This window comes from Lepisosteus oculatus, chromosome 18 (genome assembly GCF_040954835.1).
Source record: "Lepisosteus oculatus isolate fLepOcu1 chromosome 18, fLepOcu1.hap2, whole genome shotgun sequence".
NCBI lineage: Eukaryota > Metazoa > Chordata > Actinopteri > Semionotiformes > Lepisosteidae > Lepisosteus > Lepisosteus oculatus.
In genome coordinates, this window is record NC_090713.1 from 4,551,186 (window position 1) to 5,127,901 (window position 576,716).

Genomic DNA, 576,716 nt, shown 5'->3' on the forward strand with positions numbered 1-576,716 from the left:
CTGGGTCTAAGTGTATATAATGTAAACCCAGAGAGCAGCGTGTGTCTAAATGCTTCTAATGTAACCCCAGAGATCAGCATGTATATGATCTTAGAGCTTAGAGCTGACAATGCTAATGGTGGTGCCCAGTACTTTCAAAACTGGTCAATTAGCTCCAATATCTAGTTAACTGTAAGAGGAACGATGGTTTGTGACATAGAATCCCTAGCTGGCAATAGGAAACTGTGGAGAGGCTGTAGTTATAGAACTAAACCACTTGGGGTCACAAGTGAAGGGTTGAAAGGGGATGATGAGGTTCTCTCAGCTGAGTGTGGTCAGCAGAGTAAGACTGATGAATCTCTGAAAAGATCTGAGGCATAACACTTTATATACACGCTCTTTTCAGGACCATGATAGACAGAGTCAGTCTGGACATGAGGATTGCTGACAGCTTCTGTGCTGAAAGAACTATAAAGATCAACAATGCAATCTTACCTGTTAGTGAATCCTGAATGACTGAGAGCTGCACTTCATGGCAACAGAAGTTTATAACAATAATCTCCTAGCCTGGTAACAACAGAAACCTGGAAAAGCTCCTAAACTCCTGATCTATGATGCAACTACCCATCAGACTGGGATCCCAGAGCGTTTCAGTGGCAGTGGATCTGGGACTGACTTCACTCTGACCATCACAGGAGTCCAGGCTGACAATGCAGCAGATTATTGTCACAGTATGTGGCGTGTTTACACAGTGTTACATACTCATACAAAAACCTCCCTCATAAGGACTGCGCAGTGATTGCAGACAGACAGAGGAGCTCCGCTGCACACAAACACACCGAGTGTCACTGCGTCTTAATCCATATTTATTGTCCTCATGAACCAGGAACAGATATATTTATACAGCAACTCTATCACCATTGCTCAAAACCTTCTGAGTAGGATAAAGTAATCAATCTGGGGAAGTTTAAAACATTGTTAATCTGCCTAAAACTCAGCTGCCATCCAAGATGGTATTGGCCCAGTGATCAGGTAGAAGAATTTCCCTTCAGAATCAATAAAGTCATATCTATTCATCATGTTACCTTTTTGCAATAATTATGATCGATAGTATTTATCCTTATTATTCTTGACCTCAGCACTGCTTTTGACACTGCTAACCATGACATCATACTTTCCCATTTTGGGATTGCATTTGGGGTTTCTGACATTGCTGTAAAATGATTAAGCTCTTGTCTTTCTGATCGCCAACACTTTGTCACTCCTGGGGGTTTCAGATCTGAAGTTGGGTTCTTATAAATCTGGTGTTCCTCAGGGCTCATTACTGGGCTCGCTACTGTAGTGGTTTGATGGGTTTACTGAGACAATTATTAATTGTAGCAGTAATCACGAGGTTGTTCGTTGGGGCTTTTAGAAAATCAATCGTCAGAACAACTAACAACGCACACACACGGGTTCAATACACGAGATACATTTATTAATATAAACTGTGCACCAAACATATACTAGTCTACCTGGATACGAGCGGCAGACCTTACTGTGAGGGTTATCAATATACAAGGTATATAATCTCCAAGAGATGCAAACACAAAGAGATACACAACAGAGAATATATGTCAATATATATCGTTCGGTTACCAAATCGCTAATCAGTGTTATTACCCACTGTTACTCTACTCGGAAGTAAATACATTACTCATTAATTAAATTGATAACAACTTGTGTTGAGGTACAATTGAATTCTCGAGACGCAATGTAGAACATGGGGTTTACTTATCCACTGTGTATGGATTCTCTGAAGGCGGCTCTGAGACACTCTGTTTTAGGTCTGTCTGGGTAGGTACATTTTACCATTTTTACATAAAGAAACAAGGCATTTCAATTAAACTAAAGCATAACAGGTGCCGGGCAGTACGGAGATGCAGTGGTTAGGATGTTGTTTTGTAACCACTGCTATCCTGGGTTCAATTCCTGGGGTGCTGTCTGCATGGAGTTTGTGTGTTTTCCCTGTGATCATGTGCCTTTTTGTTGGTTTCTCTGGATTCCTCCGACAACATACTGATAGGTTAATTGGTTTCTGGGAAAATTAGCACTGGGATGATTGTGTGTGTGTTTGTGAATGTCTCTGTGTGCCCAGCACTGGACTGGCATCCTGTCCAGGGTGTATTGATTCTGCTGTTCGCTGGGATGGGCTCCGGGTCCCCTGCGATCCTGTATTGGATAAAGCAATTAGAAAATGGGTGAAAGGATAATAAGTGATACAATTTGGCTTACATAAACCCTTTAATAAGGTATTTCTTATAAGGTTTATCTCAGGTAATGTAGGAGCATGGGTCAACAACGGAATAAAGAACAGGATACAGTAAAAAAAAAATAAGTGTCATCACCTCTGATTTGACTGATGTGAGCTGTGGTCAAACTCATGGATCCAATTTAGGTATAGTTAGCAAGGTAGTCAGATTTTTAGTCAGAAGTCGAGGCCAAGTACAGAAACATTGACAAGGAAATTATGGATGGCTCAGAGCTGCAGGTGTCCCCAAAACATAACATTGTTTGCTTATTCCAAAACGTTCCACCTCTGTCTCATCTGTTCACAGAATATTGTTCCAGTAGCGTAGTGGACCATCCAGGTGGTCTTTGTCAAACTTGAGATGTTTTTTTGATAGTAGGCGTTTCCTCTGTGCTGTCCTCCCATGAACACCATTTTGGTTAGTGTTCTTATTGTGGACTCATGAACAAAGACATTAGCCAGTGCAAGAGATGCCTGCAGATTCTTACCTGTTACCCTAGTGTTCTTTGTCACCTCCTTGACCATTGTACTGTATGGCTGATTTTTGCTGGACCACCACTCCTAGGGAGAGTAGCAATGCTACTGAATTTCTTCCATTTGTACACTATCTGCATGACTGTGGGTTGATGGAGGCCAATGTCTTTAGAAATGCTTTTGTAACATTTTTCAGACTTATGAGCATCAACAACTCTTCTTCTCTTCTTTCTGGTCCCCTGAAACCTCTTTTGACTGGGGCATGTTTCACTTTGACATATCTTTGTTAAGAAGAGCAGATTCTGTGGGTAACCAAACATTATGGATTTTTTTTATAGGGCAGGACGGCGCAAACTCACACCTGAATGTCATCTCATTGATCAGAACTCCAGACTCCAATAACCGCCTTTAACAGAGATCAATATCCGAGAGGTTCACATACTTTTTTTGAACATAGATAGAGTTTCAATGTTTCAACAATGTGACAATATAGACAAGAAAAGGTACAATTGTCTGTGCGTTATTTATTTAATCAGAATGTGTTTATCGATTATTATGATATAGATGAAGATCAGAACACACTTTACGAACAATTAATGCAGGAATACAAATTGTTCCAAAGGGATCACAGACTTTTTCTGTTAGTTCCTGTTTCTTCTCCACAATGACTGTGTTATATATTGATCTTCTGTACAAACATGAAAAAAATTGAAAATATAATTTTGTAACTATTTGAATTTACTGATATCTATCTCTGCTTTTCAGTACAGTTTCAGAAGTATGGCCAGAAATACAATATGGAAGCTGGAGATTCAGTGGATGCCAATGTAAATAACAGCATAATTACCCCACGGTCTGCAACACCAAGCTCCAAACTCCACCTGGCAAATGCAACTGGGAAGCCGCTTTGTGTATTTTATGGAGTGGATAAGAATGGGCTTGAAGAAATGGTGCTACACGATGATGGAGAGTCCAGCAAGAAGGTTTTTAAATCTGATCTCAAGGACCAATACGTTCAACTCGATATCAACACACACTTACCGTTTCCTGAGAAAGGTGTCAACTATGCCTGTGTGTTCATGGAAAATGAGCATGACAGAAATACTTGCCTAGAAACTGTTGTGCTCAACTATAGTGTCACTCCTGAAAAATCTTTCATTATAGCAGCCGACCACAGCATCAAGATCCACAAGTTAGGAGCAGGCCCCTAGGTGGATGAAGAAGGGCATGACCACTCTACAAAGTAGATTTACAGCAATACCTGGTGATTTTCAATACAAAATGGAGAATCTATTCTTTCAACAAATACAGTAAAGATGAAATCATTCTTTGCTTAAATAGCATTTTTGGCACATTCTGCACCATTGTAGATTCTTTGTAAGCATTATCATAGATATCCTCACATAAATTGGACGTATGCTGAGGAATCTTAATTGTTTGTTATTTCAAATTCCCTGAAAAACTACTACTAATAATACAATATATTCTGAGGGATCTTCATTGTTTGTTATTTAGAATTCCTTTTCGTACTACTAATAATACAATGTACACTCTGTTACTAATAATACAATGTGCACTTCTTTTTCCCTCAAATTTCCAAGTCAATGCTGCTTAACATTGTCAATTAATAAACACTGCAAGATCTGAAGTATAGTCGTCCTGTGTTTTTGATACACACATTATTAGCAATCAGTTTACACAGCTAGCCGTGGTATGTAAAGTGTCTTCCAGATGTATTCTACCTAATTGATGAAATACATTCAAAAAACATCAACAGAAATGAAACAGGCTTGCAGAGAGTCTGATCTGAGTGAGTTTGAGTGGATATCTGCATTTTGCACCAGTATTATGTCAAATACCTCAGATGTAAGTAGAAGATCAATGTGAAACTAGTGTATAGGTATGCAGTTGGTTAGGAATGATAAAATAGTTCTCCTTTTTAGAGAGGAAGATCTGTGTGCCTGAGCTCAAGTGCTATTGATGTGGTTCTGAGGTGAACGCTGAGGCAGCCATGTGAGTATCTGGTATTGCGGTATTGATAGCAGACTCAGTGCAGTCAAGGAAATTATTAGTGCATCTCCATGTGTCTGGCGGAAAAAAACAAGCATGCTGCATTCTTTGTCTAAGGGGCCCTCTGGAGGTGACTAGCAGAGATAAACCTCCACTATGTCACACGTTTAAACAATTCTAATACTGTAGGTTACTGTATACTGTAACCATAATAGCATTGCACAGAACAACACCATATTTGCCATGAATATTTCAATGAATTCCTGAATACGCAAGAACCACATTTATTCACACCTCTGTTTGACTCCCTTGGTGGAATATTGGTCTTGTGAACTGCTTTCCTTCAGCTCTGAGCCATCCATAATTTCCTTGTCAATATTTCTGTACTTGGCCTCTACTTTAAAAAAATGATCTAACTAGCTTGCTAATGTCACAGTGAGTTCGCCCCTCAAACAAGAATTATGTCCTGCCTCCTATACGACTACTCCACCTAGCAATACAAACAGTGTGCTAAGGCCCCTCTACATTACCACAGGTTCTGTTTATTTCCCAGAATCACCAATGCACACACAGACCAGTGACAAGCATTTGTATCTTATAAATGCCCTTTTTATTTTATAAGATTAATTTATGAACCATATATGATTTCATGTATTAGGAATTTGTCTTTTCACATACCCCAACTTGCTCTCCATGAGACACACAGACAGGAAGAGAAGCTTGGGGTCAGAGCACAGGGTCAGCCGTTTATACAGTACCCCTGGAGCAGTTGAGGTTAAGGGCCTTGCTCAGGAGCCCAACAGAGTAAGATTCCTCTGCCAGCCACAGAATTTGAACCAGCAACCTTCCAGCCACAGGCACAGATCCTTAGCCACAGAGCCACCCCATGGAGCAGTAGAAGCACGGTCTTCACAGAAGAACCTGATAGCAGTGCGATTTGAACCCACGCTCCTGAAGAGACTGGACCCTTAAGCCAGCGCCTTAGACCACTCAGCCACACTACATTCACAGTCACTATCACCCAAAGACACAACAAAAACAGCACTTGCAGCAACAAAACGTCCTTCTGAGGGTCATACTGAATTCCTGAGTGTCGTCCGTCCTTTTCCTAAAAGTACTGAAGAGATACCACTAGAATGTTTCTTCTTAGTATCTGTAAACATCTTTGATGGCTCAGAGGAGAACAGACACTTAGAGCAGTGGGATACCACTCAGTCCAACTTCCCCAGTCTCCATCTGGGTATTACTAGAAATCCTCCCATGGGCTGTGCTACAATTCCCTCAGTTTGTATCAGCTAGCTGGGCCAGTTTCTTTGTTCCTTTCCTTCAGGTATTAAATGTGTCTGTACAGTACCTCTGTTCCAAAGCCAATGTCTCCCATAGTCGTCCAATCAATAGTTCCTTGCCTCCGTGGTCTCGTACTCTGCAGCTTCCCTTGTGCTGTCTGTGTTGTCTCGAGGGTATTGTGGGAATCGGGAGCCCCCTCTGTTCTGACTCAAATGTTTTTATTCCTCCCACTAGCCAATCCCCCTCAGGTTGTTTTCCACTGTCTTTGTCAGGAAAGGGTTTGCCCAGTATTTTACCAGGAGGAAGCTTGTGTTGTTTGAGGGGTGTGAGAGTGCCGAGCTTAGGTGTTATGGACCCTTATCACTTCTTTGTTCACTCCCTTGTTCCTCCCTTGGTCTGGTTAAAACTGGCTCAGTAACTCTTCACACCTCCAAGCATCAGTACCTAATTGCTTCCTGAACGACTTGTGTGTGAACGTTGTTACTGATTGTTCCCTGCTAGACTGCATTCATTTGTACAACTGAACTTGCAAACCTTGAGTAAGAGGCAACATTGACACCATCATGCCAATTAACACAATCCAATCAATCACGCCTGTTACTGCCTCAATGGCCCACATCCTGTGACATAAATCTTTACTTGTTCCTTTGCAGCCCACTCATGCTTACATAGCCACCTACTTGAACTACTTCAGCCTACTTCTTCTGCGACCCACTATGCCTTCCTCTAAATCTTTTTCTAGATCTCTATATCGTTCCTTCTCCTCCTCCCTGGGCCACTTGCGACCCTCTCTTACTAAACCAGCATCCCGTCTCTTCACAGCGATCTGTTCCAAGACCTGGCTTTATAACCACCACCTGTTCCTTTACAGATATCATATCATATAGCATATATTATAATTATAATACAACTGGCGATCAATTGATCACCCAAGGTTTGCAAATTCTGTTCTGTCCTCCTAATCTTGTTTCTCTTCCTATGACCCACTAGAGGACAAAATACAGTTACTTGACAGTGCTCTTTTAACTACCCTCGACACCTTTGATCCTTTAAAAACTCTAACCATCTCCTTCTCTCGCCCTGCCCCCTGGTACAATGACCATCTGCGATCCATGAAGACAGCCTCTCGGAAACTTCAGCGTAGTTGGCGTCTTTCTGGCCTAAATGTACATTATCAGGCTTGGAGAGATTACTTATCTGAATATAAGGTTACTATAGAGTCTGCTAGATCCACCTACTTCTCTCACATCATTGAAAATCACCAAAACAACCCCAGACATCTTTTCTCCACCATCAACAGACTGCTCAAGCCAAACTGCCCCACCACATTACCTGCCTCATCACAACTTTGAAACATATTCTTAGATTTCTTTAGTTCTAAGATTGACAACATCCGGCATCACATTCTCTCCACTACGCATATCATTTCCATACATCCTACCTCCTCATCCAACTTCTCTGGTTCCCTTCTCTCCAGCTTCTTTCTTCTTGACTTAGCATCCCTCAATAAACTAGTTACACGCATGAAACCCACCACATCTATTTTAGATCCCATTCCCACCACTTTATTTCAGTCCTGTTTCTCTTCTCTCTGTCCCATTTTCCTGAATATTATACATGAATCCATGAGCACTGGCATTGTACCAACGGTCCTCAAAACTGCTGCCATTACCCCCGTGCCAAAAAAGCCTAACATGGCTCTTGACAATCTTAACAATTTTCACCCCATCTCCAACTTACAGATGCAGCCATTCAAAATGGGTGAGGTATTTCGCGGCATACCCCGGTGGGCGTGTCGTGGTATCACGCAGTTCACGTGTGTCACGTGACTAACTATCCGGCGTCGCCTTGTAAAACCGCCAGGCGGAGCTTAACCTCTCATGTACAGCATTTGGGCCTTTAATTTTGAACTGTGTATTACAGCATGTTAATCATCAGTCATTCAAATGTTGGTATATTTTATGAAAGCAAGATTGCTCAGTTGGACAAAAGTACACAACCTACCTTTATCAGAAATATTTATGCATCAAAGCCTTTACTGAAGATATTACTAATAGTATTAATATTGGATGACTTTGGAAAAGCTGTGTACTCAAAGTATAATTTCTTTAGCACATTTGTACAAACACTTGGAATCTGTCCAAGCCATACTTTGTCAGGCATTTTGTTTTACTTCAACGGGCATAAAAACTTCCTTGCTTTTAACAGGGTGTTTCATAATTTCTAACTACAAAAATGATTTAAAATGCGAAACCTATCATTCAACTAGAGCTTAAAATATCACAAGGAAAAATACACACCGGTATTCCATTTCTCCCTAAACATTGTAAGCTTTGAAGTCTTTAACTAACGTGATACCGGAGTCAACAAGCATACTTTTAGAATTTGATTAAAAGGGAATATAATCGTGGTCCGTTGGTCTGTCGTAGAAAGACTTACTGTAAACGTCTTTACTGTGCCCGTTGTAGATATTGAATTTTACCACTGAAGGGAAATCTTAGAAGCTGAGCATAAAAAGAATAGGAGCATACTGTAACGCGTGTGAAGGCCATAAACGATATTAATTTTGGAACATAAACATACAGTATATAGCTGGTCTTGGTACTTTAAAGAAAAAAATACACACCAGTATTCCATTTCTCCCTAAACATTGTAAGCTTCGAAGTCTTTAACTAACGTGATACCGGAGTCAACAAGCATACTTTTATAATTTGATTAAAAGGGAATATAATATGGAATCGTGTATCTAAAGAATTTAATAACAGTATGATTATATCCGTGTACTGCGACAGGGCTGTGTAGGGCTGTTTCGCCTGCCTGTTCATGCGAGCTGTCTTGTAGCCTACTGGTCTAGGTGTGTGACTACCAACTGGCAGGTTGTGTCTTCGAATCCAGCTGGTGCTGGACTTTTATTTTAACAAACATTTCTTCGAAAAAATAGGTAAGTGATATTATGGACAATCAATTGACTTTTATATTTCAAAATATCGCAACATGATCGATATTTGCGATATTTTGAACATATCTTCCCTTCTGACAGCGGTTCCTGCTTCTATTGTGTGTGTGTGCAACAGAGTAAATTTTTATAGAGAAATGGAGGCTGGACAGTATGCGTTACAATATGAACATTTCTATTGATTTAAATCGTGTTCTGATTTAAATCGCAAACGCGTGTTTAATTATGTGTTTTTTAATCATAATCAGGCTAATGCATTTCTACATTTTCTGTATGAACCAGCTTAGAGGTTCATACAGAAAGACAGCTTGCGTTTAAATTGAGTGTAAGGTAATTTATGCTTCTAAAGTCATGGTCAGTATTTATTATTGTACTGTGCTGTAAACGTTTTCTGTGCCTAGTCACATTATTTTATAGCGTTTTTATCGCGTTATTAAATCCGGTGGCGCTGTGTTAGTTTCCTGACTCCCATTATTTAAACTGCGACACTGATCATTCATCTCTAAATAAACTTTATTTTATATAGCGTTTTAAGCGAATAGGTAATTAGATTGCTCATAAACCTAATCGCTTTTTCTACATAAACACAGCGTGATTGCTCTCTGAAAATGCTTTTCCTTTATTTTTAAAGTAGGCTCAGATTTCAACTATAGATCGTATTATTATAAACTTTCTTGGAAAAATGTATTTTATGTAAACCATGTTTGCTATTAATTCATTTAGGGCTAAAATACGTTCATTGTCTTCCAATCGAGTCGAGTTGACATTGGAAGCCTGCCACACCCGGACTGTTAAACCAACGCATTAGCACGTCAAAGCCCATTGAGCCAGTATTGGCTTTAGTATTCCCCGCTTCTCCCCTCAATTCAATTCAATTCAAGGTGTTTTATTTGCATGACAGATGGGTACAAGCAGTGTTGGGTATGTATATTGTAACGCTTACGGCAGACAGGCACTGTGTAAGAGCCGACGCACCGAGGGAGCGTCTGCATTTATAACTTAGTTTTTAAAATTAGTCAAGCAATATGAAGCATCTCCTTTTACTTAGTGCCTGAGCATACTGCAACGCGTGTGAAGTCCATAAACGATATTAATTTTGGAACTTAAACATACAGTATATGGCTGGTCTCGGTACTTTAAAGAAAACATACACACCAGTATTCCATTTCTCCCTAAACATTTTAAGCATCGAAGTCTTTAACTAACGCGATACCGGAGTCAACAAGCATACTTTTAGAATTTGATTAAAAGGGAATATAATATGGAATCACGTATCTCAAGAATTTAAAGACCAGACAATCACAAACTCGTTTTCAATAAAATTATTTTATTCATTCAGCAGTTTGTGAGAGGGACATCCAGCAGGGAGAGACAATTGACAAAATTGTTTTTTTTTCAATTCCTCTTGTCTAACAGGAATGTTTTGTTTGTGGACAGACTGTTAGACAAGAGGAAAAGGCCTCCTCCTCCTACGAAGCATTTCGTTGATCCGATCACGAATTCTTTTCCAGTCGTACGCAGCAAGGGTTGAGAATCTCCGATTCACCATCGTACTAATGGTTTCCCGGAGATTGCAAGGCAAGGCACTTTTGCCTCTGGACCCATCGAAATTTACAGACGTGGTCCACCCCCAGTAAATTTCAAAAGTCACAAGATTTCGAAACACAAGGGCGGCGTAGCGGTCGGCTCTTGCTTTCCCGTCTATGCCGATGCACTGCAAGTACAACCCCCCCTCCATCTCCTGGGTGATGGGTAGCAGTTGGACATCTGGGAGAATTATTTGTCCCACTGGCGTCTGTGAATTCCGCTGTGCTTCCTGGGGGGAGATAGACGGCGGGGACAGCATCAACAGATTCCTGCGCGGTGGTGAACTGAGAGGCCGGGATGGAGTGTCCTGAGGCGGTGTGTGCTCTGCGGGGGGCAGAGCTTCCGCCAGGCATTGCAACCTGCGCGGTGGGGAGAGGCACTTTTCGGGAGACAGCTGCTCAACTGTTTGACTGCTGGAACATACTGTCTCCTTCCTCTGCATTTTCAGGAGTGTCTCTAGCCTCCCAATCCTCCCCAGTAATGCATTGTACTGCTCCCGCTGCTGCCGAAATGTCTCCATACAGGTGCTGCTTCTACAGGTTGGCACCCTGGCCAGTGGCCGAGAGCAGAGACCCACGGCCTGTGGCAAAATAACATAATTCATGTAAGAAATAAAGTCACACAGTAGTATTCATCAGTCGCGGAACAGAAGTCAAAATAAACTTCTTTTTTTCCGTCTTACCGCTTTCTTTTTTACTGTCCTGGTGGTAGATCGTTTCGCACGTGCGGTGTTTTCTTGAAGAACAGGCTACGAAGAAATAATGAAAGAAAGAAAAGAAAGAAAATATAATTATCGAACGTGAGACTGACTTTCTCTGACTTACATTCCCGAATGTCCCCCGCCCCGGTCAACAATCCTAGGAAGAACACGAAACAGCCTGTTAATAAAATTGTTACAATTTTGTTCGGTCAGTTCTTCCTCCCAGAATTTATAGATCGCATCGATCAGTTCCTGCTTTGTGACGGGCTTAGCGGTTTTCCGAACGTAGTCTTTAAACGAATGCCAAAACATTTCTATCGGATTTAGATCTGGGGATTCGGCTGGAGTTTTCACCCAGTTCACTCCTTCTGCTATAAGCCTCGCCCTTGCTGCTGTGTGTTTCGGATCGTTGTCTTGAAAGAGACGGTGCCTTGATCCAAACTGCTCCCTGATATATGGGGCAGCATGCTGTGTGACCACAACTTCCTCGAAGAATACACGGTCCATAATTCCTTCGAAAATAAGAAGTGGTCCCGGGCCTCTTCTAGATATACCCCCCCAGACGTGAACCTTCAGTGGATGTTTGGGCTTTGGCTTGTCCACATGTCTCCCCTTTTTGCAAAATGCCATTGTTGAAAACTGTTCCAAAGCCACTGTTGTTTCGTCGGTAAAAAGTACATCCTGAAATGCCTCCCCCTGTTCAATCCATTGGAGCGCTTGCTTGAGTCTTTCCTCTTTGTTTTTTAGCCTTATCATGGGGCATGTGTTGGTTTTTCTGTATCTCCATCCAAGCCTCCTGCGTACTCTTCTTATCGATGTCGGGCTTATATTCGCACCGAGGTCAGCCCATAGCCGTCTTTGGACTTGCATCGCCGGTAGCTCATCATTTTCATCGGTCAGTTTGTCGATAGCTCGCACAATAGGACTTGAAAAAAAAAAGAGATCAGCAGTTAGTTTTAAAAATAATGTGCTTAGTTGTATTTACATGCAAGAAAAGTATTTTTAGAAATGTATTTACCTTTGAATCGTCCTCGGTTTAGATTCTCTTTGCCTCCTCTCCCCTTTATAATGCCGTCTCACTGTGCTTTCAGAAACGAAGATGTCCATCGCAGCCAACTGCTGTACAATGTCCCGTGTTGACTTCCCATTTCTTTTCATCTTCATTATTTGGTGTGAGAGAGTCTTCGTGATTTTGGTCATTGTCCGTCCCCTTACCAAAGCGATACAGTGGTGCAGCTTGAATTCTGTACCTATATACTGTATGGTATGGTACAGATAAAACTTACACCATACCGATGAGCTAATGCCAGGGAAAGACACTCCTATTTTATTTAAAACACAATACGCCAGGAAATGTGTCAGATGCATTAGCAAGTTAAAACGATTGGGTCGAAAACCTGGGCGTAACACCATTTCCTTTTTCTGATCACTCGCTTTCTGGATACACATCTCACCTGTCCTGTTCTTTGTTTTCCTGGTTTGCTGATTATGCCTGCTGCGGTCCACTCCTACCCTCACACCTAAAGAAAACTATTTTAAATTTCTTGGCGCAGTTCATTAACCCTTGTATTTGCTGTCCGCGCCCAAAATGCAATTAAAAAAAAGTCAAAAATCGTGCTCAAATGCAATTTTCAAAGTGCAATGAAATACAATATTGTTGTTGCTGCTGTTCTGGTTGTTTTTATCCCGTAAAGCGTTTTGAGAAGCCACCTTTAAAGGCGATATATGTTGTAGAACCGCTGATTCTTATGGAATGTGTTCCATAATTTTTTAATCGCCTATCTAAGGAAATCTCAGTATAACTTTGTTCATGAACAAGCAGTGGCATGTTACATTATCATTGTTTTTTTTAACAAGGCTTGCCAGCTAATGTGAATCGAAACCTGTCTTGCTAGCTTTTAAAGTCGTGCATGTGTAAACGACAATTGAAATAGAGAAAAAAAGACCTGACTGACATGATTTAATTAATGCAGATCAGTAAATCAAGGGACAAAACAACTATTGCGCCCGGGTCCTCAATGCGCTTTGACGTGCCAATGCGTTGGTTTAACAGTCCGGGTGTGGCAAGCCTCCAATGTCTCCCGACTTCGGCAAAAGGCACCCGCCTTTCAATGGAAGACAATGAACACACTCTAGCCATACATGTGAATATAGCATAAAAGACACCAAGGGATTGGGTGAGCTCCCATCACAAAAAAAAACTGCGAAACTACACTACAGCGACCATAGTACAGTATGGAGACCAAGGCCTTTTACGGGAAGAGACGGGGTGCTTCTGCCGCCCCAGCTTCCAAAGAGCGAAGGGTAAAAAAATACAGCAGACTTCATCTGAAATACGCGATTACAGCGCATATTACAAGGTATTATTGCCGTTTTGAATTTTAAATTAAATTATAATTATTTCTTCGTAGCCTGTTCTTCAAGAAAACACCGCACGGGCGAAACGATCTACCACCAGGACAGTAAAAAAGAAAGCGGTAAGACGGAAAAAAAGAAAAGTTTATTTTGACTTCTGTTCCGCGACTGATGAATACTACTGTGTGACTTTATTTCTTACATTAATTATGTTATTTTGCCACAGGCTGTGGGTCTCTGCTCTCGGCCACTGGCCAGGGTGCCAACCTGTAGAAGCAGCACCTGTATGGAGACATTTCGGCAGCAGCCGGAGCAGTACGATGCATTACTGGGGAGGATTGGGAGGCTAGAGACACTCCTGAAAATGAAGAGGAAGGAGACAGTATGTTCCAGCAGTCAAACAGTTGAGCAGCTGTCTCCCGAAATGTGCCTCTCCCCACCGCGCAGGTTGCAATGCCTGGCGGAAGCTCTGCCCCCCGCATAGCACACACCGCCTCAGGACACTCCATCCCAGCCTCTCAGTTCACCACCGTGCAGGAATCTGTTGATGCTGTCCCCGCCGTCTATCTCCCCCCAGGAAGCACAGCGGAATTCACAGACGCCAGTGGGACAAATAATTCTCCCAGATGTCCAACTGCTACCCATCACCCAGGAGATGGAGGGGGGGTTGTACTTGCAGTGCATCGGCATAGACGGGAAAGCAAGAGCCGACCGCTACGCCGCCCTTGTGTTTCGATATCTTGTGACTTTTGAAATTTACTGGGGGTGGACCACGTCTGTAAATTTCGATGGGTCCAGAGGCAAAAGTGCCTTGCCTTGCAATCTCCGGGAAACCATTAGTACGATGGTGAATCGGAGATTCTCAACCCTTGCTGCGTACGACTGGAAAAGAATTTGTGATCGGATCAACGAAATGCTTCGTAGGAGGAGGCGGTCTTTTCCTCTTGTCTAACAGTCTGTCCACAAACAAAACATTCCTGTTAGACAAGAGGAATTGAAAAAAAACAATTTTGTCAATTGTCTCTCCCTGCTGGATGTCCCTCTCACAAACTGCTGAATGAATAAAATAATTTTATTGAAAACGAGTTTGTGATTGTCTGGTCTTTAAATTCTTGAGATACGTGATTCCATATTATATTCCCTTTTAATCAAATTCTAAAAGTATGCTTGTTGACTCCGGTATCGCGTTAGTTAAAGACTTCGATGCTTAAAATGTTTAGGGAGAAATGGAATACTGGTGTGTATGTTTTCTTTAAAGTACCGAGACCAGCCATATACTGTATGTTTAAGTTCCAAAATTAATATCGTTTATGGACTTCACACGCGTTGCAGTATGCTCAGGCACTAAGTAAAAGGAGATGCTTCATATTGCTTGACTAATTTTAAAAACTAAGTTATAAATGCAGACGCTCCCTCGGTGCGTCGGCTCTTACACAGTGCCTGTCTGCCGTAAGCGTTACAATATACATACCCAACACTGCTTGTACCCATCTGTCATGCAAATAAAACACCTTGAATTGAATTGAATTGAGGGGAGAAGGGGGGAATACTAAAGCCAATACTGGCTCAATGGGCTTTGACGTGCTAATGCGTTGGTTTAACAGTCCGGGTGTGGCAGGCTTCCAATGTCAACTCGACTCGATTGGAAGACAATGAACGTATTTTAGCCCTAAATGAATTAATAGCAAACATGGTTTACATAAAATACATTTTTCCAAGAAAGTTTATAATAATACGATCTATAGTTGAAATCTGAGCCTACTTTAAAAATAAAGGAAAAGCATTTTCAGAGAGCAATCACGCTGTGTTTATGTAGAAAAAGCGATTAGGTTTATGAACAATCTCATTACCTATTCGCTTAAAACGCTATATAAAATAAAGTTTATTTAGAGATGAATGATCAGTGTCGCAGTTTAAATAATGGGAGTCAGGAAACTAACACAGGGCCACCGGATTTAATAACGCGATAAAAACGATATAAAATAATGTGACTAGGCACAGAAAACGTTTACAGCACAGTACAATAATAAATACTGACCATGACTTTAGAAGCATAAATTACCTTACACTCAATTTAAACACAAGCTGTCTTTCTGTATGAACCTCTAAGCTGGTTCATACAGAAAATGTAGAAATGCATTAGCCTGATTATGATTAAAAAACACATAATTAAACACGCGTTTGCGATTTAAATCAGAACACGATTTAAATCAATAGAAATGTTCATATTGTAACGCATACTGTCCAGCCTCCATTTCTCTATAAAAATTTACTCTGTTGCACACACACACAATAGAAGCAGGAACCGCTGTCAGAAGGGAAGATATGTTCAAAATATCGCAAATATCGATCATGTTGCGATATTTTGAAATATAAAAGTCAATTGATTGTCCATAATATCGCTTACCTATTTTTTCGAAGAAATGTTTGTTAAAATAAAAGTCCAGCACCAGCTGGATTCGAAGACACAACCTGCCAGTTGGTAGTCACGCACCTAGACCAGTAGGCTACAAGACAGCTCGCATGAACAGGCAGGCGAAACAGCCCTACACAGCCCTGTCGCAGTACACGGATATAATCATACTGTTATTAAATTCTTTAGATACACGATTCCATATTATATTCCCTTTTAATCAAATTATAAAAGTATGCTTGTTGACTCCGGTATCACGTTAGTTAAAGACTTCGAAGCTTACAATGTTTAGGGAGAAATGGAATACTGGTGTGTATTTTTTTCTTTAAAGTACCAAGACCAGCTATATACTGTATGTTTATGTTCCAAAATTAATATCGTTTATGGCCTTCACACGCGTTACAGTATGCTCCTATTCTTTTTATGCTCAGCTTCTAAGATTTCCCTTCAGTGGTAAAATTCAATATCTACAACGGGCACAGTAAAGACGTTTACAGTAAGTCTTTCTACGACAGACCAACGGACCACGAGTGCCCCTGTCGGTCAACCAATCACGCACCGCGGTATTTTGCGTCATCGCGCGTCACGATGCACGACGCCGTAGCCAATTACCTCCGGTACGTGTCTGTACCGCGCACTTTGAATGGCTGCATCTGTACCCCTTCTTGCTAAAATTCTAGAACGTGCTGTCATAGTTCAGTTACATAACCACCTCATGACAAACAACCTTTTCGAACCCCTCCAATCTGGCTTCCGTCAACTTCACAGCACAGAAACTGCCCTGGTCAAAGTCACCAATGATCTTCTAATAGCTTCTGATTCTGGTTCTCTTTCTATACTCATCCTTCTTGATCTCAGTGCTGCTTTTGACACTGTTGACCATAACATCTTACTTTCTCGTCTTGAGTCTGTGTTTGGAGTTTCTGACACTGCCCTCAAATAGTTCAGATCTTACCTCACTGATCGCTGTCACTTTGTCTCTCTTAATGGGTACAGGTCTGAAATTGGTCTTGTTAAGTCTGGTGTTCCTCAGGGCTCAATACTGGGCCCCTTGCTCTTCAGCATTTACATGTTCCCACTTGGTCAGCTTTTAAGATCACATGGCCTCAGCTTTCATTTTTACGCTGACGATACTCAAATATACATCCATACCAAACCTGACACTGATGTGGCTGTCTCTATTCTATCTAATTGAATCTCTGACATAAAAATTTGGATGACTCAAAACTTCCTTCATCTTAACTGCGAGAAGACTGAAGTCATGCTGATTGGCACCCCCCATCAACTTCGTAAAGCCAGTCCTGTAACTCTATCTGTAGATGGCTCTGTACTTGAGCTTCAATCAAAATTGAAAAGCCTTGGGGTTATATTCGATTCTGGCTTAACATTCGACCCCCATGTGCAGCATACTGTCAAAACAACTTTTTTTCACCTCAGAAATATTGCTAGACTACGCCCTATGCTATCATTAACTGTGGCTGAAAAGCTGATCAACACATTTGTATTCTCTCGAATTGACTACTGTAATGCTCTATTCGCTGGGGTATCTAAATATACTCTGAACAAACTGTAGTATGTCCAAAATTCAGCAGCCAGAATCCTGACCAGGTCTAGTGCAAGTGTTCACATTACTCCTATCCCGGAGTCCTTGCACTTGCTTACGGTCAAATTCCGTGTAGACTTTAAAATCCTCATGCTCACCTATAAGGCTCTGCATGGCTTGGCACCTCAGTACCTATCTGAACTATTATTGCCCTACTCCCCACCTCGCAACCTTCGGTCTTCTAATTCTGCTCTCCTTACTGTCCCCCAGGCATGTCTACATTGTATGGGTGACAGGGCCTTCTCCTGTTATGCCCCCAAGCTCTGGAACTCTCTGCCCAAGGATATCAGAGAGTCACCTTCTCTAAACTCCTTCAAATCCAGACTCAAAACCCACTTCTTCAGAAACGCCTTTACTTAACTGGTTCCATTCTTCACCCCTCTGCTCTTCTTAGTACCACCATCCACGGTCTCCTCTATATATTATAATTGTGTTTTATCTTGTGTATTCTTCTTATTTATTGTTGTTGTCATCCTGTAAAGCGCTTTGAGAAGCCACCTTTAAAGGCGCTATATAAAATAAAGTTTTTTATTATTATTATATAATTCCTAAAGGATTTTGCCTGAAATTTAACACTTTTTCCTTTGACTCTGACACCACCCAGAGTAACACTCAGAGACTTTTACAATAATTTTCTCTTTTCAGCATGGAATAAACCTATTACTTGTTCCTTCAGCATCTTTTGCCTGTCAACAACTGCCTCGCATATACTGAAGGGAACACCCATTTATACAGAGGACCTGCTGCCGTCAGCTATCACAACACTAACCACTGACACCGAGTCCTTTTTCAATCCACACAAGCTAGAAGGGATCTTAGTAGAACTTTGGACCATTCAGAGTCTGATTAAGGGAGGGTATATGAGACAGAAAGTCAGTATTGGTGTTCTTCCTTCCCAGCCAGTGCTGTATCACAATCTTAAGGAGGAAAAAATACCAAATGCGGTTGTAGTCTGTGACCTGAGGGTGACAACACAATGTGGTATGGTACCATGGTAAATGCGTGGCAGATAATATACAGTATAAGCAAATAATTTCAATGTGCCTTTGAAGCCCATTTAGTCACTAAGCTCTTTTTCAATTGTGCTGTAGTGCTCAGCTGATAATATCAATGGGCTGTAGTTTTGTTTCCTGGGCAACATCCTATTGAGGTAGGTACATGGCCTATACCTGAAGAATCAGTGTGTAAAATAATAGCTGGGAAAAGTCTGAGTAACACAGGACTGGATCTTAGATAGTTGCTACGACAGAGGTAGCTGCACAATTATGACTTCACGGCGAGAAACAACTGTACAGTTCCCAAGAGACAGTTAGGGTCGATGGGCCTCATAGAGTCCGAGGCCGTTGTCTGAAGCTCGATGCTAAATAGGTGTGGCCCTGCAAAGTGATTGAGAGGGAGAGATGGCTTACAGCATGCACATGTCACTGAGGGGCCGGCTGGTAGTCCTGCACCAGCACCTGCAGGCTGCAACAGCAGTGGTTGGCCCCCTACAGAAGATCAGACACCCTCAGACAAGCCCAAGACACCTCCCGAAGGAGGTCCTAAGAGAGCTGAGATTCTGAGGTCTTCCCCTTCACCTGGTATCCACTGACCCCAATTCCAGCGCCTGCACCTCCCATCCAGTATCCCCTGCTGAATCACAGCTGCTGCACCTGCAGGAGGTAACGTCCAGCCCATCTCCAGGACGGTGTTCCTCTGAGACGAGGAATCAGGGGGGGGGTATGTAGTGTTCTGCTCCCCCTGGGATTACGGACAGTGCCGCTGCCCCATGACCTTGAGCCACAGCTTTCCCCTCCTACTGTATCATGTATAAGGAGGGGCCCTTAAAGCTCACTCTCTTTGTACAGCACAGCGAGCTAGAAGAAACTGTGCCCCCCTTTCTCTCCATGTGCAGTCTCTCTCCTTATCTCTCACAGGAGAAGAGAGTAACTAAAAGGTCAAAAAAACCCTCTGCCTTTGAGAAGCTTCAAACCTGCCTCCTGCCTGTTCTGTGTAACCACCCTCTCCTCCGAACCAGGGTTGGACTGTTTCACCACAGTGTTATACGTCACCTGTGTGTGTTTATTGAACTATACAGGTAAAAGAAGCCTTGTAGCTGTGGAGTGAATGCACTGCATTGTTTCCAAAATGATCTATAAATTCCTTAGAGAAACCTAAACAAAACCTGCTGGACTGGGGTTGAGGAGCCCTGCATGAAGGGTCATGCTGCCTTCTCTTTACCTGGAAATAATATATATTGTATATATATACACATGCAGTTCAGGTGTTGATCTTGACATTTAAAGTGAAATTATGGGCGTCTGACAAACTTACACCCTTTTGGGATTAGAAATTTCAATCAGTCCCTTCTCCCTCTCCTGTGTATTCTGTTCTAACCATAAGTAATGTCTGCAGTATTTCACCAGAAGCTTCAGTACTTTACTGTCACGCACAGGGCAAGGGGATGGTTTCATGAAAGAACTACAGGGCTGGCTAACAGGTGGGGAACCTTTGCAGAAACAACTTGAGAACACAAAACCTGCTTTGAAGCATTTTCGTCATTAAACTTTCCTCCTTTCTAAGCCAATACAATTTAATACCTCCAGACCAGAACTGACAGGCCTTGTGCAAACCCTGAAAAACATCTGATACTCAAACATCCCACTTATAGCAACAGTTGTGTTTCATGTTTTTAATGAGATTTTTTTGTTAATTTTTTTCAAACAGCATTCCAAAATTTACTAGACATTCTCCCATGAAAGTAAGTAAAAACTTTAAATCTGCCAGCATTACAATATTCCTTGATTGACCTAACATCAGATTAAAGTGAGTTGCTGAATTCTTGCAAGATATACTCTTTTTTTTTAATGTAGCTCATTGCATATCTATATATATCAGCATTTGTAATTTAAATTGCCTATTAAGAGCATTTCTTTGGCCTGTTTCTTTAAATGTGCTGACTTTCATGAGCATACTGAGTACAATAATATACTGTAGGACACATGCTATGAAGCAAATTGCACTATACTGTAATTTAGAAGAAAAAAACATGCACAGACCTCTATAATATCCGAAAACAGTCACCTAAAGTAAATACAAAACACCAGTTTTATATATTTCATAGAAAGGGTTTCCATATTTTTGCTTAAAGGAGGTTTGGATATTGACAACCAGACAGTAACACCTACAGTAACAGGTTTTATTTAGAGACTCCAAGAATTTCCTGTGGTCACCCGTTCCCAAATACAGTGATATTTGACAGACTTTCTGGGGGCCTCTTCCTCACAGTTCTGTAACTCAGTGTACCCAGACCTGGTCCTTGAGGAACCCCGTTTGTCTCCTGGTTTCTGCCCCAGCAAAGTTCTTAATCACAAACTGAATGAATTAAGTTTTGTATGTTGGCTAGATGTCTAAATTGGCTTTCACCCTTAAAAATCTATGGAGCATCTATGGAGTTTCACCGTTGTGCCTAAAATGTAACCAATTGAATCTGTAGAAGTAAAAGCTTCTTTGTTGGTGTCTAATGTCCCAGAGGAGGCTCATCATGGAACACCCACAGGTATCTCAATTTTACCTCCTCCCCAAAATCCACAAACCGGACACTCCTGGACGCCCCATCGTATCAGCATGTAACTGTCCAACTACTTACATCTCAGCCTTTCTCGACAGCCTCATGAGACCGCTGGTTGAAGATCTTCCCTCATACATCAAAGACACCAACCACGCGCTCCAACTTTTCAATGATTTCCAATTTCAGGGTACCGAATGCCACATTTTTACCATGGACATCACATCTCTGTACACCGTCATTCCCCATAATGACGGCCTTACAGCCCTCAAGCACACGCTGGACAAACGCACAGTGCTTGATCCACCCACCCACACCCTGGTACGCCTTGCAGAATTGGTCCTCACACTGAACGCATTTTCTTTCAATAATCTTTTTTACCAACAGGTCAGTGGAGTTGCCATGGGCACCAGAATGGGACCCAGCTATGCCAACATTTTTGTCGGCTGGGTAGAAGAATGCTTCTTCGCTTCCTACACTGGCTATGTCCCTGACCTCTACAAACGATATATTGATGACTGCGTCGGTGCCGCCACATGCTCCAACGATCAGCTTGAATTCTTCCTGCACCATTTCACCAACTTCCACCCGTCCCTCAAATATACGGTTAACATTTCTTCCACCACTCTTCCGTTTCTAGACATCCACTTGTCTATCAACTACCCCCGACTGTCCACTTCAGTTTATTACAAACCCACGGATTCACACAGCTACCTCCTGTACAGCTCATTTCACCCCAACCACACTAAAAACTCTCTTCCTTTTTCACAGTTCCTTAGGTTACGACGATTATGCAGCGACGACATCGACTTCGAAAACCAAGCCCTCGAAATGTACTCATTTTTTATCAACAGAGGATACCCCAGCAGTGTGATTGACAGGGCCCTTGCCCGAGCCAAAAACACCCCCCGGACCATCAACAACCGCATTCCTTTGGTGCTTCCTTACCACCCTAACACACTTCCTATCCCCAGGACCATTAACCAGAACTTTTCCATCCTACAGGATGATCCCTCCATTGGGGCCCTCTTTTCTGATCGCCCTATCATCTCATATCGCCGACCACCTAATCTGCGTAACCTCCTTGTCCACAGCTCCCTTGACCGCCCTCAGCGACCATCCACACCAGGCACTTTCCCTTGCAAAAGAGCTCGCTGTATCACCTGCAAGTACACAGCCACCACCACACTCATTCAAGGCCCCTCAGGACAATTCCGGATCACCCAGACAGCATCTTGTACCTCCAGCAACCTTATTTACTGTATCTCTTGCAGTAAATGCCCAGCCATCTACATTGGGGAAACAGGAAGGAGACTCGGAGACCGCTTCAGAGAACACGTCAGGGCTGTGAAGATTAAAGATCTCTCCAAGCCCATTGTTTCTCATTTCACCTCTGACGGCCACGACCACTCTAATCTCTCCGTCTGTGTTCTCAAAGACGGTTTTCCGAACTCATACATCAGAAAGACCATGGAAACTAAAATTATTCTGCAGCTAGGATCACACATTCTCCCTTCCCTTAACGACAGATTACTGTTCTTTTAAATTTTCTCCATTCATTGGAAGTTTCATTTCACACCTCTCTGCACCCATTCTGACTTCACACCTCTTGATTGGCCTCTCTTTCTGTCCCCTGCTCCCGCCTCTCACTCCTCCTCCCTCTCAACCTTTGTTCTCCCGCTACTTTACCTTTGCCTACTGCCCTGTCTCTCTCACACCTGAAGAAGGCTCCACGGCCGAAACGTTGTGTTCTCTTTCTTCTTTTTTTCAGCATGGAATAAACCTATTACTTGTTCCTTTGCAGCCTACGCATGCTGACGCAGCTACCCACCTGAACTATTATATCCAATATTGTGTCACTCCCACTGTAGGCCTGTTAGCTACAGTACCATGTCATTCCCACCTGTCTGTTCATCTTCAGTTGATCAACTAGTGAGAGCTACTTGATTAGCTATTTTTGCTCAACTATTCGTAGCCAGCAAATTACTCAGCTGAAGTCTGCTAAATGTTTAAACAAATAAGCACATCAGTGAAGTTATGAGTAAGCAGTGGAGGTGCAGAGCTCAGCTGGAATGAAAACCAGCAGACACAGTGTTCCAACAGGACCCAGGAACTTCTACTCTTGTTTTCATGCCCAGGGAAATACAGGAATAACTACAGTGAGACATTGATCTCTGGAGGGTCTTTGCCTGGGCTTACCAGAACTCTGCCCTCTAGAGATCATTGTGCTTTGGAAAGAAGATACCAGAAGCCCTTTCTTAAAACTCTGTCTTTATGTGTGAAACAGCTTCAGCAGACTTATTGTTCATTCGCCAGGCTGCCCTCACTGCGGACTTGATGGAGGTCTCAATCCACGCGTGAGGCAGAGCAGTGTGCTCTCCTGCAAAGTAGACTCTCTCAAATGGCTTGAGCAGGTCCTGGTAATAATCTGTCAGCTGGAAGGGTGTGAAGAGCACAAAGGCGCCCAGGCTGTACTCATCCAGGATCCACTTCTTCACCACCCCTCCTTCATACAGATCGCGGATTCCTTCTCCATGGATGGCTGCCAGGTCGCTCAGCGCCAGCTCCTGGCAGTCCTCATCACTCATCCCCAGGAAGAACGTGGCCTCGTCTGACCAGGTGTAAGATGCCAGCACCACGCCGACCCCACTCTTGAATGCTTCGTTCATGTAGTAGATAAACCGTGATGGGCAATCTGTGATGGACTTGCCCCCGCGGATGCCTTCCTTCTCCCAGAACCGCTCCTTGAAGACCAGGAAGATTTTAGTCGAGCTGTCATAGTGGACATTCCGCAGGGCCTCTCTTTTATGAAGGGGGAGAGGGGGGTTAAATCTGACGTTCAAAGTTGCCTTTCCCGTGCCGGTGAACAGGAGGTAGTCCCCTGAGGTCGTTTTGACTGAGTTGTCCGTTTTGTCTCTGTACGCAACCCAGACACCCCTGCTGGTCTGATTTATTTCCAAAACTCTTGAATTCAGAAGCACACTGGTGCTCCAAAGGTCTTTTCTCACAACCTGAGGCAGTAAGTCTGTGCCTCCATCTATTTTGTAAAATCTGGGGTAAAAGGATAAAGAGGACAGATCATTTTTATAATTCATTTGCCTTACCATTTTCCAGTACTCTCAGAAGTTCACGTTAATGACTTCGTCAGGCTGCAAAGGAACAAGTAAAGGTTTATTCCATGCTGAAAAGAAAAGAAGAGCTACACAATGTTTTGGCTGTGCAGCCTTCTTCAGGGGTGAGAAAGAGAAGAAAACTGGCAGTTGATAAAGCATGGGAGAACAAATGCCAGGAGTGAAGAAGAGGTGGGAGCAGGAGAGAAGTAGTATCGACATTCAGGTGATGTGAAGTAAGAAGAAGTGAAGAGAGGTGTGAAGAGAGGATTAGATGGAAACAAGTCTGTTGTTGGGAGAAGGGGGGAGGTGGGATCCTAGTTTCAGGATAAGTTTGGTTATGGATGTCTTTCTGGAATAGGAATTCCAAAACCCCTCTTTGAGATGGAGACGGAGATCAGTATGATCATGGCTGTAAGAGGTGAAATGGGAAAGTGTGGAAATGAAAGAGAGATCTTTCATTCTCTGAAATGGTCTCCCAGTCTCCTGCGTGTCTCATCAAGGTAAATAGCTGGGAAGTTTCTGTAAGAGATGCAGTAAATAAAGTTGCTTGAAATACAAGATGTCATCGGAAGTGATCCGGAATTGTCTAGAGGGGCCTTGAATATGCGTGCTGTGGGATATATATTTACAAGTGATGCAGCAAGTTCTGTTGCAAGGAAAAGTACCTGGTGTGGATGATTGCTGAGGGCTGTCCATGGAGCTGTGAACAAGAAGGTTATGCAGAGTAGGTGGTTGGCAATATGAGATAATTGGGTGGTTGGAAAGAGTGGAGTACAGTGGATAGATCATCCTGTAAGATGGGGAAGTTGTTAATAGTCCTGGGGATAGAGAGTGTTTTAGGGTGGTAGGGAAGCACAGTGAAGCTCAATGAAATGCGGTTCTGAGGCTGGGAGTTCCTAATTGATCAATAATAATTGATCCGAGGGCTGTTTTTGCCTCAGGCAAGGGCCCCGTCAATAACATAGGTGGGGTACCAACTTGTTTATGAAAACAAGAGAAAAAAATGAAAGATGTTAAAATTACTTTGGAAAATGCTTCTTTCTATTGTGACATTTCAAGGTCATGTTTCTCTTTGATTTAGTGATCAGTCACGAGTTTTAATTGAATTTTAGAATTGCAGAAATTGTCCAAGATTCTTTATCAGGGATCATACTATGTACCTTATGAGCAATAATGATGCCCAAGACTCTTTGCTTTGCAAACATTTGAGTGTTTAAGTATAATAAGTTTTGGCTTAACTCGTTTGGTTAAGAGGCAACCTCCTAACCATAGGATGAGGAGGCTCAACCCTACAGAAAGAAACAAGTGAACCACAATGCCACCAATAGAAAAACAGAGACAGAAGAAGTGTACAGGCACCATATGGAATGTAGACATTATGTTGAAAAGAGATAGTAGACGTTTAAAGCTGTAGGACACCAGAGGTAGGATGTCAAATAGACTCAGGGCCGAATTGAGCACCTCCCTAACTTCAGTTAAAAACTTCCGTATGATAGCATGTTTAAGGCAACTTGTTCAAGGGACCATTTTTTGAATAACTGAATAAATTGAGGGTGTGGGAAAATTTGAATAAGTTATCAGATCAGCTCCACAGATCTATGTAGGAGAAACATTTTCACGCAAAGGAAGAAGGTTGTGGGACTGCGGAACGAGCTGCCCAGCCATGTTGTTGAAGCTGATAATCTTTCAAGAAGCACCTGGATAAGATCTTTGGATCAATTAACTACTAAACTACCAAACATGCTGAATAGCCTCCTCTTGTTTCTAACCTTTCAAATGTAGTTTGTAGAGATACTATTGAAAGTGATACATTAACTCCATCCATTCACTTTCTAACCATTTCTTCCAATTCAGGGTCACTGGGGAGCTGGAGCCTATCCCAGCAAGCAACGGATGGAATGTAGGGTACAGTACATCCTGGATGGGACGCCAGTCCATCACAGAGCAAAAACACAGATACAGACACACATTCATACCAGGGCCAGTTTTCCCAGATGCCAGTGAAACTACCAGTAAACCTTTAGACTGTGGGAGGAAAACCACACAAAAACAGGAAGAAAATACAGATTCCGTGCAGGTAGCATACCAGGTCTGGGATTGAACCCAGGGCCCTAGCGATGCTAAATACTGCACCACTGTACTGCCCAATACACATTCATTCTTAAATGAACTTTCCTCCAACTTTCCTTTTAAACAAGTTTACCCTAACATAAGTAAGATTAAATTGCAATGCATGACATTTGAAACGTATCTCTCCCCAACAAGGTTTACATCATAAACAAAGTGTACTGACAGTGTGTTATTCAGGCTTGTGTGCTGACTCTTAAATTACTCCCTAGGGGATGAATAAAGTATTTTGAATTAAATTGAATAACTTTGTAGTTAGTCCACTGTCTTCACTGTAATTGTCAGTATTGCCTCCTTCCAAACCTAGTTTTACTACGTAAGAAAATGCCACAGGTTTAAAAATCTCACTTGACGTCATCATTGATGTCATTCTCCCTCCTCAGATTTTCGCTGAAGGCCGTGTAAAACAGGGACTGTGCGTTTAAGACATCTCCAATCATTTGGATAGCATGTCGGCTGAGGTTACTTTCTCTCTTTAGATATTGCTGTTGAGACACAGAGCAGACAAATCAAAAATCCATTTTGACTGGTAATATACAGTTTTGAAAGCTTGGAACATGTAAGCTCTTTGTAAAAGAAGACAACATGGTCAAAAATCACAGATTTATTTTAATTTAATCTATTTTAATTACTAGTAGTTGGATGTGTTGTCTTCTGTCAATGCGAACTACTGTGCCACCAGATACCAATCATTTAAAAAAAACAAACTAAACTAGATCTGTAAACAAACACTGAAGTGGTCTTTAGACTTTTGCCAAACTACAGTGTAAGGTGTATCTACAGTATATTTTACTTTATGAATTTATGTGTAGAAGGCTCAAACATTATTATTATCGTAAAATGTGATAATCAACATTTTTTTCTCTATACACTGTGGGGATAATTAATGCTAGAAACCATCATGATCAGAACTCAAAGCCAACGTCACCTTTACAGAATAGATATCGTATTTCTTGAGGACACACCGGCACTGTATTGGATCTTTCTCAATTTCATCAATGACCTAGATGAAAAAATATTCTCTTAGATCATCAAGGCCATGAAAGTCTCATTTTTCTTGAGCTCAATAACATGTCTAACAGATTGACATATTATTAATCTTTCACATAAAATCTTAGATGACCCTTCTCATCCACTCATTTTAAAACTCAGCTCATCGCGTCAATGTGCCACTAGAGACTGCAATGACCAATTAACAGCACTGATCTTGGGCTTAACCTTCTGGACATTGAGATTTATACAAGTTTCTTATTGTTCTCCTGTTGAAAATTCTGTTTGTGACCAGGCTTGAGCTTCAGGTCAGAAGATACTGATTTTTGACTAAAATCTCCTGGTATACTTTGAAATCCACCAGTTCTTCAGTTCTATCTAGGACAGCTGGTCTAGAGGAAGCATACCACCTCTAAAGTAGAACAGACCCATTTCTGCTCTCCACATAAGGTTTGCTATTCTGGTTTACCATCAGCTTCAGCTTTCGACCAATCATATGGTCTCAGCTATTGGGATTCAATTACTGTACTCACTCATGTCTCACTATGGAAATCCTACAGTCCAGAATGGATTCATGAGGCCAGTGATGAAAAGAGAGAGAGTGTCTTTATTATCCCCAGGGGACAAGTTGTTTTACAGCAGCAGTGTTGGTGTACATTGGTGTACAGACAAACAGGAAAAAAAAGACAGGACCAACAATATACAGACATATTTACATTGAAGGTCAAGAGGTAAGTAAGGATATGGCTACAGGTATGAATGAGAACTTAAATCTGTTGGTTTTGGAGTTGGGGAGTCAGTATCTGCGTTCTGATGGGAGTAACCGGAAATTATTAAACAAGGGGTGAGAAGGATCATCACAGATGGATTGTGCTTTACGCAAAACACATGAATGGAGAGGGCTGGAAGATCAGCACCAATGAGTAGTAAAAGTTAGAACAGATTCAAGGAAGAGGTCTAGTTACCCACCCATCTTTCTGGGTTCACATTGAAAACCTTTAATCTACCCCATTAGACATGATCCTCTAGATTGTGAACACCACAGTCAGAACTCTCATGGATATATTACCTTTTGGATGGCTTAAGAGTACAGCTGTTTAGCAGATTTACCCCCTTCAGAATCCTCCACAGGGTAGCCCAGAAGATCTGGATCCTTATCAGCATCATGCACCCGGTTGAGTTTCCCATTAGTAAAGTACCACGTGCTGTCATCTGCGTGGATGAACTCAGATAATTTGAGTCCATGGTGTTGTACATAGTGAAGGACTAGTCTGAAAATACCACAAGAGTTACAGAACACAGAACATTTAAATGCAGAGATGAGAAATATCAGAATGCTAATTCCTCTGTTAGGTAACTGTTGTCTTAAACAGATATGATCATGTTAATATGAAGATATAATAGTTCCGCCACAAAACTGTTGATTCTCATATTAAAATCCAGCAGTAGGACAAGAAATTCTCTGTTTACAACTGATTTTTGTGCAATATATGCTGGGGAGTTGTGCAATATATTTATAATGTGAGATACATCTTTTTGTGTACTGTACATTCTAGTTTGTTTTGTATCTTCTGTACTGTGAGCAGTTCTGTATACTCCATTTTTTACTTTTAACTGCACTTCTCACTGACTGTACTGACAGTATTGTATTGTTGTATTATTGTATCATTTTGTTACACTGTGCTGTGTTGACTATGCCAGGCTGCTGTTGCACTGCAATTTCTCTCACAGAATTAATAAAGTATCTATTACTGTTTAATAAACTTAATTAAGAATAATTGTGATGTAACAGAAAGCAATTTTAATTAATTACAACATGATCCATCACTTGGAGAATTTCTTAGTGACAGTTCCATTATATTACATTTTCACTATATACGGGAACATTCTAACGTGATCCAGCAGCCATATCACTCTGCAACTCACAACTGGCAACCCACTGAAGCTAAGCAGGTGTGAGCCTGGTCAGTACCTCCTGCGAGGCCTCCTGGGAAAAATCTAAGGTTGCTACTGGAAGAGGTGTTTGTGGGGCCAGCAGGGGGCGCTCACCCTGTGGTCCACGTGGGTCCTACTGCCCCAGTATAGTAAGGGGGACACTATACTGTAAACAGGTGCCGTCCTTCGGATGAGATGTAAAACCGAGGTCCTGACTCTCTGTGATCATTAAAAATCCCAGGGCGTTTCTCGAAAAGAGTAGGGGTGTAACGCCAGTTATTCATCCTGGCCAAATTTCCCATTGGTCCTTACCAATCATGGCCTCCAAATAATACCCATCTATGAATTGGCTACATTACTCTGCTCTCCTCCCCACTAATAGCTGATGTGTGGTGAGCGTTCTGGCACACTATGGCTGCCGTCACATCCAGGTGGGGCTGCACATTGGTGGTGGTGGAGGGGAGTCCCCATTACCTGTAAAGTGCTTTGAGTGGGGTGTCCAAAAAAGCGCTATATAATTGTAAGCAATTATTATTATCCAATGTTCTGCTTAGTACGCTACCAAGATGCTTAAACTATTGTATCTGAGGAGGTTAAAGTTAGTTCCCCACTTTTATAACCACTAGAGGACAGCAGCTGTTACTTTGGTTTCATTGCAATTGAGAACAAGTTAGTAAAGGGCTGCTTACTAATATCAGCGACCAAGTTCATTGCAATTGTTCTTAAAGTACAGTAACACACTAGTTTAATATGGAGCTGCATGCTAACCATGTGTTCACAATTTCAGGCCAATATTGTTAAATAGCCTGGCATGACCATTTAATTACTCAGCTGCACCAATAATCACAGTTTTGTTCTACCAATTTACTCAATAGGAAAAAGTTAAACATCAGCACTATTTCAGCTCATCTTGTGCCTTATCAAATCCTGAAGCTAGCACTCCAGGGAAACACTCACTCATGAGTTGCAGGAATTCTCATGGCGCCCAGCTCTGCATGCCAGCCCCTGCTCTCATTCCTGTAGGTGAGAATGCGCCCTCCAACTCGGTCACTGGCTTCCAAGATCTGGACCTGTAGAGAACAAGTCACTATGGGTACAGAGGACAAGGGTAACAGGACTGTGACAGGCCTACCTCTCAGCTGCTGACTGATGGGAACCAAGCACACTTAAATTAAATTACTGTGAAGAAACTTTATTCAATCAAAGGACTATACTCAACACAAAACCCAACACTTACTACCACGCTAAGTGTCTCTTAATGAACCAAACTAAGTCCAAATTAATCTTTTGTTAGAATACGGCCTGCAGATCCTTCACCCTTTATTTAATTAGTCCTATGATGAATCATGTAATGCAGTTTTCGATGAACAGAAGACCTAATGACCTCTAGTGGCAGGTCAGCTGAAACGATTATATTAATTAATGCTGACACAATGCAATGACAGGTTCCTGCTGGGATACTATTGGCAATAATATATTGGCAAGAATATTCCTGCAAAAAAACTAAGGCGGTGGAGAGTGGTAGCCAATAGAACATAAATTGTGTCCTGCCTGGGATATTTTAATGGTTCCTTTGCTCAACACCATTCTGTGCCTGATTCTCCATGTGGTATCATCAATCCCAAGTGTGTTCTGTGTCAGTGTATATGTGCTAGAAGTGGCATTTATGTGGCCCAGAGCTCCACCTTCTATGCATGGGTCCTTTCTGCTTGTTTCCTCCTGGTACACCAGTTCTCAAATGGAATAAAGCAAGCCAACCACCTGAAGAAATACTTTTTAAAAATGCTGAAAACAAGAATTCCTGAATGTGTTCGTTTTAAAGGTGCTGTTTCCAAATTTTATTACTGACAATACAACATCCACAAAATATTCCTGTTTTGCAAATTATGTTGCTTTCTGTCCATAAATTCTTTTACATCACATCTAATTTTAAAAAAAAACAACTCATGGCCACCTGGCACCAAAGCAAATTAGGCCATTGTGAATGCAATTTATGTTTTTTAAGAAAATAAATAAACATGAGAACAGACCATAAAATCTTTGCTGAATCAATATTGCAATATTGTCCCCAAAATTCAAACCGGAGCAGAAGAGTAATATAGTGTCAGTGGATGAGGTGTGGAAGGATTTACTCAGTCCTGAGCCACCTCAGTTACCATGAGCACCAGGCAGGATTCTAACACCTTCCATCCTCCAGCACCCCATATCAGCCAGCTCTGCCAAAAGGATTGTCAAGCAGTTGGGCAGAGATGGAATTGCTAAACCAATCTTAACCTGCTCTATACTAGAATAATGTACATGAGAGACCAACATGTTTTATAAATACAAGGCTGGAACATTATAATATCTGTCCCCCACAAATCAGAAAAGGTGTCTGAGACTCAGTTCATGGAGCATCTAGTATCTTCTGTTTTGTTCCTCCTGAGTTTCATAGTTTGTCCACATGATTAATGTCATAAGATAAGATAAGATCACTTTATTAGCCATATACAATTTCTTGCATTAGGAAATTGTGTTTTCGCACACCCCAGCTTGCTCTCCATGAGACACACAGACACACAGACAGGGAGAGAACCGCAGGGTCAGCCATTTATACGGCACCCCTGGAGCAGCTGGGGTTAAAGGCTTTACTCAAGGGCCCAACAGGATAGGATTTCTCTGCCAGCCACAGGATTTGAACCTTCTAGCCACAGGAGCAGATCCTTAGCCACAGTGCCACCGCTCCACCCGGTAACAAGTACATTACCAGACAAGTATGGTCATTTATAAGTATGGTCATTTAATTACTGCTATTAGCAATGTGATTGTTTTCACAAATCAGCTGTCCAAGACCTTAAGAAGTACAAAACAAGCCTGTAGATGTCTAACTGTGAAAATCATGGAGTTGGAACAAAAATAAGAAGACGCTAGACCCTCTAGGAGCTGAGGGTGAGACTCCTGCCTCCTGAGACAGGGAAAGTTATACGTTGTGTCCGGCATCCTCCAGGAGTTTTGCAGCGATTAATCCAGAGATCCCTGCTCCGACAATCACAAAGTTCTTCGGAGGGCCAGTCCTGATGAGGCCTTGCTTCACGTCTTCCAGCAGGTGCTCGTAATCGTTATCCCGGAAACACTGCTGAGTGACGCTGCTGCCTGCTTGCACATGCACTAAGAGCGCCACAAAGCAGCCCGGCAAGACATCTTGGGAGAGAACAGCAATATTAGGTTAGGCACAGGACATAAAAGCATTAACATGTGCCATACAGGGCAAAGAACTTATAAAAAACTATACAGAGGTACACATTAATAAACCAGACAGTGAATACACTTATTTCTGTGAGTTCGACAGACATAATAACATTTTAATCCACAAGGCCCAGTGACTCAGATTCTTAGGTCCTAGAACAGCCCAGGCTGGAGGACCTTTCTATATTTTCTTAAAAGCTAAATGCATGTTAATGAAACAGATTTCCTATGTGAGCTTTTGTTTGAATGTTTATTTTCAGCGATGAGTATAGATCAAATCAATGAAAACACAGCCTTTGTCCTGTGAGCCTTACAACTCTTGGGCCAATGAAGGTACAACAGAGGGCCAGCAAAAATACAACCAGCTACACTGTGTGGCAAATGGCATCAGAGACATCAAGTCATTAGTCTTTTCTTGTCTCTCTTCATCCCACTGACTGATGCTCCCTGCTTGAACCCTTACCTGTACACTGTACAGCTAGCACTCAGAGAAGCATCAAGTTCTGGGAGGTGAACTGTTTAGGAGGCTTGATTAAGGGATTTCTCTGTCATGACAATCTCATCAAAACTGCCTCACTAACAGGACAATAACTCCTTTGCAACCACTTAACAGGATGAAGTTAAATTCAGAAATGAGAAGTTGAAATTAAAATCAGACTTTAAGATTTTCAATTAATCATTTTTACACAATAAGTCAATTACACTTTTAATTTGCAAATAAACATTTAGTTTTAACATAAAATGCAGTTGAGCTGAAAAACTTCCAGAATAGCTTATGATTTAATGAGAATCGTTAGAGAGAGAATCAAAAGAACATAGTTACTTGCACATGATGCCATGGTCCCAAGCTGCATTTTTCCTTTCTATAAAGTAAAACAAGCACAATCAGACCTTTGCACTGAGGTACCATCTTAGCTATATAGTACCGGAGAGTCCGACTGGTAGGAGTTGCTGGTGTGGAGATGAGCACTAGAGTGCATCGCAGTTTGCTGAATTACTCAATTAATCCCAAAAAAATGCATACCTGTTACAACTCCCTGGAAGTCGACTCAGTTTGGGTGATCGTTTAAACCAGAGGCTTAAACCAATGTCCATTTAAGAAACAAAAAGACAACAGTTCTAAATAATAGGGTTATTTTATCACAGCTATGCTATGTGGGATTCAATTTTAAAACTATCAGTTTTTCAAAAGAGCTGCATGAATAATTATTTTAATGAGACATTAAAAATAAGTGCACAAGTAGAACATGCATGTTTCCTTCACTAGAATCCAAAATAATAGTATTTTTGTTGGGTTTCCCTTCTGAAAAAGGTTTCAAATTGTCACTTACCTGGAGGGATGATCTTGTCGCACTCAGAGTTGGGAATCCAACTTTTGCCTTTGTGCCTCGTATTTATATCTTCTCTGCAGCAGGAAGGAAAGACATCTGCGCCTCACAGTCACTTAACTCGTTTTTCCAGAAAGTGGTTCGCCCAAGAAACCGTGCAGGAAAAATTATTCATTTTGTTTATTGATAATTTGCTTTTATTTCACAATATGAATTAAAGGCAAAGAATGGATGAGAAGCAAAAAGGATTGCATAACATGAAAAACAGCAGTAAGTGAGAGCTATAGTAGCTTCATACTTTGACAAAAAGTACATGTTGCCAGCCCCTAAGGAAATTAAAAGAACCCAGTCCTATCACACAGCCTCTTTTTGTGAAGCAAAGCGTGAAGATGAGATTTTCTGTAAATTCCTCCAACATCTTTCTCAAAACATATTGTTTCTTTTGTGAGGAAACAAGCTATGTTTTAGATTTGTCTTTCAGTGGGGGAGTCCAGTCTCTTTAGACAACATATTGTTAACAAAGGTAGGTTTGTGTTTGGCATTAACCCACTGACCATGGGTTAAGTGTGTGTGAGTGCGTGCTTGTGTCTGTCTGCCCTGGTTCCTTGAGATACTTTCCCATCAAGTGCCAGGGCTCTGGGTTCAGTTCCTGGGGTGCTGTCTGTGTGAAGTATTTATGTCAGGTCCAGTCTTGTTAGACCTGGAGGACAGCTGTTCTGATGGGTTAGGTCCAGTCTTGTTAGATCAGGAGGACAGCTGGTGTACTGGTTAAGTTCTAGGGCACATCTGATGCAGTGGTCAAAATGCAAGAATTGTTATGCCACAAGGCCATCTGGCCCAGTTTCTTGAAATAAGTTTTGGAATACTCATGGAAAATATATAGTGTATACTGACAGAAAAAATAAATGCATCACCTCCTCCTCCACACTCTGGCCTTCCCAGAACAGGCTGGAGAGTGACTCATTCGTGAAGTGACCTGATGCCTCTGCTGACGAGTCCATCACAGCCTTTATCTGGCCTACACCAGTCAGGTGTGATGCCTAGGAGGTGCGAACAGAAGGCCTCTGACAGGTCACCTTGCTCTAAGTCCAGCAGCATGGAGTCTCTTTGTCCTGTCACTGATGTGGGCATTGTGTCTGCCAGCAGTTTCAGCAGCAGTAAGGGTGGCAGATCTGAAACAATCTCTCAGATGGACCAGTCTGGTGTGTCGGTCCTGTTCTGGTGAGGTCACTTGACGGCGACCGGATCTTGGACGGTCATCTGTCCTGCCGGTCTGCTAAAACCTTCTCTTCAGTCGGGACACAGTGGAGCAGTTTACTCCAGTGTCTGGCAACACTGGCACATGACATGCCTGCCTGCAGCATGCCAATGGCCCTCTCCCTTGCTTCTGGAGACATTCTAGGCATTATGTAATGCACAGAAAAGTAACTAAGTATGGCCTTTTTCTTGCAGTGACCTAAGTTTTGAATTAGGGTCTTTTTAAAGGTGAGCTGATCAGGCATTGTTCCACCTGGACCTTGTTTGGTAAAAGTGTAGCTAACAAGCTTTTGTGTGATTGGCAAGTTGCAATACCTCACTGCACAAGCTGTATTGCTGGTCAGAGGGCTTAAAACAAATTGACTACTTTTTGTGAAAGTACATAAGCTATAACTATAGTATTCTCATTCCAGAAAATGTTGGGGGTTTTTTCTATCGGTATACAAGTATATAGTTGCTCAGGTGGGTAGATGTGTCAGCATGCGTAGGCTGCAAAGGAACAAGTAATAGGTTTATTCCATGCTGAAAAAAAGAAGAAAGAAAACACAACGTTTCGGCTGTGGAGCCTTCTTCAGGTGTGAAAGAGACAGGGCAGTAAGCAAAGGTACTGTAGTGGGAGAACAAAGGCTGGAAGAGAGCAGGAGTGAGAGGTGGGAGCAGGGGACAGAAAGAGAGGCCAATCAAGAGGTGTGAAGTCAGAATAGGTGTAGAGAGGTGTGAAATGAAACTTCCAATGAATGGAGAAAATTTAGAAGAAGAGTAGTCTGTCGTTAAGAAAAGGGGGAAGGTATGATCCTAGCTGCAGGATAATTTTGGTTTTGGTAGTCTTTCTGATGTATGAGTTGGGAAAACTGTCTTTGAGAACACAGACGGAGAGATTAGAGTGGTCATGGCCGTCAGAGGTGAAATGAGAAACAATGGGCTTGGAGAGATCTTTAATCTTCACAGCCCTGACGTGTTCTCTGAAGCGGTCTCCGAATCTCCTTCCTGTTTCTCCAATGTAAATAGCTGGAGATACATGTAAAGAGATACAGTAAATAAGGTTGCTGGGGGTACAAGACGCCATCTGGGTGATTCGGAATTGCCCTGGGGGGCCTTGAATGAGTGTGGTGTTAGATGTGTACTTGCAGGTGATACAGCGAGCTCTGTTGCAAGGGAAAGTGCCTGGTGTGGATGGTTGCTGAGGGCAGTCAAGGTAGCTGTGAACAAGAAGGTTGCGCAGATTAGGTGATCGGCGATATGAGATGATGGGTCTGTCAGAAAAGAGGGCCCCAATGGAGGGATCATCCTGTAGGATGGAAAAGTTGTTGATAATAGTCCTGGGGATAGGAAGTGTGTTGGGGTGGGATATATGAATATCAATTACACAAAATATACAATAATGCTAATATTGTCAGTCATTTCCATCATAAGAAGGTTTAAATACAGTATGTATGCTTGTATTGGGTGTTAAAACTAGACTTAGGGGTTGATAATGGACAGTTTCTCTCATCATTCTGTTTCTTATGTTATCAGATGATCTGCGATTCATGGTGACACATCAGCAGGACTAACATGACATAACATAAATTTGAGCAACTATTATTGATCTTAAACAAAGTGCGTAGTGAAGTGATTACATTTTTTTCCATTCATCTGTGTTGCAGGTTAATTTGAACAGTAATGTTGGGGATCTGCACTGATTTGTTTTCTAATTTTACTTTTTTAAATTGAGTCCTAAAGTAATATGTAGGTCACATATTCACCTGGCTTGAGACATTCTACAACATTGACGAGAAGCCTCACTTACAGTATACTAGTTGATTCACACAAAAAGAAATGTTTGGAAAAAAACAATAACCCATAAGAGGAGTACATTCTTTATTGCATTGATGATTCCTTCCTAGCCTTTGTCTGCTTACACTCTTTTTGGTTGGCTACATTTAGGGAACATTTTCATTCAAAGGGCTGAACTGCACTGAATATGGTACAGTGGTCCTGTAATGGTGGGAGCAGACAGGGAGAGACCACAATTATTCCTCATCGGTGCAAGTAAAACCTGGCAAAAGAAAATAAGTTATATGGGTCTTATTTCAGTAACCATGACTTATGGTTCCTTACCAAAACCTATGAGGAAGACAAATCTGTTCTAAAGCAGAGGAACAATACTGCAGCCTCTGCAAAAGCCAGAGAAGATGCCTGGTAAAGAATCACAGATAAATGTAATGTGAAAGTTATTCATGTAATGCAATGGAGTATCTCAGGATATTACAAAATATTTGAATTTGGTGAGCACTCGTACATTATTTAAATCACTTTACTTACAACTTTATGGTATTGAAGTGGAGTTTGCATTTAAGCCTTTAAATGATTGTACTGTATTTTTATACATCATTAATTATTAAATATATAGCAATACATTATAATAAAAGTATAAATGCAGCTTTACCATAACAGGAGGACCTGGCAGCAGATCAAGAACATAAGTGTAAGTGGTTCTTCCTTAGAACTTGTCCTGCCCAGTCCTGGGCTCATTATAACACACTGGGGTTGCTGTCTGTACACCCATCCCACTATCAATCAGTGACTCAGTCTCCCAATGAATCAGGCCAGTTGTAATCCCTGGAATGCCACTGAAAAGATGCTCTAACACTGATGTAACTGAAGTAGTGCTACAATCATCATTACTCTATGAGGTGTGTTAGCAGAACCCTAAAACCCCCAAAAGCCCTGAAACCTTAAACCTGTTACTTGTAAGAGTGTATAGCCTCAGTGGATCACAGAAGTTGAGTTTTTTTCTGAAATGGCCTGTGGGAGGCTACTCTTGAGTCAACTGCTGGTTATTTCAGTACAAACGTTTCAGAAGGACAATGTTACATTAATGACCAGTAGCACAGTGGTGAGTCATTAATACACTTGGATGTTGCTGTATTTACCCTTTTTTGCATTTTACAAAATGCATTTTGCATTTTGCATCCATTGAAATATTCTCTCTTTTCAACTATTTAACAATTTCACTGTTAAAAATATTATGACAAAACAACAGCCAATGTTAAAAAATGAAGACAAAATAAAAAATCTTGGTGTTCAAGCAAATAATAATAGTGAATAATTTCACAACTTAACATCGGGAAATATATGAGAGTTCTGCATTGTCTTTTTTAAAATTGCCACAGTTGTGACGATAAAGCAGTTTAAACCCTAACCCTGGTTATTATAACATTTTTGCATCTTTTACTAAAGACTCTGTCCATTTGTATTTTTTGGATATTCTTTGTTTCAAGTTAAAAGGAAGACATTAGTATTCATGGCTGAACTGTGAACTTATATTTTCTTTTCCAGAAGTAGACTTTCCCTCGAAAATCTGCACAATTCATGTTTGTACAGCTCATGTACAGTATCCCGAACACATAAAATTATAAGTGTTAATATTATGATAAATTAGAAGTAGGCTGAATACTAGTGAATTTATCAAAATGGAAACTATATGTGATGTACAATAAAGCTTATTCTGTTCTTATACTGTTCAATTTGATCATTAATTTCTACACCCATGCTTTATTCCTGCCAAATATCTTTCATCACAGAGAACACTGAAAACAGCTGTTTCATAACCCACATTCTTTCACATTTACACACCTTTTCCAAGGAATATGACAGCTAGCCCGGCCAACAGGTTAGGTTTCTTTTCTTACAAATATGCAAAATAACTAAATTAAAAGTTTAAATGAGTTTTAAAATACATTTTAAAAAGTATTAAAGTATATATAGTGAACAGTGACTGCATTACAGTTTGACATCGTGTTGAATAAAAGAGTTTAACATGACTCAATACTTTAAAACTTCATATGTTTGAAATTCAGGAATATCAATAATGCAAAGGGGCAGATCTATTGCTTACGATGAGAGTTGTTTGTGTTTCATACACTTTGATGAAATGTGTACAGTGTATTTGCAACACATGAAAGAAAGAGCTTGCATATTCATGATAAAAAGGCGTACGATTTTTCATTGACTATGTTGATTGCAGTTACAATATTAAAATAAAAATATGTCAAAATATCCAGAAAGCATTACAGAACATAATACATGTACTGTATATATTTTCACTTAGTAGTGTATTTCTGGGCTGATAAAACATCATACAGTATATATTCTACAATAATGAACACTCCTTCTTCTGTACTTGTCTTTTCAACCAAGGGTTTACTGTATTTAGAATAGAAATTTCTCCTAGACCTTCCTCAATGTTGACCTTGTAAGTAAATGCCTTCTAGTACAGCCTTTAATTCCATCCTGCTCGTTTTAGTCCATTTTGTTATTCAGAGGGAACTTCCTGATATATTGCAATGTGCTGAAGAATGATTTGTGAAGGATTCTGCATCCAAAGTCACAGCTGTGAGGCTGGTCTAGACAGAATAAAACTGAGAGTGTGGATTCAGCAGACGCCAGCTCTGACATAGAAGGGGTCTGGATAAGGCACTGCTTCGTCAAGTGTTGAAACTTGTGTTCAAATGTGAAAAAGTGTCAGGTTCCACAGCACAGCTGACATGTTGATTCATGATTAAAAATCATTTCGTTCTTCCAGGGAAAAAGATTTACATGAGTCAAAGATTGCATGATATGAAATATACTTTCTCATAAACAAGGCTATTTGGTAGGTACAGTACAAGTGTTTAAGACAAGTCAACAAAATTGGAAAAAAAAGAAAAAGTGAGATTAAGTTTAATTCTTTTTTTAATAATATTGTGGGGAAAATAACTCTCAGGACCCAGGAATACAGAAAACCTTTCAGATGATTGACTGCAGCAACTTCAGGTGCCTGGCAATAGGTTTCAGATAATTCATACTGTGCCCCATGATTTGATAAAAAAAAGCAAAACATGTATACAAGTTTTGAAACTTCATATTTTATTCAGAACATGAATGTTCCCATTTCTAAGCATGAGATAATTTACAGTAAAGATCAGCAACATCTAAAGACAAATTTAATGTCACCTCTCACTCAGTAGTTGCTTGATTTAATGCATTCTGGAAACACAATTTTAATGTAGAAAATGGAAATGCTACATTTTTTAAAAAATCAATCATATGAACAATGTTTTAGACATGAGAGAAAAGCAATAAAGATAGTGGACCTTGCACTGTTTTTTCCATGCATTCACAGCATTACAATGTTTTTATATTGTTGTAGTGTTTTCTCTGGAGGCACCAGTTCTGTAGGGTTTGGGCATTTACTGGGACAATTATTAATTGTAGCAGTAAGTCACAAAATGATTCTTTTGATGGCCTTAGAATCCAACCATGCGATATAACTCAAACAACGCACACACACAGGTACTAATACACGAGGATACATTTATTAATACATAGAATATGCATGTAAACCTAACAGATCTTATCGAGAGGGTTATCAGAATACAAAAGGTATATATTCAGTCAGTTACAAAGAGTTACATATATCAAGAGGACATACGTTCAGTATATCATTCATCTAGACCGTTTCATAAATGAACTTGGTTATAACTTCTACATTAGATACTCAAAACAAGTACATAACTCTTAGGAATTAAATTGATATCAACTGGTTGGGATAACAATTGAATTCTCGAGCAGTAATGCAGTGAAGTTGAATACTCATCCAATCTTTGGGGATTCAGATCTCCTGTGGGCTCTCTGGCTCCGTGCCAGGCTGTGCTGTACGGCTTGCGACGGTGTGCTGCTGATGCTCACTGACCGGCTAGTTAGTGTTGGCTTTAACTAGCAAAGTTTGTGCACAGGAAAAAAGATGACTGTGGGTCCCAGCAGGTCAGGAAGAGGACCGGTTCATTCCTGATGAATCGCTAGTTCTGAATAGTTATTCAGCTGTCCACAGTTCTGACCTGTTCATGAGACTTGCTGCTGGTCCTAACCTCGGGTGGATCTTTGGGTTACTCTCTGGCAACCTCCACTCTAGACTCTTAGAACAGAGGAAAGTTCTGGCACTCGGACACACTGGCCGTTCCGTGGTTGTCCGGGCTGAGTCTCAGGATGGTCAGGAGGCGCGCTGCTAGAATGTCCTGCCCTTGGGAGCCTTCTGCTCCTGGGCCGTCCTGCCCTGGAATTCTCCCTTGAATTCCCTTTAGAATTGTCCACAGAATAGTCTCCGAAAAAGTCTTGGAGCTCTGTGTTGCCTGTTTTTACCTTGAGGAACTTTAGCTCATTCATTGGCTGAAAGTTCCATGGGCATCAGAGTCCCACGTGGGTTACTCGGCCCTACCAGTCCCTGATTGGTTGATCAAGGTGAGATATGAGTCACTTACTCCTGACACTTAGGAATGCAGTCCAGATGTCCATCTGGCACTTCCTAGACAGATAGGCGCCAATGGATGACCATTGATCATGATAGCCAGGCTTAGCTAAGTGCATCCCCCTTTGGGAGCTGTCCCTTATCAAAAGAAAACATCTTTAAATCAGCCTGCATGAATAGCTTCTCTGTGGCTGCACCACAGAGATGAGGCCTCATTTGGGAAAGCACCACAACACTTAATTCTGTCTTATTAACAAGCATTGCCGCTGCATTGTTATGGCTCCTTCTAGTAGTTTTTGTTATTTGTTGTATGTAATTCTGTAGACAACTTTCGAGTTTAGGTCTTATCACAGTAAGTGATATAGAATTGTAGGAGGAAGCTGTGTTGTAACATAAGGTTAGTGCACAAGTGTGGCAATCCTTATACATCTGCATTCTGGCAATATCTTTTCACACTTTCTATGCAAATAAACTCTTTGAATTAAATAGCAGTGTGCTTTCTATGAGAGTTACTTGGGTGAATGTTCAGTTGGGTGGACAGCTGGAGAGCAGCTACATTCAGCAATGCCAGTACATTCTCTGACACAGCTCTGGATTCAGAGTAATGACTCGGAGGCAAAGTAAGATAAACAAGTATTTATTAAAAATAACACACAACTAAACCACACAAAGTGTTATACACATACAACAAGTTCATACAACATACTATACAACTAACAAATAGTTGAGTTTCTCCCCATTGTTCCAGATTCTGAACTGCAAATTTTTTTTTTCTGAGATGTTGTCACATAGCACTAGGCAACAGAAGGTAGGACCTTGTGTGTGGCTAATCTGGTAACTGTGGTTCAGTGTCAAATCGAGGGACGAAAACGTTGTCTTGGACAAAAGCTAGGAGGTCAAAAACCGGGAAGGTTCTGCGAGCACAAGGTACAAAAATGGTAGGCGAAGTCGCAGTCGAGGACGGGTGCTTGGGGTCAAAAGTCAGAAAGGTTCTGAGGAGGCAATGTACAGTACCAAAACAGGAGGCGAAGTCATAGTCGTGGACGAGAGCGAAGAGTCTAAATGCCGGGAGAGGAGATATCTTAAGGAAAAGGCTGGGAATGTACAAGTACGGGACTCAGGAAGGAAACCTCAATAGTGAGTGAGGAAAGGAAGACAAGTGAGGGTTTAAGTAGTGATGAGTTAATTGGCGTGTGGGCGTTTAGGGAGAGTAGAGCTCATGGAAATGTGGGAGCGCTTGTATGCCTGCGTGCAATTCGTGACAGATGTGAACTTTCAAAAAATGAATGGAAATACCCCCCTCCCCCTGCCTTAGCTCCTTACACTATACAAATCAACAACATTAACATGGAAAGATGGAGAGTTACAGAGCTTGTATTACAACTTGTGTTACAGAGCTGTACTAGAAGAATAATTACAAAATAAAGACATTTTAAAAGACAACCACTGTGTATTTAGAAAATAAGTTAGAGGTCTTGGAGCAAACTATCAGGGACAGTAGATACACCAGAGCTCATGAGATGTGAGTGCGAGGAATTATGAATCTGTGAGGTTCAGTGAGGTTCTTGCACATGGTCTTTCCCTGGAAGGTTACTGGTCATACCAGGACACTGGGAGCACAACACACAAATGTACAGGGACTGTGCAGGTGTGTCCTCAGGACAACAGAATTACAACACCTGGGACAACACATAGGTTGTCAAATAGCTGTTAGCACTCAGAAGGGAAAAAAGATTTACTAGTCACAGACATTAAAATTGCAAAAATGTTTCAATCTCCACAGTCCATGACCAAGAGACAGTTACCTACTGAAGTCTGAAACAGAATATGAGAAAAGGAGATAATTAATATTACAGAATCCTTCTAGACTGATGGCAACATCACTGTCATAACACTTCTCCTGCCATTCTGACTCTCTAAACACAGAGCTGTGGGACAGACAAGAGTGTTGATGAAATTATTATGCCGGACAGGAGATCATGACTGAGGGATCTACAGCATCATACAGCAGGAGTTGAGCTCAGGACCAAACAGGACTAGAAATCTCTCTACACCAAGCCTACTGTCACTGGGGTCAGGAAGGAAACACCATAAAATTGCTACTTGCTAATATTGCTATTTGCTAATTGCTAACGTGAGACTAACAGTCCATTTAATATGTATGTTAGGGATTTTCTACTGTTATATTTAACACCTTGTCTCTGTTTAAGAGACCCACTGTCCAGTTAAGGATTAATTCCAGTTTAGTTAGTAACGTTAAAAAAGAAAGTATTTAAATCCTCAACAGTTAATGGTTAGTTAAAATAAAAAAATAAGAAGTATTTGCATTGTTACTGTTGTAACAGAAGGAATAAGGTTCTTGATCCCGAGATGAAGTAGAACAGATGAGTTTATTGCATACAAGGAACAATAAAGCCGAAGTCTTGTTTCCCGCAAGAAACAACAAAACCGAAGTATTGTTCGATGTGCCGGTACAAACTTTTGGATTATATAGTATCTTCTTCTCCGTTTCTGACGTCACTCGGTCTGATGGTAAAGAGGGGGGTTCATGGTATTTGGCCAGTTTACGATGTCCTGGCCAAATGGTCAGTTTAAGATTACACCCAGGGGGGTTCCTAGCTTGCATCTGCAATCCTTATCAGTTAACCCCCTTTCCTGCCATAAACCCCAGCTTGTGACTTAGAAGTCTAAACCTCATACAGAAAGGATTAAATTCAAACCCCCGTCTTCACATCTTTCTTCATTACTTTGTTGTATTTTTTACTTTAATTGCTCCTTATGAGACTGTACAACAGATGGGATTAAATAGGCTCAGTGAGAGGAACAGGACTCATGGCAGCTGTGCACCTGTAATGTGTCTGTGGGCTCCTGACTTCTGCATTTTCCACACCAGTCACACCTGCCACTAACAGCATATTCACATGAAACTGATAAACACTAAAATTTTGTTTTTTTCTAAATATATGAACATTTAGAAGGAACAGCAGCACAGAGGTTAGCAATCCTACTGTCACGGGGGCTGGTTCTGACTCCCGTGAAGTGTGTTATTAAAGACCCTATGCAGGATGGTATAATCCAGAAATGAATGGAGAAGGACATCAGGGAAGACACGGCGAGGAATGGATGGGATGACGGACAGGGGGTCAGTGAAGACTGTGATCCGGTGCATAGGGGAAACGCAGACGAACGAGTCAGAAAGGAAGTCCAATGGAGGAATTCAGGGCGCAGTGCAAGGTCCAGGTGCCGGGAGATCCAACAGAGATGAAGGCGACTAAAAGCATGAACAGGGAACTGGGACCAGGAACAAGAAGGGTTAAAACCATAATGGGACAAGGTGCTCAGTAGGTCAGGATGTCTTGGGAAAAGGCCTTGCCCTCGGACTTCTCCTGAGCCCGGTGGACAGGCGGGCCTTCAGACGTCCATCTTCCAAAGCTGAGCCCAGAACTACGGAGATGCCGGGCTTAAATAGGGAAATGGGGATAGGAAACAGCTGGGATAAATAAGGCTGGGGAACACAATGAAAAAGGTAGGAGCACCCTCTAGAGGAGAGATGACGTTCGTGACTCCTACCTCACAGCACTGGGGCCCTGGGTTCCATTCCAGACCTTGGGTTCTACCTGTGTAAAGTTTGTGTGATTTCCTTGTGTTCATGTGGTAGGTTTATTGGCTTCTGGAAAAATTGGCCCTGATGTGTGTGTGTGTTCCCTGCAATGGACTGGTGTCCCATCCAGGATGATTCCTGCCTTGCATTACCAGCTTCACAGGATAGACACTGGGCCTCCATGACCTTAAATTTGATTAGTGATTATTGAAAGAGATGTGATACGTAAGAAATACAGCTGAAGCCTGTTTACTTCTAATCTTTAATCTGTAAAGATTTATTAATTAGAGATTAAAGCAGATAGTTTGTTTTTCATCATCTTTTACTTCAGTTTCAGAAGAAGTTTATATATTTTTTTATTATTGAAGTTCAGTGTGTTTGTGTGCAGCTGAGCTCCTCCACAGGCTGTGTCCTATGTCACTGCTTTCACCCACAGCACCTGCAGTAGGTCCCAGCTGCAGCAGTGCAGTTGCTATGCAGTCCTGCTGAGAGTGGTTTTTGTACGAGTGTGTAACACTGTGTGAACACCCATTTACTGTTTAGGTAGTGTTGACCTTGACAGTAATAATCTGCTGCATCTTCAGCCTGGACTCCTGTGATGGTCAGAGTGAAGTCAGTCCCAGATCCACTGCCACTGAAACGCTCTGGGATCCCAGTCTGACGGGTAGTTGCATCATAGATCAGGAGATTAGGCGCTTCTCCAGCTTTCTGTTGGTACCAGCTGAGGCGATTATTATTGTACACTGCAGGACTGGTCTTACAGTTCACAGTGAGTGTCTGTCCTGCAGCAATAGATATTCTAGGAGTCTGGGTCACAGAAATCTGTCCATTGGATTCTGAAAATGAAAAAAACATCACAAAAAGTATTGAAAATACCAATTTATTCTGTAAATCAGTAATACATTATATGATAGACATACAGTATGAAAACAGAATATATTAATAGGATATTTATGATGCTTTAATATTTTTTCTCTTTAACTAAATTAACATAAATCTTGATTTTTTTATTCACATAATATAAAAATATTTTAAATTCTATAAAATATCCAAATCCACTCCTACCCTGAACAGTGATGAGGAGTGTCCAGATAAAGATGGTGATGAAAGCCATTGTTGCTGTGGATTCTGTTGCCATGAAGGGCAGCTTTCAATTATGAAGTGTTAAACTCACAGGGCTATAAACACTCCCAGAGCACTGAAGCATGTGCTGCCAATGCAAAGTGTCTTTTTTATGCAAATTATCTTCCTGGGTTCAAGAGCACTTGTAGCCTGTCAGTGCTAGAAACACAGGCTTGATGTTGTGTGTTGTGACAGAACAAGATGAGCAGTTTAGCATGAACACTCCCAGGACAGCAGGACTAGACAGAGAGCAGCTTTATAAGGAGCAGAGGATGAGACATCAGCTGAGCCCTTATTCCACTCAAGACAGCAGAGTTTGGAGAGTCTGGTTAAAGCAGAACTTATCTATGTGTCTTCATATACAGCAAAAAAAAATGTCTTAACTTACTCTATGATCATGTAAGCCATACTATCTCTCATCAGGGTATATGTGCTCATTTCTTGCTAATTAGTAATTTTATAGTAAGTAGAGATAAAAGGGGCAGCATGGGGGTTAGCCCAGACTCAGGGGTTCAGACAATGTAGGAAAGAAACCTATGCCCTCAGGCCATGGACAGGACATCCGTACCCACAATGTTAAGCGAAGAGCAGATTAGACACAGGAAGTAAATAGGCTACACAACAAGGCACACCAGAAATACATGAATAATAACAGGGAACTAGGAACAGGACAGAAGTAGACCGCCCTCTAGGTGTACTGGGTGTAACACAAAGGCCAGAAGAACTGTGAACCTCTCTCTCAAGGAGAGTTACACAGAAATAATTCTGGTTCCTTCTGAGTGATATTCCAACAGAACAGTAATAGTGACTCTGCTGTCACCAGTAAAGCCTGTGAAACCTGTGTTAATGTTTCCAGCAGCAGCTTCAGTTTCTCACCACATCTTGAGATTTCATAGGCAAAAATACGTCGGGGACAGTCTGAGCTGAGTGCAGCTGGGCTGATTTGCCTAGTGTGGGGGAGAGTGGCTGGTTGAGGGAGGTGTCACACTGCAGAGGTGTCAGAGAACTGCATCTGTTCAGGGGCAGGAAAGCAAGAGAGCAGGTCATGAGTCTGGTCAGGCTGTTTTAAACAGCATCAGTAACACTTTATATGAAAAATTACTGAGGACTTATGAATATTAACTAGATACTTCAGCAGTTCGTTGCTTTAATCTTCTCTGTGAATAAGTTTTACTAATGTATTAGTGCTGAACATTTGAACTGCCCCTGTATAACAGTGGTAAAGGTACTAATTACATTTCTGAGTTATAAGTGTCTGAGTGATCAATTTCCCTTCGGGATCAATAAAGTCTTATCTATCTCTAAGTGTTTATATATTTGATATATTTAATAGTGTACACACTAACTAACTATATTGCACCAATAATAATTATGCAGCAGCAGCAGCGATGTCTGTCCATAACTGGCACCTATTCTGAAATTTGACCATTTGTCGTTCTCAGTCATAGGCAATGTATTTATATTAATATTTTGTCAAGTCTATGAGTGGGTGGCGCAAGTGTTAGAGTTCCTGCCTCATGGTATTAGGGCTCTGGGCCCAATTCCTGGGGTGCTGTCTGCATGGAGTTTAGATTTTCTCCCGTGTTTGCGTGGGTTTCCTCTGTTTCAGGGGAAACAGGTGCTCCTGTTTCCTACTACTGTCCAAAGTTAAGCTGCTAGGTTAATTGGTTTCTGGATGAATTTAAATATACTTTGACAGTGTCCAACTGTATAATCCCCTGCAAGTGGCTCTTTACTCTTCTCCCCAGGGGGCTGGAAACACCCCTATGGTCCGCTATGTGTGCAGAGCCTAATGCCCAGGGCTTCTTCACAGAGGGCCAGGTGTCCTGATGCACTGTTCTGTCGCATCCTGTTCTGTTCTCAACCAGCCCTTCTCAATCACAGCTGCAGTCAAACCTGTATGCAACCCTCATGTTACCCATAAATGTGTACTTATTGTCTGGTGTCTGTGTTAAGGGGGTCTTTGATTAGGGAAGGAAATATATAGGATAAGGCATGAAACTACACCAACACAGACCACAAACTACACCAACAATGTGGCCCATCAGATTAACTTAACATTTATACAGCCCTCAGCACCTGGTGCTGAAAAACCCTCCTTTTTTGCTCTGTGATGTGCTGAAACTAAACCATGAGTGTCTTTTTAAAAACAATCAATTCTGTGGAATTGTGGGAATTATAAGTTATATATAATATGCATGTTTTTGCATTGTTTAATCACAAATTTGCTTAATAAAAGGAACCTTGCTGGAGAGCTGGATCCTCATAGCAGGTTCAGTATCAAGTCTGTTCTTGTGTTTTGTTTTCATTGCAGTTTAACACACAAATCCAGTCTCACAAAAACATGTTGCAGTAAAGTCCAGAAGCACTTGATCAGCACGATTCTCCTCAGACAGGTCCTTTTGAATTACATTGCTTCTCAGATTATTAATCGGAAGTTCGTTAAACTGTTATTTCAGTGGAGAGTCAGAAATAAAGTAAATCTGCTCTCATAATCTTGAGCTAAAAAAATGACTGGTAGACCGAGGTCAAATCCAAGCAGTGTCGTAGTTGGTGGTAAGAAAGTAGAGAGCAAGCAGGGTCAGCGATAGATCAGATAACCCCAGATATTCTCAAGGACTGCAGAACTAATTTCAATCAGAAACTCGCAAAGCGTAGCCACAGTCTTAATACTTTTCAAACACCTGAATATTGTTTATAAATAGGTACAATTTCAAATGTTTTAGAAGGGAACTTTCACTAGCATTGGCATTTTCTAGAAAACCTATTCAACTGGGGAGAAGGACCATTTGGAAAATATTGTTTCTGAGGTTTTGTGTGCAAGCCGCCATGTTTTATAGTTTTCAGAGACAGACCCTGTTCCTATAGAGAACATGTGAAATAGAGCTGTAAAAAATGACTTTGTATCTTTTGTCCTTTAGTTTTTTGGGACTTGTTTCACTGTTAAAGTGAGCTCTGCTCAAAACAAGTTTCATCTGTCCTGCTGGCTTGAAAAAGTGTGCAGTTTGGTTTTGAAGATTAATCTGATTAGTGGTGCTGACAGATAAAATGTGCGCAGCATAAGCTCTCCCCAGAACAAAATATATTTTTCATTCCTGGATGCCGGTGTTTATTATGATTCACATGATTTCTATATTACTATTTATCATACACTAATCAAAAGATTTACCCACGCTGAGATTCACTTGGACACATGAGCTGCTGATGAGCTCACATTAATGATCACATAATGTGCATATCTGTGTTTGTGCCTTGTGATGGACTTTTGTCCTGTCCAGGGTGTATCTTGCCAATATAGTTTCCAGCTCCCCTGCAATGTACTGAGTAAGGTACAGATGCAGCCATTCAAAGTGTGCGGCACAGACACGTACCGGAGGTAATTGACGCAAAATACCGCGGTAAGTGATTGGTTGACCGACAGGGGCACTCGTGGTGCGTTGGTCGGTCGTAGAAAGATTTAAATGTCTTTACTGTGCCCATTTTAATATTGAATATTTATATGGAATTTTACAACTGAACGGAAATCTTAGTAGCTGAGAATAAAAAGAACAGGAGCATACTGTAACGCGTGTGAAGGCCATAAACAATATTAATTTTGCAACATAAACATACAGTATATGACTGGTCTTGGTACATTAAAGAAAGCATACACACCAGTATTCCATTTCTCCCTAAACATTTTAAGCATCGAAGTCTTTAACTAACGTGATACCGGAGTCAACAAGCATACTTTTAGAATTTGATAAAAAGGGAATATAATATGGAATCGCGTATCTAAAGAAATTAATAAAAATATAATTATATTCATGTACCGCAACACAAGCCGGAATCCAGCCGGAGCCATGACTTTTTTTTAACAAACATTTCTTTTAAAAAATAAAACGTTTCCCTGGGTCAGAGATTAAATAAAACTTCACTCGCACCAAACAAGTTTATATTTCTAAATATCACAACATGATCGAATTTAAGTAATTTTAATAACAATGAATAGTCACCTATGCGTTACAATATAAATATTTATATTGATTTAAATCGCCTTTTGATTTCAATCGGAATAGCGTCTTTAAATATATGTGTTTTTTGATTCACAATCAGACAAATGCAACATAAATTGATATCTTTGTTTTCTAAGTATCTTAATAAACTTTAAGCATAGCTTTCTCCAAGTTTAGATTTATTTTTCTTGGGATCTTGGGATCAAATGTGGAAAGATAAGATTGTAATCGTTTTTATTTTTTAAATACATTTTAGAAAAGTGTAATCTATACTAAAAAGCTGTACACCACCTGCTATAAAGATACATATTGTAATACTTTCGGGCTCGGATAGGACGGACACAAGAACTGGCTTCCGGTCAAAGTCCGCGTAGACTTTAAAATCCTCATGCTCACCTATAAGGCTTTACATGGCTTGGCACCTCAATACCTGTCTGAACTTTTATCGCCCTACTCCCCACCTCACAACGTCCGCTCTTCAAATTCTGCCCTCCTTACTGTCCCCCAAGCCCGTCTACATTGTATGGGCGACAGGGCCTTCTCCTGCTATGCCCCCAAGCTCTGGAACTCTCTCCCCAAGGATATCAGAGAGTCACCTTCTCTAAACTCCTTCAAATCCAGACTCAAAACCCTCTTCTTCAGAAAAGCCTTTACTTAACTGGTTCCATTCTTCACCCCTCTGTTCTTCTTAATACCACCTTCCACGGTCTCCTCTATTGTTATTGTTGTATTGTTGTAATTATAATTGTGTCCTATCTTGTGAAATCTTCTTATTTATTGTTGTAGTCTTCTTATTTACTGTTATTGTCATCCTGTAAAGCGCTTTGAGAAGCCACCTTTAAAGGCGCTATATAAAATAAAGTTTATTATTATTATTATTATTATTATTATTATTAGTATTATTATTATTATTATTATAACTCAGACTTGCGGAGTTAAAGCAAGTTAAAGCCTTGATTTTATATATCACCTTTAAAAGTGGCATCTCAAAGCAATACAGTAAATGTAAAAAAAGTTAAAAGGACCACAGATTACAAAGTAAATACCCAACACTGATTGTACCCATCTGTCATGCTAATAAAGCACCTTGAATTGAATTGATTTGAGAGATGGGGGGGAGGGCGAGCGAGAGCACAGCCAGGACAGACAGGCAAATAAGATAAAATTATTTTTCAAGCAATGCAACTAATGTCGGGCAACGTGTTTTTTTTAATCCAACATTGACAGCCACATCTTAAATCTTGTCAGTCAGCTCCTTTTTCTCTATTTGAATTGTGGCGATTCAAACAACTTGGGATAACAAGCGGTCTCAAAGTCACCGAGCTCACAGAGCTTCAACAACAGATGACAATTTCCTTAGTCCTTCCTTAGTCTTCCTGAAATTGTCAGATTATGAGTGAATAAAAGCATTTTATTAAAAACACATTTGCATTTGTTTGGGAGCTATATTATGTATTTTTCATATGTAAGATATAATGATGTGTTCCTGCTTACACATCGCACGACTTTAAAAGCTAGAAAAACAGGTTTCGATTCACATTATCTGGCGAGCCTTGTTTTGTCTTGTTTTGATATGTGAATATGATCATGTGAATTCCATCAAGTCAGGCACCTGTGAATTTGCAGTATTCCCAGAAAGAGCCGCATCCCATCCACTGTTCCTCCAGAAAGCTTATGCAGAAGTGAAGGAATTAAATATGGAATTAATATGGAATTTAATATGGAATTAAACCGGTTTCACAGGTATTTTCAAAGTAGAAGGGGGCGAGATTTCCAGCGAAAGACACCTCCCCCCGCCTCCAAAACCCAGTAAGTACAGTACTTACTAGTTAAGAAAGCTAGGTGTTATCATAAATTATTAGAAATCAATAATATTAAATTTAGCACTGTAATAAATTGTGCTAATAATAAATTCTATTCTACTCTGAGAATGTAGGGGGAGGAAGAATGCCCGTGGTCTTTTCACTTACTGCAAAATTATGGACACTCAATTGACTTTAAAAAAAAACTTTTTTTTGACAGCTGGTACAGCACCCCACCGCGCCCATGGGCCAGCATTATATTCTCATGTACGGGTAGAATATGTTCATTGTCTTCCAATGAAAGAAGGGTTCCTTTCGCCGTAGTCGGGAGACATTAGAAGCTTGCCACGCCCGGACTGTTACACCAACGAATAAGCATGTTAAAGCGATTTCATTGAGGAGCCTAGCTTTCTTAACTAGTAAGTACTGTACTTACTGGATTTTGGAGGGGGGGGGGTGTCTTTCACTGGAAATCTCGCCCCCTTCTACTTTGAAAATACCTGTGAAACCGGTTTAATTTGTTACAGCACTCCGGCGGAGAGGGGGGTTGTACTTGCAGTGCATCGGTATAGATGGGAAAGCCAGAGCCGAGTCAAGTCTAGCCATGTGTGAGTCTAGTCTCACAGAGCTTCAACAGCAGATGACAACTTGTGAGTTTGATTAAGAATGAATAAAAGCATTTCATGAATAACGCGTTTGCGTTTTTCTGGGTTCTGACAAAGTAAAAAACAATTTATTTTTGACAATTTGAAAATGCGTGATTGCGAAATGTTGTGGTGTTACTTTTACAAAGACAGTCAATGAAAAAAATAATGTGGACCAAGGCAATACTTTGAGTTTACAGCTTGTCCTAGGTCATTCATTATTAATACTATTTGTAATATCTTCGTTAAAGACTTTGATGGTGACAGCTCAAACATGAGAGGTTGAGATTTATTAGCTCCACCTTGCGGAAATTCAGGATACTATTATTTCCTTTGCGGTACTATATGAGTATTTACGGTAACTCGCGTTAGACTGCGTAAAGTGCACCGCAAAATAATGCGGTATCGCCCCCTTGTTTTGAATGGCTGCATCTGTACATGGATGGAATTGTGTGGAAAACATACAAATCATACAAGGGAAACTGTGCTGATTTGTGTTAAAGCACTGAACACACAAGGAATCGAGAGTGTGTGTGAGCAGGGTTACTGGAGGAGAAGAGTGTGAGTGAGCAGAGTTACTGTAGGAGAGGCAGCAGTACTAAGCTGAGATCATGTGGAAGAGCTGTAGAGCTGATGTCACCAGGCAGTCTGGTATTCTGATACATCTGAAGATGAGCTTCTCCATTCTCTGACTATCAGGACAGAATGGCAACACAGACACAGCAATACATGCAGCTACCCAGACTAGCAAGGTAACTTTGGAGAGTGAATAGAGAGGAGTCACTCAAGTAACAGGAATTTAAAGAGTCTGAAGGCAGAGTTAGCATGACACTGTCAGACAATATGGTGGTGAGCACTGCCCCCTTGTGGATGAAGTTGTGTGTAACATTTACAGTGCTGCATACAGTATGAAAAACTGATTTATAACTAAAGACAAAACAATATATTTATTTTTGGTGTATGTACAACTTATTTCTTTACTACCAATGAAAAAAGAGGAGAAAGACATTCCACAACACAGACACGCCTCACAATCCACAGACACATCATAGACACTTATAAACATCTATACAAAACCCCAATAAACACTCACATCCCACCGACTCTAGACTCTAGACAGAGTCTAACAATTTCTCTCACTCTGGTCTATATTTGCTCTTAGGATTCAGAGAGCAGTTGCGCATGAAAATGGTTGAATTTCTGTCACTTCATTTTGCCGTCATGAATTTAGAAACAGCAAGATCATCTTTGCCCTGGGTCACCTGGATTTGAACATCCCAGCAGGCACAGCACTCAGGCCTCAGGGTGGAGTGGGGACGGACTGGTGACTGTTTTTAGATTGTACTGGAGTTTGTAAAAATGTAAATCTCAGAAAACCATTTTATTTTGGTGGAAACATTATTACTAATATCCCTGTTGTGTAATGTCTATCTTTGATTGCACGGACTCTAACATGATAACTTACAAAATAACCATATCCACATAGAGATAAATATGGTCACATATGTATAAATATGGTCTAACAGTGATATCTATTTATAATTGTAAAATGTCTGGTTGATGCAGCATTAATAAAATCTGAAACAATAAAATTAAATCTTAATATAGAGAAAAGTATTGACACATGAATTAAACTTTAGAGAGGTTCATAATGATGCCATTGTGCAGACTCAGGTCTGTCCAAAAGCTTCAAGACAGTGCCCTCTAGCGCAGACTACAGATCAGTGTCAGTCTGTAGTTGAGGAAAGGCCATCAGACTGAACTGACATGTGACTTTCAATAGCACTAAGACTTCATTACAATTGAGAGAGATACGATTAAATTAGATACAGAGGAAGTGTAGTCAAACCATTTTGTCAAGGCAAAGTATCAACACTTGTCAGTGTATTAGTCTGAATTCTTCAAATTTACTGAGGCTGATCAAAACTATTTCTTTGGGAGATGAAGACTCTTGTCTGAACTAAATCCCAACAGGCCTGAGGGAAAACACTTGTCGTCCTCAGTCACCTGACCAGATGGCATAAGATAGTCTGATATTTTTTTAAAATTAAGGAGATTGTTTTCTAAATGATCAATAAATTACTTAGAGCAATAATCACCTGTTTAATGATCACCTGATCAGAATGAAACTGAGGTCTTTAGAAACTGGTGACCTAAGGGTGACCAATAAAACCTGCTGGAGTGGGGTTCGGGCATTAGGGGTCACACTGTTTCCTCTGCACCTGGATAGATGAGGTCACATTGCAAATAAAGACATGATAAATATTACAGTTTGTGCTTAACAACTGTAAATATCAAAACTGACAAAGTGCAGAGTAGGTGACCTAGAAATGTGGTAGTAGTTCAGGTGGGTAGCTGCGTCAGCATGCGTAGGCTGCAAAGGAACAAGTAATAGGTTTATTCCATGCTGAAAAAAAGAAGAAAGAGAACACAACGTTTCGGCCGTGGAGCCTTCTTCAGGTGTGAGAGAGACAGGGCAGTAGGCAAAGGTAAAGTAGCGGGAGAACAAAGGTTGAGAGGGAGGAGGAGTGAGAGTCGGGAGCAGGGGACAGAAAGAGAGGCCAATCAAGAGGTGTGAAGTCAGAATGGGTGTAGAGAGGTGTGAAATGAAACTTCCAATGAATGGAGAAAATTTAAAAGAACAGTAATCTGTCGTTAAGGGAAGGGAGAATGTGTGATCCTAGCTGCAGAATAATTTTAGTTTCGGTGGTCTTTCTGATGTATGAGTTCGGAAAACCGTCTTTGAGAACACAGACGGAGAGATTAGAGTGGTCGTGGCCGTCAGAGGTGAAATGAGAAACAATGGGCTTGGAGAGATCTTTAATCTTTACAGCCCTGACGTGTTCTCTGAAGCGGTCTCCGAGTCTCCTTCCTGTTTCCCCAATGTAGATGGCTGGGCATTTACTGCAAGAGATACAGTAAATAAGGTTGCTGGAGGTACAAGATGCTGTCTGGGTGATCCGGAATTGTCCTGAGGGGCCTTGAATGAGTGTGGTGGTGGCTGTGTACTTGCAGGTGATACAGCAAGCTCTTTTGCAAGGGAAAGTGCCTGGTGTGGATGGTTGCTGAGGGCGGTCAAGGGAGCTGTGGACAAGGAGGTTACGCAGATTAGGTGGTCGGCGATATGAGATGATAGGGCGATCAGAAAAGAGGGCCCCAATGGAGGGATCATCCTGTAGGATGGAAAAGTTCTGGTTAATGGTCCTGGGGATAGGAAGTGTGTTAGGGTGGTAAGGAAGCACCAAAGGAATGCGGTTGTTACGGCGGGAGTTCCTGATCGGGTTGATGTTCCGGGGGGTGTTTTTGGCTCGGGCAAGGGCCCTGTCAATCACACTGCTGGGGTATCCTCTGTTGATAAAAAATGAGTACATTTCGAGGGCTTGGTTTTCGAAGTCGATGTCGTCGCTGCATAATCGTCGTAACCTAAGGAACTGTGAAAAAGGAAGAGAGTTTTTAGTGTGGTTGGGGTGAAATGAGCTGTACAGGAGGTAGCTGTGTGAATCCGTGGGTTTGTAATAAACTGAAGTGGACAGTCGGGGGTAGTTGATAGACAAGTGGATGTCTAGAAACGGAAGAGTGGTGGAAGAAATGTTAACCGTATATTTGAGGGACGGGTGGAAGTTGGTGAAATGGTGCAGGAAGAATTCAAGCTGATCGTTGGAGCATGTGGCGGCACCGACGCAGTCATCAATATATCGTTTGTAGAGGTCAGGGACATAGCCAGTGTAGGAAGCGAAGAAGCATTCTTCTACCCAGCCGACAAAAATGTTGGCATAGCTGGGTCCCATTCTGGTGCCCATGGCAACTCCACTGACCTGTTGGTAAAAAAGATTATTGAAAGAGAATGCGTTCAGTGTGAGGACCAATTCTGCAAGGCGTACCAGGGTGTGGGTGGGTGGATCAAGCACTGTGCGTTTGTTCAGCGTGTGCTTGAGGGCTGTAAGGCCGTCATTATGGGGAATGACGGTGTACAGAGATGTGATGTCCATGGTAAAAATGTGGCATTCGGTACCCTGAAATTGGAAATCATTGAAAAGTTGGAGCGCGTGGTTGGTGTCTTTGATGTATGAGGGAAGATCTTCAACCAGCGGTCTCATGAGGCTGTCGAGAAAGGCTGAGATGTAAGTAGTTGGACAGTTGCATGCTGATACGATGGGGCGTCCAGGGGTGTCCGGTTTGTGGATTTTGGGGAGGAGGTAAAATTGAGATACCTGTGGGTGTTCCATGATGAGCCGGTTCGCCTCCTGGGGGAGCTCGTTGCTGCTGATAAGAAGGGAAATGGTGGATACCACTTCCTTTTGGTAGTCAGTGGTAGGGTCCTGTTGGAGAGGGAGGTAGGCAGAAGTGTCAGTTAGTTGTCTAGAGGCTTCAAAGATATATAGATCTTTACGCCACACCACAACAGCACCTCCTTTGTCCGCTGGTTTGATGACGATATCATCCCTGTTGCGGAGAGACTGGAGCGCCTGATTTTCTCCTTGGGTGAGGTTAGACCTATGTTTACTGGGTATAGAGAGTGCCTTGGGAGCTTGATTAGTGCATTGGTTGATGAAATAATCAACTGGTGGAAAGCGGCCAGAGGAGGGAGTCCAACAGCTCTGTTTGGGATTAATGTTGTTAATGACATCAATAACCGGGTTGTTATCAGCTGCCTGTGAAGAGGAATTGTCGGCAAAATTTGCTCTGAGACGGATCCTGCGGTAAAAGCGGTTAAGGTCGACATTGGTCTGGGGGATGTCCAGCTTCCTGGGAACTGGTACAAAACTGAGCCCTTTGCTGAGGAGGGATCGCTCATCCTGTGAGAGGGAAAGGTCAGAAGGTATGGTGACAACAAGGTTAGGGTTGGTGAGGGTGTCCGGGGTGTTGATGGTTTTCTTCTGTAGAAGATGACTGAGTTTTTTGTCCTTCTCTGTAGTGAGAAACTGGTAGAGTTTAGAGTTGAGAGATCTAATGAGGTTAGTTATGAAGGGAAGATGGTGTGGAGCTGTCAGCCGTAGAAATTCCTTAGCCTCTTTGATGTTGTTGTCAGAAAGGATAATCTGTTTTTTGAGGGAGAAAATGGTAGAGAGCATTAGTTTCCTAGAAAATTGTTTTAGAAGTCTCTGAGTGTTACTCTGGGTGTTATCAGAGTCAAAAGAAAAGGTATTAAATTTAAGGCGAAATCCTTTAGGGATGATATTATGTCGACGACATCTGTAAAGGAATAGAAGGTGGTTAGAAAGCCTGGTCTTGGAACAGATAGCTGTGAAGAGACGGAATGCTGGTTTAGTGAGAGAAGCGGGCAAGTGGACCAGGGAGGAAGAGAAGGTATGACGAAGAGATCTAGAAAAAGATTTGGAGGAAGGCATAGTGGGTCGCAGCAGCTGTAGGCGGTAGTAGTTCAGGTGGGTAGCTGCGTCAGCATGCGTAGGCTGCAAAGGAACAAGTAATAGGTTGACCGCCCTATAACCGCCCTATGACCGGTCCCTTGACCGCCCTCAGCAACCATCCACACCAGGCACTTTCCCTTGCAAAAGAGCTCGCTGTATCACCTGCAAGTACACAGCCACCACCACACTCATTCAAGGCCCCTCAGGACAATTCCGGATCACCCAGACAGCATCTTGTACCTCCAGCAACCTTATTTACTGTATCTCTTGCAGTAAATGCCCAGCCATCTACATTGGGGAAACAGGAAGGAGACTCGGAGACCGCTTCAGAGAACACGTCAGGGCTGTAAAGATTAAAGATCTCTCCAAGCCCATTGTTTCTCATTTCACCTCTGACGGCCACGACCACTCTAATCTCTCCGTCTGTGTTCTCAAAGACGGTTTTCCGAACTCATACATCAGAAAGACCACCGAAACTAAAATTATTCTGCAGCTAGGATCACACATTCTCCCTTCCCTTAACGACAGATTACTGTTCTTTTAAATTTTCTCCATTCATTGGAAGTTTCATTTCACACCTCTCTACACCCATTCTGACTTCACACCTCTTGATTGGCCTCTCTTTCTGTCCCCTGCTCCCGCCTCTCACTCCTCCTCCCTCTCAACCTTTGTTCTCCCGCTACTTTACCTTTGCCTACTGCCCTGTCTCTCTCACACCTGAAGAAGGCTCCACGGCCGAAACGTTGTGTTCTCTTTCTTCTTTTTTTCAGCATGGAATAAACCTATTACTTGTTCCTTTGCGACCTAGAAATGTGTGCAATTTGGGTTTTTAAAGAGGATTCTACTACTAAAGGCACCTTTTAGTGTCTTATCTTGGCATTTTCAGTAAAATTCAGTAAATTGAGTTCAGCAAATTGGTCAAAAACCCTTTCTATCACACTTCTAAGAAATGGCAACACAAGTTTAAAACACTGAATCCAAACAATAATGTGAGATTTAAAGTGTGTTTGTGTGCAGTTGAGTTCCTTTACAGGCTGTGTCCTGTGTCTTTGCCTTCACCCTCAGCACATGTGCAGTCCTGCTGAGGGAGGTTTTTGTACGGGTGTGTAACACTGTGTAAACACACCACCACTGTGAGCACTCTGACAGTAATAATCTGCTGCATCTTCAGCCTGGACTCTTGTGATGGTTAGAGTGAAGTCAGTCCTAGACCCACTGCCACTGAAACGCTCTGAGATCCCAGCTTGATGGGTAGTTGCTCCATAGATTAGGAGTTTAGGAGCTTTTCCAGCTTTCTGTAGGTACCAGTTGAGGTTCTGTTGCCATGAAGAGCAGCTCTCAGTCATGAAGTGTTAAACTCACAGGGCTATAAACACTCCCAGAGCACTGAAGCATGTGGTGCAAATGCAAAGTGTCTCTTCTATGCAACGTCGTCTTCCTGGGTTCAGCAGCACTTGTAGCCAGTCAGTGCTGGAAACACAGGCTTGGTGTTGTGTGATGTGACAGAGCAAGATGAGAAGTTTAGCATGAACACTCCCAGGACAGCAGGACTAGACAGAGAGCAGCTTTATAAGGAGCAGAGGATGAGACACAATAAGCTGAGTCCAACTGGAATGGAGTGGAGTGTGGAGAGTCTGGTTAAAGCAGTACTTGGTTTTGTGTGTTCAGATACAGCAGGATCACTAGTTGAACTAAAACCATATTTTACAGAGACTGAAAGATGCAAATGCGCATATTAAGAAAAGTCATGCAACCCACATTTTATATAAGTTTACACTGTCACAAATCTGCTGATCAGCTATCTCCTTATTCCACCCAACATAGCTGGAATGGGGTTGAGTGAGGGGAATCTGGTTAAAACTGCACTTGGCTCTGTTTGTTCAGATGCAGCACAATTACTAACTGCACTGACTTTAACACTCTTAATATTTTTGGGGCAATAAAAGAGAGGCAATGTGTTAAGTTCAGATCTGACCAAATACCTTGTTATATGTTTGTGGTCCCATGGGACATTCCTCACAGTGTTGAAGGAAAGACGTGTTTTATCTATGGGGCTGAAGAGACACTGAAAACTTATTTTAGTGTTCATGGGGAGTGTGCTCTCTGTTTGCACGACAGTCTTCTTTTCTCCTAGATAACCGACAGTTGAAGGGGTCAGTCCTCTTCCTCAATTGTGTCTCTATTTAAACCTCAAACACTCAGACCCTCAGATCTAAAGTTTCCACCTCCCTCCTTCTCCTCTTTTTGTTCTCAATTTGTCTGTGTATCCATGTTCTCCCTGGGGAGTAAATTGAAGCTCATTTCTCCAACATCAGGTTTCAGTGCCAACATGAGCAGTTTAGCATGAACACTCCCAGGACAGCAGGACTAGACAGGGAGCAGCTTTATAAGGAGCAGAGGATGAGACACAATCAGCTGAGCCCTTATTCCACTCAACATAGCTGGAATGGAGTACAGAGTGGAGGGATTGGTTAAAACTGCCTTGCTAAAATATAGCAGGATTACTAATATCCAGTGAGTTTTAAAGGTTAAACGCACTACAGGCATTAAAACAAAAATTGAACCCAACTTTTTATTGAAGTAATTTTTTATAGCAGAGGTTGAAATGTAGAAATGCACAGTTATAATGTGTTATGTGCCCTGATGAACCATCATATATTTAAGAATGATGTGTGTAATTATATCAATTCATTTTGGCATCTTTTACTAAAATCTGTTTTCTAGATCTTCAATACCTGGAATACCTGGAGTAGTGGTAGCAGTAGTTAGAACTCTTCTTAATCCTCATCTTCAGTCAATGTTACAGCTGTGCTTAGAGTGGGATTACAGGCACTGTAGCACTGGTGCTGTGTATTTACTTGTACAAGCAGGTGCTGGAAATGTTTCTCACTCTGTGATAATCGAATAAACTTAACAATATTAATACTGGAGATTAATGGTGTATCTTACCCTAACCCTTGCTAATCATTGACTTTTAACCCCCTGTACTGTAAGGGGTATACAGTATGATCATCAGCTATAATTCAAATGCATGCATATTTTGGACGATTTAATCAGTCTCATAGTATAGTCCTTTACATTAAAGAGATCATATTAATGACTATGCAGTGGGTGTAAAGCTATGGATTTAGCAATTATCCATGATTATCACTGAAAAGAATGAGTGTGAATACATTCTGTTCACCCTGGACCTATGGTCTCATTTTATTCTCAAAGTTTTTCTTATTGACCCTGTTGTGTATGTTTGAAGGGATTTGAAAACATATTTGTGGTTCTCTGAGCACTACTGTAGCCATACTGTGTTACGTGGTGACAGATATGAGAACCAGCACTGTGGCAGTTAGACAGCAGTTGTTCAAAAAATTAAATTGATGAATGAATTAAATGATTAAAATTAAATCAAATGAAAGGTTAGATTCACTTTATAAAACATCCTTTTGTTTCTGGGTTCTTTCTATCCCACAGTCTGCACCCCAAGAAACCCTCAGAGATTATTCAGGTCAGGTACATGGCAATAAGCATTGAACATCTGTGTCTTGAAAAGACAGAATAAAATCAGAATAAAATTTGAAAAAAAGTACATTTTAGAAAATCTAAATTTTAAAAAATAAAGTTGCTTGTACATTGCTTCATGAAACTTGTTTGTTCCATTGATTTATCAGCACAGCTCTCTTCCCGAGACAAAGAAGACGAAAGAAAAGCTCCACTGGCACCCAGAGGTGAAGATTTGAAAATTGGGGAGGGGGGGTTGAGGGGAAAAAAAAAGCATGTTTTGAAACACGGATGACCAACATCTACCCCCAACACAAGCGCCATGGCTCTGCGGCTTATGATGGAAAAAACAGTTTGTGACCACCTGACCTCACATACACTATTTCCTCAAATTCGTCTTTCTTATTCTTCTGCAGCACTCTGCAAACTTGCAAAATTATAATGACAAGGCCTGTTTTGTCACTTAAGCAATAAGGCATGTGAGGCCTTGCTGTACCAGTAACCCTTTTAACTGTGACTATATCCACAATATAGCACAGGCCTCGAGTGCCTTGTTACTTTTATAAAATGGCCCCCAAATATGCGATTGCTGTATAGAGTGAATTTAAATTAAAAAAATATTTAACACAAAAATTAAGATGTTTACATTCCTCCGCCTGAGAATATAGTCCCTCATTGTTACACAACGCAGAAACACAGCCACAAGTAACTAACTAATAAGGACAGGACATTAGCTAGCCAATATGATAAAGGAATAAATGACTTGTTTTTTGTTTATTTCTTTAGCACATTTATTTGATCATTTCCATTGATCATACAATCATTGAATCATTGAAAAACTGTCCAATCCCTAGTTTGTCGGGCATTTTCTTTTTCGCTGAGGGAGTGCTCCCACTGCTGCTGGTCTCAGTGGCTGCCGCCCGGATATCACTCCAGCACTTTGACATTAAAATTGGGTTTCCGATAATGTCGTAGCAAACTCTACTATAACAGATATAATCTCCTTTGCTTTTATGAAACCGAGAGTTTCATAATTTAAAAGAATGAAAATTATTTAAACTATTAGACAATATCATTCAACCAGAGCTCAAAATATCACAAGGATCCTCAAGAGCACAACAAAGACAGCAGAAGATCAGATACCTGAGAATCCAAGCTTTTTTATCTACGCTTTATTATCTATGCTAAGAAGTAGTCTTTAAAAGCCTATGGGATTGATTTGATTGACCGTTATTTATCAGTCAGCACATTGATAGTTCTTTATCACACAGTAAAAAGTCCAAATTCCTTCCGGGGTGTGCGTATACCAGAGAATATAGCACAGCTTCATAAGCGTGTCAGCCAATCAGATTTCAGGACCGGAACTACCCGTTTTATAATTAGAATTAAGGTGCTATTAAAGATTTCTAATAATCTTTGTGTGTCTTGACCATATAGCCTGGTGCCTGCCTGTGTAAATACACAGGGATGTAGCTAAAGAGACCTCTCCTTGTGATCTCAGCCACAAGTCCTGTTGGTCTTCACATGTGGGAAAGTAAGAGAGGTGAGTTTGTCTTCTGGATAATGATCCTTCCTACAACAGGCGATATAAACTCCCATGATGGATGTCCACTGCTAGTGCCTGGATGTCTAGTTGAGAGCCATAGGTACATCCGGATCTGATCTTAAAAGTCACAAGTCATGTTCAATCAACCAAAGGAAGATCCACCAATGAGTGACCTGTAAGGTGGGCACCAGCGGTATACATGATGGCATCTCAGACAATCACCAACTTGTGATGCCGTACTACAAAACTGTAACCTAAGTTATTTTTCGCTGGTTAACTCACTGACTCAATCTCTTCAACTGAACTGGCAAACTGAATTTTCAACCATGGGACTGCAAGCAGTCCGAGTCAGAGTGTGCCGTAAAGTGCAGAATTCCAAGATATTCTTCCTGAAACAGAAGAAATCTTCTGTTTGTAAACCCAACATTATCTTTGATGTTCAACACAATTAGACGGCTAGACTCTTCTTGTCGACATCCAGAATATCCAGGCAAACTCTGAACACAAACTATAGCACGGAATGACCTAAGTTCCCCTTTTGCCTAGCTTGCGGACCCCTAGAGGAAAAACTGCACAAACTGCTTATAAAGACCAAAGTAAAATTTCATTATTCACATCATAAGAGGAGTGCTATTATTCCAGACACACATTTGATGTTTAGTTCATGATAGTTAATGCATATTTACTTGTGTCTGAGAATATGAATATGATTTCGTTTTACGAGACTGATATAACCTACGAGCTAGACTGTAAAACATTATCATCGCTGCATATTTTAACTCTGAAATTATTAACTCTTTTTTTGTAATCCCCTTGGAATCAGTCATTCATCTATAGTTGAAATCTGAGCCTAAATATAAAGGAAAAGCATTTTCAGAGAGCAATCACGCTGTGTTTATGTTGAAAAAGCGATTAGGTTTATGAGCAATCTAATTACCTATTCGCTTAAAACGCTATATAAAATAAAGTTTATTTAAAGATGAATGATAAGTGTCGCAGTTTAAATAATTTTCGTAGTAGGGATTGGACAGATTCCAAGTGCATTTTTGCAATTTACATTGCATTGTCCAATGTGCTGTTGTAATACAGTTTAGAATACAGTAAGTCTAAACTGTATCAGCTTTATTTATGGGTTGCAATTTAGAAAAAGTAAAAAACCGCACTCAAAATGCAATTTAGAGCTTTCTGGCAAGAGGAGACACCCAAATTATAATGTAACATGCCACTGCTTGTGCATGAACAAAGTTATACTGCAATTTTCCTTAGATACGCGATTAAAAAAAATATTTTTTTTGAATCCCCGGCGGAACACATTCCATAAGAATCAGCGCTTTTATACAGTATTTAAATCAAAACATGATTCAAACCAATATTGTAACGCTTACGGCCGACAGGCACTGTGTAAGAGCTGGCGTACCAGAGCAAGTGACGTCACTGCCCTTCCCTGTGATAGCAGGACTACAGCTACTGGGCTGCAGAAAGATCTCTCTTTAGCTCACGGGGCTGGGTCACTGCAGAGTGATGCGGGAGTCCTGGGTTCGAGCCCCCAACGGTGGGGGGCTGACCTAATGCGGCAAGGGCGCCCGCCTAAGCGCCCGTTGCGTTACAATATAAATGTTTATTTTGTAACGCATAGGTGACTATTCATTGTTATTAAAAAGACTTAAATTCGATCATGTTGTGATATTTAGAAATATAAATTTGTTTGGTGCGAGTGAGGTTTTATTTAATCTCTGACAAAGGGAAATGTTTCATTTTTTCAAAGAAATGTTTGTTAAAAAATAAAGTCATAGTTGCATGGGATTCAATCACAGACCATGTGACATGGGAGTCAGGAAACTAACCCACAGCACCACCAGCACAGTCACATGCCAAGGGCTGAAAAAGCACTACAGAAACATTATCGACAGACAATGTACAGATTTGATAAAGCTATAAAATAATGTAATTAGGCACAGAACAAGTTTACAGCACAGTACAATAATAAATGCTGACCATGTCTTTAGAAGCATAAATTACCTTACACTCAATTTAAACACAAGCTGTCTTTAGCCCTCTAAGCTGGTTCATACAGAACATTTGTGTATGTTTTCTTTAAAGTACCGAGACCAGCCATATACTGTATGTTTATGTTCCAAAATTAATATTGTTTATGGCCTTCACACGCGTTACAGTATGCTCCTATTCTTTTTATGTTCAGCTACTAAGATTTCCCTTCAGTGGTAAAATTCCATATGAATATTCAATACTACAACGGGCACAGTAAAGACGTTTACTGTAAATCTTTCTACGACAGACCAATGGACCACGAGTACCCCTGTCGGTCAACCAATCACGTACCGCGGTACCCCGTGTCATCTTGCGTCACGATGTGTGACGCCATAGCCAATTACCTCCGGTACGTGTCTGTACCGCGCATTTTGAATGGCTGCATCTGTACATACTAGGAGACACAGTAGTGATACCTTCTGATGCAGTTCTAGAGTCAGGGGCAGGAGCTAAGATTTCTCTGTCTGTCTAAAAGTAATGTAATTGAAAGACACTGCAGACCGCTGGTTTACCTTTAGGTGATGATTGTTTCTGAATGCATACAGTAATTCTGCTGTATCTGAACACCCAGAGACAAGTGCTGCTTTAACCAGACTCTCCACACTTCACTCCAATCCAGGTGTGTTAATTGGAATAAGGGCTCAGCTGATTGTGTCTCATCCTCTGCTCCTTAATTAGCTGCTTTCTGTCTAGTCCTGCTATCCTGGGAGTGTTGATGCTAAAATGCTCCTCTTGCTCTGTCACAGCACACAGCACCAAGCCTGTGTTTCCAGCTCTGACTGGCTACAAGTGCTGCTAAAGCCAGGAAGACAATTTGCATAGAAGAGACACTTTGCATTGGTAGCAAATGCTCTGGAAGTGTTTATAGCCCTGTGAGTTTAACACTTCATGACTGAGAGCTGCCCTTCAGGGAAACAGAACCAACAGCAACAATGACCTTCATCACCATCTTTATCTGGACACTTCTCATCTCTGCTCAAGGTAGGAATGGGTCTGAAATATTTGATGAACGTAGTTTACAACTATAGGTAAAAAAGAAATGTTTTGTATAAAACAGGAAATCAATGAAAAAAACATTATGATATTTACTATTTGAATTTAATTATGTTCTCTTTGTCATTTGCAGAATCCAGTGGACAGGTAACTGTGACTCAGACTCCAGCAGTGAAATCTGTTCTCCCTGGACAGACAGTCACTGTGAACTGTAAGACCAGTGCAGCACTATAACAGATTCCTAGCCTGGTACCAAAAGAAAGCTGGAGAAACTCATAAGTTCCTGATCTATGCAGCAACTAACAGTCCGACTGGGCTCCCAGAGCGTTTCAGTGACAGTAGATCTGGGACTTTTCACTCTGACCATCACAGGAATCCAGGCTGAAGATGCAGCAGATTATTACTGTCTGGCTCATTCTACTAGTGGTCTGTACACACAGTGTTACACACCCATAAAAAAACCTCCCTCAGCAGGACTGCACTGCTGCAGCTGGGACCTACTGCAGGTGGTGAGGGTGAAGACAAAGACACAGGACAGAGCCTGTGGAGGAGGTGAGTTGCAGAGAGACACAATAAACTTCATGTGTATTATTAAAAGATTACTATTTTATTTAACTTTATTAAAGGGAATAATTTCAATACAAACAAGCTAAATTTCAAGAATTAACTGCAAAAAAAAAAATAAAAAAACTAAAATACCCCCACTGCCAAGTATTCTCCCACAAAGTCTAAACTTGGTGGAAGCAACATGAAAAGCAATTATTGTACATCTGTGACTTTTTTGGATATGTTTTTGCCAACTGTGCACATCATGATGGTGCAATTTTTGTCTGTTCTTCTTTACAAATATACTCAAGCTCTGATCAACAGCAATTTTCAATTCTAGTCCTCTGACTTGGTCACTCATTGATATTTTCCTCCTTATTCTTGAGTCCCTCCAATGCTTATTTAGCGTTATGATTTGGGTCATTGTGCTGTTCAAAGTTTAATTTTCATCTCAGAAATTAGAACTTCAGCAGAGTGAAGCAGGTTTTACTCTGACATTTGCTACTTTGCTTCATTAATTGTCCCCTCACTCTGGACTAATGGAGTTTATTTAACGAAAGTTTGGGAGGGATGACAACAACCACGCTCAATCATTCCCAGCCGTCGGTAATTACTGTAGCAATCACTCCCTTCATCATTCCTCCACCGAATGCTATAAATACCAAATGCAATATCTCTCTTCCTCGCGAACGACTTTTGCATCCCACCTCCACCCCAACTCCACCTCTGCAGCTACTCCTTGGTTACCTTCTGTGGGGGCCCTAGCTTCCTCGTCCTATGGCCAGGAGGTCGGCTCTCAGCCAAGCGGGTTAAGCCATATATTCGATCCACAATAGTTAATTATGCTTTGTTCTTGGGTGTTGTCATTCCTAGTGAAGTCTCCCAGTTCCTGCTGAGGAGAAGCAGAACTATAACCTGAAGCTGCTCCACCATGCTTGGCAGTAGGGCTGCTGCTGACTGAGTGATGGACTCTATTGGGGTTGTGCCAGGTGTAACACTTTCTATTTAGATAAACACAAATTCCAGTTTTATCTCATAATGTTTTTCAGTTTTTCCATAATGGTTTCCTTCTTGCTTCTGACATTAAAGCCAGCACAGTTGAGTGATATTGTTGACTCAAAGGCAGCCAGCAGCTATATCACCCTGCAACTCACAACTGGCAACTTGTTGGTGCTAAGCAGGTGTGAGCTCGGCCAGCACCTGAATGGGAGACGCCCTGTGAAAGTTAAGGTTGTTGCTGGAAGAGGTGATAGTTAGACCAGTAGGTCATAATGCCCCAGTACAGTAATGGGAACACCATACTATAAAGAAGGCACAGTGTGCCATTGAACTGTGTAGCTCTTTCAAAGCTGCTGTAGGCCTCTGGCTGCTCAGTTTGGAGGGACAGTCTGATCTAGGCAGGGTCCGGGTGGGAAAATAACCTTCAGAGAGCTTCACCTGGTAACATTCAACACCTCCTGCACATCATACATGGGTCTACGGTCTCCCTCTCTACTGATCTTCAGCTAAATGGAAGATCTTGAGATCTTGGAATTTAAGATGGCGATACGCACAGACACAGCAGCTGATCTGGGTCCGGAAAAAACGGTGCTAAATGTTGTCTCTTGTCCGAATTTTAGTCAAATGTCTATGATCATCTGACCCTGCTGGAAATTGGAAAACAATGCAAAGATTATCTGCCGAGAAGTCTGACGGAGAAGCTAAGTAGCCTTGGCTTACTGAGAGCATCAGGTCCCGGGACAGCGGCGCAACCTGTTGCAGTAGTCCGAGAGAGGAGGTGCCAGAAACAGAAATGAGGCAAGAGGGCTGGAATGTAAGCTAATCTTAGCAGACAGGCTCTCCTGTCAATTTTACTTTCCAACATACGTTCTCTGGAAAACAAACTGGATTACTTAAGATTTCAACTGGCTACTCAGCGAGAGATGGAGGAGTGCTGCGTCTTTATTTTTACTGAAACATGGCTAAATTACCTTATTTTGGATATGCCCATTTAGCTAGATGGACTGTTTTCCTTCCATGCGAACATGAAAGTTTCAGTGACTGATAAGTCTCTCGGAAGCAGTTTGTGTGGTTATATAAACAAAAAATGGTGCAAAAATGCTGCAGTAGTCTCCAGTCACTGCTCATCATCAGTGAAATAAATAAAATGTCGGCCCTTCTGTTTACCAAGGGAATTTACTACTGTTCTTTTTGTGGCTGTGTACATCCCACCCAGTGCTGACTCTAAAGAGGCGCTGCGAGTCCTTCACAGGGCCATCAGCGATCTGCAAACTGCTCACCAGATGGCTTTGTCATTGTTGCCGGCGACTTCAATCGTGCGGATCTTAAGACAGTTCTTCCTAAATTTTATCAATATGTTAATTTTACAACCAGAGGAGAGAACATTAGTTTACACAAATATCCATGATGCATACAAGGTGTTCCCCGCCCCCATCTAGGCTACTGTGACCACATCTCTGTTATGTTTATTCCAGCATACAGACCATTGCTCAAATGTGCAAACCAGTTCTGAAACAAATCAGAGTATGGCCAGTGGGAGCCATCTCAGCATTACAGGACTGATTTGAGCACACAGACTGGAATATGTTCAGGGAGGCTGCTACCTATGATCATCTTATTAATTTAGAGGAGTATGCAGCATCTGTGACTGGCTACATCAGTAAGTGTATAGATGAGGTCACTGTCTATAAATCTATCATCACAAGGGCCAACCAGAAGCCATGGCTGACTGCAGAGGTCCATGCACTGCTAAGAACCCATGATGCTGCATTTAGATCAGGCGATAAGGCAGCCCTCAGGACTGTGAGGGCCAACCTGTCTCATGCCATCAATGAGACAAAATGAACCTATGCACTGAAAATCCATGGCCACTTTCTGGATACTAGAGATATGCGGTGCATGTTGTAGCAGCGAGGCTTATTAAAGTACAGGAATTAAAGCTTTCTGTTCCCTTGCCAGCCCCTCTCTCCTTCATCTCAGTGGTGCTTGATACAGAGAGGCACCTCCACTTGGGTTCACAATTAAGGTGTTTGTCTAGCTGATAGTGTGTCCTGATAAGGAGCAACTCCCAATGCTGATATTCTCCAGCAACCTTAATAAATAGTCATCTCTGGCGCCTAAAAGTCTGAGATCCCAAGGGAGAATCTGATTCAAAGTTTGTTTACGACTCTAAGGTCAGAGTGCATGGTTACTCACCATCAGGCAATCAGGAACTGGTAGGGTAGGTTAACCCCACGTGGGTCTCTGATGAACATGAAACTTTCAACCAATGAACGACCTGCAGGCCCTCCAGGTAAAAACAGGCAACACAGAGCGCAGAGCAGCGTGTTTCCCAAGGGCAGAACAGCTCCCAAGCGCAGGACATTCTCGCAGCGTGCCTGCTGGACATTCAGCCTCTGGGCTCCTCCTGAACATCCTCCAACTCAGCCCGGACCACCACGGAACAGCCAGTGTGTCCGAGTGCAGAACTTTCCTTTGTTCTAAGAGTCGAGAACGGAGGTTGCCAGCGCATAACCAAAGGATCCACCCGAGGTTAGCATCAGCAGCAAGCCTCGTGAACAGGTCGGAACTGTGGACAGCTGAATCAGTATTCAGAACTAGCGCTTCATCAGGAACTAACCGGTCTTCTTCCTGACCTGCTGAGACCCGCAGTCACTTTTCCTCCTGTGCACAAACTCTGCTAGTAAGCCAGCACTAACTAGCGAGTCTTCAGTGAGCACATTGCAAGCCACACCGAGCACTGCCTGGCATAGAGCCAGAGAGCTCCGATTGGACAGCAACAAACCTGCAACTGTTTCTTTGTGCCCCCAGGAGATCTGAATCCCCAGAGATTGGATGAGTATTCAGCTTCACTGCATTACAGCTCGAGAATTCAATTGTTATCCAAACCAGTTGATATCAATTTAATTCCTAAGAGTTATGTACTTGTTTTGAGTATCTAGTGTAGAAGTTGTAACCAAGTTCATTTACGAAACGGTCTAAATGAATGATATACTGAACATATGTCCCTCTTGGTATTTGTAACTCTTCGTGAATGAATATATACCCTTTGTATTCTGCTCACCCTCACGATAAGATCTGTTAGGTTTACATGCACATTTTATGTATTAATAAATGTATCTCATGTATTGAATCCGCGCGCGTGTGTGTTGTTGGTTGTTCTGACGATTGATTGTCTAAAAGCCATAACAAGTAATAGGTTTATTCCATGCTGAAAAAAAGAAGAAAGAGAACACAACGTTTCGACCGTGGAGCCTTCTTCAGGTGTTTCTTCTTTTTTTCAGCATGGAATAAACCTATTACTTGTTCCTTTGCAGCCTACGCATGCTGATGCAGCTACCCATCTGAACTACTAAAAGCCATAACAACCACCTCGTGATTACTGCCACTATTAATAATTGGCTCAGTAAAATCACAAAACCCCTACACTGTTGAGGGTATGATTTAATACTTATTTAATACATATTTTTTAGCAATGTAGATTCTTACAAGTTAGGAGAACCAGGTGTACAGAAAAGTGTGAAGTTACTAAAAGTAATTTAAAAATTCGAATTATCAATTACCTGCATTTACTGTGTTTTGACTTGATTTCAGAATACAGTGAACAGGTTACTTTGAATCAGACTCCAGTAGTGAAATCTGTTCTCCCTTGACAGTCAGTCACTGTGAGTTGTAAGACCAGTATTGCAGTGTACAACAATAATCACCTAAACTGGTACCAACAGAAAGCTGGAGAAGTTCCTAAACTCCTGATCTATTATGCAACTACCCATCAGACTGGGATCGAAGAGCATTTCAGTGACAGTGGATCTGGGACTGACTTCACTCTGACCATAACAGGAGTCCAGGCTGAAGATGCAACAGATTTTTACTGTCAGAGTTTCCACTACCCCAGCACTAACCGTGTGTTCACAAAGTGTTACACACCCGTACAAAAACCTCCCTCAGCAGGATTGTACAGCGATTGTAGTGCTCAAGATGGGACCTCCTGCAGATAAACTTAGAAATTTATTTTATTATATTAGATCATTTTTGATAATCATTTGAATTTGAATCATTTTAAGTGCGAAAGTGAAGAGAGAGATACTGATCACATCTGACATCCATGATATTTAAAATTTTTCCTTTTTCTGCTTGAGAGACATTTTTAACTCTGGTCTGTCAATCCATCAATTCAGATAAATGTTTTATCCATCCATTTATTTTCTTGCTTTCTTATTCAACATGGGGTCGCAAGGGGCTCAAGGCATGATACACCCTGGACAGGACACCAGTCCATCGCAGGGCAAACATACTCACACACTCACACCAGGGCCAGATTTACCAACAGATGATTATTCTAGCATCATGTGGGAGGAAACTGGAGCACTTATAAGAAATCCATGCAAAAACTGGGAGAACGTGCAAACTGCACATAGATAGCACCCCAGGAAGTGAACCCAGGTCCCCAGCATTAGGAGTTACAATGCTTTAGCCTTTGAAATAATAAGATTTATTTGTAGGTTAAAATGATAATAACGGAAACTACTCTCAGATTGACTCATGAGTATGGAGCTTTTGTCAGCTTCATAATATTCATTGAACTAATATCAGTGTCTGTGCAGCTGAGCTCCCCCAAAGGCTGTGTCCTGTGTCTTTGTCTTCACCCTCAGCACCTGCAATAGGTCCCAGCTGCAGCAGTGCAGTTGCTGTGCAGTGCTGCTGGTGTGTAACACTGTGTGAATGGCCAATTACTGTTGATGTTATGACAACTCTGACAGTAATAATCTGCTGCATCTTCAGCCTGGACTCCTGTGATGGTCAGAGTGAAGTCAGTCCCAGATCCACTGCCACTGAAACACTCTGGGATCCCAGTCTGCCGGGTAGTTGCTCCATAGATCAGAAGTTAAGGAGCTTCTCCAGCTTTCTGTTGGTACCAGCTTAGGTGATTATTGTTGTACACTGCAGAACTGGTCCTACAGCTCACAGTAACTGTCTGTCCTGGAGCAGTAGATATTACGGAGTCACAGAAATCTGTCCATTGCATTCTGTAAATCAATAATATGATATTGTGATAATATCACAATATGATAGACATACAAAAAACAATATATTCATAAGATATTCACATTTTTTGATTTTGTCATTTTCTTGTCTTCAAATGAACTTGACTCCTATTTTACCATGTGAAATAAAAATATTGTAAAATCTTTAAAATATCCAAACCCAATCCTACCCTGAGCAGTGAAGTAGAGTGCCCAGATGAAGACTGTGATAAAATTCATTGTTGCTGTGGATTCTGTTGTCATGAAGGGCAACTCTCAGTCATGAAGTGATAAACTCACAGAGCTATTAACACTCCCAGAGCACTGAAGCATGTGCTGCCAATGCAAACTGTCTCTTCTATGCAAATTGTCTTCCTGAGTTCATCACCACTTGTAGCCAGTCAGTGCTTTAAACACAGGCTTGGTACTGTGTGTTGTGACAGAACAAGATGAGCAGTTTAGCATGAACACTCCCAGAACAGCAGGAGTAGACAGAGAGCACTTTTATAAGGAGCAGAGGATGAGACACAATCAGCTGAGACCTTATTCTACTCAAGACAGCAGAGTGTGGAGAGTCTGTTTAAAGCAGCACTTATCTCTGTGTCTTCATATACAACAACACAAATGTCTAGACTTACTCAATGATCATGTAAGCCATACTATCTGTCACCAGGGTGTGTGTACTCATTTCTTGCTAATAGGTAAGTCTGCATGCCTGCATCTTTGAATAATGGGGCATTTGTTATTCCTTGTTGCTCCTCAAAGGCCAGAAGAACTGTGAACCTCTCTCTCAAGGAGAGATAAGAGTTGCACAGACACAGCATAAAACCTTTTGGCCATGAACAAAGTAGGCCTGGTGATTCTCATTTAATAAAAAGAGACCCCCTACTCCAGAGACAAGGAATGCAATACAAATACCTTTGTTAAGCTTCAGTTTTAAGAAACTGGGCAAACATACCTTAATATAATTCATATAGACACCAACATTTACCATTCTGTAAATAATTTTTTTATAAAGATCACATTTTTATACTGAAAAGTAACACAACCACCTGCATTAAACCTCAAGACAGAAGGGATATCAAAGAAAATGCTTATAGATTGCACTTGTTTGATCTTGAATTACAAATTTATTTATAATAGACACAGATGGCACAGTCAGAATTCTGATTACAAGATGCATTACCGTAAGAATTAGGAATTTAATTAATAGATTATTCTGATCCAACTACATACTGTTCACACTTTATACAAATGATTGTACAATCAGTAGTCAAAGAAACATTTTCAAATTCTCAGATGAGACAGCTGTTCTTGGCTTAATGCATAGATTTAGCAGCTCATCAGTATACATGTCAGAAATCCAAAGGTTTGTGCAATCGTGTGACAATGATCGCTTAATTCAGAATGTTAAATAAACAAAACAAATACTTTTTGATCCCAGAACAGTTGGTTGTAAGAAAACCGGCTCAGAGACGCCAAATATGTAACGTTGCCATAGTCAAAATGTAAATGTAGTGGCTCTCTGAAAGCACCAGTTCTGTAGGGTTTGGGCATTTACTGAGACAATTATTAATTGTAGCAGTAAATCACAAAGTTGGTTCTTTTGATGGCTTTAGAATCCAACCATGCGACATAACTCAAACAACGCGCACACACAGGTACTAATACACGAGGATACATTTATTAATACATAGAATATGCATGTAAAACTAACAGATCTTATCGAGAGGGTTATCAGAATACAAAAGGTATATATTCAGTCAGTTACAAAGAGTTACATATATCAAGAGGACATACGTTCAGTATATCATTCATTAAGACCGTTTCGTAAATGAACTTGGTTATAACTTGTACATTAGATTCTCCAAACAAGTACATAACTCTTAGGAATTAAATTGATATCAACTGGTTGGGATAACAATTGAATTCTCGAGCAGTAATGCATTGAAGTTGAATACTCATCAAATCTCTGGGGATTCAGATCTCCTGCGGGCACAAAGAAACAGTTGCAGGCTGTTGCTGTCCAATCCGCGCTGTCTGGCTCGGTGCCAGGCTGTGCTGTGCGGCTTGCGATGGTGCGCTGCAGATGCTCACTGACCGGCTAGTTAGTGTTGGCTTTAACTAACACAGTTTGTGCACGGGAGAAAAGATGACTGTGGGTCCCAGCAAGTCAGGAAGAGGACCGGTTCATTCCTGATGAAGAGCTAGTTCTGAATAGTGATTCAGCTGTCCACAGTTCCGACCTGTTCACGAGGCCTGCTGCTGGTTGCTCTCTGGCAACCTCCGCTCTAGACTCTTAGAACAAAGGAAAGTTCTGGCACTCAGACACACTGGCCGTTCCGTGGTTGTCCGGGCTGAGTCTCAGAATGGTCAGGAGGCGCGCTGCGAGAATGTCCTGCCCTTGGGAGCCTTCTGCTCCTGGGCTGTCCTGCCCTGGAATTCTCCTTTGAATTCCCTTTTGAATTGTCCACTGAATCTTATTGAATCTCTGTGTTGCCTGTTTTTACCTGGAGGAACTTCAGCTCATTGATTGGCTGAAAGTTCCATGGGCATCAGAGTCCCACGTGGGTTACTCGGCCCTACCAGTCCCTGATTGGTTGATCAAGGTGAGATATGAGTCACTTACTCCTGACACTTAGGAATGCAATCCAGATGTCCATCTGGCACTCCCTAGACAGATAGGCGCCAATGGATGACCATTGATCATGATAGCCAGGCTTAGCTAAGTGCATCCCCCTTTGGGAGCTGTCCTAGGACCTTAAGTCACCCTGCATGAATAGTCTCTCTGTGGCTGCACCACAGAGATGAACAGAGAAATGGGGCCTAATTTGGGAAAGCTCAGAAACACTTAATTCTTTCTTATTAATAAGCCTCGCCGCTACATGGTGATCACTCACATGTAGTAATCCACAAAAAACTTATCACTCAGGTCGATTTATATTAGTACTTAGGTGTACACATAGACAGTAACCTGTGCTGGACTACTCATGTTGAGAGTGTTTGCTCCAAAGTTCAGCAGCGCTTAAATTTCCTGCGAAGACTAAGAGTGTTTGGGGTTAGACAGGAAGTAATGCTACTCTTTTACCGTGCTGTAATCGAGAGCATTATCAGATATGGTATTACAGTGTGGATTGGTAATCAATCAGTTCATTTAAAATTGCAAATTACCCACCTCAACCAGACTTTGAAGGTCATGCGAGTGAAACAGCATCCCTCCCTGCAAACAATCTTTGAAAAATCCATAATCAAACAGGCAGGAAAAATTATTTCAGATCCTTCACACATCCTCAACCTTGAATATCAACTTCTTCCTTTTTGCAAATGTTTAGGGTTCCCAAATGTACAGTAAGTCAAAAAGATGCGAACATTCCTTTGTTCCACTATCCATTAAAGCTGTCAATGTAAATGTCAAGGATAAACTCAATTTTGATTCTTACAACCCACTTGAGTGCAATGTGTGATGTGATGTGTTATAAATGTTACATGTTGTTATGTGTTATGCTGTACATGTGCAAGAGAGTGATGTGCAATGTTTTTCTTATTTTTTGTAATAGAATAATGTGCAATGTTTTTCTTTTCTTCTTCTTTTGTATTCTATTTAAATGTACAGGAGTGCTGGGTGTCCATAAAAATTTTCCCTCAGGGGACAATACAATCTTATCTTCTCTTACATTGATTGAGGACACAAGGCTGGAAAACCCAGTCATGCCTCTAATGGCTAAATGGGTACAACACCCTCCTACCTATTGCCAAGAATGGATGAAGCACTGGATGAGTTGCCACATCACATACTCCATTCCCTTAGAAAAGGTAAACTCAAAATAGTCCATTAAAATCAAAATTCAGGAAAATAAGTTTTCAAGGAGAAATGGGTAATTAAAAAATCTAAATATACTGGTGGAAAAAAGAAATGCAACACCTCCTCCTATACGCTCTGGCCCTCCTGTCTGTGTGGAATAGGCTGAAGAGGAAATGAGGCCACTGCTGACAAGGCCATTGCAGCATCTGTCTGGCCCAAGCCTGTCGGGTGTGATTCCTAGGAGGTGTGAGCAGAGGGTCCCTGATAGGTCACCTTGCTCTAAGTCCAGCAGCATGGAGTCTCACTGTCCTGTCACTGATGTGGGCATTGTGTCTGCCAGCAGTTTCAGCAGCAGTATGGGTGGCATACTACGGGATTGGTGAAACAATTTCTCAGATGGACCAGTCTGGTGTGGTCACTCAATGGCGACCAGATCTTGGACAGTCATCTGTCCTGCCAGTCTGCTGAAACTTCCTGTGCAGTTGGGACACAGTGGAGCGGCTTACTCCATAGTGTCTGGCACCGTTTGTCTCAGGTTTAGTCACATGTGCTATTCTCCTAGAATATGACTAACAGGTTCACGAAACCCTCCTAAACCATCTGACCAACAATCAGATAGTTTCCTCCCAAAACTCAGAGGAGGCAAAAACCGTTATTGTCCCTGTGTCAAGGGGAGGGGAAAAAATGTATCTTTACATCCCTGTGTCCTGAATCAGTACACTAAGCCCAGTCAGAGCCCTTGACATAATGAGATAGTAAGATTAATATTTACTAAGGACATAGAAATTGATAACTTGCATTCCATCTAAGAACTTATAAGGGATTTGAATTGTTTTCAGTGAATCAGGGCAGTTTTTCTCTTTTCTATTGGAAGACTCCAGCAGAGGTCTCACAGCAGCACTTCCACCTTCTGGTCTGATCTCGTCAGTTTATAGAAATTCGGCAAGTTTAGACAATGTCAGTTATAAGATCAGAGATTATGACTGAATGCCTCTGAGAAACCCCTATGAAGAGAGATCTCAAATCCAAACCAGTTTTCTGCTGTGATAGGTGTTGGTGGACCAGCAGGTGGAACAGAATTCTTGGACCAGATTTCCAGGACATTGCAGGAATCCTGCTCAGTATGAGATGATCCGCAGATTCATAGGTGGTGTCTGGTCTTGGCTGAGGAGCCAGTGGTGTGAAGCTGCCTTCTGTAGGATTATGACTGAGTGCCTCTGAGTCAGAACCCCCCATGAAAGGCGACAAAAGGCACTGTACTGTGCGAGATACCGTCTACTGGATGAGCTGTCAAACTGAGGACTTGACTACCTGGTCATTAAAGATCCCATCATGGTGTTTGAATGAACAGAAGTGATAACCCTGGTAGCCTAGATTACCCTTAATTCATTATATGGTCTCAGAAGCAGAAAACTAGAACTGTTGTCATGACAGATATTCACAATAAAAATGAAAATGAATAGAAATGTGTTTATTATTGGATCTTTGGCTCTATATAGAAACAGCATCATCAATATATCAATATGTATCCATATACACTGACTTCCAAAATTATTCACCCCCTTCCAATGACATCCTGTTGTGTTGAAATACAAATTCCCATCATTCCAGTGCATTTTTTAATCACAATTTCAATACTCAACATGTACTTTCTGTAGTGGTTATGTGTGAAGACCCATTAATAATTTCAGTATTAGATTTTTATTTTATTTTTGCTAACAATGTGTTTTTCCCATTAAAGTGTTCAATTTTTAAATGTTTGTATATAATGTAATAATAATAATAATAATAATAATAATAATAATAATAATAATAATAATAATAATAAAGTCATCTATTTAGGTGGATATTAACCTACAAAAATTATTTAAAATGCGACACTTATCATTCAACTAGAGCTCAAAATATCACAAGGATCCTAAAGAGCACAGCAAAGACTGTATTAAAGGATACTTGTATCAGATACATGAGAATCCAAGCTTTTTTATCAACGCTTTCTTTTCCGTATACCAGATATTATGGAACCACTTCAGAAGGGTGTCAGCCAGTCATATTCCAGGAATCGGTACTTTAAAGGAAAAATACACACCGGTATTCCATTTCTCCATAAACATTTTAAACATCGAAGTATTTAACTAACATGTGAACTAGCGTGTGAAAAAGTAGTTTTAAGCTTTTCTGCTAATATAATATGGAATTGCTTATCTAAAGAAATTAATAACGATATGATTATATTCGTGTACTGCGACAGGGCTGTGTAGGGCTGTTTCGCCTCTTTCTTCATGTGAATTCCCTTATAGCCCACTGGTCTACGTGCCTGATCACCAATGCACAGGTTGTGTGTTCCAATCCAGCTGGTGCTGTGTCTTTTATTTTAACAAACATTTCTTTGAAAAAATAGAATAGCAATATTATGGATGTAGCGGTGAGGCTTAATAATAAGGCAGAATTAAGTGTTTCTGAGCTTCTCAAATGAGGCCCCATTTCTCTGTTCATCTCTGTGGTGCAGCCACAGAGAAACTATTCATGCAAGATGTTTTCTTTTGATAAGGACAGCTCCCACAGGGGGATGCACTTAGCTAAGCCTGGCTATCATGATCAATGGTCATCCATTGGCGCCTATCTGTTTAGGGAGTGCCAGCTGGACATCTGGACTGCATTACTAAGTGTCAGGAGTAAGTGACTCATATCTCACCTTGATCAACCAATCAGGGACTGGTAGGGCCGAGTAACCCACGTGGGACTCTGATGCCCATGGAACTTTCAGCCAATCAATGAGCTGAAGTTCCTCCAGGTAAAAACAGGCAACACAGAGAGCCTGTGAGATTCAGATTCAGATTCAGATTCAGATTCAACAATTCAAAAGGGAATTCAAAGGAGAATTCCAGGGCAGGACGGCCCAGGAGCAGAAGGCTCCCAAGGACAGGACATTCTCGCAGCGCGCCTCCTGACCATCCTGAGACTCAGCCCGGACAACCACGGAACAGCCAGTGTGTCTGAGTGCCAGAACCTTCCTTTGTTCTAAGAGTCTAGAGTGGAGGTTGCCAGAGAGTAACCAGCAGCAGGCCTCGTGAACAGGTCGGAACTGTGGACAGCTGAATTACTATTCAGAACTAGCTCTTCATCAGGAACGAACCGGTCCTCTTCCTGACTTGCTGGGACCTACAGTCATCTTTTCTCCTGTGCACAAACTTTGCTAGTTAAAGCCAACAATGAGCATCAGCAGCGCACCGTCGCAAGCCGCACAGCACAGCCTGGCACGGAGCCAGAGAGCGCGGATTGGACAGCAACAAGCCTGCAACTGTTTCTTTGTGCCCGCAGGAGATCTGAATCCCCAAAGATTGGATGAGTATTCAACTTCAATGCATTACAGCTCGAGAATTCAATTGTTATCCAAACCAGTTGATATCAATTTAATTCCTAAGAGTTATGTACTTGTTTGAGTATCTAATGTAGAAGTTGTAACCAAGTTCACTTTACGAAACGGTCTTAATGAATGATATACTGAACGTATGTCCTCTTGATATGTGCAACTCTTTGTAACTGACCGAATATACCTTTTGTATTCTGATAACCCTCTCGATAAGATCTGTTAGGTTTATATGCATATTCTATGTATTAATAAATGTATCCTCGTGTAGTAGTACCTGTTGTTTGAGTTATGTCGCATGGTTGGATTCTAAAGCCATCAAAAGAATCAACTTTGTGATTTACTGCTACAATTAATAATTGTCTCAGTAAATGCCCAAACCCTACAGAACTGGTGCCTTCAGAGAGCCACTTTAATCTACATTATTTGGCGTCCCTGAGCCGGTTTTCCCTACATGGACAATCAATTGACTTTTATATTTCAAAATATCACAACATGATCGATTCTAAGTCATTTTTGATAGCAATGAATAGTCGCCTTCTTCCCTTCTGACAACGGTCCCTGCGTCTGCTTCCTGCTTCCTGCTTCTAGTGTGTGTGTGTGTGTGTGTGTGTGTGTGTGTGTGTGTGTGGTCACTTCAGATCTCCCTTCAGATTTAAAAGGTTATTAATCATATCTTCGGTGTCGCATCTTACCAGATCTAAAGTCCGTTAAAAGAAAATGCCTGACAGAGTAGGGCTTGGACAGATTCCAAGTGCATTTTTGCAATCTGCCTTATTTATAGGTTGCAATTTAGAAAAAGTCAAAAACCGCACTCAAAATGCAATTTAGAGCTTTCTGGCAAGAGGAGACACCCTAATTAATAATGTAACATGCCACTGTTTGTGCATGAACAAAGTTATACTGAGATTTCCTTAGATACGCGATTAAAAAAGAATAAAAAAATTTGAATCCCCGGCGGAACACATTCCATAAGAATCAGCGCTTTTACAGTATATATCGCCTTTAAAGGTGGCTTCTCAAAACGCTTTAAAGGATAAAAACAACAAGAACAGCAACAACAACAATATTGTATTTCATTGCACTTTGAAAACCAAGTAATAACTTAACTATACAGTATGTGCAAATGTTTTATGATATGTCGCTGTTGTGAATGTCTGTGGAGTGTATCTTATTTGCCTTACGTCCTGGTTATCTCGCTTGCCCTCCCCCCCTCTCTCCCTCAATTCAATTCAATTCAAGGTGTTTTATTAGCATGACAGATGGGTACAATCAGTGTTGGGTATTTACTTTGCTTTGATATTCCACTTTTAAAGGTGATATATAAAATTTTAACTAAAATAAATTGATATATTTGTCTTCTAAGTATCTTAATAAACATTCAGCATAGCTTTCTCCCTGTTTAGATTTATTTTTCTTAACTAGTATACTTTAGATATTTTTTTCTGAACCGGGGAAAATCTGATCATGTTTCTCTATAACAATAATAAAAAACATTATTTTACATATCACCTTTATCTGATATTACCTTAAGGACAGCACAAACAAGGGTTAGTTGCACACTGGACCGCGCAAAGAAATTTAAAATAGTCTTCTTTAGGTGTGAGGATAGGAGTGGATCGCAGCAGGCATAACCGGCAAATTAGGAAAACAAAGAACAGGACAGGCGAGACGTTTATCCAGAGAGCGAGTGATCAGAAAAAGGAACAGCTGTTACACCCAGGTTTTACTCTCTCTCTCCACTGAATGAATGAAAGCATTTTATTAAAACGCGTTTGTGTTTGGGTATTTACTTTGTAATCTGTGGTTTACATCTACTGTATTGTTTTGAGATGCCACTTTTAAAGGTGATATGTAAAATAAAGTTTTTTATTATTGTTATAGAGAAACATGATCAGATTTTCCCTGGTTCAGAAAAAAGACGATTAAAATCCGTCATCTTTCCACTTGTATGTCATCGGAAAATACAAGAAGTTTCTGCTTTGTGTAAGGATGGTATCAAAAAGTAATCTAAGTGGTGAGAAAGCTGTGCTCCTCAAAGTGATTTACAGGATAAAAACAATAACGACAATAGTGGCTGGGCAAACGATTTTTTTTTATAGAAATACAAAATGAGATATAATGATGTGCATGAACAAAGTTATACTGCTATTTTCCTTAGATACGCGATTAAAAAAATATTTTTTTTGAATCCCCGGCGGAACACATTCCATAAGAATCAGCGCTTTTATATATCGCCTTTAAACACATATATTTAAACATGCGTTTACGATTTAAATCAAAACGCGATTCAAATCAATATAAATGTTTATTTTGTAACGCATAGGTGACTATTCATTGTTATTAAAAAGACTTAAATTCAATCATATTGTGATATTTAGAAATACAAACTCTGACCAAGGGAAACGTTTCATTTTTTCAAAGAAATGTTTGTTAAAGAAGAACTCATAGTTCCAGTGGGATTTGATCACAAACCATGTAACATGGAGTCCAGAACCTAACCCACAGCACCACCAGCAAGGTCGCATACAGAGTACTGAAAATGCACTACAGAAACATTATCGACAGACAATGTACAGCGTGTACTATTCTTGTGTTGCGGTATATGAATATAATTATATCGTTATTAATTTCTTTAGATACGCGATTCCATATTATATTCCCTTTTAATCAAATTCTAAAAGTATGCTTGTTGACTCCGGTATCTCTTTAGTTAAAGACTTAAAATGCTTAAAATGTTTAGGGAGAAATGGAATACTGGTGTGTATTTTTACCAAGTACCAAGACCAGCCATATACTGTATGCTTATGTTCCAAAATTAATATCGTTTATGGCCTTCACACACGTTACAGTATGCTCCTATTCTTTTTATGCTCAGCTACGAAGAATTCCCTTCAGTGGTAAAATTCAATATCTACAACAGGCACAGCAAAGACGTTTACTGTAAGTCTTTCTATGACAGACCAACAGACCACGAGTGCCCCTGTCAGTCAACCAATCACGTACTGCGGTGCCGTCCGTCATCTTGCGTCACAATGCGCGACGCCACCTGCGGTACGTGTCTGTAACGCACACTTTGATTGGCTGCATCTGTAAGCTGTAGAGCTGCTGTAATTAAGCAAGAATAGGGAGCTCACATTGAGGAGCTGAGTTTGCTGGTTGAGTTCCCAAAATTACACAACACATGTTTTAGATGTAACAAAGGATTTACAAACAAGAAAAAAATAAGTCTGTATTTAAATGTGCTTTTAAGAGTTAGCTGATTGTGGATTATGAAATATAACTGTATTTGCATGCTTCAGTCTCTGTGAAACATGGTATCATCTCAACCAGTAATGTGTCTGAACATACAGTGCTGCTTTAACCAGACTCTCCACACTCTTCTCCATTCATGCTGTGTTGAGGGCTCTGCTGATTGTGTCCCATCCTCTGCTCTCTTATAAAACTGTCTAGTCCTGCTGTTCTGGGAGAGTTCATGCTAAACTGCTCATCTTGCTCTGTCACAACACACAGCACCAAGCCTGTGTTTCCAGCACTGACTGGCTACAAGTGGTGTTGAACCCAGGAAGACAATTTGCATAGAAAAGACACTTTGCATTGGCAACACATACTTCAGTGCTCTGGGAGTGTTTATAGCCCTGTGAGTTTAACACTGCATGACTGAGAGCCTCCCTTCATGGCAACAGAACCCACAGCAACAATGACTTTCATCACCATCTTCGTCTCATCACTCCTCATCACTGTTGAGGGTATGATTTAATACCTATTTTTTATCAATTAAGAATCTTAGATTCAAATTAGATGAACCAGGTGAACAGAAGGGTGTGAAATTACTAAAAGTCTTCAAACATTCTAATGATCAATTATCTGCTTTTACTGTGTTTTGTCCTGTTTTCAGAATCCAGTGGACAGGTTACTGTGACTCAGACTCCAGCAGTGAAATCTGTTCTCCTTGGGCAGACAGTCGCTGTGAGCTGTAAGACCAGTCCTGCAGTGTACATATATGACTCTAAGCACAGACTAGTCTGGTATCAACAAAAATCTGGAGAAGCTCACTCCTGATCTATAATGCAACTACCCGTCAGACTGGGATCTCAGAGCGTTTAAGTGGCAGTGGATCTGGGACTGACTTCACTCTGACCATCACAGGAGTCCAAGCTGAAGATGCAGCAGATTATTACTGTCAGAGCACTCACTGCCTCAACACTACGTGTTGTACCCATACAAAAACCTCCCTCAGCAGGACTACACATCGACTGTAGTGCTGAAGCTGCACTTGTACTTAGAAATTTAATTTCTTATTATATTAGATCATTTTAGACAATCATATGAATAAAAACACTTCTCTTTTGAATCATTTTAGGTGCAATCATGAAGAGATCCTGATCACATTTGACATCTCTGAAATTTAAAATGTTTTGTATTCCTGCTTGTGAGAAATTTTTACCTAGACTAAAAAGTCTGTCAGTCCATCAATCCAACTAAATGTTTTATTCACCCATCTGTGCATTTTCTTGCTGTTTGTATTCAGCTCAGGGTCACAAGGGGCTCAAGGCAGGATACACCCTGGCCAAGACATTAGTCTAAAGCAGGGCACACACCCTCCCACCAGGGCCAGTTTTACCAACAGATGATTATTCTAGCATCATGTGGGAGGAAACTGGAGCACCCATAAGTAAGCCATGCAAATACTTGGTGAATGTGTAAACTCCACATATATAGCACCCCAGGAATTGAACCCAAGGCCCTAGCACTGTGAGGCACACTGCTTTAACCTAATAAATAATTATATCTGCTTGCAGGTTAATGATAATAACAGCACAAACTATTTTTAGATTGACTCATGAGTATGGAGCTCTTCTCAGCATCATAATGAACTTGAACTTGAACTTTATTTATATATGTAAATGGTACATGTACTGGTACAATGGAAGTCGTACAGACAGAAAGTCTCATTGTAAAAAAAGTGTAAAAAACTGCAGACAGTGCATCAGGAAAATATAAAGACAGTAGACAATGTACAAGTAAACAATGAAACAGTTTGAATGTAAACACTGCAGACATGTAAACAATGACTGCAGATGTGCAATAAATAAGACATTATAAAGAGGTAGATGGTGTAGGTGAGGACCAAGGAGCAAGGCCAAATGTGTTCACCAATCGCACTGCTTGTGGGTAGAAGCTATTGAGGAATCTAATGGTAAGTGTCCGTATGCTTTTGTATCTCTTGCCTGAGGGCAGTGGGGTGAAGAGCTCATGCCCGGGGTGGTGACTGTCCTCTGTGATGGCCAGAATTCTACCACGGCAGAGGTCCTCATAGAGTTGTTTAATCTCTGTGAGACCACAGCCGATGATCTTCGGGGCCACATTCACCGCTCTCTGCAGTGCCTTTCTCTCTCGAGAAGAGGTGTTGCCATACCACACAATGACCGTTGGTGAGGATGCTCTCGAGGGTGCAGCAGTAGAAGTTCACCAACACAGATACTGGCATCCCCCATCGTCTGAGGCACCTCAGGAAATAGAGGTGCTGCTGAGCCTTCTTCAAGATAAAGTCTGTGCTCACAGTCCAGGTTAGAGCATTAGAAATGAAGCTGTTGACTGTTTCCACTTCCGTTCCATCAATACTGAGTGGCCTGTGAGTATGTGGCCTGTGTCTCCGAAAATCCCCTATTAGCTCTTTTGTTTTATTCACGTTCAAGTCCAGGTTATTGTTATGACACCACCTCAGCAGCAGTAGGACTTCATCCCTGTAAGTGGACTTGTCATCATCGCTAATCAGACCTATTATTGTGGTGTCATCCACAAATTTAATGATGCTGTTGCTGCTGTCTCTTCCTGTGCAGTCGTGAGTGAACAGGGAGTCAAACCTTGGACTCAGACAGCAGCTTTGTGGGGTGCCAGTGCTCAGGGTGAGTGGTGTTGATGTTTTAATACCTATCCGCACCACCTGTGGTATCTCGATTAGGAAGTCCAGCAGCCAGTTGCTGACAGCATTGCACAGTCCTAGTCCCCTGAGCTTTGTCACCAGTTGGCTGGGTATAATAGAATTGAATGCTGATTTGTAGTCCACAAACAGCATTCTCACATAAGAGTTCTTAGTGTCCAGGTGGTCCAAGACAGTATGTAGAGCTAGGGAGACAGCATCATCCACTGGTCTCTTGTTCTGGTAGGCAAACTGCAAGGGGTCCAGGGACTCTGTGATGGAGGAGTTGATGTGTGACAACACCAGCTTCTCCAGGCATTTCATCACCACAGACGTTAATGCTACTCAGCTGTAATTGTGCAGGCATGTACGTTTTTGCCTTTTTGGGGAGTGGAATAATAGTGGTTTTATTTTAAGCAGGTGGGGACAATGGACTGCAACAGGGAGGAGTTAAACATGTTCGTAAACACTGTGGTCAGCTGGGCTGCACATGTCCTAAGGACACGGGGTGGTATCCCATCAGGCCCTGCAGTCTTACGGATTTTCACACTACTCAGAGCCTTCTGCATGTCCTGCTCTGAGAGTTTCAGAACAAACTCGCCCTGTACACTTGGGGTCTTTTCAGCAGTGTCCGTGTTCAGAGCATCAAAGTGGGCATAGAAATGGTTCAGATCATCATGTGTTGTTCGTGTCAATCTCCTTGCTGCAGCCCTTGTAGCCTGTGATTGGCTGTAATCCCTGACACAACCGCTGGGTGTCATTGCATTGCATTTCAAGCCACACTCTGTAGCTCCGTTTAGCACGTTTCATGGCTTTCTGTAATATATACCGTGATTCCCTGTACAGATCTTTGTCCCCAGATTTAAACGCGATGGATATATCTTTTATTTTATTGTGAATGTCGTTGTTGAACCACAGTTCCTGATTGGGAATTGTCCTAATTTTATTTTCTGATAAACAAATGTCGGTGCAATATTTTATATAGCCGGTGACCGTGTCCGAATACTTATTTAAATCTGTGTCGGGAGCTCTGAATGCGTCCCAGTCTGTACAATCAAAGCAGTCTATTAACCTGCTTTCCCCTCGTCAGACCAACAGTGCACTGACCTGTTCACAATGGGCGAGGGTTGTAGCCCGGAAGCAACAGGAGATTGATGTGGTCCAGCTTGTAGAAACTCGGTTTGGGAAGTGCTTTGTATGCTCCTTTTACTGTTGTGTAGCAGTGGTCCAAAATATTGCCTCCCTTTCTCAGTACAGTGACATGCTGAATGTATTTTTGCATATTTATTGAACTAATATCAGTGTTTGTGTACGGTTGATCTATTCCACAGGCTGTGTCCTGTGTCTTTGCCTTCACCCTTAGCAGCTGCAGGAGGTCCCAGCTGCAGCAGTGCAGTCACTGTGCAGTCCTCCTGAGGGAGGTTTTTGTATGGGTGTGAAACACTGTGTGAACACATGGTTACTGCTGGGGTAGTGGAAACTCTGACAGTAATAATCTGCTACATCTTCAGCCTGGACTCCTGTGATGGTCAGAGTGAAGTCAGTCCCAGATCCACTGCCACTGAAACGCTCTTGGATCCCAGTCTGACGGTTAGTTGCTCCATAGATCAGAAGTTTAGGAGCTTCTCCAGCTTTCTGTTGGTACCAGGCTAGGAGATTATTGTTATAAACTGCAGGACTGGTCTTACAGCTCACAGTAACTGTCTGTCCTGGAGCACTAGATATTACTGGAGGCTGAGTCACAGAAATCTGTCCATTGCATTCTGTAAATCAATAAAACACAATATGATAGACATACAAAAAACAATATATCCATAAGATATCCATAATTTTGTAATTTTTTTGTCTTCATCTAAATTAACTTAACTCCATATTTTTCCACATGAAATAAAAAATATTGTAACATTTTTAAAATATCCAAGCCCAATCCTACCCTGAGCAGTGATGAAGAATGCCCAGATGAAGACGGTGATAAAAATAATGTTTATTGTGGATTCTGTTGCCATGAAGGGCAGCTCTCAATCATGAAGTGTTAAACTCACAGGGCTATAAACACTCCCAGAGCACTGAAGCATGTGCTGCCAATGCAAAGTGTCTCTTCTATGCAAATTGTCTTCCTGAGTTCAGCAGCACTTGTAGTCAGTCAGTGCTGGAAACACAGGCTTGGTGCTGTGTGTTGTGACAAAGCAAGATGAGCAGTTTAGCATCAACACTACCAGGACAGCAGGACTAGATAGAGAGCAGTTTTATAAGGGGCAGAAGATGAGACATTAGCTGAGCCCTTATTCCACTCAAGACAGCAGAGTGTGGAGAGTCTTGTAAAACCAGCACTTATCTCTGTGTCTTCATATACAACAACATAAATGTCTTAACTTACTCCATGATCATACTATCTATCATCAGGGTGTATGTGCTCATTTCTTGCGAATAAGTAAGTCTGCAAGCCTGCATCTTTGAATAATGGGGCATTTGTTATTCCTTGTAGCTCCACAAAGGCCAGAAGAACTGTGAACCTTAAGCTTCAGTTTGAAGAAACTGGGTGAACATACCTTAAAAAAATCCACACAGACACCAACGTTTACCATTCTGTAAACGTAAAAATTCTATAAATATCACATTTTTATATTGAAAAGAAACACAACCAACTGCATTTAACCTCAAGAGAGAAGGGATATCAATGAATATGATAGATATCACTTGTTTGATGTTGAATTATACAATATGTTTATTTATAATAGAAACAATGAAACAGTAAGAATTCTGATTAGAAGAAGCATTACTGTAAGAATTTAGAATTTAATGAATAGATTATTCTGTTCCAAATACATTGATTGAGGACCCAAGGGTGGAAAACCGTGTCATCCGTCCAGAGGCAAAATGAGGTACAACACCCTCTCATTGCCAAGAATGGATGACGCACTAGTTGAGTTGCTACATCACATACCATTCCCTTAGAAAAAGGTAAACTGGGGTGTCACGTGACCCGAAGTAAGATGGCTGCTTGAGTTTGTGATCCGCTTCACCTTTTCCTTATTTTATCAAATCTTCTCCATTAAATTTTTTTCTGTTACTAATTGCACCACCGATACATTTTTCAAAAGAGTACCTCATAGAAAAAAGAAAAGGAGGACAAAACTTCCTACTCTGGGGAAAGCCCGCAGCCACCTGCCATCCGAACGTACCCAGTGCTTACTGAAATTAGGGCCGTTGGCTCACGTGTAGACGGCCGACGGTTGACTCGGCTCAATTGCTGTTTCAATCAGCTCACTGTATGGGTCCCAAACTAATTTAACAGAGCGAGTTAGCTCTACTGAGGCACAGATGGTGGAAGCTAAAAATTGGATTTCCACTATAGAAGATGCCGGAAAAACGCAAGAAAACCAGCTGAATAATTTGAAACGGCAAATTGAGAAGATGCAAAATAAAATTGATGATCTGGAAAACAGGGGTTGGTGAAAAACATGAAAATCGTGGGCCTGCCGGAGAGGTCAGAGGGTTCTACAACGCTCATAAAATTCCTCCAGTCAAATGCTACCGAAATGGCTACATTTTCCCTCGGACAAAATTAAAGACATTGAACGTGCCCAGAGATCACCAGGCCCTGTTCCCGACTGAGGTCATGAAGAAACGACGGAAGTTTGATGCAGTGAGGAAATCCCTTGCCCACAGGAATATGTTTAGAGGATTTGCTTACCCGGCCAGACTGCGCTGTATTCATAATGTTAAGTGACATGTATTTTTCTCGCCAGCTTCTGTGTAGGAATGTTTGGACAATATCACAGACCAATACTTCATATTACTTTTTGAAATCGGTGGAATGAGGTAAACGGAGAAGAGAAGTTGGACTTTAGGCCTCTTTATGTTTACTGTCATTCAATCAGAGAAAATTGTAGTAGTATAGACTTGAAAAGATAATTTTAACCATAATTAGCTCTTTTAATCTTTTCCAATTTCTTTAAAAAATTGTAATTTCCAGATGTAGTCATCCTAATTTTACAGTATTATATATATACATTGTTATGGTGTAATTTGGCATTACGCAAGTATTTTAATATTTAGTGTGTTATTTAGGGCCAGGTTTTGTTTTACACTTTTGTTTTTTCATGTTAGGTGGGACCAAATTCTGCTTTTGCTGCAGATATTCCAATGTGTTCACTGTTTACATCTCTATTGATTTGCTTATTGATCGGGCTTAGTGACCTGTTCAGATTGTTTGTTCCTAGTCATATGGGGACGGGGCTCAGGGTGGGGGGTAATTTTTTCTTGTTTCTTTTTTCAGATTTATTTTTCGCTCAGGTTTTCAGCATCATTGAAGTTTTTGTAATGTATAGCGTAAAGGATCAGTGTTTTAGACTTTTCTATGATTGTCAATGACAAGTTCACATAAGTTTATTATGTGGAATATTAATGGCATAGGTCATGTTATTAAATCCCATCTTTGTGGAACAGGCTGTGGAGTGACTCATTCGTGAAGAGGACATGATGCCACTCCTGACATGTCCATCAAAGCCTCTATCTAGCCAAAGCCAGTTGGGTGTGACATCTAGGAGGTGTGAGCAGAGGGCCTCTGACAGGTCACCTCTAAGGCCGGAAAATGGAGCCTCATCGGCAGAATGGAGCCTCACTGTCCTGTCACTGATACAGGCATTGTGTCTGCCGGCAGTTTCAGCAGCAGTACAGGTGGCAGATCTGAAACCATCCCTCAGATGGGCCAGTCTGATGTGCCGGTCCTGCTCTGGTGTGGTCACTTGAGGGTGACAGGATTTTGGATGGTCATCTGTCCTGCCGGTCTGCTGAAACATCCTCTGCAGTCGGGACACAGAGGAGCAGCTTATAAATAGTGTCTGGCAATGCTGGCACATGACATGCCTGCCTGCAGCATGCCAATGGCCCTCTCCCTTGCTGATGTGAATCAGGGTAGTTTTTCTCTTTTCTCTTGGAAGACTCCAGTGGAAGTCCAACAACAGCATTTCCACCTTGTAGCTTGATCTCATCAGTTTTCAGAAATTCAGCAAGTTTAGACAGTGTCAGCATTGAGATCAGAGATCTCCAATCCAAACCAGTTTGCTGCTGTGAGAGGTGTTGGTGAACCAACAGGTGGAACAGAATTCTTGGACCATATTTCCAGGAGATCCGCAGATTCAGAAATGCAGTATCTGGTCTTGGCTGAGGAGCCAGTGGTGTGAAGCTGCCTTCTGTAGGATTATGAATGAACGTCTCTGAGTCAGAAAAAAAGTGACAGAAGACACTGTGCTGTAGGAGATACTATCCACTTGATGAGATGTCACACTGAAGACCTGACTACCTGGTCATTAAAGATCCCATCATGGTTTTTGAATGAACAGAAGTGATAACCCTGGTGGCCTAGATTGACAGATATTCACAATAAAAATGAGAATGAATAGAGATGTGTTTACTGTTGGATCTATGTCTCTATACAGAAACCGCATCATCTATTCACTTGAATAATATACACCGACTTGCAAAAATTTTCACCCCCTTCCAATGACATCCCATTGTGTTGAAATACAAATGATCTCTTCCCATCAGTCCAGTGAATTTTTAAATCTTAATTTTAATACTCAACCTAAAGACCCATTGATCGATTTCAGTATGAGATTTGATTTTTGTTCTTGCAAACAATGTCTTTTACCCATTAAAATGTTCAATTTTTCAACTTTTGTTTAAATATAATAATAATGATGATAAAGTAATCTATTTAGATGGATATTAACCTGTATGGCTTTTTCCTGCTGCATCTCCTACTGGTGTCTCTCTTGTTAGGGTTTCTGGGCCTCCAGCTCTTCTCCTCAGCCACAGCCAGAACCATTCGTTTTCTTTCGTCTTCCATTAGATCCTTGACTGCCATCTTCAGTGTGATGCCCTCCACTCCCACATCCCTGAGGAGGCATAACAACAATGTACCTGCACTTGTAAAGCCTCTGTATCCCAGTTCCACAGGGTAGATGAAGAGTCTCCATCCACCTTCTCTACATTCTGATAATCTCAGCCTCTTCCTCTCATATTCCTTCCTCCCACAGGACTGTCAATTCCATGAGGAGTACAGTCTTGGTCTCTTCTGCCCCCACCTCTATATCACGACACAATAGCGTGCTGGTGATTTCCCTAGGGGGATTGGAGCAGCCTGACAAGGTCCACCTCCATTTATTATTTTTATTATTTAATTTATATGGCTGTGCTCTGGACACTCAAAGCTTCACATGGAATAGGAACTCCCCTCCACCAACACCAGAGTGAAGCCCACCTGGATGATTCAACAGCCAGGTCCTCAGTGCCCCAAGAGGAGGCCATGATCGGTAAAGGCCAGGGGAAAATCTGTCCAGGACACCAGGGGTAACATCCCTACTCTTTTCAAGGAACTCACTTGAATTATGGGATTTTTAATGACTATATAGAGTCAGCACCTTGGTTAGGTCTCATCCAACAGATTTAATCTTTTTACAGTACATTGTCCCCGTCACTATACACAGACCACAGAGTTAGCTTCCCCTGCTGGTCCAATTAACAGCTCTTCCTGCAGCAAACTTCTGCTCTCCCAGGAGTTACAGGGTGATATAGCTGGCATACTGTATTTCAGACTGTGTCTAAGTGTACATAATGTAAACCCAGAGATCAGCATGTGTATGATCTTAGAGCTTACAATCCTAATGATGGTGCCCACTACTTTCAAAACTAATCAATTAGCTCCAATATTTAGTTAACTGTAAGAGGAATGATGGTTTGTGTCATATAGCCCCTAGATTGCAGTAGAAAACTGTGGAGATACTATAGTTACAGTTGTTAAACCACTAGGGGTTGCATTACTCAACCAGTAAAGTGTCTGAACATACAGATGCAGCCATTCAAAATGCGCGGTAAAAACCCGCGGTACGGTAACCTACCCACAAGCCACCACGGGGCACCGGAGGGTACCGCAGGGCAAGTGATTGGCTGGCCAAAATGACCGACAGGGGCACTCGTGGTGCATTGGTTGGTAGTGCAAAGATTTAATCATTTAATGTCTTTACTGTGCACATTTTAATCCGCTTAGTTTTGAATATTTATATGGATTTTACCACTAAAGGGAAATTTTAGTAGCTGAGCATAAAAAGAAGAGGAGCATAACGCATCTGAAGGTCATAAACGATATTAATTTAGGAACATAAACATTACTGTATGTATGTAAACTGTACTGTGTATGGCTGGTATTGGTAGTTCAAAGAAAAAATACACACCAGTCTTCCATTTCTCCCTAAACATTTTAAGCATGAAAGTTTTATAAAACGGTACCCAAATATGCGATTGCTGTATAGAATGAATTTTAATTTTAAAAAAAATTATTTAACACGAACATTAAGCTGTTTACATCTTCCGCCTGAGAACAGTCACCCGTTGCTACCCAACGCAGAATGGTGATTGGCTGACACCATCTGACACCCCTCTAATTGGAGAAAAAAGACGTGCTGGTTTGCTATACCAGGAAGAGGATTTCTTTCTATTCAAAACGTGTATTTTAAAAGTTTAAGAAGTAAAAACCTTACAGCGTACACAGATTTCTAAACTGATCAGGATCGTTATCTTTGTCTTATGCATAATAATGTTCACCGCTCTGTCCAGCAAATTAATAATAAACTTTATTTTATATAGCTTTTTAAACGAATAAGTAATTAGATTGCTCATAAACCTAATCACTTGCTTTTTCTTTTTATTTAGGCTCAGATTTCAACTATAGATCGTATTATTAATAACCATAATAACAACCAACCAACAAAAACAACCATATAAACATAATACCAACCAAAAACATAGATAACAACCACAATACAAATAATCAAACCATTTTACACTCGCAAAGTCCTCCAGTTATCATAATCCCGCCCCTTATGCAAAACCAAACCTTCCTCCCATCCCAGTTTATCCTGTTTATCATAAACAAAATCCACCTCAATTTTCAACATAAAGCATTACACAAAATCAATACCTCAACACTCCATACTCAACAACGATAATTCACAAACAGCCAGAACATGTAACTACACATTTCCTAACATACCTAATTTCCATAACCCCGCCCCTTATGCAAAACCAACATCCCTCCCCTGTTCTCTCTCTCCCCTGGCGGTTGTAATTGTTTTTATTTTCAAATAAATTTTAGCAAAGTCATGTATTTTAAAAATCTTAAGATTTTTATATTTATGTCTTTATTTAGTGGTTTCATTAGTGACAAAGGCTAAACTTTCTTGGAAAAATGTCTTTTATGTAAACCATGTTTGCTATTAATTCATTCAGGGCTAAAATATGTTCAGTCTTCTAATGAAAGAAGGGTTCCTTTTGCCGTAGTCGGGAGCCTAGCCTTTAACTAGTAAGTACTGTATTTACTGGGGTTTTTTTTTTTTGGGGGGGGGGTGTCTTTCGCTGGAAATTTCGCCTCCTACTTTGAAAATACCCGTGAAACCGGTTCAATTCGTCACTTCCAGCACTCCTGCAGAGAGTTGGGTTGTACTTGCAGTGCATACAGTACACGCGTTATGCTCTTCGTTAATGTCTGTGAAGTTTTATTTAATCTCTGAGCCATACTGATTCTTCTGGAAGCCAGTTTCCGCCAGGGAGTAAAAAAAAAAACACACTATGGTATTCTCTCCAATGCAGTGCAGTTAAAAACATACCTCTGATGCTGCTCCTAAATTAATATCGTTTATGACCATCAGAAGCTTTATGCTCCTTTTCTTTTTTCCAGTGGATTGAACAGGGAGAGGCATTTCATGATGTACTTTTCACTGATGAAACAACAGTGGCTCTGGAACAGTTTTCAACCAAGTCGTTTTATAAAAAGGGGAGATATGTACACATTACTGAAGCTAAAAGTTTAGCCTTTGTCACTAATGTAAATACTAAATAAAGACATAGAAATCCCTACGTTACAGACTGTATATGGCTGGTATTGGTAGTTTAAACAAAAAATACACACCAGTATTCCACTTTCCCCCTAAACATTTTAAGCATCAGAGTCTTACATGTGGTTATTTCGAAAACGTTTGTACGTGCTCCTTCTTACCATGTTACTGTTTACTGTTACTCACCATATTAAGTTTAAGTGCCTGTGGGCACTTTTCCTGTCCGTGGGGGGTGGACCGTCTTTCATTAGAAGGTTAGTCTCTTCTACTCTGAGAATGTAGAGGGGGTGGAAAGTGCCCGCGGTAATTTAATTAGTATTAAAATCTTAGTTATCTTTCTAGTTCACAGGTTTGCATGCATAATTTAATTTTGAAAGCCACTGAGACATCAGGTACTACTGTTGTATTTATGAAAAAGAAACAAAACAAAAAACATACTAACAACTGTGCCATCCTACTCCTTAGTTAATACATTTTATTATTCATAAACAGTTAACATTGTTAGCAAAATATTTTGAATTATATTTAACCCTATTTTTTCTTTAGTTTTGTATTTAACTTATTATATGATAGTCAGACTTAATGTATATTAATGTATATTTGAACAATGAAAATATATTTTTACAAGATTTTACATTAAGCACTTAAAATTAATATGGTTAATAATAGTAAACTGTAACATGCTGTAACAAGATCGGTTAAACTGCGAAGAAAATCCTTTCAGAGAAAATGTTTCAGGTGTGAAGAACAAACCTGCTCCCACACACCCTGCCCCCACTACCATTAGAATATACACAAACATTTTAGCGTTTCATTCTGGGCAGAAGACCCTCACACCTGAAGAGTGCTGTCTGTGACGAATTAAACTGGTTTTACAGGTTTCAATCACAGATTGGGACTCAGTAAAGTAACACACAGCGCCACTGGATTTGATAATACTGTACCTAACCAAAATCCGCAATATGGAAACAGAACCTGTGTAATTGTTGATAGATGATGTACTCGTAACATTTTTTCAAGACGAACTACAACATTTAAAAAATGACTTGTATGTACTTGATATCTCTAATCAATCCACGGGTTCCAGCACAAAACAAAACTAAAACGCATACTGTTTCGCGCTTCTTATTAGTTGCTCAAAAGTAATTTGACCGTATGAAATGCATAATATAAACCTAGAAACATATACGTGAGCAGTACTTAAGCACTGTAGTATCGGTGTTAAGACATACCTCTCAAATACTGTAAATCAAGTTAAAAATATCTCAAGACCGATTCTGGTCGTAATGAAACCATGTTTCGTGTATGTTTTCTTTTTCATCTTGAAATAACTCATTTCTAAATACCTTTTTCACTGTTAACATCTTGTAGCAACTTTGCGACAAAATATACACTCTGACAGTTCATCCTGCTACCAACATTAAATAAAACAAATCTTAAGATTTCTATATTTATGTCTTTATTTAGTGGTTTCATTCGAAGCTTACAATGTTTAGGGAGAAATGGAATACTGGTGTGTATTTTTTTCTTTAAAGTACCGAGACCAGCCATATACTGTATGTTTATGTTAAGATTTCCCTTCAGTGGTAAAATTAGATATGAATATTCAATACTTAAACGGGCACAGTTAAGACATTAAATATACATATACATATTGTATACAGTACAGTTTGCATACGGTAATATGTTTATGTTACGCGATTAAAAAATAAATAAATAAAACTGAAAGGGCCAGCACCAGCTGGATTCAAACACACAACCTGCCAGGTGGTAGTCACGCACCTATACCAGTAGGCTACAAGACAGCTCGCATAAGCAGGCAGGCAAAACAGCCCTACACAGCCCTGCCGCAGTACACGGATATAATCATACCGTTATTAAATTCTTGAGATACGCGATTCCATATTATATTCCCTTTTAATCAAATTCTAAAAGTATGCTTGTTGACTCCGGTATCACGTTAGTTAAAGACTTCGAAGCTTACAATGTTTAGGGAGAAATGGAATACTGGTGTGTATTTTTTTCTTTTCATGATAGGTGTCGCATTTTAAATCATTTTCGTAGTTAGAAATTATGAAACGCCCTGTTAAAAGCAAGGAAGTTTTTATGCCCGTTGAAGTAAAACAAAATGCCTGACAAAGTATGGCTTGGACAGATTCCAAGTGCTTGTACAAATGTGCTAAAGAAATTATACTTTGAGTATACAGCTTGTCCAAAGTCATCCATTATTAATACTATTAGTAATATCTTCAGTAAAGGCTTTGATGCATAAATATTTCTGATAAAGGTAGGTTGTATACTTTTGTCCAACTGAGCAATCTTGCTTTCATAAAATATACCAACATTTGAATGACTGATGATTAACATGCTGTAATACACAGTTCAAAATTAAAGGCTCGAATGCTGTACATGAGAGGTTAAGCTCCCCCTGGCGGTTTTACAAGGCGACGCCGGATAGTTAGTCATGTGACACACGTGATACCGCGTGATACCCCGGTGGGCGTTTGCGGTATGCCGCGAAATACCTCACCCATTTTGAATGGCTGCATCTGTATAGAGACAAGTGCTGCTTTAACCAGACTCTCCACATTCTATTCCATTTCAGCTGTGTTGAGTGGGATAAGGGCTCAGCTGATTGTGTCTCATCCTCTGCTACTTATAAAGTTGTTCTTTGTCTTGTCCTGCTGTCCTTGGAGTGTAAATGCAAAACTGCTCATCTTACTCCGTCACAGCACACGGCACCAAGCTTGTGTTTCCTGCACTGACTGGCAACAAGTGCTGCTTAACACAGGAAGACAATTTGCAAAGAAGAGACACTTTGCATTGGCAGCACGTTTCAGTGCGCTGGGAGTGTTAATTGCCCTATTAGTTTAACACTTCATGATTGAAAGCTGCCTTTTTTGGAAACAGAAACCACAGCAACAATGACCTTCATCACTATCTACATTGTCTCTGCTCAGGGTATGATTTAATACTTACTTTTTAAAACTATGCTGTAAACTATCCTTGCAAATTAGGTGAACCAGGTGTACAGAAAGGTGTGAAATTACTAAAGGTAATTCAAAGATTCTAATGATCAAATACCTGCATTTACTGTGTTTTGTCATGTTTCCAGAATCCAGTGGACAGGTTACTGTGATTCAGACTCCAGGAGTGAAATCTGTTCTCCCTGGACAAACAGTCATTGTGAACTGTAAGACCAGTGCTGCAGTGTACATATATGACTCTAAGCACATTTTAGCCTTGTATCAACAGAGAGCTGGAGAAGCTCCTAAACTCCTAATCTATGGAACAATTACCAATCAGACTAGGATCTCAGAGCGTTTCAGTGGCAGTGGATCTGGGACTGACTTCACTCTGACCAGACTGTAGTGCTGAAGCTGGGACCTACTGCAGGTGCACTTTTAATTTAATTTTAATTTTATTTATTTTGTTATTATATTAGATTATTTTAGAAAATCATGTGAATAAAACAACTTCTCTTTTGAATCATTTTACGTGTGAAAGTGAAGAGAGAGATAATGATCACATCTGACATTTCTGACATTTAAAATGTTTTGTTTTCCTGCTTGTCAGAAATGTTTACCTAGACTAAAAAGTCTGTCAGTCCATCAATCCAACTAAATGTTTTATCCATCCATCTGTGTATTTTCTCGCTGTTTTTTTCAGCACGGGGTCGCAAGGGGCTCAAGGTAGGATACACCCTGGACAGGACACCAGTCCATCGCAGGGCAAACACACTCACACACTCTTACCAGGACCAGTTTTACCATTTTACCAGCAGATAGTTATTCTAGCATCATGTGGGAGGAAACATGAGCACCCATAAGAAAGCCATGCAAATACTGGAGAAGGTGCAAACTCCACATAGATAGCACCCCAGGATATGGACCCAGGTCCTCAGCAATGTGAGGCACAATGCTTTAGCCTAAGAAATAAAATATTTTTGAGTTAATAATAATAAAAACAACACAAACTACTTCGAGATTGACTCATAAGTATGGCGCTCTTCTCAGCTTCATAATATTAATTGAACTAATATCAGTGTTTGTGTCTTTGCCTTCATCCTCAGCACCTGCAGTAGGTCCCAGCTGCAGCAGTGCAGTCGCTGTACAGTCATACTGAGGGAGGTTTTTGTACGAGAGTGTAACACTGTGTGAACACCCATTTACTGTTGGGGTAGTGAGCACTCTGACAGTAATAATCTGCTACATCTTCAGCCTGGACTCCTGTGATGGTCAGAGTGAAGTCAGTCCCTGATCCACTGCCACTGAATCGCTCTGGGATCCCAGTATGACGGGTAGTTGCATAATAGATCAGGTGTTTAGGAGCTTCTCCAGCTTTCTGTTGGTACCAGCTTAGGTAATTATTGCTGTACACTGCAGGACTGGTCTTACAGCTCACAGTAACTCTCTGTCCTGGAGCACTAGATATTACTGGAGGCTGAGTCACAGAAATCTGTCCATTGCATTCTGTAAATCAATAAAACACAATGTGATAGACATACAAGAAACAACATATTAATAAAATATTCCGATTTTTTTATTTTGTAATATTGTTGTCTTCAACTAAATTAACTTAACTCCCTATTTTTCTATATGAAATAAAAATATTGTTAAATCTTTAAAATATCCAAGTCCAATCCTACCCTGAGCAGTGATGAAGAGTGCCCAGATGAAGACAGTGATAAAAGTCATTGTTGCTGTGGATTCTGTTGCCATGAAGGGCAGCTCTCAGTCATGAAGTGTTAAACTCACAGGGCTATAAATACACCCAGAGCACTGAAGCATGTGCTGCCAATGCAAACTGTCTCTTCTATGCAAATTGTCTTTCTTGGTTCAACAGCACTTGTAGCCAGTGAGTGCTGGAAACATAGGCTTGGTGCTGTGTGTTGTGACAGAGCAAGGTGAGCAGTTTAGCATCAACACTCCCAGGGCAGCAGGACTAGATAGAGAGCAATTTTATAAGGGGCAGAAGATGAGACATCAGCTGAGCCCTTATTTCACTCAAGACAGCAGAGTATGGAGAGTCTGGTTTAAGCTGCACTTATCTCTGAGTCTTCAAGTACAACAACAATGTCTCTATGTACTCTATGATCATGTAAGCCATACTATTTTTTACCAGGGTGTGTGTACTCATTTCTTGCTAATAGTTAAGTCTGCATGCCTGCATCTTTGAATAATGGGGCATTTATTATGCCTTGTGGCTCCTCAAAGGCCAGAAGTACTGCAAACCTCTCTCTCAAGGAGAGATAAGAGTTGCACTGACGTAGAAATAAAACCTTTTGGCCATGAACAAAGTAGGCCTGGTGGCTCTCACATCATGAAAAGAGACCCCTTTCTCCAGAGACAAGGAATGCAAAACAAATACCTTTTTTTAAGCTTCAGTTTTAAGAATAAGGGTAAAATACCTTAATATAATTCACAAGTAATAGGTTTATTCCATGCTGAAAAAAAAAAGAAGAAAGAGAACACAACGTTTCGGCCGTGGAGCCTTCTTCAGGTGTGAGAGAGACAGGGCAGTAGGCAAAGGTAAAGTAGCGGGAGAACAAAGGTTGGGAGGGAGGAGGAGTGAGAGGCGGGAGCAGGGGACAGAAAGAGAGGCCAATCAAGAGGTGTGAAGTCAGAATGGGTACAGAGAGGTGTGAAATGAAACTTCCAATGAATGGAGAAAATTTAAAAGAACAGTAATCTGTCATTAAGGGAAGGGAGAATGTGTGATCCTAACTGCAGAATAATTTTAGTTTCGGTGGTCTTTCTGATGTATGAGTTCGGAAAACCGTCTTTGAGAACATAATATAATTCATATAGACACCAACGTTTACTATTCTGTAAATGTTAAAATTCTGTTAAAATCACATTTCTATCCTGAAAAGAAATACAATCAACTGCATTAAACCTCAAGTCACAAGAGATATCAAAGAAAATGTCAATAGATATCACTTGTTTTATCTGGAATTACACGTTTATTTATAATAGAAACAGATGACACAGTCAGAATTCTGATTACAAGAAACATTACTGGGAATATTTAGACTTTAATCAACAAATTGTGATTATTCTGCTCCAACTACATTGATATTTGGCGTCCCTGAGCCGGTTTTCTTACAGAGGTTATGGGTGAAGACCTATTGACAGATTTCAATATGAGATTTTTTTTTGCATTTTTTGCAAAAAATGTCTAATACAGATGCTGCCATTCAAAGTGCGCATTACAGACACGTACCGCAGGTGGCGTCGCGCATTGTGACGCAAGATGACGCGCGATACCGCGGTACGTGATTGGTTGACCGACAGGAGCACTTGTGGTCCGTTGGTCTGTCATAGAAAGACTTACAGTAAACGTCTTTGCTGTGCCCGTTGTAGATATTGAATTTTACCACAGAAGGGAAATCTTAGTAGCTGAGCATAAAAAGAATAGGAGCATACTGTAACGTGTGTGAAGGCCATAAACGATATTAATTTTGGAACATAAACATACGGTATATGGCTGGTCTTGGTACTTTAAAGAAAAAATACACACCAGTATTCCATTTCTCCCCAAAAATTTTAAGCATCGAAGTCTTTAACTAAAGAGATACCGGAGTCAACAAGCATACTTTTAGAATTTGATTAAAAGGGAATATAATATGGAATCTCGTATCTAACGAAATTAATAACAATATAATTATATTCATGTACGGCAACACAAGAATAGTACACGCTGTACATTGTCTGTCGATAATGTTTCTGTAGTGCTTTTTCAGCACTCTGCATGTGACTGCGCTGGTGGCGCTGTGGGTTAGGTTCCTGACTCAATGTCACACGGTCAGTGATTGAATCCCATGGAACTACGACTTTTTAACAAACATTTCTTTGAAAAAATGAAACGTTTCCCTTGGTCAGAGATTAAATAAAACCTCACTCGCACCAAACAAATTTATATTTCTAAATATCACAACATGATCGGATTTAAGTCTTTTAAATAACAATGAATAGTCACCTATGCGTTACAAAATTAACATTTATATTGTTTTGAATCGCGTTTTGATTTAAATCGTAAACGCGTGTTTAAATATATGTGTTTAAAGGCGATATATAAAAGCGCTGATTCTTATGGAATGTGTTCCGCTGGGGATTCAAAAAATTTATTTTTTCTAATCGCGTATCTAAGGAAAATAGCAGTATAACTTTGTTCATGCACATCATTATACAGTATCTCATTTTGTATTTCTATTAAAAAAATCGTTTGCCCAGCCACTATTGTTGTTATTGTTTTTATCCTGTAAAGCGCTTTGAGGAGCACAGCTTTCTCACCACTTAGATTACTTTTTGATACCATCCTTACACAAAGCAGAAACTTCTTGTATTTTCCGATGACATACTGTACAAGTGCAAAGATTTTAATCGTCTTTTTTCTGAACCAGGGAAAATCTGATCATGTTTCTCTATAACAATAATAAAAAACTTTATTTTACATATCACCTTTAAAAGTGGCATCTCAAAACAATACAGTAGATGTAAACCACAGATTACAAGGTAAATACCCTTAATCGTTTATTAAATTTAATCGTCTTTTTTCTGAACTGGTTTCACAGCGAAAGACACCTCCCCCCCCTCAAAAACCCAGTAAGTACAGTGCTAGTTAAGAAAGGCAAGGCTCCTCAATGAAATCGCTTTAACATGCTAATACGTTGGTGTAACAGTCCGGGCGTGGCAAGCTTCTAATTTCAACCCGACCACGGCGAAAGGAACCCTTCTTTCATTTGAAGACAATGAACATATTTTAGCCCTGAACGAATTAATAGCAAACATGGTTTACATAAAAGACAGTTTTCCAAGAAAGTTTAGCCTTTTTCACTAATGAAACCACTAAATAAAGACATAAATATAAAAATCTTAAGATTTTTAAAATACATGACTTTGCTAAAATTTATTTGAAAATAAAAACGATTACAAACGCCAGGGGAGAGAGAGAACAGGGGAGGGGTGTTGGTTTTGCATAAGGGGCGGGGCTATGGAAATGAGGTCTGTTTGGGAATGTGGAGTTACATGTTCTGGCTGTTTGTGAATTATCGTTGTTGAGTATGGAGTGTTGAGGTATTGATTTTGTGTAATGCTTTATGTTGAAAATTGAGGTGGATTTTGTTTATGATAAAGAGGATAAACTGGGATGGGAGGAGGGTTTGGTTTTGCATAAGGGGCGGGATTATGATAATTGGAGGAATTTGCGAGAGTATAATGGTTTGATATATTTGATTTTGTATTGTGGTTGTTATCTATGTTTTCGGTTGGTATTATGTTTATATGGTTGTTTTTGTTGGTTGGTTGTTATTATGGTTATTAATAATACGATCTATAGTTGAAATCTGAGCCTAAATTAAAAGAAAAAGCATTTTCAGAGAGCAATTACGCTGTGTTTATGTAGAATAAGTGATTAGGTTTATGAGCAATCTAATTACTTATTCATTTAAAACACTATAAAATAAAGTTTATTTATTAATTTGCTGGACAGAACGGTTAACATTATTATGCATAAGACAAAGATAACGATCCTGATCAGTTTAGAAATCTGTGTACGCTGTAAGGTTTTTACTTCTTAAACTTTTAAAATACACGTTTTGAATAGAAAGAAATCCTCTTCCTGGTACAGTCGCATGAAGAGAGAGGCGAAACATCCCTACACAGCCCTGTCGCAGTACACGAATATAATCATATTGTTATTAAATTCTTTAGATACGCGATTCCATATTATATTAGCAGAAAAGCTTAAAACTACCACTTTTTCAAACGCTATTTCACATGTTAGTTAAATACTTCGATGCTTAAAATGTTTAGGGAGAAATGGAATACTGGTGTGTATTTTTCCTTTAAAGTACCGATTCCTGGAATCTGACTGGCTGACACCCTTCTGAAGTGGTTCCATAATATCTGGTTTACGGAAAAGAAAGCGTTGATAAAAAAATCCTGGATTCCCATGTATCTCAGAGAGCGAGTGATCAGAAAAAGGAACGGCTGTTACACCCAGGTTTTACGCTCTCTCTCTGTTGAATGAATGAAAGCTTTATTAAAAACGCGTTTGCGTTTGTCTGGGTATTTACCTTGTAATCTGTGGTTTACATCTACTGTATTGTTTTGAGATGCCACTTTTAAAGGTGATATGTAAAATAAAGTTTTTTATTATTGTTATAGAGAAACATGATCAGATTTTCCCTGGTTCAGAAAAAAGTCGATTAAAATCTGTAATCTTTCCACTTGTATGTCATCGGACATTAACGAGTACAACCCCCTCTCTGCCGGACTGCTGGCTTTGACTAATTAAACCGGTTTCACAGGTATTTTCAAAGTAGGAAGTATAGTGTTAACTAGTAGCTAGGCTCCTCAATGAAATCACTTTAACATGCTAATGCGTTGGTGTAACAGTCCGGGCGTGGCAAGCTTCCAATGTCACCTCGACTCGATTGGAAGACAATGAACGTATTTTAGCCCTAAATGAATTAATAGCAAACATGGTTTACATAAAAGACATTTTTCCAAGAAAGTTTATAATAATACGATCTATAGTTGAAATCTGAGCCTAAATATAAAGGAAAAGCATTTTCAGAGAGCAATCACGCTGTGCTTATGTAGAAAAAGCGATTAGGTTTATGAGCAATCTAATTACCTATTCGCTTAAAACGCTATATAAAATAAAGTTTATTTAAAGATGAATGATAAGTGTCGCAGTTTAAATAATTTTCGTAGTAGGGATTGGACAGATTCCAAGTGCATTTTTGCAATTTACATTGCATTGTGCAATGTGCTGTTGTAATACAGTTTAGAATACAGTAAGTCTAAACTGTATCAGCTTTATTTATGGGTTGCAATTTAGAAAAAGTCAAAAACCGCACTCAAAATGCAATTTAGAGCTTTCTGGCAAGAGGAGACACCCAAATTATAATGTAACATGCCACTGTTTGTGCATGAACAAAGTTATACTGCAATTTTCCTTAGATACGCGATTAAAAAAATATTTTTTTGAATCCCCGGCGGAACACATTCCATAAGAATCTGCGCTTATATACAGTATATCGCCTTTAAACACATATATTTAAACACGTGTTTACTATTTAAATCAAAACGCGATTCAAATCAATATAAATGTTTATTTTGTAACGCATAGGTGACTATTCATTGTTATTAAAAAGACTTAAATTCGATCATGTTGTGATATTTAGAAATATAAATTTGTTTGGTGCGAGTAAGGTTTTATTTAATCTCTGACCAAGGGAAACGTTTCATTTTTTCAAAGAAATGTTTGTTAAAAAATAAAGTCATAGTTCCATGGGATTCAATCACAAACCATGTGACATGGGAATCAGGAAAGTAACCCACAGCGCCATCAGCGCAGTCACATGCTGAGGGCTGAAAAAGCACTACAGAAACATTATGTACAGACAATGTACAGATTTGATAAAGCTATAAAATAATGTAATTAGGCACAGAACAAGTTTACAGCACAGTACAATAATAAATGCTGACCATGACTTTAGAAGCATAAATTACCTTACACTCAATTTAAACACAAGCTGTCTTTAGCCCTCTAAGCTGGTTCATACAGAAATGTAGAGAACCAGGCTCAGAACACACAGCTTCATTAGCGAATACATATGCAGGATAACTGGAGAAGTCGTTCTACAGTGGATGGATTTTTAGAAACATCCCATCAGTGACATCACTGAAGTCAACTCTTAGGTAACTGTTGTGTGGATAGTTTCACAAGAATCAGACAAAGGTTTAAGCATCGCTTGTTCTAGATAAAACTGCAAAAAAACAACAACAACCCATAATGTACTTCTTTGTGGCTCTGTTTGTCCAAATCATATATTCACAACGTGACATTAGAAAATAATAGTACGTAACCAAAATCCGCAATATGGAGACAGAAACTGTGTAATTGTTGACAGATGATGTACTCGTAACGTTTTTACAAGACGAACTACAACATTTAAAAAATGACTTGTATGTACTTGATATCTCTAATCAATCCACGGTGATATAGTTAAAGCAGTCCCCACACAAAACGAAACGAAAACGCCTTGGGCATATCGTTTCGCGCTTCTTATCAGTTGCTCAAAAGTAATTTGACCGTATGAAATGCATAATATAAACCTAGAAACATATACGTGAGCAGTATTTACATAGTATCGGTGTCAAGACATACCTCTCATATACTGTAAATCAAGTTAAAAATATCTCAAGACCGATTCTGGTCATAATGAAACCATGTTTCATGTATGTTTTCTTTAAAGTACCGAGACCAGCCATATACTGTATGTTTATGATCCAAAATTAATATCGTTTATGGCCTTCACACGCGTTGCAGTATGCTCCTATTCTTTTTAAGCTCAGGCACTAAGATTTCCCTTCCTTTAACTAACATGTGAAATAGCGTGTAAAAAAGTGGTAGTTTTAAGCTTTTCAGCTAATATAATATGGAATTGCGTATCTAAAGAAATTAATAACGATATCTCTTCATGTGACTTCCCTAGTAGCCCACTGGTCTATGTGCCTGATTACACAGGTTGTGTGTTCAAATCCAGGTGGTGCTGTGACTTTTCTTTTAACAAACATTTCTTTGAAAAAATAGAATAGCAATATTATGGACAATTAATTGACTTTATATTTCTAAATGTCACAACATGATTGAATTTAAGTCATTTTTGATAAAAATGAATAGTCACCTTCTTCCCTTCTGACAACGGTCCCTGCTTCTGCTTCCTGCTTCTATTGTGTGTGTGTGTGGGGGGGATCCCTTTAGATCTCCCTTCAGATTTAAAAGGTTATTAATCATATCTTCGGTGTCGCATCTTACCAGTGCAGCTGATCTTTTGCTGCCTGGGTCAACTATCACAAAGCTTTAGAGAACTTAACATTTCTATTATCAACAAATTGTAAATACGACGTTTACATTGGCATTATTAATTTTTCACATGGGTGTATGGAGGATTGTCAGCTGTCACTGACAGTAGACCCCCCCTCTTAGGCTGCACACACGATCTTTTAAATTTTTATAGAGAAATGGAGGCTGAACAGTATGCGTTACAATATAAACATTTATATTGATTTAAATCGCGTTTTGATTTAAATCGCAAACGTGTGTTTAATTATATGTGTTTTTTTAATCATAATCAGACAAATGCAACATAAATTGATACAGTATCTTTGTCTTCTAAGTATCTTAATAAATTTTGCACTCAAAATGCAATAGAAATGCAGGTAGAAATTCACACTTAACAACAACACATTAACACCTAACAACGGGTTCAGGGCCAGTACCCACAATTGTTAAACAAACAGAAAAGAATATTAAAGTATTGGCTTTAATATTAGCCGTACAGAACATTAAAGTGCCCCTTTCCATTCATCTAAATATCAAAATATACATTCGCCCCGGGCAGAAGCTGAAGAGCGCATGGCTGGGGTGCGCGCGGAAGAGCAGGACAGGAGTGAAAGTGGTCAGGGCGGGGTTTAGGAAGGCCGCTGACCAGTGCGGCTGTCCCACAGTGAAGCGGGCGTACAGTCTGGGGAGGTATCCGTTTTCCTTGTAGTTCCCTGCTTCTGCACCCCTGGTTCTTATTCTCCCTCTCTTTTCTCTCTCTCTCTTGGGCGCACGGGCAGTCTGTTGGCTCACGCTGTTGGCGGGCGGGGGCGCGGGAGAGCCGGGCTAGCAGGTGGTGATGGAGAAGAAAAATAAAGGCTTGTATTCAATGTATAATTTGAAATACATATTTTTCAGGTGTGAATGTGTATTTTCAGAATAAATTTCTAAACCAAATCATTGGCTTGATTTACTAGTTTCTACACCTGTAAAACCTATCTTTGATGTACAGTGCCTTGCGAAAGTATTCGGCCCCCTTGAACTTTTCAACCTTTTGCCACATTTCAGGCTTCAAACATAAAGATATAAATTTTTTATTTTATGTGAAGAATCACCAACAAGTGGGACACAATTGTGAAGTGGAACGAAATCTATTGGATTTTTGAAACTTTTTTAACTAATAAAAAAATGAAAAGTGGGGCGTGCAAAATTATTTGGCCCCTTTACTTTCAGTGCAGCAAACTCACTCCAGAAGTTCAGCGAGGATCTCTGAATGATCCAATGTTGTCCTAAATGACTGATGGTGATAAATAGAATCCACCTGTGTGTAATCAAGTCTCTGTATAAATGCACCTGCTCTGTGATAGTCTCAAGGTTCTGTTGAAAGCGCAGAGAGCATCATGAAGACCAAGGAACACACCAGGCAGGTCCTTAATACTGTTGTGGAGAAGTTTAAAGCCGGATTTGGATACAAAAAGATTTCCCAAGCTTCAAACATCCCAAGGAGCACTGTGCAAGCGATCATCTTGAAATGGAAGGAGTATCAGACCACTGCAAATCTACCAAGACCTGGCCGTCCCTCTAAACTTTCAGCTCAGACAAGGAGAAGACTGATCAGAGATGCAGCCAAGAGGCCCATGATCACTCTGGATGAACTGCAGAGAACTACAGCTGAGGTGGGAGAGTCTGTCCATAGGACAACAATCAGTCTTACACTGCAAAAATCTGGCCTTTATGGAAGAGTGGCAAGAAGAAAGCCATTTCTCAAAGATATCCATAAAAAGTCTCGTCTAAAGTTTGCCACAAGCCACCTGGGAGACACCCCAAACATGTGGAAGAAGGTGCTCTGTTCAGATGAAACCAAAATCGAACTTTTTGGCCACAATGCAAAACGATATGTTTGGCGTAAAAGCAACACAGCTCATCACCCTCAACACACCATCCCCACTGTCAAACATGGTGGTGGCAGCATCATGGTTTGGGCCTGCTGTTCTTCAGCAGGGACAGGGAAGATGGTTAAAATTGAGGGGAAGATGGATGCAGCCAAATACAGGACCATTCTGGATGAAAACCTGTTGGAGTCTGCAAAAGACCTGAAACTGGGACGGAGATTTATCTTCCAACAAGACAATGATCCCAAACATACAGCAAAATCTACAAAGGAATGGTTCACAAATAAACGTATCCAGGTGTTTGAATGGCCAAGTCAAAGTCCAGACCTGAATCCAATCGAGAATCTGTGGAAAGAGCTGAAAACTGCTGTTCACAAACGCTCTCCATCCAACCTCACTGAGCTCGAGCTGTTTTGCAAGGAAGAATGGGCAAGAATTTCAGTCTCTCGATGTGCAAAACTGATAGAGACATACCCCAAGCGACTTGCAGCTGTAATCGCAGCAAAAGGTGGCTCTACAAAGTATTAACGGAAGGGGGCCGAATAATTTTGCACGCCCCACTTTTCATTTTTTTATTAGTCAAAAAAGTTTCAAAAATCCAATAGATTTCGTTCCACTTCACAATTGTGTCCCACTTATTGGTGATGTAGGGAAAACCGGTTCAGGGACGCCAAATAATGTAGATCATAGTGGCTCTCTGAAGGCACCAGTTCTGTAGGGTTTGGGCATTTACTGAGACAATTATTAATTGTAGCAGTAAATCACAAAGTTGATTCTTTTGATGGCTTTAGAATCCAACCATGCGACATAACTCAAACAACGCACACACACAGGTACTAATACACGAGGATACATTTATTAATACATAGAATATGCATATAAACCTAACAGATCTTATCGAGAGGGTTATCAGAATACAAAAGGTATATTCGGTCAGTTACAAAGAGTTATACATATCAAGAGGACATACGTTCAGTATATCATTCATTAAGACCGTTTCGTAAAGTGAACTTGGTTACAACTTCTACATTAGATAATCAAACAAGTACATAACTCTTAGGAATTAAATTGATATCAACTGGTTGGGATAACAATTGAATTCTCGAGCTGTAATGCATTGAAGTTGAATACTCATCCAATCTTTGGGGATTCAGATCTCCTGCGGGCACAAAGAAACAGTTGCAGGCTGTTGCTGTCCAATCCGCGCTCTCTGGCTCCGTGCCAGGCTGTGCTGTGCGGCTTGCGACGGTGCGCTGCTGATGCTCACTGTTGGCTTTAACTAGCAAAGTTTGTGCACAGGAGAAAAGATGACTGTGGGTCCCAGCAAGTCAGGAAGAGGACCAGTTCGTTCCTGATGAAGAGCTAGTTCTGAATAGTAATTCAGCTGTCCACAGTTCCGACCTGTTCACGAGGCCTGCTGCTGGTTACTCTCTGGCAACCTCAACTCTAGACTCTTAGAACAAAGGAAAGTTCTGGCACTCGGACACACTGGCCGTTCCGTGGTTGTCCGGGCTGAGTCTCAGGATGGTCAGGAGGCGCGCTGCGAGAATGTCCTGCCCTTGGGAGCCTTCTGCTCCTGGGCCGTCCTGCCCTGGAATTCTCCTTTGAATTCCCTTTAGAATTGTTGGATCTGAATCTGAATCTGAATCTCACAGGCTCTCTGTGTTGCCTGTTTTTACCTGGAGGAACTTCAGCTCATTGATTGGCTGAAAGTTCCATGGGCATCAGAGTCCCACGTGGGTTACTCGGCCCTACCAGTCCCTGATTGGTTGATCAAGGTGAGATATGAGTCGCTTACTCCTGACACTTAGGAATGCAGTCCAGATGTCCAACTGGCACTCCCTAGACAGATAGGCGCCAATGGATGACCATTGATCATGATAGCCAGGCTTAGCTAAGTGCATCCCCCTTTGGGAGCTGTCCTTATCAAAAGAAAATATCTTGCATGAATGGTTTCTCTGTGGCTGCACCACAGAGATGAACAGAGAAATGGGGCCTCATTTGGGAAGCTCAGAAACACTTAGTTCTGCCTTATTATTAAGCCTCGCCGCTACAGTGATTCTTCACATAAAATAAAAAATGTATATCTTTATGTTTGAAGCCTGAAATGTGGCAAAAGGTTGAAAAGTTCAAGGGGGCCGAATACTTTCGCAAGGCACTGTATAATAGACCTCTACCCATATACGTATAATAGACCTCTAAAGTTATCTGTATAATAGACCTCTAACCATATATGTATAATAGTCCTCTAAATTTATCCGCATAATAGTGATATATAAAATCAAGGCTTTAACTTCCTTTAACTCCGCAAGTCTGAGTTCTTGTGTCCGTCCTATCTGAACCCGAAAGTATTACAATATGTATCTTTATAGCAGGTGGTGTACAGCTTTTTAGTATAGATTACACTTTTCTAATATGTATTTGAAAAATAAAAATGATTACAATCTAATCTTTCCACGTTTGATCCCAAGATCCCAAGAAAAATAAATCTAAATGGAGAGAAAGCTATGCTGAAAGTTTATTAAGATACTTAGAAGACAAAGATAATGTATCAATTTATGTTGCATTTGTCTGATTATGATTAAAAAAAAACATATAATTATACACGCGTTTGCGATTTAAATCAAAACGCGATTTAAATCAATATAAATGTTTATATTGTAACACATAGGTGACTATTCATTGTTATTAAAATGACTTAAATTCGATCATGTTGTGATATTTAGAAATATACATTTTTCTGGTGCGAGTGAAGTTTTATTTAATCTCCGACCCAGGGAAAAGTTTTATTTTTTCAAAGCAATGTTTGTTAAAAAAAAAGTAATGACTCAGGCTGGATTCAAACACCCAAAGTGTGATGTATGAGTCAGGAAGCTAACCCACAGCACCACTGGCAATGTCACATAAAGAGTGTTGAAAAAGCCCTACAGAAACATTATCAACAGACATCGTACAGCGTGTACTATTCTTGTGTTGTGGTACATGAATATAATTATATCGTTATTAATTTCTTTAGATACGCGATTCCATATTATATTCCCTTTTAATCAAATTCTAAAAGTATGCTTGTTGACTCCGGTATTACGTTAGTTAAAGACTTCGATGCTTAAAATGTTTAGGAAGAAATGGAATACTGGTGTGTTTTTTTTCTTTAAAGTACCGAGACCAGCCATATACTGTATGTTTATGTTCCAAAATTAATATCGTCTATGGCCTTCACACGCGTTATGCTCCTATTCTTTTTATGTTCAGCTACTAAGATTTCCCTTCAGTGGTAAAATTCCATATAAATATTTAATACTAAAACGGGCACTGTAAAGACATTTAAATCTTTCTATAACCGACCAACAGACCATGAGTGCCCCTGTCGGTCAACCAATCACGTACCGCGGTATTTTGCGTCATCGTGCGTCACGATGCGCGAGGCCGTAGCCAATTACCTCCGGTACGTGTCTGTGCCGCACACTTTGAATGGCTGCATCTTTATTTCCTTTGGGGGATTGGAGCTGCCTGACAAGGTCCACTTCCATTTATTATTATTTAATTTATTTCGTGCTTCTCTGGAAACTCAAAGCACTTTACAGGGAATAGGGACTCCCCTCCACTACAAGCAGAGTGTACCTGCGGCTTGATGATTCGACAGGAGGAGGGCATGTTGGGTAAGGGCCAATGGGAAATTTGGCCAGGACAACGGGGTGACACCCCTAAACTTTTCAAGAAACACGCTGAGATTTTTAAACATCCATATAGAGTCAGCACCTAGTTTAGGACTCATCCAAATGTAGTGTGCTCTCACGAGGCACCAGTTCTGTAGGGGTTTGGGCATTTACTGGGACAATTATTAATTGTAGCAGTAAATCACAAAATGATTTTTTTAATGGCCTTAGAATCCAACCATGCGATATAACTCAAACAACGCACACACACAGGTACTAATACACGAGGATACATTTATTAATACATAGAATGTGCATGTAAACCTAACAGATCTTATCGTGAGGGTTATCAGAATACAAAAGATATATATTCAGTCAGTCACAAAGAGTTACACATACCAAGAGGACATACGTTCGGTATTTCATTCATTTAGACCATTTCGTAAATTAACTTGGTTATAACTTCTACATTAGATACTCCAAACAACTACATAACTCCTAGGAATTAAATTGATATCAACTGGTTGGGATAACAATTGAATTCTCTAGCTGTAATGCAGTGAAGTTGAATACTCATCCAATCTCTGGGGATTCAGATCTCCCGCGGGCACAAAGAAACAGCTGCAGGCTTGTTGCTCTCCAATCCGCGCTCTCTGGCTCCGTGCCAAGAGGGGTCAGGACCACCACCCCGCAGTGGTGGAAGGGATCCAGATGGCAGGACTTTTAACAAAGTTGTGCACAGGAGAAAAGATGACCGTGGGTCCCAGCAGGTCAGGAAGAGGACCAGTTCGTTCCTGATGAAGCGCTAGTTCTGAATACTGATTCAGCTGTCCGCAGTTCCGACCTGTTCATGAGGCTTGCTGCTGGTGCTAACCTCGGGTGGATCCTTTGGTTACTCGTGGCAACATCATGCATCCCCATTTGGGAGCTGTCCCTTATCAAAAGAAAACATCTTTAAATCAGCCTGCAGGAATTGCTTCTCTGTGGCTGCACCACAGAGATGAAGAGGGAGATGGGGCCTCATTTAGGAAAGCACAGCAACTCGTAATTCTGTCTTATTAATAAGCCTTGCCGCTACACAAAGGACGCCACCTTTTTGTAGTATAGCATCACCATCACTATACTGGTGCATGAGGACCCACACAGACTGCAGGGTTAGCTCCTCCTACTGTTCCCTCTAACACCTCTTCCAGCAGCAACCTTCTCTTTCCCAGGAGTTACTTGGTGATATAGCTGATATGCTGTATCTCAGATTGTGTCTAACTGTACACAATGTAAACCCAGAGAGTTGCGTGTGTCTTAATGTTTCCAATGTAAACCCAGAGATCAGCATGTGTATGATCTTAGAGCTGACAATGCTAATGGTGGTGCCCACTACTTTCAAAACTGGTCAATTAACTTCAATAGCTAGCTAACTATAGTATAAGTGAAATGATGGTTTGTGACATAGTCACTAGCTGGCAGTAGGAAACTGTGGAGAGGCTGTAGTTATAGACCTAAACCACTTGGCGTCGCAAGTGAATGGTTGAAAAGGGCTGATGAGGTTCTCTCAGCTGAGTGTGGTCAGCAGAGTAAGACTGATGAATCTCTCTCATCTGAAGAGATCTGAGGCATAACCCTTTATAAACACACTCTTTTCACGACCATGAAAGACAGAGTCAGTCTGGACATGTGGATTGTTGACAACTTCTGTGTTGAAAGAACTATAAAAATCAATGATGCAATCTAACCTGTTAGAGAATCCAGCCCTTAGCCAGCCAAGGGAAGAAAGATCGAACCTCTGTCTGAGATATAAACTGTGGAGCTGTAATTAAACAAGAAGCCTTTATTTAGGTGTTTAGCTTAAGTAAAATGTGATTTTGAGTGATAGCTGATTGTGGATTATGAAATAAAACTGTGTAACTGCATGCTTCAGTCTCTGTTAAACATGGTATCACAATGCTGAGTGCTACTTTAACTAGACTCTCCACACTCTACTCCATTCTAGCTGTGTTAAGTGGGATAAGGTCTCAGCTGATTGTGTCTAATCTTCTACTTCTTATAAAACTGCTCTCTGTCTAGTCCCACTGTCCTGGGAGTGTTCATGATAAACTTCTCATCTTGCTCTGTCACAACACACAACACCAAGCCTGTGTTTCCAGCACTGACTGACTACAAGTGCTGTTTAACCCAGGAGGACAATTTGCATAGAAGTGACACTTTGCATTTACAGCACATGCTTCAGTGCTCTGGGAGAGTTTATAGCTCTGTAAGTTTAACAATTCATGACTGAAAGTTGCCCTTCATGGCAACAGAACCCACAGCAACAATGACTTTCATCACCATCTTCCTCTGGACACTCCTCATCACTGTTCACGGTATTCTTTAACACTTAGTTTTTAACAATGTAGATTCTTGCAAATTAGGTGAACCAGGTGAACAGAAAGGTGTGAAATTCCTAAAAGTCTTCAAACATTCTAATTATCAATTATCTGCATTTACTGTGTTTTGTCTTGTTTTCAGATTCCAGTGGACAGGTTACGGTGACTCAGACTCCAGCAGTGAAATCTGTTCTCCTGGACCGACAGTCACTGTGAGCTGTAAGACCAGTCCTGCAGTGTACATATATGACTCTAAGCACAGACTAGCCTGGTATGAACAGAAATCTGGAGAAGCACCTAATCTCCTGATCTATGATGCAATTACCTGACAGACTGGAATCCCAGAGCGTTTCAGTGGCAGTGGATCTCGGACTGACTTCACTCTGATCATCACAGGAGTCCAGGCTGAAGATGCAGCAGATTATTACTGTCAGAGTTTCCACTACCCCAGTGTGTTCACACAGTGTTACACACCCGTACAAAAACCTCCTTCAGCAGGACTGCACAGCAACTGCACTGCTGCAGCTGGGACCTCATGCAGGTGCACTTAGCAATTATTTTGTTAATATGTTAGATCATTTTTGACAATCATGTAAATAAAGCAATGTCTTTTCAATAATTTTAAGTGTGAAAGGGAAGAGACAGATACTGATCACATCTGACATCTCTGATATTTAAAATGTTTTCCTGTCCTGCTTGAGAGAAATTTTTACCTCTGGTCTGTCAATCCATCAATCCAGCTAAATGTTTTATCCATCCATTTTCTTTCTTTCTTAATCAGCATGGGGTTGCATTGAGCACAAGGTAGGATACACCCTGGACAGGACACCAGTCCATCGCAGTGCAAACACACTCACACACTCACAGCAGGGCCAGTTTTGCCAATGGATGATTATTCTAGCATCATGTGGGAGGAAACTTGAGCACTCATAAGAAATCCATACAAAAAGTGGGAGAACATGCAAACTCCACATAGATAGGACCCCAGGAATTGAACCCAGGTCCCCAGCAATGTGAGGCACAGTGCTTTAACTTAAGAAACAATATTTCTTTGTAGGTTAAAAATAATAACAACGCAAACTACTCTCAGATTAACTCATGAGTATGGAGTTCTGGTCAGCTTCATAATATCCATTGAACTAACATCAGTATTATTATATTGCCTCCCTTAGTACAGTGACATGCTGAATGTATTTTTGCATATTTATTGAACTAATATCAATGTTTGTGTGAAGCTGAGCTCCTCCACAGGCTGTGTCTTTGCCTTCACCCTCAGCAGCTGCAGGAGGTCCCAGCTGCAGCAGTGCAGTCAGTGTGCAGACTTGCTGAGGGAGGATTTTGTACAGGTGTGTAACACTGTGTGAACACAAGGTTACTGCTGGGGTAGTGGAAACTCTGACAGTAATAATCCGCTGCATCTTCAGCCTGGACTCCTGTGATGGTCAGAGTGAAGTCAGTCCCAGATCCACTGCCACTGAAACGCTCTGGGATCCCAGGCTGACGGGTAGTTGCTCCATAGATCAGAAGTTTAGGAGCTTCTCCAGCTTTCTGTTGGTACCAGGCTAGGAGATTATTGTTATAAACTGCAGGACTGGTCCTACAGCTCACAGTAACTGTCTGTCCTGGAGCAGTAAATATTACTGGAGGCTGAGTCACAGAAATCTGTCCATTGCATTCTGTAAATCAATAAAACACAATGTGATAGACATAAAAAAACAACATATTCAAAAGATACTCACAATTTTTGATTTTGTAATTTTGTTGTCCTCAACTAAATTAACTTAACTCCTTATTTTTCCATATGAAATAAAAATATGGTAAAATCTTTAAAATATCCAAGCCCAATCCTACCCTGAGCAGTGATGAAGAGTGCCCAGATGAAGATGGTGATAAAAGCCATTGTTGCTGTGGGTTCTGTTGAAGTCTTGAAGTGTTAAACTCACAGGGCTATAAATACTCCCAGAGCACTAAAGCATGTGCTGCCAATGCAAAGTGTCTCTTCTATGCAAATTGTCTTCCTGGGTTCAGCAGCACTTTAAGCCAGTCGGTAATGGAAACACAGGTTTGGTGCTGTGTGTTGTGACAGAGCAAGATGAGCTTTCAAATATTTTATGAACATTAAAGTTAAAGTGAAAATAATTACTTTGTGTAAAACAAGAAAACACGGAAATCATAAATTGCTTAATAAAGTGTTTTATAAGTAAGTATTTTGTTCAACAATACTGTGTTTGATCTTTTATTTTTAGAATCCAGTGGACGGGTTACTGTGACTCAGACTCCAGCAGCGAAATCTGTACTCCCAGGACAGACAGTCATTGTGAGCTATAAGACCAGTTCTGCAGTGCACATAAATTACACTAAGCACTTACTAGCTTGGAACCAACAGAAACCTGGAGAAACTCCTAAACTCCTGATCTATGATGCAAATACCCATCAGACTGGGATCCCAGAGTGTTTCAGTGGCAGTGGATCTGGGACTGACTTCTCTCTGACCATCACAGGAGTCCAGGCTGAAGATGCAACAGATTATTGTCACAGTGTGTGGTGTGTTTATGCAGTGTTACACACTCATACAAAAACCTCCCTCATCAGGACTGCGCAGTGATTGCAGACAGACAGAGTAGCTCTGCTGCAAACAAGCACATAGAGTGTCACTGCGTCTTAATCCATATTTATTGTCCTCATGAACCAGGAACAGATATATTTATACTGCAACTCTATCACCATTGCTCAAAACCTTCTGAGTAGAATAAAGTTATCAATCTGGGGAAATTGAAAACAATCTGCCTAAAAATCAGCTGCCATCCATGATAGTATTGGCCCAGTGATCGGGTAGAAGAATTTCCCTTCAGGATCAATAAAGTCTTATTTATCTATCATGTTACCTTTTTGCAATTATGATGATTAATTGTATCTATCCTTATTCTTCTTGATCTCAGCACTGCTTTTGGCACTGCTAACCATGACATCTTACTTTCCCATCTTGAATTTATATTTGGGGTTTCAGACATTGCTATGAAATGATTAAGTTCTTGTCTCTCTGATCACCAACACTTTGTCTCTCCTGGGGTTTCAGTTCTGAAGTTGGGTTCTTATAAATCTTATAAATCTGGTGTTCCTCAAGGCTCATTACTGGGCTTGCTACTATTCAACACTTACATATTACCTCTTAGTCAGCTATTAAGATCACATGGTCTGAATGATCCTCTCTATGCTGCTGATAATCAGATATACAGTGGTGTGAAAAAGTGTTTCCTGATTTCTTATTTTTTTGCATGTTTGTCACACTGAAATGTTTCAGATCATCAAACAAATTGAAATATTAGACAAAGATAACACAAGTAAACACAAAATTCAGTTTTTAAATGAAGGTTTTTATTATTAAGGGAAAAAAAATCCAAACCTACATGGCCCTGTGTGAAAAAGCGATTGCCCCCTAAACCTAATAACTGGTTGGGGACCCTTAGCAGCAACAACTGCAATCAAGCGTTTGTGATAACTGGCAATGAGTCTTTTACAGCGCTGTGGAGGAATTTTGGCCCACTCATCTTTGCAGAATTGTTGTAATTCAGCCACATTGGAGGGTTTTCGAGCCTTAACCGCTTTTTAAGGTCATGCCACAACATCTCAATCGGATTCAGGTCAGGACTTTGACTAGGCCACTCCAAAGTCTTCATTTTGTTTTTCTTAAGCCATTCAGAGGTGGGCTTGCTGGTGTGTTTTGGATCATTGTCCTGCTGTAGAACCCAAGTGCGCTTCAGCTTGAGGTCGCGAACAGATGGCCGGACATTCTCCTTCAGGATTTTTTGGTAGACAGCAGAATTCATGGTTCCATTTACCACAGCAAGTCTTCCAGGTCCTGAAGCAGCAAAACAGCCCCAGACCATCACACTACCACCACCATATTTTACTGTTGGTATGATGTTCCTTTTCTGAAATGCTGTGTTACTTTTACACCAGATGTAATGGGATACACACCTTCCAAAAAGTTCGACTTTTGTCTCGTCAGTCCACAGAGTATTTTCCCAAAAGTCTTGGGGATCAAGATGTTTTCTGGCAAAACTGAGACGAGCCTTTATGTTCTTTTTGCTCAGCAGTGGTTTTCGTCTTGGATTTCTGCCATGCAGGCCATTTGTGCCCAGTTTCTTTCTTATGGTGGAATCATGAACACTGACCTTAACTGAGGCAAGTGAAGCCTGCAGTTCTTTGGATGTTGTTGTGGGGTTTTTTTTTACCTCTTGGATGAGTCGTCGCTGGGCTCTTGGGGTAATTTTGGTCGGCCGGCCACTCCTGGGAAGGTTCACCACTGTTCCATGTTTTCGCCATTTGTGGATAATGGTTCTCACTGTGGTTCGCTGGAGTCCTAAAGCTTTAGAAATGGCTTTATAACCTTGTCCAGACTGATAAATCTCAATTACTCTGTTTTCTGAATTTCTTTGGATCGCAGCATGATGTCTAGCTTTTGAGGATCTTTTGGTCTACTTCACTTTGTCAGGCAGATCCTTTTTAAGTGATTTCTTGATTGAGAACAGGTGTGGCAGTAATCAGGCCTGGGTGTGGCTAGAGAAATTGAACTCAGCTTTCCAAAGATGTGATAAACCACAGTCGATTTATGTTTTAACAGGGGGGGCAATCACACAGGGCCATATAGGTTCTGATTTTTTTTTTCCCTTAATAGTAAAAACCTTCATTTAAAAACTGCATTTTGTGTTTACTTGTGTTATCTTTGTCTAATATTTCAATTTGTTTGATGATCTGAAACATGCAAAAAAATAAGAAATCAGGAAGGGGGCAAACACTTTTTCACACCACTGTATATACTAAACCTGTAAATGAAGTGGTTGTCTCTGCACTCTGTAATTGCATCTCTGACATAAAAACCTGGATGACTTTAAATTTACTTGACTTATATTGAAAAGACTTAAAGGCATGCTTCTTGGCACCTCCCATCAATTGGCACTGTACCTGAAATCTTGAGTGTGATATTTGGGACATGGTTGTCTTCTCTAGAATTGATTACTGCAATGCATGGAGCATCTGGGGCATCAATGCATTCTACTTACAATCAATGTCCAAATCATGACATCCCAAAAGTAAAGTCCAGTGTGAAAGTCTTTATGAAGACATTACAGTAGCTTTAACAAGAGGTGTAAAGGTGTTTGTGTGATGTGTAAGTACAATTTTTCACTGCACACATAGTCACTACCAAATGTTGGCTGCAGAGGTCTTATTGATTTTCATCACCCTGAAGAGATCATCAAGGGTTCTAAGTGTTACTTTTTCACAAAGAAGTTATCTTAATGTTGGTTTTGGTTTCTCTGAAGGTGGCTCTAAGACACTCTGTTTTAGGTCTGTCTGTTTTAGGTTATGTAATGAATTACATAATGAAACAAGGCATCTCAAATAAACTAAAGCATAATAGCATAATAAAGCATAATAGGTGCCGGGCAGGAACAGACTGGGATCCCAGTCTGATGGGTATTTGCATCATAGATCAGGAGTTTAGGAGTTTCTCCAGGTTTCTGTTGGTTCCAAGCTAGTAAGTGCTTAGTGTAATTTATGTGCACTGCAGAACTGGTCTTATAGCTCACAATGACTGTCTGTTCTGGGAGTACAGATTTCGCTGCTGGAGTCTGAGTCACAGTAACCCGTCCACTGGATTCTAAAAATAAAAGATCAAACACAGTATTGTTGAACAAAATACTTACTTATAAAACACTTTATTAAGCAATTTATGATTTCAGTGTTTTCTTGTTTTACACAAAGTAATTATTTTCACTTTAACTTTAATGTTCATAAAATATTTGAAAGCTCATCTTGCTCTGTCACAACACACAGCACCAAACCTGTGTTTCCAGTACCGACTGGCTACAAGTGCTGCTGAACCCAGGAAGACAATTTGCATAGAAGAGACACTTTGCATTGGCAGCACATGCTTCAGTGCTCTGGGAGTGTTTATAGCCCTGTGAGTTTAACACTTCAAGACTTCAACAGAACCCACAGCAACAATGACTTTTATCACCATCTTCATCTGGGCACTCTTTATCACTGCTCAGGATAGGATTGGGCTTGGATATTTTAAAGATTTTACCATATTTTTATTTCATATGAAAAAATAAGGAGTTAAGTTAATTTAGTTGAAGACAACGAAATTACAAAATCAAAAATTGTGAATATCTTTTGAATATGTTGTTTTTTTTATGTCTATCACATTGTGTTTTATTGATTTACAGAATGCAATGGACAGATTTCTGTGACTCAGCCTCCAGTAATATTTACTGCTCCAGGACAGACAGTTACTGTGAGCTGTAGGACCAGTCCTGCAGTTTATAACAATAATCTCCTAGCCTGGTACCAACAGAAAGCTGGAGAAGCTCCTAAACTTCTGATCTATGGAGCAACTACCCGTCAGCCTGGGATCCCAGAGCGTTTCAGTGGCAGTGGATCTGGGACTGACTTCACTCTGACCATCACAGGAGTCCAGGCTGAAGATGCAGCGGATTATTACTGTCAGAGTTTCAACTACCCCAGCAGTAACCTTGTGTTCACACAGTGTTACACACCTGTACAAAATCCTCCCTCAGCAAGTCTGCACACTGACTGCACTGCTGCAGCTGGGACCTCCTGCAGCTGCTGAGGGTGAAGGCAAAGACACAGCCTGTCTTGGGTTCAGTTCCTGGGGTGCTGTCTGCATGGAGTTTGTGTATTTTCCCCGTGATCACGTGCCTTTCCGCTGGTTTCTCTGGATTCTTCCAACAACATACTGAGAGGTTAATTGATTTTTGGGAAAATTGGCACCGGTATGATTGTCTGTGTGTGCCCAGTGCTTGACTGACGTCCTGTCCAGGGTGTATTCAGCCTTCATTCTGTTGCTTGCTGGGATAGGCTCCTGGTCTGTATTAGATAAAGCAAATGTGTGAAAGGGTAATAAGTGATGCAATTTGGCTTCCATAAACCCTAGTAGTATAAAGCGACACATTTCGTCAAACTTTTCAACAGGTGCAACGCCCTCCTTTTCAGCCAATGGGGGTCTGCGGTGGGCGGATGTCCCGACCCCTTTTCATCCAATGGCGAGTTGTTATGGTGGGATGTCCCGCTCCCTCCCTAGCCAATGGTGTGTCGTTATGGGTGGATGTCCCGCCTTCCCCCTACCGAGTGGTCCTGAGCCTCAGTGTCCAAATGCCTTGCCAACGCATGCCCTCGATTTATAAATAAGTGGCTAAAGCGCGTATAAGCGACGAGGGTTGGAAGGCGATCATAGTTGCCGCGGGGTTGAGCGCACTCTATTATAACCCTAGGGAATCGGGGAGTTACGGCGGCGTGGGGTGTCTGGTGAGCTCCTAAAAAGCTACAAACAGACGAGGGAAAAGAATTTCTTAACAGGACCTTCCAAAATTTTCTCAAACGTGAGAATATCGAACATTTCGTTATGGCCAGCTATTTGAAGGCTAGTGTGGTAGAGAGGTTTAACAGAACTATTAAAACAAAAATGTGGCGGTACCTGACACACAAAACACCTTTCGTTAATCGACGTCCTATCTGATCTTATTTACTCTTATAACTGTCTATGGCGAACACTTTAAGAGAAAAAAAGTTTTCATTTAAAGCAGGTGATCACATGTGGGTGTCCAAAAAAAGGGAGTGTTTGAGAAGGGGTATGAACAGACCTTCACAGATGAAATTTTCATTGTCAAAGAGCAGCCCTCGACTCTGAGACCCTATTACAAACTGCAGGACTACGCATGTGATGACATCAAGGGCTCCTTCTACGCAGAAGAGCTACAGAAGATAAACCCCAATGCTGAGAGCGTCTATTGCGTCCAAAAGATTTTAGCAGCCAGGGGGCGTGGTAAAAACAAACAGCTTCTGGTAAAGTGGCCTGGCTGGAGCGATAAATTCAATAGTTGGGTAAAGGCCTCCGAGGTCAGAGACATATAGAGGTCGTGAAAAATGAACCCCGATGGCTTCTTTGCTACGCTGGCCAGTAATTCATCCTCAAAGATGTTTGCAAAGAACACCAGCACCTACTTCACAGAGTATCTAGCAAAGGCGATTGACCTGGACGGGGGCTGGGAAGTGGGTCTGGTCGAGCTACACTATCCACATACGCTAAACATGTTTGATCAAGATGAAGATTTTCTGTTAGTCAGCGAAGAGCTCAAGACTAAATGGACATGTACCTTACCTACAGGGTACTACAGCAACATCGACCAGCTGTTTCGCAGCAATGAAACGTGCTGCGGAAAAATCCAAGTTAACTAATGTAAGTTTTAAATACAACCCCATTAGCCGGTCTGTAAAGACTGTTGGTGATAACCGGCTTGTTATGCACAAGTTATCACCATGCATAACCGTCTGGCGAGGGTGTTGGGTTTCAAATCAGGTGTCGGAAGTGTAAAATCACCGTAACAGATTGATATGACTGGTGGATTTAACACCATGTATATATACACAGATATCATAGAACACCAGTTAATAGGCGACGTCTACGCACCGCTTTTGCATTGTGTGCCCTTCAAAGGCGTGGATGGAGAATTTGTCACAGTATTGTATGACAATCCCCATTACGTGCCAGTGAGCATCGACCATTTTAACACCATCAAAATTGAAATAAAGATGGATCAAAACGAACACGTGTCATTTGCATTTGGCAAGGTCATCGTCAAGCTGCATTTCAGACCTGTGAAAGCGACAAATATCTAAAAGGATGACGGTCATCAAGAGCTACGGGGATCTTTCTTTGTATACACACTACTACAAACAACAGGCTGGTTACAGATTACCAGGATTTTCGCTACCAGTTCAGTACGGCGCTGGTATAGGTGATATTTTTAGAGCACTATTTAGAAAAGCCATGCCTTTTCTGAAACGAGGGTTTGAAATAGCTAAGCCGCACATGGCATCGGCAGCTAAAAACCTCGCCAAAAACATGGTTAGCAACGTTACAAGTGCGGTCATGTCTAAAGCGGCAGCACATCAGCAGGAAGGTTTGGGTCTAGCATACATCCATAGCGGTGTCAGGAGAAAAAGACAGACATCATCATTTCATCGTCGGGGGCCGCCGAAACCTGATAAAAGAACGGCTAAGAGAAGACAGTCATCTCATAAAAGCTTCAGGTCGACCAAGAAGAGGGCCATGACACAACGAGACACAAAACGAGACATATTTTAAATATGACATTTGTTCACGGCGGGTCTGCAGAATGCGAAAAGTCAGAACTGGACATATTTCAACTAGCACCTACCCAAACAAGCATCGAGAAAAGCTTTTATATAGAAGTTCCACCCCTCACGGCCCTAACAGAAAACGCACCTCTGGAATTCTACATTGCAGGCAACGGAGAAGATTATTTAGATTTAAACAACACGCTGCTCTATTTGACCTGTAAAATAACGGAAGCAGACAGCAGAAACATTGATGCGGCAGCCCGTGTGAGTCTGGTGAATTACCCCATCGCTGCCATCTTCAGCCAGGTTGACATCACCGTGGGAGACCGGCTGATCTTCAGAGCATCAACTGTTATCCATACAGGGCCTTTACAGAGTCTATCCTGAACTACAGCGAAGAGACACTGAAGACGTAATATTCATCCGGGCTCTTTTACAAAGACACAGCCGGGCAACACGAGTCCACAATTTTGGATGGACCCAATCTGGGGTTCCGAGAAAGAGCATCATACACAACGCAAAGCCGAAAACTGGAGCTCCTGGGTCACATTCACGCAGACCTGTTTTTTCAGGACAAACTACTACTAAATGGCATTGACCTGAAAATAAAACTCACGCGCAACAGAGATGTTTTCTGCTTAATGAACAAAGTCGGAGAACACAAACTGAGCGTACTCTCGGCGTCTTTGTTTGTGAAAACAGTCAGAGTGTCACCGGGGGTCAGACTCGGACATGCCGAAGCACTCCTGACGGCCAATGCTAAATACCTCATAGACTGTGTACAGATGAAAGTCTTCAGTCTGCCTGCAGGGAGCCGCGTGTGTAACCAAGAAAACCTCTTTCTCGGGCAGTGGCCCAAAGTAGTAATTTTGGCATTTGTGGACAACGCAGCATTCAGTGGCAGTTTTACACAAAACCCCTTCAATTTTAAACACTACAATGTTAACTTTTTGTCTCTCTACGCGGACGGTAAACAAATCCCCACTAAACCGCTTCAACCCGACTTCCAGAATGGACACTGTGTCCGTGAATATTTTAATCTGGTGGAAACAGCCGGGAAGCGTCTGAAAGACAAAGCTCTTCTGGTGGACCGCGAGGAGTATGCGTGCGGTTACACTTTGTTCGCTTTCAACCTCAGCCCCGACGATGAGTGCACAGGTCATTATTCATTTATCAAAACGGGTAATCTGAGAGCTGAAATACGCTTCGCACAACCACTACCCACTACAGTTAACATGGTCGTGAACGCTCTGTTCGACAACGTGATAGAGCTTGATATGAGACGTCAAGTCATTTACGACTTCAGCTAAAAAAACGGGGGACACACAACCTACACATAAAGATGAACACCAAACAGCTGGAAGACATTCTAACCCGAGACCGCTACACCAGAGACAGTTTTCTAGGTGTGTTCCCCGGCGATGCACTGCCAATCGAGAGACTGGAGTGGCATCCTTTTAGTTTAATAGTTAATACTCACCCACACGACCTCCCTGGCGAACATTGGCTCGCTATAAAACTACCAGATGACAACAGAGCAGAATTTTTCTACTCCTACGGGTTTTCACCCGAAGCCTTTTCTTTCCCAAGAACATTATTGATTTCTTAAACAGAAATGCCAATTCAAAATTTTACAACATCAGACAATTGCAAGATACTTTTGCAGTGACCTGAGGACTACATTGTGTCTTTTTTCTATACCATAGATGTAAATGCTTATCTTTTAGACACATTTTAGAACTTTATTCTACGAATGCAATCCAGAATGATTGCATGGTTGAAATGTTTCTGATAAACTGACGACGTGTGAGACGGAGACCTCTGTACCCTTTTAAGCCATTTGAAAATACGAATGCTCAATTATGTGTGTGCTTATGACAATTTAAAACATGTCATAAATGTTAGTCACCCGTCTAAAATAAAAATGAATTCGAACCATTTCATTGTCTTTGTGGTTATTATTTTTTTTTAAAAAGAACACAAAATATGAATTAAAATCAATACAATATTTTTATTATACATTCACGGTTATATAAGGTTATATTGCTCAAGCTTTTTTAATACACATTGCATCCAAATCATTTATTACAAACATTTTTACAGTAACTATAAAGCTCATGCTTTTTTAATATACATTTCAAGTCAAGTCATTTATCACAAACACACATAGCCTCAGGTGAGAGAAAAAATGTTACAAAGACAACCATGTGGGTATTAATGATTGTCTCCTAGACGTTTCTGCAGTTATCTTAAAGACCGGGTTGGCCGTCGACATCTCTACAGGGGGTTTTAAAGTTTTGACAGATGCTGCAAACTCCAGCGGGGCAGACTTGAGTTTTTCAAGTAGCTCTAGGTTACCAGCGTTGGCTAGCAAGGTGCCCAGTACGTTGATTTTGGCCATAGCCTCCATAAATACAGATGCAGCCATTCAAAATGCGTGGGGTATTCCGCGGTATACAACGGTGGGCGTGTCGCATGAAAACACAGTATCACGTGGTGTAACGCATCATTAGACGTGTAGTGTGCTCTCACGAGGCACCAGTTCTGTAGAGGTTTGGGCATTAACTGGGACAATTATTAATTGTAGCAGTAAATCACGAAATTGATTCTTTTAATGGCCTTAGAATCCAACCATGCGATATAACTCAAACGACGCACACACACAGGTACTAATACACGAGGATACATTTATAAATACATAGAATATGCATATAAATGTAACAGATCTTATCGTGAGGGTTATCAGAATACAATATATATATATTCATTCAGTTACAAAGAGTTACACATATCAAGAGGACATACTTTCGGTATATCATTCATTTAGACCGTTTCGTAATTGAACTTGGTTACAACTTCTACATTAGATACTCAAAACAAGTACATAACTCTTAGGAATTAAATTGATATCAACTGGTTGAGATAACAATTGAATTCTCGAGCAGTAATGCAGTGAAGTTGAATACTCATCCGATCTCTGGGGATTCAGATCTCCTGCAGGCACAAAGAAGCAGCTGCAGGCTTGTTGCTGTCCAATCCGCACTCTCTGGCTCCGTGCCAGGCTGTGCTGCGCCGCTTGCGACGGTGCGCTGCTGATGCTCTCTGAAGACCGGATAGTTAGTTTTGGCTGAAACTAGCACAGTTGTGCACAGAAGAAAAGATGACTGTGGGTCCCAGCAGGTCAGGAAGAGGACCGGTTCGTTCCTGATGAAGCGCTAGTTCTGAATACTGATTCAGCTATCCACAGTTCCGACCTGTTCACAAGGCTTGCTGCTGGTGCTAACCTTGGGTGGATCCTCTGGTTACTCGTGGCAACCTCCGCTCTAGACTCTTAGAACAAAGCAAAGTTCTGGCACTCGGACACACTGGCCATTACGTGGTTGTCCGGGCTTAGTCTCAGGATGGTCAGGAGGCGCGCTGCAAGAATGTCCTGCCCTTGGGAGCCTTTCTGCTCCTGGGCCGTCCTGCCCTGGAATTCTCCTTTTGGAATTCTCTTTAGAATAGTCTCCCAGGCCCTCTGTGTTGCCTGTTTTTACCTGGAGGAACTTCAGCTCGTTCATTGGCTGAAAGTTTCATGGGCATCAGAGACCCACGTGGGTTACTCGGCCCTACCAGTCCCTGATTGGTTGATCAAGGTGAGATATGAGTCACTTACTCCTGACACCTAGGAATGCAGTCCAGATGTCCATCTGGCACTCCCTAGACAGATAGGCGCCAATGGATGACCATTGATCATGATAGCCAGGCTTAGCTAAGTGCATCCCCATTTGGGAGCTGTCCCTTATCAAAAGAAAACATCTTTAAATCAGCCTGCATGAATTGCTTCTCTGTGGCTGCACCACAGAGATGAAGAGAGAGATGGGGCCTCATTTGGGAAAGCACAGCAACACTTAATTCTGTCTTATTAACAAGCATTGCCGCTACAGACGTCAAGCCGGAAAGTATCCGGAATCAGCTTGTAAAACTGCCAGAAGGAGGCACTAAAGCTTAACCTCTCATGTACAGCAATTGAGCTTTTAAATTTAAACTGTGTATTACAGCATGTTAATCATCAGTCATTAAAAAGTTGGTATATTTTATGAAAGCAAGATTGCTCAGTTGGACAAAAGTACAACTTTATCATAAATATTTTAATTATGCAGAAATATTTTATGCATCAAAGCCTTTACCAAAGATATTACTAATAGTAATAATAATTAATGACTTTGGACAAGCTGTAAACTCAAAGTAATACGCTGGTCCACATTCTTTCTAACCGTCATTTTAAACGAAAATACTTTTATTTTTTTCTTTGACAAACACCACAGCATTTCGTTGATCTAACTAACGAGGACAGGACATTAGCTAGCCAATACGATAAAGGAATAAATGCCTTTTTTTGCTCATTTCTTTAGCACATTTGTACAAGCACTTGGAATTTGTCCAAGCCCTACTTTGTCAGGCATTTTCTTTTACTGTAACGGACATAAGAACTCCTTTGCTTTTAACAGAGCGTTTCATAATTTCTAAATACGAAAATTATTTAAACTGCAACACTTATCATTCAACCAGAGCTCAAATTATCACAAGGATCCTCAAGAGCACAGCAAAGACTGTATTGAAAGATACTTGTACCAGATACATGAGAATCCAAGCTTTTTTATCTACGCTTTCTTTTCCATATACCAGAGATTATGGTACCACTTCAGAAGGGTGTCAGCCAGTCAGATTCCAGGAATCGGTACTTTAAAGAAAAAATACACACCAGTATTCCATTTCTCCCTAAACATTTTAAGCATCAAAGTCTTTAACTAACATGTGAAATAGTGTGTATAAAAGTGGTATTTTTAAGATTTTCTTGGGCACTCGTTGGTCGGTCATTTTTCATTTTTTCAAAGAAATGTTTGTTAAAATATAAAGTCATACAGTAGTTTCATGGGATTCAATTACAGACCATGTGACATGGGAGTCGGGAAACTAACACACAGCGCCACCAGATTTGATAACACTATAAAAACGCTATAAAATAATGTGACTAGGCACAGAACAAGTTTACAGCACAGTACAATAATAAATGCTGACCATGACTTTAGAAGCATAAATTACCTTACACTCAATTTAAACACAAGCTGTCTTTAGCCCTCTAAGCTGGTTCATACAGAAATGTAGAGATCCAGGCTCAGAACACACAGCTTCATTAGCGAATACATATGCAGGACAACTAGAGAAGATGTTTTACAGAGGATGGATTTTTAGAAACATCCCATCAGTGACATCACTGAAGTCAACTCCTACTGTAGGTAACTGCCGTGTGGATAGTTTCACAAGAATCAGACAAAGGTTTAAGCATTGCTTGTTCTAGATAAAATTGCAAAAAAAAACAACAACCCATAATGTTCTTCTTTGCGGCTCTGTTTTCCCAAATCATATATTCACAACGTGAAATTAGAAAATAATATTACGTAACCAAAATCCGCAATATGGAAACAGAACCTGTGTAATTGTTGACAGATGATGTTCTCGTAACATTTTTACAAGACAAACTACAACATTTAAAAAATGACTTGTATGTACTTGATATCTCTAATCAATCCACGGCGATATAGTTAAAGCAGTCCCCGCACAAAACGAAACTAAAACGCCCTGGGCATACCGTTTCGCGCTTCTTATCAGTTGCTCAAAAGTAATTTGACCGTATGAAATGCATCATATAAACCTAGAAACATATACAGTACATGAGCAGTACTTACGTAGTATCGTTGTCAAGACATACCTCTCAAATACTGTAAATCAAGTTAAAAATATCTCAAGACCGATTCTGGTCATAATGAAACCATGTTTCGTGTTTTTTTTCTTTAAAGTACAGAGATCAGCCATATACTGTATGTTTATGTTCCAAAATTAATATCGTTTATGGCCTTCACACGCGTTGCAGTATGCTCCTATTCTTTTTATGCTCAGGCACTAAGATTTCCCTTCAGTGGTAAAATTCCACATAAATATTCAATACTTAAACGGGCACAGTTAAGACATTAAATATACATATACATACTGTATACAGTACAGTTTGCATACGGTAATATGTTTATGTTCCTAAATCAATCTCTTTTATGAGTATGTGTAAGGCATGGTGAATCGATTCTCAAAAATTACTGTACTTTGCATGATTGCGAAATGCTGTGGTGTTACTTTTACAAAGACGGTCAATGAAAAAAAGAATGTGGACCAGGGCAATACTTTGAGTTTACAGCTTGTCCAAGGTCATTTATTATTAATACTATTAGTAATATCTTCGTTAAAGACTTTGATGGCCACAGCTCAAACATGAGAGGTTGAGCTTTATTAGCTCCACCTTGCGGAAATTCCGGATACTATTATTTTGCTAGCAGTATTTACCAGTAACTTGCGGTATTTACCGGTAACTTGCGGTGCATACAGTGTACCGGAAAATAATGCGGTATCGCCCACACATTTTGAATGGCTGCATCTGTACATACAGTATCACAGTTTAGGCCAATGTTACATCTTATTTCTTTAAACTACTGCCTCATTATTTGTGAAAATCTTTAAAAGCTTGCAGTTTTGAGAAAATGTTTGTGAACCCTTTGAAAAATATCTGTATCCCTATAATTACTCCTAAAACGTGATCTGATCTTCATTTCCGTCATAATAATAAACACAATCTGATTAAACAAATAACACACAAACAGTTGTACTTTTTCTTGTCTATATTGAACAGAATGTTTAAACATTCAATGCCAATGCTGGAAAAAGTATATGTAATGTGTAAAGTATATATGACAAAGTGTTTTTGTATGTTATTTGTGTGTTAAAACAGTACATTTGTGTGTTATTTGTTTAATGAGATTGTTTGTTATGATGTAGATGAAGATCAGAACACACTTTAGGAGCAATTAATGCAGGAATACAGTGCACATAGTTCCAAGGGTTCACTCTTTCTCACAACTGTAAGTTCCTTTTTCTTCTCTGCAATGACTGTGTGGTATATTGTTCTCCTACGCATGAAACAAACATGAAAAAAAGTTGAAAATGTAAATAAAATTAAAATTATTTTAATTTACTAATACTGTATCTGTCTCTGCTTTTCAGAACAGTTTCAGCAGCACAACCAGAAAGACAATATGGGAGCTGGAGCTTCAGTGACTGGCAATGTAAATAACAGCATAATTACTCCACAGTCTGCAAGACCAATGCAACTGGGAAGCCACTTCGTATATTTTATGGAGTGGATAAGAAGGAGCTTGAAGAAATGGTGCTACACGATGGTGGAGAGTTTTTTAAGTCTGTACTCAAGGACCAATACGTTCAACTCAATATCAACACACACTTACCGTTTCCTGAGAAAGGTGTAAACTATGCCCCTGTATTTGTGGGAGATGAGCATGACGGAAATACTTGCCTGGAAACCGTTGTGCTCAACTACAGTGTCCTGGAAAATCTTTCATTATAGCAGCTGACCACAGCATCAAGATCCACAAGTTAGGAGCAGGCCCCTGGGTGGATGAAGAAGGGCATGACCACACTACAAAGTAGATTTACAGCAACACCTGGTTATTTTCGATACCAAATAGATCAAAATGGAGAATCTATTCTTTCAACAAATACAGTAAAGATGAAATCATTCTTTGCTTAAAAAGCATTTTTGGCACATTTCTGCACCATTGTAGATTATTTGTAAACATTATCATAGATATCCTCACTTAAACATTGGACGTATGCTAAGGAATCTTAATTGCTTGTAATTTAAAATTCCCTGAAGAACTACTACTAATAATACAATATATTCTGAGGAATCTTCATTGTTTGTTATTTAGAATTCCTTGTCGTACTACTAATAATACAATGTACACTCTGTTACTAATAATACAATGTGCACTTCTTTTTCCCTCAAATTTCCAAGTCAATGCTGCTTAACATTGTCAATTAATAAAAACTGCAAGATCTGAAGTATAGTCACCCTGTGTTTTGATACACACATTATTAGCATTCAGTTTACACAACTAGTCATGGTATGTTCAGTGTTTTCCAGATGTATTCTATCTAATTGATGAAATACATTCAAAAAACATCAACAGAAATGAAACAGGCTTGCAGAGAGTCTGACGTGTAACAGTGAGTGGATAGCTGCATTTTGCACCAGTATTATGTCAAATGCCCCAGATGTAGGTAGAAGATCGATGTGGAACTGGTGTATAGGTATCCAGTTGGTTAGGGATGAGGAAATAGTTCTCCTTTTTAGAGAGATCTGTGTGCCTGAGCTCAAGTGCTACATGTGTGGTTCTGAGGCGAATGCTGAGGCAGCCATATGAGTATCTGGTATAACAGTACTGATAAGCAGAGTAGTTGCAGTCAAGGAAATTATTAGTGCATGCCCATGCATCTGTCAGAAAAAAAAAACGAGCATGCCGCATTCCTAGTCTAAGGGGTTGCCTAGAGGTGACTAGCAGAGATAAACTTCCACTATGTCACATGTTTAAACAATTCAAATAGGTTACTGTATACTGTAATCATAATAGCATTGCACAAAACAACATCATATTTTCCATGAACATTTCAATAAATTCCTGAATACGCAATAATTTATTTACACATTTATTCAAACCTCTGTCGTCAATATTTTCTTAGTCCTCCTCTGAAGGGGAATTTTGACTCCCTTGGTGGAGAATTGGTCTTGTGAACCTTTTGTGAACTGCTCACTTGCAGCTCTGAGCCATCCATAATTTCCTTGCCAATGTTTCTGTACTTGGCCTCTACTTAAAAAAAAAATCTACTAGCTTGCTAATGTCACAGTGAGTTCGCCCCTCAAACAACCATTATTTCCTGCCTCGTATACGACTATGCCACCTAGCAATACAAACAGGGTGCTAGGGGCCCTCTACATTACCACAGGTTTTGTTTATCTCCCAGAATCACCAGTGCACACACAGACCAGTGACAAGCATTTGTATCATATAAATGCCCTTTTTTATTTTAGAAGATACGATTAATTTATTAACCATATATAATTTCGTGTATTAGGAATTTGTCTTTTCACATACCCCAACTTGCTCTCCATGAGACACACAGACAGGAAGAGAAGCTTGGGGTCAGAGCACAGGGTCAGCCATTTATACAGCACCCCTGGAGCAGTTGAGGTTAAGGGCCTTAGGAGCCCACCAGAGTAGGATTTCTCTGCCAACCATGGGATTCAAACAGGCAACCTTCCAGCCACAGGCGCGGATCCTTAGCTAAAGAGCCACCCCATGAGTCAGTAGAAGCAGTATCTTCACAGAAGAACCTGACAGCAGTGGGATTCCAACCCACTACATTCTACATTCTACATGCTACATTCACATTCACTAAAGACGCAACAAAATCAGCATTTGCAGCAACAAAAGGTCCTTCCGAGGGTCATACTGAATTCCTGAGTGTCGTCCGTCCTTTTCCTTAAAGTATTGAAGAGATACCACTAGAATGTTTCTTCTTAGTATCTGTAAACATCTTTGATGGCTCAGAGGAGAACAGACACTTAGAGGATACCACTCAGTCCAACTTCCCCAGTCTCCATTTGGGTATTACTACAAATCCTCCCATGGGCTGTGCTACATTTCCCTCAGTTTGTATCAGCTAGCCGGGCCAGTTTCTTTGTTCCTTTCCTCCAGGTATTAAATGTGTCTGTACAGTACCTCTGTTCCAAAGCCAGTGTCTCCTGTAGTCTTCACTTCCTAGACCAATAGTTCCTTGCCTCCATGGTCTCGTACTCTGCAGCTTCCCTTGTGCCGTCTCCAGTCCTCGGGGCTCATCATTAGGGTAAGGATGTCGCGAGGCCCACCTAGCACCAGGAAACCCTACGTCCGTCTCCTGAGGGCATAGGCCTCATCCCCGACACCTCCCGCTTTCTGAGCCCAGGGTCGGGGAGGATCTCGCCCCGTCACCCTTGGACCTCCATGTTTTGTCTGTCCGTGTGTTCCCCCCTTCTGGGGATTTTAACCTTGTTGCACCCCAGGATGGATTACTCGCTGATGGACTCTTGGACTGTGCCCTGACCTGCTTTTGGACCTGTTTGGATTTGGATGCTATTCTTTGTCTTCCCCACACACTGTCTCACGGACCGTCACTAGTATTTTGTGCACTATTAAACCCCTGTGTGTTTCCTTTTACCACGCCTCCTGTTTTCTCCAGCTCTTACCGCATCGCATAGGGTCTACTACAAGACCTGACACGGATCTCAGTCTGTGTTCGTGACATTTCTGAGAGAATATGTAACACATCTGATAAGATTGTGTAACAAAGAGTTATACTTTTTGACAGAATCTAAATTGTATCGTTCCCCTGAAAGGTCAAATATAAAATATAAGAAACAATTGTGCAATAAATGGTTAATTATAAATGATCTTATACAAAGACAACGTATGAATCTTTCCCAGTAAGAAAATCTATTTTGGCATGGTTAATAATAATTCTTTAATTTTCTATAAGGTTTCATTGTAAAGTTAATTTTTCAAAGTGCCTTTAAATGTATTTTTATTATAAATTTATTCAAGTTGAGGTCCTTGATAATACTGAATTTGTGATAACTATAGGGTAATTGCTTCATGTATTACTTAAAAATATTAAAACTGGACACGACAATTAATACAGATCCAGACATTCAGAATGCACAGCAAATAATTATGCCACACTTCTAAAAATATTCTGTTGCAAGACTGCACTACTTTGTAAACCCAACATTTGGGCTGTCAACAGAAAATGCCTGTTTTTGGTATCCTGGTCGATGCTTGGGACAATATTTAAGTTGTATACTGTTTAAACTGTGTATTACAGTGCTGTGTTTAGATGACATGGTCCGCATCCTGAATGGCTGCTTTTGTAAGTTGTATCCATTTACATGGGTTTACATTTCTAACACATACTGCTCTCTGGGTTTACATTAGAAATTGTTTGAACATGAACATTTACTCAGAAACATAATTACTTGCAGTAAGCTTCAGTTTTGTAACTGTTTTGGTTGTAATGATTATCAAATGTACCTAAGAGGTTTGTCTGAATTTTGGTCTACCTTTTTATCCTTCAGAAATCTCACAGTAGAATTAAAAATTTTGAGCATCAATCATATTATTATTTTAATTTTAAACATGTTATTAATTATATCCCTGAATGGAATGTTTGATTGATATATTTATTGTATGTTATTGTATTTTATACTTTCTTCTTTTTATTAGTTTCTGTTCTTTAAGGAGCCTGAAGATCAGGTCACCTACTGGATTGCCAAACTCCAGACCTTTGGGTTGATGGTGTAGCACTGACATGAGGAGCTCCACGGAAAAGCGAGGACCCTGTACAACAACTGACTGTCAGTACTGTGCACTGTGAAAGGAGTGAGAATGGGAAAGATAACCCCTTGTGACCATGAGCTGCCAGATCCCTCCAACCCTTTCCTGTGAGCGTGCCAATGGAGCCAGTGGCTGTGGACATTGTCCCACCCCTACCCACACGGACCCACACAGACCCACACAGCACTACAGAGGTATCCGCACAATTATGACTTTGCGGCGAGAAACAACTGTACAGTTCCCAAGAGACGGTTAGGGTCTACAGGCCTCACAGAGTCCAAGGCCCTTAAAGCTCACTCTTTTGGTACCGCATGATGAGCTAGAAGAAAGTGTGACCCCCTTTCTCTCCATGTGCAGTCTCTCTCCTTATCTCTCCCTGGAGATGAGAGTAACTAAAAGGTCAAAAAACCCTCTGCCTTTGTGAAGCTTCAAACCTGCCTCCTGCCTATCCTGTGTAACCGTCCTCGCCTCCAAACCAGGGTTGGACTGTTTCGCCACAGTGTTATATGTCACCTGTGTGCGTTTATTGAACTATACAGGTAAAGGAAGCCTTGTAGCTGTGGAGTGAATGTACTGTATTGTTTCCAAAATGACCTATAAATTCCTTAGAGACACCTAAACAAAACCTGTTGGACTTGGGTTGGGGAGCCTGCCTGGACAACCTGGACACCCTCGCTGGTCTGATTTATTTCCAAAACTCTTGAATTCAGAAGCACACTGCTGCTCCGAAGGTCTTTTCTCACAGCCTGAGGCAGCCAATCTGTGCCTCCATATATTTTCTAAAATCTGGGGTAAAAAGATAAGAGGGACAGATCATTTTTATTATTCAGGTGGGTAGCTGCGTCAGCATGCGTAGGCCGCAAAGGAACAAGTAATAGGTTTATTCCATGCTGAAAAAAAGAAGAAAGAGAACACAACGTTTCGCCGTGGAGCCTTCTTCAGGTGTCAGGTGAAAAACCTGAAGAAGGCTCCACGGCAGAAACGTTGTGTTCTCTTTCTTCTTTTTTTCAGCATGGAATAAACCTATTACTTGTTCCTTTGCATTTTTATTAATCATTTGACTTACGATTTTCCAGTACTCTCAGAAGTTCAAGTTGATGACTTCATCAGGCTGCAAAGGAACAGGTAAAGGTTTATTCCATGCTGAAAAGAAAAGAAAAGAAAAGCTACACAACATTTTGGCTGTGCAGCCTTCTTCAAGGATGAGGGAGAGAGGAAAACTGGAAGGTTGATAAAGCATGGGAGAACAAACGCCAGGAGTGGAGAAGAGGTGGGAGCAGAAGAGAAGCAGTATCGACACTCAGGCGGTGTGAAGTAAAAAGAGGTGAAGAGAGGTGTGAAGAGAGGATTAGATGGAAAAGAGTCTGTTGTTGGGAGAAGGGGGAAGGTGGGATCCTAGTTTCAGGATAAGTTTGGTTTTGGATGTCTTTCTGGAAGAGGAATTCCAAAACCCCTCTTTGAGACAGAGACGGAGAGATAAGTATGATCATGGCTGTTAGAGGTGAAATGGGAAACTGTGGGAGTGAAAGAGAGATCTTTCATTCTCTGAAATGGTCTCCCAGTCTCCTGCCTGTTTCACCAAGGTAAATAGCTGGGAATTTTCTGCAAGAGATGCAGTAAATAAAGTTGCTGGAAATACAAGATGCCATCGGAAGTGATCTGGAATTGATGAATATGTGAATATGTGAATATGCGTGCTATGGGATATATATTTACAAGTGATTCAGCAAGTTCTGTTGCAAGGGAAAGTACCTGGTGTGGATGGTTGCTGGGGGCGGTCTAGGGAACTGTCAACAAGAAGGTTATGCAGATTAGGTGGTTGTAGTATGATTGGGTGGTTGGAAACAGTGGAGTACAGTGGAGAGATCATCCTTTAAGATGGGGAAGTTGTTAATAGTCCTGGGAATAGAGAGTGTGTTAGGGTGGTAGGGAAGCACAGTGAACCACAATGAAATGCGGTTCTGAGACTGGGAGTTCCTAATTGATCAATAATAATTGATCCGAGGGCTGTTTTTGCCTCAGGCGAGGGCCCCGTCAATAACATAGGTGGGGTATCAATGAAAACAAGGGAAAAAATATTTAAAATGTTAAAATTGCGACACTTCTAGGTCATGTTTGTCTTTGATTTAGTAATCAGTCACGAGTTCTAATTGAATTTTAGAATTGCAGAAATTGTCCAAGGTTCTTTATCGGGGACCATACTGTATACCTTATGAGCAATAATGGCGTCCAAGACTCTGATGCTTTGCAAACATTTGAGTGTTTAAGTATAATAAGTTTTGGCTTAACTCGTTTGGTTAAGAGGCAACTTCCTGACCATAGGATGAGGAGGCTCAACCCTACAGAAAGAAACAAGTGAACCACAATGCCACCAATAGAAAAACAGAGACAGAAGAAGTGTACAGGCACCGTATGGAATGTAGACATTATGTTGAAAAGAGATAGTAGACGTTTAAAGCTGTAGGACACCAGAGGTAGGATGTCAAATAGACTCAGGGCCGAATTGAGCACCTCCCTAACTTCAGTTAAGAACTTCCGTATGATAGCATGTTTAAGGCAACTTGTTCAAGGGACCATTTTTTGAATAACTGAATAAATTGAGGGTGTGGGAAAATTTGAATAAGTTATCAGATCAGCTCCACAGATCTATGTAGGAGAAACTTTTTCACGCAAAGGAAGAAGGTTGTGGGACTGCGGAACGAGCTGCCCAGCCATGTTGTTGAAGCTGATAATCTTTCAAGAAACACCTGGATAAGATCTTTGGATCAATTAACTACTAAACTACCAAACATGCCGAATAGCCTCCTCTTGTTTCTAACCTTTCAAATGTAGTTTGTAGAGATACTATTGAAAGTGATACATTAACTCCATCCATTCACTTTCTAACCATTTCTTCCAATTCAGGGTCACTGGGGAGCTGGAGCCTATCCCAGCAAGCAACGGATGGAATGTAGGGTACAGTACATCCTGGATGGGACGCCAGTCCATCACAGAGCAAAAACACAGATACAGACACACATTCATACCAGGGCCAGTTTTCCCAGATGCCAGTGAAACTACCAGTAAACATTTAGACTGTGGGAGGAAAACCACACAAAAACAAGAAGAAAATACAGATACAGATTCCGTGCAGGTAGCATACCAGGTCTGGGATTGAACCCAGGGCCCCAGCGATGCTAAATACTGCACCACTGTACTGCCCAATACACATTCATTCTTAAATGAAATTTCCTCCAACTTTCCTTTTAAACAAGTTTACCCTGACATAAGTAAGATGAAATTGCAATGCATGACATTTGAAAAATACTGTATTTCTCCCCAACAAGGTATACATCATAAACAAAGTGCACTGACAGTGTATCACTCAGGTTTGTGTGCTGACTGTTAAATTACTCCCTAGGGGATGAATAAAGTATTTTGAATTAAATTGAATAACTTTGTAGTTAGTCCACTGTCATCATTGTAATTGTCAGTATTGCAAAATGTTCCTCCTTCCAAACCTAGTTTTACTACGTAAGAAAATGTCACAGGTTTAAAAATCTCACTTGACGTCAACATTGATGTCATTCTCCCTCCTCAGATTTTCGCTGAAGGCCGTGTAAAACAGGGACTGTTCATTTGGATAGCATGTCGGCTGAGGTTACTTTCTCTCTTTAGATATTGCTGTTGAGACACAGAGCAGACAAATCAAAAATACATTTTGACTGGTAATATATAGTTTTTAAAGCTTGGAACATGTAAGCTCTTTGTAAAAGAAGACAACAATGTAAAAAATCACAGATTTATTTTAATTTAATCTATTTTAATTACTGAAATTGGATGTGTTGTCTTCTGTCAATGCTAACTACTGTGCCACCAGATACCAATCGTTTTAAAAAAACTAAACTAGATCTGTAAACAAACACAAGTGGTTTAATCTTTAGACTTTTGCCAAATTACAGTGTAAGGTGTATCTAAGGTATATTTTACTCTATTAATTTATGTGTAGAAGGCTCTAACATGATTATTATCTTAAAATATGGTCATCAACATTTTTTTCTCTATACACTGTGGGGATATTTAATGCTAGAAACCATCATGATCAGAACTCAAAGCCAACGTCACCTTTACAGGATAGATATCGTATTTCTTGAGGACACGCTGGCACTGTGATGGATCTTTCTCAATTTCGTCAATGACCTAGATGACAAAATATTCTCTTAGATCATCAAGGCCATGAAAATCTCATTTTTCATGAGCTCAATAACATGTCTAACAGAGTGACATATTATTAATCTTTCACATAAAATCTTAGATGACTCTTCTCATCCACTCATTTTAAAACTCAGCCTATCACATCAATGTGCCACTAGAGACTGCAATTACCAATTAACAGCACTGATCTTGAGCTTAACCTTCTGGACATTGAGATTAATACAAGCTTCTTATTGTTCTCCTGTTGAAAATTCTGCTTGTGACCAGGCTTGAGCTTCAGGTCAGAAGATACTGCTTTTTGACTAAAATCTCCTGGTATACTTTGAAATCCACCAGTTCTTCAGTTCTATCTAGGACAGCTGGTCCAGAGGAAGCATACCACCTCTAAAGTAGAACAGACCCATTTCTGCTCTCCACATAAGGGTTGCTATTCTGGTTTACCATCAGCTTCAGCTTTCGTCCATTTGGTCTCAGCCATTGGGATTCAATTGGTCACTCATGTCTCACTATGGAAATCCTACATTCCAGAATGTATTCATGAGGCCAGTGATGAAGAGAGAGAGAGTGTCTTTATTATCCCCAGGGGACAAGTTGTTTTACAGCAGCAGTGTTGGTGTACATTGGTGTACAGACAAACAGGAAAAAAAAGACAGAACCAACAATATACAGACATATTTACATTGAAGGTCAAGGGGTAAGTAAGGATATGGCTACAGGTATGAATGGGAACTTAAATCTGTTGGTTTTGGAGTTGGGGAGTCGGTATCGGCGTTCTGATGGGAGTAACTGGATTAATTAATAAACAAGGGGTGAGAAGGATAATCGCAGATGGATTGTGCTTTACGCAAAACAAGTGAATGGAGAGATCAGCACCACTGACCTTCTGACATATTTTCACAAGTCTCCCCAGTTTGTTCCTGCTTCTCAGATACAGGTCACCAAACCAGCAATCCAGGGTAAAAGTTAGAAAAGATTCAAGGAAGGGGTTTATTTACCCACCCATTTTTCTGGGTTCACATTGAAAACCTTTAATCTACCCCACCAGACATAATCCTCTAGATTGTGAACATCACAGTCAGAACTCTCATGGATATATTACCTTTCTGATGGCTTCAGAGTACAGCTGTTTAGCAGATTTCCCCCTTTCAGAATCCTCCACAGTGTAGCCCAGAAGATCTGGATTCTTATCAACATCATGCACCCGGTTGAGTTTCCCATTAGTAAAGTGCCACGTGCTTTCATCTGCGTGGATGAACTCAGATAATTTGAGTCCATAGTGTTGTACATAGTGAAGGACTAGTCTGATAATATGACAAGAGTAACAGAATACAGAACATTTAAATGCAGAGGTGAGAAATATCAGAATGTAAATTCCTCTGTTAGGTAACTGTTGTCTTTAACAGATATGATCATGTTAATATAAAGATATAATAGTTCTGCCACAAAACTGTTGAGTGTCCTATTAAAATCCAACAGTAGGACAAGACAAATTTTGTCCAAAATATTGTTTAAAGCTCCTGTTCAGGGACCTGGGGTGTGTGTTTAAGTCAAAACTTGTCTTTACAGAGGAAGGCATTCACTCAATGTAAAGGAAATATGGCTTCAGAACATACAGCTAAGTTTCTTGATTAGACTTTTTAAAAGCTTGAAAACCATATCTGTTAGTCAAGAAGACATCTTGAGAAGGCGGATGATTCTTCAGGATGCTTAGAATTCTGCTACCTAGAAATCCAGATACTCGCAAGATTGTTAACATATCCTAGGATTGGATGAGTTCCTAGGATCACAGGGCTCAGGGGATTAATAGGAGTATATTGGAACAAGTAATAGGTTTATTCCTAGAAGAAAGGAAACACAATGTTTCTCTTTTCAGCATGGAATAAACATATTACTTGTTCCTGTACATATTTGCAACACTGCCACCTGTCTGCACTGCTCTGTTATTTCTAACCCTCCTGATCCTAGGCAGGGAGAAGGAAGCAGTGCTGGGACTTGTTTATGGAAGAAGATATAGTGAAAACATTGAGAAACCTGTTATACTCTTGTGGAATGCTGCTGTTTAATCTCTTGATTTTTAATCAGTGATGACCTATCATGACCTAGAGTGATAAAGGAAAAAACATCTTAGATGTGCACTGGAGCCCTGGGTTCAGGTCTAGACCTCTGTGGAGAGCTCTCTGATGGGAGTTTGTGTGCTCTCACCATGTTCTGTGTGTTGTTGCCCATAGTCAAGAAACACACAGTACTGGTAGCTTAGCTGATTGCTAGAAAAATTGTCCCTGGTGTGTGCATTTCTGTGTTTGTGTCTGTCCTGCGATGGACAGCCCGTATCCTGACTCAGGATGTCCAGCTCCCAGCAAGGCTGTACTGGATAAGACAGGTTAGAAAATGGATTGTAGTTCCGTTTAAGGTACCAGCCTGTAAGAGCTGGGGGATGCTTTTAATCTGGTTAAGTTTAGTTGCTGATTAGCTTGAGGTCAATAAGACCAGGATCAATTCAGTTACTAGTGACAAAGGAAGCTGCAAGAAGAATCTTTTATCAGGGGCCCAATAGTGATTGTCAATAATCTGACATTCTGGAAGAGAAGAGCAGGTTGCCTTGTCACATAAGGATGAAAGAGCTCAACTCCATTTTGAAATGCATAAACATCTCCATCACTTCTTTGTTCATGTTACATCCCAGTGGAGAATAAAACCTCTTGATTGAGGCATGTTTTTGAAGAGGAAAATCGAAAATCCCTTATTAGGCAAGTGTAGAGAATGAACCCATCCATTTTCCAGTGCAGGGTCACGGGGCAGCCACAGCCTATACCACACAAACACAGGGAGAACAAACTACTGTACATAGACAGCACTCCAGGTCCATTATTGACCCCAGAGACTCAGAGCTGCAAGGCAGCAATGCTGACCACTGCAGTGCACAGTCAGTGAACTCTAACTATTGCTTGAGCAGAATATAATACTGTAGGTCAATTGCAATGGACTTTGATACAGCACACAGCTGCTTTCTAACTAGAACTACTTTCTAACTTTGCTGACTAGTTAATATGGTACCTTGTGGTGTATATCTCCAGCTCTGAGCTCACTTGCAACACAAAATGTGTGGAACAAAGCTGCAGAGCATCTGAACTTGTGCTTAGTACGGTGCTGAGGGCTCTAATGTTGTTGTTCTAATGTTGTTCTAATGAGCACAAACTGCTGGAGGCGCCCGATTCAGAGCATTTCAATTCATCTGATTAATAAGTTATTATATAGGCCATGTTAATATAATTACTGTCTGTCTCATGTTCATATAACTGAGTAATTCCCAGACAAATAAAGTTTTAATTTAAGAATTTAAGAAGTGCATTTGTGCTAAACTACACCAAATGAGGGTCTGTAACTACAGGTACTAGTGCAAAACTGAATTGCAATTAGTCAGGAAAGAAATTAGTACAGCAGCTATAGATTTGAATTGAACCATATTGTAATAGCTTTTATTTCTATTGTGTATAAGCAGCACTATTTCAGCTCCTCTTGTGCCAAATCAAACTCTGAAGCTAACACTCCAGGGAAACACTCAGTCAGGAGTTGAAGGAATTCTCATGGCACCCAGATCTGCCCAGCTCTGCCAGCCCCTGCTCTCATATACTGTAGCTGTACTATAAAGTTGAGTCTTATGCACTTTCAGTTTCTTTTCTCTTTAGCAAACCCTCAAATTTCCCTACACAACTATTTCTTTGTACCCCTAATCCCTCAAGATCCCTGATTTCCCCTGAGAACCACAAGTGTAGAGTTCCATCCCAATAAAAATATTCATTACTCAGATGTGAGCACATTTAACACTTACAGTAGATACATTTCAATGGAGTGTATTTCCTTCAATTGCCAGAATATTCACCATCACATTCTAAAGGCTCTACATGAATTAGATGTAAATGTAACAGACAGTCATTTATTAATGACTCTGGGGTTAGAGCAGGGGATGCCAACAGGCTGAACAAGCTCATCAAAAGAGCAAGTTCTTTCATTGGGTCTGATCTGGACCCCATGGAGGTAGTGGCTGAGAAGAGAATGGTGTCCAAATTAATGACCATCATGGACAACGTCTCCCACCCCCTCTATGACATGCTTGTCAGAATGAAGAGCACGTTCAGCAATAGGTTGATTCAACCATGGTGTGACAGGGAGCGCTACAGGAGGTCATTCTTGCCTTCTGTCATAAGACTTTTCAACTCATCCACTATGTGTCTGGGCAGGGGCAAAATTGACATTGACCTGTTTTTAGACTAAAAATAAATTCTCTGTTTACAACTGATTTTTGTGCAATATATGCTGGGGATTTGTGCAATATATTTATAATGTGCAATACATCTTTTTGTGTACTGTACATTCTGGTTTGTTTTGTATCTTCTGTACTGTGAGCAATTCTGTATACTCAATTTTTTACTTTTAACTGCACTTCTCACTGTCTGTACTTACTGTACTGTATTATTGTATCATTTTGTTACACTGTGCTGTGTTGACTATGCCAGGCTGCTGTTGCACTGCAATTAATTTCACAGAATTAATAAAGTATCTAATAATGTTGAATAAACTTAATTAAGAATAATTGTGATGTAACAGAAAGCAATTTTAATTAATTACAACATGATCCATCACTTGGAGAATTTCTTAGTGACAGTTCCATTATATTCCATTTCCACTATACATCGGAACATTCTAACGTGATCCAGTGTTCTGCTTAGTACGCTTCCAAGATGCTTAAACTACTGTATATGTAGTTATATGGAGGTTAAAGTTAGTTCCCTACTTTTAGAACGACTAGAGGGCAGCAGCTGTTACTTTGGTTTCACTGCAATTGAGAACAAGTTAGTACAGAGCTGCTTACTAATATCAGCGACCAAGTTCATTGCAATTGTTCTTAAAGTAGCACTCTAGTCTAATATGGAGCTGCATGCTAACCATGTGTTCACAATTTCAGGCTAATATTGTTAAATAGCCTGGCATGACCATTTAATTTCTCAGCTGCACCAATAATCACAATTTTGTTCTACCAACTTACTCAATAGTAAAAAGTTAAACATCAGCACTATTTCAGGTCATCTTGTGCCTTATCAAATCCTGAAGCTAGCACTCCAGGGAAACACTCACTCATGAGTTGCAGGAATTCTCATGGTGCCCAGCTCTGCATGCCAGCCCCTGCTCTCATTCCTGTAGGTGAGAATGCGCCCCCCCACTCGGTCACTGGCTTCCAAGATCTGGACCTGTAGAGAACAAGTCACTATGGGTACAGAGGACAAGGGTAACAGGACTGTGACAGGCCTATCTCTCAGCTGCTGACTGATGGGAACCAAGCACATAAAGAAACACACTTAAATCAAATTACCATAAAGAAACTTTATTCAATCAAAGGACTATACTCAACACAAAACCCAACACCTACTACCACTCTGAGTGTCTCTTTATATACCAAACTAAGTTTAAATTAATCCTTTGTAAGAATATGGCCTGCAGCCCTTCACCTGTTATTTAATTAGTCTTATGATGAATCATGTAATGCAGTTTTCGATGAACGGAAGACCTAATGACCTCTAGTGGCAGGTCAGCTGAAACGATAATCTTAATTAATGCTGACACAATGCAATGACAGGTTCCTGCTGGGGTACTATTTGCAATACTATATTGGCAAATATATTCCTGCAATAAAAATTTGTAAGTGATCTGAATGTGGTGGAGAATGGTAGCCAATAGAAAAGAAAATGTGTCCTGTCTGGGATATTTTAATGGTTCCTTTGCTCAACACCATTCTGTGCCTGATTCTCCATGTGGTATCATCAATCCCGAGTGTGTTCCGTGTCAGTGTTTATGTGCTGGAAGTGGCATTTATGTGGCCCTTCAACTCCGAACAGCTGAGAGAGGAGAGAGCTCCACCTTTCATGCATGGATCCTTTCTGCTTGTGTCCTCCATTTACTCCAGTTCTCAAATGGAATAAAGCAAGCCAATATAGAAATATTTTTTAAAAATGCTGAAAACAAGAATTCCTGAATGTGTTCTTTTCAAAGGTACTGTTTTCTAACTGTATTACTGACAATACAGCATCCACAAAATGTTCCTGTTTTGCAAATTATGCTGCTATCTGTCCATACATTTCTTATACATCACATCTAATTAAAAAAAAAAACAACTCATGGCCACCTGGCACCATAGCAAAATTGGCCCTTGTGAATGAAATTGATGTTTTTTAAGAAAATAAATAAACATGAGAACAGACCATAAAATCTTTGCTGAATCAATATTGCAACTTAAGGTCTCCAAAATTCAACCCGGAGCAGAAGAGTAATATAGTGTCAGTGGATGAGGTGTGGAAGGATTTACTCAGTCCTGAGCCACTTCAGTTACCACAAGCACCAAACAGGATTCTAACACCTTCCATCCTCCAGCATCCCACGTCAGCCTGCTCTGCTAAGAGGATTGTCAAGCAGTTGGGCGGAGACGGAATTGCTGAACCAATCTTAACCTGCTCTATACTAGAATAATGTACTGTACATGTTTTAGAAATACAAGGCTGGAACATTATAATAACTGTCCCCCACAAATCAGAACAGGGGTCAGAGACTCAGTTCATGGAGCGTCTAGTATCTTCTGTTTTTGTTCCTCCTGAGTTTCATAGTTTGTCTACATGATTAATGTCATAAGATAAGATACGATCACTTTATTAGCCATATACAATTTCTTGTATTAGAAATTTGTCGTTTCACATACACCAGCTTGCTCTCCATGAGACACACAGACAGGGAGAGAAGCTGCTTGGGGTCAGAGCACAGGGTCAGCCATTTATACAGTGCCCCTGGAGCAGCTGGGTTTAAGGGCCTTCCTCAGGGGCCCAACAGGGCAGGATTTCTCTGCCGGCCACAGGATTTGAACCTTCCAGCCACAGGCACAGATCCTTAGCCACAGTGCCACTGCTCCCTATGTTACCGGATAAGTATGGTCATTTATAAGTAGGGTCATTTAATTACCTGAGCTTTTACTGCCATTAGCAATATGATTGTTTTCACTAATTAGCTGTCCAGGACCTTAAGAAGTACAAGACCAGCCTGTAGATGTCTAACTGTGCAGATCATGGAGTTGGAACAGAAATCAGAAGACGCTAGACCCTCTAGGAGCTGAGGGTGAGACTCCTGCCTCCTGAGACAGTATGGGAAAATCATACGTTGTGTCCAGCATCCTCCAGGAGTTTGGCAGTGATTAATCCGGAGATCCCTGCTCCGACAATCACAAAGTTCTGCACATGTGCTAAGAGCTTGCACATGTGCTAAGAGCGCCACAAAGCAGCCCAGCAAGACGACTTTGGGGAGAAGAGCAATATCAGGTTAGGCAAAGGACACAAAAGCATTAACATGTGCCGTACAGGGCAAAGAAGTTATAAAAAACTATACAGAGGTACAAATCAATAACCAGACAGTGACTACACTTGTTTCTGTGAGTTTGACAGACATACAGGGGTACTAACATTTTAATACACAAGGCCCAGTGACTCAGATTCTTAGGTTCTAGAACAGCTCAGGCTGGAGGACCTTTCTATATTTTCTTAAAAGCTAAATGCATGTTAATGAAACACTGTGTGGCAAATGGCACCAGAGACATCAAGTCATTAATCTTTTCTTGTCTCTCTTCATCCCACTGACTGATGCTCCCTGCTTGAACCCTCACCTGTACACTGTACACCTAGCACTCTGCTTGAGAGAAGAGTCAAGGTCTGGGAGGTGAACTGTTTTGGAGGCTTGATTAAGGGATTGCTCTGTGATGACAATCTCATCAAAACTGCCTCACTAACTGGACAATATGTCCTTTGCAACCACTAAACTGGATGAAGCTAAATTTAGAAATGAAACGTTAAAATTAAAATCAAACTTTAAGATTTTCAATTATTCATTTTTACATAAGTAAATTACACTTTTAATTTGCAAATAAACATTTAGTTTTAACATAAAATGCAGTTGAGCTGAAAACCTTCCAGAATAGCTTATGATTTAATGAGAATCGTTAGAGAGAGAATCAAAAAAACATAGTTACTTGCACATGATGCCATGGTCCCAGGCTGCATTTTTCCTTTCTATAAAGAAAAAACAAGCACAATCAGACCTTTGCACTGAGGTACAGTACCATCTTAACTATATAGTACCGGAGAGTCCAACTGGTAGGAGTTGCTGGTGTGGAGACGAGCACTAGACTTCCTTGCAGTTTGCTGAATTACTCAATTAATCCCAGAAAAGTGCGTACCTGTTACAAAACTCCCTGTAAGTCGACTCAGTTTGGATGTTTAAACCAGAGGGGGATAATTATGTCTTCAGCACCTACCGTGTGTCCATTTAAGAAACAGAAGGACAACAGTTCTAAATAATAGGGTTGTTTTATCACAGCTATGCTATGTGGGATTCAATTTTAAAACTACAAAAGAGCTGCATGAATAATTATTTTAATGAGACATTAAAAATAAGTGCACAAGTAGAACATCCATGTTTCCATCACTAGAATCCAAAATAATAGCATTTTTGTTGGGTTTCCCTTGTGAAAAATGTTTCTAATTGTCACTTACCTGGAGGGATGATCTTGTCACGTTCAGAGTTGTGAATCCACCTGTTGCCCTTGTGTCTCGTATTTATATCTTCTCTGCAGCGGGAAGGAGAGCATCTGTTTTGGCAATCTTTGAAGGAAAGACATCCGCGCCTCACAGTCACTTAACTCGTTTTTCCAGAAAGTAGTTTGCCCAAGAAGCCATGCGGGAAAAAGTATTCATTTTGTTTATTGATAATTTGCTTTTATTACACAAGATGAATTAAAGGCAAAGAATCAGAAGAAACAGCAGTAAGTGAGAGCTAGCTTCATACTTTGACAAAACTTACATGTTGCCAGCCCCTGAGGAAATTAAAAGAACCCAGTCCCATCACACAGCCTCTTCTTGTGAAGCAAAGCATGAAGATTAGATTTTCTGTAAATTCCTCCAACATCTTTCTCAAAACATATTGTTTCTTTTGTGAGGAAACAAGCTATGTTTTAGATGTGTCTTTCAGTGGAGCTGTCCAGTCTCTTTAGACAACATATTGTTAACAAAGGTAGGTTTGTGTTTGGCATTAACCCACTGACCATGGGTTAAGTGTGTATGAGTGCGTGCTTGTGTCTGTCTGCCCTGGTTCCATGAGATACTTTCCCATCAAGTGCCAGGGCTCTGGGTTCAGTTCCTGGGGTGCTGTCTGTGTGAAGTATTTATATCAGGTCCAGTCTTGTTATACCTGAAGGACAGCTGGTCCAGTGGTTCAGGTCCAGTCTTGTTCTGATAGGTTAGGTCCAGTCTTGTTAGATCAGGAGGACAGCTGGTGTACTGGTTAAGTTCTAGGGCACATCTGATTCAGTGGTTAAAATCCAAGAAGTGTTATACCACAAGGCCATCTGGCCCAGTTTTTTTAACTAAGTTTTGGAATACTCATGGAAAATATATACTGATGGAAAAAAGAAATGCATCACCTCCTCCTCCACACAGTGGCCCTCCCATTTCCATGGAACAGGCTGAAGAATGACTCACCCGTGAAGAGGACCTGATGCCTCTGCTGACGAGTCCATCACAGCCTCTGTCTGGTCCACGCCAGTCAGGTGTGATGTCTAGGAGGTGAGAGCAGAGGGTCTCTGACAGGTCACCTTGCTCTAAGTCCAGCAGCATGGAGTCTCACTGTCCTGTCACTGATACAGGCATTGTGTCTGCCTTCAGTCTCAGCAGCATTACGGGTGGGAGATCTGAAACAATCTCTCAGATGGACCAGTCTGGTTTGTCGGTCCTGCTCTGGTGTAGTCACTTGACGGCGACCGGATCTTGGACATTGGATCTGTTGACATTCTAGGCATTATGTAATGCACAGAAAAGTGACTAAGTGTGGCCTTTTTCTTGCAGTGACCTAAGCTTTGAATTAAGGCCTTTTTAAAGGTGACCTGATCAGGCATTGTTCCACCTGGACCTCGTTGGGTAAAAGTGCACCTAACAAGCTTTTTTGTGATTGGCAAGTTGCAATGTCCACTGCACAAGCTGTATTGCTGGTCAGAGGGCTTAAGACATATTGACTATTTTTCGTGAAAGTACATAAGCTATAACTATAGTATTCTCATTCCAGAAAATGTTGGGGGTTTTTCCATCAGTATACAAGTATACTGTATATATGAATACCGATTACACAAATGATACAATAATGCTAATATTGTCAATCAACTATACTAGTTGATTCACACAAAAAGAAATGTTTGGAAAAAAACACAATAACCCACAAGAGGAATACATTCTTTATTGCATTGATGATTCCTCCCTAGCCTTTGTCTGCTCACATTCTTTTTTGGTTGGCTACATTTAGGGAACATTTTCATTCAAAGGACTGAACTGCACTGTATATTGTACAGTGGTCCTGTAATGGTGGGAGCAGACAGGGGGAGACCACAATTATTCCTCATCAGCTCAAGTAAAACCTGGCAAAAGAAAATAAGTTATATGCATCTTATTTCAGTGACTATGAATTATGGTTCCTTACCAAAAACTATGAGGGGGACAAATCTGTTCTAAAGCAGAGGAACAATACTGTTGCCTCTGCAAAAGCCAGAGAAGATGCCTGGTAAAGAATCACAGATAAATGTAATGTGAAAGTTATTCATGTAATGCAATGGAGTATCTCAGGATATTACAAAATATTTGAATTTGGTGAGCACTCATGTACATTATTTAAATCACTTTACTTACAACTTTATGGTATTGAAGTGGAGTTTGCATTTAAGCCTTTAAGTGATCGTACTGTATTTTAATACAGCATTAATTAATAAATATATAGCAATACATTATAATAAAAGTAATTATAAATGCAGCTTTACCATAACAGGAGGACCTGGCAGCAGATCAAGAACATAAGTGTAAGTGGTTCTTCCTTAGAACTTGTCCTGCCCAGTCCTGGGCTCATTATAACACACTGGGGTTGCTGTCTGTACACCCATCCCACTATCAATCAGGGACTCAGTCTCCCAATGAATCAGGCCAGTTGTAATCCCTGGAATGCCACTGTAAAGGTGCTCTAACACTGATGTAACTGAAGTAGTGCTACACTCATCTGTACTCTATGAGATGTGTTAGCAGAACCCTAAAACTCCCAAAAGCCCTGAAACCTTAAACCTGTTACTTGTTAGAGCGTATATCCTCAGTGGATCACAGGAGTTGAGTTTTTTTCTGAAATGGCCTGTGGGAGGCTACTCTTGAGTCGACTGCTGGTTATTTCAGCACAAATGTTTCAGAAGGGCAATGTTACATGAATAACCAGTAGCACAGTGGTGAGTCATTAATACACTTAGATGTTGCTGTATTTACCAGTTTTTGCATTTTGCTCTGATCCATTGAAATACAATTCTATTTCTTTCAATTATTTAACAATTTCACTGTTAAAACTATTATGACAAAACAACAGCCAGTGTTAAAAAATGAAGACAAAATAAAAAATCTTGGTGTTCAAGAAAATAATAATGAATAATTTCACAACTTAACATGAGGAAATATATGAGAGTTCTGCATTGTTTTTTAAAATTGCCACAGTTGTGACGATAAAGCAGTTTAAACCCTAACCCTGGTTATTATAACATTTTTGCATCTTTTACTAAAGACTCTGTCCATTTGTACTTTTTGGATATTCTTTGTTTCAAGTCAAAGGGAAGACATTAGTATACATGGCTGAACTGTGAACTTATATTTTCTTTTCCAAAAGTAGACTTTCCCTCGAAAATCTGCACAATTCATGTTTGTACAGCTCATGTACAGTATCCCGAACACATAAAATTATAAGTGTAAATATGATAAATTAGAAGTAGGCTGAATACTAGTGAATTTATCAAAATTGACACTATATGTGATGTACAAGAAAGCTTATTCTGTTCTTATACTCTTCTATTTGATCATTAATTTCTACACCCATGCTTTATTCCTGCCAAATATCTTTCATCAGAGAACACTGATAACAGCTGTTTCATAACCTGCATTCTTTCACATTTACACACCTTTTCCAAGGACTATGACAGCTAGCCCAGACAACAGGTTAGGTTTCTTTTCTTACAAATATGCAAAATAGCTAAATTAATAGTATAAATGAGTTTTAAAATACATTTTAAAAAAGTATTAAAGTATATATAGTCAACAGTGATTGCATCACAGTTTGACATCAGTTGAATAAAGAGTTTAACATGACTCAATACTTTAAAACTTCATATGTTTAAAATTCAGGAATATCAATAATGCAAAGGGGCAGGTCTATTGCTTACGATGGGAGATGTTTGTGTTTCATACACTTTGACAAAATGTGTACAGTATATTTACAACACATGAAAGAAAGAGCTTGCATATTCATGATAAAAAGGCGTACAATTTTTCATTGACTATGTTGATTGCAGTAACAGTATTAAAAGAAAACTATGTCAAAAGATCAAGAAAGCATTACAGAACGTAGTACATATACTGTATATATTTTCAGTAAGTAGTGTATTTCTGGGCTGAAAAAACACCAAACAGTATATATTATGCAATAATGAACACTCCTTCGTCTGTACTTGTCTTTTCAACCAAGGGTTTACTGTATTTGGAATAGAAATTTCTCCCAGACCTTCCTCAATGTTGACCTTGTAAGTAAATGCCTTCAAGCACAGTCTTTCACAGCTGTGAGGCTGGTCTAGACAGAATAAAACTGAGAGTGTGGATTCAGCAGAAGCCAGCTGTAATAGAAAAGGGGTCTGGATAAGGCACTGCTTCATCAAGTGCTGAAGCTTGTGTTCAAATGTGAAAAAGTGTCAGGTTCCACAGCACAGCTGACATGTTGATTCATGATTAAACAGATAATTTACAGTAAATGTCAGCAACATCTAAAGACAAAAAAAAGTCACCTCTCACTCAGCTGTTGCTTGATTAAATGCATTCTGGAAACAATTTTAATGTAGCAAAACGAAAAGGCTACATTTAAAAAAAAAACAATCATATGATTTTTATATAGTTATGGCTCCTTCTAGTAGTAGTTTTTGTTATTTGTTGTATGTAATTCTGTAGACAACTTTCTGAGTTTAGGTCTTATCACAGTAAGTGATATAGAATTGTAGGAGGAAGCTGTGTTGTAACATAAGGTTAATGCACAAGTGTGGCAATCCTTATACATCTGCATTCTGGCAATATCTTTTCACACTTTTTATGCAAATAAACTCTTTGAATAAAATAGCAGTGTGCTTTCTATGAGAGTTACTTGGATGAGTGTTCAGTTGGGTGGACAGCTGGAGAGCAGCTACATTCAGCGAGGTCAGTACATTCTCTAACACAGCACTGGATTCAGAGTAATGACTTGGAGGCAAACCAAGATAAACAAGTATTTATTCAAAATAACACTCAACTAAACCACACAAAGTGTTATACACATACAGCAAGTTCATACAACATACTGTACAACTAACAAATAGCTGAGTTTCTCCCCATTGTTCCAGATTCTGAACTGCAAATGTTTTTCTTCTGAGATGTTGTCACGTAGCACTAGGCAACATAAGGTAGGACCCTGTGCGTGGCTATTCTGGTAAGTGTGGTTCGGTGTCAAATCGAGGGACGAAAATGTTGTCTTGGACAAAATCTAGGAGGTCAAAAGTCGGGAAGGTTCCGAGAGCACAAGGTACAAAAACAGGAGGCGAAGTCGCAGTTGAGGACGAGTGCTTGGGGTCAAAAGTCAGGAAGGTTCCGAGGAGGCGATGTACCAAAACGGGAGGCGAAGTTGTAGTCGTGGACGAGAGCGAAGAGTCGAAATGCCGGGAGAGGAGATATCTTAAGGAAAGGGCTGGAAACGTACAAGTACGGAACTCAGGGAGGAAACCTCAATAGTGAGCAAGGAAAGGAAGACAAGTGAGGGTTTAAGTAGTGATGAGTTAATTGGCACATAGGCGTTTGGGGAGAGTAGAGCTCGTGGAAATGTGGGAGAACTTTCAAAAAGTGAATGGAAATACCCCCCCTGCCCATTGCACTGTACAAATCAACAACATTAACACGGAAAGACGGAGAGAACTAAACCAGGAAACTACATCCTAATCTGTCTCAGCTGTGTTACAGAGCTGTACTAGAAGAATAATTCAAAATAAAGACATTTTAGAAGACATTCACTGTGTATTTAGAAAATAAGTTGAAGGTCTTGGAGCAAGTATCAGGGACAGTAGATACACCAGAGCTCATGACATGTGAGTGCGAGGAATTAAGAATCTGTGAGGTTCAGTGAGGTTCCTGCACATGGTCTTGCCCTGGAAGGTTACTGGTCACACCAGGACACTGGGAGCACAGCACACAAATGTACAGGGACTGTGCAGGTGTGTCCTCGGGACAACAGAATTACAACACCTGGGACCACACATAGGTTGTCAAATAGGTTGTCAAATAGCTGTCAAATAGCTGTTAGCACTCAGAAGGGAAAACTCAGCACACAGAGTGAGATTTACTAGTCACAGACATTAAAATTGAAAAAAAAATGTTTCAATCTCCACAGACCATGACCAAGAGACAGTGACCTACTAAAGTCTGAAACAGAATATGAGAAAAGGAGATTATTAATATTACAGAATCACTCTAGACTGATGGCAATATCACTGTCATAACACTTCTCCTGCCATTCTGACTCTCTAAACACAGAGCTGTGGGACAGACAAGAGTGTTGATGAAATTATTACACAGGGCAGGAGATCTTGACTGAAGGATCTACAGCATCATAGGAGCTCAGCTCAGGACCAAGCAGGACTGGAAATCTCTCTATACCAAGCCTACTGTCACTGGGGTAGGAAACAACATAAAATTGCTACTTGCTAAAATTGCTACTTGCTAATTGCTAAAGTGGGACTAACAGTCCATTTAATATGTGCATTCGGGATTTTCTACTGTTATATTTAACACCTGGTCTCTGTTTAAGAGACCCATTGTCCAGTTAAGGATTAATTCCAGTGTAGTTAGTAAAGTTAAAAATCATAAATGAAAGTGTTATTTAAATCCTCAACAGTTAATGGTTAGTTAAAATCAAAAAGAATAAATATTTGCATTGTTACTTTGTTGTATTTGTTACTTTAATTGCTCCTTATGAGACTGTACAACAGATTGGATTAAATAGGCTCAGTGACAGGAACAGGAATCGTGGCAGCACCTGTAATGTGTCTGTGTGCTCCTGACTCCTGCATTTTCCACACCGGTCACACCTGCCACTAACAGCATATTCACATGAAACTGATAATTACTAAAATTTAGTTTTTTTATAAATAAATGAACATTTAGAAGGAACACCGGCACAGAGGTTAGCAATCCTACTGTCACTGGGGCCAATTCTGACTCCCGTGAAGTGTGTTATTAAAGACCCTATGCAGGACGGTATAATCAGGAAATGACTGGAGAAGGACATCAGGGAAGACACAGTGAGGAATGGATGGGATGACGGACAGGGGGGCAGTGAAGACTGTGATCCAGTGCATGGGGGAAGCGCAGATGAACAAGTCTGAAAGGAAGTCCAATGGGGGAATTCAGGGCACAGTGCAAGGTCCAGGTGGTGGGAGATCCAACAGAGATGAAAGCGACTAAAAGCACGAAGAGGGAACTGGGACCAGGAACACAAAGGGTTAAAACCATAACAAGACAAGGCGCTCCGAGCCCTGGACTCAGTAGGTCAGGACGTCTGGAGATAAGGCCTTGCCCTGGGACTGCTTCTGAGCCTGGTGGACAGGCCGGCCTTCAGACGTCCATCTTCCAAAGCTGAGCCCAGAACTACGGAGATGCCAGGCTTAAATAGGGAAATAGGAAACAGCTGGGATAAATAAGGCTGAGGAACACAATGAAAAAGGTAGGAGCACCCTCTGGAGGAGGGATGACGTTCGTGACACCTGCCTCACAGTGCTGGGGCCATGGGTTTTATTCCAGACCTTGGGTTCTACCTGTGTAAAGTTTGTATGATCTCCTTGTGTTCATGTGGTAGGTTAATTGGCTTCTGGGAAAATTGGCCCTGATGTGTGTGTGTGTTCCCTGCAATGGACTGGTGTCCCATCCAGGATGATTCCTGCCTTGCATTTCCAGCTTCACAGGATAGGCTCTGGGCCTCCATGACCTTGAATTGGATTAGTGGTAATTGAAAGAGATGTGATACGTAAGAGATACAGCTGAAGCCTGTTTACTTCTAATCTTTAACCTGTGAAGATTTATTCATCAGAGATACAGTAAAGCAGATAATTTGGTTTTCATCATCTTTTACTTCAGTGTCAGAAGAAGTTTATGTTTTGTTTTATTATTGAAGTTAAGTGTGTTTGTGTGCAGCTGAGCTCCTCCACAGGCTGTGTCTTTGCTTTCACCCTCAGCACCTGCAGTAGGTCCCAGCTGCAGCAGCGCAGTTGCTGTGCAGTCCTGCTGAGAGAGGTTTTTGTATGAGTGTGTAACACTGTGTGGACACCCATTTACTGTTTGGGTAGTGTTGACCCTGACAGTAATAATCTGCTGCATCTTCAGCCTGGACTCCTGTGATGGTCAGAGTGAAGTCAGTCCCTGATCCACTGCCACTGAAACGCTCTGGAATCCCAGTCTGACAGGTAGTTGCAAGATAGATAAGGAGTTTAGGAGCTTCTCCAGCTTTCTGTTGGTACCAGCTGAGGCAATCATTATTGTACACCGCAGGACTGGTCTTACAGCTCACAGTGACTGTCTGTCCTGGAGCAATAGATATTCTAGGAGTCTGGGTCACAGAAATCTGTCCACTGGATTCTGAAAATGAAAAAACATCACAAAAAGTGGGAAAGTATTGAAAATACCAATTTATTCTGTAAATCACTAATACATTATATGATAGACATACAGTATGAAAACAGAATATATTAATAAGATATTTATTATGATAAATTTTTAATATTTTTTCTCTTTAAATTAACATAAATCTTGATTTTTTATTCACATAATATAGAAATATTTTAAATTCTATAAAATATCTAAACCCATTCCTACCCTGAACAGTGATGAGGAGTGTCCAGATAAATATGATGAAGAAAGTCATTGTTGCTGTGGGTTATGTTACCATGAAGTGCAGCTCTCAGTCTGGAAGTGTTAAACTCACAGGGCTATAAACAATCCCAGAGCACTGAAGCATGTGCTGCCAATGCAAAGTGTCTTCTATGCAAATTATCTTCCTGGGTTCAGCAGCACTTTTAGCCAGTCAGTGCTGGAAACACAGGCTTGGTGCTGTGTAATGTGACAGAGCAAGATGAGCAGTTTAGCATGAACACTCCCAGGACAGCAGGACTAGACAGAGAACAGCATTATAAGGAACAGAGGATGAGACACAATCAGCTGAGCCTTTATTCCACTCAGGACAGCATAGTGTGGACAGTCTGATTAAAGCAGCATTATCTCTGTGTCTTCATATACAGCAAACAAAGAAAATTCCTAACTTAACTTACTCTATGATCATATAAGCCATGCTATCTGTCACTGGGGTATATGTGCTTATTTCTTGCTAATAAGTCAGTCTGCATGCCTGCATCTTTGAATAATGGGACATTTGTTATTCCTTCTGGCTCCTCAAAGGCCAGAAGAACTGTGAACCTCTCTCTCAAGGAGAGATAAGAGTTGCACAGGAATAATTCTGGTGTAGATCTTCATTCTGAGTGATATTCCAACAGAACAGTAACAGTGACTCTGCTGTCACCAGTCAAGCCTGTGAAGCCTGTGTTAATGTTTCCAGCAACAGCTTCAGTTTCTCGCCACATCTTGAGATTTCATAGGCGAAAATACCCCGGGGACAGTCTGAGCTGAGTGCAGCCGCGCTGATTTGCCTAGTGTGGGGGAGAGTGGGCTGGTGGAGGGAGGTCACACTGCAGGGGTGTTGGACAGCTGCATCTGTTCAAGGGCAGGAAAGCAAGAGAGCAGGTTATGGATCTGGTCAGGCTTTTTTAAATAGAACATCAGTAACACTTTATATGAAAAATTACTACGGACTTATAAATATTAACTAGATACTTCAGCAGCTCGTTGCTTTAATCTTCTCTGTGAATAAGTTTTACTAATGTATTAGTGCTGAACACTTGAACTGCCCCTGTATAACTGTATTATTCTGAGTTATAAGTGTTTGATATATTTGATATATTGAATAGTGCACATTAACTATATTGCACCAATAATAATTGTGCAGCAGCAGCGATACTGTATCTGTCTATAACTGGCACCTATTCTGAAATTTGACCATTTGTTGTTCTCAGTCATAGGTAATTCATATTTTGTTAAGTATATGAGTGGGTGGCACAATTGTTAGCTGCCACACAGTACTGGGGCTCTGTGTTCAATTCCTGGGGTGCTGTCTGCATGGTTTAGATTTTCTCCCATGTTTGCGTGGGTTTCCAATGTTTCAGGGGAAATGGGTGCTCCTGTTTCCTACTACTGTCCAAAGTTAAGCTGCTAGGTTAATTGGTTTCTGGTTGAATTTAAATGTACTTTGACAGTGTCCAACTGTATAATCCCCTGCAAGTGGCTCTTTACTCTTCTCCCCAGGGGGCTGGAAACATCCCTACAGTCCATTATGTGTGCAGAGCCTAATGCCCAGGGCTTCTTCACAGGGGGACAGGTGTCCTGATACACTGTTCTGTCGCATTCTGTTCTGTTCTCAACCAGCCCCTCTCAATCACAGGTCCAGTCAAACCTGTAAGCAACCCTCATGTTACCCATGAATGTGTGCTTATTTTCTGGTGTCTGTATTAAGGGGGTCTTTGATCAGGGTAAAAAATATGTAGGATAAGGCACGAAGCTACACCAACACAGAGGTGTTTCTGGCCCATCAGATTAACTTAACATCTATATAGCCCTCAACACCTGGTGCTGAAAAACCCTCCAGTTTGCTCTGTGACTAAAACATGAGTCTGTCTTTTTAAAAACAATCAATTCTTTGGAATTGTGGGGATTATAAGTTATATATAATATGCATGTTTTGTATTGTTTACTCACAATATTGCTTAATATAAGGAACCTTGCTGGAGAGCTCATAACAGGTGCAGTATCAAGTCTGTTTGTGTGTTTTGTTTTCATTGCAGTTTAACACGCAAATCCAGTCTCACAAAAATATGCTGCAGTAAAGTGCAGAAACACTCGATCAGCAGGTGTCTCCTTAGACAGGTCCGCTTGAATTACACTGCTTCTCAGATTATTAACCGGAAGTACGTTCAACTGTTATTTCAGCAGAGAGTCAGAAATAAAGTTAACCTGACTCTCATAATCTTGCACTAATAAAATGACTGGCAGACCAAGGTCAAACCCAAGCAGTGTCGTGGTTGGTGATAAGAAAGTAGAGCTCAAGCAGGGGCAGCGATAGTTCAGATATCCCCAGATATTCTCATGGACTGCAGAATTAATTTTAATCCAAAACTCGCAAAGAGTAGCCACAATCTTAACACTTTTCAAACACCTGAATACTATTTACACATAGGTACAATTTCAGATGTTTTAGAAGGGAACTTTCACTATAATTGGCATTTTATAGAAAACCTATTCAATTGGGGAGAAGCACCATTTGGAAAATATTGTTTCTGAGGTTTTGTGAGCAAGCCTGCATGTTTTATAGTTTTCAGAGACAGACCCTGTTCCTATAGAGAACATGTGAAATAGAGCTGTAAAAATGCCCTTTTATCTTTTGTCCTTTTGTTCTTGGGACTTGTTTCAGTGTTGAAGTGAGCTCTGCTCAAAACAAGTTTCATCTGTCCTGCTGGCTTGACAGTTTGAAAAAGTGTGTAGTTTGGTTTTGAAGATTAATCTGATTAGTGGTTGCTGGCAGATAAAATGTACACAGCATAAGCTCTCCCCAGAAAAAAATATATTTTTCATTCCTGGATGCTGGTGTTTATTATAATTCACATAATTTCTATATTGCTATTTATCATACACTAATTAAAAGGTTTACCCACACTGAGATTCACATGGACACATGAGCTGCTGATGAGCTCACATAAATGATCACATAATGTGAATCTCTGTGTTTGTACCTTGTGATGGACTTTTGTCCTGTCCAGGATGTATCTTGACAACATAGTCTCCAGCTCCCCTGCGATGTAAAGTACATGGATGGAATTGTGTGGAAAGCACACAAATCCTACAAGGGAATCTGTGCTGATTTATGTTAAAGCACTGAACAGACAAGGACTTAAGAGTGTGAGTGAGGAGAGTTACTGTAGGAGAGGAGTGTGAGTGAGCAGAGTTATTGTAGGAGAGGAGTGTGAGTGAGCAGAGTTACTGTAGGAGAGTAGTGTGAGTGAGCAGAGTTACTGGAGGAGAAATGTGTGAGTGAGCAGAGTTACTGGAGGAGAAGAGTCTGAGTGAGCAGAGGAACCGTAGGAGAGGCAGCAGTACTGAGCTGAGATTATGTGGAAGAGGTGTAGAGCTGATGTCACCAGGCAGTCTGGTATTCTGATACATCTGAAGATGGGCTTCTCCATTCTCTGACTATCAGGACAGAACGGCAACACAGACACACCAATACATGCAGCTACCCAGACTAGCAAGGTAACTTTGGAGAGTGAATAGCACTGTTCTATTTCTGCATTCCAGGCCAGAGAGGAGTCACTCAAGTAACAGGAATTTAAAGACTTTGCAGGCCGAGTTTGCAAGACACTGTCAGACAATATGGTGTTGGCACTGCCCCCTTATGGATGAAGATGTGTGTAACATTAACAGTGCTGCATACAGTATGAAAAACTGATTTATAACTAAAGACAAAACAATATATTTATTGTTGGTGTATGTACAACTTATTTCTTTACTACCCATGAAAAAAGAGGAGAAAGACATTCCACAACACAGACACGCCTCACACTCCACAGACACATCATAGACACTTATAAACATCTATACAAAACCCCAATAAACACTCACATCCCACCGACTCTAGACTCTAGACAGAGTCTAACAATTTCTCTCACCCTGGTCTATATTTGCTCTAAGGATTCACAGAGCAGTTGCGCATGAAAATAGTTGAATTTCTGTCACTTCAGTGTGCCGTCAGGAATTTAGAAACAGCAAGATCATCTTTGCCCTGGGTCACCTGGATTTGAACATCCCAGCAGGCACAGCGCTCAGGCCTCAGGGTGGAGTGGGGACAGACCGGTGACTGATTTTTGATTGTACTGGAGTTTGTAAAAATTTAAATCTTAGAAAACCATTTTATTTTGGTGGAAACATTATTACTAATATGCCTGTTGTGTAATGTCTATCTTTGACTCTAACATGATAACTTACAAATTACGCATATCCAGATTGAGTATAAATATGGTCTAACAGTGATATCTATGTATAATTGTAAAATGTCTGGTTAAATTAAATCTTAGTATCGAGAAAAGTATTAACACATGAATTAAACTTTAGAGAGGTTCATAATGCAGCCATTGTGCAGACTCAGGTCTGTCCAAAAGCTTCAAGGCAGCGCCCTCTAGCGCAGACTGCAGATCAGTGTCAGTCTGTAGTTGAGAAAAAGCCATCAGACTGAACTGACATGTGACTTTCGATAGCACTAAGACTTCATTACAATCGAGATACGATTAAATTAGATACAGGCTTAGTGTAGTCAAACCATTTTGTCAAGGCAAAGTATCAACACTTGTCAGTGTATTAGTCTGAATTCTTCAAATTTACTGAGGCTGATCAAAACTATTTCTTTGGGAGATGAAGACTCTTGTCTGAACTAAATCCCAACAGGCCTGAGGGAAAAGACCTGTCGTCCTCAGTCACCTGACCAGATGGCATAAGATAGTCAGATTTTTTTTTTAAAGTAAGCAGATTGTTTTCTAAATGATCTATAAATTACTTAGCGCAATAATGACCTGTTTAATGATCACCTGATCAGAATGAAACTGAGGTCTTTAGAAACTGGTGACCGATAAAACCTGCTGGAGTGGGGTGGGGGCATTAGGGGTCACACTGTCTCCTCTGCACCTGGATAGATGAGGTCACATTGCAAATAAAGACATGATAAATATTACAGTTTGTGCTTAACAACTGTAAATATCAAAACTGACAAAGTTCAGAGTAGGTGACCTAGAAATGTGTGCACTTTGGGTTTTTTAAGAGGATTCTGCTACTAAAGGCAACTTTTAGTGTCTTATCTAGGCATTTTCAGTAAAATTCAGTAAATTGAGTTCAGTAAATTGGTCAAAAACCCTTTCTATCACACTTCTAAGAAATGGCAACACAAGTTTAAAACACGGAATCCAAACAACAATGTGAGATTTAAAGTGTGTTTGTGTGCAGTTGAGCTCCTTTACAGGCTGTGTCCCGTGTCTTTGCTTTCACCCTCAGCACATGCAGTAGGTCAAAGCTGCAACAGTGCAGTTGCTGTGCAGTCCTGCTGAGGGAGGTTTTTGTACAGGTGTGTAACACTGTGTAAACACACCACCACTGTGAGCACTCTGACAGTAATATTCTGCTGCATCTTCAGCCAGGACTCCTGTGATGGTCAGAGTGAAGTCAGTCCCAGATCCACTTTCACTGAAACGCTCTGGAATCCCAGTCTGACAGGTAGTTGCAAGATAGATAAGGAGTTTAGGAGCTTCTCCAGCTTTCTGTTGGTATCTGGGATCCCAGCATGACGGGTAGTTGCTGCATAGATTAGGAGGTTAGGAGCTTTTCCAGCTTTCTGCTGGTACCAGTTGAGGTAGTTGTTATTATACACTGCAGGACTGGACTTACAGCTCACAGTGACTATCTGTCCTGGAGCAATATATTTCACTCCTGGAGTCTGAGTCACAGTAAGCTGTCCACTGGATTCTGAAAATGAAGAATCAAAACATGAGGTGAAAAAAATGAAATCTTCCTAACGTTTCGACTTTTAATATAAATATAAAGTTATTCCTACCCTGAGCCCAGATGAGGAGTGTCCAGATGAAGATGGTGATGAAAGTCATAGTTGCTGTGGATTCTGTTGCCATGAAGGGCAGGTCTCATTCATGAAATGTTAAACTCACAGGGCTATAAACACTCCCAGAGCACTGAAGCATGTGCTGCCAATGCAAAGTTTCTCTTCTATGCAAAATGTTTCCTGTGTTCAGCAGCACTTGTAGCCAGTTAGTGCTGGAAACTCAGGTTTAGTGCTGTGATGTGACAGAGCAAGATGTGCAGTTTAGCATGAACACTCCCAGGACAGCAGGACTAGACAGGGAGCAGCTTTATAAGGTGCAGAGGATGAGACACAATCAGCTGAGTCCAACTTGAATGAAGTGGATTGTGGAGAGTCTGGTTAAAGCAGTACTTGGCTTTGTGTGTTCGGATACTGCAGGATAAATAGTTGAACTAAAACCATATTTTACAGAGACTGAAGCATGCAAATGCACATATTAAAAACAGTCATGCAACCCACATTTTATATATGTTTACACTTTCACAGATCTGCTGATCAGCTATGTCCTTATTCCACTCAACATAGTTGGAATGGGGTGGAGTGCAGAGAATCTGGTTAAAACTACACTTGGCTCTGTTTGTTCAGATGCAGCACAATTACTAACTGCCTTACCTCACAGTGTTGAAGGAAAGACGTGTGTTTTATCTATGGGGCTGGAGAGACACTGAAAACTTATTTTAATGCTCATGGGAAGTGTGCTCCCTGTTTGCATGACAGTCTTCTGTTCTTCTAGATAACCGACAGTAGAAAGAGTCAGTCCTCTGCCTCAATTGTGTCTCTATTTTAACCTCAAACACTCAGACCCTCAGATCTAAAGTTTCCACCTCCCTCCTTCTCCTCTTCCTGTTTTCGCTTTGTCTCTCTATCCAGGATCCCCCTGGGGAGTTAGTGGAAACTCACTTCTCCAACATCAGGTTTCAGCGCCAACATGAACAGTTTAGCATGAACACTCCCAGGACGGCAGGACTAGACAGAGAACAGCTTTATAAGGAGCAGAGGATGAGACACAATCAGCCGAGCCCTAATTCCACTCAACACAGCTGGAATGGATTAGAGAGTGGAGAGACTGGTTTAATCTGCCTTGCTAAAATATAGCGGGATTACTAATATCCAGTGTGTTTTAAAGGTTAAACGCACTACAGGCATCAAAACAAAAATTGAGCCCAACTTTTTATTGAAGTAATTTTTTATAGCAGAGGTTGAAATGTAGAAATGCACAGTTACAATGTGTTATGTGCCCTGATAAATAATAATAATTTCTTACACTTATATAGCGCTTTTCTGGACACTCCACTCAAAGCGCTTTACAGGTAATGGGGACTCCCCTCCACCACCACCAATGGTATGATGATAAACCATCATATATTTAAGAATGATGTGTGCAATTATAATTTTGGCATCTCGGAAAATATAGCACTGCTTCAAAAGCGTGTCAGCCAATCAGATTTCAGGACAGGAACTATCCGTTTAATAATTAGAATTAAGGTACTATTAAAGATTTCTAATAATCTTTGCGTGCCTTGACCATATAGCCTGGTGCCTGCCTGTGTAAATACACAGGGATGTAGCTAAAGAGGCCTCTCTTTGCAATCTCAGCCACAGAATGTCTTGTTGGTCTTCACATGTGGGAAAGTAAGAGAGGTGAGTTTGTCTCCTGGATAACGATCCTTTCTACAACAGAGGCGATCTCAACTCCCATGATGGATGTACACTGCTAGTGCCTGGATGTCTAGTTGAGAGCCATAGGTACATCTGGATCTGATCTTAAAAGTCACAGGACATGTTCAATCGCCCAAAGGAAGATCCACCAATGAGTGACCTGTAAGGTGGGCACCAGCGGTATACCTGATGGCATCTCAGACAATCACCAACTTGTGATGCGATACTACAAAACTGAAACTCAAGTCATTTTCCGCTGGTTAACTCACTGACTCAATCTCTTCAACTGAACTGCAAACTGAATTTTCAACCATGGGACTGCGAGCAGTCCGAGTCAGGTCTTAAACTTTTCTCAGAGAAGCCAGGCTGAGAGAGTGTCAGTAAAATGCAGAATTCCAAGATATTCTTCCTGAAACAGAAGAAATCTTCTGTTTGTAAACCCAATGTCATCTTCAACAATCAACAAAATTAGACTGCTAGACTCTTTTTGTCGACATCCAGAATATCCAAGCACACTCTGAACAAAAACTATAGCACGAAATAACCTAAGTTCCCCTTTTGCCTACCTTGCAGACCCCTAGAGGAAAAACTGTGCACAAACTGCTTTTTAAGACCAAAGTAAAATTTCATTATTCACATCATAATTCTCAAGAGGTGTGCTATTATTCCAAACACACATTTGATGTTTAGTTCATGATAGTTAATGCACATTTACTTGTATCTGAGAATATGAATATGATTTAGTTTTACGAGACTGATATAACCTACGAGCTAGACTGTAACACATTATAATCGCTGCATATTTTAACGATCACAGCAGATCGTTTCTCAGATGTATTTTGTTATGCTTGTTGTTTGTTATGCATGTATTCATCATATCAATAAACTGTATGTTGTTTATTCGTAATTCCTGCATGAGACTGTAAATTATTATGTTTGATTGGTTTCTAAAAGTCGTCAAATAGTCACGAGAGCCGGTCCTGACTCCCGAGTAGTGCGTATTTTGGACCCTATGCAGACGCTATAATCCTGAAGTGACTGGAATAAGACTTCAAGGGAAACACAGCAGGCGCAGGATGGGATGACAGACAGGGGGGCGTGACGGCTGAGATCTGGTGCTCAGGGGGCGTGTCGCATGCGAACAAGTCCTAAGGTAGTCCAAAGGGGAAACCGAGGCGCAGTCCAGGGTCCAGGAGCCGGGAGATCCAATCCGAGACAGACAAGATTAAAACCGGAACGGGATCTGGAACAGGAATAGTAACAGGGAACCAGGAGGATAAAAACAGTAATGAGGCCAGGCGCTCCGAGCCCTGGACTCAGCAGGTCAGGATGCCGTGATGAAGCCTATGCTGTCGGGTCTCTCCAGGATCCGCTGGTACGCGGACTTCCGTGCATCCATCTTCCAATGCAGAGCGGGGAATAGTGGGAGCGCCAGGCTTTAAATAATAACAAGGAAAACATGGGACAGGTGCACATAATGAACTAAAATAGGAAAGGGTCGGAGCGCCCTTTAGAGGAGGGATGACAATCATGACACAAATCCTCTCACAATTTGCTGTTACAATTTTTAATTGTAACAGCAAATGAAAACCCCCTTCTCCACCACGGTGTATCCCACCATGTGCCCAGTGCTTGCCAGGATAGGCTCTGGGCCGCAGAAGCCCTGAATTGGACAAGCGAATATTGAAAGAGTTGTGATGTGAAAAAGGTACAACAAAGGCCTGTTTATTTCTATTCTTTAACCTGTCACGATATATTGGTTTGGTTATTATCAGTTTTTACTTTATGTCCTGTGTCATTACTTTCAGCCTCAGCTTCAGGTCTCAGCTGACCTGCTGAGGGAGTTATTTCTATGTGTGTAACATTGGGGGGAGAGACAGCTACTTTTGAGCTCATGATAACTCTGACAGTAACAATCTGTTGCATCTTCAGCCTGGACTCCTGTGATGGTCAGAGTGAAGTCAGTCCCAGATCCACTAATCCTAAAATGCCCTGGGATCCCAGCCTGTAGGGTAGTTGCTCCATAGATCAGGAGTTTAGGAGCTTCTCCAGCTTTCTGATGATACCAGGCTAGTCCATGCTTAGAGTCATTAAGTTACACTGCAGGATTGGTTTTACAGCTCACAGTGACTATCTGTCAGAGTCACCTGTTCACCGGATTATGAAATTAAAAAATCAAACAGCGTTTGGTAAAATATTTTAAACACTTCATTACATAATTTAAACTTTCAGCGTTGTTTTACACTAAATAATTTATTGTTATCACTTTAACTATAATGATTATAGCACAAATGCTTCATTTGTGAACTGAGATAGATGAGTCAAACATCCTCTTGTAGTTTGTAACATGTTTTAATGTTCTTGTGACTGTATCTACAGTAGACTAGAGAAGGAGCTGTTGTTATTTAACACTATACAGGCACTTATCTAGTTATCTAGTTACTTGCATTTACATATTAGGAGACACAGTAGTGATACCTTCTGATGCAGTTCTAGAGTCAGGGGCAGGAGCTAAGATTTCTCTGTCTCTGTCTGCAAGTCATGTAATTGAAAGACACTGCAGACCACTGGTTTACCTTTAGATGATGATTGTTTCTGAATGCATACAGTAATCCTGTTGTATCTGAACACCCAGAGACAAGTGCTGTTTTAACCAGACTCTCCACAATTCACTCCATTCCAGCTGTGTTGATTGGAATAAGGGCTCAGCTGATTGTGTCTCATCCTCTGCTCCTTAAATAGATGCTTTCTGTCCTGCTATCCTGGGAGTGTTGATGCTAAAATGCTCCTCTTGCTCTGTCACAGCACACAGCACCAAGCCTGTGTTTCCAGCTCTGACCGGCTACAAGTGCTGCTAAAGCCAGAAAGACAATCTGCATAGAAAAGACACTTTGCATTGGCAGCACATGCTCTGGGAGTGTTTATAGCCCTGTGAGTTTAACACTTCATGACCAAGAGCTGCCCTTCAGGGAAACAGAACCCACAGCAACAATGACCTTCATCACCATCTTCGTCTGGACACTCCTCATCTCTTCTCAAGATAGGAATGGGTCTGAAATACTTGATGAACGTAGTTTACAACTATAGGTAAAAATGAAATGTTTTGTATAAAACAGGAAGTCAATGAAAAAAATATTATGATCTTTAATATTTGAATTTAATTATGTTCTCTTTGTCATTTGCAGAATCCAGTGGACAGGTAACTGTGACTCAGACTCCAGCAGTAAAATCTGTTCTCCCTGGACAGACAGTCACTGTGAACTGTAAGACCAGTGCAGCACTATACAATAACAGATTACTAGCCTGGTACCAAAAGAAAGCTGGAGAAACTCATAAATTCCTGATCTATGCAGCAACTATCTGTCAGACTGGGATCCAAGAGCGTTTCAGTGGCAGTGGATCTGGGACTGACTTCACTCTGACCATCACAGGAGTCCAGGCTGAAGATGCAGCAGATTTTTACTGTCAGAGTTTCCACTACCCCAGCACTAACCGTGTGTTCACAAAGTGTTACACACCCGTACAAAAACCTCCCTCAGCAGGACTGCAAAGCCACTGCACTGCTGCAGATGGGACCTCCTGCAGGTGCTGAGGGTGAAGACAAAGACACAGCCTGTGGGGGAGCTAAATTGTGAAGAGACACAATGAGCTTCATGTGTATTATTAAAAGATTACTATTTTATTTTACTTTATTAAAGTGAATAATGTTAATACAAACATGAAGTTAAATTTCAATAATAAACTGCAAAAAAAATCAAAAACTAAAATACACCCACTGCATAAGTATTCTCCCACAAAGTCTAAATTTGGTTGAAGCAACATGAAAAGCAATTACTGTACATCTGTGACTCTTTTAGGATACGTTTTTGCCAACTGTGCACTTCATGGTGCAATTTTTGTCTGTTCTTCTTTATATGTTCTTCTTTACAAATATACCCAAGCTCTGATCAACAGCAATTTTTAATTCTAGTCCTCTGACTTGGTTACTCATTGACATTTTCTTTCTTATTCTCGAATCACTCCAATGCTGATTTAGCCTTATGAATTGGGTTATTGTCCTTTTTAAAGTTGAATTTTCATCTCAGAAATGAGAACTTTAGCAGAGTGAAGCAGGTTTTACTCTGACATCTGCTACTTTGCTCCATTAATTGCCCCCTCACTCTTGACAAATGGAGTCTATTTAACGGACGTTCGGGAGGGAAGACAACAACCATGCTCAATCATTCCTAGCCGTCGGTAATTAGCAATCCCTCCCTTCATCCTTCCTCCGCCGAATGCTATAAATATCAAATGCGATTTCCCTCTCCCTCGCGTGCGACTTTTGCATCCGACCTCCACCCCAACTCCACCTCTGCAGCTACTCCTTGGTTACCTTGCGTGGGGTCCAGGCCTCCTCGTCCTATGGCCAGGACGTCGGTTCTCAGCCAAGTGGGTTAAGCCAAATATCCGCTCCACAATAGTTAATTACGCTTTGATCTTGGGCGTTGTCATTCCTAGTGAAGTCTCCCTGTTCCTGCTGAGGAGAAGCAGAACTATAACCTGAAGCTGCTCCACAATGCTTGGCAGTAGGGCTGCTGCTGACTGAGTGATGGACTCTTTTGGGGTTGTGCCAGGTGTAACACTTTCTATTTAGACCAAAAATTCCAGTTTAGTCTCATGAATGTTTTGCAGTAACACTGTGCTGAATTTTATTTCAGTAATGGCTTCAATATTTCATTAATGGTATCCTTCTTGTTTCTGACATTAAAGCCAACACACTTGAGTGATATTGTTGACTCAAAGGCAGCCAGCAGCTATATCACCCTGCAACTCACAATTGGCAACTTGTTGGTGCTAAGTAAGTGTGAGCCTGGCCAGTACCTGGATTGGAGCCCTCCTGGTAAAGTTAAGGTTGCTGCTGGAAGAGGTTATAGTTAGACCAGTAGGTCATAATGACCCAGTACAGTAATTGGAACACCATACTATAAAGAAGGCACAGTGTGCCATTGAACTATGTAGTTTTTTCATAGCTGTTGTAGGCCTCTGGCTGCTCAGTTTGGAGGGACAGTCTGATCTAGGCAGAGTCTGGGTGGGACAAAAACCTTTAGAGAGCTTCACCTGATAACATTCAACACCTCCTGCATGTCATATATGGGTCTACAGTCTCCCTCTCTACTGATCTTCGGCTAAATGGAAGATCTTGAAATCTTGAAATTTAAGATGGCAACATGCATGGATGCAGCAGGTGATCCGGATCTGGAAAAAACAGTGCTAAATGTTGTTCTACTGTAAAATTTTGTCTCTTGTCCTAATTTTTCAAATGTCTATGGTCATCTGACCCTGCTGGAAATTGGAAAAAATGCAAGGATTATCTGCCGAGTATTCTGACGGAGAAGCTATGTAGCCTATGTGGCTTACTGAGAGCGTCAGGTCCCGGGACAGCGGCTCAACCTGTTGCAGTTGTCCGAGAGAGGAGGTGCCAGAAACAGTGTGAAAGGAAACAGAAACGAGGCAAGAGGGCTGGAATGTAAGCTAATCCTAGCAGACAGGCTCTCCTGTCAATTTTACTTTCCAATGTACGTTCTCTGGAAAACAAACTGGATTACTTTAGATTACAACTGGCTACTCAGCAAGAGATGGAGGAGTGCTGCATCTTTATTTTTACTGAAACATGGCTAAATGACCTTATTTTGGATATGCCCATTCAGCTAGATGGACTCTTTTCCTTCCATGCGGACAGGAAAGTTTCAGTGATCGGTAAGTCTCTCGGAGGCGGTTTGTGTGTTTATATAAATAAAAAATGGTGCAAAAATGCTGCAGTAGTCTCCAGTCACTGCTCCCCATCAGCGGAATTAATAAGTCACGTGTCAACCCTTCTGTTAACCAAGGGAATTTACTACTGTTCTATTTGTGGCTGTGTACATCCCACCCAGCGCTGACTCTAAAGAGGCGCTGCGAGTCCTTTACGGGGCCATCAGCGATCTGCAAACTGCTCACTAGATGGCTTTGTCGTTGTTGCCGTTGACTTCAATCATGCCGATCTTAAGACAGTTCTTCCTAAATTTTATCAATATGTTAATTTTACAACCAGAGGGGAGAACATTATGGAATTAGTTTACACAAATATCCATGATGCATACAAGGCTCCTTGATGCATACAAGGAGTAGCCCCCATCTGAGCTACTCTGACCATATCTCTGTTATGCTTATTCCAGCATACAGACAGCTGTTCAAATGTGCCAAACCAGTTCTGAAACAATTCAGAGTATGGCCAGAGGGAGCCATCTCAGCATTACAGGACTGATTTGAGCACACAAACTGGAATATGTTCAGGGAGGCTGCTACCTATGATCATCTCATTAATTTAGAGGAGTATGCAGCATCTGTGACTGGCTACATCAGTAAGTGTATAGATGATGTCACTGTCTCTAAATCTATCATCACAAGGGCCAACCAAAAGCCATGGCTGACTGCAGAGGTCCGTGCACTGCTAAGAACCCGCAATGCCGCATTTAGATCAGGCGATAAGGCAGTCCTCAGGACTGCGAGGGCCAACCTGTCTCATGCCATCAAGGAGGCAAAATGAACCTATGCACGGAAAATCCATGGCCACTTCCTGGACACTAGAGACATACGGTGTATGTGGTAGGGCATCCAGGCCGTTACTGATTACAGGACTACTCCACATGCCAGTGACAGTGATGGCTCCCTTCAAGATGTGCTGAATAACTTCTATGCATGGTTTGAAGAACTGAATGTTGTGCCTGCGAGGAAAACTACACTTCCTCCCAATGATCAGGTGCTTTGCTTGTCCACAGCTGATGTGAAGAGGACACTAGCCAAAGCTAATCCACATAAGGCTGCTGGACCTGATAATATTCCTTGAGCATGCAACTAGGTATGTGCAGAACAGCAGAACAGCTAGCTGACGTCCTCACAAATATTTTTAATATCTCCTTGTGCCAGGCAGTCATCTCCATATGCTTCATATCCACCAATATTATATTGACTTCAACTCAGCATTCAATACAACCATCCCCGAGAAGCTGATAGGAAAATTGAGGTTGCCGAATCTCAATGCCTCCCTCTGTAACTGGATTCTGGACTTTCTGACCGAGAGACTTCAGACAGTCCGGATCGGTAATAACATCTCCAGCGCCATCACAATGAGCACCGGAACCCCCCAGGGCTGTGTGCTCATCACACTACTATTCACACTGATGACTCATGACTGTGCTGCCAAGCACAGATCAAACTGCATCATCAAGTTTGCTGATGACCGACATAAAGAGAGGAGGTGGAGCAACTAGTGGACTGGTGCACAAACAACATCCTGTCTCTTAATGTAGATACAACGAAAGAGATAATCATTGATTTCAGGAGGGCCCGCGCTGATCACTCCCCACTACCCATCAACGGCTCCCCTGTGGAGATAGTTAGAAGCACCAAGTTTCTTGGTGTACACATTACAGATGACTTCACCTATTCCCTCAATACCACCTCCCTAACCAAGAAAGCACAGCAGCTGTCAAAAACGCTGCTTACACAGGGTCTCCAGTATAGTAGATGACCCCTCCCATAAACTATTTGCCCTCCTACCATCTGGAAAAAGATATCGCAGTATATGGGCTAGCTCAACCAGACTCTGTAACAGCTTTTTCCCGCAGGCTGTCGGGCTCCTCAACACCCTGGAATGTACTTGCACCCACTCCAATTCCAGAAACAGGGTTTAAATTCCCCCAGTGTTTAGTGTATATTGTATGATGTATTCCTTGTACTATTCTGTAATAGTTAAATTGCACTATGTGTATATCCTTTGTAGACTGCCTTAGTAATTTGCACTATGTGTATCCTGTCTTCAATGTCTATGTCAGTGTCCTGCCTGTATTTGCACCGTGGAACAGGAGAAACAATATTTCGTTCCACTGTATACTTGTATATGGCTGGAATGACAAATACATGTGAACTTGAACTTAAATTAAATGTTAAGAATGATCTTGATCAGCTCAAGTGGGAACATCTATGATTTGTCTAGATAATATTGGTCTTAGTTAAGGATTCAGCAATGTGGTTAAAGTGTTAGATGCCAACTGTTCATCAGTGGAGCTGACAGGCAGTCAGAGTTCTTCCCAGTGTGTCTCTCTAGGAGCCCACTGTCACCTCTGTTGTTTGCCTTCTCTTTGGTACCACTGGCTCAAGTGGTCTTTCAATCTACAACCTGTACCCTGTTTCTGCTGACACTGCTCATCTCTGTGCATCACCACACACTGATGATGTACCACTACACATAGAGACTGTCTCCCAATTTCTATTGGTTATTTATTTAGATTATTTCCTTGCTCTGTCAGGGTGTGAATTGATCCAGGTCTGTATTACTGCCATTTAACTCTGTAGTAGTGAAAGCTGACTGTCCTCTGACTGTGTCAGACGATTTGCCTTAACTAAATTATTCTGGAAGAAATGGACCTGCAGCCAGGAAATGAAGGACTGAGTGCAGAAACACAATAGAAATGTCTAATTAATCATGCAGTTTTGAGGGATGAATTCAACTCAATTATTAAGAGTTACGTTGACAGGAAACCCTGCCAATGCAGATAGTCCTGCTTTGTCACTGTAGCTCAGTGCTTGTGTACAGCTGAGATCCTCCACAGTCTGTGTGCTGTATGTTTGCCTTCACCTTCAGCACCTGCAGTAGGACCCAGCTGCAACAGTTAAGCCTTTGTCCTGCTGAGAGCTCACTGTGTGAGGATATTGTGTGGGTGAATAAGACTGTGTGAACACAGGCACCACTGAGATTGTGCTCACTCTGACAATAATAATCTGCTGCATCTTCAGCCTGGACTCCTGTGATGGTCAGGGTGAAGTCAGTCCCAGATCCACTGCCACTGAAACGCTCTGGGATCCCAGTTTGACGAGTAGTTGCTGCATAAATTAGAGTTTGGGAGCTTCTCCAGCTTTCTGTTGGAACCAGGCTCATACATGCTTAGAATTATATATGTTCACTGCAGGACTGATCTTACAGTTCATAGTGACTGTCTGTCCTGGAGCAGTAGATTTCACTGGAATCTGAATCACAGTAACCTGTCCTCCAGCTTCTGAAATGTGTAAATAAGACAGAGTGTCACGGATGTCGGAAGGGACGAACCGTAGAATGGCAGGAGAGCGAATAGACCCTATGCGTAGCTGCGGGATGGAGGTTAGCCCGGGCTCAGCTGTTCAGGGTATGCCGTGTAGAAACCTATGCCCCCAGGTAGTGGACGTGGGGAGACCTGGTGCTAGGCGGGTTTCAGGACATCCAAATGTCAATGCTGAGCAAAGGCAGAATGAAAGACCCGGAAATATATAGTCCCAGAGAGAGAGAAACACCGGAAGGACAGCAGAGAACCGGAAATGAGAGACAGGACAGAGAAGGAGTGCCCTCTGGCTGCAGAGGGCGTGGCACAGAGCATACGGTAAATAGTTACAATTGTAAAAACATGTCAGGAAATATAATATTATGTCTTTTTGTTGTATGATTTCCTTCTTTGAACAAAACATCTTTTGACCTATAAACATCAAAGAATTATTATTACACGTAGTAATTTATTCTATTAAATTAAATAGCATGTTCATTAAATATTTCAAATCAAATGCATTCCTACCCTCAGTAGAAATGAAGAGTGCCCAGATAAAGATGGTGATTAAAGTCATTGTTGCTGTGGGTTCTGTTGCCATGAAGGACAGTTCTCAGTCATGAAGTGTTAAACTCAGAGGGCTATAAACACTACCAGAGCACTGAAGCATGTGCCACCAATGCAAAGTGCCTTTTCTATGCAAATAATTCTGGTGCAGCTCTTCTTTCTGAGTGATAATCCAACAGAACAGTAACAGAGACTGTTATCACCAGTCAAGCCTGTAAAGTCTGTGTTAACGTTTTCAAACAGCAAGTTTTCAAAGAAATTGAAACAGTGAACTAATGTTATATAAAGTCATATAGAATGGTGTAAATACCTTTAATAACCTGTATATAAAAGGAAATTGTCTTTTGTTTCTTTAGAAAAAAAAATCATCTGGACATTGGAAATAATAAATAAAACAAACCTTTCACTGGGAGTCAGAAGCACAAGAATAACTAGAAGCAAACAGAAAATGTCTGGAGAGAAGCTCAGAGTTTGTCAGTCTGCCATATTGAGAAAAACTGTCCCATACTGGAAAACTTCTTAATTTTGACAGACTCAAAATTCCAGCATTTATTCAGAATGTTTTTTTAGAAAATAAGTAATCTGTGTCTCTGCATTTCAGACTTTGTGCCTTTAAACTCACCTTACTCATTTATCCTTTGTGTGAATGATTTCATCTGGTAAGAGTTAAATATACATTTATAAGCATGTTAAAAACCAGACATCAGTGTATCTCTTCAGGAGCAGAGTGTCAGATCTCAGCTTTAGACTGTCCAGTGCCTCTCTAACTGAAAGACACAGTCCCACTGGGAAGTCAGTTTGGTTTTGAAAGTGTAAAATAATCTAAGCTCACTTTTGCTGGGGGACTGCTGAGTGAGCTGGCATTTGTCATGGTAACTCACCTGTCACTCAGTGTCAGTTAGGATTTATGATAGGAAACCTGTATTACCTGCAGGCAATTTACATCCACACCTGGTGGTGCAGAATAATTAAGGTCTGCTGAGACAATACATGGTGCTCTGGTGTAGAGTTTGGCTCTGTGATTGAGTCTGCTCAGAGCAACCCTGTATTCCTCATCTCGAGTTCCTTACTTTCCTAGTTCTCTAATACCTTGTGCTGTGTCTTGGATGTTTGACTCTTACTTTGCTCTGAGCACATCACACCTGGATTTCCCTTTTGTGCTAACAACCTGTGTATTACTCATGCTTGACCTTTGCCTGCTTGTCTTAACTGTGATTCTGGATTGGCCATTTTCCCCTTAGTACCTTCACTGTGTCTCTATGGCATCGGGCAACACTTGCTTCTGACCCCAGATCTGGACTGTCTGCCTGCACCAGTCTCTGCTGGTGTCCCCAGGCTGTGCTGCACCACACGTGCCTGCATGCTCACCACAACTTGGCCCTGTCTGTCTGTGCTGTCCACAGTCTTCTGTTCTTGTCTCTCTTTCACCCAGACCATGGGTTCATTTTCTGTTTTACAACCACTTCTTAATTCCAAGCTAAGCATTGGAAATAACATTATCAAAGAACAGTAAACAAGAGGAAGCCATTTGGTCCATCTTGCTCATGTGACTTTTCAAACGAGTGAATCTCAAATTGTATCTAGAAGCTTCTTGAAGGAGAGACCAGACCTTGGACCTGAACCACCTGGGTGGAGCATTTTATTTTCTGAATGTGATCTTCCATCCTCAATGAGCTACAGGGTCTGAAGTGTCCATTGAGCTGCCCCTGTCAGGATTGAGATTGTTCAAACCTTCTTTAAGTCTGTCTTGTTCTAGACTGAAGAGATTAAGCTCCTTTAACCTGTCTCTATAGAAACCGACTGACTGATGGTTTATCCATAGAGACCAAGGACCATTCTTATTCTTCCAGCTCTTTCTAAGGATAAAATCACTTTGAGGTGCACTGAGTAAAACAGAGGGCTGTTCTGCATTAGGTATTACTAGTGCATTGAAGATCTACTCTGGGTTTAAATTCCACTCTTTGTGCCAAATACAAAAGCTGTCGGTCAGTGTTTTACCCGAGACTGTCCTGATGACCCTGAAGAATCAGCATAAACACCCAGATGTCCTTCCTGCAGCTCTGAATCCCCAAGAGACAGGATTACAGGTTTTCTATGAGCAGTCGGAGCTGCATCCTTACCACTGCCATGATCACAGAATCTTATCCCTGCTGCAAAGGGGACTTTTACACTTCTAAAAATGGGGAAAAGATGACAGTAAATGACAAAAGATAATTCATCCTTATGTTCCACCTTTAACAACCTGCTGGTTTCCTACTACGTTAGTTATAGCAGTGGTTCTCAAAGTGTGGTCCGCGGACCACCAGTCATCTGGGAGCATGCGCCAGGTGGTCCACGGGGTGACCTAATCATCTTTCTTAAAACAAGTCTACAATGTTTAAGTTTAAGTTTAAGTCAGAGGAAAGAATATTGTAGTGTTCGCTACTAAGAACTGCAAGCTGTAAAAAGTGGGAGGAGGGACTTGTGTGTTGATTCTAGGTATTGGAGTTTCACCAGCCATTAAGGGGATGGACTGTGTGTGTCAGTAATGGGGCGAGCACAAGCCTAGTCATAGGCTTGGCTGGCTTGAGGGTTTGCCGAAAGGACAAAGTTTCCATTCGTTCTCCTTGGCTGTACCCTTCTGTTGCCTTTGTGTTTTAATGAAGCCTGAGTTATTGCAGACCACCTCGCCTCTTTATTTTCCCCATCAGCGCCTATTGCTTCAGTGTTTTAGTTTTATGCACCACGAGTGAAATGATGTCACACATTGAAAACGAGTCAGTTTGGCAGTAATGTCCTTGGCGCCGTGTATTGTTGTTAGTGATGCACGGGTCACCAGCCCAACCCAATCTAAAATCTTTTTTTTGAAAACAAGTGAATCCACGGATCACAAGTTATCATGACTGCGTGGTTACACTGTTTACGTTTTGATATGCGAGTGTGGTTCGACCATTGCTCTTATTGTTCGTACCATTTTGTTCTTACTTTTGAATATTGCGGCCGAGGAGCGCCCAGCTGAGGTGCGTGGAGAGGTGCAGGATAGGAGGAGGAGACAAAGGGGGGACTGAGGGCTACTGGCCAGCGCGGGTTGACCATCTGGTGCGGTTGCACATTGAAGTGGGCTGTTGGGCTGCCATGTAAATAGTTATCCCCGGTTTATACCCCTTTATACCTGTAACCACTTAACCACCCTATAGTACCTGTACCCCAAATGTCCCGAGTGTGTTATAGCCCGATGACGCTGTATTTGTGTGCCAGTGTCTTTTCTGCTGTGCTGGGAACAAAGGGCACTTTCCACTCTGAGCCTGAATTTCTCTTATAAGGTGGATGCAGGTGATTACATTACCTGTAAAGCGCTTTGAGTGGAGTGTGAAGAAAAGCACTATATAAGTATAAGCATCTATTAATTATTATTATAATGTCTTACTTTGAGTTTGAAAGTTCTGAGTGTAATTTAAAGAAGCAGAAGGCTTATTATGGAGCACTGGCTCAAATCTGGAACTCTGAAATGCAAATATAGCGACGATAGTGACAGCACAGGTGCAAGTAAGATGCAGAATAGAAGTGAAAATGTGAGTGAGGTAATTTGTGAACCATACCAGCAGTGCTGGAATTCTAATTCCAAGAGCTTGATGAATGTGATGTGCAAGGAAGCAGAAGGTGTGCTTGATGTGATGTCTTCGTCTGCTTCCGGACATGAGGCTAAAGTTGTCCAGCTTGGATCCAGATATCACTTCTCTGATTGCTCAACAAAAGCAGCTCCATTCTTCACATTAACTTTTTAAGTAACAAAAACATTTGCAAGATATGCAGCTTTGTTTGTAAAAATATTACTACTTTTCATAAAATTTAATTCAATATTAGTTATTTTTAGTACATTAATAGGTGATGATTTTTACAGGGGAAGAAGTGGACGTAGGCATACTGTAGGTGGTCCACTGCATCTGTGACTTGGTGTAAGTGGTCCGCGGAACATAGAACTTGGAGAACCACTGGGTTATAGGGACAGATTGCCCCCTGCTGGAGATTGTACGTGTGAAGTTAACATCATAGCACAGGAGCACAACATACTGCCAGTGTGCATTACAGGCATTGTATTAACATACACTTAGTGGAGCTCAGCAGGCAGCGATTTACTCAAAAACTCCACGCCAACATGCATTGTTGTGTAACGCCCTCGCCTGGTGGTGAGGAGGAAGTACCGCTGGGCATGCTGGGAGTGGTAGCCGGGGAGAGTCCGAGGGTCAGCACGATGACCAGCGGCTGACCTTATCTGTGTAAATTATGTCCTAGTAATTCTAGTGCCCTGTGTAGTCCTGTAAAAGTGTAGTGTGTTGTTAGGTAATTACCACCCTAAACATGTGTACGTGTTCCGTCAGTCTCATGTGTGTGTAGCTCCTGTGTTTGGTTTTGGGTGGTTGTAAACGAATAAAGCTAATGCTTGTTTGTTAATCCCGTCTCCACTTGTCCTTGTTCTGAGAAGAACCTGTAAACGCTACAGTTGTTTTATGTTTTCTTGTTCACACTTTATGAAGCTGATGGGAAAAATGCAGCCTCGTCCTTTTTGAATGTTTGTGGTAAAATACTCCTGCGTCCAGTCCAGGGAGACATCTCGGCTTGCGACTTGTGATTTCTGGGTTCGTCATGACTCAATAAGGATAAACTAAATAGCACTAAAAACGGACAGGTGAGAAATTTTAAAAACGTATCAATAATTCGGTTCACTAAAACCAGAATCGTAACAAGGCAGTTTTACCGGGCAGAGAGCTCGGGGAGGTAGCTTGTCCAGTGTGAGCGCCGGGGGCAGCTCCAGGCGGGCTGGGCAGGTTTTTGTACAGGCGCTCTATCAGAATCAATCACTGTGGTGGACTTTCGGTGGCGGGACCAGACTGAGTGTGGGCAGTAAGTACAACGCAGCCTCGCCGTCTTCCTCCCGGGCTCTCCGCGCAGACAAATTCCGCAGGACTGCGCGGCTCTTAGAGAAACACGGGCGCTTTTATGATCATATTTAATGTTGAGATTATTAATGTCCTGTACTTAACACCTTCCACGATCTGGATATAAAATAGTTTAAACGTCAGGATCCTTGGGTTTCCAGGCGAGATAAAGGAAGATATAAACCTGTAGAAACGCTGTAGATGCTCTTCTGGTCTGGGAGCAGGTTTTTGCACGAGCGCTGAATCAGGTTCAAGCACTGTGGTACACTTTCGGCGGCGGCACCAGACTGAGCGTTGGAAGTAAGTGATCTCTCCGTCTTTTCAGAGCTCTTTCTGTGTGTTTTTCTGAAATTATTTTTTGTCACAGAAATTGCAACTCTGAAGCTCATGTTAGGCGTTTTTTTTAAAGTTCTTACTTTATAAAGTTGAAGAGTGTTGTGTTGAGAAGAGCGATTCGGGAGCGTGGTGTCAGCTCGGTTAGCCTCAGCCCGGCTAAGCTGCGGCGCTCCTCTACAGTGCGGGATACTTTACAGGCTTCATCTCGTGTAAATCCTGAGTGTCCATTTATTATGTTTGCTTTATAGTGTAACGCTTACGGCCGACAGGCACTGTGTAAGAGCCGGCGTACCAGAGCGGGTGACGTCACCGCCCTTCCCTGTGATAGCAGGACCACAGCTACTGGGCTGTGGAGAGATCTCTCTTTAGCTCACGGGGCTAGGTCGCTCCAGAGAGACGTGGGAGTCCCGGGTTCGAGCCTCCAGTCGGGATGGGGCCGACCAGATGTGGCAAGGGCGCCCGCCTGAGCCCCCGTTGCGTTAAATTGGTGTCAGAAGCGGGGTGGGATAGCCCTTCGCCGGGGACGGCGATTTAAGTGGGGGAGAGTGTAACGCTTACGGCCGACAGGCACTGTGTAAGAGCCGGCGTACCAGAGCGGGTGATGTCACCGCCCTTCCCTATGATAGCAGGACCACAGCTACTGGGCTGTGGAGAGATCTCTCTTTAGCTCACGGGGCTAGGTCGCTGCAGAGAGACGCGGGAGTCCCGGGTTCGAGCCTCAGTTGGGATGGGGCCGACCTAATGCGGCAAGGGCGCCCGCCTGAGCCCCCGTTGTGTTACAATAGTATGAATGCTTCTATTTTGAGTAGGCTTCAATGTGAAATGTGCATTAATCCTGCTGGTACTGGAGATACAGAGTCGGTGTCAAAAGCGCACAGCGGAATGTTTCCACTTCCCATGGTCTGAAACCCGATTGAGACTGTTGTGTTCAGACCCTGCCAGTCCAAGTGAGACCAGTGATGCCGCAGTGTAGCCGCTGACTCGGGTCCATTTCAGGCGGAGAAGAGCTGACAGGCGCGGGCTGTGTGGAGACAGAGCCGCGTCTCCGCTCCCGCTGCACTCTGGGGGCTGACAGAACCCAAACTCAAATATCAGGAATATCAATTCGTATATACAGTATGCACTCGAGTTATTGCTGTTCAATTACAACATATTAACATAAAGCATCTTTTTTAAATCTTTTTTTGAAGAACAGAAAAATCATAATTCAATGTGTACAGATCAGCTAAGTGTTGAAGTAGATTAGTGTCGTTTCAATGTTCCCGTTAGCGTTAATAATTATTTTACAATTCAGGGGCTACACGAAGCTTTGACGGTTTAAAAATTGAATAATATTGTTTTCGATTGTTTTATCTCTCGCTAAATGATCTCTGCTCTTGGGTTCATAATTGCTTTGGATTTGCACTTTGAAAGATTTTGAATAAGCTGTAGGGACAGCGGAAATGAAGACAAGAAAATAAACTTTTTGTAGTAACTGTACAGTCATCATATTAAGCTCCAAAAATGCTTAATCCAACAATAAGTGTTTTATTAAACACTTAATTAAAAAAAGTGTTTTATTTGTACTTTATATCTCATAGCAGGCATAAGTTTTTCTTCTCCAGATGAATACACTTGCGAATTTCACAGTTATTTGTAGCGTCTTGTACTTATAAAGCCTTCCCAGTGGGCAAAAGACGTATAATATACGTCTATTAAACGTATACCTTAGACGTCTAAATGTGGTCTACAATTCGTCTAGAATGAAATTCTAATATACGTCTAAAGTTATACGTCAATTATACGTCTATGTTTAGACGTTCATTATACATAAATGGTTGGAGTTCTATTATACGGATAAATTTAGAGGACTATTATACATATATGGTTGGAGTTCCGGATAACTTTAGAGGTCTATTATACGAATAACTTTAGAGGACTATTATACGTATATGGTTAGAGGTCTATTATACGTATAACTTTAGAGGTCTATTATACGTATATGGTTAGAGGTCTATTATACGTATATGGTTAGAGGTCTATTATACGGATAACTTTAGACGTCTATTATACGTATATGGTTAGAGGTCTATTATACGGATAACATTAGAGGTCTATTATACATCAAAGATAGATTTTATAGGTGTAGAAACAAGTAAACCAAGCCAATTATAAGGTTTAGAAATTTATTCTGAAAATACACATTCACACCTGAAACATACGTATTTCAAATTATACATTGTATACAATCAATCAACAATCAACATATGGGCAATAATCATAAAAAACACAACTAGTCTTAAACTTCAGCTACAAATTCTGGTAACATGGCAATATACAGTATAGTAATGACAAACACAAAACTAATTACATTAACACACTAACTCAAAACCACATTTTGATTCAAATATACATTTGAAAATGTACAACTTCTATATTTCCAAGAAAAAAAAAAATGTTACAATGGAAGTTAAGACGATTTTTGTCCACTATTTGCAAACCCTGTCTAATTGTCCTAACAGTTAGAACCAAAAACCTATTATTTTCAGAGTCCAGATCTCCTGGCCCCCTGCCTTGCATATGCATTCTTCAAGTAACACATTGTGTGCTCCTTTATTTCTTATTCTGTTGATGTAGGGTGGGACTTCAGCACCGCAGCTAGGAGAAAATTATATAATATTACTTCCCAAATAAATGATGATTAATATCTTCTTTAGTATAATCTAAAAAATGAACGGTTTACTAAGCTCATGTGCCATTTTTTTGCTTATTCACGTACTATTTTAATCAAAATAATATTAAGAAAGATCTGTATGTATTCAGATAGTATTATTATTGTTCATACTTACTCGTCAAAAGAGGATTGCTGAGATATTTGCGGATATACTTCTACGTTTGAAAAACGTGTCCAAAATGGTGACCAACGAATACTAGCAATGCATTGTGGTATATAACCGGAAAATATGCTGGGTTCGATATTTTCTCAACGTATGCGTTTATTAATGTTGTCGATATTATGGTTGAAATTTAACATTGATAATACATCGCGGCTATGTGCCCCCTGCTATGAGCTGATGTGCAATTTTAACGCATGCAGTTAGTAAGGATCGGTCACTGTTGTATGGTATTATATATAATGACATTATGGAATAGGATGGGGACAGGCCTGGCATCACGGGGGGAGGGGGGAATGTCGCCCCTTCAGTTTTGGGCAAAAAGATTTACCTAACTTAATTTGCGCCCTAAAAAATAGTTGTACTTTGTCAATGGTCAGACAACACTAAATGACACGAACAGTCACTCAGTCTGTTTGATGGGCAGGAGGGCTATCCGTCCAGGAACTGCACATATCAGTGTCGTTATTGAGTGTCAACATTACGATCCTGTTTGCTCAGGTGGACCGATTCCTTGCAGTAGTTTATCATTATACTTAAAATCGTTATATAACTAGGACTAGTTATAGCAGTCTGTGCTTTCTGATGGTTTTACAACATTTTTTTCTAAACGATTCAGAACGTCCATGTAGCTGCAAAAATGAACGCTTATGGTACTTTTCGCTCCAGGCAATACAAACCGTGAGAGTGACGAAAAATGTGAAACGGAACTTCATCGCAAATACCAGATTGCTAGTCGTTATCTTCTATCATGAAGCACTAATCAATGGCATAGCTGCGAGATTTCATTTGGGTAGCTGCACCGTACAGCTCCGTTTCAACCGAAATATCACTCCCCCCTCAGAATTTCAGACGCCCCCCTACAGATTTTTCCCCGGGCACCGCGCACTGATGGGGGACGGGGTGTCCAGGAAATGGTATCAACTTTTGTCAAGAAAATAAAAATAGAAACTCTGTAGGCACTCAAACATTTTACTGTTTTTTTTCAGGCAGGTGGCAAGACCCCCTCAGCAAAACCCTTGTATGCCAAGCTGTGGGCATTGATTCGTCGAATATACGTATATTTACGGCGAAATTACATCTATACGTATATATACATCGCCTCGACGTATAATCAACGTCGAATTGCAACCGTAAAATCGACGACATGAATAAACGCATATATAACGTCGAAAACACATCTAACACAGTGCCTGAGGCTTTTTACTGTATGACTCAAGTTAGAACTAACCGCAACTAGGAGTATACGGCACTCTGCACAGTGCACGAAGTAAATTATTTTGGCAGTAATTAATTTACACGTGTATAATAAATATAGTAAATATAATAAATTAATTACTGCCAAAATAATTTACTTCGTAATTTACAGTAAAAAGCCTTATGCACTGTGTTAGATGTGTTTTCGACGTTATATATGCGTTTATTCATGTCGTCGATTTTACGGTTGCAATTCGACGTTGATTATACGTCTAGGCGACGTATATATACGTATAGACGTAATTTCGCCGTAAATATACGTATATTCGATGAATCAATGTCCACTGGGTTAGTACCTGCCGGTGCTGATGGGTCCTGCAGACAGTGAAACGATCATGTCGTTACGGGTCAGTTTTATTTAGCGGGAGACGAGAGGTGCCACGTTGGGCTTTTAACACAGGAGGCAGCAGGGATACAGCTTTAGTTTGTAGTCCTCAATAAGCAAGATATGGTTAAAACACATTTAGGGAAATAAACTTTCAGACATTACCAAAATGAGGTGTATTTAATTAATTTTAAATACATGTATTTCCAACTGAAGAACTTTAGTCCTGAATGTCCTGAAACAGTTATTCAAACCCTGTACAAACGTGTAGAACTCTAAACTTCCTTTTCCTTTTTTCAGCTATCTGTCAATAGTGAAATAATGTCTATTTTGCGACAGTTCGGGTTCTTGCTCCTTGTGGGTCGGTGAGAGTCTCTCCAAGGCGGCTGTGAGTCTCTCTGATCTCATTCCAACCGGTTTCCGTCTGCAGGTAACGCGCTGCCGTCTCTGTCCCTCCTGCCGCCCTCCACTGTGGAGCTGAGCACCAAGAGAAGCGCCACGCTGCTGTGTCTGGCCAACAAGGGCTTCCCGTCCGACTGGAGCCTGCAGTGGAAGATCGACGGCAGCTCCAAGAGCAGCAGCGTCACCAAGACCCCCGGCCTCCTGGAGAACGACGGCACCTACAGCTGGAGCAGCACCCTGACGCTGTCCGAGGCCGACTGGAAATCGCTGCACTCCGTGACCTGCGAGGCCAGCCAGGGGTCCCAGGCAACTGTCCAGAAGACCCTGAACAAATCTGACTGCCCAGAGTAGCCCACACAGAGGGCAGCGCTGCATTGCTGATGGCTGTGTTGTGTTTTAGCTTTATCTCTGTGACTGTAACCTTGTTGCGCCGCTCAGTACTCAGACATGTTTGTTAGCAACGTTTTAGACGCGCTGAGCTTCTCCATCAGCCGCTGTCCATGTGTGCGTGTTGTTTAGTCCTGTTGTATGTGCTGTTAGTGAGAGAAAAATAATAGTAATAAAGAATTTTTGAATCATGAAATTAGTCGTCCTGATCTTTATTATAGAAACTCCTTTGCACCCCATAAATGCATGTTGTTCTGATTTGATTGTGAATTATTTATAGCTGAGTGATCCCTGACAGAGCAGGTCTAACTGTCACCCTTTTCTATAAAGAAGTGGAATCCTGCCAGAAAAAGATCATTCTCTGCTACCCATCACACTGCTTAGCTTAAATAAGAAAAAATAACCAAAATATGAAGGAGTAATTGTAAAAAAAAATTAGATGGTTGGTATTCTTTCATGTTTTACAGAAGTGATTACTGATGAAAACAAGTATTACAGCAAGCCTCAGACAGCTCTGTTCATGGTGCTGTGCTGCCTCTGGCCTTCAGTTTGAACTGCTGCCAGTAAGAATGTGTTGCATGGTGGAAAACTTACACACAGTTATGCGAAAAACCTGATAAATCTGCCTCTGTGTCAGCAAGAAGATTAGGGGTCTCAGTCTCACTTCCTGGAGCGTCAGGATAGTGCAGCGGTGTTACACAAACAGTAACAAGAATTCCATGTGTAACTCGGAATATAATTGGCTGAATTAACTGTCCAGGTTGGAACAAAAAGCAGAATACTTCAGGTCTTCTAGGAATAGAGCTGGAGATGCCTGATGCAGATCCTTCTTTGGTAGTTTTACTGATATTTTTTTGTGCAGAGACTGGAGACTCAGGGGGTTAAATGATTTTCTGGGTCTAATGGAGCATCACCTCTCTGCTCACTCTGAACCCTCTGCACCAGCTTGAGTCTCCCAGTAATGACCATATTGTCATCACCTGAGATGTTAATGAGCTGCATGATCATGGGTGTGAAGACCACAGTGGTCACTATCTGTTCTGTTTTGGGGTACAGGGGTGCACTTCAGTGGAACAGGGCTTTTCTGGGGCATGAGGTTGGCAATCAAGCACCAGGGATCAGTTACATGTGACACCTTGACTTAATTATCCTTTTAGTTTTACCCTCAAGTGTTCTGTACATTTAAGGGTTGCCCTGATGGCTTGTTTTTTAACGTGGTCTTTACTAGTGTTTCAAATTGTAAATGATCTTGCAGGAGACTGATTATCTGACAGAAACTGGCAATACTCAAGATAAACAATATTGCAAAAGGCAAATAAACAACCTACACCTGATTATCACATCAGTCAGATCCACAAGATCCAAATCAAAAGGTAGTTCTTCCAAAAGGGCAGCACAGTGGCACAGTGGTTAGCATTGCTGCCTTGCAGAATATGGGCCCTGGGTTCAGTTCCCGGTGGGTCTGTATGTTCTTCCCATGTTTGTGTGGGTTTCCTCCTGGTGCCCCAGTTCCCTCCCATAGTCAGAAGACATAGTGGCAGGTTAATTGGCTTCTGCGCAAACTGGGCCTGGTGTGTGTGTGTTTGTCTGTTCTGCAATACAGTAGATGTCCTTGTGCCTTTTGCTTACTGGGATAGGTTCTGTGTCCTCTGCAACCCTATATTGAGTAAAAATGTTTAGAAAATGGAGGGATGGATAATCTGCCATCACCCAATTTTCCAAGGAAGGCACAGTTTTCTAGTCCCTGAGAAAAACTCCTACTAACACTGGCAGATCAGACTGGGATTTTTTATAGGCTATAGGACTGTCTGTCAGGAGTATTTATCCTAGTTTGGACTGTGCAATTTAACTGTTTAAAGTTACTAAGACCACTTTTTCACTTCATCTGCAATATGTTTTTTTTAAATAAGATAGATGAGTAATAAATTGAGTCAATTGAGGACAAGTTCTGTTTTCAATGACAAATGAGAGACATGTTTATATTGCTGGGTGTGTACGAGCAATCTGAATGAAAGGTTTTAGTTCAAAGGTCCAACAGCAGTGTCCTCCTGAGGTCTAAACCTATTGCCTTTCTCTTTGCCGTCCTTTAATAGTTATTATTTTATATTGTATATGTTGTGTTTTTGAACATTTATGTATTCATGCTTGGTATTGTTTAAATATTTATGTAATGCCAAACACTTTGAGGTGTTTACTTCTTTTGTGACATAATGATATGATTGGTAATTATCAATAACAATAATAGCAGATAATGAATTGATATTCGTTGGGAACTACAGTATCAAGCCCTTGTTTTGTGCCCTGTAGTGGATAGTATTTTATTTTGTCTGGGTAAGACGTAGAACACAGATCATCCGTACCTTCTTATCAATTTTCTCAAAAACAACAGGACAGAGCACAAACTATTAGCTGCAGAGTATATACAGTGAGCTGAAGAGTCAGCAGTAAGACCCTGGATTATCAAGCTTCTAACCATCAGGTGGATTCAATGTTTCTTTCAGTCTTCATCACAGTTTGACTTTGTTGAGTTATGCTGCAATAGAATAATTAGTGCACATGAATATTAATAATTATCTAGAGTCTTTAAAAGGGACCTGTCAGCTGTTTTGGGTGCCAGAGAGGGAGAGACAGACTCTCAGAGCAGGTACAGTAGAAGATAGTTAAACCCAGCCCTTGTGTTATGATGTAGACAGCAGTGTTAGAGGGAGAGGAGCCCCTGGAGACTCTTCTCCATCTGGGCTGTCCTGCCCTGGCCCAGCTGCAGGGCTCATCCTGTCTATGCAAATCCTCCCAGCAACAGCTTCAGTTTCTCGCCACATCTTGCGATTTCATAGCCATAAATACCCCGGGGACAGTCTGAGCTGAGCGCAGCTGGGCTGATTTGCCTAGCAAGGGGAGAATGGGCTGGTTGAGGGAGGTGTCATACTGTGGGGGTGACAGAGAACTGCACCTGTTCATGAGTAGGAAAGCAAGAGAGCAGGTCATGGGTCTGGTCAGAATGTTTTAAACATAACTCCCAATAACACTTTATATAAAAAGTCACTGAGGGCTTATAAATATTAACTACATATTTCAGTAATTAGGTGGTTTAAGCATCTCTTATGAGGTGTGACTAATTTTACTGATGTACAGTATGTGTGAATGTGCCGTGAAGACATGTTTAACGGTGTTAAATACATTTCTTAGTTATAAGTGATTACATTTTAATGTATTTACTAATATTCCATAAACTGTATTGTAGTAATAATAATAGTACAGTAGCAATAATATCTGTGTGTAAATGGAACCTTTCCTGAAATTGGACAATTTGCCATGCTCAGTCATTAGTAATGTGTGTGTGTATATACTGTATATGTAGGGTGAAATTTCTGAGTGGGATAGGAGTGGTCAGCATTGCTGCCTCACAGGACTGGGACCCTGGGTTCAATTCTGAACCTGAGGTTGATATCTGTGTGAAGTTTGAATGTTCTCCTCAGGTTTGCTTACTGTAGGTTTTCTCCAGATTCTTCGTTTTACCCCCACAGTCCAAAGACATACTGTATTGGTAGTTCAAGTTGGCAGCTGTGTCAGCATGTGTAGGCTGCAAAGGAACAAGTGAAGGTTTCAACCTTTACTTATTTCTTTACTGTACTGGTAGCTGACTTAGCTTCTGGGAAAACTGGCCCTGGTGTGTGTTTGCTGGTGTCCCACCTAGCATGTATTCTGCCCTGCGCCTGTTGTCAGCTGGGATAATAATAATAATAATAATAATAATAATAATAATAATAATAATAATAATAATAATAATAATAATAATAATAATAATAAACTTTATTTTATATAGCACCTTTAAAGGTGGCTTCTCAAAGCACTTTACAGAATCACAACAACAATAAATAAAAAGAATACACAAGATAAAATGCAATTACAATATATAGAGGAGACCGTGGATGGTGGTACTAAGAAAAGCAGAGGGGTGAAGAATGGAACCAGTTAAGTAAAGGCTTTTCTGAAGAAGAGGGTTTTGAGTCTGGATTTGAAGGAGTTTAGAGAAGGTGACTCTCTGATATCCTTGGGGAGAGAGTTCCAGAGCTTGGGGGCATAACAGGAGAAGGCCCTGTCACCCATACAATGTAGATGGGCTTTGGGGACAGTAAGTTGAGCAGAATTAGAAGAACGAAGGTTGCAAGGTGGGGAGTAGGGCAGTAATAGTTCAGACAGGTACTGAGGTGCCAAGCCATGTAGAACCTTATAGGTGAGCATGAGGATTTTAAAGTCTACACTTAATTTGACTGGAAGCCAGTGTAAGGACTCCAGGATAAGAGTAATGTGATCATTTGCACTAGACCTGGTCAGGATTCTGGCTGCTGAGTTTTGGACATGCTGTACTGCAGTTTGTTCAAAGTAGATTTAGATACTCCAGCAAGTAGAGCATTACAGTAGTCAATTCGAGAGAACACAAATGTGTTGATCAGCTTTTCAGCCACAGTTAGTAATAGCATAGGACATAGTCTAGCAATATTTCTGAGGTGAAAAAAAGATGTTTTGACAGTATGCTGCACATGTTGGTCGAATGTTAAGCCAGAATCGAATATAACCCCAAAGTTTTTCAATTTAGATTGAAGTTCAAGTACAGAACCATCTATAGATAGAGTTAAAGGACTGGCTTTACGAAGCTGATGGGGGTGCCACTAAGCATGACTTCAGTCTTGTCACAGTTAAGATGAAGGAAGTTTTGAGTCATCCAAATTTTTATGTCAGAGATGCAATTAGATAGAATAGAGACAGCCACATCAGTGTCAGGTTTGGTATGGGTGTATATTTGCATCAGCGTAGAAATGAAAGCTGAGGCCATGTGATCTTAAAAGCTGAACAAGTGGAAACATGTAAATGATGAAGAGCAAGGGGCCCAGTATTGAGCCCTGAGGAACACCAGACTTAACAAGAATTAATTTCAGACCTGTACCCATTAAGAGAGACAAAGTGGCAGCGATCAGTGAGGTAAGATTTGAACCATCTGAGAGCAGTGTCAGAAACTCCAAACACAGTCTCAAGACGAGAAAGTAGGATGTTATGGTCAACAGTGTCAAAAGCAGCACTGAGATCAAGAAGGATGAGTATAGAAAGAGAACCAGAATCAGAAACTACTGTATTAGAAGATCGTTAGTGACTTTGACCAGGGCAGTTTCTGTATGGTATAAGCTCTTCCTCAGCCCTGATTTGGGTAAAGTAAATGACAGGAAGTAAAGACACACAAAGCCTGTTCATCAGTCAATTGATACAGAATACTATTTAGAACACCTGAACATCAGATTGAGTTATTGCATACAGACTAGAGAACCTGAATCTTCAAAGGGAAATAGCCTTGGTTTGTGTGAAATCACTGAAACGACATGGACATGTGAGTGTGTGTGAGTAAGAAGAGTTACTGTAGCAGAAGAGTGTGAGTAGGCAGAGTTACTGGAGGAGAAGAGTGTGTGTGAGCAGAGTTACTGTAGGAAAGAGTGTGAGTGAGCAGAGTTACTGGAGGAGAGGAGTTCACGAGGAATGACAACGCCCCAAAATCAGAGCGTGGCGAACTATTGTGGAGTGAATATTTGGCTTAACCCACTTGGCTGAGGGCCAACCTCCTGGCCATAGGACGAGGAGGCCAGGACCCCCCCGCAAGGTAACCAAGGGGCAGCTGCAGAGGTGGAGTTGGGATGGAGGTGGGATACAAAAGTCGCACGTGAGGGAGAGGGAGATATTGCATTTGGTATTTATAGCATTCGGTGGAGGAAGGACAAAGGGAGTGATTGCTAATCGCTGACAGCTGGGGATGATTGAGCGTGGTTGTTGTCATCCCTCCCGAACTTTAATTAAATAAACTCCATTGTGAGTGAGCAGAATTACTGTAGGAGAAGAGTGTGTGTGAGCAGAGTTACTGGAGGAGAAGAGTGTGAGTGAGCAGAGTTACCGGAGGAGGAGCAGAAGCACTCAGTTGGGACCGTGTGGAACAGCTAGAGGCGCTGATGGCATCAAGCAGTCTCATATTCTGATATAACTGAAAACTAGCTACTCCGGTCACTGTATCAAAATGGCTGCTGAAGAAAGGAAGAACAGACACAACAAAAAACACAGCTGCCCAGGCTGGCAAGATGAATTCAGTGAGCAACCAGCACACTCTTCCCTCTTTGCAATCCAGGTCAGAGGAGAGACACTCGATAAAAAGTAAAAGAGTTTACAGGCAGAGGTTGAAGACACTGTGTTGAGCACTGCCCTCTGCTGGATGATGATGATAATATCTGCAGTGCTACATATCTGAACATGATTTATAACCAATAACAAAACACTCTATTACCGTATTCTGCTGATGATGTAAGTACAGATCTGTAACTTAGATCTTTTTACTACCAGCAACACACGAGGATAAATACATTCTATAACACAAATACAACACACTTCTTGGGATTTAGAGTAATAATGCATGAAAATACAGAATCATTTTTCTCTGGATCACCAAGCTTGGAATGTCCAAGTAGGCCAGGCCTGGCCCTGAGTATAGGTGAACTAGGTGACTGCCTAGGGCCCTGAGCCTGCCAGGGTGCCCCCTCAATTTGCAACATGACATTTTCTTTAATTGGTATGTTCAAATGTTATGTTATGCATTAAAAATTGTTCTCTTGCAAACACCACTTTCCTCATTGTACAACACACAGTAAAAAACTGCACCAGTCACAAGAAATCTCAGCCTTTCACATAGTCTGGGTTTTTTTAACACTGAGCTGCACAAGCTGTCAAGTCCCTGCATGTTAACCATGCAGGGACTTGACAGATTGTAAATGTAAAGTATACCAGTTGGCTGAAACGGTATCTTTCAAAGAAAAATTATCTGCCAACTGTAAGGGGTGATCTCTAAACTTTCTCTCCACTCTCTCTCAGCTCTCATATCAGCTGGATCACTGATTGGTCTGTGAGACGAGCATTTAACCTCAGAGTCAGTTTAGGTTTAATTCAAACTGCCCCAGAGAAGGTTAAGAATAGAAGGTACTGTATTTTACTATAGTTACTTACCTGGATACAATTCAATCCTGCTTCATGAAACCAAAAACTTTTATCAACACATTTACACAAGCTGACTGGTTAATAGACTAATCTTACTCTGTGAAACAGCACCCAGCTTTTATTGGAATTCCTTCTGGTATTTGGACAATCTTGTCATGGTAATGTCTTAGTTGAAGGAAGAAATAGGTGAGTTAACATAGGTTTATCACCATGATTGTGATGATCAAACACTGTGAGCTTTAATTACAACTAACATATAATGAAACATTACAATTGACCTTTTACTTGTCTTACAAACTATGTATTTGTTGTAATAGTTTGAAATATAAAAATGAGCATCAATCATGCAGTGGGTCGACTACTATTATATGAAGATGTAATTTATGATTTTGCCTTCAGAAAACCTATGATTTAATTTATAGAACACTTTTTCATAAAACTTTGTCACCTGCTCAGCCTTACTGATCTCACCTCCCTCCCCTCACCTCATTATTGAGTGCACTTGTTTTTATTTTTTTTCTGCTTAATTTCATATTTACTGTATTTCTAAAATTAATTTCTATGAAGTTTCAGTGCAGTAATTTGTAAGTTATGATTTGCTATAAATTTGAAGTAAGAGAGATCCCGTTTATTATTGTTATAATTTTCCTTTCTAAGCTAAATTATGATATATTGGTAAAATGTTTGCTTCTTGTTTTTGTTTGTAAGGTATTCCTTACTTATCTCAAGATTGTCTATATAGTGTGATGTTAATATTTGTAAAATGTCCAATATATGTAGTACTAATAAAAATCTAAGATGATACAATTAATTCTTAGTATTGAAAAAGGCATTAACACATCAGTCATCCTTTGCCTTCACATTAGAAAACTTCATAATCCAGCCATAAAGACTCAGGTCTGTGTGAAAGCTTCTCAAACAGTGCCCTCTAATGCAGATTTGCAGGTCAGTGCCAGACTGGACTGCAATGAAAGGTCAAACTGTTTCATCACATGATCTTCAATTGCTGTGCAGCAGACATTATGACTGTGAGAGATACAATTAAATCTGATCCAGGTGAAGTGTAGCCAAGTCATTCTGTCTGGAAAAATTGGTATTGGCTTGTTCCGGTATTCCTCTGAATGCAGCAAATTTACTTGAGGTTGAACAAACTGATCTTTACCATTTATTAAGAAGATGGAGACTCCTGTCGGAACAATATTCCCCACCAGCCTGTGGGGAAAAACCTGCCCTCCTCAGTCACCCAAATTGCTGTGGCCTGTCCTATATTACAATTTAAACCCAGTGTGTTTACACTAGAAACACTCAGACACAAAGTGCTATCTGGGTTGATACTAGAAACACCCAGGTAAACACTGCTCTCTGGGTTAAAAATCAGTCAGACGCATGCACAACTCTCTTGGTTTAAAGAAAAAAACACTTACATTTCAATTCAAGTAACTCTATTGGCTTGACTAAAGAATTTTATTGGTGCCAAAGAATAACTATTAACATCCATCAATGCGTTCTGTAACCTTTTATCCAGTACAGGTTTGCAGGGGAGTCAGATCCTTTTCTGGCAAGCAGGGCTCTGGCTTTCTGGGGGCCCTAGGCAGGATCTTTGAAAGGGGCCCTTCCAGATCACAATTTGCACATACACTGCTATTCAGCTCCCATTCCAAACATATTTTAGTATTTACAACAATTGAATAGAAAACCTTGTAAACCATCCTTAAGTAAAATATAATACATATGTTAAAAACTGAGTGCAAGAAGCACTAATTTCACAAACTGAGGCTCCCGTTTTCTCCAGTCTTGCCAGTTTTTTCCTTCAGATGGAGGGAGGATTGGCCTTGGAATGACTGTGAATCCATTGCCTTTGGCCGTGGGAGAGGGCAGGAAGTGTAGATGGAGATCTAGTACCAGATCCAGTCTCAGTAGCTCTAGGAACTGACATGACCTGTTGACCTTTTCCACCTGACCAGTCCAGTGATCACTACAGGTGTTAGTGAGGTGAGGGTATGACACCAGGAGCTGGTAATCTGCAGACAGGGAGAATAGGGAAGATTCTTCAGAAATGCCTTGAACAGCAGGTAACATCAGGAGAGCCAACAGACAGACTGAGTGAGATTTGAAAAAAATGTGGACTGTATCAGTATGTTTTGTTTTGAAGCTGTTCACTCCTCAGCTTCCTGGCAGGGATATTGGGAACTGAAACAGCTCAGAGTGAATAGGCTTGTTTTGTGTACTGTCCTGTCTTTATTTCCTCTACACTTATTGTTGATTTATTGCATCACTTTCTAAAGCCCCATCAACTTCATGGGTCCCCAACACCACTCTGCCCCCTGGTGTCTCACCTGTAAAGGAATAATAACTTTCAGGCTTAATAGGGATTGATTTTCTTTATTAACAGTTTGTTAATAAACAAACAGTTAACAGTTTGTTTGAATCTTGACTGTAACAACTCACAGTGTCCATGATTGATAAAGATATTAAGTAGAATGTTTAGTTTTGTTTTTAAAATCCTCCTTGTTAAAGCTCTCATGCCAGAAGAGGTTGTAATTGAAAAGAAGAATCAATGAGGAATTAGTGCTGTGAGCAAACAGAATAGCTGGGTGAGTTAGAGCCAAGTCAACAATTTCTACAATAGTAGAATGAAAGGTGAAGTCTACAGCATGAAATACCTTTTTATTTCTGGGTTCCCCCTCTCTCTCAGTCTGAAACTAAAAAAGAAACCATTGAAGTGAACATTAATGATTACATAAACAAGATTTAATTTCAAGATAAACATTAACAATACAAAAATAAATTAAAATGAAGTTATATAAATTAAATACAACTAACTTAATGTCATTCATAGCGTTTGTGTGCAGCTGAGCTCCTCCACAGGCTGTGTCCTGTGTCTTTGCCTTCACCCTCAGCACCTGCAGTAGGTTCCAGCTGCAGCAGTGCAGTCCTGCTGAGGGAGGTTTTTGTATGGGTGTGTAACATTGTGTGAACAGCCAGTTACTGTTGAGGTAGTGTAAACCTGTACAGTAATAATTTGCTGCATCTTCAGCCTGGACTCCTGTGATGGTCAGAGTGAAGTCAGTCCCAGATCCACTGCCACTGAAACACTCTGGGACCCCAGTCTGTCGGGTAGTTGCTGCGTAGATGAGGAGTTTAGGAATTTCACCAGCTTTTTGTAAGTACCAGGTTAGTCTGTGCTTAGAATCATGTATGTTCACTGCAGGACTGGTCTTACAGCTCACAGTGACTGTCTGTCCAGGAAGAATTGATTTCACTGCTGGAGTCTGAGTTACAGTAACCTGTCCCCTGGACTCTGAAAATGAAAAATCAAATTACACATGAGGTGATGTAACAATGCAAGTGATCTCCAATATCTTACACTACGATTTAACTTTTGCTGATATGAAAATAATCCTTTTTGTATGCATAGCTGTCATCTTTATTAAATTTATTCTATCTTGATCCATGTGTTTTGCTGTAGTTTAACAGTCTACTAGCACTTGCTATAGCTGGGAAATATATGTTTGATTATTATTATTAAGCTTCTGCAGTAAGAAAGACTAATATTTTAATCCAGTGAGGTCAGTTGTCTCCTGTGGACATGATCCGCTATATATTTATTGTAAGGAGTGTCTATTCATTATAATGAGTACAGTGAATTGTCAAAGCCCAAAAACTCAGGCTGACAAAGAGCTGAGGTTTTCTCTGTGAAGCTGGTTTCTTCTGGAATGACAGGGTGCTGCAAGTCACATGTGGGTCAGCATCATGGATGATCTGCAACAGAGAACAGAGTTTCTGCTTAGGAGGAGTGCTTGTCAAAAGCTTCCTTTTTATATATCCTCCAAAACATACTGTATAGGCAAGGAAAAGACTAAACTGAGATTTCACAGAAAACACCGGTTTGTGTCACTGTCTATCTGTAGCAGACAGAGAAATCATTTATTTTTTAGTGAGAAATCAGCGTGGGAGGTGAAAGAAAAGAAAAATAATGCGCTCTGTAAAGCCAAGAGAAAAATAAAGAGAATACTGTCAGAGCAAGAAAGAAAAGAAGCATGTAAGAGCGTTTATATTTAGAAGCGCTCTGAGCGTTAACTAAAGGTGAGGCTTTTAGAGAAGAAAAATTCTGTTCCTCTGTGCCACACAGTTAATTGATATAATCAGGAGCTCAATTTTTTAAAGGTGAGCAGCAGTATTCTGAATCTTATTGAGTAATCTCCAATGAGCCAGTTTAAGATTATATACAGTATGCTCATGTATTTTAGTTTTAGTTTGAATCCAAACAGCTCAGTTCTGCAATTTGCTAGCAAGCACCAGAAAGAAGTGAATTACAATAATCAAGTTAGTTGTTCAGTATCCAGTTTGGAGAAGTGTACAGGTGTAGTATACACAATGATACACTGATGAAAGCATCTTTTCAACACTGCCATCAAGAGCATCAAATGCAAGGTCTGGGTCAGAATAATTCCAAGATTCCTCAGCTGAGGTTTTAGACTGATTCCAGGACTATCATTAGCCAAACACAGTTTAACACATTTGTAGAGTTGATACAGAGAACCTATCAACATAACACTGGTTTGTTATAGATCAGCTCTTAAGTTTTTTGTTGCATCTATTTTTAATGTCATTTAAACAGTGCATATAGGGCAAATAGTGTTTGACTAATGTCAGGTTTCATGAAATAAAAACAAAAAAATATGTAAAGAAAGGGGGTCACTATTACCTATGATAGAAAAGTAGAAATGTTATTAGCTTTTGCTGAACACAGCACTGTTGCTCCCGCAATTCTCTAAGTTTCACATTCTCTAAGAAGGAAGTGTGACCTGGAAGTTTGCATTCTAACAGCAACTGAGAAATACATTTTGAATTTGAATTTTGAATTTGATCAGTGGATCAAACTTAAGAAACAGCATCTTTGTTGAAGGAAAAAGTCTTTAGTATTTTGTGCATTTTGAACTTGTTGCCCTGTAATTTCCCATTGGCCTTTACCAATCATGGCCTCCTAATAACCCCCATCTATGACCTGGCTTCATCACTCTGCTCTCCTCCCTTTTGATAGCTGGTGTGAGGTGAGTGTACTGACACACTATGGCTGCCGTCGCATCATCCAGGTGGGACTGCACATTGTTGGTGGTGGAGGGGATCCCCATGACCTGTAAACTTTGAGTGGAGTGCCCACAAAAGTGCTATATAAGTATAAGCAATTATTGTTATATATTATTATTACAGGAAGGAGCACGGAAGTGTGTTAAAACCTTGGTTCCATGTGTTCCATGCATCATCTCGGACAATCTGATAAACAACCTTTTTTTAGCTGATTAAGTAAGAAAAGAGTAAAGTTTATTTTGTTGCTGATGCTTGTTAGTAGCTCTGTTCTATAGAAAAGGTTGGTGGGATTCAAAATCTGGAGGAATACAGTCTCTGATGGACAAAACTCAGGAACTGTTACTGTTCATTTCCAATTCTGTCCCTGATGACAGTGGCTGGAAAATTAAAGTGTAACAGACAAAATATTTTGTTTAAAAAAACTGTAAGTATTTGGTCAATGGTTAGTCATATTAGAAATTGCTATGTAATCAATAAATTAAAATAAGGCAACAAAACTAAGAGCTTACTTCTTCCTGCCGTTGTGCTCTCTCCAGAACCTTTTCTGAGGAATATGTCATATCATTCTCCAGGTCTGTGCAGAGCTGCAGAATAATCATTATCATCATTTATTTGCTCAATCATTTTTACATTGATATAACCCAAAACACTTTACATGAAATAAAAAGAAACAACTTGCACATACAATAGGATTTAGAAAAAAGCATAAAGCATAAAGATACAAATAATCGAAACTGTAGAAGTAAAACGTATTCAATAAGGAAATATTATAAAAATATCTTCAATATAAGAAAGAAAAGAGAGGGGAAGTAGCCCTTTACAGATAAGAGAATCCCACCAAGAAGTAAACATATAAAATGAGAACTTACTGTCGTGCCATTATGTCCCCCATCAGCGTCCCTTTTCTTCTGATTCCTTTTAGCTTAAATATACTAAAAAGTCATTTTATGTTGAGTAGCATCAGCAGTAATTCCAGTTATCTGTGGCTGAGAAAACTGGACACAGGGCTAGACACAGAGCAGGAGTGGAGCCTGGACAGAGGGCTGGACACAGGGATGGGTACAGGCTGGACTGGGGGTGGGTGAGGACAGGGAGGACCACCAGGGCTTGTAGCTCCATTGAACTCCAGAGCATGGGACTGAGCTGCCAGACCCCAGGCTGGTATGAGCACCACAATAGGACTGTGAGTCTAACACAGCAGCAGACTTCACTGCCAGCTCACACACCAGGGAGTCCAGGCTGAGGATGCAGCAGATTATTACTACCAACACTACCTCAGCAATACTCATGTGTTCACAGTGTTACACAGCCATACAAATACAAATCCTCCCTCATCAGGACTGCACAGCGACTGTAGTGGGACTGAAGTTGGGATCTACTGCAGGTTCACTTAGAAATGTACTTTGTTATTATATTAGATCATTTTAGACAATCTCAATAATGAACTTGAACTTGAACTTTATTGCCAAATGTAAACGGTACATATACTGGTACAATGGAATTCTAACTTACAGAAAGTCTCTCGATTGTAAAAAAAAGTGTAAAAAAGCTGCAGACAGTGCATCAGGAAAATATACAGACAGTAGACAATGTACAAGTAAACAAGTAAACAGTTTGAATTTAAACACTGCAGACATGTAAACAATGACTGCAGATGTGCAATAAATAAGACATTATAATGACGTAGATGGTGTAGGTGTGGTCAGAGGGGAATGGCCAGATGTGTTCACCAATCGCACTGCTTGTGGGTAGAAGCTATTGAGGAATCTGGTGGTAAGTGTCTGTATGCTCTTGTATCTCTTGCCTGAGGGCAGGTTGGTGAAGAGCTCATGCCCGGGATGGTGACTGTCCTCTGTGATGGCCAGAATTCTACCACGCCAGCAGTCCTCATAGAGTTGTTTAATCTCTGTGAGACCACTGCCGATGATCTTCTGGGCCACATTCAGCGCTCTCTGCAGTACCTTTCTCTCTCGAGAAGAGGTGTTGCCATACCAGACGGTGATCTCGTTGGTGAGGACCCTCTCGATGGCGCAGTGGTAGAAGTTTACCAACACAGATACTGGCACCCCCCATTGTTTGAGGCACATCAGGACATAGAGGCACTGCTGAGACTTTTTCAAGATAGAGTCCATGATCACAGTCCAGGTTAGATCAATAGAAATGAAGCTGGTGACTGTTTCCACTTCTGTTCCATCAATACTGAGAGGCCTGTGAGTATGTGGCCTGTGTCTCCAAACATCCACTATTAGCTCTTTTGTTTTACTCACGTTCAAGTCCAGGTTATTGCTATGACACCACTTTAGCAGCTTTATGACTTCATCCCTGTAAGTGGACTCATCATCATCGCTGATCAGGCCTATTATAGTGGTGTCATCCACAAATTTAATGATGCAGTTGTTGCTGTGTCTTGCTGTGCAGTTGTGAGTGAACAGGGAGTACAACCTTGGACTCAGAAAGCAGCCTTGTGGGTTCCCAGTGCTCAGGGTGAGTGGTATTGATCTTTTATTACCTATCTGCACCACCTGAGGCATCTCGATTAAGAAGTCCAGCAGCCAGTTGCAGACAGAGTTGCACAGTCCTAGTCCCCTGAGCTTTGTCACCAGTTGGTGTATGCTGAATGGAATTGAATGCTGAATTGTAGTCCACAAACAGCATTCTCACATATAAAGATGTCCGTAAACAATGTGGTCATCTGGGCTGCACGTGTCCTAAGGACGCGGGGTGGTATCCCATCAGGCCCTGCAGATTTTCACCCTACTCCTGGCAATCTCCTGGCTGCAGCCCTTGTAGCCAGTGATCGGCCGTAATCCCTGCCACAACCTCCGGGTGTCAGCGCATTGCGTTTCAAACCACACTCTGTAGCTCTGTTTAGCGCGTTTCATGGCTTTCTCTAATGCATACTGTGATTCCCTGTACAGCTCTTTGTGCCCCGATTTGAATGCCGTGGATCTATCTTTTATTTTACTGTGAATGCCGTTGTTGAACCACAGTTTCTGATTGGGAAATGTTCTAATTTTCTTTTCTGGTACACTAATGTCGGTGCAATATATAATAAAGCTGGTGACTGCATCCGAATACTGATTTAAATCTGTGTCGGGAGCTCTTGATGCGTCCCAGTCTGAACAATCAAAGCAGTCTATTAACCTGCTTTCCCCTCCTCAGACCAACAGAGCACTGACCTGTTCGCAATGGGGGAGGTCTTCAGCTTCTGTTTGTAGTCCGAAAGCAACAGGAGAGAGATGTGGTCCGACTTGCCACGACCTGGTTTGGGAAGCGCTTTGTATGCTCCTTTTACTGTTCTGTAGCAGTGGTCCAAAATATTGCCTCTCTTTGTCAGTACAATGACATGCTGAATGTATTTTGGCATATTTATTGAACTAATATCAGTGTTTGTGTGCAGTTGATCCTTTATCTTTGCCTTTCACCCTCAGCAACTGCAGTAGGTCCCAGCTGCAGCAGTGCAGTTGCTGTGCAGTCTCGCTGAGGGAGGTTTTTGTACGAGTGTGTAATACTGTGTGAACACCCATTTACTGTTTGGGTAGTGTAAACTCTGACAGCCTGGACTCCTGTGATGGTCAGAGTGAAGTCAGTCCCAGATCCACTGCCACTGAAACGCTCTGGGATCCCAGTCTGACAGGTAGTTGCATCATAGATCAGGAGTTTAGGAGCTTCTCCAGCTTTCTGTTGATACCAGGCTAGTCTGTGTTTAGAGTCATATACAGTATGTACACTGCAGGACTGGTCCTACAGCTCACAGTGACTGTCTGTCCAGGGAGAACAGATTTCACTGCTGGAGTCTGAGTCACCGTAACCTGTCCACTGGAATCTGAAAACAAGACAAAACACAGTAAATGCAGATAATTGATAACTACAATGTTTGAAGACTTTTAGTAATTTCACACCTTTCTGTTCACCTGGTTCACCTAATTTGCGAGAATCTTAATTGATAAAAAATAAGTATTAAATAAGTATTAAATCATACCCTGAACAGTGATGAGAAGTGTCCAGATGAAGATGGTGATGAAAGTCATTGTTGCTGTGGGTTCTGTTGCCATGAAGGCCAGCTCTCAGTCATGAAGTGTTAAACTCACAGGGCTATAAACATTCCCAGAGCACTGAAGCATGTGCTGCCAATGCAAAGTGTCTCTTCTATGCAAATTGTCTTCCTGGGTTCAGCACCAATTGAAACCAGTCAGTGCTGGAAACACAGGCTTTGTGCTGTGTATTGTGACAGAACAAGATGAGCAGTTTTGCATGAACACTCCCAGGACAGCAGCACTAGACAGAGAACAGCTTTATAAGAAGTAGAAGATGAGACACAATCAGCAGAGCCCTTACTCCACTCGACACAGCATGAATGGAGAAGAGTGTGGAGAGTCTGGTTAAAGCAGCGCTTGGCTCTGTATGTTCAGACACATTACTGGTTGAGGTGATAGCATGTTTAACAGAGACTGAAGCATGCAAATATACAGTTATATTTCATAATACACAATCAGCTATCACTTAAAATCACATTTTACTTAAGCTAAACACTTAAATACAGGGTTCTTGTTTAATTAGAGCTCCATAGTTTACATCTCAGACAGAGTTTCGATCCGTCTTCCCTTAGCTGGCTAAGGGCTGGATTCACTAACCGGTGAGATTGCATTGTTGATCTTGTTGAACAATCATTCCTCTTACAGTTAACTAGTTATTGAAGTTAATTGACCAGTTTTGAAAATAGTGGGCTCCACCATTAGCATTGTCAGCTCTAAGCTTTAAGATCATACACATGCTGATCTCTGGGGTTACATTAGAAACTTTTTGACACACGCTTCTCTCTTGATTTACATTATGTGCAGTTAGATACAATCTGAGAAACAGAATATCAGCTATATCACCCTATAAATCCTGGGAGAGAAAAAGGTTGCTGCTGGAAGAGGTGTTAGTGGGACCTATAGGAGGCACTAACTCTGCAGTCTGTGTGGGTCCTCATGCCCCAGTATAGTGATGGCTACACTATACTGTAAAAAGGTGCTGTCCATTGGATGAGACCTAAACTAGGTGCTGACTCTATATGGTCATTAAAAATCCCAGCATGTTTATTGAAAAGAGTAGGGGTGTTACCCCGGGTGTCCTAGCTAATTTTCCCCTGTCCTTTACCCATCATGGCCTTCTCCTGGGACACTTTGGCTGCTGTTGCATCATCCAGGTGGGGCTACACTCCAGTGGTGGTGGAGGGGAGTCCCTATTCCCTGTGAAGCTTAGAGTGTCCAGAGAAGAGCCATATAAATTAAATATTAATAAATGGAGGTGGACCTTGTCAGGCAGCTCCAATCACCCTAAGGAAATCTGCAGCACAGCATTGTGTCCTGATACAGTCATGCCCTATACAGCTGGAGGGCGCTCTTTCTCTGTCCAGTCCCTAGTTTCCTGTGCTTTGCTTGTCCTTCTGGTGTGTCTCTGTCTGGGGCTATATATTTCTGGGATAGCTTTCCTCCTTGCTCAGCAATGAGGGTTTGGATGTCTTGAGACCTGACTAGCACCAGGTCATCTCCTTGGCGGCCTGAGGGCATAAGTTTCTACCTGACATTGCCTGACCAACTGAGCCAGGGCTAATCCTCGTTCCACCACTACGCATAGGGTTTTTTTTCGCTCTCCTGCCATTCCATGGCATGCCTTTCCGACATCCGTGACAGATATAGTAATGTGGGCAGAAGAGACCAAGACTGTACTCCTCATGGAATTGACAGTCCAATGGGAGGAGCGCATATGATAGGATGAGGCAGAGATTATCAGAATGTAGATAAGGTGGCTGGAGACCCTTCATCTACCCTGTGGAACTGGGATGCAGAGGCTTTACAAGTGCAGGTACATCATCGTTACGCCTCCTCAGAGATGTGGGATTGGCTGGCATAACACTGAAGAGGGCAGTAAAGGATCTAATGGAAAAGGCGGAAAATAGAAGGTTCTGGCTGTGGCTGAGGAGAAGAGCTAGAGGCCCACAAACCCTAACAGTAGGTCAGTAGGAAATGCAGCAGGCAAAAGCCATGCAGGTTAATATCCACCTGAATTGATTACTTTATTATTATTATTATGATATTAAAACAAAAGATGACAAACTGAACACTTTAATGGATAAAAGACATTGTTAGCAAAAACAAAAAACAAATCTCACACTGAAATCGATCAATGGGTCCTTAGATTGAGTTTTGAAGTTGTGATTAAAAAAATTCACTGAACTGATGGGAAGAGATCATTTGTATTTCAACACAATGGGATGTCATTGGAAGGGGGTAAATAATATTGCAAGTCAGTATATATTATTCAAGTGAATTGATGATGCGGTAACCTTATAGATCCAACAATAAACAAATCTCTATTCATTCTCAATTTTGTTGTGAATATCTGTCATGTCAACAGAAGATGTAGTTTTCTGCTTCTGAGACCAGGGACCATAAAATGAATTAAGGGAAATCCAGGCCACCAGGGTTATCACTTATGTTCATTCAAACACCATGATGGGACCTTTAATGACCAGTTAGTCAATTCATCAGTGTGACATCTCATCCGGAGGACACTATCTACCAAAGTACAGTGTTTTCTGTTGCCTTATAGGGGAGATTCTGACTCAGAGACCTTCAGTCATAATCCTACAGAACACAGCTTCACACCACCGGCTCCTCAGCCAAGACCAGACACTGCATGTTTGAATCTGCGGATCTTCTGCAGGGTTACTGCAATTTCCTGGAAATCTGGTCCACGAATTCCGTTCCACCTGCTGGTCCACCAACACCTATCACAGCAGCAAACTGGTTTGGATTGGAGATCTCTGATCTCAGTACTGACACTGTTTAAACTTGCTGAATTTCTGAAATCCGACAAGATCAGGCTGCATAGTTGAAGTGCTACTGTTGGACCTCCACTGGAGTCTTACAAGAGAAAAGAGAAAAACTACCCTGATTCACTCAAAACAATCTCAGATCCCTAATAAATTCTTTGACGGAATGCAAGTTATCAATATCTTTTTCCTTAGTAAATAATAATCAGTTAGTCTTATTATCTCATTATGTCAAGGGCTCTGACTGGGCTCAGTTTACTGACTCAGTATACAGGGATGTTTAAGCTAATAAAATATATGTTTTTTCCTCCTGCTGACAAAGGGACAACATCAATTTCTGCCTCCTCTGAGTTTTGGGAGGAAACTATCTGATTGTGGGTCAGATGGTTTCAGAGAGTTCCATGAACCTCCTAGAATATGTCAGTCATATTCTAGGGGAACAGCACATGTGACTAAACCTTAGACCCTGTTATAAGCTCTTTTGATTGCAAAACTCAACCCACATGTCTTAGATGTTACTGAAACACCAAGGGAAGGTATACGACTATACTCTTTTGATTAAGAGGTGATCATTGCACCAACCCTTAAGAGACTGTGTCCTGTGAAAACACACTAATGTGATTATTAGCACAATGCTTAACAACCCGAATTCAAGATTGGAAATGGTGAGGATGATCTGAGTGTATTCAGATCAGGACTGCATCATTTTATTAAAATGCTGTAGATGAGTTTATTAGGAATTAAAAAATATGTACAAAGAAAAAGGCTTATGGAAAGAGATGAGGAAATGGTTGGAAAGTACAGAATTAGAAAAGTGAAAGTTGCAAAGATACCATCTGTAACAGCTAATAAATAAACAGCTTAAAAATTTAAATTCTAATTTGAGGCAAAAGGCATAAAGTTACATTAGATTTTTATCAAGATAAATATTTTACGCAATTGCTATCAAGCATTGAACCCGTTATGTATGAACTATTCCTTTAGGAGGTACAGAAACTAGAGAAGCTTGCTATGTTATTATCTCCTCGTTTTGTTAATGGATTTGTTAGCTTGGCGAGTGCTGTGACTGTGCTTAGGAGCTGATCCCGTGTTGTTGTGGATGGGCTGCTGGCTGGAGAGGGTGGAGCAGCATATCAGACTTTGCTTCCCTGGTCCAGTAGAGCTGTTTGGTACTTCTTCTCATTGGCCTACTGGCTTCCTTGTGTCTTGTTGTCTCTGGTCCTAACTTCCTGTCCTCCTGGACCAAATGTCCAAATTGTGCTTCTTAGCTTGTCCTATTAATTAGCCTCAGACAAAGACATTCCGAAGTCTCAGCTGCCAGAGTTCTAGTTGGCCAATTCGAATCTGAGATTTGCAGATCTCTCAGGAATTTTTATTGATTCTAACAGGAGAGACAGGAGAAAATATGAAAACTGATAACTTCTTCTAAGTAATACAGATCAGTTTGATATACTGCTGGAAAAAGAAACACAACATTTTCTGGAATGAGAATATTATAGTCATAGCTCATGTTCTTTCACAAAAAGTTGTCAATTTGTTTTCAGCCCTTGGACCAGCAATACAGCTTGTGCAGTGAGGTATTGCAACTTGCCAATCACACGAAAGCTTGTTAGATACACTTTTACCCAATGAGGTCCAGGTGGAACAATACCTGATTAGGTCACCTTTTAAAAGGCCTTAATTCAAAGTTTAGGTCACTGCAAGAAAAAGGCCACACTTAGTCAGTTTCCTGTGCATTACATAATGCCTCGAATCTCACCAGTAGCAAGGGAGAGGGCCATTGGCATGCTGCAGGTAGGCATGTGATGTGCCAGCGTTGCCAGACACTATGGAGAAAGCCGCTCCACTTTGTCCCATCTGCAGAGAAAGTTTCAGCAGACCGGCAGGACAGATGACCGTCCAAGATCCTCTCGCCATCAAGTGATCACACCAGAGCAGGAAAGACACATCAGACTGGTCCATCTGAGGGATCGTTTCAGATCTGTCACTGGTACTACTGCTGAAACTGCCGGCAGACACAATGCCTGTATCAGTGACAGGACAATGAGACTCCGTGCTGCAGGCCTTAGAGCAAGGTGGTTTCAGAGACCCTCTGCTCACACCTCCTAGGCGTCACACCGAGGCTGTGATGGACACGTCAGCAGTGGCATCATGTCCTCTTCACGAATGAGTCACTCATTAGCTTGTTCCACACAGACGGGAGGGCCAGAGTGTGTAGGAGGAGGTGTTGCATTTCTTTTTTCCATCAGTATATTTAACTTTTTGAACTACCCATGTTTTGCCCATTCATTTTATACCAAACAACCACAGCCCATTTCTCCTTGAATGCTTATGGTCCTGAATTTTAACTTTAATGGACTATTTTTAGTTGACCTTTTTTCTAAGAGAATGGAGTATGTGATGTGGCAACTCATCCAGTGCTTCATCCATTCTTGGCAATGGGAGTGTGTTGTACCTCATTTAGCCACTAGAGGGATGACTGGATTTTCCAGCCTTGGGTCCTCAATCAATTTAGTTGAATCAGAATAATAACAATCTATTCATTAAATTCTAAATCCTTACAGTAATGTTTCTTATAATCAGAATTCTGACTGTGTCATCTGTTTCTATTATAAATCAATGTAAAATTCAAGATCAAACAATTTATATCTATTGGCATTTTCTTTGATAACCCTTGTGTCTCCAGGTTTAATGCAGTTGATTGAGTTTCTTTTCAGATATCAAAATGTGATATCTTCTTTTAATACCAAAATAATGATAAAAGTTGGTGTCTATATGAATTATTTTAAAGTATGTTTGCCCAGTTTCTTAAAACTGATGCTAAATAAAGGTATTTGTTTTGCATTCCTTGTCTCTGGAGTAGGGGGTCTCCTTTCATGACGTGAGAATCACCAAGCCAACTTTGTTCATGGCCAAAAGATTTTATTTCTGTGTCTGTGCAACTCTTATCTCTCCTTGAGAGAGAGGTTCACAGTTCTTCTGGCCTTTGAGGAGCTACAAAGAAAAACAAATGCCCCTTTATATAAAGATACAGGCATGCAGACTTACTTATTAGCACGAAATGAGCACACAAACCCCGGTGGCAAATAGTATGGCTTACAGTACATGATCAAAGAGTAAGTAAAGACATTGTTGTTGTACATGAAGATTCAGAGATAAGTATACTTAAACCAGACTCTTCATACTCTGCTGTCTTGATCGAAATAAGGGCTCAGCTGATGTCTCATCTTCTGCCCCTTATAAAACTGCTCTCTATCTAGTCCTGCTGCCCTGGGAGTGTTGATGCTAAACTAGTCATCTTGCTCTGTCATAACACACAGCACCAAGCCTGTGTTTCCAGCACTGACTGGCTACAAGTGCTGTGGAACCCAGGAAGACAATTTGCATAGAAGAGACACTTTGCATTGGCTGCACATGCTTCAGTGCTCTGGGAGTGTTTATAGCCCTGTGAGTTTAACACTTCATGACTGAGAGCCGCCCTGCATGACAACAGAATCCACAGCAACAATGACTTTTATCACCTTCTTCCTCTGGGCACTCTTCATCACTGCTCAGGGTAGGATTGGGTTTGGATATTTTAAAGATTTTACAATATTTTTATTTCATGTGGAAAAATAAGGAGTTAAGTTAATTTAGTTGAAGACAACAAAATTACAAAATCCAAAATTGTGAATATCTTATGAATATGTTGTTTTTTGTATGTCTATCAAATTGTGTTTTATTGATTTACAGAATGCAATGGACAGATTTCTGTGACTCAGCCTCCAGTAATGTCTATTGCTCCAGGACAGACAGTTACTGTGAGCTGTAGGACCAGTCCTGCAGTGCACAACAATAATCACCTTAACTGGTACCAACAGAAAGCTGGAGAAGCTCCTAAACTCCTGATCTATCTTGCAACTAGCCGTCAGACTGGGATCCCAGAGCGTTTCAGTGGCAGTGGATCTGGGACTGACTTCACTCTGACCATCACAGGAGTCCAGGCTGAAGATGCAGCAGATTATTACTGTCAGAGTTTTCACTACCCCAGCAATATCTATGTGTTCACACAGTGTTACACACTCGTTCAAAAACCTCCCTCAGCAGGACTGCACAGCGACTGCATTGCTGCAGCTCGGACCTCCTGCAGCTGCTAAGGGTGAAGGCAAAGACAGAGGGCACAGCCTGTGGAGGAGCTCAGCTGCACACAAACACTGATATTAGTTCAATGAATATGCAAAAATACATTCATCATGTCACTGTACCGACAAGAGGAGGATGTTAGCAAAACGTAGTGAGGACCCTGTGCAGAAAACTAGGGCAATCTCCAAAGGTCGTAAGAACAATCTGACTTCCAAAGCCGAAGGTAAACAAGCAAAAGTACAATTAACCAGAAGCAGAGCCGTTAGCCGTGAGGAAGCCTAGAGTCAAAACCAGAACAAGAGCTAAAGTACCAAAACCAAAACCAGGAGACGTACACGGAGAACAAACCAGGGTCAAGAAGCCAAAAACCAAGTAGTAAGTATGAATGAGAATGGGAGTAGCTCTAGCCAGGAAAACCCTGAGCACAGTATGTGTGAAGCAGCATTAAATAGGCTAGGGAAAAGGGCTAATTGAGAACTGTGCTATAATGCGAGGTGGAATGATGAGTCCTCCGGGGGCATGGCGTAACAGAGGCTATCTTTTGGACCACTACTACACAACAGTAAAAGGAGCATACTAAGCTTCTCCCAAACCAAGATTCGGCAAGTCGGACGAAATTGCTCTCCTGTTGCTTCAAACATTGTGAACAGGTCAGTGTGCTGTTGGTCTAAGGTGGCACAAAGCAGGTTAATAGACTGCTTTGATGGTACAGACTGCAATGCATTCAGAGCTCCCAACACAGATTTAAATGAGTATTTTGGACTCGGTCACCAGCTATATTAAATATTGCACCGACATTTGTGTACCAGAAAAGAAAATTAGAACATTTCCCAATCAGAAACCGTGGTTCAACAATGACATTCGCAATAAAATCAAAGATAGATCCACTGCATTCAAATAGTGGGACAAAGAGCTATACAGGGAATCACGGTATGCATTAGAGAAAGCCATAAAACGTGCTAAACGGAGCTACACAGTAAGGCTTAAAACGCAATGCACTGACACCCGGAGGCTGTGGCAGGGATTACAGTCAATCATAGGCTATAAGGGCTGCATCCAGGTGATTTTCACGAACAACACATGACGAGCTGAACCATTTCTATAGCCACTTTGATGCTCTGAACACTGACAATGCTGAAAAGACCCTAAGTGTACAGGGCGAGTTTGTTCTGAAACTCTCAGAGCAGGATGTGCAGAAGACTCTGAGTAGGGTGAAAATCCGTAAGACTGCAGGGCCTGATGGGATACCACCCCGTGTCCTTAGGACATGTGCAGCCCAGCTGACCACAGTGTTTATAGACATTTTTAACTCCTACCTGTTGCAGTCCATTGTCCCCACCTGCTTAAAATAAAACCACTATTGTTCCATTCCCCAAAAAGGCAAAAACTTACATGCCTGTGCGATTACCGCCCAATAGCATTAACATCTGTGGTGATGAAATACCTGGAGAATACCTTGTCACACATCAACTCCTCCATCACAGAGTCCCTGGATCCCTTTCAGTTTGCCTACCAGAACAACAGACCAGTGGATGATTCTGTCTCCCTAGCTCTACATACAGCCTTGGACCACCTGGACACAAAGAACTCATACAGTATGTGAGAATGCTGTTAGTGGACTACAATTCAGCATTCAATTCCATCATACCCAGCCATCTGGTGACAAAGCTCAGGGGTCTATGACTATGCAACTCTGTCTGGAACTGGCCGCTGGACTTCCTAATCGAGAGGGTTAGGAAGGTGGCGTGGATAGGTAATAAAACATCAACACCACTCACCCTGAGCACTGGCACCCCACAAGGCTGCTGTCTGAGTCTGACTCCCTATTCACTCACAACTGCAGAGCAAGACACAGCAACAGCGTTTGCAGATGACACCACTATAATAGGCCTGATCAGCGATGATGACGAGTCCATTTACAGGGATAAAGTCGTACAGCTGCTGAGGTGGTGTCATAGCAATAACCTGGACTTGAACATGAATAAACAAAAGAGCTAATAGAGAACTTTCCGAGACACAGGCCGCACACTCACAGCTCACTCAGTATTGATGGAACAGAAGTGGAAACAGTCACCAGCTTCATTTCTAATGATCTAACCCGGACTGTAAGCACAGACTCTATCTTGAAGAAAGCTCAGCAGCACCACTGAGGTGCCTGAAATGATGGGGGATGCCAGTACCTGTGTTGGTGAACTTCTACAGCTGCACCATCGAGAGAGTCCTCACCAACAGGAACACTGTGTGGTACGGCAACACCTCTTATCAAGAGAGAAAGGTACTGCAGAGAGCAATGAATGCGGCCCAGAAGATCATCGGCCGTGGTCTCACAGAGATTAAACAACTCTATGAGGACCGCTGCTGTGGTAGAATTCTGGCCATCGCAGAGGACAGTCACCATCCCGGGCATGAGCTCTTCACCCCACTGCCCTCAGGCAAGAAATACAAAAGCATACGGACACTTACCATTAGATTCCTCAATAGCTTCTACCCACAAGCAGTGCGATTGGTGAACACATTTGGCCTTGCTCCTTGGTCCTCACCTACACTATCTACCTCATTATAATGTCTTATTTATTGCACATCTGCAGTCATTGTTTACATGTCTGCAGTGTTTAAATTCAAACTGTTTACTTGTTTACTTTTACATTGTCTACTGTCTGTATATTTTCCTGATGCACTATCTGCACTTTTTTTACACTTTTTTTACAATAGAGAGACTTTCTGTCTGTACGAATTCCATTGTACCAGTACATGTACCGGTTACATCTGGCAATAAAGTTCAAGTTCAAATTCATTATGAAGCTGAGAAGAGCTCAATACTCATGAGTCAATCTGAAAGTAGTTTGTACTGTCATTATTATTAACCTGCAAGCAGATATTATTATTTCTTAGGTTAAAGCATTGTGCCTCACAATGCTAGGGCCTTGGGTTCTATTCCTGCGGTGTTATCTATGTGGAGTTTGCACGATCTCCCACTATTTGCATGGCTTACTTATGGGTGCTCCAGTTTCCTCCCACATGATGCTAGAATAATCATCTGGTGGTAAAACAGGTCCCTTGTGACCCTGAAAATACACGGATGGATGGATAAAACTTTTAGTTTGATTGATGGACTGACAGACTTTTTAGTCTAGGTAAAGATTTCTTACAAGCAGGAAAACAAAACATTTTAAATTTCAGAGTTGTCAAATGTGACCAGTATCTCTTTCTTCATTTTTGCACCTAAATGATTCAAAAGAGAATTTTATATTCACATGATTGTCTAAAATGATCTAATATAATAAGAAAATAAATTTCTAAGTGCAAGTGCAGTATGTCCCAGCATCAGCACTACAGTCTCTGTGTAGTCCTGCTGAGGGAGGTTTTTGTATGGGTATGTAACACTGTGTGAACAGCCAGTTACTGCTGAGGTAGTGAGCACTCTGACAGTAATAATCTGCTGCATCTTCAGCCTGGACTCCTGTGATGGTCAGAGTGAAGTCAGTCCCAGATCCACTGCCACTGAAACACTCTGGGATCCCAGTCTGACGGGTAGTTGCATCATAGATCAGGAGTTTAGGAGCTTCTCCAGCTTTCTGTTGATACCAGGCTAGTCTGTGCTTGGAGCCATATATGTACACTGCAGGGCTGGTCTTATAGCTCACAGTGACTTTCTGTCCAGGGAGAACAGATTTCACTGCTGGAGTCTGAGTCACAGTATCCTGTTCACTGGATTCTGAAAACAAGACAAAACACAGTAAATGCAGATAATTGATAATTAGAATGTTTGAAGACTTTTAATAATTTCACACCTTTCTGTTCACCTGGTTCACCTAATTTGCAAGAATCTTAATTGATAAAAAATAAGTATTAAATCATACCCTGAACAGTGATGAGGAGTGTCCAGATGAAGATGGTGATTAAAGTCATTGTTGCTGTGGGTCCTGTTGCCATGAAGGCCAGCTCTCAGTCATGAAGTGTTAAACTAACAGGGCTATAAACACTCCCAGAGCACTGAAGCATGTGCTGCCAATGCAAAGTGTCTCTTCTATGCAAATGATCTTCCTGAGTTCATCAGCACTGTAGTCAGTCAGTGCTGGAAACACAGGCTTGGTGCTGTGTGTTGTGACAGAGCAAGATGAGCAGTTTAGCATGAACTCTCTTAGAACAGCAGGACTAGACAAAGAGCAGTTTTATAAGGAGCAGAGGATGAGACACAATCAGCAGAGCCCTCACTCCACTCGACACAGCATGAATGGAGAAGAGTGTGGAGAGTCTGGTTAAAGCAGCACTTGACTCTGTATGTTCAGATACCTTACTGGTTGAGGTGATAGCATGTTTAACAAAGACTGAAGCATGCAAATACACAGTTATATTTCATAACCCACAATCAGCACTTAAAAGCACATTTAAATACAGACTTATTTTTTCTTTTTTGTAAATCCTGTGTTACATCTAAAACATGTATTGTGTAATTTTGGGAACTCAACCAGGAAGCTCAGCTCCTCAATGTGAGCTCCCTATTCTTGCTGAATTACAGCAGCTGCACAGCTTATATCTAAGACAGAGGTTTGGTCTGTCTCCCCTTGGCTGGCTAAGGGCTGGATTATCTAACAGGTGAGATTGCATCATTGATCTTTAGTGTGTTTAACACAGAAGCTGTTAACAGTCCACATGTCCAGACAGACTCTGTCTACTATAGTCCTGAAATGAGCTTGTTTATAAAGGGTTGTGCCTCAGATTTCTTCAGATGGGAGAGATTCATCAGCCTGGCCTTGCTGATTTACCCAGCTGAAAGAACATCTTGCCTCTGTCAGTCCTTCAATCAGTGATGGTCTCCCTGCAACCCCTAGTGGTTTAACCTCTGTAACTATAGTCTCTCCACAGTTTTCTATTGCAATCTAGGGGCTGTATGTCACAAACCATCATTCCTCTTTCAGTTAACTAGTTATTGGAGCTAATTGATCAATTTTGAAATTAGTGGGCACCACCATTAGCATTGTCACCTCTAAACTCTAAGATCATACACATGCTGATCTCTGGGTTTACATGAGAAACGTTTAGACACACACTGCTCTCTGGGTTTACATTATGTACAGTTAGATACAATCTGAGAAACAGAATATCAGCTATATCACCCTGTAACTCCTGGGAGAGAAGAAGGTTGCTGCTGGAAGAGCTGTTAATTGGACCAGTAGGTGGAGCTAACTCTGTGGTCTGTGTTTGTCCTAATGCCCCAGTATAGTGACGGACAACATATACTGTACAAAGGTGCCGTCCTTCAGATGAGACCTAAACTAGGTGCTGACTCTATATGATCTTTAAAAATCCCATATTTCAAGCGTGTTTCTTGAGAAGAGTAGGGGTTTTACCCCTGGTGTCCTGGCCAAATTTCCCCCTGGCCTTTACCTATCATGGCCTCCTCCAGGTGGGGCCACGCTCCTGTGGTGGTGGAGCCCCCATTCCCTGTAAAGTGCTTTGAGTGTTCAGAGAAGAGCCGTATAAATTAAATAATACTAATAAATGTACTCCAGGTTGACCTTGTCAGGCTGCTCCAATCCTCCTAGGGAAATCTGCAGCACGGCATTGTATCATGATATAGTGGTGAGGGAAGAAGAGAACAAGACTGTAATCCTCATGGAATTGACAGTCCCATGGGAGGAGGAGATGGAAGCTCCTATGAGAGGAAGAGGCTGAGATAATCAGAATGTAGAGAAGGTGGCTGGAGACCCTCCATCTACCCTGTGGAAGTGGGATGCAGAAGCTTTACAAGTATAGGTACATCGTCATTGTCATGATCATCATCCCTCCTCTATGGGGCGGTCCTACCCTTTTGTATTTTAGTTTCATTATTATGTCCACCTGTCCTGTGTTTCCTGATTACTATTTAAGTGTAGCGTTTTCGTAGCTCTCGGCTCAACTTCTGGGTCTGGGGCTCAGAGCGCATTGTCCCATTATCCTTTCAACCTCTGTGTTCCTGATTGAGTCCCCCCTTCCTGGGGATTTTAATCATCCTTGACTTGGATGGACCTCCTCAGGACTGCGCCCTGGTTCCCTTTTTTGGACTGTGTTGGACTTGTTCGCCTGCACCACGTCCCCAGAGCACCGGATCACAGTCACCATGCCCCCCTGTCTGTCATCACGTCCTGTTCCTGTCGTGTTTCCCCTGATGTCCAACTCCAGTCACTTCCAGATTATAACGTCTGCGCAGGGTCCTAGACAACTCATTCGGGAGTCAGAACTGGCTCCCTTGACAGTCATTATACCTTCTCAGGGATGTGGGAGTGGAGGGCATACGCTGAAGAGGGCAGTTAAGGATCTAATGGAAGAGGTTTAGAATGGAAGGTTCTGGCTGTGGAGGAGAAGAACTGGAGGCCCAAAAACCCTAACAAGAGAGAGGCCAGTAGGAGATACAGCAGACAAAAGCCATGCAGATTAATATCCACCTGAACAGATGACTTTATTATTATATTAAAACAAATGTTGAAAGATTGAACACTTTAATGGGTAAAATACAATGTTAGCAAAAATGAAAAATATAATCTCATACTGAACTTTTTAATAATTAATAATAATTAATAATTAATAATTAATTATTAATCCATAACCACTATTGAAAATACAGGTTGAGTATTGAAATTGTGATTAAAAAAATCACTGGAATGATGGGAAGAGATCATTTGTATTTCAACACAATGGGATGTCATTGGAAGAGAGTGAATAATTTTGGAAGTCAGTGTACATGGATACATATTGATATATTGATGATGCAGTTTCTATATAGAGCCATAGATCCAACAATAAACACATTTCTATTCATTCTTATTTTTATTGTGAATATCTGTCATGACAACAGAAGTTGTAGTTTTCTGCTTCTGAGACCATATAAAGAATTAAGGGAAATCCAGGCCACCAGGGTTATCACTTCTGTTCATTCAAACGCCATGATGGGATCTTTAGGTAGTCAAGTCCTCAGTGTGACAGCTCATCCAGTGGACACTATCTCCCATGGTACAGTGTCTTCTGTTGACTTTTTGGGGAGATTCTGACTCATAATCCTACAGAACACAGCTTCACACCACTGGCTCCTCAGGGAAGACCAGACACTGCATGTCTGAATCTGCGGATCTTGTGCAGGATTACAGCAATTTCTTGGAAATCTGGTTCAAGAATTCTGTTCCACCTGCTGGTCCAACAACACCTCTCAGAGGTTGCCGAATTTCTGAAAACTGACGAGATCAGACTACAAGGTGGGAGTGCTGCTGTGAGGCCTCTGCTGGAGACTTCCAAGAGAAAAGAGAAAAACTACCCTTTTGTCCTTAATAAATAATAATCAGTTAATCTTATTATTGCATTATATCAACGGCTCTGCCTGGTCTCAGTGTACTGACTCAGTATGCAGGGATGTTAAGATACTTTTTTTTCCCTCCACATGACACAGGGACAACAAAGATTTCTGCCTCCTCTGAGTTTTGGGAGGAAATTATCTGACTGTGGTTTAGGATGGTTTCCTGAACCTGTTAGTCATATTCTAGGAGTACAGCACATGTGACTGTTACACCCTGCACTCTCCCGCCGTTACATTCCCAAACCCACTGTTTCACGATCTCATTCCTAACTGAACCCATCACATTCTCACATGCACCAGATTCCACAGATTCTCACTCCCTGACAACTATGACCCAACAACTATGACCCAACTATGTTCCTTTCCCTTCAGTATTCAAAGTTCCCTCACGCACCAACCCATGCTCACTACAGAGAAGCCTCCCGTAGTATTTTCTTGTGTGCATTTAAACCTTCTTGACTGATCTTCTGGTTCCTAATCTTTGTTCCTGCCTATTTCGACCGTGCTCTTTGGATATTGTTTTTCGGATATCCCTGGTTACCAGCTCATTGCTTCTCCTTTCGACCAAGCCTCTGGATTACGTGTTTCGGATATTGTCCCTGTGCAACTCTACATTCTGCAAAATTCACGGCTACGAATAACGATCCTCCCATTCTACCTATTGGTTCCTTGACAGTGACTAAACCTTAGACTCTGTTATGAGCTCTTTTGATTGCAAGACTGAAACCATGTGTCTGAGACATTACTGAAACACCAAGGGAAGGTATAAGACTGGTCTTTTGATTAAGAGGTAAGCAGCGCATCAACCCTTTAGAGACTGTGTCCTGTGAAAACACATAAATGTAGTAATTAACACAATTCTTAACAACCAAAATTCCAATAACATTGAGGGTGATCTGCATGTAATCAGATCAGGACTGCATCATTTTATAAAAATAGATGAGTTTATTAGGAATAAAAATAGTACAAACAAAAAGGCTTATGGAAGGAGATGAGGAAATGGTTGGAAAGTACAGAATTAGAAAAGTGAAAGTTGCAAAGATACCATCTGTAACAGCTAATAAATAAACAGCTTAAAAATTTAAATTCTAATTTGAGGCAAAAAGTTACATTAGATTCCTATCAAGATAAATATTTTACACTATCCCTATCAAGCATTGAACCCATATAGTGTGAACTATTCCTCTGGGAGGTACGCAAACTATTTGGATTTGTTAAGGAGAGGAGCTGTGTTACACAGCCCAGGAGCTAATTTGGTGACTGTTTGAGTAGTGTTGACCCTGACAGTAATAATCTACTGCATCTTCAGCCTGGACTCCTGTGATGGTCAGAGTGAAGTCAGTCCCAGTTCCACTGCCACTGAAACGCTCTGGGATCCCAGTCTGACGGGTAGTTGCATAATAGATAAGGAGTTTAGGACCTTCTCCAGCTTTCTGTTTGTACCAGGCTAGTAAGTGCTTAGAGTCATATATACGCACTGCAGGACTGGTCTTACAGCTCACAGTGACTGTCTGTCCAGGGAGAACAGATTTCACTGCTGGAGTCTGAGTCACATTAACCTGTCCACTGGATTCTGAAAACAAGACAAAACACAGTAAAATCCAGGCATTTGATAAATAGAATGTTTGAATTACTTTTCATAATTTCACACCTTTCTGTATACCTGGTTCACCTAATTTGCACGAATCTACAGTATAGTTTTAAACAGTAAGTATTAAATCATACCCTGAGCAGAGATGAGGAGTGTCCAGATGAAGATGGTGATGAAAGTCATTGTTGCTGTGGGTTCTATTGCCATGAAGGGCAGCTCTCAGTCATGAAGTGTTAAACTAACAGGGCTATAAGCACTTCCAGAGCACTGAAGCATGTGCTGCCAATGCAAAGTGTTTTTTCTGTGCAAATTGTCTTCCTGGTTTCAGCAGCACTTGTAGTCAGTCAGTGCTGGAAACACAGGCTTGGTGCTGTGTGTTGTGACAGAGCAAGATGAGCAGTTTAGCATGAACACTCCCAGAGTGTTCTAGACTCCCACAGCTGGTCTAGCTTTCTAAGGAGAAGAGAATGAGACACAATGAGCTGAGACCTTATTCCACTCAACACAGCTGGAATTGATTACTTTATTATTATTATATTAAAACAAAAGATGACAAACTGAACACTTTAATGGGTAAAAGACATTGTTCGCAAAAACAAAAAACAAATCTCATACTGAAATCGATCAATGGGTCTTTAGGTTGAGTATTGAAATTATGATTAAAAAATTCAGTGGACTGATGGGAAGAGATCATTTGTATTTCAACACAATGATGTCATTGGAAGGGGGTGAATAATTTCGCAAGTCAGTATATATTATTAAAGTGAATTGATGATGCGGTTACAGATGCGGCCATTCAAAATGCGCGGGCGATACCGCATTATTTTGCAGTACGCTGTACGCAGTCTACCGCAAGCTACCGGTAAATACCGCTAGTTACCGTAAATTCTCCTATAATACGACAAGCAAAATAATAGTATCCAGAATTTCCGCAAGGTGGAGCTAATAACGCTCAACCTCTCATGTTTGAGCTGTGGCCATCAGTCTTTAACGAAGATATTAGTAATTAGTAATTAGTAATTAATAATGAATGACCTTGGACAAGCTGTAAGTGTAAACTCAAAGTATTGCCCTGGTCAACATTCTTTTTTTCATTGACCGTCTTTGTAAAAGGAACACCACAGCATTTTGCAATCACGCATTTGTTTCCAATCATGCAAAGTACAGTAATTTTTGAGAATCGATTCACCATGCCTTTCACATGCTCATAAAAGAGATTGATTTAGGAACATAAACATATTAACGTATGAAAACTGTACTGTATACAGTATGTATATGTATATTTAATGTCTTAACTGTGCCCGTTTAAGTATTGAATATTCATATCTAATTTTACCACTAAAGAGAAATCTTAGTAGCTGAGCATAAAAAGAATAGGAAAAATGACCGACAGGGGCACTCGTGGTGCATTGGTTGGTAGTGAAAAGATTTAATCATTTAATTTCTTTACTGTGCACATTTCAATCCGCTTAGTTTTGAATATTTATAAGGAATTTTACCACTAAAGGGAAATTTTAGTAGCTGAGCATAAAAAGAAGAGGAACATAACGCATCTGAAGGTCATAAACGATATTAATTTTGGAACATAAACATACAGTATATGGCTGGTCTCGGTACTTTAAAGAAAACATACACAAAACATGGTTTCATTATGACCAGAATCGGTCTTGAGATATTTTTAACTTGATTTACAGTATTTGAGAGGTATGTCTTAACACCGATACTACAGTGCTTAAGTACTGCTCACGTATATGTTTCTAGGTTTATATTATGCATTTCATATGGTCAAATTACTTTTGAGCAACTAATAAGAAGCGCGAAACGGTATGCGTTTTAGTTTCGTTTTGTGCTGGGACCCGTGGATTGATTAGAGATATCAAGTACATACAAGTCATTTTTTAAATGTTGTAGTTCGTCTTGAAAAAATGTTACGAGTACATCATCTATCAACAATTACACAGGTTCTGTTTACATATTGCTGATTTTGGTTACGTAATATTATTTTCTAGATTTCACGTTGTGAATATATGATTTGGGCAAACAGAGCCGCAAAGCAGTACATTATGGGTTGTTGTTTTTTTTTTGCAGTTTTATCTAGAACAAACGATGCTTAAACCTTTGTCTGATTCTTGTGAAACTATCCACATGACGGTAACAGTACCTAGGAGTTGACTTCAGTGATGTCACTGATGGGATGTTTCTAAAAATCCATCCTCTGTAAAACGTCTTCTCTAGTTGTCCTGCATATGTATTCGCTAATGAAGCTGTGTGTTCTGAGCCTGGATCTCTACATTTCTGTATGAACCAGCTTAGAGGGCTAAAGACAGCTTGTGTTTAAATTGAGTGTAAGGCAATTTATGCTTCTAAAGTCATCGTCAGCATTTATTATTGTACTGTGCTGTAAACTTGTCCTGTGCCAAGTCACATTATTTTATAGCGTTTTTATAGCGTTATCAAATCCGGTGGCGCTGTGTGTTAGTTTCCTGACTCCCATGTCACATGGTCTCTGATTGAAACCTGTAAAACCGGTTTAATTCGTCACAGCCAGCACTCCGGTTGTAAAGTAGAAGCAGGCGAGATTTCCAGCAAAAAACACCTCCCCCTTTTTCAGGTGTGAGGGTCTTCTGCTCAGAATGAAACGCTAAAATGTAATGTAGGCTCTGAATGGGTTCAATTATGATTTGGGCTTGATTAAGGTCACTGCCTTTCATCTAAAACCCTACTTGAATCCTTCTAAACTAAAAAACAGTGTTAGTGAGTTCTAAATAAAGAGGTATCCAGGTAACAGTGAAACGGGCGGACAGTCTGGGGAGATCGCCCGTTTTCCATGTAAATAGTTCCCTGGTTCCGCACCCCTTGGTGTTTCTCTCGCTCTCTCTCAGGTCACCTGATCATTAGCTCGAAAGATTTGAGTGCTTTGTGTATATTCTAATGGTAGTGGGGGCAGGGTGTGTGGGAACAGGTTTGGTTGAAATTGCATTGGAGATCTATGTTCTTCACACCTGAAACATTTTCTCTGAAAGCATTTTCTTCGCAGTTTAACCGATCTTGTTACAGCATGTTACAGTTTACTATCATTAACCATATAAATTTTAAGTGCTTAATGTAAAATCTTGTAAAAATATATTTTCATTGTTCAAATATACATTAAGTCTGACTATCATATAATAAGTTAAATACAAAACTAAAGAAAAAATAGGGTTAAATATAATTCAAAATATTTTGCTAACAATGTTAACTGTTTATGAATAATAAAATGTATTAACTAAGGAGTAGGATGGCACAGTTGTTAGTATGTTTTTTGTTTTGTTTCTTTTTCATAAATACAACAGTAGTACCTGATGTCTCAGTGGCTTTCAAAATTAAATTATGCATGCAAACCTGTGAACTAGAAAGATAACTAAGATATCCATCCATTTATAATGGTGGCAAAGTGGTTAGCATTGCTATCTTGCAGCACTGGGGTCCTAGGTTCAATTCCTGCCATCCTGTGTGTGGGGGGTTTACATGTTCTCTCAGGGTTACATGGTTTTTCTCTATATGTGTGATATGACTCCCTCTCGCACTCCAAAACATACTGGTAAGTTAATTGGTTTATGGGAAAACTGGCCCTAGTGTGTGTGTGTTTGTGTCTGTCTGTCCTGTGATGGACTGGCGCTATGTCCAGGGTGTATTCTGGCTTGTGTCCGTTGCTTACTGGGATAGGCTCCAAATCCTCTGTACTGGATAAAGAGATAAGAAATGGAAGTAAAGGCACTGTGTGGATGGAACTATACACAGTGTTAGAAACCCACTATGAAATGGCAGCATCTCACTGAGAATAAAATATTTTGTAGTGCTGGCTTAAGGAAACAGCCTTTCCACCTCTCTTGCACATCAGTATCCATACCTAGTTATTTAAACAAATTGCCTCTAAGTATAAACATCTTAATATGCTGGCTCTGTGGATCCGCATCAGCTATGTTTGCCCATTCCTTCAATTCATGTGCATCCAACACACAGTTCAATGCCAGCAACTACACATAATCTAAAATTATTGATCTCCGAATTATTGTACTTGACATGACTTCATTCAGCCTTTCCTGAACGTCTATGACAGGCAGACAGAGTGCTGTTTCTGGTGCGATCTTTTGCAGCTGACATTTCACTGTTTTAAACGAACAAGAAATTAGATTGCTCATAAATCACTTATTCTATATAAACACAGCGTAATTGCCCTCCGAAAATCCTCTTTTTCTTGTTCGTTTTAGAGACCTTGATCGAAACTGATTTTAGATGTCAGAAAGGATTTATTTTCTCTGTATTTCCTACATTGCTTTGTCGAGATTTTAACTTTATATCTAACTTTATATCTAGGCTCAGATTTCAACTATAAATCGTACAGTAATTAATAGCAGTAAATACTGATGTTTATACATAAAGAAGTCATGCCTTGGAGTATAGACCCCCAAAGGAATGCCATAGACTCAAACTGCAAAATAAACACATACAGAAAGAAAGTATTTGTATTGTAATTGCAAATCCTGGTACTGTATGAGTGATTGGTATGACTTTCCTCATTACAAATCTCTTATTAGAATTTAAATTTCTCTGTAACTCCAGGTCAGAACAGAGAAAATGTAACTGCCTTAAGGAGTTTACGATTATGAAAAATAGAAGGATAAGCATGATACGTATGTCTTCTGTCATTTTCTAAGTCATGTTACTGAGCACCAAATCTTATTGAGAATATGAATCCATTTAAGGTTTATACCATTAAAGTAACGGTTTGTTCCATGCAGAAAATGTTTGTACCAGACTTTTTTGAGGCCTGTTTAATTGTGTCTAAAGTCTGATGTTGTAAATTTTATTGTTAAAAAGATCCATGAAAATGTCACTACTAAAGTTAGCCGGTACTGTTGGTATTGTAAGTGGCAAGTAGAGCTCATATTTTAGATTTTGTGTAGTTGCTAGCGTTGAACTGTGTGTTGGATGCACATGAATTGAAGGAATGGGCAAACATAGCTGATGTGGATCCACAGAGCCAGCATATTAAGATGTTTATAATTAGAGGCAATTTGTTTAAATAACTAGGTATGGATACTGATGTGCAAGAGAGGTGGAAAGGCTGTTTCCTTAAGCCAGCACTATAAAATGTTTTATTCTCAGTGAGATGCTGCCATTTCATAGTGGGTTTCTAACACTGTGTATAGTTCCATCCACACAGTGCCTTTACTTCCATCCATTTCTAATCTCTTTATCCAGTACAGAGGATTTGGAGCCTATCCCAGTAAGCGACGGACACAAGGCAGAATACACCCTGGACATAGCGCCAGTCCATCACAGGACAGACAGACACAAACACACACACACCAGGGCCAGTTTAAATCTAACCTCAGAACCTTTCTTTTCAGAAGACTTAGTGTCTGTATCTGCTTCATTTTCTAATTTTGGTAGCACCTCTAACTGCTTGTCTTTCTTATATGCATTTACTTTGTAATCTCTGGTCCTTTTATCTGTTTTTACATCTACTGTATTGCTTTGAGATGCCACCTTTAATGGTGATGTATCAAATAAAGTTTTTTTATTATTGTTATAGGGAAACATGATCAGATTTTCCCTGGTTCAGAAAAAAAGATCTAAAGTATACTAGTTTGTCACTCTTCTCATTCCCTTTGCTAAATGACTTTTCATACTAATCTGATCAATCTAACTGCCAGTTTTCTGTGCTTTCTCTATCCTGCTAGATTTGCAATTATTCTGAAAATTTTCATCTTGAAATAACTCTATTCTAAATACCTTTTTCACTGTTAACATCTTGCAGCAACTCTGCAACAAAATATACACTCTGACAGTCCATCCTGCTACCAACATTAAATAAAACAAATCTTAAGATTTCTATATTTATGTCTTTATTTAGTGGTTTCATTAGTGACAAAGGCTAAACTTTCTTGGAAAAATGTCTTTTATGTGTTACGGAAAAAACTGACTTGCTTTAACAAAATACGTTTACAAACCCTTTCACCTGGCATTTTCGTAGTTAGAAATTATGGAACGCTCTGTTAAAAGTGTAGCGGCGAGGCTTAATAATAAGGCAGAATTAAGTGTTTCTGAGCTTCCCAAATGAGGCCCCACTTCTCTGTTCATCTCTGTGGTGCAGCCACAGAGAGACCATTAGTGCAGGGTGATTTAAGGTCCTAGGACAGCTCCCAAAGGGGGATGCACTTAGCTAAGCCTGGCTATCATGATCAATGGTCATCCATTGGCGCCTATCTGTCTAGGGAGTGCCAGTTGGACATCTGGACTGCATTACTAAGTGTCAGGACTAAGTGACTCATATCTCACCTTGATCAACCAATCAGGGACTGGTAGGGCCGAGTAACCCATGTGGGACTCTGATGCCCATGGAACTTTCAGCCAATCAACGAGCTGAAGTTCCTCCAGGTAAAAACAGGCAACACAGAGATTCAGTTTCGACAAGATTCAGTAAGATTCTGGAGAGGATTCTGTGGACTGTTCTAAAGGGAATTCAAAGGAGAATTCCAGGGCAGGACGGCCCAGGAGCAGAAGGCTCCCAAGGGCAGGACATTCTCGCAGCGCGCCTCCTGACCAACCTGAGACTCAGCCCGGACAACCACGGAACGGCCAGTGTGTCTGAGTGCCAGAACTTTCCTTTGTTCTAAGAGTCTAGAGTGGAGGTTGCCAGAGAGTAACCAGCAGCAGGCCTCGTGAACAGGTCGGAACTGTGGACAGCTGAATCACTATTCAGAACTAGCTCTTCATCAGGAACGAACCGGTCCTCTTCCTGACTTGCTGGGACCCACAGTCATCTTTTCTCCTGTGCACAAACTTTGCTAGTTAAAGCCAACAGTGAGTAACAGCAGCGCACCGTCGCAAGCCGCACAGCACAGCCTGGCACCGAGCCAGAGAGCGCGGATTGGACAGCAACAAGCCTGCAACTGTTTCTTTGTGGCCGCAGGAGATCTGAATCCCCAAAGATTGGATGAGTATTCAACTTGATATCAATTTAATTCCTAAGAGTTATGTACTTGTTTCGAGTATCTAATGTAGAAGTTATAACCAAGTTCATTTACGAAACGGTCTAAATGAATGATATACTGAACGTATGTCCTCTTGATATGTGTAACTCTTTGTAACTGACCGAATATACCTTTTGTATTCTGATAACCCTCTCGATAAGATCTGTTAGGTTTACATGCATATTCTATGTATTAATAAATGTATCCTCGTGTATTAGTACCTGTGTGTGCGCGTTGTTTGAGTTATGTCGCATGGTTGGATTCTAAAGCCATCAAAAGAATCAACTTTGTGATTTACTGCTACAATTAATAATTGTCTCAGTAAATGCCCAAACCCTACAGAACTTGTGCCTTCAGAGAGCCACTATGATTACATATTTGGCGTCCCTGAGCCGGTTTTCCCTACAAAAGCAAGGGAGTTTTTATGTCCGTTGCAGTTCTTTTGCAACATGAATATAATTATATCGTTATTAATTTCTTGAGATACGCGATTCCATATTATATTCCCTTTTAATCAAATTCTAAAAGTATGCTTGTTGACTCCGGTATCACGTTAGTTAAAGACTTTGAAGCTTAAAATGTTTAGGGAGAAATGGAATACTGGTGTGTATTTTTTCCTTTAAAGTACCAAGACCAGCTATATACTGTATGTTTATGTTCCAAAATTAATATCGTTTATGACCTTCAGATGCGTTATGTTCCTCTTCTTTTTATGCTCAGCTACTAAAATTTCCCTTTAGTGGTAAAATTCCTTATAAATATTCAAAACTAAGCGGATTGAAATGTGCACAGTAAAGAAATTAAATGATTAAATCTTTTCACTACCAACCAATGCACCACGAGTGCCCCTGTCGGTCATTTTGGCCAGCCAATCACTTGCCCTGCAGTGCCCTACGGTGCCCTGCGGGTTGGTTACTGTACCGCGGGTTTTTACAGCTCATTTTGAATGGCTGCATCTGTACCTTATAGATCCATCAATAAACAAATCTCTATTCATTCTCACTTTTGTTGTGAATATCTGTCATGTCAACAGAAGATGCAGTTTTCTGCTTCTGAGACCAGGGGCCATAAAATGAATTAAGGGAAATCCAGGCCACCAGGGTTATCACTTATGTTCATTCAAACACCATGATGGAACCTTTAATGACCAGGCGTACTCAGTGTGACATCTCACCTGTTGGACAGTGTCTCCCACTGTACAGTGTCTTCTGTCGCCTTTTAGGGGAGATTGTGACTCAGAGACCTTCAGTCATAATCCAACAGAAGGCAGCTTCACACCACTGGCTCCTCAGCCAAGACCAAATACCACATGTCTGAATCTGCGGATCTTCTGCAGGATTACTGCAAATTCCTGGAAATTTGGTCCACAAATTTTGTTCCACCTGCTGGTCCACCAACACCTCTCACAGCAGCAAATTGGTTTGGATTGGAGATCTCTGATCTCAGTACTGACACTGTTTAAACTTGCTGAATTTCTGAAATCCGACAAGATCAGGCTGCATAGTGGAAGTGCTGCTGTTGGACCTTTACTGAAGTCTTCCAAGAGAAAAGAGAAAAACTACGCTGATGAACTCAAAAAAATCTCAAATTCCTAATAAATTCTCAGATGGAATGCAAGCTATCAATATCTTTTTCCTTAGTAAATAATAATCAGTTAATTTTATTATCTCATTATGTCATGGGCCCTGACTGGGCTCAGTTTACTGACTCAGTATACAGGGATGTTAAGATATGTTTTTTCCCTCTCGCCGACACAGGAACAACAACGATTTCTGGCTCCTCTGAGTTTTGGGAGGAAACTATCTGATTGTGGTTCAGATGGTTTAGAAGGGTTTCATGAACATGTCTGTCATATTCTTGGAGAACAGCACATGTGACTAAACCTTAGACCCTGTTATAAGCTCTTTCGCTAGCAAGACTCAAACCACGTGTCTTAGACATTACTGAAACACCAAGGGAAGGTATAAGACAGTTTTTTTGTTTAAGAGGTGATCACCGCACCAACCCTTAAGAGACTGTGTCCTGTGAAAACACACTAATGTGGTTATTAGTACAATGCTTAAGAACCCAAATTCAAGATAACGGTGTGTGTGATCTGAGTGTATTCAGATCAGGACTGTGTCATTTTATTAAAATAATGTAGATGAGTTTATTAGGAATAAAAATAGTACAAACAAAAAGGCTAATGGAAAGAGATGAGGAAATGGTTGGAAAGTACATATTTAGAAAAGCGAAAGTTGCAAAGATACCATCTGTAACAGCTAATAAACAGCTTAAAAATTTAATTTCTAATTTGAGGCAAAAGGCTTAAAGTTACATTAGATTTTTATCAAGATAAATATTTTATGCAATCGCTATCAAGCATTGAACCCATAATGTACGAACTATTCCTTTAGGAGGTACAGAAACTAGAGACGCTTGCTATGTTATTATCTCCTCATTTTGTTAATGGATTTGTTAGCTTGGCGAGTGCTGTGACTGTGCTTAGGAGCTGATCCCGTGTTGTTGTGGATGGGCTGCTGGCTGGAGAGGGTGGGGCAGCATATCAGAGTTTGCAGAGGTTTCTCCAGCTTTCTGGTTTGGTCCTTCTTCTCATTGGCCTACTGGCTTCCTTGTGTCTTGTCGTCCCTGGTTCTAACTTCTTGTTGTCCTGGACCAAACTTCCAAATTGTGCATCTTAGCTTGCCCTATTAATTAGCCTCAGACAAAGACATTCTGAAGTCTCAGCTGGCAGGGTTCTAGTTGGCCTATTTGAATCTGAGATTTGCACATCTCTCTCTCAGGAATTTTTATTGATTCTAATAGGAGAGACAGGATAAAATATGAAAACTGATAACTTCTTCTAAGTAATACAGATCAGTTTGATATACTGCTTGAAAAAGAAATCCACAGAATCCACAGCAACAATGACTTTTATCACCTTCTTCCTCTGGGCACTCTTCATCACTGCTCAGGGTAGGATCGGACTTGGATATTTTAACGATTTTACAATATTTTTATTTCATGTGGAAAAATAAGGAGTTAAGTTAATTTAGTTGAAGACTACAAAATAACAAAATCCAAAATTGTGAATATCTTATGAATATGTTGTTTTTTGTATGTCTATCAAATTGTGTTTTATTGATTTACAGAATACAATGGACAGATTTCTGTGACTCAGCCTCCAGTAATATCTACTGTTCCAGGACAGACATTTACTGTGAGCTGTAGGACCAGTCCTACGGTGTACAACAATTTCTTTCAGAGTTTCCACTACCCCAGCAGTAACCGTGTGTTCACACAGTGTTACACACCCGTACAAAAACCTCCCTCAGAAGGACTGCGCAGCAACTGCGCTGTTGCAGATGGGACCTACTGCAGGAGCTGAGGTTGAAGACAAAGATGCAGCCTTTGGAGGAGCTCAGCTGCACACAAACACTGATATAAGTTTAATTAATATTATGAAGCTGAGAAGAGCGTCATATTCATGAGTCAATCTGGAAGTAGTTTGTGTTGTTTTTATATTATTAACCCCAAAAATATATTATTTCTTAGGCTAAAGCATTGTGCCTCACATTGCTGGGGACCTGGGTTCAATTCCGCGGGTGCTATCTTTGTGCAGTTTGCACGTTTTCCCAGTATTTGCATAGCTTTCTTTTGGGTGCTCTGGTTTCCTTCCACATGAAGCTAGAATAATCATCTGTTGGTAAAACTGGCCCTGGTGTGAGTGTGTGAGTGTGTTTGCCCTGCGATGGACTGTTGTCCTTTCCAGGGAGTATCTGGCCTTGAGCCCCTTGTGACTCTAAGTTGAATAAGAAAGCAAGAAAATACACAGATGGATGGATAAAACATTTAGTTGGATTGATGGACTGACAGACTAGGAAAAAATTGTCAAATGTTATCAGCATCTCTTTCTTCATTTTTGCACCTAAAATGATTCAAAAGAGAAGTTTTATATTCACATGATTGTCTAAAATAATCTAATATATTAAGAAAATAAATTTCTAAGTGCCAGTGCAGTATGTCCCAGCTTCAGCACTACAGTTGCTGTGCAGTCCTGCTGAGAGAGGTTTTTGTATAGGTGTGTAACATTGTGTTAACAGTCAGTTAGTGTTGAGGTAGTGAGCACTCTGACAGTAATAATCTGCTGCATCTTCAGCTTGGACTCCTGTGATGGTCAGAGTGAAGTCAGTCCCAGATCCACTGCCACTGAAACGTTCTGGGATCCCAGTCTGACGGGTAGTTGCATCATAGATCAGGAGTTTAGGAGCTTCTCCAGCTTTCTGTTGATACCAGGCTAGACTGTGCTTAGAGTCATATACAGATGCAGCCATTCAAAGTGCATGTTACAGACACGTACTGCAGGTGGCGTCGCGCATTGTGACGCAAGATGACACCCGGCACCGCAGTACGTGATTGGTGACCGACAGGGGCACTCGTGGTCCGTTGGTCTGTCGTAGAAAGACTTACAGTAAACGTCTTTGCTGTGCCCGTTGTAGATATTGAATTTTACCACTGAAGGGAAATCTCAGTAGCTGAGCATAAAAAGAATAGGAGCATACTGTAACGCGTGTGAAGGCCATAAATGATATTAATTTTGGAACATAAACATACAGTATATGGCTGGTCTTGGTACTTTAAAGAAAAAATACACACCGGTATTCCATTTCTCCTTAAACATTTTAAGTATCGAAGTCTTTAACTAAAGAGATACCGGAGTCAACAGGCATACTTTTAGAATTTGATTAAAAGGGAATATAATATTGAACCGCGTATATATTTTATGAAAGCAAGATTGCTCAGCTGGACAAAAGTACACAACCCACCTTTATCAGAAATATTTATGCATCAAAGCCTTTACCGAAGATATTACTAATAGTATTAATAATGAATGACTTTGGACAAGCTGTATACTCAAAGTATAATTTCTTTAGCACATTTGTACAAGCACTTGGAATCTGTCCAAGCCATACTTTGTCATGCATTTTGTTTTACTTCAACGGGCATAAAAACTCCCTTGCTTTTAACAGGGCGTTTCATAATTTCTAACTACGAAAATGATTTAAAATGCGACACTTATCATTCAACTAGAGCTCAAAATATCACAAGGATCCTCAAGAGCACAGCAAAGACTGTATTAAAAGATACTTGTATGAGATACATGAGAATCCAGGCTTTTTTTATCAATGCTTTCTTTTCCGTATACCAGATTTTATGGAACCACTTCAGAAGGGTGTCAGCCAGTCAGATTCCAGGAATCGGTACTTTAAAGGAAAAATACACACCGGTATTCCATTTCTCCCTAAACATTTCAAGCATCGAAGTATTTAACTAGCATGTGAAATAGCGTGTGAAAAAGTGGTAGTTTTAAGCTTTTCTGCTAATATAATATGGAATCGCGTATCTAAAGAATTTAATAACGATATGATTATATTCGTGTACTGTGACAGGGCTGTGTAGGGCTGTTTCACCTCCCTGTTCATGTGAGTTGTCTTGTAGTCTATTGGTCTACGTGCCTGATTAACAACTTGCAGGTTATGTGTTCAAATCCAGCTGGTGCTGGACTTTTCTTTTAACAAACATTTCTTCGAAAAAATAGAATAGCGATATTATGGACAATCAATTGACTTTTATATTTCAAAATATCGCAACATGATAGATTCTAAGTCATTTTTGATAACAATGAATAGTCACCTTCTTCCCTTCTGACAATGGTCCCTGCTTCTGCTTCGTCAAAGCCCATTGAGGACCCGGGCGCAATAATTGTTTTGTCCCTTGATTTACTGATCTGCATTAATTATGGAAATCGAGTTCCTGCTCTGTGCAGACGACCTGGTCCCGCTGTCGCCCACAGAACAGAGGCTGCGCCAGAACCTGGCACTGCTGGAGCAGCACTGTCAGACCTGGGCGCCGACAGTCAATCTGGACAAGAGCAGTTATGGTTTTCCAGAAAAAAAGCCAGACCCCAGGGAAACAGCTACAAATTCACACTTAACAACACATTAACACCTAACAACGGGAGCAGGGACGAATTAGGCCAGTACCCACTATTGTTAAACATACAGAAAAGGATATTAAAGTATTAAATATTAGTATTGGCTTTAGTATTAGCCATACAGAACATTAAAGTGCCCCTTTTCCATTCAGCAGGTGCCTGAGCCGCTGTGTCCTATCTTCTGACAGTCGCCGTTGTGAACAAACATTTCTTTGAAAAAATGAGACGTTTCCCTTGGTCAGAGATATAAATATATAATATATAAATAAATTAAATTTAACTAACATGTGAAATAGCGTGCAAAAAAGTGGAAGTTTAAGCTTTCCTGCTAATATAATATGGAATCGCGTATCTAAAGAATTTAATAACGATATGATTATATTCGTGTACTGCGACAAGGCTGTGTAGGGCTGTTTCGCCTCTCTCTTCATGCGACTGTACCAGGAAGAGGATTTCTTTCTATTCGAAACATGTATTTTAAAAGTTTAAGAAGTAAAAACCTTACAGCGTACACAGATTTCTAAACTGATCAGGATCGTTATCTTTGTCTTAATAGTGTTCACTGCTCTGTCCAGCAAATTAATAATAAACTTTATTTTATATAGCGTTTTAAACGAATAAGTAATTAGATTGCTCATAAACCTAATCACTTGCTTTTTCTTTATATTTAGGCTCAGATTTCAACTATAGATCGGATTATTGATAACCATAATAACAACCAACCAACAAAAACATCCTCCTATCCCAGTTTATCCTCTTTATCATAAACAAAATCCACCTCAATTTTCAACATAAAGCCTTACTGCTTACTGGGTTTTTGAGCTGGGGGGGGGGTGTCTTTCGCTGGAAATCTCGCCTGCTTCTACTTTACGAGTACAACCCCCTCTCTGCAGGAGTGCTGGCTGTGACGAATTAAACCAGTTCCACAAGTATTTTTAAAGTAGGAAGTACAGTGTTAACTGGTAGCTGGGCACCTCAATTAAGTCGCTTTAACATGCTAATGCGTTGGTGTAACAGTCCGGGAGTGGCAAGCTTCTAATGTCAACTCGACTCGATTGGAAGACAATGAACGTATTTTAGCCCTAAATGAATTAATAGCAAACATGGTTTACATAAAATACATTTTTCCAAGAAAGTTTATAATAATGCGATCTATAGTTGAAATCTGAGCCTAAATATAAAGGAAAAGCATTTTCAGAGAGCAATCACGCTGTGTTTATGTAGAAAAAGCGATTAGGTTTATGAGCAATCTAATTACCTATTCGCCTAAAACGCTATATAAAATAAAGTTTATTTAGAGATGAATGATCAGTGTCGCAGTTTAAATAATTTTCGTAGGAGGGCTTGGACAGATTCCAAGTGCATTTTTGCAATTTACGTTGTAATACAGTTTAGAATACAGTTAGTCTAAGACTTATCAGCTTCATTTATGGGTTGCAATTTAGAAAAAGTCATAAACCGCACTCAAAATGCAATTTAGAGCTTTCTGGCAAGGGGAGACACCCAAATTATAATTTAACATTCCACTGTTTGTGCATGAACAAAGTTATACTGCAATTTTCCTTAGATACGCGATTAAAAAAAATAAATTTTTTGAATCCCCGGCAGAACACACTCCATAAGAATCAGTGCTTTTATACAGTATATCACCTTTAAACACATATATTTAAACACGCGTTTACGATTTAAATCAAAACGCGATTCAAATCAATATAAATGTTTATTTTGTAACGCATAGGTGACTATTCATTGTTATTAAATTCGATCATGTTGTGATATTTAGAAATATTAATTTGTTTGGTGCGAGTGAGGTTTTATTTAATCTCTGACCAAGGGAAACTTTCATTTTTTCAAAGAAATGTTTGTTAAAATATAAAGTCATACTGTAGTTCTTTGGGATTCAATCACAGACCATGTGACATGGGAGTCAGGAAACTAACACACAGCGCCACCAGATTTGATAACGCTATAAAAACGCTATAAAATAATGTGACTAGGCACAGAACAAGTTTACAGCACAGTACAATAATAAATGCTGACCATGACTTTAGAAGCATAAATTACCTTACACTCAATTTAAACACAAGCTGTCTTTAGCCCTCTAAGCTGGTTCATACAGAAATGTAGAGATCCAGGCTCAGAACACACAGCTTCATTAGCGAATACATATGCAGGACAACTAGAGAAGACGTTTTACAGAGGATGGATTTTTAGAAACATCCCATCAGTGACATCACTGAAGTCAACTCCTTCTGTGGGTAACTGTCGTGTGGATAGTTTCACAAGAATCAGACAAAGGTTTAAGCATCGCTTGTTCTAGATAAAACTGCAAAATAAAACAACAACCCATAATGTACTTCTTTGCGGCTCTGTTTGCCCAAATCATATATTCACAACGTTAAATTAGAAAATAATATTACGTAACCAAAATCCGCAATATGGAAACAGAACCTGTGTAATTGTTGACAGATGATGTTCTCGTAACATTTTTACAAGACAAACTACAACATTTAAAAAATGACTTGTATGTACTTGATATCTCTAATCAATCCACAGCGATATAGTTAAAGCAGTCCCCGCACAAAACAAAATTAAAACGCCCTGGGCATACCGTTTCGCGCTTCTTATCAGTTGCTCAAAAGTAATTTGACCGTATGAAATGCATAATATAAACCTAGAAACATATACAGTACGTGAGCAGTACTTACATAGTATCGGTGTCAAGACATACCTCTCAAATACTGTAAATCAAGTTAAAAATATCTCAAGACCGATTCTGGTCATAATGAAACCATGTTTCGTGTATGTTTTCTTTAAAGTACCGAGACCAGCCATATACTGTATGTTTATGTTCCAAAATTAATATCGTTTATGGCCTTCACACGCGTTGCAGTATGCTCCTATTCTTTTTATGCTCAGGCACTAAGATTTCCCTTCAGTGGTAAAATTCCATATAAATATTCAATACTTAAACGGGCAAAGTTAAGACATTAAATATACATAATATACATATACTGTATACAGTACAGTATGCATACGGTAATATGTTTATGTTCCTAAATCAATCTCTTTTATGAGCATGTGTAAGGCATGGTGAATTGATTCTCAAAAATTACTGTACTTTGCATGATTGGAAAAAAATGCGTGATTGTGAAATGCTGTGGTGTTACTTTTACAAAGACGGTCAATGAAAAAAAGAATGTGGACCAGGGCAATACTTTGAGTTTACAGCTTGTCCAAGGTCATTTATTATTAATACTATTAGTAATATCTTCTTTAAAGACTTTGATGGCTACAGCTCAAACATGAGATGTTGAGCTTGTTGTAACAGAAGAAATAAGGTTCTTGATCCCGAGATGAAGTAAAACAGATGAGTTTATTGCATGCAAGGAACAATAAAGCCGAAGTCTTGTTTCCCGCAAGAAACAACAAAACCGAAGTATTGTTCCACGTACTGTTACAAACTTTTGGGTTATATAGTGTTTTCTTCCCCGTTTCTGACGTCACTCGGTCTGATGGTAAAGAGGGGGGTTCATGGTATTTGGCCAGTTTACGATGTTCTGGACAAATGGTCAGTATAACATTACACCCAGGGGGGTTCCTAGCTTGCATCTGCAATCCTTATCAGTTAACCCCCTTTCCTGCCATAAACCCCAGCTTGTGACTTAGAAGTCTAAACCCCCTACAGAAAGGATTAAATTCAAACCCCCGTCTTCACATCTTTCTTCATTCCCCCCTTATAAAATATGGCATACGTCAGTGTAGCCTATTTTTATACATACAATGTCAGGGCAGATATTTCCTTTCTTGGCGAACAGGTATGTATTGGCATGTCATTGTACGTTCCACGGTTATAGCAAGATGTGATACATGTTTTTGTGAACGTGATGATTACAGTTATACATATAAACAATACTATTCCTACAGATAAACACTATAAAAAGGTTCCACCCCAGGCCCCAAACACAGACTTTACCCAAGACCCAGTTCCCCAATTTTCATTATAATAGTCCTGATATTTCTGTCCCTCATTGTAAATGTGTTGGGCCAGATCTGAGATGTGCTCAGAATTATCAGGAATATATGTGCAGCATTCAGTGCCAATTACTGCACAAGTTCCTCCTTGGGCCGCCAGTACATAATCTAAAGCTAGTCGGTTCTGCATGGCCACTGTTCTGAGGGCTACCATCTCATCATTAACAGCCTTCAGACTAGATGAGGTAGAATTTGCTAATTCTTCTGAAGTCAAGGCCATTTGAATTAACTCTCGACTCAGAAAGTTCATGCCGGCTTGTGGAAATATTATACCTAAATAATATTCCCAATCAGCCAATTTTCTTTGTGGTCTGTGGTTAGGTCCGAAGGGGCTGTGGATTTGAACACGGATATGAGGAACCACATATCCTAAATAACATGAGCCAGACCACTGGGCTGGCAACCATGGGCAGGCTCGTTTTCCACAAATGAAAGATGTTCCGTTTGGCGCTCCCCATGCCTCTGAAAATAAGAAGCTTTTACCGAATTGTGGGGTGTGCCGATCCCATCCTGGAATTTGGAAGGTAGAGGTGGATATATCTGCAGCGATGGTAAGGTTGCAACGACTCCATCCAACCAAGTGCAGACCATTAGTGTGCTCAAAACATATGTTTCCCTCACGTTCCTTATTTAGAGTCAGGTATGGTGGTGTATGGCTTCTGTTATATTTAGGAGCGTAAGAGCCTGTGAAACTCGTGGGCTCTAAGCCTCGCTCCTGTAGATATTGTAATGTTGTGCAGGTTAAAGTCGTGTTATGGCAACCCCCATAGTTTGTCATATTAAAATTTCCTAAATTATCCCTCCAAATGATCATGCCTATGACTTCCTCGCGACGCCAAGGAATGGCTCCCATAGGAAGTCCTCCCTGTACATATTTGGGTAATGCGGCACACACCCAGCAGGCACTTTGGTTGGTTTTCTTAGCTGTCAGATAGGAGAGGCCTAAAAAGGAATTAATTCCATGTTCTCCTTTGTGGGAGCGATGATCATTAATTCCTGCGGAACATAGTCCTACAGCAACAATTATCGTTATTAACAGAAATGATTTCATTCTGAGTCTGTAAATGGGGATGAGGCTCGTCGGCAGTGTGGCGCGTGGATCCAGCGATCTTTTCCTTCCACTCGAACCGCAGACTTGGTAGTCAACAGGATCTGGTAGGGTCCGTCCCACCTGGGCTGGAGAACCTGTGAAGGAAATTTCCTGATCCACACCCACTCTCCTGGGATGAGGTTGTGCCCTCCTTCAGGTGGTGGTCCCCACGCCTCCAGGACCTGCTCGCGGGCTCCTTGGGTGGCCTCTGTCAGCAACTTGCAATAATACAAAGGAATGGTTGATCCATCTGAGGAAACCCCAGTCTCAGCACCTGTAAGAGAGCTTGTTTCAAATTATTACAGGCGACTTTTGCTGCGGGAACCAAGGCAATCTTGTCCTTGTACTGCACTCCCCCCTTAAGCAGATCTGTTAAGAGTTGTGCTCACCCTGTAAAAACATTGCACCCAGGCCCTGTTAAAATTTCACAATGCTAGACACAAAAGGGCCTTATCATAACTGCTTCTATTAGACACTCTAAAGCTGAAGCAACTCAGACTTGTGGGTTTCCTCGTCAGGGGAAGCACTCAGAATACCATCAACATACTGAGTGATCACAGCCAGTTGAAGCCACGTGATACCCTGTTCTGGATAGTCATTCTTTGTAATGCATAATATTCCAACCCAATAGATCTGGAATAAAACCACCCATTAAAATCTGGTACTCGGCAAGTAAAACTTGCTGTCCCAATACTCCTGTGGCCTCCTGCCGTCTTCCCATATACATTAATCTATAGCACACTGTCGAACAGAGGAGTGAAACAAGCATGACAGTAGTGCTCCAGTATCCCCTAACAGAGAAACCAACACTCCATTAACAGTACATTTTTAACCACTGGACTGGGACAGACTTAGGGAGGCTACAAGGGATTTACAGGATCTAATCGTTAGGTAAACAGATTTTCTCACAAGACGTTATTCTCCGCAGTCTCGATTCTAAACCTACTGCGTTTCAGCATGTCTGGTCTCGAGACATTCGAATAAAACCAAATTGTTTCCATTATTGCAACTAATTGTATAAAAATACAAAAACTGTTTAACTACTTTTACGTCCACCTGTACTGTACTTATACGTTTCAGACGCTCTTATATTTTCCAATCTCCTTAAGTTGATTTTCGTCAAGTCTCTTTAGTTACGTCTCTAGCCAGTCCCGCTGGCTAAACACACTCACACCGTCATTTAGTATACCAAAACTCACAGTTACACACATACATGCCGGCACACAAATTCATAAAACACACATACACATCGAGAATATATTTTTCTCTTCGTAATACAATGTGCTGTATTCTTGTTTTACTTCTACATTAATCCTTTTAATTCCTGAAGCGCACTCCAGGTTCGCTGCATTTCTAATTTCGGGTGCGGTACTTTAGCCCACCGGTCAATATCTTACGGTTTTGGATTTGATCGTATGGGGGAATCAGGGAAGGTAGTTGCGAGTGCAGACCCCCTCAACGGGGTGCGAGACAGTGTTAGAGTGGCGCTGTCATCAACGGCCCCTGCTCCATCAAGTCCTTTCCCACTTCGAGTGAGAGTACAGATCTGCGGGCACCCTCCCTCTAACAGGGGAGACCCTGATCCGTCTTTATCACACTCATTCCAAGTGTTATCCCAATCAGACCCCCCTTCTCCATATGGCCAGTGTGGGAATTGATCCCAATTATTTTCGTTTCCTGCCTGTTTGTTCCCCTGTGGGAGAGCAGGATATAACTTAGTCGCCGGCTGTAGCACATTAACCAGTGCAGCGTGACCAGGAGTTAATTCCTTCTTTAGTTTCTCATTCTCCTGTACTGCCTCTTTTAGCTTTTTTTTTTCTATACTCTTTCGTAGCGAGTAAAGTATCTTTTCTTCCGGGTTTTTGTTTTCCCCGTAAACACACTTTTAAATCACATCCCAATTTCTTTTTTTTTTTCTCATGTATCTGCCACCACTGGTGCCGGCCGTGCACCAGGGTGGGAGCTACATGCTTGTGCTTTTGCCAATCAATACTCATATGCTTTCTTTACAAGCGTCTTCGCCCCAAATTCCATCTGACAAACTCAGCTTTTTCCATATTTTTCTCCTTCTTTTCCGTCAACTTACACTTTTCCGATATATAAACGGACCCTTCCACCACTTTCTCAAACCATCAGTTAGCACACATGTTCGGTCTCTTTTACTTTTGTCGTGTGTGAGGTAACAGCTCATACAGTAAGGGGATGCTTTCACTTGAAAAACCTGTGCATTCCTGCACTCATTCAGCCAAGGGCGTCTGTTACCTCCAGATCTAAATACCTCTCAGAGACTTTAGAGAGGACTTACACCGCACTGTTCACAGGTAAGGGACGAGACCTTGAAAACCCCCTTTCTTGATCAGTAATTCACCATCCCCAGAACGCCAGCATCGCTGCTTTTGCCCCGGGGTGGACTTACGCACTGAGCTCAATCAGGGCGTTTCTCGGGTCTCAACATCCTTTAAATCCCGCTACTTAATGCTTTGCTCTTTTATTATGAGGTGTGTTTATGTTAGTGTCGTGTGTGTGTATATGTATTTCACAAACAAGGAAAACACCAAAAACATACATACATATATATCTTTTCTACTCCTGTTTCCTTTAAAACAAAAAACCACGCCACGCCAATCCGTGCACGATCAAGGCGTAGCTAATCTCAGGACCCCGGGCGCAATTAAGGCCCACACCAATCCCGGATTATACGTGCATTTAATGTACCACTCAGCTCCAGAACCCCGGGCGCAATTAAGGCCCACACCGATCCTGAGCCACAGAACTCCGGGCGCAATTAAGGCCCAAACCAGTTCTGACCTTCAGAACTCCAGGCGCAATTAAGGCCCAAACCAGTTCTGACCTACGTGCATTTAATGCACCACTTGCTCTAGAACCCCGGGCGCAATTAAGGCCCACACCGATTCTGAGCCTCAGAACTCCGGGCGCAATTAAGGCCCAAACCATTTCTGACCTTCAGAACTCCGGGCGCAATTAAGGCCCACACCAGTCCTGAACTTCACGGTAAGGGTCCAAAACCCGTTCAAAAACTCCACGCGCAATTAAGGCATACACCAGTTTCGAACGCCTGTAGACAATACCGCGGAACCCCTGCCAGACCAAATTCTGGGCTTACAGCAAACAACCCATTACATACACCGGTGTCTTCCCCGGGCCAGAGGAATTCAGAAACTCACGTTTACTCCGTCATCTCGGGCGATTCTCGCAGGGAGCAGAGATTTCCCAATCGGTCAGAGAGAGTCGGGACTTTTTTTTTAAAAAGAGGAGTCCTTACCTCTTAGTAATGTGAGCGCTGACCATCTCTCCTGCCGATGGGAAGTTCTGCGCCTTCTGGAGCATTCGCCAACTACGCCAAATTTGTTGTAACAGAAGAAATAAGGTTCTTGATCCCGAGATGAAGTAAAACAGATGAGTTTATGGCATGCAAGGAACAATAAAGCCAAAGTCTTGTTTCCCGCAAGAAACAACAAAACCGAAGTATTGTTCCACGTACTGTTACAAACTTTTGGGTTATATAGTGTTTTCTTCTCCGTTTCTGACGTCACTCGGTCTGATGGTAAAGAGGGGGGTTCATGGTATTTGGCCAGTTTACGATGTTCTGGACAAATGGTCAGTTTAACATTACACCCAGGGGGGTTCCTAGCTTGCATCTGCAATCCTTATCAGTTAACCCCCTTTCCTGCCATAAACCCCAGCTTGTGACTTAGAAGTCTAAACCCCCTACAGAAAGGATTAAATTCAAACCCCCGTCTTCACATCTTTCTTCAAGCTTTATTAGCTCCACCTTGTGGAAATTCCGGATACTATTATTTTGCTAGCGGTTTTTACCGGTAACTTGCGGTAGACTGCGTACAGCGTACCGGAAAATAATGCAGTATCGCCTGCGCATTTTGAATGGCTGCATCTGTATGTACACTGTAGGACTGGTCTTACAGCTCACAATGACTGTCTGTCCAGGGAGAACAGATTTCACTGCTGGAGTCTGAGTCACAGTAACCTGTCCACTGGATTCTGGAAACATGACAAAACACAGTAAATGCAGGTATTTGATCATTAGAATCTTTGAGTTACCATTAGTAATTTCACATTCTTCTGTACACCTGGTTCACCTAATTTGCACGAATCTACAGTATAGTTTTAAAAAGTAAGTATTAAGTCATACCCTGAGCAGAGACAAGGAGTGTCCAGATGAAGATAGTGATGAAGGTCATTGTTGCTGTGGGTTCTGTTTTCAAAAATGGGAGCTCTCAGTCATAAAGTGTTAAATTAACAGGGCTATAAACACTCCCAGAGCACTGAAGCATGTGCTGCCAAGGCAAAGTGCATTTTCTATGCAAATTGTTTTCCTGTGTTAAGCAGCACTTGTAGCCCGTCAGTGCTGGAAACACATGCTTGGTGCTGTGTGTTGTGTCAGAGCAAGATGAGCAGTTTTGCATTAATGCTCCCAGGACAGCAGGACGAGACAGAGAACAACTTTATGAGTAGCAGAGGATGAGACAAAATCAGCTGAGCCTTTATCCCACTCAACACAGCTGAAATGGAATAAAATGTGGAGAGTGTGGTTAAAGCAGCACCTGGCTCTGTGTGTTCAGACACATTACTGGTTTAGTAATGCAACCCCAAGTGGTTTAACCACTGTAACTATAGACTCTCCACAGTTTTCTAATGCCATCTATATGACACAAACCATCATTCCTCTTACAGTTAACTAGATATTGGAGGTAATTGATCAGTTTTGAAAGTAGTGGGCACCGCCATTAGCATTGTCAGCTCTAAGTTCTAAGATCATACACATGCTGATCTCTGGGTTTTCATTATGTACACTTTGACACGGTCTGAAATACAGTATGTCAGCTATATCAGAGAGAAGAAGGTTGCTGCAGGAAGAGCTGTTAATTGAAGCAGTAGGGGAAGCTAACTCTGTGGTCTCTGTGGGTCCTAATGCCCCAGTATAGTGACGGGGACAATATACTGAAAAAAGGTTTAGTTCTTTGGATAAGACCTCACCAAGGTGTTGACTCAATTTGTTCATTAAAATTCCCTGTTAACCCTGGTGTCGTGGCCAGATTTCCCCCTGGCCTTTACCGATCATGGCCTACTCCTGGGGCACTTTGGCTGCTGTTGCATCATCCAGGTGGGGCAACACTTTGGTGGTGGTGGAGTGAAGTCCCTATTCCTTGTGAAGCTTTGAGTGTCCAGAGCACAGCCATAGAAATTAAATAATAAAAATAATAAATGGAGGTGGACCTTGTCAGGCAGCTCCAATCCCCCAAGGGAAATCACCAGCACGCTATAGTGGTGGGGGCAGAAAAGACCAAGACTGTTCTCCTCATGGAATTGACAAACCAATGGGAGAAGGGAATATGAGAGGAAGAGGCTGAGATAATCAGAATGTAGAGAAGCTGGATGGTGACCCTTCATCTACCCTGTGGAACTGGGATGCAGAGGCTTTACAAGTGCAGGTACATCGTCATTATGCCTCCTCAGGGTTGTGGGAATGGAGGGTATAACACTGAAGAGGGCAGTAAAGGATCTAATGGAAAAGGCGGAAAAGAGATGGTTCTGGCTGTGGCTGAGGAGAAGAGCTGGAGGCCCACAAACCCTAACAGTAGGTCAGTAGGAAATGCAGCAGGCAAAAGCCATGCAGGTTAATATCCACCTGAATTGATTACTTTATTATTATTATGATATTAAAACAAAAGATAACAAACTGAACACTTTAATGGGTAAAAGACATTGTTAGCAAAAACAAAAAACAATTCTCATACTGAAATTATTAATGGTTCTTTACCCATAACCACTATAGAAAGTACAGGTTGAGTATTGAAATTGTGATTAAAAAATTCACTGGACTGATGGGAAGAGAACATTTGTATTTCAACACAATGGGATGTCATTAGAAGGGGGTGAATAATTTTGTGTATATTATTCAAGTGAATTGATGATGCGGATTCTGTATAGAGCCATAGATCCAACAATAAACAAATCTCTGTTCATTCTAATTTTCATTGTGAATATCTGTCATTCCAGGCCATCAGGGTTATCACTTCTGCTCATTCAATCAGCATGATGGGATCTTTAATGACCAGGTAGTCAGGTCCTCAGTGTGACAGCTCATCAAGTGGACAGTATCTCCCACATTACAGTGTCTTCTGTCACTTTTTAGAGGAGATTCTGACTCAGAGACGTTCATTCATAATCTTACAGAACACAGCTTCACACCACTGGCTCCTCAGCCAAGACCAGATACCGCATTTCTGAATCTGCGGATCTTCTGCAGGATTACTGCAATTTTCTGGAAATTTGGTCCAAGAATTCTGTTCCACCTGCTTGTCCACCAACACCTCTCACAGCAGCAAACTGGTTTGGATTGGAGATCTCTGATCTCTGTACTGACACTGTCTAAACTTGCTGAATTTCTGAAAACTGACGAGATCAGGCTACAAGGTGGAAGTGCTGCTGTTGGACCTGAACTGGAGTCTTCCAAGAGAAAAGAGAAAAACTACCCTGATTCACATCAGCAAGGGAGAGGGCCATTGGCATGCTGCAGGCAGGTATGTCATGTGCCAGGATTGCCAGACACTATTTATAAGCTGCTCTTCTGTATCCCGACCGCAAAGAATGTTTCAGCAGACCGACAGGACAGATGACCATCCAAAATCCTGTCACCCTCAAGTGACCACACAAGAGCAGGACCGACACATCAGACTGGCCCATCTGAGAGATGGTTTCAGATCTGCCACCCGTACTGCTGCTGAAACAGCCGGCAGAAACAATGCCCGCATCAGTGACAGGACAGTTAGGCTCCATGCTGCAGGCCTTAGAGTGGGGTGACCTGTCAGAGGCCCTCTGCTCACACCTCCTAGACATCACACCCAAATGGCTTGGGCCAGACAGAGGCTGTGATGGACTCATCAGCAGTGGCATCATGTCCTCTTCACGAATGAGTCACTCATTAGCTTGTTCCACACAGACGGGAGGGCCAGAGTGTGTAGGAAGAGGTGTTGCGTTTCTTTTTTCCATCAGTATATTCAGATTTTTGAAACTACCTATGTTTTGCCCATTCATTTTATACCAAACAACCACAGCCCATTTCTCCTTGAATACTTTTGGACCTAATTTTAATGGACTATTTTGAGTTTACCTTTTTCTGAGGATCACTGTGCTCTTTTATGTGAATTAAAAGAAGAAAAGTAAACCTGCCTTACCCAGTTCTTTTTAATTTTTAGGTGATCATTATCCATTAGGTGTGTTTCTTGAAGCATAGCAATATCTGTGCTTTACTTTTTCAAAAAAGTCAGTATTTTCTTCCATTTAATAACATGCCATATGCAATTAACATTCCACATAATAAACTTAAGTGAACTTGTCATTGACAATCATAGAAAAGTCTAAAATACACTGATACTTTATGCTATACATTACAAAAACCTCAATGATGCTGCGAACCTGAGAGAAAAATAAATTAAAAAAAAGAAACAAGAAAAAATTACCCCCCACCCCGAGTCCCGTCCCCATATGACTAGAAACAAACAACAGGTCACTAAGCCCGATCAATAAGCAAATCAATAGAGATGTGAACAGTGAACACATCGGAATATCTGCAGCAAAAGCAGGACAGTCCCACGTAACATGAAAAAATAAAATGTAAAACAAAACTCAGCCCTAAATAACACACTAAATATTAAAATACTTGCATAATGCCAGATCACACCATAATGATGTATATATATATAATACCATAAAATTAGGACAACTACACCTACAAATTACATTTTTTTAAGAAATTGGAAAAGATTAAAACAGCTAATTATGGTGTAGTACCTTACTAGATCTTTTCAAGTCTATACTACTACAATTTTCTCTGATTGAATGACAGTGAACATAAACGGGCCTAAAGTCCAACTTCTCTTCTCTATTTACCTCATTCCATTGATTCCAGAAGGTAATATGAAGTATTAGTCACCACAGATGTTAATGCTACTGGGTGGTAATAATTCAGGCACGTCATTTTTGCATTTATGGTGTAGTGGTTTTGATGGGTTTACTGAGACAATTATTAATTGTAGCAGTAATCACGAGGTTGTTCGTCGGGGCTTTTAGAAAATCAATCGTCAGAACAACTAACAACGCACACACACGGGTTCAATACACGGGATACATTTATTAATATAACTGTGCAACAAACATATACTAGTCTGCCTGGATATGAGCGGCAGACCTTACGGTGAGGGTTATCAATATACAAGGTATATAATCTCGAAGAGATGCAAACACAAAGAGATACACAACAGAGAATATATGTCAATATATATCGTTCGGTTACCAAATCGCTAATCAGTGTTATTACCCACTGTTACTCTAAACTCGGAAGTAAACACATTACTCATGAATTAAATTGATAACAACTTGTGTTGAGGTACAATTGAATTCTCGAGACGCAATGTAGAACATGGGGTTTACTTATCCACTGTGTTGGGATTTGGAATTCCCGGCACGAACACCAAACCAGCTGACAGGCTCTGTTGCAGCCTCTGTTGCAGCGGTTGTCCAATGGGCGTTGTGACGGCGTCCTCTGGCTACCGGCCAACCAGTCAAGGTGCAGCTCGGAGTAGGACGGGCGGAGGAATCTAACTGCGGCGCGCAGGGCAGTCGTTGCTCCGAGGGGATCTACCAGCAGTCCGGCTGGCTAGTAGAAAGTCTCTATGCACAGAGTGTGACCGCGAGTCCTCACGAGTCACTCTTTTGCCTGGGAAGAAACTGGTTCGTTCCCGGTCCAGCGCTGCTTCTGAATAAGCTATTCAGGTTGTCGACGAGGGTCCAACTGTAGGCTGCCGTTGATCAAGCGGAGCATTCACGTTGGTAGAATTCTGAGTACGTACGGGTTCCTCGGCCTCGCGCTTTGAACAAAGTCCAAGTCCTTTTGCAGACAACAGCAGTTGTCACGTGATTGTCTCTGAGGATGCGCGAAAATGGCCAAGGAGAGCCCAGAACTGAGCTTGCGCTCCCTTTTTGATCAAGACCCAGATGTGTGCTGATTGGTTGAGAGTTTGGCGGGCATTGTAGACCCACGTGGTATTACCACGCCCTGCCAGTCCCTGATTGGTTGGTCAAGGTGAGATATGAGTCACTTAGTCCTGACACTTAGGAATGCAATCCAGATGTCCAACTCGCACTCCCTAGACAGATAGGCGCCAATGGCTGACCATTGATCATGATAGCCAGGCTTAGCTAAGTGCATCCCACTTTGGGAGCTGGTTTCTTATCACAAGAAAACATCTTAAATCAGCTTGCATGAATTCTTTCTCTGTGGCTGCACCACAGAGATGGAGGGTGAGATGGGGCCTCTTTTAGGAGCATACCAACGCTTAATTCTGTCTTATTAACAAGCATTGCCGCTACATATCCCCCCTTTTTGAAGGTCACGAGGTCCTGAGGCGTTGTTGCCTTCAAAACAAAAACAGAGTTAAGTGATGTCTGTTGTACCCCGGTGGATTCTACCACCCAATATTCACATTACCTCTCGAGAATTTGTACAGGAAATAGTGTTGGAAAGAACATTGTGTATACCTGCTCTCAGTTATAAGGTACATAGAAATGAGGCATCGGGCGTCATCATTAGCCCTAGACCTTAAACTTCCGGCAGTTCACTATCAGTATCGGATAGCTCTGCAGCAGGCAGACGCTTGGGCGTGGTTACCTGATTTCGGTGATAAACCATTGCTCCCTTTGTCTCATTCAAACTACCCCGCAAGGCTTTGATACAAGAGAACAGCATCCAACACATTACCCCAGCCATGATCCAGCTACCCAGCAGCAGTGTCAAGATGACCACGTTCACTGTTCCTAGCGCCCCAGAGGATCCACAACGACTGTGCTTGGGACCTACCAGTGTAGTTTTTAAGTTTGTGTCGTTGAGAACAAATTCGACTACCTGTACACCCTCAAGACTTACTGTCTCTTGGATTCTCTCATCCAAGTCAACGCTGTGTCCTCTGAAAGCGTCCACAATCTCGAGTTCCGTTTCATACAGTTCTGACTCCAGGTGATACAGTGCTAAATCGTTGAGATGCACTATAGCTCCTTCAGGAACTTGTAGAAAAACTGTTTGGTTGGGTAGCTGCACTTCGGTAGCTGTATCATGTCTGTCATAGGTTATTGTAACCGTTAACTGTGGTGTGCTGACCAGCCATTTCTTTCCCACCTGCTCAACCTGGGGTTCGTTAACCTCACGTTTGCTCGTCACGGTGGCTTTACACTTTTCAGTGGCAGCCCCCTTTCTGATACCACACAACCTCTGAGTTGTGTCCCTAAGGAATGGCTTACTTGGGCATACCCAGTGGATATCCTTGGTTGATATACACAGTTCCAGGTTTGGAACAAGATACAAATTTGGATCATCCTCCTGGTAAGCTACGAGCGGTGGGGTGGTCAACTTCACATGCATGTCCCCCCTCCAGAAGCCAACGTTCAATATAGACTTGAGTCTATAGATATCCTTGCTACTCACGATGGGAAGGTTCAACAGGAAACCTATTTCCTTGGCTTCGGGGTTAACATGTATGGGAATGGCACTGCCTAGACTGTATGCAAGATGTACTTGCAATGGCTGCACCATCTCGGAAGTGGTTGTCTTCAGTACTTCTTCTACTAAGGACAGTGGAACCAAGTAGGTTGGAATCTGTCCCATGGCTAGGCTAGTTACTGTGGCACTAAGCTCCCTAAGCAGATCCTGCATTAGCATTCTGACCTGTTGCACATAAGCATAGTCCCACTGTAACACGTCGACAATCCTGCCCACGGTGTGGAGGGTGTTATTTAACAGTGCTGCGTGAAGGTTTACTGCTAAAATTGTGCCCTGTAAGGTTTTCCCTAGGCTTTCCAGCCGCTGCTGCTGTTGATACAGCTTGTCATAAATTTCTGGCATTTCCTTACGTAACCCAGACACCTGCCTTCTCAGGGTGGTCAGGGTGACAGTGTTAGCAGCAAACAGACCCGCTGAAAATAGCGATCCCACGGCGGAGGCCGCAGCAATCAGACCCCCCAAGAACCTTTTGGGGCGGCTGAGGCCTGTCATCTCCTCCTGGGTAACTGTTGCCTTCCTCAGCTGGCGGAGCATGTGTATAGTGTCTAGCTGGGCATGCCATACAGTATCCCCAGCCCACTGCCTACCATGATAGGACACCCTACTGTTCATGCTGATGTGCTTCCGAAACACATCATGTGGGTCCAGCCGTACATACACTCGCTGAGTATATGTTCTGCAATTTGTTAACAACAATCCGGGAGCTTCCTGCAGGACTACGCCGGTAGGAGGACCGGGTTCCACAACTTCAAGGGGCTGTGTCGAGGCGATCCACAGTACTGTCAGGACCAGCCGTGGCAGTTTTAGGATTCCCATTCTGGAACACAGATGAGGCACATGGTACAGTTCCACTATATTTTTGAATATATTTTCCTAGCAGGACCTACACTACAGTACCTAACTACCTGCAACTACAAAGGGGCACCCCCCTCTTTGATCGGGTTTAGACTTTTAACCCTATTCTGTGTCCTCTGGCGCCATTTGAGATGGGCGATACGACCGGAGGTGGTTGCGATGCACCCACTTGTAGACCAGAGATTGCCTTCCCTTTTCAATCCGAATTCGATAAGCTACCGGTGATACCTTATCGACAATCTCGTGGGGTCCTGTCCAACTGGGTAAGAACTTCCGGGCCACCCCTGTGGGTTTGGCAAATTGGAAGTATAGGACCTTGTCTCCTACTTGGAGTTCCTGGTTAACTGCCTTTCGGTCATAGTATGCTTTCCTACCCTCTGCACTCCTTCCCAGATTGTTCTGGGCAAAAGCAAAGGTTGCCTGCAGATGTGCTCGCAGGTCTGACACATACTGATGGGCCGTAGCAGCCCCCGTCGTGCTCAGGTCCTCCACCCCATAGAGACAGTGTAGGGGAAGAGTCATCTTCCGACCTGTCATCATCTCAAAAGGTGGGACCCCCGTAGAGCAATGGGGCGTGGCTCGGATGGCCATCAGAACCAGGGGCAGCTTAATGTCCCAGTCCCTACTGTTGGTGGAGACAAACTTTTTGAGCATACTAACCACCGTTCGGTTTGCCCTTTCTGCCTGGCCCGAGGATTGAGGGTGGTAGGAGATATGCAACTGGGCCTTGACCCCAAGCATATTCCACAGGGTTGCCATTACTGTAGCTGTGAAATGGGTTCCCCGATCCGAGTCCACGGTCAGGGGGAGTCCCCATCGACTGAACACATGGTTCACCAACAGCACTGCAGTTGTCTCTGCCGTGTCGTTGGGTGCTGGGAGGCACTCAATCCATTTTGTGAATGCACACGTAACAGTGAGGAAATATTTGTTCCCTCTGGATGACCTCACCAGCGGCCCCACCCAATCCATTTGTAGATTGGACCAGGGGAATGTCATGCCCTTTTTCTGGAGTGGTGCACGGTGCAGGGGCCGTGATGGTTGGAACTGGCTACACGTCAGACACCCCTTTACATACGCGGCGATGTCTTGGCCCATGTGGGGCCAGAATGCCACCTGCTGGATAGTGTCGTACGTGGCCTTGATTCCCCGGTGACCCCCACAGGGTTCGTCATGAGCGTGTTGGATCATGACCCCCCGATGACAGCGGGGAACTACCCACTTTGGGACACCTTGTGCAACTGGTACACAAACCAACAACCCCTTTATAATTTTTAGGTTGTCTTTCACCTCTGCCAGCTCCTTCAGCTCCGGAGACTGGCTCAGCACCTGCTCCGAAAGAGGTTGACGCACTGGGTCAGCGATATGCTGATACATTTGCCCAATTGCTGGGTCCTGTTTCTGCATTTCCGCAAGATCAGTGTTAAAACCCTGTGACCCAAGCACTACAGATTGAGGGTCGGCTCCGACATCCTGTCTAGCCCTGCTTCGGGTGACCGCCTTGACCTCAGCCACGGTTTCTGGGGGTAGCCATTCCTGCTGGAACTGCCAGGGATCACCCTCTAAGGCGCCAGATTTGGCCAGCCGATCGGCCTCATCATTCCCGTCTTTGTCGGGTCCCTTCACCTGGGAGTGTCCCTTCACCTTCCTCCAGTAAACCATCATTCCAGCCTCGGTCGTGAGCTTGTCACTGGCCAGGAACAATTCTTTGTTCTTTACTTCCTTGCCCCGGGCATTTTTCATGCCGTTACCCTTCCAATACGGAAGATGGGACACGAAGCTATGTCGGGCGTAGTTGGAGTCGCTACAGATGACAAATTGTTTAAGGCCATTTGTCAGGGCCTGCTGGAGGGTGATCAGCACCCCAGCTACTTCCGCATATTGACTAGTCTTTGGTCCTAGCTTATAGCGGGTCGGCCCACAGGGAGTATTGTCTTGCCAGACTACACCTACCCCTGCTAGCACCTGCTGTTCGTGGCGAAAAGAGCAACCGTCAACATAGGCCATGGGTAAGCCCTGGCCCACGTTCTCATCGTAGTACCGATGATTGTTCGGTAGCTCAGCAGCGGGAATCATTTCTGGAGCTTCCATGTCAGTGTCACAGCCGTGACACACTTGGCCCAAAGCCAGGCCCTGTCCCAGGTACATTTTCTTGCTCTGTGCATAACGTACCTCTATCTCATAGCCTTGTAGGGCCATCATCCATGCCATAATCCTGCTATTTGACACCCTGCCTGCTTTCAGTCTCTGGCTATGCAGGAATGTCACAGGTTGGTGGCAGGTTTCGATGATGATCTTTTGTCCCCCAACATAACTACGGAAGTGTTCTACCGACCAGACCGTAGACAACAGGGCCTTCTCGCAGTCCAAGAACTTTTGTTCCACTGGGGTCAGGGCTCGACTGGCATACGCCACCACCCTTCGCTCTTGGTCATATTCCTGACTCAGAGCAGCCCCAAGGCAGTGCTCTGAGAACCCTGCTTCAAGGTAGAAGACCTTATTTTTGTCAGGGTAGGCCAAGCACGGCGCACTACCGAGTTTGCGCTTCAGCTCCATCACAGCCTGTTCTGGGGAAGGTCCCCACTCAAAGGGCACGTCTTTCTGCAACAGCTTGTGGAGGGGCCTTGCTATTTCAGCGTAATCCTCAATGAACTGCCGGGAATAATTACATACTCCCAGAAAGCTGCGCAGTTCAGACAGGTTAGTGGGCGACTTCATATTCTGGATAGCTTGGACTCTGCTGGACTGTGGCTGTATGCCTTGGGCTCCAACCAACAGTCCCACGTACTCCACTTGGGTCCTACACCACTGTCCCTTAGCCAGAGACAGTTTGGCCCCTGCACGGGAGAGCTGGGTCAACACATGCCTGATCTCGGCCATGTGTTCTTCCCAGGTCTGACTCCGCATCAGAATATCGTCCACATAGACCAGGTTGCCCCTGGCGGCTGCATCACTCATGGCTTTGTGCAGAAATATGTTGAACTCCGCTGGGGAGTTGGAATACCCAAAGGGGCATCGATTCCAGGTGAACTGCCTGTTTCCGAAGGAAAAGGCCAGTTTGTACTGGTCTGTCGGTTCTACCTTAAGGGTCCAGAACCCATTGGCCACATCCACTGTGGTGAAATATTTCGCTGTTGTCACCTTGGCCAACTCCTGATCTAAGTAGATCATTGGCCATCGTGACAAAGGAACCTGTTTATTCAGCTGCCGGTAGTCAATGGTCAGACGCCACTTACCATTGGGTTTCAGCACCGGCCACAGTGGGGAGTTATAAGTGGAGTTACACTCCCTTATGATCTGACGCTCTAGTAGAGCATCCAACGTCTGCTTTATGGACTCGTATGCTGTGAGGGGAATGCGATACTGCCTGACATAGGTTGGGCGGGCGCCAGGGGCTGTGGGAATGCGCACTGTGTGCAAATCCGTCACCCCGCAGTCATAGGCGTCCCGTGCAAACACTTCCTGGAAATCCTGGAAGATCTGACGCAGCTGCTGACGCTGGCTTTCCGTTTCCAGGGCATCTGCCTTACCAACCTGTTCCTGTACCTGCTCTAGGAACCCCGCTTTTGACGGCATGGCGGTATCCCGGGTCGCACTCTTGGCTGAGTGGTCCGTCGGAACACCTGCGTGTACTGTGTACACAATCATCTCATCCTTATCGCTAAGGTCCACTCTGCACACCTCCTGGTTGCAGAATCCCTCTATTGGCATAATTGCGATCATCCGCCGGGGGTAGGTGTAGTACACCTGCTCGTTTCCCCCCTCCCTGGCCAAGGGACCAGGGAGCTGCCCCAGTACTGGGATAGCCAGTTCGAAATCATAGAAACCATTGTCAATTACCAGTCCCATGTCAGTGCGAGCAGGGATTTTGACATCTTGTTTTGCTATGTTCTGCACCAACAGGCAGGTGGCTCGGCCATTCCGTTCCAGTCTGGGGGTACCACAGACTGCTAGGTTCAGTCTGATAAACTGAGCTGATGGTTGGAAGAAAACCATCTCGGCATCCATTCTCTGTCCCTTCTTCAGGACAAGGCGTACCGGAAACCCTGCTGTTGATGCAGGAACGATCAGGTCCGATTCGTTTACTACCTGGCAGGCCTGAGGAATCGTCTGACCTGACCGAATGTTCTCGGGGTCGCCGCTTAGAGAATGGGCATCTGGGTTCACCCGTGTCCACAGCACACTGTTTACTGTGTCCAGCTGGGCGCCCAGTCGAACCAACAGGTCTGCACCAATACAGACCGAATGGGTCAGCTGAGGTGCTACCTGGAAGTAGTGAGCAAACTTCCTTTTTCCGATGGAGATGGAAGCTACACAACTTCCTTTACTCAAAATGGACCTATGAGGTGGGGGTGCCCACCACAGAACCTGTGACTGCATCACCAGGGTCACCTGACGGCTTCGCGACAGGTCCTTGAACAGACCTTCACTGATTATGGACTTCTCAGAGCTGAGGCTGAGAATTACATCATCAACCTGCACTTCTGCCACCTGGACCCCTCCCACCACCATGGGGTGGTAGTCCTGGTCCCCCTGAGGTACCAGGGCGCACAGAAAGGACTCCCATTCATTACCGGACAGGGAGATCCACTCTTCTTCAGGGATGAAAAAGGGGTGTGCTTTACCTGGCGGGTCAAGCAGCTGCTCGGAGCACTGCTCCTGTAGTTGGGAGACCGTGGGAGTGCTGGCCTGGGCAGGACTTCCCTGTAGTTTTGGAAAGCAAGAAGAGACATTTATTTCTCGTCCAGAGGAACCAGGTGGAACCTCCAACTCAGCTATAGTGTTCAGTGGGCACTGTGTGGTCACAGCATAACCACTGAACCCCCCTTTTTGCTGTACGACAGGCTTAGGGTTTTTGACCTGAGCCCACAATTTTCCACGCTGGCAGTCCACCAGAGGCTCCAGCCTGTCAAGCAGGTCTTGGCCAATGAGTAGTGGCTCTGTTTTAAACCTAGAGATGTAAACAGGATGCACCACATTCATTGGCCCGAACCTAAGTGCCATCCACACTCGGTGTGTGATCCTGGCATGATCCTGGGTATAGCTGGAAATATCTATCTTACACGGTTCGACCTTAAGTCTGATGCCTTTTCCTTTCGCTACTCGTTTGAGCTCGCTGAGTAGATCGGCTGACATCAGACTAATTTCAGCCCCAGTGTCAATCAGTGCTTCTCTATCTAAGACGCTTTCAAGAGAAACCTTGATATAAATACGCCTTGCTTTGCCTTTCTGGCTGAGATTCCCTAAGAATTGTTGGAAGCCTGCCTTTCCTTTGACTTCAGGGGCGGGGTCAGCGCCCAACTCAGAGTCACAGCCTTCTTTCAGGCAGGAACCTTCCCACCCAATCAGATAGACTGAGGGAGGGGTTTGGGGTGGATCCCCGCCTCCTCCAGTGAGGAGGGGCGTGGTCCCCCTAAGCTCATTCACGCTTCCGGCATTCGGTGCGGAAGGTTTACCCTGTCCTGGTCTCTCAAGCAGGGCTTGTTCAAGCCGGGCCAGGCGGGCTGCAGTCGACTCCCTTCGTCCAGCCTTATGATAGGCTCTGCCTGAGCCCTTGCCTTCCCCGTAGCGCTCACGGCGGCTCTGACGCTTAGTGCGGTCCTGCCTGCCTATTTTGCGCCGGGGCTTATAAGGCTCAGGAACCTCAGCTCCCTCGAGCTGAGGCGAGTCGTCAACCCTGCTGGCTTTAGTGGCGAACACGGCCGTTTTAGCAGGTTTTCGCTCTGAGGAAGCAGAGACTTCAGCTCCCCAGGCTTTTTGAGCCAACCTTCTAATGTCAGCCATTTTCATCGCTTTTGCATCTGTGTGCATCACAATCATTTTCCTGACTGAGGGATGCAGATTAGCAATGAATAAACCTTTGAGATTCACATTCTCTTCGCAACCCTCTTCATTCCGCCCTGCAAAATAAGTGCGCCTAAGCCTCTCATAATAGTCGCGAGGGGCTTCAGCTTTTTCGTGCTTAATATGGTGCGCAGCGGCCACGGCAGCTATGGGATCGATAAAAGCCGAAAATTCTCCGATCATTGCCTGACACAGCTCCTCAAAGCTATTACAGACCTCCGGTCCTTGTCTGGACATCCACTCGTGTACCGCTCGGCTAGTAGTTTTCCTTACTAACAAAGCCTTTTCCTGTTCGGACGCTCCGGGCATAAACTGCAAAGTATGTCTCAGCTCATCGATGTAGGTTTCCACATTATTCCCTGACACTGACGGGTCAAACCTTTCTACATCTTTGGCTAACTGCCTCAGGGAGTGGAGGTTAATTTTTACGGTTTCTCCGCGGGCAGGGGGACGGCCGTGATCAGGAGCAGGGGGTCTCTGCCTGAATTGCATCGCCCTTGCGTCTCGCGCAGGACTCGGCGATCTCCCCCATGCCGATTCGGCCACAGACCCTGGCCGGGAGAAACCTCCTCCCGGCGCGCTGGGTGAGCGCTCCGGGCTGCTAGGTGGGCTGGCATGGAAGTGAGATCTAGCCTGTTTTGCTTCCAGTACAAAAGCATCTAACTCCTTTTGCCTTTCCTGGCTGAGTTCATTTAGACTCTCAATTTCTTTTTCTTTTTCCTTCAAGCTCGCTTCCAGGTCTCTCCTAGCTACCTCAGCCGCAGTTTCTCTAGCAGACAGGTCATCTAATTTACCTAAAACTTCCCTGAGTCTGTCTTCACTTTCCTCATTTTTCACTCTCTTTTCTCTGATTATATCCAACAACTCAACTCGCTCCGCCTTATATCTTTCTAGCTTTCCCTGAAGCTTTTGAAACTTTGTCAGCTCGGACAAAGACAGTTCCAGCTGTTTAGCTAGATTTAAGGCGAAACTCGATAGGACCTGAACTGCGTTCACGGACCCTCCTGTGTTAAGCTGGTTCGCTACTTTAGCTACTAAATCTACTTGCAGCTTCTCAATATCATCGAAGTTCAACCTTTCGATACCGCTCCAGTAACCAGGATTGTCGTCGCTAGAAATAGTACTTATAAGCGACTCCACTTCAGACATTTTAGCAGCCATTTCGATTACGTCAGAGAAACGTTAAGAGTATTACTTTTTTTTTACTAAAATACAGTATGGAATTTAAACACCCGAGCAGATGGATTTCCAATCAGCACACGTTACACTAAACGCTAGAAGACAGGGGGATTTCTTTGCGCAGTTATCAGCACACCCGGTATTCGCGTATAGAAGCCGCGGCGCTGTGCTGAACGTGAACTCACAGCAATATCAGTTATTCTGTGCGATTGATTCTCATTTCATTCTTAACTCCGCCCACCCAGGGACGCCATTAAATGTAGTGGTTTTGATGGGTTTACTGAGACAATTATTAATTGTAGCAGTAATCACGAGGTTGTTCGTCGGGGCTTTTAGAAAATCAATCGTCAGAACAACTAACAACGCACACACACGGGTTCAATACACGGGATACATTTATTAATATAACTGTGCAACAAACATATACTAGTCTGCCTGGATACGAGCGGCAGACCTTACGGTGAGGGTTATCAATATACAAGGTATATAATCTCGAAGAGATGCAAACACAAAGAGATACACAACAGAGAATATATGTCAATATATATCGTTCGGTTACCAAATCGCTAATCAGTGTTATTACCCACTGTTACTCTAAACTCGGAAGTAAACACATTACTCATGAATTAAATTGATAACAACTTGTGTTGAGGTACAATTGAATTCTCGAGACGCAATGTAGAACATGGGGTTTACTTATCCACTGTGTTGGGATTTGGAATTCCCGGCACGAACACCAAACCAGCTGACAGGCTCTGTTGCAGCCTCTGTTGCAGCGGTTGTCCAATGGGCGTTGTGACGGCGTCCTCTGGCTACCGGCCAACCAGTCGAGGTGCAGCTCGGAGTAGGACGGGCGGAGGAATCTAACTGCGGCGCGCAGGGCAGTCGTTGCTCCGAGGGGATCTACCAGCAGTCCGGCTGGCTAGTAGAAAGTCTCTATGCACAGAGTGTGACCGCGAGTCCTCACGAGTCACTCTTTTGCCTGGGAAGAAACTGGTTCGTTCCCGGTCCAGCGCTGCTTCTGAATAAGCTATTCAGGTTGTCGACGAGGGTCCAACTGTAGGCTGCCGTTGATCAAGCGGAGCATTCACGTTGGTAGAATTCTGAGTACGTACGGGTTCCTCGGCCTCGCGCTTTGAACAAAGTCCAAGTCCTTTTGCAGACAACAGCAGTTGTCACGTGATTGTCTCTGAGGATGCGCGAAAATGGCCAAGGAGAGCCCAGAACTGAGCTTGCGCTCCCTTTTTGATCAAGACCCAGATGTGTGCTGATTGGTTGAGAGTTTGGCGGGCATTGTAGACCCACGTGGTATTACCACGCCCTGCCAGTCCCTGATTGGTTGGTCAAGGTGAGATATGAGTCACTTAGTCCTGACACTTAGGAATGCAATCCAGATGTCCAACTCGCACTCCCTAGACAGATAGGCGCCTTTGGCTGACCATTGATCATGATAGCCAGGCTTAGCTAAGTGCATCCCACTTTGGGAGCTGGTTTCTTATCACAAGAAAACATCTTAAATCAGCTTGCATGAATTCTTTCTCTGTGGCTGCACCACAGAGATGGAGGGTGAGATGGGGCCTCTTTTAGGAGCATACCAACGCTTAATTCTGTCTTATTAACAAGCATTGCCGCTACAATGGGGAGCGGAACAATAGTGATTTTTTTTAAGCAGGTGGGGACAATGGACTGTGACAGGAAGGAGTGTCCAGGTGGTCCAAGGCTGTATGTAGAGCTAGGGAGACAGCATCATCCACTGATCTGTTGTTCTGGTAGGCAAACTGCAAGGGTCCAGGGACTCTGTGATGGAGGAGATGGTGTGACAACACCAGCTTCTCCAGGTATTTAATCACCATAGATGTTAATGCTACTGGGCAGTAATCGTTCAGGCACGTAAGTTTGGCATTTTTGGGTGGTGGTATAATAGTGTTTTTTTAGAAGCAGGTGGGGACAAATGTCTTACGGATTTTCACTCTACTCAGAGCCTTCTGCACGTCCTGCTCTGAGAGTTTCAGAACAAACTCGCCCTGTACACTTGGGGTCTTCTCAGCAGTGTCCGAGTTCAGAGCATCAAAGTGGCTATAGAAATGGTTCAGAGATGTGATGTTTGTGTCAATCTCCTGGCTGCAGCCCTTATAGCCTGTGATTGACTGTAATCCCTGCCACAGCCATTGTGTTTCAAGCCGCACTCTGTAGCTCCGTATACCACGTTTTATGGCTTTGTATAATGCATACCGTGACACCCTGTACAGTTCTTTGTCCCCCGATTTGAACGTGGTGGATCTACCTTTTATTTTACTGTGAATGTCGTTGTTGAACCACAGTTCCTGATTGGTAAATGTCCTAATTTTGTTTTCTGGTACACAAATGTCAGTTCAATATTTAATATAGCTGGTGACTGTGTCCCAGTACTCATTTAAAACTGTGTTGGGAGCTCTGAATGCGTCCCAGTCTGTACAATCAAAGCAGTTTATTAACCTGCTTTCCCCTCCTCAGACAGTGACATGCTGAATGTATTTTTGCATATTTATTGAACAAATATCAATGTTTGTGTGCAGCTGAGCTCCTCCATAGACAGTGTCCTGTGTCTTTGTCTTCACCCTCAGCAGCTGCAGTAAGTCCCAGCTGCAGCAGTGCTGTCGCTGTGCAGTCCTGCTGAGGGAAGTTTTTGTACGAGTGTGTAACACTGTGTGGACACAGGATCACTGTGGAAACTCTGACAGTAATAATCTGTTGCATCTTCAGCCTGGACTCCTGTGATGGTCAGAGTGAAGTCAGTCCAAGATCCACTGCAATGCTCTGGGATCCCAGGCTGACGGGTAGTCACTCCATAGATCAGGAGTTTAGGAGCTTCTCCAGTTTTCTGTTGGTACCAGTTTAGGTAATTATTGCTGTACACCGCAGGACTGGTACTACTGCTCATAGTAACTGTCTGTCCTGGAGCAGTAGATTTCACTGTTGGAGCCTGAGTCACAGTAACCTGTCCACTGGATTCTGTAAATCATTAAAACAAAATATGATAGCCATACAAAAAACAATATATTCATAAGATATTCACAATTTTGGATTTTGTAATTTTGTTGTCTTCAACTAAATTAACTCAACTCCTATTTTTCCACATGAAATAAAATGTTGTACAATTTTTAAAATATCCAAGTCCAAATCTACCCTGAGCAGTGATGAGGAGTGTCCAGAGGAAGATGGTAATGAAAGTCGTTGTTGTGGGTTCTGTTGTCATGAAGGGCAGCTCTCAGTCATGAAGTGTTAAACTCACAGGGCTATAAACACTCCCAGAGCACTGAAGCATGTGCAGCCAATGCAAAGTGTCTCTTCTATGCAAATTGTCTTCCTGGGTTCCACAGCACTTGTAGCCAGTCAGTGCTGGAAACACAGGCTTGGTGCTGTGTGTTGTGACAAGGCAAGATGAGCAGTTTAGCATAAACACTCCAAAGACAGCAGGACTAGATAGAGAACAGCTTTATAAGGGGCAGAAGATGAGACACAATCAGATGAACCTTTATTCCACTCAACACAGCAGGAATGGAGTAGGGAAAGAAGACACTTGTTAAAGTAACACTTATCTTTGTGTCTTCATATACAACAAAAAATGTCTTAACTTACTCTATGAACATGTAAGCCATGCTATCTGTCATAGGGGTATACAGTTGTATGCAAAAGTTTGGGCACACCTGGCCATATTACATGTTTTGTTGATTTTCTAAGTGAAAACAAGTTAACACAACTTCTGCAGCGAACAAACTTAAACTTGACAAATTTCAGCAAATTTTAATGCACAGTTACTTTTTATTTGCTGAATTTAACAGACTAAAAATAAACCAGTAAATGTGGCATGTGCAAATGTTTGGACACCCTGTCAGTCAGACAGACTGTCAGACTGCCCCTTTGGCAGAAATCACAGCCTCCAAACATTTCTTGTAGCCAGCCAACAGTCTTTCTATTCTTGTTTTAGGATTTTTTTCCCACTCTTCCTTACAGAAATATTCCTAGGACATCTTGCATGCATTGCATGTTTGAAATCTACCCTCAGATTCTCAATAAAATTCAAGTCGGTGTCTATGAAGGCCATTCCATAACTTTTCATTTCATCAAAATCATTCATTTCTTGATGTAGTTCATGGTTGATTTTGAGGTATGTTTTGGATCATTGTCTTGTTGTAATATCTAAGCTCTTTTCAGCTTCAGTTTCTTCAGTGACTGTGGGACATTAGCCTCCAGGTTTTGTTGATACTTAGTAGAATCTATTCTTCCCTCTACCCACACAATATTTCCTGTGCCACGGGCTGCCACACAACCCCAAAGCATAATAGATCCACCTCCATGCTTAACAGTTGGCAAGGTGTTCTTTTCTTCAAATACTTCTTCTTTTTTTTTCTAAATGTACCTTTGGTGATTGTAGCCAAAGAGTTCAAGTTTTATTTCATCAGACCACGGCACTTGGTTCCAAAATGCCACTGGCTTATCTAAGTGTTGTGTTGCATACTTCGGACATTGGCTTTTGTGATGAGATAAGCTTTCCTTCTGATGACTCTTCCATGCAGATCGTGTTTGTGCAAGCAACGCTTCACAGTGGACCGGTGCACCACTACTCCTGTGCCAGCTAAACCTTCCTGCAGGTCCTTTGCAGTGATATGGTGGTTTTGCTTTGCATTCCTGACCAGTCTACGAGCAGTTCTATCTGAGATTATTCTTGGTCTTCCAGATCTTGTCTTGATTTCATTAGTTCCCTTGACTTCCATTTCTTAATGACATTTCGGACAGTGGAAATTGCACACAGGAAGCATTTAGATATCTTTTTATAGCCTTCCCCTGCTTTGGAAGAGTCAATTATCTTGACTTTATCCTATTTTCTTATCCTCAGTCAGCTGCTTTGAGCAGCCCATGGTTCTTGAGTGTAAGCACAACAACCTGAGAGGTTTGAAGAGTCAGAGAATTTCTTACTTTCTGGAATTGTCATCACTTGACGAGTCAATTAAGTTCTGAGACCTTACAAAAAAATAACACTAGTGGATCAACTGGAAGGGTACCCAAAATTTTGCATATGCCACATTTAGTGCCACATTTAGTCTCTTAAATTTAGCAAATAAATAGTAACTGTGCATTACTATTTGTATAAATGTCACATTTAAGTTTCTTCGCTGCAGAGGTTGTGTTAACTTCTTGTCACTTAGAAAATCAAAAAAATATGTAATTTGGCAGGGGTACCCAAACTTTGCATAAAACTGTATGTGCTCAACCTAAGAGAGACCCCCTATTCCAGAGACAAGATCAGAAACTTGGGGCCATTGCTTAGCAAGGAATGCAAGACAAAAACCTTTGTTAAGCATCAGTTTTAAGAATCTGGGGAAATATATGTTAAAATCATTCATACAGACACCAACGTTTACCATTCTGTTGGTCTATTAAAAGAAAAAATCAAATTGTTATGATTTCTTAATCACATATCTTTTATCTCTTTGGGGTATGGAAGCACAGACATCCTAACAAGGAAAAGACTTAAACACATTGTTACGAAGGCCTCAAAGATCACTCGCACTGCTCTCTCCACAGTTAAATCCTTGTACACCCAACATATCACCATGCGCACTAACAAGATTAATGCAGATCCATCTCACCCCGCGCATGACTTATTTCAGCTGCTCCCCTCTATTTCAGGTAGATGTTTCAGATCAATGACATCCAAAACTTCACATTTAAAGAACAGCTTCTTCCCGTCTGCTGTTAGGCTGCTCAACAAGTAATGTGCCCCCAACCATCAGAAACTTAGTATTGTGATTTATGACCTGTATCACATTTAAATTGCACTGATTTGTCAATAGTTTTATTCCATGCGGAAAAGAGAAGAAGGAAAACACAACCTTTCGGTCATGGAGCCTTCTTCAGGTGTGAGAAAGACAGTAAGCAAAGGTAATGAAGCATAGGAGAACAAAACCTGGGAGAGAGGAGGAGGGAGGGGGGGAGCAGGGGACAGAAAGAGAGGCCAATTAGGATAGGTGAAGAGGGGTGTGAAATGAAACCTACAATAAATAGAGAGAATTAAGAAGAAAATTAGTCTGTCAGTGAGAGAAGGGGAAGGTGTGATCCTAGCTGCAGGATAATTTTAGTTTCTGTAATCTTTCTGATGTGGGAGTTAAGAAAACCATCTTTGAGAACACAGACGGAGAGATTAGTGTGATCATGGCCGTCAGAGGTGAAATGAGAAACAATAGGCTTGGAGAAATCTTTAATCTTCACAGCCCTAACATGTTCTCTTAAGTGGTGTCCGAGTCTCCTTCCTGTTCCCCCAATGTAGATGGCTGGGCATTTACTGCAAGAGATGCAGTAAATAAGTTTGCTGGAGGTACAAGACGTCATCTGATTGATCTGGAATTGTCCGGAGGGGCCTTGAATGAGTGTGGTGTTAGATGTGTGCTTGCAGGTGATACAGTGAGCTCTGTTGCAAGGGAAAGTGCCTGGTGCGGATGATTGCTGAGGGCGGTCAAGGGAGTTGTGAACAAGAAGGTTATGCAGATTAGGTGGTCGGCGATATGAGATGGTAGGGCGGTCAGAAAAGAGGGCCCCAATGGAGGGATAATCCTGTTGGATGGAAAAGTTGTCGTTAATAGTCCTGGGGATAGAAAGTGTGTTGGGATGATAGTGAAGAAAGATATAAGATGTGGAGAAGGGATTAACTGATTCCTTTCTGCACAAGGACTGGACTTCTTGTGACTCAAGACATTCCAGTCTTAGAGTTATGACAGGAAAGAGGGATAACTGATAAGGATTCCAGATGCCAGCTAGAACCCCCCCCAAGGAAGGAAACCTAAAACTGACCATTAAGAGTGGTCAAAGCCTGGGGGCCTGTCCGAACACCGTGACCTCTCCTCATTACCATGGAAACGAGCTGCGTCAGAAGCGCCAGAAAACGGCTATATAAACTAGAAGTTTTGTACCAGTATTTCGAACAATACTTCAGTTGTATTGTTCCTTGCATGCAATAAAACTCATCTGTTTAAACTTCATCTCGGGATCCAGAACTTATTTGTCTGTTACAACAGCAGGGAATCACCAAAGGAATGCGGTTTTTACAGCGGGAGTTCCTGATTGAGTTGATGGTCCGAGGAGTGTTTTTGGCTGGGACAAGGGCCCTGTCAATAACACTGCTAGGGTATCCTCTGTTGATGAAAAAATAGTACATTTTGAGGGCTTGGTTCCCTCAAAATCAGCCACCCACCTGATTTGTCTATGTTTACATTGCATTTGCACATGCGATTATAGGGTGATTTTTTATGTGCTATACTAACAACAATTTCCACTGGCCTCGGTCATGTGGCAATAAAGATTCTATTCTGTTCTATTTATACTGAAAATAAACACAACCAACTGCATTAAACCTCAAGACACAAGGGATATCAAAGCAAATGCCAAGATATCACTTGTTTGGCCTTGAATTACACTTTTATTAATAATAGAAACAGATGAAACAATTACAAGAAGCATTACTATCATAATTTAATCAATAGATTATTCTGAACCAATTATATTGATTGAGGACCCAAAGCTGGAAAACTGAGTGGCCAAGAATGGATGAAGTACTGGATGTGTTTCCACTTCACATACTTCATTCCCTAAGAAAAAAGTAAACTCAAAACAAATTAAAATTAAAATTCAGGACAATAATTATTCAAGGAGAAATGGGCTGTGGTTGTTTGGTATGAAATGAATGGGCAAAAAATGGGTAGTTCAAAAATCTGAATATCAAACCCATGTGTGTTACTTTATTATGAAGTTATTGGTTTTCAAATTTTATCCTGTCTCTCCTGATAGAATCAATAAAAATTCCTGAAGGAGAAATGTGCAAATCTTAGATTGGCCAACTAGAACCGAGACGTTGGAATGTCTTTGTCTGAGGCTAATTAATTGGGCAAGCTAAGAACCACAATTTTGAAGTTTGGTCCAGGAGGACAGGAAGTCAGGACCAGGGTCGACAAGACACAAGGAAGCCAGTAGGCCAATGAAAAGAAGTACCAAACAGCTCAACTGGACCAGGGAAGCAAAATCTGATATGCTGCTCCACCCTCTCCAGCCAGCAGCACATCCACAGCAACACTGGATCAGCTCCAGAGTCACAGCAAGCTTCTCTAGTTTGTGTACCTCCTAAAAGAATAGTTTGCACTATATGGGTTCAATGCTTGATAGTGATAGCGTAAAATCTTTGTCTTGATAAGAATCTAATGTAACTTTATGACTTTTGCCTCAAATTAGGATTTGATTTTTTTCAGCTGTTTATTTATTAGCTGTTACAGATGGTATCTTTGCAACTTTCACTTTTCAAATTCTGTGCTTTCCAACCATTTCCCCATCTCTTTCCATAAGCCTTTTATTTGTACAGATGTTTGATTCCTAATAAACTCATCTACAGTATTTTAATAAAATGATGCAGTCCTGATCTGAAAACACTTAAGTCTCTTAAGGGTTGGTGCGGTGATCACCTCTTAATCAAAAGACCTGTCTTATGCCTTCCCTTGGTGTTTCAGTAACTTCTAAGAAATGTGGTTTCAGTCTTGCAATCTAAAGAGCTTATAACAGGGTCTAAAGTTTAATCACATGTGCTGTTCTCCAAAAATATGACTAACAGGTTCACCGTCTGACCCACAATCAAGAAGTTCCCTCCTAAAACTCAGAAGAACTAGAAATCGTTGTTTGTCCCTTTGTCAGCGGGAGGGAAAAAACATATCTTAACATCCCTGTAGACTGAGTCAGTAAACTGAGCCCAGTCAGAGCCCTTGACATAATGAGATAATAAGATTAACTGAGTATTATTTACTAAGGAAAAAGATATTGATAACTTGCATTCCATCTAAGAATTTATTAGGGATTTGAGATTGTTTTGTGTGAATCAGGATAGTTTTTCTCTTTTTTCTCCAGTGGAGGTCCGCCTGATCTTGGCGGATTTCAGAAATTCGGCAAGTTTAGATAGTGTCAGTAATGAGATCAGAGATCTCCAATCCAAGCCAGTTTGCTGCTGTGAGAGGTGTTGGTGGACCAGCAGGTGGAACAGAATTGCCAAGAAATCCTGCACAAGATCCACAGATTCAGACATGCAGTGTCTGGTCTTGGCTGAGGAGCCAGTGGTGTGAAGCTGTGTTCTGTAGGATTATAACTGAATACCTCTGAGTCACAATCCAACATGAAAAGTGACAAAAGACACTGTGCTGTGGGAGATACTGTCCACTGGATGAACTGTCACACTGAAGACCTGACTACTTAATTAAAGATCCCATCATGGTGTTTAAATGAACAGAAGTGATAACACTGGTGGCCTGGATTTCCCTTAATTCATTTTATGGTCTCTGGTCTCAGAAGCAGAAAACTGCATCTTCTGTTGACATGACAGATATTCACAATAAAAATGAAAATAAATAAAGATGTGTTTATTGTTGGATCTTTGGCTCTATGAGGAAACCACATCATCAATTCACTTGAATAATATACACTGACTTGAAATTATTCACCCCCTTCTTATGACATCCCATTGTATTGAAATACAAATTATCTCTTCCCATCAGTCCAGTGAATTTTTTAATCACAATTTCAATACTCAACCTAAAGACCCATTGATCGATTTCAGCATGAGATTTGTTTTTTGTTTTTGCTAACAATGTCTTTTACCCATTAAAGTGATCAATTTTTCAACTTTTGTTTTATAATAATAATAATAATAATAATAAAGTAATCTATTCAGATGCATATTAACCTGCATGGTTTTTGCCTACTGCATTTTCTACTGGCCTACTGTTAGGGTTTGTGGGACTCCAGCTCTTCTCCTCAGCCACAGCTAGAACCTTCCTTTTTCCGCCTTTTCCATTATATCTTTTACTGCACTCTTTAGTGTTATGCCTGCCAATCCCACATCTCTGAGAAGGTGTACCTGTACTTGTAAAGCCTCTGCATCCCAGTTCCATAGGTAGATGAAGGGTCTCCAGCACCTTCTTTACATTCTGATTATCTCAGCCTCTTCCTATCATAAGCCCTCCCAGGGGACTGTCAATTCCAAGAGGAGTACAGTCTCTTCTGCCCACATTACTATACAGAAGCAGCCATTCAAACTTTGCGGTACAAACCTGTACCGCACGCAACTACCCACAAGCCACCGCAACATACCCTGGTACGTGATTGGCTGGCCAAAATGACCGACAGGGGCACTCATGGTGCATTGGTTGGTAGTGAAAAGAATTTTACAACTAAAGGGAAATTTTAGTAGCTGAGCATAAAAAGAATAGAAGCATAACACATCTGAAGGTCATAAACTATATTAATTTAGGAACATAAACATATTATGTAAACTGTATATTGCTGGTATTGGTAGTTTAAAGAAAAAATACACACCAATATTCCATTTCTCCCTAAACATTTTAAGCATCAAAGTCTTACATGTGGTTATTTTGGAAACGTTTTTACAGTACATGCTCCTTCTGACCATATTACTGTATGTTTATATACTTTGTGAAAAGTGATCGTTTTTACCTTTTCTGCGAATATGCTTGTTATCGGAGTAAACAAAGCATACTTAGAATAGAATTTGATTAATAGGGAATATAATATGGAATCGCGTATCTAAAGAAATTAATAACGATATAATTATATTCAGGTACTGTAGCACAAACAGTAGTATAAGACTTTGTATTGATATGTGTACAGCTGTTTCACTACTTCTGTGGCGTGATGGCTTTAGTGACTGTCTTATAAGGCTGAGGTTGGGTGTTCAAATCTAGCTATTGCTATGAGTTTTCTTTTAACAAATAAACATTTCTTTGAAAAACTAAAATAGGAAATATTATGGACACTATATTGACATGTTTTATATGTCTAAATATCACAACATGTTCATAATGTATGTGCACAGCGGTACCGCAGGATGTAGGGCGCAAACCCACGTGATCCCGAAAGCGCTATGTCATTAATAATATCTTCCGTGTCGCATTAACAAGTTTAAAAGGAGGCGTTACACAAGTGTCTCCTCTTTAACTCTTCAGTTTACAGAGAAATTTCACCAGAGCCTCACAACATTGTCTAATAATACTCTTCTTGTCTCTAATTTTTAGTTTAGCAGGATTTAAGCACAATTTCATATGAAAGGCAATGACGTCACCACACTGGCAAGCCCTAATCAAAGTTTAACCCATTCAGAGCGCGCTGCATTACATTTTAGCATTTCATTTTGAGCTGAAGACCCTCACACCTGAAGAAGGTTTCAGAGCCGAAGCATTGCATTTTCTTTCTTCTCTTTTCAGCATGGAAACAACCTATTGCTTGTTCCTTTGTAGACAACGCAGGCTGAAGTAGTGTTGTACAGTGATAATAGACGTGGGTAATGTCATCCCCATTAAACAATGTGCTTATCGCGCAAATCCTGCTAAACAAACTGGAATGCTACAGAACCCTAAGCAGACAATACACACTTTTAATGTTGTGTTTGTACTTGCAAGAATAGCGATTACAAACATTAAAGTCATACTTGCTTTATACTGTCCAACTGAGCAATCTTGCTTTTATAAAATATACCGACTTTTTCATGTTTAATGTGTAAGATGCTGTAATACAGTTTAAAATGATTAAAAGTCTAAACAGTATCAACTTGAATTCTTATCTCTATTAATATAATGATCAAGTGGTATTAAATAAATACAGCTTTTTAGTATAGATTACATTTTTCTAAAATGTATTTAAAAAATAAAAACAATTACAATCTAATCTTTCCATTTTGATCCCGTGAGGAAGTATAATATGCTCCTGCTTTGTTTAGCGATGGTATGAAAAATTAATCTAAATGGTGAGAAAGCTACAGTATGCTGAAAGTTTATTAAGATACTTAGAAGACAAAGACATCAATTTACATTGCATTGTCAGATTGTGAATCAATAAAGACATTTAATTAAACATGCGTTTGCGATTTAAATCAAAATGGGGGTAATGGGGACTCTCTTATTATTTTTCTCTTCTCTCTCTTATTATCAAAACTCGTTCAGTTGTGGTTCTTTTGGTTTCACGGAGGGCTTCTCAGATAGTTGGGCTTTCAGGCAGATTGCCAGGCGAAAGGATTAGTAAATATATTTTGTTAAAGCAAGTCAGTTTTTTGCGACACATAAAAGACATTTTTCCAAGAAAGATCTGATGACGAGGAAGAAAAATCACCAGTTTTTCGTGCACAAAAAGTGGTTATTAACTATCACTTTTTATAGCTTTTAAAGTCATCCGGAGACTTTTTTTCTCCATAGCCTTTTATCATTTATACAGTATGCCTATTCCAGAGACATAAAAACGTTTCCGAAAAAAACACTTTGTAAGACATTGATGCTTAAAATGTTTAGGGAGAAATGGAATACTGGTGTGTATTTTTTCTTTAAACTACCAATACCAGCAATATACAGTTTACATAATATGTTTATATTCCTAAATTAATATCGTTTATGACCTTCAGATGCGTTATGCTTCTCTTCTTTTTATGCTCAGCTACTAAAAATTCCCTTTAGTTATGCAAACTCCACATACAGTAGATCGCACCTCAGGAAGTGAACCCAGGTCCCCAGCAATGTGAGGCACAATGCTTTAGCCTTTGAAATAATAATTCAGGTGGGTAGCTGCGTCAGCATGCGTAGGCTGCAAAGGAACAAGTAATAGGTTTATTCCATGCTGAAAAAAAGAAGAAAGAGAACACAACGTTTCGGCCGTGGAGCCTTTTTCAGGTGTGAGAGAGACAGGGCAGTAGGCAAAGGTAAAGTAGCGGGAGAACAAAGGTTGGGAGGGAGGAGGAGTGAGAGGCGGGAGCAGGGGACAGAAAGAGAGGCCAATCAAGAGGTGTGAAGTCAGAATGGGTGCAGAGAGGTGTGAAATGAAACTTCCAATGAATGGAGAAAATTTAAAAGAACAGTAATCTGTCGTTAAGGGAAGGGAGAATGTGTGATCCTAGCTGCAGAATAATTTTAGTTTCGGTGGTCTTTCTGATGTATGAGTTCGGAATGATTGACATACAAGAAACAATATATTCATTTTGGATTTTGTTATTTTGTTGTCTTGAACTAAATTAACTTAAATTGCTATTTTTCACATGATATGAAAATGTAAAATCTTTAAAATATCCAAGCCCAATCCTACCCTGAGTAGTGATGAAGAGTGCCCAGATGAAGACGGTGATAAAAGTCATTGTTGCTGTGGATTCTGTTGCCATGAAGGGCAGCACTCAGTCATGAAGTGTTAAACTCATGGGGCTATAAACACTCCCAGAGCACTGAAGCATGTGCTGCCAATGCAAAGTGTCTCTTCTGTGCAAATTGTCTTCCTGAGTTCAGCAACAATTTTAGCCAGTCAGTGCTGGAAACACAGACTTAATGTTGTGCGTTGTGACAGAGCAAAATGAGCAGTTTAGCATGAACACTCCCAGGACAGCAGGACTAGACAGAGAGTAGTTTTATGAGGAGCAGAAGATGAGATATCAGCTGAGCCCTTATTCCTCTCAAGACAGCAGAGTGTGGAGAGTCTGGTTAAAGTTACACTGATCTGTGTGTCTTCATATACAACAACAAACATATCTTTACTTACTCTCTGATCATGTAAGTCATACTATCTGTCACCAGGGTGTGTGTGCTCATTTCTTGCTAATAAGTAAGTCTACTTGCCTGCATCTTTGAATAATGGGGCATTTGTTATCCCTTGTAGCTCCTCAAAGGCCAGAAGAACTGTGAACCTCTCTCTAAAGGAGAAATAAGAGATGCACAGACACAGCCATAAAAGCTTTTGGCCATGAGCAAAGTAGGCCTGGTGATACTCAAATAATGAAAGAGACCCCCTACTCCAGAGACAAGGAATGCAAGACAAATACTTTTGTTAAGCTTTAGTTTTAAGAAACTGGGCAAACATACCTTAAAATAATTCATATAGACATCACCATTTACCATTCTGTAAAAGTAAAAATTCTATGAAAATCACATTTTTATTCTGAAAACAACCACCTGCATTAAACCTCAAGACACAAGGGATATTAAAATAAATGTCAGTTGATATCACTTGTTTGATATTGAATTACACGTTTATTTACAATTGAAACAGATGGCACAGAGAGAATTCTGATTACAAGAAGCATTACTGTAAGAATTTAGAATTTAATGAATAGATTATTCTGATCCAACTACATTCTGTTCACACATTATACAAATGATTGTACAAGCAGTAGTCAAGGCACCTTAATTTTCAAATTCTCAGATGATACAGCTGTTCTTGGTTTAATGACTCGAGGTAGCAGCTCATCTGTATACGTCAGAAATCCAAAGGTTTCGTGTGACAACGATCACTTAAGTCTGAATGTTAAAAAAATAGAAATAGTTTTAGATCCCAGAGCAGTTGGTGATCGCTCACATGTAGTAATCCAGAACAAATCTATCACTCAGGTCGATTCATATAAGTACTTAGTTGTATACATAGACAGTAACCTGTGCTGGACTACTCATGTTGAAAGTGTTTGCTCCAAAGTTCAGCAGCGCTTATGTTTCCTGCGAAGAATAAGAGTGTTTGGGGTTCGACAGGAAGTAATGCTACTCTTTTACCGTGCTGTAATCAACAGAATTATCAGATATGGTATTACAGTGTGGTTTGGTAATCTATCAGTTCATTTTAATTCCCAAATTACCCGCCTCATCCAAATGGCTTTGAAGGTCATGGGAGTGAAACAACATTGCTCCATGAAGACAATCTTTGAAAAATCCATAATCAAACAGGCAGGAAAAATTATTTCAGATCCTTCCCACATCCTCAACTCTGAATATCAACTTCTTCTTTCTGGCAAATGCTTTAGGTTCCCAAATGTAGGTAAAACAGATACACACAGATATAAACACTTTGTTCCAACCCACTAGACTGTAGCGGCGAGGCTTATTAATAAGGCAGAATTAAGTGTTTCTGAGCTTTCCCAAATGAGGCCCCATTTCTCTGTTCATCTCTGTGGTGCAGCCACAGAGAAACTATTCATGCAGGCTGATTTAAGGTTTGATAAGGACAGCTCCCAAAGGGGGATGCACTTAGCTAAGCCTGGCTATCATGATCAATGGTCATCCATTGGCGCCTATCTGTCTAGGGAGTGCCAGATGGACATCTGGACTGCATTACTAAGTGTCAGGAGTAAGTGACTCATATCTCAACTTGATCAACCAATCAGGGACTGGTAGGGCCGAGTGACCCACGTGGGACTCTGATGCCCATGGAACTTTCAGCCAATCAATGAGCTGAAGTTCCTCCAGGTAAATACAGGCAACACAGAGATTCAGTAAGATTGAGTAAGATTCTGGAGAGGATTCTGTGGACTGTTCTAAAGGGAATTCAAAGGAGAATTCCAGGGCAGGACGGCCCAGGAGCAGAAGGCTCCCAAGGGCAGGACATTCTCGCAGCGCGCCTCCTGACCAACCTGAGACTCAGCCCGGACAACCACGGAACGGCCAGTGTGTCTGAGTGCCAGAACTTTCCTTTGTTCTAAGAGTCTAGAGTGGAGGTTGCCAGAGAGTAACCAGCAGCAGGCCTCGTGAACAGGACGGAACTGTGGACAGCTGAATCACTATTCAGAACTAGCTCTTTATCAGGAACGAACCGGTCCTCTTCCTGACTTGCTGGGACCCACAGTCATCTTTTCTCCTGTGCACAGACTTTGCTAGTTAAAGCCAACAGTGAGTAACAGCAGCGCACCGTCGCAAGCTGCACAGCACAGCCTGGCACCGAGCCAGACAGCGCGGATTGGACAGCAACAGCCTGCAACTGTTTCTTTGTGCCCGCAGGATATCTGAATCCCCAGAAATTGGATGAGTATTCAACTTCAATGCATTACAGCTCGAGAATTCAATTGTTATCCAAACCAGTTGATATCAATTTAATTCCTAAGAGTTATGTACTTGTTTTGAGTATCTAATGTAGAAGTTATAACCAGTATCATTTATGAAACGGTCTAAATGAATGATATACTGAACGTATGTCCTCTTGATATGTGTAACTCTTTGTAATATACCTTTTGTATTCTGATAACCCTCTCGATAAGATCTGTTAGGTTTATATGCATATTCTATGTATTAATAAATGTATCCTCGTGTATTAGTACCTGTGTGTGTGCGTTGTTTGAGTTATGTTGCATGGTTGGATTCTAAAGCCATCAAAAGAATCAACTTTGTGATTTACTGCTACAATTAATAATTGTCTCAGTAAATGCCCAAACCCTACAGAACTGGTGCCTTCAGAGAGCCACTACATTTACATATTTGGCGTCCCTGAGCCGGTTTTCTTACAAGACTTACAACTTACTAGAGTGCAATATGTTTATGTGATGTGTTATAAATGTAACATGTTGTTAAGGAGAAATGGGCTGTGGTTGTTTGGTATAAAATGAATGGGCAAAATATGGGTAATTAAAAAATCTTAATATACTGATGGAAAAAAGAAATGCAACATCTCCCCCTATGCACTCTAGCCCTCCCGTCTGTGTGGAACAGGCTGAGGAGGACATGATGCCACTGCTGACGAGTCCATTGCAGCGTCTGTCTGGCCCAAGCCAGTCAGTTGTGACGCCTAGGAGGTGTGAGCAAAGGGCCTCTGACAGGTCGCCTTGCTCTATGTCCAGCAGCATGGAGTCTCATTGTGTCTGCCGGCAGTTTCAGCAGCAGTACAGGTGGCAGATCTGAAACAATCTCTCAGATGGACCAGTCTGCTGTGTCGGTCCTTCTCTGGTGTGATCACTGGTGTGGCATGTGCAGCCAAAACTGCCCTCTCCCTTGCTTCTGGTGACATTCAAAGCATTATGGAATGCATAGAAAACTGACTAAATGTGGCCCTTTTCTTTCAGTGACTTAAGCTTTGAATTAAGGCCTTTTTGAAAGTGACCTGATCAGGCATTGTTCCACCTGGAGCTCGGTGGGTAAAAGTGCACCCAACGAGCTTTCATGTGATTAGCAATTTGCAATGCCTCACTGCACAAGCTGTATTGCTGGTCATAGGGCTTAAAACAAATTGACCACTTGTTGTGAAAATACATAAGATATAACTATAGTATTCTCATTCCAGAAAATGTTGTGTTTCTTTGTCCATCAGTTTATGAAACTTATTTGTATTACTTAGAATAAGTTATCTGTTTTCATATTTTATTCTGTCTCTCCTGATAGAAGCAATAAAAATTCCTGAAGGAGAGATGTGCAAATCTTAGATTCGAATTGGCTCCACCCTCTCCAGCCAGCAGCCCATTTACTTGCACTCCATATCAACACCAGTCAGCTCCTGATCTGGGTCACACAGCTCCTCTCCTTGACAAATTTCCACGGATCATGTAATCCCTACTTCCCCGCTATCCAGAACATAAGAGATAGGAACACACCAAGCTTCTGTAGTTTGTGTACCTCCTAAAGGAATAGTTTGCACTATATTGGTTCAATGCTTGATAGAAATAGTGTAAAATCTTTATCTTGATAAGAAACTAATGTAACTTTATGCCTTTTGCCTCACCGTTATTTGAATTTGGGTTGTTAAGCATTGTGCTAATTACCACATTAATGTGTTTTCACAGGACACAGTCTCTTAAGGGTTGGTGAGGTGATCACCTCTTAATCAAAAGACCAGTCGTATACCTTCCCTTGGTGTTTCAGTAACGTCTAAGACACATGGTTTCAGTCTTACAATCGAAAGACCTCATAACAGTGCCTAAGGTTTAGTCACATGTGCTGTACTCCTAGAATATGACTAACATGTTCAGGAAACGCTCCTAAACCATTTGACCCACAATCAGGTAGTTCCCTCCCAGAACTCAGAAGAGGCAGAAATCTTTGTTGTCCCTGTGTCAAGGGGAAGGAAAAAAACATGTATCTTAACATCCCTGTATCCTGAGACAGTACACTGAGCCCAGTCAGAGCCCTTGACATAACGCAATAATCAGATTAACTGATTATTATTTATTAAAGATAAAAGGGTGGTTTTTCTCTTTTTTCTTGGAAGACTCCAGTGGAAGCCTCACAGCAGCCCTTCCACCTTGTAGCCTGATCTCATCAGCTATCAGAAATTCAGCAAGTTTAGACTGTCAGTAATGAGATCAGAGATCTCCAATCCAAACCAGTTTTCTGCTGTGAGAGTTGCTGGTGGACCACCAGGCGGAACAGGATTCTTGGACCAGATTTCCAGGAATTTGCAGTAATCCTGCTCAGTACGAGATGATCCATGGATTCAGACATGTGGTGTCTGGTCTTGTCTGAGGAGCCAGTGATATGAAGCTGTGTTCTGTAGGATTATGACTGAATACCTCTGAGTCAGAACCTCCCAGGAAAGACGACAGAAGACACTGTACTGTGGGAGATAGTGTCCACTGGATGAGCTGTCACACTGAGGACCTGACTACCTGGTCAATAAAGATCCCATCATGGTGTTTGAATGAACAGAAGTGATAACCCTGGTGGCCTGGATTTCCTTTAATTCATTATATGGTCGCAGAAGTAGACAACTACAACTTCTGTTGTCATGACATATATTCACAATAAAAAATAAATAAATAGAGATGTGTTTATTGTTGGATCTATGGCTCTATACAGAAACCGCATCATCAATTCACTTGAATAATATACACAAAATTATTCACAGCCTTCTAATGACATCCCATTGTGTTGAAATATAAATGATCTCTTCCCATCAGTCCAGTGAATATTTTAATCACAATTTCAATACTCAATCTATACTTTCTATAGTGGTAATGGGTGAAGACCTGCTGACAGATTTCTGTATGAGATTATTTTTTGCAGTTTTTGCAAACAATGTCTTTTACCCATTAAAGTGTTCAATTTTTCAACTTTTGTTTTAACACCTGTAATGGTGTAACTACTCCACTCAACTGAAATTGCTAATATAATAATACTAAAGTCATCTATTCAGGTGGATGTTAACCTGCATGGCTTTTGCCTGCTACATCTCCTACTGGCCTCTCTCCTGTTAGGGTTTGTGGGCCTCAAGTTCTTCTCTTCAGCCACAGCTAGAACCTTCCTTTTTCCTCCTTTTCCCACTTCCACAGGGTAGACAAAGGTTCTCCAGCCACCTTTTTAATATTCTGGCATCCTCTTCCTCTCATATGAGCTTCCATCTCCTCCTCCCATGGGAATGTCAGTTCCATGATGAGTTCAGTCTTGGTCTCTTCTGCCCACACCACTATATCAGGACACAGTGCTGTGCTGCAGATTTTCCTAGGGAGATTGGAGCTGCCTGACAAGGTCCACTTCTATTTATTAATATGTAATTTATATGGCTCTTCTCTGATGACTCAAAGCTTCACAGGGAAAAGGGACTCCACCACTGGAGTGTAATCCTACCTGGATGATGACAGCAGCCAAAGTGCCTCAGGAGGAGGCCATGATGGGTAAAGGACAGGGGAAATTTAGCTAGGACGCCCGGGGTAACACCCCTACTCTTTTCAAGAAACTTGCATGAAATATGGGATATTTAATGACCATATAGAGTCAGCACCTTGTTTAGGTCTCATCTGATGGACAGCACCTTTTCATAGCATAGTGTCGCCATCACTATACTGGGGCATGAGGCTCACAGAGACTGCAGAGTTAGTGCCTCCTAATGGTCCCACTAACACCTCTTCCAGCAGCTACCTTCTTCTCTCCCAGAAGTTACAGGGTGATATAGCTGATATACTATATCTCAGATTGTGTCTAAGTGTACATAATGTAAACCGAGAGAGAAGTGTGTGTCTAAATGTTTTTAATGTAACCCCAGAGATCAGCATGTGTTAGAGCTTAGAGCTTAGAGCTGACAATGGTAATGGTGGTGCCCACTATTTTCAAAACTGGTTAATTAACTTCAATAACTAGTTAACTGTAGGAGGAATGATGGAATTTGTGACATAGAGTCCCTAGCTGGTAATAGGAAACTGTGGAGAGGCTGTAGTTATAGAACTAAACCACTTGGGGGTCACAAGTGTAGGGTTGAAAGGGGATGATGAGGTTCTCTCAGCTGAGTGTGGTCAACAGTGTAAGACTGATGAATCTCCTAAGAGGTCTGAGGCATAACCCTTTATAAACATGCTCTTTTCAGGTCCATGATAGACAGTCTGGACATGAGGATTGCTGACAGCTTCTGTGTTGAAAGAACTATAAAGATCAATGATGCAATCTCACCTGTTAGTGAATCCAGCCATTAGCCAGCCAAGGGAAGACAGATTGAAACACTGTCTGAGACATAAACTATGGAGCTCTAATTAAACAAGAAGCCTGTATTTAAGTATTTAGCTTAAGTAAAATGTGATTTTAAGTGATAGCTGATTGTTGATTATGAAATATAATTGTGTATTTACATTTTTCAGTCTCTGTTAAACATGGTATCACCTCAACCAGTAATGTGTCTGAACATACAGATCCAAGTGCTGCATTAACAAAACTCTCCACACTCTACCCCATTCATGCTGTGTTGACTGGAGTAAGGCTATTTATTCACATGATTGTCAAAAATGATCTAACATATTAACAAAACAAATTTCTTAGTGCACCTGCATGAGGTCCCAGCTGCAGCAGTGCTGTCGCTGTGCAGTCCAGATGAGGGAGGTCTTTGTACGGGTGTGTAACACTGTGTGAGCACACGGTTACTGCTGGGGTAGTGGAAACTCTGACAGTAATAATCTGCTGCATCTTCAACCTGGACTCCTGTGATGGTCAGAGTGAAGTCAGTCCCAGATCCACTGCCACTGAAACGCTTCTACAGGTTTCTGTTGATACCAGGCTAGTCTGTGCTTAGAGTCATATATGTGCACTGCAGGATTGGTCTTACAGCTCACAATGACTGTCTGTCCAGGGAGAACAGATTTCACTGCTGGAGTCTGAGTCACAGGAGCCTGTCCACTGGAATCTGAAAGCAAGACAAAACACAGAAAATGCATATAATTGATCATTAGAATGTTTGAAGACTTTTAGTAATTTCACACCTTTCTGTTCACCTGCTTCACCTAATTTGCAAGAGTCTATATTATTAAAAAATAAGTATTAAATCCTACCCTGAACAGTGATAAAGAGTGTCCAGAGGAAGATGGTGATAAAAGTCATTGTTGCTGTGGGTTCTGTTGCCATTAAGGGCATCTCTCAATCATGAAGTGTTAAACTTACAGGGCTATAAACACTCCCAGAGCACTGAAGCATGTGCTGCCAATGCAAAGTGTCTCTTCTATGCAAATTGTTTTCCTGCGTTCAGCAGCACTTGTAGCCAGTCAGTGCTGGAAACACAGGCTTAGTGCTGTGTGTTGTGACAGAGCAAGATGAGCAGTTTAGCATTAACACTCCCAGGACAGCAGGACTAGACAGAGATCAGCTTTATAGGGAGCAGGGGATGAGACACAATCTGCTGTCCAAATCACATTCTGCCAAAAGTAAAGTCCAGTGTGAATGTCTTTATGAAGACAGTACAGTAGCTTTACCAAGAGGTGTAAAGGTGTTTGTGCGGCATGTGTAACTCACGCTCCGCACACTCCACTGATGCAAGTACAAGTTTTCACTGCACACATAGTCGCTAACAAATGTTGGCTGCAGAGGTCTTATTGATTTTCATCACCCTGAAGAGATCATCAAGGGTTCTAAGTGTTACGTGTTCGAATGTAAAGAAGTTATCTTAATGTTGGTTTTGGTTTCTCTGAAGGCGGCTCTGAGACATTATGTTTTAGGTCTGTTTGGGTAGCTACATTTTACAATTTTTACATAAAGAAATGAGGCATCTCAATTAAACAAAAGCATAATAGATGGTGGGCAGTACGGAGGTGCAGTGGTTAGGATGCTGTCTTGTAACCACTGCTGTCCTGGATTCAGTTCCTGGGATGCAGTCTGCATGGAATTTGTGTGTTTTCCCTGTGATCATGTGCCTTTCCACTGGTTGCTCTGGATTCCTCCAACAATACACTGATAGATGAATTGGTTTCTAGGAAAATTGGCACCAGTATGATTGTGTGTGTGTTTGTGAATGTCTGTGTGTGCCCAGTGCTGAACTGGCATCCCATTCAGGGTGTATTCAGCCTTGATTCTGTTGCTTGCTGGGATAGGCTCTGGGTCCCCTGCGATCCTGTATTTGATAAAGCAGTTAGAAATGGGGTGAAAGGGTCATAAGTGATACAATTTGGCTTCCATAAACCCTTTAATAAGGTATTTCTTAGAAGGTTTATCTCAGGTAATGTAAGAGCATGTGTCAACAACTGAATAAAGAACAGGATATAGTAAAAATAATTAAGTGTCATCACCTCTGATTTGACTGATGTGAGCTGTGGTCAAACTCATGGATCCATTTTACGTATAGTTAGCAAGCTAGTCAGATTTTTTTTTAAAGTAGAGGCCAAGTACAGAAACATTGGCAAGGAAATTATGGATGGCTCAGAGCTGCAGGTGAGCAGTTCACAAAAGGTTCAGAAGACCAATTCTCCACCAAGGGAGTCAAAATTCTCCACAGAGGAGGACTAAGAAAATACTGACGACAGAGGTGTGAATAGATGTGTAAATAAATTCTTGCATGTTGAGGAATTCATTGAAATATTCATGGCAAATATGGTGTTGTTCTGTGCAATGCTATTATGATTACACTATGCAGTAACCTATTATAATTGTTTAAACGTGTGACATAGTGGAGTTTTATCTCTGTCACTCACCTCTAGAGGGCCCCTTAGACAAGGAATGCGGCATGCTCGTTTTTTTTCTGACGGCTGCATGGACATGTACTAATAATTTCCTTGACTGCACCTACAGTTCTCTGCTTATCAGTACTGCTTTAACAGATACTCACATGGCTGCCTCAGCGTTCACCTCAGAACCACACCAGCAGCACTTTAGCTCAGGCACACAGATCTATCTCAGGAGAATAGAACTATTTTCTCATCACTAACCAGCTGGATACCTATAGACCCATTCCATATCGGCCTTCTACCTACTTCTGGGGTATTTGACATAATGCTGGTGCAAAACACAGTCCAAGCCTGTTTCATTTCTGTTGATGTTTTTTGAACATTTTTCATCATTGGGGTTAAATAAATCTGGGAACACTGTGGCTGGCTGTGTAAACTTTATGTTAACTATGCCTTCCTCTAAATCTTTTTCTAGATCTCTTCGTCATACCTTTTCTTCCTCCCTGGGCCACTTGCCCGCTTCTCTCACTAAACCAGCATTCCGTCTCTTCACAGCTATCTGTTCCAAGACCAGGCTTTCTAACCACCTTCTATTCCTTTACAGATGTCGTCGATATAATATCATCCCTAAAGGATTTTGCTTGAAATGTAATATCTTTTCTTTTGACTCTGATACCACCCAGAGTAACACTCAGAGACTTCTAAAACAATTTTCTAGGAAACTAATGCTCTCTTCCATTTTCTCCCTCAAAAAACAGATTATCCTTTCTGACAACAACATCAAAGAGGCTAAGGAATTTCTACGGCTGACAGCTCCACATCATCTTCCCTTAATAACTAACCTCATTAGATCTCTCAACTCTAAACTCTACCAGTGCAAATCGGCACATCATTAAACATCCACAGGTATCTCAATTTTACCTCCTCCCCAAAATCCACAAACTAGACACCCCTGGACGCCCCCATTGTATCAGCATGCAACTGTCCGACTACTTACATCTTGGCCTTTCTCGACAGCCTTATGAGACCGCTGGTTGAACGTCTTCCCTCCTACATCAAGGACACCAACCACGCGCTCCAACTTTTTAATACTTTCCAATTTCAGGGCCCCGAATGCTACATTTTTACCATGGACATCACATCTCTTTACACCGTCATTCCCCATAATGACGGCTTTACAGCCCTCAAGCACACGCTGGACAAACGCACAGTGCTTGATCCACCCACCCACACCCTCATATGCCTTGCAGTATTGGTTCTCACACTGAATGCTTTCTCATTCAATAACCTTTTTTAAAAACAGGTTAGTGGAGTTGCCATGGACACCAGAATGGGACCCAGCTATGCCAATATTTTTGTCGGCTGGGTAGAAGAACGCTTCTTCGCTTCCTACACTGGCTATGTCCCTGACCTCTACATTGATGATTGCGTCGGTGCCACCACATGTTCTAATGACCAGCTTAAGTACTTTCTGCATCACTTCACCAACTTCCACCCGTCCGTCAAAAATACAGTAAACATATCTTCCACTACTCTTCCGTTTCTAGACATCACCTTCTTCATTAACTACCCCCGACTCACTACTTCAGTCTATTACAAACCCACGAATTTACACAGCTATCTCCTGTAAAGCTCATTTCACCCCGAACACACTAAAAACTCTCTCCCTTTTTCACAGTTTCTTTGGATGCAACGATTATGCAGCGACAACATCGATTTCCAGAACCAAGCCATCAAAATGTACTCTTTTTTCATCAACAGAGGATACCCTAGCAGTGTTATTGACAGGGTCCTTGCCGGATCCAAAAACACCCCTCAGACCATCAACTCAATCAGGAGCTCCCGCCATAATAACTGCATTCCTTTGGTGCTTCCCTACCACCCCAACACACTTCCTATCCCCAGGACTATTAATGACAACTTTTCTATCCTACAGGATGATCCCTCCATTTGGGCCCTCTTTTCTGACCGCCCCATCATCTCTTTTCGCCGACCACCTAATCTGCATAACCTTCTTGTTCACAGCTCCCTTGACCGCCCTCAGCAACCATCCACACCAGGCACTTTCCCTTGCAACAGAGCTCGCTGTATCACCTGCAAGTACACATCTAACACCACACTCATTCAAGGCCCCTTAGGACAATTCCGGAGCACCCAGATGGCATCTTGTACCTCCAGCAACCTTATTTACTGTATCTCTTGCAGTAAATGCTAAGCCATCTACAGTACACAATACAGGCCTGGTTAGGGTCTTGAATTCAAGGGAACCCCTTGGCCATCCTGTTGAAACCTTCAGATTGTTTTAGATGTCTTACTCACTTCACACATTAGAAAGAAATATCCAGAACAAAAACAGGAAAAAAAACAACAGATGCATTTGAGAATATCTCCAGTTTTGGCACACTAAATGTAAATTTCTCTTTCTACAGTAGGTGTAATCTAAATTATCTTCTACCTTAGATAAACATTTGAGAGTGATGAAACAAATCTAAAAAAATCTCCATGAATGTTTATAGAATGGTTTTCTCAGCCTTCCAAAAATATAAAATAAATAATAAAAAATTAAAAGCATAAATTATTTACTATTTTTAGTGTTTTATTTCCCAACTGCCAGTCCTAGAGAGGTTTCTTATAATAAGGCTAAACAAAAATTCAATGATGGAGGAGATTAAAAATGAGATGAAATATCAAACCAAACTTAATCAGACATTAAAAGATTAACATAGCTCTTGTATAGCTAATTACAATTGATCTCCCTCTCTGAACTCATATCTAACATGTTTTTTTTTCTAAATGGTGTAAGAGGACCCGGGGAAGGGTCATTTATAACCGGTATTTCCGGAACGAAACGCTGAAAATACTCGATATAGACCTGGGCAAGATGGCCACCCAGGATAACCAGCTGACCCGCTATTGGGAAAAGCCTATGCAGCGAAACAGGGAGACACAGCTGAACGACATTAGGAAACAGGATATAAATGCCTCAGAAGCGATGAGCCGGCGTGGAAGCCGATAAAGTGAAAGCGTGTTGGAAGAAGGAGAGATTTAGGAGTGAACTGAAAGGAATTTAAGAGTAAAGGACTATTGGATACGGTTTTGACTACGATTACGGATTACGGCTTGGATACGGCGCAGAGTAGGGTGGACATACAGATTTAGGAATTTGGATCGTTTAAGGATACTGGCTAAGGATTGCGGATCGGACTTGGAGAGACGTAACAACGAAGAACAAAGAAGACCCGTGTGGTATGAGTTAGATCTCTTTTACGCCTGTTTTCCCCTGGCGACACCACAATGGCTATGGTGTCAGAATATGGTTTCAGAATATCCCTAGAGACATGACAAAAGAAGCAAACCAGTAGCATTTGTTATGTTTGTAAAGCCTCTTGGAATATACAGCATGTCATTATATTGGATGGAAAGGGTGGAAAATAATGCATGATTCTGCATTATAATATTCTAATTATAATATCACATTTCCATTAGAAATAATTATTTTAACTGTAGGAAGATGTAGCTTATACTGTACCTTCAATATCGCTCAGTCAAAAGACAAACAGCAGATCCAAAAACAAAAACATTTAGGATTTGTTGGTATTGGTTTCCTTCTGCTCATGCTACTGGACTAGGAAGTGGAAAACCATTAACTAAAGACTAACTGGCTACATTGCAGACATCTGGCCACATCGTCTAATTCTAAGTATTTGTAAACATGCTTTAGCTTACAAAATGAAAATAATATCACATAGAAGTTGCCTAGCTACAGAAAATTTACAGTAAGATGCTTTAAAATATGAGTAATTTTAGTTTAGTAGCAAACTAAGAGTAGCAAACAATTGTGTATTCATTTAAATTATAATGCATTCAATTGCATAAAGTCGCACAAATGCAGACTCTCAACCTATTCCTAAAATGGGTGTTTTCAAATGTGAGTCATCAAACCTGGAAGCAGTGATTGGAAACATAACAATTAAAGAAGGATCTAAGACAAAAAAGTGAATTAATGTCTAAAGAATTAAATCACACCCCCTTAGGTGACAAACATCTACAGCAATGAGTAGGAAGTTTTTATCATGTGCATTCATTCAAAAAACCAATCACTTTGGACAAAGGCTTTTCTTGTCTGAAACATATAAATGAACTGTTTTGGAACATTTTACCTAAAGGAAACGTTAGGAGTGATTCTAAGCAGAAGACATCTCATGCTTGAAAGAACAGCAAACAGCAATCCCAAAGTATCTTGATTTTCCAGGTGTCAGACTCCTGCTCCTGAACAACCTTCCATCCAACACAGGTACCAATACCCTAATGTGTTCTGTGTTTCAGGATAGTAGTCAGCATTATTAATACAGACTTCATTCATTTTCAGCACTTGTGAAACTTATGAATTACAATGTATTTTGTTTTAATATGGTATAAGGCAGAGTATTCTTAATGAAGACTCAATGTACTCAGGCAAGTGTCTCAAATGATACTGTATAATCCTCTAACAACTGACTGAGGAAAAACATGAAATTGTAGCAACAAAAAGGACAAGAGTAGTCATCAGAAAGGAATATTTTTTCATCAGTTTTCATAGATTCTATGCTCATGTTCCAAATAAAAGTCTATCTGTATCCAAAGTCTATATCCAGCATATAGCACAGACAATGTTGACAGTCCATGCTTGCATCCTGTATCTCTTGTGTTGTCACTAAATTTGATATTCTCTTATGTGTGTAGATGTGAAGAATAAGCGTTCTCATCGTCATAAATGTTAAAGGTCTCATTTTCACTTGAGCACCCTTCCACAGTTCTCTATTCATGACATGGTTATTTATATTTTCTTTCATTTTCAATTTTTTTTTGTTTTCTAAAAACAAAATTACAGATACAAAAAGTAGGCAATAATCCCCTAAGAAAGGTAACAAATGAGAGTTGGCCATTCGACCATCTAAAACAGTTGATTTCTTTGCATTCTTGACATAACAACCAGCTGGATAGAATTTGGTTTGGTCACCTCATACCTTTAAAGACATACAATACAAATAAACAACATGTCAAAAAAGACGATAGTAGAATGTATCCACCCAAATCATTCACACACCATCTCAAACACACACCAGTACTAAAATAAGTAACAGTGGGGCCTGCTAGAATAACAATAAGACGTGCAAACATTTAAAAAAGTTGAAGCTCACAGTTTATGCACCTCAAAATCTCTGGGTAGGTGCTGTTACAGAACCTAGTGGTCCTTGTCATAATAGACCTGAGCCATCTACCAGAGGGGAGAGAAGTAAACACAGGCTGGTGAGGGTGGGAAGAGTCAGAGAGGATCTTAACAGCTTTGTGTTTCAGTCTCGAAAGGTAGGAATACCGATAGCTCCAAGGGGTTCACAACTGTTTTCTCAGAACTGTAGGTTCCTGTTTCTTTTCCACAATGACTGTCATATATTGTTCTTCTGTATAAACATGAAGAAAGTTAAAAATATAATTAAACTTGGATTTTTTTTTAATTTACTGATATCTGTCTCTACATTTCAGTACAGTTTTGGCAGAAAGACAATATGGGAGCTGTAGCATCTTCAACTTCATCTTCATCTTTAGTTCATGCCGGTGGAAATGTCATAATTAACCTACGATCTGCAAGACCAAGCTCCAAACTCCATGTGGCAAATGCAACTGGGAAGCCACTACGTATATTTTATGGAGTGGAGAAAAAGGAGCTTGAAGAAATGGTGCTACACGACGGTGGAGAGTCCAGCACCAAGAAAGTTTTTAAGTCTGATCTCAAGGACCAATTCATTCAATTCGACATCAACACACTCTTACTGTTTCCTGAGAAAGGTGACAACTATGCCTGTGTGTTCGTGGAAGATGTGTCACGGATGTCTGAAGGGACGAACCCTGGAGAGGCAGGAGAGCGAAAAAGACTATTTATGCTATGCGTAGCGGCGAGATGGGGAGTTAGCCCGGGCTCAGCAGTTCAGGAGTCGTATAGAAACCTATGCCCTCAGGCAGCGGACATGGGGCGACCTGGTGCTAGGTGGGTTTCAGGACATCCGAATGTCAATGCTGAGCGAAGGCAAATGAGAGAGAGAGAGAGAGGCACAGGAAACTAGGGACAGGACAGAGAAGGAGTGCCCTCTGGCTACAGAGGGTGTGAGAAGATGAGCATGACAGAAATACTTGCCTGGAAATCGTGGTGCTCAACTATAGTGTCACTCCTGGAAAATCTTTCATTATAGCAGCCGACCACAGCCTCAAGATCCACAAGTTAGGAGCAGGCCCCTGGGTGGATGAAGAAGGGCATGACCACTCTACAAAGAAGATTTACAGCAACACCTGGTTATTTTCGATACCAAATAGATCAAAGTGGAGAATCAATCTTTCAACAAATATAATTGATAGTATTTTTTGCTCAACTAGCATATTTGTCTGCAAAATTATAGTTTCTTTGTAAACATTATCATAGACATCCTCACTTTAACATTGAGCGTACAGTATGCTGCAGAATCTTCATTGTTTGTTATTTAGAATTCCTTGTAGTACTACTAATAATACAATGTACAGTACACATCTATTTCCTTCATATTTCCAAGTCAATGTTGCTTAAAGCTGTCAATTTATAAAAACTGGGAGATTTGAAATACAATTGCTTCGTGTTTCTATTGACACACATTATTAACATACAGTTTACACAGCCAGCCACAGTGTCCCCAGATGTACTCAACCCCATTGATGAAAGAAGTTAAAAAAACATCAGTAGAAATGAAACAGGTTTGCAGATAGTTTGACATGTTTACCAATTCTAAAATGTTATACTGTAATCATAACATTGCACAGAACAATGCTGTATTCACCATTAATATTTCATTGAATTCCCGAGTACACAAGAGTCACACTTTTTCATACCCCTGTAGTTAGTATGTTTTTAGTCCTGCACTGGGTCCTCTTGTCCTGTGTTGAGGTTCTGGTTGTTCTGAGGATAACTTTTGACTCCCTTAATGAAGAATTGGTCTTTTGAACCTGTTGTGAACTGCTTTCCTGCAGCTCAGAATCATTCATTTGTAAAGTATGTGTCTCTGAAAAATTATGTGGATCCCTTTGCATTTCTAGACATTCTATTCAATTTACAAAGTGTGTTCCCAGTAAGCTTTTTTTTATGATTTCCTTGCCAATGCTCTTATACTTGGCCTCTTCATTTTTAAAATCTGACTAGCTTGCTAACTATACCTAAAATGGTGTGTTTGACACAGCTCACATCACTCAAATCAGAGGTGATGACCCTTAAATCTTTTTTTTTTATACTGTATACTGTTCTTTATTCAGTTTTTCATCCATGTTCCTACATTACTTTAGATAAACCTTCTAAGATATACCTTATTAAAGAGGTTATAGAAGCCTAATTGCATCACTTATTACCCTTTCACCCATTTTCTAACTGCTTTATCCAATACAAGATCGCAGGGGACCCGGAGCCTATCCCAGCAAGCAACAGAATCAAAGCAGAATACACCCTGGACAGGATGCCAGTCCATCGCAGGACACACAGACATTCACAAACACACTTACAATCATGCCAGCGCTAATTTTCCCAGAAGCTAATTAACCTCTGTGTATTGTTGGAGGAATCCAGAGCAACCAGCGGAAAGGCACATGATCACAGGAAAAACACACAAACTCCATGCAGACAGCACCCCAGGAATTGAACCCTGGACAGCAGTGGTTACAAGACAGCATCCTTACCACTGCACCTCCATAGTGCCCATCACAGATTTTGCTTTACTTTAATTGAGATGCCTTGTTTCTTTATGTAAATATTGTAAAATGTAGCTACCCAGACAGACCTAAAACAGAGTGTCTCAGGACCGCCTTCAGAGAAACCAAAACCAACATTAAGTTAACTTATTACATGCGAGCACGTAACACTTAAAACCCTAGATGAAGTCTTCAGGGTGATGAAAATCAATATGACCTCTGCAGCCAACATTTGGTAGTGATTATGTGTGCTCTGAAAAATTGTACTTGCATCACTGGAGTGTGTGGAGTGTGAGTTATACACACTACACACACCTTTACATCTTCTAAGAAAGCTACTGTAGTTTTTTCACCAAGCCTTTCACACTGGTCTTTACTTTTGGCATGACGTGATTTGGACATTTAAAGAATGCATTGTTGTCCCAGATGTTCCAGGCATTGCAGTAATCAATTCTAGAGAAGACAAGCTCGTTCCAAATATCACCCCCAAGCTTTCAAGTACAGTGCCAATTGATGGGAGGTGCCAAGAAGCATACCTTTTAGTCTTTTCAGTATAAGTGAAGGAAATATTGAGTCATCCAGGTTTTTATGTCAGAGATGCTATTAGAGAATGCTGAGATAACCACTTCAGTGACAGGTTTAGTATGAACACATATGTGCTACGAACAGGGTCTGTAGTCTGTGTCGGTTTTTGTAGTAGACCCTATGTGATGCGGTAAGAGCTGGAGGAAAGAGGAGGCGTGGTATGGGAAAACACACAGGGATTTAATGGTGCACAAAATAACAGTGACAGCACGTGAGACAGTGAGTGGGGGAGACAAAGAGTGGCTTCCAAATCCGAGCAGGTCTGAAGGAGGGTCAGGGCACAGTCCAGGAGTCCATTAACAATAGATCCATCCTGAGACATAACAAGGTTAAAATCCCCGGGAATGGGGAAAACATTCAACCAACATGGAGATTCTGGGATAACGGGGTGAGGTCCTCCAGGCTCAGAACACAGGAGGTGTCGGGGAAGAGGCCTATGCCTTCCGGAGGGCTACGATACACAGGGTGCTAGGCGGGCCTCGCAACATCCGTACCCTAATGTTGAGCCCAGAGGACTGGAGGCGCTAGTCTTTAAATAGCAGTAGACATAACAGGCCACACCTGGGGAACATAGAAACAATCACGGAAGGAGGAGTAGTGGAGCACCCTCTAGGGGAGTAATGTCGGCCATGACAATATGTGAGTATAATCAGCTCAGAAATGATCATTGAGACCATGTGATCTTAATAGCTCACTAAAAGTTAACATGTAAGTGTTGAATAGTTGTGGAGCCAGTAATGAGCCCTGAGAAAAAACAGATTTATAAGAACCCAACTTCACACGGGCGTTTTGAAACACAGTGAATTAGAACAATTTTTCAGGCTGTACTTTCGGGTGAAAAGACAAATTGAAGAGAGGAGGTTTCAGTAAATTTACAGTATAACTGAGGACAGAAGATCTGAACACCAGTAAAAGGAGCTGGAACAAGTGGTATAAGAATACAGCAGTCACAATAATAAACTGTAGGCCACTAAAAGTCCCTAGAAATCATCTCAAGAGTGCGTTTAATACCGCGGTGTCCCGCAAAACGGGAGTCATGGCTCCACTGAAGGACTGCAGACCTGACCGAGTTGAAAGCATACAGTCTGACCGGGGGACACTTCGGAGGTATGGGGTGGCCTTCCTGGGTGCGTCTTACCATTTGTTCAATATCCCATCTTACAGCAGCCAAATCTTGCTGGGCAAGACGATGTGCTCCAGAGGCTGTTGCACATTAAAGTGTTCATGGAGGCGTTAGAGGGCGTTCGCTTTGAGGTTGTTGGTATATGGGGTGTAGGTAATTATGAAATTGAACCTAGAGAAAAATAAAGACCACCTAGCTTCACTGGGACAAAGACGTTTGGTCTTGTAAAAAAGGTTCTTGTGGTCAGTGAGAATGAAAAAAGAGTGTTGTGCCCCTCCAACCAGTGTCTCCATTGTTCAAGTGCCAGTTTGATGTCCAGGAGTTTGCAATCTCCGACATCGTAGTTCATTTCAGCTGCGGTCGATTTCTTAGAAAAAAAAGCTCAAGGATGTAAGATGCCTTTGTCCCTGTGGTGCTGAGAGAGAATGGCACCAACACCGTGGCCTGAAGCGTCAACCTCCACAACAAAAGGAAGGGTGGGATCAGGGTATTTCAGAAGAGGAATAGAGGTAAAAAGGCATTTAAAGCATCAGAAAGCGTCATCGGTTTGAGGGCTTCCAGCTGAGGACCGCAATGGGAGCCACTACTGAACTAAAATTCAGTATGAATCTCCTATAAAAGTTAACGAAACCCAGGAAACCTTGTAAAAGTTCTTCGGGGTAGGCCAATCTGTAATTGCAGAGATCTTACTTTGGTCCATCGTTACCCCTTGCGGTGACAAGATATAGCCTAGGAATAGGATCTATGTGACATCAAAAATGCATTTTTCCTTTTTAACATAGAGTTTGTGATGAATCAGATGAGACAGGACCTCCCTTACATGAGATATAGTTATCATCTAGATATACATGTCACGGACGTCCAAAGGGACTAACCGTGGAGAGCAGGAGAGCGGATAAAGACCAATATGCGTAGCGGCGAGACGGGAAAAAGGCCCGGGCTCGTTAGTGCAAAGAGTTCAGGAGTGCCGTATAGAAACCTATGCCCTCAGGTAGCGGACGTGGGGCGACCTGGTGCTAGGCGGGTCTCAGGACATCCGAACGTCAATGCTGAGCGAGGGCAGAGTGCAAGACCCGGAAATATATAGCCCAAGGGAAAGAGAGGGACCGGAAGGACAGCAGGCAGGAAACTAGGGACAGGACAGAGAAGGAGCGCCCTCTGGCTGCAGAGGGCGTGACAATACAAGGAGGCATTTCTGAATGAGATCCCAAAAGATATCGTACAGGAGCATTTACAAGACCGAAGGGCATGAAAGGGCATTAAATTTACCATATGGTTAGGCTAGTTCTGTCAAAACAAATAATTTCCCTGTTGAGCCAGGACTTATTATTATATCCCTCGTGCAGATACAAAACTCTGTAACAGATATAAACAATCATTCAATCCCAATACATCCAGTGAACTAATTACAAAATGTTACAAAACATCATTCTTGTCAGTCTTTGATTGTTTTATCATTATGTCCTTTAGTCCTGCAATGTACCACACCTACACACACTGATGATGCAACATGGGGTTAGAAATATAACCTTTAAAACAATCATCCCCCTCAAGTGTTTTAATAAGCTAGCAGAGATGGAATTTAATCAGCCTCGGTTTTTCTGACTACTGCATTTCCTTTCTGATAGGAAGCAGGTGGTGCAGCTGAAGCCTCTCACCCTGATCTCAGAAGCTCCTCGGAGTTGTGTCTTATCACCTTTTGTTTACACTCTATACAGAAATGACTGTATTTCACATTCAGATTTAGTTAAAATGTTCAGGTTTGTTGATAACACTATTCTCACAAACAATTAGTTGAAAACAACCTAGAACTAAATGTCAGTAAAACAAAAAACTGGTGATGGACTTTAGGCGAGGCTAAGGAGCATTCTCACCACTGTACATCAGTGTTCAGACTGCAGAGGTGGTGGAGAATTTGTAGTTCCTGGGCATCACCATCTCCCACACTCTTCCTAAGACAGTTGAAGACATTTGGAGTGTCACAGAAAGTAATAACCCTGTTTTTCAGAGATCTGTCATTGAGAGTGTGTTGTCCATTACTGTGTGGGATGGAAACACTTCAGCCCAGGAGAAGAAGCAGCTAGAGACAGTAGTGTATATCAGATCCAAAACTGTAGGAGACCACCTTCCCTCTGTGGACTCACTCTACCTCTCTAGACTGAAATACAAAGCTGTTAAGATCCTCTCTGACTCTTCCCACCCTCACCAGCCCGCGTTTACTTCTCTCCCCTCTGGTAGGTGGCTTAGGTCTATTAAGACAAGGACCACTAGGTTCTGTAACAGCACCTACCCAGAGATTTTGAGGTGCATAAACTGTGAGCTTCAACTTTTTTAAATGTTTGCACGTCTCATTGTTATTCTAGCAGGCCCACTGTTACTTATTTTAGTACTGGTGTGTGTTTAAGATGGTGTGTGAATGATTTGGGTGGATACATTCTACTATCGTCTTTTTTGACATGTTGTTTATTTGTATTGTATGTCTTTAAAGGTATGAGGTGACCAAACCAAATTCTATCCAGCTGGTTGTTATGTCAAGAATGCAAAGAAATCAACTGTTTTAGATGGTCGAAAGGCCAACTCTCATTTGTTACCTTTCTTAGGGGATTATTGCCTACTTTTTGTATCTGTAATTTTGTTTTTAGAAAACAAAAAAAAAGAAAATGAAAGAAAATATAAATAACCATGTCATGAATAGAGAACTGTGGAAGGGTGCTCAAGTGAAAATGAGACCTTTAAGGTTTACAACGATGAGAACACTTATTCTTCACATCTACACAATATCAAATTTAGTGACAACACAAGAGATACGGGATGCAAGCATGCATTGTCAGCATTGTCTGTACTATATGCTGGATATAGACTTTGGATACAGATAGACTTTTATTTGGAAAAAAAATGAGCATAGAATCTCTGAAAACTGATGAAAAAATAATTATTTCTGATTACTTCTCTTGTCCTTTGTGTTGCTACAATCTCATGTTTTTCCTCAGTCAGTTGTTAGAGGATTATACAGTATCATTTGAGACACTTGCCTGAGTACATTGAGTCTTCATTAACAATCCTCTGCCTTATACCATATTAAAACAAAATACATTGTAATTCATACGTTTCACAAGTGCTGAAAATGAATAAAGTCTGTATTAATAATGCTGACTATTATCCTGAAACACAGAACACATTATTAGGTTATTGATACCTGTGCTGGATGGAAGGTTGTTCAGGACCAGGAGTCTGACACTTGGAAAATCAAGATACTGTGGGATTGCTGTTCGCTGTCCTTTGAAGCGTGAGATGTCTTCTGCTTAGAGTCACTCCTAAAGTTGCCTTTAGCTAAAATGTTCCAAAACAGTTCATTTATATGTTTCAGACAACGAAGGTTCGGCCTCTGTCTAAAGTGATTGGTTCTTTGAATTAATGCACTTTATCAAAGCTTCCTGCTCATTGCTGTAGATATATGCCACCTAAGGGGGTGTGATTTATTTCTTTAGAAATTATGCAAAAAAGGGAATTTGACAGAGTTTCCTAATATTTGTGTGTTCTATGCAATACCCTATAAAGTTTTTTTTGAGTAAGCTGATCTATTTTTATTAATACAGACAACAGAGCCAAATAAAAATAATATTCATAAATAATTGGACAAAACTGTATAATGTTCAGGTGGGTAGCTGCGTCAGCATGCGTAGGCTGCAAAGGAACAAGTAATAGGTTTATTCCATGCTGAAATAAGAAGAAAGAGAACACAACGTTTCGGCCGTGGAGCCTTCTTCAGGTGTGAGAGAGACAGGGCAGTAGGCAAAGGTAAAGTAGCGGGAGAACAAAGGTTGAGAGGGAGGAGGAGTGAGAGGCGGGAGCAGGGGACAGAAAGAGAGGCCAATCAAGAGGTGTGAAGTCAGAATGGGTGCAGAGAGGTGTGAAATGAAACTTCCAATGAATGGAGAAAATTTAAAAGAACAGTAATCTGTCGTTAAGGGAAGGGAGAATGTGTGATCCTAGCTGCAGAATAATTTTAGTTTCGGTGGTCTTTCTGATGTATGAGTTCGGAAAACCGTCTTTGAGAACACAGACGGAGAGATTAGAGTGGTTGTGGCCGTCAGAGGTGAAATGAGAAACAATGGGCTTGGAGAGATCTTTAATAAGATTATTAAAATAATGGGCTTGGAGAGATCTTTAATAAGATTATTAAAATAATGGGCTTGGAGAGATTAAAGATCTCTCCAAGCCCATTGTTTCTCATTTCACCTCTGACGGCCACGACCACTCTAATCTCTCCGTCTGTGTTCTCAAAGACGGTTTTCCGAACTCATACATCAGAAAGACCACCGAAACTAAAATTATTCTGCAGCTAGGATCACACATTCTCCCTTCCCTTAACGACAGATTACTGTTCTTTTAAATTTTCTCCATTCATTGGAAGTTTCATTTCACACCTCTCTGCACCCATTCTGACTTCACACCTCTTGATTGGCCTCTCTTTCTGTCCCCTGCTCCCGCCTCTCACTCCTCCTCCCTCTCAACCTTTGTTCTCCCGCTACTTTACCTTTGCCTACTGCCCTGTCTCTCTCACACCTGAAGAAGGCTCCACGGCCGAAACGTTGTGTTCTCTTTCTTCTTTTTTTCAGCATGGAATAAACCTATTACTTGTTCCTTTGCAAAACTGTATAATGCAGATGTATATCTATGGGTCTGATAATCAAATTATGTAGAATAATAATATTGTACAGAAATATTTTAATCTTTTAATGTCTGATTAGGTTTGATTTGATAATTTCATCTCATTTTTAATCTCCTCTAACACTGAATCCTTTGTTGAAATATTTATGAATCTTAAAAGTCACCCATGTAAATATGTTTGTTTTAAAACTACAGCTGTAGAACATCTGGAAAAATGTAACAATAAAATGAAAGTATCCTTACACTTATACAGTGTTTTTCCAGACACTCCACTTGAAGCGTTTTATAGGCTCCACCACGATGATGTGATGGTAGCCATAATTCGCCAATATGCTCCCCACACACCAGCTATCGGTGAGGAGGATTTTTAATGACCATGGAAAGTCAGGACCTCAGTTTTATGTGCCCAGGCTCATACCTGCTGAGCTTCATTGGGCTGCCAGTTGTGATTTATGTATAGGTGCTGGATAAAGTTTCTCACTACTAATCTTAAACCTTAAATTATAACCTAAAGCTACAACTTAAGCTTTGGAGTTTAATAGCTTAATGTGCTATGTATCAATTGCATATTAGTTTTGGAACTTTGTAATATTAATAACTCAAATTATTTTGGCATACAATTTCGATACCTTTTCAAAACATGTGTCTAAGAACTAATTGTTAAACTTTGAAAATAGAGTTTTGTAATAGATACTCATTCTTCACATGTTACAGTCATACTTTCTGCATCCAGAAGTGGATGAAGGCGGACAGGTGAAGTTAACCCTCTTCAGAAGACTTGGACAGATACGGCTAACCTGCATTCAGAAACCTCTTTTTTTATTTCCTATAAGCAAGGTTCCAGTATGAATAAGGAGAATCTTATCCCGTGTCTATCCTGCAGTTTGTTTCTTTTTGTCAAGGCAGGTGAGATCTGACATAAGTTGAATGAGAATGAGTAGCATGAGAAATGCACTTTTATTAAGGAGCTCCCCCACAAAATCTCTATGCTAGAGGAAAGGATAAAAAAAATGCAGGATATCAAACTGTCAGAAGACTTTGAACTGTGTTCTTAAAAAGTGTCCCTCAGTCAGAGTGTTTGTTGTCAAACTGTGCCATATGCACACCCTTCGCCGACACCTGGATTACTAATTCACTGCTGTGGATTCAGCTCAGCAATGCTTGCTTCCAGTCTCCTCGGGAGTACAAACTTCAAACAGGTTCGCCATCTTCACAGATAATTTCTTCTGAATCTCAACTAGTCCGCAGGATTTTAATTGTTGGCCACTGTATCACACATGAAAACATGTTCGGAGGAACATTATCCTGGCACTAGAGTTAAAGATTTTGAGGTACAGTGTGCTCACAGAACGTAACGTATCGACAGTTATTATTCATTGCGGCACACAAGACACTATATTGCAGAAACTGGAAACAGCGAAGCAGTATTTGTGTGTCAGACTGAAGCAGTTCGGAAAGAAGTTCATGTTGTCTGGTCCTATTCCAGTTTTTAATCGTGGAAGTGAAACATTTAGCAAGCTTTTCTATAGCACTTTGTGAATAACTGGGATACTTTGTGGGAAAGGCAGAAATCTTTCGCAAGAGATGGTCTGCACCCCAGTCAGTTTGGCTCAAAAAGACTAAGTCTAAGAATTTTGAAGAAAAGTGCAATACTGTATGTTTGGCTAGTTTCTCAACAAGTTCCCTTACTCTCACTTTCCTTTGCTCAAAACAGAGTTGTTGTTGTGTCAGTTCTTAGAAAGCACAAGAACAACACGCACTGGTGCAATTCTGAGTAATCTGACTGCTATTAACTGCAGATCATCGTCCACTGTCACTTTTCTGTTAATATTACTTCACCCCAGGTTTCTTTGTAACAAAACCTTTATTGTTGATTAATTATTACTTATTTTAAACTGAATGTTAGTTAAAGAAGGATGAGAATGACCTAGTTTTAACGTTTCCTCAACACTTTAATTTTCTGAGTAAACTGAGAAAAAATGGTTGGGGGTGGTAGTTCCTACATTTTAACTGCAGTGTAATTTAAATTTGGATTTTTTCTCATTTGAAGCTTTCATTGTCCAAATCTGGCCCCATCATCAGCTTGCACTGATTGATAATGGACAATCACCTCATTCGGAAAGTTCTCTTTTAGAACGTTTTGTTTATTTGATGTTAGTGTAATCATTTGTTTGAAAAATACAGGTTATTCTGATAAAAAATAAGCTACATCTCCCTATAGTTAAATATAATAATTTCTAATGGCAAGTCTGGTATTTTAATGCAGAATCATGCATCATTTTCCACCTTTCCATCCAATATAATGACATGCTGTATATTCCAAGAGGCATTACAAACATAACCAATGGTATTGGTTTACTGTTTTTGTCATGTCTCTAGGGATCTCCTGAAACCATATTCTGATACTCGAGCCATTTATAAAAAACATATTAGACATTAAAGTTCAGAGAGGGAGAGATATTGTAAGAAATGGTCAGTTCTATGAGAGCTGTGTTAATTTTTGTAATGTCTGATTAAGTCTGGTTTGATACTTCATCTCAATTCATCTATGAATTGGCTTCATTACTCTGCTCTCCTCCCCACTGATTGCTGATGTGTGGTGAGCGTTCTGGCGCACTAGGGCTGTCGTCGCATCATCCAGGTGGGGCTGCACATTGGTGGTGGTGGAGGGGAGTCCCCATTACCTGTAAAGCGCTTTGAGTGGAGTGTCCAGAAAAGCACTCTATAAGTGTAAGCTATTATTATTATTATTATTATTATTATTATTATTATTATTATTATTATTATTATTATTATTATTATTAATAATGATAATAATCTCCTCCATCCCTGAATCTTTTGCTTAACCTTATTATAATAAACCTCTCTAGGACTGAAACCTGTGAAATAAAAGAGTAAAAATAGTAAATTATATATTCTTTGGATTGTTTATTATGTATTTTATATTTTTGGAAGGCTGAGAAAACCATTACATAAAAATTCATGGCGATTTTTTAGATATGTTTGGTCACTCTCAACTTTTTATCCAAGGTAGAAGATAATTTAGATTACACCTACTGTAGAAAGAGAAATTTACATTTAGTGTGCCAGAACCAGAGAAATTCTCAAATACAACTGTTGTTTTTTTCCTGTATGTGTTCTGGATATTTCTTTCTAATGTGTGTGGTGAGAAAGACATCTAAAACAATCTGAAGGTTCTGACAGGATGGCCAAGGGGTTCCCTTGAATTCAAGACCCTAACCAGGCCTGTACTGTATATACTTTCACAGATAATTCAACATGTTCTTACAAATGGGGGGTTACGCAAATGGTGAAGATCAGGAATTGACCAAGTGGTTTAGTCAATAACTAAAATAATTATTCACAACCCCCAGCTTGTAAGTGATTTCCCCAGAATATACCTGAGCGGTTGGTATGATTAAAGGCATGTTAATTCTTTATTCTCTGGCACAGCTTTGGTGAAAACAGAAATAATCCAGGCACACATGGTTAAACAAATGTTCATTAATAATGACAAGATAAACACTATGCTACAGACAACAAAACATACACAAAAGTCACTCTGTGTTTGCAGTATTTACAGACAAAGTGTTTCAGAGGCATAACATGATACAGATACAGTAAATGTGAGTCCCCTCCACCACCACCAATGTGCAGCATCCACCTGGATGATGTATTGACAACCATAGTGCGCCAGTGTGTTCACCACACATCAGCTATTAGTGGGGAGGAGAACAGAGTGATGAAGCCAATTCATAGAATTCGGGATTATTAGAGGCCATGTTTGGTAAAGGCCAATGGGAAATGTGGCCAGGACACATTTCCCATTGGTGACACCCCTACTCTTTTCAAGAAAAGCCCTGGGATTTTTAATGACCACAGAGAGTCAGGATCTCAGTTTTATGTCTCATCCAAAGGACGGAACCTTTTTACAGTATAGTATCCATATCACTCCACTGGGGCATTAGGACCCACACAGACTGCCGGGTGAGCACCCACTGCTGGCCTCTTTAATGGGCAGAGCAGTGACTCTGTGGCTAAGGGTCTGCGCCTGTGGCTGGAAGGTTGCCAGTTTGTATCCCGCGGCCGGCAGAGGAATCCTACTCTGTTGGGCCCCTGAGCAAGACCCTTAACCCCATCTGCTCCAGGGGTGCCATATAAATGCCTGACCCTGCGCTCTGACCCCAAGCTTCTCTCTCCGTCTGTGTGTCTCAAGGAGAGCAAGCTGGGGTATGCGAAAAGATGAATTCCTAATGCAAGAAATTGTATTGAGCTAATAAAATAATAAAGTGATGTTAATACCTCTTCCAGCAGCAACCTTAGTTTTTCCCAGGTACTGCGCAGACTCATAACTGCTTAACTTCAGTGGGCTGTCAGTTGTGAGTTGCAGGGTGATATAACTGTATTGTGTGCCTCTGTCCAATCCAGTCAGTGCTAGCCCCAGCAGGATGACTTGTAGCGTATCATCATTCCTGTTCCCAGGATTTGCCTGATTCTACCCCACACTACCTTGGTGAACGGGCACCTCCAGAACACGTGCTCCTATGTCTCCCTTATGAAACACGTGTCCCGGGGAAAGTGTGGGGAAGCCTCTATAGGACCTCTCTGGTCTCCAATCTCTGTTGCACGGCCTTTCAGTTGAGGTTCTTCAGCCTGATGTATAGTTCTTTGGATTGTGTCCTCGCCCAGGTCTCCATTAGTGTCATCAGCCTCTCTCCAGCAACCAGCTGTCCACTCACCTCCCTGTACAGGGCCCTGTGGTTGGTGCACTGGCTGTCTTGTGACTTCCTGCTCCATTTGAAAGCATGAGTGTAGGTTTCTGATTGCTTTTCCGGTTTCCGTCCAACATTTGACCACTGAATCAGGTACCTCATTGGGAGGGAGAACCACGACCGGAAAAAGTACTATCAGGTTCTGCAGTGCCTGACACAACTTGAAGACCATTCCTTGCAGCGCTCGTCTGAGTCTGGCCAGCAACAGGTACACTACAGTCAGGTAAACTAATGACTGCTTTCAACACATTTGCTTTCCCTGTGAGGGTCTGTGACGGCATTTTCCACAGACCCGGTTTATGGCTTCACGTTCACCTTTGTGGTCCTCTCTGCCCAGACCCTGTTTATGGCCCATTGTCCTGACTCTTGACTCTGAAAGGAAAACCCTGGTATCTCTTTGGGCTCCATGCAGAGCTCGAGACCTTTGAGCACTGTGTTCCTGTCCCTCCAGGGTGCAAAGAACTTCACCTTGTTCTTTCAGTGGTTTAACTTTGAGCCTATTGATCCTGCTGCCCACTACAGAGTACATTATCTTTATCCAGCAGCTGAAACTTCCTCCGAATCTGAATGGCTCCACACTCTGAACAGATAGATGTGGTTAACTCTGTTGAAGGCTTTCTCCTGGTCCAGGCTCGCTATCATTCTGGGCACGTTTCACTCTTCAGCCCAGGTGAGGGCGTCTCAGATGAGCTGGAGGTTCCAGCTTCTTTGATGAATTGGCTCATAGTTCAAAAAGCATCATCATTTGAATGATGTGACAGCAGTCAAAGTGTACCAATTCAGTCACACATCAGCTATCAGGGGGGAGGAGAGCAGAGTAATGAAGCTAATTCATAGATGGGGATTAAGAGGCCAAGACTGGTAAAAGCCAGGGAGAAATTTGACCAGGACAACAAAGTAACATCTCTACTCTTCTTGGAGATGAAACTTCTAGGAGATGAGACATAAAACCAAGTACCTTGGTTTTATGTCTCATCCAAAGGATGGCAATTTTATTTTACAGAAAAGTGTCCCCATCACTATACTGGGGCATTAGGACCCACACAAACTGCAGGTGAGTGCTTCCTACTGGTCACACTAACAACTCTTCCAGCAGTAACTGGCTGGGTTCACACCAGCTTAGCTTCGATGGGTTTCCAGTTGTGAGTTTCATGGTGATATAGCTGCTGGCTATAAAACCTTTTCAGTTTAGGAAGGACTACTTTGTTAGAAGAATGATTAATGCCAGTTTACAAAGCCAAACAGTTTCTAAAGAAGTGCAGTTACAGGCTGTGTTTTTTAATCACTGAAGGACTGCAATCATTCTTATATACTCAATTATGTTGGCCTACAAAAAATTGTTTGTGATAAACATGTTTTTGTAAACTTTGACAAAAGTAGGATGTGGAAATTGCTGACAGTTACAAATTGCTTAATGACCAATGTATTTTTTTAGACTTAGTCTAGCTGCACGGTGAAGACATACAGTATATCAAATACGCTAAAATGAGGAAGTAGCTACAGATCTTTGATTTTGTGCCACTTGGTTGTTACAAACTATAAAAAAGAACCTTGCCAAAGAGCCCTTGCACTACTGCATCATGTCTTTAATTAAGTGCTGAAATAAAGACCCATGATTGTTTCACATCTGTATAATAATAACTTTATTTATATAGCACTTTTCCAGCTCTACAGCACGACGTGTTTTACACAATAATACAACAAACAAAGAAAAAGAAAAAATAATTTAAAGCATAAAACATTGAAGCATTAAACACACCAGGTACTCTTAAAATAAAACACAAATAAAACAAACTATTAGATAAAAAACACAATGAAACATTATAAATATATTATTTTTAAAAGGAAGTCTATAAAAACATTTTTAGATTAGCTGACCTGATATTTGAGAGAAGACTCTTCCCGACTCCAGAGACTCCATTAGAGAAAGCACAGTCACACTTTGTCTTTACCTCTCCTCCCCTGGTGAACTGGTATCATACACCCCCTCCCCCAGACGGAAGCCAAGGTCAATGTCTTCCTGGAATGGATGTGTGCTTTAATATCTGGAATTATCTTGGAAAGCTTACACAGCACAGGCCTGGTAAGGGTCTTGAATTAAACAGAATCCCTTGGACATCCTGTGTAAACCTTCAGATTTATATGTCTTACTCACTACACACATTAGAAATAAATATCCAGAACAGAAACAACAGAAAAAAAGCAGATGCATTTTATTGTTTCTTCAAAAGACAATTTCTCAAGTTGTGGCACACTTAGGATGTACATTTCTTTTTCTACATCTTATCTAAAATATCTTCTACATTGGATAAAGATTTGAGAGTGACCAAACAGATATAAAAAATCTGTATTCATGGAATGGTTTTCTCAGCCTTTCAAAAAAAATGTCAAATAAGTAATAAAAATGAAAAGAATAAATTATTTACCAATTTGTACAGTTGTATTTCACAACAGCTGTTCATGGAGAGGTTTCTTATAATAAGGTGTTTTTAAACCCTTTTTTGCCTTTTTGCACTTTTCTGACGTGTACTTATTATTACTAATTAGAAACACAATGAAAGAATATAAGCAGGCACACTATAGAGAGAAGGTTTTAAGTCTGTATGGTTAAATTTTGCTGAATGATAGATATTTCTACCTATTTGATTAGCTTTTTCTATGGCGGGTTTCTTTGAAAATAGACAATAAATTTATGTGGCAGCCATATTCCTTCTCAGGTATTATGGCCTTCCATGTCTTTTTCTGAATGCATTGTGCGCTTCTCTACATGTATCTTTTGTCACTGTAAAGTAAGGGTGTCTAGGTTTATATACTTTGTAAGTTTTTTGCTTTTGTGATTGTGTTTTGCCTAAGAAACCATAAATTTCTTATTCTCTTTGAAGTGCCTGAGGACTGATTTGCCAAATATATAGTCCATAAAAATATGTTGTTCTGTTTCCAAAAAATTCCATTCTGAAGCTGAAAGTGTTGTTTTTCTTTTCCTGTTATATTTGTGGTGCTGTGTTTTGATTTTGCTGGCAAAAACCTATGGAATCCAACTGTTGTACTGTACATTGATGAAGTCTAATGGTGGGCAGTATATAATAAATTTGCTGCTTTATCAGAAAATACTTTCACAGCTGTGAAAACAAACTTAATGGTTGTGTTTAGAGTATATTGGAAATCAATTGCATTTGTGATATTTTTGGAAACGATTTAAAAAATGTTGTTTTTAGTAATTAAAAGGGTAACTATGCACTTGTAGACAGTGTTAGCAATCGTTGTGCTAAAAAATAAAGACCCTGTGCAGGGTTCAAATTGGCGATATCCCCCCGCTGTTGCAGGAAGTCCTTATAAAAAATGTTACAAAAAACACAAGTCTGTAGACTCAAAAACCGATGGGCAGGCGAAAGTCAAAAACCAGGCTGGGACAGTTCAATCAAGACAACAAATCCAAATCGCAAGGCAGAAACGAGGTCAGAAACTAGTGAGAGTCCAGGAAGCAACGATGTGATCAAAAATGAAAGAAAAAAGATGTGCGCACTAGGGAGCTCCAAAGAGAATCCGAATTAGTGAGCGATGGTAAGGGGATAACCCCTTGTGACCACGAGCTGCCAGATCCCTCCAACCCTTTCCTGTGAGCGTGCCAATGGAGCCAGTGGCTGTGGACATTGTCCCACCCCTACCCACACGGACCCACACAGACCCACACAGCATGACAGAGGTATCCGCACAATTATGACTTTGCAGCGAGAAACAACTGTACAGTTCCCAAGAGACGATTAGGGTCTACAGGCCTCGTAGAGTCCAAGGCCTTTAAAGCTCACTCTTTTGGTACCGCATGGCGAGCTAGAAGAAAGTGTGACCCCCTTTGTCTCCATGTGCAGTCTCTCTCCTTATCGCCTCCTCTTTACCTGGACATGTGGGGTCACATTGCAAATAAAGAAATAAAGAATACATATTGTATATATATATACATGCAGTTACGATGTTGATCTTGACATTTAAAGTGAAATTATGGGTGTTTGATAAACTTGCACCCTTTTGGGATTAGAAATTTCAGTCAGACCCTTCTTCCTCTCCTGTGTTCTCTGTTCTCACCATGAGTAATGTCTGCAGTATTTCATCAGAAGCTACAGTACTTTACTGTCACACACGGGGCAAGGGGATGGTTTCATGAAAGAACTACAGGGCTTGCTAACAGGTGGGGAACCTTTGCAGAAACAACTTGAGAATGCAAAACTTGCTTTGAAGCATTTTCCTCATTAAACTTTCCTCATTTCGAAGCCAATACAATTTAATACCTCAAGACCAGAACTGACTGGTCTTGTGCAAACCCTGAAAAATGTCTGAGACTCAAACTTCCCACTTATAGCAACAGTTGTGTTTCATGCTTTTAATGAGATTATTTTGTTGATTTTTTCCAAACAGCATTCCAAAATTTACTAGACATTCTCCCGTGAAGCACTTTAAATCTGCCAGCATTACAATATTCCTTGATTGACCTGACATCAAACTAAAGTGATATGCTGGATTCTTGCAAGATATAATCTTTTTATTTTTAAATACAGCTCATCGCATATCTATATCTGACAGCATTTGTAATTTAAATTGCCTATTAAGAGCATTTCTTTGGCCTGTTTCTTTTTCATGAACATATTGAGTACGATAATATAGGACACATGCTACGAAGCAAATTGCACTATACTGTAATTTAGAAGAAAAAAAACAAGCACAGACCTCCGACCTAAAGCAAATACAAAACACCAGTTTTATCAATTTCATAGAAAGGGTTTCCATATTTTTGCTGAGAGGAGGTTTGGATATTGACAACCAGAAAGTAACACCTAACAGGTTTTATTTAGAGACTCCAGGAATTTTCTGTGGTCACGCCTTCCCAAATACAGTGATATTTGACAGAAGTTCTGGGGGCCTCTTCCTCCCAGTTCTGTAACTTAGTGCACCCAGACCTGGTCCTTGAGGAATCCCGTTTGTCTCCTGGTCTCTGCCCCAGCAAAGTTCTTAATCACAAACCGAATGAATTAAGTTTTGTATGTTGGTTAAATTGTCTTTCACCCTAAAAAAATGTTATTGGTTGTTACAGGGATTAGTAATAGGTTCCAACCCTGCATCTATGGAGTTTCACCATTATGAAATGTAAATGCCTAAAATGTAACCAACTGAATCTGTAGAAGTAAAAGCTTCTTTGTTGGTATCTATGTCTCAAAAGATGCATATCCAATATTGTGTCACTCCCACTGTAGGCCTGTCAGCTACCGTGTTACCCCCACCTGTCTGTTTATCTTCAGCTGATCAACCAGTGAGAGCTACATGATCAACTCTTGTTGCTTAACTATTCACAGCCAGCAGATTACTCAGCTAAAGTCTGGTAAATGTTTAAACGAATAAGCACATCAGTGAAGTTATGAGTAAGCAGTTGAGGTGTAGAGCTCAGCTGGAATGAAAACCAGCAGACACAGTGTTCCAACAGGACCCAGGAAGTTCTACTCTTTTTTTTCATACCCAGGGAAATGCAGGAATAACTACAGTTAGACACTGATCTCTGGAGGGTCTTTGCCTGGGCTTACCAGAACTCTGCCCTCTAGAGATCACTGTGCTTTAGAAAGAAGACACCAGAAGCCCTTTCTTAAAACTCTGTCTTTATGTGTGAAACAGCTTCAGCAGACTTATTGTGCATTCGCCAGGCTGCCCTCACTGCGGACTTGATGGACGTCTCAATCCACGTGTGAGGCAGAGCAGTGTGCTCTCCTGCAAAGTAGACTCTCTCAAATGGCTTGAACAGGTCCTGGTAATAATCTGTCAGCTGGAAGGGTGTGAAGAGCACATAGGCACCCAGGCTATACTCATCCAGGCTCCACTTCTTCACCACCCCTCCTTCATACAGATCGCGGATTCCTTCTCTGTGGATGGCCGCCAGGTCGCTCAGCGCCAGCTCCTGGCAGTCCTCGTCGCTCATCCCCAGGAAGAACAGGGACTCGTCCGAACAGGTGTAAGAGGCCAACACCACACCGACCCCGCTCTCGAATGCTTCGTTCACGTAGTAGATAAGCCGTGATGGGCGATCTGTGATGGACTTGCCCCTGCGGATGCCTTCTCCCAGAACCGCTCCTTGAAGACCAGGAAAATTTTAGTTGAGCTGTCATAGTGGACGTTTCGCAGGGCTTCTCTTTTGCGCAGGGGGAAAGGGGGATTAAATCTGACAATCAGAGTCGCCTTGGCCGTGCCGGTAAACAGGAGGTAGTCCCCTGAGGTCATTTTGACCGAGTTGTCCGTTTTGTCACTGTATGCAACCTGGACGCCCCCGCTGGTCTGATTTATTTCCAAAACTCTTGAATTCAGTAGGACACTGCTGCTCCGAAGGTCTTTTCTTACAGCCTGAGGCAGCCAATCTGTGCCTCCATCTATTTTACAAAGGTACAAAGATAAGAAGGATAGATCATTTTTATTATTCATTTGACTTACCATTTTCCAGTACTCTCAGAAGTTCAAGTGATGACTTCGTCAGGCTGCAAAGGAACAGGTAAAGGTTTATTCCATGCTGAAAAGAAAAGAAAAGCTACACAACATTTTGGCTGTGAAGCCTTCTTCAGGGATGAGGGAGAGAGGAAAACTGGCAGTTGATAAAGCATGGGAGAACAATCGCCAGGAGTGGAGAAGAGGTGGGAGCAGGAGAGAAGCAGTATCAACACTCAGGTGGTATGAAGTAAAAAGTCTGTTGTTGGGAGAAGGGAGAAGGTGGGATCCTAGTTTCAGGATTAGTTTGGTTTTGGATGTCTTTCTGGAATATGAATTCCAAAATCCCTCTTTGAGACGGAGACGGAGAGATCAGTATGATCATGGCTGTTAGAGGTGAAATGGGAAACTGTGGGAATGAAAGAGAGATTTTTCATTCTCTGAAATGGTCTCCCAGTCTCCTGCCTGTCACACCAAGGTAAATAGCTGGGAATTTTCTGCAAGAGATGCAGTAAATAAAGTTGCTGGAAATACAAGATGTCATTGGAAGTGATCTGGAATTGTCTAGAGGTTATGTGAAAATGCATGCTATGGGATTTATATTTACAAGTGATTCAGCAAGTTCTGTTGCAAGGGAAAGTACCTGGTGTGGATGGTTGCTAAAGCAGTCTAGGGAACTGTCAACAAGAAGGTTATGCAGATTAGGTGGTTGGCAATATGAGATGATTGGGTGGTTGGAACAGTGGAGTACAGTGGAGAGATCATCCTGTAAGATGGGGAAGTTGTTAATAGTCCTGGGAATAGAGAGTGTGTTAGGGTGGTAGGGAAGCACAATGAAGCAGAATGGAATGCGGTTCTGAGGCTGGGAGTTCCTAATTGATCAATAATAATTGATCCGAGGGCTGTTTTTGCCTCAGGCAAGGGCCCCGTCAATAACATAGGTGGGGTACCAACTTGTTTATGAAAACAAGGGAAAAATATTTAAAATGTTAAATTGAGTTTGTAAAATGTTTCTAATTGCGACACTTCTAGGTCATGTTTCTCTTTGATTTAGTGATCAGTCACGTGTTCTAATTGAATTTTAGAATTGCAGAAATTGTCCAAGATTCTTTATCAGGGACCATACTGTATACCTTACCTTTTGGCTTAACTCGTTTGGTTAAGAAACACCAATGCCACCAATAGAAAAACAGAGACAGAAGAAGTGTACAGGCACAGTATGGAATGCAGACATTATGTTGAAAAGAGATAGTAGACATTAAAAGCTGTAGGACACCAGAGGTAAGATGTCAGATAGACCCAGGGCTGAATTGAGCACCTCCCTAACTTCAGTTAAGAACTTCCGTATGATAGCATGTTTGAGGCAACTTGTTCTAGGGACCATTTTTTTAATAAATGAATAAATTGAGGGTGAGGGAAAATTTGAATAAGTTATCAGATCAGCTCCACAGATCTATGTAGGACAGACTTCTTCACGCGAAGGAAGAAGGTTGTGGGACTGCGGAACAAGCTGCCCAGCCATGTTGTTGAAGCTGATAATCTTTCAAGAAACACCTGGATAATATCTTTGGATCAATTAACTACTAAGCTACCAAACAGGCCAAATAGCCTCCTCTTGTTTCTAACCTTTCTAATGTAGTTTGTAGAGATACTATTGAAAGTAATACATTAACTCCATCCATTCTGACCATTTCTTCCAATTCAGGGTCACTGGGGAGCTGGAGCCCAGCAAGCAATGGAATGTAGGGTACATCCTGGATGGGATGCCAGTCCATCACAGAGCAAACACACAGATACAGACACACATTCATACCATGGCCTGTTTTCCCAGACGCCAGTGAAACTACCAGTAAGCCTTTAGACTGTGGGAGGAAAGCCACACAAAACCGGGAAGAAAATACAAATTCCATGCAGGTTGCGTCCCAGGTCTGCGATTGAACCCAGGGCCCCAGCGATGTTAAATACTGCACCAGTGTACTACCCAATACACATTCATTCTTAAATGAAGTTTCCTCCAACTTTCCTTTTAAAGAAGTTATTTAAACAAGTTTACCCTTACATTAGAAAGATGAAATTGCAATGCATGACATCTGAAAAGTATCTCTCCCCAACAAGGTATACATCATAAACAAAGTGCACTGACAGTGTGTCACTCAGGCTTGTGTGCTGACTCTTAAATTACTCCCTAGGGGATGAATAAAGTATTTTGAATTAAACTGAATAACTTTGTAGTTAGTCCACCGTGATCACTGTAATTGTAAGTATTGCAAAATGTCCCTTCTTTCAAACCTAGTTTAACTACGTAAGAAAATGCCACAAGTTTTAAAAATCTCACTTGACGTCACCATTGATTTCATTCTCCTTCCTCAGATTTTCGCTGAAGGCCATGTAAAACAGGGACTGTGTGTTTAAGACATCTCCAATCATTTGGATAGCATGTCAGCTGAGGTTACTTTCTCTCTTTAGATATTGCTGTTGAGACACAGAGCAGACAAATCAAAAATCCATTTTGACTGGTAATATACAGTTTTTAAAGCCTGGAACATGTAAGTTATTTGTAAAAGAAGACAACATGGTCAAAAATCACAGATTTATTCTAATTTAATCTATTTTAATTACTAGTAGTTGGATGTGTTGTCTTCTGTTAATGCTAACTACTGTGCCACCAGATACCAAACATTTAAAAAAACTAAACTAGATCTGTAAACAAACACTGAAGTGGTTTAATCTTTAGACTTTTGCCAAACTACAGTGTAGGGTGTATCTACAATATATTTTACTTTATGAATTTATGTGTAGAAGGCTCAAACATGATTATCATCATATAATATGATAATCAATATTTTTTTCTCTATACACTGTGAGGATAATTAACGCTAGAAACCATCATGATAAGAAGTCAAAGCCAACATCACCTTTACAGAATAGATATCGTATTTCTTGAGGACACGCTGACACTGTGATGGATCTTTCTCAGTTTCGTCAATGACCTAGATGACAAAATATTCTCTTAGATCATCAAGGCCATGAAAATCTCATTTTTCTTGAGCTCCATAACATATTATTAATCTTTCACATAAAATCTTAGATGACCCTTCTCATCCACTCATTTTAAAACTCAGCTCATCATGTCAATGTGCCACTAGAGACTGCAATGACCAATTACCAGCACTGATCTTGAGCTTAACCTTGTGGACATTGAGATTGATACAAGATTCTTATTGTTCTCCTGTTGAAAATTCTGTTTGTTACCAGGCTTGAGCATCAGGTCCGAAGATATTGCTTTTTGACTAAAATCTCCTGGTATACTTTGAAATCCACCAGTTCTTCAGTTCTAACTAGGACAGCTGGTCTAGAGGAAGCATATCACCTCTAAAGTAGAACAGACCCATTTCTGCTTTCCACATAAGGGTTGCTATTCCGGTTTACCATCAGCTTCAGCTTTCGTCCAATCATATGGTCTCAGCTATTGGGATTCAATTAGTCACTCATGTCTCACTATGGAAATCCTACAGTCCAGAATGGATTCATGAAGCCAGTGATGAAGAGAGAGAGAGTGTCTTTATTATCCCCAGGAGACAAGTTGTTTTACAGCAGCAGTGTTGGTGTACATTGGTGTACAGACAAACAGGAAAAAAAAGACAGGACCAACAATATATAGACATATTTACATTGAAGGTCAAGAGGTAAGTAAGGATATGGCTACAGGTATGAATGAGAACTTAAATCTGTTGGTTTTGGAGTTGGGGAGTCGGTATCTGCATTCTGATGGGAGTAACTGGAAATTATTAAACAAGGGGTGAGAAGGATCATCGCAGATGGATTGTGCTTTACGCAAAACACGTGAATGGAGAGGACTGGAAGATCAGCACCAATGACCTTCTGATATATTTTCACAAGTCTCCCCAGTTTGTTCTTGCTTCTCAGATACAGGTCACCAAACCAGCAGACCAGGGTAAAAGTTAGAACAGATTCGAAGAAGGGATCTAGTTACCCACCCATCTTTCTGGGTTCAAATTGAAAACCTTTAATTTACTCCATTAGACATGATCCTCTAGATTGTGAACACCACAGTCAGAACTTTCATTGATATATTACCTTTTGGACGGCTTCAGAGTACAGCTGTTTAGCAGATTTCCCCCTTTCAGAATCCTCCACAGGGTAGCCAGAAGATCTGGATCCTTATCAGCATCATGCACCCGGTTGAGTTTCCCATTAGTAAAGTACCACGTGCTGTCACCTGCGTGGATGAACTCAGATAATTTGAGTCCATAGTGTTGTACATAGTGAAGGACTAGTCTGAAAATATCACAAGAGTTACAGAACACAGAACATTTAAATGCAGAGATGAGAAATATCAGAATGTTAATTCCTCTGTTAGGTAACTGTTGTCTTAAACAGATATGATCATGTTAATATGAAGATATAATAGTTCTGCCACAAAACTGTTGAGACTCATATTAAAATCTAGCAGTAGGGCAAGAGAAATTTTGTCCAAAATATTGTTTAAAGCTCCTGTTTAGGGACCTGGGGTGTGTGTACTTGGTTGAAGTCAAAACTTGTCTTTACAGAGGAAGGCATTCACTCAATGTAAAGGAAATATGGCTTCAGAACATAGAGCTAAGTTTCTTTATTATACTTTTGAAGGCTTGAAAACCACATCTGTTAGTCAAGAAGACATCTTGAGAAGGCAAATGATTCTTCAGGATGCTTAGAATTCTGCTACCTAGAAATCCAGATACTCACAAGATTGGAAACATATCCTAGGATTGGATGAGATCCTATATATTGGGAATATTTCAGGTGGGTAGCTGCGTCAGCATGTGTAGGCTGCAAAGGAACAAGTAATAGGTTTATTCCAAGCTGAAAAGAGAGTTTATTTTTTTCAGCATGGAATAAACCTATTACTTATTCCTGTACATATTTGCAACACTGTCACCTGTCTGCACTGCTCTGTTATTTCTATTCCCCCCTGCACCTGATCCTAGGTAGGGAGAAGGAAGCAGTGCTGGGCACCCCCAGACTTGCTCACAGAAGAATATATAGTGAAAACACTAAGAAACCTGTTATACTCTTGTGGAATGCTGCTGTTTAATCTACTCTTGGTTTATAATCACTGATAGATAAAGGAAAAAATATCTTAGATGTGCACTGGAGCCCTGAGTTCAGGTCTAGACCTCTGTGGAGAGCTCTCTGATGGGAGTTTGTGTGCTCTCATCAAGTTCTGTGTGTTGTTGCCCATAGTCCAGAAACACACAGTACTGGTAGCCTAGCTGGCTGCTAGGAATATTGGCCCTGGTGTGTGCATTTTTGTGTTTGTGTCTGTCCTGCGATGGACAGCATGTATCTTGCCTCATGATGTCCAGCTCCCTGCAAGGGTGTACTGGATAAAACAGATTAGAAAATGGATTGTAGTTCCGTTTAAGGTACCAGCCTATAAGAACTGGGGGGTGCTTTTAATTTGGTTAAGTTTAGTTGCCGATTAGCTTCAGCTCAATAAGTCCAGGACCGATTCAGTCACTAGTGACAAAGGAAGCTGCAGGAAGCATCTTTTATCAGGGGCCCGATAGTGATTGTCAATAATCTGACATTCTGGGAGAGGAGAGTATGGTGCCCTGTCAACACAAGGATGAAAGAGCTCAACTCCATTTTGAAATGCATAAACATCTCCATTACTTCTTTATTCACGTTAAAGTACATCCCAGTGGAGAATAAAACCTCTTGATTGAGGCATGTTTGAAGAGGAAAATCGAAAACCCCTTATTAGGCAAGTGTAGAGAATGAACCCATCCATTTTCCAACTGCTTTATCCAGTGCAGGGTCACGGGGCAGCCACAGCCTATACCAGCAAGCCAAAAAAAGCAGGGTACCCCTTGGACAAGATGACAGTCCATCACAGGCCACACAGAAACATGCACACACTTAAACCAGGGCTAGTTTTCCCAAAAGCCAATTAATCTAATAGTATACTCTGGGACTGTGGGAGAAAAACACCTCGAGGAAATCCACACAAACACAGGGAGAACTAACTACTGTACATAGACAGCACCCCAGGTCCATTATTGACCCCAGAGACTCAGAGCTGCAAGGCAGCAATGCTGACCACAGCACTGCACAGTCAGTGAACTCTAACTATTGCTTGAGCAGAATACAATGGGTTAATTGTTAATATAATTACTGTGTCTGTCTCATGTTTGTATAACTGAGTAACTCCCAGACAAATAAGGTTTTCATTTAAGAATTTAATTTAAGAAGTGCATTCGTGCTGAACTACACCAGATGAGGGTCTGTAACTACTAGTGCAATACTGAATTGTAATTAGTCAGGAAAGAAATGAGTACAGCAGCTGTAGATTTGAATTGAATCTTATTGTAATAGCTTTTTGTTTCTATTGTGTTTAAGCACCACTATTTCAGCTCCTCTTGTGTCTTATCAAACTCCAAAGCTAACACTCCAGGGAAACACTCAGTCATGAGCTGAAGGAATTCTCATGGCGCCCATCTTTGCCCAGTTCTGCCAGCCCCTGCCAGCCCCTGCTCTCATATACTGTAGCTGTACTATAAAGTTGAGTCTTATGCACTTTCAGGGGGTATTTGATGCTCTTCATCTAAGTTTTTTTTTCTCTTTAGCAAACCATCAATTTTCCCTACACAACCATTTTTTGTACCCTTAATCCCCCAAGATTCCTGATTTCCTCTGAGAACCACAAGTGTAGAGGTCCATCCCAATAAAAAATATTAATTACTCAGATGTGAGCACATTTAACACTTACAGCACATACATTTCAATGGAGTGTATTTCCTTCAATTGCCAGAATATTCGCTATTACATTCTAAAGGCTCTACATGACTTAGATGTAAATGTAACAGACAAAGTCATTTATTAATGACACTGGGGTTAGAGCAGAGGATGCCAACAGGCTGAACAAGCTCATCAAAAGAGCAAGTTCTGTCATTGAGTCTGATCTGGACCCCATGGAGATAGTAGCTGAGAAGAGAATGGTGTCCAAATTAATGACCATCATGGACAACGTCTTCCAACCCCCTCTATGACATGCTTGTCAGAATGTAAAGCATGTTCAGCAATAGGCTGATCCAACCATGGTGTGACAGGGAGCGCTACAGAAGGTCAATCTTGCCTTCTGCCATAAGACTTTACAACTCATCCACTACTGTATGTGTCTGGGCAGGGGCAACATTGACCTCTGTCTCTGTTTACAACTGATTTTTGTGCAATATATTTATGATGTGCAATACATCTTTTTGTGTACTGTACATTCTGGTTTGTTTTATATCTTCTGTACTGTGAGCAGTTCTGTATACTCCATTTTTTACTTTTAATTCACTGACTGTACTGACAGTATTGTATTGTTGTATTATTGTATCATTTTGTTACACTGTGCTGTGTTGACTATGCCAGGCTGCTGTTGCACTGCAATTTCCCTCACAGAATTAATAAAGTATCTAATAATGTTTAATAAACTAAATTAAGAATAATTGTGATGTAACAGAAAGCAATGTTAATTAATTACAACATGATCTATCACTTGGAGAATTTCTTAGTGACAGTTCCATTATATTCCATTTCCACTATATACGGGAACATTCTAACGTGATCCAGTGTTCTGCTTAGTACACTACCAAGATGCTTAAACTACTGTATATGAGGAGGTTAAAGTTAGTTCCCCACTCTTATAACCACTAGAGGGCAGCAGCTGTTACTTTTGTTTAATTGCAATTGAGAACAAGTTAGTACATGCTTACTAATATCGGCGACCAAGTTCATTGCAATTGTTCTTAAAGTAGCACACTAGTTTAATATGGAGCTGCATGCTAACCATGTGTTCACAATTTCAGGCTAATATTGTTAAATAGCCTGGCATGACCATTTAATTTCTCAGCTGCACCAAAAATCACAGTTTTGTTCTACCAATTTACTCAATCAGAAAAAGTTCAACATTAGCACTATTTCAGCTTATCTTGCGCCTTATCAAATCCTGAAGCTAGCACTCCAGGAAAACACTCACTCATGAGTTGCAGGAATTCTCATGGTGCCCAGCTCAGCGTGCCACCCCCTGCTCTCATTCCTGTAGGTGAGAATGCGCCCTCCAACTCGGTCACTGGCTTCCAAGATCTGGACCTGTAGAGAACAAGTCACTATGGGTACAGAGGACAAGAATAACAGGACTGTGACAGGCCTACCTCTCAGCTGCTGACTGATGGGAACCAAGCACATAAAGAAACACACTTAAATCAAATTACCATAAACAATAAACATAAACTTTACTCAATCAAAGGACTATAGTCAACACAAAACCCAACACCTACTACCACTCTGAGTGTCCCTTTACATACCAAACTAAGTTTAAATTAATCCTTTGTAAGAATATGGCCTGCAGCCCTTCACCTGTTATTTAATTAGTCCTGTGATGGATCATGTAATGCAGTTTTCGATAAACAGAAGACCTAATGACCTCTAGTGGCAGGTCAGCTGAAACGATTATCTTAATGCTGATACAATGCAATGACAGGTTCCTGCTGGGATACTATTGGCAATACTATATTGGAAAGAATATTCCTGCAATAAAAATTGTTAGTGATCTGAAGGTGGTGGAGAGTGGTAGCCAACAGAAAAAAAATGTGTCTTGTCTTGGATATTTTAATAACTTTGCTCAACACCATTCTGTGCCAGATTCTCCATGTGGCACCATCAATCCCGAGTGTGTTCCGTGTCAGTGTTTATGTGCTGGAAGTGGCATTTATGTGGCCCTTCAACCCCGAACAGCTGAGAGAGGAGAGAGCTCCACCTTTCATGCATGGATCCTTTCTGCTTGTGTCCTCCTGGTACTCCAGTTCTCAAATGGAATAAAGCAAGCCAACCGTGTGAAGAAATATTTTTTTAAATGCTGAAAACAAGAATTCCTGAATGTGTTATTTTCAAAGGTGCTGTTTTCTAACTGTATTACTGACAATACAGCATCCATAAAATATTCCTGTTTTGCAAATTGTGTTGCTATCTGTCCATAAATTCGTATATATTACACCTCATATAAAAAAAACAACAACTCATGGCCACCTGGCACCATAGCAAAATTGGCCCTTGTGAATGAAATTGATGTTTTTTAAGAAAATAAATAAACATGAGAACAGACCATAAAATCTTTGCTGAATCAATATTGCAACTTAAGGTCTCCAAAATTCAAACCCGAGCAGAAGACTAATATAGCGTCAGTGGATGAGGTGTGGAAGGATTTACTCAGTCCTGAGCCACCTCAGTTACTACGAGCACCAAACAGGATTCTAACACCTTCCATCCTCCAGAACCCCATGTCAGCCTGCTCTGCCAAGAGGATTGTCAAGCATTTGGGCGGAGACGGAATTGCTGAACCAATCTTAACCTGCTCTATACTAGAATAATGTACATGAGAGACCGACATGTTTTATAAATACAAGGCTGGAACATTATAATAACTGTCCCCCACAAATCAGAACAAGGGTCTGAGACTCTGTTCATGGAGCGTCTAATATCTTCTGTTTTTGTTCCTCCTGAGTTTCATAGTTTGTCCACATGATTAATGTCATAAGATAAGATCACTTTATTAGCCATATACAATTTCTTGCATTAGCAATTTGTCATTTCGCAGACACCAGCTTACTCTCCATGAGACACACAGACAGGGAGAGAAGCTTGGGGTCAGAGCGCAGGTTCAGCCATTTATACAGCACCCCTGGAGGAGCTGGGGTTAAGGGCCTTACTCAGAGGCTGAACAGAGCAGGATTTCGCTGCCGGCCGCAGGATTTGAACCTTCCAGCCAAGGGGCGCAGATCCTTAGCCACAGTGCCACTGCTCCGTATGTCACCAGAAAAGTATGGTCATTTATAAGTATGGCCATTTAATTACCTGAGCTTTTACTGCCATTAGCAATGTGATTGTTTTCACTAATTAGCTGTCCAAGACCTTAAGAAGTAGAAGGCCAGCCTGTAAATGTCTAACTGTGCAAATCATGGAGTTGGAACCAAAATTATAAGATGCTAGACCCTCTAGCTGAGGGTGAGACTCCTGCCTCCTGAGACAGTATGGGAAAATCATACGTTGTGTCCAGCATCCTCCAGGAGTTTGACAGCGATTAATCCGGAGATCCCTGCTCCGACAATCACAAAGTTCTTCGGAGGGCTGGTCCTGATGAGCCCTTGCTTTACGTCTTCCAGCAGGTGCTCATAATCGTTATCAAGGAAGCACTGCTCATTGACGCTGCTACCTGCTTGCACATGCGCTAAGAGCGCCACAAAGCAGCCCAGCAAGACAACTTGGGAGAAAAGAGCAATATCAGGTTAGGCACAGGACATAAAAGCATTAACATGTGCCGTACAGGGCAAAGAAGTTATAAAAAACTATACAGAGGTACAAATCAATAAACCAGACAGTGACTACACTTGTTTCTGTGAGCTTGACAGACATACAGGGGTACTAACATTTTAATCCACAAGGCCCAGTGACTCAGATTCTTAGGTCCTGGAACAGCTCAGGCTGGAGGACCTTTCTATATTTTCTTAAATGCTAAATGCATGTTAATGAAACAGATTTCCTATGTGAGCTTTTGTTTGAATGTTTATTTTCAGCGATGAGTATTGATCAAATCAATGAAAACACAGCCTTTGTCCTGTGAGCCTTACAACTCTTGGGCCAATGAAGGTACAACAGAGGGCCAGCAAAAATACAACCAGCTACACTGTGTGGCAAATGACACCAGAGACATCAAGTCATTAATCTTTTCTTGTCTCTCTTCATCCCACTGACCGATACTCCCTGCTTGAACCCTCACCTGTACACTGTACACCTAGAACTCTGCTGGAGAGAAGAGTCAAGGTCTGGGAGGTGAACTGCTTGGGAGGCTTGATTAAGGGATTGCTCTGTCATGACAATCTCATCAAAACTGCCTCACTAACAGGACAATATGTCCTTTGCAAACACTAAACAGGATGAAGCTAAATTTAGAAATGAAAAGTTAAAATTAAAATCAGACTTTAAGATTTTCAATTATTCATTTTTCCATAATAAGTCAATTACACTTTTAATTTGCAAATAAACATTTAGTTTTAACATAAAATGCATTTGAGGTGAAAAACTTTCCAGAATAGCTTATGATTTAATAAGAATCATTAGAGAATCAAAAGAATATAGTTACTTGCACATGATGCCATGGTCCCAGGCTGCATTTTTCCTTTCTATAAAGAAAACACAAGCACAATCAGACCTTTGCACTGAGGTACCATCTTAACTATATAGTACCGGAGAGTCTGACTTGTAGGAGTTGCTGGTGTGAAGATGAGCACTAGATGTCCATGCAGTTTGCTGAATTACTCAATTAATCACAAAAAAGTGCGTACCTGTTACAACTCCCTGGAAGTCAACTCATTTTGGGTGATAGTTTAAACCAGAGGCTTAAACCAATGTCCATTTAAGACAGAAAGACAACAGTTCTAAATAATTGGGTTATTATTATCACTGCAACTGTATGCTATGTGGGATTTAATTTTAAAACTATCAGATTACAAAAGAGCTGCATGAATAATTATTTTAATGAGACATTAAAAATAAGTGCACAAGTAGAACATGCATGTTTCCTTGTCTAGAATCCCAAATAATAGCATTTTTGTTGGGTTTCCCTTGTGAAAAGTCTGCAGCTCTTATTGTCACTTACCTGGAGGGATGTTCTTGCATTCAGAGTTGGGAATCCAGCAGTTGCCCTTGTGCCTCATATTTATATCTTCTCTGCAGCGGGAAGGAGAGCATCTGTTTTGCCAATCTTTGAAGGAAAGACATCTGCGCCTCACAGTCACTTAACTCGTTTTTCCAGAAAGTGGTTCACCCAATTTGCTTTTATGACACAATATGAATTAAAGGCAAAAAATGGATGGGAAGCAAAAAGGATTGCATAACATGGAAAACAGCAGTAAGTGAGAGCCAGCTTCATACTTTGACAAAATGTACATGTTGCCAGCCACTGAGGAAATTAAAAGAACCCAGTCCCATCACACAGCCTCTTCTTGTGAAGCAAAGCGTGAAGATGAGATTTTCTGTAAATTCCTCCAACATCTTTCTAAACACATATTGTTTCTTTTGTGAGGAAACAAGTTATGTTTTAGATTTGCCTTTCAGTGGAGGAGTCCAGTCTCTTTAGACAACATATTGTTAACAAAGGTAGGTTTGTGTTTGGCATTGACCCACTGACCATGGGTGAAGTGTGTGCGAGTGCGTGCTTGTGTCTGTCTGCCCTGGTTCCATGAGATACTTTCCCATCAAGTGCCAGGGCTCTCGGTTCAGTTCCTGGGGTGTTGTTTGTGTGAAGTCTTTATATCAGGATGTCAGGTCAAGTCTTGTTAGACCCGGAGGACAGCTTGTCCAATGGTTCAGGTCCAGTCTTTTAGACCAGGTGGTCAGCTGGTCTGATGGGTCAGGTCCAATCCAAGTTCTAGTGCACATCTGATTCAGGGGTCAACATGCAAGAACTGTTATACCACAAGGACATCTGGCCCAGTTTCTTGAAAGAAGTTGTGGAACACTCATGGAAAATATATACTGTATACTAATGGAAAAAAGAAATGCAACACCTCCTCCTCCACACTCTGGCCCTCTCATCTCCGTGGAACAGGCTGAAGAGTGACTTACCCGTGAAGAGGACATGATGCCTCTGCTGATGAGTCCATCACAGTATCAGTCTGGCCCACGCCAGTCGGGTGTGACGTCTAGTAGGTGTGAGCAGATGGCCTCTGACAGGTCACCTTGCTTTAAGGTCAGCAGCATGGAGTCTCATTGTCCTATCACTGATGCGGGCTTTGTATCTACCAGCAGTTTCAGCAGCAGTACCGGTGGCAGATCTGAAACGATCTCTCAGATGGGCCAGTCTGGTGTGTTGGTCCTGCTTTGGTGTGGTCACTCGATGGGGACCGGATCTTGGACGGTCATCTGTCCTGCCAGTCTGCTGAAACCTTCTCTGCAGTTGGGACACAGTGGAATGGCTTACTCCAGTGTCTGGCAATGCTGGCACATGACATGCCTGCCTGATGCTTGCCAATGGCCCTCTCCCTTGCTTCAGGTGACATTCTAGGCATTATGGAGTGCACAGAAAACTGGCAGTGACCTAAGGTTTGAATTAAGGTCTTTTTAAAGGTGGCTTGATCGGCATTGTTCCACCTGGACCTCATTGAGTAAAAGTGCACCTAACGCCCTTTTGTGTGATTGGCAAGTTGCAATGCCTCACTGCACAAGCTGTATTGCTGGTCAGAGGACTTAAAACAAATTGACTACTTTTTGTGAAAGTACACAAGTTATAACTATAGTATTCTCTTTCCAGAAAATGTTGTGTTTTTTTCCATCAGTATACTAGTGTATATATATGAATATCGATTACACAAAATATACAATAATGCTAATATTATCAATCATTTCCAAGGTTTAAATATGTGTGCTTGTATTGGGTGTTAAAACTAGACTTAGGAGTTGATAATGGACAGTTTCTCTCATCGCTCTGTTTCCTATGTTATCAGATGATCTGCGATGCATGGTGACACATCAGCAGGACTAACATGACATAACATAAATTTGAGCAATGAACTATTATTGATCTTAAACATAGTGTGTAGTGAAGTGATTACATTTTTTTTCCATTCATCTGTGTTGCAGGTTAATTTGAACAGGAGTGTTGGGGATCTGCACTCATTTGTTTTCTAATTTTACTAAGGTAAATTGTGTCCTAAAGTAATATTTAGGTCACATATTTATCTGGCTTGAGACATTCTGCAACATTGAGGAAAAGCCTCACTTACAGTATACTAGTTGATTCACACAAAAAGAAATGTTGGGAAAAACTCCCAATACCCACAAGAGGAATACATTCTTTATTGCATTGATGATTCCTCCCAAGCCTTTGTCTGCTCCCACTCTTTTTGGTTGGCTACATTTAGGGAACATTTTCATTCAAAGGGCTGAACTGCACTGTATATTGTACAGTGGTCCTGTTATGGTGGGAGCAGACAGCGGGAGACCACAATTATTCCTCATCGACACAAGTAAAACCTGGCAAAAGAAAATAAGTTACATGCGTCTTATTTCAGTGACCATGAATTATGGTTCCTTACCAAAAACTATGAGGAGGACAAATCTGTTCAAAAGCAGAGGAACAATACTGTAGCCTCTGCAAAAGCCAGAGACGATGCCTGGTAAAGAATCACAGATACAGTAAATGTAATGTGAAAGTTAATCATGTAACCCAATGGAGTATCTCAGGATGTAAGAAAATATTTGAATTTGGTGAGCACTCATGTACAGTATTTTAATTACTTTACTTACATATTTACTTTACATCTTTACTTTACTTTACATCTCTGGCTCCTCCTCTCTTCCAGCTTTTGTTCAGACACAAAGAAAGAGCTTGTATATTCATGATAAAAAGGTATACAATTTTTCATTGACTATGTTGATTGCTGTTAAAGTATTAAAAGAAAAATATGTCAAAAGATCCAGAAAGCATTACAGAACATAGTACATGTACTGTATACATTTTCACATAGTAGTGTATTTCTGGGCTGAAAAAACATCATACAGTATATATTCTGCAATAATGAACACTCTTTCGTCTGTACTTGTCTTTTCAACCAAGGATTTACTGTATTTGGAATAGAAATTTCTCCCAGACCTTCCTCAATGTTGACCTTGTAGGTAAATGCCTTCAAGCACAGCCTTTAATTCCATCCTGCTCGTTTTAGTCCATTTTGTTATTCAGAGGGAACTTCCTGATATGTTGCAATGTGCTGAAGAACGATTTGTGAATGATTCTGCATCCAAAGTCACAGCTGTGAGGCTGGTCTAGACAGAATAAAACTGAGAGAGTGGATTCAGCAGGTGCCAGCTCTGATAGAGAAGGGGTCTGGATAAGGCACTGCTTCATCAAGTGCTGAAACTTGTGTTCAGATGTGAAAAAGTGTCAGGTTCCACAGCACAGCTGACATGTTGATTCATGATTAAAAATCGTTTCATTCTTCCAAAGAAAAAGATTTACATGAATCAGGCTGCAGGCTATGAAATATATTTTCTCATAAACAAGGCTATTTGGTAGGTACAGGTGTATAAGACAAAAAAACAAAATTGGAAAAAAAAGAAAAAGTGAGATTAAGTTTAATTCTTGTTTTAATAATATTGTGGGGAAAATAACTCTCAGGATGCAGGAATACAGAAAACCTTCAAGATAATTGACTGCAGCGACTTCAGGTGCCTGGCAACAAGTTTCAGATAATTCATATTGTGCCCCATGATTTGAAATAAAACAAAACATGTATACAAGTTTTGAAACTTCATATTTTATTCAGAACATGCTCCAATTTCTAAGCGTGGGATAATGTACAGTAAATGTCAGCAACATCTAAAGACAAAAAAATGTCAGCTCTCACTCAGCAGTTGCTTGATTAAATGCATTCTGGAAACACAATTTTAATGTAGCAGGATGAAAAGGCTACATTTTAAAAAAAATCAATCATACAGTATGAACAATGTTTTAGAAAAAAAGCAATAAAAATAGTGGAGCATACACTGTTTTTCCATGCATTCACAGCATTACTATGTTTTTATATTGTTATGGCTCCTTCTAGTAGTAGTTTTTGTTATTTGTTATATGTAATTCTGTAGACAACTTTCTGAGTTTACTGTAGGTCTTATCACAGTAAGTGATATAGAATTGTAGGAGGAAGCTGTGTTGTAACATAAGTTTACTGCACAAGTGTGGCAGTCCTTATATATCTGCATTCTGGCAATATTTTTTCACACTTTCTATGCAAATAAACTCTTTGAATTAAATAGCAGTGTGCTTTCTATGAGAGTTACTTGGATGAGTAACCATCCATCAGTTGGGTGGACAGCTGGAAAGCAGCTACATTCAGCGAGGCCAGTACATTCTCTGACACAGCTCTGGATTCAGAGTAATGACTCGGAGACAAAGTAAGATAAACAAGTATTTATTAAAAATAACACACAACTAAACCACACAAAGTGTGTATATAACATACTGTACAACTAAAAAAATAGCTGAGTTTCTCCCCATTGTTCCAGATTCTGAACTGCAAATGTTTTTCTTCTGAGATGTTTTCACGTAGCACTAGGCAACAGAAGGTAGGACCCTGTGTGTGGCTATTCTGGCAACTGTGGTTCAGTGTCAAATCGAGGGACGAAAAAGTTGTCTTGGACAAAAGCTAGGAGGTCAAAAGCCGGGAAGGTTCCAAGAGCACAAGGTACAAAAATGGGAGGCGAAGTCGTAGTCGAGGATGAGTGCTTGGAGTCAAAAGTCAGGAAGGTTCCGAGGAGGCGATGTACAGTACCAAAACGGGATGCGAAGTCATAGTCGAGGACGAGAGCGAAGAGTCGAAATGCCGGGAGAGGAGATATCTTAAGGAAAGGGCTGGAAACGTACAAGTACGGAACTCAGGGAGGAAACCTCAATCGTGAACGAGGAAAGGAAGACAAGTGAGGGTTTAAGTAGTGATGAGTTAATTGGTGCATGGGTGTTTAGGGAGAGTAGAGCTTGTTGAAATGTGGGAGCGCTTGCATGCCGCAAGCATGTGCAATTTGTGACAGATGTGAACTTTCAAAAAGTGAATGGAAATACCCTCCCCCCCCCCTTGCCTTATCTCCTTGCACTGTACAAATCAACAACATTAACACAGAAAGACGAAGAGAACTAAACTAGGAAACTACAGCCCAATCTGTCTCAGTTGTGTTACAGAGCAGTACTAGAAGAATAATTTCAAAATAAAGACATTTTAGGAGACAACCACTGTGTATTTAGAAAATAAGTTGGAGTTCTTGGAGCAAGTATTGAGGACAGTAGATACACCAGAGCTCATGACATGTGAGTGTGAGGAATTAAGAATCTGTGAGGTTCAGTGAGGTTCCTGCACATGGTCTTGCCCGGGAAAGTTACTGGTCACACCAGGACACTGGGAGCACAGCAAACAAATGTACAAGGACTGTGCAGTTGTGTCCTTGGGAAAACAGAATTACAAGACCTGGGACAACACATAGGGTGTCAAATAACTGTTAGCACTCAGAAGGGAAAACTCAGCACACAGAGTGAGATTTACTAGTCACAGACATTAAAATTGAAAAAAATGTTTCAATCTCCACAGTCCATAAGCAAGAGAAAGCGACCTACTGAAGTCTGAATCAGAATATGAAAAAAGGAGATTATTAATATTACAGAATCACTCTAGACTGGTGGCAATGTCACTGTCATAACACTTCTCCTGCCATTCTGACTCTCTAAACACAGAGCTGTGGGTCAGGCAGGAGTGTTGATGAAATTATTACGCAGGGCAGGAGATCATGACTGAAGGATCTACAGAATCATAGGAGCTCAGCTCAGTACCAAACAGGACTGGAAATCTCTACACTAGCCTACTGTCACTGGGGTCAGGAAGGAAACACCATAAAATTGCTACTTGCTAAAATGGCTACTTGCTAATTGCTACAGTGGGACTAACAGTCCATTTAATATGTGCATTAGGGATTTTCTACTGTTATATTTAACAGCTGGTCTCTGTTTAAGAGACCCACTGTCCAGTTAAGGATTAATTCCAGTGTAGTTAGTAAACTTAAAAATCTTAAATGAAAGTGTTTTTTAAATCCTCAACAGTTAATGGTCAGTTAAAATCAAAAAGAATAAATATTTGCATTGTTACTTTGTTGTATTTGTTACATGAATTGCTCCTTATGAGACTGTATAACAGATAGGATTAAATTAGCTCAGAGACAGGAACAGGACTCATGGCAGCAGCTGTAATGTATCTGTGGGCTCCTGACTCCTGTATTTTCCACACCGGTCAAACCTGCCACTAACAGCATATTCACATGAAACTGATAAATACTAAAATTTAGTTTTTTTATAAATATATGAACATTTAGAAGGAATAGCGGCGCAGAGGTTAGCACTCCTACTGTCATGGGGGCCAGTTCTGACTCCTGTGAAGTGTGTTATTAAAGACCCTATGCAGGACGGTACAATCCGGAAATGACTGGAGAAGGACATCAGGGAAGACACGGCGAGGAACGCACGGGATGACGGACAAGGGGGCAGTGAAGACTGTGCATGGTGGAAAAGAAGTCCAATGGGGGAAATCAGGGCGCAGTGCAAGGTCCAGGTGCTGGGAGATCCAATTGAGATAAAGGCGACTAAAAACAGGAACAGGGAACTGGGACCAGGAACACGAGAGGTTAAAACTATAACGGAACAAGGCGCTCCGAGTCCCGGGCTCAGTAGCTCAGGACGTCTGGGGATAAGGCCTTGCTCTCAGACTGCTCCTGAGCCTGGTGGAAAGGCGGGCCTTCAGACATCCATCTTCCAAAGCTGAGCCCAGAACTACGGAGATGCCAGGCTTAAATAGGGAAACAGGAAACAGCTGGGATAAATAAGGCTGGGGAACACAATGAAAAAGGTAGGAGCGCCCTCTGGAGGAGGGATGACGTTTGTGACAACTACCTCACGATGCTGGGGCCCTGGGTTCCATTCCAGACCTTGGGTTCTACCTGTGTAAAGTTTGTACAGTATGTTCTCCTTGTGTTCATGTGGTAGGTTAATTGGCTTCTGGGAAAATTAGCCCTGATGTGAGTGTGTCTGTACTGTATGTCTGTGTGTCTGTGTAACCTGTAATGGCCTGGTGTATCCCACTTTCTGTCAGTTCCATCCCAGAATAGGCTATGGGCCTCCATGACCTTGAATTGGATAAGTGATTATTGAAAGAAATGTGATACGTAAAGGATACAGCTAAAGTGTTTACGTCTAATTTTTCACCTGTAAAGGTTTATTCATTAGAGACACAGTATAGCAGATAATTTGGTTTTCATCATCTTTTACTTCAGTGTCAGAAGAAGTTTATGCTTTGTTTAATTATTGAAGTTCAGTGTGTTTGTGTTCAGCTGAGCTCCTCCAGAGGCTGTGTCCTGTGTCACTGCCCTCACCCTTAGCACCTGCAGTAGGTCCCAGCTGCAGCAGTGCAGTTGCTGTGCAGTCCTGCTGAGAGAGGTTTTTGTACGAGTGTGTAACACTGTGTGAACACCCATTTACTGTTTGGGTAGTGTTGACCCTGACAGTAATAATCTGCTGCATCTTCAGCCTGGACTCCTGCGATGGTCAGAGTGAAGTCAGTCCCAGATCCACTGCCACTGAAACGTTCTGGGATCCCAGTCTGACAGGTAGTTGCATAATAGATCAGGAGCTTAGGAGCTTCTCCAGCTTTCTGTTGGTACCAGTGGAGGTAGTTGTTATTATACACTGCTGGACTGGTCTTACAGCTCACAGTGACTGTCTGTCCTGGAGCAGTAGATATTGTAGGAGTCTGGGTCACAGAAATCTGTCCACTGGATTCTGAAAATGAATGGGAAAATGGGAAAGTATTGAAAATACCAATTTATTCTGTAAATCAGTAATACATTATATGATAGACATGTAAAAACAGAATATATTAATAAGATATCCATTATGATGCTTTTATAGTTTTTCTCTTTAACTAAATTAACATAAATCTTGATTTTGTATTCACATGATATGTACATATTTTAAAATTTATAAAAATTTACAAACCCATTCCTACCCTGAACAGTGATGAGGAGTATCCAGATAAAGATGGTGAAGAAAGTCATTGTTGCTGTGGGTTCTGTTGCCATGAAGTGCAGCTCTCAGTCTGGAAATGTTAAACCTACAGGGCTATAAACTTTCCCAGAGCACTGAAGCATGTGCTGCCAATGCAAAGTGTCTCCAGTATGCAAATTGTCTTCCTGGGTTCAGCAGCACTTGTAGCCAGTCAGTACTGGAAACACAGGCTTGGTGCTGTGTGTTCTGACAGAGCAACATGAGCAGTTTAGCATCAACACTCCAAGGACACCAGGACCAGACAGAATGCAGCTTTATAAGGAGCAGAGGATGAGACACAATCAGCTGAGCCCTTATTCCACTCAAGACAGCAGAGTGTGGAGAGTCTGGTTAAAGCAGCACTTATCTCCGTGTGTTCATATATAGCAAAACAAAATGTCTTAACTTACTCTATGATCATGTAAGCCATACTATCTATCATCAGGGTATATGTGCTCATTTGTTGCTAATAAGTAAGTCTGCATGCCTGCATCTTTGATTGATGGGGCATTTGTTGTTCCTTGTGGCTCCTCAAATGCCAGAGGAACTGTGAACCTCTCTCTCAAGGAGAGATAAGAGTTGCACAGAAATAATTCTGGTGTAGCTCTTCCTTCTGAGTGATATTCCAACAGAACAGTAAAAGTGACTCTGCTGTCATCAGTCAAGCCTGTGAAGACTATGTTAATTTTTCCAGCAGCAGCTTCAGTTTCTCACCACATCTTGAGATTTCAAAGGCAAAAATACTCCAGGGGCAGTCTGAGTTAAGTGCATCTGGGCTGATTTGCCTAGCGTGGGGGAGAGTGAGCTGCTGGAGGGAGGTGTCACACTGCAGGGGTGTCGGAGAGCTGCATCTGTTCATGGGCAGGAAAGCAAGAGAGCAGGTCATGGGTCTGGTCAGGATGTTTTAAACAGAACATCAGTAACACTTTATATGAAAAATTACGGAGGACTTATGAATATTAACTTGATACTTCATCAGCTCGTTGCTTTAATCTTATTTGTGAGTAAGTTTTACTAATGTATTAGTGCTGTACAATTGAACTTCCCCTGTATAACAGTGGTTAAGGAACTAATTACATTTCTGAGTTATAAGTGTTCGATATATTTGATATATTTAATGGTGCACACTAACTATATTGCACCAATAATAATTGTGCAGCAGCAGCGATACTGTATCTGTCTATAACTGGCACCTATTCTGAAATTTGACCATTTGTCATTCTCAGTCATACAGTAGGTAATTCATATTTTGCCAAGTCTATGTGTGGGTTGCACAATTGTTAACTGCCTCACGGTACTGAGGCTCTGGGTTCAATTCCTGGGGTGCTGTCTGCATGGAGTTTAGATTTTCTCATGAGTTTGTGTGGGTTTCCTCTGTTTCAGGGGAAACAGGTGCTCCTGTTTCCTTCTACTGTCCAAAGATAAGCTGCTATCTTATCTTATCTAAATTGGTTTCTGTTTGTATTTAAATATACTTTGACAGTGTCCAACTGTATAATCCCCTGCAAGTGGCTCTTTACTCTTCTCCCCAGGGGACTGGAAACATCCCAACAGTCAGTTATGTGAGCAGAGCCTAATGCCAAGGGGCTTCTTCACAGAGGGCCAGGTGTCCTGATGCACTGTTCTGTTCTCAACCAGCCCCTCTCAATCACAGGTCCAGTCAAACCTGTCAGCAACCCTCATGTTACCCATGAATGTGTGCTTATTGTCCAGTGTCTGTGTTAAGGGGGTCTTTGATCAGTGAAGGAAATACTGTATGTAGGATAAGGCATGAAGCTTCACCAACACAAAGGTGTTTCTGGCCCATCAGATTAACTTAAAGTCTATACAGCCCTCAACACCTGGTGCTGAAAAACCCTCCATTTTGCTCTGTGACTAAAACATGAGTCTGTCTTTTTAAAAACAATCAATTCTTTGGAATTGTGGGGATTATAAATTATATATAATATGCATGTTTTTGTATTGTTTACTCACACAATTGCTTAATATGAGGAACCTTGCTGGAGAGCTGGATCCTCATAGCAGGTGCAGTATCAAGTCTGTTCATGTGTTTTGTTTTCATTGCAGTTTAACACGCAAATCCAGTCTCACAAAAATATGTTGCAGTAAAGTGCAGAAACACTCGATCAGCAGGTGTCTCCTTAGACAGGTCCTCTTGAATTACACTGCTTCTCAGATTATTAAACGGAAGTACGTTAAACTGTTATTTCAACCTGACTCTCATAATCTTGAGCTAATAAAATGACTGGCAGATGGAGGTCAAACCCAAGCAGTGTCGTAGTTGGTGGTAAGAAAGTAGAGCTCAAGCAGGGGCAGCGATAGTTCAGATAACCCCAGATATTCTCAAGGACTGCAGAATTAATTTCAATCAGAAACTCACAAAGTGTAGCCACAATCTAAATACTTTTCAAACACCTGAATACTGTTTACACATAGGTACAATTTCAGATGTTTTAGAAAGGAACTTTCACTAGTATTGGCATTTTATAGAAAACCTATTCAACTGGGGAGAAGCACCATTTGGAAAATATTGTTTGTGAAGTTTTGTGAGCAAGCCTGCATGTTTTATAGTTTTCAGAGACACACCCTGTTCCTATAGAGAACATGTGAAATAGAGCTGTAAAAAATGACTTGTATCTTTTGTCCTTTTGTTTTTGGGACTTGTTTCAGTGTTGAAGTGAGCTCTGCTCAAAACAAGTTCCATCTGTCCTGCTGGCTTAACAGTTTGAAAAAGTGTGCAGTTTGGTTTTGAAGATTAGATTAATCAGATTGATTAGTGGTGCTGGCAGATACAATGTGCGCAGCATAAGCTCTCCCCAGAAAAAAACATATTTTTTATTCCTGGATGTTGGTGTTTATTATGATTCACATGATTTCTATATTACTATTTATCATACACTAATCAAAAGGTTTACCCATGCTGAGATTCACTTGGACACATGAGCTGCTGATGAGTTCACATTAATGATCACATAATGTGCATCTCTGTATTTGTGCCTTGTGATGGACTTTTGTCCTGTCCGGGGTGTATCTTGCCAATATAGTCTCCAGCTCCCCTGCAATGTACTGAGTAAAGTACATGGATGGAATTGTGTGGAAAACATACAAATCCTACAAGGGAAACTGTGCTGATTTGTGTTAAAGCACTGAACACACAAGGAATTGAGAGTGTGAATGAGCAGATTTACTGTAGCAGAAGAGTGTGAGTGAGCAGAGTTACTGTAGGAGAAGAGTGTGAGTGAGCAGAGTTACTGTAAGAGAAGAATGTGTGCGAGCAGATTTACTGTAGCAGAAGAGTGTGTGTGAGCAGTTACTGTAGGAGAGGCAGGAGTACTGAGCTGAGATTATGTGGAAGAGCTGAAGAGCTGATGTCACCAGGCAGTCTGGTATTCTGATACATCTGAAGATGAGCTTCTCCATTCTCTGACTATCAGGACAGAATGGCAACACAGACACAGCAATAAATGCAGCTACCCAGACTAGCAAGGTAACTTTGGAGAGGGAATACAGAGGAGTCACTCAAGTAACAGGAATTTAAAGAGTCTGAAGGCAGAGTTTGCAAGACACTGTCAGGCAATATGGTGTTGGGCACTGCCCCCTTATGGATAAAGATGTGTGTACCATTTACAGTGCTGCATACAGTATGAAAAACTGATTTATAACTAAAGACAAAACAATATATTTATTGTTGGTGTATGTACAACTTATTTCTTTACTACCAATGAAAAAAGAGGAGAAAGACATTCCACAACACAGACACGCCTCACACTCCACAGACACATCATAGACACTTATAAACATCTATACAAAACCCCAATAAACACTCACATCCCACCGACTCTAGACTCTAGACAGAGTCTAACAATTTCTCTCACCCTGGTCTATATTTGCTCTTAGGATTCAGAGAGCAGTTGCGCATGAAAATAGTTGAATTTCTGTCACTTCAGTGTGCCGTCAGGAATTTAGAAACAGCAAGATCATCTTTGCCCTGGGTCACCTGGATTTGAACATCCCAGCAGGCACAGCGTTTAGGCCTCAGGGTGGAGTGGGGATGGACTAGTGACTGTTTTTTGATTGTACTGGAGTTTGTAAAAATTTAAATCTCAGAAAACCATTTTATTTTGGTGGAAACATTATTACTAATATCCCTGTTGTGTAATGATAACTTACAAAATACTCCAGATTGAGTATAAATAGGGTCTAAGAGTGATATCTATTTATAATTGTAAAATGTCTGGTTGATGCAGCATTAATAAAATCTGAAACAATAAACTTAAATCTTAATATCAAGAAAAGCATTGACACATGAATTAAACTTTTGAGAGGTTCATATTGATGCCATTGTGCAGACTCAGGTCTGTCCAAAAGCTTCAAGACGGCGCCCTCTAGCGCAGACTGCAGATCAGTGTCAGTCTGTAGTTGAGGAAAGGCCATCAGACTGAACTGACGTGACTTTCAATAGCACTTAGACTTCATTACAATTGAGAGAGATACGATTAAATTAGATATTAGTGTAGACAAACCATTTTGTCAAGGCAAAGTATCAACACTTGTCAGTGTATTAGTCTGAATTCTTCAAATTTACTGAGGCTGATCAAAACTATTTCTTTGGGAGATGAAGACTCTTGTCTGAACTAAATCCCAACAGGCCTGAGGGAAAACACCTGTTGTCCTTAGTCACCTGACCAGATGGCATAAGATAGTCAGATATTTTTTTTAAAGTAAGCAGATTGTTTTCTAAATGATCTATAAATTACTTAGAGCAATAATCACCTGTTTAATGATCACCTGATCAGAATGAAACTGAGGTCTTTAGAAACTGGTGACCTAAGCGTGACCAATAAAACCTGCTGGAGTGGGGTTGGGGCATTAGGGGTCACACTGTCTCATCTGCATCTGAATAGATAAGGTCACATTGCAAATAAAGACATAATTGTAATGCAGCTAGGTTGTGGTGAAAAGGATCCGATGCAGATGCAGGAGACCTTGGGAGGTGAGTAAGCGAACAGAGCAAATCCAGGAGCTGAACCATAGTCCGAAGGCGTAAGGTAGGTCAAGATCCGGTAAAGGCACTGGTGCCGAACAATCCAGAACGAGAGACAGGTTCGTGGTCGAAACAAGAGTGGCAGGGTCAATTCCGAAAATAGTCACAGGTAGCAAACAATCCAAGGGGCGAAACGAGAACTGAAGTCCGAAGGCAAAAGGTGAAGTCAGAAAATCCAGTAAGGCAAAAGCTAAAGAAACGCTAGGTAGAGCAACACGAAGTGAACTCAATACCGAGCAGAGATATACGGGTAAGGGAGGCTTAAATAATGCAGCCTGCCGCACGGTAAGGCGTCTGATGAGAAATTAACACGTGCGGAGGCGTTTGTAATTATCACCCTGCTGCTGGAACTGATTAGACCTCTTAGGAGCTGGTCTGGGCCGGTTAGTGGTCGTGACAATAATAAATACTGTATTACAGTTTGTGCTTAACAACTGTAAATATCAAAACTGTCAAAGTGCAGAGTAGGTGACCTAGAAATGTGTGCACTTTGGGTTTTTAAATAGGTTTCTGCTACTAAAGGCAACTTTTAGTGTCTTATATTGGTAAATATAGTAAAATTCAGTAAAATTCAGAAAATTGAGTTCAGTAAATTGGTCAAAAACCCTTTCTATCACACTTCTAAGAAATGGCAACACAAGTTTAAAACACTGAATCCAAACAATAATGTGAGATTTAAAGTCTGTTTGTGTGCAGTTGAGCTCCTTTACAGGCTGTGTCCTGTGTCTTTGCCTTCACCCTCAGCACATGTGCAGTCCTGCTGAGGGAGGTTTTTGTACGGGTGTGTAACACTGTGTAAACACACCACCACTGTGAGCACTCTGACAGTAATAATCTGCTGCATCTTCAGCCTGGACTCCTGTGATGGTCAGAGTGAAGTCAGTCCCAGATCCACTGCCACTGAAACGCTCTGGGATCCCAGTCTGACGGGTAGTTGCTCCATAGATCAGGAGTTTAGGAGCTTCTCCAGCTTTCTGCTGGTACCAGTTTAACCAATTGTTACCATACACCGCAGGACTGGTCTTACAGCTCACAGTGACTGTCTGTCCTGGCGCAGTAGATTTCACTGCTGGAGTCTGAGTCACAGTAACCTGCCCACTGGATTCTGAGAATGAAAATCAAAACATGAGGTGAAAAAAGGATGAAATCTTCCTAACGTTTGGACTTTTAATATAAATATAAAGTAATTCCTACCCTGAGCCCAGATGAGGAGTGTCCAGATAAAGACGGTGATGAAAGTCATAGTTGCTGTGGATTCTGTTTCCATGAAGGGCAGGTCTCAGTCATGAAGTGTTAAACTCACAGAGCTATAAACACTCACAGAGCACTGAAGCATGTGCTGCCAATGCAAAGTTTCTCTTCTATGCAAATCGTCTTCCTGTGTTCAGCAGCACTTGTAGCCACTTAGTGCTGAAAACTCAGGCTTAGTGCTGTGTGATGTGACAGAGCAAGATGTGCAGTTTAGCATGAACACTCCCAGGACAGCAGGACTAGATAGAGAGCAGCTTTATAAGGAGCAAAGGATGATACACAATCAGCTGAGTCCAACTTGAATGGAGTGGAGTGTGGAGAGTCTGATTAAAGCAGTACTTGGTTTTGTGTGTTCAGATACAGTAGCATCAATAGTTGAACTAAAACTATATTTTACAGAGACTGAAGCATGCAAATGCACATATTAAGAACAATACAACCCACATTTTATATAAGTTTACACTGTCACAAATCAGCTGATCAGCTGTGTTCTTATTCCACCCAACATAGCTGGAATGGGGTGGAGTGCAGAGAATCTGGTTAAAACTGCACTTGGCTCTAGTTGTTCAGATGCAGCACAAATACTAACTGCTCTGATTTAAACACTCTTAATACTTTTGGGGCAATACAAGAGAGACAATATGTTCAGTTCAGATATGACAAAATACCTTGTTATATGTTTGTGGTTCCATGGGACATTCTTCACAGTGTTGAAGGAAAGACGTGTTTTATCTATGGGGCTGGAGAGACACTGAAAACTTATTTTAATGTTCATGGGGAGTGTGTGTCGCAGGATGTGGGCCGTTAAGGCAGTCAAAGGGTGGGGATTGATTGGGCTATGTTGATTAGTATTGCAGGATGTGGGCCATTGAGGCAGTAAAAGGCTGGGTGATTAGGTTATGTTGATTTCCAGGGTGGTGTCAATGTTGCCTCTCAAACAGGGGGGAGACTGCAGTCGTCCCAATGAATACCGCCTAGCAGGAACAATTAGGTATCGAGACTTGGAGGTGTGAGGAGTCGCAGAGCCAGTTTAGCCAGACAAAGGGAGGAGGAGAGAGAGCCGGAGAGTGAACAATGAACTGATAAGGTCCCATGACACCTAGCTCGGCACCCTCCTGGAAAAATACTGGGCAAACCCGATTCTGCCAGGGACTGTGGAAAATCCCCTGAAATGGATTTGCTAAGCAGAGGGATAAAAACACCGGAGACAGGACAGAGGGGTCTCGAACTCCCACTGGACCCTGGAGACGACACAGGCAGCTCCGGGGAAGCTGCAGAGTGCGAGACCATGGAGGCAAGGACCTATTAATCCAGGAATCTACAACTACGGGAGACATTGACATCGTAACAGCGTAACTGTACAGAGACTTTTTAATACCTGAAGGCAAAGGACAAAGAACCTGGCCCAGCTGACGGATACAAACTGAGCGGAAATAGAGTACAGCTCGTGAGAGGATTTCTAGTGTAACCTGAACGGAGACAGCAAAATTGAACTGGGTGATACCCCTCTCCTTAAAGTGGTTGTTCGTCTCCAGGCCATCAACGACTTTCACCGATATTAAGAAGAAATGTGGTAGTGGCCTCCCTTTACAGAAGAAAAGACTGCTGTCCCTCTGGATTTCATTGCGCCCCTTTGAACTATTTTCTCATTGTTGTGGATGTTCCTTTTTTATGCTTCTTAGAATAAGTAGATTGTGTTGATGTATGTAGAAAATAAAAGGGCATTTATACAATATAAATGCTTGTCGCTGCTCTGTGTGTGCATTGGTGATTCTGGGAGATAAACAGAACCTGTGGTAATGTAGAGGGGCCCTAGCACCCCATTTGTATTGCTAGGTGGCGTAGTCGTACACGAGGCAGGAAACATTCCTCGCCCATAGGGTTCACCTTACTGTGACACCCCTGTCCTCTCAGACAGTTTTCTGTTCTTCTAGATGACCGACAGTTGAAGGGGTCAGTCCTCTTCCTCAATTGTGTCTCTATTTAAACCTCAAACATTCAGACCCTGAGATCTAAAGTTTCCACCTCCCTCCTTCTCCTCCTTCTGTTCTCGCTTTGTCTTTGTATCAGCCGAGCCCTTATTCCACTCAACATAGCTGGAATGGAGTAGAGACTGGAGAGACTGGTTGAAACTGCCTTGCTAAGATATAGCAGGATTACTAATATCTGTTGAGTTTTAAAGGTTAAATGCACTACAGGCATTAAAACAAAAATTGAACCCAACTTTTTATTGAAGTAATTTTTTATAGCAGAGGTTGAAATGTAGAAATGCACAGTTACAATGTGTTATGTGCTCTGATAAACCATCATATATTTAAGAATGATGTGTGTAATTATATCAATTAATTTTGGCATCTTTTACTAAAATATGTTTTATAGATCAGGGAATACCTGGAGTAGTGGTAGCAGTAGTAGAAACTCTTCTTAATCCTCATCTTCAGTCAATGTTACAGCTGTGCTAAGAGTGGGATTACAGGCACTGTAGCACTGGTGCTGTGTATTTACTTGTACAAACAGGTGCTGGAAATGTTCCTCACACTGTGATAATCGAATAAACTTAAAAATATTAATACTGAAGATTAAGTATTAATATTAGTGTATCTTACCCTAACCCTTGCTAATCATTGACTTTTAACACCCTGTACTGTAAAAGGTATACAGTATGATCACCAGCTATAATTCCAATACATGCATATTTTGGACAAGTTAATCAGTCTCATAGCATAGTCCTTTACATTAAAGAGATCATATTAATGACTATGCAGTGGGTGTAAAGCTAAGGATTTAGCAATTATCCATGATTATCATGGAAAAGTATGAGTGTGAATACATTGTGTTCACCCTGGGCCTTTGGTGTTATTTTATTCTCAAAGTCCTTCTTATTGATCCTGTTGTGTATGTTTGGAGGGATTTAAAAAATATTTGTGGTTCTATGAGCACTACTGTAGCCATACTGTGTCATGTGGTGACAAATATGAGAACCAGCTCTGGGGCAGTTAGACAACAGTTGCTAAAAAAATTTAATTGATGAATGAATTAAATTAAATGAAAGGTGAGATTCACTTTACAAAACATCCTTTTGTTTCTGGGTTCTTTCTATCCCACAGTCTGCACCCCAACAAACCCTCAGAGATGATTCAGGTCAGGTACATGGCAATAAGAATTGAACATCTGTGTCTTGAAAAGACAGAATAAAATCAGAATAAAATTTGAAAAAAAGTAAATTTGGGAAAATCTAAATTTAAAAAAATAAGTTGCTTGTTTATTGCTTCATGAAACTCAGAAAAGTAAATAGGGAGCATCGATTCATCTTCTCGAGAAAAGAAAGTAGAAGGTGAAGCTCCACTGGCACCCAGAGGTGAAGATTTGAAAATTGGGGAGGGAGGGTTTAGGGAAAAATCAAACCATGGTTTGAAACAGGGATGTCCAACATCCACCCCCAATACAAGCGCCATGGCTTGGTAATCCAGAAATTGATGTTTCAAGGAGATTAATTAAGTGTTCAGAAAAGTATAATGTTATTCTTGTCCTGTTCAGGGAATCACCCTGGCACTGCCTAAATCCTTTGAATATGACCATGATGGATGATGATTTCTTGTTTATCCCTCCTTGGTGATCTACTCTCCATCCTTCAATCTCATCTTCAATTTGCTCAAATACTTGACCTTATTTTTTTAATATTGCACCATCAGATCAACCTGGACACCACCTGGCTCCTGTTCCTGCAGTCATGGAATGGCACCACCTTTTACTACAATGACTACCTCTGTCTCCCAGAGACCTCCATCCCTTCACTGACACCACATGATCCATAGGCTGTGGGGATCATGATGGAAACAGCAGTTTGTGGCCACCTGACCTCACAAACACTATTTCCTCAAATTAGTCTTTCTTATTCTTCTGCCGCACCTTGCAAACTATACCCTTGTAATGACAAGGCCTATTTTTTCACTTAAGCAATAAGGCATGTGAGGCCATGCTATACCGGTTAAGAAAGGTATAAGATGTGAAGAAGGGGGTTAACTGATTTCTTTCTGCACAAGGACTGGACTTCTTGTGACACAAGACATTCCAGGCTTTAAGTTATGGCAGGAAAGGGGGTAACTGATAAGGATTCCAGATGCCAGCTAGGAATCCCCCCCAACGAAGGAAACCTAAAACTGACCATTAAGAGTGGTCAAAGTCTGGGAACTGTCCGAACACCGTGACCTCTCCCCATTACCATGGAAACAAACTACGTTAGAAGCGGCTGAAAAGTGCTATATAAACTGGAAGTTTTGTACTTGTATTTCGAACAATACTTCAGTCTTATTGTTTCTTGCATGCAATAAAACTCATCTGTTTAAACTTCATCTCGGGATCCAGAACTTATTTGTCTGTTACAACACCAGAAACATTTTAACTGCGACTATATCCACGATATAGCACAGACCTCGAATACCTTGTTACTTTTATAAAACGGTCCCCAAATATGTGATTGCTGTATAAAATGAATTTAAATTTAAAAAAAATTATTTAACACAAAAATTAAGCTGTTTACGTTCCTCCACCTGAGAATATAGTCCCTCATTGCTACTGAAGAGATTAGGGAGACACCTGGGAAGTGAGGTAATAATATCATTTTTTGTTTTTGTATTTTTGCAAACTATGCAGTCTAGTGGATTGAAGTTAGCTTTGCACACAAATATAAAAAGCTGCTGCCTGTCCTTGGTCAGTAAGATAAAGGGCATGTATTTGGTAAGCTGGCTGAACACCCAGAACATGAAAAGAACTAACTGTTGTCTAGTCTGCAACTTAGATATAATTAATTGGCATGTGTTGCTGTCTTATCATTTGTTCAGAAAGTGTTGTAGTAATTTGTTTGTTTTAAGGTATAAAAGATCATCTTTAGCTACTTATTTTTAAGTCCGGTGGTGGCAAGCCGGACTTCCATATGCATATAAAATAAAGAGACTTCTGCTTCACAGACACCTGAACTTTGTCATTTGTATTACACAACACTACGCAACGCAGAAACACAGCAATAAGTAACATTAACTCGCAAAGAGAGGACATTAGCTAGCCAATATGATAAAGGAATAAATAACTTGTTTTTTGTTTATTTCTTTAGCACATTTATTTGAACATTTCCATTGATCGTACAAACATTGAAAAACTGTCCAATCCCTAGTTTGTCAAGCATTTTATTTCTCGCTGTGGGAGTGCTCCCACTTGTGCTGGTTTTAGTGCCTACCGCCAGGATATCACTCCAGTGCTTTGTCATTAAAATTGGGTTTCCAATAACGCTGTAGCAAACTCTTGTTTTTATGTTGTTACGACCCCAAGTGTCTAGGGGAAAAGGGGTATAACATTTAGGATAATTCTTTTGGAAGCAGGGGGGTTTTGGTGAGGGACTAGGAAGCGTGATAACAAGGGTAAGGAACTAGAGTGGTGCCAAAGAAAAGAAAATAACAAACAAAATGGAGCTGGCTAGGACAGTGAGGAAAAGCTAATCTGACTACAAAAGAAAACCCGAAACACACGGTCTTCGGCGTCTTCAACACCCTAGCTAACCTGCACTGACTACCCAAAACCATACAAGACAAATGGCACTCACCCATACTAAACTAGTGTACTAATACAAAATCAACTAAGTGTGTAAAGTGTACCCCAACAACCTAAACTAACCTTATACACAAAAGTTCACACAAAAACACAATTGAACCAGGAATACAAATAAGGGAAAACAAGAGTAATCAACAGGAGCAGGGTACAAAAGAACACAAAAGTTGAACATGTAATACTGGGGCAAGGTAATGGCAAAACAAGGATGAACAAACAAACAAACGAAAGTACAAAGAAACTAACAAAAAAAACAACAAAACAACAAAGCCGAAGCTATACGAAAATACACACACACAAAGCAAAACAAACCAACAAACAAAGCTGAAGCAATAACCAGAAGCGAAGCGAAGCGATAACCAAAACCAAACGGGACCGAAGTCAAACGAAAAGCCTTTTCTTCCTGAAAGCCTCCGTGTTATATAGTGAATATAATGAGTTCTGATTGGCTGAGGGCTGATTGATGATGACATCATATTGAAACAGTGGTGTGATGGTTGGTCAATGCTGAAGGGAGAACAATCAAGGATCAGAAGTGTGGACATAACAGAAAAAACACACACAGAACACACACTGGGACGTAACATATGTCTATTATAACATACATAATCTCCCTTGCATATCATAATTTCTAAGAATGAAAATGATTTCAATTAATGGACACTATCATTCAACGAGAGCACAACATATCATAAGGATCCTCAATAGCTCAACAAGGACAGAAGATCAGATACCTGAGGATCCAAGCTTTTTATCTACGCTTTATTATCTACGCTAAGATGTAGTCTTTAAAAGCCTATGGGATTGATTTGATTGACCGTTATTTATCAGTCAGCGTATTGATATTTCTATATCACACTGTAAAAAGTCAAAATTCCTTCCAGGGTGTGCGTATATCAGAGAATATAGCACGGCTCAAAAGCGTGTCAACCAATCAGATTTCAGGACTGAAACTATCCCTTTTATAATTAGAATTAAGGTGCTATTAAAGATTTCTAATAATCTTTGTGTGCCTTGACCATTTAGCCTGGTGCCTACCTGTGTAAATACACAGGGATGTAGCTAAAGAGACCTCTCCTTGTGATCTCAACCACAGAATGACCTGGTGGTCTTCACATGTGGGAGTGTAAGAGAGGTGAGTTTGTCTTCTGGATAACGATCCTTTCTACAACAGAGGTGATCTAAACTCCCATGATGGATGTACACTGCGAATGCCTGGATGTCTAGTTGAAAGCCATAGGTACATCTGGATATGATCTTAAAAGTCACAGGGCACGTTCAATCACCTAAAGGAAGATCCACCAATGAGTGACCTGTAAGGTGGGCACCAGCGGTATACCTGATGGCATCTCAGACAATCACCAACTTGTGATGCTATACTACAAAACTATAACTCAAGTCATTTTCCGCTGGTTAACTCACTGACTCAATCTCTTCATCTAAACTGGCAAACTGAATTTTCAACCATGTGACTGCAAGCAGTCCGAGTCAGGTCTTAAACTTTTCTCAGAGAAGCCAGGCTGAGAGAGTGTGTCAGTAAAATGCAGAATTCCAAGATATTCTTCCTGAAACAGAAGAAATATTCTGTTTGTAAACCCAACGTTATCTTCGACAATCAACAAAATTAGACAGATAGACTCTTTTTGTCAACATCCAGAATATCCAAGCACACTCTTGTAATGTTTCATAGCCGTTCAGGGACGCCAAATATGTAACTTTAGTGGCTCTCTGAAGGCACCAGTTCTGTAGGGTTTGGGCATTTACTGAGACAATTATTAATTGTAGCAGTAAATCACAAAATTGATTCTTTTGATGGCTTTAGAATCCAACCATGCGACATAACTCAAACAACGCACACACACAGGTACTAATACACAAGGATACATTTATTAATACATAAAATATGCATATAAACCTAACAGATCTTATCGAGAGGGTTATCAGAATACAAAAGATATATATTCAGTCAGTTACAAAGAGTTACATATATCAAGAGGACATACGTTCAGTATATCATTCATTTAGACCGTTTCATAAATGATACTGGTTATAACTTCTACATTAGATACTCAAAACAAGTACATAACTCTTAGGAATTAAATTGATATCAACTGGTTGGGATAACAATTGAATTTTCGAGCTGTAATGCAGTGAAGTTGAATACTCATCCAATTTCTGGGGATTCAGATCTCCTGCGGGCACAAAGAAACAGTTGCAGGCTGTTGCTGTCCAATCCGCGCTCTCTGGCTCGGTGCCAGGCTGTGCTGTGCGGCTTGCGACGGTGCGCTGCTGATGTTCACTGTTGGCTTTAACTAGCAAAGTTTGTGCACAGGAGAAAAGATGACTGTGGGTCCCAGCAAGTCAGGAAGAGGACCGGTTCGTTCCTGATGAAGAGCTAGTTCTGAATAGTGATTCAGCTGTCCACAGTTCCGACCTGTTCACGAGGCCTGCTGCTGGTTACTCTCTGGCAACCTCCACTCTAGACTCTTAGAACAAAGGAAAGTTCTGGCACTCGGACACACTGGCCGTTCCGTGGTTGTCCGGGCTGAGTCTCAGGATGGTAAGGAGGCGCGCTATGAGAATGTCCTGCCCTTGGGAGCCTTCTGCTCCTGGGCCGTCCTGCCCTGGAATTCTCCTTTGAATTCCCTTTAGAACAGTCCACAGAATCCTCTCCAGAATCTTACTGAATCTTACTGAATCTGAATCTCTCAGGCTCTCTGTGTTGCCTGTTTTTACCTGGAGGAACTTCAGCTCATTGATTGGCTGAAAGTTCCATGGGCATCAGAGTCCCACGTGGGTTACTCGGCCCTACCAGTCCCTGATTGGTTGATCAAGGTGAGATATGAGTCACTTACTCCTGACACTTAGGAATGCAGTCCAGATGTCCATCTGGCATGCCCTAGACAGATAGGCGCCAATGGATGACCATTGATCATGATAGCCAGGCTTAGCTAAGTGCATCCCCCTTTGGGAGCTGTCCTAGGACCTTAAATCACCCTGCATGAATAGTCTCTCTGTGGCTGCACCACAGAGATGAACAGAGAAATGGGGCCTCATTTGGGAAGCTCAGAAACACTTAATTCTGCCTTATTATTAAGCCTCGCCGCTACACTCTGAACAAAAACTATAGCACGGAATGACCTAAGTTCCCCTTTTGACTACCTTTCAGACCCCTAGAGGAAAAACTGTGCACAAACTGCTTTTAAAGACCAAAGTAAAATTTCATTATTCACATCATAATTCTCAAGAGGTGTGCTATTATTCCAAACACACATTTGATGTTTAGTTCATGATAGTTAATGCATATTTACTTGTGTCTGAGAATATGAATATGATTTAGTCTTACGAAACTGATATAACCTATGAGCTATAATCGCTGCATATTTTAACTCTGAAATTATTAACTCTTTTCTTTATAATCCCTTTGTAATCAGTCATTCATATCACAGCAGATCATTTCTCAGATGTATTTTGTTACGCTTGTTGTTTTTTATGCATGTATTGATTACACTGTATCAATAAACTGTATTCTGTGTATTTGTAATTCCTGCGTGAGACTGTAAATTAATATGTTTGATTGGTTTCTAAAAGTCGTCAAATTGTCATGGGAGCTGGTCCTGACTCCCGAGTAGTGCGTATTTTGGACCCTATGCAGACGCTATAATCCGGAAGTGACTGGAATAAGACTTCAAGGGAAACACAGCAGGAGCAGGACGGGATGACAGACAGGGGGGCATGACAGCTGTGATCTGGTCCTTAGGGGGAGTGGCGGGGGCGAACCTAAGGTAGTCCAAAGGGGAAACCAGGACAAAGTCCAGGGTCCAGGAGCCAGGAGATCCAATCCGAGACAGACAACATTAAAACCAGAACGGGATCTTGAACAGGAACAGGGACAGAGAACCTGGAGGATAAAAACAGTAATGAGGCCAGGCACTCCGAGCCCTGGACTCAGTAGGTCAGGAAGCCATGATGAAGCCTATGCCGTCTCATAAACTCATAAATTCCTGATCTGTGCAGCAACTACCTGTCAGACTGGGATCCCAGAATGTTTCAGTGGCAGTGGATTTGGGACTGACTGCACTCTGACACAGGCTGAAGACTGCACTGCTGAAGATACAGCAGATTATTATTGTCTGGCTCAATCTACTAGTGGTCTGTACACACAGTGTTACACACCCGTACAAAAACCTCCCTCAGCAGGACTGCACAGCAACTGCACTGCTGCAGCTGGGACCTCCTGCAGGTGCTGAGGGTGAAGATAAAGACACAGGACACAGTCGGTGGAGGAGCTGAGTTGCAAAGAGACACAATAAGCTTCATGTGTATTATTAAAAGATTACTATTTTATTTTACTTTATTAAAGTGAATAATTTTAATACAAACATGAAGTTAAATTTCAAGAATAAACTGCAAAAAAAATCAAAAACTAAAATACACCCACTGCATAAGTATTCTCCCACAAAGTCTAACTTTGCTGGAAGCAACATGAAAAGCAATTACTTTACATCTGTGACTCTTTTTGGACATGTTTTTGCCAACTGTGCACATCATGATGGTGCAATTTCTGTCTGTTCTTCTTTATATGTTCTTCTTTACAAACATACTCAAGCTCTGATCAACAGCAATTTTCAATTCTGGTCCTCTGACTTTGTCACTCATTGACATTTTCTTTCTTATTCCTGAGTCACTCCAATGCTGATTTAGCCTTTTGATTTGGGTTATTGTCCTGTTCAAAGTTGAATTTTCATCTCAGAAATGAGAACTTTAGCAGAGTGAAGCAGGTTTTACTCTGACATCTGCTACTTTGCTCCCATTAATTGCCCCCTCACTCTTGACAAATGGAGTTTATTTAATGAAAGTTCGGGAGGGATGACAACAACCACTCTCAATCATTCCCAGCCGTCGGTAATTAGCAATCACTCCCTTCATCCTTCCTCCACCGAACGCTATATATACCAAATGCGATATCTCTCTTCCTTGCGTGTGAATTTTGCACCCCACCTCCACCCCAAGTCCACCTCTGCAGCTACTCCTTGGTTACCTTGCGTGGGGGTCCTGGCCTCCTCGTCCTGTGGTAAGGAGGTCGGTTCTTAGCCAAGCGGGTTAAGCCAAATATTCGCTCCACAATAGTTAATTACGCTTTGATCTTGGGCGTTGTCATTCCTAGTGAAGTCTCCCAGTTCCTTCTGAGGAGAAGCAGAACTATAACCTGAAGCTGCTCCACCATGCTTGGCAGTAGGGCTGCTGCTGACTGAGTGATGGACTCTATTGGGGTTGCGCCAGGTGTAACACTTTCTATTTTGACCAAAAAATTCCAGTTTAGTCTCATGAATGTTTTGCAGTAACACTGTGCTGAATTCTATTTCAGTAATGGTTTCGGTATTTCCATAATGGTTTCCTTCTTGCTTCTGACATTAAAGCCAACACAGTTGAGTGATATTGTTGACTCAAAGGTATCCAGCAGCTATATCACCCTTCAACTCACAACTGGCAACTTGTTGGTGCTAAGAAGGTGTGAGCCTGGCCAGCACCTGGATGGGAGACCTCCTGGGAAAGTTAAGGTTGCTGCTGGAAGAGGTGATAGTTAGACCAATAGGTCATAATGCCCCAGTACAGTAATGAGAACACCATACTGTAAAGAAGGCACAGTGTGCCATTGAACTATGCAGCCCTATCATAGCCTCTGGCTGCTCAGTTTGGAGGGACAGTCTGATCTAGGCTTGGTCTGGGTGGGACAATAACCTTCAGAGAGCTTCACCTGGTGAAATTTAACACCTCCTGCACATCATACATGGGTCTACAGTCTCCCTCTCTACTGATCTTCGGCTAAATGGAAGATCTTGAGATCTTGGAATTTAAGATGGCGACACGCATGGAAGCAGCAGCTGATCCGAGTCTGGAAAAAACGGTGCTAAATGTTGTTCCACTGTTAAATGTTGTCTCTTGTCTGAATTTTTCAAATGTCTATGATCGTCTGACCCTGCTGGAAATTGGAAAACAATGCAAGGATTATCTGCCAAGAATTCTGACGGAGAAGCTAAGTAGCCTTGGCTTACTGAGAGCATCAGGTCCTGGGACAGTGCCGCAACCTGTTGCAGGTGTCCGAGAGAGGAAGTGCCAGAAACAGTGTGAAAGGAAACAGAAACGAGGCAAGAGGGCTTAAATGTAAGCTAATCCTAGCAGACAGGCTCTCCTGTCAATTTTACTTTCCAATATACGTTCTCTGGAAAACAAACTGGATTACTTTAGATTACAACTGGCTACTCAGCAAGAGATGGAGGAGTGCTGCATCTTTATTTTTACTGAAACATGGCTAAATGACCTTATTTTGGATATGCCCATTTAGCTAGATGGATTGTTTTCCTTCCATGCGGACAGGAAAGTTACAGCGACCGGTAAGTCTCTCGGAGGCGGTGTGTGTGTTTATATAAACAAATAATGGTGCAAAAATGCTGCAGTAGTCTCCAGTCACTGCTCATCATCAGTGAAATTAATAACAGTTAAGTGTCAGCCCTTCTGTTTACCAAGGGAATTTACTACTGTTCTTTTTGTGGCTGCGTACATCCCACGCAGCGCCGACTCGAAAGAGGCGCTGCAAGTCCTTTACGATCTGCAAAGTGCTCACCAGATGGCTTTGTCACTGTTGCCGGCGACTTCAATTGTGCAGATCTTAAGACAGTTCTTCCTAAATTTTATCAATATGTTAATTTTACAACCAGAGGGGAGAACATTATGGAATTAGTTAACAAAAATATCCACAATGCATACAAGGCTGTTCCCCGGCCCTACCTGGGCTACTCTGACCACCTCTCTGTTATGCTTATTCCAGCAAACAGACCGCTGCTCAAACGTGCCAAACCAGTTCTGAAACAAATCAGAGTATGGCCAGAGGGAGCAATCTCAGCATTACAGGACTGATTTGAGCACACAGACTGGAATATGTTCAGGGAGGCTGATACCTATGATCATCTCATTAATTTAGAGGAGTATGCAGCATCTGTGACTGGCTACATCAGTAAGTGTATAGATGATGTCACTGTCTCTAAATCTATCATCACAAGGGCCAACCAGAAGCCATTGCTGACTGCAGAGGTCCGTGCACTGCTAAGAACCCGTGATGCTGCATTTAGATCAGGCGATAAGGCAGCCCTCAGGACTGCGAGGGCCAACATGTCTCATGCCATCAAGGAGGCAAAATGAACCTATGCACGGAAAATCCATGGCCACTTCCTGGACACTACAGATATGCGGTGCATGTGGCAAGGCATCCAGGCCATTACTGATTACAGGACTACTCCACATGCCAGTGACAGTGATGCCTCCCTTCCAGATGTGCTGAATAACTTCTATGCACGGTTTGAATCACTGAATGTTGTGCCTGAGAGGAAAACCACACTTCCTCCCAATGATCAGGTGCTATGTCTGCCCACAGCTGATGTAAAGAGGACACTAGCCAAAGTTAATCCATGTAAGGCTGCTGGACCTGATAATATTCCTTGAGCATGCAACTAGGTATGTGCAGAACAGCAGAACAGCTAGCTGACGTCCTGATATTAAATATTTTTTATATCTCCTTGTGCCTACAATGTCTATGTCAGTGTCCTGTCTGTAATTGCACCGTGGACCAGGAGAAACAATATTTTGTTCCACTGTATACTTGTATATGGCTGGAATGACAAATACATGTGAACTTGAACTTAAATTAAATGTAAAGAATGATCTTGATCAGCTCAAGTGGGAACATCTGTGGTTGGTTTAGATAATATTGGTCTGAGCTCAGGATTCAGCAAAGTGGTTAAAGTGTTAGATGTTCAGGTGGGTAGCTGCGTCAGCATGCGTAGGCTATAAAGGAACAAGTAATAGGTTTATTCCATGCTGAAAAAAAGAAGAAAGAGAACACAACGTTTCAGCCGTGGAGCCTTCTTCAGGTGTCATATACATAGTTTGTAAGACAAGTAACAGGTGACACCTGAAGAAGGCTCCACGGCCGAAACGTTGTGTTCTCTTTCTTCTTTTTTTCAGCATGGAATAAACCTATTACTTGTTCCTAAAGTGTTAGATGCCAACCGTTCAGCAGTGAAGCTGACAGGCAGTCCGAGTTCTTCCCAGTGTGTCTCTCTAGGAGCCCACTGTCACCTCTGTTGTTTGCCTTCGCTTTGGTACTACTGGCTCAAGTACTCTTTCAATCTACAATCTGCACCCTGTTTCTGCTGACACTGCTCATTTCTGTGCATCACCACACACTGATGATGTACCACTACACATAGAGACTGTCTCCCAATCTCTACCTCTTCTACCAGCTATTGTGATGATTTCCTTGCTCTGTCAGGGTGTGAATTGATCCAGGTCTGTTTTACTGCCATTTAACTCTGTAGTAGTGAAAGCTGGCTATCCTCTGACTGTGTCAGACGATTTGCCTTGACTAAATTATTCTGGAACAAATGGACCTGCAGCTAGGACATGAAGGACTGTGTGCAGAAGCACAACAGAAATGTCTAATTAATCATGCAGTTTCGAGGGATGAATTCAACTCAGTTATTAAGAGTTACGTTGACAGGAAACCCTGTCAATGCAGAAAGTTCTGCTTTGTCACTGTGCTTGTGTACAGCTGAGATCCTCCACAGTCTGTGTGCTGTACATCTGCCTTCACCCTCAGCACCTGCAGTAGGTCCCAGCTTCAACAGTTCAGCCTTTTTCCTGCTGAGGGAAGTTTTTGTATGGGTGTATAAGACTGTGTGAACACATAGGTACCACTGAGATTGTGCTCACTCTGACAATAATAATCTGCTGCATCTTCAGCCTGGACTCCTGAGATGATCAGAGTGAAGTCAGTCCCAGATCCACTGCCACTGAAACGCTCTGGGATCCCAGTTTGATGGGTAGTTGCTGCATAAATCAGGAGTTTAGGAGTTTCTCTAGCTTTCCGTTGGTACCAGGCTAGTACATACTTAGAATTATATATGTTCACTGCAGGACTGATCTTACAGTTCACAGTGACTGTCTGTCCTAGAGCAGTAGATTTCACTGGAATCTGAGTCACAGTAACCTGTCCTCCGGCTTCTGAAATTTGTAAATAAGACAGAGCATACAGTAAATAGTTACAATTGTAAAAACATGTCAGGAAATATAATATTATGTGTTTTTGTTTAATTATTTTTTTCTTTGAACGTAACATCTTTTGACCTATAAACATCAAAGAATTATTACTCGTAGTTATTTAAACTATTCAATTAAATAGCATGTTCATTAAATATTTCAAATCAAATGCATTCCTACCCTGAGTAGAAATGAAGAGTGCCCAGATGAAGATGGTGATTAAAGTCATTGTTCCTGTTGATTCTGTTTCCATGAAGGGCAGTTCTCAGTCATAAAGTGTTAAACTCACAGGGCTATAAACACCCCCAGACCACTGAAGCATGTGCCGCCAATGCAAAGTGCCTTTTCTATGCAAATAATTCTGGTGCAGCTCTTCCTTCCGAGTGATAATCCAACAGAACAGTAACAGAGACTATCACCAGTCAAGCCTGTGAAGCCTGTGTTAACGTTTTCAAACAGCAGCTTTTCAAAGAATTTACAGTGAACTAATATTTTATAAAGTCATATAGAGTGTAAATACCTTTAATAAACCTGTATATAAAAGGAAATTGTCTATTGTTTTTTTAGAAAAAAAATAATCTGGACATTGGGAATAATAAAGAAAACAAACCTTTCACTGGGAGTCAGAAGCACAAGAATAACTAGAAGCAAACAGAAGATGTCTGGAGAGAAGCTCAGAGTTTGTCAGTCTGCCGTATTGAGAAACCCTGTCCCATACTGGAAAACTTCTTAGTTTTGACAGACTCAAAGTTCCAGCATTTATTCAGAATATGTTTTTAGAAAATAAGTAATCTGTGTCTTTCAGACTGTGTAATTTCAGACTTTGTGCCTTTAAACCCACCTTACTCATTTATCCTTTGTGTGAATGATTGTCTGGTAAGAGTTAAATATACATTTATAAGCATGTTGATGTTGATTTAGAACATAACCAGTGTGATGCAATCCAGCCTCCTGAGATCTCTCCTCATATGAAATATAGCAGCACAGCTCCATCCTCCTTATCAATGACTCCCAATAAAGAAATATGAGGAGCTGCAGTTCTGTGTTAAGTTAAGTGTGATTGGGAACAGTTTCTGTTGGTCAGCAGGCATAATAGTTATATCCTGTAACAGTGGTTTAGTTTTGGTAGTTACCCTCTCTACATCAATGTTTATTGTACAGAAGCCTGAGTCTTTATTAAACCCTTTTCCAAAATCAAGCAGGAATCCTCCTGGAATTTGGGACTGTGGTCTTTCCAGGTGTTGAAGGTCCTCTTGAAGACATCAGTCCTTTTTTAAAAAAGTCTTTGGAAAATCACCTTAAGTCCTTAAGTACTCCTGAAGTGAATTGATTGTACCTGTTGAGTCGGAGTTTAACAGGTATAATCAGATTGAAAACCAGACAACAGTGTATCTCTTCAGGAGCAGAGTGTCAGATCTCAGCTTTAGACTGTCCAGTATCTCTCTAACTGAAAGACACAGTCCCACTGGGAAGTCAGTTTGGTTTTGAAAGTGTAAAATAATCCAGGCTCACTTCTGCTGGGGGATTGCTGAGTGAGCAGGCATTTGTCATGGTAACTCACCTGTCACTCAGTGTCGGTTACGATTTATGATAGGAAACCTGTTTCACCTGCAGGCAATTTACATCCACACCAGGTGGTGCAGAATGATTAAGGTCTGCTGAGACAATACATGATGGTCTGGTATAGAATTTAGCTCTGTGATTGAGTCTGCTCAGAGCCTTCCTGTATTCCTCATCTCGAGTTCCTTAGCTTCCTAGTTCTCTAATACCTTGTGCTGTGTCTTGGATGTTTGATTCTTACTTTGTTCTGAGCACATCACACCTGGATTTCCCTTTTGTTCTAACAACCTGTGTATTACTCATGCTTGAACTTTAACTGCTTGTCTTAACTGTGATTCTGGGTTGGCCATTTGCCCCTTAGTGCCTTCAATGTGTCTCTATGGCTTCGGGCAACACTTGCTTCTGACCCCAGATCTGGACTGTCTGCCTGCACCAGTCTCTGCTGGTGTCCCAGGGCTGTACTGCACCACACGTGCCTGTATGCTCACCAGAGCTCGGCCCTGTCTGTCTGTGCTGTCCAAAGTCTCCTGTTCTCGTCTCTCTTTCACCCAGCTCATGGATTCATTTTCTGTTTTACAACCACTTCTTAATTCCAAGTTAAGCATTGGAAATGACATTATTAAAGAACAGTTGTAAACAAGAGGAGGCCATTTGGTCCATCTTGCTCATGTGGCTTTTCAAACGAGTGAATCTCAAATTTTATCTAGAAGCTTCTTGAAGGAGAGACCAGACCTTGGACCTGAACCACCTGGGTGGAGCATTTTATTTTTGGAATGTGATCTTCCATCCTCAATGAGTTTCAGAGTCTGAAGTGTCCTTTGAGCTGCCCCTGTCAGGATTGAGATTGTTCAAACCTTCTTTAAGTCTGTCTTGTTCTAGATTGAAGAGATTATGTTCCTTTAACCTGTCTCTATAGCAACCGACTGACTGGTGGTTTATCCATAGAGACCAAGGACCATTCTTATTCTTCCAGCTCTTTCTAAGGATAAAATCACTTTGAGGTGTAGTGAGCAAAACAGAGGACTGTTCTGCATCAGGTTTTACTAGTGCATTGAAGATCTACTCTGGGTTTAAATTCTACTCTCTGTGCTGAATACAGAAGCTGTCTGTCAGTGTTTTACCACAGACTGTCCCAATGACCCTGAAGAATCAGCTTATACACAGAGATAGTTTATACTGCAGCTCTGAATCCCCATGAGACAGGATTTCAGGTTTTCTATGAGCAGTCAGTGCTGCATCCTTACCTCTGCCATGATCGCAGAATCTTATCCCTCCTGCAAAGGGGACTTTTACACTTCTTAAAATGTGGCATAAGATGACAGTAAATGATAAAAAATAATTCATCCTTATGTTCCACCTTTAACAACCTGCTGGTTTCCTACTACTGTACGTTAGTTATAGGGACCGATTGCCCCCTGCAGGAGACTGTAGGTGTGATGTTAACATCATAGCACTAGGGGAAAGGAAGGCACAGGAGCACAACATACTGCCAGTGCGCATTACAGGCTTGTATTAATACACAGTCAGTGAGCTAAAAATACGACTGCGCCGACATGCATTGTTGTTTAATGTTTTCTTGTTCACATTTCATGAAGCTGATGGGAAAAATGCAGCCTCGTCCTTTTTGTATGTTTGCGGTAAAATACTCCTGCGTCCAGTGCAGGGAGAGATCTCGCCTCCGCCTTCTGATTGCCGGGCTCGTCGCGACTCACTGAGGATAAAATACAGTGCCTTGCGAAAGTATTCGGCCCCCTTGAACTTTTCAACCTTTTGCCACATTTCAGGCTTCAAACATAAAGATATAAATTTTTTATTTTATGTGAAGAATCACCAACAAGTGGGACACAATTGTGAAGTGGAACGAAATCTATTGGATTTTTGAAACTTTTTTAACTAATAAAAAAATGAAAAGTGGGGCGTGCAAAATTATTCGGCCCCCTTGCGTTAATACTTTGCTGCGATTACAGCTGCAAGTCGCTTGGGGTATGTCTCTATCAGTTTTGCACATCGAGAGACTGAAATTCTTGCCCATTCTTCCTTGCAAAACAGCTCGAGCTCAGTGAGGTTGGATTGAGAGCGTTTGTGAACAGCAGTTTTCAGCTCTTTCCACAGATTCTCGATTGGATTCAGGTCTGGACTTTGACTTGGCCATTCAAACACCTGGATACGTTTATTTGTGAACCATTCCTTTGTAGATTTTGCTTTATGTTTGGGATCATTGTCTTGTTGGAAGATAAATCTCCGTCCCAGTTTCAGGTCTTTTGCAGACTCCAACAGGTTTTCATCCAGAATGGTCCTGTATTTGGCTGCATCCATCTTCCCCTCAATTTTAACCATCTTCCCTGTCCCTGCTGAAGAAAAGCAGGCCCAAACCATGATGCTGCCACCACCATGTTTGACAGTGGGGATGGTGTGTTGAGGGTGATGAGCTGTGTTGCTTTTACGCCAAACATATCGTTTTGCATTGTGGCCAAAAAGTTCGATTTTGGTTTCATCTGACCAGAGCACCTTCTTCCACATGTTTGGGGTGTCTCCCAGGTGGCTTGTGGCAAACTTAAGACGAGACTTTTTATGGATATCTTTGAGAAATGGCTTTCTTCTTGCCACTCTTCCATAAAGGCCAGATTTGTGCAGTGTAAGACTGATTGTTGTCCTATGGACAGACTCTCCCACTTCAGCTGTAGTACTCTGCAGTTCATCCAGAGTGATCATGGGCCTCTTGGCTGCATCTCTGATCAGTCTTCTCCTTGTCTGAGCTGAAAGTTTAGAGGGACGGCCAGGTCTTGGTAGATTTGCAGTGGTCTGATACTCCTTCCATTTCAAGATGATCGCTTGCACAGTGCTCCTTGGGATGTTTGAAGCTTGGGAAATCTTTTTGTATCCAAATCCGGCTTTAAACTTCTCCACAACAGTATTACGGACCTGCCTGGTGTGTTCCTTGGTCTTCATGATGCTCTCTGCGCTTTCAACAGAACCTTGAGACTATCACAGAGCAGGTGCATTTATACAGAGACTTGATTACACACAGGTGGATTCTATTTATCACCATCAGTCATTTAGGACAACATTGGATCATTCAGAGATCTTAGCTGAACTTCTGGAGTGAGTTTGCTGCACTGAAAGTAAAGGGGCCGAATAATTTTGCACGCCCCACTTTTCATTTTTTTATTAGTTAAAAAAGTTTCAAAAATCCAATAGATTTCGTTCCACTTCACAATTGTGTCCCACTTGTTGGTGATTCTTCACATAAAATTAAAAAATTATATCTTTATGTTTGAAGCCTGAAATGTGGCAAAAGGTTGAAAAGTTCAAGGGGGCCGAATACTTTCGCAAGGCACTGTAAATAGTACTAAAAATGGACAGATAATAGATTTAAAAAACGTATCAATGATTCGGTTCGCTAAAACCAGAATCGCAACAAGGCAGTTTTATCGGGCTCGGGGAGATAGCGTGTCCAGTGTGAGCGCCGCAGGCAGCTCCAGGCGCGCTGAGCAGGTTTTTGTACAGGCGCTCTATCAGAGTCAATCACTGTGGTGGACTTTCGGCGGCGGGACCAGACTGAGTGTGGGCAGTAAGTACAGCGCAGCCTCGCCGTCTTCCTCCCGGGCTCTCCGCGCAGACAAACCCCGCAGGACTGCGCGACTCTTAGAGAAACATGGGCGCTTTTATTATCATATTTAATGTTGAGATTATTAATGTCCTGTACTTAACACCTTCCACGATCTGGATATAAAATAGTTTAAACGTCAAGATCCTTGGGTTTCCAGGCGAGATAAAGGAAGATATAAAACTGTAGAAACGCTGTAGACGCGCCTCTGGTCCGGGAGCAGGTTTTTGTACGAGCGCTGAATCAGGTTCAAGCACTGTGGTACACTTTCGGTGGCGGCACCAGACTGAGCGTTGGAAGTAAGTTATCTCTCTTTCCGTCTTCTCGCAGCATTTTCATAATGTGTTGATCTGATTTTTTTTTATTATTTATTATGAAAAATTAGAATCCACAGGATTTTGTCTAATACAGATTTCTAAATTCTAAACCAGAACTTTTGGAGGCAACAGAACAGGTCATAGCGAGCATGAAGCGTAAAAATGGCAGCAGTTAATCAGAGGGATTTTTGTCACAGAAATTGCAACGTTGATGCTCATGTTATGAGATTGTATTTTTACAGTGTTGTGTTGAGAAGTGCGATTCGGGAGCGGGGTGTCAGCTCGGTTAGTCTCAGCCTAGCTGGGCTGCTGCGGTGCTCGTCTACAGTGCGGGATACTTTACAGGCTTCATCTCGTGAATCCTGAGTGTCCATTTATTATGTTTGCTTTATAGTATGAATGCTTCTATTGTAGGCTACAATGTGAAATGTGCATTAATCCTGCTGATATTGGAGATACAGAGTCGGTGTCAAAAGCGCACAGCGGAACGTTTCCACTTCCCATGGTCTGGAACCCGATTGAGACTCTGTTGGGTTCAGACTCCGCCGGTCCAAGTGAGACAAGTCATGCCTTAATGTAGCCGCTGACTCGGGTCCATTTCAGGCGGAGAAGAGCTGACAGGCGCTGCACGCCGGTGGCTGACAGAACCCGAACTGCATACTTCTCAAAACCGAATTCATATTCATGATATACAGTATATGTACTCGTGTTATCGCTGTTCAATTACTGTTTATTAACGTCAACTTTTTAAATCTTTCTTTTAATCATAAAAAAACATAATAGTTCAATGTGTACAGATAGTCGAAGTGTTGAGGTAGATCAGTGTTTTTTCAACGTTCAATGTAGTGATTCTATTACAATTTAGGGGCAAAACGAAACTGGATCTGTTTTTTTTTAAATGATTGAATAATCATATTTTACGTGGTTTTATGTCTCGCTAAATAATCTGTGCTGTAGGGTTCATACAATAATTGCATTTGGAGAAGAAAATATACCAATCGTAGTTAGTATATTAATCTTCCAGAATGCTTGATTTCAAGAAATTTCATTAATATATTAATACTTTATATATGAAAGTAGGCATAATTATTTCTTCTCCAGGTGAATACACTCGCGAATTTCACAGGTATTTTTTTTCGTGTCTTGTACTTATAAAGCCTCAGTACCCGCCGGTGCTGACTGGTCCTGCAGACGGTGAAAAGTTCGTTACGGGTCAGTTTTATTCAGCGGGAGGCGAGAGGCGCCACGTTGGGCTTTTAGTACAGGAGGCAGCAGGGATACAGCTTTAGTTTGTAGTCCTCAATAAGCAAGATATGGTTAAAACACATTTAGGTAAATGTACTTTCAGACATTATCAAAGTGCAGTGTATTTAATGAATTTTAGATACATTTCCAACTACATGAAGGACTTTAGTCCTGAGTGTCCGGAAACACTTATTCAAGCCCTGAAACAACGTGTAGAACTTAAAACTTCCTTTTCCTTTTTTAGCTGGCTGTCAATAGTGAAACAGTGTCTATTTTGCGACAGTTTGGGTTTTTTTTCCCTGTGGGTCTGTGCGAGTCTCTCCCAGGCGACTGTGAGTCTCTCTGATCTCTCTGATCTCATTCCAACCGGTTTCCGTCTGCAGGTAACGCGCTGCCGTCTCTGTCCCTCCTGCCGCCCTCCACTGTGGAGCTGAGCGCCAAGAGAAGCGCCACGCTGCTGTGTCTGGCCAACAAGGGCTTCCCATCCGACTGGAGCCTGCAGTGGAAGATCGACGGCAGCTCTAAGAGCAGTAGCGTCACCAAGACCCCTGGCATCCTGGAGAGCGACGGCACCTACAGCTGGAGCAGCACCCTGACGCTGTCCGAGGCCGACTGGAAATCGCTGCACTCCGTGACCTGCGAGGCCAGCCAGGGGTCCCAGGCTACTGTCCAGAAGACCCTGAACAAATCCGACTGCCCAGAGTAGCCCATACAGAGGGCAGCGCCGCATTGCTGATGGCTGTGTTGTGTTTTAGCTTTATCTCTGTGACTGTAACCTTGTTGCGCCGCTCAGTACTCAGACATGTTTGTTAGCAACGTTTTAGACGCGCTGAGCTTCTCCATCAGCCGCTGTCCATGTGTGCGTGTTGTTTAGTCCTGTTGTACGTGCTGTTAGTGAGAGAAAAATAATAGTAATAAAGAATTTTTGAATCATGAAATTAGTCGTCCTGATCTTTATTATAGAAACTCCTTTGCACCCCATAAATGCATGTTGTTCTGATTTGATTGTGAATTATTTATAGCTGAGTGTTCAAGACCGGCAGACGCTAACGGTGTGTAAAACAACCTGTGAGTGCACGTGAGGAATTATAAAGAACACCCTCACAGTGAGCTCACTGCAGGCTCACAGATGGTCCCTGCTGCTGCGCTTGGTGTTCCAGATTCCATACGAACAGAGAAACAGCTACTGTACAAACAAGAGGCCATTCGGCAAGAATCCAGGCTATCAGCTACAAGCTCATGGCTAGGTAGCTTATTCCATACTCCTGTCACCCTTTTCTATAAAGAAGTGTGGAATCCTGCCAGAAAAAGATCATTCTCTGCTACCCATCACACTGCTTAGCTTAAATAAGAAAAAAATAACCAAAATATAAAGGAGTAATTGTAAAATAAAATTAGATGGTTGGTATTCTTTCATGTTTTACAGAAGTGATTACTGATGAAAACAAGTATTACAGCAAGCCTCAGACAGCTCTGTTCATGGTGCTGTGCTGCCTCTGGACCTCGTATCTCCTGGTTTGTGTTTCATCTCAGAACTAATTATGTAAATAAAAACAGAACTGTAATACTTCTCCCCAACATCAGAGGTGTTTTATAGATAACTGTGCCTTAAGTCACATGAATGTTCTGTGTTATCAGCAGTAGGAAACTGTCACACTCTTTCCTGTTGGAGCACAAAATTACACACCTGAAACACCACAGCAACTGATAGAGTTTGTAATCAACTAGCCAATCAACCTGTTGCCGTGAAAACACTATCAAGCTGAAGATCAATTTCACCTGTGTATAATGGAATCATTCACTAACTTTGTTCCAGCAGGTTATAAAAACCAGCCTTGAGATTGCCTCCCAGCTCACTCTTAGTGCTTTGTTTATCAGTTTCTGCTTCTTGACTTCCCTGCCTTTCACTGATTATATTCTTCACCATGTCTCTGGATCTTTTTTGTGCTTCACTTGTGTTTTCCAGTATTTTGAATCGCTCTTGCTTGCATTCTCTCCTGCACTATGAACTTGCTGTCACGGTCGCTACTCCTCCCCTTAAGCCCCTCCTCGTTCTCTCCCATCACCCACACCTGTTCCCTAATTCAGTTCCTCCTTAAAAGCCAGATGCAGACTTCACCTGATGCTCCTCATTGAATCCCATTTTGTGAGATCCTGGGTCCTGCTGCATTTGGCTCTGTCATGGTTTTAACCTCCTGTTCCTGATCCCCCCCGTCCCCACTGCCGGTCCTGACCCGGTTCATGGTTTTAATTCCCTTGGATGGATCTTCTGGCATTGGACTTACTCTTCTGTCTTGGATTACCCCTTTGGATTTCTTCATGGATTGTTCACCTTGGACTCACTCCCCCCTGGACACCTGCACCCCCTGGACATGCCCCCTGTCTCCATAACCTCTCCTGTATGACTTTTTCCCCTCAGCGTTTCCTCACAAATCTGGAGCATGTCATCTGTATAGGTCCCGGAAAGAACTGTTCATGACACTTGCTTGCTTTGCCTGACTATGCTTCCAGATTTCCCTTTGTGCCTCAAGCCTTGTGTCTCAGGTTTCATATCCTGTTAGGACTCCAGCTATGGACTTCACTGTCTGCTGTTTGTTAATTTTCCTGCCTACACTCAACAGCCTGCTAGTGTGTCTGCCTTCATGTTGATTCACCCCCCATCCTGAGACCACTGTGCTCTGTCAGGATAGTGCAGCGGTGTTACACAAACAGTAAGAAGAATTCCATGTGTAACTCAGAATATAATTGGCTGAATTGACTGTCCAGGTTGGATCAAAAAAGCTGAAGACTTCAGGTCTTCTAGGAATAGAGCTGGAGATGCCTGATGCAGATCCTTCTTTTGTAGATTCACTGATATTTTTTTTTTATGCAGAGACTGGAGACTCAGGGGGTTAAATTATTTTCTGGGTCTAATGGAGCAACACCTCTCTGCTCACTCTGAACCCTCTGCTCCAGCTTGAGTCTCCCAGTAATGACCGTCTTGTCATCACCTGAGATGTTAATGAGCTGCATGATCATGCGTGTGAAGGCCACAGTGGTCACTATCTGTTCTGTTTTGGGGAACAGGGGTGCACTTCACTGGCACAGGGCTTTACTGTGGCATGAAGTTGGCAATCAAGCACCAGGGATCAGTTACATGTAACACGTTGAGTTAAATATCCTTCTAGTTTTACCCTCAAGTGTTCTGTACATTTAAGGGTGTTACCTGATGGCTTGTTTTTTCACGTTGTCTTTACTAGTGTTTCAAATTGTAAATGATCTTACAGGAGACTGATCATCTGACAGAAAGTGGCAATACTCAAGATAAACAATATCGCAAAAGGCAAATAAACAACCTACACCTGATTATCACATCAGTGAGATCCACAAGTTCCAAATCAAAATGTAGTTCTTCCAAAAGGGCAGCACAGTGGTTAGCATTGCTGTCTTGCAGAGCTCGGGCCCTGGGTTCAATTCCTGGTGGGTTATCTCTATTGAGGTCTGTATGTTCTTCCCATGTTTGTTTCGGTTTCCGCCAGGTGCCTTAGTTTCCTCCCACAGTCAGAAGATATACTGGTAGGTTAATTGGCTTCAGGGAAAACTGGGCCTGGTGTGAGTGTATGTTTGTCTGTCTGTTCTGCAATGGATGTCCTTGTGCTTGTTGCTTGCTGGGATAGGTTCTGTGTCCTCTGCACCCCTATATTGAGTAAAAATGTTTAAAAAATGGAGGGATGGATAATCTGCCATCACCTGATTTTCCAAGGAAGACAGTTTTCTAGTCCCTGAGAAACACTCCTACTTACACTCATAGATCAGACTGGGAATTTTTATAGGCTATAGGACTGTTTGTCAGGAGTATTTATCCTAGTTTGGACCGTGCAATTTAACTGTTTAAAGTAACTAAGACCACTTTTTCACTTCATCTGCAATATGTTTTTTTTTAATAAAATAGATGAGTAATAAATTGAGTCAATTGAGGACAAGTTCTGTTTTTAATGACAACTGAGAGATGTTTATATTGTGGGGTGTGTACGAGATATCTGAATGAAAGGTTTTAGTTCAAGAGTCCAACAGCAGTGTCCTCCTGAGGTCTAAACCTATTGCCTTTCTCTTTGCCGTCCTTTAATAGTTATTCTTTTATATTGTATATGTTGTGTTTTTGAACATTTATGTATTCATGCTTGATATTGTTTAAATATGTTTGTAATGCCAAACACTTTGAGGTGTTTCCTTCTTTTGAGACATAATGATAGGATTGGTAATTATCAATAACAATAGCAGAAAATTAATTGATATTTGTTGGGAACTACAGTATCAAGCCCTTGCTTTGTGCCCTGAAGTGGATAATATTTTATTTTGTCTGGGTAAGACCTAGAACACAGATCATCAGTACCTTCAGTCTTATCAATTTTCTCAATGACAACAGGACAGAGCACAAACTATCAGCTGCAGAGTATATACAGTGAGCTGAAGAGTCAGCACTAAAACCCTGGATTATCAAGCTTCTAACCATCAAGTAGATTTAGTGTTTCTTTCAGTCTTCATTACAGTTTGACTTTGTTGAGTTACGCTTCAATAGAATTATTAGTGCACATGAATATTAATAATTGTCTAGAGTCTTTAAAAGGGACCTGTCAGCTGTTCTGGGTGCCAGAGAGAGAGACAGACTCTCAGAGCAGGTAGAAGATAGTTAAACCCAGCCCTTGTGTTATGATGTAGACAGCAGTGTTAGAGGGAGAGGAGCCCCTGGAGACTCTTCTCCATCTGGGCTGTCCTGCCCTGGCCCAGCTGCAGGGCTCATCCTGTCTATGCAAATCCTCCCAGCAACAGCTTCAGTTTCTCGCCACATCTTGCGATTTCATAGCCAAAAATAGCCCGGGGACAGTCTGAGCTGAGTGCAGCCAGGCTGATTTGCCTAGCATGGGGGAGAATGGGCTGGTTGAGGGAGGTGTCATACTGTGGGGGTGTCAGAGAACTGCACCTGTTCAAGATCAGGGAAGCAAGAGAGCAGATCGAGGACCTGGTCAGGATGTTTTAAACGTAACTCCCTGTAACACTTTATATAAAGAGTAACTGAGGGCTTATAAATATTAACTACATATTTCAGTAACTCTGTCGTTTAAGCATCTCCTATGAGGTGTGACTAATTTTATTGATGTACAGTATGTGTGAATGTGCCGTGAGGACCTGTTTAATGGTGTTAAATACATTTCTTAGTTATAAGTGATTACATTTATAACTAATATTTACTAATATTCCATAAACTGTATTGTAGCAGTAATAATAGTATAGTAGCAATAATATCGGTCTGTAAATGGAACCTTTTCTGAAATTGGACAATTTGTCATGTTCAGTCATTAGTAATGTGTGTGTGTGTATATATATATATGTAGGGTGAAATTTCTGAGTGGGTCACACAGTGGTCAGCATTGCTGCCTCACAGGACTGGGACCCTGGGTTCAATTCTGAACCTGACGTGGGTATCTGTGTGAAGTTTAAATGTTCTCCTCAGGTTTGTATAGGTTTTCTCCAGGTGCTTCATTTTACCCCACAGTCCAAAGACATACGGTACTGGTAGTTGGCAGCTGTGTCACCATGTGTAGACTGCAAAGGAACAAGTAAAGATTTCAACCTTTACTTATTCCTTTACTATACTGGTAGCTGACTTAGCTTCTGGGAAAACTGGCCCTGGTGTGTGTTTGCTGGTGTCCCACCAAGCATGTATTCTGTTGTCAGCTGGGATAAGCTCTTCCTCAGCCCTGAATTGGGTAAAGAAAATGACAGGAAGTAAAAACACACAAAGGCATTTCTTGTTCATCAGTCAATTGATACAGAATACTATTTAAAATACCTGAACATCAGACTGTGTTATTGCATACAGGCTAGAGAACCTGAATCTTCAAAGGGAAATAGCCTTGGTTTGTGTGAAATCACTGAAGAGACATGGACATGTGAGTGTGTGTGAGTGTAAGAGTTACTGTAGCAGAAGAGTGTGTGTGAGCAGAGTTACTGGAGGAGAAGAGTGTGTGTGAGCAGAGTTACTGGAGGAGAAGAGTGTGTGTGAGCAGAGTTACTGGAGGAGAGGAGTGTGTGTGAGCAGAGTTACTGTAAGAAAGAGTGTGAGTGAGAAGAGTTACTGGAGGAGAAGCAGAAGCACTCAGTTGGGACTGTGTGGAACAGCTAGAGGCACTGATGGCATCAAGCAGTCTCATATTCTGATATAACTGAAAACGAGCTACTCTGGTCCTCGTATCAAAACAGCTGCTGAAGAAAGGAAGAACAGACACAGCAAAAAACACAGCTGCCCAGGCTGGCAAGGTGAATTCAGTGAGCAACCAGCACACTCCTCCCTCTTTACAATCCATGTCAGAGGAGAGACGCTCTATAAAAAGTAAAAGAGTTTACATGCAGAGGTTGAAGACACTGTGTTGAGCACTGCCCTCTGCTGGATGATGATGATCATATCTACAGTGCTACATATCTGAAAATGATTTATAACCAATAACAAAACACTCTATTATTCTGCTGATGATGTAAGTACAGATCTGTAACTTAGATCTTAGCTTTACTACCAGCAACACACAAGGATAAATACATTCTATAACACAAACACAACACACTTCTTGGGATTTAGAGTAATAATGCATGAAAATACAGAATCATTTTTCTCTGGATCACCAAGCTTGGAATGTCCAAGTAGGCCAGGCCTGGCCCTGGGTATAGGTGGACTAGGTGACTGCCTAGGGCCCTGAGCCTGCCAGGGTGCCCCCTCAATTTGCAACATGACATTTTCTTTAATCGGTATGTTCAAATGTTATGAATGCATTCAAAAATCGTTCTCTTGCAAACACCAATTTCCTCATTGCACAGCACACAGTAAAAAACTGAACTAGTCACAAGGAATCTCAGCCTTTTACATAGTCTGAGTTTCTTTTAACACTGAGCTGCACAAAGCAGTGTTAACAATGCAGGGACTTGACAGATTGTGAATGTAAAGTATACCAGTTGGCTGAAATGGTATCTTTCAAAGAAAAATTATCTGCCAAGTGTAAGGGGTGATCTCTAAACTTTCTCTCCACTCTCACTCAGCTCTCAGATCAGCTGGATCACTGATTGGTCTGTGAGACGAGCTTTTAACCTCAGAGTCAGTTTAGGTTTAATTCAAACTGCCCCAGAGAAGGTTAAGAATAAAAGGTACTGTATTTTACTATAGTTACTTACCTGGATAGAATTCAATCCTGCTTCATGAAACCAAAAACTTTTATCAACATATTTACACAAGCTGACTGGATAATAGACTAATCTTACTCTGTGAAACAGCACCCAGCTTTCATTGGAATTCTTTCTGGTATTTGAACAATCTTGTCATGGTTATGTCTTAGCTGAAGGAAGAAATAGATGAGTTAACATAGGTTTATCGCCATGATTGTGATGATCAAACACTGTGATCTTTAATTACAACTAACATGTAATGAAACATTACAATTGACCTTTTACTTGTCTTACAAACTATGTATTTGTTGTAATGGTTTGAAATAAAAAAATGAGCATCAATCACGCAGTGGGTCGACTACTATTGTATGAAGATGTAATTTATGATTTTGCCTTCAGAAAACCTAGGTGCTTTAAGTTATAGAACACTTTCTCTCCTGCTCAACCTTACTGATCTCACCTCCCTCCCCTCACCTCATTATTGAGTGCACTTGTTTTTATTTTTTCTGCTTATTTTCATATTTACTGTATTTCTAAAATTAATTTCTATGACGTTTCAGTGCAGTAATTTGTAAGTTATGATTTGTCACACTGTAAATTTGAAGTAACAGAGATCCTGTTTATTATTGTTATAATTTTCCTTTCCAAGCTATATGATATATTGGTAAAATGTTTGCTTCTTGTTTTTGTTTGTAAGGTATTCATTACCTATCTCAAGATTGGCTATATAGTGTGTGTTACGTCCCAGTGTGTCTTTTTTATGTTCCAAACTGCTGACCTTTGATTGTTGGTCCATCATTACACCACTGTTCCATATGACATCATCATCAATCAGCTCTCAGTCAATCAGAACTCATCTTATTCAGTATATAACATGGAGGTTTTCAGGAAGGAGAGGCCTTTTGTTTGACTTTGGTCCTGTGTTGCTTCATTTTGCTTTTGGTTATTGCTTCGGCTTTGTTGTTTTGCTGTGTGTGTGTTTTTGTATAGTTTTGGCTTTGTTTTGTTGGTTTCTGTTTTTCTCTTTGTACTTTTGTTTGTGTGTTTATCCTTGTTTTGCCATTGCGTTGCCCTAACGTGTTATATGTTCAACCTTTGTGTTCTTTTGTATCCTGTTCCTGTTGATTACTCTTGTTTTCCCTTATTTGTATTCCTAGTTCACTTGTGTTTTTGTGTGAACTTTTGCGTATAAGGTTAGTTTAGGTTGTTGGGTACATTCTACACACTTAGTTGATTTTGTATTAGTAACACTAGTTTAGTACAGGTGAGTGCCATTTGGCTTGTATGGTTTTGGGTAGTCAGTGGAGGTTAGCTAGGGTGCTGAAGATGCTGAAGACCAGGTGTTTTGGGTTTTCTTTTGTAGTCAGGTTAGCTTTCCCTCACTTTCCTAGCCAGCTCCATTTTGTTTATTTTCTTTTGTTTGGCACCAGTCTAGTTCCTTACCCTGTGTGTTATTGTGTCTTACCAGTCACTTATTGAACTTAAAATCATCACTTTTGCACCCACCCTTTTATCACGCTCCCTCAACAGAACCCACCTGCTTCCAAAAATGATCCTAAATGTTATACCACTTTACCCCTAGACAGTTGGGGTCGTAACAGTGTGGTGTTAACGTTTGTAAAATGTCCAATACATGTAGTACTAATAAAAATCTAAGATGATACAATTAATTCTTAGTATGGTAAAAAGGCTTTAACACATGAGTCATCCTTTGCCTTAACATTAGAAAACTTCATAATGCAACCATAAAGACTCAGGTCTGTGTGAAAGCTTCTCAAATAGTGCCCTCTAGTGCAGATTTGCAGGTCAGTGTCAGCCTGTACTGCAATGAAAGGTCAGACTGATACATCATATGACCTTCAATTGCTGTGCAGCAGACATTATGACTGTGAGAGAAACAATTAAATCTGATCCAGGTGAAGTGTAGCCAAGTCGTTCTGTCTGGAAAAATTGGTATTGGCTTGTTCCAGGATTCCTCTAAATGCTGCAAATTTACTTGAGGTTGAATAAACTGATCTTTACCATTTATTAAGAAGATGAAGACTCCTGTTGGCAGCCTGTGGGGAAAAACCTGCCCTCCTCAGTCACCCTAATGGTTGATGTAAGACAATTGATCAGATGACAATTTAAAAAACAGGAAGAGGAGGCTTTCAAGAATGGTCATGTTACCCGGGTTGCTTAAAATGTATTAACTTTTACTCTCTATCTCTAACCTTGGTCCTAGACAATCTAGATACTATTACAGGTCACCTACTGGAACACTGGGAACACCTGTATATGTTTAATTAATTATGCAAGTAAAAGTACTCTTTCTATAGTGGAGTGAATGTATACTTTCCAACATGGTGAACTGTATAAAGGAATTGGAGCAACAATCACCTGCTTCATAATCACCTGATCAGAATGAAACTGAGGTCTTTAGAAACTGGAGATCTAAGGGTGACCTATGAACCTGCTGGACTGGGGCTGAGGAGCCCTGCATTAGGGGTCACACTGTCTGGATACATGGGCTCATATTCTAAATAAAGACATCATAAATACAGATGTTTTTAAGGCTAATTGTATGTTGACTCATCGTTGTTGCTAATGATGCCCACCACTGTCGTGTCATCGGCAAACTTGATGATGCAGTTTGAACTGTGCTTGGCAGTACAGTCGTGAGTCATAAAATTTAACTGAATGTTTGTATTAAAATTATTCACTTCAATAAAGTAAAATAAAATAGTAATCTTTTAATAATACACATGAAGCTTATTGTGTCTCTTTGCAACTCAGCTCCTCCACAGCCTGTGTCCTGTGTCTTTGTCTTCACCCTCAGCACCTGCAGTAGGTCCCAGCTGCAGCAGTGCAGTCACTGTGCAGTGCTGCTGAGGGAGGTTTTTGTACGAGTGTGTAACACTGTGTGAACACAAGGGCACTGTCAATGGAGTGTTTAGTTTGGCAGTAATAATCTCCAGCATCTTCAGCCTGGACTCCTGTGATGGTCAGAGTGAAGTCAGTCCCAGACCCACTGCCACTGAATCGCTCTGGGATCCCAGTTAGATGGTTAGTTGCCCAATAAATCAGGAGTTTTGGAGCTTCACTAGGTTTCTGTTGGAACCAGTTTAGATCATTGTTATTAAATGGAGCTGAACTGGTCTTACAGCTCACAGTGACTGTCTGTCCAGGGAGAACAGTCTTTACTGTTGGAGTCTGAGTCACAGTAACCTGTCCACTGGATTCTGAAAATAAAACATCAAACAGTGTATGATGAAAAAAAAATAATTAAAACACTTCATAGAGTAATTTATTATTTAAAATATTTCATGGTTTACACAAATTATTTTGACTTAAAATAAAATGCTTATAAACCCATTCCTACCCTGTGCAAATATGAGGAGTGTCCAGATGAAGATGGTGATGAAAGTCATTGTTGCTGTGGGTTCTGTTGCCATGAAGGGCAGCTCTCAGTCTGGAAGTGTTAAACTCACAGGGCTATAAACACTCCCAGACCACTGAAGCATGTGCTGTCTATGCAAAGTGTATTTTCAATGCAAATTGTCTTCCTGGGTTCAGTCAGTCAATGCTGGAAACAGGCTTCGTGCCGTGTGTTGTGTCAGAGCAAGATGAGCAGTTTAGCATAAACATTCCCAGGACAGCGGGACTAGACAGAGAGCAGCTTTATGAGGAACAGAGGATGAGACACAATCAGCTGAGCCCTTATTCCACTCAACACAGCTGGAATTTAGTGGAATGTGGAGAGCAGCACTTGGCTCTGTGTGTTCAGACACATCAGGTTTTTTATCTGCATTCTCAAGACAATGGAGCTATTACCCACAGGTCAGGTGTTGTCTATATTAATTTTTCCATTGATAGAATTGTCAAAATGCCCTGTAATTTGTGTGTGTTCCCAAGAAACATTCCACACTGTGTTCAAGGAAGTACAGTATTTGTGTTTAATACATGGGGCTGGAGAATGGGGAACTGAACACTTATTTTCATGCACTTGTGGAGAGTGCTCTCTGGTGACACAAAAGTTTTGTTTTTACTGAAAATGAATTAATCTAATGGAAATATTTAAGACAGCTTCTATTTTAATGGATTTTATAATGAATGTTCAGGAGAGATAACAAGACAGGCCATATCACTCTGCAAATCCCAGCTGGCAGCCCACTGAAGCTAAGTAGGTGTGAGCCTGGTCAGTACCTTGATGGGAGACCTCCTGGGAAAAACCAAGGTTGCTGCTGGTAGAGGTGTTAGTGGGGTCAGCAGGAGGTGCTCACCCTGTGGCCCATGTGGGTCCTAATGCCCCAGTATAATGACGGGGACATTATACTGTACACAGGTGCTGCCCTTTGGGTGAGATGTAAAACCGAGGTCCTGACTCTCTATTGTCATTAAAAATCCCAGGGTTTCTTGAAAAATACTTCAACTTTGCTTTTCCCTACCTTGTTCCTTGCCCTCAGTAATACAGGAGTACGTCAATTAAAGAGCTCCCTAATATTTAAAAAAATACATCTCAAATCGACGAACATCATTAAAGTCAAATGGTGTTTCTGACCTCAGGATGACCATTGCTGTGGCCTGTCCTGTCTAAATATTACAATTTAAACCCAGTGTTTTTACACTAGAAACACTCATTACTCTCTGGGTTTACATTAGAAACATTCAGACACAAAGTGCTATTTGGGTTTATTTTAGAAACACTCACACACAAAGTGCTGTCTGGGTTGATACTAGAAACACCCAGGTAAACACTGCTCCGTGGGTTAAAAATCAGTCAGACACATATGCAACTCTCTTGGTTTAAAGAAAAAAAACACTTGAATTTCAATTCAAGTAACTCTATTGGTGTGACTAAAGAATTTTATTGTTGACAAAGTAATAACTATTAACATCCATCAATGCGTTCTATAACCTTTTATCCAGTACAGGTTTGCAGGGGAGTCAGATCCTATCCTGGCAAGCAGAGCTCTGGCTTTCTGGGGGCCCTAGGCAGGATCTTTGAAAGGGGCCCTTCCAGATCACGATTTGCACATACACTACGATTATCAGCTCCCATTCCAAACGTATTTTACAATTTACAACAATTTAATAGAAAACCTTGTCAACCAGCCTTAAATAAAATATAATACATATGTTAAAAAACAAGAACAAGAAGCACTAATTTCACAAAGCAAACGTATTTTAACATTGAAAGTGATAGTACATAATTAGGTAATTAATAACAATACATTACAAAAAACATTATCTCTGTTACTTCAAAATAATAGCAAAATAGAAATTATTAATAACTGCATTGAGACTTTTGTAGAAAGGAATTGTACAAATAAATATGTAAATAAATAAGAATTAAGTGAATTAAGTGCACTCAATAACAAGGGAAGTGAGATCATCATCAATTACTTCAATTACTTCACACAAGTAGTAGTTGACTCACAGTGTGATTGATGGCCATGATGGACAGTCCACTGAGATACTCTTGTGCCAGGGCTGACAGGTGTGTTTTAATAAACTTGAGCTCTGAAAAGCCCCTCTCTGCACCTGCCGCCCTCAGTGGGAGAGTGACTGCAATCCGGAGAAATACAGGTTGGGTTTACACCCCCTCCCCATTTTATGAAATACAGGAGAAACCGCAAGCACAACAATGTGTTTTATTGTTGATTACATATAACCGCTGAACAGTCTTTTGCACAGTACATTTTCTTTCATGAGCCAGGCAAGCCACACAGCATGTGTATAATTCAAATTAAATATGAATCTGTTAACTTCTAGTAAAATATCTTCATTAGTCTACGTGTCTAGCTTGAAATAGAGGCTTCTCTACCATTCACTAGTTAAATGGATCTGACAGACTCAAAACCAAATGAAATGCAAATTACATTATCATGCGTATAATACATTATTACAATGACTTGAGTGAACCTCAGTTTTCAGATTGCTTCTCCCAGTCTTCTTTTCTGCGCTTCAGAAACAGTTACATACTCGATTATGAATGGTCGTTTCTTGATCGTGTTTTTTTTGGTATTATATATATATATTTTTCCTCACTCTGTGACTGAAGAGTGCATATTAGGCTGCCAAATTTATGGGATTCCATTTTCAATAAATGTGACACATTTTTTTTAATGCAATTAAAAAGAACATAACACTGATGTTGTGTGTTTCTTTAAATATTGTTTTTTTTCTGAGTGGTGCTGAGCATGAAGTTGGTATAAAGCGTCACAATACAAATCTTGTCCTTGTTCCCAACACCAGAGATAAGGGACTGAGCTGCACTCTTGGACCTGTGCTGTAAGAAGGAGTGGAGCAGGAGACTCATCTGGTGAAATTCCCAGGATCGAGGCTGAAAGGCTCCCGGTTTCTCCAATCTTGCCAGTTTTTTCCTTCAGATGGAGGGAGGATTGGCCTTGGAATGACTGTGAATCCATTGCCTTTGGCCGTGGGAGAGGGCAGGACGTGTAGATGGAGATCTAGTAGCAGATCCAGTCTCAGTAGCTCTGGGAACTGACATGACCTGTTGACCTTTTCCACCTGACCAGTCCAGTGATCACTACAGGTGTTAGTGAGGTGAGGGTATGACACCAGGAACTGGTAATCTGCAGACAGGGAGAAGAGGGAAGATTCTTCAGAAATGCCTTGAACAGCAGGTAACATCAGGAGAGCCAGCAGACAGACTGAGTGAGATTTGAAAAAATTTTGGACTGTATCAGTATGTTTTGTTTTGAAGCTGTTCACTCCAGGGATATTGGGAACTGAAACAGCTCAGAGTGAATTGGCTTGTTTTGTGTACTGTCCTGTCTTTATTTCCTCTACACTTATTGCTGATTTATTGCATCACTTTCTAAAGCCCCATCAACTTCATGGGTCCCCAACACCACTCTGCCCCCTGGTGTCTCACCTGTAAAGGAATAATAACTTTCAGGCTTAATAGGGATTGATTTTCTTTATTAACAGTTTGTTTGAATCTTGACTGTAACAACTCACAGTGTCCATGATTGATAAAGATATTAAGTAGAATGTTTAGTTTTGTTTTGTTTTTAAAATCCTCCTTGTTAAAGCTCTCATGCCAGAAGAGGTTGTAATTGAAAAGAAGAATCAATGAGGAATTAGTGCTGTGAGCAAACAGAATAGCTGGGTGAGTTAGAGCCAAGTCAACAATTTCTATAATAGAATGAAAGGTGAAGTCTACAGCATGAAACACCTTTTTATTTCTGGGTTCCCCCTCTCTCTCAGTCTGCAACTAAAAAGAAAACATTGAAGTGAACATTAATGATTACATTAACAAGATTTAATTTCAAGATAAACATTAACAATACAAAAATAAATTAAAATGAAGTTATATAAATTAAATACAACTAACTTAATGTCATTCATAGTGTTTGTGCGCAGCTGAGCTCCTCCACAGGCTGTGTCCTGTGTCTTTGCCTTCACCCTCAGCACCTGCAGTAGGTTCCAGCTGCAGCAGTGCAGTCCTGCTGAGGGAGGTTTTTGTACGGGTGTGTAACATTGTGTGAACAGCCAGTTACTGTTGAGGTAGTGTAAACCTGTACAGTAATAATCTGCTGCATCTTCAGCCTGGACTCCTGTGATGGTCAGAGTGAAGTCAGTCCCAGATCCACTGCCACTGAAACCCTCTGGGACCCCAGTCTGTCGGGTAGTTGCTGCATAGATGAGGAGTTTAGGAATTTCACCAGCTTTTTGTTAGTACCAGGTTAGTCTGTGCTTAGAATCATATATGTTCACTGCAGGACTGGTCTTACAGCTCACAGTGACTGTCTGTCCAGGAAGAATTGATTTCACTCCTGGAGTCTGAGTTACAGTAACCTGCCCCCTGGACTCTGAAAATGAAAAATCAAATTACACATGAGGAAGAAAAATATTGATTAGATCCTGAAGTATTATTTCTAAATATAATGTTTCTTGTTTTAAACAAAATAATTCATTGTCACTTCATAAATAATTCTTACTTAACATTTCAATCCCTTCCTACCCTGAGCAGATGAGGAGTGTCCATATGATGATGGTGATGAAAGTCATTGTTGTTGTGGGCTCTGTTGCCATGAAGGGCAGCTCTCAGTCATGAAGTGTTAAACTCACAGGGCTATAAACAGTCCCAGAGCACTGAAGCATGTGCTGCCAATGCAAACTGTCTCTTCTATGCAAATTGTCTTCCTGGGTTCAACAACACTTCTAGCCAGTCAGTACTGGAAACACAGGCTTGGTCCTGTGTGTTGTGACAGAGCAAGATAAGCATAGTCAGTCTATTTTCATGCCTGTCTTCTTTGTAATTAAATAAATTAAGAAATTAGCAGTGGAATGAAACCTCATACTGGGGGCTGTTTCAGAAAACAAGATTATTCAGTCAACCTGATAACTTTAGTGTATACTGAATGTTAGTAAATAATATCGTATATTTTTTGTTGACAAAATCTGGATTTTCAGTTTCATTAAGTAGGATTAAATTACATCCAAAAAAATAACGATAGCAATAAATCTTCTTTCCAGGGCAAAATGAAGTGTAGAGATCACCAAAACAGTTTGCTGATCATTTTTATTTGAAATATACCATTTCAGCAGATAGAATATACTTTTCATTTACAATCTCTTAAAATGATTTAGGCATCATAGATCGAGTCAGCTAAATGTGTATATTCACTTTTAACCCTACACGTTTTATTACTAAATAACAATGCAAGTGATCTCCAATATCTTACACTACAATTTAACTTTTGCTGATATGAAAATAATCCTTTTTGTATGCATAACTGTAATCTTCATTACATTTATTCTATCTTGATCCATGTGTTTTGCTGTAGTTTAACAGTCTACTAGCACTTGCTATAGCTGGGAAATATATGTTTGATTATTATTAAGCTTCTGCAGTAAGAAAGACTAATATTTTAATCCAGTGAAGTCAGTTGTCTCCTGTGGACACAGTCCTCTATCTATTTATTGTAAGGAGTGTCTATTCATTATAATGAGTACAGAGAATTGTCAAAGCCCAAAAACGCAGGCTGACAAAGAGCTGCAGGTTTTCTCTGTGAAGCTGGTTTCTTCTGGTATGACAGGGTGCTGTAAGTCACATGTGGGTCAGCATCATGGATGATCTGCAACAGAGAAAAGATTTTCTGCTTAGAAGGGGTGCTGGTCAAAAGCTTCCTTTTTATATATCCTCCAAAACATACTGTATAGGCAAGGAAAAGACTAAACTGAGATTTCACATAAAACACCAGTTTGTGTCACTGTCTATCTGTAGCAGACAGAGAAATCAGTTACTTTTTAGCGAGAAATCAGCGTGGGAGGTGAAAGAAAAGAAAAATAACGCGCTCTGTAAAGCCAAGAGAAAAATAAAGAGAATATTGTCAGAGCGAGAAAGAAAAGAAGCAGGTAAGAGCGTTTATATTTAGAAGCGCTCTGAGCACTAACTAAGGGTGAGGCTTTTAGAGAAGAAAAATTCTGTTCCACTGTGCCACATAGTTAATTGATATAATCAGGAGCTCAATTTTTTAAAGGCGAGCAGCAGTATTCTGAATCTTATTGAGTAATCTCTTATGAGCCAGTTTAAGATTATATACAGTATACTCATGTATTTTAGTTTTAGTTTGAATCCAAACAGCTCAGTTCTGCAATTTGCTAGCGTGTTCACAAGCACCAGAAAGTAGTGAATTACAATAATCAAGTTAGTTTTTGGAGAAGTGTACAAGTGTAGTATACACAATGATACACTGATGAAAGCATCTTTTCAACACTGCCATCAAGAGTAAAAGGACTGTGAGTCTAACACAGCAGCAGACCTCACTGCCAGCTCACACACCAGGGGGATCAGAAGTGCCACACCCTCTGTGGGATGAATCCAGTGTGACGTGAGCACCAGGGGAACAGGAGTGTGAGTGCTGACAGCGTGCAGCAGCCACACCAAACCCACAGTCTGCAGGACTCAGTAGGCTGGTCCAGTGGAGGAGACTAGAGCAAATGATGGATTCCCTGATAGGAGTCCAGGGGGTCGGGACAGCCAAATCAGGGAAATAGGCAACTAGGAAAATCCAGACAGGCAGGGATACAGGATCAGCCAGGACATAGGAGTAATTCAGGCTGGTACCTGAACTCCACTGGGAAACACTGGCTGGTGGTCTCTAACTGATGCAATGTGTGTGTTTTGAGTTTCTGTAAATATGTGTTTATTTTTACATTTGATTCCTTGTTCAGTACTCTGTTAACTCAAATACATACAGACGTTACTTCTCAATATGCTCAAATAAAAAGTCACAGTAGTTCATAGTAATGTTTGCACATTATTTTGAGAACTTGGTAACAGGCAGGGCTGATGTTAGCAAAGGTGGCTGACAGGCATCCATGTTGCTCTTCCTGATCTTTGTCAGTGATTTAGGTACTGACACAATAAGAAAACAAATTTGATTTTCAAACAATGTGAAACCATAGAAACAGTGACAAAAACATAATAGAGAGACTTAGACATACCCAAGGATTTGGCAGTCCTGTGTTCAATCAAAACAGAAAAAAGGACAAATGTACAGTATACCAAAAATACCGGGACACTATCTAAGGTTGTGGGGGCTTTGAAAAAGCATTTATTGCCATGCCATAAAGAATAATATCCCGGCTTTCTTCCAGAATTGGACACATGAGTTGCTTACAGTATATCAAATAGCTACTGAAAATATGATCATATGAGCCACAGCAGGTGGGTTGAGTAATCTCTTTTACATCACTGTTTGAATCTACTGTAGCACAGCTACTCCACCAGTGTATATAGAGCAACTTGCACTACTCCCTGTAGACCAAACAACCGTGACACTCTAGTGCAGGAGAGACTGACTGGGAAGAGACAACGCTAAAGCTTCACAGTAGCACAAAGACACAAGAGCAAAATCACATCAGTAACTTTTACAGACAGTGAAACTCTTAGATCTCAGATACCCAGTATTAGAAGTAATGAGGTACAGTGTGCAATTAACATGAACAGTGAGCTTGAAGAAGTTACTTATTAGAGACTTTGGTGTTTATGTTGACACATCATTAACATTGTTTAGAAATGTGTGGAAGCAGTTAAAAGGAACATGTAGTTAAACTTAAATCAAGGATTGTATAGTGCATTGGGCAGCACTGCAATGCACTGAGCATGTTGCAATTTCATAAACTGCAATGACACAAAGAAAGCTGAATTCATAGTGAGCAAACAGTAGTTTCTGCAGTTGCTAATGTAAGAGCAAACAAAAGCAGAAGCAATGAGATTCAGGAGTGTAGTGTACTGGCCAGGGCTGTGGAAAGTTCTGAGTTCAAATCAAGTGTATCAGGTAGTTGTGCTGCTGTACCCTGGAGCAGCAGAGATTCATTCAGATGGATTCAATAACAGTACTGGATAAATACTTGCAAACATAGGTAAACTCGAATAAAAGCATCAGCTAAATAAAAAAAAATATTACCAGATGTGGAAAAATACACACATTCCAGTCAACAGATGATATAATATATTTAATTAATATGAACAGTACTCAAATAAAATGAATTGATATCTACCCAAATATAACTGAATAAATATTTGCAAATGTAAGTCAATTTGCAATAAAAAGCATCCCTGATGTGTAAACATATGTGCATTCCACTCAACAGATGGTACAGTGTATTTAAATAATATATATCCAAACATAACTATTAATATCAGTAGAAACTTACTGCATTTGTTCCAGGTCATCCCGGTGACTATGACTCCAATTACAAGCAGGATAAGAAGTCCAAGCGTGATCAGTAATGGATTCAGTATGTGTCTGTTGGAATCGCATGAAATATTCAGTACCAAGGAAATAATCTCAGAAGTCATTGTTCAGTCTTAAAGAAATTAAAATGTTATGGTGTGGAACTTCATCAGCATGCAAAAGAACAAGTAAAGGTCAATATCAAACTGAAAGTAGGTAGAGCTTGTGAAAATGGGCACATAAAGTCAGATACGAGGCCAGAATCAAGTGCACAAATTCCTAAGCGTGAAAATCTGAAATCTGTAAATTAATGGAGAAGACTAGAAGGAAAAAGATGATCATTAAGAGCAAGAGGAAGATGTTTATAATATTGACTTCTGATATCATTCTGAAATAAGAGTTGTTGAAGCACTTGAAACCCTGTGAAAAACTGCATACAAAAGTATAATATTAATATTACAGTACGTCATTAATATCTAATATTTAATATTATTAATATACTTGTGTTATATTATCAGTATATTATCAGTAATATCTTGAAATCCTGGCCAGGAAAGGGAAACTATCATCTTAGAGAGATCCTTGATCCTTCATCCATTCACAGGGATTCTACTTGTCTTTATGGATGGAAAATATGAACAGCTGGAACCTGTCAGTTTTGTTCAGTAACAGATTTGATGTTTTCAGACATGATCCAGATTCGGTTTCTTTGGACACACATGCCTGAAAATCACCTCTACGTATTCCTTTGTTAAGATGTTGTCAGGGTTGGCATCTCTCCCTTAGAGGGCGCTCTAACATTTCCTAAGGTCTATTAGTCTGATGGCTGTATTAGCTCCTAGTGTGTATTGTTAGGACTTCTGTATGTAAGCTTAGGGGATCCCGTGCTCAGGGCACAGCATTGGAACATGGATGTCCGAAGGCCTGCTTACTACAAGTTGTACGCTGGGCAAACGTTCCGAGGTCAAATTCTTCCAGCACGGGGGTACCTTCAAAGCGGAGACGACGGCACCGAAATTTTTTGGCGCGCCTTCTCTTTAAAGCCCTGGCCAAATATGAAGACAGTACGTACAGTTATAATTCAAACGGAATTAAAAACTACACATCCCAGTAACCATGGTGGTGCTTGTGATCATTGCGTTTAACCAACGAAACAGGGCGAAAAATCAGTCACATGACTTTGGGGCAGGGTTTCGAAAGCTTAACTTACACGATAGGCTACCTCAAACTGTCAGTTACACGACTGTGTATGTCGCTTAAGCCACTCCTATTTGGCATTTTAGTTATGGAGGCGAGAAGATGCCCCCCCCCCCTCTCTGGGTGCCTGATTTGCCGCCATCTTTAACCGCTTCGTGTCCAAATCGCAGTAGCTACGCGTACGAAATAAAGTTCATCCCAGCTACAAAACATATCTATTTTTGTGGTAAGAGGGAGCAAAACATCAGTATTTACTGCTATTAATTAGTGTACGATTTATAGTTGAAATCTGAGCCTAAATATAAAGTTAAAATCTCGACAAAGCAATGTAGGAAATACACAGAAAATAAATCCTTTCTGACATCTAAAATCAGTTTCGATCAAGGTCTCTAAAACGAACAAGAAAAAGAGGATTTTCGGAGGGCAATTACGCTGTGTTTATATAGAATAAGTGATTTATGAGCAATCTAATTTCTTGTTCGTTTAAAACAGTGAAATGTCAGCTGCAAAAGATCGCACCAGAAACAATACTCTCTCTGCCTGTCATAGACGTTCAGGAAAGGCTGAATGAAGTCATGGTGATCAATAATAACAGTTGTAGGACAAGAAACAAAAGATAGTGAAAACTTAAGATTTTTAAGGCTAAAACTCAAATTCATTCTACAAATTAAGGCAAATGAAAATTCAGGACGTTAAAGTGCTAGAGGTGTAAAAAAAATACAAAAATGCACATGAGCAAAAAGTTTTAGAAATGGAGCAAACAGAATAAAAGCCATGCCTATAGTGCAGAAGAGAGATGCAGGAACACTTGCTTAGATATACAAAAAATCACAAAAAGGTGTATGTTACAAAAGAACATGTAAACATGTACATCAATTTCCCTTCGCGATCAATAGTCTTATCTATAAACATGAAACAGAGTGAGGAATCAGAAATTAACATGCATAAAAAACAGCAATTCTGTCAGTGAGCCCTAAATGAATTAATAGCAACTATGGTTTCATGGAGTGCTTCTCAGATAGTTGGGCATTTAGGTAAACTGCCAGGTGAAAGGACTTGTAAACATATTTTGTTAAAGCAAGTCAGTTTTTTCCGCAACACATAAAAGACATTTTTCCAAGAAAGTTTAGCCTTTGCCACTAATGAAACCACTAAATAAAGACATAAATATAGAAATCTTAAGATTTGTTTTATTTAATGTTGGTAGCAGGATGAACTGTCAGGTTGACCTAAGTGTATATTTTATCGCAGAGTTGCTGCAAGATGTTAACAGTGAAAAGGGTATTTAGAAATGAGTTATTTCAAGATGAAAATTTTCAGAATAATTGCAAATCTAGCAGGATGGAGAAAGCACAGAAAACTGGCAGTTAGATTGATCAGATTAGTATGAAAAGTCATTTAGCAAAGGGAATGAGAAGAGTGACAAACTAGTATACTTTAGATCTTTTTTTTCTGAACCAGGGAAAATCTGATCATGTTTCCCTATAACAATAATAAAAAACTTTATTTTATATATTACCATTAAAGGTGGCATCTCAAAGCAATACAGTAGATGTAAAAACAGATAAAAGGACCACAGATTACAAAGTAAATACATATAAGAAAGACAAGCAGTTAGAGGTGCTACCAAAATTAGAAAATGAAGCAGATACAGACACTAAGTCTTCTGAAAAGAAAGGTTCTGAGGTTAGATTTAAATGCACTCAGGGTACGTGACTGATATCACTGGGAATACAAATTGAGAACTCTGAGGTGCAGCTAGAGAAGACCCTGTCACCCACAGAATGTAGATGTTCTTGAGGACAGCTAGAAGACCAGAGTCAGACGGACAAAGGTAGGGGAGTAGACAGATAATAAGCCATATACTGTAGGTACAGAATGAGGATGAGGAATTTGAAGTTGACTCGAAACCTGATAGGTAACCAGTGCAAGGACTTGAAAACAGGTGTAATGCATCCCTGATAGGATTCTCGCTGTCATATTCTGAACATATTGAAGATTGCTCAGTGTGGATTTAATTTCCCCAGTGAACAGGATGTGCATTTATTAATTCTAGGAAAAAAAAGCCTTTCTTAATTTCTCTAGTTCTTAGTTTCTCTAGTTCCCTTTAAAATAAACTATTATCCCACAATGCAGAGTATTAAATGGCCAGTATTTACACATGATATTTGTGATTTAAAGAAATTAACACAAGCAGCTTTTGGGGATTTAAGTGTTGGCTGAGTTATTGCAGGATAAAAGACTAGAGATGTTGGTAAGAAGAAGATAATTTTGGGAAAGCTAAGGAATACACTGATAACAAGAACACTTCCTAATGGGGTTAGGCATACTTTTGATGAAGATGATGAAGTTAACAGCCTGTATGTTTACATAGATACTGAAATGAGGATTGTATTTTAGATTTTGTGCAGTTACTAGTATTGAACTGTGTGTTGGATGCACATGAATTGAAGGAATGGGCAAACATAGCTGATGCGGATCCACAGAGCCAGCATATTAAGATGTTTATAATTAGAGGTAATTTGTTTAAATAACTAGGTATGGATACTGATGTGCAAGAGAGGTGAAAAGGCCAGCACTATAAAATATTTTATTCTCAGTGAGATGCTGCCATTTCATAGTGGGTTTCTAACACTGTGTATAGTTCCATCTATTTCTAATCTCTTTATCCAGTACAGAGGATTTGAAGCCTATCCCAGTAAGCAACGGACACAAGGCAGAATACACCCTGGGCATAGCGCCAGTCCATCACAGGACAGACAGACACAAACACACACACACCAGGGCCAGTTTTCCCATAAACCAATTAACTTACCAGTATGTTTTGGAGTGCGAGAGGGAGTCATATCACACATATGGAGAAAAACCATGTAACCCAGAGAGAACATGCAAACCCCACACACACAGGATGGCAGGAATTGAATCTAGGACCCCAGTGCTCCAAGATAGCAATGCTAACCACTTTGCCACCATTAAAAATGGATGGATATCTTAGTTATCTTTCTAGTTCACAGGTTTGCATGCATAATTTAATTTTGAAAGGCGCTGAGACATCAGGTACTACTGTTGTATTTATGAAAAAGAAACAAAACAAAAAGCATACTAACAACTGTACCATCCTACTCTTTAGTTAATACAATTTATTATTTATAAACAGTTAACATTGTAGCAAAATATTTAACCCTATTTCTTCTTTAGTTTTGTTTAGTTTTAACTTATTATATGATAGTCAGATTTAATGTATATTTGAACAATGAAAATATATTTTTACAAGATGCGGGGGAAAGTGCAACAACTTATTACAGCGCTAAATTTAATATTGATTGCTAATAGTTTATGCTAACACCTAACTTTCTTAATTAGGTGTAATTAAAACAGTGAACTAAGTGTAACATACCATTCAGAAATACAATCGAGAATAGTTTTGTGGTGTTTGTATGGATGAAACGTTTCTAAAATGTATAACGTAACAAAATTAAAGACGATTAAAATCTGTAATCTTTCCACTTGTAATGTCATTAGACAGAACAAGAAGTTTCTGCTTTGTCTAAGGATGGTATCAAAAAGTAGTCTAAGTGGTGAGAAAGCTGTGCTTAATGATAATTAAGTGACTTAAAAGTAAAAAGAGATGCTTCATATTGCTTGATTAATTTTAAAAACTAAATAAATGCAGACGCGATCGCTGCCATAAGTGCTCCAGGCAGTAGAACGTTCGTTCTGTACTGCTGAGCTCCGCGCCTCCTCCCTCTCTCGGTGCCGCGCCCCTCTCTGACGGAGCGCAGTGGGCGGTACGCTATTTTCAGAGCCTCTGATTGGGAAAAAAAGACCTGCTGATGAGTTTCACACAACAGGAAGAGAAAAGAATGGGATTTTTTCTCTTTGAAACGTGTGTTGTCTTTATGAAATTCGTGTATTTTAAACGTTTAATTAAGAAGTAAAAACCTTACAGCGTACACAGAGATTCTGAGCTGATCACGAGGAAGAAAAATCACCCGTTTTTCGCGCATAAAAAGTGGTTTTTAACTCTCGAAACCCATTTTTATAGGTTTTAAAGTCGTGCAATGTCTAAGTTAAGCAGGAACACATCATTATATCTCATTTTTTATATCTTTTTAAAAAAAATTAAAAATCGTTTGCCCAGCCTACTACGAGGCTACGGAGATGCATGAGGGTATAGGCCTTACCAGAGACATCCTGACCTCTGAGCCGAGGGCCTGGAGAACCTGCATTGTTCATGTTTCCTGTGTGTTTGGATGGATACATTTCCTGGCCTGGAGCTACGGACTATACCCTGACTTTTCCTGTGAATTCGCCTGGACTTGGATGCCTTGTTTATTCCCCTGAGCACCGGATCACGAACTGTCTCTGAATTCTTGCACCTTTAATAAACCCAAGTGTGTTTCTCCTGCCTTTTCTGGGTAATGCCACTCTGCATAGGGTCCGAACTACAAACCTCCACAGGAGGCTGTGTCCTCTGATCTCAGAAGAAGAGCCTTCCGTGACAGATGTATTATCATAGTATCCAAACAGAATGAACACAAAGATTTAGAAAAATAAATTGAAACTTTGGCAAATTCAGGCTTCCCAATAACCTTTCATGGTATAAAATGCACAATTCAATAGGTAGACTCTTTTCTTATGAATTGTGCAATTCCAAAATACATTCCAATACACAAATTACAGAGAAAATAAATCACAAAACTACAATAATTGACATGAGGAAAAACATTCATTTATATTCATATTTATATATATATTCAGCCTAAAGAGAATTAGGGAAATGAATGCATCTGCTTAGGTCAACATAATTATTATGATAACTGTCATAAAGGCTTGTGTGTGGTAAGTACATGATATTACTTTATATAGTTCCTAATGACTGTACAGAAGTAACTCTACTGTATCATAAATGAGCAGGAATATTATTGTTTTCCTACCTATTGTTTATGCATATGCTACTGTAATTACTTAAGCATATTACTCAAATAATAAACCGGCAATGACATGCGCTTTGAAATCTCATACTTAAGTACTGTTTAAAGTCCTGTGTTGAGGTGAAATTTTGTAGTTTTGGGGAACTTTTTTAATTCTGGTACCAGTTGGAGATTATATCATGGCAAGAAATGAGAATTTAATTTCCATTCTATAAGTTTTCAACTTACAGTTTTCCAGAGTGGAGTTCTCATTAGCAACAGATGGTGCTGGTACTGTATACAGTCCTGGGGTACTCAGTGAGTGAGGTATGTGTGAAATAACACTGTTTAGGAACAAGTAATAGGTTTATTCCATGCTGAAAAAAAGAAGAAAGAGAACACAACGTTTCGGCCGTGGAGCCTTCTTCAGGTGTGGGAAAGCAAACCTATTACTTGTTCCTTTGCAGCCTACGCATGCTGACGCAGCTACCCACCTGAACTAACACTGTTTAGGCTGTACTGAGGGGTGTTTCAGGTGCTGGGCAGGTGGGCTGCATGGTAGCTCATTTGTCAGCCAAAATAAGGTTGAAGACTGTGCTGCTCTGCAACAGGGTTGGCCAGCTGACCCAGGTGAGAGACCTATTAGGTACATGTGACCAGTATGTTGTGCTTTGAAGTACTGTATATTCTTGAAACTGTACATTTTGTACGATCCATCTTTACCCACAGATTTCAGGTTAGTAACAGGTTAGGATCATGTTATGATCGAAAGAGATTTCAGAGGATCTCAGAAAAGGAGTAGCGGATGCTCATCAGCCTGGAGAGAGTTACAAAACATCTCCAGATGGAGCTCCAGGCATCAACTGTCAGTCTAGAAATGGGAGACCATGGTGACTCTACACAGGACTTGTCATCATTCCAGGTTCTCACAAAGGACAACTCAGAGGACAAAAAGAACCTCACAGTAATATTACTGTCTTAGAGTAATAAAATAATACAATCTAAAAGTCATTTTTGCTGCAGTTAATGTCATTGTTTATGCCTCAACCATCAGGAAAAGACTGAATGGGAATAATTTGCAATGGATAAGGAGGAACATATTAGTTTCTAAAAAGAACATTGCTAACGGACTCAAGCTTGCCGAAGGGCGCTGGATGATAATCCATGTATTCATAATGATTGTATCTGTAAGATAATCAGCATCATCTAGAGGCCAAATAAAATTTCTAATGAGGACCTGTAAAAGAAGACTGCCAGCCATTGCATTAGCTAACTGAGGGCCACAGGACGCTGGAATCAAAATGGTTTTCAAAAACAAATCTGAACAGACTTATATAAATTAGATTTGAGAGAATCCAAAATGCTCAGTTCAAGAATGAGCAGGGCACTAACAGGAGACCACAGGATAATAACAAGGTCCAGTATGTGTCCTTTGTCAAGTGTGGGCATATACAGTTTGTGCTGAGAATTCAAAAGACAACATGAATCTCATAAAAATTGTAAAATCTAGCATTAAAATTAGGATCCTTCTAACAGTCCAACAAAAAAAATGAATTACAGTTTTATGGTTTATACAAGCACCACACAAGCACAACTAGAGACAAGAAATAAAAAAGAAACCAGATTATCAGAGTTGTACTGTATGCATTAAAGTAATTTAAAAACTGGTAATGGTCATAGGCACATATTACATTGAGGATATACAGCTCTTAGCTCATCCTCTCCACAAGATGCACAAAGTTTTTTTCACCAAATAAAAGGTATCATTTTGATAATATCAGGTATGACAGGGCAACAGCTACTATTTGGCTAGGAGCTTCATAGCTTCTCATAGCCATTGCCTTGACGGGCAGCAGCTGTGTTTTTCTGTATATCTACAATGTCTTTCCCTTCAGTAGGATGTTGAACGTAAACAGGAGACTAGCTTCCTACAAAGGCGGAAGAGTGGGTCATGTAATATAGTATAAATTCGAGTAGGGACCTACATCAGCACAAACAGCTGAAGAAGGCTCCACAGCTGAAACATTCCATCTCTTTTTCCTTTCCTTTCAGCATTGAATAAACCTTTACCTGTTCCTACAGATGCAGCCATTCAAAATGCGCGGTACAAACCCGTGGTACGGTAACCTACCCACAAGCCACCGCGGGGCACCGCGGTAAGTGATTGGCTGGCCAAAATGACCGACAGGGGCACTCGTGGTGCATTGGTTGGTAGTGAAAAGATTTAATCATTTAATGTCTTTACTGTGGACATTTTAATCCACTTAGTTTTGAATATTTATATGGAATTTTACCACTAAAGGGAAATTTTAGTAGCTGAGCATAAAAAGAAGAGGAGCATAACGCATCTGAAGGTCATAAACGTTATTAATTTAGGAACATAAACATTACTGTATGTACGTAAACTGTACTGTGTATGGCTGGTCTTGGTAGTTTAAAGAGAAAATACACACCAGTCTTCCATTTCTCCCTAAACATTTTAAGTATGAAAGTTTTATGAAACGGTACCCAAATATGCGATTGCTGTATAACATGAATTTTAATTTAAAAAAAATATTTAACAAGAAAATAAGCTGTTTACATCTTCCGCCTGAGAACAGTCACCCGTTGCTACCCAACGCAGAAACACAGCCACTAACTAGCAAAGAGAGGACATTAGCTAGCCAATATGATAAAGAAATTAATGATTATTTTGTTTATTTCTTTTGCACATGTATTTGAATATTTCCATAGATTGTACAAGCACTTGGAAACTGTCCAATCCCTAGTTCATCAGGCATTTTCTTTTACGCTGCGGGCATTCTCCCGGTCTGGCGCCGATCTGTGTCTTCTAGGATATAATGCCAGCGATCTTTTGTTAAATTTGGGTTTCCAATAACGCCGCAGCAAACTCTTGTTTTTATGTCCACTATAACAGACAGTCTCCTTTGCTTTTAACCGAGCATTTAATAATTTCCTAAAATGAAAATGATTTACTTTATTTCCCTCACGGGATCAATAAAAGTATCTATCATCTATCTACATAAACTATTGGAGAGAATTCTTGGGTCTCCCCATACCAGAGATTATGGTAGGGCTTCAGAATGGTGATTGGCTGACACCATCTGACACCCCTCTGATTGGAGAAAAAAGACGTGCTGGTTTGCTATACATACTGTACCAGGAAGAGGATTTCTTTCTATTCGAAACGTGTATTTTAAAAGTTTAATTAAGAAGTAAAAACCTTACAGCGTTCACAGATTTCTAAACTGATTAGGAGGAAGAAAAATCACCTGTGTTTCGTGCATAAAAAGTGGCTATTAACTATCGAAACCTGTCTTATTTATTTTATTTTTATTTAGATTAAGAGTTTTTGTCACCCCCATTCCCATTTAAATCACAAACCCGTGTTTAATTAAATGTCTTTTAATGTAAATCGTTATCTTTGTCTTATGCATAATAATGTTTACCACTCTGTCCAGCAAATTAATAATAAACTTTATTTTATATAGCGTTTTAAACGAATAAGTAATTAGATTGCTCATAAACCTAATCACTTATTCTACATAAACACAGCGTAATTGCTCTCTGAAAATGCTTTTTCTTTTTATTAAGGCTCAGATTTCAACTATAGATCATATTATTAATAACCATAATAACAACAAACCAACAAAAACAACCATATAAACATAATACCAACCAAAAACATACATAACAACCACAATACAAAATCAAATATATCAAACCATTAAACTCTAGCAAATTCCTCCAATTATCATAATCCCGCCCCTTATGCAAAACCAAACCCTCCTCCCATCCCAGTTTATCCTCTTTATCATAAACAAAATCCACCTCAATTTTCAACATAAAGCATTACACAAAATCAATACCTCAACACTCCTTACTCAACAACGATAATTCACAAACAGCCAAAACATGTAACTCCACATTCCCAAACAGACCTTATTTCCATAGCCCCGCCCCTTATGCAAAACCAACATCCCTCCCCTGTTCTCTCTCTCCCCTGGCGTTTGTAATCGTTTTTATTTTCAAATAAATTTTAGCAAAGTCATGTATTTTAAAAATCTTAAGATTTGTATATTTATGTTTTTTTTAGTGGTTTCATTAGTGACAAAGGCTAAACTTTCTTGGAAAAATGTCTTTTATGTAAACCATGTTTGCTATTAATTCACTTAGGGCTAAAATATGTTCATTGTCTTCCAAAGAAAGAAGGGTTCCTTTCGCCGTAGTCGGGTTGACATTAGGAGCTTGCCATGCCCGGACTGTTACACCAACGCATTAGCATGTTAAAGCGATTTCATTGAGGAGCCTAGCTTTCTTAACTAGTAAGTACTGTACTTACTGGGTTTTTGAGGGGGGGAGGTGTCTTTCGCTGGAAATCTCGCCCCCTTCTACTTTGAAAATACCTGTGAAACCGGTTTAATTCGTCACAGCCAGCACTTCCGCAGAGAGGGGGGTTGTACTTGCAGTGTATACATGTATACAGTAGATGGGAAAGCCAGAGCCGACCTCTACGCCACCCACGTGTTATGCTCTTCGTTAATGTCTAAGCTGGAACACATCATTATATCTCATTTTGTATTTCTTAAAAAAAAGCGTTTGCCCAGCCCTACAGTTTTGTTGTTATTGTTTTTAACCTGTAAAGCGCTTTGAGGAGCCACCTTTAAAGGCGCCATATACAATAAAGTTCATTATTATTACTATTGTTAATTTGCTGGACAGGGAGGTGAACATTAATATACAGAAGACAAAGATAGCGATTTACGTTGCATTGTGCATTGTGCTGCTGTAATACAGTTTTAAATAATTAAAAGTCTAAGCAGTATCAGCTTTATTTATGGGTTTTAAATAAAGGCGATTTAAACGGAATTTAAATCAATATAAATATATATATATATTGTGTATACAGTTTTCAACCATGTTGTTTTATAAAAAGGGGAGATATGTGAACAAGCAAAACCCAAAACAAACATGTATGCCATACGGCATACGTGTTACTGAAGCTAAAAGTTTAGCCATTGTCACTAATGTAACCACTAAATAAAGACATATAGAAATCCCTACTTTACAGGCTGTATATGGCTGGTATTGGTAGTTTAAAGAAAAAATACACACCAGTATTCCACTTTCTCCCTAAACATTTTAAGCATCAGTGTCTTACATGTGGTTATTTCGGAAACGTTTGTACGTGCTCCTTCTGACCATGTTACTGTTTACTGTTACTGACCATATTAAGTTTAAGTGCCTGTGGGCACTTTTCCTGTCCGTGGGGGGCGGGGGTGGACCATCTTTCATGAGAAGGTTAGTCTGTTCTACTCTGAGAATGTAGAGGGGGTGGAAAGTGCCCGCGGTCATTTAATTAGTATTGCAATTCGCACTAATTCCCTTGCAAAGATACGGACATAGGAATATTCATGCGTGGTAAAAAAAATGGCATAAAAACGACAAATTAAAGACTGTGAAAACATTCACAATGTACTTTATACACAAAGCAAGTGTTCTCACAACTCTAGGAGGTTTCGTGAAAATGCTACAGGCGTGCCAAAATCATTTTTTAAAATTCAAGGTGACTTTACCGTGGTTTTCTTTTTCAGATTGTGAATCAAAAAAGGCATTTAATTAAACACGCGATTGCGATTTTAATCCATTACTGTATTGATTAAAACACACATTCTGAACAGATAAAGTACAGTCACATTCTCCTGTCGTCCAGTGGTGTAAAACGAATTAGCAGGTGATTGAGTGGAATGTTCTCATTTGTTCTAAATTGTAAAAAGAGGTGATAATTCTTAATAATTCCGTGTCGCATTAACTAACCTCTTCAGTTTATTCCACCAGACAGTACATGAATATAATGATATCGTTATTAATTTGTTAAGATACGCAATTCCATATTATATTCCCTGTTAATCAAATTCTAAAAGTATGCATTTGTTAGATAACAAGCAAATTCACAGAAAAGGTTAAAAGACGATCACTTTTCACAAAGTATATAATCCTAATATGTCTAAATCCTATATAAGTCTAAACAGTATCAGCTTTATTTATGGGTTGCAATTTAAAAAAAGTCAAAAACCGCACTCAAAATGCAATTTACAGCTTTCTGGCAAGAGGAGACACCCAAATTAAATAATGTAACATGCCACTGTTTGTGCATGAAGAAGGTTATACTGCTATTTCCTTAGATACGAGATTAAAAAAAAATTAAAAAATTGTTGAATCCCCGGCGGAACACATTCCATAAGAATCAGCGCTTTTATATATCGCCTTTTAAGGTGGCTTCTCAAAACGCTTTACATGATAAAAACAACAATAACAGCAACAACAACAATATTGTATTTCATTGCACTTTGAAAACCAAGTAATAACTTAACTATATGTGCAAACGTTTTATGATATGTCGCTGTTGTGAATGTCTGTGGAGTGTATCTTATTTGCCTGTCTGTCCTGGCTCTCTCGCTCGCCCTCCCCCCCTCTTGACAGATGGGTACAATCAGTGTTGGGTATTTACTATGCTTTGAGATGCCACTTTTAAAGGTGATATATAAATTCATGGCTTTAACATGCTTTAACTATATAAGTCTGAGTTCTTGTGTCTGTCCTATCCGAACCCAAAAGTATCACAATATGTATCTTTATAGCAGGTGGTGTACAGCTTTTTAGTATAGATTACACTTTTCTAAAATGTATTTAAAAATACATTTAAAAATAAAAACGATTACAATCTAATCTTTCCATGTTTGATCCCAAGATCCCAAGAAAAATAAATCTAAACGGGGAGAAAGCTATGCTGAAAGTTTATTTAGATACTTAGAAGACAAAGATATCAATTTATGTTGCATTTGTCTGATTGTGAATCAAAAAACACATATATTTAAACCAGCTTTTGCAATTTAAATCAATATAAATGTTTATATTGTAACGCCTAGGTGACTATTCATTGTTATTAAAATGACTTAAATTCGATCATGTTGTGATATTTAGAAATATAAATTTGTTTAGTGCGAGTGAAGTTTTATTTAATCTCTGACTCAGGGAAACGTTTCATTTTTTCAAAGAAATGTTTGTTAAAAAAAATTCAAGGCTCCAGCTGGATTCAATCACAGACCATGTGACATGGGAGTCAGGAACCTCACCCACAGTGCCACCGGCAAGCTCACATGAAGAGTGCTGAAAAAGCACTACAGAAACATTATCAACAGACAATGTACAGCATGTACTATTTTTGTGTTGCGGTACATGAATATAATTATATCATTATTAATTTCTTTAGATACGCGATTCCATATTATATTTCCTTTTAATCAAATTCTAAAAGTATGCTTGTTGACTCCAGTATCACGTTAGTTAAAGACTTCGATGCTTAAAATGTTTAGGGAGAAATGGAATACTGGTGTGTATGTTTTCTTTAAAGTACTGAGACCAGCCATATACTGTATGTTTAAGTTCCAAAATGAATATCGTTTATGGCCTTCACACGCGTTACAGTATGCTCCTATTCTTTTTATGCTCAGGTACTAAGATTTCCCTTCAATGGTAAAATTCCATATAAATATTCAGTACTTAAACGGGCACAGTTAAGATATTAAATATACAATTACATAATGTATAAAGTACAGTTTGCATATGGTAATATGTTTATGTTCCTAAATCAATCTCTTTTATGAGCATGTGAATGGCATGGTGAATCGATTCCCAAAAATTTCTGTACTTTGCATGATTGAAAACAAATGCGTGATTGCGAAATGCTGTGGTGTTACTTTTACAAAGACGGTCAATGAAAAAAAGAATGTGGACCAGGGCAATACTTTGAGTTTACAGCTTGTCCAAAGTCATTCATTATTAATACTATTAGTAATATCTTCGTTAAAGACTTTGATGGTGACAGCTCAAACATGAGAGGTTGAGCTTTATTAGCTACACCTTGCGGAAATTCCGGATACTATTATTTTAATTGCGGTATTATAGGAGAATTTACGGTAACTCGCGGTAGACCGCGTAAAGCGCACCGCGAAATAATGCGGTATCGCCCGCGCATTTTGAATGGCTGCATCTGTATATACAGTAATATAAATGTCTACTTGAATAGCATAAAAGTCTAAAGAAGAACGTTACAGAAGATTAATTAAAAGAATGATGAGCTACAGTAAAAGCATCTTGAGGTGCTCAATCTGCCAAATGAAAAATATGTTTTTTTCTTTCTATTTTTAAAATAATGGAACAGTATCACTAAGCCTCACTTCACAAAAATAAAAATTCTCATTGTTCACCTTCAAAACCTTATTGTCATCTGTCCCACCTATAACTTTGGTAAATACTACTATTTTATTTTCTGAGGAACGAGTGTTAAATATAGTACTCTTACATTCTTTCCACAGTCAGAATTAAGGCATTATGCAATGTTAGGGAGACTTGAAAAACAGTTTAAACCAATAGCAGGGTGTCTGTGTGCTCTGTGTGTCAAACCTGTGACCTGAGTCCCTGGTATCTGCTTTTGGGCAATACACTTAACATATTAATAACTCCAGAAAGTAGCTGTCAGTATGTGTATATTAGCTAAATACCTTTCTTGGTAGAGGATACTAATAAAGAGTATATCTCCATTAATATTATTTCCTTTTTACCTCATTTTAAATATTTATCTATAATAACAACATACTAATTCTCACTTGTTATTTAACAAATCTCACTTTCAAAGTTTCAAAATTATGAAGATAATAGTATACTGTATGATATGTAAAAGAAGTATCAGATAAAAACAGGAAACTTTTTTTTTTTCACCTGTTGGATTTCCAGTGGTTAATATGTGATTTGTTGGCATCCCTGTAATCATCTTCTGAGCTGCTGGATTCCTGCTGATCACGATCATCAGCCTCAGATGGTAGAGCTGAAGACTGGAGTGGGACTGTAGATGTAAATAACACCGGTGCTGGTGCTGGTGATGTTACTGTTGCTGTGAGAGAACATAAGCAATGCACAGGGTTTAATAATTGTAATATACTGAGTCTGATTCTTTTATCTTTTCTTTCAAATTGTTAAAAGAAATTAAGAAATGTATTTGTGAACAATTTAAGAAAAACATCCAAATTAGAGAACCTCTTGACATTGTGTTAGCATTTTACTGTACAACATTTACTGTGCACACATGTAACAGTATATGTGTTCTATCATCACAAATTATGATTCAAACTGATTCAGTCACATCATGAATATAATGCTGTCAGGTATAATACCAAGTACTGGACATCAGCGTAGTCCACATCAGGGAAAACTGATAAACAAGGCATTGGGAAAGTGATACATTCATTTTGATAACTAAGGGAAAAAATAATTGAATTGCATTCATTCTTATTGTGACTTCCCGAAGGTCTCATATATATTGCATAAGAATGGTGTTTTCTCACACTATAGTTCTTACCCTCAGTTACATTCAGGTACACAGGCACCCATTCCTGTGCTGCAACACAGCGGTACCAGCCTGTGTCCCTCCTCTGCAGTCCCCCCAGAGTCACAATGAAAACTCTGTGTGCTCTGTAGTCTCTGATCAGGACTGAGGAACCAGTCCGATCTGCTGTCTTACAGGAGCTCCTGCATTCACTCTTACACCACATTTTCACACTGTTTGTGTGCCTGTCGCTGTAGTGACACTGGACACTGACACTCTTTCCTTCCTCAGCAGTTACTGTGGGATTCGCCACTGTCAGTCCTGCAGTGTCTGCCAACAGAGAAACAAGAGGTGACTGAACTCTGTGGTCCAGATAATTTGATTAAGAGTCCAGATTTATTAACTCCCTTCAAACCCCAAGTGGTAGAACGCTAGTGAACATCCTTTGGGTGTCACACCTGGAGAAGGCACTACAGCCGAAGTGTTCTGTTTCTTTTCTTCTCTTTTCAGCATGTAATAAACCTTTACTTGCAGCATACACATGCTGAAGCAGCTACCTACTTGAACACCTTGAACATTGACAAGCAAGCACTCAGGGGAAAGCTACATGAGTACCCTTCAACATATTGTTAAATTAACTTAACACAGAACAATTGAGACTTGTTAATAACACATTAATTGCAAAACAGGACACTTTACTCTTCATTGCAGTGGACACATGGATTTCTGAAATAGACTGATCACCAATACTGTGAAATTATGAAAATATTATTTTTGCATTTCTGAAATTTAGACTTTGGTTTCATTTTCATAAACTAAATGGTTCTAAAATCTGTAGTCTATTTGTTTCATTTGTGATGTGTTATGGATCCAATAAATTAGTGTAACAAAAGGGTTATTCACCTAATTTTAACCTGTACATATGCTTGCTGGCACTTAATTCACAATTAAAAGCATCTGCTGACTTAATGACTCTGCAGTACAATCCTGTCTTATAATCTGCATTTATATTTACAATACAAACAAATAGTTCACATAATGTTAACTCTTGCAATTTTATAAATCCAGCCAGATGGCCAGAATAAAAATAAACAAAAATGTACCAATACACTGGAGCAGTACTGAAAATTCAGTGTTTATCACCAATAAATCAATAGAATGTTAATCTTCTTTAGCAATTAATGTGTTATTGTCCAATATCATCTCTTATAACTGATATCTGTTCAGTTTAAGTGTTCACTACACACCTTTTCGATACACTTCCCCCAACTGCATCAGGACGCAGACTCCTAATCTGACTGAACCATTTACAAACCTTAGACTCATCAATTCTAATGGCACAGTCAGAGATCCTGCCCCTGAACGCATTAATTTCATCCCAAAAATTATGTATGTCAAACTGAAGATAAAATTGATTCAGATCATCAGCAAAGTCAGCGTCTAAGTTACCACCTGTGTTAATACTGCTGCCTCTGTTCTTGTGCATTCCCACCATAGACCCAATACCCTCCCATGCAGAGTGTGAGCTATCCTTACACATTGCCTCCTCCAGTTTATCCTTATACCAGCAGAGTACCAGCAATGGAGAGCAGATTAAAGCCTTCATGGGACGGTATCAGTACAGTAATAGTGAGAGTGTCCTTGTATGGGACTCCCACCTCCCTAAATTATGAAATTAGAAAATATTTGGTCTACGTATTAGCCACATGAGATACTGTATTATAAATTATTTTTATTTGGCATGTCTCTTGTTTGAGATGACTTACCATCAGTGACTGTAAGGTAGAGATAGGTTCTGTCATCAGGTGTCTCCTTTCCACCTATCTCTACAGCACACCAGTACCAGCCTGAGTCGTGCGGCTCCAGGTTCCTCATAGTCACAGTGAAGACTTGCTTGTTGACATCATCACAGATTGATATTCTGTTGCCCTCTTTTACTTGAGATCCAGTTTGTATTAGAATCGTACAGAAAACCCACTCGGCTCCTTTACATCAGTATTTCCTGTTGGATGTGTATTTGTGATCGTACTCACAGGGGATGGTTACAGTTCCTCCTTTGAACACACTGAAATCTTTTACTGTACGCATGGTGCTAGTACCTGAAATGACAAAAGTCCAGTTCATCAACATTTCTAAAACATTTCAAAACATTTTCAAATCTAGAAACATCTTATGTGATGGCACAGTGCTGAGTATCATTGCCTTACAGTATGGGGGCCTTGGGTTCAGTTCCCAAGGGGGAATGACAGCAGAGTTTCTTTGTTCTCCCTGGGTTCATGTGGGTTTCCTCAGGGTGCTCCAGTTTATTAATAATAATAATATTACATGATAATACTTTCAAAATTTGTGTTTTACAAAATCCTTTCTCATACATTATTACCCAAACTAGTAATATGAATTTTCTTGAAAGAGAGTGTCCTTATGTCATGTACCCATAAGACCTTACACACTAGACACAACGTACTGTGTTTAGACTGAAGCCATGTGAAACAACAAATGAATATCCACATCAAACTACCAACTAGTAACTCTACAATAGAAACCCTCTTGAGATAAAAAATATAGTGTTTATTCTACAGCTGGTGCCAGTGATTATTTGTCATTCCTCTCATAAAAAGATAAGTAAGAGCTCAGGATAATATATCTTTTAGGTGTTTTGTATTTATTAATTATGACTGTTAATCTGAGAGGCATTTAATTTGGCTTTGGACAAGGGAAGCAACCACACACAGCTATTAAAGGCTTGTGAGCGCTGATGAACATATTTCAAGCATTTGGTTTATTTTAATTCTATATTTGTGGTGAATGACAGGTCTTAAGTGTGGTGTGAACACGCAGTTAGCCAGATTGTTTAAACCCGAGTTGCTTTAACCGATAATCTAAACTTGAGTTTGCCTTCAAAAAACAGTTATCCTGAACTCAGCTATTGTGTTAAGTCTATCCAAATAACTAGAGAAAATCATTCATTAAACCTGCTTCATGAAATAGAAATAGAAAGAGAGACATCTCGGACAATAAACTCAACTGTCACTCTTCTGCCCAAATGTAATCAGCAGGGAAATTCAGTTCTTCAGGAGAACCATGAGCAACGAAGCTCTTGGAGCAAGATGGCCTTTGGTCTGCCCTTTAATTGTAAGGTACAAAACATGATTTCTAACACTCTGGCATGCTGTACAGAAGCGACCTAACTCACTGTTCTCTTATGCTCTGATTTCTTCTCTGATGTGCTTACAATGAAGTCTTGTTGTTGTGTCCACATTCCTGCTGGAATTATGTTTTCCATTCCCCATGTGTCACGCCCTCTGCAGCCAGAAGGCGCTCCTGCTCTGTCCTGTCCCTGGTTTACTGGGCTTTGCTGTCCTTCCGGTGTCTCTCTCTCTGGGGCTATATATTTCCGGATCTCTTATTCTGCTTGGCTCAGCATTGTTGTTCGGATGTCCTGAGACTCGCCTAGCACCAGGTTGCCCCACGTCCGCTGCCTGAGGGCATAGGTTTCTATACTACTCCTGAACTGCTGAGCCCGGGCCATTTCCCTGTTCCGGCACTATGCATATGGGTCTTTTTCCGCTCTCCTGCCTCTCCACGGTTTGTCCTCTTTTTCAGACATCCTCGACACCATGCTTCTCTCCTCCAGTACTCCTATAAGCCATTGCCACACTGTTGTTGTGGTACCCTTAGTTCTTCTCTCTTTTCCTAAACCCACCTGCTGGTCAGTGATTGCAGTTGCTGTGTATGGAAGACTGTGCTATTGGTACACCAAAAACGACAGAAGTCACAATGGTGAGAACTTGCAGAAGCTGTAGCTGACTACACCACCTGGCAACTTTAAAGGTGCTTGCACCCTTCTACCTGTTAAATCCCCCAGATTCACTTGTGTTCCCACAGACCAGCTCAATACAAGTCCTCTAGTATGTGCAAAGCTTAAGAAAATATAGCCTCCAAGCCATTACTGCAGTCCAATTTTTGTCACTTTTGTCACTTTGTGATACAAAAACACTGATGCGATTGCTGTCCTGATTGCATACTGTAAATCATAGATAGTTTCTACAGGTATATAATAATTCAGTGATTTGGCTGTCAACATTACCCATTTAATGATCCAAGGACGAGAAGTAGCTCTAAAAACTTACCAAATCTAGGTTTTAATTTAAAGAAAACAATGTACAACAAATAGGATGTCTAGATAAATTTAGAAAAAACTCTATATACAAAATATCAAACATTTAACAGAAACAGAAAAGATAAATCACAAAGCATGATGCGATAAATAGCAGGAAAGTTCTGACACTATTACATTTATGTCACAAACTTCATGAACACTGAGGGTGACCGTTATGATTATGGTCTACATGCAGGTGCCACGAGTGAATCTTCACCTGCTGCGCTAGACGTACTGAACACTTGCAAGAAACACCAACAAAAACTTTGATGTTATAATTCTTTTTAATGAAAAATGTGTTCACCATCACCAACACTTTCAATACCCTCTCATCCTCATCATTACAAATAAATTAAATATGAATATTATATGAAAATCATAAATTATTAAAACGAACGTTCCTTTAGCCTACCATTAAATACAATTATTTAACGTCTGCCTTTTTAAAGACATAAACTGAAACGTGTATTCAGTATACAGCACATTCCTAAACTGACAGACTACCCCGGAATAAATTCTAGTGTTTTGACTAGACAAAACCTCCCTTAACGCAGATTTTCAGTAATTCTTAACTCCAGATCTAGCCACAACTTATTTTTTAGAAAGTTCAATTTAGTTCAACAAGAACTGACTTTTAATTAAACCGGACAAACAAAAGCTCTTAAAAATTAACAGTACTTAAGTTCAACTGTATTTATAGTAATAATTAACTTTATTAACAGGTGTTTCGGCAGTTTGTCTGACAGATACAGTAAGTGACAGGTATGGGATTCTGCCAGCACTCAAGTACAGGGACTTTTCGGGACTTTTATTCCAGGCTTGCAAGAACTCAAGAATACTAACAATAATGATCATTTAAATTAAAATAAAAACAGCCAATTTAAAACCTTTGTACAGGGAATCAAAACAATATCACAAGTTTGCTTTGACGCATTTATTATCGGCTATGAATAATTAGTCGGTTCCTCACTTCAGATGATTTTGTATAAAGTAGCTCTCGCGAAGATCCTCCGTATTATGCCAAGCAAAGAAAACAGGAATTAAAACTGGTAGAGAAGAACAGTAATATTCAGCATGTTTCCTAATGCTTAGGATGTTATACTGGATCGTTTATCTATTTTAAAACAATAAAACAGCCTTAGTAAAATACCTCACTCTAGATCTCTAAAATCTCTTCATAATTGTACTGTAAAAAGTAAACGTACTGTAAATTCCACTCTGAAAGCCCAAAAGAAAAAAATCAGAACACGACGTTTAGACTAATGAGACATCTTCAGGTCAGAAGCCTTATTCTTATAACTAATAATGCAAGTATTTGTTAATATATACAAAAAACGCCGAATGGTCGAATGGTTCTCTATTTTCTTCCTTATTATTTTCAGCGAAGAAACTACGCCTGATCCTTTGCAGCCCGCACAGTAATACTCCTACAAGCAGCGTACATTCCTGATATAAAAATAATATCTTTCCGTTCAAAAAGGACAAATAAAAATGTCAGTTTTGTTAGACTTTAATTATTCTTTTCGAAGATTTACTGTCACTTGCAGGTTCTATCTGTTTAGCCCACTTATGCACTGGGAAAGAACAGTACTATACTATCTATACTTGACTTACCGTATACTTACAGTTAAAATTCACGATTAACAATTGCAATTCAATTTGTCATGTTACAGTTTGGGGTCTGTAGCATTAGGTTTCAAAGAAATATGGAAAACTGTTATATCTCATATGACGAAAAACAGTGGCGAAAATTGTGAAGTATAATAGTTTTTTATTCGAATAAAAAAGGGGATGGTGGCATGATGAAAACTATTGTTTTTTTATTTTAAAACAAAAAAACATTTTTTTTAGTTTTTTAAACAAAAAAAAAACATCTTAATTAAAGCCGTTGATTTTAAACCTCGCTAGCGCCGATAAACTACTGCGCGAAATGTTCTACGACAATCTAACCCAAATAAAATAAAGCACAGTATAAATTAATCACTGTATCAGGGATAAAGAGGGAAACACGACAAAATCTGAATCTAAAAGTTAAATTTTACGGTGGATGTTGGAAAAGTGCTTTGTGACTCAGTGACTTGTCAGTTAGAATACAGGAATTAAAATTGTTTATAAGTAAACAGTGTAAGACTTTAGTAGTAACTACTGTAGTAGTTGCCTAGCACGTCTCCCTCGGTCGAAAATTGGACCGAAGAAAACGCTTTAACTCAGATCCTGAAAAACCAATTAGATAGTAGAAAACGACATTATTGTTTAACAAAGTCTAAGTGCACTGTTTCTGAATTTAAAACAATTTAAATTATTGGTTCATTAATCACCAACAAAATTCGGAGCTTTTGACCTTCGGAATTAATTATAATGCACATAAAGCTTTGTAATAAGTCGACAGGGCAAGGTTAAAGGGGGATGTAGATTTTTACAAGGTTTTTAAAATAATACTCATTAATAATAAAAACAATAATTTCTTTAATTAATGATAATTCAACTTTTTTTCCCTTGGGATATTCTTTTTAATGTATTTGTATAAAGACAAATGCATCAGAAAATTGGGATTTTTTAAGATTTCAGTTAAATTGTACGCCCACAATTTATGACGAATATAATTTATCCTAATTAAGATAATACTGAATGCACATTTTACGTTTCATTACGAAGAAATCTGCTCATTCAATTCTACCAAGATGTAGTATACGCTGTCTAGTATTCTGAAGAAATATCTTCGAATGAAAACTTTGTCATTGACATAGAAATATATTAATTGGCATTCAAAGTTACGAATTTTTGTGAATGGATTTATTCTTTTGCAACACGAGCTACACAGAGAAGTACTGTAGGTGCTCTTACCGGGGAGACAGAGAGACAGGAGGAGAGCGGCAGCTCGCATGTCTTCACCCGCAGGACAGCTGTGAGGGAGGTGCAGAGCTCTCGCAGACTGTGCAAGCACGGACACCACACTGACCTTTTCTACTTCCCTCTGCAGCTTTATGCTTAGATTGTGTTTTTCATCTTCGTTATCGAGTGGGGGTGAACGTCTTGAGATTGCGCTGTGGTTTTCGCAGAGTGAAATACATGTACAAAAACATAAACAAAAAATATTACCATTTGTTTTTGTAAATTAAGTGTCGAGTTGCCATCTGGCCACGTTATTTTTGAACCAAACACACAGTTCAAAAACATCTAACACAGTTACAAAGTTTCAAAGTAAAATATTTTACTCAAATTGAAGAAATTATTACAAACACATTATTATAGTGATGAAGACTTTGTTTCTGAAAATTAACGACAGAAGTTAAATAACAATAAATCACAATTATGGATCAAAGCTGTGTATTAATTAATTTAAATCTATAGTAATTATTATAGACAGTAGAAATAGAATTAGTAGTAAGTGAACCAGTTATAATTGTCCTGTAATTTGACAATTATTTTGGCAACAACTAAATAAAAGAATGGAGGTTAATTTCCATCCAGGAACACAGACTTTATTTAAAGAACTGAGTTATTAACTTTAATACAACACATGTTTCAAAGTGACACAAGTACTGTATGGGCTTGGTCACCTTTCTCCTTTCATATTTGTGTTTAATATTTCTCATATTTCATTATTAAGGTATTTATTCATTGGTATTGATAATTTACAATACAAATAAAAGAATGACACAATCTTGCAGGGTTACCTTTATCAACGAGTCTGAAGAAGGCTCCACAGCCAAAACGTTGTGTTTTCTTTCATCTCTTTTCAGCATGGAATAAACCTATTACTTGTTCCTTTGTAGCCTACAGTTAGTCCAGTTTGCATTTCATGTGTTTTTTTATAAATTGCTTTGTTGTTTTCCTCCATCCTGCACTGTCAAGCTACTGTATGTGATTAATTCTTCCCAAAATCAAACTATAGAATTAGATCAGAAGATTAATTCTGTGATGGTGAAAAAATGGTCTCTCAAAGAGTTTGTATCTCTCTTGATGACAGCTTCCTGCATGCTATCAATGAAAGCAGACATCACATTTTGACATCTGAAATTTGAACCTTTTGACTGGATCTGATGTTGTACTGTATGCTGATTCAATTTAGCTTATTGAAGTAAGCTGTTTGAGCTACTTGGACTGAAGTGCATTTATTGCAACACTTCAAGGTTAAAGTGTTTTTTTGCACTATGTGGCTTCATTGAAGTAGAACAGACTGTGGTATGGAATCAAGGGATAGCAATATCAAAGAGACTGAAACCAGTTTAAAGTAAAAATTGATCATTGAACTGCACTGAAATAAGAGGCTGCGTATTGCCCAGGGCTCTTTTTGCAGGGCTGACGGGCATTCCACAGAGATGGTTTTTGAGGTTTATAGAGTAAGTGTCTGTCATAGTAAGTGAGCCTCAATGGAAACAATTGTGTGACCACATTAAAAAACATAATTGCAAGAAAGCAAGGCAATATTTGTTTGTGCTTCTATCTTCATAACTTCTTAATTTATATGTGGGTGTTTGAATAGTGCTCAGAGGTTTGGTTGAGAGAAAAAAAGGGTGAGATGTTTCCACTGGCCAACTTGTTTTTCTTTGAATGTTTGTGCGTACATATATTTATGGTAAATAGCTGAAAAGTGGTTGGGGATTTATTAAAGTAAGGTAGTTTCATTATAGATCAAAACTTACATGTAAACAGTTCTGATGCAATATAACCAAGTAATATCACATGACATCTTTACTTTTGTCAACAATTTGGTCACTAAGCAATAGCTAAAAGAGCTCAGATAGTATAAAAATAATGATTTTTATATTATTACAATATTGAGTTCAAATTGCAATGTACTGTATTTAGATTCTCCTAGCACAAAAACCCCTGTGGACACAGCAGAGAAAAACAAGAAGCATAAAGCAGCCTAGTGTTTTGTATAGTGGACAGCATGGTGGCACTCTGGTTCACATTGCTGCCTCATAGAGCTGGGGCCCTGGGTTAAATTCCAGACTTGGAGTGCTGTCTGTGTGGAGTTTGCATGATTTCAACACTGTTACAGAGTGGATGATGCAGGATTGTAGAAACAGAATTGAACCACCACAGGCAATGTTGCCACAGTCCCAGGGATACTTTTTCCCCATTCTAACTAGGATACTAGTGAACTGTACTCCCTATTTACTCACGACTGCACAGCAAGACACAGCAATAACCGCATCATTAAGTTTGCCGATGACACCACTATAATAGGACTGATCAGTGATGATGACGAGTCCACTTACAGGGATGAAGTTGTACAGCTGCTTAGGTGGTGTCATAGCAATAACCTGGACTTGAACATAAAGAAAACGAAAGAGCTAATAGTGGACTTTCGGAGACACAGGCCACACACTCACAGCCCACTCAGTATTGATGGAACGGAAGTGGAAACAGTCACCAGCTTTAGGTTTTTGGGAATTCACATCTCTAAAGATCTAACCTGGACTGTGAACACTGACTCTATCATGAAGAAGGCTCAGCAGCGCCTTTATTTCTTGAGGTGCCTCAAGCGATGGGGGATGCCAACACATGTGTTGGTGAACTTCTACCGCTGCACTATCGAGAGCGTCCTCACCAACGGGATCACCGTGTGGTATGGCAACACCTCTTCGCGAGAAAGAAAGGCACTGCAGAGAATGGTCAATATGGCCCAGAAGATCATCGGCTGCGGTCTCACCGAGATTAAACAGCTCTATGAGGACCGCTGCCGTGGTAGAATTCTGGCCATCACAGAGGACAGTCACCACCCCGGGCATGAGCTCTTCACCCCACTGCCCTCAGGCAAGAGATATAAGAGCATACGGACACTTACCACTAGATTCTTCAATAGCTTCTATCCACAAGCAGTGAGACTGGCGAACACATTTAGCCATCCCCCTCGGACCACACCTACACCATCACCATCTACCTCATTGTAATTTATTAATTGTACGTCTCCAGTCATTGTTTACACGTCTGTATTGTTTACAGTCAAACTGTCTGCATGTTTACTTGCACATTGTCTATTGTTTGTTTGTACATTGTCTTGATGCACTGTTTGCACTTTGTTTTGTTTTTTACACTTGTTTTATAATCGAGAGACTTTCTGTAAGTAAGAATTCCATTGTACCAGTACCGGTTACATATGGCAATAAAGTTCAAGTTCAAGTTCAAGTTCAACTGGTTGCAGGAACTTTGCAGTCATAATCATTTGGTGTCTGCACTCACTGTGGACTCATATTCTTTCTGACAAGACCCTCACAGTTACCTGGGATAGTGAGCCTGAAAGATCTCAGGGTGAGATCCTTGGGCTATCCTTGTATTAATATCTCACATTAATATCACATTAATATACTAATCACAATAGGTGACATCACAGGAAGCCAACACCCACTGTTTCTCCCTCTGGAGAACCAGAAAAGATGGAGACACTATCTTGTGGGAATTTCAATGAAAGAATTGTCAGAAATGTGTCTTTTAAAATCAGTCTTGGGAATGAATGGCTGATTTGAAACATCCCGGATGATTTTAATCATGTGCTCAAAGATGATGTGCTCTGTTAATGCCTTTAGGATGAATATTAGTGGTACAGAGCACAGCATAACTATTCTATAAGAATAACTATAAAAAATAAATATACAATGGAAATAAATATACAATGGAAACAAGACCATCAATAAAAGGCATAACGTGTGTCATGTAAAATTATTAAATGATTATTCACTCTTCCAATGATGTCCCATTTTGTTTAATAACCATATTATTAATAATGTATTATCCATCTATTATTAATTAATATTTCAGATATTTCAGCCCTGATTTTATTGTCAACAGAACTGTGCTGGAGTACACATTTTGCATATCACTTAACCAGTGAATTAATTACAGAATCTAAATTCTTAGTGTGATTTATTATTTTGTAATTTGAATATATTCTGTGATTAAAAATCAAGTGGAGTTACTGGTTATGTTTCCTGGCTTTATTACTGTACATTATTAATTCTATGTAGTGATCTGACATTGGAAAAACTCCCATAATTATAATTTAATTCATGTTTCACATACATCCTGTGGGTAAACTGTTTTCAAAAGAGGTTTACCACTAGGGGCTTGTGAACAGTTCTGTAAAATTGTATTTATATATTGTTAACACGTTAATAATAAAAGTATTATTCATAATATCCTGACTGATGCAGACTGCAGAACAACTGATGGAAATGTTTAATTGCTCTCAGTTAACAAATAGTTACAACAATAAAGATGATGCGTACTGTTAGACTCCACAAAGAAAACCACACACAGTTCTGATAAGTCAAACTGTAATTTCTTTATTGCATTAAGGAAAGGAGGACAGATTAAGTTAACAATTTAATCTTGTCTCTCACTCACTTTTTCAAACAGAGGAGCAGGTTTTTTTCTTGAATATGAGGAAAGTTTCCATACAAAAACATACATATGGTAACACTTTATAATAATTTTCATTAATAAATCAATAACAAACATTATATAATGCATCATATAATGCAACAGATCATTAGTTCATGTACATTCACATAGTTATAAGTGTCATTAAATGATTAAATGATGTCATTAAATGAATTCATATTTTAGGTCATGTGTTTTTAAATATTTAAAAATGATTTAACAAATGGATAATAAAGTATTTTTTACTGTAGCGGCGAGGCTTATTAATAAGAAAGAATTAAGTGTTTATGAGCTTTCCCAAATTAGGCCTCATCTCTCTGTTCATCTCTGTGGTGCAGCCACAGAGAAACTATTCATGCAGGCTGATTTAAGATGTTTTCTTTTGATAAGAAACAAGCTCCCAAAGGGGGATGCACTTAGCTAAGCCTGGCTATCGTGATCAATGGTCATCCATTGGTGCCTATCTGTCTAGGGAGTGCCAGTTGGACATCTGGACTGCATTCCTAAGTGTCAGGAGTAAGTGACTCATATCTCACCTTGATCAACCAATCAGGGACTGGTAGGGCCGAGTAACCCACGTGGGACTCTGATGCCCATGGAACTTTCAGCCAATCAATGAGCTGAAGTTCCTCCAGGTAAAAACAGGCAACACAGAGAGCCTGTGAGATTCAGAAAGGGAGATTCAGAAAGGGAGATTCAGTAAGATTCAGAAGGAAGGGATTCAGGAGAATTCTGTGTACTATTCTAAAGGGAATTCAAAGGGGAATTCCAGGGCAGGACGGCCCAGGAGCAGAAGGCTCCCAAGGGCAGGACATTCTCGCAGCGCGCCTCCTGACCATCCTGAGTCTCAGCCCGGACAACCACGGAACGGCCAGTGTGTCCGAGTGCCAGAACTTTCCTTTGTTCTAAGAGTCTAGAGCGGAGGTTGCCAGAGAATAACCAGAGGATCCACCCGAGGTTAGCACCAGCAGCAGGCCTCGTGAACAGGTCGGAACTGTGGACAGCTGAATCACTATTCAGAACTAGCACTTCATCAGGAACGAACCGGTCCTCTTCCTGACTTGCTGGGACCCACAGTCATCTTTTCTCCTGTGCACAAACTTTGCTAGTTAAAGCCAACACTAACTAGCCGGTCAGTGAGCATCAGCAGCGCACCGACGCAAGCCGCACAGCACAGCCTGGCACCGAGGCAGAGAGCGCGGATTGGACAGCAACAGCGTGCAACTGTTTCTTTGTGCCCCCAGGAGATCTGAATCCCCAGAGATTGGATGAGTATTCAACTTCAATGCATTACAGCTCGAGAATTCAATTGTTATCCCAACCAGTTGATATCAATTTAATTCCTAAGAGTTATGTACTTGTTTTGAGTATCTGATGTAGAAGTTATAACCAAGTGCATTTACGAAACGGTCTTAATGAATGATATACTGAACGTATGTCCTCTTGATATGTGTAACACTTTGTAACTGACTGAATATATACCTTTTGTATTCTGATAACCCTCTCGATAAGATCTGTTAGGTTTACATGCATATTCTATGTATTAATAAATGTATCCTCGTGTATTAACACCTGTGTGTGTGCGTTGTTTGAGTTATGTCACATGGTTGGATTCTAAAGCCATCAAAAGAATCAACTTTGTGATTTACTGCTACAATTAATAATTGTTCCAGTAAATGCCCACACCTTACAGAACTGGTGCCTTCAGAGAGCCACTACATTACATTTTGGCTATGGCAACATTACATATTTGGTGTCCCTGAGCCGGTTTTCTTACATTACCATTCAGTCACACATTATTCATGTTGACAAATCATTCATTAATATCCAGCTTATTAGTAACAAATGTCTTTAAAGACCAATTATGCCTGTTATATTTATCATATACAAGTTTGTTGTTCATGATTTGTAAAGTCTGTAAAACTGTCTATTTCATGTTTCTGCCTGCTTTGTAACATTGAAAGAATGAATGCAGCCTTTTACACTTTACATCTTTACATATAATTTATTTATGGGTTATAGATCTTTTTGCAGTACCTAATCTAAAGTTGAAATAATTCATCCATTGTAAAATTTTGTAAAGGTTTACTATCTATTAGCACTGTACATTTATGGACATTGGGCTTAAAGCTGACAAAGTCTGTGCCCTGGTGAAGAGAGCAATGTATCCTAGGGAGTGGTTGGCTAAAACATTTAGCTGCATGCTTGCAACAGACATTAATGACAACAACAACCCAATTTAAACCAAAACTTCAATTTTATTCCCTCAATAACAGATTTATGATAAAACATGACCCTACTGTGTGTTATCAACAAAGAATAGTTTTAGCAAAAATATTTGACTGCTTTTCCTCTATATTAAATAATTTAATCAACATACAGATGCATCCATTCAAAATGCGCGGGCGATACCGTATTATTTTGAGGTGCGCTTTACGCAGACTACCGCGAGTTACCGGTAAATACAGCTAGTTACCATAAATTCTCCTATAATACCGCAAGCAAAATAATAGTATCTGGAATATCCGCAAGGTGGAGCTAATAAAGCTCAACCTCTCATGTTTGAGCTGTCGCCATCAAAGTCTTTAACGAAGATATTACTAATAGTATTAATAATGAATGAGCTTGGACAAGCTGTAAACTCAAAGTATTGCCCTGGTCCACATTCTTTTTTTCATTGACCGTCTTTGTAAAAGTAACACCACGGCACGACTTTTCGCATTTGTTTCCAATCATGCAAAGTACAGTAATTTTTGAGAATCGATTCACCATGCCTTTCACATGCTCATAAAAGAGATTGATTTAGGAACATAAACATATTACCGTATGCAAATTGTACTGTATACAGTATGTATATGTATATTTAATGTCTTAACTGTGCCCTTTAAGTATTGAATATTTATATGGAATTTTACCACTGAAGGGAAATCTTAGTACCTGAGCATAAAAAGAATAGGAGCATACTGTAACGCGTGTGAAGGCCATAAACGATATTAATTTTGGAACTTAAACATACAGTATATGGCTGGTCTCGGTACTTTAAAGAAAACATACACACCAGTATTCCATTTCTCCCTAAACATTTTAAGCATCAAAGTCTTTAACTAACGTGATACCGGAGTCAACAAGCATACTTTTAGAATTTGATTAAAAGGGAATACTTTCGGGAATACTGCAACACTTATCATTCAACCAGAGCTCCAAATATCACAACGATCCCCAAGAGCACAGCAAAGACTGTATTAAAAGAATCGCGTATCTAAAGAAATTAATACGATATAATTATATTAGTGTACTGTGTAGGGCTGTTTTGCCTCTCTCTTCATGCGACTTCCCTTGTAGCCCCGTGGTCTACACGGGTTGTGTGTTCAAATCCAGCTAGCGCTGTGACTTTTCTTTGAAAAAATAGAATTGCAATATTATGGACAATCAATTGACTTTTATACTTCAAAATATCTCAACATGATCGAATCTTAGTCATTTTTGATAACAATGAATAGTCACCTTCTTCCCTTCTGACAACAGTCCCTGCTTCTGCTTCCTGGTTCTATTGTGTGCGTGTGTGGACACACAGATTTAAAAGGTTATTAATCATATCATCGGTGTCACATCTTACCAGTGCAGCTGATCTTTTGCTGCCTGGGTGGGTCAACTATCACAAAGCTTTAGAGAACCTAACATTTCTATTATCAACAAATTGTAAATTTGTAATAGAGTGAATTTTTATAGAGAAATGGAGGCTGGACAGTATGCGTTACAATATAAACATTTATATTGATTTAAATCGCGTTTTGATTTAAATCGCAAACGCGTGTTTAATTATATGTGTTTTTTTTAATCATAGTCAGCCAAATGCAACATAAATTGATACAGTATCTTTGTCTTCTAAGAATCTTAATAAACTTTCAGCATAGCTTTCTCCCCGTTTAGATTTATTTTTCTTGGGATTTTGGGATCAAACGTGGAAGGTTTAGATTGTAATCGTTTTTATTTTTCAAAAACGTTTTAGAAAAGTGTAATCTATACCTGCCCAGGCTGTATGCCCGCTTCACTGTGGGACAGCCGCACTGGTCGGCGGGCTTCCTAAACCCCGCCCTGACCACTTTCACTCCTGTCCTGCTCTCCACCGCGCACCCCAGCCAGGTGCTCTTCGGCCTCTGCCCGGGACGAATGTATATTTAGATATTTACACCCGGCGCGGCACTGAGGGAGCGTCTGCATTTATAACATAGTTTTTAAAATTAGTCAAGCAATATGAAGCATCTCCTTTTACTTTTAAGTCCCTTAAATACATTGAGCACAGCTTTCTCACCACTTAGATTACTTTTTGATACCATCCTTACACAAAGCAGAAACTTCTTGTATTTTCCGATGACATACAGTACAGGTGGAAAGATTACAGATTTTAATCGTCTTTAATTTTGTTACATTATACGTTTTAGGAACATTTCATCTATACAAACACCACAAAACTATTCTCGATTGTATTTCTAAATGTTATGTTACGCCTACAGTAGTTCACTGCTTTAAATACATCGAATTAAGAAAGTTAGGTGTAGCACTTTAGATCTTTTTTTTCTGAACCAGGGAAAATCTGATCATGTTTCTCTATAACAATAATAAAAAACTTTATTTTACATATCACCTTGTGGTGGCATCTCAAAGCAATACAGTAGATGTAATCCACAGATTACAAAGTTAATACCCAGACAAACACAAACGCGTTTTTTAATAAAATGCTTTTATTCATTCAGCAGAGAGAGAGAGAGACATCCAGCAGAGAGAGACACACACACAGGTTTTCATTGACAAAAAGTAATTGTTTTTTTTACATTCCTCTTGTCTAACAGGAATGTTTTGTTTGTGGACAGACTGTCCACAAACGTGAGACTGTCTTTCTCAGACTCACATTCCCGAATGTCCACCGCCCCGGTCAACAATCCTAGGAATAACACGAAACAGCCTGTTAATAAAATTGTTACAATTTTGTTTGGTCAGTTCTTCCTCCCAGAATTTATAGATTGCATCGATCAGTTCCTGCTTTGTGACGGGCTTAGCAGTTTTCCGAACGTAGTCTTTCAGCGAATACCAAACCATCTCTATCGGATTTAGATCTGGGGATTCGGCTGGAGTTTTCACCCAGTTCACTCCTTCTGCTACAAGCCTCGCCCTTGCTGCTGTGTGTTTCGGATCGTTGTCTTGAAAGAGACGGTGCCTTGATCCAAAGTGCTACCTGATATATGGGGCAGCATGCTGTGTGACCACAACTTCCTCGAAGAATTCACGGTCCATAATTCCTTCGAAAAGAAGAAGTGGTCCCGGGCCTCTTCTAGATATACCCCCCAGACGTGAACCTTCAGTGGATGTTTGGGCTTTGGCTTGTCCACATATCTCCCCTTTTTGCAAAATGCCATTGTTGAAAACTGTTCCAGAGCCACTGTTGTTTCGTCGGTGAAAAGTACATCCTGAAATGCCTCCCCCTGTGCAATCCATTGGAGCGCTTGTTTGAGTCTTTCCTCTTTGTTTTTTAGCCTTATCATGGGGCATGTGTTGGTTTTTCTGTATCTCCATCCAAGCCTCCTGCGCACTCTTCTTATCGATGTCGGACTAACAGTCGCACCGAGGTCAGCCCATAGCCGTCGTTGGACTTGCATTGCCGGTAGCTCATCATTTTCATCAGTCAGTTTGTCAATAGCTTGCACAATAGGACTTGAAAAAAAAGAGATCAACAGTTAGTTTTAAAATAATGTGCATAGTTGTATTTACATGCAAGAAAAGTATTTTTAGAAAGTTATTTACCTTTGAATCGTCCTCGGTTTAGATTCTCTTTGCCTCCTCTCCCCTTTATAATGTCATCTCATTGTGCTTTCAGAAACGAAGATGTCCATCGAAGCCAAATGCTGTACAATGTCCCGTGTTGACTTCCTGTTTCTTTTCATCTTCATTATTTGGTGTGAGAGAGTCTTCGTGATTTTGGCCATTGTCCGTCTCCTTACCAAAGCGATACAGTGGTGCAGCTTGAATTCTGTACCTATATACTGTATGGTATGGTACAGATAAAACTTACACCATACCGATGAGCTAATACCAGGACACCAGGAAATGTGTCTGATGCATTAGCAAGTTAAAACAATTGGGTCGAAAACCTGGGAGTAACACCATTTCTTTTTTCTGATCACTCGCTTTCTGGATAAACATCTCACCTATCATGTTCTTTGTTTTCCTGGTTTGCTGATTATGCCTGCTGCGATCCACTACTACCCTCACACCTAAAGAAGACTATTTTAAATTTATTTTTAATAAGTTTTTAATAAGATGCTTTTATTCACTCATAATCCGACAATTTCAGGAAGACTAAGAAGGACTAAGGGAATTGTCATCTGTTGTTGAAGCTCTGTGAGCTCGGTGACTTTGAGACCACTAGTTATCCCAGGTTGTTTGAATCGCCACAATTCAAATAGAGAAAAAGGAGCTGACTGACAAGATTTAAGATGTGGTTGTCAATGTTGGATTAAAAAAAAACACATTGCCCGACGTTTGTTTCCATAAGAATCAGCGCTTTTATATATCGCCTTTAAAGGTGGCTTCTCAAAACGCTTTACAGGATAAAAACAACAATTACAGCAACAACAACAATATTGTATTTCATTGCACTTTGACAGATCGTCCTTAAATTAGTTGTTGACTTTTCTCTCTTTACTACTGTACTTGTTAGGATTGACTGAGCTCCGCTCTGTACCACACAATTGTAGCGGCGAGGCTTAATAATAAGAAAGAATTAAGTGTTTCTGAGCTTTCCCAAATTAGGCCTCATTTCTCTGTTCATCTCTGTGGTGCAGCCACAGAGACACTATTCATGCAGGGTGATTTAAGGTCCTAGGACAGCTCCCAAAGGGGGATGCACTTAGCTAAGCCTGGCTATCATGATCAATGGTCATCCATTGGCGCCTATCTGTCTAGGGAGTGTCAGATGGACATCTGGACTGCATTCCTAAGTGTCAGGAGTAAGTGACTCATATCTCACCTTGATCAACCAATCAGGGACTGGTAGGGCCGAGTAACCCACGTGGGACTCTGATGCCCATGGAACTTTCAGTCAATCAATGAGCTGAAGTTCCTCCAGGTAAAAACAGGCAACACAGAGAGCCTGTGAGATTCAACAAGATTCAGAAGGGATTCAGAGATTCTGTGGACTTTCCTAAAGGGAATTCAAAGGAGAATTCCAGGGCAGGACAGCCCAGGAGCAGAAGGCTCCCAAGGGCAGGACATTCTCGCAGCGCGCCTCCTGACCATCCTGAGACTCAGCCCGGACAACCACGGAACGGCCAGTGTGTCCGAGTGCCAGAACTTTCCTTTGTTCTAAGAGTCTAGAGTGGAGGTTGCCAGAGAGTAACCAGCAGCAAGCCTCATGAACAGGTCGGAACTGTGGACAGCTGAATCACTATTCAGAACTAGCTCTTCATCAGGAATGAACTGGTCCTCTTCCTGACTTGCTGGGATCCACAGTCATTTTTTCTCCTGTGCACAAACTTTGCCAGTTAAAGCCAACACTAACTAGCCGGTCAGCAGCATCTGCAGCGCACCGTCGCAAGTCGCACAGCACAGCCTGGCACCGAGCCAGAGAGCGCGGATTGGACAACAACAGCCTGCAACTGTTTCTTTGTGCCCGCAGGAGATCTGAATCCCCAGAGATTGAATGAGTATTCAACTTCAATGCATTACAGTTCGAGAATTCAATTGTTATCCAAACCAGTTGATATCAATTTAATTCCTAAGAGTTATGTACTTGTTTGAGTATCTAATGTAGAAGTTATAACCAAGTTCATTTATGAAACGGTCTAAATGAATGATATACTGAACGTATGTCCTCTTGATATGTGTAACACTTTGTAACTGACTGAATATATACCTTTTGTATTCTGATAACCCTCTCGATAAGATCTGTTAGTTTTATATGCATATTCTATGTATTAATAAATGTATCCTCGTGTATTAGCACCTGTGTGTGTGCGTTGTTTGAGTTATGTCGCATGGTTGGATTCTAAAGCCATCAAAAGAATCAACTTTGTGATTTACTGCTACAATTAATAATTGTCTCAGTAAATGCCCAAACCCTACAGAACTGGTGCCTTCAGAGAGCCACTACATTACATTTTGGCTATGGCAACGTTACATATTTGGCGTCCCTGAACGGCTATGAATCATTACACAATGATCCCCCCAGAGTCTCAGCCCCGGGTGATTTGGTTTTTTTTGACAGAGGGTAAAAACTCTCTCTCTCGCTTGCCCTCCCCCCCCTGTGTATTGTCTGTTTTATTTGTGCTGTCCTTTGACAAAACAAGGCTCGCCAGCTAATGTGAATCGAAACCTGTTTTTTTGGCTTTTAAAGTCGTGCGATGTGTAAGCGGGAACACATTATTATATCTTACATATGAAAAATACATAATATAGCTCCCGAACAAACGCAAACGTGTTTTTAATAAGTTGCTTTTATTCACTCATAATCCGATAATTTCAGGAAGACTAAGGAAGGAATAAGGGAATTGTCATCTGTTGTTGAAGCTCTGTGAGCCTGTGAGCCCGACGTTTGTTGCATTGCTTGAAAAATAACTTTATTTCGAGAGACTGGATAAGTAATTCAAGTGTTTTTTTTTAACTTCCTGAAAAACAACTAATAATTTAACTATATGTGCAAATGTTTTATGATATGTCGCTGTTGTGAATGTCTGTGGACATGTGCTGGCTGGACAGGAGGCTCTACTGTACACAGAGAGGGGCGGAAAGGGGGGGACAAGCCAATACATATTCTTAGAGTTTGATTAATAGGGAATAGAATGCAAAAATATAGTACTAAAAATAAGATACACTCTACAGACATTCACAACGGCGACTGTCAGAAGATAGGACACAACGGCTCAGACACCCGCTGAATGGAAAGGGGCACTTTAATGTTCTGTATGGCTAATACTAAAGCCAATACTTCAATACTTTAATATTCTTTTCCGTATGTTTAAAAATAGTGGGTACTGGCCTAATTCGTCCCTGCTCCCGTTGTTAGGTGTTAATGTGTTGTTAAGTGTGAATTTGTACCTGTTTCCCTGAGGTCTGTTTTTTTTTTCTGGAAAACCATAACTCTGGTCTTGTCCAGATTGACTGTCAGTGCCCAGGTCTGACAGTGCTGCTCCAGCAGTGCCAGGTTCTGGCGCAGCCTCTGTTCTGTGGGCGACAGCAGGACCAGGTCATCTGCAAGGAGCAGGAACTCGATTTCCGTAATTAATGCAGATCAGTAAATCAAGGGACAAAACAATTATTGCGCCCGGCTCCTCAATGGGCTTTGACGTGCTAATGCGTTGGTTTAAGAGTCCGGGTGTGGCAAGCCTCTAATGTCTCCCGACTTCGGCAAAAGGAACCTGCCTTTCATTGGAAGACAATGAACACATTCTAGCCGTACATGTGAATATAGCATAAATCCACCAAGGGATTGGGTGAGCTCCCATCACAAAAAAAAACTGCGAACCTGCACTACAGCTACCACAATACAATATGGAGACCAAGACATTTTATGGGAAGAGACGGGGTGCTTCTGCGGCCCCAGCTTCCAAAATGCGAAGGGTAAGCAAATACAGCAGACTTCATCTGAAATGCGCGATTATAGCGCATATTACAAGGTATTATTGCCGTTTTTAATTTTAAATTCAATTATAAATATTTCTTTGTAGCCTGTTCTTCAAGAAAACACCGCACGGGCGAAACGATCTTCGAAATCTACCACCAGGACAGTAAAAAAGAAAGCGGTAAGATGAAAAAAAAAAAAGTTTATTTTGACGTCTGTTCCGCAACTGATGAAAACTACTGTGTGACTTTATTTCTTACATGAATTATGTTATTTTGCCACAGGCCGTGGGTCTCTGCTCTCGGGCACTGGCCAGGGTGCCAACCTGTAGAAGCACCACCTGTGTGGAGACTTTTCGGCAGCAGCGGGAGCATTACGATGCATTACTGGGGAGGATTGGGAGGCTAGAGTTCCAGCAGTCAAACAGTTTAGCAGCTGTCTCCCGAAAAGTGCCTCTCCCCGCCGCGCAGGCTGCAGTGCCTGGCGGAAGCTCTGCCCCCCGCAGAGCACACACCGCCTCAGGACACTCCATCCCGGCCTCTCAGTTCACCACCGCGCAGGAATCTGTTGATGCTGTCCCCGCCGGCTATCTCCCCCCAGGAAGCACAGCGGAATTCACAGATGCCAGTGGGACGAATAATTCTCCCAGATGTCCAACTGCTACCCATCACCCAGGAGATGGAGGGGGGGTTGTACTTGCAGTGCATCGGCATAGACGGGAAAACAAGAGCCAACCGCTATGCCGCCCTCGTGTTTCGAAATCTTGTGACTTTTGAAATTTACTGGGAGTGGACCACGTCTGTAAATTTCGATGGGTCCAGAGGCAAAAGTGCCTTGCCTTGCAATCTCCGGGAAACCATTAGTACGATGGTGAATCGGAGATTCTCAACCCTTGCTGCGTACGACTGGAAAAGAATTCGTGATCGGATCTCTTGTCTAACAGTCTGTCCACAAACAAAACATTCCTGTTAGACAAGAGGAATTGAAAAAAAAACAATTTTGTCAATGAAAACCGGTGTGTGTGTCTCTCCCTGCTGGATGTCCCTCTCACAAACTGCTGAATGAATAAAATAATCTTATTGAAAACGAGTTTGCGATTGTCTGGTCTTTAAATTCTTGAGATACGTGATTCCATATTATATTCCCTTTTAATCAAATTCTAAAAGTATGCTTGTTGACTCCAGTATCGCGTTAGCTAAAGACTTCGATGCTTAAAATGTTTAGGGAGAAATGGAATACTGGTGTGTATGTTTTCTTTAAAGTACCGAGACCAGCCATATACTGTTTAAGTTCCAAAATTAATATCGTTTATGGGCTTCACACGCGTTGCAGTATGCTCAGGCACTAAGTAAAAGGAGATGCTTCGTATTGCTTGACTAATTTTAAAAACTAAGTTATAAATGTAGACGCTCCCTCGATGCGCTGCTCTGGTGCGTCGGCTCCTACACAGTGCCTGTCTGCCGTAAGCGTTACAATATACTAAATAATAAATACTAAAGCCAATACTGGCTCAATGGGCTTTGACGTGCTAATGCGTTGGTTTAACAGTCCGGGTGTGGCAGGCTTCCAATGTCAACTCTACTCGATTGGAAGACAATGAACGTATTTTAGCCCTGAATGAATTAATAGCAAACATGGTTTACATAAAATACATTTTTCCAAGAAAGTTTATAATAATACGATCTATAGTTGAAATCTGAGCCTACTTTAAAAATAAAGGAAAAGCATTTTCAGAGAGCAATCACGCTGTGTTTATGTAGAAAAAGTGATTAGGTTTATGAGCAATCTAATTACCTATTCGCTTAAAACGCTATATAAAATAAAGTTTATTTAGAGATGAATGATCAGTGTCGCAGTTTAAATAATTTGAGTCAGGAAACTAACACAGCGCCACCGGATTTAATAACGCAATAAAAACGCTATAAAATAATGTGACACAGTACAGCACAGTACAATAATACTGACCATGAATTTAGAAGCATAAATTACCTTACACTCAATTTAAACACAAGCTGTCTTTCTGTATGAACCTCTAAGCTGGTTCATACAGAAAATGTAGAAATGCATTAGCCTGATTATGATTAAAAAACACATAATTAAACACGCGTTTGCGATTTAAATCAGAACACGATTTAAATCAATATAAATGTTTATATTGTAACGCATACTGTCCAGCCCCCATTTCTCTATAAAAATTTACTGTTGCACACACACACAATAGAAGCAGGAACCGCTGTCAGAAGGGAAGATATGTTCAAAATATCGCAAATATCGATCATGTTGCGATATTTTGAAATATAAAAGTCAATTGATTGTCCATAATATCGCTTACCTATTTTTTCGAAGAAATGTTTGTTAAAAGAAAAGTCCAGCACCAGCTGGATTCAAACACACAACCTGCCAGTTGGTAGTCACGCACCTAGACCAGTAGGCTACAAGACAGCTCACATGATCAGGCAGGCGAAACAGCCCTACACAGCCCTGCCGCAGTACACGGATATAATCATACCGTTATTAAATTCTTTAGATACGCGATTCCATATTATATTCCCTTTTAATCAAATTCTAAAAGTATGCTTGTTGACTCCGGTATCACGTTAGTTAAAGACTTCGAAGCTTACAATATTTAGGGAGAAATGGAATACTGGTGTGTATTTTTTTCTTTAAAGTACCAAGACCAGCTATATACTGTATGTTTACGTTCCAAAATTAATATTGTTTATGGCCTTCACACGCGTTACAGTATGCTCCTATTCTTTTTATGCTCAGCTACTAAGATTTCCCTTCAGTGGTAAAATTCAATATCTACAACGGGCACAGTAAAGACGTTTACAGTAAGTCTTTCTACGACAGACCAACGGACCACGAGTGCCCCTGTCGGTCAACCAATCACGCACCGCGGTACCCCGTGTCATCATACCTGCGGTACGTGTCTGTACCGCTCACTTTGAATGGCTGCATCTGTATTTAAACACACGTTTACGATTTAAATCAAAACACGATTTAAATCAATATAAATGTTTATATTGTAACGCATAGGTGACTATTCATTGTTATTAAAATGACTTAAATTCGATCATGTTGTGATATTTAGAAATATAAATTTGTTTGGTGCAAGTGAGGTTTTATTTAATCTCTGACCAAGGGAAACGTTTCATTTTTTCAAAGAACTGTTTGTTAAGAAGAAGTCATGGTTCCAGTGGGATTTGATTACAGACCATGTGATATTGGAGTCAGGAATCTAACCCACAGCGCCACCAGCAAGGTCACATGCAGAGTGCTGAAAAAGCACTACAGAAACATTATCAACAGACAATTTACAGCGTGTACTATTCTTGTGTTGCGGTACATGAATATAATTATATCGTTATTAATTTCTTTAGATACACGATTCCATATAATATTCCATTTTAATCTTTTAGTTAAAGACTTTGATGCTTAAAATGTTTATGGAGAAATGGAATACTGGTGTGTATTTTTTCTTTAAAGTACCAAGACCAGCCATATTCTGTATGTTTATGTTCCAAAATTAATATTGTTTATGGCCTTCACACGCGTTACAGTATGCTCCTATTCTTTTTATGCTCAGCTACTAAGATTTCCCTTCAGTGGTAAAATTCCATATAAATATTCAATACTAAAACGGGCACAGTAAGACAGACCAACGGACCACGAGTACCCCTGTGGTACCGCGCGTCATCGTGTGTCATAATGCGCGACGCCGTAGCCAATTACCTCCGGTACGTGTCTGTACCGTGCACTTTGAATGGCTGCATCTGTACAGATGCAGTCATTCAAAATGCACTGTACGACTCTGTACCGCGCAACATTACCCACAGTTCACTGCTTTGTACCATGGTATGTGATTTGGCTTGCCAAAATGGCCGATGGGCATTTGTGGTGAATTAGATGTTAATGAAACGGTTTAATTATTCAGTCTCTTAACTGTGCATGTTTTAATCCACTTAGTATTGAATATTTATATGGAATTTTACAATGAAAGGGAAATATTAAAAGAAGAGGAGCATAACACATCTGAAGGTCATAAACGATATTAATTTAGGAACATAAACATATTATGTAAACTGTATATGGCTGGTATTGGTAGTTTAAATAAAAACTACACACCAGTATTCCGCTTTATTCCTAAACATCAACGTCTTTCATTCGGTTACATACTGTGGTTATTTTAGAAATTTTTTATATGCTCCTTCTGACTATATTAAGTTTATATACTTCATAAAGAGTTATAATTTTTTAACCATTTATGTGAATACTTTTGCTTGTTATTGCAGTAAAAAAACACATACTTTTTAGAATTTGATTAATAGGGAATATAATATGGAATTGTGTATCTAAAGAAATTAATAATGATATAATTATATTCATATACTGTACCTCAAATAATCACAGTAGTAGACTTTCTTTGGAAATGTCTGCATCAGTTTAACCGATTCCCGTGTGTGGTGTAATGGGTTAGATGTGTGCCTTCTGTGCTGGCAGTCAGGGGTTTGAACCCAGCTGTTGCCCTGAGTTTACTTTTTAACAAATAAATATTTATTTGAAAAACTAAAACAGCAAATATTATGGACACTATATTGACTTTTTTTATATTTCTAAATATCACAACTTGTTTGAAGCTAGGTGATTTATTAATAACAACAAATGATTTCAAACTGCTAATGTATTACCCCTACAGCATAGCTTGTGGGAAATACATTTGTCCTGCATCAAAGTTTAACTCTTTCAGTGTGCCCTACATTACAAACTCCAAGCGTTTCATTTTGAGCTGAATACACTCACACCTAAAGAAGGCTTCACAGCCGAAACATTGTGTTTTCTCTCTTCTCTTTTCAGCATGGAATAAACCTATTACTTGTTCCTTTGCAGATTACACATGCAGATGCAGCTACCCACCTGATGTAGTTACAGTGTTGTACAGTGATATATATGTGGGTAATGTCATCCCCATTAAACAATGTGCTTATTTTACAAATCCTCCTAAACTAAAAATTAGACACTACAAGAATATTATTGGACAGTGTTGTGAGGGTCTGGAAGAATTTCTCCATAAACTGAAGAGTTATAGAGGAGACACATTGTGTATCACCTCTTTTTACACTTGTAAAAAAGAAGATTCCAATGTTAATGTGACACAGAAGATATTATTAATAAAGTTGCGCTTTTGGGCTCACGTGGGTATGCACTCTACACCGCTGAGGGATTGATCCTAGGCCTCTGGTGTCACTCAACAGGGAACCAGCCAGATAAGCTAAAGAGAGATCTCCCCTCACCCCACCAGATCAGGTACCTGCTATTCACAGGGATGGCATTGACGTCACTGCACTGGAAAGCCGGCTCGCATAATACCTGTAATGTCAGCCATATGGCGTACGCATTACAATAACCTTTTAAATCTGAAGCTGAAAGTGTCACAAAACAGTTCTTTCCGGGCCTTATGCAGACGACACGATCCGGAATTGTGAAGATACAGTGCCTTGCGAAAGTATTCGGCCCCCTTGAACTTTTCAACCTTTTGCCACATTTCAGGCTTCAAACATAAAGATATACATTTTTTATTTTATGTGAAGAATCACCAACAAGTGGGACACAATTGTGAAGTGGAACGAAATCTATTGGATTTTTGAAACTTTTTTAAGTAATAAAAAAAATGAAGAGTGGGGCGTGCAAAATTATTCGGCCCCCTTGCGTTAATACTTTGTAGAGCCACCTTTTGCTGCGATTACAGCTGCAAGTCGCTTGGGGTATGTCTCTATCAGTTTTGCACATCGAGAGACTGAAATTCTTGCCCATTCTTCCTTGCAAAACAACTCGAGCTCAGTGAGGTTGGATGGAGAGCGTTTGTGAACAGCAGTTTTCAGCTCTTTCCACAGATTCTCGATTGGATTCAGGTCTGGACTTTGACTTGGCCATTCAAACACCTGGATACGTTTATTTGTGAACCATTCCTTTGTAGATTTTGCTGTATGTTTGGGATCATTGTCTTGTTGGAAGATAAATCTCCGTCCCAGTTTCAGGTCTTTTGCAGACTCCAACAGGTTTTCATCCAGAATGGTCCTGTATTTGGCTGCATCCATCTTCCCCTCAATTTTAACCATCTTCCCTGTCCCTGCTGAAGAAAAGCAGGCCCAAACCATGATGCTGCCACCACCATGTTTGACAGTGGGGATGGTGTGTTGAGGGTGATGAGCTGTGTTGCTTTTACGCCAAACATATCGTTTTGCATTGTGGCCAAAAAGTTCGATTTTGGTTTCATCTGACCAGAGCACCTTCTTCCACATGTTTGGGGTGTCTCCCAGGTGGCTTGTGGCAAACTTTAGACGAGACTTTTTATGGATATCTTTGAGAAATAGCTTTCTTCTTGCCACTCTTCCATAAAGGCCAGATTTGTGCAGTGTAAGACTGATTGTTGTCCTATGGACAGACTCTCCAACCTCAGCTGTAGTTCTCTGCAGTTCATCCAGAGTGATCATGGGCCTCTTGGCTGCATCTCTGATCAGTCTTCTCCTTGTCTGAGCTGAAAGTTTAGAGGGACGGCCAGGTCTTGGTAGATTTGCAGTGGTCTGATACTCCTTCCATTTCAAGATGATCGCTTGCACAGTGCTCCTTGGGATGTTTGAAGCTTGGGAAATCTTTTTGTATCCAAATCCGGCTTTAAACTTCTCCACAACAGTATTACGGACCTGCCTGGTGTGTTCCTTGGTCTTCATGATGCTCTCTGCGCTTTCAACAGAACCTTGAGACTATCACAGAGCAGGTGCATTTATACAGAGACTTGATTACACACAGGTGGATTCTATTTATCACCATCAGTCATTTAGGACAACATTGGATCATTCAGAGATCCTCGCTGAACTTCTGGAGTGAGTTTGCTGCACTGAAAGTAAAGGGGCCGAATAATTTTGCACGCCCCACTTTTCATTTTTTTATTAGTTAAAAAAGTTTCAAAAATCCAATAGATTTCGTTCCACTTCACAATTGTGTCCCACTTGTTGGTGATTCTTCACATAAAATAAAAAAAATTATATCTTTATGTTTGAAGCCTGAAATGTGGCAAAAGGTTTAAAAGTTCAAGGGGGCCGAATACTTTCGCAAGGCACTGTACACTGGGGAAAAGGTCATGCAGGAGAGGGTTTGGAGACAGGGGAGCATGTCCAAGGTGAGCAGGTGTCCTGGGGAAGTGAGTCCGGGGCAAACAAACAAAGACAAAGTCCAAATGGAAAATCCAAAACAGAAGAGTTGAGTCCAAAGCCAGGAGATCCATCCAGGGAATAAAAGCATGAACCGGGTCGGGACCGGCAGGGCGGGGAATAAGGAACGGAAGGTTAAAAACCTAACGGAGCCAGACGCAGCAGGACTCCGGGTTCTCACGAAACGTGATTCTTTTAAGGCTTTTAAGGGGAAACGAAATAGGAAACAGGTGCAGGTAATGGGAAAAAACAAGGAAGGGCTGGAGTGCCCTTAAGAGGAGGGGTTAGCGATCGTGACAGAAAGTTTAGCCTTTGACATTAATGAAACCACTAAAGACATAAATATAGAAATCCCTACATTACAAATTCCAAGAGTTTCAGTTTGTCTATTGCTACAATATTGACAGCAGTGTAGTTACAAAGAACATGTCAAAATGTTTCCAAAATAACCACAATTAAACGAGTTGAGGGTTTTGATAATAATAGAGAAATCGTAACAATGACCACGTGTTGCTTTATGCTAATCATGCTAAAGGGAGGGCTGATGCACTATCCCGGCTCCATGACACTCCGGACCTGGACTACACACCTGAACCAATCATCTCGTACAACAGAATCGTGGCAGCAATTTACTGCTCTATTGAGGACCAAGTCAGATGTGCCCTGGACAGAACTACAGTCCCTCTGCCCTGTCCCCAGGATTACAATTTTTAAGTGGATCACTTGCGTTCAGTGGTCCTGCAGTGGGGTCATGAAACCTGGTTCCTGGTTATCCCATTGTCAGACGCACTCTGAACCTTCAGACCAGGGATTTCTGGTGGCCTTCCATGAGAGCTGATGTTGCCGATTATGTTCGGGCATGTCTGATCTGTGCCAGCACTAAGACTCCACGTGCTATGAGAGCCGGCATCCTTCACTCCCTTCCGGTCCTCCACCGTCCTTGGTCCCATATTGAGGTTGACTTAATCACAGATCTCTATAACAGCCAAGGGAATGTTCAAATCAGCCCATTATGTTCCCCTCCCAGCCTTGCCCACAGCCCAGGAAACTGCAACACTGTTCGTTCAGCAGGTTTTCAGGATACATGGTCTGCCCAGGGATGTGGTTTCCGACAGGGGCCCTCAAGCACTTGGGACCCCTGTATCTTTAATTTCTGGATATCATCCTGAGGCCAGTGGACAAGTGGAAAGGACTAACCAAAGCTTCCTTACCTTTCTGAGAGCCTTCACCTCCACATCACAGGATGACTGGACATTGCTGCTTCCCTGGGCAGAGCATACCCACATCTCACTTACCTCCTCCTGCACAGGTCTCTCTCCATTCCTCTGTTCATTGGGATATCAACCCACTCTCATCCCTGACACCCCCTCCGGATACGGCTTTGCCTTCGGTACAAAACTATATTTCAAAGTTGCGGAGGACCTGGTGAATAGCTAGGACAGCTCTCACCAAGTCGACCTAGCGCCAGGCCACTTTCGCTAACCTGCATCGCAGACCAGCACCCCATTTTTGGAGAGGACAGTTTGTCTGCTTATCCACTAGGAACCTATCTCTACACCTGCCTTCCAAGAAGCTTGGTCCTACAGATGCAGCCGTTCAAAACAAGCAGGGTACGCTGCGGAAAAACGCGGTGAGCGTGTCGCATCATAACACGTCATATCGCTTCATACCGTATAATACCACAGTAAGATGATAGTATCTGGAATTACCGCCAGGTGGAGCTAATAAAGCTTAACCTCTCAGGTACAGCATTTGAACTGTAGCCAGACAATATTTGGTTTCAAATCCTGATCACTGCTGAAGGACAATCTTTATTCAATTAAGAATTTAAGTTGTATACTCTTTAGACTTTTAAATTAAAACTGTGTATTACAGCTTGTAAATCATTATACATTAAAAAGGTGGTATATTTTATGAAAGCAAGATTGTTCAGTTGGACAAAAGTACACACCCTACCACCTTTATCATAAATATGTTAATTATGCAGAAATATTTTATGCATCAAAGTCTATTTTCTTTGTAAATGAAAATACTTTATTTTTTCATTGACAAAAAGTAACACCACAGCATTTCGTTGATCCGATCACGCATTCGTTTCCAATCATACAAAGTATGCCTTTCACATGCTCATAAAATATATTAATTTAGGAACATAAACATATTACTGTATGTAAACTGTACTGTATATGGCTGGTCTTGGTAGTTTAAAGAAAAAATACACACCAGTATTCCATTTCTCCCTAAACATTTTAAGCATCAAAGTCTTACATGTGGTTATTTTGGAAAAGTTTTTACGTGCTCCTTTTAACCATATTAGGGTACGTTTATAGACTTTGTAAAAATTGATCGGTTTTGCGAATACGCTCGTTATCGGATTAAACAAAAGCATACTTTTAGAATTGGATTAATAGGGAATATAATATGGATTTGCCTATCTAAATAAATTAATAACGGTATAACTATATTCATGCACTGTTGCACAAACGGTAGTATAAGACTTTCCATTGATATGCACTTGTCACATGAGTGCCTTGGTGGCATGTTAGGTTAAGTGACTGACTTATAACCCTAAGGTTGAGTGTTCAAATCCAGCTGTTGCTATGAGTTTTCGTTTAACAAATAAACATTTCTTTGAAAAACTAAAATAGCAAATATTATTTGGAATTATATTGACATTTTTTATATTTCTAAATATCACAACATGTTCGTACTGTGTGTACACAGCGGTACCGCAGTGTGTAGTGCACAAATCCACGTGAGCCCAAAAGCCCTACATTAAAGTTGTGCATTCGCCTGGCGCTGCGTGGTTTTCGCATTTCTCGCTTTCTGGGAGTGCTGACTGTGCCTCTGAGTCTGAGTCTCTGTGTCTACATTGTTTGTAAACAAACTGGTTTCACAGGTATTTTCAAAGTAGAATGGGGTGAGTCTTCAATGAAAGACACTCCATCTTCCCCCACGAACACATTTTCTTAGAAAAACAGATTCACAACGCGAAGTTGCGTCAGTCTTCTGTGTAAAAAAATCGGTTTGAACACCATGGGTGCTGTTTTTAAGATGATGTTGAGTAAAGTATATGAATTTTCCTGCTGTCAGCAGTATTGTGTATATAGTTGACCCTTACCTGAATGAAAACAGGACATAAAGAAAGGGTTTCAGAAATCAAACAAAGCTTTATTCCCCTGCTTACAGTCTGGGTAATTGGAAGCTACACTGTTATGCTTCCTATGGTGATATACAGGTTTTTTGCATGAAGCCGTATCGAGCAGTATTTCTCGCGTTGTGAACGTGTACACAGCGGTCCCCCCAGGTTCCAGTTAGTGCGTAACTACGCATTGATGAAAAACCAGAGGTTTAAAAAAAGAGAATTAGCTCACAAATAGTTTTATGTGGAGGCTGTGAACATTTTCACAAGTCGTGGTCTTTAAAATGCATTTGGTTTGAAGGCTTTCTGTGTTTCCCTTGTGAAGATATGACCAAAAGTATTTTCGAGCGTGGTAAAAAATATGGCTTAGAAATGAAGCTGTGTCACTCTTCTGTGCTTAGTGCTTAGTCTGTTTAGTGTGTAAAACACCTGCAGTATTGTGGGTGCTGTGGTTTAAATGCTATTGGCTTGTGAACAGCAATGAAGGCTGGGAAAACAGTAACCTGTCCCCACACACCCTGCCCCCACTGCGATTAGAATATACACAAAGCACTGAAATCTTTAGAGTAGATGATCAGGTGTGTACAAAGTACATTGTTAATGTTTTCACACATGTTAAATTAAGTTTGTAATGTAGGGTGCTCTGAACGAGTTAAGCTTCAATGCAGGAAAAATGTATTTCCCAGAAGCTATACTGATTCTTATAGAAGCCCGTTTCCGCCAGGGAGTATAAAAAAAAAACCTGCTAGGGAGTAAAAAAAAGAGCCCGCTATGGTATTCTCTCCGATGCAGTGCAGTTCAAAAATATCTCTGATGCTGTTCCTAAATTAATATCATTTATGACCATCAGAGTTTTATGCTCCTTTTCTTTTTTACAATGGATTGAACAGGGAGAGGCATTTCATGATGTACTTTTCACTGATGATACAACAGTGGCTCTGGAACAATTTTCAACCATGTCATTTTATAAAAAGGGGAGATATGTGAACAAGCAAATCCCAAAACATCCACCGAAGGTTAGCCTATTCTACTCTGAGAAAAGTAGAACAGGTGGAAAGTGCCCGTGGTCATTTAATTAGTATTAAAATTCGCACTAATTCCCTTGCGAAGATATGGACATAAGAATATTCGTGCGTGGTAAAAAAAATGGCATTTTAAAACGACTAAGTGAAGGCTGTGAAAACATTCACAATGTACTTTATACACAAAGGAAGTGTTCTCACCACTCTAGGAGGTTTCGTGAAAATGCTACAGGTGTGCCAAAATCGTTTTTGAACTTCAAACTAACTTTACCCCTGTACCTGTCCCTACACACCCTGCCCCCACTGCGATTAGAATATACACAAAGCGCTAAAATCTTTCGAGTAGATGATTAGGTGTTTCGCAGACGTAGGCAAAGTACGTAATTCAGGCTTTATGAACTCACACCTGGGATTTGATTAATTAGGGTTATTAATTATTAGAGCTATTATTGCTACTGTCTGAGTCCCTGTGTCTACATTGTTTGTAAAAAAAGGGGTTTCACAGGTATTTTCAACCCCCAGTAAATTTCAAAAGTCAGAAGATTTCGAAACATGAGGGCAGCGCAGCGGTCGGCTCTGGCTTTCCTATCTATGCCGATGCACTGCAAGTCCCCGTTACCCCCATTTTAATTTAAATCACAGATGCGTGTTTAATTAAATATCTTTATTGATTCACAATCTGACAAATGCAATGTAAATCGTTATCTTTGTCTTCTAAGTATCTTAATAAACTTTCAGCATAGCTTTCTCCCCGTTTAGATTATTTTTTCTTGGGATAGCCAAGGAGTAAGGCTTAAAAACCTTAGAGCGTACACAGATTTCTAAGCCGATCAGGAAGAAGAAAATCACCCGTGTTTCGCGCATAAAAAGTAGTTAATATTTTCAGTTTCCGTGATCTTCCTTTTCTGGCAAGCAGGCTTAGACTGGAAGGGGCTTTGCTTCTGTAACCTGATATGGGGCACCACATATCCTAAATAACACGATCCCGACCATCCCTTGGGCAGCCGGTGGTAGGCATGCTCCCCGCAAATCCAAAAAGTACCATTCAGGGATGGCTGAGGTGTGGATGCTTTAAAGCATAATCTTAGGGGATTTACGAGATAGGTCAACAGCTGGGTAATAACTTTTAGAAAAATCAGCACATTAACCCCCTGCCTCAGCTGTGCCGTTTTGCAGAACAATTCTAGCTGAAATTGTAAAATTTCTCTTTGTTCCGTTCCTGCCAAACATCTTATTATGAACAAACAAACCACAATAATCATTTGCATCTAGGGGAATCACTCCCAAGGGTAACCCCCCTATAGCAGTTTGGGGCACCGCTGTGCAAACCCAACACGAACTCTGATTCTCTCTGCTTGCATACAAATGTGACAGAGCTAAAAATGTATTAATTCCATGCAGTCCCTTATCATGGGTATGATCATCAGTTCGCGGTTCCAGTGATCTTTTCAGCCTGTGCTTAATTCGCGTCACGCCATCGTCTTCTTCTGGGCCGCTACTCCGGGCCTGTGATGTTCCCGGTGGCACAGGACTGGTGTCGTCTGCTTCAGGGCCTCCTGATCTGCCCAGCGGTGGCTCCCAATGTAGAGAACAGTTTCTGGTGCTATTGTTGGGAGTTTCATCTACCCCTTCCCACAGGAGGGGAAAACAAATTACGAAGGCCAGAACACAGATGAAAACTAAGCACTGGAATTTGGGGTGATAGGGTTCTGATTGGAGTCTGCGCTGTTCTCTCCCTCTGGAGATAGGTGGGCCTTCTTGCAGTGCGATGAGTGGATCCAAGTGGTCTCGCCCTGACATTTTACTGCGGTGTGGGTGGTGAGTAGTACCTGAAAAGGGCCTTCCCACCTAGGTTGCAGTGCATTCTTTCGTCGGTGGTCCTTGATATAGACGAAGTCACCCGGCTGAAAGGAGTGACAGTCTTCAGTTGCTGGTTCAGCTTGTGCTGCTTGCACCTGCGAATGAAAAGCCTTGACAGCTCGAGTTAGACCAATGCAAAAGGACAACATTGCGTCATCCATTTGATGAATATCCATTTCCTTCAGTGTTAATGGAGGAGATACTGGCAGTCTCATTGGCCTGCCCATTAAAACCTCATGTGGCGAGAGTCCGGTCCTTCTGTTCACGGAGGACCGCGTGGCCATTAATGCAACAGGCAGCGCATCTGGCCATTTAAGGCCGGTTTGTTCACAAATTTTAGCTAATTTGTTTTTCAGGATTCCATTTTGTCTTTCCACTGCTCCTGCAGACTGAGGGTGATACGGGCAGTGTAGGTGCTGTTTTATTTGCAGAGCCTTACACATTTCCTTCATGATTTGTCCAGTGAAGTGAGTTCCTCGGTCACTAGAAATCGTCCCTGGGATCCTAAACCTACACACCACGTCTCTCATTAAAATGTTTACAACAGTAGTGGTATCTGCTTTTCTGCGAGGGTAGGCCTCTACCCATTTAGAAAACATATCCACAATTAGTAACACATATTCGTACCCACAACACTTCGGCATCTGAATAAAATCAATCTGTATATGTACAAAAGGTCCCCATGGTGGAGGGTGTGCAGAGGTAGCAACTTTTGGACCCTTTCCAGGGTTGTGCTGCTGACAGATTACACATTGTTTGCACATCTGTTCTGCTACACTGGTGATTCCAGGGGCAAACCACTGAGTTTGCACCGTCTGACACATCCCTCCTTTGCCCGTATGCCCTACGCCGTGTGCCAGGCGGGCAAGCCATGGGAGTAGAGGACGGGGTGCCACCACGCGGCCGTCGTGGGAGACCCACAACCCCTTAGCAGCATATCAACATACTGGACAAGGACAGAGCCTTCCATCAGCTCCACGTCACTCAGGTCCTCTTGCAGGGCTCTGGAGAACAGTGTAGGACTCTCAGTGTACCCCTGTGGCAATACAGTCCAGGTGTACTGTTGGCCTTGATAAGTGAAAGCAAATAAAAACTGCGAGTCTGGGTGGATAGGAACAGAAAAGAAAGCTGAACACAGATCGACAACAGAATAATGAGTGGTGTTGTTAGGAATGCTAGACAAAATAGTAGCGGGATTAGGCACCACTGGGTAAGCAGGAATAACACACTCATTGACAGCTCATAAGTCCTGCACAAAGCGCCACGTCTCTTTTCCTGGCTCCTTAATTGGTAGGATAGGAGTATTGCAAGGGCTAACGCAGGGCACTATAATGCCTTGCTGCAAAAGAGACTGAATTACAGGAGCAATGCCCTTCTCTTCTGCAAATTTTAGCTTGAAAGGCGGTTTTCTGGGCAATGGTCTATTGGGGTCTATTACAACTCTAATAGGGGCCCTAGCTTTGATTCTTCCTACGTCATTCGGATGAGAAGCCCACAAACAGTCAGGGATAGTGTTTAACAGAATTTGCTCATCACCACTAAAACATACCTTCACTGCATCATGAGAACAGGTAGTCAATTTCTGACATTCAAGAACGGTGTTCATGACCTGGGACTTTGTCTTAATGAGAAATCCTTCAGTTCCCAATGAATAAATACTAATGTCTCTAATTTGTCCTAATTCTACTCTGTGTTTCTCATTTTGTTTCAATCGCGTCAGCATATAGCCAATCTCCTTAGGTTCATGACCTTGAGCTACAACCAGAGTCACATGTGGAGTTACATCTTTTGGCTGGTGAAATAGCAGTTGCTGCTCAGGTGTCAGTTCTACTTCAATACCTATTCCGTCTTTACCGATAAAAACTGATGAAAGAATCAAAGCATAAGAACTACCTAAATATGGAACCACATTCTGCTCATACTGAATATCTTGACTTCTTGCATCAAAGAAAGCTGTACAGTGCAACTGTTCAAACCATTTCTCCAGCCTCACATGCTGGTCTGTGCACCACTGCTCTACCTGCTGAAAATATAAGAGAACTTGATGCATTAAGCTTTTCAGAACACAAGAAATCTCCAAACTTGAGGCTTTCCACCAATATATCCTATCCTCTGTACTCTTTTCTAGAAGAGACATAATGTAATCTTGCTGATCTTCTGATGTTTCTAAATAAATCCCATCAGGGGTGCATTTAATTGTGCACCGATATTTACAGAGCAGATCTCTTCCCAACAAGTTCACAGGGGCATCAGCAGCCAAGAGGAAAGCATGGTTCTCTGAAAGAGGTCCAAGCTCTACAGTTATAGACTTTGGTAAAAGGATTGGGTTAGAAACACCTGAAAATCCTACTGTGTTAAGAACATCACCCGATAATGGTAAAGTCGGAAAATCTTTTGCACTAATACAAGATTTAGTGGCACCCGTGTCAACTAGAAAGGACAGTTGTTTTCCTGCAACATTGAGATTAACAAAGGGTTCAGCATTAGCCTTAAAGGTAAGCATTGGAAGTGACAGAGTGGTCTCGCTCCGGGTTTCCTATTTTTCTTGAAATGGATTTTGCATGGTTCACGGGGCAGGGTTACTTGCTACCGGCCCAGGGCGATAGGGTACTCTGGGTCGATATACGTTGGGACCTCGTGGACCATCCTGAGCCTGATTCGGACAATTCCGTGCCCAGTGACCTAATTCTCCGCATAATCTACAACCATCGCTCTCTATCTGTCTTGGGTAGTTTCCGCAACCTTTTCCTTGTCCTCGAGCTCCATATTGAATTCAGTTTCTCATGTCCTTTAATTAATTTAGTTTGTGCATTGTCCTCTTTCAACTTCATTTGTCTAGCACAATGTTGTACAGTAGGCAATAATTCCCTACTGCCTTTACATTCCCAATCTATCGCAATTCTGGTCACTTCAGCCTTTAATTTTGGCATCAACCCATTAACAAATGCAGTACCTAGAGGAGTATCAGCCTCCTCTTCTCTTAATCCAGAATGTTTGACAAAAATGCATCTTAATCTCTCAAAATATTAATTAATATCTTCTCCAACCTTTTGTTTACACTGACTGATTTTCGACCAATCTACGCGTTGAGGACAAATCTTTTCTATTGCGTCTAAGAGTCGGTCTTTAGCCCTTCCTCATCATCCGGCTCATTTTCTGGCCAAAGAGCCTCCCATTTAAGAGGGCGCAGTAAACCTTTAGGAACAATGTGATCTAGTATCAGAGTTATATTACTATGAGTAGTCTTATGAAAATCAATAACAAGGCTTAACTGTCTCCTAAATTCTTTTGGATTATCGGGCAATTTAGGAAAAGACTTAACCAATGCAAATAATTCACTAAGAGACCAAGGTCGATGCACATACACTGGAGTTCCTTCTGGACCTGGAAAAGCACGCATTGGCAATTCACGAACCAAGCCATTAGCTCCTGAAAGCCCTGAACCCCCCTGTTGTTCTCCCACTGCACCAGGCACCTGTCCCTTGTCTGATTGTGCAGATGTAGGTTGCTGCAACTGTTGAACTTGACGTTGCCCCGCTTGTGAGCGTGTATTAGCAGCCGGAGGATCCATTACGATTCCTCCCTCTGCAGCAGAATAGGCTGGTGGAGGTGCACTGGGAGAAACCTGTGGAAGTGGATGTTGTGGATTATAATATGGAGGATTCCAGTCATCATCATCGTGCTCAGAGGAATAAGGTTCTGGCTCCGGACCGCTTTCTAATTTCGGTGGAGACTTTTTCTTTTTTGTACGCATGGCCATGACTTTTGCTGCAGCTTGTTCATTATTCTCAAGGCTAGCCCTTTTCGAAGCTTCACAACGTTTCTTTGATTCCTCTTTCTATGACATATAAGCTTTCCAATTGACTTTCTTTCCTTTGTTCTCCTTCTCTTCTAACTTTTCTTTTAAGCTTTCTATTTTATCTCTGTCATATGTCCCTTCTTCAGGAAATCTCTTTTTTTAATTCCACTTTCCCCTGTCCATTCTGACCATGTACAAAGATCTTTTGTAGTTTTGGGCCCGTAATTATCATACATATATCGTGTGCAAGTTCCCTTTTGAGGAACTGACACATTAAGAGAGCTCTGATTATTTCCCATATTTACTTAGAAACTGCCTAAACTGTTTAAACAGCAGAGATTCGGTAGTCCAAATACATTTGTCTCCTACATAAATGTTAATAAGTTCCTTATTAACAATCCGTGTGGCTCTTGAAATAACTCTGCAGTGTCCTTCTCTATTTTCTATATACTTACACTCATGTCTTACTTTGCACATGCAAAAACATATTGTTATCCCTGGCGCCTCCTTTGCTTGATAAATATTTTGTCTTACACCTATTACTCTAGCTTCACAGTTCATGAACGTAATTAATTTTTTTATTTATTTTGTTATTTTTTCTCTGCCGGGACTCTAACCCGGACTATAACGTTTTATTTTCCTTCTTGCCAGGACTCAAACCCGGACTTAGTGGGACTCGAACCCACCTATTCCTGCCAGGACTCGAACCCAGACACAGTGGGACTCTAACCCACCGATTTCGTAAGAGTCCACCTGACCACACAATAAACTTGGATCACGTACCCTGTTAAATTGAGAAAATCCCTTTTACGATTAAGCGAGAACAGTAACCACTTAGGGAATTTCAAAAGGCTCCCTTACCTCTTATGATGAGCTCTGTGGTCTGTTGTCGCCCACTCGCTGGGAGAAAGTCTCTCTCCACAGGGGTTTGTGATCCTGTCAACTACGCCAAGAAATTGTCGAAGAAAAGTCTTCACTCAGGTTAGGTGTGGTCAGGCCGAGTCCTTTATTCATGCGCATGAGGAGGATAGATCATGCAGATCTGAGAGCAATCTCTCATACAGATCTACAAACATCTAACTCTCCGAGATGATAAATGCAATGAGTTTTATACAGTAGACACACACAGGAAAGCTCACTCCAAGTTTCCATATTAGGAGATGTTTTTCTCTCTACAAACATTTCTTTGTAATTGACCACGTTCTTCTTAAGAAGCAGATCTACCTTGCATACAGACAATTCTACCTTGCATACAGACAAAAGGAAGTATAAAAATAAAAGGTGTGAAAATGAGCTAGACATTCTGCGGTTTGTAATATCAATGTCAGAAGGTCAAATAATATGCTTGAATAATCCTTTTATATTGTTGCTAAGCAAAAGGCATATGAGCTAATAAAAAGTCACTATTTATATACTTAATAAAAAGGCAAATGCTAAAATTCTTCTTCACTATCGAAACCTGTTTTTATAGCTTTTAAAGTAGTGCAATCTAAGCAGGAACACATCATTATATCTTATATATGAAAAATATATAATGTATCTTATATATGAAAAAGTGTGTGTGTGTGTGTAAATAATAAATAATAATAATAATAATAATAATAATAATTGCTTACACTTATATAGTGCTTTTCTGGACACTCCACTCAAAGCGCTTTACAGGTAATGGGGATCCCCTCCACCACCACCACCAATGTGCAGCATCCACCTGGATGATGCGACGGCAGCCATAGTGTGCCAGAACTCTCACCACACATCAGCTATCAGTGGGCAGGAGAGCAGATTAATGAAGCCAATTCATAGATGGTGATTATTAGAAGGCCATGATTGGTAATGGCCAATGGGAAATTTGGCCAGGACACCAGGGTTACACCCCTACTCTTTTCAAGAAACGCCCTGGGATTTAATGACCACAGAGAGTTTTATGTCTCATCCGAAGGATGGCGCCTGTTTACAGTATAGTGTCCCTGTCACTATACTGGGGCATTAGGACCCACATGGACCACAGAGTGAGCACCCCCTGCTGGCCCCACTAACACCTCTTCCAGCAGCAACCATAGTTTTTCCCAGGAGGTCTCCTATCCAGGTACTGACCTGCTTAGCTTCAGTGGGTTGTCAGTTGTGAGTTGCAGGGTGATATGGCTGCTGGCAGCACTATTTTTCATTCAACGAGTGCCTGAGTCACTGTGTCTGTCCTATATAATAATGCCACAATATTATAAATGACCCATTAGGCTGGGCAATCGAATTTTTTAATAAAAAAAAGAGATGTAATGATGTGTTCCTGCTTAACTTAATGTAAACTGCATGACTTTAAAAGCGATATAAACAGGTTTCGAAAGTTAATAACCACTTTTTATGCGCGAAACACGGGTGCTTTTTCTTCCTCCTGATCATCTTAGAAATCTGTGTATGCTGTAAGGTTTTTGTACAACAGATCAGCAGGTCTTTTTTTACCCAGTCAGAGGGGTGTCAGATGGTGTCAGCCAATCACCATTCTGAAGCCGTGTCATAATCTCTGGTATACGCACACCCCAGAATTTTGACTTTTTACTGTGTGATAAAGACATTTTAAAGACTACTTCTTAGCATAGATAAAGCGTAGATAAAAAAGCTTGGACTCTCATGTTTCTGATACACGTATCTTTTTCTGCTGTCTTTGTTGCGCTCTTGAGGATCCTTGTGATATTTTGAGCTCTCGTTGAATGATACGTGTCGCATAGTTTAAATCATTTTCATTCTTAGAAATTATGAAACACTCTGTTAAAAGCAAGGGAGTTTTTATGTCTGTTATAGTAAAAGAAAATGCCTGACGAACTAGGGGTTGGACAGTTTTTCACTGCTTGTACAATTGATGGAAATGTTCAAATAAATGTGCTAAAGAAATAAACAAAAAAAGTCATTTATTTCTTTATCATATTGGCTAGCTAATGTCCTCTTTTTGCTAGTTACTTGTGGCTGTGTTTCTGTGTTGCATAGCAATGAGGGACTATATTCTCAGGCGGAGGAAAGTAAACAGCTTAATTTTCACATAAAATACATTTTTTTTTAAATTAAAATAATTCTATAGAGCAATCACATATTTGGGGACCGTTTTATAAAACTTTGATGCTTAAAATGTTAAGGGAGAAATGGAAGACTGGTGTGTATTTTTTCTTTAAACTACCAAGACCAACCATATACAGTACAGTTTACATACATTAATTTGTTTATGTTCCTAAAGTAATATCATTTATGACCTTCAGATGCGTTATGTTCCTCTTCTTTTTATGCTCAGCTGCTAAAATTTTCCCTTAGTTGTAAAATTCCATATAAATATTCAAAACTGATATTATATACTAAGCTGATTAAAATGTGCACAGTTAAGACATTAAATGATTAAATCTTTCTACGACTGACCAACGCACCAAGAGTGCCCCTGTCGGTCATTTTGGCCAGCCAATCTAGTACTGCGGTATGACGCATTATGATGCGGTATGACGTAGTGAGTTGCCTGCAATACGGGTTTGTATCACACACTTTGAATGGCTGCATCTGTAGGTACATTGGCCCCTTCCGAATTCTCTTCCGGATCACCCAGGTCACTTATCATCTTGCGCTTCCCCCACCTTCAGAATCCACCTGTCCTTCCACATCTCCCTCCTGAAACCCTTCCACCGTTTACCCCTTGCAGCTCCCCAACGTCACCTACCATTCCAGTGTCTTATTCAGGGGCGCCCGGCGTATACGGTCCACAAGATCCTGAACTCCAGATGGCACCGGGATACCCTCCACTATCTTGTCAACTGGAAGGGTTATGGCCCCGAAGATAGATGTTGTGTTCCAGAGAAGAATATTTTGGACCCTGCGCTAATCAACGATTTTCAGAGGGACAGGGCAGGCCAGCACCAGCAGCAGATTAATAATAACAAGAGCCACCGCACATGTTAATCCATCATCACCCGGTCTACCGTACGGCACGCAGCTCTATTTAAACCACTTAAACTTGCTCCTAGAGAGTTTCTACAGATGCAGCCATTCAAAATGGGTGAGGTATTTCGCGGCATACCGCGGTGGGCGTGTCACAGTATCACGCAGTATCACGCGGTATCACGTGTGTCACGTGACTAACTATCCGGTGTCGCCTTGTAAAACCGCCAGGGGGAGCTTAACCTCTCATGTACAGCATTTGAGCCTTTAATTTTGAACTGTGTATTACAGCATGTTAATCATCAGTCATTAAAATGTTGGTATATATTATGAAAGCAAGATTGCTCAGTTGGACAGAAGTACACAACCTACCTTCATCAGAAATATTTATGCATCAAAGCCTTTACTGAAGAAATTACTAATAGTATTGATAATGGATGACTTTGGACAAGCTGTATACTCAAAGTATAATTTCTTTAGCACATTTGTACAAGCACTTGGAATCTGTCCAAGCCATACTTTGTCAGGCATTTTGTTTTACTTCAACGGGGCATAAAAACTTCCTTGCTTTTAACAGGGCGTTTCATAATTTCTAGCTACGAAAATAACTGAAAATGCGACACCTATCATTCAACTAGAGCTTAAAATATCACAAGGAAAAATACACACCGGTATTCCATTTCTCCCTAAATATTGTAAGCTTCGAAGTCTTTAACTAACGTGATACCGGAGTCAACAAGCATACTTTCAGAATTTGATTAAAAGGGAATATAATATGGAATCGCGTATCTAAAGAATTTAATAACGGTATGATTATATCCGTGTACTGCGGCAGGACTGTGTAAGGCTGTTTCGCCTAGCTGATCATGCGAGCTGTCTTGTAGCCTACTGGTCTAGGTGCATGACTACCAGCTGGCAGGTTGTGTGTTCGAATCCAGCTGGTGCTGGACTTTTATTTTAACAAACATTTCTTCGAAAAAATAGGTAAGTGATATTATGGACAATCAATTGACTTTTATATTTCAAAATATCGCAACATGATCGATATTTGCGATATTTTGAATATATCTTCCCTTCTGACAGCGGTTCCTGCTTCTATTGTGTGTGTGTGTGCAACAGTAATTTTTTTATAGAGAAATGGAGGCTGGACAGTATGCGTTACAATATAAACATTTATATTGATTTAAATCTTGTTCTGATTTAAATCGCAAACGCGTGTTTAATTATGTGTTTTTTAATCATGATCAGGCTAATGCATTTCTACATTTTCTGTATGAACCAGCTTAGAGGTTCATACAGAAAGACAGCTTGTGTTTAAATTGAGTGTAAGGTAATTTATGCTTCTAAAGTCATGGTCAGTATTGTTGTACTGTGCTGTACTGTGTCACATTATTTTATAGCGTTTTTATTGCGTTATTAAATCCGGTGGCGCTGTGTTAGTTTCCTGACTCACATTATTTAAACTGCGACACTGATCATTCATCTCTAAATAAACTTTATTTTATATAGCGTTTTAAGCAAATAGGTAATTAGATTGCTCATAATCACTTTTTCTACATAAACACAGCGTGATTGCTCTCTGAAAATGCTTTTCCTTTATTTTTAAAGTAGGCTCAGATTTCAACTATAGATCGTATTATTATAAACTTTCTTGGAAAAATGTATTTTATGTAAACCATGTTTGCTATTAATTCATTTAGGGCTAAAATACGTTCATTGTCTTCTAATTGAGTAGAGTTGACATTGGAAGCCTGCCACACCAGGACTGTTAAACCAACGCATTAGCACGTCAAAGCCCATTGAGCCAGTATTGGCTTTAGTATCCCCCCCTTCTCCCCTCAATTCAATTCAGTTCAAGGTGTTTTATTTGCATGACAGATGGGTACAAGCAGTGTTGGGTACTGTATGTATATTGTAACGCTTACGGCAGACAGGCACTGTGTAGGAGCCGACGCACCAGAGCAGCGCCTGCAATTTTTATATTTATAACTTAGTTTTTAAAATTAGTCAAGCAATACGAAGCATCTCCTTTTACTTAGTGCCTGAGCATACTGCAACGCGTGTGAAGCCCATAAACGATATTAATTTTGGAACTTAAACATACAGTATATGGGTGGTCTCGGTACTTTAAAGAAAACATACACACCAGTATTCCATTTCTCCCTAAACATTTTAAGCATCGAAGTCTTTAACTAACGCGATACCGGAGTCAACAAGCATACTTTTAGAATTTGATTAAAAGGGAATATAATATGGAATCGCGTATCTCCAGAATTTAAAGACCAGACAATCGCAAACTCGTTTTCAATAAAATTATTTTATTAATTCAGCAGTTTGTTAGAGGGACATCCAGCAGAGAGAGACACACACACCGGTTTTCATTGACAACATTGTTTTTTTTTCAATTCCTCTTGTCTAACAGGAATGTTTTGTTTGTGGACAGACTGTTAGACAAGAGGAAAAGACCGCCTCCTCCTACGAAGCATTTCGTTGATCCGATCACGAATTCTTTTCCAGTCGTACGCAGCAAGGGTTGAGAATCTCCGATTCACCATCGTACTAATGGTTTCCCGGAGATTGGGTTAAAAAAAAACAAAAAACATACTAACAACTGTGCCATCCTACTCCTTAGTTAATACATTTTATTATTCATGAACAGTTAACATTGTTAGCAAAATATTTTGAATTATATTTAACCCTATTTTTTCTTTAGTTTTGTATTTAACTTATTATATGATAGTCAGACTTAATGTATATTTGAACAATAAAAATATATTTTTACAAGATTTTACATTAAGCACTTAAAATTAATATGGTTAATAATAGTAAACTGTAACATGCTGTAACAAGATCGGTTACAAGAAGAAAATGCTTTCAGAGGAAATGTTTCAACCAAACCTGTTCCCACACACCCCGCCCCCACTACCATTAGAATATACACAAACATTTTAGCGTTTCATTCTGAGCAGAAGACCCTCACACCTGAAGAGTGCTGGCTGTGACGAATTAAACCGGTTTTACAGGTTTCAATCACAGACCATGTGACATGGGACTCAGTAAACTACAGTAACACCGTATTTGATAACGCTATAAAAACGCTATAAAATAATGTGACTTGGCACAGAACAAGTTTACAGCGCAGTACAAAAATAAATGCTGACCATGACTTTAGAAGCATAAATTGCCTTACACTCAATTTAAACACAAGCTGTCTTTAGCCCTCTAAGCTGGTTCATACAGAAATGTAGAGATCCAGGCTCAGAACACACAGCTTCATTAGCGAATACATATGCAGGACAACTACTAGAGAAGACGTTTTACAGAGGATGGATTTTTAGAAACATCCCATCAGACATCCCATCATATTCACAACGTGAAATCTAGAAAATAATATTACGTAACCAAAATCCGCAATATGGAAACAGAACCTGTGTAATTGTTGATAGATGATGTACTCGTAACATTTTTTCAAGACGAACTACAACATTTAAAAAATGACTTGTATGTACTTGATATCTCTAATCAATCCACGGGTCCCAGCACAAAACGAAAGTAAAACGCATACCGTTTCACGCTTCTTATTAGTTGCTCAAAAGTAATTTGACCGTATGAAATGCATAATATAAACCTAGAAACATATACGTGAGCAGTACTTAAGCACTGTAGTATCGGTGTTAAGACATACCTCTCAAATACTGTAAATCAAGTTAAAAATATCTCAAGACCGATTCTGGTCGTAATGAAACCATGCAAGGGAGTTTTTATGTCCGTTGCAGTTCTTTTGCAACATGAATATAATTATATCGTTATTAATTTCTTGAGATACGCGATTCCATATTATATTCCCTTTTAATCAAATTCTAAAAGTATGCTTGTTGACTCCGGTATCACGTTAGTTAAAGACTTCGAAGCTTACAATGTTTAGGGAGAAATGGAATACTGGTGTGTATTTTTTTCTTTAAAGTACCAAGACCAGCCATATACTGTATGTTTACGTTCCAAAATTAATATCGTTTATGGCCTTCACACGCGTTACAGTATGCTCCTATTCTTTTTATGCTCAGCTACTAAGATTTCCCTTCAGTGGTAAAATTCAATATCTACAACGGGCACAGTAAAGGCGTTTACAGTAAATCTTTCTACGACAGACCAATGGACCACGAGTGCCCCTGTCGGTCAACCTATCACGCACCGCGGTATCGCGTGTCATCTTACCTGCGGTATCTGTACTGCGGTGTCTGTACCGCGCACTTTGAATGGCTGCATCTGTACCTCACCTTTTTGATAAAAACCCTCTTGTTACACTTCTTTCAGCTTTTTAACTACCTTTGCTTTTGACTATGAACTTGCCTTACGTTTTGGATTGGACACCTGTGTTTCTGTATCTACATTCTCCTTCGTCTGCATAGTATCCTCATATCTCATCACTTGAATTCTTTACAGGCCAGAATGAAAATGAACACAAATCTGACAATAGACTGGAGCAGTACTGAAAATTCAGTGTTGATTAACAATAAATTAACACAATGTCAATCACCTTTTGCAATTAATGTGTTATTGTCCAATACCATCTCCTATAACTGACATCTGTTCAATTGCTGTTTACTTCATGCCTTTGTTGGTGTACGATGAACACAGAAATGCTGAGTGTGGTGTGAGAACAGACCAGGGATCTCACTTCTCAGTTGAAGTCACTGCTGTAACTTCCCATCATACCACAGCCTGGCAGTGATGTCAGTGAGAAACATACTGCTTCTCCAACTACTGATGCCTCTCCTGGTTTCACAGTTGATCCAGCATATAGCTGTTTGTAAGTGCCTCAGGTCCTTATCTATTACATGCATTACAGAGGTCAACAACTGTACATATACACATTGTACATAATGTATTGTAGCGTTTGGCAGGTTCTTTTTCAGAACTAAAGAACAGTGGAGACGCGATTAACCAAGCACTGGCTTTATTTTACAACCACACCAAAAACCAAACACAGGATCTACACACACATGAGGAGACTGACGAACACGTACACACATTTAGGGTGGTAATTACCTAACAACACACTCTACTTTTACAGGACTACACAGGGCACTAGAATTACTAGGACATTATTTACACAGGCAGGGTCAGCCGCTGGTCATCGTGCTGACCCTCAGACTCTTCCCGGCTACCACTCCCAGCATGCCCAGCGGTACTACGAGCGCCTAGGGGCGCTTCCTCCTCACCACCAGGCGAGGGCGTTACACTGCCCCCACCTGAAGCGTCTGGCGTCTCGCCGACGTCGAACACCCCCCTCAGGCTGTACTCGTATTCGGCCAACTGCTGCGGAACCCTGCGTGAGCGGCCGCTGCGCCGCGGTGACGGCTGGCGATCCACGGACGCCCCACTATCGGCCGGCTCCGGCCCCGGCTGCTCCTCTGGAGCCTCCCCACACGGCTCCTCCTCCCGGGCCCGGTAGGGGGCCAGGCGGTCTCGGTGCAGGACCACCACTCTCCCCCGTGTTCGCAACCGGACACGGTAGCAGACCTCGCCCACCACCCCGAGTACCTCAGCGGGCCCCTCCCACGACGGCGCCAGCTTAGGACTGAGGCCTTTGCGGCGCCGCGGGTTGTACACCCAAACCGAGTCCCCGGGCTGGAAGGCAGGCCCCCTGCAGCGCAGGTCGTAGTACCGCTTCTGCCGGACCCCCGCCTGTGTCAGGTGGGTCCGTGCAAAGCTGTGCACCCGCTGCATCCGCTGCCGCAGGTCCCACTCGTAGTCCGGTCCAGCCGGCGGTGCCGACCCGTCTCCGGGCGGCGGGCCGAAGACCAGGTCCACCGGTGTTCGCATTTCCCGGCCCAGCATGAGCGAGGCCGGGGTGCACCCGGTGGATTCCTGGACCGCGGTCCTGTACGCCCAGAGCGCAAGGGGGAGGTGGCGGTCCCAGTCCCGTTGGTGCCGGGACACCAGGGTGGCCAGCTGGGTGGCGAGCGTCCGATTAAACCGCTCTACCAACCCGTCGCTCTGGGGATGCAGCGGGGTGGTCCGCGTCTTAGTAATCCCCAGGTGCTGGCACACCCTGGCGAAGACCTGGGACTCGAAGTTACGCCCCTGGTCACTGTGTAACTCCTCCGGCACCCCCAGCCTGGCAAACATCCCCTCCAGCAGTGCATCGGCCACCGTGGGGGCACTCTGGTCCGGGAGGGCGTAGGCCTCCGGCCACTTCGTAAAGTAATCCATAGCCACCAAGACGTAGCGGTTCCCGGCCTCGGTGCGCGGAAACGGGCCCAAAACGTCCACTCCCACCCGCTCCATAGGAGCCCCCACCTGGTGTTGTTGGAGGGGGGCCCGAGAGCGCTCGGGGGGACCCTTCTGCGCCACGCACACCGCACACGTTCGGCAGTACCGATCCACGTCCCGGTGGCAAAGACCCCAATAAAAATGGCCTCGGAGACGCTGCAGGGTTTTTTTACCGCCGAAGTGCCCCACACCCGGTTGGCCGTGCACCGCTCGGAGCACCGCCCCGCGGAGCGACCAAGGCACCACTAGCTGCCACCGTACCTCGCCACTGGAGGGTACCCGCCACCCCCGGCGCAGCACCCCGTCCTTTACCTCCAAGGCCTCCCACAGGGCGCAGAGGGCCTTGACGGACTTCGGGTGCGGGGCGAGCTCCTCTCGTGTAGGCCGCACTCCTGCTGCCCTCCAGTGGAGCACCGGGCCCACGTCAGGATCAGCTACCTGACGCTGCGCCAGGTCTGGCAGGCCCACCCCCAGCGGCCCCTCCCGGGCCGTGGCCGCGGCGCTCACCCCCGCCACGGTGCGGACAGCCTCCTCACGCTGCTCCCGCCGGGCGCAGTGATGGCAGTCCGCGGCCTCGCAGGGGCGTCGCGAGAGAGCGTCGGCATTGAGATGGCGAGACCCCGCACGGTGCACGACAGTGAAGTCGTACTCCTGCAGGATCTCTATCCATCGCGCCATCTGTCCCTCTGGCTCCTTAAAGTGGAGCAGCCAGGTGAGGGACGCATGGTCGGTCCTCAACCGGAACCGGGTCCCGAACAGGTACGGCCTGAAATGGTGGACCGCCGCCATCACCGCCAGCAGCTCGCGACGGGTCACGCAGTAGTTCCGCTCAGGCCTAGTCAGAACCCGACTGTAGTAAGCCACTACGCGCTCCCCATCCGGCCCCTCCTGCGCCAACACCGCCCCCACCCCCGAGTCACTCGCGTCGGTGTCGAGAATATACGGCAACCGCGGGTCGGGGTAGGCCAGCACGGGGGCCCCCACCAGAGCTTCGCGCAACCGGCCAAAGGCAGTCTCACAGCCCGAGTCCCAGTCAAAACGGCGGCCCTTGTCGGTGAGGCGGTGCAGCGGGGCGGCGATGCTGGCAAAGTCCCGGACGAACCTCCGATAGTACGAGGCCAACCCCAGAAAGCTGCGGAGCTCCGCGACGGTGCGTGGAGTCGGCCAGCCCCTCACTGCAGCGACCTTACCTGGGTCCGTAGCCACCCCTCGCGGTCCAACAACATGTCCCAGGAAGGTCACCTCCCGCCGCAGGAGCTCGCACTTGCGGGGGTTGAGCCTCAGGCCAGCACGGCGGATGCAGGCCAGCACCGCCTGGAGGTTCGTCAAGGCCTGGTCGAAACTCCGTGCATGAACCAGCAGATCGTCCAGATATAACACGCACTGGTTCCGCGGGACCGATGCCAGCACCCTCTCCATCAGCCTCTCGAACGTCGCCGGGGCATTGCACAGGCCAAAAGGCATGACAGTAAACTGCCAGAGGCCCTGGCCGATGGAAAAGGCCGTCTTCGGGCGAGCATCGGGAGCAAGCGGTACCTGCCAGTAGCCGCAGCGGAGGTCCAGGGAGCTGAACCAGGTCGACCCGGTGATGTAGTCCAGGGCGTCATCTATCCTCGGCAGGGGGTAGGAATCTTTCCGGGTGACCTCGTTCAGCTTGCGGTAGTTGACGCAGAACCTCCACGAGCCGTCTTTTTTTTTAACCAGTACGGCTGGCGCCGACCACGGGCTCGCGGAGGGCTCAATCACCCCCGCTGCGGCCATCTCCCGGATCTTTTCCTCGGCGGCGGTCCGCTTGGCGTGGACCATGCGTCCTGGTGGGATGCGGATGGGCCGAGCGTCGCCGGTGTTGATCTCGTGTTGGACCAGGGCAGTGCGGGTGCAGTCCTCATCCCTCGCCGCAAAGAGGTCTTCGTTCTGGGCGAGTAGCTCCCGGAGCCGCTGCCGCTGGTCCTGATCGAGGCCCTCGCAGCTCCGCTGGAAGAGGTCCTCAACGGCACGCTTCGCTTCCACGCAACGCTCGGCCCCCGCCGCCGCCTTGTCTGGCCCCCCGGCCGACTCAGGGGCAGGATCCGGCACGCTCGCTCTCCGGCTCGCAGGCCTGGTCTGCCCCGGCGACTGACGCCGCCGCCGCCGCCGCCGCCGCCGCCGCTGCCTCTTGTTCCCCCGGCTCTGGCAAGCCCGCGTCCCTCGGCCTTCGCCGGACCTGCCCTCCACCAGGTGCAGTCGCTCCCCCTGCCACACCAACTCCTGCCGGTCCAAGTCCAACCTGGCCCCCACTCGCTGCAGTAGGTCCAGCCCCAGAATGCAGTCCTCCTGGATGGGTGCAAGGTAGCAGGGGTGGCGCACCGTCGCTGCACCCAGACGGAAGGCAAGCACCCGTTTCCCCCGGACTGCAGCGAGCTGTCCCGTCACGGTCCTCAGCCGCAGGCTGGAGGCCTCCCATCCTGGGGGGTTGGTGCCCTCGGTGTCGGGGAGAACGCCCAGCCGAAGTAGGGTTACTGATGAACCGGTGTCGAGTAGGGCCAGGCAGGGTTGGTCCTCAATCCGGCAGTGGAGGTACAGGCCCCGGCTACAGCCGACTCGCCCCACGGTGGCGTGAGGGGCGCCGGTTTTTACAGCGCTCTCCGGAGCGGGGGTTGAGGTGTTCAAGGGCGGCCTTCCCCGCGCTGAGCCGCCCCGTTCCCGTTTCCCGACGCTGATCGAGCGAGGTTCGGGTGCCCGGCAGAACCGGGCTCGGTGTCCTCTTTTCCCGCAGCGGTCGCAAATCAGCGTGCGGGGCTGTTCCGCGGCGGTCGCTGCACGGGCTGGCTCCTCTTCCCCCTCGCTGGATTCCTCCGTCGCCGCCTCGGTCAGCCGGCAGGGCGCACTGCATCTGCTGGCGCTGCCAGTCACCCCGAACACTACCTCAGCCCGTGTAGCAAGGGCCAAGGCCTGCTCCAGCGATGTTGGCGCGGCCAGCTGCACGTGGCGCCGCAGCTCCTCGGGTGAGAGGGCCTTGAGAAAGGCCTGGAGAGCCATCTCCCGCTGCGCCTCCCGGGGGAAAGTTGGGTATCCTCTGCGGGCGAGGAACATGACATCCGCGGCGACCGGGCCCAGTCGCTCTCCTGGTCGGCGCCGCCGCAGGGCCAGCCTCTCCTGCATCAAGTCCGGCGCCTCCTCTACACCGAAGCGCAGCTGGAGGGCTGCTGCCAGCGCCGTGTAGTCGCCTCTGTCCTCCTCCGGGACATCCAGGAGCACCTGGCAGGCCGCTCCTTCCAGCGCCGCCGCCAGGTGGCCGGCCATCTCTGCCCCGGCTCCAGCCATTCGTCCGGGCCGCGAGCTGGAACTGCGCCTCATAGGTCTCCCAAGGCGCCTCACCATCGTAGCGACCTGGTCGCACCCGCGCCGATGGGTGTGGGAATCGCTGATCGGCTCCGGCAGGGAGGGCATCCTCTCTCCGGGGCGGCCGCCCCAATTCTACTGGCGGGACCACTACTGGGTAGCCCTGGTAAGGGCTGTGGCCACCTGTCGTACCCAGGAGTTGCTCAGGCTCCCTATGTGCGCCGCCGATGGGTTCTGCGTCTTCCAGCGTCAGCCGGCGCTTTATGGAATCGGGTAGTGTCTGCCACGAGTTGTTCATTCTGCCCGCTTCTGACACCAATGTAGCGTTTGGCAGGTTCTTTTTCAGAACTAAAGAACAGTGGAGACACGATTAACCAAGCACTGGCTTTATTTTACAACCACACCAAAAACCAAACACAGGATCTACACACACATGAGGAGACTGACGAACACGTACACACATTTAGGGTGGTAATTACCTAACAACACACTCTACTTTTACAGGACTACACAGGGCACTAGAATTACTAGGACATTATTTACACAGGCAGGGTCAGCCGCTTGTCATCGTGCTGACCCTCAGACTCTTCCCGGCTACCACTCCCAGCATGCCCAGCGGTACTACGAGCGCCTAGGGGCGCTTCCTCCTCACCACCAGGCGAGGGCGTTACACTATATATAAATGTCAGAACTACATTTCCCACAGGGGTCCAGGGAATTAACTACCTCCCGTCATCAGGTGACCAGACTGTTGGAAAAGTTTGGTCAGGAGGCAATTTAAAACCAGGAAGAGACATGATCCACGTTTTGGAATTGCAATTTATACTTATGAAAGGGTTGCTTTTAACTGATGCTGTTAAGCAGTTCAACTGCCAGTTCATCAAACAGAGAGAGGGGTGAAGAGGTCAGAACTCTGAAGTGAGCCGGTTGTTTTTTTTTCTATTTTTGGTGCAGATAGGCAGAAAGGCCACTCAGGAAGTGCAAAGTGCAGAAGGGTGAAGAAAGGTGTGAAGTCAAAACTGCATAAGAATAGAGAAGATTACAGAAAACAAGTCAGTTATCGAGAGAAGGGGGATAATGTGAACCTAGTTTCAGGATGAGTTTAGTTTCTGTTGTTTTTCTGACGCCTAACTCTGCCCATGTAATGTCACATACGGTGGATAATATTGTAGTATTAGTGTGGTCGTGAGTGCAGTGCATTCTGGTGGTCTAAGGTGACAGTGGAAAACAGATTAAAGCCTTTATGGGACAGTATCAGTACAGTACTACTGAGAGTATCCTTGTATGAAACTCCCACCTTCCTCTATTACAAAATGAGAAAATATTGGTCTAAGTATCAGCCACACAAGATATTTGAAATTGATACACATAATTTCAGATGTTTTAGATGGTGTAATATCACTGACATAGGTATTTTGAAACACCTATTCAAATTGTGAGAAGCATCATTAGAGAAATGCTGTTACTCCATTTTCCTGCTAAAAACAGATTTTTTAGTTTATTGGCATACAATATTATTTCTTCTATTTTTTTCAGTGAACGCGAAATGTTTCAAAGATGTCTGTTTCTTTTGTTGTTGTGGCCTGCTGGTCTGACAGTTTAAAAATGTACACAGTTTGGTTTTGAAGTTTTAAGTGGAATAATATTCATTTATTATTTATAAGCAGTGCTTATAAGGTTCTCCTCAGCATTAAATATATCACTTGCTACAGAAGTTTTAATACTATTACTCACATATTTATTGTATTACTGGTTATCATGGACTAATCACTAGGTTTGTTATTTTACAACACAGACACACCTCACAACCCACAGAGGACACATATCATAGACACATAAACATCTACACAATACTCACATCCCACACACTCTAGACTCTAGACAGACTCTTACAGTTTCTCTCAGTCTGGTCTGTATTTGCTCTCGGGGTTCAGAGAGTGATCATGCATGAAAATGATTGCAGTTCTTTCACTTCAGTGTGTCGTCAGAAACAGCAGGATCATTTTCGCTAGGGGTCACTGAGATTCGGATGCCCCAGAAGGCAAAGGGCTAAGGGCAGACAGGGCATGGATTTCTGTCTGGTTTATTTTGTTGTTCCGGTTGTATCTCATTTAGGGACAACATTTTAATTTAGAAGAAAAAATTGTTGTTAATATCCCTATTGTATGTTTAACTTTGACTACGCAGGCTTTAACATGTCAGCTTACAAAACACTCATACAGATTATGTATAAAATATGATGTTGTTATCTGTTTATATGTGTTAAATGCTCAGTTGATGTCTTATTATTAAAATCTGAGATAATAGATAGATAATACTTTATTAATCCCGTAGGGAAATTGATGTGTTACAGCAGTCCAGCCCAAGACAAGCAAAAACAGACATCAGAATAGTTATAAAACAAAAGACAACAAAATCATTAAAAATAAATAAATACATAAGTGTGTGCAAAATGTGATGATCATAGTCACTGTAAAAACAATAAAATATGTGCAAAATGTGCATAGGTTTATACAGACTGATTGTCCAAAAAGTACAATGGAGCAAACATGCTGTCCATAGACGAGCAAATGAAGGGCTAACAGTCCTAGCCTAGGGCAGCGTTATACACCCTGACAGCAGCCGGGAGGAAAGACCTGCGGAAAAGTTCCCTTGAACACCGTAGCTGGAGCAGTCTGTTGCTAAAAGTGCCCCGTTGCCCAGTAACAGTCCCATGAAGCGGATGAGAGGTGTTGTTCATGATGGCTGTGAGCTTGGTCAGCATTTTCCTCTCAGCCACCACCTCCATGGGGTCAAGGCTCATCCCCAACACAGTGCCAGCCTTCTTGATAAGTTTATTGAGCCTATTTGCATCTTTTGTCATGATGCTGTTGCCCCAGCACACAACAGCGTAGAAGATGGCTGCCACCACCACTGATTCATAAAAAATGTGTAGCAGTGTTCCACACACACCAAAGGACCCGAGTCTCCTAAGAAAATAGAGTTGGCTCTGACCTTTCTTGTACAGGGCGTCAGTGTTACCAGACCACTCCAGCTTATCATCCAGGTGTACCCCTAAGTACTTGTAGGAATGTACTCCCTCTATATCCTCACCCTGGATGGAAACAGGGTTCAGTGGAGACTTATTCCTTAGAAAGTCGAAGATCATTTCTTTGGTCTTGCTGGTGTTAAGCTGGAGATGGTTAAGATGACACCACTCCACAAAGTTGGTAATCAAGCTCCTATATTCCTCCTCCCTCCCCTCTCTAATACACCCCACAATTGCAGAGTCATCTGAAAACGTCTGCAGATGACATGTCTCAGAGTTCTACCTTAAGTCAGAGGTGTAAAAGGTGAACAGGAATGGAGCAAGGACAGTCCCCTGTGGAGCCCCAGTACTGCTAACAATCTGTTCGGACACACAGCTCTGTAGCTGTACATACTGTAGCCTGCAGGTCCGATAGTCTATATAATCCAGGACAGCAGGGGAGTGTTCACCTGCTCCACCCTTAGCTTATATCTCTTAGCTTATAAAGGTGGATGATGGTGTTAAAGGCACTGGAGAAGTAAAAGAACATAACTCTCACAATGCTCCCCATCTTCACCAGGTGAGAGTTAGCTCTGTGTAGCAGATAGATGACTGCATCCTCCACTCCCAGGTGTGACCGGTAGGCGAACTGCAGGGGGTCCAGTGCTGTACTCACCAGGGTTCTAAGGTGGTCCAGTACAAGCCTTTCCATGTTTTCATGTAGTCATTCAAAACTTTAGGGTGCCCCTTTTCGGGTACTAGCACCAGGCAAGATGTTTTCCAGAGCATCGGAACATTTTCTAATCTCAGGCTGAGGTTGAAGATGTACTGTAGCACTGAACCCAGTTGGTCCGCACAGATCTTTAGCACCCTGGAGCTGCCACCATCAGGACCCACTGCCTTCCCTGCATGGAGTCACCTCAACTCCCTTCTGACCAGATCAGCTGTGATGGACAGGCCGAGGAAGGCAGGGGAAGATGGAGTAGGAGTAGGAGGGATCAGATGATGGGGTGACTGAGGACATGAAGAGGGTGTCTGGGGTGAAGGCCTGTGAGGTGAATGGACAATAATAAAATTAAATCTTAGTATTGAGAAAAGCATTAAGACATGAGTCAAGATTTACTTAAACATTGGAGAACTTTATAATTTTTAAAGTCTCTTGGCTGTGCGGAAACTTCTCAAGCAGCGCCCCCTAGTGCAAACAGCAGGTCAGTGTCAGTCTGTACTGTGGGGAAAGGCTGTCGGACTGGTTTGACAATTGATCTGCAGTAGCCCCATTGTGGACATTGAGACTGTGAGAGATACAAATAAATTAGAGACAAGAGAAGTGCAGCCAAGATGTGTGAGACATGGTATCACTTGTGCTTGGACTCCTGAACATTTCTAATTTACTGTGTCTAATCAAACAGATCTCAACTATTTCTCTGGAAGATGCAGACTCTTGTCTGAGCCAGACGAGTGTGAGGAGCAACCTGCCATCCTTAGTCACCTAGGGATGTGTAAGACGTGTAAAACAACAAGACTGAGGCACAAAGAGCAGATCCTATGTTATTCAGATTGATTAACTCTTTCTCTTTCTCTAACCCTGGTCCTAGACTAGATAATATTGAAGGGCTCTTGTACAGTAGGACAACATGTTTGTGTTGAATAAATTATGCAAGTAAAAGAACTGTTGTCCTTGTTGACTGAAAATATCAGTTCCAAAAACCATAAATCATTCAATTATTTAGAGTAACAAATCACCTACATAATGATCTCTTGATCAGAATGAAACTTAGAACTTTAGAAACTGGTGATCTAAGGGTGACTCATAAAACCTGGTGCCCCAACTAGCTCTGTCGGTAGAGCATGAGACTCATAATTTCACAGTGGTGGCTTCGTGTCCCACTTTAACAAGGTTCTCTAATAACCCATACTGGGCAGCAGTAGTATGGGGCAGTGTTGACGGTGGAGGATCGCGTTTCTGTGATAACACCAACAACACTCGCACTATCTGCGTGGAAAAAAGGCCTGGCAATCTACTTCCATACTGTATCTTGCCATGAAAACTCTATGGATAGTGATGGGGCAACTATTCATAGGGTCACCATGAGTCGACACTGACTTGATGGCACTCATCCCATCCTCATAAATCCTGCTGGACTGGAGCTGGGGGGCCCTGCATTAGGGGTCGCACTGTCTCCTCTGCACCTGGATACATGGGCTCATGTTGCAAATAAAGACATGATTAATATAGATGTTTTATAGTTTTTTGTGTTGTATTGGACTGAAGACAACTTCAGTTTACTGTTTTTTTGGAATATGCTTTGTGGAAAACTTTAGGAATTGACAAACAGTTTTTGATGAACCACTTATTGTCATAATTACCTTCAAAGATTATAGTTTAACAAAAATTATCCTTCTTCAGATTACTATAAAGTATAAGAACCACTGTTTCACAAAGGGGAGAGTAAGTGACCTAATACTGTCAGTTTTTAAAATGGATTTTGACACTAAAGGAGGATTGTGGTGTGTAATCTCTGCATATTTTCCCTAAATTAATTAAAAAAATCTATCAAGCACAAAATGGCAACACTTATTTCATAGATTGAATACAAATAATTGTATAATTGCTGAGCTCCTCCACAGTCTGTGTCCAGTGTCTTTGTCTTCACTCTCAGCATCTGCAGTAGGTCCCAGCTGCAGCAGTGCAGTCGCTGTGAAGTCCTGCTCCTGTGATAATCAGAGTGAAGTCAGTCCCAGATCCACTGCCACTGAAACGCTCTGATGGGTAGTTACATAATAGATCAGGAGTTTAGGAGCTTCTCCTAAACAGAGTACACTCTCGTTTCTCTTCAGGTCATATAAATCTTTCGTCTTTTATGAAAGATTTCCATGGAGAGTAACATTATGAGTTTTAACTAATTTTTGGGGGTGGTGCGGTGGCTCTGTGGCTAAAGATCTGTGCCTGTGGCTGGAAGGTTGCTGGTTGAAATCCTGCGGCCGGCAGGGGAATCCTACTCCATTGGGCCCCTGAGCAAGGCCCTTAATCCCAAACTGCTCCAGGGGCGCCGTATAAATGGCTGACCCTATGCTCTGACCCCAAGCTTCTCTCCCTGTCTATGTATCTCATGGAGAGCAAGTTGGGGTAAGTGATGGCATCGGTTGGGTTATAGGCCAAATACAAGAAATTGGATATTGCCAATAAAATTATCTTATCTCCAACTTTCTGTTGGTATCAGGCTAGCCAGTGCTTAGAGCCATCAGTGTACACTGCAGGAATGATCTTAGAGCTCATAGTGACTGTCTGTCCTGGGAGAACAGATTTCACTGCTGGAGTCTGAGTCACAGTCTTCTATATGCAAATTGTCTTTCTGGGTTCAGAAGCACTTGTAGCCAGTCAGTGCTGGAAACACAGGCTTGGTGGTGTGTGTTGTGGCAGAGCAAGATGAGCTGTTTAGCATTAACACTCCCAGGACCGCACTGGTAGACAGATAGCAGTTTTATAAGGAGCGGAAGATGAGACACAATCAGTTGAGCACTTATTCCACTCAACACAGCTAGAGTGGGGTGGAATGTGGAGAGTCTGGTTAATGCAGCACTTGTCTTTGTGTTCAGACAAAGCATGATCACTGATTAATCTTGGACCATATTTTATGGAGACTGAAGCATGCATATTTCATATTTCACAAGAACCCATCAATTCATATGTTCACAGTATTGACATATTAACAATACTCATAGAACTGACCTTAACGTTTACTGTTTTTTAAATGTGTATTTAAAAGCAATAATTAAATACAGGCTTATTTTCTTTCATGCCTCATGTAATACTGTACCTGTAACATCTGGAACCAACAGTAGGTAGTGTGATTTGGGATCTCAATCATCTCATATTGAGCTTTTAAGTGTGAGCTCCCCATGCTTGTTTAGTTAGAGCTGTTCCACAATTTAGCTCAGAGAGGGGTTCTTCTTCCCCTGTGCTGGCTAAAGGATGGATTCTGTAACAGGTGAAATCCCATCATTGATCTTTAGTGTTTTTAGCACAGAAGCTGTTATAGTCCTCATGTCTAGACGTACTCAGTCTACAGTGCCTTGCGAAAGTATTCGGCCCCCTTGAACTTTTCAACCTTTTGCCACATTTCAGGCTTCAAACATAAAGATATAATTTTTTTATTTTATGTGAAGAATCACCAACAAGTGGGACACAATTGTGAAGTGGAACGAAATCTATTGGATTTTTGAAACTTTTTTAACTAATAAAAAAATGAAAAGTGGGGCGTGCAAAATTATTCGGCCCCCTTGCGTTAATACTTTGTAGAGCCACCTTTTGCTGCGATTACAGCTGCAAGTCGCTTGGGGTATGTCTCTATCAGTTTTGCACATCGAGAGACTGAAATTCTTGCCCATTCTTCCTTGCAAAACAGCTCGAGCTCAGTGAGGTTGGATGGAGAGCGTTTGTGAACAGCAGTTTTCAGCTCTTTCCACAGATTCTCGATTGGATTCAGGTCTGGACTTTGACTTGGCCATTCAAACACCTGGATACGTTTATTTGTGAACCATTCCTTTGTAGATTTTGCTGTATGTTTGGGATCATTGTCTTGTTGGAAGATAAATCTCCGTCCCAGTTTCAGGTCTTTTGCAGACTCCAACAGGTTTTCATCCAGAATGGTCCTGTATTTGGCTGCATCCATCTTCCCCTCAATTTTAACCATCTTCCCTGTCCCTGCTGAAGAAAAGCAGGCCCAAACCATGATGCTGCCACCACCATGTTTGACAGTGGGGATGGTGTGTTGAGGGTGATGAGCTGTGTTCCTTTTACGCCAAACATATCGTTTTGCATTGTGGCCAAAAAGTTCGATTTTGGTTTCATCTAACCAGAGCACCTTCTTCCACATGTTTGGGGTGTCTCCCAGGTGGCTTGTGGAAACTTTAGACGAGACTTTTTATGGATATCTTTGAGAAATGGCTTTCTTCTTGCCACTCTTCCATAAAGGCCAGATTTGTGCAGTGTAAGACTTATTGTTGTCCTATGGACAGACTCTCCCACCTCAGCTGTAGTTCTCTGCAGTTCATCCAGAGTGATCATGGGGCTCTTGGCTGCATCTCTGATCAGTCTTCTCCTTGTCTGAGCTGAAAGTTTAGAGGGATGGCCAGGTCTTGGTAGATTTGCAGTGGTCTGATACTCCTTCCATTTCAAGATGATCGCTTGCACAGTGCTCCTTGGGATGTTTGAAGCTTGGGAAATCTTTTTGTATCCAAATCCGGCTTTAAACTTCTCCACAACAGTATTACGGACCTGCCTGGTGTGTTCCTTGGTCTTCATGATGCTCTCTGAGCTTTCAACAGAACCTTGAGACTATCACAGAGCAGGTGCATTTATACAGAGACTTGATTACACACAGGTGGATTCTATTTATCACCATCAGTCATTTAGGACAACATTGGATCATTCAGAGATCCTCGCTGAACTTCTGGAGTGAGTTTGCTGCACTGAAAGTAAAGGGGCCGAATAATTTTGCACGCCCCACTTTTCATTTTTTTATTAGTTAAAAAAGTTTCAAAAATCCAATAGATTTCGTTCCACTTCACAATTGTGTCCCACTTGTTGGTGATTCTTCACATAAAATAAAAAATTTATATCTTTATGTTTGAAGCCTGAAATGTGCCAAAAGGTTGAAAAGTTCAAGGGGGCCGAATACTTTCGCAAGGCACTGTATCTAGGTTCTCAAACCTGTAATGTCTTATTGATCTGAAGGACAGTAAAATAACTGGATTGGTTGTTATCAGTTTGTACTTCTGTGACAGAGGAGGACCTCATTTCCCTTTATCTTTTCCTGGGTGCAGAAATATCTTTGTAAACCTGCAACCTAAATCTAGCTGAATGTTAATTTGTAGAGAGCAACAGTTAATGCCATCATTTTAAATTCAGAAGAATTTCAAAAGTTAATTAGTAAACGTGAATTGATATGATTGTTACAAACCTTACTAGTGAAGCTCAGTGTTTGTGTGCAGTTTAGCTCCTCCACTGGCTCTTTGTCTATGTCTTTGTCTTCACCCTCAGCATCTTCAGTAGGTCCCAGCTGCAACAGTGTTTTGTAGGGGTGTGTAACACTGTGTGAACACATGGGTACTATCAGGGTAGTGGAAACTCTGAGAGTAATAATCTGCAGCATCTTCAGCCTTCTGCCACCGAAACCGTCTGGGATCCCAGTCTGATGGGTAGTTGTTTAGGAGCTTTTCCAGGTTTCTGCTGGTACCAGGCTAAGTAGATGGTATTTGACAGTACAGGAATCATCTCACAGCTCACAGTGATTGTCTCTCCTGCAAGAACAGGTTTGAGTGCTGTAGTCTGAGTCACAATAACGTCTTCACTAGACTCTGAAAATAAAAAATTAAACTTCACATGTGGTGAAAAAATCTAAAAAATATCAATTCACAGATAATTTGATTTCAATGGTTTCTTGTTCTTCTCTAAATTAATTTCACTTTAAATAACATGCTTATGAAATATTTCAAACCCATTCCTACCCTGCACCCAGATGATCAGCGTCCAGATGAAGATGGTAATAAAAGTCGTTGTTAATGTGGGTTCTGTTGCCATGAAGCGCAAGTGTAAAACTCACAGGGCTATAAACACTCCCAGAGCACTGAAGCATGTGCTGCTAATGCAGAGTGTCTCTTCTATTAACATTGTCTTCAGATGGGTTCAGCAACACTTTTAGCCAGTTAGTGCTAGACACACAGGCTTGGTGCCATGTGTTATGACAGATGAATGTGGTCTGTCTATTTGCATGCCTTGTGATTAAAAGAAATAGCAGTGGAATGAAAGCTCAACTTGGGGGCTTGGTTTAAGTTAACTTGCTTTAACTCCGCAAGTCTGAGTTCTGAGTTCTGAAGTCTGAGTTCTTGTGTCCGTCCTATCCGAACCCGAAAGTATTGCAATATGTATCTTTATAGCAGGTGGTGTACAGCTTTTTAGTATAGATTACACTTTTCTAAAATGTATTTAAAAAATAAAAATGATTACAATCTAATCTTTCCACGTTTGATCCCAAGATCCCAAGAAAAATATATCTAAACGGGGAGAAAGCTATGCTGAAAGTTTATTAAGATACTTAGAAGACAAAGATATCAATTTGTGTTGCATTTGTCTAATTGTGAATAAAAAAACACAGATATTTAAACACTTGTTTGCGATTTAAATCAAAACGCGATTTAAATCAATATAAATGTTTATATTGTAACGCCTAGGTGACTATTCATTGTTATTAAAATGACTTAAATTCGATCATGTTGTGATATTTAGAAATATAAATTTGTTTAGTGCGAGTGAGGTTTTATTTAATCTCTGACTCAGGGAAATGTTTCATTTTTATAAAAAGAAATGTTTGTTAAAAAAATCCATGGCTCCAGCTGGATTCAATCACAGACTATGTGACATGGGAGTCAGGAACCCAACCGACAGTGCTACCAGCAAGCTCACATGAAGAGTGCTGAAAAAGCACTACAGAAACATTATCAACAGACAATGTACAGCATGTACTATTCTTGTGTTGCGGTACATGAATATAATTATATCATTATTAATTTCTTTAGATACGCGATTCCATATTATATTTCCTTTTAATCAAATTCTAAAAGTATGCTTGTTGACTCCGGTATCACATTAGTTAAAGACTTCGATGCTTAAAATGTTTAGGGAGAAATGGAATACTGGTGTGTATGTTTTCTTTAAAGTACTGAGACCAGCCATATACTGTATGTTTAAGTTCCAAAATTAATATCGTTTATGGCCTTCACACGCGTTACAGTATGCTCCTATTCTTTTTATGCTCAGGTACTAAGATTTCTCTTCAGTGGTAAAATTCCATATAAATATTCAGTACTTAAACGGGCACAGTTAAGATATTAAATATACATATACATACTGTATACAGTACAGTTTGCATATGGTAATATGTTTATGTTCCTAAATCAATCTCTTTTATGAGCATGTGAATGGCATGGTGAATCGATTCTCAAAAATTTCTGTACTTTGCATGATTGGAAACGAATGCGTGATTGCGAAATGCTGTGGTGTTACTTTTACAAAGACGGTCAATGAAAAAAAGAATGTGGACCAGGGCAATACTTTGAGTTTACAGCTTGTCCAAAGTCATTCATTATTAATACTATTAGTAATATCTTCATTAAAGACTTTGATGGCGACAGCTGAAACATGAGAGGTTGAGCTTTATTAGTTCCAACTTGCGGAAATGTATTTGTGAACAATTTAAGAAAAACATCCAAATTAGAGAACCTCTTGACATTGTGTTAGCATTTTACTGTACAACATTTACTGTGCACATGTAACAGTATATGTGTTCTATCATCACAAATTATGATTCAAACTGATTCAGTCACATCATGAATATAATGCTGTCAGGTATAATACCAAGTACTGGACATCAGCGTAGTCCACATCAGGGAAAACTGATAAACAAGGCATTGGGAAAGTGATACATTCATTTTGATAACTAAGGGAAAAAATAATTGAATTGCATTCATTCTTATTGTGACTTCCCGAAGGTCTCATATATATTGCATAAGAATGGTGTTTTCTCACACTATAGTTCTTACCCTCAGTTACATTCAGGTACACAGGCACCCATTCCTGTGCTGCAACACACCGGTACCAGCCTGTGTCCCTCCTCTGCAGTCCCCCCAGAGTCACAATGAAAACTCTGTGTGCTCTGTAGTCTCTGATCAGGACTGAGGAACCAGTCCGATCTGCTGTCTTACAGGAGCTCCTGCATTCACTCTTACACCACATTTTCACACTGTTTGTGTGCCTGTCGCTGTAGTGACACTGGACACTGACACTCTTTCCTTCCTCAGCAGTTACTGTGGGATTCGCCACTGTCAGTCCTGCAGTGTCTGCCAACAGAGAAACAAGAGGTGACTGAACTCTGTGGTCCAGATAATTTGATTAAGAGTCCAGATTTATTAACTCCCTTCAAACCCCAAGTGGTAGAACGCTAGTGAACATCCTTTGGGTGTCACACCTGGAGAAGGCACTACAGCCGAAGTGTTCTGTTTCTTTTCTTCTCTTTTCAGCATGTAATAAACCTTTACTTGCAGCATACACATGCTGAAGCAGCTACCTACTTGAACACCTTGAACATTGACAAGCAAGCACTCAGGGGAAAGCTACATGAGTACCCTTCAACATATTGTTAAATTAACTTAACACAGAACAATTGAGACTTGTTAATAACACATTAATTGCAAAACAGGACACTTTACTCTTCATTGCAGTGCACACATGGATTTCTGAAATAGACTGATCACCAATACTATGAAATTATGAAAATATTATTTTTGCATTTCTGAAATTTAGACTTTGGTTTCATTTTCATAAACTAAATGGTTCTAAAATCTGTAGTCTATTTGTTTCATTTGTGATGTGTTATGGATCCAATAAATTAGTGTAACAAAAGGGTTATTCACCTATTTTTAACCTGTACATATGCTTGCTGGCACTTAATTCACAATTAAAAGCATCTGCTGACTTAATGACTCTGCAGTACAATCCTGTCTTATAATCTGCATTTATATTTACAATACAAACAAATAGTTCACATAATGTTAACTCTTGCAATTTTATAAATCCAGCCAGATGGCCAGAATAAAAATAAACAAAAATGTACCAATACACTGGAGCAGTACTGAAAATTCAGTGTTTATCACCAATAAATCAATAGAATGTTAATCTTCTTTAGCAATTAATGTGTTATTGTCCAATATCATCTCTTATAACTGATATCTGTTCAGTTTAAGTGTTCACTACACACCTTTTCGATACACTTCCCCCAACTGCATCAGGACGCAGACTCCTAATCTGACTGAACCATTTACAAACCTTAGACTCATCAATTCTAATGGCACAGTCAGAGATCCTGCCCCTGAACGCATTAATTTCATCCCAAAAATTATGTATATCAAACTGAAGATAAAATTGATTCAGATCATCAGCAAAGTCAGCGTCTAAGTTACCACCTGTGTTAATACTGCTGCCTCTGTTCTTGTGCATTCCCACCATAGACCCAATACCCTCCCATGCAGAGTGTGAGCTATCCTTACACATTGCCTCCTCCAGTTTATCCTTATACCAGCAGATTACCAGCAATGGAGAGCAGATTAAAGCCTTCATGGGACGGTATCAGTACAGTAATAGTGAGAGTGTCCTTGTATGGGACTCCCACCTCCCTAAATTATGAAATTAGAAAATATTTGGTCTACGTATTAGCCACATGAGATACTGTATTATAAATTATTTTTATTTGGCATGTCTCTTGTTTGAGATGACTTACCATCAGTGACTGTAAGATAGAGATAGGTTCTGTCATCAGGTGTCTCCTTTCCACCTATCTCTACAGCACACCAGTACCAGCCTGAGTCGTGCGGCTCCAGGTTCCTCGTAGTCACAGTGAAGACTTGCTTGTTGACATCATCACAGATTGATATTCTGTTGCCCTCTTTTACTTGAGATCCAGTTTGTATTAGAATCGTGCAGAAAACCCACTCGGCTCCTTTACACCAGTATTTCCTGTTGGATGTGTATTTGTGATCGTACTCACAGGGGATGGTTACAGTTCCTCCTTTGAACACACTGAAATCTTTTACTGTACGCATGGTGCTAGTACCTGAAATGACAAAAGTCCAGTTCATCAACATTTCTAAAACATTTCAAAACATTTTCAAATCTAGAAACATCTTATGTGATGGCACAGTGCTGAGTATCATTGCCTTACAGTATGGGGGCCTTGGGTTCAGTTCCCAAGGGGGAATGACAGCAGAGTTTCTTTGTTCTCCCTGGGTTCATGTGGGTTTCCTCAGGGTGCTCCAGTTTATTAATAATAATAATATTACATGATAATACTTTCAAAATTTGTGTTTTACAAAATCCTTTCTCATACATTATTACCCAAACTAGTAATATGAATTTTCTTGAAAGAGAGTGTCCTTATGTCATGTACCCATAAGACTTTACACACTAGACACAACGTACTGTGTTTAGACTGAAGCCATGTGAAACAACAAATGAATATCCACATCAAACTACCAACTAGTAACTCTACAATAGAAACCCTCTTGAGATAAAAAATATAGTGTTTATTCTACAGCTGGTGCCAGTGATTATTTGTCATTCCTCTCATAAAAAGATAAGTAAGAGCTCAGGATAATATATCTTTTAGGTGTTTTGTATTTATTAATTATGACTGTTAATCTGAGAGGCATTTAATTTGGCTTTGGACAAGGGAAGCAACCACACACAGCTATTAAAGGCTTGTGAGCGCTGATGAACATATTTCAAGCATTTGGTTTATTTTAATTCTATATTTGTGGTGAATGACAGGTCTTAAGTGTGGTGTGAACACGCAGTTAGCCAGATTGTTTAAACCCGAGTTGCTTTAACCGATAATCTAAACTTGAGTTTGCCTTCAAAAAACAGTTAACCTGAACTCAGCTATTGTGTTAAGTCTATCCAAATAACTAGAGAAAATCATTCATTAAACCTGCTTCATGAAATAGAAATAGAAAGAGAGACATCTCGGACAATAAACTCAACTGTCACTCTTCTGCCCAAATGTAATCAGCAGGGAAATTCAGTTCTTCAGGAGAACCATGAGCAACGAAGCTCTTGGAGCAAGATGGCCTTTGGTCTGCCCTTTAATTGTAAGGTACAAAACATGATTTCTAACACTCTGGCATGCTGTACAGAAGCGACCTAACTCACTGTTCTCTTATGCTCTGATTTCTTCTCCGATGTGCTTACAATGAAGTCTTGTTGTTGTGTCCACATTCCTGCTGGAATTATGTTTTCCATTCCCCATGTGTCACGCCCTCTGCACCCAGAAGGCGCTCCTGCTCTGTCCTGTCCCTGGTTTACTGGGCTTTGCTATCCTTCCGGTGTCTCTCTCTCTGGGGCTATATATTTCCGGATCTCTTATTCTGCTTGGCTCAGCATTGTTGTTCGGATGTCTTGAGACTCGCCAGCACCAGGTTGCCCCACGTCCGCTGCCTGAGGGCATAGGTTTCTATACTACTCCTGAACTGCTGAGCCCGGGCCATTTCCCTGTTCCGGCACTACTTTGTTAGACTTTAATTATTCTTTTCGAAGATTTACTGTCACTTGCAGGTTCTATCTGTTTAGCCCACTTATGCACTGGGAAAGAACAGTACTATACTATCTATGCTTGACTTACCGTATACTTACAGTTAAAATTCACGATTAACAATTGCAATTCAATTTGTCATGTTACAGTTTGGGGTCTGTAGCATTAGGTTTCAAAGAATTATGGAAAACTGTTATATCTCAAATGACGAAAAACAGTGATGAAAATTGTGAAGTATAATAGTTTTTTATTCGAATAAAAAAGGGGATGGTGGCATGATGAAAACTATTGTTTTTTATTTTAAAACAAAAAAAACATTTTTTTAGTTTTTTAAACCAAAAAAAAAACATCTTAATTAAAGCCGTTGATTTTAAACCTCACTAGCGCCGATAAACTACTGCGCGAAATGTTCTACGACAATCTAACCCAAATAAAATAAAGCACAGTATAAATTGATCACTGTATCAGGGATAAAGAGGGAAACACGACAAAATCTGAAATAAATAAGTTAAATTTTACGGTGGATGTTGGAAAAGTGCTTTGTGACTCAGTGACTTGTCAGAATACAGGAATTAAAATTGTTTATAAGTAGACAGTGTAAGACTGTAGTAGTTGCCTAGCACGTCTCCCTCGGTCGAAAATTGACCCGAAGAAAACGCTTTAACTCAGATCCTGAAAAACCAATTAGATAGTAGAAAACGACATTATTATCATGTTGTGATATTTAGAAATATAAATTTGTTTGGTGCGAGTGAAGTTTTATTTAATCTCTGAACCATGTCATTTTTCTTTAGAGATACAGTTCACTTTAGAGTTTTGCACAAATAAAGAGTTCTACACAAATAACGTGTAGAGATCCCCAAAACAGTTTGCTGATCATTTTTATTTGAAAGATACCATTTCAGCAGATAGAGTATAGTTTTAATTCACAATCTCTTAACATTATTCTGCCATCATAGACCGAGCCACCTAAATGTGTATATTCACTTTTAACCTTACACTTTTTATGACTAAATAGCTATATTTTTAACCATTTCACAAAATATTGGAAATGCAAATGATCTCCAATATCCTCTAAACTCAACCATTGTTTGTTATCACAGCAGCTAAACTATTTTGAATAAACAATTTTATTTGCACACTGCTTGAACTGACTTGTATGTTATTTAACTTTGTTGGTGTTGCTGCTGCTGTTAACAGTTAGTTAGACACACAAAAAAATTAAAGCAAATGAATCTTTTTCATAGTCATATTTATGTTAGCAGTTCACTTTAATGAAACTGCAGAGTCCATCAATAATGATCAATTCTCCAGAAAAATACAATTGTAAAAGCAGAAACTTGCCAAAAGACTTAAAAATAATTGTCCCATACTTTGAAAAAAACCTTTTTTTTGGTGAAAATTTCCCAAGTATGTGCTAAAAATAGTGCAACAGTGCATTAGTGAACTAATGGTTGTTAAGAAAGTATCTTTCAGAAAATAAAAAAAATACAGAAAATCAGGGAGTCTTCTCAAGGATTTAAAACACACAGAATATATGAATTGATGTGTCGAAACAATGTGTACATAACATATGCAAAATATCAAGCTGATACAGAAAATATATACTATACAAAAAAAAATTACATTGTATACCATTTGGTTACACTACCTTCCTCATCAGTCTCATTAAAATAATCAACATTCAGGCACTCTTAAGTATCCATGGCTACTTAAATGAATTAAATTAATTTTAAAATTCTTGAGAGGGTGAATAATTAATTATACTCATCCACGACTGTGGATTTGTAACGCTGAAGGACACGGAACAGCTAACTGGATCCATCACAGTGCCATCCAATCTGTGCTCTGCTGGCTTAGTGCCACTCCGATTCTATGGCAGCTAGAGACATCGGGAAGAGAGATAAAAGGATTTTTGTATAACTGTCTTAGAGCAACAAATCAGAAAGCTCCATCAGTGTCCAGAGCCTCGTGTTTGATTCTGAAATAAGTCCAGGGTCAGATATGCACGTGAATAAGTGTAGATGGAGTTATGAGTTACGACTACACTGTAACAGTGTAACTCTTGGAGCCACGGAAGACACCAGTTTGTGTCACTGTCTTTCTGTAGCAGACAGAGAATCAGTGAGTTTTTAGTGAGAAATCAGCATGGGAGGCGAAAGAAAAGAAAAATAACCCGCTCTGTAAAGCCAAGAGAAAAATAAAGAGAATACTGTCAGAGCGAGGAAGAAAAGAAGCATGTAAGAGCATTTATATTTACAAACACTCTGAGTGCTAACGTATGGAAGCCCGTGTAGCGGCAATGCTTGTTAATAAGACAGAATTAAGTGTTGCTGTGCTTTCCTAAATGAGGCCCATCTCTCTGTTCATCTCTGTGGTGCAGCCACAGAGAAGCTATTCATGCAGGCTGATTTAAAGGTGTTTTCTTTTGATAAGGGACAGCTCCCAAATGGGGATGTACTTAGCTAAGCCTGGCTATCATGATCAATGGTCATCCATTGGCGCCTATCTGTCTAGGGAGTGCCAGATGGATATCCATTCCTAAGTGTCAAGAGTAAGTGACTCATATCTTACCTTGATCAACCAATCAGGGACTAGTAGGGCCGAGTAACCCACGTGGTTCTCTGATGCCAATGAAACTTTCAGCCATTGAACGAGCTGAAGTTCCTCCAGGTAAAAACAGGCAACACAGGGAGCCTGTAGTGGATTTTTCTGAAAGGGAGAATTCTAAGGAGAATTCCAGGGCAGGACGGCCCAGGAGCAGAAAGGCTCCCAAGGGCAGGACATTCTCGCAGCGCGCCTCCTGACCATCCTGAGACTCAGACCGGACAACCACGTATCGGCCAGTGTGTCCGAGTGCCAGAACTTTCCTTTGTACTAAGAGTCGAGAGTGGAGGTTGCCAGAGAGTAACCAGAGGATCCACCCGAGGTTAGCATCAGCAGCAAGCCTCATGAACAGGTTGAAACTGTGGACAGCTGGATCACTATTCAGAACTAGCGCTTCATCAGGAACGAACCGGTCCTCTTCCTGACCTGCTGGGATGCACAGTCATCTTTTCTCCTGTGCACAAACTTTGCTAGTTAAAGCCAACACTAACTAGCCCGTCAGTGAGCATCAGCAGCGCACCGTCGCAAGCCGCACAGCACAGCCTCGCAGAGAGCTCGCAGGAGATCTGAATCCCCAGAGATTGGATGAGTATTCAACTTCAATGCATTACAGCTCGAGAATTCAATTGTTATCCCAACCAGTTGATATCAATTTAATTCCTAAGAGTTATGTACTTGTTTTGAGTATCCAATGTAGAAGTTATAACCAAGTTCATTTACGAAACGGTCTAAATGAATGATATACTGAACGTATGTCCTCTTGATATATGTAACTCTTCGTAACTGATTGAAAATATACCTTTTGTATTCTGATAACCCTCTCGATAAGATCTGTTAGGTTTACATGCATATTCTATGTATTAATAAATGTATCCTCGTGTATTAGTACCTGTGTGTGTGCGTTGTTTGAGTTATATTGCATGGTTGGATTCTAAGGCTATTAAAAGAATCAATTTTGTGATTTACTGCTACAATTAATAATTGTCCCCGTAAATGCCCAAACCCTACAGAACTGGTGCCTTCAGAGAGCACACTACACCCATTTCCGTCAGAGAGTAAAAAAACACACGCTATGCTATCTCGCAATTGCGACATTGTATCTCAGAATTCCGAGTTCATATCTCACAATTGCGACTTAAAAATCTCAGAATTTCTTGTAATTATGAATTTATATCTCACAAGCAGGGCATACAGATGCAGCCATTCAAAATGCGCGGTAAAACCCCGTACTGCGAGAAATTATCTGCAGTTTCGCGTATAATACCGCCGTACGTGATTGGCTGGCCAAAATGACCCACATGCGACAACTCGTGGTGCATTGGTTGTTAGTGAAACGATTGCTTAATTTAATCTCTTTACTGTGTATGTTTAAATCCTCTTAATATTGAATATCAATATGGAATTTTACAACTAAAGGGAAATTGTAGTAGCTGAGCATAAAAAGAAGAAGAGCATAACGTATCTGAAGGTCATAAACTATATTAATTTAGAAATATACAAATATTATATAAACTGTATATGGCTGGTATTGGAAGTTTAAATAAAAAATACACACCAGGATTCCACTTTCTTCATAAACATTTTAAGATGTTCGGCTGACGCTGAAAGAAACAGAACCCATCGGCAGCGCATATAGGGAGCCTGAGTAACTCCTGGGTGCGACAGGTGGCCACAGCCCTTACCAGGGCTATTCAATAGTGGTCCCGCTGGTAGAATTGGGGCGACTGGCAGCTACTCCTGGTCAGCAGGCGCCCCCTGAGAGAGGATACTCTCCCTGCCGGAGCCGATCAGCGATTCCCACACCCATCAGCGCGGGTGCGACCAGGTTGCTACGATGGGGAAGCGCCTTGGGAAACCTACGAGGCGCAGTTCCAGCTCACGGCCCGGACAAATGGCTGGAGCTGGGCAGAGATGGCCAACCACCTGGTGGCGGCGTTGGAAGGAGCGGCCTGCCAGGTGCTCCTGGACGTCCCGGAGGACAGAGGCGAATACATGGTGCTGGCAGCAGCTCTCCAGCTGCGCTTCGGTGTGGAGGAGGCGCCGGACTTGATGCGGGAGAGGCTGGCCCTGCGGCGGTGCCGACCAGGAAAGCGACTGGGCCCGGTTGCCGCTGATGTCACGTTCCTCACCCACCGAGGATACCCAACTTTCCCCTGGGAGGCGCAGCGGGAGCTGGCTCTCCAGGCCTTTCTCAAGGCCCTCTCACCCGAGGAGCTGCGGCGCCACGTGCAGCTGGCCGCGCCAACATCGCTGGAGCAGGCCTTGGCCCTTGCTACACGGGCTGAGGTGTGTTCGGGGTGGCTGGAAGCGCCAGCAGACGCAGTGCGCCCTGCTGGCTGACCAAGGCGGCGACGGAGGAATCTAGTGAGGGGGAAGAGGAGCCAGCCCGTGCAGCGACCCCCGCGGAACAGCCCCGCACGCTGATTTGCAACCGCTGCGGGAAGAGGGGACACCGAGCCCAGTTCTGCCGGGCACCCGAACCTCGCACTCCTCGATCGGTGTCGGGAAACGGGAACAGGGCGACTCAGCGCGGGGAAGGCCGCCCCTTGAACACCTCAACCCCCGCTCCGGAGAGCGCTGTTAAGACCGGCGCCCCTCACGCCACTGTGGGACGAGTCGGCTGTAGCCGGGGCCTGTACCTCCACTGCCAAATCGAGGACCAACCCTGCCTGGCCCTACTCGACACCGGTTCATCGGTAACCCTACTCCGGCCGGGCGTCCTCCCCGACAGATGGGAGGCCCCAGCCTGCGGCTGAGGACCGTGACGGGACAGCTCGCTGCAGTCCGGGGGAAACAGGTGCTTGCCTTCCGTCTAGGTGCAGCGACGGTGCGCCACCCCTGCTACCTCGCACCCATCCAGGAGGACTGCATTCTGGGGCTGGATCTACTGCAGCGAGTGGGGGCCAGTTTGGACTTGAGCTGGCAGGGGGAGCGACTTCACCCGGCTAAGGCCAAGGGACGCGGGCTTGCCGGAGCCGGGAGAAAAAGAGGCAGTGGCGGCGGCGGCAGTCGCCGGGGCAGACCAGGCCTGCGAGTCGGGGAGCGAGCTTGCCAGATCCTGCCCCCGAGTCAGCCAGGGGGCCAGACAAGGCGGCGGCGGCGGGGGCTGAGCGTTGCGTGGAAGCGAGGCGCACCGTGGAGGACCTCTACCAGTGGAGCTGCGAGGGCCTCGATCAGGACCAGCGGCAGCGGCTCCAGGAGCTACTCGCCCAAAACAAGGATCTCTTTGCGGCGAGGGATGAGGACTGCACCCGAACTGCCCTGGTTCAAAACGAGATCAGCACTGCTCGGCCCATCTGCATCCCACCGGGACGCATGGTTCAAGCCAAGAGGACCGCCGCCGAGGAAAAGATCAGGGAGATGGCCGCAGCGGGGGTGATTGAGCCCTCCGCGAGCCCGTGGTCGGCACCAGCTGTACTGGTGAAAAAAAAAGACGGCTCGTGGAGGTTCTGCGTCAACTACCGCAAGCTGAACGAGGTCACCCAAAAAAAGATTCCTACTCCCTGCCGAGGATAGATGACGCCCTGGACTACATCACCGGGTCGACCTGGTTCACCTCCCTGGACCTCCGCTGCGGCTACTGGCAGGTACTGCTTGCTCCCGATGCTCGCCCGAAGACGGCCTTTTCCATCGGCCAGGGCCTCTGGCAGTTTACTGCCATGCCTTTTGGCCTGTACAATGCCCTGTCGACGTTCGAGAGGCTGATGGAGAGGGTGCTGGCATCGGTCCCGTGGAACCAGTGTGTGCTGTACCTGGACGATCTGCTGGTTCATGCCCGGGGTTTCGACCAGGCCCTGACGAACCTCTAGGCGGTGCTGGCCTGCATCCGCCGTGCTGGCCTGAGGCTCAACCCCCGCAAATGCGAGCTCCTGCGGCGGGAGGTTACCTTCCTGGGACATGTTGTTGGACCACGAGGGGTGGCTACGGACCCAGGTTAGGTCGCCGCAGTGAGGGGCTGGCTGACTCCACGCACCATTGTGGAGCTGCGCAGCTTTCTGGGGTTGGCCTCGTACTACCGGAGGTTCGTCCGAGACTTTGCCAGCATCGCTGCCCCGCTGCACCGCCTCACCGACAAGGGCCGCCGTTTCGACTGGGACTCGGGCTGTGAGACGGCCTTCGGCCGGTTGCGTGAAGCTGTAGTGGGGGCCCCTGTGCTGGCCTACCCCGACCCGTATGTTACCGTATGTTCTCGATACCGACGCGAGTAACTCGTGGGTGGGTGCGGTGTTGGCACAGGAGGGGCCAGATGGGGAGCGCGTAGTGGCTCAGTATAGTCGGGCTTTGACTAGGGCTGAATGGAACTACTGCGTGACCCGTCGCGAGCTGCTGGGGGTGATGGTGGTGGTCCACCACTTCAGGCCGTACCTGTTCGGGACCCGGTTCCGGCTGAGGACCAACCATGCGTCCCTCACCTGGCTGCTCCACTTTAAGGAGCCGGAGGGGCAGATGGCGCGATGGATAGAGATCATGCAGGAGTACGACTTCACTGTCGTGCACTGTGCGGGGTCTCCCCATCTCAATGCCGACGCTCTCTTGCGGCGCCCCTGCGAGGCCGCGGACTGCCACCATTGTGCCCGGCGGGAGCAGCGTGAGGAGGCTGTCCGTACCGTGGCGGAGGCGAGCACCGCGGCCACAGCCCAGGAGGGGCCGCTGGGGGTGGGCCTGTCAGACCTGGCGCAGCGTCAGGCAGCTGATCCTGACATGGGGCCAGTGCTCCGCTGGAGGGCAGCAGGAGTGCGGCCTACGCGAGAGGAGCTCGCCCCGCACCCAAAGTCCGTCAAGGCTCTCTGTGCCCTGTGGGAGGCCTTGGAGGTAACGGACGGGGTGCTGCGCTGGGGGTGGCGGGTACCCTCCAGTGGCGAGGTACTGTGGTAGCTGGTGGTGCCACGGTCGCTCCGCGGGGCGGTGCTCCGAGCGGTGCATGGCCAGCCGGGTGTGGGGCACTTCGGCGGTAAAAAAACCCTGCAGCGTCTCCGAGGCCATTTTTAGTGGAGTCTTTGCCACCGGGACGTGGAGCGGTACTGCCGAACGTGTGCGGTGTGTGTGGCGCAGAAGGGCCCTTCCGAGCGCTCTCGGGCCCCCCTCCAACAACACCAGGTGGGGGCTCCTATGGAGCGGGTGGGGGTGGACGTTTTGGGCCCGTTTCCGTGCAACGAGGCCGGGAACCGCTATGTCTTAGTGGCCATGGACTATTTTACGAAGTGGCCGGAGGCCTACACCCTCCCAGACCAGAATGCCCCCACGGTGGCAGATGCACTGCTGGAGGGGATGTTTGCCAGGCTGGGGGTGCCGGAGGAGTTACACTGTGACCAGGGGCGTAACTTCGAGTCCCAGGTCTTTGCCAGAGTGTGCCAGCGCCCGGGGATCACAAAGACGCGGACCACACCGCTGCATCCCCAGTGCGACGGGTTGGTGGAGCGGTTTAATCGGACGCTTGCCACCCTGGTGTCCCGGCAACAACGGGACTGGGACCGCCACCTCCCCCTTGCGCTCTGGGTGTATAGGACCGCGGTCCAGGAATCCACCGGGTGCACCCGAGCCTCGCTCATGCTGGGCCGGGAAATGCGAACCCCGGTGGACCTGGTCTTCGGCCTGTCGCCCAGACCTGCGTCAGCACCGGACCTGCGGCAGCGGATGCGGCAGGTGCACAGCTTTGCACGGACCCACCTAACTCAGACAGGGGTCCGGCAGAAGCGGCACTACGACCTGCGCTGCAGGGGGCCTGCCTTCCAGCCCGGGGACTCGGTTTGGGTGTACAACCCACGCCCCCGCAAAGGCCTCAGCCCTAAGCTGGCGCCGTCATGGGAGGGGCCCGCTGAGGTACTCGGGGTGGTGGGCGAGGTCTGCTACCGTGTCCGGTTGCGAACACGGGGGAGAGTGGTGGTCCTGCACCGAGACCGCCTGGCCCCCTACCGGGCCCGGGAGGAGGAGCCGTGTGGGGAGGCTCTAGAGGAGCAGCCAGGGCTGGAGCCGGCCGATAGTGGGGCGTCCGTGGGTCACCAGCCGTCACCGCGGCGCAGCGGCCGCTCACGCAGGGTTCCACAACAGTTAGCCGAGTAAGAGTACAGCCTGAGGGGGGTGTTCGACGTCGGCAAGACGCCAAACGCTTCAGCTGGGGGCAGTGTAATGCCCTCGCCTGGTGGTGAGGAGGAAGCACCCCTAGGCGCTCGTAGTACCGCTGGGCATGCTGAGAGTGGCAGCCGGGGAGAGTCTGAGGGTCAGCACGATGACCAGCGGCTGACCCTACCTGTGTAAATAATGTCCTAGTAGTTCTAGTGCCCTGTGTAGTCTTATAAAAGTATAGCATGTTGTTAAGTAATTACCACCCTAAAGATGTGTACGTGTTCCGTCAGTCTCCTCATGTCCGTGTATATCCTGTGTTTGGTTTTGTGTGGTTGTTAATGAATAAAGCTAGCGCTTGGTTTGTTAATCACGTCTTTTGTTCTGAAAAGAACCTGAAAACGCTACAATATTAAGATTATATACTTTGTGAAAAGTGATAGTCTTTTAACCTTTTCTGTGAATTAGCTCGTTATCTGTTTAAACAAATGCATACTTTTAGAATTTGATTAACAGGGAATATAATATGGAATCGTGTATCTAAACAAATTAAAAACGATATAATTATATTAATGTACTGTCTGGCGGAATAAACTGAAGAGTTAGTTAACGCGACACAGAATTATTAAGAATTATCACCTCTTTTTACACTTGATAACAAATGAGAACATTCCACTCAGTGGGCGATGCATTGCTATCTCAATCACCTGCTAATTTGTTTTACACCACGGGAAGACAGGAGAATGTGATTGTACTGTATCTTTACAGAATGTGTTTCAATCAATACGGTAATTGATTAAAATTGCAAACGTGTGTTTAATTAAATGCCTTTTTTGATTCACAATCTGAAAATGAAAACCACGGTAAAGTCAGCTTGAAGTTCAAAAACGATTTTGGCACGCCTGTAGCATTTTCACGAAACCTCCTAGAGTTGCGAGAACACTCGCTTTGTGTATAAAGTACATTGTAAATGTTTTACAGCCTTCACTTTGTCGTTTTTATGCTGTTTTTATGACCATGCACGAATATCCTTATGTCCATATCTTCGATATGTCCATATCGGTGTGAATTTTAATACTAATTAAATGACAGCGGGCACTTTCCACCCCCTCTACATTCTCAGACTAGAATAGACTTACTTTCTAATGTAAGACAGTCCAACCCCCCACGGACAGAAAAAGCACCCGCAGGAACTTAAACTTAATATGGTCAGTAAACAGTAATATGCTCAAAAGGAGCACGTAAAAACGTTTCCAAAATAACCACTAGTCTTGGACTCGTGTAGGACTTAGATGCTTAAAATGTTTAGGGAGAAAGTGGAAAACTGGTGTGTATTTTGTTCTTTAAAATACCACTACCAGCCATATACAGTTTGTAACATAGGGGTTTCTATATTTATGTCTTTATTGAGTGGTTACATTAGTGACAAAGGCTAAACGTTTAGCTTCAGTAACGCGTACGCTGTTGTTTCATCAGTGAAAGGTACATCATGAAATGCCTCTCCCTGTTCAATCCATTGGAAAAAATAAAGAAGCATATAGCGTCTGATGGTCATAAACGATATTAATTTAGGAACAGCATCAGAGATATTTTTTTAACTGCACTGCATCGGAGAGAATACCATAGCGCGTTTTGTTTTACTCCCTGGCGGAAACGGGCTTCCATAAGAATCAGTATAGCTTCTGGAAAATACATTTTTCCTGCATTTAAGTTTAACTCGTTCCGAGCGCCCTACATTACAAACTCCAAGCTTTTTCATTTTGAGCTGAAGACCCTCACACCTGAAGAAGGATTCACAGCTGAAACGTTGCAGGCTGACGCAGCTACCCACCAAAGTAAATGTATTGCAGTAAATGTTGATATTATTATATCTAATTTTATACAAATTTAAATATCTATTTTTTAAAAATTAAAAAAAATCATTTTCCCAGTCTAAGAGGGGGGGTCTGCTCTTCTTGACAGCTAACACTCCATACACTCAAGTGTATACGCACACCCTGGAACTTTGACTTCACTGTGTGATAAAGAAATGTTAAAGACTACTTCTTAGCGTAGATAAAAATGCTTGGATTCACCACAAGTTGCCATCTGTTGGTCATTTTGGCCAGCCAGTCACGTACTGTGGTATGCTGTAGAAGTTTTCCCATGGTATGAGATTTTACCGTGAATTTTGAATGGCTGCATCTGTATATTGTGTGTAGTGTAGTTTGTGTCCTTTCATTATAATAAATATTTGTTTAACCAAGTGTGCCTGGATTATTACTCCCCTCAACAAAGTTGTGGCAGAAGACAAAGAATTTGCATACATCTAATAATACCAGCTGCTCATGTACATTGCTAGAAATCATTTACAAGTTGGGGGTTATAAATATTGCTTTTTATCAAAACTCCTCTGAAATTCTGATATTCACCAATTTCATTACCTGCCATTTGTAGCAATGGTACCATATGGTTTTAAAGCCATTACGGTATAGTATGCGAGAATTGTTCCATGATAACACATTGTTGAAATTTGCATTAAGACAAAATTTAGATTCTAAATGCAGCTAACTCTTCCAGGTTTAAATCGTGTTCACAACAAGCTATAATAATAAACTGTTATATATCCCTGCCTAAGTGGTCGAGTTTTCAGCGGGAGGGGGGGACAAGCTGCCCAGCCGTCAAAAAGTAACACCCACCACAGCATTTGTTGATTTAACTAACAAGGATGGGACATTAGCTAGCCAATATGATAAAGGAATAACTTTTTTATTTCTTTAGCACATTTATTTGAACATTTCCATCGATTGTACAAGCACTGAAAAACTGTTCAATCCCTAGTTCGTCTGGCATTTTCTTTTACTATAACAGATAGAAAAACTCCCTTGCTTTTAACAGAGCGTTTCATAATTTCTAACAACGAAAATTATTTAAACTACAACACTTTTATCATTCAACGAGAGCTCAAAATATTAAAAGGATCCTCAAGGGATCAACAAAGACAACAGAAAAAGATATGTGTATAAGATACTGTCCATGGGAGTCCAAGCTTTTTTATCAATGCTAAGTAGTCTTTAATATTCCTTCATTACACAGTGAAGTCAAAATTCTGGGATGTGCCTATGTACGCTGGGCAAACTTTCCGAGGTAAAATTCTTCCAGCACGGGGGTACCTTTAAAGTGGAGACGACGGCACCGAAATTTTTTGGCATGCATAAAAAACAGCAATTCTGTCAGTAAGCCCTAAATGAATTAATAGCAAACATGGTTAACATAAAAGACATTTTTCAAAGAAAGTTTAGCCTTTGTCACTAATGAAACCACTAAATAAAGACATAAATATAGAAATCTTAAGATTTTTAAAATACATGACTTTGCTAAAATGTATTTAAAAATAAAAACAATTACAAATGAAAGAGAAAGAGAGTGCTTACTTTGTCAGCACCCAGACAAAAATACAATGCTTTTAATCATTCTTAATCAGATGGTGAGAGTAAAGGAGGAGCGATAAGTTTGAAGGTGAGGAAAAAGAAGTGAAAGAGGGGGAAGCTTAATTGACTAGAACAGGGGAGGGATGTTGGTTTTGCATAAGGGGTGGGACTATGGAAATGACGTCTATTTGGGAATGTGGAGTTACATGTTCTGGCTGTTTGTGAATTATCGTTGTTGAATATGGAGTGTTGAGGTATTGATTTTGTGTAATGCTTTATGTTGAAAATTGAGATGGATTTTGTTTATGATAAAGAGGATAAACTGGGATGGGAGGAGGGTTTGGTTTGCATAAGGGGTGGGATTATGATAATTGGAATAATTTGAGAGAGTTTGCGGGCTGTTTTTGGTTTGTATTTCGAATAATTTGTACAAGATATTGAGATTTGTTGATAATTGAAGGACGTTTTGGTTTAATGGTTTGATATATTTGATTTTGTATTGTGGTTGTTATCTATGTTTTTGGTTGGTATTATGTTTATATGGTTGTTTTTGTTGGTTGATCGTTATTATGGTTATTATGTTTACTGTGTCATTTTTGATTATTGGATGTAATAATCAAAAGAGAGAGAGAGAGCGAGCGCCTTCTTTTTGCTTTTGTAGCCAAAGGGCCTTGCAGATCAGATTCCCTTCCCCCTACGGAAAGACAGACACATGCTTTCATAGTTTAGAAGTCGCTATTCAGACGCAGGCAAGCAGCTCCTATATAAAACATCAACTTTATTTAAACTCAAACGAAAATGTGCTTTTCTATATTTATTGTCAATTAATTGTCCATAATATTACTATTCTATTTTTTCAAAGAAATGTTTGTTAAAAGAAAAAGTCATGGTGCTGGCTAGATTTGAACAGCCAGCCTGGGGGATCTAGGTTACTAATCCAGCACCTAAACCACCATGCTACCAGAACATTCACATGGAGTGTGGTGAAACAGCGTATACTATTCTTGTGTTGCAGTACATGAATATAATTATATTGTTATTAATTTCTTTAGATATGCGATTCCACATTATATTCCCTAGTAATCAAATTCTAAAAGTATGCTTGTTGACTCCAGTATTGGGCGTATTTGCAGAAAAGCTTAAAACTACCACTTTTTATACACACGTTACTTCACATGTTAGTTAAAGACTTCGATGCTTAAAATGTTTAGGGAGAAATGGAATACTGGTGTGTATTTTTTCATTAAAGTACCGAGACCAGCCATATACAGTTTACATACTGTAATACTGTATGTTTATGTTCCAAAATTAATATCATTTATGGCCTTCACACATGTTATGCTCCTATTCTTTTTATGCTCAGCTACTAATATATCCCTTCAGTGGTAATATTCCATATAAATATTCAATACTTAAACGGGCACAGTAAAGACATTAAATATACATATACATACTGTATCAGTACAGTTTGTATACAGTAATATGTTTATGTTCCTAAATCAATCTCTTTTATTAGCATGTGAAAGGCATGGTGAATCGGAAATTCTCAAAAATTACTGTACTTTGCATGATTGGAAACAAATGCGTGATTCCGAAATGCTGTGGTGTTACTTTTACAAAGACGGTCAATGAAAAAAAGAATGTGGACCAGGGCAATACTTTGAGTTTATGGGTTGTCCAAGGTCATTCATTATTAATACTATTAGTAATATCTTCGTTAAAGACTTTGATGGCGACAGCTCAAACTAGAGAGGTTGAGCTTTATTAGCTCCATCTTACGGAAATTCCGGATACTATTATTTTACTTGCAGTACCACATGGTATTATGCAGAACTGTGCGAGAATGTACGGTATTAATACCATAACTTGCGGTATACGGTATTGGTAACAGATCTTTTATATTTAATCTCTCAAAACAGGTAAGACATGTCCTAACAGCATCAGCTTTTAAATTGAGGCTCAAAACTTCAGTCTATTTTTCCCCACCAGAATTGAAACTGGTTACAGGATTTGCCTACGACTGCTCTCGGCCAGACACTTATATTCCTGCTACCTAAATACCTTTACTGTTTTGTGATGCCATGTGTATAATTAACCCCCAGATTGAGAGTTCCAGTCTGTGTGCAAGTTACATAGAAACAATCCAATAGCAGTTAGGAATCATTCTGCATTCATGCAACAGAACAAAAACATCAGAGTTTCATACAAAGTGAAACAAGACCTCATTTTCCCTATACAGCTCCAATTTGACTGCCTGGAGTGTACAGGAATCAAAAATCACTGGCTTGACAGGTAGTTTCCAGTTTTTTCTCCTTTCTGCTTCTCTTTATTAAGAGCTGCAGATGTTTATATTTACACGCCTGATATTCTTTTCACAATAACTATCTGCACAACTTGTTTCTCAGAGATTTACAAAAAGTGTATTTGTGCTAAAAAAAATACATCAATTTGTATTAGATTATTGTATTATAATCTTGTATTAGATCTAGATTAGTTCGGCTTTACCATCATGCCTCTCACGTCTTCATACTTGTAAGTGTATCGTAGGTTTAAACAAGTGTTACATATACCTTACGTACTGTTACAGTGTGTAGGGGGAGGCACCACAGCACCTGTAAGAAGTAAAAGGCCCGAGTGCAGGGACAGAAGCACTGGTGTGAGGTTAACAGGGACCAAAAATAAACAAAGAAGGCAAAAAGAAAGTCTACTGTACCACGGTCCTGTGTTGCCTCCAGGCTGGCCTTACCCTATTTAACAGGGACCAGCCTGGGAAAAAAGAGCCACTAGCACAGCAGTGACCAGACTGAACTTACCTCATTTAGTGGGGTCCATTCTGGTGAGCAGAGCGCATAAGGTAAAAACAAAACAAGCTTTGTCTAACAAAAAAACGTGTGCCTGCCCCGATGAAAGTGATGGGATAGGCAAAAAGAAAAAGGAAAAGAAAAACCTTGCAACATCTGGGACTGACAGTGAAACCCCCCCTCCTTAAGGTGGCCCTGCTCATCCTCTGGGGGGGGGGTGGTCCAGTGTGCCTCTATAGGATCCATCCAGCTGTGGCTCATTAGCTAGAAGCCAAGACAGCTGGACTTCCAAAGCAAGGCACTACCCTTCAACCATGGCTCCTTCTCCACAGTGGGCACACCCCTGCTTAATACCACAGTACACAAGCCATGCGCATCATCTGCACTCACCTTACATAAGCCAGCCTTATTTCCCCATCTGTAAAAACTTAATTCACACTGTATACTAGCAACACACATTAAGTATTACAGTTATTAAAACATTTGTGTTAATGTAGCAAACTGGGACAATTTGAGATTTTTTTTAACCTTGATTTCTACACAAAACTACAGAAAACACCTCTATTTGCCCTGACTCAAGCATAAACACAGACAAGCCCTCCTTGCCTGGAGTGGGCCTTATATACCCAAAGAGGGGAAATCCACGCATCAGTGCGTTTAATTAATATTCCATGTGCAGAACACGTTTTTTACAATTTTCACATGCAATTAATTCCCTTTCCAGATGTCTGCCTTGGTTTGCTTTAATTTATAACTTTCTCCCTCTAGCGGCCAGATTTGGAAATGTGCCTCTTTATTTGAACAGCCTTCTGTAAAGCTAAAAGCTTTTTTTATGTTCTACTACAAAATATGAAATTATTTTAACATTATTAAGTTCATTATTGCAAATGACCTTAATAGAAAACAACAAAACCTTCAAAAGGCAGTAAGAACATCCTCAATATTTTTCTCACTGTACTTTAATTGTAATGTAATGCTTTGCATAGATTTATATGCATTTAATTCCAACCGTATCTGCTGCATCAAGTTCTCATCCCAGTATTTTAATATCCTCTTTGCTCTAGGACTGATGTATCCTGATTTTGATGATTTCTCTTGTGTCATAAACAGATTTCACATAGTTGATATTTATATCTGCTGATATTAAAAGAAAACAGTGGTAAAATAGGTTATGATTGGATACAAAAGAAAATATATAAAAATGTAATTAAAAGATTAAGAATATTTTACATGTACTGTAAAGGTTTATGCATCATCAGACACTAAAGACATTTTTACCATTAACTAGAAAATAGAAAATTCTGAATTCATGTGTGAAACGGACAAAAAAAAGAGAAATAATTATTTTCCACTCTCTTATTTGTAACAATACCAATTCACTTGGAATAAGAAGTTATGTTTTAACAAATGAAATCAAAACAAGCTTTTAACTGTATTTTTTTTTTGTTTTATTTTACTTATTGAGTGAAGGAACAGCAATCATGCAGTACATTTGTTTCAGGGTAAATCTGAAGAGAATTATAATAATAATGCCTCTTTTTTTGGGTTTATATATTATTGGGAATGTTAAATCTATTACTTTTTTTATTATTTATAGGTGACTTGGAGAATTTTGTCATCCTTTGAACAACAGACATTTTTGTTATAAATGTGTCCAAGATAAAAGACAAAGAACAAATTAATCCTTCTGAATTCAATTTTCGGAAAAAAAAAGATGACAATTACATTCAATCTTACATCTCCATAGCCTTATCAACAACATCACAAAACAAATCCAAAACAGTTTAAAGAAGTTAAAAGTTTAAAGAAGGTACAGTAGTAAATTAAGGGCTAATGTACAAAAAAAAGTAATACACTATTAATGGCAAAGAGTCACCTTCCAATAATCCCCAAGAAAGTCTTCTAACTCACCAGTATTACAGGCTGAAAGGGTTTGTTACTTGTGAAAAAATATGCAGCTATTATGATGGATCATGTTTCTATTAAAGAGATGTTTACGAGCAGTCCTTATGCTGGATGGGAATGATCTGTTAAAATCAGCAACTAAAAAGAGAACAAATTCTGTATGTATACAATGCTTGCATTGTAGTGTTATACAATCAATAATAAAGGTGCATGGGAATATACTAGCTATTGATCTAAACTTAACCTCTAGTTTTCATATTTATCCTCTTTTCATGTAAGAGGTCTTGATATGAAAGAATGATGTCTTCATTGTAATTATTTCAGTCCATGTACTGTAAATTGAATTTATCATATACTAACAGTGTGCTATTGTTTAGCTCAGGCACAGATTTTTAAATACTGTATATTCAGCTGAGATGCAGCCATTCAAAGTGAGCGGTACAGACACGTACCGCAGGTAAGATGACACGGGGTACCGCGGTGCGTGATTGGTTGACCGACAGGGGCAACCGTTGGTCTGTCGTAGAAAGACTTACTGTAAACGTCTTTACTGTGCCGTTGTAGATATTGAATTTTACCACTGAAGGGAAATCTTAGTAGCTGAGCATAAAAAGAATAGGAGCATACTGTAACGCGTGTGAAGGCCATAAACGATATTAATTTTGTAACATAAACATACAGTACAGTATAAAGCTGGTCTTGGTACTTTAAAGAAAAAAATACACACCAGTATTCCATTTCTCCCTAAACATTGTAAGCTTCGAAGTCTTTAACTAACGTGATTCCGGAGTCATCAAGCATACTTTAAGAATTTGATTAAAAGGGAATATAATATGGAATCGCGTATCTAAAGAATTTAATAACGGTATGATTATATCCGTGTACTGCGACAGGGCTGTGTAGGGCTGTTTCGCCTGCCTGTTCAGGCGAGCTGTCTTGTAGCCTACTGGTCTAGGTGCATGACTACCAACTGGCAGGTTGTGTGTTCAAATCCAGCTGGTGCTGAACTTTTCTTTTAACAAACATTTCTTCGAAAAAATAGGTATGCGTTACAATATAAACATTTATATTGATTTAAATCGTGTTCTGATTTAAATCGCAAACGTGTGTTTAATTATGTGTTTTTTAATCATAATCAGGCTAATGCATTTCTACATTTTCTGTATGAACCAGCTTAGAGGTTCATACAGAAAGACAGCTTGTGTTTAAATTGAGTGTAAGGCAATTTATGCTTCCAAAGTCATGGTCAGCATTTATTATTGTACTGTGCTCTAAACTTTTTCTGTGCCTAGTCACATTATTTTATAGCGTTTTTATTGCGTTATTAAATCCAGTGGCGCTGTGTGTTAGTTTCCTGACTCCCATTATTTAAACTGCGACACTGATCATTCACCTCTAAATAAACTTTGATTTATATAGCGTTTTAAGCGAATAGGTCATTAGATTGCTCATAAACCTAATCGCTTTTTCTACATAAACACAGCGTGATTGCTCTCTGAAAATGCTTTTCCTTAAAGCGATTCTATTGAGGGAGTAGCCCAGCTACCACTTAACACTGTACTTCCTACTTTGAATACCTGTGAGACCGGTTTCATTCGTCACAGCCAGCACTCCGGGAGTTCATATTGCTTGACTAATTTTAAAAACTAAGTTATAAATGCAAACGCCTCCTCGGTGCGCTGCTCTGGTACACCAGGTCTTACACAGTGCCTGGCAGGTGGTAGTCACGCACCTAGACCAGTAGGCTACAAGACAGCTCGCATGAACAGGCAGGCGAAACAGCCCTACACAGCCCTGTCGCAGTACACGGATATAATCATACTGTTATTAAATTCTTTAGATACGCGATTCCATATTATATTCCCTTTTAATCAAATTCTAAAAGTATGCTTGTTGACTCCGGTATCACGTTAGTTAAAGACTTCGAAGCTTACAATGTTAGGGAGAAATGGAATACCGGTGTGTATTTTTCCTTTAAAGTGCTGATTCCTGGAATCTGACTGGCTGACACCCCTCTGAAGTGGTTCCATAAAATCTGGTATATGGAAAAGAAAGCGTTGATAAATACAAGTGTCTTTTAATACACTCTTTGCTGTGCTCTTGAGGATCCTTGTGATATCTAAGCTCTAGTTGAATGATAGGTGTCGCATTTTAAATCATTTTCGTAGTTAGAAATTATGAAATGCCCTGTTAAAAGCAAGGAAGTTTTTATGCCCGTTGAAGTAAAACAAAATGCCTGACAAAGTATGGCTTGGACAGATTCCAAGTGCTTGTACAAATGTGCTAAAGAAATTATACTTTGAGTATACAGTTTGTCCAAAGTTATTCATTATTAATACTATTAGTAATATCTTCAGTAAAGGCTTTGATGCATAAATATTTCTGATAAAGGTAGGTTGTGTACTTTTGTCCAACTGAGCAATCTTGCTTTCATAAAATATACCAACATTTTAATGACTGATGATTAACATGCTGTAATACACAGTTCAAAATTAAAGGCTCAAATGCTGTACATGAGAGGTTAAGCTCCCCCTGGCGGTTTTACAAGGCGACGCCGGATAGTTTCCGGCAGAGCGTCAAATGATACGTGACACCACGTGATACCGCGTGACACCGCGACACGCCCACCAGGGTATGCCGGGAAATACCTCACCCATTTTGAATGGCTGCATTTGTAAAGTATATGTAAAAATCACCTGATACCTGGTTCAAGGCCAGTTCCACTATTGAACTGTGTCCAGATTAAACTCTCCTCAGTGTTTGTCAGTGTACATTAAATTAACACAAGAGTGAGCAATAACTCCATTGTAGATCTACTGTAAATGCCCTGATACATTTTTATATTTTGCTTGTTCAGCAAACCACATATACTTTTTTTCAATAAAGTAAACAGTGATACCAGTAACCCAACATGTGGCCTGTACATCTTATTGACTTAAGAAGTCTAATACAGATTTTTTATTTCATCTTGTACCACTGAAGAACACAGATTATGTGCATACATTTCGGCAGATTAACCAGCAAACTTGTCCCCTGTCTGCATAAATTCTGCTGAGGAAAATGTCACCAGATCGTGCAGCTTCTCAAGCTGTACTGAACTGGATCATATGGAACAGACAGCTGACAAGGAGAGTGTTTAGAAACTGGACATATTCCCCATTCCTCCTGTTAGCATCACTGAGTCAGGGGGTGTGAAATGCTTATGTAATCATGGATTTTCTACATATGAATACAGGCTTTCTTCACTATTAATCGTAGTTACAGTACATTACTGAATATTTTGACAAAATGGAAAAAATAAAAAGTAATAGATTCTAGGTGATTACATTCCTATATCAGTCATGTGGTGGGTATATAGTAATTTATCATCCTAGCAATAATGTTAAAGTTCCATGTTACTTTTTATTACTTTTCTGTTGTATTCTATGACATGAAAAGGAGAGACTAATAATTTTTTAAGTGACTTAGTAGAAATCTCTCAATGGAAATGTGTAGATTCTTACATTTAAAGTTTGGGTGCTACCTTTTTGATATTGAGGTTTTAAGAGGAAGAGTCTTTCTGATGTCACAAGATGCCAGGCATCAGAGACTAAGGTCACCTCGACCAGTCAATCAGATTCAGGGAGGCTCAGCTTTGGGATAGAACATTTGAGTCTGAAATCTGTGACAGGAGGCAATTGACCTGTCCTTAGTGCCCTCTCAATTCTCAGGGTCCCAAGACAGCTCAGCTGTAGGGAGCAGTCCGAGCCAGAGCCAGAGAACTAGGAATCCACAGGAAGCTCAGGCTAATGGAGTGATGCTCACCAGGCATCGGAGAGGAAAGAGGAGACCTGGCTCCCTAGTCTCTGATCAGGTTGTGGAAGGAAATGGGAAAGAAAAACTCAGAGCCCAAGAGAAAGAGACAGTCCAGAAAATCAAGAAAATGAGTCCCCCATGAAGAAGCTGAAAAAGAGGCAGAGGGCAGTATGAGAAAATGTTAGCATGCAGAACTCAATGCAGAACAGGAATAAGGTTTCTAGGTTTCAGATAGGATGACTGCATGGTGAGAGCCCTGGGGTCCTAAATGACAAAGGCTGCCATCTGAAGCAGATCTGAATTACAGGACAGAAGTCTAGTGGAAAAGAGTCCAGGGTTTCAGGGCGAAGGCCAGGAACTGACGTGCAGACTGGAGTGTGAAACAGTGCAGACTTGGAACTGGGACAAGTACCTGGTGCAGGAATGAAAGGTGAAGACGTCTTGATTTGGAGACAGACTTTCAGCAGTGGCAAGCAAAAGTGGTCGATGAGGAGCCAAGAGATCTGAACCCTGGTATACGCCGTCAACCAGAATCAGGCAGCTTCAGCTCCCAGAATTCTCTGCCAAACTCCAAGAAAAAGGAGGGCTCTGGGATATCTCAGATTCGGAGTAGAATCCTGTTGCCAAGTCCCAAGAATGAAAGGGTATTTGATTTTGGAGCAGAATCCCGGTGTCAAGAATGAATGGGTGCAAATGGGCTTAGCATTCCAGGATAAGATGACCACCTCAAAAAGTCACTGAGACATCTGCCCATCAAACTGTAGATCAGATAGCAGTACTGCGAATAGAATGTGGTGTGGAAATAAATAATGATGAAGCACTGTTAAAGTGGTGCCTTGGCATTAAAAAAAAAAAACATGATTGAATAATAAAAATGACAATTACCAATTAAGGTGGATCACCAGAAGGAGATCTGATCAGAGCAGCAATCCCTGTAAAACTGTGAGCTCTCTTAGAATGTTATGGTTTCCAAGGGCAACTGCTAGCCAAAGGTACAGTGGTCATAACAGGTATAGAAACTGGCTATGATCACTCACAGACACTGCATTACCTCAGGACCTATAAAACCCATTTGGGGACTTTCTCATGGTGTCTCTTTTCTAAATTTAGGCAGCCTGGCAGTGGTGATGTCCTGCAGGTGTTTTTCAGTGCTGGCAATTTCACCATTGGTGCACAAGGGACATGTGCACAAGGAATTCAGATGGGATCCCTTTTTTATTTTTTTTTAAAACAGGAAAGACCATGAACCAGTTTCCAGAGCTATTCACAGGATAGGAATACTACAGTTGGTAGCAGGGACCTAACAAGGACTATACTCCCGAGTACAGTTATACTACTATAAAACTGCACACACTGGTGTAGATTATGCCGGTTCAGGGACGCCAAATATGTAATCATAGTGGCTCTCTGAAGGCACCAGTTCTGTAGGTTTTGGGCATTTACTGAGACAATTATTAATTGTAGCAGTAAATCACAAAGTTGATTCTTTTGATGGCTTTAGAGTCCAACCATGCGACATAACAACGCACACACACAGGTACTAATACACGAGGATACATTTATTAATACATAGAATATGCCTTAAACTAACAGATCTTATCGAGAGGGTTATCAGAATACAAAAGATATATATTCAATCAGTTACGAAGTGTTACATATATCAAGAGGACATACGTTCAGTATATCATTCATTAAGACCGTTTCATAAATGAACTTGGTTATAACTTCTACATTAGATACTCGAAACAAGTACATAACTCTTAGGAATTAAATTGATATCAACTGGTTGGGATAACAATTGAATTCTTGAGCTGTAATGCATTGAAGTTGAATACTCATCCAATCTTTGGGGATTCGGATCTCCTGCGGGCACAAAGAAACAGTTGCAGGCTGTTGCTGTCCAATCCGCGCTCTCTGGCTCGGTGCCAGGCTGTGCTGTGCGGCTTGCGACGGTGCGCTGCTGATGCTCACTGACCGGCTAGTTAGTGTTGGCTTTAACTAGCAAAGTTTGTGCACAGGAAAAAAGATGACTGTGGGTCCCAGCAAGTCAGGAAGAGGACCGGTTCGTTCCTAATGAAGAGCTAGTTCTGAATAGTGATTCAGTTGTCCACAGTTCCGACCTGTTCACGAGGCCTGCTGCTGGTTACTCTCTGGCAACCTCCACTCTAGACTCTTAGAACAAAGGAAAGTTCTGGCACTCGGACACACTGGCCGTTCCGTGGTTGTCCGGGCTGAGTCTCAGGATGGTCAGGAGGCGCGCTGCGAGGATGTCCTGCCCTTGGGAGCCTTCTGCTCCTGGGCCGTCCTGCCCTGGAATTCTCCTTTGAATTCCCTTTAGAACAGTCCACAGAATCCTCTCCAGAATCCCTTCTGAATCTTGTTGAATCTCTGTGTTGCCTGTTTTTACCTGGAGGAACTTCAGCTCATTGATTGGCTGAAAGTTCCATGGGCATCAGAGTCCCACGTGGGTTACTCGGCCCTACCAGTCCCTGATTGGTTGATCAAGGTGAGATATGAGTCACTTACTCCTGACACTTAGGAATGAAATCCAGATGTCCAACTCGCACTCCCTAGACAGATAGGCGCCAATGGATGACCATTGATCATGATAGCCAGGCTTAGCTAAGTGCACCCCCCTTTGGGAGCTGGTTTCTTATCACAAGAAAACATCTTAAATCAGCTTGCATGAATTCTTTCTCTGTGGCTGCACCACAGAGATGAACAGAGAAATTAGGCCTGATTTGGGAAAGCTCAGAAACACTTAATTCTGCCTTATTAATAAGCCTCACCGCTACATATCCCCCCTTTTTGAAGGCCACGAGGTCCCGAGGCATTGTTGCCTTCAAAACAAAACAGAGTTAAGTGATGTCCCTTGCCATTAGAACATTAATCTTAAATGTCTACATTACTCCTCGAGAATTCATACCGGAACCAGCATTGGATACAAACAGGATGAATAACATCTGGAGTATGTATTAACACGGTAGGAGACATTATCTAAGTCTAGGAATTACACATCAGGAAGTTCACTGTCAATATCTGATACCTCTGTAGTAGATATTTGGGGAGAAGTCACTTCCTTTCTTTTGACATGCTACCTTTGACTCATTCATGCTACCCAGAGTACATCTTGATGCGAGAGTACAGCATTCAGAGTACACTGTCAGTCATGATCCAACTACCCGCAGTAGTGTTACAATAACAACGGTTCCTGTTCCCAGCCCTCCGATAAACCACAACACCTGTGTTGGGTATCTGCTAGGGTGGTTTGGAGGCTTGTTCCATTAAAGCAAACTAACTACCTGTACCTCTTCAGGGCTTACTGTTTCTTGGATTTCTATCCAATTCAATAGTGTGGCACCTGAAGGCATCCAAGACCTCAAGTTTGGTCTTATATCGTCTGGTTCCAGACCGTACAGTGTTAAGTTACCATGCTGTACTATGGCCTCCTCGGGAACTTACAAGAAAACTGTTTGATTAGGTAGCTGCATTGCGGTAGCTGTATCATGCCCGTCACAAGTCATAGTGTCAGTTAAATGTGGTGTGCTGACCAGCCATTTACTTCCCACCTGCTCTTCATGGGGTCCATTAACCTCCCTCTGCTCGTTAGTAGCTTTACACCCTTCATTGGTGAATCGTTTAGACACAGCCAATGGATAGCTTTGGTAGCCATACCCATCTCAAGACTTGGAACCGAATTCAATCTTGGATTGCCTTCTGGGTGAGCTATGAGCGATGGGGTTAATGTCACGTACTCCTCTACTGAGAAGAGTGGAATCAAGTGGGTTGGGAATTGTGCCATGGCTAGACTGGCCACAGTGGCACTAAACTCCCTTAACAAGTCTTGTGTCAACATTCTGGCCTGTTGCACACAAGCATAAACCCACTGTATAACACCGGCAATCATGTCCACTGGTTGGGGAATAAGGTTTAACCCTGTTGCATAGGAAGTTGCCTGTAGGGTTTTCCCTAAGCTTTCCAACTTTTGCTGCTGTCGATACAGTCTGTCACTACCCTCTGGCCTCTCTGACACCTGCCTTCTTGGGGCAGTCAGGGTGAGAGTGCCAGTAGCACACAAACCTACCAGAAAAAGCAAACGTGCAACAGTGGCGGCAGCAATCAGTCCTCCCAAAAGTCTTTTCGGGTGGCTGATCCCAGTCATCTCCTTCTGAGTGACTGTTGCCTTTCTAAGCTGGTGCAGCGTGTACATGGTGTCTTTCTCAGTATGCCATGTGGCATCTTGGGCACCAACATCCTGGAAATCTGGGGAGATCTGACGCAGCTGCTGATGCTGCTCCTCCTTTTCCAGGGCATCTGCTTTTTCAATTTGTTCCTGCCTGTGCTCTAGGAACCCTGCAGGGGGCGGTGCAGCGCTGGAGCATGCCTGACCCTCGGCTGAGTGGTCATCTGGAGCACCTGAGTGATCTGGGATTGTTATCCTATTCTCACTGTTCAGGTCCACCCTGCACACTTCCTGATTGAGGAATCCCTCTATCGGCATGTTTCCAATCGTTTGCTGGGGGTAGGTGTAGGACACCTGCTCGCTCCCCCCTTCCCTCGCTAGGGGTTCAGGGAGCTGCCCCAGCACTGGGATAGCTAGTTCACTGTCTTTGAACTTACTATCACTCACCAGGCCCATGTCAGTGCAGGCGGGGATTCTGACACCTCTCTTTGCGATGTCCTGCACTGGCAGGCGGGTGACTTGACCATCCAGCTCCAGTCTGGCTGAACCACTGTTGGTCAGACTCAGACTGACAGACTGAGCTGGTGGCTGTAAGAAAACCGGCTTGGCTTTCATTCCCTGTCCCTTCTGGGGGACTGGGTGTGTTGGAAACCCTGCCGTTGAGGCAGGAACAATCAGGTCAGTCTCACTCACTACCTGGTAGTCGTGAGAAATAATGTTACCTGACTGCAGGTTCCCTGGGTCAAAGCAGAGGGAATCAGCATCTGGGATCAGGTGTGTCCACAGCGCAGTAGTCTCAGCGTCCAGCTGGACCTCCTGTCTAACCTGTGAATGTTGCACCAGGGGCACCTGGCGGTGGCCCTGTGACATCTGCTCAAGCAGATCCTCACTAATAGAGGACCTCTCAGGGCTAAGGGTGGGGGCTACATCACCAACCTGCTCTCCTGCCATCTGGATCCTTTCCACCACTGCGGGGTGGTGGTCCTGACCCCTCTTGGGTGCCAGGGTGCACAGGGAAAGCTCCTTTTCATCGCCAGGTGGGGAGATCTGCTCCTCTTTAGGGATGTAAAAGGTGTGTGCTTTACCTGGTGGATCAGGCGGCTGCTTGGAGCACCGCTCCTGTGGCAGGGAGGCTGTTGAGACCTCGGCCGGGACACGACTTCCCTGTATATTCGGGGAACAAGAAAATATTTTTATTTCTTGTCCAGAGGGAACAGAAGGAATCTCCGCATGGGCTTCTGTGTTCGGTGGGCACTGTGTGAGCACAGTCTGCCTCTTGGCCCCCCTTTCCTTCTGTACAGAAGACTTAGGAGCCTTGACCTGTTTCCACACTTTGCCTTTCTGGTGATCCACCAAAGGTTCCTCTCTGAGAGTCGCATGCCCTTTTCTTTTTCTACCCGTTTGAGCTTGCCGTGTGACATCAAACACCTTTCAACCTCAGTGTCAATCAGTGTCTCACTGGGTAAGACATCTCCCATGGCAGCCTTGAGGTAAAAGCTTCCTGCTTTTCCTCTCTGTTTTACTGCCTGCTCTGTGACTTCAGGGGTGGAGTCAGCACTCGCTTGGGAGTGGCTGACCTTATCCAGGCAGGAACTCTTCCGCTCAATCAGATAGACTGAGGGAGGGAGAGGGGGCGGGTCTCCGCCTCCTCCAGTGGAGAGTATCAGCTCATTCACGTTTCCGGCAGCCTTGGGGAGCGGTTGTCCCTGTCCTAATAAAGCTTGTTCAAGCCTTGCCAGGCGGGCGGCTACTGAATCCTTTTGTTCAGCTTTTTCTAGCCCTTTCCCTCCCCCGGTGTTCTCATGGCACTTAGGACGCTGGGTGCGGTCCTGTGTGAGTGCTTTGGAACGGGGCTTAGCCAGCTCAGGAGCCTGTGCTCCTTCGAGCAGGGGGGAATTAACCCTGCTGGCTCTGACGGCGAACACAGTCGCTTTAACAGCTTTTTGCTCAGAGCGACTTTGGACATCACTTTCTGCACGAATCTCTTCATATCAGTCATTTTCATGGTCTGTGCATCTATATGCATCAAGATCATCTTTCTGACTGATGGGTGGAGATTCGCAATGAATAAACCCTTGAAATGTGTGTTCTCTTCGCAACCCTCATCATTTCGCCCTGCAAAATAAGTTCGTCTAAGTCTCTCGTAATATTCGCGAGGGGACTCTGCTCTCTCATGCTTAATGTTAAGGGCGGCAGCTATCGCGGCAGTCGGGTCAATAAACGCACTGTATTCTTCGATAAGTGCATGACAAAGCTGCTCAAAGTCATTACAGACTTCTTTCATCTGCCTAGCCATCCACTCATGTACAGCTCTGCTGGTAGTTTTCCTGACCAGAAACACTTTCTCCTGTTCTGTGGCGTTTGGCAGGTACTGCAGGGTATACCTGAGGTCTTGAATATAACTCTCGATATTATTCTCTGACACTGCGGGGTCAAATCTCTCTATGTCCTTCGCTAGCTCTCTCAGAGAATGGAGATTTATTCTAGCTTCTCCGCTGACGGAGATATGGAAGAGATCGTGGTCAGACCTGTCGCTGCTAGAGAGAGTGCTTAATAGCGACTCGAATTCAGACCTTTTAGCAACCATCGTTAAACTTAAAGAGTATTACTTTTAAGTACGAAATTACAGTTTTACCACAGAAAACCACAAGATCAAGTATGCAATCAACCCGGTAGATCGCAAAAGATCACAAAACAATCAAGCACTGCTTAAAGAGCAAGGGGAACTTTTTCTTTCGGCTTTCAGCACACTGTATTGTCGTGTATGAAACCCGCGGCGTTTTATATGAATTATTCGCTTGGTTGACTCATTTCAGTCTTGCTACGCCCACCCAGGGACGCCAAATAATGTAGTGATTCATAGCCGTTCAGGGACGCCAAATATGTAACGTTGCCATAGCCAAAATGTAATGTAGTGGCTCTCTGAAGGCACCAGTTCTGTAGGGTTTGGGCATTTACTGAGACAATTATTAATTGTAGCAGTAAATCACAAAGTTGATTCTTTTGATGGCTTTAGAGTCCAACCATGCGACATAACTCAAACAACGCACACACACAGGTACTAATACACGAGGATACATTTATTAATACATAGAATATGCCTTAAACTAACAGATCTTATCGAGAGGGTTATCAGAATACAAAAGATATATATTCAATCAGTTACGAAGTGTTACATATATCAAGAGGACATACGTTCAGTATATCATTCATTAAGACCGTTTCATAAATGAACTTGGTTATAACTTCTACATTAGATACTCGAAACAAGTACATAACTCTTAGGAATTAAATTGATATCAACTGGTTGGGATAACAATTGAATTCTTGAGCTGTAATGCATTGAAGTTGAATACTCATCCAATCTTTGGGGATTCGGATCTACTGCGGGCACAAAGAAACAGTTGCAGGCTGTTGCTGTCCAATCCGCGCTCTCTGGCTCGGTGCCAGGCTGTGCTGTGCGGCTTGCGACGGTGCGCTGCTGATGCTCACTGACCGGCTAGTTAGTGTTGGCTTTAACTAGCAAAAGTTGTGCACAGGAAAAAAGATGACTGTGGGTCCCAGCAAGTCAGGAAGAGGACCGGTTCGTTCCTAATGAAGAGCTAGTTCTGAATAGTGATTCAGTTGTCCACAGTTCCGACCTGTTCACGAGGCCTGCTGCTGGTTACTCTCTGGCAACCTCCACTCTAGACTCTTAGAACAAAGGAAAGTTCTGGCACTCGGACACACTGGCCGTTCCGTGGTTGTCCGGGCTGAGTCTCAGGATGGTCAGGAGGCGCGCTGCGAGGATGTCCTGCCCTTGGGAGCCTTCTGCTCCTGGGCCGTCCTGCCCTGGAATTCTCCTTTGAATTCCCTTTAGAACAGTCCACAGAATCCTCTCCAGAATCCCTTCTGAATCTTGTTGAATCTCTGTGTTGCCTGTTTTTACCTGGAGGAACTTCAGCTCATTGATTGGCTGAAAGTTCCATGGGCATCAGAGTCCCACGTGGGTTACTCGGCCCTACCAGTCCCTGATTGGTTGATCAAGGTGAGATATGAGTCACTTACTCCTGACACTTAGGAATGAAATCCAGATGTCCAACTCGCACTCCCTAGACAGATAGGCGCCAATGGATGACCATTGATCATGATAGCCAGGCTTAGCTAAGTGCACCCCCCTTTGGGAGCTGGTTTCTTATCACAAGAAAACATCTTAAATCAGCTTGCATGAATTCTTTCTCTGTGGCTGCACCACAGAGATGAACAGAGAAATTAGGCCTAATTTGGGAAAGCTCAGAAACACTTAATTCTGCCTTATTTATAAGCCTCACCGCTACATACCAATGAAAGGATACCAATGAAACTGAGATCCTGCATCAGAGGTTATGGTCAATTATCCAAAAGATGACCAACCAATGACACATGCAGGTTGTAAATACACTTCACTTGGAGACATCACTAGCAATCACCAACTGTAATTTCCTGTTTTATAAATCATTGCATTACAGCACAACCCTAGAGAGAGTTTTTAGTATTTGTGGAGTGAAAAAAAACTGTACTAGGGTGAAAATCTGTCCTGTAGCTTTATTTAAGTGAGCAGAAAGTCACCTTGCTCTTACAAGCAGCTCTGTTAAGCAGTTTGTGTTAACACACCACACTCTTTTGAATGAATCACCTTTGTCTATCCCGGGGGTTGGGCAGAGAAATGGAGACTGAAATAAATGACCACCAGCACAACCAGCATTTTCCCTTACCCCCCAGTGCGAGATGATAAGACTTTATTGATCCTGTAGGGAAATTGATATGTTACAGCAGTCCAGCCCAAGACAAGCAAAAACAGACATCAGAATAGACAAAAAGTTATACAAAATAAATACATAGGTGTGTGCATGTACATAATACGCTAGCTGACAAAACAAAGTTTTTTTTATTATACTGGGAGTGTGAAAATTGAGAGAGCACAGTGAGATTAACACAATGAGATTACCGAGATGGATACTTTTAGTAAATATGTTGACAAATGTCTGTTTAATCATTTTCTTGAGGCAAAGTAAAAATGTGTACAGCTGTTAATAAGATACATGATGTTGCATCCGTGAAGGTTTTGGGAAAGAGGTTAGTGGGCAGCATCCCTCACTATGTGTTGCCCATAGAGTGTTAGGTTTAATGTTTTACTATGATCTTACAAGTTTGTCATCACTAGTTTTGCAAATATATTTTGTATTGTTACTCGGTTTGTGCGTCTGCGTGTTAGTTGGTGGGCGAACATTTAAGGTGAAAATTCTTCCACAAGGAGGGTACAGTACCTTTAAAGCAGAGAAGATGGCAACAATTTTTCTCTGTGTATGCTGCTTAAGCGATTCCTCTTTGGCACTTTAGAGGTAAGAAGATGACACCGCCCACACCCTTCCTCTGACTGCCTGACTTGTTAACACAGACAAAATTGAATCCTGGCTTAATTTAAAAAATATTTTACCTTCATTTTTTATTTTCATAGTTTTTTTAGAATTTTGTATTTTACTTATTCTCTGAAAATCTGATTTAACATATATTTAAACAAAGTCTTATAAATTAGTTTTTACAAGATGTGAAATAAGTGCAACAATTTATCACAGTGTGAATTTTAATACCAAATATTGATTACTAATAATTATGCTAACACCTAATTTAAAATAATCTGTGGTATATGTGTAGTTGAAACTTTTTAAAAATGTATTTAAAAATAAACGTGATTAAAATGTATAAGCTTCCCACATAATGTCATCAGGAAGTACAATAAACACCTATTTTGTTTGACAATGGTTCCAAATATAAAATTAACTATTTTAATATTTACATCCCATCTTTACATTTTAAAAGCAGACACGCTCAGTACCACTGCAAGCTGCAGAAGGGTCTTTCTGTATTGCTGGAGTGTGGAGCACCTCCTCTCAGAACTGCTTCTTCTCTGATGGAGAAGAATAGAGACTATGATTTTGTCTGTATAAATTGCATGTTGTGTTTACAAAATCATAGCCTTTAAATTTAATTGAAATGTAAAAAACTTACAGCTTACACAAAGTTCTAAGCTGTTCATCCATTTTTTATGCATAAAAGAAGTGTATTTAACTATCTAAACCTGTTTTTTTATGGATTTTGAAGTCAAGCAACATCTTATTTAGCAGGGGGAAGAATAGTTTGTGGACGGGATCATTGAGATCCGCTTAGTGGGAATAACTGTGTTGAAGGCAAAGCTTTAATGAATAAACAGCATTCAAACAGAGATACCCACCTGTCTTAATGTTCTAGGACAGTATGTAGTGCTAGAGATAAGGCATCATCAACTAACCTATTTGGGCACTTAGCAAACTTAAGTAGGACAAGGGAGTCTGGGATAGTGCAATTTATATAGGACAATACTAGGTTTTCCAGGCACTTCATGACCACCAAAGTGAGAGCCATTTCTCCTAGGACAATGGCACAATTGTGGTTTTCTGAAAGGACTCTGGTACAACTGTTAGGGACAGAAAGAGGTTAAAAATGTCAGTGAAAATGCCTAGTAAAAAGTGTGAATTCAATGGGTTGTACAGCAGCAATCAGGAATGTTGTGTTTCAACCAGGTGTCACTGAAACAGAAGATGCAACAGTCTCTCAAGTCGTGCTGAGTGTTTACGCAACAGTGAAGTTTATCGATCTTACTGTCCAGCAATTGCACATTTGCAAGGAAGATGCTGGGGAGGGGGATAGGCAGGCGCACTGACACACTGCTTCTCTTACCCTGCTTCCTCTTGCATTAGTGTCCCTGTTTGCTCTGTGCTCGGAAAGAAAAGTCATGTACTTTTAATTTCACTGAAGCTAGATCCTAGGCTCCAAATCTCAGGTCCAGGGGTGTTTGTCCGTCATAAGTGATGGTCGCACACATTTTCTGCATAGAAATGAGACATAACATAAAAATAAACAACATAATCTAGACAGCTACGCACAAGATGTTGCCAACTTGTGTCTCTTAATATCTCAGAGTCATAAAAAAAATAAACTAGAGGAATACCAGCTTTGTATATGTAGTCTTTATAGTATATACGTATTGCCAATAATTTGGAAAAACATCTTTTTGGCACAATGTGAAAACAAAGAGTATAGTATGATAAAATGCAGTCCTTAAGAAGTTAAGAAGTAGTTGACATGATTTGCCTAGCTGAGGGAATGGCAGCTTAGCTGTGAGGATAAGGCTGACAAATCCCCCCCACCCCTTATGATTGTGAAGAGAGAGATAGGGTTCTGCTGTTCATGGGGACATTGAAGGGGTGCGAGAGAAATGTGTAAAGAGAACCCCTGGGTGTGAAGTTGATAAGAGATTAGGATCTACACTATCTCCAGAACATGTTCTCTGAAAGATGTACCAGGTCACAGGCCAAGCAAGCTGCAAGGTATAACATTTAGAAACAATTTTATGTTGCTAACTTTACTATAGGAAACCCTTATCTTACTAAGCTGTTAACATTCATAGAATGAATTCTCCTCTTGTATCAAATAATTTCACAATGTGTTCAGGATCAAAGTTGCTCAATTGATTCATTACAATTCAGAATAATTTTTCAATAGCCCAAATAGTTTTTATCATTCACCACCAGTGGTGTTGCAATTTAAAAATGTTTTATAATGTGTTGATGTAATTGTCTTGTCTTTCAAGCACATGAATGTTGAATGATATGAGAATGAGTAACCTCTCATATTGGTTACACTAATATATTATAATCACGATATGTTAACAGTATCCTGTTGAATACATTTGGTGATCCTTGAGTAAGCGATCAGCCATTTGCATCACTGATGATTGATTCATTTTCATATATTGTGATGCAGCAAGGAGCAGAGTTCTGATGGGACATTAAATTCCCTGTAGCGTCCCTGAGTGTTTTAGACACGTTTTCCCTGATAAAGCTGGCCGACCAGAGCTCTCAGGTAAACAATGGCAGCTGCTAGCAATCACTGGAAATGGGAACAGCTGTGCACCCTACTCCTGCCTATAGCCAATCCTTGGGCAGTCACCGAGTCAAAAGAGAGGGACGACGAGCAGCAGCCAAGTGATACCCAGGAGCCCGACAGCCAGTGAAGATAAACTGTAAGCAGAGAGAAGACAAAGACTGAGGATGTGGAGTTGACAAAGAAAGGTAGAAAAAGGGGGACCTTTCTGAACCCAAGAGTGTGGGTCATGTGAATCCTCTAGTCACTGCCAGAGAGTGTTACAGCTCACATGCTTAAATAGTTTAGGTAAGAATAGTTTGTGAAGCAGAATTCACACCGATGTTGAAAGACGACGAGAGAATACAGTACTTATCTGAATCGAAACCCTGAACCCAGATATTCAGGATGCCTATGCCGTCGGGTCACTCCTGGACCTGCTGGTAGGTGTGCTTCCAGGCATACATCTTCCAATGCTGAGCCCAGAATAGTGAGAGCGTCTGGCTTAAATAAGGAGGGGCAGGATAGGAGGCAGGTGCACATAATCAACTCAAATGTGAAAGAGCCTGAGTGTCCTTAAGAGGAGGGATTACGATTGTCATAAGAAGGAGCTCCTCTTGGTAAACCAATCCAGAGAAATGTGTGCAGCAGGTTTAAATAGCCAGGTAAACGGTAAGTGGGGAAATGAGGAATAGCTGAGTTTAATTGATTAATTAGTGCGGCAACATTTGGTGGAACTAGACTGGGCTGGGGGCTGATTATGAGAACGGGAGTGTTTACGGGTCGTGACAGAGAGCCCTGCAGCAAACCAACTCTCTCACTCTTCCCTGACAATCTCTGACCTGAAGCCAGTGAAAAGTACAATCAAGACCCACACACTATCAAATGTCGCATCACTTCTGGTTCCAGCTGAGAGGGAACGCTGGCGTGTTTGACTGCAGCTCCTCTCATCAGTTTTCACTTTATTTTTTATCTACTTGTTTTCTTTCTCTGCTTTCTAATTCTTTAGAATGCTCCATGTTGCAATTTACAAACATGACGTGCACTTCCACTTCTACTACCCACAACTCCATGATGGATTTGTTTAACTGAGGACTTTAAACTACCTGCTACTGCCTTGATTCAGGATTTCCTTCCTGATCAGGTGAAGTATAACTCAAACTAAAGTACAAGCCAATTGGTCATTATAATGCTTGCTTTTTAAATCAATTTACATGATAAAACACCTTTAATGATGCTTTGAGCAAGAGATGGTTAGTTTATGTTTTATGTTAATATCGGTTCATCTGTGTCATTGCTACTTTCAGAGAAAGAGAGGAGTTTATTTTATCATATGTACAGTATATTAAGATTTGGATTCATATTTGTGCTGTTCTGTCGGGACATGCACTGTACAATAGACATCACTTTTACACAATCTGTATAGTACATTACAAAATAATAAATAATAATAAATAATGAGCACAACAATTCACAACCACATGCAATGGGTAATACAGAACAATAAACACACAGGACAATACATACATGGTAGCCAATTCATAAGTGCAAAGATGTGTTAAATTCTGAGGCATTGCACTCTAACTTTAAATGATGAGCACTGCTGTTCTCAATCCTGGTCTAGTTATTAAACTAGTTATTTAACAGTTAAACTAGTTATTAGTTATTTCATGTTTTGTAATATATGAAATCACTAAAAAATAGTATATATATTCCTTCTTTTTTATTTTTAAAGAAAGAGTCTTAAGTATCCCAATTTTGTTAAAAATGCAACTTGTGTCATGGCTGGGAAATGAAACCTGATCAATGTAATGGAAGTCCACTGCCACTGAACTAATGTGTTACTCTGCATGAGCAGTATAACTGTAAAAGCATTTAAATCTCCATTCCACTGCAAAAAACATGATGATTATAATTCCTTACACTTGTATAATGTTTTTCTGGACACTACACAGCGCTTCACAGATAGTGGGGACTCCCCTCCACCAGCACCAATGGGCACCCCCACCTTCATGATGCAACAACAGCCATAGAGCACTAGCCCTCACCACACATCAGCTATCAGTGGGGAGAACAGAGTGATGAAGCCAGTTCAGAAATGGGGATTATTAGGAGGCTATGATTGGTAAAGGTCAATAGGAAATTAGGACGGACAGATGCCAGGGTTATACCCCTACTCTTTTCAAGAAACACGCTGGGAATTTTAATGCCCACAGAGAGTCATGACCTCGGTTTAACATTTCATCCAAGGGACAGCGGCTTTTTACAGAATAGTGTCCCCATTACCATACTAAAGCAGGACCCACACAGACTGCAGGGTGAGCTCCCTCTACTGGTCCCACTAACATCATTTCAAGTAGCACCCTTAGTTTTTCCAAGCAGGTCTCTCATCCAGGAACTGACCAGGCTCACACTTGCTGGGCTTCAGTGGGTTGTCAGTTGTGAGCTGCAGGGTGATATGGCTGCTGGCCATATGATATATAATACATGAATTTAAACTGTATGAACAATGGGATGTTTGAGACAGGCCTGTAGTTGTTGAGAACTTCTGGATCCAAATTTTTCTTCTTAAGAAGCGGTCTAACAACCGCTACCTTAAATTGATCAGGTACAACGCCTAATGAAAGGAACATGTTCATCATACTAATTATAGGTCCTTGACTAGCTGAGTGGGGATTGGATCTAGCGGACAGGTGGTTGACTTTGTCTTAATAATTAATTTCTTGAGTTCTTGTTCATTAACTAATTGAAAAACACCAAAGAGGTGCGCATATTGTTTCTGTACCAGACTTATTTGCAGCTTATTTGATTGTGTTTGAAGTCTGATGGTGTTAATTTTATCATTAAAGAAGTTTATGAAAACTTTATCGTATATCGTCACTATTAAAGTTAGAGGTACTATAGAATCGGTCTTATTTGTAAGATCAGCTAATGTCTTAAATAGGTAGCAAGGGTTATTTTTATTGGTTTCAATAGGTTCAGAGTACTAGACCGAACAAGCTCTATATAGGGCTTTTTTATACTGCTATAGGCTATCAGTCCATGCTGACTTGAATACTTGTAGATCAGTAGACCTCCATTTGCTCTAGTTTACGGCACTCCTTTTTAAGGAATCGTGTGTGATCTAGTCTAGTGGCTTTGACTATCTTAGTCTTTAATGGGGCAATTACATCAAGGGCCTGTCTGACCACTGTTTTATAGTTATGTGTGATTTCGTCAACATTATTACTGGAGATGAAGTTAGCATTGTTCATCAAGTTCATAACACTTAATGAACTACCCCCATTGATGTGTCGTGTTGTAAGAGTCTACTCCTTGGCAGCTATTAAGGGCAGTCGAAAATCAAAAATAATTAAAGAGTAGTCAGAAAAAGAGTTATTGATGGGATGGACTAGTACATGATGAATATCAGCTCTATGAGTGATAATTGAGTCTAGTGTACGATTGTACAGATGCAGCCATTCAAAGTGTGCGGTACAGACACGTACCGCAGGTAAGATGACAAGGGGTACCGCGGTGCGTGATTGGTTGACCGACAGGGGCACTCGTGGTCCGTTGGTCTGTCGTAGAAAGACTTACTGTAAACGTCTTTACTGTGCCTGTTGTAGATATTGAATTTTACCACTGAAGGGAAGTCTTAGTAGCTGAGCATAAAAAGAACAGGAGCATACTGTAACGCGTGTGAAGGCCAAAAACGATATTAATTTTGGAACGTAAACATACAGTATATAGCTGGTCTTGGTACTTTAAAGAAAAAAATACACACCAGTATTCCATTTCTCCCTAAACATTGTAAGCTTCGAAGTCTATAACTAACGTGATACCGGAGTCAACAAGCATACTTTTAGAATTTGATTAAAAGGGAATATAATATGGAATCGCGTATCTCAAGAATTTAATAACGGTATGATTATATCCGTGTACTGCGGCAGGGCTATGTAGGGCTGTTTCGCCTGCTTGCTCATGCGAGCTGTCTTGTAGCCTACTGGTCTAGGTGCGTGACTACCAACTGGCAGGTTGTGTGTTCTAATCCAGCTGGTGCTGGACCTTCCAGTTTTATTTATTTATTTTTTAATCGCATAACATTAATATATTACCGTATGCAAACTGTACTGTATACAATATGTATATGTATATTTAATGTCTTAACTGTGCCCGTTTAACTATTGAATATTCATATCTAATTTTACCACTGAAGGGAAATCTTAACATAAACATACAGTATATGGCTGGTCTCGGTACTTTAAAGAAAAAAATACACACCGGTATTCCATTTCTCCCTAAACATTGTAAGCTTCGAAGTCTTTAACTAACGTGATACCGGAGTCAACAAGCATACTTTTAGAATTTGATTAAAAGGGAATATAATATGGAATCCCGTATCTCAAGAAATCAATAACGATATAATTATATTAATGTTGCAAAAGAACTGCAACGGACATAAAAACTCCCTTGCATGGTTTCATTACGACCAGAATCGGTCTTGAGATATTTTTACCTTGATTTACAGTATTTGAGAGGTATGTCTTAACACCGATACTACAGTGCTTAAGTACTGCTCATGTATATGTTTCTAGGTTTATATTATGCATTTCATACGGTCAAATTACTTTTGAGCAACTAATAAGAAGCGCGAAACGGTATGCGTTTTACTTTCGTTTTGTGCTGGGACCCGTGGATTGATTAGAGATATCAAGTACATACAAGTCATTTTTTAAATGTTGTAGTTCGTCTTGAAAAAATGTTACGAGTACATCATCTATCAACAATCACACAGGTTCTGTTTCCATATTGCGGATTTTGGTTAGGTATTATCAAATCCAGTGGGGCTGTTAGTTTACTGAGTCCCATGTCACATGGTCTGTGATTGAAACCTGTAAAACCCGTTTAATTCGTCACAGCCAGCACTCTTCAGGTGTGAGGGTCTTCTGCTCAGAATGAAATGCTAAAATGTTTGTGTATATTCTAATGGTAGTGGGGGCAAGGTGTGTGGGAACAGGTTTGGTTGAAATTGCATTGGAGATCTATGTTCTTCACACCTGAAACATTTTCTCTGAAAGCATTTTCTTCGCAGTTTAACGGATCTTGTTACAGCATGTTACGGTTTACTATTATTAACCATATTAATTTTAAGTGCTTAATGTAAAATCTTGTAAAAATATATTTTCATTGTTCAAATATACATTAAGTCTGACTATCATATAATAAGTTAAATACAAAACTAAAGAAAAAATAGGGTTAAATATAATTCCAAATATTTTGCTAAAATATAATGTTAACTGTTTATGAATAATAAAATTTATTAACTAAGGAGTAGGATAGCACAGTTGTTAGTCTGTTTTTTGTTTTGTTTCTTTTTCATAAATACAACAGTAGTACCTGATGTCTCAGTGGCTTTCAAAATTAAATTATGCATGCAAACCTGTGAACTAGAAAGATAACTAAGATATCCATCCATTATATTCCATAATATCCATGAAATATATAGCGCTGAAATACAGTATGTGTGACGCAGTGGTGGCCTGACACGGTGAGGTGCCCTGGCAGCTGTGTGATGCAGTGGTGGTCGGGTATGTAGAGGTGCACTGGCAGCTGTGTGTTGTGACGCAGTGGTGGCCTGGCATGGTGAGGTGCGCTGGCAGCTGTGTGATGCAGTGGTGGCCTGGTACGGTGAGGTGCGCTGGCAGCTGTGTGGTGTGACGCAGTGGTGGCCTGGCACGGTGAGGTGCGCTGACAGCTGTGTGGTGTGACGCAGTGGTGGCCTGGTACAGTGAGGTGCGCTGGCAGCTGTGTGGTGTGACGCAGTGGTGGCCTGGCACGGTGAGGTGCGCTGGCAGCTGTGTGGTGTGACGCAGTGGTGGCCTGGCACGGTTACATGCGCTGGCAGCTGTGTGGTGTGACGCAGTGGTGGCCTGGCACGGTGAGGTGCGCTGGCAGCTGTGTGGTGTGACGCAGTGGTGGCCTGGTACGGTGAGGTGCGCTGGCAGCTGTGTGGTGTGACGCAGTGGTGGCCTGGTACGGTGAGGTGCGCTGGCAGCTGTGTGGTGTGACGCAGTGGTGGCCTGGCACGGTTACATGCGCTGGCAGCTGTGTGGTGTGACGCAGTGGTGGCCTGGCACGGTGAGGTGCGCTGGCAGCTGTGTGGTGTGACGCAGTGGTGGCCTGGTACGGTGAGGTGCGCTGGCAGCTGTGTGGTGTGACGCTGTGGTGGCCTGGCCACCACTGCGTCACATAGCTGCAAGCGCACCTCACCGTGCCAGGCCACCACTGCGTCACACCACACAGCTGCCAGCGCACCTCACTGTACCAGGCCACCACTGCGTCACACCACACAGCTGTCAGCGCACCTCACCATGCCAGGCCACCACTGCGTCAAACCACACAGCTGCCAGCGCACCTCACCGTGCCAGGCCACCACTGCGTCACAACACACAGCTGCCAGTGCACCTCTACATACCCGACCACAACTGCATCACACAGCTGCCAGCGCACCTCACCGTGCCAGGCCACCACTGCATCATACAGCTGCCAGGGCACCTCACTGTGCCAGGCCACCACTGCGTCACATAGCTGCAAGCGCACCTCACCGTGCCAGGCCACCACTGCATCATACAGCTGCCAGGGCACCTCACCGTGTCAGGCCACCACTGCGTAACACCACATAGCTGCCAGCGCACCTCACCATGCCAGGCCACCACTGCATCATACAGCTGCCAGGGCACCTCACCATGCCAGGCCACCACTGCGTCACATAGCTGCAAGCGCACCTCACCGTGCCAGGCCACCACTGCATCATACAGCTGCCAGGGCACCTCACCAGGCAACCACTGCGTCACACCACACAGCTGCCAGCGCATGTAACCGTGCCAGGCCACAACAGCGTCACACCACACAGCTGCCAGCGCACCTCACCGTACCAGGCCACCACTGCGTCACACCACAGCTGCCAGCGCACCTCACCGTGTCAGGCAACCACTGCGTCACACCACACAGCTGCCAGCGCATGTAACCGTGCCAGGCCACCACAGCGTCACACCACACAGCTGCCAGCGCACCTCACCGTACCAGGCCACCACTGCGTCACACCACACAGCTGCCAGCGCACCTCTACATACCCGACCACCACTGCATCACACAGCTGCCAGGGCACCTCACCGTGTCAGGCCACCACTGCGTCACACATACTGTATTTCAGCGCCATATATTTCATGGATATTATGGAATATAATGGATGGATATCTTAGTTATCTTTCTAGTTCACAGGTTTGCATTCATAATTTAATTTTGAAAGCCACTGAGACATCAGGTACTACTGTTGTATTTATGAAAAAGAAACAAAACAAAAAACATACTAACAACTGTGCCATCCTACTCCTTAGTTAATACATTTTATTATTCATAAACAGTTAACATTGTTAGCAAAATATTTTGAATTATATTTAACCCTATTTTTTCTTTAGTTTTGTATTTAACTTATTATATGATAGTCAGACTTAATGTATATTTGAACAATGAAAATATATTTTTACAAGATTTTACATTAAGCAATTAAAATTAATATGGTTAATAATAGTAAACTGTAACATGCTGTAACAAGATCGGTTAAACTGCGAAGAAAATGCTTTCAGAGAAAATGTTTCAGGTGTGAAGAACATAGATCTCCAATGCAATTTCAACCAAACCTGTTCCCACACACCTTGCCCCCACTACCATTAGAATATACACAAACATTTTAGCATTTCATTCTGAGCAGAAGACCCTCACACCTGAAGAGTGCTGGCTGTGACGAATTAAACGGGTTTTACAGGTTTCAATCACAGACCATGTGACATGGGACTCAGTAAACTAACAGCGCCACTGGATTTGATAATACCTAACCAAAATCTGCAATATGGAAACAGAACCTGTGTGATTGTTGATAGATGATGTACTCGTAACATTTTTTCAAGACGAACTACAACATTCAAAAAATGACTTGTATGTACTTGATATCTCTAATCAATCCACGGGTCCCAGCACAAAACGAAAGTAAAACGCATACCGTTTCACGCTTCTTATTAGTTGCTCAAAAGTAATTTGACCGTATGAAATGCATAATATAAACCTAGAAACATATACATGAGCAGTACTTAAGCACTGTAGTATCGGTGTTAAGACATACCTCTCAAATACTGTAAATCAAGTTAAAAATATCTCAAGACCGATTCTGGTCGTAATGAAACCATGTTTCGTGTATGTTTTCTTTTTCATCTTGAAATAACTCATTTCTAAATACCTTTTTCACTGTTAACATCTTGCAGCAACTTTGCGACAAAATATACACTCTGACAGTTCATCCTGCTACCAACATTAAATAAAACAAATCTTAAGATTTCTATATTTATGTCTTTATTTAGTGGTTTCATTAGTGACAAAGGCTAAACTTTCTTGGAAAAATGTATTTTATGTGTTGCGGAAAAAACGGACTTGCTTTAACAAAATATGCTTACAAATCCTGTCACCTGGCATTTTCGTAGTTGGAAATTATGGAACGCTCTGTTAAAAGCAAGGGAGTTTTTATGTCCGTTGCAGTTCTTTTGCAACATGAATATAATTATATCGTTATTAATTTCTTGAGATACGCAATTCCATATTATATTCCCTTTTAATCAAATTCTAAAAGTATGCTTGTTTACTCCGGTATCACGTTAGTTAAAGACTTCGAAGCTTACAATGTTTAGGGAGAAATGGAATACTGGTGTGTATTTTTTTCTTTAAAGTACCGAGACCAGCCATATACTGTATGTTTAAGTTAAGATTTCCCTTCAGTGGTAAAATTAGATATGAATATTCAATAGTTAAACGGGCACAGTTAAGACATTAAATATACATATACATATTGTATACAGTACAGTTTGCATACGGTAATATGTTTATGTTACGCGATTAAAAAACAAATAAATAAAACTGAAAGGTCTAGCACCAGCTTGATTCAAACACACAACCTGCCAGTTAGTAGTCACGCACCTAGACCAGTAGGCTACAAGACAGCTCTTATGAACAGGTAGGGGAAACAGCCCTACACAGCCCTGCCGCAGTACACGGATATAATCATACCGTTATTAAATTCTTGAGATACGCGATTCCATATTATATTCCCTTTTAATCAAATTCTAAAAGTATGCTTGTTGACTCTGGTATCACGTTAGTTAAAGACTTCGAAGCTTACAATGTTTAGGGACAAATGGAATACTGGTGTGTATTTTTTTCTTTTCATGATAGGTGTAGCATTTTAAATCATTTTCGTAGTTAGAAATTATGAAACGCCCTGTTAAAAGCAAGGACGTTTTTATGCCCGTTGAAGTAAAACAAAATGCCTGACAAAGTATGGCTTGGACAGATTCCAAGTGCTTGTACAAATGTGCTAAAGAAATTATACTTTGAGTATACAGGTTGTCCAAAGTCATCCATTATTAATACTATTAGTAATATCTTCAGTAAAGGCTTTGATGCATAAATATTTCTGCTAAAGGTAGGTTGTGTACTTTTATCCAACTGAGCAATCTTGCTTTCATAAAATATACCAACATTTCATGACTGATGATTAACATGCTGTAATACACAGTTCAAAATTAAAGGCTCAAATGCTGTACATGAGAGGTTAAGCTCCCCCTGGTGGTTTTACAAGGCGACGCCAGATAGTTAGTCACGTGACACACGTGAACCGCGTGATACCCCGGTGGGCGTGTCGCGGTATGCTGCGAAATACCTCACCCATTTTGAATGGCTGCATCTGTATACATGTGTTGGTCCTATTATATGATGACTACAACCTACAGAGTCAAGAAGAGACAAGACATTTTTACTGAAGGTGTCTGTGTGTATGTCCATATATACAGATGCAGCCATTCAATGTGCGCGGCACAGACACATACCGGAGGTAATTGGCTACGGCCTCGCGCATCGTGACGCGCAATGACGCAAAATACCGCGGTACGTGATTGGTTGACCGACAGGGGCACTTGTGGTGCATTGGTCGGTCGTAGAAAGATTTAAATATCTTTACTGTGCCCGTTTTAGTATTGAATATTTATATGGAATTTTACCACTAAAGGGAAATCTTAGTAGCTGAGCATAAAAAGAATAGGAGCATACTGCAACGCGTGTGAAGGCCATAAACAATATTAATTTTGGAACATAAACATACAGTATATGGCTGGTCTTGGTACTTTAAAGAAAAAATACACTTCAGTATTTCATTTCTCCCTAAACATTTTAAGCATCGAAGTCTTTAACCAACGTGATACCGGAGTCAACAAGCATAATTTTAGAATTTGATTAAAAGGGAATATAATATGGAATTGCGTATCTAAAGAAATTAATAACGATATAATTATATTAATGAACCGCAACACAAGCCGGAATCCAGCCGGAGCCATGACTTTTTTTTTTAACAAACATTTCTTTGAAAAAATAAGACGTTTCCCTGGGTCAGAGATTAAATAAAACTTCACTCGCACCAAACAAATTTATATTTCCAAACATCACAACATGATCGAATTAAAGTCATTTTAATAACAATGAATAATCACCTATGCGTTACAATATAAACATTTATATTGATTTAAATCGTGTTTTGATTTAAATCGTAAACGTGTGTTTAAATATATGTGTTATTTGATTCACAATCAGACAAATGCAACATAAATTTATATCTTTGTCTTTAATAAACTTTCAGCATAGCTTTCTCCTCGTTTAGATGTATTTTTCTTGGGATCTTGGGATCAAACGTGGAAAGATTAGATTGTAATTGTTTTTATTTTTTAAATACATTTTAGAAAAGTGTAATCTATTCTAAAAAAGCTGTACACCACCTGCTGTGAAGATACATATTGTAATACTTTCAGGCTCGGATAGGACGGACACAAGAACTCAGATTTGCGGAGTTAAAGCAAGTTAAAGCCTTGATTTTATATATCACCTTTAAAAGTGGCATCTCAAAGCAATACAGTAGATGTACTGTAAAAATAGTTAAAAGTACCACAGATTACAAAGTAAATACCCAACACTGATTGTACCCATCTGTCATGCTATTAAAGCACCTTGAATTGAATTGCATTGGGGAGGGGGGGTGAGCGAAAGAGCACAGCCAGGACAGACAGGCAAATAAGATACACTCCACAGACATTCACAACAGCAACATATCATAAAACTTTTGCACATATTGTTAAATCATTACTTGTTTTTCAGGAAGTTAAAAAAAACACTTGAATTACTTATCCAGTCTCTTGAAATACAATTATTTTTCAAACAATGCAACTAATGTCGGGCAACGTGTTTTTTTTAATCCAACATTGACAGCCACATCTTAAATCTTGTCAGTCAGCTCTTTTTTCTCTATTTGAATTGTGGCGATTCAAACAACTTGGGATAACAAGTGGTCTCAAAGTCACTGAGCTCACAGAGCTTCAACAACAGATGACAATTTTCTTAGTCCTTCCTTAGTCTTCCTGAAATTGCCAGACTATGAGTGAATAAAAGCATTTTATTAAAAACACGTTTGCATTTGTTTGGGACCTATATTATGTATTTTTCATATGTAAGATATAATGATATGTTCCTGCTTACACATCACACGACTTTAAAAGCTAGAAAAACAGGTTTCGATTCACATTATCTGGCGAGCCTTGTTTTGTCAAAGGACAGCACACTCTCTCTCGCTTGCAGGGGGGAGGGCAAGCGAGAAAGAGGGGGGGGGGGGTGATATGTGAATATGATAATGTGAATTCCATCAAGTCAGGCACCTGTGAATTTGCAGTATTCCCAGAAAGAGCCGCATCCCATCCACTGTTCCTCCAGAAAGCTTATGCAGAAGTGAAGGAATTAAATATGGAATTAATATGGAATTTAATATGGAATTAAACCGGTTTCACAGGTATTTTCAAAGTAGAAGGGGGTGAGATTTCCAACGAAAGACACCCCCCCCCTTCAAAACCCAGTAAGTACAGTACTAGTTAAGAAAGCTAGGTGTTAGCATAAATTATTAGTAATCAATAATATTAAATTTAGCACTGTAATAAATTGTGCTAATAATAAATTCTATTCTACTGTAGGGGGAGGAAGAATGCCCGTGGTCTTTTCACTTACTGCAATATTATGGACACTCAGTTGACTTTTTAAAAAACAGCACCCCACCGCGCCCACGCGCCAGCATTATATTCTCATGTATGGGTAGAATATGTTCATTGTCTTCCAATGAAAGAAGGGTTCCTTTCCCCATAGTCAGGAGACATTAGAAGCTTGCTACGCCCAGACTGTTACACCAATGCATTAGCATGTTAAAGCAATTTCATTGAGGAGCCTAGCTTTCTTAACTAGTAAATACTGTACTTACTGGGTGGTGGAGGGGGGGGGTGTCTTTCGCTGGAAATCTCGCCCCCTTCTACTTTGAAAATACCTGTGAAACCGGTTGAATTCGTCACAGCCAGCACTCCCGCAGAGAGGGGGGTTGTACTTGCAGTGCATTGGTATAGATGGGACAGCAAGAGCCGACCGCTACGCCGCCCCCGTGTTCGGGGTGCTTATCATTCTCAGTGCATAACAAGGAAGATTAATAAACTAAACATAATCTCATGGTTAAATAGTCAAGTCTAGTCATGTGTGAGTCTAGTCTCGCAGAGCTTAATCAACAGATGACAACTTGTGAGTTAGATTAAGAATGAATAAAAGCATTTCATTAATAACGCGTTTGCGTTTGTCTGGGTGCTGACAAAGTAAAAAATAATTACTTTTTGACAATGAAGAACTGTGTGTGTGTCTCTCTCTCTGCTGACGTTTGTAATCGTTTTTATTTTTAAATACATTTTAGCAAAGTAATGTACCATAAAAGTATTATGAGACATATTTGGGTTAACATGTTCAGTGTTCAGTGTGTGGTCATTTGTTTGGTGCGAGTGAAGTTTTCTTTAATCTCTGACCCAGGGAAAAGTGTGGTGTGGACGGCTGAGTTGAGAATGCAGGCTCGCGCTGTGTCCGTTATTCTTTTTGTCTCCTTCTGGCTTGGTCAGATAGTTATGGTTTTTGTTTTATCAATAAAGTTTGATAATCGGCCAGTGAAACCTCTGTTGTCCTTCACATGAATGCCTGAATCATTGTACCGAACCCAGGATTTTACAATATTTTTTCTTTAAAATACCAATAACAGCAACATACAGTTTACATAATATGTTGATGTTCCAAAATTAATATCGTTTATGACCTTTATGACCTTCGTTATGCTCTTTGTTAATGTCTAAGCCGGAACACATCATTATATCTCATTTTGTATTTCTTTTTAAAAAAAAAATCATTTGCCCAGCCTAACAGTATTGTTGTTATTGTTTTTATCCTGTAAAGCGCTTTGAGGAGCCACCTTTAAAGGCGCCATATACAATAAAGTTCATTATTATTACTATTGTTAATTTGCTGGACAGAGAGGTGAACATTATTACACAGAAGACAAAGATAACGATTTACGTTGCATTGTGCATTGTACTGCTGTAATACAGTTTTAAATAATTAAAAGTCTAAACTGTATAAGCTTTATTTATGGGTTTTAAATAAAGGTGATTTAAACATGATTTAAATCAATATAAATGTTTATATTGTAATGCATAGGTGACTATTCATTGTTATTAAAATGACTTAAATTCAATCATATTGTGATATTTGGAAATATACATTTGTTTGGTGCAAGTGAAGTTTTATTTAATCTCTGACTCAGGGAAACGTTTTATTTTTTCAAAGAAATGTTTGTTAAAAAAAAAAGTCATGGCTTCGGCTGGATTCAAACACCCAACATGTGATGGGGGAGTTAGGAAACCTAACCCACAGCGCCACCAGCAAGGTCACCTAAGGAGTGTTGAAAAAGCCCTACAAACATTATCAACAGACATCGTACGGCATTTAGTATTCTTGTGTTGTGGTACATGAATATAATTATATCGTTATTAATTTCTTTAGATACGCGATTCCATATTATATTCCCTTTTAATCAAATTCTAAAAGTATACTTGTTGACTCCAGTATCATGTTAGTTAAAGACTTCGATGCTTAAAGTGTTTCGGGAGAAATGGAATACTGGTATGTATGTTTTCTTTAAAGTACCGAGACCAGCCATATACTGTATGTTTATGCTCCAAAATTAATATTGTTTATGGCATTTACACGCATTACAGTATGCCCCTATTCTTTTTATGCTCAGCTACTAAGATTTCCCTTCAGTGGTAAAATTCCATATAAATCTTCAATACTTAAACGGGGACAGTAAAGACATTAAATATAAATATACATACTGTATACAGTACAGTTTGCATATAGTAATATGTTTGTTCCTAAATCAATCTCTTTTATGAGCATGTGAAAGGCATGGTGAATCGGAGATTCTCAAAAATTACTGTACTTTGCATGATTGGAAACAAATGCGTGATTGCGAAATGCTGTGGTGTTACTTTTACAAAGACGGTCAATGAAAAAAAGAATGTGGACCAGGCCAATACTTTGAGTTTACAGCTTGTCCAAGGTCATTCATTATTAATACTATTAGTAATATCTTCGTTATAGACTTTGATGGCGACAGCTCAAACATAAGAGGTTGAGCTTTATTAGCTCCACCTTGCAGAAATTCCGAATACTATTATTTTATTTGCGGTACTATACGAGAATTTACGGTAACTCGCGGTAGACTGCGTGAAGCGCACTGCAAAATAATGTGGTATCGCTCGCTTGTTTTGAATGGCTGCATCTGTACATGGATGGAATTTTGTGGAAAACATACAAATCATACAAGGGAAACTGTGCTGATTTGTGTTAAAGCACTGAACACACAAGGAATCGAGAGTGTGTGTGAGAAGAGTTACTGTAGGAGAAGAAAGTGTGTGAGCAGAGTTACTGTAGGAGAAGAATGTGTGTGAGCAGAGTTACTGTAGGAGAAGAGTGTGTGTGAGCAGAGGTACTGTAGGAGAGGCAGCAGTACTAAACTGAGATCATGTGGAAGAGCTGTAGAGCTGATGTCACCAGGCAGTCTGGTATTCTGATACATCTGAAGATGAGCTTCTCCATTCTCTGACTATCAGGACAGAATGGCAACACAGACACAGCAATACATGCAGCTACCCAGACTAGCAAGGTAACTTTGGAGAGTGAATAGAGAGGAGTCACTCAAGTAACAGGAATTTAAAGAGTCTGAAGGCAGAGTTTGCATGACACTGTCAGACAATATGGTGGTGAGCACTGCCCCCTTATGGATGAAGTTGTGTGTAACATTTACAGTGCTGCATACAGTATGAAAAACTGATTTATAACTAAAGACAAAACAATATATTTATTGTTGGTGTATGTACAACTTATTTCTTTACTACCAATGAAAAAAGAGGAGAAAGACATTCCACAACACAGACACGCCTCACAATCCACAGACACATCATAGACACTTATAAACATCTATACAAAACCCCAATAAACACTCACATCCCACCGACTCTAGACTCTAGACTCTAAAACTTATTTTAGTGTTCATGGGGAGTGTGCTCTCTGTTTGCACGACAGTCTTCTTTTCTCCTAGATAACCTACAGTTGAAGGGGTCAGTCCTCTTCCTCAATTGTGTCTCTATTTAAACCTCAAACACTCAGACCCTCAGATCTAAAGTTTCCACCTCCCTCCTTCTCCTCTTTTTGTTCTCACTTTGTCTGTGTATCCATGTTCTCCCTGGGGAGTAAATTGAAGCTCATTTCTCCAACATCAGGTTTCAGTGCCAACATGAGCAGTTTAGCATGGACACTCCCAGGACAGCAGGACTAGACAGGGAGCAGCTTTATAAGGAGCAGAGGATGAGACACAATCAGCTGAGCCCTTATTCCACTCAACATAGCTGGAATGGAGTACAGAGTGGAGAGATTGGTTAAAACTGCCTTGCTAAAATATAGCAGGATTACTAATATCCAGTGAGTTTTAAAGGTTAAACGCACTACAGGCATTAAAACAAAAATTGAACCCAACTTTTTATTGAAGTAATTTTTTATAGCAGAGGTTGAAATGTAGAAATGCACAGTTATAATGTGTTATGTGCCCTGATAAACCATCATATATTTAAGAATGATGTGTGTAATTATATCAATTCATTTTGGCATCTTTTACTAAAATCTGTTTTCTAGATCCTCAATACCTGGAATACCTGGAGTAGTGGTAGCAGTAGTTAGAACTCTTCTTAATCCTCATCTTCAGTCAATGTTACAGCTGTGCTTAGAGTGGGATTACAGGCACTGTAGCACTGGTGCTGTGTATTTACTTGTACAAGCAGGTGCTGGAAATGTTCCTCACTCTGTGATAATCAAATAAACTTAACAATATTAATACTGGAGATTAATGGTGTATCTTACCCTAACCCTTGCTAATCATTGACTTTTAACCCCCTGTACTGTAAGGGGTATACAGTATGATCACCAGCTATAATTCCAATGCATGCATATTTTGGACGATTTAATCAGTCTCATAGTATAGTCCTTTACATTAAAGAGATCATATTAATGACTATGCAGTGGGTGTAAAGCTATGGATTTAGCAATTATCCATGATTATCACTGAAAAGAATGAGTGTGAATACATTCTGTTCACCCTGGACCTTTGGTCTCATTTTATTCTCAAAGTTTTTCTTATTGACCCTGTTGTGTATGTTTGAAGGGATTTGAAAACATATTTGTGGTTCTCTGAGCACTACTGTAGCCATACTGTGTTACGTGGTGACAGATATGAGAACCAGCACTGTGGCAGTTAGACAGCAGTTGTACAAAAAATTAAATTGATGAATGAATTAAATGATTAAAATTAAATTAAATGAAAGGTGAGATTCGCTTTACAAAACATCCTTTTGTTTCTGGGTTCTTTCTATCCCACAGTCTGCACCCCAAGAAACCCTCAGAGATTATTCAGGTCAGGTACATGGCAATAAGCATTGAACATCTGTGTCTTGAAAAGACAGAATAAAATCAGAATAAAATTTGAAAAAAAAATACATTTTAGAAAATCTAAATTTTAAAAAATAAAGTTGCTTGTACATTGCTTCATGAAACTTGTTTGTCCCATCGATTTATCAGCACAGCTCTCTTCCCGAGACAAAGAAGAAGAAAGAAAAGCTCCACTGGCACCCAGAGGTGAAGATTTGAAAATTGGGGAGGGGGGTTGAGGGAAAAAAAAAGCATGTTTTGAAACACGGATCACCAACATCCACCTCCAACACAAGCGCCATGGCTCTGGGGCTTATGATGGAAAAAACAGTTTGTGACCACCTGACCTCACATACACTATTTCCTCAAATTCATATTTGTTATTCTTCTGCAAAATTATAATGACAAGGCCTATTTTGTCACTTAAGCAATAAGGTATGTGAGGCCTTGCTGTACCAGTAACCCTTTTAACTGTGACTATATCCACAATATAGCACAGGCCTCGAGTGCCTTGTTACTTTTATAAAATGGCCCCCAGATATGCGATTGCTGTATAGAATGAATTTAAATTAAAACAAATTATTTAACACGAAAATTAAGATGTTTACATTCCTCCACCTGAGAATATAGTCCCTCATTGTTACACAACGCAGAAACACAGCCACAAGTAACTAACTAATAAGGACAGGACATTAGCTAGCCAATATGATAAAGGAATAAATGACTTGTTTTTTGTTTATTTCTATAGCACATTTATTTGAACATTTCCATTGATCATACAATCATTGAATCATTGAAAAATTGTCCAATCCCTAGTTTGTCAGGCATTTTCTTTTTCGCTGAGGGAGTGCTCCCACTGCTGCTGGTCTCAGTGGCTGCCGCCCGGATATCACTCCAGCACTTTGACATTAAAATTGGGTTTCCGATAATGTCGTAGCAAACTCTTGTTTTTATGTCTACTATAACAGACATAATCTCCTTTGCTTTTAACCGAGAGTTTCATAATTTCTAAGAATGAAAATTATTTAAACTATGAGACAATATTATTCAACGAGAGCTCAAAATATCACAAGGATCCTCAAGAGCACAACAAAGACAGCAGAAGATCAGATACCTGAGAATCCAAGCTTTTTTATCTACGCTTTATTATCTTTGCTAAGAAGTAGTCTTTAAAAGCCTATGGGATTGATTTGATTGACCTTTATTTATCAGGCAGCACATTGATAGTTCTTTATCACACAGTAAAAAGTCCAAATTCCTTCCGGGGTGTGCGTATATCAGAGAATATAGCACGGCTTCATAAGCGTGTCAGCCAATAAGATTTCAGGACATGAACTATCCGTTTTATAATTAGAATTAAGGTGCTATTAAAGATTTCTAATAATCCTTGTGTGTCTTGAACATATAGCCTGGTGCCTGCCTGTGTAAATACACAGGGATGTAGCTAAAGAGGCCTCTCCTTGTGATCTCAGCCACAGAATGTCCTGTTGGTCTTCACATGTGGGAAAGTAAGAGAGGTGAGTTTGTCTTCTGGATAATGATCCTTCCTACAACAGGCAATATAAACTCCCATGATGGATGTCCACTGCTAGTGCCTGGATGTCTAGTTGAGAGCAATAGGTACATCCGGATCTGATCTTAAAAGTCACAAGGCATGTTCAATCAACCAAAGGAAGATCCACCAATGAGTGACCTGTAAGGTGGGCACCAGCGGTATACTTGATGGCATCTCAGACAATCACCAACTTGTGATGCCGTACTACAAAACTGTAACCTAAGTCATTTTTCGCTGGTTAACTCACTGACTCAATCTCTTCAACTGAACTGGCAAACTGAATTTTCAACCATGGGACTGCAAGCAGTCCGAGTCAGAGTGTGCCGTAAAGTGCAGAATTCCAAGATATTCTTCCTGAAACAGAAGAAATCTTCTGTTTGTAAACCCAACATTATCTTTGATGTTCAACACAATTAGACGGCTAGACTCTTCTTGTCGACATCCAGAATATCTAGGCAAACTCTGAACACAAACTATAGCACAGAATGACCTAAGTTCCCCTTTTGCCTAGCTTGCGGACCCCTAGAGGAAAAACTGCACAAACTGCTTATAAAGACCAAAGTAAAATTTCATTATTCAAATCATAAGAGGTGTGCTATTATTCCAAACACACATTTGATGTTTAGTTCATGATAGTTAATGTATATTTACTTATGTCTGAGAATATGAATATGATTTAGTTTTACGAGACTGATATAACCTACGAGCTAGACTGTAAAACATTATCATTGCTGCATATTTTAACTCTGAAATTATTAACTCTTTTTTGTAATCCCCTTGTAATCAGTCATTCATATCAGAGCAGATCATTTCTCAGATGTATTTTGTTACGCTTGTTGTTTTTTATGCATGTATTGATTATGCTGTATCAATAAAGTGTATTTTGTGTATTCGTAATTCCTGCATGAGACTGTAAAATATTATGTTTGATTGGTTTCTAAAAGTCATCAAATTGTCACGGGAGCTGGACCTGACTCCCGAGTAGTGCATATTTTGGAATCCAGAAGTGACTGGAATAAGACTTCAAGGGAAACACAGCAGGAGCAGGATGGGATGACAGACAGTGGGGCGTGACGGCTGTGATCTGGTGCTCAGGGGGCGTGGGGCAGGCCTAGTAGTCCTAAGGTAGTTCAAAGGGAAAACCATGGTACAGTCTAGGGTCCAGGAGCCGGGAGATCCAATCCGAGACAGACAAGATTAAAACTGGAACGGGATCTGAAACAGGAATAGGGACAGGGAACCAGGAGGATAAAAACAGTAATGAGGCCAGGCTCTCTGAGGCCTGGACTCAGCAGGTCAGGACACCGTGATGAAGCCTATGCCGTCGGGTCTCTCCAGGATCTGCTGGTGCACGGGCATCCGGGCGACCGTCTTCCAATGCAGAGCGGGGAATAGTGGGAGTGCCAGGCATTAAATAACAACAAGGAAAACAAGGGACAGGTGCACATAATTAACTAAAATAGGAAAGGGTCGGAGTGCCCTTTAGAGGAGGGATGACAATGGTGACACAAATCCTCTCGCAATTTGCTGTTACAATTTCTAATTGTAACAGCAAATGAAAACCCACTTCTCCACCAGGGTGTATCCCACCATGTGCCCAGTGCTTACCAGAATAGGCTCTGGGCCACAGAAGCCCTGAATTGGACAAGCGAATATTTAATGAGTTGTGATGTGAAAAAGGTACAACAAAGGCCTGTTTATTTCTATTTTTTAACCTGTCACAATATATTGGTTTGGTTATTATCAGTTTTTACTTCAGCACGAGAAAAAGATTTTATTTCCCTTCATATTTTCCTCAGCACAGACATATCTGTGTGATCCTACAATTTAAATCTAGATGAATATTAGAATATTTTAATTTACAAGTTGTTGAGAACAGCTCTACTTGCCACCCTTTCAGACTATTTCTAAACATAAAGCTGAGCTCCTCCACGGGCTATGTCCTGTGTCTTTACTTTCAGCCTCAGTCATGTTACTTTGCAGTTGATGTCTCCTAGAGGTTCCTAGATTCTTATTGTAAATAAAAGGACCAGCATACAGTGGGACTTTTTCAAAAACGGGGAACAAATTTCAACATCCGACTGCACCGAGCACACAAATATTGGTTCTAGGCTCCTGAATCACCTTTGTTCCCTGGATCATTGCTTTTAACCATTTACATAAGGTTTTTACTGTAAAGCACTTTCACAGCTCAACATAAATGGACCTTCAGGGGCACAGGCTTTAAAGGAGCTTTTTTAAAAAAACAGACTTTGCCTTTCCTGTTATAAGCTATTCTTTTAGCATATGACAAGCATGCCCTTATTATGGCGATATCCTCCTAAACATTGGAGAAATAACTCTAGAAGTTCAATTAAAACAGAAATGCTTCAAATCACTTAGGATACAACAAAAAAATGGTGTATTATAAAGTGTGTTAAAAATGTAGCTAGTTTGTTTTCATACCTTAGATTATAATAAAACCTCACATTTTAACACCAACAGGTGTTTTCTTGAAGTCTGCTAGCTTCAAACTTTATGGTTTGGCTTTTGTGTATAATGATAGTGAACTGCATTGGAAATGTAGGAAAGTAAGCATTAATAAGCATGAAAATTAAACCAAGAAACACCTAAAGTACTGGACTATATTGCAGATAAACTGCCGATCTACCTTTTAAGCCTGTACAACCTGCAGAACTCCAACTTTTATTGATTGGACTCAACAGCCTAGGTTTTAAGGTTATCCTTACAAGTGTGGAAAAGCATGGGCGTAATGTGGCAGCCTTCACTGTTGTTTTAGAAGTTGTTTTTTCCAGCTGTACATGAACATTTCTGTTTTGAGTCTTTCTTAACAATATGGTGTAAACAGTGTCTGGTTTCTACTGTGATCATTATTTCATTACTGAAGAAGCATTTTGATATTTGCACAGTATTTTTTGTTGTTATGTCTGTTTTCATATTCGTAGTTTTCTTCTGTTAAAACTTAAAATCTCTCGCAATAAATTGGCTACAAATGCAAGAATTCAACCAGATATTCTTACTTGTAAATTGTCTACTGTTGTATTGCAGTTAGTTAATGTAGTTAGTCCATAGTCAGCAATCTAAACTTTATTGTTAAGCTTTAATGATTGATGTTGTACCAGTAACCTTTAGAAATACTATAGTACTTCACAAATGCTTTGTGTGTTTGGAAATCTTTTGAGTAAAAGCCTTATAAAAATAGGTTTAGTTTTTACAGGACATCACAAAGAAATAGGATGGTATAATTCTTATAATTGCTTAGTGATTGTATTTGGAAGATTAGTGACTAAACAGACTTCAGGGTTGCCAGTGGATCATTGTGCTTTTTGGAATTATTCCAAAAATCAAGTGACCTCTTTGCTGTAGTATCTTTAGTATTATTTATTTAGTATTAATAAAGAATAGATTTCTTAAAGTCGTGCGATGTGTAAGCGGGATATGTAAAATAATGTAAAATAAAGTTTTTTATTATTGTTATAGAGAAATATGATCAGATTTTCCCTGGTTCAGAAAAAAAGACGATTAAAATCTGTAATCTTTCCACTTGTATGTCATCGGACATTAACGAGTACAACCCCCCTCTCTGCGGGAGTGCTGGCTGTGACGAATTAAACCGGTTTCACAGGTATTTTCAAAGTAGGAAGTACAGTGTTAACTAGTAGCTAGGCTCCTCAATGAAATCGCTTTAACATGCTAATGCGTTGGTGTAACAGTCTGGGTGTGGCAAGCTTCCAATGTCAACTCGACTCGATTGGAAGACAATGAACGTATTTTAGCCCTAAATGAATTAATAGCAAACATGGTTTACATAAAATACATTTTTCCAAGAAAGTTTATAATAATACGATCTATAGTTGAAATCTGAGCCTAAATATAAAGGAAAAGCATTTTCAGAGAGCAATCATGCTATGTTTATGTAGAAAAAGCGATTAGGTTTATGAGCAATCTAATTACCTATTCGCTTAAAACGCTATATAAAATAAAGTTTATTTAAAGATGAATGATAAGTGTCGCAGTTTAAATAATTTTTGTAGTAGGGCTTGGACAGATTCCAAGTGCATTTTTGCAATTTACGTTGCATTGTCCAATGTGCTGTTGTAATACAGTTTAGAGTACAGTAAGTCTAAACTGTATCAGCTTTATGTATTGGTTGCAATTTAGAAAAAGTCAAAAACCGCACTCAAAATGCAATTTAGAGCTTTCTGGCAAGAGGAGACACCCAAATTATAATGTAACATGGCACTGTTTGTGCATGAACAAAGTTATACTGCAATTTTCCTTAGATACGCGATTAAAAAAAATAAGTTTTTTGAATCCCCGGCAGAACACATTCCATAAGAATCAGCGCTTTTATACAGTATATCGCCTTTAAACACATATATTTAAACACACGTTTACGATTTAAATCAAAACGCGATTCAAATCAATATAAATGTTTATTTTGTAATGCATAGGTGACTATTCATTGTTATTAAAAAGACTTAAATTCGATCATGTTGTGATATTTAGAAATATAAATTTGTTTGGTGCGAGTGAGGTTTTATTTAATCTCTGACCAAGGGAAACGTTTCATTTTTTTTTCATTTTTTTCATTTTTTCAAAGAAATGTTTGTTAAAAAATAAAGTCATAGTTCCATGGGATTCAATCACAGACCGTGTGACATGGGAGTCAGGAACCTAACCCACAGGTCACATGCTGAGGGCTGAGAAAGCACTACAGAAACATTATCGACAGACAATGTACAGATTTGTAAAGCTATAAAATAATGTAATTAGGCACAGAACAAGTTTACAGCACAGTACAATAATAAATGCTGACCATGACTTTAGAAGCATAAATTACCTTACACTCAATTTAAACACAAGCTGTCTTTAGCCCTCTAAGCTGGTTCATACAGAAATGTAGAGAACCAGGCTCAGAACACACAGCTTCATTAGCGAATACATATGGAGGACAACTAGAGAAGAAGTTTTACAGAGGATGGATTTTTAGAAACATCCCATCAGTGACATCACTGAAGTCAACTCCTAGGTACTGTAACTGTCATGTGGATAGTTTCACAAGAATCAGACAAAGGTTTAAGCATCGCTTGTTCTAGATAAAACTGCAAAAAAAAACAACAACCCATAATGTACTTCTTTGTGGCTCTGTTTGCCCAAATCATATATTCACAACGTGAAATTAGAAAATAATATTACGTAACCAAAATCCGCAATATGGAAACAGAACCTGTGTAATTGTTGACAGATGATGTACTCGTAACATTTTTACAAGAGGAACTACAACATTTAAAAAATGACTGGTATGTACTTGATATCTCTAATCAATCCACTGCACTGCATTAAAACAAAACGAAAACTAAAACGCCCTGGGCATACCATTTCACGCTTCTTATGAGTTGCTCAAAAGTAATTTGACTGTATGAAATGCATAATATAAACCTAGAAACATATACGTGAGCAGTATTTACGTAGTATCGGTGTCAAGACATACCTCTCAAATACTGTAAATCAAGTTAAAAATATCTCAAGACCGATTCTGGTCATAATGAAACCATGTTTCGTGTATGTTTTCTTTAAAGTACCGAGACCAGCCATATACTGTATGTTTATGTTCCAAAATTAATATCGTTTATGGCCTTCACACGCGTTGCAGTATGCTCCTATTCTTTTTATGCTCAGCTACTAAAATTTCCCTTCAGTGGTAAAATTCCATATGAATATTCAATAGTACAACGGGCACAGTAAAGATGTTTACTGTAAATCGTTTTACGACAGACCAACGGACCACGAGTGCCCCTGTCGGTCAACCAATCACGTACCGCGGTACCCCGCGTCATCTTGCGTCACGATGCGCGACGCCGTAGCCAATTACCTCCGGTACGTGTCTGTACCGCGCACTTTGAATGGCTGCATCTGTACATACTAGGAGACACAGTAGTGATACCTTCTGATGCAGTTCTAGAGTCAGGGGCAGGAGCTAAGATTTCTCTGTCTGTCTAAAAGTAATGTAATTGAAAGACACTGCAGACCGCTGGTTTACCTTTAGGTGATGATTGTTTCTGAATGCATACAGTAATTCTGCTGTATCTGAACACCCAGAGACAAGTGCTGCTTTAACCAGACTCTCCACACTTCACTCCAATCCAGCTGTGTTAATTGGAATCAGGGCTCAGCTGATTGTGTCTCATCCTCTGCTCCTTAATTAGCTGCTTTCTGTCTAGTCCTGCTATCCTGGGAGTGTTGATGCTAAAATGCTCCTCTTGCTCTGTCACAGCACACAGCACCAAGCCTGTGTTTCCAGCTCTGACTGGCTACAAGTGCTGCTAAAGCCAGGAAGACAATTTGCATAGAAAAGACACTTTGCATTGGTAGCAAATGCTCTGGAAGTGTTTATAGCCCTGTGAGTTTAACACTTCATGACTGAGAGCTGCCCTTTAGGGAAACAGAACCAACAGCAACAATGACCTTCATCACCATCTTTATCTTGACACTCCTCATCTCTACTCAAGGTAGGAATGGGTCTGAAATATTTGATGAACGTAGTTTACAACTATAGGTAAAAAAGAAATGTTTTGTATAAAACAGGAAATCAATGAAAAAAACATTATGAAATTTACTATTTGAATTCAATTATGTTCTCTTTGTCATTTGCAGAATCCAGTGGACAGGTAACTGTGACTCAGACTCCAGCAGTGAAATCTGTTCTCCCTGGACAGTCACTGTGAACTGTAAGACCAGTCCAGCACTATAACAGATTCCTAGTCTGGTACCAAAAGAAAGCTGGAGAAACTCTTAAATTCCTGATCTATGCAGCAACTATCAGTCCGACTGGGCTCCTAGAGTGTTTCGGTGACAGTAGATCTGGGACTCTTCACTCTGACCATCACAGGAATCCAGGGTGAAGATGCAGCAGATTATTACTGTCTGGCTCATTCTACTAGTGGTCTGTACACACAGTGTTACACACCCATACAAAAACCTCCCTCAGCAGGACTGCACTGCTGCAGCTGGGACAAAGGGTGAAGACAAAGACACAGGACAGAGCCTGTGGAGGAGCTGAGTTGCAGAGAGACACAATAAAGTTTATGTGTATTATTAAAAGATTACTATTTTATTTAACTTTATTAAAGGGAATAATTTCAATACAAACAAGCTAAATTTCAAGAATTAACTGCAACAAAAAAAAAACTAAAATACCCCCACTGCCAAGTATTCTCCCACAAAGTCTAAACTTGGTGGAAGCAACATGAAAAGCAATTATTGTACATCTGTGACTCTTTTTTGGATATGTTTTTGCCAACTGTGCACATCATAATGGTGCAATTTTTGTCTGTTCTTCTTTACAAATATACTCAAGCTCTGATCAACAGCAATTTTCAATTCTAGTCCTCTGACTTGGTCACTCATTGATATTTTCTTCCTTATTCTTGAGTCCCTCCAATGCTGATTTAGCCTTATGATTTGGGTCATTGTCCTGTTCAAAGTTGAATTTTCATCTCAGAAATTAGAACTTCAGCAGAGTGAAGCAGGTTTTACTCTGACATTTGCTACTTTGCTTCATTAATTGTCCCCTCACTCTTGACTAATGGAGTTTATTTAACGAAAGTTTTGGAGGGATGACAACAACCACGCTCAATCATTCCCAGCCGTTGGTAATTACTGTAGCAATCACTTCCTTCATCCTTCCTCCACCGAATGCTATAAATACCAAATGCGATATCTCTCTTCCTCGCGAACGACTTTTGCATCCCACCTCCACCTCTGCAGCTACTCCTTGGTTACCTTCTGTGGGGGCCCTGGCTTCCTCGTCCTATGGCCAGGAGGTTGGCTATCAGCCAAGCGGGTTAAGCCATATATTCAATCCACAATAGTTAATTATGCACACACAGATATGCACAGACACAGCAGCTGATCCGGGTCCGGAAAAAACGGTGCTAGATGTTGTCTCTTGTCCGAATTTTAGTCAAATGTCGATGATCGTCTGACCCTGCTGGAAATTGGAAAACAATGCAAGGATTATCTGCCGAGAAGTCTGACGAAGAAGCTAAGTAGCCTTGGCTTACTGAGAGCATCAGGTCCCGGGACAGCGGCGCAACCTGTTGCAGTAGTCCGAGAGAAAAGGTGCCAGAAACAGTGTGAAAGGAAACAGAAATGAGGCAAGAGGGCTGGAATGTAAGCTAATCTTAGCAGACAGGCTCTCCTGTCAATTTTACTTTCCAACGTACTTTCTCTGGATAACAAACTGGATTACTTAAGATTTCAACTGGCTACTCAGCGAGAGATGGAGGAGTGCTGCGTCTTTATTTTTACTGAAACATGGCTAAATTACCTTATTTTGGATATGCCCATTTAGCTAGATGGACTGTTTTCCTTCCATGCGAACATGAAAGTTTCAGTGACCGTTATGTCTCTCGGAGGCAGTTTGTGTGGTTATATAAACAAAAAATGGTGCAAAAATGCTGCAGTAGTCTCCAGTCACTGCTCATCATCAGTGAAATTAATAAAATGTCGGCCCTTCTGTTTACCAAGGGAATTTACTACTGTTCTTTTTGTGGCCGTGTACATCCCACCCAGTGCCGACTCTAAAGAGGCGCTGCGAGTCCTTCACAGGGACATCAGCGATCTGCAAACTGCTCACCAGATGGCTTTGTCATTGTTGCCGGCGACTTCGTGCGGATCTTAAGACAGTTCTTCCTAAATTTTATCAATATGTTAATTTTACAACCAGAGGAGAGAACATTAGTTTACACAAATATCCATGATGCATACAAGGTGTTCCCTGCCCCCATTGGGCTACTGTGACCACATCTCTGTTATGTTTATTCCAGCATACAGACCATTGCTCAAACGTGCCAAACCAGTTCTGAAACAAATCAGAGTATGGCCAGAGGGAGCAGGACTGATTTGAGCACACAGACTGGAATATGTTCAGGGAGGCTGCTACCTATGATCATCTTATTAATTTAGAGGAGTATGCAGCATCTGTGACTGGCTACATCAGTAAGTGTATAGATGAGGTCACTGTCTCTAAATCTATCATCACAAGGGCCAACCAGAAGCCATGGCTGACCACAGAGGTCCATGCACTGCTAAGAACCCATGATGCTGCATTTAGATCAGGCGATAAGGCAGCCCTCAGGACTGCGAGGGCCAACCTGTCTCATGCCATCAAGGAGACAAAATGAACCTATGCACGGAAAATCCATGGCCACTTCCTGGATACTAGAGATATGCGGTGCATGTTGTAGCAGCGAGGCTTATTAAAGTACAGGAATTAAAGCTTTCTGTTCCCTTGCCAGCCCCTCTCTCCTTCATCTCAGTGGTGCTTGATACAGAGAGGCACCTCCACTTGGGTTCACAATTAAGGTCTTTGTCTAGCTGATGAGGAGCAACTCCCAATGCTGATATTCTCCAGCAACCTTAAGAAATAGTCATCTCTGGCACCTAAAAGTCTGAGATCCCAAAGGAGAATCTGATTCAAAGTTTGTTTACGACTCTAAGGTCAAAGTGCATGGTTACTCATCATCAGCCAATCAGGAACTGGTAGGGCAGGTTAACCCCACGTGGGTCTCTGATGAACATGAAACTTTCAACCAATGAACGACCTGCAGGCCCTCCAGGTAAAAACAGGCAACACAGAGCGCAGAGCAGCGTGTTTCCCAAGGGCAGAACAGCTCCCAAGCGCAGAACATTCTCGCAGCGTGCCTGCTGGACATTCAGCCTCAGGACTCCTCCTGAACATGCTCCGACTCAGCCCAGACCACCACGGAACAGCCAGTGTGTCAGAGTGCAGAACTTTCCTTTGTTCTAAGAGTCGAGAACGGAGGTTGCCAGCGCATAACCAAAGGATCCACCCGAGGTTAGCATCAGCAGCAAGCCTCGTGAACAGGTCGGAACTGTGGACAGCTGAATCAGTATTCAGAACTAGCCCTTCATCAGGAACTAACCGGTCTTCTCCCTGACCTGCTGAGACCCGCAATCACTTTTCCTCCTGTGCACAAACTCTGCTAGTAAGCCAGCACTAACTAGCGAGTCTTCAGTGAGCACATTGCAAGCCACACCGAGCACTGCCTGGCACAGAGCCAGAGAGCTCCGATTGGACAGCAACAAGCCTGCAACTGTTTCTTTGTGCCCACAGGAGATCTGAATCCCCAGAGATTGGATGAGTATTCAGCTTCACTGTGTAGCGGCGAGGCTTATTAATAAGAAAGAATTAAGTGTTCTGAGCTTTCCCAAATGAGGCCCCATTTCTCTGTTCTTCTCTGTGGAGCAGCCACAGAGAAACTATTCTTGCAGGCTGATTTAAGGCTCCTTTGATAAGGTTTCCTAGGACAGCTCCCAAAGGGGGATGCACTTAGCTAAGCCTGGCTATCATGATCAATGGTCATCCATTGGTGCCTATCTGTCTAGGGAGTGCCAGTTGGACATCTGGACTGCATTCCTAAGTGTCAGGAGTAAGTGACTCATATCTCACCTTGATCAACCAATCAGGGACTGGTAGGGCCGAGTAACCCACGTGGGACTCTGATGCCCATGGAACTTTCAGCCAATCAACGAGCTGAAGTTCCTCCAGGTAAAAACAGGCAACACAGAGAGCCTGGGAGATTCAGTGAGATTCTGGAGAGACTTCTGAGACTTTTCTAAAGGGAATTCAAAGGAGAATTCCAGGGCAGGACGGCCCAGGAGCAGAAGGCTCCCAAGGGCAGGACATTCTCTCAGCGCGCCTCCTGACCATCCTGAGACTCAGCCCGGACAACCACGGAACGGCCAGTGTGTCCGAGTGCCAGAACTTTCCTTTGTTCTAAGAGTCGAGAGCGGAGGTTGCCAGAGAGTAACCAGAGGATCCACCCGAGGTTAGCACCAGCAGCAGGCCTCATGAACAGGTCGGAACTGTGGACAGCTGAATCACTATTCAGAACTAGCTCTTCATCAGGAACGAACCGGTCCTCTTCCTGACTTGCTGGGACCCACAGTCATCTTTTCTCCTGTGCACAAACTTTGCTAGTTAAAGCCAACACTAACTAGCAGGCCAGTGAGCATCTGCAGCGCACCGTCGCAAGCCGCACAGCACAGCCTGGCACCGAGCCAGAGAGCACGGATTGGACAGCAACAAGCCTGCAACTGTTTCTTTGTGCCCGCAGGAGATCTGAATCCCCAGAGATTGGATGAGTATTCAACTTCAGTACATTACTGCTCGAGAATTCAATTGTTATCCCAACCAGTTGATATCAATTTAATTCCTAAGAGTTATGTACTTGTTTTGAATATCTAATGTAGAAGTTATAACCAGTATCATTTATGAAACGGTCTTAATGAATGATATACTGAACGTATGTCCTCTTGATATGTGTAACACTTTGTAACTGACTGAATATATACCTTTTGTATTCTGATAACCCTCTCGATAAGATCTGTTAGGTTTATATCCATATTCTATGTATTAATAAATGTATCCTCGTGTATTAGTACCTGTGTGTGTGCGTTGTTTGAGTTATATCGCATGGTTGGATTCTAAAGCCATCAAAAGAATCAATTTTGTGATTTACTGCTACAATTAATAATTGTCCCAGTAAATGCCCAAACCCTACAGAACTGGTGCCTTCAGAGAGCCACTACATTTACATTTTGGCTATGGCAACATTACAACTGCATTACAGCTTGAGAATTCAATTGTTATCCCAACCAGTTCATATCAATTTAATTCCTAAGAGTTATGTACTTGTTTTAAGTATCTAGTGTAGAAGTTGTAACCAAGTTCATTTACGAAACGGTCTAAATGAATGATATACTGAGCATATGCCCCTCTTGGTATTTGTAACTCTTTGTGAATGAATGTATACCTTTTGTATTCTGCTCAGCCTCACAATAAGATCTGTTAGGTTTACATGCACATTTTATGTATTAATAAATGTATCTCATGTATTGAATCTGCGCGCGCATGTGTGTTGTTGGTTGTTCTGACGATTGATTGTCTAAAAGCCATGACAAGTAATAGGTTTTTTCCATGCTGAAAAAAAAGAAAGAGAACACAACGTTTCGGCAGTGGAGCCTTCTTCAGGTGTTTCTTCTTTTTTTCAGCATGGAATAAACCTTTTACTTGTTCCTTTGCAGCCTACGCATGCTTACGCAGCTACCCATCTGAACTACTAAAAGCCATAACAACCACCTCGTGATTACTGCCACTATTAATAATTGGCTCAGTAAAATCACAAAACCCCTACACTGTTGAGGTTATGACTTAATACTTATTTAATACTTATTTTTTTAGCAATGTAGATTCTTACAAGTTAGGTGAACCAGGTGTACAGAAAAGTGTGAAGTTACTAAAAGTAATTAAAAAATTCTAATTATCAATTACCTGCATTTACTGTGTTTTGACTTGATTTCAGAATACAGTGAACAGGTTACTTTGAATCAGACTCCAGTAGTGAAATCTGTCTCTATAATCTGACAGTAATAATCTGCTGCATCTTCAGCCTGGACTCCTGTGATGGTCAGAGTGAAGTCAGTCCCAGATCCACTGCCACTGAAACACTCTGGGATCCCAGTCTGCCGGGTAGTTGCTCCATAGATCAGAAGTTAAGGAGCTTCTCCAGCTTTCTATTGGTACCAGCTTAGGTAATTATTGTTGTACACTGCAGAACTGGTCCTACAGCTCACAGTAACTGTCTGTCCTGGAGCAGTAGATATTACGGGAAGCTGAGTCACAGAAATCTGTCCATTGCATTCTGTAAATCAATAAAACACAATATGATAGACATACAAAAAATAATATATTCATAAGATATTCACATTTTTTTATTTTGTCATTTTTTTGTCTTCAAATGAACTTGACTCCTATTTTACCATGTGAAATAAAAATATTGTAAAATCTTTAAAATATCCAAACCCAATCCTACCCTGAGCAGTGAAGTAGAGTGCCCAGATGAAGACTGTGATAAAATTCATTGTTGCTGTGGATTCTGTTGTCATGAAGGGCAGCTCTCAGTCATGAAGTGATAAACTCACAGAGCTATTAACACTCCCAGAGCACTTAAGCATGTGCTGCCAATGCAAACTGTCTCTTCTATGCGAATTGTCTTCCTGAGTTCATCAGCACTTGTAGCCAGTCAGTGCTTTAAACACAGGCTTGGTGCTGTGTGTTGTGACAGAACAAGATGAGCAGTTTAGCATGAACACTCCCAGAACAGCAGGAGTAGACAGAGAGCACTTTTATAAGGGACAGAATATGAGACATCAGCTGAGCCCTTATTCCACTCAAGACAGCAGACTGTGGAGAGTCTGTTTAAAGCAGCACTTATCTCTGTGTCTTCATATACAACAACACAAATGTCTAGACTTACTCAATGATTATGTAAGCCAAACTATCTGTCACCAGGGTGTGTGTACTCATTTCTTGCTAATAGGTAAGTCTGCATGCCTGCATCTTTGAATAATGGGGCATTTGTTATTCCTTGTGGCTCCTCAAAGGCCAGAAGAACTGTGAACCTCTCTCTCAAGGAGAGATAAGAGTTGCACAGACACAGCATAAAACCTTTTGGCCATGAACAAAGTAGGCCTGGTGATTCTCATTTAATAAAAAGAGACCCCCTACTCCAGAGACAAGGAATGCAATACAAATACCTTTGTTAAGCTTCAGTTTTAAGAAACTGGGCAAACATACCTTAATATAATTCATATAGACACCAACATTTACCATTCTGTAAATACATTTTTTATAAAGATCACATTTTTATACTGAAAAGTAACACAACCACCTGCATTAAACCTCAAGACAGAAGGGATATCAAAGAAAATGCTTATAGATTGCACTTGTTTGATCTTGAATTACACATTTATTTATAATAGACACAGATGGCACAGTCAGAATTCTGATTACAAGATTCATTACCGTAAGAATTAGGAATTTAATGAATAGATTATTCTGATCCAACTACATACTGTTCACACTTTATACAAATGATTGTAAAATCAGTAGTCAAAGCAACATTTTCAAATTCTCAGATGAGACAGCTGTTCTTGACTTAATGCATAGATTTAGCAGCTCATCAGTATACATGTCAGAAATCCAAAGGTTTGTGCAATCGTGTGACAATGATCGCTTAATTCAGAACGTTAAATAAACAAAACAAATACTTTTTGATCCCAGAGCAGTTGGTGATCACTCACATGTAGTAATCCACAAAAAATTTATCACTCAGGTCGATTTATATCAGTACTTAGGTGTACACATAGACAGTAACCTCTGCTGGACTACTCATGTTAAGAGTGTTTGCTCCGAAGTTCAGCAGCACTTATATTTCCTGCGAAGACTAAGAGTGTTTGGGGTTAGACAGGAAGTAATGCTACTCTTTTACCGTGCTGTAATCGAGAGCATTATCAGATATGGTATTACAGTGTGGATTGGTAATCAATCAGTTCATTTAAAATTGCAAATTACCTACCTTAACCAGACTTTGAAGGTCATGCGAGTGAAACAGCATCCCTCCCTGCAAACAATCTTTGAAAAATCCATAATCAAACAGGCAGGAAAAATTATTTCAGATCCTTCACACATCCTCAACTTTGAATATCAACTTCTTCCTTTTTGCAAACGTTTTAGGGTTCCCAAATGTACAGTAAGTCAAAAAGATGCAAACATTCCTTTGTTCCACTATCCATTAAAGCTGTCAATGTAAATGTCAAGGATAAGCTCAATTTTGACTCTTACAACCCACTTGAGTGCAATATGTGATGTGATGTGTTATAAATGTTACATGTTATGTGTTATGCTGTACATGTGCAACAGAGTGATGTGCAATGTTTTTCTTATTTTTGTAATAGAATAATGTGCAATGTTTTTCTTTTCTTCTTTTTTTTTGCATTCTATTTAAATGTACAGGAGTGCTGGGTGTCCATAAAAAATTTCCCTCAGGGGACAATACAATCTTATCTTCTCTTACATTGATTGAGGACACAAGGCTGGAAAACTTAGTCATGCCTCTAATGGCTAAATGGGTACAACACCCTCCAATTGCCAAGAATGGATGAAGCACTGGATGAGTTGCCACATCACATACTCCATTCCCTTAGAAAAAGTAAACTCAAAATAGTCCATTAAAATCAAAATTCAGGAACATAAGTTTTTAAGGAGAAATGGGTAATTAAACAATCTAAATATACTGGTGGAAAAAAGAAATGCAACACCTCCTCCTATACGCTCTGGCCCTCCAGTCTATGTGGAATAGGCTGAAGAGGAAATGAGGCCACTGCTGACAAGTCCATTGCAGCATTTGTCTGGCCCAAGCCTGTTGGGTGTGATGCCTAGGAGGTGTGAGCAGAGGGTCCCTGATAGGTCACCTTGCTCTAAGTCCAGCAGCATGGAGTCTCACTGTCCTGTCACTGATGTGGGCATTGTGTCTGCCAGCAGTTTCAGCAGCAGTATGGGTGGCGTACTACGGTATTGGTGAAACAATCTCTCAGATGGACCAGTCTGGTGTGGTCACTCAATGGTGACCAGATCTTGGACAGTCATCTGTCCTGCCAGTCTGCTGAAACCTCCTATGCAGTTGGGACACAGTGGAGCGGCTTACTCCACAGTGTCTGGCACCGTTTGTCTCAGGTTTAGTCACATGTGCTGTTCTCCTAGAATATGACTAACAGGTTCACGAAACCCTCCTAAACCATCTGACCAACAATCAGATAGTTTCCTCCCAAAGCTCAGAGGAGGCAAAAACCGTTATTGTCCCTGTGTCAAGGGGAGGGGAAAAAATGTATCTTTACATCCCTGTGTCCTGAATCAGTACACTAAGCCCAGTCAGAGCCCTTGACATAATGAGATAGTAAGATTAATATTTACTAAGGACAGATTTCCCCAGGAGGATTGGAGCAGCCTGACAAGGTCCACCTACATTTATTAGTATTATTTAATTTATAAGGCTCTTCTCTGTACACTTTACAGAGAATCACTTTACAGGGAATGGGGACTACCCTCCACCACCACCGGAGTGTGGCCCCACCTAGAGTAGGCCATGATGGGTAAAGACCAGGGGGAAATTTGGCCAGGATACTAGGGGTAACACTCCTATTCTTTTAAAAAAATAGGGAGTTTTAAAGACCATATAGAGTCAGCATCTTGGTTAGGTCTCACCCGAAGGACAGAGCCTGTTTACAGTACAGTACATTGTCCCCGTCACTATACTAAGGCATTAGGACCCATACAGACCATAGAGTTAGCTCCCCCTACTAGTCCAATTATCAGCTCTTCCAGCAGCAACCTTCTTCTCTCCCAGGAGTTACAGGATGATATAGCAGATATATTGTGTCTAAGTGCACATAATGTAAACCCAGAGATCAGCATGTGTATGATCTTAGAGCGTAGAGCTGACAATGCTAATGGTGGTGCCCACTACTTTCAAAATTGGTCAATTAGCTCCAATAACTAGTTAACTGTGAGAAGAATGATGATTTCTGATATACAGACCCTAGATGGCAATAGAAAACTGTGGAGAGGCTATAGTTACAGTGGTTAAACCACTAGGGGTTGCAGGGAGACCATCACTCACTGAAGGGCTGACAGAGGCAAGATGTTCTTTCAGATGGGTGAATCAGCAAGGGCAGCCTGATGAAGATACAGTGATACAGATACTGTGATGAGATGTCATGCTGAAGACCTGACTACCTGGTCATTAAAGATCCCATCATGGTGTTTGAATGAACAGAAGTGATAACCCTGGTGGCCTAGATTGACAGATATTCACAATAAAAATGAGAATGAATAGAGATGTGTTTATTGTTGGATCTATGGCTCTATACAGAAACCGCGTCATCTATTCACTTGAATAATATACACTGACTTGCAAAAATTTTCACCCCCTTCCAATGACATCCCATTGTGTTGAAATACAAATGATCTCTTCCCATCAGTCCAGTGAATTTTTAAATCTTAATTATAATACTCAACCTAAAGACCCATTGATCGATTTCAGTATGAGATTTGATTTTTGTTCTTGCAAACAATGTCTTTTACCCATTCAAATGTTCAATTTTTCAGCTTTTGTTTAAATATAATAATAATGATGATAAAGTAATCTATTTAGGTGGATATTAACCTGTATGGCCTTTTCCTGCTGCATCTCCTACTGGTGTCTCTCTTGTTAGGGTTTCTGGGCCTTCAGCTCTTCTCCTCAGCCACAGCCAGAACCATTAGTTTTCCTTCGTCTTCCATTAGATCCTTGACTGCCACCTTCAGTGTTATGCCCTCCACTCCCACATTCCTGAGGAGGCATAACGATGATGTACCTGCACTTGTAAAGCCTCTGTATCCCAGTTCCACAGGGTAGATGAAGAGTCTCCATCCACCTTCTCTACATTCTGATAATCTCAGCCTCTTCCTCTCATATTCCTTCCTCCCACGGGACTGTCAATTCCATGAGGAGTACAGTCTTGGTCTCTTCTGCCCCCACCTCTATATCACGACACAATAGCGTGCTGGTGATTTCCCTAGGGGGATTGGAGCAGCCTGACAAGGTCCAACTCCATTTATTATTTTTATTATTTAATTTATATGGCTGTGCTCTGGACACTCAAAGCTTCACACGGAATAGGAACTCCCCTCCACCACCACCAGAGTGTAGCCCACCTGGATGATTCAACAGCCAGGTCCTCAGTGCCCCAAGAGGAGGCCATGATCGGTAAAGGCCAGGGGGAAATCTGTCCAGGACACCAGGGGTAACATCCCTACTCTTTTCAAGGAACTCACTTGAATTATGGGATTTTTAATGACCATATAGAGTCAGCACCTTGGTTAGGTCTCATCCAACAGATTTAATCTTTTTACAGTACATTGTCCCCGTCACTATACTTGGGCATTAGGACCACACAGACCACAGAGTTAGCTTCCCCTGCTGGTCCAATTAACAGCTCTTCCTGCAGCAACCTTCTGCTCTCCCAGGAGTTACAGGGTGATATAGCTGACATACTGTATTTCAGACTGTGTCTAAGTGTACATAATGTAAACCCAGAGATCAGCATGTGTATGATCTGTAGCGGCGAGGCTTAATAATAAGGCAGAATTAAGTGTTTCTGAGCTTTCCCAAATTAGGCCTCATTTCTCTGTTCATCTCTGTGGTGCAGCCACAGAGAAACCATTCATGCAAGGTGATTTAAGGTCCAAGGACAGCTCCCAAAGGGGGATGCACTTAGCTAAGCCTGGCTATCATGATCAATGGTCACCCATTGGCGCCTATCTGTCTAGAGAGTGCGAGTTGGACATCTGGATTGCATTCCTAAGTGTCAGGACTAAGTGACTCATATCTCACCTTGATCAACCAATCAGGGACTGGTAGGGCCGAGTAACCCACGTGGGACTCTGATGCCCATGGAACTTTCAGCCAATCAATGAGCTGAAGTTCCTCCAGGTAAAAACAGGCAACACAGAGAGCCTGTGAGATTGAGATTCAGATTCAGATTCAGATTCAGATTCAGAACAAGATTCAACAGGAGAATTCCAGGGCAGGACGGCCCAGGAGCAGAAGGCTCCCAAGGGCAGGACATTCTCGCAGCGCGCCTCCTGACCATCCTGAGACTCAGCCCGGACAACCACGGAACGGCCAGTGTGTCCGAGTGCCAGAACTTTCCTTTGTTCTAAGAGTCTAGAGTGGAGGTTGCCAGAGAGTAACCAGCAGCAGGCCTTGTGAACAGGTCGGAACTGTGGACAGCTGAATCACTATTCAGAACTAGCTCTTCATCAGGAACGAACCAGTCCTCTTCCTGACTTGCTGGGACCCACAGTCATCTTTTCTCCTGTGCACAAACTTTGCTAGTTAAAGCCAACAGTGAGCATCAGCAGCGCACCGTCGCAAGCCGCACATCACAGCCTGGCACGGAGCCAGAGAGCGCGGATTGGACAGCAACAGCCTGCAACTGTTTCTTTGTGCCCGCAGGAGATCTGAATCCCCAAAGATTGGATGAGTATTCAACTTCAATGCATTACAGCTCGAGAATTCAATTGTTATCCCAACCAGTTGATATCAATTTAATTCCTAAGAGTTATGTACTTGTTTGAGTATCTAATGTAGAAGTTGTAACCAAGTTCACTTTACGAAACGGTCTTAATGAATGATATACTGAACGTATGTCCTCTTGATATATGTAACTCTTTGTAACTGACCGAATATATCTTTTGTATTCTGATAACCCTCTCGATAAGATCTGTTAGGTTTATATGCATATTCTATGTATTAATAAATGTATCCTCGTGTATTAGTACCTGTGTGTGCGCGTTGTTTGAGTTATGTTGCATGGTTGGATTCTAAAGCCACCAAAAGAATCAACTTTGTGATTTACTGCTACAATTAATAATTGTCTCAGTAAATGCCCAAACCCTACAGAACTGGTGCCTTCAGAGAGCCACTTAATCTACATATTTGGCGTCCCTGAACCGGCTTAATCTACATTATTTTGGCGTCCCTGGGTGGGCTTAATCTACTTATTTGGCGTCCCTGGGTGGGCGTGGCAAGACTGAAATGAGTCAACCAAGCGGAATAATTCAATATAAAACGCCGCGGGTTTCATACACGACAATACAGTGTGCTGAAAGCCGAAAGAAAAAGTTCCCCTTGCTCTTTAAGCAGTGCTTGATTGTTTTGTGATCTTTTGCGATCTACCGGGTTGATTGCATACTTGATCTTGTGGTTTTCTGTGGTAAAATTGTGATTTCGTACTTAAAAGTAATACTCTTTAAGTTTAACGATGGTTGCTAAAAGGTCTGAATTCGAGTCGCTATTAAGCACTCTCTCTAGCAGCGACAAGTCTGACCACGATCTCTTCCATATCTCCGTCAGCGGAGAAGCTAGAAGAATAAATCTCCATTCTCTGAGAGAGCTAGCGAAGGATATAGAGAGATTTGACCCCGCAGTGTCAGAGAATAATATCGAGAGTTATATTCAGGACCTCAGGTATACCCTGCAGTACCTGCCAAACGCCACAGAACAGGAGAAAGTGTTTCTGGTTAGAAAAACTACCAGCAGAGCTGTACATGAGTGGATGGCTAGGCAGATGAAAGAAGTCTGCAATGACTTTGAGCAGCTATGTCAAGCACTTATCGAAGAATACAGTGCGTTTATTGACCCGACCGCTGCGATAGCCGCCGCTCTTAACATTAAGCACAAGAGAGCAGAGTCCCCTCGCAAATATTACGAGAGACTTAGACGAACTTATTTTGGAGGGCGAAATGATGAGGGTTGCGAAGAGAACACACATTTCAAGGGTTTATTCATTGCGAATCTCCACCCGTCAGTCAGAAAGATGATCTTAATGCATACAGATGCACAGACCATGAAAATGACTGATATCAAGAGATTCGTGCAGAAAGCCTGGGAGTATGATGTCCAAAGTCGCTCTGAGCAAAAAGTTGCTAAAGCGACTGCGTTCGCCGTCAGAGCCAGCAGGGTTAATTCCCCCCTGCTCGAAGGAGCACAGGCTCCTGAGCTGGCTAAGCCCCGTTCCAAAGCACTCACACAGGACCGCACCCAGCGTCCTACGTGCCATGAGAACACCGGGGGAGGGAAAGGGCTAGAAAAAGCTGAACAAAAGGATTCAGTAGCCGCCCGCCTGGCCAGGCTTGAACAACCTTTATTAGGACAGGGACAACCGCTCCCCAAGGCTGCCGGAAGCGTGAATGAGCTGATACTCTCCAATGGAGGAGGCGGAGACCCGCCCCCTCTCCCTCCCTCAGTCTATCTGATTGAGCGGAATAGTTCCTGCCTGGATGAGGTCAGCCACTCCCAAGCGAGTGCTGACTCCACCCCTGAAGTCACAGAGCAGGCAGTAAAACAGAGAGGAAAAGCAGGAAGCTTTTACCTCAAGGCTGCCATGGGTGATGTCTTACCCATTGAGACACTGATTGACACTGAGGTTGAGAGGTGTTTGATGTCACACAGCAAGCTCAAACGGGTAGAAAAGGAAAAGGGCATGCGACTCAGAGAGGAACCTTTGGTGAATCACCAGAAAGGCAAGGTGTGGAAACAGGTCAAGGCTCCTAAGCCTTCTGTACAGAAGGAAAGGGGGGCCAAGAGGCAGACTGTGCTCACACAGTGCCCACCGAACACAGAAGCCTATGCGGAGATTCCTTCTGTTCCCTCTGGACAAGAAATAAAAATATTTTCTTGTTCCCCGTATATACAGGGAAGTTGTGTCCCGGCTGAGGTCCCAACAGCCTCCCTGCCACAGAAGCGGTGCTCCAAGCAGCCGCCTGATCCACCAGGTAAAGCACACCCCTTTTACGTCCCTAAAGAGGAGCAGATCTCCCCACCTGGCAATGAAAAGGAGCTTTCCCTGTGCACCCTGGCACCCAAGAGGGGTCAGGACCACCACCCTGCAGTGGTGGAAGGGATCAAGATGGCAGGAGAGCAGGTTGGTGATGTAGCCCTCACCCTTAGCGCTGAGAGGTCCTCTATTAGTGAGGATCTGCTTGAGCAGCTGTCACAGGGCCACCGCCAGGTGCCCCTGGTGCAACATTCACAGGTTAGACAGGAGGTCCAGCTCGACGCTGAGACTACTGCGCTGTGGACACACCTGATCCCAGATGCCGATTCCCTCTGCTTTGACCCAGGGAACCTGCAGTCAGGTAACAGTATTTCTCACAACTACCAGGTAGTGAGTGAGACTGACCTGATTGTTCCTGCCTCAACGGCAGGGTTGCCAACACACCCAGTCCCCCAGAAGGGACAGGGAATGAAAGCCGAGACGGTTTTCTTACAGCCACCAGCTCAGTCTGTCAGTCTGAGTCTGACCAACAGTGGTTCAGCCAGACTGGAGCTGGATGGTAAAGTCACCCGCCTGCCAGTGCAGGACATCGCAAAGAGAGGTGTCAGAATCCCCGCCTGCACTGACATGGGCCTGGTGAGTGATAGTGAGTTCAAAGACAGTGAACTAGCTATCTCACTGCTGGGGCAGCTCCCTGAAGCCCTAGCGAGGGAAGGGGGGAGCGAGCAGGTGTCCTACACCTACCCCCAGCGAACGATTGTAAACATGCCGATAGAGGGATTCCTCAATCAGGAAGTGTGCAGGGTGGAACTGAACAGTGAGAATGGGGTACCAATCCCAGATCACTCAGGTGCTCCAGATGACCACTCAGCCGAGGGTCAGGCATGCTCCACCGCTGCACCACTCCCTGCAGGGTTCCTAGAGCACAGGCATGAACAAATCGAAAAAGCAGATGCCCTGGAAACGGAGGAGCAGCATCAGCCGCTGCGTCAGATCTCCCCAGATTTTCAGGATGTTGGTGCCCAAGATGCCACAGGGCATACTGAGAAAGACACCATGTACACGCTGCGCCAGCTTAGAAAGGCAACAGTCACTCAGAAGGAGATGACTGGGATCAGCCACCCGAAAAGACTTTTGGGAGGACTGATTGCTGCCACCACTGTTGCACATTTGCTATTTCTGGTAGGTTTGTGTGCTACTGGCACTCTCACCCTGACTGCCCCAAGAAGGCAGGTGTCAGAGATGCCAGAGGGTAGTGACAGACTGTATCAACAGCAGCAAAAGTTGGAAAGCTTAGGGAAAACCCTAAAGGCAACTTCCTATGCAACAGGGTTAAACCTTATTCCCCAACCAGTGGACATGATTGTTGGTGTTATACAGTGGGTTTATGCTTGTGTGCAACAGGCCAGAATGTTGACACAAGACCTGTTAAGGGAGTTTAGTGCCACTGTAGCCAGTCTAACCACGGCACAAATCCCAACCCACTTGATTCCACTCTTCTCAGTAGAGGAGTGTGTGACATTAACCCCATCGCTCATAGCTCACCCAGAAGGCAATCCAAGATTGAATTCGGTTCCAAATCTTGAGATGGGTATGGCTACCAAAGCTATCCATTGGCTGTGTCTAAACGATTCACCAATGAAGGGTGTAAAGCTACTAATGAGCAGAGGGAGGTTAATGAACCCCATGAAGAGCAGGTGGGAAGTAAATGGCTGGTCAGCACACCACATTTAACTGACACTATGACTTGTGACGGGCATGATACAGCTACCACAATGCAGCTATCTAACCAATAGTTTTCCTGTAAGTTCCCGAGGAGGCCATAGTACAGCATGGTAACTTAACACTGTACGGTCTGGAACCAGACAATATAAGACCAAACTTGAGGTCTAAGATGCCTTCAGGTGCCACACTATTGAATTGGATAGAAATCCAAGAAACAGTAAGCCCTGAAGAGGTACAGGTAGTTAGTTTGCTTTAATGGAACAAACCTCCAAATCACCCTAGCAGATACCCAACACAGGTGTTGTGGTTTATCGGGGGCTGGGAACAGGAACTGTTGTTATTGTAACACTACTGCCAGGTAGCTGGATCATGACTGACAGTGTACTCTGAATGATGTACTCTCACATCAAGATGTACTCTGGGTAGCATGAATGAGTCAAAGGTAGCATGTCAAAAGAAAGGAAGTGACTTCTCCCCAAATATCTACCACAGAGGTATCAGATATTGACAGTGAACTTCCTGATGTGTAATTCCTAGACTGAGATAATGTCTCCTACCGTGTTTATACATACTCCAGATGTTATTCATCTTGTTTGTATCCAATGCTGGTTCCGGTATGAATTCTCGAGGAGTAATGTAGACATTTAAGATTAATGTTCTAATGGCAAGGGACATCACTTAACTCTGTTTTGTTTTGAAGGCAACAATGCCTCAGGACCTCGTGGCCTTCAAAAAGGGGGGATATGTAGCGGCGAGGCTTAATAATAAGGCAGAATTAAGTGTTTCTGAGCTTTCCCAAATTAGGCCTCATTTCTCTGTTCATCTCTGTGGTGCAGCCACAGAGAAACCATTCATGCAAGGTGATTTAAGGTCCAAGGACAGCTCCCAAAGGGGGATGCACTTATCTAAGCCTGGCTATCATGATCAATGGTCACCCATTGGCGCCTATCTGTCTAGGGAGTGCGAGTTGGACATCTGGATTGCATTCCTAAGTGTCAGGACTAAGTGACTCATATCTCACCTTGATCAACCAATCAGGGACTGGTAGGGCCGAGTAACCCACGTGGGACTCTGATGCCCATGGAACTTTCAGCCAATCAATGAGCTGAAGTTCCTCCAGGTAAAAACAGGCAACACAGAGAGCCTGTGAGATTGAGATTCAGATTCAGATTCAGATTCAGAACAAGATTCAACAGGAGAATTCCAGGGCAGGACGGCCCAGGAGCAGAAGGCTCCCAAGGGCAGGACATTCTCGCAGCGCGCCTCCTGACCCCCTGAGACTCAGCCCGGACAACCACGGAACGGCCAGTGTGTCCGAGTGCCAGAACTTTCCTTTGTTCTAAGAGTCTAGAGTGGAGGTTGCCAGAGAGTAACCAGCAGCAGGCCTTGTGAACAGGTCGGAACTGTGGACAGCTGAATCACTATTCAGAACTAGCTCTTCATCAGGAACGAACCAGTCCTCTTCCTGACTTGCTGGGACCCACAGTCATCTTTTCTCCTGTGCACAAACTTTGCTAGTTAAAGCCAACAGTGAGCATCAGCAGCGCACCGTCGCAAGCCGCACATCACAGCCTGGCACGGAGCCAGAGAGCGCGGATTGGACAGCAACAGCCTGCAACTGTTTCTTTGTGCCCGCAGGAGATCTGAATCCCCAAAGATTGGATGAGTATTCAACTTCAATGCATTACAGCTCGAGAATTCAATTGTTATCCCAACCAGTTGATATCAATTTAATTCCTGATATCAATTTAATTCCTGATATTAAACAAGTTATGTACTTGTTTGAGTATCTAATGTAGAAGTTGTAACCAAGTTCACTTTACGAAACGGTCTTAATGAATGATATACTGAACGTATGTCCTCTTGATATATGTAACTCTTTGTAACTGACCGAATATATCTTTTGTATTCTGATAACCCTCTCGATAAGATCTGTTAGGTTTATATGCATATTCTATGTATTAATAAATGTATCCTCGTGTATTAGTACCTGTGTGTGCGCGTTGTTTGAGTTATGTTGCATGGTTGGATTCTAAAGCCACCAAAAGAATCAACTTTGTGATTTACTGCTACAATTAATAATTGTCTCAGTAAATGCCCAAACCCTACAGAACTGGTGCCTTCAGAGAGCCACTTAATCTACATATTTGGCGTCCCTGAACCGGCTTAATCTACATTATTTTGGCGTCCCTGGGTGGGCTTAATCTACTTATTTGGCGTCCCTGGGTGGGCGTGGCAAGACTGAAATGAGTCAACCAAGCGGAATAATTCAATATAAAACGCCGCGGGTTTCATACACGACAATACAGTGTGCTGAAAGCCGAAAGAAAAAGTTCCCCTTGCTCTTTAAGCAGTGCTTGATTGTTTTGTGATCTTTTGCGATCTACCGGGTTGATTGCATACTTGATCTTGTGGTTTTCTGTGGTAAAATTGTGATTTCGTACTTAAAAGTAATACTCTTTAAGTTTAACGATGGTTGCTAAAAGGTCTGAATTCGAGTCGCTATTAAGCACTCTCTCTAGCAGCGACAAGTCTGACCACGATCTCTTCCATATCTCCGTCAGCGGAGAAGCTAGAAGAATAAATCTCCATTCTCTGAGAGAGCTAGCGAAGGATATAGAGAGATTTGACCCCGCAGTGTCAGAGAATAATATCGAGAGTTATATTCAGGACCTCAGGTATACCCTGCAGTACCTGCCAAACGCCACAGAACAGGAGAAAGTGTTTCTGGTTAGAAAAACTACCAGCAGAGCTGTACATGAGTGGATGGCTAGGCAGATGAAAGAAGTCTGCAATGACTTTGAGCAGCTATGTCAAGCACTTATCGAAGAATACAGTGCGTTTATTGACCCGACCGCTGCGATAGCCGCCGCTCTTAACATTAAGCACAAGAGAGCAGAGTCCCCTCGCAAATATTACGAGAGACTTAGACGAACTTATTTTGGAGGGCGAAATGATGAGGGTTGCGAAGAGAACACACATTTCAAGGGTTTATTCATTGCGAATCTCCACCCGTCAGTCAGAAAGATGATCTTAATGCATACAGATGCACAGACCATGAAAATGACTGATATCAAGAGATTCGTGCAGAAAGCCTGGGAGTATGATGTCCAAAGTCGCTCTGAGCAAAAAGTTGCTAAAGCGACTGCGTTCGCCGTCAGAGCCAGCAGGGTTAATTCCCCCCTGCTCGAAGGAGCACAGGCTCCTGAGCTGGCTAAGCCCCGTTCCAAAGCACTCACACAGGACCGCACCCAGCGTCCTACGTGCCATGAGAACACCGGGGGAGGGAAAGGGCTAGAAAAAGCTGAACAAAAGGATTCAGTAGCCGCCCGCCTGGCCAGGCTTGAACAACCTTTATTAGGACAGGGACAACCGCTCCCCAAGGCTGCCGGAAGCGTGAATGAGCTGATACTCTCCAATGGAGGAGGCGGAGACCCGCCCCCTCTCCCTCCCTCAGTCTATCTGATTGAGCGGAATAGTTCCTGCCTGGATGAGGTCAGCCACTCCCAAGCGAGTGCTGACTCCACCCCTGAAGTCACAGAGCAGGCAGTAAAACAGAGAGGAAAAGCAGGAAGCTTTTACCTCAAGGCTGCCATGGGTGATGTCTTACCCATTGAGACACTGATTGACACTGAGGTTGAGAGGTGTTTGATGTCACACGGCAAGCTCAAACGGGTAGAAAAGGAAAAGGGCATGCGACTCAGAGAGGAACCTTTGGTGAATCACCAGAAAGGCAAGGTGTGGAAACAGGTCAAGGCTCCTAAGCCTTCTGTACAGAAGGAAAGGGGGGCCAAGAGGCAGACTGTGCTCACACAGTGCCCACCGAACACAGAAGCCTATGCGGAGATTCCTTCTGTTCCCTCTGGACAAGAAATAAAAATATTTTCTTGTTCCCCGTATATACAAGGAAGTTGTGTCCCGGCTGAGGTCCCAACAGCCTCCCTGCCACAGAAGCGGTGCTCCAAGCAGCCGCCTGATCCACCAGGTAAAGCACACCCCTTTTACGTCCCTAAAGAGGAGCAGATCTCCCCACCTGGCAATGAAAAGGAGCTTTCCCTGTGCACCCTGGCACCCAAGAGGGGTCAGGACCACCACCCTGCAGTGGTGGAAGGGATCAAGATGGCAGGAGAGCAGGTTGGTGATGTAGCCCTCACCCTTAGCGCTGAGAGGTCCTCTATTAGTGAGGATCTGCTTGAGCAGCTGTCACAGGGCCACCGCCAGGTGCCCCTGGTGCAACATTCACAGGTTAGACAGGAGGTCCAGCTCGACGCTGAGACTACTGCGCTGTGGACACACCTGATCCCAGATGCCGATTCCCTCTGCTTTGACCCAGGGAACCTGCAGTCAGGTAACAGTATTTCTCACAACTACCAGGTAGTGAGTGAGACTGACCTGATTGTTCCTGCCTCAACGGCAGGGTTGCCAACACACCCAGTCCCCCAGAAGGGACAGGGAATGAAAGCCGAGACGGTTTTCTTACAGCCACCAGCTCAGTCTGTCAGTCTGAGTCTGACCAACAGTGGTTCAGCCAGACTGGAGCTGGATGGTCAAGTCACCCGCCTGCCAGTGCAGGACATCGCAAAGAGAGGTGTCAGAATCCCCGCCTGCACTGACATGGGCCTGGTGAGTGATAGTGAGTTCAAAGACAGTGAACTAGCTATCTCACTGCTGGGGCAGCTCCCTGAAGCCCTAGCGAGGGAAGGGGGGAGCGAGCAGGTGTCCTACACCTACCCCCAGCGAACGATTGTAAACATGCCGATAGAGGGATTCCTCAATCAGGAAGTGTGCAGGGTGGAACTGAACAGTGAGAATGGGGTACCAATCCCAGATCACTCAGGTGCTCCAGATGACCACTCAGCCGAGGGTCAGGCATGCTCCACCGCTGCACCACTCCCTGCAGGGTTCCTAGAGCACAGGCATGAACAAATCGAAAAAGCAGATGCCCTGGAAACGGAGGAGCAGCATCAGCCGCTGCGTCAGATCTCCCCAGATTTTCAGGATGTTGGTGCCCAAGATGCCACAGGGCATACTGAGAAAGACACCATGTACACGCTGCGCCAGCTTAGAAAGGCAACAGTCACTCAGAAGGAGATGACTGGGATCAGCCACCCGAAAAGACTTTTGGGAGGACTGATTGCTGCCACCACTGTTGCACATTTGCTATTTCTGGTAGGTTTGTGTGCTACTGGCACTCTCACCCTGACTGCCCCAAGAAGGCAGGTGTCAGAGATGCCAGAGGGTAGTGACAGACTGTATCAACAGCAGCAAAAGTTGGAAAGCTTAGGGAAAACCCTAAAGGCAACTTCCTATGCAACAGGGTTAAACCTTATTCCCCAACCAGTGGACATGATTGTTGGTGTTATACAGTGGGTTTATGCTTGTGTGCAACAGGCCAGAATGTTGACACAAGACCTGTTAAGGGAGTTTAGTGCCACTGTAGCCAGTCTAACCACGGCACAAATCCTAACCCACTTGATTCCACTCTTCTCAGTAGAGGAGTGTGTGACATTAACCCCATCGCTCATAGCTCACCCAGAAGGCAATCCAAGATTGAATTCGGTTCCAAATCTTGAGATGGGTATGGCTACCAAAGCTATCCATTGGCTGTGTCTAAACGATTCACCAATGAAGGGTGTAAAGCTACTAATGAGCAGAGGGAGGTTAATGAACCCCATGAAGAGCAGGTGGGAAGTAAATGGCTGGTCAGCACACCACATTTAACTGACACTATGACTTGTGACGGGCATGATACAGCTACCACAATGCAGCTATCTAACCAATAGTTTTCCTGTAAGTTCCCGAGGAGGCCATAGTACAGCATGGTAACTTAACACTGTACGGTCTGGAACCAGACAATATAAGACCAAACTTGAGGTCTAAGATGCCTTCAGGTGCCACACTATTGAATTGGATAGAAATCCAAGAAACAGTAAGCCCTGAAGAGGTACAGGTAGTTAGTTTGCTTTAATGGAACAAACCTCCAAATCACCCTAGCAGATACCCAACACAGGTGTTGTGGTTTATCGGGGGCTGGGAACAGGAACTGTTGTTATTGTAACACTACTGCCAGGTAGCTGGATCATGACTGACAGTGTACTCTGAATGATGTACTCTCACATCAAGATGTACTCTGGGTAGCATGAATGAGTCAAAGGTAGCATGTCAAAAGAAAGGAAGTGACTTCTCCCCAAATATCTACCACAGAGGTATCAGATATTGACAGTGAACTTCCTGATGTGTAATTCCTAGACTGAGATAATGTCTCCTACCGTGTTTATACATACTCCAGATGTTATTCATCCTGTTTGTATCCAATGCTGGTTCCGGTATGAATTCTCGAGGAGTAATGTAGACATTTAAGATTAATGTTCTAATGGCAAGGGACATCACTTAACTCTGTTTTGTTTTGAAGGCAACAATGCCTCAGGACCTCGTGGCCTTCAAAAAGGGGGGATATGTAGCGGCGAGGCTTAATAATAAGGCAGAATTAAGTGTTTCTGAGCTTTCCCAAATTAGGCCTCATTTCTCTGTTCATCTCTGTGGTGCAGCCACAGAGAAACCATTCATGCAAGGTGATTTAAGGTCCAAGGACAGCTCCCAAAGGGGGATGCACTTATCTAAGCCTGGCTATCATGATCAATGGTCACCCATTGGCGCCTATCTGTCTAGGGAGTGCGAGTTGGACATCTGGATTGCATTCCTAAGTGTCAGGACTAAGTGACTCATATCTCACCTTGATCAACCAATCAGGGACTGGTAGGGCCGAGTAACCCACGTGGGACTCTGATGCCCATGGAACTTTCAGCCAATCAATGAGCTGAAGTTCCTCCAGGTAAAAACAGGCAACACAGAGAGCCTGTGAGATTGAGATTCAGATTCAGATTCAGATTCAGATTCAGATTCAGAACAAGATTCAACAGGAGAATTCCAGGGCAGGACGGCCCAGGAGCAGAAGGCTCCCAAGGGCAGGACATTCTCGCAGCGCGCCTCCTGACCATCCTGAGACTCAGCCCGGACAACCACGGAACGGCCAGTGTGTCCGAGTGCCAGAACTTTCCTTTGTTCTAAGAGTCTAGAGTGGAGGTTGCCAGAGAGTAACCAGCAGCAGGCCTTGTGAACAGGTCGGAACTGTGGACAGCTGAATCACTATTCAGAACTAGCTCTTCATCAGGAACGAACCAGTCCTCTTCCTGACTTGCTGGGACCCACAGTCATCTTTTCTCCTGTGCACAAACTTTGCTAGTTAAAGCCAACAGTGAGCATCAGCAGCGCACCGTCGCAAGCCGCACATCACAGCCTGGCACGGAGCCAGAGAGCGCGGATTGGACAGCAACAGCCTGCAACTGTTTCTTTGTGCCCGCAGGAGATCTGAATCCCCAAAGATTGGATGAGTATTCAACTTCAATGCATTACAGCTCGAGAATTCAATTGTTATCCCAACCAGTTGATATCAATTTAATTCCTAAGAGTTATGTACTTGTTTGAGTATCTAATGTAGAAGTTGTAACCAAGTTCACTTTACGAAACGGTCTTAATGAATGATATACTGAACGTATGTCCTCTTGATATATGTAACTCTTTGTAACTGACCGAATATATCTTTTGTATTCTGATAACCCTCTCGATAAGATCTGTTAGGTTTATATGCATATTCTATGTATTAATAAATGTATCCTCGTGTATTAGTACCTGTGTGTGCGCGTTGTTTGAGTTATGTCGCATGGTTGGATTCTAAAGCCACCAAAAGAATCAACTTTGTGATTTACTGCTACAATTAATAATTGTCTCAGTAAATGCCCAAACCCTACAGAACTGGTGCCTTCAGAGAGCCACTTAATCTACATATTTGGCGTCCCTGAACCGGCTTAATCTACAGATCTTAGAGCTTACAATCCTAATGATGGTGCCCACTACTTTCAAAACTAATCAATTAGCTCCAATATTTAGTTAACTGTAAGAGGAATGATGGTTTGTGTCATATAACCCTTAGATTGCAGTAGAAAACTGTGGAGATACTATAGTTACAGTTGTTAAACCACTAGGGGTTGCATTACTCAACCAGTAAAGTGTCTGAACATATAGAGACAAGTGCTGCTTTAACCAGACTATCCACATTCTATTCCATTTCAGCTGTGTTGAGTGGGATAAGGGCTCAGCTGATTGTGTCTCATCCTCTGCTACATATAAAGTTGTTCTTTGTCTTGTCCTGCTGTCCTTGGAGTGTAAATGCAAAACTGCTCATCTTACTCTGTCACAGCACACAGCACCAAGCTTTTGTTTCCTGCACTGACTGGCAACAAGTGCTGCTTAACACAGGAAGACAATTTGCAAAAAAGAAACACTTTGCATTGGCAGCACGTTTCAGTGCGCTGGGAGTGTTAATTGCCCAATTAGTTTAACACTTCATGACTGAGAGCTGCCTTTTTTGGAAACAGAAACCACAGCAACAATGACCTTCATCACTATCTACACTGTCTCTGCTCAGGGTATGATTTAATACTTACTTTTTAAAACTATGCTGTAAACTATCCTTGCAAATTAGGTGAACCAGGTGTACAGAAAGGTGTGAAATTACTAAAGGTAATTCAAAGATTCTAATGATCAAATACCTGCATTTACTGTGTTTTGTCATGTTTCCAGAATCCAGTGGACAGGTTACTGTGATTCAGACTCCAGTAGTGAAATCTGTTCTCCCTGGACAGTCATTGTGAACTGTAAGACCAGTGCTGCAGTGTACATATATGACTCTAAGCACATTTTAGCCTTGTATCAACAGAGAGCTGGAGAAGCTCCTAAACTCCTAATCTATGGAACAACTACCAGTCAGACTAGGATCTCAGAGCGTTTCAGTGGCAGTGGATCTGGGACTGACTTCACTCTGACCAGACTGTAGTGCTGAAGCTGGGACCTACTGCAGGTGCACTTTTAATTTAATTTTAATTTTATTTATTTTGTTATTATATTAGATTATTTTAGAAAATCATGTGAATAAAAAAACTTCTCTTTTGAATCATTTTATGTGTGAAAGTGAAGAGAGAGATAATGATCACATCTGACATTTCTGATATTTAAAATGTTTTGTTTTCCTGTTTGTCAGAAATGTTTACCTAGACTAAAAAGTCTGTCAGTCCATCAATCCAACTAAATCTTTTATCCATCCATCTGTGTATTTTCTTGCTGTTTTTTTCAGCACGGGGTCGCAAGGGGCTCAAGGCAGGATACACCCTGGACAGGACACCAGTCCATCGCAGGGCAAACACACTCACACACTCTTACCAGGACCAGTTTTACTGTTTTACCAGCAGATAGTTATTCTAGCATCATGTGGGAGGAAACATGAGCACCCATAAGAAAGCCATGCAAATACTGGGAGAAGGTGCAAACTCCACATAGATAGCACCCCAGGATATGGACCCAGGTCCTCAGCAATGTGAGGCACAATGCTTTCGCCTAAGAAATAATATATTTTTGGGTTAATAATAATAAAAACAACACAAACTACTTCCAGATTGACTCATGAGTATGGCCCTCTTCTCAGCTTCATAATATTAATTGAACTAATATCAGTGTTTGTGTCTTTGCCTTCATCCTCAGCACCTGCAGTAGGTCCCAGCTGCAGCAGTGCAGTCAATGTGCAGTCCTACTGAGGGAGGTTTTTGTACGAGAGTGTAACACTGTGTGAACACCCATTTACTGTTGGGGTAGTGAGCACTCTGACAGTAATAATCTGCTGCATCTTCAGATTGGACTCCTGTGATGGTCAGAGTGAAGTCAATCCCAGATCCACTGCCACTGAATCGCTCTGGGATCCCAGCATGACGGGTAGTTGCATAATAGATCAGGAGTTTAGGAGCTTCTCCAGCTTTCTGTTGGTACCAGTTTAGGTAATTATTGCTGTACACTGCAGGACTGGTCTTACAGCTCACAGTAACTGTCTGTCCTGGAGCAGTAGATATTACTGGAGGCTGAGTCACAGAAATCTGTCCATTGCATTCTGTAAATCAATAAAACACAATGTGATAGACATACAAGAAACAGCATATTAATAAAATATTCCATTTTTTTTATTTTGTAATATTGTTGTCTTCAACTAAATTAACCTAACTCCCTATTTTTCTATATGAAATAAAAATATTGTTAAATCTTTAAAATATCCAAGTCCAATCCTACCCTGAGCAGTGATGAAGAGTGCCCAGATGAAGACAGTGATAAAAGTCATTGTTGCTGTGGATTCTGTTGCCATGAAGGGCAGCTCTCAGTCATGAAGTGTTAAACTCACAGGGCTATAAACACACCCAGAGCACTGAAGCATGCGCTGGCAATGCAAACTGTCTCTTCTATGCAAATTGTCTTTCTTGGTTCAACAGCACTTGTAGCCAGTGAGTGCTGGAAACATAGGCTTGGTGCTGTGTGTTGTGACAGAGCAAGGTGAGCAGTTTAGCATCAACACTCCCAGGGCAGCAGGACTAGATAGAGAGCAATTTTATAAGGGGCAGAAGATGAGACATCAGCTGAGCCCTTATTTCACTCAAGATAGCAGAGTATGGAGAGTCTGGTTTAAGCTGCACTTATCTCTGAGTCTTCATATACAACAACAATGTCTCTACTTACTCTATGATCATGTAAGCCATACTATTTTTTACCAGGGTGTGTGTACTCATTTCTTGCTAATAGGTAAGTCTGCTTGCCTGCATCTTTGAATAATGGGGCATTTATTATTCCTTGAGGCTCCTCAAAGGCCAGAAGTACTGCGAACCTCTCTCTCAAGGAGAGATAAGAGCTGCACTGACGTAGAAATAAAACCTTTTGGCCATGAACAAAGTAGGCCTGGTGGCTCTCACATCATGAAAAGAGACCCCTTTCTCCATAGACAAGGAATGCAAGACAAATACCTTTTTTTTAAGCTTCAGTTTTAAGAATCAGGGTAAAATAACTTAATATAATTCATATAGACACCAATGTTTACTATTCTGTAAATGTAAAAATTCTGTTAAAATCACATTTTTATCCTGAAAAGAAATACAATCAACTGCATTAAACCTCAAGTCACAAGGGATATCAAAGAAAATGTCAATAGATATCACTTGATTTATCTGGAATAACACATTTATTTATAATAGAAACAGATGACACAGTCAGAATTCTGATTACAAGAAACATTACTGGGAATATTTAGACTTTAATCAACAAATTGTGATTATTCTGCTCCAACTACATTGATTGAGGACCCAAGGCGGGAAAGAGTCCTCCCTCTAGTGGCTAAATGAGGTACAACACCCTCCCTTTGCCAAGAATAGATGAAGCACTGGATGAGTTGCCACATCACATACTCCATTCCCTTAGAAAAAAGGTAAACGTACTGTAAGTATTCAAGGAGATATGGGCTGCTGTTGTTCGGTATAAAATGAATGGGCAAAACATGGCCAGTCTGATGTGTCGGTCCTGCTCTGGTGTGGTCACTTAACGACGACCAGATCTTGGACGGTCACCTGTCCTGCCGGTCTGCTAAAACCCTCTCTGCAGTTGGGATATAGTGGAGTGGCTTACTCCATTGTGTCTGGCAACGCTGGCACATGACATGCCTGTCTGCAGCATGCCAATGGCCCTTTCCTTTGCTTCTGGTGACAATCTAGGCATTATGTAATGCACAGAAAACTGAGTAAGTGTGGCCCTTTCTTGTAGTGACCTAAGCTTTGAATTAATGCCTTTTTAGAGGTGACCTGATCACGCATTGTTCCACCTGGACCTTGTTGGATAAATGTGCACCCAACGAGCTTTCATGTGATTGGCAAGTTGCAATGTCTCACGGCTCAAGTTGTATTGCTGGTCATAGGGCTTGACAACTTTTGATAACTTTTTGTGAAGTACATAAGCTATAGCTATAACCATAACTATAGTATTATATAACTATATTATATAAAGCTATATATATTATATATAGTTACACCCTCATCCTTCACACCTGAAGAAGGCTCCAAGGCAGAAACGTTGTGTTTTATTTCTTCTTTTTTTCAGCATGAAATAAACCTATTACTTGTTCCTTTGCAGCCTGACACAGCTACCCACCTGAACTTATATATAGTTATATATATGTAACGATGCGTAGGTCAGGACCCTATGCAGACGTTATAATCCGGAAGTACTGTAAGTGGAAATGGACATGGGGAGGAGACGACAGGGAACTGGTCAGGTTGACAAACAGGGGGGCTTGATGACTGTGCACTGGTGCTCAGGGGGGGCGTGGCAATGGCAAACAAGTCCAGAGGAGTGCAGGGGGTAATCCAGGGAGAAGTCCAAAAGTCCAGAGCCAGATGATCCATCCAAGACAAAACAAGACAAAGTTTAAAAACCAGAATGGGATCCAGTGCAGGGACGGGGAATAAAAATGGGTTAACGAGGCCAGGCGCTCCGAGCCCTTGACCCAGATGGTCAGGACGCCGTGGTGAAGCCTATGCTGTCAGGTCACTCCAGGACCTGCTGGTAGGCAGGGTTCCGGGCGTCCATCTTCAAATGCTGAGCCCAGAATAGTAAGCATCTGGCTAAAATAAGAAGGGGCAGATTAGGAGGCAGGAGTACATAATCACCTAAAATGTGAAAGAGCTGGAATTACGATCATGACATATAACTATATTCTAAAACTATAGTATTCTCATTCCAGAAAATGTTGTGTTTCTTTTTCTATCAGTATATCAATCCCATGTGTATTTCTAAGAAGAAGATATCAGTTTTCACATTTTATCGCGTCTCATCTGATAGAAGCAATACAAATTCCTAAAGTAATCACAGATTCGAATTGGCCAACAAGAACCCTAGCAGATGAGACTTCGGAATGTCGTTGACTGAGGCTAATTAACAGGGCAAGCTAAGAACCACAATTTGGAAGTTTGGTCCAGGGAGAAGGGAAGTTAAAACCAAGGGACGATAAGACACAAGCCAGTATGCCAATGAGAAGAAGTACCAAACAGCTCAACTAGACCAGGGAAGCACAGTCTGATATTTTGCTCCACCCTCTCCAGCCAGCAGCCCATCCACAGCAACACCGGATCAGCTCCAGAGCTGTGTCACACAGCTCCTCTCCTTCACAAATCCACACAGTTTGCGTACCTCCCAAAGGAATAGTTTACACTATATTGGTTCAATGCTTGATAGGGATAGTGTAAAATCTTTATCTTGATAGGAATCGAATGTAACTTTTACCTCAAATTAGAATCTGAGTTTATTAAGCTGTTCATTTATTAGCTGTTACATATGGTATATTTGCAACTTTCACTTTTCTAATTCTGTACTTTCCAACCATTTCCTCATCTCTTTTCATAAGCCTTTCATAAGTACAGTTTTTATTACTAATGAACTCATCTATTTTAATAAACCGATGCAGTCCTGATCTGAATATATTGTAAAGCTTACGGCCGACAGGCACTGTGTAAGAGCCGGCGTACCAGAGCAGGTGACGTCACCGCCCTTCCCTGTGATAGCAGGACTACAGCTACTGGGCTGTGGAGAGATCTCTCTTTAGCTCACGGGGCTAGGTCGCTGCAGAGAGACGCGGAAGTCCTGGGTTCGAGCCCCGGACGGTGCAGGGGCCGACCTAATGCGGCAAGGGCGCCCGCCTGAGCCCCCGTTGTGTTACAATATATATATAAATCAGCCTCACCGTTATCTTGAACTTGGGTTGTTAAGCATTGTGCTAATTACCACATTAATGTGTTTTCACATGACACAGTCTCTAAAGGGTTGGTGCGCTGATCACCTCTTAATCAAAAGACCTGTCTTATACCTTCCCTTGGTGTGTCAGTAACGTCTAAGACACGTGGTTTAAGTCTTGGAATCTAAAGAGCTTATAACAGGGTCTAAGGTTTAGTTACATGTGCTTTTCTCCTAGAATATGACTAACAGGTTCAGGAAACCCTCCTAAACCATCTGAAGCACAATCAGGTAGTTCTCTCCTAGAACTCAGAGGTAGCAGACATCGTTGTTGTCCCTGTGTCAAGGGGAGGGAATAAAACATGTACCTTAACATCCCTGTATCCTGAGACAGTACATTAAGACCAGTCAGAGCCCTTGACATAATACAATAATAAGATTAACTGATTATTATTTATTAAGGACAAAAGGGTGGTTTTTCTCTTTTTCTTGGAAGACTCCAGTTGAGGTCTCACAGCAGCACTTCCACCTTTTAGCCTGATCTCATTAGTTTTTAAACATTCAGCAAGTTTAGACAGTGTCAGTATTGAGATCAGAGATCTCCAATCCAAACCAGTTTGCTGCTGTGAGAGGTGTTGGTGGACCAGCAGGTGGAACAGGATTCTTGGACCAGATTTCCAGGAATTTGCAGTAACCCTGCTCAGTATGAGAGGAACTGCAGTTTCAGACATGTGGTGTCTGGTCTTGGCCGAGGAGCCAGCGGTGTGAAGCTGTGTTCTGTATTATGACTGAATGCCTCTAAGTAAGAATCCCCCATAAAAGGTAACAGAAGACACTGTGCTGTGGGAGATACTGTCATCTAGATGAGCTGTCATACTGAGGACCTGACTTCCTTGTCATTAAAGATCCCATCATGGTGTTTGAATGAGCAGAAGTGATAACCCTGGTGGCCTGGATTTCCCTTAATTCATTATATGGTCTCAGAAGTAGAAAACTACCACTTCTGTTGTCATGACAGATATTCACATTAGAATGAGAATGAATAGAGATGTGTTTATTGTTGGATCTATGGCTCTATACAGAAACCGCATAATCAATTCACTTGAATAATATACACTGATTTGCAAAATTATTCACCTCCTTCCAATGACATCCCATTGTGTTGAAATACAAATTATCTCTTCCCATCAGTCCAGTGAATTTCTTAATCACAATGTCAATACTCAACCTGTACTTTCTATAGTGGTTATGGGTGAAGACCTACAGTATTGACAGATTTCAGTTTGATTATTTTTTTTGCAAAAAATGTCTTATACCCATTATTATTTAATTATGTCTTAAGTATTTAATTTTTCAGCTTTTGTTTTAACACCTGTAATGGTGTAACTGCTCCACTCTCCTGAAATTGCTAAAATAATAATACTAAAGTCATCTATTCAGGCGGATGTTAACCTGCATGGCTTTTACCTGCTGCATCTGCTATTGGCCTCTCTCTTGTTAGGGTTTGTGGGCCTCCAGCTCTTCTTCTCAGCCACAGCTAGAAACATCCTTTTTCATCCTTTTCCCACTTCCACGGGGTAGACGAAGGGTCTCCAGCCACCTTCTCTACATTCTGGCAGCCTCTTCTTCGCATATGAGCTTCCATCTCCTCCTCCCATGGTTCTGTCAATTCCATGAGGAGGGAAATATGCTGTGCTGCATATTTCCCTTGGGGGATTGGAGCTGCCTGACAAGGTCCACCTCCATTTATTATTATTTAATTTATTTCGTGCTTCTCTGGAAACTCCAAGCACTTTACAGGGAATGGGGACTCCCTTCCACTACCAGCAGAGTGTAGCTGTGCCTGGATGATGCGACAGGAGGAGGCCATGTTGGGTAAGGGCCAATGGGAAATTTGGCCAGGACAATGGGGTGACACCCCTACTCTTTTCAAGAAACACGTTGAGATTTTTAATGATCATATAGAGTCAGCACCTAATTTAGGACTCATCCAAAGGACGCCACCTTTTTACAGTATAGCGTCACCATCACTATACTGGGGCATGCGGACCCACACAGACTGCAGGGTTAGCTTCTTCTATTGTTCCCTCTAACACCTCTTCCAGCAGCAACCTTCTCTTTCCCAGGGTTTACTGGGTGAAATAGCTGATATAGTGTAACTAAGACTGTGTCTAAGTGTACATAATGTAAACCCAGAGAGAAGCATGTGTCTAAATGTTTCCAATGTAAACCCAGAGATCAGCATGTGTATGATCTTAGAGCTGACAATGCTAATGGTTGTGCCCACTACTTTCAAAACTGGTCAATTAACTTCAATAGCTAGTTAACTATAGTATAAATGGAATGATGGTTTGTGACATAGAGTCCATAGCTGGCAGTAGGAAACTGTGGAGAGGCTGTAGTTATAGACCTAAACCACTTGGGGTCGCAAGTGAAAGGTTGAAAGGGACTGATAAGGTTCTCTCAGCTGAGTGTGGTCAGCAGAGTAAGACTGATGAATCTCTCTCATCTGAAGAGATCTGAGGCAAAACCCTTTATAAAGACACTCTTTTCATGACCATGAAAGACAGAGTCAGTCTGGACATGTGGACTGTTGACAACTTCTGTGTTGAGAGAACTATAAAAATCAATGATGCAATCTCACCTGTTAGAGAATCCAGCCCTTAGCCAGCCAAGGGAAGACAGATCGAACCTCTGTCTGAGATATAAACTGTGGAGCTGTAATTAAACAAGAAGCCTTTATTTAAGTGTTTAGCTTAAGTAAAATGTGATTTTGAGTGATAGCTAATTGTGGATTATGAAATATAACTGTGTATTTGCATGCTTCAGTCTCTGTTAAACATGGTATCACCTCAACCAGTAACGTGTCTGAACATACAGAGCCAAGTGCTGCTTTAACCAGACTCTCCACACTCTACTCCATTCCAGCTGTGTTGAGTGGGATAAGGGCTCAGCTGATTGTGTCTCATCTTCTGCTTCTTATAAAACTACTCTTTGTCTAGTCCTGCTGTCCTGGGAATGTTCATGCTAAACTGCTCATCTTGCTCTGTCACATCACACAACACCAAGCCTGTGTTTCCAGCACTGACTGACTGCAAGTGCTGCTGAACCCAGGAGGACAATTTGCATAGAAGAGACACTTTGCATTGGCAGCACATGCTTCAGTGCTCTGGGAGTGTTTATAGCCCTGTGAGTTTAACACTTCATGACTGAGAGCTGGCCTTTAACCCACAGCAACAATGACTTTCATCACCGTCTTCATCTGGACACTCCTCATCACTTTCAGGGTATGATTTAATACTTAGTTTTTAACAATATAGATTCTTGCAAATTAGGGGAACCAGGTGAACAGAAAGGTGCGAAATTACTAAAAGTCTTCATACATTCTAATGTATTAATTTTTTATTGTATTAATGTATTAATGTATCAATTATCTGCATTTATTGTGTTTTGTCTTGTTTTCAGACTCCAGTGGACAGGTTACTGTGACTCAGACTCCAGCAGTGAAATCTGTTCTCTCTGGACAGAACTTCATTGTGAGCTGTAAGACCAGTCCTGCAGTATACATATATGACTCTAAGCAAAGACTTGCCTGGTATCAACAGAAAGCTGGAGAAGCTCCTAAACCCTCTGATCTGTGATGCAACTACCCATCAGACTGGGATCCCAGAGCATTTCAGTGGCAGTGGATCTGGGACTGACTTCACTCTGACCGTCACAGGAGTCCAGGCTGAAGATGCAGCAGATTATTACTGTCAGAGTTTCCACTACCCCATTAATATCCATGTGTTCACAAAGTGTTACACACTCATTCAAAAACCTCCCTCAGCAGGACTGCACAGCAACTGCACTGCTGCAGCTGGGACCTCATGCAGGTGCACTTAACAAAATTTATTTTGTTAATATGTTAGATCATTTTTGACAATCATGTGAATAAAAAAATGTCTTCTCAATAATTTTAAGAGTAAAAGTGAAGAGACAGATTCTAATCACATCTGACATCTCTGATATTTAAAATGTTTACCTTTTCTGCTTGAGACATATTTTTACCTCTGGTCTGTCAATCCATCAATCCAGCTAACTGTTTTATCCATCCATCTATTTTCTTGCTTTCTTATTCAGCATGGGGTCGCATTAGGCACAAGGCAGGATACACCCTGGACAGGACACCAGTCCGTCGCAGGGCAAACACACTCACACACTCACACCAGGGCCAGTTTTACCAACGGATGATTATTCTAGCATCATGTGGAAGGAAACTTGAGCACTCATAAGAAATCCATGCAAAAACTGGGAGAACGTTTTTCTCCACATAGATAGCACCCCAGGAATTGAACCCAGGTCCCCAGCAATGTGAGGCACAGTGCTTTTAACTAGGAAATAATATTTGTTTGTAGGTTAAAAATAATAACATCGCAAACTACTCTCAGATTGACTCATGAGTATGGAGTTCTGGTCAGCTTCATAATATTCATTGAACTAACATCAGTGTTATTATATTGCCTCCCTTTGTACAGTGACATGCTGAATGTATTTTTGCATATTTATTGAACTAATATCAATGTTTGTGTGAAGCTGAGCGCCTCCACAGGCTGTGTCTTTGCCTTCACCCTTAGCAGCTGCAGGAGGTCCCAGCTGCAGCAGTGCAGTCACTGTGCAGTCCTCCTGAGGGAGGTTTTTGTATGGGTGTGTAACATTGTGTGAACACACGGTTACTGCTGGGGTAGTGGAAACTCTGACAGTAATAATCTGCTACATCTTCAGCCTGGACTCCTGTGATGGTCAGAGTGAAGTCAGTCCCAGATCCACTGCCACTGAAACGCTCTTGGATCCCAGTCTGACGGTTAGTTGCTCCATAGATCAGAAGTTTAGGAGCTTCTCCAGCTTTCTGTTGGTACCAGGCTAGGTGATTATTGTTATAAACTGCAGGACTGGTCTTACAGCTCACAGTAACTGTCTGTCCTGGAGCAGTAGATATTACCGGAGGCTGAGTCACAGAAATCTGTCCATTGCATTCTGTAAATCAATAAAACACAATGTGATACACATACAAAAAACAACCTATTCAAATGATATTCACAATTTTTTATTTTGTAATTTTGTGTTGTCTTCAACTAAATTAACTTAACTTCTTATTTTTCCATATGAAATAAAAATATGGTAAAATCTTTAAAATATCCAAGCCCAATCCTACCCTGAGCAGTGATGAAGAGTGCCCAGATGAAGACGGTGATAAAAGTCATTGTTGCTGTGGGTTATGTTGAAGTCATGAAGTGTTAAACTCACAGGGCTATAAATACTCCCAAAGCACTGAAGCATGTTCTGCCAATGCAAACTGTCTCTTCTATGCAAATTGTCTTCCTGGGTTCAGACGCACTTGTAGCCAGTCGGTGCTGGGAACACAGGCTTGGTGTTGTGTGTTGTGACAGAGCAAGATGAGCAGTTTAGCTTGAACATTCCCAGGACAGCAGGACTAGACAGAGGGCAGCTTTATAAGGAGCAGAAGATGAGACACAATCAGCTGAGACCTTATTCAACTCAACACAGCTGGAGTAGAGTGTGGAGAGCACTTGGCTGTGTGTGTTCAGGCAGAGCAGGATTACTGTCTGCACTGGGATTAAGACTCTCAGCATCATGGAGCAATAATACACAGAACAAATGTTAACTCAATGTATATTATCCACTGTTAGATTTGACAGAATGCTCCATGAGTGTGTTCCCAAGAGACATTTGTTTTAGTGTTCAAGGAAAGAAAGTGGAATTAAGTCTCATCTGACTTGTGTTTTGTGATACAAGTGGTGCTGAACCCAGGAAGATAATTTGCATAGAAAAGGCACTGCAATGGCAGCACATACTTCAGTGCTCTGGGAGTGTTTATAGCCCTGTGAGTTTAACACCACATGACTGACAGCTGCTCTTCATGGCAACAGAACCCACAGCAACACTGACTTTCATCACCATCTTCATCTGGACACTTCTCATCTGGGCCTAGGATAGGAAAGGCTTTCAAATATTTTATGAACATTAAAGTAAAAGTGAAAATAATTACTTTTGTGTAAAACATGAAAACACTGAAATCATAAATTGCTTAATAAAGTGTTTTAAGTATTTTGTTCAATAATATTGTGAAGAATCCAGTGGACGGGTTACTGTGACTAACACTCCAACGGTGAAATCTGTACTCCGAGGTTAGTCTCTGTGAGCTACAGTATAAACCAGTTCTGCAGTGCACATACATTACACTATGCACTTACTAGCCTGGTACCAACAGAAACATGGAGAAGCTCCTAAACCCCTGATCTATGATGCAACTACCCATCAGACTGGGATCCCAGAGCGTTTCAGTGGCAGTGGATCTGGGACTGACTTTACTCTGACCATCACAGGAGTCCAGGCTGAAGATGCAGCAGATTATTGTCACAGTGTGTGGTGTGTTTACGCAGTGTTACACACTCGTACAAAAACCTCCCTCATCAGGACTGCGCAGTGATTGCAGACAGACAGAGGAGCTCCGCTGCAAACAAGCACACCGAGTGACACTGTGTCTTAATCCATATTTATTGTCCTCATGAACCAAAAAACAGATATATTTATAAAGCAACTCTATCACCATTGCTCAAAACCTTCTGAGTAGAATAAAGTTATCAATCTGGGGAAGTTGAAAACATTGTTAATCTGCCTAAAACTCAGCTGCCATCCAAGATAGTATTGGCCCAGTGATCAGGTAGTAGAATTTCCCTTCGGGATCAATAAAGACTTATCTATCATGTTACCGTTTTGCAATGATTATAATTAATTGTATCTATCCTTATTCTTCTTGATCTCAGCACTGCTTTTGACACTGCTAACCATCACATCTTACTTTCCCATCTTGAATTTATATTTAGGGTTTCAGACATTGCTCTGAAATTATTAAGTTCTTGTCTCTCTGATCGCCAACACTTTGTCTCACCTGGCGTTTCAATTTTGAAGTTGGGTTCTTATAAATCTTATAAATCTGGTGTTCCTCAAGGCTCATTACTAGGCTCGCTACTATTCAACACTTACATATTACGTCTTAGTCAGCTATTAAGATCATATGGTCTGAATGATCCTCTCTATGCTGCTGATAATCAGATATATATACTAAACCTGTAAATAAAGTGGTTGTCTCTGTACTCTCTAATTGCATCTCAGACATCGAAACCTGGATGACTTTAAATTTACTTGACTTATATTGAAAAGACTTAAAAGGCATGCTTCTTGGCACCTCCCATCAATTGGCACTGTACCTCAAAACGTGACTGTGATATTTGGGACATGGTTGTCTTCTCTAGAATTGATTACTGCAATGCATGGAGCATCTGGGACATCAATGCATTCTACTTACAATCAATGTCCAAATCATGACATACCAAAAGTAAAGTCCAGTGTGTAAGTCTTTATGAAGGCACTACAGTAGCTTTACCAAGAGGTGTAAAGGTGTTTGTGTGGTGTGTATAACTCACACTCTGCACACTCCAGTGATGCAAGTACAATTTTTCACTGCACACATAGTCACTACCAAATGTTGGCTGCAGAGGTCTTTGATTTTCATCACCCTGTAGAGATCATCAAGGGTTCTAAGTGTTACTTGTTCACATGTACAGAAGTTATCTTGATGTTGGTTTTGGTTTCTCTGATGGTGGCTCTGAGACACTCTGTTTTAGGTCTGTCTGGGTAGCTACATTTTACAATTTTTACATAATGAAACAAGGCATCTCAATTAAACTAAAGCATAATAGCTACTGGCTAGAATGGAGGTGCAGTGGTTAGGATGCTGTCTTGTAACCACTGCTGTCCTGGGTTCAGTTCCTGGAATGCAGTCTTCATGGAGTTTGTGTGTTTTTCCTGTGATCACGTGCCTTTCCGTTGGTTGCTCTGGATTCCTCCAACAATATACTGAGAGGTTAAATGTTTTTTGGGAAAACTGGCACCGGTATGATTGTCTGTGTGTGCCCAGAGCTAGACTGGCGTCCTGTCCAGGGTGTATTCAGCCTTGATTCTGTTGCTTGCTGGGATAGGCTCCGGGTCCCCTGCTATCCTCTATTAGATAAAGCAAATGGGTGAAAGGGTAATAAGTGATGCAATTTGGCTTCAATAAACCCTTTAATAAGGTATTTCATAAAAGGTTTATCTAAGGTAATGTAGGAGCATGGGTCAACAACTGAATAAAGAAGAGGATATGGTAAAAAAAAATAATTGTCATCACCTCTGATTTGACTGATGTGAGCTGTGGTCAAACTCATGGATCCATTCTAGGTATAGTTATCAAGCTAGTTTTTTTTAACTATTTTTTTAAATATTTTTTTAATTATGGATGGCCCAGAGCTGGAGTTAGCAGTTCACAAAAGGTTCACAAAGGTTCACTCCACCAAGGGAGTGAAAATTCCCCTTCAGAGGAGGACTAAGAAAATACTGACGACAGGGGTGTGAATAAATGTTGTAATAAATTCTTTCGTATTCAGGAATTCATTGAAATATTCATGGCAAATATGTTGTTGTTCTGTGCAATGCTATTATGATTACAGTACACAGTAAGCTATTAGAATTGTTTAAACTTGTGACATAGTGGAAGTTTATCTCTGCTAGTCACCTCTAGAGTGCCCCTTAGACAAGGAATGCGGCATGCTCGTTTTTTTTCTGACAGCTGCATGGACATGCTGTAAGAGTAGGGCTGATAGGGCAAAAGGATCCTATGCAAGACTCACGAGTAAGAGAAAGACAATAAGCTGAATCGGTAGGCAAAAACGAAAACCAGGAGGCAGGTGAGTAGGTCAGAACACAGAGAGACAACGAGGAAGCAACAATCCAAAAACACAAGGCGAAATCGAAAATGAGAAGCAGGCAAGGAGATCAAAACCGGAGAAAAGCAAGAGATAAACACGCACTAGGGAGCTCCACAAGAATCCGCAATAGTGAGCAGGGAAGTGAGGAAAAAGGAGAACTAAAATAGAGACGGGAGAGAAAGGTGATTGGCATTTACTTGCCGCTTGAGTTTGTTTTACAGGGTGGGTGCGTGGGAATGCAAGAAGGAACAGAGGCGCAAGTGGAATGCGTAACAGTACCCCCCCACAGGGTCGGCTCCTGACGACCTGATAGAAGGAGCTGGATGGGTGTGAAGGAAGTCTCGAATGAGGTTTTGATCCAGGATGTCCACTTCAGAAACCCAGGAACGTTCCTCTGGACCATAACCCTCCCAGTCAATCAAAAACTGGCGGATACCTCTACGCCATCGGGTGTCCAAGATCTTATTCACAGTATAGGTGGGAAATCCGTCCATTAGTCAGGGGGGAGGCGGGCGAGGTTGCCGAGCAGAAAGTGGGGATCTGTGGTAAGGCTTCAAGAGGGAAACATGGAAGGTGGGTGAATCCTGAGAGTGGGGGGGAGGGCGAGGCGGTAAGAATTGTGAAAGGCCCAATGAAGCGAGGACCCAGCTTGCGGGAAGGTTGCTGGAGTGGAATATTCTTGGATGACAACCAGACGAATTAGCCTCGACATAGACGGGGAAAGGGGCATCGGAGTCTATCAGCAGAAGTTTTCTGTCTCTGAGAGGTCTTAAGCAGAGCAATCCTGGCCTTCTTCCAGAGTTCCAGGAGGGAGGAAAAATATGCCAGAACAGCAGGGACATCAGAGTCGGGAATAGTGTCGGGGAAGAGTGAGGGTTGATAGCCCAGTGAACAGAGGAATGGAGACATATTAGTGGAGGAGGTATATAGAGAATTGTGGGCATATTCAGCCCACGGGAGAAGGGAAGCCCAGTTATCATGGGCAGCGGAGACATAGGACCTGAGGTAAGTCAGCAGGTCCTGGTTAATCCTCTCCGCCTGACCATTGGCTTCGGGGTGGTAATCAGAAGTTAGGGAAGAGGATGCCCCTAGGGTCTGGCAGAAAGCCTTCCAAAATCTAGATATGAACTACGGACCCCTGTCAGAAACAATATCCTTTGGAATGCCATGGAGGCGGAAAACATGCTGGACAAAAAGGTCTGCCATCTCTCGGGCTGATGGGAGGGCTGGAAGAGGAACAAAATGCGCAGCTTTAGAGAAACGGTCGATGACCACCATGATTGTTGTTTTACCGTGGGTTTTCGGGAGATCCGTCAGGAAGTCGACCGAGAGAGGAGACCAAGGCCGTGAAGGAATGGGAATAGGTTGTAAGAGACCAACCCTCTTCTGCCGAGGGGTCTTGCTCCTAGCACAGGTGGGGCAGGCTTACATGTATTCTGTTACATCAGACCAAGTTCTTGTGGTCAGTGAGGATAGTAAAGGGGTGGAGAGCCCCCTCCAGCCAGTGTCTCCACTCCTCCAAGGCAAGCTTGATGGCCAAAAGTTTCCTGTTCCCAAAATCATAATTCATCTCGGCAGGGGATAGGCATCTTGAAAAAAAGGCGCACGGATGGAGCGTGCCCTTCGGACCATGGCGTTGAGATAAAATGGCACCAACCCCAAGAGCGGAGGCATCGACCTCAAGCACAAAAGGAAGAGAGAGATCAGGATGATGGAGAACTGGGGCTGAGGAGAAGTTCTGCTTGAGACAAAGAAAGGCCCTATCAGCCTCTGGGGTCCAACTTCCCTGTCCAGGGCCTTTACAAGTAAGGGAGGTGATGGGTGCTACAACAGAACTGAAGTTTCGGATGAAACGTCGGTAAAAGTTGGCAAAGCCTAGGAAAAGCTGCACTTGTTTCAGGTTCTTGTGTGTGGGCCAGTCCAGGACAGCAGAGACCTTAGCAGGGTCCATCTCAACACCCAGAGAGGAGATTATATATCCTAGAAAGTGGATCCTGGACGTATGGAAAGTACACTTCTCCAGCTTGGTATAGAGGTGGTTATTGATGAGTCGGGTGAGAACTTCGCGGACGTGAAGGACATGATCATCCATGTTGCGAGAAAAATTAAAATATCATCAAGGTAAACCAAAACATACTTCTTAACGATGTCCCTAAAAATGTCATTCATAAAGCCCTGGAATACAGCAGGAGCATTAGCCAGGCCAAAGGGCATGACCTGATATTCATAATGACCAAGTGTAGTAATGAAGGCTGTCTTCCACTCGTCACCTTCACGGATGCGAATGAGGTTGTAGGCACCCCGTAGGTCACGTTTGGTGAAGACAGAGGTCCCCTGAAGAGATTCCAATGCAGAGTTAATGAGTGGAAGGGGATACCGGTTCTTGATAGTAATCTCATTAAGACATCTATAATCGATGCAGTGCCGCAGGGATCCGTCCTTCTTCTCCACGAAAAAGAAACCTGCACAGGCCGGAGAAGTAGACGGCGAATGAAGCCAGATTCCAAGGAATCACGGATGTAGGACTCGAGTGCGTCAGATTCATTAAGAGAAAGAGGGTAGATTCTTCCTCTCGGAGAGCGGGTTCCAGGCAGTAGGTCAATGGTGCAATCGGAGGGACGGTGTGACGGCAAGGAGAGTGCTTTTTGCTTGCTGAAGGCGAGGTGCAGGTCAGAATATACAGAAGGGTCCTCCTGGGAGATGTGGACAGAGGAAAGTCTGAGAGGCAACTGCAGACAACGATGATGACAATTGGGTCTCCAGGCGAGTAGTTCACTGTTGGACCAGTGAAAGTGGGGGTCGTGCATCTTCAACCAAGGGTATCCAAGAACCAGAGGATGGGAAGGAGAGCGGAGGAGTAGGAATTGGATGCTCTCAGTGTGGAGGGCGCCAATGCGTAGAGTAAGGGGAATTGTTTGCCATTCAACAAGAGTGAGAGGGGATCTGTCCAGGGTGAGGAGGCGAATAGGGGGAGAAACAGGGATGCAAGGAATATTCCAAGTGGTGGCGAGTCCGGAGTCTAGGAAGTTTTCCTCTGCGCCTGAATCAACAAAACCCAGAAGAGATTCTTTGAATCCATCCCCTGAAACCAGTGCGGGCAAAAAGAGGCCAGAAGAGGCAGAAGGGACAAGAATACCGACCTTGGCAGAGGGCAGGGAAGTACAGGGGGGGGGGGGGCAGAGAGGGCATGAAGCTTGGAGATGGCCGGCAGCCCCGCAATAAAGGCAATATCCCGGGGAGAGTCGGCGGCGTCGCTCCTCAGAAGACAGCCTGGAGAAGGAGGTCTGGCGGGAGGTGGCAGGAGGGGGTTGAAGTGTTTTTCTTGGAACCTGATGTAAATTTCAGCCAGACGGGAGATGAGGTGCTCCAAGGAGGGAAAGTCCAATGGGAGATATGCGAGGTGGTCCTGGAAAGCAGAAGACAAGCCCTGGCAGAACTGGTGGATAAGAGCCTTTTCATTCCAGGGGACTTGGAAGGCCAGGAGGCGGAATTCCATGGCATAATCTTGAAAAGAATGGGAACCTTGGGTGAGAGAGGTGAGACGGGAGATGGTAATATAACTGTACTGTATACAGTATGTATATGTATATTTAATGTCTTAACTGTGCCCGTTTAAGTATTAAATATTTATATGGAATTTTACCACTGAAGGGAAATCTTAGTGCCTGAGCATAAAAAGAATAAGAGCATACTGCAACGCGTGTGAAGGCCATAAACAATATTAATTTTGGAACTTAAACATACAGTATATGGCTGGTCTCGGTACTTTAAAGAAAACATACACGAAACATGGTTTCATTATGACCAGAATCAGTCTTGAGATATTTTTAACTTGGTTTACAGTATTTGAGAGGTATGTCTTGACACCGATACTACGTAAATACTGCTCACGTATATGTTTCTAGGTTTATATTATGCATTTCATACGGTCAAATTACTTTTGAGCAACTGATAAGAAGCGTGAAACGGTATGCCCAGGGCGTTTTAGTTTTCGTTTTGTTTTAATGCAGTGTGGGGACTCTGCTTTAACTATATCGCCGTGGATTGATTAGAGATATCAAGTACATACAAGTCATTTTTTAAATGTTGTAGTTCGTCTTGTAAAAATGTTACGAGTACATCATCTGTCAACAATTACACAGGTTCTGTTTCCATATTGCGGATTTTGGTTACGTAATATTATTTTCTAATTTCAGGTTGTGAATATATGATTTGGGCAAACAGAGCCGCAAAGAAGTACATTATGGGTTGTTGTTTTTTTTGCAGTTTTATCTAGAACAAGCGATGCTTAAACCTTTGTCTGATTCTTGTGAAACTATCTACACGACAGTTACCTAGGAGTTGACTTAGTGATGTCACTGATGGGATGTTTCTAAAAATCCATCCACTGTAAAATGTCTTCTCCAGTTGTCCTGCATATGTATTCGCTAATGAAGCTGTTTGTTCTGAGCCTGGTGCATAAAGGTTTAAACGATTAACGTGTCGGTGTCGAGATTTTTTTTAATGGTTTGGTTAATAATGCAGTTTGTAAATCCATATTTACCAAACAAATGATAGCTGGAGAGGAGACACCCAAATTAATAATGTAACATGCCACTGTTTGTGCATGAACAAAGTTATACTGCAATTTTGCTTAGATACGCGATTAAAAAAAATAAATGTTTTGAATCCCCGGCGGAACACATTCCATAAGAATCAGTGCTTTTATATATCGCCTTTAAACACATATATTTAAACACGTGTTTACGATTTAAATCAAAAACGCGATTCAAATCAATATAAATGTTCATTTTGTAACGCATAGGTGACTATTCATTGTTATTAAAAAGACTTAAATTCGATCATGTTGTGATATTTAGAAATATAAATTTGTTTGGTGCGAGTGAGGTTTTATTTAATCTCTGACCAAGGGAAACGTTTCATTTTTTCAAAGAAATGTTTGTTAAAAAATAAAGTCATAGTTCCAGTGGGATTTGATCACAGACCGTGTGACATACAGATGCAGCCATTCAAAATGGGTGAGGTATTTCGCGGCATACCCCGGTGGGCGTGTACTGCGACAGGGCTGTGTAGGGCTGTTTCGCCTGCCTGTTCATGCGAGCTGTCTTGTAGCCTACTGGTCTAGGTGCATAACTACCAACTGGCAGGTTGTGTGTTCAAATCAAGCTGGTGCTGGACTTTTCTTTTAACAAACATTTCTTTGAAAAAATAGGTAAGCAATATTATGGACAATCAATTGACTTTTATATTTCAAAATATCGCAACATGATCGATATTTGCGATATTTTGAACATATCTTCCCTTCTGACAGCGGTTCCTGCTTCTATTGTGTGTGTGTGTGCAACAGAGTAAATTTTTATAGAGAAATGGAGGCTGGACAGTATGCGTTACATGATAAACATTTATATTGATTTAAATCGTGTTCTGATTGAAATCGCAAACGTGTGTTTAATTATGTGTTTTTTAATCATAATCAGGCTAATGCATTTCTACATTTTCTATATGAACCAGCTTAGAGGTTCATACAGAAAGACAGCTTTTGTTTAAATTGAGTGTAAGGTAATTTATGCTTCTAAAGTCATGGTCAGCATTTATTATTGTACTGTGCTGTAAACTTTTTCTGTGCCTAGTCACATTATTTTATAGCGTTTTTATTGCGTTATTAAATCCGGTGGCGCTGTGTGTTAGTTTCCTGACTCCCATTATTTATACTGCGACACTGATCATTCATCTCTAAATAAACTTTATATAGCGTTTTAAGCGAATAGGTAATTAGATTGCTCATAAACCTAATCGCTTTTTCTACATAAACACAGCGTGATTGCTCTCTGAAAATGCTTTTCCTTTATTTTTAAAGTAGGCTCAGATTTCAACTATAGATCGTATTATTATAAACTTTCTTGGAAAAATGTATTTTATGTAAACCATGTTTGCTATTAATTCATTTAGGGCTAAAATACGTTCATTGTCTTCCAATCGAGTCGAGTTGACATTGGAAGCCTGCCACACCCGGACTGTTAAACCAACGCATTAGCACTTCGCCAGTATTGGCTTTAGTATTCCCCCCCTCTCCCCTCAATTCAATTCAATTCAAGGTGTTTTATTTGCATGACAGATGGGTACAAGCAGTGTTGGGTATGTATATTGTAACGCTTACAGCAGACAGGCACTGTGTAAGAGCCGGCGCACCAGAGCAGCACACCGAGGGAGCGTCTGCATTTATAACTTAGTTTTTAAAATTAGTCAAGCAATATGAAGCATCTCCTTTTACTTAGTGCCTGAGCATAAAAAGAATAGGAGCATACTGCAACGCGTGTGAAGTCCATAAACGATATTAATTTTGGAACTTAAACATACAGTATATGGCTGGTCTCGGTACTTTAAAGAAAACATACACACCAGTATTCCATTTCTCCCTAAACATTTTAAGCATCAAAGTCTTTAACTAACGCGATACCGGAGTCAAAAAGCATACTTTTAGAATTTGATTAAAAGGGAATATAATATGAAATCGCGTATCTCAAGAATTTAAAGACCAGACAATCGCAAACTCGTTTTCAATAAAATTATTTTATTCATTCAGAGGTTTGTGAGAGGGACATCCAGCAGGGAGAGACACAGTAAATTTCAAAAGTCACAAGATTTCGAAACACGAGGGCGGCGTAGCGGTCGGCTCTTGCTTTCCCGTCTATGCCGATGCACTGCAAGTACAAGCCCCCCTCCATCTCCTGGGTGATGGGTAGCAGTTGGACATCTGGGAGAATTATTCGTCCCACTGGCGTCTGTGAATTCCACTGTGCTTCCTGGGGGGAGATAGACGGCGGGGACAGCATCAACAGATTCCTGCGCGGTGGTGAACTGAGAGGCCGGGATGGAGTGTCCTGAGGCGGTGTGTGCTCTGCGGGGGGCAGAGCTTCCGCCAGGCATTGCAACCTGCGAGGCGGGGAGAGGCACTTTTCGGGAGACAGCTGCTCAACTGTTTGACTGCTGGAACATACTGTCTCCTTCCTCTGCATTTTCAGGAGTGTCTCTAGCCTCCCAATCCTCCCCAGTAATGCATCGTACTGCTCCCGCTGCTGCCGAAATGTCTCCATACAGGTGCTGCTTCTACAGGTTGGCAACCTGGCCAGTGGCCGAGAGCAGAGACCCACGGCCTGTGGCAAAATAACATAATTCATGTAAGAAATAAAGTCACACAGTAGTATTCATCAGTCGCGGAACAGAAGTCAAAATAAACTTTTCTTACCGCTTTCTTTTTTACTGTCCTGGTGGTAGATCGTTTCGCCCGTGCGGTGTTTTCTTGAAGAACAGGCTACGAAGAAATAATTATAATTGAATTTAAAATTCAAAACGGCAATAATACCTTGTAATATGCGCTGTAATCGCGTATTCAGATGAAGTCTGCTGTATTTGCTTACCCTTCGCTCTTTGGAAGCTGGGGCGGCAGAAGCACCCTGTCTCTTCCCGTAAAAGGTCTTGGTCTCCATACTGTACTATGGTCGCTGTAGTGCAGGTTCGCAGTTTTTTTTTTGTGATGGGAGCTCACCCAATCCCTTGGTGTCTTTATGCTATATTCACATGTACGGCTAGAGTGTGTTCATTGTCTTCCAATGAAAGGCGGGTGCCTTTTGCCGAAGTCGGGAGACATTGGAGGCTTGCCACACCCGGACTGTTAAACCAACGCATTAACACGTCAAAGCGCATTGAGGACCCGGGCGCAATAGTTGTTTTGTCCCTTGATTTACTGATCTGCATTAACTAAATCTTGTCAGTCAGGTCTTTTTTTCTCTATTTCAATTGTCGTTTACACATGCACGACTTTAAAAGCTAGCAAGACAGGTTTCGATTCACATTAGCTGGCGAGCCTTGTTAAAAAAAACAATGATAATGTAACATGCCACTGTTTGTTCATGAACAAAGTTATACTGAGATTTCCTTAGATACGCGATTAAAAAATAAATAAAAATTTGAATCTCCTGCGGAACACATTCCATAAGAATCAGCGGTTCTACAATATATATCGCCTTTAAAGGTGGCTTCTCAAAACGCTTTACGGGATAAAAACAACCAGAACAGCAGCAACAACAATATTGTATTTCATTGCACTTTGAAAACCAAGTAATAACTTAACTCAGTACGTGCAAACGTTTTGTATGTTGCTGTCGTGAATGCCTGCGTACCCATAAGTATCTTATTTGCCTTGAGTCCTGTCTACAGTATATTTGTCCCCCTACCCCCTCTCTCCCTCAATTCAATTCAATTCAAGGTGTTTTATTTGCATGACAGATGGGTACAATTCTTGTTGGGAATGTATACTTTGATATTTACACCCGGCGCGGCACCGAGGGAGCGTCTGCATTTATAACTTAGTTTTTAAAATTAGTCAAGCAATATGAAGCATCTCCTTTAACTTTTAAGTCCCTTACTGTATTTTTGTATTATATTCCCTATTAATCAAACTCTAAGAGTATGTATCGGCTTGTCAGTCAGGTCTTTTTTCTCTATTTCAATTGTCGTTTACACATGCACGACTTTAAAAGCTAGCAAGACAGGTTTCGATTCACATTAGCTGGCGAGCCTTGTTAAAAAAAACAATGATAATGTAACATGCCACTGTTTGTTCATGAACAAAGTTATACTGAGATTTCCTTAGATACGCGATTAAAAAATAAATAAAAATTTGAATCTCCTGCGGAACACATTCCATAAGAATCAGCGGTTCTACAATATATATCGCCTTTAAAGGTGGCTTCTCAAAACGCTTTACGGGATAAAAACAACCAGAACAGCAGCAACAACAATATTGTATTTCATTGAACTTTGAAAATTGCATTTGAGCACGGTTTTTGACTTTTTTTAAATTGCATTTTGGGCGCGGACAGCACATACAAGGGTTAATGAACTGCGCCAAGAAATGTAAAATAGTTTTCTTTAGGTGTGAGGCTAGGAGTGGACCGCAGCAGGCATAATCAGCAAACCAGGAAAACAAAGAACAGGACAGGTGAGATGTGTATCCAGAAAGCGAGTGATCAGAAAAAGGAAATGGTGTTACGCCCAGGTTTTCGACCCAATTGTTTTAACTTGCTAATGCATCAGACACATTTCCTGGCATATTGTGTTTTAAATAAAATAGGAGTGTCTTTCCCTGGCATTAGCTCATCGGTATGGTGTAAGTTTTATCTGTATCATACCATACAGTATATAGGTACAGAATTCAAGCTGCACCACTGTATCGCTTTGGTAAGGGGACGGACAATGACCAAAATCACGAAGACTCTCTCACACCAAATAATGAAGATGAAAAGAAATGGGAAGTCAACACGGGACATTGTACAGCAGTTGGCTTCGATGGACATCTTCGTTTCTGAAAGCACAGTGAGACGGCATTATAAAGGGGAGAGGAGGCAAAGAGAATCTAAACTGAGGACGATTCAAAGGTAAATAAATTTCTAAAAATACCTTTCTTGCATGTAAATACAACTACGCACATTATTTTTAAAACTAACTGCTGATCTCTTTTTTTTCAAGTCCTATTCTGCGAGCTATCGACAAACTGACCGATGAAAATGATGAGCTACCGGCGATGCAAGTCCAAAGACGGCTATGGGCTGACCTCGGTGCGAATATAAGCCCGACATCGATAAGAAGAGTACGCAGGAGGCTTGGATGGAGATACAGAAAAACCAACACATGCCCCATGATAAGGCTAAAAAACAAAGAGGAAAGACTCAAACAAGCGCTCCAATGGATTGAACAGGGGGAGGCATTTCAGGATGTACTTTTTACTGACGAAACAACAGTGGCTCTGGAACAGTTTTCAACAATGGCATTTTGCAAAAAGGGGAGACATGTGGACAAGCCAAAGCCCAAACATCCACTGAAGGTACACGTCTGAGGGGGTATATCTAGAAGAGGCCCGGGACCACTTCTTATTTTCGAAGGAATTATGGACCGTGTATTCTTCGAGGAAGTCGTGGTCACACAGCATGCTGCCCCATATATCAGGGAGCAGTTTGGATCAAGGCACCGTCTCTTTCAAGACAACGATCCGAAACACACAGCAGCAAGGGCGAGGCTTATAGCAGAAGGAGTGAACTGGGTGAAAACTCCAGCCGAATCCCCAGATCTAAATCTGATAGAAATGGTTTGGCATTCGTTGAAAGACTACATTCGGAAAACCGCTAAGCCCGTCACAAAGCAGGAACTGATCGATGCGATCTATAAATTCTGGGAGGAAGAACTGACCGAACAAAATTGTAACAATTTTATTAACAGGCTGTTTCGTGTTCTTCCTAGGATTGTTGACCGGGGCGGGGGACATTCGGGAATGTAAGTCAGAGAAAGACAGTCTCACGTTTGTTAATTATAATTATTTCTTCGTAGCCTGTTCTTCAAGAAAACACCGCACGGTCTACCACCAGGACAGTAAAAAAGAAAGCCGTAAGACAGAAAAAAAAAGAAAAGTTTATTTTGACTTCTGTTCCGCGACTGATGAATACTACTGTGTGACTTTATTTCTTACATGAATTATGTTATTTTGCCACAGGCCATGGGTCTCTGCTCTCGGCCACTGGCCAGGGTGCCAACCTGTAGAAGCAGCACCTGTATGGAGACATTTCGGCAGCAGCGTGAGCAGTACGATGCATTACTGGGGAGGATTGGGAGGCTAGAGACACTCCTGAAAAAGCAGAGGAAGGAGACAGTATGTTCCAGCAGTCAAACAGTTGAGCAGCTGTCTCCCGAAAAGTGCCTCTCCCCGCCGCGCAGGTTGCAATGCCTGGCAGAAGCTCTGCCCCCCGCAGAGCACACACCGCCTCAGGACACTCCATCCCGGCCTCTCAGTTCACCACCGCGCAGGAATCTGTTGATGCTGTCCCCGCCGTCTATCTCCCCCCAGGAAGCACAGCGGACTTCACAGACGCCAGTGGGACGAATAATTCTCCCAGATGTCCAACTGCTACCCATCACCCAGGAGATGGAGGGGGGCTTGTACTTGCAGTGCATCGGCATAGACAGGAAAGCAAGAGCCGACCGCTACGCCGCCCTTGTGTTTTGAAATCTTGTGACTTTTGAAATTTACTGGGGGTGGACCACGTCTGTAAATTTCGATGGGTCCAGAGGCAAAAGTGCTTTGCCTTGCAATCTCCGGGAAACCATTAGTACGATGGTGAATCGGAGATTCTCAACCCTTGCTGCGTACGACTGGAAAAGAATTCGTGATCGGATCAACGAAATGCTTCGTAGGAGGAGGCGGTCTTTTCCTCTTGTCTAACAGTCTGTCCACAAACAAAACATTCCTGTTAGACAAGAGGAATTGAAAAAAAACAATTTTGTCAATGAAAACCGGTGTGTGTGTCTCTCCCTGCTGGATGTCCCTCTCACAAACTGCTGAATGAATAAAATAATTTTATTGAAAACGAGTTTGCGATTGTCTGGTCTTTAAATTCTTGAGATACGCGATTCCATATTATATTCCCTTTCAATCAAATTCTAAAAGTATGCTTGTTGACTCCGGTATCGCGTTAGTTAAAGACTTCGATGCTTAAAATGTTTAGGGAGAAATGGAATACTGGTGTGTATGTTTTCTTTAAAGTACCGAGACCAGCCATATACTGTATGTTTAAGTTCCAAAATTAATACCGTTTATGGACTTCACACGCGTTGCAGTATGCTCCTATTCTTTTTATGCTCAGGCACTAAGTAAAAGGAGATGCTTCATATTGCTTGACTAATTTTAAAAACTAAGTTATAAATGCAGACGCTCCCTCGGTGCGCTGCTCTGGTGCGCCGGCTCTTACACAGTGCCTGTCTGCCGTAAGCGTTACAATATACATACCCAACACTGCTTGTACCCATCTGTCATGCAAATAAAACACCTTGAATTGAATTGAATTGAGGGGAGAGGGGGGGAATACTAAAGCCAATACTGGCGAAGTGCTAATGCGCTGGTTTAACAGTCCGGGTGTGGTAGGCTTCCAATGTCAACTCGACTCGATTGGAAGACAATGAACGTATTTTAGCCCTAAATGAATTAATAGCAAACATGGTTTACATAAAATACATTTTTCCAAGAAAGTTTATAATAATACGTTACAGTATGCTCCTATTCTTTTTATGCTCAGCTACTAAGATTGCCCTTCAGTGGTAAAATTCAATATCTACAACAGGCACAGTAAAGACATTTACAGTAAGTCTTTCTACGACAGACCAACGGACCACGAGTGCCCCTGTCGGTCAACCAATCACGCACCACAGTATTTTGCGTCATCGCGCGTCACAATGCACAACGCCGTAGCCAATTACCTCCGGTACGTGTCTGTACCGCGCACTTTGAATGGCTGCATCTGTAGGAGTCAGGAACCTAACCCACAGCGCCACCAGCGCAGTCACATGCAAAGTGCTGAAAAAGCACTACAGAAACATTATACATAGAAGCATAAATTACCTTACACTCAATTTAAACACAAGCTGTCTTTAGCCCTCTAGGCTGGTTCATACAGAAATGTAGAGAACCAGGCTCAGAACAAACAGCTTCATTAGCGAATACATATGCAGGATATTTCTGGTTTTCCGAACTCATACATCAGAAAGACCACCGAAACTAAAATTATTCTGCAGTTAGGATCACACATTCTCCCTTCCCTTAACGACAGATTACTGTTCTTTTAAATTTTCTCCATTCATTGGAAGTTTCATTTCACACCTCTTGATTGGCCTCTCTTTCTGTCCCCTGCTCCCGCCTCTCACTCCTCCTCCCTCCCAACCTTTGTTCTCCCGCTACTTTACCTTTGCCTACTGCCCTGTCTCTCTCACACCTGAAGAAGGCTCCACGGCCGAAACGTTGTGTTCTCTTTCTTCTTTTTTTCAGCATGGAATAAACCTATTACTTGTTCCTAGATAAAACTAGACAACCCATAATGTACTTCTTTGCGGCTCTGTTTGCCCAAATCATATATTCACATAGTGAAATTAGAAAATAATATTACGTAACCAAAATCCGCAATATGGAAACAGAACCTGTGTAATTGTTGACAGATGATGTACTCGTAACATTTTTACAAGACGAACTACAACATTTAAAAAGTGACTTGTATGTACTTGATATCTCTAATCAATCCACGGTGATATAGTTAAAGCAGAGTCCCCGCACTGCATTAAAACAAAAACGAAAACTAAAACGCCCTGGGCATACCGTTTCGCTCTTCTTATCAGTTGCTCAAAAGTAATTTGACCGTATGAAATGCATAATATAAACCTAGAAACTTACGTGAGGAGTATTTACGTAGTATCGGTGTCAAGACATACCTCTCAAATACTGTAAATCAAGTTAAAAATATCTCAAGACCGATTCTGGTCATAATGAAACCATGTTTTGTGTATGTTTTCTTTAAAGTACCGAGACCAGCCATATACTGTATGTTTAAGTTCCAAAATTAATATCGTTTATGGCCTTCACACGCGTTACAGTATGCTCCTATTCTTTTTATGCTCAGCTACTAAGATTTCCCTTCAGTGGTAAAATTCCATTTGAATATTCAATACTATAACAGGCACAGTAAAGACGTTTACTGTAAATCTTTCTACGACAGACCAACGGACCACGAGTGCCCCTGTCAGTCAACCAATCACGTACTGCGGTACCGCGTGTCATCTTGCGTCAAAATGCGCAACGCCGTAGCCAATTACCTCCGGTACGTGTCTGTACCGCGCACTTTGAATGGCTGCATCTGTACAGGTATATATCTTTGAAGCCTCTTGACAGCTAACCGACACTTTTATCTTCCTCCCTCTCCAACAGTACCCTACCACTGACTACCAAAAGGAAGAGGTATCCGCCATTTCCCTTCTTATCAGCAGTAAGGAGCTCCCCCAGGAGGTGAATCGGCTCATCATTGAACATTCGCAGGTATCTCAATTTTACCTCCTCCCCAAAATCCACAAACCGGACACCCCTGGACACCCCATCGTATCAGCATGCAACGGTCCGACTACTTACATCTCAGCCTTTGTCGACAGCCTCATGAGACCGCTGGTTGAACGTCTTCCCTTATACATCAAGGACACCAACCACGCGCTCCAATTTTTTAATGCTTTACAATTTCAGGGCCCTTAATGCTACATTTTTACCATGGACATCACATCTCTTTACACCATCATTCCCCATAATGACGGCCTTACAGCCCTCAAGCACGCGCTGGACAAATGCGCAGTGCTTGATCCACCCACCCACACCCTGGTATACCTAGCAGCATTGGTTCTCACACTGAATGCTTTCTCATTCAATAACCTTTTTAAAACCAACATGTTAGTGAAGTTGCCATGGGCACCAGAATGGGACCCAGCTATGCCCATATTTTTGTCAGTCAGGTAGAAGAACACTTCTTCGCTTCCTACACTGGCTCATCCCTGACCTCTACAAGCGATACATTAATGATTGTGTTGGTGCCACCACATACTCTAATGACCAGCTTAAGTACTTTCTGCATCACTTCATCAACTTCCACCAGTCCGTCAAATATACAGTTAACATATCTTCCACTACTCTTTTGTTTCTAGATATCACCTTCTCCATTAACTACCCCCAACTCTCTACTTCAGTCTATTACAAACCCACAGATTCACACAGCTATCTCCTGTATAGCTCATTTCACCCCAAACACATTAAAAACTCTCTCCCTTTTTCACAGATCCTTCGGCTATGATGATTTTGCAGCGACGACATCGATTTCCAGAACCAAGCCCTCAGAATGTACTCTTTTTTCATGAACAGAGGGTACTCTAGCACTGCTATTGACGGGGTCCTTGCCGGAGCCAAAAACACCCCTCAGACCATCAACTCAATCGGGAACTCCCACCGTAACAACTGCATTCCTTTGGTGATTCCCTTCCATCCTAACACACTTCCTATCCCCAGGACTATTGACTACAACTTTTCCCTCCTACAGGATGATCCCTCCATTGGGGCCCTCTTTTCTGACCGCCCCATCATCTCATATCGCCGACCACCTAATCTGCGTAACCTTCTTGTTCACAGCTCCCTTGACCATCCTCAGCAACATTCCACACCAGGCACTTTCCCTTGCAACAGAGCTTGCTGTATCACCTGCAAGTACACATCTAACACCACACTCATTCAAGACCCCTCAGGACAATTCCGGATCACTCAGATGACATCTTGTACCTCCAGCAACCTCATTTACTGTATTTCTTGCAGTAAATGCCCAGCCATCTACATTGGAGAAACAGGAAGGAGACTCGGAGACCGCTTCAGAGAACATTAGGGCTGTGAAGATTAAAGAGTTCTCCAAGCCCATTGTTTCTCATTTCACCTCTGATGGCCATGATCACACTAATCTCTCCATCTGCATTCTCAAAGATGGTTTTCCTAACTCATACATCAGAAAAACTAAAGAAATGAAAATTTTTTGCAGTTAGGATCACACCTTCCCCCTTCTCTCAACAACAGACTACTTTTCTTCTAAATTCTCTCTATTCATTGTAGATTTCATTTCACACCTCTCTTCACCTATCCTGACTTCACTCTTCCTAATTGGCCTCCTGCTCCTCCTCTCTCCCAGCTTTTGTTCTCCTATGCTACATTACCTTTGCTTACTGCCCTGTCTTTCTCACACCTGAAGAAGGCTCCACATTACTTGTTCCTTTGCAGCCTATGCATGCTGACACAGCAACCCACCTGAACTACTTATTAGTAGTACTATAAGGAATTCTAAATAACAAACAATGAGGATCCCTCAGGATATAACCAATGTTTGAGTGAGAATATCTTTGATAATGTTTGCAAAGAATCTATAATGGTGCAGAAAGGTGCCAAAAATGCTAAATAAACAAGGAATGATATCAATTTTTCTGTGTTGACGGAAAGAAGTAGCTGAATTAGTTGAAAACAACCTAGTAAGTTAAATGAGATGAAATATTAAATTAAACTTAATCAGACGTTAACATAACTATCATATAACTAATTACAATTTCTCTCCCTCTCTGAACTTTGTCTAACGTTTTTTTTTATAAATGGCTATGATATCAGAATATGGTTTCAGAATGTTTTAGAATATCCCTAAAGACATGACAAAAGAAGTGAACCAGTGGCATTTGTTATGTTTTCAATGCCTCTTGGAATATACAGCATGTAATTATATTGGATGGAAAATAATGCATGATTCTGCATTATTATATCACATTTGCCATTAGAAATAATTATATTTAACTGTAGGGAGATGTAGCTTTTACTGTACCTTCAATATCGCTCAGTCAAAAGACAAACAGCAGATCCAACAACAAAAACATTTAGGATTTGTTGGTATTGGTTTCCTCCTGTTCATGTTATTGGACAGGAAGTGGAAAACAATTAACTAAAGACTGTGACTGGCTACATCACAGACTATCTGGCTACATCGTCTAATTCTAAGTATTTGTAAACATGCATTAGCTTACAAAATGAAAATTATATCAAAGTTGCTTAGCTACAGACAATTTAAGTAAGATGTATTACAATATGAGTAATTTTGTAAAGTAGCAAACAATTGTTTATTAATTTTAATAAAAATCCATTCAATTGCATAAAGTCACACAAATGCAGACTCTCAAGCTATTCCTAAAATGGGTGTTTTCAAATGTGAGTCATCAAACCTGGAAGCAGTGATTGGAAACATAACAATTAAAGAAGGATCTAAGACAAAAAAGTGGTTTAAAAAATGTATGTACAATGTTATTATACAACATAATTTGATTATCAGAATTATAGATATACATCTCCATTATACACTTTTGTCCAATTATTTATGAATATTTTTTTATTTGGCTCTGTTGTCTATATTCATAAAAATAGAGTAGCTCACTAAAAAAAAACTTTATAAGGCATTGCATAGAACACACAAATATTATGAAACTCTGTCAAATTCCTTTTTTGCATAATGTCTAAAGAATTAAATCACACCCCCTTAGGTGACAAACATCTACAGCAATGAGTAGGAAGTTTTGATCATGTGCATTAATTCAAAGAACCAATCACTTTGGACAGAGGCCGAACCTTTCTTGTCTGAAACATATAAATGAACTGTTTTGGAACATTTTAGCTAAAGGAAATGTTAGGAGTGACTCTAAGCAGAAGACATCTCATGCTTCAAAGGACAACAAACAGCAATCCCACAGTATCTTGATTTTCCAGGTGTCAGACTCCTGCTCCTGAACAACCTTCCATCCAGCACAGGTACCAATACCCTAATGTGTTCTGTTTTTCAGGATAATAGTCAGCATTATTAATACAGACTTCATTCATTTTCAGTGCTTGTGAAACTTATGAATTACAATGTATTTTGTTTTAATAAGGTATTAGGCAGAGGATTCTTAATGAAGACTCAATGTGCTCAGACAAGTGTCTCAAATGATACTGTATAATCCTCTAACAACTGACTGAGGAAAAACATGAGATTGTAGCAACAAATAGAACAAGAGTATTCATCAGAAATGATTTTTTTTCATCAGTTTAATAGATTCTATCCTCATGTTCCAAATAAAAGTCTATCTGTATCCAAAGTCTATATCCAGCATATAGTACAGACAATGTTGACAATGCATGCTTGCATCCTGTATCTCTTGTGTTGTCACTAAATTTGATGTGTGTAGATGTGAAGAATAAGTGTTCTCATCGTCATAAACCTTAAAGGTCTCATTTTCACTTGAGCACCCTTCCACAGTTCTCTATCCATGACATGGTTATTTATATTTTCTTTCATTTTCAATTTTTTTTTGTTTTCATAAAACAAAATTACAGATACAAAAAGTAGGCGAAAATCCCCTAAGAAAGGTAACAAATGAGAGTTGGCTGTTCGACCCATCTAAAATCGTTGATTTCTTTGCTTTCTTGACATACACTAACAATCAGCTGCATAGAAGTTGGTTTGGTCACCTCATACAGTACCTTTAAAGACATACAATACAAATAAACAACATGTCAACAAAGAGGATAGTGGAATGCATCCACCCAAACCATTCACACACCATCTTAAACACACACCAGTACTACAAATACTAACAGTGGGGCCTGTTAGAGTAACACTGAGCCATGCAAACATTTAAAAAAGTTAAAGCTCACAGTTTATGCACCTCAAAATCTCTGGGTAGGGGCTGTTACAGAACCTAGTGGTCCTTGTCATAATAGACCTGAGCCACCTACCAAAGGGGAGAGAGGTAAACAGAGGCTGGTGATAGTGGGAAGAGTCAAAGAGGATCTTTACAGCTCTGTTTTTCAGTCTAGAGAGGTAGAGTGTGTCCACAGAGGAAAGGTGGTCTCCTACAGTTTTGGATCTGATATACTCTACACTACTGTCTCTAGCTGCTTCTTCTCCAGGTGTCACGCCCTCTGCAGCCAGAGGGCGCTCCTTCTCTGTCATGTCCCTAGTTTCTGGTCTGTTGTCCTTCCAGTCCCTCTCTTTCCCTTGGGTTATATATTTCCTGGTTTTGCACTCTGTCCTTGCTCAGCATTGACGTTCGGATGACCTGAGACCTGCCTAGCACCAGGGTGCCCCACGTCCACTCCCTGAGGGCATAGGTTTCTATACGGCATTCCTGAACTCTTTGCACTAATGAGCCTGGGCCTTTTTCCCGTCTCGCCGCTACACATATGGGTCTTTTTCCTCTCTCCTGCTCCCCACGGTTAGTCCCTTTGGACATCAGTGACACCAGGGCTCCATCCCACACACTCCGAACATCTTTAACTGTATCAAGAAGAACAGCCTCTGTTGAGCTTTCTTCACCATGATGGACATGTTGACCTCCCATTTAGAGTGTGGGAGATGGTGATGCCAAGGAACTTCAAATTCTCCACCACCTCTACAGTCTGAACACTGATGTACAATGGTGAGAGTGCTCCTTAGCCTCGCCTAAAGTCCATCACCAGTATTTTTGTTTTACTGACATTTAGTTCTAGGTTTTTTTCAACTAATTCAACTACTAAATTCCTTCGTACAGACTCATCACTTGTTTGTGATATGCCCTGTGAGAACAGTGTTATCAGTGAACTTGAACATGTTCCATATAACTCATGGAAACTCCCTTTAGTTCAGATTATTTGTCATACACACAAGTGAAGTGCTTATTTGCATGTATCCTCCAATACAAAGACACTAACCTAACATTAAACCTAAACACAGAACCACAGCTGTCACAATAAAGTTAAATAACATCAGTGTGAGTCAGTGGAAGATGTATTGTAGAATTCGATAGTCTGACAGGTTGTGGGAATAAGCTGTCTCTGAATCTGGAGGTACATGCCTTTATGCTCCTTCAGTATAACGCTTACCAGAGGGTAGTGGAGATAAAAATGAGAAACCAGAATAACTGTAATCCTTAGCAATACTCCCGGCCTTCCTGAGACAGTGAGTTGTAAAAAGTCCTCAATAGAGGGAAGCTGTACTTCAATGATGGACTGGGTTGACCTGAGCACCCTTTGTGTCACAATTCGGTCAGACAACGAGCTGCTGGCAAAACATACTGTAATAACAAATGCGGACACACTTTCAATAGCGCAACTATAGTATAGTATATAGTAAAAATATATTAAGATAAACCAAATGTTATCAACTGTCTGAGGAAGTAAAGGCACTGTTGTGCCTTCTTTGTAGCCCTAGTTACATGTTGGTACCAAGTTAAATCATTAGTAACAAAGGTACCCAGAAACTGCTAACCACCTCTACAGCCACCCCATTGATGTGAATGAGGTTATGTTCCCCACCCTGCTTTCGAAAATCAATCACCAGCTCTTTAGTTTTGCTGACATTGAGGGAGAGATTATTGTCAAGGCACTTGGGGCTTTGTCTGGCCACACAATTGAAGGAAACAAGGAAAACAGCATGGGGCTAAGCACACAACCCTGAGGGATGCCTATACTGGCAGTCAGCGTGGAAGAGAGCCTTCCATCAACCCTCACGGTCAGTGGTCTGCCAGTCAGGAAATCTAGAACCCTGCCGCAAAGAGAGGTGCTGAGACCCGATAATTAAGCTTGATGAATAGTTTGGATGGAGCTATAATGTTAAAGATGGAGCTGTAGTCTATCAATAGAATTCTAACATGTGTCTTTATCATCCAAATGCGCCAAGGCAGTGTGAAGTGCCAGGGAAATAATAATAATAATAATATTAATTAATAATTGCTTAAACTTATATAGCGTTTTTCTGGACACTCCAGTCAAAGCGCTTTACTGGTAATGGGAACTCCCCTCCACCACCAGAAGTGTGCAGCATCCACCTGGATGATAAATAAATAGCATCAATAGCAGCAATAACCTCAACCAAATGTTTCCAGTAGTTGCACATTGAGCACATTAAAGATATTTTGGCCCCTTCTTCTTTACAGTGTTTCAATTAATTGGTATTTTGGGGATGTCTTGCATGAATGGCTTACCTCAGGTCATACCACAGCATTTCACTTGGATCAAAACTCTGACTTGGGCATTACAAAATGTTAAATTTTCTTAGTTTAAACCAGTATATGTAGATTTACTCGTGTGTTTAGGATAATTGTCCTGCTGCATGACGCAACTTCTATTAAGCTTCAGATCACAAATGGATACCCTGACATTCTCCTGTGGAATTTGCTGATACAACTTGGAATTTATTATTCCTTCAATTATTCCATAAAACCATGATTCTCCCTCCACCATGCTTCATGGCTGGGATCAGGTTTTTGTGTTGTCATGTAGTGTTTTATGTCCTCCAAACATAATATTGTTTACTTATTCCAAAAAGTTCCACTGGTGTCTCATCTGTCCACAGAATATTATTCCAGTAGAGTAGTGGAACATCCAGCTGGTGTTTCTCAAACATGGGCAGCAATGTTTTTTTATAGCAGGGGTTTCTTCTATGCTATCATCCCATGGACACCACTTTGTTCAGTGTTCTTATTGTGGACTCATGAACACAGACATTAGCCAGTGCAAGAGATGTCTGCAGATTCTTACCTGTTACCCTAGTGTTCTTTGTCACCTCCTTGAGATTGTATGGCTGATTTTTGTTGGACAACCACTCCTAGGGAGAGTAACAGTTCTACTGAATTTCATCCATTTGTACACTATCCGCATGACTGTGAATTGATGGAGGCCAATGTCTTTAGAAATGCTTCTGTAACCTTTTTCAGCCTTATGAGCATCAACAACTCTTCTTCTCTTCTTTCTGGTCCTTTGAAACCTCTTTTGTTTGGGTCATGTTTCACTTCAACATATCTTTGTTATGAAGAGCAGATTCTGTTGGTACCCAAACATTATGGAATTTTTTGTAGGGCAGGACACCTCAAACTAACACATGAATGTCATCTCATTGATGTGAACTCCAGACTCCAATAACCCCCTTTAATAGAGATCATTATCCAAGCGGTTCACATACATTTTTTGAACATAGACAGAGAATGTTTAAACAATGTGTTTAATATAGACAAGAAAAGGTATAATCGTTTGTGTGTTATTTATTTTATCAGATTGTGTTTATCTATTATTAAGACTTAATGAAAATTAGCACATTTGACGAAAAATCTATGAAGGAATACTGATAGCTCCAAGGGGTTCACAAACTTTTTCTCACGACTGTAGATTCCTGTTTCTTCTTCACAATGACTGTGTCATATATTGTTCTTCTGTACAAACACGAAGAAAGTTGAAAATATAATTAAACTTGGAAGTTTTTGAATTTACTGATATCTGTCTCTACATTTCAGTACAGTTTTGGCAGAAAGACAATATGGGAGCTGTAGCATCTTCAATTTCATCTGCATCTTTAGTTCATGCTGGTGGAAATGTCATAATTAACCTACGATCTGCAAGACCAAGCTCCAAACTCCATGTGGCAAATGCAACTGGGAAGCCACTTCGTATATTTTCTGGAGTGGAGAAGAAGGAGCTTGAAGAAATGGTGCTACATGTCGGTGGAGAGTCCAGCACCAAGAAAGTTTTTAAGTCTGATCTCAACGACCAATACATTCAACTCGACATCAACACACTTCTACCGTTTCCTGAGAAAGGTGTGGACTACGCTTGTGTATTCATGGAAGATGAGCATGACAGAAATACTTGCCTGGAAACCGTTGTGCTCAACTACAGTGTCACTCCTGGAAAATCTTTCATTATTGCAGCTAACCACAGCATCAAGATCCACAAGTTAGGAGCAGGCCCCTGGGTGGATGAAGAAGGGCATGACCACTCTACAAAGTAGATTTACAGTAACACCTGATTATTTTCGATACCAAATAGATCAAAAAGGAGAATCAATCTTTCAACAAATATAATTGATAGTATTCTTTGCTCAACTAGCATATTTGTCTGCAAAATTATAGATTCTTTGTAAACATTATCATAGACATGCTCACTTAAACATTGAGCGTATGCCACAGTGTCCCCAGATGTATTCAACCCCATTGATGAAAGAAGTTAAAAAACATCAGTAGAAATGAAACAGGTTTGCAGATACAGTAGTTCAACATGTTTAAACAATTCTTAAATGTTATACTGTAATCATAATAATGTTGCACAGAACAATGTTGTATTCGCCATGAATAGTTCATTGAATTCCTGAGTACACAAGAGTTACACTTTCATACCCCTGTAGTTAGTATGTTTTTAGTCCTGCACTGCATCCTCTTGTCCTGTGCATTGAGGTTTTGCTTGTTCTGATGATGAATTTTGACTCCCTTAATGAAGAATGTGGTTTTTGAACCTGTTGTTAACTGCTTTCCTGAAGCGCAGAATCATTCATTTGTACGTGTCTCTGACATGTATGTGGATCCCTTTGGATTTCTAGACATTCTATTCAATTTGCAAGGTGTTTTCCCAGTACACTTTTTTTATTATTTCCTTACCAATGTTCCTATACTTGACCTCTTCATTTCTAAAATCTCACTAGCTTGTTAACTATACCTAAAATGGTGTGTTTGACACAGCTCACATCACTCAAATCAGAGGTGATGACTCTTTTTTTTTACTGTATCCGGTTCTTTATTCAGCTTTTGATCCATTCTTCTACATTACTTTAGATAAACCTTTTAATAAATACCTTATTAAAGAGGTTATAGAAGCCTAATTGCATCACTTATTACCCTTTCACCCATGTTCTAACTGCTCTATCCAAAACAGGATCGCAGGGGACTCGGAGCCTATCCCAGCAAGCAAGAGAATCAAGGCAGTATACACCCTGGACAGGATGCCAGTCCATCGCAGGACACACAGACATTCCCAAACACACTGACAATCATGCCAGCACCAATTTTCCCAGAAACCAATTAACCTATCAGTGTGTTGTTGGAGGAATGCAGAGCAACCAGAGGAAACCCATGTGAACACAGGGAAATGCACAAACTCCATGCAGACTTTATCCCAGGAATTGAACCCTGTGCAGCAGTGGTTAAAAGATAGCATCCTTACCACTACACCTCCGTACTGCCCATCACATATTATGCTTTAGTTTAATTGAGATACCTTGCTTCTTATGTAAAAATTGTAAAATGTAGCTACGCAGACAGACCTAAAACAGAGTGTCTCAGAGCCGACTTCAGAGAAACTAAAACCAACATCAAGATACAGATGCAGCCATTCAAAATGCACGGTACAAACCCGCGGTACGGTAAACTACCCACAAGCCACCGCAGGGCACCGCGGTAAGTGATTGGCTGGCCAAAATGGCCGACAGGGGCACTCGTGGTGCATTGGTTGGTAGTGAAAAGATTTAATCATACAATCTCTTTACTGTGCACATTTTAACTATTTAAATATTTTAATAGTATTGAATATTTATATGGAATTTGTTACGATCCGTGCCTCTCGGCAACGGAAGAGGCAGAAGTAGGTGTAGCCCCTATCCATCAGTTCACCTATCAGTTTTCCCATTCACCACCACACCCCCGTCTCATCCTACTTAAACACCTGTCCTTCCCTACCTCGTTGCTCAGTATTGGTTTTCCCTATCGAGCTTCCTGGTTGCGCTTCTTCTACTCTGTGTTTGTCTTGGATTTCGGCTTACGGTTTTTCCCTTTGGACTTCGGCTTTTCGGATCTCGGCTTGGATTGGTACTTTCGCTCTGTCTTGGATAACTGGCTACCTCTGGATTCTCGGATTGCTCTACGGACTACGACTTCGGATCACACTTCGGCTTCGGTACACGTTCCCTTTCGGATATCTTGCTCCCCCTGGACTCTCGGCTCGTTCCTACGATTACGGTTTACTTTCGGTTTACGACTTGGCTTTGTTCGCTCCTGCAAGTGGGTTCACTCACTAGTTCGGTCCCTATTACCGAACTCTTAACAGAATACTGAGCCCTTTAACATGGACCCAGCGGAGCAACAGGAGATTCGCACAGCTTTGGATCAGCACGGACAAGCCTTACTCCAGCTCCAGGCTTCTGTCCAACAGATCTCTGCGCACCTGTCTGCAATGCCGCCCATCGGCAATCTAGGAAGCAACGCTGGAGCTGCCGCTTCGGCTCCACCCCCGCCAGCTGCTACACCTGGCCCTCGGCCTCTTTCACTAACTCCACCTGACAGGTTTGACGGCAACCCTACGAAATGTCGGGGCTTCCTAGCACAGTGTGCGCTGGTTTTCAGGCTCCATCCGGAAACCTTTTTTTCTCCTCAGGACAAGATCGGCTTCATAGTTTCACTGCTAACCGGCCGCGCTTTGGAATGGGCTACTGCTCTGCTTGATCATGAGGCTCCTGAAATTCAGGATTATGATCTCTTTTTAGGAAAATTTAAGGGTTTTTTTTGTGATCCTGTAGTTGGTCAAGACACTGCCTTCCGCCTCTCCTCCTTCCGCCAGGGCTGCCGGTCTGTACAAGACTATGCTATAGATTTTCAAGTAGCAGCAGCGGAGACTCACTGGAACAACGAGGTCCTAATTTTTTTTTTTCCGTCAAGGACTCAGTGAAGAAATAAAGGATCGTCTGGTAAATATGCCGCAATTGGGCAGTACCTTGGAAGAAGTAATTTCACGAGTATTGGAACTGGATATCAGAATTCGTCAAAGGAGTGCTGAAAGATCTCGGACCTCAATATTAAAGGCTCCTCGGCTTTCTCCTATCAGATCTTTCGACTCAGATCAACCTAGGGAAGTAGCCCGAACCCAGTTAACCCCGGAAGAACGAGAGAGGCGCCAACGAGAGGGTCGCTGCATGTACTGTGGGAAATTAGGACACTTTAAAGCGGCCTGCCCTGCCTCATACTCGTCCTTGAGGCGCAGCCCCCCTTCTCAAGTTCCTAAGGTGAGTGAGATTTCTCAATCCCCTCAGTTTTCCTCTGGATTTTTTATTCGTTCTACACTATTCTGGGGTACTGAAAGGAGACCTCTTCTAGCTTTTATAGACTCAGGGGTGGCAGGAAACTTTATTGATGCCTCCATCGCTCAAACTTGGAAATTACCTTTGACCCCGGTGACTACACCACTTCGTGTTCAATCGATCGACGGCTCCCCCGTATCTCCAGGACTCATTAGATGGCAAACTGAAATTATAAGTTTGCAGATTGGCGCCACCCATGTGGAAGACATCTGGTTTTATCTCCTTGAGACCCCAACACATCCTCTGGTGTTGGGCTTTCCTTGGCTACAACAGCATGACCCTAACATTTCTTGGTCCCGAAAAGAAATTTTAGCTTGGTGACCCAGATGTATTAAAGACTGCTGTCGTCTACCAGTACGAATTGTACTCACGGCGACATCCCCTTCAGGGGTTCCTACCATACCCCCTCAATATTCCGATCTACAGGAAGCCTTTGATGAGCAGGAGGCCTTGACCCTCCCACCTCATCGACCTTATGATTGTGCCATTGACCTTCTGCCAGGTACTATCCCTCCTAAAGGTCGTATTTTTCCGCTCTCCAGTTCTGAGTCTGAGGCCCTGAAAGTCTACATACAGGATTCTCTGAAAGCTGGACTTATACGTCCATCCACTTCACCAGCATGTGCCAGTTTTTTTTTCGTGGAAAAGAAGGATGGTGGGCTTCGTCCCTGCATCGACTATCGTGGTCTCAATGAGATCACAATCAAGAATCGGTACCCTTTGCCTCTAATTCCAGCAGCACTTGAGTCGGTGCATGGAGCCAAAGTCTTCACCAAACTGGATTTACGAGGGGCCTATAATCTAATCCGCATTCGGGAAGGGGACGAGTGGTAGACGGCCTTTATGACTACCCATGGACATTACGAATATTTGGTCATGCCCTTTGGTTTGGTTAATGCCCCAGCGGTGTTTCAGTCTTTTATTAATGACATCTTTCGTGATCTGCTACAAAGATTTGTCTTGGTCTATCTAGATGACATTCTAATTTTTTCTGATTCCTTCCAGGATCATGTTCTCCACGTCAGAGAAGTACTCTCCCGGCTCATCAAGAATAAACTGTATGTCAAACTGGAGAAGTGTACCTTCCATGCTTCAAGGATTCATTTTTTAGGTTATGTGATCTCTCCAGAGGGTGTGGAAATGGATTCGAGTAAAGTCTTGGCGATTACTGATTGGCCCACACCCAAGAACCTCAAACACATTCAACGATTTCTCGGCTTTGCTAATTTTTACAGGAAGTTTATTCGAAACTTCAGCTCGGTGGTCACTCCCATAACCTCCTTGACCCGTAAAGGACCAAGACAAGGCAAATGGACCCCTCAAGCCGTAGAAGCATTTCAGCGTCTGAAACACCTGTTCACAACAGCCCCCATCCTAAAACACCTTGATCCAACTTTGCCTTTTGTAGTCGAAGTGGACGCCTCTGGCCATGGTGTGGGGGCTGTTCTCTCTCAACGTCATGAAGAAAAACAGATTCTTCACCCATGCGCCTTCTTCTCCAAGAAGTTATCCCCTGCCCAAATGAACTATGACGTGGGTAACCGTGAGCTCTTGGCCATTAAGCTGGCATTGGAGGAATGGAGGCACTGGTTAGAGGGTGCTCATCACCCTTTTTTGATTTACACAGATCACAAAAACCTGGAGTACCTGCAGTCGGCCAAACGTCTTTGTCCTCGCCAGGCTAGGTGGTCCCTTTTTTTTTCCAGGTTTAATTTTTTGATCACCTATACTCCAGGTTCTAAGAACGTCAAAGCAGACGCCCTCTCGCAGCTCCATGACCCCCCTGAGGCCGAATTGACCCCAGAACCCATCATTCCATCTGGTAAGTTCCTGGCTGCGGTGAGATGGGACATTGAGGTGATTGTCCGACGAGCCTTGGTTGGGCAGAAGGTACCTCCTCAGTGTCCTCAGGACAAGTTATTTGTCTCTCATCCCGTCCGATCGGCAGTTTTACAATGGGGTCATGACTCCCGCTTCGCTGGACACCCTGGAGTCCACCGTACCTTGGATTTCATCTCCAGAGACTTCTGGTGGCCAACTATGGCTAAGGATACCAAGGAGTATGTCCAGGCCTGCGCTATCTGTTCCCAAATGAAGTCTTCCCGAATGAAGGCAGCGGGCCTACTTCAACCCTTACCCATCCCGGATTGTCCTTGGACCCACCTCTCAGTAGATTTTGTTACTGACCTTCCACCCAGCCATGGACACACAACTATTATGGTAGTGGTAGACCGTTTCTCTAAATCTGCTCATTTTATTCCCCTACCATCTTTACCTACAGCTCGACTAGCAGAATTGTTTGTACAACATATCTTCCGATTGCATGGCATCCCTAAGGATATTGTTTCAGATAGGGGCCCTCAGTTTGTCTCCCGGTTTTGGAGGGCCTTCTGTAAGTCACTGGGCGCCTCAGTCTCACTTACCTCAGCTTACCACCCTCAGGCCAACGGTCAGACAGAACGCATAAATCAGGAACTGCTGACCTATTTACGGACTTATATCTCCTCTACCCATGATAATTGGGTGTCCTTGCTCCCATGGGCTGAGTATGCACACAACTCATTGTATACTACTTCTACTGGCATGTCTCCATTTAAGTGTGCCTTAGGTTATCAGCCTCCTCTGATCCCTGACTCCCACCCCAACACAGAGGTCCCTTCGGTACAGGACTATATCTCTAACCTGAAGACCTTCTGGAGGAAGGCCAGAGCCACCCTTCTTCGCAGCTCAGCTCAGCAGAAAAAGGTAACTGATTGGCGCCGCCGGATCCCACCCAGACTTCGACGCGGTCAGTTTGTTTGGTTATCCACTCGTAACCTTCCTCTTAAGCAACCTTCTGGCAAGCTTGCTCCCAGGTACATTGGTCCTTTTCGTGTCCTCGCCCAGATTACCCCTGTAACTTACAGACTGGCCTTGCCTCCTACCCTTCGGATCCATCCTACCTTCCATGTTTCCCTCCTTAAACCCTTTCACAGATCCACCCTGTCTAAACCACAACAAAAACCTCCACCGCCTCGAGTGATTGATGGACTCCCTGCTTACACGGTCAATAAAATCCTGGATTCCCGATGGTCTCGTGGAGCCCTACAATATCTTGTCGATTGGGAAGGCTATGGTCCGGAGGAGCGCTCTTGGGTTTCGGAGAAGGATATTCTGGACCCCAATCTCATCAAAGACTTCCACCTTAACTTCCCGGATCGTCCCGTTAGGGCGTCAGGAGCCGCCCGTAGAGGGGGAGGTAATGTTACGATCCGTGCCTCTCGGCAACGGAAGAGGCAGAAGTAGGTGTAGCCCCTATCCATCAGTTCACCTATCAGTTTTCCCATTCACCACCACACCCCCGTCTCATCCTACTTAAACACCTGTCCTTCCCTACCTCGTTGCTCAGTATTGGTTTTCCCTATCGAGCTTCCTGGTTGCGCTTCTTCTACTCTGTGTTTGTCTTGGATTTCGGCTTACGGTTTTTCCCTTTGGACTTCGGCTTTTCGGATCTCGGCTTGGATTGGTACTTTCGCTCTGTCTTGGATAACTGGCTACCTCTGGATTCTCGGATTGCTCTACGGACTACGACTTCGGATCACACTTCGGCTTCGGTACACGTTCCCTTTCGGATATCTTGCTCCCCCTGGACTCTCGGCTCGTTCCTACGATTACGGTTTACTTTCGGTTTACGACTTGGCTTTGTTCGCTCCTGCAAGTGGGTTCACTCACTAGTTCGGTCCCTATTACCGAACTCGTAACAGAATTTTACCACTAAGGGGAAATTTTAGTAGCTGAGCATAAAAAGAAGAGGAGCATAACGCATCTGAAGGTCATAAACAATATTAATTTAGGAACATAAACATTACTGTATGTAAACTGTACTGTGTATGGCTAGTCTTGGTAGTTTAAAGAAAAAATACACACCTGTCTTCCATTTCTCCCTAAACATTTTAAGCATGAAAGTTTTATGAAACGGTGCCCAAATATGCGATTGCTGTATAGAATGAATTTTAATTTAAAAAAAATTATTTAACACGAAAATTAAGCTTTTTACATCTTCCGCCTGAGAACAGTCACCCGCTACCCAACGCAGAAACACAGCCACTAACTAGCAAAGAGAGGACATTAGCTAGCCAATATGATAAAGAAATAAATGATTATTTTGTTTATTTCTTTTGCACATTTATTTGAACATTTCCATCGATTGTACAAGCACTTGGAAACTGTCCAATCCCTAGTTCATCAGGCATTTTCTTTTACGCTGCGGGCATTCTCCCGGTCTGGCGCCGGTCTGTGTCTTCTAGGATATAATGCCAGTGATTTTTTGTTAAATTTGGGTTTCCAATAACGCTGCAGCAAACTCTTGTTTTTATGTCCACTATAACAGACAATCTCCTTTGCTTTTAACCGAGCGTTTAATAATTTCCTAAAATGAAAATGGTTTACTTTATTTCCCTCATGGGATCAATAAAAGTATCATCTATTTAAACTATGGGACAAAATTCTGGGGTCTCCCTATACCAGAGATTACGGTAGGGCTTCAGAATGGTGATTCGCTGACACCCCTCTGATTAGGGAAAAAAGACGTGTTGATCTGCTATACATACTGTACCAGGAAGAGGATTTCTTTCTATTCGAAACGTGTATTTTAAAAATTTAATTAAGAAGTAAAAACCTTACAGCGTACACAGATTTCTAAACTGATTAGGAGGAAGAAAAATCACTCGTGTTTCGTGCATAAAAAGTGGTTATTAACTATCGAAACCTGTTTTATTTATTTTATTTTTATTTAGATTAAGAGTTCCCGTCACCCCCATTCCATTTAAATCACAAACCCGTGTTTAAATGTCTTTTAACGTAAATCGTTATCTTTGTCTTCTGCATTATAATCTTCACCACTCTGTCCAGCAAATTAATAATAAACTTTATTTTATATAGAGTTTTAAACGAATAAGTAATTAGATTGCTCATAAACCTAATCACTTATTCTACATAAACACAGCGTAATTGCTCTCTGAAAATGCTTTTTCTTTTTCTTTAGGCTCAGATTTCAACTATAGATCGTACACTAATTACTAGCAGTAAATACTGATGTTTTGCTCTCTCTTACCACAAAAATATTAAAAATAATGTATTGTAGCTGGGATTAACTTTTTTTCAAACGTATCTCTACCTGCTGCGACTCGGAACTGGTTAAACATGACGACAACTCAGGCACCCAGAGATGGGGGGGGGGCGTCTTTCCACCTCCATAACTAAAATGCCAAATAGGAGTAGTTTTTAATTCAGTTTGAATTATAACTGTACATACTGTCTTCGTATTTGGCCAGGGATTTAAAAAGAGGGCGTGCCAAAATAAAACAATTATTGTGCCCGGCTTCTCAATGGAATCGCTTTAACATGCTAATGCATTGGTGTAACACTCTGTGTCTACAGTACATTGTGAACAAACCGGTTTCACAGGTATTTTCAACCCCCAACCAATGTTGTTTCATCGGTTGTTATCCTGTTAAGCGCTTTGAGGAGCCACCTTTAAAGGCGCTATATATAATAAAGTTTATTATTATTATTATTAATATTGATCATATTTTTCCTCCCAGAACTTGTAAATTGTTGTTGTTATTGTTGTTGTTATGCTGTAAAGCGCTTTGAGAAGCATACTGTCCAGCTTGTAAGGTGCATTCTTTTGTAAAATAAGAAGTAGAGCTTTGGGCTTATTAGTGCTCCTCTTATAGCAACCCAATGTAAATACATTTTGTCTCCAAATCCACCACCACTTGTATGAATCATAGCCCTGCCAAATGA

At 41.4% G+C, this 576,716-nt stretch overlaps 4 protein-coding genes, 3 long non-coding RNA genes, 1 other non-coding gene, 1 pseudogene and 3 gene segments (V, D, J or C); 4 read left to right on the top strand and 8 right to left on the bottom strand.

The window, feature by feature from the left end:
- Window positions 1–23,423: 23,423 nt before the first annotated feature.
- On the bottom strand, window positions 23,424–27,927 carry LOC138216057 (L-amino-acid oxidase-like). Its single transcript, XM_069180146.1, has 4 exons — window positions 27,901–27,927; window positions 27,370–27,444; window positions 26,790–26,926; window positions 23,424–24,252 (listed from the first exon to the last, which is right to left on the bottom strand). The coding sequence occupies exons 1-4, from the start codon at window positions 27,925–27,927 to the stop codon at window positions 23,460–23,462; spliced, it is 1,032 nt and encodes a 343-aa protein (XP_069036247.1). The 3' UTR covers window positions 23,424–23,459.
- A 585-nt stretch (window positions 27,928–28,512) lies between these two features.
- On the bottom strand, window positions 28,513–33,968 carry LOC107075982 (L-amino-acid oxidase-like). The gene is made up of 5 exons (XM_069180147.1): window positions 33,923–33,968; window positions 33,415–33,454; window positions 32,332–32,546; window positions 30,324–30,436; window positions 28,513–28,702 (listed from the first exon to the last, which is right to left on the bottom strand). Exons 2-5 carry the CDS (start codon window positions 33,443–33,445, stop codon window positions 28,513–28,515), a joined length of 549 nt encoding a protein of 182 aa, XP_069036248.1. The 5' UTR covers window positions 33,446–33,454; window positions 33,923–33,968.
- A 32,028-nt stretch (window positions 33,969–65,996) lies between these two features.
- LOC107075975 (probable non-functional immunoglobulin kappa variable 6D-41) lies at window positions 65,997–72,324 on the top strand. The segment is given in 4 exon segments: window positions 65,997–66,045; window positions 66,191–66,279; window positions 71,379–71,518; window positions 72,255–72,324. Coding segments are annotated over 4 exon segments (348 nt in total).
- An 11,150-nt stretch (window positions 72,325–83,474) lies between these two features.
- LOC102696545 (Ig kappa chain V-III region MOPC 63-like) lies at window positions 83,475–183,998 on the top strand. The segment is given in 6 exon segments: window positions 83,475–83,547; window positions 83,697–83,821; window position 84,335; window positions 120,709–120,894; window positions 178,478–178,522; window positions 183,444–183,998. Coding segments are annotated over 6 exon segments (753 nt in total).
- LOC138224135 (uncharacterized) lies at window positions 112,279–116,265 on the bottom strand. The gene is made up of 3 exons (XR_011182482.1): window positions 116,101–116,265; window positions 113,732–113,805; window positions 112,279–112,935 (listed from the first exon to the last, which is right to left on the bottom strand). It is a non-coding gene; the product is annotated as an uncharacterized lncRNA (long non-coding RNA).
- On the bottom strand, window positions 135,393–147,667 carry LOC107075978 (L-amino-acid oxidase-like). 3 transcript variants are annotated; one of them, XR_001477424.2, is made up of 8 exons: window positions 147,618–147,667; window positions 147,095–147,134; window positions 144,169–144,281; window positions 140,135–140,336; window positions 138,946–139,020; window positions 138,387–138,504; window positions 135,908–135,952; window positions 135,393–135,627 (listed from the first exon to the last, which is right to left on the bottom strand). XR_001477424.2 is itself a non-coding variant. In XM_069180574.1 (5 exons), the coding sequence occupies exons 1-5, from the start codon at window positions 146,328–146,330 to the stop codon at window positions 138,418–138,420; spliced, it is 576 nt and encodes a 191-aa protein (XP_069036675.1). In that variant the 5' UTR covers window positions 146,331–146,358; the 3' UTR covers window positions 138,132–138,417. The 3 variants fall into 3 exon arrangements, 1 of the variants encoding a protein (XP_069036675.1); XR_001477423.2 differs by lacking the exons at window positions 147,095–147,134; window positions 147,618–147,667 and adding an exon at window positions 146,232–146,358; XM_069180574.1 differs by lacking the exons at window positions 135,393–135,627; window positions 135,908–135,952; window positions 147,095–147,134; window positions 147,618–147,667 and adding an exon at window positions 146,232–146,358 and having other exon boundaries at window positions 138,132–138,504.
- LOC107075979 (uncharacterized) lies at window positions 159,852–173,342 on the bottom strand. 2 transcript variants are annotated; one of them, XR_001477426.2, is made up of 4 exons: window positions 173,268–173,342; window positions 168,020–168,160; window positions 161,947–165,083; window positions 159,852–161,858 (listed from the first exon to the last, which is right to left on the bottom strand). It is a non-coding gene; the product is annotated as an uncharacterized lncRNA (long non-coding RNA). The 2 variants fall into 2 exon arrangements; XR_001477425.2 differs by having other exon boundaries at window positions 168,020–168,163.
- Window positions 183,999–206,214: 22,216 nt separating the features above from the next.
- LOC102684827 (immunoglobulin kappa light chain-like) lies at window positions 206,215–348,689 on the top strand. The segment is given in 4 exon segments: window positions 206,215–206,292; window positions 206,469–206,778; window positions 346,451–346,488; window positions 348,135–348,689. Coding segments are annotated over 4 exon segments (744 nt in total).
- On the bottom strand, window positions 298,284–312,105 carry LOC102696742 (L-amino-acid oxidase-like; annotated as a pseudogene).
- Window positions 323,694–326,417, bottom strand: LOC138223946 (uncharacterized). The gene is made up of 2 exons (XR_011182364.1): window positions 326,269–326,417; window positions 323,694–326,179 (listed from the first exon to the last, which is right to left on the bottom strand). It is a non-coding gene; the product is annotated as an uncharacterized lncRNA (long non-coding RNA).
- Window positions 348,690–364,163: 15,474 nt separating the features above from the next.
- LOC138223967 (polymeric immunoglobulin receptor-like) lies at window positions 364,164–385,662 on the bottom strand. The gene is made up of 6 exons (XM_069180148.1): window positions 385,584–385,662; window positions 383,900–384,118; window positions 382,167–382,463; window positions 381,530–381,701; window positions 366,619–366,710; window positions 364,164–364,174 (listed from the first exon to the last, which is right to left on the bottom strand). Exons 1-6 carry the CDS (start codon window positions 385,660–385,662, stop codon window positions 364,164–364,166), a joined length of 870 nt encoding a protein of 289 aa, XP_069036249.1.
- A 53,997-nt stretch (window positions 385,663–439,659) lies between these two features.
- On the top strand, window positions 439,660–439,773 carry LOC138224184 (U5 spliceosomal RNA). The gene has a single exon (XR_011182528.1). It is a non-coding gene; the product is annotated as a U5 spliceosomal RNA (small nuclear RNA).
- Window positions 439,774–576,716: the final 136,943 nt, after the last annotated feature.

Bases quoted from the DNA above. Each gene is read 5' to 3' on its own strand.
- LOC107075978 (XM_069180574.1), bottom strand. From the start codon at position 146,330: ATGTGCAAGCTCTTAGCACATGTGCAGAACTTTGTGATTGTCGGAGCA. The intron at 139,021-140,134 runs GTAATATATCCA...TTTGTCATCTAG, and splicing joins ACTCTGAAGCCATCAGAAAG to GTCATTGACGAAATTGAGAA. The intron at 138,505-138,945 runs GTGACGTTGGCT...GTGTCTCAACAG, and splicing joins ACGATATCTATCCTGTAAAG to CAATATCTAAAGAGAGAAAG.
- LOC138223967 (XM_069180148.1), bottom strand. From the start codon at position 385,662: ATGGCCCGGGCTCAGCAGTTCAGGAGTAGTATAGAAACCTATGCCCTC. The intron at 384,119-385,583 runs GCGAGTCTCAGG...ACTGATGTAAAG, and splicing joins GTGGGGCAACCTGGTGCTAG to GAGCCGAGTGGGTTTTCTGT. The intron at 381,702-382,166 runs GTAAGAACTATA...GTTCTCTCACAG, and splicing joins GTACCTGAATGTAACTGAGG to CAACAGTAACATCACCAGCA.
- LOC138216057 (XM_069180146.1), bottom strand. From the start codon at position 27,927: ATGATTGGTCGAAAGCTGAAGCTGATG. The intron at 26,927-27,369 runs GTGACGTTGGCT...GTGTCTCAACAG, and splicing joins ACGATATCTATTCTGTAAAG to CAATATCTAAAGAGAGAAAG. The intron at 24,253-26,789 runs GTGAGATTTTTA...CTTTTACCCCAG, and splicing joins GACATCAATGATGACGTCAA to ATTTTACAAAATAGATGGAG.
- LOC107075982 (XM_069180147.1), bottom strand. From the start codon at position 33,445: ATGCAGCTTGGGACCATGGCATCATGTGCAA. The intron at 32,547-33,414 runs GTAACTATGTTC...TTCTCTCCCAAG, and splicing joins GACCATGGCATCATGTGCAA to ATGTCTTGCCGGGCTGCTTT. The intron at 30,437-32,331 runs GTATAACTTTCC...TGTTCTCTACAG, and splicing joins TGGAGGATGCCGGACACAAC to GTCCAGATCTTGGAAGCCAG.